Source organism: Perna viridis, chromosome 2 (genome assembly GCF_037379345.1).
Source record: "Perna viridis isolate PV_CMFRI_1.1 ecotype Kerala chromosome 2, ASM3737934v1, whole genome shotgun sequence".
Classification (NCBI taxonomy): domain Eukaryota; kingdom Metazoa; phylum Mollusca; class Bivalvia; order Mytilida; family Mytilidae; genus Perna; species Perna viridis.
This window is the reverse complement of record NC_142446.1, coordinates 55,711,707-56,182,290: the sequence shown is the minus strand read 5'-3', so window position 1 is coordinate 56,182,290 and position 470,584 is coordinate 55,711,707. Positions and strand designations below refer to the sequence as shown.

Below are 470,584 nucleotides of genomic sequence, written 5' to 3'. Positions count from 1 at the left end.
TTTTGAATGAAAAGTCGTAAAGTTTGGTGAATAGTTTTCCTTTACCATCTATTTCTAAGTTTAGGTCAAGATATGAGGCTGACTTCACAGTGTCTGTAGTATCCTTTATCTCAAGTTCTTCGGGTAGATGCGGTGTATCAAATCCCCGAAATTTGGATTGTTTAAAGATAATACGTCATCTATATAGCGGAAATTGAGATTAAAGGATCTAGCTAAACGATATCCTTTCTTCCGGATCAGATCAGCTATAAAGTCAGCCTCATAAGAGTGAAGGAATAGGTCAGCGAGTAAAGGAGCACAATTTGTTCCTATTGGAATGCCGACCGTTTGTTGAAAAACACGTCCACCACACTGGACAAATATGTTGTCGATTAAAAATTCCAGCATTCTGTAAACATCTTCCTATGTATATTTGGAAGATGATTTCGAATTATTTCTTACAAAGTATGAGGAATTTCTACCTACCAAGAACTATATATTTGTATCTAGGTGTACCATCTTTTTTGGAAAAAACAACGATGTATAATGTTTTTAAGTCGGGATTTTAACTGAGTATGGGGAATGGAAGTATACAGTGTTGAAAAATCATATGTTTTAATGCTATTATATTCAGATAATAGTTTTGAACTGATTGTCTCCAAAAGATCTTTCGAAATTTTCAGGATCCACATTGTATTAATACCACTACGATAGTAAAAAGTGTTGCGGTTGGACTGCAGACCCTCTTTGACAGTTTATGAGTATAGAAGTTAAAATTTTTGAAAGAGGTTTGGTAGTACATTTTGCAGATCCAGCTATGAAACGTTGTTTATATGGATTTTTGTGAAGTTTAGGAATCCAATACATAGAAGGTAAATCACAATCATCATCCTTGGTAGAGAGACCATGAGAGAATAGCACAGATTTATAGTTTTCCACATTCTCTTCTTTGGAGAGTGTGGTAGCAGTATAGGTCTTATCACTGCTATTATTTTCTACGTCTACCTCTAATAATAAACATTGGATGTAAAACGTTTTGCAGACAAAAACAATGTTGTTTTGGACTTTGTCTGCTGGTACGACAACATACTTGTCATGTATATTAGACAATGTTTTTGCTACATATAGAAAAACCATCTTTGAAAACCGATATAGCTTTGGCACTCATTGACCTACTTAAAACTTTCATTCGTTTCAAAATTAAAGACCTCGCGGCCTTTAACCACTCTGACAGAGAATCAATGTCTTCTTGTTCTCGTTTTATCCATTTTCTTGCATAGTCCTCGACGGCATCCATAAGAACTTTAAAGTTATAATTCCAATTTATGGAGCGTGGTTCACGGTACTTGGGACCTTTAGAAAGGATATTACGCAGATATTCGTTTTCGATGATGGTTAAATTCCCCCTAACGTCGTGACCGGAAGGACCATATTTGAATGGAGAGTTTTTGCAAGAACAGTCAGGTAGTTTAGCCTTGAAGTCCTAAATCTCCAGGTTCTGCAATAGCCTTTTATAATTGAAAATTTTGGATGCAATGGGTGAAGTATTGGAATATGAAATAATTGGTATGTATTTGTCTTTGAAATATGGGGGAATTTTGTTGGTAACGTTTTTGTGATGGAGGATGTTAGCCAAATTAATTGCATCTATACCTTTGTTGAGAAACGGTAGTGGAGAAATGATCGTTTTTCTTCATCTTGACTTTTCACACAATTGGTTTAAAGAGTCTGCGGAAACCAATATCCAAAATGATGCCAACAAATCTGTACAGTGATGAGGTGGGGTCAGAAACAGGAGTGTCAAGACTTGTTTGTAAAGGAAGTGTAGGAGAGGATAGGTATAGAATAAAGTTTGATTCTAATGTGATGAAGTCCAAGCTGTGAAAACAAATAAAGAAATATGTACCGGACACACTGACAAGATGAATGGGATAAACTATATGATTAATGTAATTCACAACCACTCTCAACAACAAAGAAATATTTCTACAGCTTCAGAATAGCTGTTTATGTAAGAGTAATCAAGTGCACCACGATTTTAGCGGAAATAAAAAGAATGTCATCCAGGGACAAAGACCAGACATGGAAAATTGACACATACATCAAAGAACATAAAATAATGCATACAAAGTAACAAAAGTAAATTGATTCAAGGAAATAAGTTAACTAAAACAAATAACAGAATGGTTTTATATACGAAAATTTATCAAGCGTGAGGATGTCAGCCTATAATAGGTTGAGCAGGTCCATAATGGGTTGCCTTTGTCGTTTGTGCTGCAATCATACAAATATTTGTTGTTTTATCTGGAACTTAAATCCATAGTACATCTTTTTTTAGATGTTGGGTTTATCTCAATTTCTTTATTCTGCTTTTTGCATCATTTGTTTGTTTGTTGCTATTTCAGTTTTTTTCTATTTAGTTCATTGGTTCTGATTTGTTTAATTTGTTTGTTTTGTTTTGTTTGTAATGTTTCTGATTTAAAAAAAAAAAAGTAATCCCGGATAACTCATTTTATATTAGTTGGCATTAGTATATAAAATTAGCTGGAACAACTTTTATTTTCGTTTCTCTAAGTATTTGACGCTTTAGTTACGTACGAGCTTTCAAAGTGATTGCTCATGGTTTATTTTACCAATAAATAAAAAAGAATTTCAAAAACCTAATTGCACCTTATAATTACGTGATTGATAATCGTTAAGTTTTCTTACGTGTGCAAAAGTTACAATAACGAGGACAGGTGAGTGAGGCCCATGATTTGTAAGTATTACAAACGGTTACTCCATACGAGTAGCAGTTATCAACTCTGTCAACACATGGACCTATAAATAAACATCATAAAGACCTCCATAAAATAAGTTTCATATTTTTGAGTTGTAATCACGCCAAAATATTTTAACCCCGCCTCATCCTTTGTGCCTGTACAAGGTCGGGAATTTTTGGCCTCTGTACGTATTGTTAAGTTTTCACTTACAGTTTACTTTTTTGTTGCTTGAGTATATGGGGCCGCCACTAATTCGCTGTACCTGTGTATAATGCTGCTTTAAGATAAGTTGCAGCCTGTCCTTCGATGTGAGGGTTTCCTCGTCATTCTTTGAAGACCCATAGGTGGCCTTGAGCGGACATTTCACCCCAGTGGTATATTTTCTCTTTATCATATTTACCATTTCCTTTCTCGTTACACATTGCATTTAATGATCTATATGTACCATATGTACGAGTTGTATCTTTTAAAAGCATTAACACATGCTTATATATATTCTATACAAAAGTGAAGTTTACAATACTTTTAGAATTATAATTTCTCCTCTGTAGTTAACATGTAAGACCTGAAACAAATTTGTTCGAATTTGCAAAAGGGTAAGAAAATAATATCAATAACACTATAAATAATCGATAAGCGAGTGTGTATATCCGGAAAGTTTTCATACCAACTGGAATAATATGTGGGGTAGCCACTGAAAAAAATTGAAAAAGCATTACTTATTACCACATCATCGCAGAGTTAGATGATAAAGTGAAAGAGAATCCCTCAAAACGAAACTGTTAAAAATGTGTTTAACATATATAATTTTTTAATCTCATCAATGATGAGTGTTTCTATCATTGTTTTGTGATAAGCAGGGTATTACTTTGCCCGATTGCTTTTTGTTTCTTCTATATTGTAAAATGGCGAGATGGAAAGGGCGTTAAAGCGTGCTTAAAAGCCTGTACCAAATCAGGAACATCGTTGTTGTTTCCAACTTTACGGTTATTGTCTTGGTACTTCCAATTGTCATATGGATTTGAATGTACATATTCGAAAACAAAGATAATATATATGAATTACTATGGAGCGCCGTAACTGCTTTATGTTAAAAACTTTCATTATATGATGGTACTTTGACGTTATATGATGATACTTTACCTACTTTGCGTTGTTATCTGTATTGGTGTTTGGCTTGTTGTAACCACTGTTGGGTTTGTTGTTGAAGATACTGTTGAAGATACTGATATACTTTTTGTTGTATGTTGATCTAAAATGTATTCAAATATTGTATATATTTATTTTTTTAAATATGGTGAAGTAACATTACTCACGAGAATTTTGCAATTTCGCTTTTGGTAAGGAGTTTACTGCATGATTTATCAGATTTACTTATTCTACTTCATAATTAAAATATACAGGTGTACATTTATTCATTTATTTTTTTTCATTTACTCTTTTGACAATAAATTATCTATCATTGTTTTGGGAAAATTCACCCTATATTAATAACAATTATGTTTTGAGAATAGACATAATTTAAAACAACAAAGACTCTGAAGCTATTTAAATAGCAACATGTGTAGTTTAAACATGATAAAACAATTACAAGTACGCCAGTTGCTCTGTTGTTTGTTTGTTTGTTTGTTGTTGTTTTTTGTATTTGTATTTGAATTTGATTTTGCTTTTTGCTTTTTGGGTTTTTTTGCTTTTTTTCTTTTTGCTTTTGTTTTTTGTTTTTGTTTTTTGTTTTTTTTTCTGTCAATGTGACAGAATCTTTCTTCACCCTTGTTTTGAAGGATACAATTATCAAACTTTCGTTACAAAATATAGGACTATATTTACCATTGCAAAATTCACAGAACCGTGCGCAATGGTTTGAAGACCAATCTGGGTGGTGATGGCACACATGCGTACCGTAGTGGTGGCAATGGGGGTCTGTGTCATAACAACCTCCTAAGATAAGTAGCATATTTACAATTATCTATGTGATATGTTAATAAATATTTGCATATACCAATGTATATGCAAATAAAATGCAAATATGTTCAGCTCCTTCAAAACACAAATAAAAGAATAACAAATATTTATCTCACTTCCGGTACAATGAGAAACATTTAAACTCTCATTTGCAGTCTTAACATACAGTAAGAATAATCAAGGGAACCAAGGTTATAGCGGTAATCAAAAGAATGTAATCCAGGGACAAAGACCCGACACGGAAAACAGACACACACAACAAAGAACACAGAGCAACTAAAATCATACATACAAAGTAACAAAAGCAAATGAGCAACTCGGACGCCACCAAAAATCGGGAGCATGAACCAGGTGCACCGGTAGGGCAAGCGTCCTCTGCTTTTCTAGAAACAATAGAATAAATAAAAATTTATCAAGCACAGAGGTAAATAACACAAATACGTTCAGTATTTAGAATAGCTAACAAATATGTAAATTAGTAAATGGCGTTTTTTAAATGTCTGTATCAAGTCAGGACGATTGTGGTCGTTCCAACTTTCTGCTCACTGCCGTGATATTGTCTTTTGTTATATGACGTACATGAACTTTCCTTCTTTTGACTTTTTCTTTGATTATTCCTTCAAGTTTTATCTATCAGTTCGTTGCTACTATCCTTTTGTTTACAAAGCAATTTACGAATTACAACTTTACCATGACAGAATCCGCAGTATCGAGCGCAGTGATGAAGAGCCCAATGTCTGTTGGTTAAACATACTGACCGTCCATACATAACACAGTGTTCGTGGTTTGTACATGGTAGGTCTGTAAAGAAGGCAAACATGTTTATTTATATTTCCAATGTTTGAAAGAAGATAATATGTTCACTTTAAAAATCGTACACGTAGTTACCACGTAATTTTACGAGATTTACATATTGGTTTGATCTAAGATGCATTATTTTATTTTTCATTTCGTAGACAAGAATTAATTTCCACGGAAGCGATTCAAACATTTTGTCTTAATCGCTCATCTTGAATCATCTGAAATATTTTAGTTGTTGATACAATAGCGCTTTTTTATTTTAAAAAATCAGCAAGTAAAAAGTAATGTAATCTGAACTTTTATTGAAAAGATTGACTATAAGAAGTTAATCTACAATTGCCCATACATTTAAGTCGTCAATCGAAAATTTTAACGATTGTCGTATGACCTAGTTGATCGATATGGAATGTATGTTTATAATATAAACGACCTCCGTCTGTCACATGTAGTCCTTCTCCTTCTTTTTGAAATTGACCGTAAACAAGCAACATAACGGGTGCCTGGCAAGAAGCTGGAACTGCTCACTCTTCTGGAACAGTTCAGTTTGTGCTATTCGTGTTTCTATGTGAATTTTATTTTGAACTGTGTGTTCTATATCAGTTGTTCTTTTGATGTATCAGACAATTTTATCCACTTTTTTGTTAGCAATTCAAGCTGAGGGTGTATATTCCTACACTTCCTATAATTTGTACACATAAAGCGAATTGCTAATTGTATAACTTTGTTTTTAGAATCACACTAGCGGCCAAAGTTATGATTTATTATCATAATCGACATATTTCAAAGTAGATATTATGAGAATACTGCAATTCACTCAATTGTTATAAAGAAGAAAAGTTAATGAAGGCCAAATGAAGGTCGAAAAAAAAACAACTGATGAGCAACCCAGATTACATAACAAAACCGTAAAAATAAAAAAATGTGAACATTATCATCACGTGCTTTTCGACATTATTGAAAGGTATAATTTTTGAATGAAAATAATCAATCTTATAGTAATAACATATTTTACACCTTAAAAACATCTTCTTCTTGATGTGGAAAAGACGTGTCTAACTAAAAATGTCTCGAAGCAGAAATTCTGTAAAATTTGAAAGTGAAATAAAAAAAACAACTACGTTTACATCGAAAACTTGGAAGAACAAAACAGAGCAAAAATAGACAGAAAATTTAATTTAAAATGGTAAAAACATCAAATACACGAAAGTGGAAATTATTCTCATAATCTTTTCAACAATAATTAAAATCTTTTCAAACAGCCATTCTGCTAATGTCATATTTTACACGATTATAACATCGTTATCTTAATGTGCTTTGTGTGACTTGCATAAAGCGCCAATTCATCTAATAGATGGTTGTATTATTTAGCGTATCTTTTAGTTTTACCATACGCTACGGTAAGACAGCAGTAAAAACAAAGTAGAACGACCAAACAGGCTGCAAACTTCATCTGAAATCGAATAAAAGATTTTCATGAGACTCATTCGACAATTTACAACGTTACTTGCTGTGGTCAAAACAAGCATTCAGAGTTACCATGAAACTAATTCATGATGACATGTGTACATTGTATATGAAAAGAAATCATAAGACTTTCTTTAACATCCATGTCCAGTATTGTTATATCAATACAACAGCGTTGGGATATTTATCAACTGTATACACTATGTACAGTAAAATAAAGAATACAATTAAAAATACAACAATGTGTCTGTACAAAGAAGTATGAATATATCTTCTGTAAGAGATTAGCTAACACACGAACAGCAACATTCGAATTATTCCAAAGGGGATACTAAATTCAATTTCGCGGGTAATATTTTTTGGCGGTTTTCTATCCACTGTGAAAGAAGCGAAAATTAGAACACTGCGAAAAATAGTATTTTAACAGTATTTGTTTTCAAAGTACAGTTAAATCTGTCTAAACCGAACCCCTTTAAAATTAATTCGTTTTAGACTGACGTTCGGTTTACCAGAATACATATAATACATGTCAAGAGACTTTACAAAGTGTCTGATTTAAACATGTTTTTTCTATTTATTCAGGGCTCGATTTAGACAGGTTGCACAGTACTTGGTTTTTAATCAACAACGCACGTGACCAATTTTTTTCAACGCACTATCAACATTTCTCTAGAGTGAAATACGTACTGTGATAATGGTTCTTATTTTAGAATATAGTTTTTATTCGAAATATTCTAAAGATTGGTTTTAATAGAATAGGTTTATGTTTTGTTTTGTTTTGTTTTTGTTTTTGTTTTTGTTTGTTTGTTTGTTTGTTTTTTGGGTCTTTTATCATGCACATAGTATGAGCACCTTGGTGGATAGAGAACGATTTCTCAATCCGTATTTAACAACCTTTCCTGCCAGTATGCTTTGCTAAGAGTAATCAAGGGAACCAAAATTCTAGCGGAAAAAAAGAATGTTATTCAGGAACAAAGACCAGACTTGGAAAACAGACAAACACAACAAAGGACATAAAGTAACTAAAATAATAGATACAAAGTAACAAAAGTAAGTGAGCAACTCGGACTCCACTAAAATACTGGGAGCATGGACCAGGTGCATGGGTAGGGTAGGCGTCGTCTGCTTTTCTAGAAACACCCGCCGAGTTGCTCATAAATAGTCAAGTCTGGGATAGACGAAAGAGGAAAGGAAAACTATGACACGTTGAACAAATCAGCTTTTATGGAACAGGTGGATTCTAAAAAGTGCTAAGTATAACACATATTTGTCAATTAAATCACTATTTGAACAGTTTATTCACGTTTCAATCAAAGAAAATATACACCAAATGATATGGGCGGAATATCAGCGATGTCCTATATATGTAGAATGTAAGATCAGAACTATGAATGGCAAAAATGTTCTGATAGAAGTGACGAAATTCGTCGATACGGAAGTAGACGATTGCGCTGTTTTGTCTTTTAATTACGACATTGAGCTTCGTCCATCATAGGCATAGCCTAAAACCATATTACATACAACCATTTACATACCATTAAGTCAGAACTTACCTGTCTTTTGTGGGATAAGGTTCAAGACAAAGACATGTAGATAAACAAAGGTTCCCAATCAATTATTGTTCAGTGTTGGTAATGATTGGAGAAGTCGAAAATAAGAATGCACTTTTTGGCGGTCGTTTTTTCTCATTGCAGTTGACATGGCAGTTTTACAACAGTAAAAAATATAATTTTATAATCTTTAACTGAACTATAGCAACTTAACAAATACACGTGTAGTGTAAATGTGGATTTCTAGACACCCATTTTAAGCTAGTAAATACAATGAAAGTTACGTGAAAAAAAATACTGATTTTAACAAATAGTCTGATTGAATTTCTGGTCGGTAATATTTTTTGCCTAATTTGGAAGACAAGTGTTCCAGCAGATCATTGCCATCCATGGGTACAAATTGAGCACCACTCTTGGTCGATCTGTTTCTATATTCGTATGAAGATTGGTTTTTACAAAGTCTACTACAGAAAAAAGTAAGAAGCGAATTTCAGTTTCCTTTACAATGTCATGTATTATCTCATTATATTATGAATAATCATTAGATATACCCAAATGATCAACTGATACATCTTCATCTGCTTTATATCTAGACCTTAAAGCTATCTGTAGATGATCCTGGATGTTTGAAATTGCAATTTCTTGAGAACAGTGTCGATTCTAACTCTCAAACTATAAACTTTTCTTAGTCAGGGGTATGTTCAGCCTTTGGTAACGTCATCACTACAGATGTCCTATTGTCGTCATCATAATTCGATTGACCGAAACGAAACAAGACCTAACAGATAAACATTTTGTTCCTGAAAAATTTACTATAGACGATTGATTTTCATAGCTCCATCTATATATCTTCTGTACTGTTTCGACTACTGATTTTTATCAACTTTGTCCGGTTGCAATTTTTTGCTGCCTGTTTGTATTGCAATAAATTGGAAAAAATTAACCGTAACAGTAACGGGAGCCTAATGAAGTAGACCTAGGATAAGAGACATCAATCCTGAAATCAGTGATATGTTTGTATCATATTCAATTCACCAAATCATATCAAGCTTTCGTTTGAAACAGAATGAAATCAATGCATTTTACTCTTTTGCAATGTGACGTGTTTCGATGTCCCTTCCAGGACACAAGATTTCTTTTTGTAGTTCATATTTTAATAAACTGCTGTAGTTTTTTTATGTGCTGTGCTGTTTTGTTTTGTTTTCTATTTTCACATGTAATTGTACTTTCATCAGTTGTTCTCATTGTGTTAGTTTCCTCTTGTCACGATATAGCTCTTAATGTCCCTTTATTTGGCATTTTCGATATGTCATACACAGAACAAAAAGCAGAAAATAAATACATTTTGTACTGTGATAATGAATGCACAACCATTGACTTTTTATAAAATTTTAAACGAACCCTTTCGAATTTCTCTTTGCACTAATTCTATGATTACCCTCGATCTTACATTTTTAATAGGAAACTTAAAATATTATGTTAAATGCAATGTAATGGTAAAAATAGTGCTCAGATTAAGTTTCCTTGTGTACCTTGATTTATTTAACAGCAATTAAATGAGTTAGGATGCGTTGGGGCGCTGTCTATGTAAAAAAAGTGTGATCGTTTTTGGCATTACACATACAAAAATGAAACCATCTAATGTGTGCAAAATTTATCAGCATTAAAACTGTTAGCCAATGATAGGCACTGCTGGTCCAGATTGAATTGGTTTTGTTGTATGAACTGTAATTATATAAACATGAGATAAAAAACGCACTGGCAGTAAAGGAAAATATTTTTTATGTATGTAAGTTACCATGTTGGTAAATTAATTAGTCAAAAAGGTATATAATATATGCATTATGCTGACGTGTGCATCTGTTTCGGACAAACAGGTTACAAATGATGGATTTTCATAATGTCTACCTATAAATTTTCTCTAGTTTTTGCTTGTATATTTTTATTTCATTTTGAACCTGACGTCCAACAAGGTTCAAGACTTATTTTAAACCTTGTGCATTGATTTACATAATTTTTATTGTATTTATTTTTTTTTTTTTATTTACACTTTTTTATTGTTCATATCTTCTGTTCTATTTACCTTTTACCGATTTTGACTGGTGGCATTTTTATATTGACCATTTATGTTGAAATATATCGAAAATAATCAACCGTAATGGAAGCGGGAGGTGAAGCGCGTTTTAAACTTGGTTAACCCACCTTTCATTTTGAAAAGCCTGTAAGGCTGTAATGGACAGGACCATTTCGGAGGTTTCCAACTTTCTGGGTTTATTCCTTGACATTGCAATTTGTTAAACGTACTTTTCTTTTGACTATTCCTTTTTGACTCCTGTCTCGATTTTATCAGTTCAGTTATTCATTTACATGTACGACAAGCGTAGTAGACCAATGATGTGTCTTTGAATTGAATTTAGTAAATAAGTGTTTTATTTTTTTTTATCGTGAATCTTTCGGCAGTGCCATTCTTGAGCTATTCTTACAACCATTTGTTCGATATCTTGTTATTATGATTGAAATTGGAGACTCACTTCGGTAAACCTGGCATAAAAGTTGTCAATATAATTATATAAGTTTTCTATTTATCAAACCATAATTGCCTTGCTCAGTCTGAAATTGTATATTTTCAACTCCACGTGAATAATTTAAAGCTACACATGACATTTTTAATGGTATATGTTTGACACAATTGACTGTAACAACATGTGAAAGAAAGAATAAGGGTTTAAACCGTGATAAAGTTTGATCATAACGACCTCAGTTTCGAGTACATACATGGCCAACAACAATAACACACCAAAATACGTCGTTCACTTCGTGTCAAGTCTCTACTTGTTTAACCACTTGTCAAATAAAATGGTTGCTGCCTTACAATTTTAATAATGATGAAAAAAAACAAAGAAAAGCAAGACTTGGCTTCCTAAAATGAAATGTCGATATGTTTATGACAAAATCTTACAGAAATTTACGCTGCTCTTGTTAGTTATCATTTGTAGTTTTTTCGTGTTGCATGCGACTTTTTCTCTTTTATTTCCTTAATGTGATTTGTCCACATATTTCCTTCTTTTACAAACAAATAATCGTCTTACCACTACAAAAGGCGCAATACTTAGGACAGTTGATAGAAGCCCAGGATTTGTAGGTGTTGCACGATGTTATTCCATACTGATAACAATTACTAAGTTTATCAACACATGGACCTTAAAGTTAATGTAGTTCTTTAAAACAAACATCACCTTTCGAAAATGAATACGCAAAAAAAAAACCTTCTACAACTACTTTGAAAATGGTCTATAAAAAGTAAAAAGATTAAAAAGTAAAGGATAAAGTTAGTCGAAAGTAGCCATAACTTCTTTCTTTCCAAAAATCTTACAATATTAATCTTGCTTCATGCACATGTTGATATAATTCTTACTTTCTTAAATTCCATTAATCGTGTACGATAAGTTGCGCGTACAAGCTATAAACTCCGACTGTAATTTTTTTTAAAATGTCTGTCCCCTACATGAGACTTCTATGTTTCAATTGTTGAATGGAATATTAAGATATGAAGCGTCAACTTCTTTATTGTTAAATCAAATAACAGTCAGTGTTTTCAATACTTTCACCGTGGTGAATTTTCGTGTAGGAAAAAAAAACATTGATCCTTTCTTTGCATAAATAGAATATCAAAAAGCTTCCTTACCTGGTTGAATAAACTGGGGTGTCGATACTGCAAAAGTTAACACAGAGAAATATAAGACCAAGTATCTCAATTTAGGTAAAGGATGCAGGCTTTAATGAAACAGTTCAACATTTTAACAGGAACAATAACTTTTAAAACACATCAAAGGATAAGCCTGGAAATAAAATATTCCAAAATATCATCCGACACGGAATTTTCAATCCGACGGGAGTTTAATTGAATAAAAAGGCTGCGCTCTGTCAAGTAAGAGGATCGGTTACTCAGTCATATGAAGTTCATTTTGGTATTTTACGTGGTTTCAGTTTAGTTTGCTTTGCATTGCATAGCTGTTTTTTGTTTCATTTTTATGATATCTTTTTTTTTTGGTTTTGTTCTGTTTTTGTTTTTTTTTGTTTTTTTTTTGTTTTTTTGTTTTTTTTTTTGTTTTTTTTGTTTTTTGCTTGATTACTCTTGATTTCATGATAGTTCTTTAAATTTTTTCCTCTATATTATGAAATACTTTTTCCCGGTTTATTGGTCTCCGACAACGATTCAAATGATTAGACATTTGTTTTCTCCATAAAAATATAATTTATAACCTAAAACAATCATGTCTTAAAGAATAAAATAAACGATTTTAAACTCTGTTATCGAAACACCGAGGGTTTATAACATCACCTTTAATTTTTATTTTATTTTATTTTATTTTATTGATTTCGAGTTTAAGTTTCCTTTCCAAAGCTATAGAGTAAAGTTATTCAAACCATGGTACAGAGTTTAGTGATAAATGTACGCTTACTTGGCGTTGTTGTACGCCTTGTGGTTGTTCGTCTAGTTGACGTAGGCACAATTGTTTGACTTCTTGTTGTGGCAGCCGGTTGTGTATCTTCAAAATGTAAATCATCGTTGTTGAACTATTAGAACTGATAGTTAATATAATTAGGAGCATCAATATTTTTTACTGAAAACAGATCTGGCAATCGGAAGTAAACTTGAGGAGCCATATATTTGAACAAGAAAAAAGCTTTCCTTTGTATGAGTACAAACAATACCCTTTTAATCTGATAACGCGTCGAAACGAAAATAATCGTTGAAGAAAAACACTATCCGCTGTTGTATATTCGGTACGGCTTAAAGAAGCTGTCTGGTTTATCACTGGCACAGCTCAGGCAGTTCTTGCCAATGAATCCCAAATACGTTCAAATTCAAGAACATCAAAAAGACGAAAAGCAAGTTACATATATTACAAAAATACTAAAAAGAGCAAACAGAACATATAATGTAATTCGTTCCAAAGCGTACAATTATTTACCTGAACAAAACCGACAGAATTTAGCGCAATGGTTTGATGACCAATAAGGACGATTGTAGCAGACTGCTATACCATACGTGTAACAATATGGGTCTGTATCGTAACAAGCTCCTAACAAAAATATTGAAGGTGATAAAAAAAGACAGGTTTTAATATTACTTTTAGGTGAGTTAAACAAGTAAGTACGGCGTTTCATGTGTAATCGCTTAATCAAGTTGTTAACATTTAAAACGGTAATAAAAAGAGAGCTTTAGGAAAGATCATGATGACGAATGACAGATATTGTACAAAAGTTTCATGATTACCGAACTGCGTAAATATACTGATAAAATTTTCATAAAACTTTTGCAGGACTGTACTCGTACTAATACAAAAGAAAACTGCTTCGACAGATAGAAATACTGAAAATTTGTTATTACGAAACCTCTGAATGCGTATCCATCTGCGCCAGGAAAGCTGATTTGTTCAACGTGTCATAGTTTTCCTTTTCTCTTTCGTTTACCCTGGACTTGACTTTTTATGAGCAACTCGGCGGGTGTTTCTAGAAAAGCAGAGGACGCTTACCCTACCGTTACACCTGATCCATGCTGCCAGTATTTTAGTGGAGTCCGAGTTGCTTATTTGCTTTTGTTACTTTGTATGTATAATTTTGGTTACTTTATGTTCTTTGTTGTGTATGTCGGTTTTCCATGTCTGGTCTTTGTCCCTGGATTACATTCTTTTGATTACCGCTATAACCTTGGTTCCCTTGATTACTCTTACTAAGGAAGCAATCATTTGATTTTAATGGGATGGGGCTATTATAAAATTTTGAATAATAATGGCAGATTGCAGGTAGTAGGAAAATATTCAGAATCTAAAAGACTCCAAAACAGGCTAGGAAAAAGAAAGTCCGGTCACAAAATCTGATCTGACACACACCGCCCAACCTCAACCCCAATCCAACAACCAAAGAATTCGCTAAATCAAAAAAATATTTACTGTTAAAGCAAAAGATACTACTTATAATATATCTTATGTCAAGAGACTAAAAAGAAGGAATGGAAGCCGGAATAAAAAAAAACCATTAAATACGTGTGTTACCATGACAAAACCCACAGTGTCGAGCACAGTTTTCCCGAGCCCAATTTAGATTTGCTGTACACGCTGCTGGTCCATACCAGTCACATATTTCATGATTTGTACAAGGCAGGCCTGTATAATGAAGAAAAACGTGACCAAAGTGAAAAAGATGACTTTATGGTATAAACAAAAGGATTTTTAACATTTAAATGGGAAAGTTTTTTTTGTTTTTTTTTTGTTTTTTTGTTTTTTGGTTTTTTTTGTTGTTTTTTTTTTTTTTTTTTTTTTGTAAACATCATTTTTTCCAACAATATCTCGTTTATTTCATCAAACACTGAAAATTAATTTTTAGATCTAAAATTTATGTTTTCTTTTCTTAGACTTAATTTACTTTATTCTGGATTGTTTCAGATGTCATTTTTCTTCGGTCAGCTTTTAATATTTTTTTTCGTTTCTACAACTTATAATTGACATGATTATGATACGTTACCAGACGCCCAAGTAGAACAACAGAACAAGCTAAAAACTATGGACAAACAGGATGATATACTCATCTGAAGTGTAGAAGTAAGGACTCATTATTTCCAATTAAAATGAATTGCGAAAATTTTTATGATTACCAAAAAAAATGCGACCGACTTAAAATGGCAATAATTAACGTTGCAGAATGTTTAACATAGGTAATGTGGGTTTTTTCCGAACTTAACAGGACTTGCATGTAAAAATCAACAGGAGAGAAATAACAGAACAAATATTCATCTAATAGAAAATTAGTAAGCATATTTTTTTTCAATTGAAAGACACAAGTCAAATTTATAAAAAAAAATGTTCTTTAACTTTTGGTATAACATTCACAACAAAATGTAATATTTTAAAATAAATCTACAAAAAGACAAGTCTGAAATTCATATAGTTCTGTTCCTAAATGTACTATTCGGTGCAAGCTATACTACCGTGTTTTGAAAAGGAAGGGAAAATACAATACAAACAAAACAAAACTGTATAAAAAACATTTAGCAAAGTCTTCAGGAACATTTTTAATGCATTCTTAACATATTGGCTAAAATTATCTTGACAATATCCTAGATTGTGACTTTAGCAGAACATTAAGATCATAAGACAGGATTATTCAAAATCGCCAATCAGTACTTGTACTTACCTTTTAGTTAAATTACTTTTTTCGAATAATGTACTACCCATCTTATTTATTTGTTTGAAGTTTAATATTCTGTAAACACTTTTCGTTTTATCTGTATTGTGTTTTTTCATTAGATATACCGACTGAATAAAATTATATTAAATATATTTATATTAATTATATGAGAACTTACAATGACGGAATAGAAGTTGACCATCAAAAATCATGTATTTCATAACTTAGAGATAAATCTGACCTCGCCGACACAGATAAATCAAACAATCTGACCTCGCCGACACAGATAAAAAATTTAGAGTTTATTAAGAGATCGAGATTTTGTCATCTGATGGCTTACATATACTATGATTTTTTAAACTTATTTTTAACACTTAGATTAAAAGGTTTTCTTTATCAATTCATATATTGCATAATAATAATGTTTGGTTTTTTTTCATCTAAGGCATCAAATACGCACAAAAAATTAACACAAATTAGAAATTAGTTTAGAAAAAAAACCTGACCATTATGCTGGGGTGTTAACCAGATAAAAAAAAATAATAAACGTAAATTGAGTTAAATGACTCTTTAAAAAACAGCAACAATGAAGGTACAATAATATCGAAATAATATCCTATGACAAATTCATGCCAGAGACAGGGACGATTCGTATAATATAAGAACTAAAAAGTACACAGTGTAAAATAATAGTTTATCGGTAAACACGATCATAGGTAATTTATGGGTAAACACGATCATAGGGTCCAGTTTGCTCTTTTACTTTTTTTTCTTTGTATGTGTTATTTTGCTTGTTCAACGTTCTTTATTGGGTGTGTCTCTTTTCTCTGTCCAATCATTATCCTTGTATCATATATTCTTTTGATTATCGCTCGAAATATGTTGAAAGAGAAAGGGTACTTCTTTCTGTAAAATACTAGAAGCCCAATAACCACATTCAAGATTTATCCAAACTTGAGAATGGTGAAATAAAGAGGAAAAACATACAGTTCTTTGTAAATCTCTCTAAAATTCTTGTCCGAAAGAATGCAAATGAGAGATGGTTAGTGATGCTGTGTTCAAGGAAGTCGGTGGCCAACTTAAACGTATCTCTGTTCGTGCTTTATGATTTATTTATCAGTATACTTGATACTATGTGGGTTTTCCATTGAACTTTAATTGTTATTATCAATTTTTACCCTAAAAGGCTTTCTGAGGTAATGTTATTACAATGTTATTATAAAAAAAATATCATCCAATGAATGGTATCTCTGGTTGTAATGCGACAAGGTGTTCGATCGTTGTAGGAACTGAAAATATAAAAAGAAATCATATTCCGAGGTATAAAGATATGTTATAATGGTGCGTTTACACGGTCAAATAATGCGCATTCAATTCGAATCCTACTCCAGTGACGCGTTCACAAATACAAATTTTCAATGCAAAATAATGCGCTTCTAGGTACGTGTTCGATATTGCGAATTAATATTTCGAATTCAATTTGAATTCAAATGCTGTGTGAATGGAAGATTTTGTCAAAACGAAGTCTTAAACAAGTGCGCAATATCTTTGTTAATCCATTTGAACTAATTCGAAATACGTGTCAACGTTATCAACGTTTTCAATGCGCATTGACTCAATGCGAATTTGAATAATTCGAATTGAATACGAATTATGTTTTAATACGCCATGAAAATAAGAATAACACATAAATGCAAATATTATTAGAAATATCAATTTTGTACATTTTATGTAATGCAAATAATTATTCAAGAGGAGTTTTAAAAAATAAATAGTGCTAGAATTAATACCATGGTTATGATGAATTCTGTTAAATACTCAAAAGGCAAAACAATTAGATTTTATGACACTGATACGAAAAACGAAAAACACAACAGAAACCAAACAAACAGAATAATAAAACAGTTTGACACTCCTCGAGGCCACTTGCTTTAGCTGTACAGCCTGAGATTTCAGATTATTACTAATATTTAATGTTAAGTACGTACCCGTTGACACTGTAGATAAACCAGTAACTGAAATCATATTTACCGTTTGATGTTATTTCTTTGTATTTATGATGTCCGACATTTTCAAATTAGTAAGTATGGAATATATAATTTTCAATATTCTTCGTGTTCTTTTTTACTTTTTTTTTGGTAATCTATGCAACAACTCGGCCTCATTGAGTGTGTGTGTGTGTGTGTGTGTGTGTGTGTTTTGTCGTTTTTTTCCTAAGTCTCGATGAGATTTAACCTACTTGCTATAAACAAACACTCGACAAATTTTTCCCTCGTTTTTGGTATCATAGTTAAGGAAAGAAGAAGAAAAGTTTGACAGATGAAATACATCCGATACCATTACATCATACCATTGAAGAAGTGGCTTATACCATTTTACATAACGACTTACTTGAACCACAAGAGTTGGATATTGAATGTGTAATGTCCAGTACACGACGAAGAGAATCAACGTGAGACAGATAACGCACATAAGATGGAAATGTTGCTATACTATTCAATCCGCTTTTAGATATCCCATGCTGTCCCGTCCCTATTGCTAAAATTGTCACATTCATTATGTTTAGAAGCAAAGCTTCATTGTGAACAGTTCTAAGATGATTAGTATGGCCGTCAGTAATCACTACTAAGACATTGCGGGCTTCGGGACGATCACCACTATTTGCGCAGTAAATATTTTCTCTGACATACTTCAAAGCATTTGCTATGTCTGTTTCAACTCTTACCAATGTAGGAATATTCTTGATAGCATTTAGCAATACCTTCTGATTTGTATATTTGTTAATGGGAAAAGTAGAATTGTGATTCTTTGAAATAGCAACTACACCAACCATAGTATTGTCTGGTCCAATAATTGATTGTAAAACGACATCAGATATAAAGTCAATAATTTTAGCCAAATTTCTTGTCCCAATAGATCTGGTGTCATCTATGAGAAATACTAGGTCGATTTTTTCGTAACAAACTGAAAAAGAAAAAAAAATAGGTCTGTATACTTTATGATTTTGTAAGTTTCTTTTTGTGTTTGTTAGGACGCTTTCCCTACCGGTACACCTGATCCATGCTACCAGTTTTTATTGGAGTCCGTTATGCTGATTGTTTTTGTTTCTGTTTGCGTGGTTATTTTATAATGTTGGTTGTGTGTGTGTGTTTTCTTTGTCTAGTCATTATACCTAGATCATGACCATTTTGATTACAGTTCGAATCCTGGGCACCTTGATTTCCCTTTTATGGTGCTGTTGTGGATTAATAAAACATCAACATAGTGTTACATTACTGTAAACGTGTAAACATTTTTTGTTGCTAATTTGCGGGTATAAATTTTCGCAGGTTTAAAAAAACTTAAAAGCGTTATGTAGTGTTTAAGTCACTTTACCGGGTACATTTTTGGTGCTTTTATGTTCACAGCGAAAATAGCGAAAGTGAGTACACCACGACTTATACTTATACATTATTGTATCTCCTTACGAGACAGTTTAGCATGTTTACTATATGCATCTCATCACCAATTCAAGTCCATATAAAGGTACAGAAATTATCTTTGATAAGAAAAATCAAAGGTACTTACATCTTGGTGATTTTGTCTCCACAGTATCAGGAGAAGCTGTCATAAATAGTTTCTAGTTACTGAATTTTAGTATTATTACCAATGAGCATATGGTATATAACCAATATGTTATATCAATATGAATAACAGTTATATCTCCAGCTTCTTTCTAAAAACGCATGGTGTATCCTCGAATTGTACAGTATACTACATAGAATAACGTTCTTAAAATAAGCAATTCGACTTCCTTATTTTTTCTTTGTGTGTGTGTGTGCTTTTTTTTCTCTGTGTGTGTGTTTTTTTTTGTTAGGTCTTTGGGTCTTTGTCATTATTTTAGGCTTCTTAAGTGTTTCAATAGTCAAATACGAAAAAAACTTACATCTTTCTGAAAGTTTATCAATTTTACTCTTCTTCTGCATAATAGAACACCGATAATTTGCAAACTGATGGCAATTTTTGTATGATCATTGTGATTTGGTTTGCTTTCGTTCTTTTTTTTTACAAAGAGTACTCAAGGAAATCATGATTCTAGCGGAAATAAAAAGAATGTAATCCATGAGCACAGACCCGGCGGGAAAAACAGACACACACATCAAAGATCATCAAATAACCAAAATAATACGTGTAAAGAAACAAGACTAAATAAGCAACTTGGACTCCACTTAAACTTTTCTAGAAGCATCCGACGAGGACGAGTCGCTCATAAAAAGTCAAGTCCGGGGTAGACGAAAGAGACTAGGAAAGCTACATTGAACGAATCGGTTCTCAGTCTTGCAGATGGAACATCTTAACGATCCACGAGTTACAATATTGAGAATAAATGTGATAACACACAAGTAACTGTGTTTTTACTACTTAATGTACTTACTTTTGGTATAATTCGTTAGTGAAGGGAGTGTAGGAACTTAAAGTAAAAAAAAGAAAGATTTAAGTAAGTACTGACTCAGACACTATTTAAAGAGCACTTGGAACTAAACGTTCAAATTGCATAGTTTTTTTTCCATTTTTTTGTTTAATTGAAGACTGCTTACTATTTCATTTTTCGATTAATGACTGTGCAATGAAGTTAATCAAGGTTTTCTTTCAACGTTATCTTCAACTTAAAGCTTTATCTCAAATGATATTGGTGGATGCGACTGCAAATGGCGACGAACACAAAGAGATGGCCAAATTATTTGGAAAAATTGATTAATCAAAAATGTTCGTGACCAATGAACCAATGTTACCAACATTATCTTCATATTGATCATGACATTCGTATACTTACTTGTTGTGGAGTCTTTCTTCATGTTGATAGTAGAACATGTATATTAATATACTAGATTAAATGTAAAGCTTTTCTTGTCTCCACTATGTTATATACTGATTTCATTTTATTGTGAATTTAAAAATTTAGGATTATTTTATTGAGCTTAGATAAATAAAGAGAAGAAGCTTTTGATATATTTGATGTACATAAAACAATTATTATCATCGAACATGGGTATTTAAAGTTATTCATGTACAAATTCGGTGTAATAGCAATTAAATGAACAATTTTTTTTTTCAATGTTGATGTCCACATTGGCGGATACAGTGGTTGGACCCACCACCCACACAATATGTTTGACAATTTGGTTTTTTTTTTTTTTTTTTTTTTTTATTTATTATTATTATTTTATTATTATTATTATTCACTAACTTGGAGTTTCGCAGTGTGATGATATCGACTTGGTTATGTTCAGTACACGGCTAACTGTATCAGTATGAGATAAAAGTAAAGCCATTGAAGGGTTAGATGCAACGTCTTTCAAAGTACTTGTCAAGCAACATTGACTTCCTGTCCCAATGGTCAGAATCGTCATATCTGTAGCATTTAGGAGTAGTGTTTCCTGGTAAACTGCTCCTAAATGTTGTATACGGCCATCGGATATAACAACCATAACATTGCGTGCATCAGGGCGGTCACCGCCGTTTTTTGTAAAGATAGTGTTTCTGGCGTAGGTCAACGCTTTAGATAACATCGTTCCGCCAGATAGTTTTGTAGGGATGCTGTTTATACTTGTTAACAGTGAGAGTTGATTATCGTTTTGATCCAGAGCTATGAAATGGTTAGGACTTCCTGAAAATGCCACTACGCCAACCATAGTATTATTTGTTCCAATGGAAGAATTAATGACGATTTCAGATATGAAATGTTTAATTTTTGTCAGATATCTTGTTCCAATGGATAATGAGTCATCAATAAGAAAAACAAGGTCGACTTTCCCATTACAATCTAAAAAGAAGAAATTCATTATTTCACTGGCCTTGTGAGTGACTATTCAAATAATCTACAGAAATTCTACGAGTTCTCTATTGATTTACATCGTTTTCATGCGTTCTACCAAACAGATATAACGGTACTATTTCTCGTTAATTTCGGTTGACCATTTGTGTACTAAATTTTAGTAAATAATTCCGTACACTGTGACAAGAACAAATTGGGCTGATATCCAAAATGCTTTATTAATTTCAGACGCTTTCATTAATATACATTTTAAAAATTTGCACTATTTTTAACATTTTTATATAATTACATGTAATATGATTTTTAAAATTTTTGTGCCATTAGCAGAAAAAAAGGAGACCACAAACATCTGCTTAAAATAGAAAAAAAAATAAACGGTTATGTTAATATGACTTTGTTGTCAATTGTAGATAGGAAAATGAAGATTTGACCGGGGAAAAGCCAATTTATACCCCCGTCATTATTTAAAAGGGGTTATTTTTCAAAAGTTTCACTGTTGTCACCCGTGGGAAACAAATGGTACTGTTCTACCAACATTTGTTAAATAATATATCAATTACACGTAACTAGTAAACCCCAACCCTTCTGTAATTTTTAATAAAATATTCGCAGTATGCACATGAGTAATGTTCATGTCGTGTTGTAATTTTATAACCAAAGACAACAGATGTAATACTTGTGCGATGTGGTTCATATCAATTTAAAAAGACAGTGGTTACCATAGTGAAGAAAGGTCTTCTACTAGTGTTAAGCTTTTCAAAAATGCTCGCTCACCGATGTCATTTCTATATTTTGAAGTTCTGGAGTTGTTTCTGCTGGAAATTTGTGTTGTAGGTCCTTTTAAATTTACAAACTCATATATAAGTTAAACGCTATTGAAGGAGTTGATGGTATTTACAACTTAAGATAGTCCATGAAACAAAGTTTGCATTGTTAGGCAATAGATTTGACGTTCATAATTTAAGCCATTGGTCGAACAAAGGCCTTAAAATGGTAGAATAGAATTTGATCAAAAACTTTCACAAATTCGTTATTACATTATTCCATTTTTCACATCTTATTTCGTATTTCCATCTTGGTGACTTATGTGGGGTTTCTTGATACAATACATGGACTATATGTCATCGGTTGATAAGATTGGGTCCATCTTCTATTCCCCCTTTCCCCTGAAACTGGTAAATAGAATTTATATGAATCTTTCACAATTTTTTAGCACATAATGCCATTATGCACAACTTATTTAATTTCTTGGGAAGTGGAACAAAATTTGCTCACAGTTTTGCAAGTATAATTAGTTTGTACTTAGATTAAGACTACGCCACAAAGACACGACTTACATTTTTTACATATGTATGGCAAATATGTCGTGCAGTTCATGACGAAAACGATTAACTCAAAGTAAGCACGCTACCCTGAAACCATCGAGGCATTTATTCTCATAGGAGGAAAGCAAGCGATATAATATGTTATAGGGCGCATATCAGCCGGACATTATTATTCGTATGGCAGGTTGAGGGTTCACGCCTAGTCTTGTAACGATTTCACTTATATACTTGTATCTAATAACATATTTGTGTGTAACTGCAACCCCTTAAAAAATCATTTTAGACCATTATTCGCAATGCATTATTTTGCTATGCACATTTGAATAAAGAATAAAGGTTACAACCATCCAATGACCATTTTTGTAATTTTCTGAGTGCTACCTTTTTAGGTGGCGCTGTTAACTGAGAATGAAAAAGATGAGATGAAATATCTATTTGTCGCCACTCTGCATTAAGAAAATGATGAATAGATAGGGAAAACCAAAACGGCACAAATAAAATCTTGTTCACTTTTATCAGTCTGTTAAATTCAGGACACTGTAGGGTCAGTATGACCAGGTGATCGCATCACTGATTGACGTGACAATATTGTTGTTTGGAAGCTAGTTGATGAACAAGTAACCGCATTTGTGATCGGTGGAATATTAAAAGTAATCATTGAGATATAAACTGGTTCTGGTATAACTGAGTGTATAATAAACAAAAGGGATGTAATGAATCTAAGAATTCTCACCAATGTTGATAGGTGAGCAAACAGTGTCACATGAGTTAAAAATACTATTTGCTTGTTCGCATGATGTATCGTTTTAGTATCTATTTGGGTGGTCTAAATTGATTATAACTTACCAGTTGCGACTGAATTCGTCTGAAGAATCATAAGACAGACAGTGAGTATTCCAAGTACAAACATTTTGTATCTCGGACAAGTTCCTTTCTTATCTTTCAAGTTAGTAATATTACGTACCAGTTGATATTTGAACCATTTGCAATTTAACATTGGGTCGTTTCTAACACTGAGACTGTAATGTTGCACGACTGACGAACTAGAATATTAAATCTTTCAAAATTCATATCTAAGTTCTAAGTGTGTGGTTGCGCTCCTAGGCTATTTATTTGAGCGAAAGAATCTCTATTTGCTGTACAGTATTCTTTTCGTAGATATTGTTTATATTCATTTTGCCTTCAAGGTGATTGAGCTTCATAGCTGAGTCATTTTTTTTTATTTTGATAATCATAGCTGAGTCATTAAGAACGAATGCCAACCATGTTTCTCATAGCATAAATCATCGGAAAGGCAATATCTTTATTAAAGTACATTTGCAAGGTTTTTCAAGTTTTTACTTTTGCAAAATATTTTTAAGTACATTTACAATAAACTGACGATATATTAAGCTGAAAGGATTGTAATTTACTCTAATCATTTCAATTACAGACAAAGAGCTGAAGTCAAGTGTTAACAACAAAAAGGCGATTCCAAAACTACAATGATAAGTTCTACTATTCCCGGGTATTATTGACCAATCAATAAAGATGTACGTACATCAAACGTTTTTATGTCTCGTATTTGAGGTTATACCATGATAATTGTTCCTGACTGACATGACTGGTATAAATACAACTCATGTCTCACTTAAATTAACAATCACGGTTGACGGGGTGTTTTGCTCTTTTATATAGCTAAAATATATATATATATATATATATATATATATATTTTATATCTGAAAAAGTTTCTTTTTTAATTATGTTTTTAACCATTTCGTTCATTTTGTTGGGGTTCTATTTCAATCATGTATAGATAAAGTCAGTCGCAGTGCACTAAATACTATATCAGGCTTGATCATATTGTTCGTGCTTTTAATCAGTGTTAAATACGTGTACATATATCATTGAGCTGACTAATTAGTTTTGTTAATCTTAGGTCGTTCCTTCAACTCGAGCTTTAGCTTGTGAGAAAAAAGGAGATGTTAGAAGAAAATATTTGAAAACCTACTCAACAGAATAATTTCTCTTGGATGTTTCCGTTAGTGTCCACTTTTGTCATGTTATGGAAGATCTGCAAAACCGAAAACAAATTCTCTAAAATTTTAACAGTGAAACTTACGAAGTAGTTCTTAATAGTCTAAAATGCCTGTATGATCGCCATGACGACAATAAATTGTAATTGAGTACCATTCCGTGTAAGAATCTGGCAATGGGTGGCACATCATTTCCCCCAATTTAGTCATTTTTGCCTAAAATATATTCATTACATCTCGAAAACAACCAAAAAGCTATTTAAGTTTATCCAGAAGCATTTGTGACGTAGATATTTTTGACTACTTATGTATGGAAAGAGTGCGGGAAATTTTTTTCACCATTTTTCCATAGTGCATTTCAACTGAATTTGACCTTAGTATCAATATCTTAAAAAGGCAAATTTTACACACACTTTGATGGTTATTTCTGGTGGTTATCAGGTATAATTAATTGGTTAATGCATGAAAATATGAGAGTTTTTTTTCTTTCATGTGCCACATCTTATATAAATTTTGCCCAATTCTTAGACGGAGAAGTACTCATACGTTAAAGATTTAAAGGTACAACTGACAGAAACTGAACAGTATACCCTGTTCCATTTGAAAACACGGTACCGCGGAAACATTACTTGAAAAAATAAAAGTTACATGAACTGTATACTTTTAAATAACTGTTAGATGTACTAACTTGGGACAGGACAGATCAAGCAATTTACCAGGAAAAAAGTGATAAGTTGGGTTCCAAGCTATAGTTACATCAATACATACTTGCAACAACAATAAACTCAGTATGAAGTGGGGGTCCAACCCTCAAAATTCCCCCGCTCGATCCGCCACTGTTGAACATTTCTTTATGCTTTCTAGAAATGCATGGATTTTCCTATATGCGTCGACCTGGAGTCGAATCCGTACCGATTGCACCAAAGCAACCATGCTAACCGTTACACTACCGACGCTACATGACACGCTGATTTTGACGAAAGAAAATCCAGGATGTGAAAAATCGACCCTGTACAACTATCAGTTAAAGGCAAATGGTGTGTAAATAATGCACTTGGGACATACGCAGATTTGCTTTTGTGCAATAAGAAAGGCTAAGTACTTTCGATTGTTACATGTTCAAAACTAATACCACCTTCAAAATTTGTAAATTACACGTGGCGTCCCGTGTTTGTACAGGAATAAATGTTATTTAAAATGATTTATCTATTATCAATCACCATAGCAACCATCCATTTTTTGTTATAACATTCCTCACTCTAGCCAAAACTTCGGAACTTAATGAAACAACTGAGTGTGCTTGCTAACAAACCACGACATTCTTTTTCCGTAGTGACAATTACGTACATTTGTGAAGTTCCGTTTCAACGGTGGCAACGAGAAGCGTTACTTGAGTAAGAAATGCTGCTCACTTTGGCAATGTAAATATTTATTTACTTTTTGTTTTTGTCGAGTTCTGTTTACAACTACCGGAACAGCTGACATGCATCAGAAATAAAAACACCCGCAGTAGACGTGCAGCTAACAAAGTTTGAACACTAATCTAAAAGTGGTTTATACGAATGAATATTTTCTCACCAGCCCAGTACCGCGACTAGATGATATCATTAAAAAAGATGTAGTACGCACGAAATTTGTACAAGTATTGGTGCAAGTGGTGTATCAAAAGTGGGGGATTCAGGGGTTGGCATCCCCTTTTTATTGGAGAGTTTATCTTTTTCATCTGTAAAATTGACAAAAAATGACAAATAATGTCTTCGTACTACCGTTTTTTTTTCTGAGGAATAACGGCTGGCACCCTTCCTTTTCCAAGTGTCTGGATCCGCCTCTGGGTGCTACTTGCATTTTACGTTGTCTTTTATTGGAGTTAATAAATCATATATCTATGGGCGGAGGTGTGGGTTTGCGAGAGACGTTCTTGCCGATTTTTACCTTAAGGGAAGCATAGAATCGCAGTAGCAGTGTGTGCTTTTAACAAAAGGACCTCTATTTGCTGGACTAGAGTTTATTCGTAGTAACCAGAGATATTATTTTTATGCAAATGCCTTCAAGTTTATTGGGCTTTATAACTCATTCATCAAAAACGAATGCGTGTATGGTTGTTTCTCACATCAGATGTATCATCGGAAAGACAAAAGGACCTCTATTTGTTGGACTATAGTCTATTCCTAGTTACCAAAGATATTATTTATAACTTTTATTTCTAGTAAAACTATACACATTTTGAATAATAAAATAGTTTACATAATTTTTCGTAACATCTTCTACCTAGGCAATGGCGACACTAATTTCCCGGGCAATCATTAGGGTAAACTAACAAATAGGTGACCGGTGACTTAAAATGATTAACAATCTAAACTGCATTTGCACTGTTCATTGAACACTTTACTTTAAATTATTTTACAGAGAAGGATGAAATGAAGAGAAAAACACACACACACATTTATAACCACCAATTTGATTGTAAGAAATGATAGACACCCCTGTTAATTTTTTAGACTCATTTAAAATTATATGTTAATAAATATGTAATTTCATATCGGCCCTGTTGAAGTCTGTCATATTGGCCTGAGGCCCAATACGGCTGTCGAGGGCAAGATAATTGACCGAAACCTATAAAAGGGCCAATATGAAATTACATATTTATTGACAACCAACTCAACTAGATGATTTGTAGAACAGTTGTTTTCGTGTTTTACCAAAACCATGTAGGTTCTAAGGGGTACATACATTTCATCCATATTTTAAATTGCTACTGTGACTGTCATACAAGGTTTCACTTACTGTTAAGATGTAAATGGTTTTCATGTAAACGCTGTCGACTAAGGTATTGAAACAACAAAACTTCGCCATTAAAATAATCTCTCTTTCGAATACTGCTTTACAACATAGAGAGCGAGAGGGTACCGTGGGGTGACCCAAATTTTCTTTTTCAAAATATAAGTAATGTCAATTATCGACTTAGAAAAAAAATAATTTATCAGATTTTAGATAGATTGCGGACTAGTTTTCATGGCGCAGGTGGATACACCATAACGATCCACGAGTTCATGATGACGACCATAAAACTTCTGTAGCGATGACTTTAAGGCTTGATTATCTCGAAATGTCAGTGACATATTTTTTTACATTAAAATTCTAAAATATGTTTTCCAGAAAAAAATAGGAAAACTTTTTTAATTATTATTGTTTCTGTTTCCTGTTAACTACTTTGAGTCCCATACATATGACTAGTGTACGATTTAAATGTATTGGATTGTCAATGTTCAGAAATGACACGAGAGTCTTGTCATCAGGCTTCGCTCCGTTTAGCATTTTAATAAATACCAAATGATTTCTTCTTTAATTCCCGGGAACACCAGTCATTTATGCAACATATAAACAGTAAAGAGATATCTGGAAAAAGAATTACAGACCAAACTGTTAAGTGAAAAAAGTCAACTTGCTTAATTATTTATTATCAAAGAAGTTTTCATCCTATTAGAATGGGTTCCACTGGTTTGTAGAAAGCCTCGGTTGATGTTGCTATAAACAAACTTTATTCATTCAGCAAGAAACAACAAAAGACATAAGCAAAAATTAGAAAAAAACTAAGTGATATGTATATGGAAAGACAAATTCAACTTACAATAATTATTACTGGTTTATTATTATTATTTTTTTTTTGGGGGGGGTTGTATTTTGTTTTGGTGTTTTGTTTTGTTTTGTTTTGTCTTTGATTTGTAACTTTATTCTCTTGTTATTCCCTGCGGCGCATGTTTGGCGTATGAATTAATTTCATACTACTCAAAAAGAAACAGGTCCTCTCTTAAAGTGTGCTAAATTTTAAAACTGTCCTAAAGAATTATTAGAATCCTTAATCTTTTCATATTTTCATTAAGTTAAACAGTCTGTTAAGAGAAATAATATGTAATGCTGTGTTAACACTTTACTTCATCTGACACGGCACAATAACCGAAAAAGTACAAGAATTCCTTACCGCCTGTCGTTGTGTGAAGTAGAACTTCAGTCTTTTGTGCTGCAAAGAGATACAATGAAACTTTAAATTCAAAGTTATAGACTTCGAAATGTCAACCAAAAATACCAAATCAATCTTTCCATTGCAAGCTTTTCAAAACAACAGTTATAATTCGAGTACAGTTTGTTCAATTTGTTTTAACAAAGGCTAGTATACTTTTAAAGCAGTTTTGACAACCATATAAAAAACTTTTTGTTTTGTTTTTTGTTCTTGTTTTGTCTTTGTTTTGTTACTTAGATTCTCTTGTTATTCTTTGCGATGCATGGACGGTATACCAATGAAATTCTTACTACTAGTAATTAAACGTTTGTTCAACGTGTTGTATAATTTGATAGTATATATCCGCTACCATAAAGGCTTTTTACTAAATTTCTCTGGGAGCTAGAGCTGAACGTTACTCTCCTGTACATGTACAGCGAAAAGGGGGTTTTCAATCCAGAAAATTAAAAAAGGGAGGGTCCCAGTTATAATAGGCTTATTTTTGCCCAAATATTTTGAAAAGGAAATCACGAAATTTTCCAACAAAATTAGGGTCCCCAACCCCCCTATCACCCCTTTTCGTGCAAATTCGGGCAAATATGCAAATACTAGTCTGGAAACTCCTCTGAACTCTTTTTTTTTCAAAATATCTGGACAAGTCCCAGAAATTTACTTACTGATTTTACAAACACGCTCCAGCACTATTTCTGTCATTCGATTTATGGCCGGTCCATCCACGTCATTGAAGAAATATGACCTTCTGCTTGATGATATTGCATTTAAAGTTGTACGAGAGATATCATTTTCTCCAACTCCGAACGTAACAATTTTTACGTTTCTATGTTTTAGAACCATTGCCTGTTCATGAATGCCTGACGAGTTTTCATGGGATTTGCCATCAGATATCACAACTAAAACATTGAGTGCATCCGGTCTATCTCCTGCCGAGGGGATAAATATGTGTTCATCGACAAATTTAAGTGCTTTACCAATGTTGGTACCAAACTTCGGTATAACTGGAATGTTATTGATAGCTTCGACTAGAGAAGCTTTAGTTGTGCGATCATTTAACGCAAACAGTGCGTGTGGATGCTCAGCAAACTTGACAACGCTCATCAGATTGTAATCTGGTCCAATATTGACATTGAGTACTACATTTAACAGTAACTGTTTCATTTTTAACAAGTAATCATGTCCAATTGACTTCGAAATGTCAACCAAAAAGACCAAATCAACCTTTTCATTGCAAACTGAAAAAAAAAAACTTATTATATCATAGCAACAATTTGAGTACAGTTTGTTCAACGTGACTTAATTGTTTCTTTTTTTTATATTTTATGTTTCTTGTTGTGCGTGTCGGTTTTCCTTGTTTTGTCTTTGTCCCTGGATTGCGTTCTTTTAATTTCTGCTAGATTTTGTTCCCTTGATTACCCTTAACAAAGGCTAGTATATATAATTTGATAGTATATATCCGCAACCGTAAAGTCTCCTTATTGAATTTCATTGGGAAATAGAGTTGATCTGCTTATAATCGGCTTATTTTTGCCCAAATATCTGAAGGAAAAAAATCAAAAATTTTTCAAAAGATTTTCCTGTACAAGTATAGCAAACCGAAATTCGCAGTATTGGCATGAGTAGTATCCTTTGTGCTTATCTGCAAACAAAAACACAATGTGCATTAAATGCAGTTATGAAAACTGTGTCAAAATAACTCTTTTACAGAGTCCACGAAATATCATTTACCATACATGGTCAACTGTATCAGAATAAATTCCCGCCAAACAGAATCTGAACGTTTCATGATAAAGGATGGAAGCAATTGAAGGACAAACAGGCCAACTCAGTTGAATTGATGGTACCAATGGCTTATATTCTTATTAAAGCCGTTACATTCACATACGTGTATATGGTAGAATAACAGAAACAATACTTATATGTCTTACCTGCTGCCATGGAACTACACCAAAATGCGACAAGATAGATGAACGTTAAACCAGACATGTCTCTATAATTCTTGGAGGACAGAAGTTATTTGAATTTCCATTACGTAAGATTCGAAGAGTTAAAAGTGTAAGGTCAAGTGTACCGAAGATTTTTGGCGAAGAGATAGGACAGACAAGCATTTTTGTAATGGTGGAAAGTGCGTCAGAAAAAAATTATTCCTATAACGGTGAAAAGTAAAAAAAACGATCAAATCATTAATATTGAAGAAGCCAAAAACAAACAAACAGCGAATCTAAATTATTTGTCGGAGTCTATTCGGATATCTAGTTTGTTCAATTCGCTTCGTACTAATTGTGGGGTAGTCGACGAGCTTGCTCAATAAACTCTTCCGCGGTGAAAGTTTTTTTTTGTTCTGTCCCAGACCCTACTTCGCAGAAGTATATTGGTCACACATGGTCATCGACTACCACGTGGTTAACAGGAACAGGCATTTTACTAATAGGATAATTAATTAGAAAGAGTGAATAACCAAAATATTATCTCAAGTGCCGAAGAACGCCTAAATTTAACGAGTGTGCGGAACTGTTCTTAGCACGAGTTAAATCTTAATGCGTTCTTGGCACGAGTAATCATATTTTGGTTATTCACTCTTTCCAATTAATTTTCAACATAAATTTTAAATTTGTGAATGGCGGACTGATATTCATGTCCTGTCGTTGTGTGACGTTTTGGCGAGATCGAGAAAGTTCGAGAGTGAAAGTATTATTTCGCAGTGTGAATTATCTATGTTTTTTTACACTGGGAACATTCGGTATACCACTGCTATCTACATAATAAATCATGATATAATAATGCTTTAAAGCAGTTTTACATGATGTTTATAGTAGAAAAAAAATGTCTTTTAATTTTTATTAACTATGTTTGTTTCATTTATCCAATTATTGGTAGAAGGGGTTCAACTCCCATCGTTGACTTAGGAAGCTCAGTGGTTACCTCTAAAAAATAAAAAAAAAATTAATGTAATTTATCTATTTAATCTTTTATTTTCCGATATAACAAATCGGTCAAACCGATCACCATTCACTTACCGGTAACAAATCGAAAGGGAGTTTGATCGACAAGATTTCGATTGACAGAGCTAATCAAGTGATTACCATTGACATTCGATTTGCGAACGATGTGTGATCGATGATCAGTTTGATAATTATTGTAGTTAATTCGAGCTTGTTATAATTTCAACTGCATTGGCGAATTGAGCTAGTATACGAAAGAATCGTTTACAAAACACAATTATTTAGGAATTCTGATGGGGTTGCATTATCGAGTAGAATGACTAACGAGAGTAAATGGACGTAAATAACGAACCACAAGTTTGATATGAAATACCCTCGGGAAAAGCCTCATACTCTATCTTGTCGATTAAAACTTCTTTTAAATACTTATATAATGTCTGTTTGTTGTAATGCTCGACCATTTTTTATAGGGGCTGGGATTTGATGTGGGATAAGAATTTTTTTTCAGTAAGCATTTATATTTCAGCAGCAACCTTTTTGAAATCTGCCTTTTACGTAATGGGGAAAATATAGAATCATTTTTTTTTTGGCATTGGATAAGTTCACATTTTTTTTTTGTAATCGCTAATAAAATGGTCGTTGCATAATTTAAGTCAATATTCTTACAATGGTCCTTCTCTTGACGCTGAAAGATTGGGGGAAAAGGCATTTGGTTGATTAATTGCTATTTCGATATTTTTGATTTTCAGTACTTGTTGTGTATAATGTACACAATATATGAAATTTTGGATCTAATAGTTGGCTCTGATGATACGATGATGCCGTTGAGATGTTTCTTATTGAACAAGCGTACAGCATAATTTATATGCGTGGTAATTTTTGTATTTTGAATATTCATGTAATCTAATTAAGTTTTAGCATAGTTGTGCGAGATTTTTAGCTTGAAAAAATTATAATATTTTATATACCTTTCACTAGTTCATCTGTTGTTGGTTTATCATGAGTGTTTGCTGTAAAAAGATATAAATATAAAACAGAAATTACTGAATGAGTAATCAAGGGAACCAAGGTTATAGCGGTAATCAAAAGAATGTAATCTAGTGACAAAGACCAGACATGGAAAACAGACATACACAACAGAGAACATAAAGTAACTAAAATCACACATACAAAGTAACAAAAGCAAATGAGCAACTCGGACTAGATAGAGCAATTGAAGCAGAGCATCTTTTCCCCAAAACTATAAGACTGCAATGTTCGTAATGATCTCAATACACATCATAGAAGCAAAACAAAAACAAAACAAAAAACAAAAAAACAAAAAAAACTTCAGTATTGCTGAAGTCTCTGCATAAAATTTGGTATACTATGGTTTAAATATTAATACAACAAAGTAATAATAATTTTTTTATCGCACTTCTAATTTTCAAATACCCCCACTTGAACCCCGTGAAAAGTGGGGGATGTATAAATTGATAATTTTACATTACATTATTTTGTTGCTGCTGTTGTTGTTTGTTTTTGTTTTTGATTTTGTTTTTTGTTGTTGTTGCTTTTTTCGTTTTTTTTTTTTTATGTTTGTATTATATATATACAATATCCACAAAGATGTGAAAGTAATGCTCGGGACATCTCTTGTATAGTTCCATTGACCTCATTAAAGACACGAATTAACTCATTGGACGTTATCCTTTGTAAAGTTGAAGCTGAATTTATATTTTTTCCAACTCCGAAGGCGACTATTTTGACATTTCTTTGTTCAAATCGTACTGCCTGTTTATAAGTGACATTTCTTATGAGTTTGTCCGTCTGTAATCACTACTAAAATATCCTGAGCGTCGAGACGGTCTTCGGCTTCGGGAACAAAAACATGATCATGTACATATCTAAGTGCTCTGCCTATATGTGTTCCAGAGTGCAAGTCAAACTGAATGTTGCTAACGGCAGTCGTCAAGGATACTTTAGTTGTGTGTTTTTTCAATGCAATTATTGCATGGGGATTTTCTGCGAATCCATAGACGCCCATCTTGGTATCGTTTGGTCCGATTTTTAGGTCAATTAGTAAACTCGATAGGAAGTGTTTTATCTTGAAGAGGTTGTATTGACCAACAGAGTTAGATTCATCTACGAGGAAAACAAGATCCGTTTAGCCAGGGCAGTTTGAAATTTACCAAACATTCATTTAATACTTGGAGGAATACTTGTGACCGCAATTATTTTAGAAACATTAATTGATAACTTAAAATTCTGTGTTGAACAATCATCGAAATCGGACCGTGAAGATTTGACAAATATCAAATATATTATATTGTGCTACAAAACTGTACTCTCACTCAATGAATGGGTGGTAAAAAAGGAATCACCTCTACACATCCGTCCGTCCGTTCAAATTTTCGATACAAAAAATTCTGGACTCTCTTTGGACGGATTTATTGGAAAATCGGTATGTGGCTTTATATAGATGGGATATACGTATGAATGTCCTTCATCACATCCTCCCCTTAAGTTTGCTAAACCTTGATTAAGCAAAAGTATAGATAATTATGAGAAATGTGTTTCCCCATACGGTTTCGATGGAAAATTTGAGCTGCCACATCCATTTACCTGAGCACACAAAGGTGAATCGTTATTACAGGGAATTGTGGTCAACAATCTTATAATGAAAGTTTCACAACAATGGCATTTGTACTTTCAAAGCTGATGTGACATATCAGAAGCTACAATAACCTATGGCCGCCGTATTGTATGGTCATGTGTAACAAAAAAGTGTTTCGATTGTAGACCTCTTCCATATATACTTCCTGCCGAGTATTGTGGTTTTCGTGTAGTCCAGCAAAATGTTAAAAAAAAGTTTACGAACGACAGACAGACCACATGTGTCTTTCGTTCATGACCACTCAGAACTCACAATGAATGGCCTTTATGAGCGTCCTTACTTCAGCGAACATCTCTTAATTTTAACGTTGTACAACAGTTTTTAGTACCAGAAAACATAATGAAAAGTGGTACAGTTTGAAATGCTATTTCCCGACTATGTTAACATAATAATATAACGCCGTAATTACCTACTAAGTTGAATGAAAGGTTGGGGGATAATGTCCTTAACTAACTTTTCGTGTCATGCACGGACGGAGATACACGCGACACCTGCCCAGTGAGACACGACTGATGCAGTTACGTACAAAAATGCTTCGCATGGTGTAGCTTGACATGACCGCAAAAAGAGGCACATTTTTCAAGCACAACCATTTGACACATAATTGAAATTTGACCAGAATGGGAAAGGCCCATGTCTCTTAGGTCTAGAGAGTTCCAGTCACAACCTCCAAAAATCAATCCAATCCTTCCTTTGGTGGGGGGGGGGTCTTCACGCATTGTAGTACTAAATAAAACTTCATTCACTTATACTCAATTATTATCAGGACACCAGGATAGTGATCTTTTCGAACCCATTTTTGGCCCTAATTTCCATTTACGGATGGATTCACAACCCCCAGTATTTGAAAATTGTATACCAGAATTTTTAAAATATTTCACTAACAATCTTGAATCCCTGAAAACACGTGTCTTGACGCCTTAAACAGATATTGGTCCAGTATATTGGAAGAATAAGCCTTTCAAGTCAATGAACAATACCCTAATTGTGTAGGAATCGAAAAATGAAACTTAAAAAGAACAAACCCGATCTTCCAGAAGTTCACGAATTTAACAACAAAGAGGGAAAACTACATTGAATCAAGATGGCATGATAAAACTTCCCCAAAACACTCAACCAAGAAAACCAAATCAAAAAGAGAATCAAAATCTTTGAAGTTTTCTTGAACATTGAGTTAGCGAGGTGAACAACTTCGTATATAATTATGTTTCAGTGCTTTTATTACTACACTGGATATGCGATATTTTGTGATATTTGTTTGATAATATACATTTTTATGAGGTTTTGAGATTTTATTTCTAAGATTTCGTTCATTTTTTTTTTATTAAAAATCTTTTTTGTTTTTGACTTTTTAAAAAAATGTTTCACTTCCTGGAGTTTTAAAATGTGATAATAATTCCATCCAATGTTATTATTTTTTTTCTAGTACTCCTGTTAATAATCATGCAAAATATGATTCATAGTTCAGAAGCCTACATATTTTTATTTTTTATATTTCGTTTAAAATGTTATAGTAAACAGAAATTAACATGTGGCTTTTCATATAACCCTTGTTCTTAGGAGATAAAAGTTATATAGAATGTACTGTAGAATTCAAAATTAAGGGAGATAACTCTGTAAATGAGACTAAAATATAATAGAAACCGTTTCATTTTTAATGTGGATTATCTCCTGAGAGCAGAGAGATTTGAATGAATAATTACATATATCATCATATATAGACCTATAAAGTAACTTTAGACACCGTGTGCAATTACAAAGAGGTCCATTTACCTACTGTTTGGGCGCCTAATATTTACAAACGATGACAACAACGACGAAGGCGTCATGCCACAATACGACCGCATAATAATGTTCGCTGCAAGTATGTATTCAAGAAGCCTTCCTCGTCGATCGTCATTTCGGGCTTAATGCAGGTGAAAACATGAAACGTTGCTACTTATCTGGAACATTTCATCGAAACGATCTTACCGATTTGAGTTGTTTCACACCAGAGCAGAGCTAGGAAGATCAAAATGACCACCATCGTGTTTCTCTCTGACAGATAAGAGGTGAATAATTTTGCGTAATTGTCACGCATAGGCCGACAGTTGAATTCGGTATTGTTTTTGATTTTTTTTTTAGCCAGTATGCCATAACCATTTCTATCGATGTGCCAGTCGACTATTTATATAAATAGTCGACTAGCACATATATGCCAAAAACTTCTGTCCAACCCCTATGTTCTATTTTTAGTAACGGTGGCCATGCTTTTCAGGGGATAAAAAATCCACACTTCAGTTCTATGCAAAACACTCTAAGGAATATTTATACCAAGTTTGATTCTGAATGGTCAAGTAGTTTCAAAGAGAAGATTTTTGAAAGAAATAATATTAAAAACAGGGAAAAAGCGTCGAAAAAGGGCAATAACTCCAACATGGCTCAACAGATTAATACGAAAATTTGACCACAGATAGACCTCATCATGTTGAACACTTTTAACCGTCAGAATTTTGATTAACCTAACGTTTTTGAAGATATATGCGAAAAACTTCTGTCTGACCCCTATGTTCTCTTTTTGGTAACGGCGGCCATGTTCTTTCAACATATCAAAAATCCCCACCTAAGTTCCATGTAAAATACCCTAAGGAACATTTATACCAAGTTAAGTTCTAATTGGTAGTTTCAGAGGAGAAAGGTTTAGAAAAATTGTTAACGACCACGGACGATGACAGACACCAAATGATGGCAATAGCTCACATAGCTCACGTGGTTTTTGGCCAGGGTAAAGTAGGATCATAACCCCATATACCTGTGATTCTAACAATTAGTTTATAAATAGATGTTGAATGACCCCCCCCCTTTTTCACCACCGTTGACAATATCAGTTACTGGAACAATGATTAAATAACCCAAAATTATATTATAGTCTGAGCCTAGCCATATTGGACTGAAGCTTTGCCGAGGACCAATAACTCAGCCAATATGGAAAATCTTACTCAATCATATCTTTATTGGCTAACTAGTCCACTATGGATTTTAACCAGTCCAATATGACGTATTGGACGGCTAAATCCCGTACTGGCGCACTGTTGTATTGTATTGGCAGTTTTGATCACATTTGGACTAATATTCGAACCTTGTATTCAATTTTTGTCCAACACTTGTCTTTGTATTGAAAAAAAAAAAAATCCACATTAATTTCTAAAAAAAAGTAACAGAAACAATAAAAAATCAAATAAAAGTAACATTTCTTTCTTAAAATAAAAATATTGTAACAGTACAAAATCTGTCAAAATTTATCAGTATATCTTAAAATACAACATGTACTACAAAAACAGGCCGGTAAGTAGAGGTGGATCTAGACACTTTGAAAAGGAGGCGTGCCAGCTGGGGTTCCTCAAGAGAACGGGGGTACTGGGACATTTTTTTACCATTTTTATTAATTTTATGCATGAAAATAAGTTTTCCAATTAAAAAAGAGGTGCCAACCCCTGCAACCCCATCTGGATCTGTCACTGGTAAGTGCTTTTATAAAATGTTTTCATCCTTGATACGCAGCTCGATACACCATAGAGGTCAAGCCTTGAACAGTTGGGACAGTAATGGAAAAATATTTTTTTTTCAAATTATTAAAAATCCGAATAATAAATGTAGTTAAATGTTTCACACAGCATAACATTCTGTTCAGAATGAAAGTGATTGAAGAATTTGCAATTTGACACCTAAAATAACAGAAAATGTTTACTTCTCATTGAGATCTCAAGAGATTACCTGCTACCAGGAAAATGTTTTTGGACCCTTGATTCTCCCTGGTTATATTCATAATCCCCAAATCTATACCAGCCAGATTTTGGTGGTATAGAAACTTAAGTTACAATTTTAAAGAGATTCATACACATAGTAATTAGTTGTAAAGTGTGCTCATATTTGGCCTCTTTAAAACCTGTTTCCTAAACAGTTCAATTCATTGACCCCAAGAGCCTGTCTGACCATTGATGATAAAGAACATTTTGACAGGAAATCATAGTGATCCTTAACTTTACAGTCCATGTATTCAAGTTATATCACATAAACCAAAAACCAAAAGACACAACTGATGGTCATATGAACAGCACCATACCATTTAGGCCAAACAAAATAATAGTCTTGTTTCCTGCTACCAGCAAGAAAAAAATAGGGTAGGTAGGTAGGAAAACTATTTTACTTTTCAAAAACATTTTACACTGAGTTGATGGGGTCACAATCTAGTTTAACAGCGTTTGAACCAAAATGGCCATACAATATTTAGGTTAGGTAGGGTAGCAGAAAACAGACACATTATTTTTTGCCTTAAAGACTGCAGAATGTTTTCAAGAGTCATTTAAAACTGAAGCATTGGCTGCAACTTTATAATTCATAGCATACTGACAGTTTACTACCTTTTATTCTGCAATTGTTTTCTATTACAAAAATGAAGGTATCGTATAAGGTATAAAGCACTTTTTACAAAAATCACTGCAAGGCCAGGGAATTCTCATGCATTCAATGTAAACAAATTTTAAATTGATTTGATTTGATAGGGATACTTTAAAAATATAATTCTACCAATATTTCATATCAATAATAATACTTTCTTATTGCAGGATAAAAGCAATACAAGGGTATTATTGAAAATTAAATCCTTCACAATGTATGTGTATTTGGTACGAGATGTTGAAAATGCTAGCCATCTCTAAGCCTTATACACATATAGGCTGTATGTTTTTCGACAGTACACTAATAGTGAACATGTTTTACAGCACACTGACAATTTACACTTAGTGTGTACATTTCAAAATCTAATGTTTGATAATTACAAAGATTAAATTATAGCTTTCATAATAAGTGAAAATTGAATTTCGCAAAATATCAACTGGTGTTTCAGTATCGATAGAATAAGGCAGTGGGTGAAACATGGTATGAAAAAAAAAACCCCACCATTTTGATAGTGTAGTTTGACTATTTGCACCATCAGAATCAAAGAATACAGACAAGATTTTCCATACGTTGGCCCATTGAGTTACAATTTCATTGAAATGCACTGAAAATAAAAATTTCAAGGGCAGATAACTCTGTCAAAAAGCTTATTTTTCCAACGTTCTATTGAAAAATTTCAGAGCAAAGCCAGTGATGCAGAGATTAAATAGTGTAATTTTCAAATAGAGAAAGTATCCTGTGATTTACATTGTCAGATCAGTGGGTTTTCGGCATGCATGTTTCTTATTTTTCACATTTTGTGTGATTCTTACAAACATTTACACTTAAGTGAGTTGATATTTTGCAATTCTTAAGATTCATGAGTTTAAAATTTTTTTCTCTATGATTTCTTTGGAATATTTGACTGCTTGAAACTAATCGCCCTTCATGGTGGAAATTCCAGCAATTGTCAGTTTATGATGTTACACTTTTTATGAGAAAGGAACCTCACAAGACCATTTTTATAGAAAATATGTCTTCAACTTAATATTGCAAAATAGTAGAAAACACAACCATATCATAGAAAAAAAAATATTTGCACCATATGGGATTTTGAACACATTAATGGCCAAATTAATCCAGCAAACTTAATAAATGGGAGCCATCTAAAACTTATCAAAACTAAAATAAATGTGTACATAATAAGCTAAAACAGAAAGTGGATGTGTGGGCAACACAAAAATCATATACACATTTGTATTCAATTGAAATGAATCTGCATATGTAATTTCTAGCAGAGTTCCCAATATATTGTGACCGGAAGAAGCTGCATACCAATTTTTTTCTGCAGGGTTCCAGAATAATTATGAACAGTTTACAAATTTAAAATTAGTTTCCTTCATATCCAGATATTATGTCGAAGATGAAATTCATATTCAGGGCAAGAATCTTGGTGTTGAAGCTGCCTACTGAATATTTCTATGAAAGGTTCCCTTGTTTATGCTGAAAAAAAAAACTTTCGGACACAACATGAATACATACAGACAGGAGAAAAAATGATACCATTATGCCTTTAATTGGCAGTATTGAAATTCCAAGAAAAAATGGTCTTGAATGTTTCTTTTAAATAAAGTTTTCTGTTGCAATCAAACAGAATTCAATTTTCCGGTCTTTTGGTCCTGACATATATTAATTCTAAAAAAAAGGCCCAAAATAATAAATCTTATATACACCAAACAGCTAAATTTTAGACCACAAAGTAGACCAACTTGTGAATGGATCCTAAATATAAACTGTACATGTAAATCCATGCTAAAAAGATTAATCTAGGGAACCAAGATTCTTGCAGAAATCAAAAGAATGTAATCCATGGACAAAGACAATACAGGGAAAACAGTTACACACACAGCAAAGAACATAACATAACAAAAATAATACTTACAAATAAACTAAAGTAAATGAGCAACTTGGACTCCACTAAAAACTGCTAAGATTTAGCATAATAGAATTTTTTTTTTAAAATCAGATTTTTAATAAAACCTTTTTGAAAAAAAAATCCTGAAGTTTGTACTGTCAGCCAAATAACCAGTAATGGAGAAACAATGTACTGTCAGCCAAATAACCAGTAATGGAGAAACATTTGAACGTATTGTTATTTATCAAATTTCATACAAGTTTACAAAATTTATTATCCTCTTTACAACCTTATTTTAAAAAATCTATGGAAAAAAAAAATTGTCCATAACTTTCCAATTTTTTCATTGCTTTATCATAGATTTGCTATCTATGTTGTATTATTTTTTTTCCTATTCTAATAATCCTTTTCCATATTCCTGACTTTGACTTCGTTTTTGTAGGCAAAGGGAAGTAACTCTTTACATTCTTTTAATCCGACAGACACGTTTACTGCCAAATTGGAGCACTGGACAGCAGTAGACTTTAAATTCAAATATTCAATTTATTAGTTCCGTGGTAAGTACTTGTTTACTTTTTAAGAACTTACTTCAAACCATTCAGGTACTTGCTGAAGTGAAAATGGAAGTGGAAGTTTTAAAAAAAAAATGTTTACTGTTTCCCTTTCCCCCAATAAGACAGCCAACCAGATTGTCATGGGTTAGTGGGTTATGTCCCTTTAAAAAACTTGCCAAAATGGCTGGCATTCTGTAAATATGACAAAAGACTAATGAACTAATTTCTTCATGTTTATGTGATGCATTAAATGGCAACTATTATGAAGTCATGTTCGGTTTCATGTAAAATGTCAGTAAAATTGGGTAAAACTTATCTAAGACATCAGAAATAAGGCCACCACAAGTCTATAATGCTGGTCATATGTTTAAAATCATTTTAACCCAACTTACTGATGCAAGTCATATTAGAACATATAATACTATCACTTTTAACAGTCACAACCACATATTACAAGTAGATCACATTTACACCTATTACCTTTCACTTTATTCATCAAGAAAATACAAGAATTGATTGAGATATGAACACACGTAAAACAAAGTGACAAAAAATATTTGGCATTTGAAAGAAAAAAAAACTTAACATGTAATTTGACCAACTCAACTCTTGGATTTCAACACCTAAATTAAAAAAAATCTTAGTCCTGAACACAAATGTGGTTGTTGTCTCTTGTTTTTCAACGGTAAGGACAGCCATTAGCCCAATGACCTCTTGATCCTGCAATAAAAAAAATTAAATAAAATTAAAGGAGAAAAAAATATTCCAAATGGCAGAAGTTAAAAAGAACTTAGCAAATACATACATGTACATATCTAAAAAGACATAACAAACATGAAGCTGGCTAGTAGAAATATATAGGAAATCCCTACAGGATACACTCCTTGAGACAATTAGGTTTCTTGCACGTACAATACCTATACACATGCTAAACATACACCAAACGTGCGACCACGAACACTTCTATCGTGTGTTTAAACAAACACCCCTACTATGCATTTAAATGCACCATTAACAAATGCTCCTAACGTGTGTTTAAACACACAATGACGAACACTCACAGCATGCGATTAAACGCATGATAGACAAACAATGAAAAGTAATAATATTTACAAAAAAGACGAAAAAAAAATTAAAAAATTGAATTATTGAAAATATATAAATTAATAAAAACAAACAATATAAAATTAACATTTGAATCAAGGAAATATTCAAAGTACAAAAATAAACGAACCCTTCTATCGTGCCTTTAAATGAATGCTTGTATTGTGTGTTTAAACGAAAGCTCCTAGGATGCGTTTAAATGAACGCTTCCATTGTGTGTTCATCGTGCATTTAAAAGAACGTAAAACAATGTGGAAACGCACAATAAACGATGTACAAACACTAAAATGGGAATCTTGAACGTTTCAAAGAGTGTAATTGCAATGAAGGGTTTGAAATATTTCAATTGACGTACATGTAACTTGCTAGAAGTGTGTCGAAAAATCAGTTTAACTAAATGATTACTAGATATAGTGACATCTAAATGCAGTAACAGGATTCAATGTAATTAAAATTAGATCTAGGAACTGCTCTATTCAGTCATGGAACAATTGAAAGGTCTAATTTAAATTAGATTTAAACCTATTATACATGTACCTGCATTTGGATGTTAATATTTATGTGATTGAAAAGGTTTTTGTCTACTAAAATTTGTGCACTTTTCCATTTGACTTGAAAGAAAGTTGTGTACACTAATAAGTGTTTTCATACATTGTACAGGTTTGTAAAATTTTAGAAGTCTATTTTTACCTAGTACATTTGTAGTCTTAGACAAAATAAGAAAATACCAAACATTAATTTATCAGTACACATACTAATATTAACACTCACTTTGTTTTTTTTTTGTAATTCAACTTTTTCAACGGAACAACAGAACTTGTAACATTTCTCTTTATTCTTAATTTGCAAATCATCAAATGTGTACATTTGAAAAAAATATAATAATATCAGATAAAACAATATTTTGTGGTATTTTTTTCTTTGATTCCCATCAATCTTTAAATACACGCAGTACTAAAACATTCTGACTTTACTGAATTCAAATTAAAAATTAATGCTGTCTTTTACATGTACTCTATAAATCACTTTGATACCATTCTAGTAGCACCACTGATTTTATTTGTGTGAGGAAAAAAACATTATACATAAATTAAAACAAAAATCTTACCACATCTAAAACAATGGCCATATCCTCCATAATAAGCATCGGAATCTCCTCTTATATAGTCTGAATCAGATTCATCAGAATTGTCAAAATCTCTCATAGAATCAGAATCAGAAAATGAATCACTCAATGAAAATCTTTCGACCTCATCATCAACACCAATTGTTATTTCCTCTACCACTTCAGGAGTATTGTCAAAAATTACTGGTCTATGTCCAGCAGCATTAGTAACAGGGGCCTCTTGTATAACAATGGGATTGTTGGCTCTGCCCCTTGTTCTCCTACCCCGCCCACCACCTCTTGTTCTACCTCCTCTTCCTCTTCTTCTACCTCTTGCTGGCTGGGGTGCTTCAGGAGTCTTTGGCCTGTTTTCTTCATCAAATTTTTGTTGTTCAGCTTTAAAAAAAAAAGATATTAAAAACCATACTATGGTGAAAATAGAAATACTAATCCCAAAGGTTGTTTGTTTTACAATGTTCATATGTGGATTTAAGATTTCAACGGAGGATAAAAACAATAGTTTTGCTCCTTGAAATTCTTTAAAAAAATTGCATGTGTCAGACACTAAAAAATCTCCATTAATTCACTTGAACAAGAACTGAAGTTAATTCAAGCCATTTTCAAATAGGTTTGACAAGCAACCTTACTCTTAACAAAAGATGGCATGCAGATGAACTTTTTAATGTGATGGATTAAGTTGTAAACAATCCTTTATTATTTAAATTGGGTAAAACTTATACTGTTGTGACAACCATGAATTAATTATTTAACATACAAATAATAACAGAAAAAAAATATGCTAATTTTATTTCAAGAAAAAAATGGTAGCTAAATAAATTTCAAGCAGATATTTTTTTACCAGAAGGTTTGTCATTTGGTTTTTGCATTTTTGAGATTAAAATATATATAGACTGTGTATAAAGATCTATAGTAAAGTAAAGACATGATGCATTGCGACAAAAAAAAACCAAAAAAAAACCAAAAAAAAACCAAAAAAAAAAAAACAAACAAAAAAACAAAACAAAACAGTATTGTTTGTTCAGTGGGTTTTTCTTCACCACATCCAGGAAAAGAAAAAGGCCAAAATGGTCAGAACTTGATTAAAACGGCCATCATAGCATAGCGTTATTTCAAATATTTCAAAATTTCAAAATATATTCAACTTTCAGAAAAATTAACATTCGCCATCATCCAATAATGAGGTGTTCTTTCAAAATATTTCAAAATATGTTTAACTTTCAAAAAAAAAGTAATAGTGTTAAAAAATATCATTAAGTTTTAAAAATGATGTGTATCTTGAAATATTGAGCTACATGTATGATATAAACAATGCTTGTGTTTACTCCTGTACCCAATTATTTCTGCAATACGATGACATACTTTCTCTTGTTACCTTTTCGGCTCTCCACTAACTGTTTTCTTCTTTCCTTTAACTCATCACTCAGATGTGAGACCATGGTATCTATATAACTGTCTAGTGAGATAGCTCTCATTGTTGTTGTAACTGGAGCACGGCACACAGCACATTCTTTCTTAACTTTTAACCACTGTTGTATGCATAAGGCACAAAATGAGTGAGAACAACTCAAGGATGTGGCCTGAAAAGTTTTAAAACTGAAGTTGAACAAGTACTAAAGCAATAGTATATTAAATGCTGTTTATATTTTAAAGAGAAATGAAAACTGTATATTATCAAGCTAAATAGACTATTTCATATTACTTTGTATGAGAAGAGTGCAGAAGTATTGAAAACAAAGAAATCTGTGAGGAACGGCTCACTAGTGACACCCCCAAGCAAACAGTTAATACATGTAGATGTCATAGGAGTACGAAATAAGTGTACCTATATGAAACTTTGTATATTTAAGTAGCAGTCTATGTAAGAGTCATGCAAATTCTCTAATATTTGATACACCTAATAAAAGGCTACACATTTTTATTTTTGTTATTAAGTTGTTTTGTGGGTCTATATGATTCATTCCAATCTGCCTGCTCTTAAGAGATAATCCACATTGAAAATCCAATAGTTTCTATTGTATTCTAGTGTCATTTACAGAGTCTTCCCCCTAATTTTGAATTCTAAAGTACATTCTATAAAATTTTTATCTCCTAAGAGTTATATGAAAAGCCAAATGTATATTTCTGTTAACTGTAACATTTTAAACAGAAATTGGTAAGATCAGATTGTAACAGTAAAATCTGGCTTTCAGTTAGCAGAATTCCGCTAAAAAGTGGTAAAAAATCATCCCTGTAAACAAATATCAAACATAAAAATATGTAGGGTTTCCAACTATGAATCACATTTTGCATGATTCTTATATGGAGTGCTACTTAAATGTCAACAGAGTGTGATTTATAAAAGCTGCGAATATTGTTACAAAAAAAGGTTACAGAATGAAGAAATGACAGAAACAGTGTTTTACAGTATACCCCCCACCTACAGAGCAGAGGTAGCCAGACCTGGCGAAATAATTTTTCAGCATGTTGGATATTTGGTCCAGCAACCTAACAAAATCTGCTGGACCAAACAATTATCTGCCGGACCAAAAAAACAAAAAAAAACAAAAAAAAACAACAAGAATTTTGCATTGATTTTTTACTTGATTCGGATGCCATCTTTAAGCCGAAAGTTCTCGTTAAGGCGTGTCTAATAAAAAAAAAATGTACCAGACATCTGGTCTGGAATCACACAAAATTTACTAGACCCGCAGCTAAAGTACCGGTCATGTCTGACAAATTTTGCCGTGACTGAGATAGCAGAGAACAATTAAATCAAAACATTTCAACAAGTAAAGCTGCCACATACATCACATACATGTACTTACCTGTACAAAAAGTTCATTACATATACTACACTGTAACTCTGTTTCCATAAGATCTGCAAAATTTGACAAAATATCTTGTTTAGCACGTAAAGCTGCTTCTGTTTGTTTCTCCTTTTCTTGCTTCACTTCACTTAGTTGTGCCTCTAACATTTTCTGTTCAGTTTCTTTCTGAATAATCACAGATTCTAATTTGTTTTTTTGTTGTGTTAACTCTTCTTCTAATGTTTTGTTCTTTTCTTCAATGGCTTTTACCATTGCTTCTTTCAGATTTTGTTCCACTTTTATTTTTTCTTCAATTAATTTGTCCTTTTGAGCCTGTAATGTTTCTAAAAGTGTTGCCTCTTTCTCTAATAATCTGTTCTCCAGTTCCTCTTTCATTTTCACTTCTTCTTCCTAAATCAGAAATCATTTACAAGACTGAGTGTCTATCCCAAGCAGTGGTCTTGTTAGCCCAGATTGAAGAATAATAGTCCCAAACACATTTGTAGTGGATTTTTTCTGGTGATATTAATTTATCAGTCTGATTAAAAAGGAAAAAAATATGAAGGCTTTTTTTTTTTTGTTTTTTTTTTAAATTTTTGTGGCTGCCCTTCATTTTGGTGCGCTAAGCCATAGTAATCTGCTATAGTCCACACTAAACTTAACCAGAATTAGAAATAAGTAAACCATTCATTCTAAACAAGCTGATCAATAGATCTACTTAACATTTATAGTCAGATTAACACTTTTAAAACGTAGTGATTGAAACTAAATTGACTTCGACCAGAGCAAGAAAAATCATCCTGTAAGAACGTTATAAAAGGTAAAGATCAAGGTTATACCCATATTACCCATATCAAAATGCAATATCCAGTGATTTAATTTAAGGGGAAATATTTACTAAATGCCATTTAAAATTCAATTTTGCTAATAGATATTATTTCCACTTGCTAAAATTTGATTGTGAAATCCCTATATGTATCATAAATTCAGTTCAGAAGTAACCAAAAAACATAGGTTTAGGGATTGTAAATTGTCAGTGCTGGCTAAATTTAGCAAGTGGAATAACTTCTTAAATTCAATCCCTCATGTTTTCAAGTTTTAATCAAGCTTCCATACTCCATAGGAAAGATGACAGAGAGAGGGATCAGTCTTTGTCTACAGCCACTAGCCAAATGCAAAAGGCTAGTGGAAAACGATGAAGACTAATAGAAGTACAGTGGAATTTTGTTTACTGTTATAAAAGTAAAAATGTTAAAATTCATGGTTATGGCAAGTAGCTGAATATATTTGGCAAAGACTAATAGACACTGAAATGTCAAATGATTTTTTGCTGTTTCCTATGACTCCCCATTTATATACCTCTTTTCTTTTGATCTCCTCTTCCATTTCTACTTGTTTCTTTTTTAAAGCATCCTCCATTTCTTTTGCCTTTTCTTCACGTTTTCTTTTTTCCTCTTCTAACTCATTTTTAATTTCAGCCTGTTTTTCTTCCTTTTCTTTCAACGCATTTTGCATCTCAGCAAGTTTTTCCTCATACTCTTTCATTTTTCTTGCCATCTCTGCCTCCTGCTGTTTTACTTTTTCCTTGTACTCTCTATACGGAGCCCAATCTGGTATCCTTTGGTTGCTGGGTCCCTGTTTAGTCTCATCAGCTATTGATAGCTTCTGTCGTTTTGCTGCACTGTCTACCTCATCTAGTGATTTTGGTCTTGGGCGTTTCACTTTAAGCTTAGTATGAAATTTGTAAAGGAATTCAGGTGGCTCTTCATCACTTTTTGATACTCCAAACTGGACTTCATCCCCATCTTTAAGTGGGACCAAACTCATAGGTTCAAGTTTCTTCTTGTTTATATATACACCATTCAGACTCTAAGAAGATACAAAATTTGACCAAAAGTTTAAACTTTATAATAAGCATCCTATGACATGCTAACTAATTACATTTGTATGTAAAGCAAATTGGAATACGTATCAAATAAGTCCACAGAAATGGTTCAGGGAAGTGAATTCAAAGTGAAAGTAACCTTTAAATTGATTTAAAATTAAAATATGGGATTCATAAACAGAAATTTTTTTACAAAATTAACTACAGTATCTTGATACAGTATGCTTAATTATCATTTTATTAATGGGACAATTGTTTACCTATCCTATCTCACGACACCTTTTTCATATATTGTCCTTTGTTTCAAATTTATAAGTTGTAGGTTGTGCCTAACTCATATTATCAAAAGTTGAACGAAATATTTATTACATATACAATGTATATGTTATTAATATTGTACCTCCTTTTTTTCTAAATGAAATTCGTTATTAACTAATTTAAAAATAGCACATACACTAAATGTTTTTTTTTGAAAATTACATACCATATCAAAAGAAGATTTTAACTTTTAATAAAAGTAAATCATCTTACATGAAAATTAAAAGTGACTGAATCAAACTTAATATATTTCACATTTACTGTGAAAGTACTATTGTTCGTAGGATACCAATTTTCATGGCTTTTGTGGGTAGGCCAAACCATGAAATTTGGTTCTCAACAAATAATAGATTCCCATTGATGTGTATACTGAAAATTTCAAAACCATGAATTCAAGAATCCACAAACTTCCATTTCTTCCCTTGTCCACGAAAATTGCTATCCACGAACTAAAGTACTTTCACAGTAATGGTGAGGTTACTATATTATTGATCAAGCAAGTACCTTATTATCTCTGACAGACCATTGTCCATGTTCATTACATTTGAAGATTGCATGACATCTAGATATCATATTTGATAGCAGAAGTACTGTTACATCAGAAGCTCTTCCAACAGTCACCTAAAAACACAATACAGAGATGTGAACAGACTGACTACTTAAAAGACTACCCCTAAACTCTCATTCAGGTCTAAACTAGTCTGGAGCAAGTAAAATGTATGTCAGGTAACTACACATAATCCCTTGTGCATTTGTGTAACAATCAGTTTATTACTGTTTTTACAAGAGACTCATACCTTTTTAAACTGATTTTAGATGTATTTAGTCAGATTTAAAAAGGGGAGGGTTGTAATTCTGCCAAAATACTTTAATCCTGCTACATTTGTGCACCTGTCCCAAGTTACAAAATGTAGAAATTTCTTATCTCTGTATGTATTGTTTCATTTTCACTTTCAATTAACTTTTACATGTATACTGCTTGAGTACATGTATATGGGGGCAACTAATTTGCTGTACCTGTTGTTTGGGGATCAGCTGCAGCCTGCCCTGTGGAGTGAGGGTTTCCTCATCATTTACTGAAGACCCATGAGTGGCCTTGAGCTGACATTTTTCATCATGGTGGGGTTGTTATATATGTATATGTTAACAAACTTTCAAATTATAAAGATCACACAAACAAACATTTTAACTATTAAGATATAAAGAGAAACCAAGGGAACCACGGTTATAGTGGTAATCAAAAGAATGTAATCCATGGACAAAGACCAGACATGGAAAACATACACACAAAACAAAGAGCATAAAGTAACTAAAATCATACATACAAAGTAACAAAAGCAAATGAGCAACTTGGACTCCACTAAATACTGGGAGCATGGACCAGGTGCACTGGTAGGGTAAGCGTCCTCTGCTTTTCTAGAAACAACTGCCGAGTCGCTCATAATAAGTTAAGTCCGGAATAGTCAAAAGAGGAAAGGAAAACTATGACACGTTGAACAAATCAGTTTTCATAGCGCAGATGGATACACCATAACGATCCACGAGTTCATAATGATGACCATAAAACTTTTGTAGTGATGACTTCAATCTTGTAGCAACATAACCCTGTTCCAGAAGCCTATTTGATAAATTACAGCGCGATACTGATCAGTTCAAAAATGAAAGGAAAGTTGACAATTCCAAATGAAAAGTCATCACGTTTGTCGTAAAGTTTGGTCAAGAGTTTTCCTTTACTATCGATTTTTACGTGTAGGTCAAGATATGAGGCTGACTTCACAGTGTCTGTAGTATCCTTTCTCTCATGTTCTTTGGGGTAGATGCCATGTATTAAATCCCCAAAATTAGGATTGTTTGAAGAAAATATGTCATCTATATAGCGGAAACTGAGATTAAAGGATCTAGCTAAACGATATTCCTTCTTTCGTATTAGATCAGCTATAAAATCAGCCTCGTAAGAGTGAAGGAAAAGGTCAGCAAGTAGAGGAGCACAATTTGTTCCCATTGGAATGCCGACTGTTTGTTGAAAAAAGCGTCCACCACACTGGACAAATATGTTGTAGGTTAAAAATTCCAGCATTTTGTAAACATCTTCTTCTGTATATTTGGAAGATGATTTGGAAATATTTCTTACAAAGTATGAGGAATCTCTACCAAGAACTATATATTTGTATCTAGGTGTACCATCTTTTTTTTTTGAAAAACAACGATGTATAATGTTTTTAAGTTGGGATTTTAATTGAGTATGGAGAATAGAAGTATACAGTGTTGAAAAATCATTGGTTTTAAAGCTATTATCAGGGGCTGCTCTGGCTTCCAAAATTCTGTCGCCAGAAAAATCGCCAGCTGCCATCTTTTGTCACCAGTTTTCAGAAATTAGAGCCAAAGGGTGCCAAAAAAAAATACTTTAAAAAAAAAAAGACAGTATTAAGTTCACTGATGAATTATCTTTGTCAATTCATCAAAATAACCTCTCCATTTATGACATACATGTCAGGGATTGACACTAACAGTCGCCCAGTCGCCTGTGGCGACTTAAATTTTTGCTGGGCGACGATAATAACCATTGTTTGTTGTCCGAGTGGCGACCGTAATTTTGGTACGTGGTCGGGTTTGTTTTCCGGTCTTTAGGCATACCGGAAATCGCAACTGGTTGAATTTTACGTACAAATACAAATAATAAATACCAGTTAGTAAAGACCATGGTAAAATGTGGCGATATATTGAAGGGGTAAAGCCGATTGCGAAGGAACAAACTAAATGATCTCCTGCAGAAAAACTATTTCATGAAATGTTTATTTGTGAGTACTCACTACAGTACTAGATGAGAACCAATTAGGTAATAAACTGAAGACAGGGAAATAAATAGTTTATTCCATAATACTTTTAAATCTCTTGAAAAGAAATATATTTTCAAACAATTACACATTAAACTAATATTCTGAAAAATTTTCTGGGCGCCTAACTTTTTTTCTGGGCTCCTAGATTTTTTAACTTAGGAGCCCGGGTGGCAACCAAGATAAAAAAGTTAGTGTCAATCCCTGCATGTACCCAAGATTCACTCTTGATGCATGTATAAAGCAGGTTTTTAGCTCTAGTCTGTCACTTTCATATGCATAAAATACTAAGTACTACTCCAGAAACAGGTATTTTACTTCTATCAAAGACTATATTACTATTCTCATACAGTCCCTGATTTTAAAACATGTTCACCTTTGTCCTTTATGGTCTAATTTATCTAATACAATATAATTTACTTTTTTATAATTATTTTTAACAAACTTGATTAAAGTGATAAAATATCTATCAAACTACAGTTTGTACCATGGACCATTAATTGTGTCCCTGTTTAATTATCTTGATATCTGAATAGTTTGTTTGTTTGTTGGGATTTAACGTCCAAGCAGCAATATTTCAGCTATATTCAGACAATGAACATGAAATGGATGATAAAATGAACATGAAATGAAAAAAAGAAAGGATGGGTCACAAGGATAATAGGGTCGACAAATTTTGATTGCCACTGGAAAAAGGGAGGGATGGGTAAGGTCGGGCAATTTAGCCTCCTGTGGCGGAGCGCAAAGGTTCCAACTCCTATCGAATACCACAGCAGGGTTCTTTAACGTGCGAGGAACGTGGCTTCTTTCCCAACACGGTGCACCACTATGGTTTGCGGTCAGGTTTTCCGTATTATAGCCTGACAACCCCAGCATGTAACACGCCAGGGGTACCCCATTCCACCACCTGGGGCACACATCCCAGTTGCTCTGTGGGCAGAGCGCCTAGCCCCCGGCTAGGTTTCTGAGCACTATTGAGTCGCCTTATACGACAAGCTTAGCGCTGCTGCAGGCCTATTCTTTTAACACCCGGACCTGCACGGGGCGATATCTGAATAGCATTTCCTTAATTAGATTTTGGGAATCCCCATTCTATTTGTTTACCGATTTTCCCGCCAAAAAAAGTCAAATGGCAAAAGTGTAAACAAATGTCATCCATTTTCTTTTATCATTTCTTTCATTTCCAAGTATTTAGACACTTCCTGATGGGATAATCATTGTTAATTGGATTTAATTTATCCTGTTATTAGGAAAGTCTGTTTCTGAATGTATTACATGGTTAAATAGGGCAGTGAAACTTGTGTGTAGCCACGTGCACATGGCCTTAATTGTGTTTACCTTTGACCAGATGATGAAAGTTTTGATTGGCTCAATAATGTATTTACATTTGATTGACACCTCCCATGAGGATGTTGTCAGTCCAGTTGCCTGGTCTAATTACCTTTACTTGCCTTCAGTCGTAAATTGGTCATAGTCAATTAACTATGACCAGGTGTCAACACAATTGTTTAATTAGAGAGAATATCCGTTGCTGATAAACTTCCTGTCAATTTCAATATACAAAACCTAGGCGCCAAGAAAATCGCCAACTGGCTATTTTTGTCGCCAGATAAAATAAAAAATCGCAGCGCAACCCCTGATTATATTCTGATATTAGTCTTGCACTGATTGACTCCAAAAGATCTTTCGAAATTTTCAGGATCCACATTGAATTAATACCACTACAGGAGTTGTGGTGGTAGGACTGCAGACCCTCTTTGACAGCTTGAGTACAGAAGTTAAAAGTTTTGAAAGAGGTTTGGTGGTATACACAATGTATTTTGCAGATCCAGCTACATGTATGTAAAGTTGTTTGTATGGATTTTTGTGGATTTTAGGAATCCAGTACATAGATGGTAAATCACAATCATCGTCCTTGGTAGAGAGACCAAAAGAGGATAGCAGAGATTTATCGTTTTCCACATTGACCACAATCTCTTCTTTGGAGTGTGGTAGCAATATAGGCCTTACCACTGCTATTATTTTCTATATCTACCTCTGATAATAAACATTGGATGTAAAATATTTTGCAGACAAAAACAATGTTGTTTTGGGCTTTGTCTGCTGGTACGACAACATATTTTGTCATGTATAGTAGACAATGTTTTTGCTACATCTGGGTCTTTGAAAACTGATATAGGAATTTGATGGTATTTATTCCCGAACGGTGACCACACATTCTTTTGTTTAATCATTCTTGTGTTTCACCAATATATATTAGACCGCACAAGTTGCATTCTAATCCATACATTAAGTTTGTCGATTTGCAACTTAAGTCATCGTGACTTCTTGTATGTAAGGGCACTAGAGAAGTAAGAGTTGGTTATAACTATAAGAATGTTGCATGTTTTGCAATTTTTTTTTAATACTACATTTTGATAGAGTACAATGTGGTTCGTCATCTTTGTAGTAAAATATATCATTTATAGTGATGGAACATGGTTTGATTATTTTGAAATAGTCAGATTTTTTGTAATGGAATAGATGGTGAAAAATATGAATGGAACGGATTAACATGAAATCGTGTATGGCCAAATTATGAGTATGAGAAACCGAAACAACTAATAAAAATCATGCTTTCCTTGCAGTTTTAAATATAGGGTGCCATATTTAATTACCTCTTTTTTATTTTCGAAGCTTATAAGCTTATTTTTCTTTATATTATCGCCAATGCGGTGTAAACATGGTATAATTACTGTTTCAAGATCAGATGTTTTCTGCGCTTGAGACATTTTCAACTTGGAGCGTAAATGATGTGAAGTACGTCATCAAAAAACGAGTTTTCTTCTGCACATGCGCACAAAACTACTTCCTTTTTCAGTAAAAAATTGCATTGCACCAGCACGTGTAAGTGATATAGAACATTATTTTGATATATAATCGAGGTATTGCTTTCTCATATACATTGCTTTGTTGCTCTCATATCGCAATATACATCCTCTATCGGAAATATACTTTTGTTCTACAGGTATGTGTGTGTAGTTAAAGTAATAGTTGAAAAATTGAACTCGGTCGTCAACCCTGTCCCGGACTGTGCCAGATCTTGTCTGTCTTTAGAGATGTTGAAAAGCCAATTATTGAAATGTATATGAGAAATATGAAACCTTTAACACTCCCGAAGAAAAATAAAGTCAAACACCCTTAAAAATTTTGTCAGCCTTGTTACTAACTTCAAAAATGCTGTGTTAGCGCTAGATTGTTTGTTTGTTGCCAATGTTGGGGTTTAACGTCCGAGCAGCAATATTTCAGCTATATTCAGACGATGTGTTAAGAAAAATTGTAAAGTCACAGTACTCACACTGTTTCAGAAATTAAGCCATAGACAAATGCTGTGGCTAATGTCCAATAATGTATTTGAATAGGCCATCCCCAAAATTTTATTAGCCACATTCAAGCTCATCTATCATTTGGCTATGTGGCTACCTTCTACTGCTAACATAATCCCGTTTGGGAATTGGCGCTGGATCCCAAAATGGACTTTGTTGTGTTTGTCTGTTTTCTACATGTATGTCTAGTGTATGTCCCTGGTTTACATTCTTTTGATCACCACTACAATCTTGGTTCCCTTGATTACTCTTTGAAAAAAAAAAGATTATGGTTTAGGGTACACCCTGAAATGTGTTACCTCTATCCGTACCGTAGTCTCTGTACTCAAATCACTATATCACCAATTTTTCCATTATTATAAGGAATTTTATACTGAGTGAAACTTTGTACTAAGGTTCTGAATGATGTTGCTTATCCATTGAAGTTAAAATGAGTAGAAAAAATTTATGATTTTCAAACTTGGTTGACTTCTTGTTCTCAAAAATCCCAAAATTTGTAACCGGAAGTTACAGTACTAAACTAATAATTTACTATTTCTCACTTTCCTGTTCGAATTTGAGACTTTGGATAACGTTTTAAAAGATTTGATATTGTTTTTTAAAAAAAGAAATATTGCAGTTTTAATTCCATACTGTATTCTAGCACAAATCCCTGTACCAGCAAAGAATGGATATGATCTTGTCAGGAATGAAAAAGAAAGTAATAGAATCTGATGCAGATTTTATTTAACACCTTTGAATAATTTAATACATGTACCTGTAATATTATGGTGTTCTAATATAGAAAATATTATAAAATTGTACAATTAACGATATACCAGACTTTGAAATTTGAGTTACTAATATCAGTGCTTTTGAAAATTCAAAATCAAGTTTTCGAAAAACATTTTAAATAATCGTTGATTTGCTATCGCAGGGGATAAAACAATGCACCATGAATGGCTTGCCCATGGTAAAACAATAATGAAATGAACTTTCAATAACTTAATTCTTAATTGGTTGATAGTTATAAATTTTACAACAAGGTTCCAAACCACAGTTGACAAAAGGAAGATTGGTATTGGTTTTTTGGGTAATGGCCCAACCTTTCAGATACATTTGTAAGTCCAAAATACATTTTGTAATGACTGCGTTTTCCTGAAGTCAGGACAATAAGTTGACTATAAAAGTTAATGGATCTCTTATATATTGTACCACAAGTTATCATACCATTGACTCGTACTGAGAGAAGGCTAAAAACAATTTTGTGGTTTAAACAAATTCATAATAAGGGTCCATAAACATGATCTGAGTGTGAACTGAACAAGCATTTTCCTGATGTCTATATTGCAACATCGTAGGAAACATAGAACTTTGAACTATAACATTTTCATTCTTTATTTTAAATCAAATATGTAAATGTCAGTGGTACATAGTGTTTCATTGGGGAATGTCTGTATGATGTGATTTATAAGATTTTGGTTTGAAAGAAAGTGTGTTGTATAGGAGGGGAGGAGAGGCATTCTTTGGTGTTCAGTGCTCAGAGTAAATTCAGTTTTTTTCTGGCTACTCTGCTGCTAACATTCAGTAAAACTTGTACAATAGAGGGCAAGCATTTCATGTTTTATAAATTTATATTTTAGGTAAAAATGCAGCTGTTTGTACGTGGAAGTAGAACCCATACCTTTGAGGTAAACGGAATTGAGACTGTTTCAGATGTAAAGGTATGTTTTTTGTGATGAGTTGATTGAGAGTTAGTTTCTTGCCTAGTTATGGATATCTTTTGCTTTAAGTTGGCAAGTAAAATGCACAAATAGAATCGTGATGAAGTTTATAATTTCTCATTATTAAAATTGATATAAGGGCTATTACGGAAAAAAAAATTATCTTGGGAAAGAGTTTTATTAATGTGTTTGTGGTGTGTAAAATTAGATTTTTTCTCATAAGACAAATGTATCGCATCTTAATTTTAATGTGTTGGTACCCCTAAATATTATGGCATTTTGTCCACAGGACACACTTTTATGTGGATTAGTCCTGAGATATTTATTGACCCACAAGTGTGATACATGTAGTATTGTCATAACCAATGAAAGAATTGTACTACTTAATTACCTGATTGCTAATTAACACCAAAGAACCAAACCAAATGTCAAAAAGAACCTTAGTTGCTCACCAACAAATGCACAAAATAATTTGAATTATTATAGGCCTTTCTTCTGGAAAAAGATGGATTTCCATTGGATGAGCAGGTAATCTTGTTTGGAGGAAAACCATTGGAAGATGAAACACAGTTGTCAAGCTTTCATGAGTTGGCTACTCTGGATGTAGACCTCAGAATGTTAGGAGGTATGATAATTGAGTTGACATTGATTTAATAAACATTTACACATTGTGATATGAATGCTTATGGATCTACTACAATCAGGATTTATTTGGCTAAGCTTAATAATGTTCCCATCAAGTTTTGGGGTGGAATGAAAAATCTCATTTGTAACTGAGTTCACCTTCTTTATCTTTGTTTGTTAAGAATGGTATATTATGGTACACTACACTCAGCAACTTGTGTTTCTCTAACACTCAAGTTGGAGTTTTAAATCCATGTTAGTCAGTGAAACACAGTGTCAATCAGATGTTTTCATGGTGAAATGTGAGTGTTTCACCCACCCATCTGGGACATTGTATATTCCACTTATTAATTGAGTACAGAGAACCACCGACCTTGGCAAAATATCACCCAGCATGGTGAAGTTAATCTCATTGATCTTTGTCGACAATATGGACATTAGTACCTGAGCTCCCAGGTCACTGATCACAAAATTCATTTTGGACCCCAGAAAATCACAACAAGGTAGTCCAAAGGACATATGAAAATTCTTAGTCCATTCGCCGAAATGGATGCTAGATATGGTTGATTTGTCCAGCTTTAATCCAAGGCAACAGTACAATAAAACAGCGGTTGAGACGATTAGCACGTGGTATGAAAGATTGACAAATAAAATGTGAAAATCATGTAAAAAAAAAAAGACATTTATCATTGATACATACTTCCATGACTGTCCTGTATTGGGTAATTATAATTAATTGCAGTGCCACCTGGTGACCAGACACAAATTGGAAACATTGTAAACAATGTGTTCATTTAAATTTCTAAAAATAGACAACTATTTATTTGCGAGGTTCGTCAAGGGATTATTTTTATTCGAACCGTTCAACAAAACTTATTATTGAAATAAAAATATATGTTGGTTGTATTTGAAATGTAATTTAAATAAGAAATTTCTGAGAGTTAACTTGAAGCATTTTAGCAGTGGAAAACAACCAGCTGAGGACACCATTACGTTCTCGTTTGGACAACGTCTTGTAACTTATATAATTAGTACGGACTATGTTCCCAGTCCTGATTAAGGGCTTCTACTTTACAATTCTCATGTACGCATTATCTTGGGACCTGTAATTAGTTTCTTTTATTTCTGGAAAAGTTGTTTGGTTATTAAAACTATCAGAAACTAAAAGTGTCACCAGGCTATTTTTACAATTCTGTCACTCGAATCAATATTTTCAAAGTGTTTTATGTATATTTATAAATAGTAATTATCAATTAACGAATGCAAAATTAAAATTTCAAAAGATTTCATTATTACTTGATCAAAACACGAAGTAATACATGTATTTCTACATGATATCTCCCACTCATCGGACGTAGCTGTAAATGAAAAAAACTACACATGAACAAATGATAAACATGTACAAATTATAAAAAAGGGTGATGCTGAATTTTTAATGACACGACTATTTTTTTTTATCTTAACTGCTCCGAATTGCCTGAGAAACAGAAACACAATATACATCGTATCTTACAATGAATTCTCCATTATGCCTCACTGAATTTTACGACTGTTGCAATATACAAAGGGTCGGTGTTGGCTGGCTGGAAAACACTCAAAATGTCGGTGTAACACTGAGTTTCTCTCAGGTCGGACTAGAGTGTTAGAGAAACAAATGTCGTTGAGTGTAGTGTATAACTTGTATCTCATTTTAAGAGATTTACACTGACACTCAGCTAACATTTCCACTGTAGATGCCAAACTGGGTACAAGTAGAATCCCATGTACCTTTATGCTCATAGTTAAATACTGAAGTGGTTCTCTCTTTCATGACTAACGTAATCATATTTCTTCAAATCAGGAAAAGTCCACGGATCTTTGGCTCGTGCAGGTAAAGTCAAAGGACAGACCCCTAAGGTAATTTTACTGTGATATAGCTCTTGATCAGTGCTTAAATGGTAAGAAAAGTAGTCTTACAGATGTAAGATTTAATACAGAAATGATAAAAGTTATCTGAAATGAATCCTTGATTTTACTCTTTGAACATGTTGTTGTGCAACCAGTTTCTAATTATTTGCATTCAAATTTACAAAAAGTAACAGCTGTAAACTACATTTGAACTTTTTTTGTCAACAAATGGTATTCGAATTTTTGTTAACTTCTTGCAGATCATAATTTTGATAATGAAGTTTATACAGATGTGGTCTACTATGGAATTTGAAATGAATCTTTAAATTTTAGGTTGAAAAACAAGAAGCCAAAAAGAAGAAGACTGGCCGTGCTAAGAGACGACAACAATACAACAGAAGATTTGGTGTTGTTGTTTCAACATTTGGTAGAAGGAAGGGACCTAATGCTAATTCTTAAACTTGTACAGACGTTCTTTACAGTAATAAAACTGTAAAATAAGTTTTGATTTGCTTTTCATTGAAAGTAATGAAAGGACCAAGTGATGAAGAAGTTCATGAAGCAAGAGATGCCACTTCTTTATGTACAAATCATCCACTCTTGATTGTATTGCTTTAAGAAGTTTGTCAGCTGATTCAATTGTGTATTCTGATTGGCCATCTTTTGTCCCCTGCTGCAAAATGACACGTGGATTAAAATATAGAAAAACTTCATTTGGGTAATCTGATTTCTTACTATGACATTATTTACCTTAAATTACCTCTCAAACAAGCCTGTTTCATCTATTGGAAGCTTTCCAACTTGTCTAAAAATAGTGGAAATATTATTCTAAATAGGAAATCATTTCCCAATTGGTAGTTGAAGTACTGAATATGGTGTTTATGTTCAATGGTAAACTGATTGATTGTTAATGACTTGTGTTATTCTCATCGTCCTCTATAGGATTAATGATTTTAGATTTAGATTGAAGGTGTTGCACCATTATCTTAATTTGAATATTTTTCTAATTAAAAGAGGATGGGATAGTTATGAAAAATTACCAATATCACTGTCTTTGGACTTCTATTTGCATATTTATAGATTTTGAGCCTATTATAACACTGGTCCACATTGAGGTTCAGAGCAGGGACTTGAATGGATGTCTGTTGTTTTGTATGCCAGTAATATTATAGAACATGCATACTGTTAATTGTCTGTCTATCTGGTTTACACTTTGCACATTACAGGAATTCCAAATCACTAACACCAAATTTTATGGAACTTAGGTAAATTGTTTCTTCTATTTTTGCAAATTTCTTTTTGGTTTTATAAAATTCTTATACCCACACTTGGAAAGTGGGGGTGTCCATTGGTCTTCTTGTCTTCTGCTGGAGGGATTGCTTAGTTTATTTGGTATATGGCTAATATGTGATGACATGTACCTTTGCAGCTACTTCCTGTGTTTCGGGCAACTTCGAATTTTTACATGTGTGGTATTTGGAAATTTCTCTGCACCCATTGGAAGGAATGATTAGATGTTTGGTGATTTAGTGATTTCTATATGGATTACACTTTGTATAACATGTAATTTATTTTTATTAATAAGAAACCATGAAGCCACTGAGGACATTCACTCAACCGTAAACACTTCAAAGGTTACATGTACATAGCACTTTTGAATACTGTGAAAGTACTTTAATTTGTGGATACCAATTTTCATGGATTCATGAAATCATGGTATCTAGGTTTTCAGTATACACATCAATGGGAATCTCCTTTTTTTTCGCCGGGAACCTAATTTTGTGGCTTGGTCTATCCAAGAAAACCTTGAAAATTGGTACTCCACAAACTTTCACATTACAACAAGAATGGACTTTGATGATATGTCAAAGAGACAATGACCCAAGTAGGGTATAAATGTCAGAATTTCATTTACACTTTTAATCCCCAATTGGGGAAAACCTTGATTTGTTCAGTATATTGCCTACAATTGAGATTTCTCTGTATATGGTCATTTTTTTGGAGCCAAGCAGTAGTGAGTTTTGCTCACAGTATTTCTAGTTGTAGATTTGGAGTTATGGCAGTTTATTCTTAAAAAAAAGATGATTTTCTTGTCTATGAACTGAAACTCAAAAACACTTTAAGCCATATTTTAGTTTGGGTTTTTTTTTATTCTTCAGAATCAAAATACCTTATGTCACTGGTTCATGTCAGTAACTTCCTTACTGTTTCTGAAAAATACATAGCATGTAGTCCACTTATAATTCCTTTTCTATCAATTAATCGGTAAACATGTTAGGGGCAATTATTCAGCTTAATATTATTCCATAATTGCTACAATTAAAGTGAAGATCTGGACAATGGAAGGAAGTTTTGAGAGACTTCTTTTTGCCTTCAAAGATGTTCAAATAATAAATATGCTGTAGGGAAATTAAATTTTTGCAAAGGTGTCAAGAAGCATTAAATGTGTTAAGCATGTTCTGTCTGGGATTAAATATAACTATTTGTTTTATAAGTCCCAGGTTCTATTTAACACACTTGTCAGTCAAAATCTTCATCCTTTCATTGATGATTATTGATAACCAACAAAGTTTGAGGGAAACTTCAAATTGATAAAAAAAAAAAAAAAAAAAAACATCAATTTTTATGTCCTGTACATCTCGGAAATTATCTCCTTAAGCAGATTTTTTTTATGTAATTGCAAATTGATATTTGGACAGGTTTGAATAATTGTGAAAATGTTGAAATGAAACAAAATGAGTAAATGTGTGTGAAGTTGGGTGTACGGTTTTTAAAACTATTGAACTACATATCATATCTATACCTGTTCATCCTCTCACATTAGGCAGGGACTCCACAACATTAATGAAAAATTCAAACTTTCCCACATAAAAATGCAAGATTTGTGGTAGATTTCTTTTGTTAAAATTACTATATTTTCTGTAAAAATATGAAATAATTAAAATATTTATATAAAAAGATGTTCTTTCGTAAAAAAATCTCCCACATGAGACCGTGTCAGTGGGGGTGTGAATATCCCACAAAAACTGTTTCAAAGGTTAAAAGGTTTGCAAATCTATGAAATCAGTATAAAAGATTAATATTCAGTATAAATATTTAAGAAAAGTACAGTTCTGTATTGGAAATGCAAATTTATGATTACAGTTATATTTAACATCATGTTATAATTGCCTTTGAGATTGATGAGTACTATTTTCACAAGTTAGAAACATCCAGTGCTAGCAGCACTTTGATTGTAGATGTATTATGGTATTGTGCTGTGGCCTGGATGCTATAGACCTTATGGTTTCAATCACTTGACTATAACAGAAAGGGATTGAATTTTTATACACCGCCACACGAAGTGGCGAGGTATTGTGTGATGGTATGAACGTCTGTTGATCCCCCGGTGGTTCCAGATGATGACTTTGGAAGGGATCAATGATTTTTTCAACTTTGTACAGTTGTTCAGTAGCATAAAATACAGGTCAAGTGTAATTTTCAACAAAATTCAAAACATCGCTTCCATTTTGAACAATTTGCCCTCTTTTTCACCATTATGTGGCGGGTATCACTGAATGTTGCATTGATATCATATTACTTGTGACTTGTAGGCCTTCAGAATGTCCGCTGGTCTCATTTTGGAATGTTTGTAAGATGGTTTCCCTACTACATGCCTGAAATTGTTTTGTCTATTTTGTCTATTTCTTTTTTTTTGTCCTTTTTCTCATATTATTATGTACATCGTTATGATCCATGTGGCAAAATGTTTTCAAATCCTTGTTAATTTTTTTCATAGTCTAATGAAGGTTTAAAAGTGCCGTACCCAAAAGGAAGGTTTTGATTGATATTGGAGGTTTCGTCTTCAATCATTAAGGAATGAGCACCATGAAAACTGATTTATTCAATGGGTCATAGTTTTCCTTTCCTCGTTTGTCTACCCCGGACTTGACTTTTTATGAGCAACTCGGTGGGTGTTTCTAGAAAAGCAGAGGACGCTTACCCTACCGGTGCACCTGGTCCATGCTCCCAGTTTTTAGTGGAGTCCGAGTTGCTCATTTACTTTTGTTACTTTGTATGTATGATTTTAGTTACTTAATGCTCTTTGTTGTGTATGTCTGTTTTCCATGTCTGGTCTTTGTCCCTGGATGACATTCTTTTGATTACCGCTATAACCGTGGTTCCCTTGATTACTCTTTTTTATACTGTGTCAAATATCTAACCATAATCAAATTCAAAGTCCAATCAAGTTTGAATGTATAACTTCATCAAACTGTTCAGGGTTCTACCTCTGCAGTCGTTTTAAGCTGCGCCTTGAGAAGCATTTCATTCAAAGTCTGTACGATCTGTAGATTGTGGTGTATGCCCCTTGTCCTACAATAGAACTGTTGCTTGCTTTTCACAATAAAAATTCGGTTCAGTGTGTTGGATTGGTCAACCGTGCTTCTGCTGTAAGACGTTAAACAATAATCAATCAACTGATCTCTAAAATTGTACTACAGAGTGCCCTACCCGAAAGGAAGGCTGTGGATGTTTTTATTTTTTTTCGACGTCGTCGGTGTATTTTCGCTTTTTATCCTTTGACCTTAAAGACTCTCTTCCATGGAAACGCAAGTCACCTGATCGCAATTCTGTTTCGCCGTTGGCCAAATACTGATAACTTAGTGGCGTTCGAAAAAAAACTATCGAAATTGCGTGCCATGTTATTTCCTGTATGATATGTAGAAAATTGTAAGTAGAAAGAACAAAATTTCACCGCGTCGGCTATCTTTTTGTATAGATAGTACTTGTTCTTTTTTTTAATTAGTACTATATGCCAATGCCAAAGCCACATGGTTTTAGACCATTTCAGTATATTGTTGTAAAGTTTTCTGTATAGATCCATATTTTTCATTTTTAACATTACTTCTTAGATATATGATTAGAAAATATTTTTATGAATGTAATTACGCTGAAATATCTTACTCACTTAAGACTGAAATGTAATTGTGACATGTTTTCTAAGGTGTTTCGTCTGTATTTATACAGTTCTTGTCGACCGTTGTCTGTACCCATAGTCACTGTAACAAGTCAGACTAGACGAGTATAATCCAACTGATGCAGTTGTTTGCCGTAGTGCTTTTTAGCGCTTGGGTCAGTATTAAGCTACTATATCTAACAGGCCAAACAAGACCAAGCCGAATTGGTTGTTTAGATAAAATGTTTCGTTCTGAAAATGGATATAAGACCACAACAAATTTCTTCTCGAGGGAGAGAGTTAAAGGGGACTTGGACCTTTTTATGTTTTTATGATAACATTTTTTTCGCGTAAAAGCATTTATTTCAACAGCAGCCACGCTTAAAATGTTTGTTTGAAAATCTATATTAAGTAATGGAGGAAAATATGCATATTTTTTGTCCATGGCTAAGTAAAAAAAATGCTAAACCGAAAAACTGAAGTGGCAGCGTGTTCCATACTGACAATGGGAGTGAGGCACAGACCTATTTCATCTCGGGAAAGGTACTCCAGCAGTGCTAGAGATTTTATGGAACGCTACTATTTTACTTTGTGTCGTACACCATCAATGCAAGAAGTTGTCTGGACTTGGTGTCGTGAAGGAACGGAATTCCAGCTTCTTATGTTATAGGAGTCAGTAGAGGCAAAGTGGGCAGCTGGGGAAAAGTTTGTTAAGTGATTTGAAATCGAAAAATATTTATTTTTCAACAGCAGCCTGGGTTATTTTTAGCCGTATTGCAACGAAGTTGAATTTGAACATTTATTTCCGGGCGATAACTGGAAAAGTGTATATCCGATTCAAAAGAAAGTTTGGGATATTGCTACATAACAGGTAAGTGAGATCCTTATTGATTTTGTCACAGCTCAGCCAAAAAACTTAACTTTTTCCGTAAAATTGAGGTTTCCGGACGATAACTTGATTTGAAATATTTTTTAAAAATGTCAGAAAAAACATATTTTTGATACACTTATCAAGCATTTCTAATTTCATTAAAAATACTTTGGCCGACAATAATGAAGATCTTGTTTTTATGAAGCCAGACAAGAGTGAAAAGGGTGTGGTTTTGAAGGGACGAAATGATAACAGGATGAATTGTCCTGAAATTTAATCAAGGTCGAGGTAATGATTTCCGGTTGTAAACAAACAGACAAGCCTTACCTCATGCTGTTTTTATGATGTTTTTATGCCAAGAATAGAATACATTTTTAACTCAAACTTTAAGTTGCAATGCAATGGTAACAGAAAATTGCAAAATGCCACGTTTTAGGCAGATTTCATTTTTAGTTTTGATATTATCAATAATTGGACTTCTCTTGCTTTTCCATGCAAATGCCGGTAGAAAACAGTTGATACCTCAGTCTGAACAAGGCCAAATGTTTGATGTGGATCCAATTGATGAAAATGAAATGAGTCCTGAAGAAAAGAAGCACAGGGACATTTTAAGGGAAGGAAAACTGAACATTCCTGAGCTTGGATTGAACTTTATAGAGGAAATGGAACACAACAGAAAGGTCTTGTATACTCCTCTCTCCTCTTTCTGGTGTATACCTCATTCTTATGTAATCACAAATTCCAAGTTTTTGTAATGAAGAATAGGTGCCTGCACATGTGGGTCTTACAACTGTGGAAAAAAATCAGCTCTACATTCCAAACATGTTTTTTTTTTTTTTTTATTTATAAAAAATCACTATTGTGAAACTTCAGACTTTGGAGTCTCTTACATGTATGTGCAATTAAAATTAAATTATATCAATATTCATATATTGATTTTCAACATACAATGATATATTATCTGTCATGTATGAGACATTCTAACTAAAGTCAAATGATAATTTTAAAAAAATTCACACGTGACCAAGAAAAAAAAATTTCACCTTTGCACATGAACCAGGTTAAACTACATTGTACCTGTAAAACAATAATGGTGACTGATCATTGCGATGATTCTTGTCATTTATTCATTTGTTAAGCAGGTCAGCATTTATAATCATGATAATTTATTTACTTCAATATCTATTAGATGAATTTCAAGACTACATGTAGAGAAAAAAAACAGTCCATCCATTATTTAGGATTTTATTGGTGGCTTAACATTTTAACCACTGAAATGGGGTTAAAATAGTATTCTTTTTTAGATCCAAGAGATGTACATACAGTGCTTTCATTGAGAGCTAGTACCCGGTACTTTTACCCAGCTAAGGTAGCATCTGGCACTTGCAGAATAAAATAAAAGCAAAAAAAATCACAAGGAAAAATCTAGTGAATACATGTAGATATCTAATATCCAAAATCACGATCTTCAGTGTTTATTATTGTTTATATTGGTGTCTTTGTCGAGGTCCTCGTTGGAATCTAATCGATAAAGGGCTTTAACCTATGACGATTTATTATAGTATCCATTTATAGAAAACATGTGGTGACTTAACAATGTCAAAGCAATCACCGATTATTTTGTGCTGAACGAAAGCTAAACACAGGTGAAGATTCTATGAAAACATGTAAAAAAATGCTGTTCGTATTTGGAATTGTTCCATACCCGTCATTTTTCCCTATTTTTGTTGTGATTTGTACAGACGAGTGCAGGAATTTTTAGTGTTGACGAGTCAACACGTGAAACAGACTTTTACAGAATATGATTTAAGGGATGACCATTCGATTCGGCAGGGAGGGGGAGTTTTGGTAAAAATATTCTGGCAACCCTAAGTTTGAAAAGAACATGTCTGGCCATTGCTCACAAGAATATAAAAAATATTGGATGCCGAGATTTAACACTGCTATAATTTTAAATAATATAAGAAAATAAATGCATTGTAATGTTTAAAAAAATACTGTCCTTCTTAGGCTTCTAAAAGTCAACCAGACTAAAACAGCCAGCCTTGTTCTTTTCCAGAAGCAAAGAATTTCTTATCAGACTATGATTTTTATACCAACATTTCACAATAAGACACATGCAATTGCTCTACATGTCACAGTAATAATTAGGCAATAAACAACAACAAAGTTTAATTCTATTATGAAAATAATCAGCACTAGGAACCACCACATGTTATGGAATTTCATTTAATAAATGTTTAAGTTTTGTTCCTATGCTTTTATTTGCATGTGTTAGTGTTTAAATTTTGTAACAAGTAAATAAGAGCCTAAGAACAATATATGACATTTATCAAAATTTCATATGAAATGGCGTAGTATTAAACAGTCAACAAAGTTCATCAGCATTAATGTAGAAATGGATCTGGTGGGAATCATGGGGAGCTCCTGAATTTCAGGGTTTTTAGACTAAATCAGTTATGATTCATTATATATCTTGATTTCAAATTCATATATTTTAAACAAAACTGAAGCAAATATTGCAGACTTAATCCCATATTTTCAAGTCAAAATTTAAATTTCAAAAAGGCTAACATCCAGGAGCTTCCAGGGGGCTTTGCCCCCCTGACCCCCCACCAAGGCATTGCCCTGGACTCCCTTGCCAAATTTATTTGGTACCTCCTACTTTCTGTAAAGTACCTCCTGCCTGAAAAATTAATGAAACCTCTGTACATGTAGCAAGGTGATGTAACATAGATGCCTAAGGTTTTATATGCAGAACCACAAAAGCTATTTCAAAATATACATGTATGTAGCAGCTATCTTCTTTTGAACAGATAATCCAGAGGATTTTAGATATTAATTTCTGTATTTGAAGATACCTATGATTGAAAAATAAGGATATTTCCATCTTGACAGATGTACTTGGTAGTTCCGAATGGCTTCCCGTCAATTTAAATTTCTTCAATTGACCTACCAAAGTCAAGTGTGATGTCACTCCGAAAATGAAAGTACATGTACATGTATTACAGATGTTTCCTTGTACCATTAAATGAGACAGATCTGACTTGTTATGTTCTCTGGGACAGTGTTTGTCCAGACTATTTGGTGCACAATATTTATTTCACTAAGAACATCCACTACAAACTTCTGCTTTGGATAATTTGGAGCCGAAATTTCATTACATTATAATAAAGAGCACATTATACCTGTGTTGTGAAACTGTCCTTCTGCAGAGAGATAATTTTTACATTTATATTGGGATATTTGCCTGTACTGTTAATTACTTAAAAGTTTTATATAATACTCTGTAAATTGTAAATTTTTATAGTTTTTATAAATGTTAACTTTCTAGGGAGCCTTCACTTTTGACCCAAAGACCACCTAGGCCTAAAATCTTATGCTTATGAATATTTAAGCCGTAGCTGGTGTATAAGTCAAAATGTATGTGCTAATTTTCAAAGTGACTGCTACCTTTGACATCCAGACCAACTTCATGTACTTCCTGGGTCTTAGATCTGTGGCATTTGGATGTTTTAATTATAAATGCTGTGTTTTTCTCCAAAATTACCTCAATCCTTGACCTCCAGTCCAATTCCTTGTAATTCCTTGGTTGGAATATTGGCATGTACAAAGTTAAAATATCTGATACTGATAAACAATTTCTGAAGTACTATTTTTTGTTCCAGATTGCATTCTTTTTGTCTTTTATTTTTGTTATTTATTCTTCAGAAAACCACTACAACACCAAAGCCTGCATTTAAACCTGAATTGATGCTTATAAGAAATCCTCCAGCTATTATTTCAAAAGATATGACAGATGGGGTGGTAGAGGAAAAATTCTTTAAGTAAGTTTATGTAAGAATAATATTCACTAATGCAAGAATATTATCACGATAATGTAATAAATCACATGAAAACTTTGCACTATTATCTACACCCTCTTGTATTGTATTAGAGATTTACAGTTTGATGACATATCTTACAAAATAAACCTAAATAGGTAATGATACCAATCTAATAAGCATATGCCTTTTTTGGTGCATTATGATTGGTTTTTTACCTCCTCAGTTATGATAATTTTTACAACAGTGTAAATTTGATGTACATATCTTAAACAACATGGCTACCATCACTTTGACAAAAGAGTTTAGAGGCCTAAGCAATATTTTCTGCTTTATTCCATTCATTTTTTGGCATTGGATATCCAAAACAACAATTTTTGAAAGAATACAGTCATCATTAGCCTGTAACTTCTTTGAATATTGAACTTGAGAACCATGTCACTTTTAGGGTTGAATGTCACCTTAATTTATGCAATGCTAATTTCACTGAATGAGATTTTACACATTGATAAATTCTGGAAAGAGTAATCAAGGAAACAAGAAAAATGATTTTTAATCCTATAATCATTCTGGTAAAAGGGAATCCTGGTGTACATTGTATTTCTATAACTTCTTTGAACAAAACTTTTTATGTTTACGTTAATGGTGTTAGATTGGTGTGTAATGTCAGTAAATGTTCATTCTCTTGTAGGAATCAGCTGAAGTAATAAAAAGTAGGTTGATTAATTGCAAATTAATGAGAATGGATATGTTGAATATGTCAGTGAGGCATTAAATAAATACTGAGGCAACTGTCGATTAATGATTAATCCACAGTTGCCTCAGTTTTCTCCAGCCACAAAAAAGTTAACTGAAAGTGAAAATGAAACAAGACATTGGAAGGCCAGAAATTCTTAACTTGGGACAGGTGCAAAATATTTTGTGGGGTTAAAGTACTTTGGCTTGACAAGAATCCTCCCCTTTTATATCTTGCCATTGTGGAAAAATATTACACAATTTAACACCTCAAATAATCAGTTCCAAAAGGTCTCAGTCCCTTGTTAAAACAGAAATAAAGAAACTGATTATACATTACACAAATGTACACACCAGTGTGTTCATGCTAAGACAATGATTTAAATATATGCCTTTGTAGTGCATTCTTTATAAAAATAACCAATATACATGATATATAAAGACCTTCTATCTGATGTGATCATGATTTTGCCTTCCATTCAATGGAAAGTAACTTTAGACTGATTTGAGAGTACTCTGTACGGTAGGTATGTACAATGTAAATGTACTCTATATGGTGGGTAAGTACATGTACTTTGTACAGTGGGTATGTACATGTACTTTGTATGATGGGTATGTACATGTACTCTATATAGTAGGTATGTACATGTACTTTGTGCGGTGGGTATGTACATGTACTCTGCACGGTAGGTATGTACATGTACTCTGTACAGTGGGTATGTACATGTACCCTGTTCAGTAGGTATGTACATGCACTCTGTACAGTAAGTATGTGTACTCTGTACATTAGGTATGTACTTGTACCCTGTACGGTGGGTATGTACATGTACTCTGTACAGTGGGTATGTACATGTATAATGGCTTGCTTTCTTTTGAATATTATTTTATGAATTATCTCAAACTTTTTAGCATTGTTCAAAAATAGAAATAAAAAAAATTACAAAAATAACATTCCAACATTTTGATGTAATTTGTTTTTCAGATATTTAGAAACTAAAGATGTGATATGTAAACATGATGACAGGATAGGTTTCCAGCATGACGGGGGATGGAATGTGTGTTTTTCACCACCTTTCGGATTCCATGATCCTTGCATTGTCTACTCCTTTGGGTATGCATATTAACTATATGAAATAAAGATGTTTGCATTGCTTGTTTTAATAAATACCACATTTAACTTGCTTTGACACTAACTTCATTTGTTTGGTGGTCAACAGGGCTACTTCAGAGGTAAAACAGGTAGTCTTAAGATGGTATTGATGGTTCTGTTCATAGATCTTATGAAAAAATAAGGCAAAATTTAGATAGCCCAATGGATTACCATGAACATTTTTTAAATAGTTCTCTCCAAAATTTTTTCCCTACATTTTAGCATGTTTAACATAGCCATTCTTGTCACTTCATGTTTTGGGGTGTCACACAAAAAGCATAGGATTTTGCAGTGTTCAAATACATATTGAAGATGTTCAGTGACAAAATCTTCGATAAAAGTGTTATTATTATTATTATAACTTTGGATATTTTTTTCTATAGAAACATGTATACATTGTATGTCAGGATAGAAACTTGTTAATAAATGGTGTACCAGCAATTTATCATTATAATTTATCAGAATACATCAGATGTTTGTCTATTTAAGTAGCTGTCTTTGTAAGAATCATGCGAAATCTGAAAAATGTGATACACCCCAAAAAAGGCTACATATTTTTATTTTTGTAATTAAGTTGTTTTATGGGTCTATACTATGAAATGTGTAATTATTCATTCAAATCTGCCTGGTCTTAGGAGATAATTGATATCAAAAATACAGTAGATTCTATTGCATTTGAGTGCCATTTACAGAGTTACCTCCCTTAATTTTGAAATCTACAGTGCATTCTATGTAATTTTTATCTCCTAAGAGCATGGGTTATATGAAAAAACCACATGTTTATTTCTGTTTACTATGACATTTAAAACAAAATATCAAAAATATGTAGGCGTTTTACGCATGAATCACATTTTGCATGATCCTTAGCTGGAGTTCTAGTTAATAACAGTTAATCATATTGATAAATATTGCACACAAATGGTTTAATCAAATTGGTGTTATCTATGTATCATTAGTTTAAATTATGTTTAAGGATTGGAAATGACTGGAGATTTGATAGAATGGCATCCAAATTTTACAACTGCACAGTGTATGCATTTGATCCAAGGTAAACTTTACATTAAGTGTCAGTCCTGGTAAGAATCAGGCAATGGGTGAAACATGATATGAAAAAAAAACATTTTGAAAGTTTAATTTGACTATTTGCACCATCAGAATCAAAGAAATAGGATAATATTTTCCATATTGTGTTGGACAATTGAGTTACAATTTCTTTGAAATGCACTAAAAATGAACATTTCAAGTACAGATAACTGTATCAAAAACCTCATTTTTCGTAGATTCTTTTGAAAGAATACTGAGCAAATCCAGTGATGTAGAGATCAAATAATAGTCTTTTCAAATGGAGAAAGCATCCTTGAGTGAAATTTTATTGTCAGATTGGTGGAGTTTTGACATGAATGTTTCTGATTTTTCCCATTTTGACTGATTCTTACAAATACTTAAATGTAACCAATACTGGTTTTCACTGCTTCCATTAATTAGAATGACACAGGTTTTATACACCACAACATTTTCTGTCTACCTATTGGTGTAAATTTCATTTCAATTTTAATGAATTTGAAAGTATTTGTTTTTTTTTTTTGTATTTTTTTTTCATAAAATTCCAGTGATATGCTTTTTAGTTACGGGACTTTTGTTTTACCTAAAGGTCTATTATATAAGATCCATACCTGCTTCCATACTAAAGTCATATTAACATCATGCTTTTTGTGATCATCTGATGTAAATGTAAATTTATGTGTAATAGATTAAGTTAAAGTTTTGCTTTATTGAGAAAGTTTAAATAGGGTTTCAACTAAGTAGGCCCTAGTTTCATAAAAAAATCTCAAATTGAGATTTTTCTGATGTTCTTCTTCAACTCAAATTGCAACCATTCATATAGTCCAAATTTCCTCTGACTCTGCAGCCCTCCTCTTTTTTATTTGAATATTGAAATGTTGGGTTATCAATATCCAAATAAAAAAGAGGAGGGTTGCAGGGTCAGAGGAAATTCGGACTACCATTCAGATCACTTGAAATTGAAAATTTTTAAGTAAAACTTAGAATTTAAAGAAATACTCAACTTGTGATTTTATATGAAAGTCAGGCCAGATACATACTGAAAAATGTTCCATAATTTATTACAATGTATTTATTCATCACCTTTTTTAGTATTCCTTTTCCAAAAGACAAATTACCAGCAAAACTGTATTATGCACCTGTTGGAATAGGTGGGAGAAATGGAAGAAATACAAAGGGTTGGAGAATAAAGACACTGTCTACAATACTCAGAGAACATGGCCATGAAAATGTATGTATAAATTGATAGTAAAGGTAACCAATTACTTTACCTTAATATAGATCCAGAGTTTTAAGTAAGGGGGTGCCCAACAAACATTTCTTGACCGAATCAGCAGTGAGGATCACGAAGTGATCTGAATTTGCTAGGGGAGTTTAGTGGCATACCCCCCCTCCCCAACTTTTAAAAATTACAATTTTCTAAGGGTGGTCAAGACCTCCCAGCCCCTCCTTGATTCACCACTGGAGATGATTGTCTGCATTTAAAGTTATGATTTTATTATTTTAGATAAATACCATTATCACACAATATAATTCTGAAAATTGACATGCTATTTTTGGAAGTGGGGTGTTAAAGGACTACTTGTTTTACTAATGAAGTTATAAAGATTGATGGTATTGTCCCAATAGTAGGGATGATTTTTTTCCGCTTTTTAGCGGAATTCCCATAATTGAAATCTGCATTTTACTATTACGATTCTTTTTTAACTGTTTATTTATTTCCGATTTTACCAATTTTCGTTTTGTTTGATGACTTCATAAAATCATCCCTGCAATAGAGAAGTACCATTTATTAGAGTGTTATGTACATATCTAACAGTATTACCTCAAATTCAGTGAATAATACTAGGATTGTCTCTCTTTTATCAAATTTATTTACTTTTTCAGTTAAATGATATAGGGTATCTAAGAACAAACTGTATTTAAGTATATTCTGTACTTTTATTCTTTCAGACTGTGATAGAATATTTAAAGTTTGACATTGAGTACATGGAATGGATTGTGTTAGAAAATCTTCTTAGGGAAAAAACTCTAAAGAACATCAAACAGATTGGATTTGAAGTCCATACCAATGAATTCTTCAAATTTCTGAAAAATACCAAAGATGTCAAGTTTAATTCTGGGAAGGAAGACTTTGTGTATATGTTCAATACATTACGGAAGTTAAAAGATCATAATTTTAGACAATTCAATTATAGATTAAATCCATTTGGTGAATACACTTCACCGATAACTGGAAAGAAAAGATCTTGTTGTTATGAGCTACATTTTCTAAACATGAATTTTGTGACATCTAACTATACAACTACTTTTATGTGATCAAGTATAGAAGATTGTAAATACAGTGTAATCTGTCTAAACTTAACCTTGAAAAATATGAAAACCTGTCTAAACCAGACACTTTTTAAAGTCATTTTAAGCAGGTAGACCTAGGGTAAGGGACCCAACTCTTACAAATCATTTGAATGTTTGTTTTCAGCATTTTAAATAAATCTCATACAACATCAAAGTAACTTGGACTGTCAGATTTAATTCTCTTTCAAATGAAAGCTTGATAGGCTTTGGTGAAATTGAATATGATACAAACATATCACTGATTTCAGGAGTTAAATCCCTTACCTTTGGTAAATGTACAGTGAAAGCTGTCTAAACTAAAGCCTTTTTGAGCTGTAAAATTGGTTCAGTTTATCAATGTTCACAATTCTTTTAAATTGGAATATAAATGGAATTTAAATATTTCTGGTTTAGACAGGTATTTCAATCATTCAAGATTTTGACTGGTTTTACTGTTTCAAACCTTAGTGACCCAAACATCTGACTACAACTTACCAACTTTAATGTCCTGATGGATATAGATAGGTCTTACTGTATTACTCAGTATACTGTAAACCAATAAATTTTTGCACCATCTTTTTTTCACCTTTTCTGCAATCTACCTGCTTTCATGCAGTTTTAAATTTGCAATTGTTTTATATTGTTCAATGAAAAAAGTGTTAATGACACTCAGATTTTCGTCTTGTAAAGTACAATAATTAAACTGCTCCAAAATTTCACTGTTTACAGTAATAAAATATCCATTTAAGCAATCAAAAGTGTTGCACAGGCACAAGATTTTATAGAACCATAAATCTAATATATGCATCAACAGGACAATGTTTTAAAATTTATATTTTTTGTATATGTTTAGTTCTTAATATCTGGTTTAAATTCTACAGTTAAAGGTTTGTAAAAAGTATTTAAATTTTAGTAAGAGCTAAGAAAAAGTATTACTATTTTTTATAGCTGTACCCATGTATTTTATATGCCTTAGATAGACTATATATACTTATGACCTTATCAGCATTATAGCTTTACTGTTATAATAAGTAGATCTCCTTTTTACAAAAAAAATTGTATTTTCAAATCAGTCAAAAGTAACGACATTATAGATAAAAATATTTTAAGGTAATTTTACACTTATTATTTTCTGTGAAATCAACCATAGATAGTTACATATTTAATATGCTTAAACACATCATGGGATACATAGGTTAGTCAATGAATTATTTGTGATGTCCTGAGATGTTTTTTTATTTTTCTTATTTTAGTGCCATGACATTTATATTTTTAATGTGACTTGTATTTCTAGTGCAATCATAAGTAATTAGTTAATTTTGATATGAAAACTTTATTTTACAAAATGATTATTAAAAAATAATTTTAATATTTTTTTTTTTAATTATTGATGGTGTTTAAACTTACATTTTCCATCTTTTACATGTTGCATCATATTTAATATACATTAATTGGAATATTTGGGTTTTTTAAGGTAGAAAAAAGTCATTCATAACAAATTCACTTAAGTAAACCTATATCTTTAAATAGGAATCATCTTGCCTGTCCAAACATCCTGTAACTCCCTTAGAATGCTTACATGTTTCGATAGATTTATATAAAGGATAATTGTTCATCCAAGAAGAAGAGATATTCAATCTTCAAAGTTCATGTTCATGGCTAAGTTCTCTTGAACCTTTTATGAAATTTAATACGAAGGTTTGGTATCAGTAGTTTGACGTGCTTGAAAAAGGTAATAATTGTGAAGTTTGCACTGGGAAACAATCCAACATTTCGAGGATGTTAAATTTCTCAGGAAAGCAGGGATATCTTTTTGTGAGCTAATTAACATTATTTTTAATTTGAATTGCCAAAATACCTGTGTTGTATCTGCTGTAATTTTAGAAATTTTGTATAGATTACTTAAGGAGGTAGACCTAGGGTAAGGGACTTAACTCTTACAGATCAATATTATGCTTGTATTCAGCATTTTACATTAATCTCATGTAAGCATCAAAGTAACTTGGACTTATTTCATTCTATTTTAAACGAAAGCTTTATAGGCTTTGGTGAAATTGAATATGATACAAACATATCTCTGATTTCAAGAGTTATGTCCCTTATCATATGTCTACCTCCTTAATTTGCAAATTGGAGTTGTGCTAAAAACAGTGCACATTCTTCTTTAATTACAGTACCAGTAATTTCCAGTGTTCATTTCAGTGGTGCTATGAATTTAGTCAGTCTAAATGTGAGTCATAAAATAAAAAAAAACATTTGCATAAAAAAATATATTTTTCATTGAATATAAGTTTAACTTTTATTTTTTTAGATGAGAGATGTATGTAATTCATAAATCAAAACTTTTTATCACATCCATTTATTATTGAACATATCAAAATATGAATTCATCAGTTGTGGTATTTGGATTCATACCCTTACTATGAATGTTGAGATATTTGAGTTACAATATTCTATTTTGTTAATTTATTAACTTTAGCAACTACTGATGTACAATACTATTGTTCACCCTTAAAAATATCATCGAAAAAAAAATATATCTGACATACTAATTTTGATTGAGTTTACAGGGAAAATGATTCATTTCTAATTATTTTAATTAGTATCCAATTTTTAGCTATATTAAGACCAGCAAAAATCTTGATTATTTCTTAACTGAACTGTACATTTAAAATCAATTGAGATTTTGAAAGTGTTTTTAGAATATTGTTCACTTACTTGCCCCAGCTATTTTGGGTTCAACTTTTACAGTCAGTGGAGTATTTTATAATAGTATGTGTATTGGTGAAGTAATGAATTACTAATCTGTTGAACAGTATGGCACTATTAATATATATATATATCAGCTTAGAAGCTTAGAATTGGGGTGAAATGCAAGGCTAACCAAGCTTTTGTTTTTTCAATTCATGCTGAATTTGTATATTGTTTTTATTTCTAGTCAGTATACTGTTGTTGTCTGTATACTGCAATCCTAATCATTATTTAATCTAGTTAGATCTATATTTTTATAGGACATGTTTTTTTTTTACATTTCTTCTCTACTTGTGACCCCCTATAGTGACACAAGAATTAACATGTAGTTCATGCGAGGGTAGGAAAATAGGCAGAGCCAAAGTGTTACATACTGTCAGTGACTGTATATCGCTAGTACATATATCTTTAGAACATTTTGGTTGCTCAAATAGAATGATGGCAGTATATATACTGGGAATCATTTTATCATACTTTTAATGAAGCATTCAGTTTTATCCATATAAATTTTTAGATGTATATAGATACATGTATATATTTATTTTTTAGATGTATTTAGATACATGTATATATTTATTTTTTTTATCATTTGATTATAGATCATTGTTTTTAGATTTTTAAGGGCAAAAAATGTGATAATTTTTGTAAAAGCAATTACTGAAGTAAAACCTTTGTCTTTAATAAATTATATAAACCTTGTAGAGAGTATATTTTATCAAACTTACTGTTTACGTCAGCAGTATTTGCTTGTTAAAAGCTACCTTTGGTTTGCTAGGGTTGTTGTGTTCTGTTGTGCATTTTGTTTGTTTGAATTTATTTTTACCACTGTTTTGTTTTTTTTTTTAGTTTTATTGACCTTTAAAAATGATAGCTAAGTCTGTAAAGTACATGTATATATAGTATGCTGCTTTTGTCATTGATGATGATGTCTGATGTCCACAGATATTTTGTTTCAGAACAATAGTTTGATTATAAATTTATAGATTTCAACCAAACTGTACCACAATGGGTTTTACTGTTAAAGGAAGGCTAGGGTTGATTTTGGGTTATGACTTGAACTATTGAAGAATTTTGGGCTAAAACATTTTTTTTCCTATTTTCTAGACAATAACTTGATTAAAAATTCATTTGTCTGTATGAAATGGTACCACAATATGCCATATTAAGTTATGATAAAGGAAGAGTATAATAGACTTTAGGCTAAGGACCTGAACATTTATTAAGTATTAGGAGTCAAAAGGGGGTAAGAAACAAGAATACTGCAAGGTACTCTACCACAAAAGAAAGAACTTGTATTATTTATTTTTGAGGTTGTGACTTGAATCAATTTATGGAATTAGGATCCAAAAGGGGGCAATAACAAAAATTGTCCATATATTTGGGCAAAAACTTGAATAAAAGTGTATAGAGCCATGTGAAATAGAACAGGGATTCATATCACCAGAAGAAATGTGAAAATAAGTTTAAGGGTTATTCCCCTAATCTTTGAAGAATAAGGGGCCAACGTCAGAAATAGCTCTCTCTCTAAAATTTAGTTTTAGAGATTTATTACTGTATATATTTTGTCTAATTGTAAATTTTAAGATGTATTGTCACTCATTCTGGTTAGAAGCCTAAACTTTGTCATATTTGTCTTCATAGCCCAAATTGAGACTTGTAAAAAAGTTTAAACTCTTATTGACATTGTCTAAAATGTTCAGGGTTCAACCTCTGCCATTGTATTAAGCTTTGCCCTGCCATTTTTCAGTGGTTATGGAGTATGTAGAACTATTTAGTATCTCAGTGAAGTGATCTTATCCCATGAGCCCTTCAATTGACCTTCAACCTTTTGTTATACTGAAGTCTTGCTGCTTTACATTCCAAAAGCTTACGGGTATGTTGTAATTGGTTATCATTGTTAATATACAAGTACAGGGTCAGGGGCGGATTCAGGCGGGGGCATTTTGCAGGTGCCCCCCCCCCCCTCCCCGAAATTCGCAAACCATGGGTTGACGGGTAGATTTAGGCGGTTTTAGGTTGAAACTTTAATTTCTCGTTAATTTTACAACAAAAGATATATACATTGCACCCACTCAAGAAGAATATTTAAAACATTTCACCTGGCTCTGCTCGGCGAAATTTTAACTGTGCCCCCCCCCTCCCCCCCCCCCAATCCTGTAGCCCTGCAGGTATAACAAAAATATGCTTTAGATAATGTAGCAATTACCATTTGTCATTTTGTAGGATAATGCAATTATAAATAGCATTTTGATTTATTGTTTATTTTCTAATGCATAATTCTTCTTATATATTTAGCTCTATTGCATTGCAATGTGATTTTATTATCCATCTTATTGTTATTTGGAATGAAAGGAAAGTTCAGAATTATCAATGTTTTGTTATTATTATACCATAATTATTTCCCCATTTAATGAATGTATGGTAAAAGGAAATCACCTTGTCTCTGTCATTCTGTCCTTACAACTATCCAAATTTCATCACGATCATCTTCACTCACAATGAATGAGTTGCTTTCTAATTTGATATGTAGCTTTATATAGATAAGACATATGTAATCGGTTGGTTTCTGATACAAACTTTTACACCAGGCTTGATACTCCTAGCTTGAAAAAAAAAGGTGCAACTTCGTGTTATCATAATCAGAATTTTTACTCTTGAACTGAAAAGAGTTTACAGGTGTATATATAGATCAGGTCTGTCGAAAGGAAATGAATTAAATATTACTGAATAAATAAATTGGGATGTCAGATGCAATGGCGGATCTTGGACGCGCGTCCTCCGATTTTTCGGAGATAGAAAGTAGAAATTCCCTGAAGCGAACTGGTGCCCTCTCTTTGGTCAGTCAGCGCGCCCTCCCGTTCTTCAATTCATGTATCCGCCCCTGAGATTGAGGTGAACAAAAACACACTCAAACAAATCATGTCCTTCCACAACTGTTTCTCGGTACTTAAGAGGGAAGATGACGTAAGGAAATAATGTTTAAGAAGCAACAGAAATGATATATCGTATGTCTTGAGTTGTTCAAAATGGACGAATAGAAGAGCGGAATTGTAACTCTGTGTTGGTCAAAAGATTTCATTCTCACTGGCACAAGTACATTTTCATCATGTATCAATTTGTTGCTTCTTCTTAAATAGGGTCAACCGAATATTCAATTTATGGCAAAAATGATTTCTTATTTGTAAATGGTACCAAACGTATTAAACACTGGCGCATATAAGTAGTTGCGCAAAATTGGCGCAAATGGGCACTTTCCTTAAATAGCTGTATACGGTTTCATTATAAATGAACAATTTAAGAACTATCTTCTGTATTCAGTACATTATCAAATCGATGATTTTCTATTTTTAACAATTCATGAATGCAGCGGATAACATATGGAACTATAGACCATACAACCAGTGCTACAGAAACGCCACAACATCTAATTAAAGTAATTTCCTTTTAAAAATGTTATTAATAATTGACCATCCGTCATATGTTATATGTTCATTACCTACGTTACCAACGGTGAAAGCAGGTCTAGTAACCACCGTCACGCTTTAGGGGCGATATATTTGTGTTATCTGTAATGAAAGCAAGTTCTCATGCACTGGAACAATTTATATCGACCATTTACTCCTAATATGATCGTCGAATTGCAAAAACATGCTTAAGATAAAAGGAAAGAACCAGTATCATCTTCAACTTCAACGTATCTAAACACAAGCTTGATGTTGTGAATTGTTAGCATTTTTTAAATTTTAACAAATAGTTCTTAGGGATATAGTGGAGGACCCAATAGTTTTTGCTTACTCCTTTTGGAAATAGGGGACTAAAAGAGGAAAATTGGTGTCATCATTAGAATTGATAGAAAAAAAACTGTAAATCTATTTTTTTTATGATTCTGAATTGAATCTGTTCCCTTTGAAATTCGTTTTTCAAAATTTTTTAACAGGGTAGGCTTATCTTTAACCGTTTTGGAGTGAAAGGGGTAAAAACGTCCACACAAATCAACTTGTTTATTTTTGGTCCGATTTTGAATTTTTTGTATTGGATTCCTAATGAAAATCCCTGCTTCATTTTTCAATCAGATTGCAGATATCTCTTACAGTTTTCGTATGGGGTCCAGGTCTGATTTTGAATTAGGTCTTTATTGGATTTATTATCCATGCCTGTGTCTGTTAATCAGATTTCAGATATGTCTTACGTTTTTTCGAGTTATGAGTGTTCAAAGTTGCCACTCCCCCTAGATCGAATTTTTTGCCCTGTACTACTAGTTTCAATACTACATCTAAAAGGAAATTTCTGTTGGATTTAAAGGTTTATTTATGCCTTATATTAAGGATAAAATAAGAATTTGCATTGGACTTGTATGAATTGCTTATTTGAAGTGTTAAATGCGAATTATAAAAGTTCTTTTAACAACTTCCAGAATTGTCAGACAAACATCTCATCGCAATCCATGTTTAGAGCTGGACCAAGTTTGAATATTTTTTACATACATGTCCATTTGACGCATGTGGTTGTATCAAGCTGCGCCCTGTGATCCATTTTAATTACTCCTCTATTCTGGTTTTGAGCTTGACCTTTTTAAATGATTTTTTTACGTTTTCTTGGTTGAAAATGTAGACCGTCAATCGGCATATGTAAAGTGATCAAATATTTACCTCATAATTCAGCACCATTAATTTTTCAATAGCTTCTCAAACATGCACTTCACTATGATTTCACAGTAGCACATATTCCATTTATTATTAAGTCGGCTAAAATGTTTATTTCTGTTTTTTACCGAACCAAGTACCAAAACATGAATACAAACTAACATATTGCCGAACGGTATTCAAATGGTCAAATGTTTACAAAAGAATAAAGTGTAGTATTAATTTAAACAAATAATTCACACATACTCCGAAGACTTCCGGAAATTCTGTGCTATGAACATGAACTTAAGTGCTTCCTAGTTATAATCTATAGACAAATATTTTGCATGGAATAAAATTTCCATTGAGAGGTGTAAATATACTAAGTAAAGAAAAAAGACTACTTTTAATACTAATTATCTTATGTATTTAGAGAAAGTTGAGTTGACAACGGACAAGCACATTGAAATAGTTATATAAACGCTCCTTTTTCGACCGTGTTAACATGCTAGAGGCTGAGTTTTACGTCTTCGTCGCTTTTCAAGAGGATGTTCATCAGGCAGTGGATGCCACATGTCCCAAACATGCATTCATTGGAATTTAACCCAACTCATGCATTCTAAAATAAACAGCTGCGCCACGAGCGCACAATACATCCGTCGTCTTGTGAAAGCAAACATAATACATGTTTCGGGAAAACATGGGGTTGTACAGGATGTCATCCTAAGTATATCCTGACTCATTCCTTATTCCCATTCAACACAGGCAAATATTTTTCATGTGAATTTTATGTTAATCGAGCTTCACGTGAAATTCATATGAACTTCACATGAAATTAACGTGATTTTCACGTAAAATTCACTTAACACAACCTTCATGATATCAGTTCACGTGAATTTCAAGTGAAGACTCGATTCACCTGAATTTAACGTGAAATTAATCACGAAGTTCATTTGCTCAATTCAGGTGAAAATCATGTGAAAATCACGTGAAATAATTTTTTCTGTGTATATTAAAGACCGACAAAAACTGTTTTATATGATACCAAATTGAAGCAACAATTCTGATTAAGGGAGCAAAGATTTTTTGCAATGAAAATTTTGCATGTCAATATATAGATTGAAAATTTCAAAGTTCCATAAAACAGAAAGTTGATAAAAGAGAGAAACGAAAATTGTTACAACATATTTCAGTGTTCATGGTATAATGTTTCTCTAAAATAATTCCATATTGGTTCTTTCTAAAGTCTATAGAGGTATGGGAGTGTTGGAAGGCATGCAGTTTTTTTGTGATCCAACCACACATACATAATTGTGAGGTTCAATGCACCTCCTGAATTTCCCTTATACAGCGCGAAATTAAAAAAAAAACTTTTTTAAAAGTAAAACTAAATAAAAAATTCAATAACTTAAAAATAAAATAAAGAATCATCATGAAAATAAATACTGATCTTCAGATTAATATAACTAACAAGTATGTAAAGTTTTATGCAATAATCATAAATAAGTCTAGAAACTTTAAACGTGTATTTCTGATATTCAGAAAATCATTATTTTCTCTCTGATCTCATAATCTGCCCGTTTCCTGAAAGGGCAGTTTACTGAAAATAGGCAACATATAAATGACCGGTTAATGTTTATGCTCCGCTCTACATTTTCAATATTTCATTAATATTCCCCTCGAATAGGAGAAAAACACAAACCTTACTTGAGAATGCACCGAGTAATAAAGGTTTGTATGTGATGATTATCACGACTTCTGTTTCAATCCATTTTTAGACCTGTTAAACTTAAGTACCTTTAAATTCAAAAACTTGGATACGATATATTATCGATTAATGCACAGTTTACGTGACCTTAATGATATAGAAGTACAAAACGAGTTCATTTAACTTTTTTTGAATTATACGTCTTAAACAGAGCATGTCTTATCCTACCACGTTTCAAGGTCTTATTTATATAATAATGCAAAAAAAAAAAAAAAAAACCAAACAAACAAACAAAAACAAAAACTCGTATAAAGGAAAAGGAACGGATAATTATGGTGAACGCAACAAATGCATGCGCACCAACATATAACCTTAATCTAAAATAGTAAACACATTGAGAGGTCACAAATAACAGGTCTCCAACAAGTATACACACATCTCTAAGCAAGCTCTGAAAGACCCGATAACATTTCATCATAATCAAACTAATGAATTAAACGGAACAAAGACCAAAATTCAGCTTTGAAAGTGTTAGCTATATGCAGATTGAATCGCTCCGTTAGAGAATACCTACTCCAGTTCTAGTAAAAGTTTTGCCCAACACAGCATGATACGACCACAGCTAGTTGATAACTCTTCGTCTGGGACAAGTGTGAACACAATATTAGCTTAAGACATATTTAAACATAAGGACATTCAGTTCATTATGGGCACATCAAGTGTCTTTTAAATACGATATTGCAAAATATTTTGAAATCCAATTTGAGTAAAAAGTTCTGCTCTCAAACCCCTTGTAAACAGGAACAATTTACAAAAACACCTCATTAAAATCTGTCTTCCAACAAGATATTTTTGGCCCCTTCGACCCCTTTTTTACTCAAAAACGGTAAGTAAGGGAAACGGTGAAAATATTCCCATACAATTAACCTAAAAAATCATCAGAGCATTTAAGGAGGTAGACCTATGGTAAGAGAAATAACTCTTGAAATCTGTGATATATTTATTTCCTACTCAATTTCATCAAAGCCTTTCAAGGTTTCCATTGAAACAGAATGAAATCAATCCAAGTTACTGTGATGCTTACATGAGATTGATGTAAAATGGTCAATACCAGAATTCCAATGCTTTGCAAGAGTTGTGTCTCCTTAAGGCCAACAAAATTCCATATATCCAAGCAATGTTTTCTGTCTTTGTTATTGTTTAAATAGTAGTCTAATGACAGTCCCTGTATAAAATGCAGAAGAATAACCCAAAGTGAAGCTTTTTCATTGAAACTTATATATATGTGGTAAATGTCAAGGGATCTATTTTTTACCATTCATTTTTAATAATGTTTGGTAGTAATTATGAGATTAGTGGTTGTGTGTTTGTGTGAATGAGATATATGTAATGATAAAAGTAGGTCACCCATCATCTGAGTGTTAAAATGCTGTGAACAAGCTCACAAAGAGAATACCCATACTTCAAATGGAGTTATAAAAATGTTAAACCCTTAAGTTCAATCATATTCCTTTGGAGTCCTCCATTCACGAACACCTCATATGATGCCTAACCTTCCTGTAAAATTTCATTCAATTCCCTTCAGCAGTTTAAGAGTTGTGCTTACAAGAAATGTGGACAGACAGACAGACAAAAGGATGATTCCATACCCCCAGTTTGTGGGGGTATAATAAAGAAGCATGTGTAATGAGGGCAAACTAATACAAATATAACGATTCAAGATAAAAAAAAGTTTTAATAAACTTCAAAGGCAACATCTATTATCAATAACACATTACGATTAGTTAGGTAACTCGAACAAGTAAATATAAAGTAAACAGGAACTGGAGCACCTTTAGAGGAGCATACTAATAATGACTTTATACAAAAAAAAATAAAACCAATAAAAAATAGCATCATTTTATCAGATTTTAGAGGGATAAAAAATACATCTTTTTTGTTTAATTAGTATGATTTGGCACTTATTTTGTAATTGATAGACCACATCCTAACATAAGGTTGTGAAAATTAAAATACATGTAAATTAACATTTAAGCAATTGATTTAGGAGATACATAATATTTTCAAGCAGGTGCCATTTCAATTCTAATACAGACAAATTGTATTAGACTGAAAAAAGTAAAATAAACAGAGAGCTGAACTAATTAAAGTTTAACAAAAGTCAAATAAAATGATTAGTTCAAACCCACAGCAAAAATGAGTACAACTTTTAACACTGACTGAACTAATAAATCATAACAATGCAAAAATTAAAATAAACCTGGCCTTTGCCAATTGGATATCTTTTTATGTGTATTCTCAGTTCACATGGTTAAGTGTCAGTTTCTGTAAGTATCTGGCAAAGGGTCAAACATAGTGTGAAAAACCTCACCATTTTGAAAATTTAAATTTTTTTTTTTTGCACCATCAGTATCAAGAAAAAGGGAAAGAATTTTCCGTATCATTTTGGTAAACCGATTAAGAATTTCATTGAAATGCACTGAAAATGAACGTTTTACGGGCAGATAACTCTGTCAAAAATCTCATTTTCTCTGGCATTCTATTGAACAAATACAGTGATACAGAAATCAAATAGTGGTCTTCACAAATAAAGAAATCCTTGAATGAAATTATATCATCAGATAAGTGGGGTTTCGACATGCATGTTTCTGATTTTTCCAATTTTGCCTGATTCTTACAAATACTTACACTAATTAATGGTATCTCATGCTTACTTCCTTGTTATACAAATTTATACATTTCAATGATATAAGAACTTAAAGCATACAATCTCAAAAACTTCTAAAACTGGCATTTAAGGCAAGAGAAAAAAAACTGTCTGTTTAAGGTTACCTTACCTACCCTAGCACATTTTATTGGTATTTATTAAAGAAATGCTACTATACTATCATTTTTAAGTTGAGCACTATTAAAGTCAAGAAATCCTCCAGTAAGTGACAACAGAAAGTAATTAATAAAAATAAACTGATTTTACCTCCTCTATTTTTTCATCCAACGTAACCTTAAACAGATATGATTTTTTTCCTTGGCCTAATGTAAAGACATGAACAAAATAAATCTAACAAACAATGGAGAAACAGTACATTATTAATGTATTTCTCCTTTCCTTTAAAACTGTAAATTTTCTACTATTGATCAGTTAATAGTAACTACAAAAATATAACAAAGTTACTTAGGATCTTTAGAAGGGATTTAAAAAAAATGGTCTTGCTAAAATTATTTTAACAGCCATAATAATAACTCAGAGTAAAATGCCAACAATAGAGACCCACCTAATAAATGTAGCTCTTTTCAAGCACTTCTATTCATTTTTTAAAAGGTCTTTTAACCAAGAATGTATAGTTTGTGCATTGTGCAATATTGAAAATATAGGCTTGGAAAAAAGCCTTTCAACTACAGGCCATCATAAAAAAATTAATACATTCTAACATTTTTCAACAGTTTAAGTGAAAAATGCTGTCAATTTGAAAGAAATTGAACTAAACTGGATAAAATTTTTCGTGGAAGGTGAAAAAATTGGGTCGGGATGGGATGAGAATCTAGGATATTTTTTTATTTTGGCCATAATTGAATATTACTGTCAATACTGACTCTCCCCCTCCAATGCAAAGTTTAAATAAGCACACTTTTCCATTAATGTACAGAATATGTCTAGTATTTAAATTGTTTGATCTATGCAACCACGTTAATAAAAAAATGAATTAAGAGAGCTTATGAATTAAAGCAGTCTTTGGTGATTACACACAAAGGATATAAGTCGATCATTCATGTAAAATTTTATATTTCAATGTAGTATTCATTCAATTAAAAAAAAGCATGAACTATATGCATAATTTTTGTTCCTACTGGCCTTTTAAAATCACTCACTATTGCACTTCAATAACAAAAGATTGAGAGTTTAAAGAAAATGCCTCCTATTCTTAAGAAATTAAATTAGCAAGCACTTTACATATGCTAAACAAGTAATATGCATTCTGATTGTAGTGTTAAATACAATTTCTGTAAATATTTCATAGAAGAAATTCAAAGATTTTGAAAGTTGCAGAAAACATACAATTTCAGTTTCAACTATATGTACATTACTATTTCTTGACTAGTGTTTGAAAACCAATGAGGTTTCACGCAGTCATATTGTATTGAACACATTCCTTTGTGTAAAAGATAAAAATAGTTGTACATTCCATATCAATACATACATGTACATGTAAGAGTAGGAGAACACTTTCAAAGTGTTTTTTACAGCCACATGATCAGTTATCAACATTAAAACAGCTATTCAATTTCACAAAATAATATTGTGAAAGAAGTTCATCTCAATCCTTTACCTATTCAATTAACTGTTTTCAACTACCGGTACATGTATATAAGTTTCAGACCACCAATTCAACCAATGAGCATTTGGAACGTACGCAAAAATAGTATTACACAGAAATTACCCCTGTTCCTCATAGTGCTGTGAAAAAAGTTCTCATCTTATTTAAAAAAATTAAACAGTTTCTGAAAGGAAAAACATTTCTGTACAATTTATAGGTGCATTTTGCTTCTTGCGATGTGAAGCCTAATCTCCATAATGATTTCTATATATACCCCTATCTTGTGAAAACACTGGGATTTCCCATGCTATTTATGGAGCCTTCACTTCCGGTGACCAGTACTGCACTGCAAGTCTGCTAACCTCACATGCCATTCTGAGGATTGTGAGCTGACATATGTAGAATCATGCTGATATATTGTCCTCTGCAGGTTAAAGTTGAGGTAAAGTCCAGAAAAGCCATTGAATATTGTGAAATTAGCATAGAAGCCTATGGGAAGTGGAATTAGTGGTTTCTAGCCTTAATTATATACATGTATATTTGTGATCAAACATGCAACCCTACATCTTATGCTTTAAATACCTATCTGTCTGAGAAATGGGAAAAATGTGCTTAAGGTATGGCACATTAAAAAAAAACAAAAACAAACAAAACAAAAAACAGATATTTTATTGCATATTCCAAGTACTGATATTTATACCTCATTAACTTTAGAAATCAAACTGTTTGTAAAGTTTGCCTTTTCAAAATACTGATAGGTCAAATTTAGTTGAAATGCACTATGGAAAAATGGCCAGAAAATTTTCCTGCTCTATTTCCTTATATAAGCAGCCAAAAATATCTATGTTGCAGATGCTTATGGATAAATTGATGAGCCATCCATTGCAGGATTCTTACACAGAATGATACTTAATTCATTATTCAACAAGGAATACACATCTTACATTTATATGATATTGTAAGTTGAAGTAATTTCAACCAAGAAGAGCCAACAAACAGAAAACTTCTTGAAGTAGCTGAAGGCAAAAAATTGGGCAAGGCAAGCCTCCAATCCACTTGGTATGCAAAAATTGAATCTATGACCTTAACCATGCACAACTTTGACTTTGAAAACAAAAAGTGCACTAAATTTGTCAGGAAGAGAATTTTTTTATTTTATGATAAAAATGTGTTTTTGTCATTGAGAAACAAAGTTGATCATTTGAAAATTTTTAATTTTCCGATATAAATTTGCTGATAATTCTAATTCAAGTGAAATGCAAAATTTTTATAAAGTATTAAAGTATTATAAAGAATTGATAACGATACTGACAAAGCTTTTCTGTTAATACTCTTATATTTCTCATTGAAATCAAATACTAAAATTCAAAATATTTTTGTTGGAACTTACAAATACAAAAATGTACATTGTGTTAAAATGACAATTCTATATTCTAATATCCATAGCCCATTGTAAGAGTTCATGATATACATGTATGCATATATATGTACATATAAATGAATAAAAAATATTGATCAATATAAAAATACTGCTCAATCTTATGAACTGGATTATGTTTATACTATAAAAGCTGTATACCTGTAGTTTCAGTTCTATGGTAAAGGCAAGGCTTCTTAAACCTTAAAGAACGTAAAATCTGTATACCATATGCTTTGTAACAATGGCAGAGTTGTTTGAGAAGAGATTACCAAAAGGTCATAGTTGAAGTAGTATTTTTTACTCAACATGGGCCTTTCCATTACTCTGAGACTTATTTTCACTCATTTGTTCTTTTTCTTCCTGAATTCTTCTTCGGACTCTTGAAAATGGTCCTATTGCAGGGTCCATTACAAAGTTGTACATGACCTTGACCCAGGATGTATACTGAGGCAAATTGTCATAATATTCTGGAGCTATTTCCTTTACCTGAATAAAAAAAAAAAGAAAAAAATGTATGAAGTGTGCACTGTGAAAACCTTAATTCTAATTAGTTTATTATGTGTCTTCTTCTGCTTGCTTCTGTGTATTGGCTAGCTGAAGATCTAGCTAGGGTGTGTTAACCAGCCCACAGATCAATTTTCTTCTAATTTTGAATTTGAATTAGCAGTCTTTTTAAGAATCATGCAAATTCTGTAATACACCTCAAAGGCTACACATTTTTATTTTTGTAATTAAGTTGTTTAATGGGTTTATATGATGAAATCCAATCTGTCTGTTCACAAATATTTAATAGTTTCTATTGAATTTAAGTGTCATTTACACATTCTAGAGTACATTCTTTTTAACTTATATCTCCTATGAACAGGGGGTAATATAAAAAGCCACATGTTAATTCATGTTTACTTTAACATTTTAAGAAAATATCAACAATAAAATTATGTAGGCTTTTCAACCATGAATCACATCATTCACATGCTGCATGATTCTTAGCTGAAGTACAATGTAATACTAAAGAGTGCATGGATTTGCAAAAACCAAATATATATATATATTTTAGGAAGTTTGAAAGGTATGTAACTCTTATAAGAGTGCAAGATTACTTGATCTATTTCCAATCAAATTGAAAGTAGATTTTATTGTTACTACATGTACATCTACATGCACTGACTGGGTGGAACAGTTAAGGTACATGTATAGATGTACATTTTTGTACTATGTACGATGTACATGATGTAATATAAAGAGTAAATTAGCCACAATTAAGAGGTAAAAATGGAAACAAGCAAAAAAGATGGTTTTCAGTATCATCACCTTCATCAGAAGTGAATAGCACTTGACAAGATGATAGAACCAGAAATGTCAAACTAGGCAACGAAAAATCAAATGAAAATTTATATATTAAATCTAATGAAGTTTGATTCATTGATTTTAAAAGTGACAAAGTTAATGAAAATCTTTAAGGATGAACTTATTTAGTCAAAATAAGACTACTGGTAATATTAAAGATTATATAAGGAATTACCTATAAATCTCAGCTTACTACATAGAAGTAAGTTCTTTGTAAAAGATATACATGAAATTTAAATTGCATGTATGAAAGAAATCGTTTCAAGTTTGATTTAAAAATAATTGAACATAATTAATCTGCCAAAATGATCAGGCCATGTGAATGTGATCAAATTCTTATGAGAAACAACCCAAAGAAATCAGTGTTCTAAGAATTTTGAAAATTCTAACTTTCCACAGGAAAGTTCCACATGAAAATTGACTTTCTATTTAGCAAAATCTGCTTTCCTAACTTAAAATATCATTTATAAAATTCATATATTTCTACTTTCCAAGGGTAAGTAGCAGTTGAAAAAGTAACTTTCCCTGACCCACATTTCACTTGCCTCGGGTAACAGGGAAAGGAGAATCCTAGAACACTGAGAAATCCCATACTTGGACATTACCCCTCATACATGTACAATGTTTATACATGCATGGTGTTTTTTTTCACCCATTATAAAAAAAAATAAAAAATCAGAATGTACATGTAAATTCATAAAAAATGTGTTTTTGACATAAGTAATACAAAATGTACATGTACTGTGTTTTTTACCATAAACTATTGACTACATTATTCATTATACAGTTTTTCTCTAATTCTCGAATTGATATTCCAAATTATCGGGAATAACATCAATGGTCACAAGAAAAAGTGATGTGATGTTTTGTAGAAAGTAGGTGAGTGAAATTGGATAAATTCACATCTGCCTGCCAGGGACAAAACCTGGAAATCCTAGGGCTGACTGTAAGCTGACCATGTACAATGTACCAACTGAGATTAAAAGCTGGCCACTAGTGCACCTACAAAAATGTACTACATGCATATGTGAGTGGAGGCCACAACTGATATACAAAATGTATATGCATTTGTATGTACATACATATACCTTTAAAGCAAATTGAAACAATAAAGTTCAAGAATGCCAAAAAAAAAAAAAGATTGTTCTTCTATGGACTTCTCTTATAACAAATTATTTTTCTGGGCAGACATAAATATTTTTCAAATTTCTTGAAATTTGAATTCCTATTATGTGTACGCTAGGCAAAAGTTATTTTGAAGAATCAATACTTGGTACTAATGTACTTTGTCAGTTCACACATAAAATTTAAACAGTCACTTATATGTACATATAGTCTATTGTAGGAAAGGGGTCCAAGAATAATGAGAATTACAAATGCCTAAAAAATACATTTGTTTCTGCTAACCTGACCCTAATTTTAGTGCTTTCCTGAAAGTATTTGGTATCTTTGACAATTTTTTAAAAGCACTATAAAAAATTTAAACGCATCTCTGAAAGAAGCCAGTCAAAAACTTTTGAAAAATAAAACTCTTAGCCTAACTACATGTACATGTACATTGTACCAACCCTACTTTTTTAGAGCATGTTTTCAGATACACAGGTATTTTTCTTCTCTGCTTTACAATCAGAAATGGAAAATATATGTATATTTAGTCATCCATAAACCAATCCTAAGGGGATTGTGGAAATGCTCATGTATTCATGTACATGTACATGTATGTACGTTAGTGGCATACAATTGATAAGAACAAAACTTTTCTACAATGTACATAACGTACCGATACAACATATTAGTCATGTTCACCCTCTACAAATGTATGATACATAGGTAGACTGATATTTCCCATAAAATCCTATTGAAATCGATACCTTATCTAAACACTTGATATTCAAGTTCAATATTTGGTCTTCTACATGTTTGTCATGAATAGCCGATAAACTGTATACCCATGTGTGACTCTTCTAGAGCACAAAAGTCAATATTGATTGATAAATTAAGTCCAATTTTCCACAAACTTATTCTTAAGAATGTCGTAGAAAAGTAACAACTGTCAACTTAGGGTATTTGTAGTCAAACTTATCACTACACTAGATTAGTTCTGAAATTTAAAAGTTACGCATCTGCTATCTACAATGTACCTACATGAATTTAACACACTTGAAAATATTTGATTGGAGATTTTTAAAAATTGCACTTTCACTGTAAATTACTAAGTAAACATGTAAAATCTTAACGAAACTACATGAAAACCCATCGAAAATCATTTTAGATTAACTAGGTGAACACTTAAGTTTGCAACTTTGTCCTCATTTTCTCCTTTTCAGGCAACTAAAAAAATCAAAATTTTTTAATAGACTAAGTGAATTGTCACCAGACAGGTCAGGCAGTCCAGTGTATTTTGATGGGTCTGTACATGTACAATTGGTACATGCACACAAAATTTATGACAAATGTACATGTATATGTACCGGTACCTATTCAACACTATGTCACACATGAAAATATTAGAGTGGAGATTTTTTAAATTGCATTTTTAAGTTCCTAAGTACACAATGTAAGATCTTAACACAACTACATGTACAAAGGAATATTTACATGTAGCTTAACATGTAAATATTAAATTATCAGTACAATACTTCCCGTAATGTGTTTCAGATCAAGAATGTTCATAATATTTCAAATTGTCATTGGAAATTTCATTTATTTGGTGAAAAGTTATTACGATCATGGTACATGTACATGTATATGTATCTTGTACATTAATCATAATGGATTTGAAATCCCTGTTTCCATAATTTTTTCAATGTTCTAGGGTGCCTAGAAGTTCCTATTTTAAGGTTTTACAAAATATCAATTGCATGTACTGAGAAGCATACAATGTATTACTCAAACTCTGATTTGTCAGGAATAACAGTCTTGAGATTGTAGACAAACCATTACTGTATATACATGTGCATGTACACGTAGTACTAGGTTTCAAAAAATACCTTATTGTTATATCTCTTTAGAGATAAAAAAAAAGTTCTTCAAATGTTGAAGGGTAATAAAACTTTACCTCATACATGTAAATGTTTTCACAAAACCAATTTTCCAGTATGACACTTCAACTGAAGTGGTAACAAACATTTACCACTAATCACATACATGTATGCGTACATGCCTAATACATGAACATTATACAATGTACCTTGTGCAACTTTTGGTGAATAATGAAAGATTTATCGGAACAATTTAAACCTTCCATGGTATCTAAATACATTAAATCATTTACATATAGTACATGTATGTGTATACATGTTCTTACTGCATGACTTTATAATCATAATTATAAATGTATTGATCTTTTATTTTAGGTGAAATACATTTGTACACCCATCCAAGTTATAAAACATTTAATAGAAGGAAAATTTATTTTATTTTGTCCGATACATTTTGATAGTAAGTAAAATGTACACACAATGCCAGTAATATGTACACATGAACATTGTACTACCAAAACAGACTTTCCTGTACTTGTACTTCATTTCATTAAATTTGGCGCAAGCACTGTTAGTCTCTACTGTTTCCCCCTTAACTCTGGAAATGGAAAAATTTTTTTGAAAAATTAGTTCCCTGCCTACAAATACCTACCCTACTTTTTCCTGCTAGTAGCAGGAAACAAGACTTTATTTTTCTCCCTTGCACAAAATTCATACAAGAAAATATGTAAATATACCTTATACAGTCGAGATCCAGGTATGTAAGGGAAATCGTGGTGTTCGTTGTGGTAACCAACATTGAATGTAAGATAATTCAATGGTCCATAGTATGAATACGTCTCAATTCCCTTGATGAACATGTAATGCTCGGCAATAAAGTGACCAGAAAGGGGATGCAATCCAGTTCCCATCAGTGTACCACCAATCATATAAAACAATGGTTTAGGTCCAAGGAAGTAATAAACTGTACAATCAAACAATACTTGAATTACTATGTTAACAATTTCTAAAGGTGTTATTGGCTTTGGTCGAATAAAAAGTGGTCGTATAGTGTAAAAGTAAGGCATCAGCATTAGGTAAACCAACTTGGTCCAAGTGCGGTTAAAGAACCTTCCCTCAATTTCAGATGGTATATCCACATCCTTTTCTACATCTCCTTGGTAACGGTGATGTTCAAGATGGTACTTTTTAAACGAAACTGACATGGGTACTCCTAATGGCAAATTAGCGATGTATCCTAAAATTCTATTAGCTAAAGGATAACTATGGCCAAAGGCTAAATTGTGAGCTATTTCATGTATGGCAAGAGTCATAGAGTGATTAATTGTTCCTCCAAGACAATAGGCTAGAATAACAACAGTCACCCAAGATGCCTCACTAATCCAGTATATACATAATAACTGAAGCAACACCATTGCAAGGACAATGTATTTTGTTCTTGGTTCAGGCCCCATCAGCTGCTTAACTTCTGGATATTTTGCTGTAAAGATATAAGGAGACAGTTGTACAGTATGTATGTACTAATGTACATGTATGCATTTTTAACAAGAAATCAACATTTTCTGAAGGTTATTATCAGGTGGGGTTGTATTGCAGGGAGGCAGGTGGTCAGGTGAGCTGAAAGACTTTCACTAACAATTTTTGCAAAAATGTGTACAAGAAATACAATGACAGGCTCATAAAAAGGAAAATAAATGCATACATGTACATATACAATAAATGCATACAAAAAAATTTACATACACCAGTGAAAGAAATTAGCAGTCAACCTACTGACTGAGCCTATGTAAAATCAAGCAGGTCTATGATGAAATTGGCTCAAGTTGCTTTAAAATGTACATTACTGTATATGTAAAATTATGATGGGTCTATGTTGACAAAAAAATTGTAACAGTGTTTCTAACATTGCATACACATGCAAATGCATGTACATACAATAAGTAAAATTTGTTCATTCACACAAATGTTCACTGAGTGATTCTGATTTATTCACCAGGGTTAAAATTCACTCAAAACTGTTTCATCAAAGGCATTTCTTATTGACTGGGAAGCAGACAGGGAATTTAAAAATGTACATGTAACAGCTGACTTGAAACGCCACTGATTACTTATCATGCAGAACTGTTTTCTTTGTCAGGCTTTTTTTTTAAAGAAATTTAAATGCCAGTTATTTAAAAGTAGAAATGTGTCTTGGTACATGTATACTGGTCACCCAGCAGTTAATTGTATTAAGGAAAAATCACCAGGCAAATCATTGCTACTGGTGTAAAAAAATACATGAACATGTACATTTCAAATATGTATATTTAAAGGACTTATTTTCCTCAGGCATTGAAGTTACATGTACATGTATGGCAGATATAACTACAATGCAATATTATTCTACCCTTGTATATCAATAAATGTGCTGTACTGTTAGTAGTGTTTTTCCCAGAAATTTGTGAAAGCATGGTTATTTAAGTATTTTGAGGGCACTCCACCATCACAGAAGGTTATATCAGGGGGGCACCCCACCTTGACACTAGGCAAATTTATTTACTGAAACCTGCAATAAACATTGTATAGTGGATGTAGAAAGGAAGCAGCAAAAAATAACAATTTGAAAATAAATGTCCTACAGAAATATCAAACAATAAATATTGATATAACCTTTCTCATCATCAGAATCAACTGGTCTGGCATAAAAACTGCTATGCACAGATCTACTAACTTACCCTTTTGAAAACTTAAAGTATTATTATTATTATACACTTTATATTATAAATGAAAAGGGATTTTTAAATATAATTTCCGATTGATCATTTTTATCTCCCTATTTCTATACAAAAATCATTGCTGAACGCAGTTTTGTCACAATGAAATTAACTTTTGAACGAAAATTCAACCTTGATTGAATGCACATCTTATTCAATTACGTGCACCCACGATGAAAATGTTCCCACCCAGAACAAAAATGTGCAAATTTTCAAACCAGTGTTCTTACCCAATATTTCTTTCCTCCTAGTTGCGTGGGGTTCTTCTGTATACACCCATTCATAATCCGTTTGAGAAACTTGTGCGCCCATGATGTGTACTTTATCAGCTGTTATTTAACTGCCTAACAGAGAATTTAGTCAAGACTCGTTATTTAACCATGTCGAATGATCTTACGATGTCACACTCCAGTGATTAAGTCACGTGATTCGGGTTAACTACAGACCCCCAGCGAACAAAACTTACTGACCGCCATAATCAACATGGCGTCTATCATAGGTTCGGAAGTTGAAATTCAAGAAGTGGAAGTAGAATCAATTCCTGTTGAAGTTCCAATAGAGACAGTCGAAACAACAGACGAGACAATTGAAGTTCAACCCATGATTGCTTTACAACCACTGCCTGACGCACAGGAAGAGATAATTTTACAAACTCGTGAGGAAGTTGTTGGCGATCCAAACCTCGTGTATGTTGACAATATACCTGTTCCAGCACCAGAAATAGAAGTCTGTACGGAAGAAATTACAACTAACAAAAGAGGAAAATCTAGTAGAAAGAAAGGTGGACGCTCGAAAAACTATGTCAGTGCTGGAACACTTGGGGAATTGAACTTTGATGGACCTTCTTCTTCGAAAAAATGGGAACAAAAACAAGTGCAAATCAAAACGCTGGAAGGAGAATTTTCAGTGACCATGTGGGCTACGGGTCAGTATGATAGGCAAATATAGTCAAACAATCCTTTTTTTGTTGTTTTGGTGTACAAAATTTTTAAACAAGCGAAAAAAGATGAGAAGTTTTGCTTGCAGGGACGACAATGAGCCCTGGGTTCGAATGACGTCATTGTCTTTTTATGGCATATTTGTGCAGACACACCCTTTGATCCCTTGCATGTTTTAAGCATTTTTTGCAACTGTCAGTGCTAATTTGCAGAAGTTTTAGTGTTTGTTTTGATTTTGAAGTCGGCCATAGTGAAATCATGGGCGCCGCCATATTATTCAGCCATTGCTCGAACATGGCGGGTGTAACACCTGCAATGGCGGACCGCGGCCATTTGCAAAAGTACTACGAACATATTTTATCTTATTTGTCACTTTTATACTTAGGAATCGTTGACGAAATGATTCATTTTGATGCTATATGAAATATGTATTTGATAAAAATAATTATGGAAATAAATTACACCAAATAGTGAGTAATTTTATTGTTTTAAATTCTTGACCTTGGAAACATAATAAGATGGCTTCTTGCAATTCAGTCATGCTTAGGGATATCACGTGGTTTGTTGTCTAAATTTAGACTTGATTGAACCGTTTAATTTGCATAGTAGATCATGTGATATTGTTAAAACTAGTAGTTTATTGTTGGGGGATGTTTAGGTGAATTTCGAAATTAAAGGCAGGCTTAATTTTCTAAGAAGAAAGGTATTTAGGAGCAACTCTTTCGTTGTACTTGTGTATAATGATGTTAATATAACATCCTCTTAGTCTTACGACAGTGCAGCCCGTTGAAGACCAATGGATGGCTTTGGGCTGACATTTTCATTCCAATGGGGTTATGGTCTGTTTGACACATACACCATACCTGTTCTTGTTACACTACAAGAAATAAATATGGATCTAGTCTATAATATCACAATCAAATTCAGAGCTGAATAGACCACTTTCTTCACTTCTGTTCCAGAAAGAGGTAAACTAGTATAAGTTATGGAGACATTGTGATGGAAGCCAATGGAACAGAATATTGAGTCTATTATTACATGATTGATTGTTGGGGTTTAATGCCCGAGCAGCAATATTTCGGGCGATGAACATGAAATGGATGATAAAATGAACATGAATGAAAAATGGGAGTGGATACAAGGATAATAGGGTTGAAAAATTTTGGTTGCCACTGGAAATAGCGAGGGGTGGATATGGTCGGGCAATTTAGTCTCCTGTGTCAGAGCGCAAAGGTTCCTTCTCCTATCAAATACCACAGCAGGGTTCTTTAATGTGCAAGGAACGTGGCATCTTTCCCAACACTGTGGTTTGCGGTCAGGTTTTCTGTATAATAGCCTTATAACCCAAGCATCAAACATGCCAGGGGTACCCCATTCCATCATCTGGGGCACACAACCCAGTTGCTCTGTGGGCAGAGTGCCCTAGCTCCCAGCCAGACTTCTGAGCACTATTTAGTTGCCTTTTACGACAAGCTTAGCGCTGCTACAGGCCTATTCTTTTGACACACGTCCTATTGGCAAGTACAAGTAAAATTGACATTCAGACAAGTAAAAGTTCAGTCTCAGGGCTCATGCTAGTGGGTGATTCAGGCCAAATAGTTGCCCTGGAATTGCTCACTTCGCCCTCAGATGACACCAAAAGCGAAGTGAAGTTGTCCTCTCATTTACAGACATCGCCCATGATCAGGACTGTATTCTACCGTTTATAAACTTTCAGTCTTGACTTGATTTGTCAGTAATAATTTTTGAACATGATAATTCATACTCTTGATCAACTTATATTAAAAGACTGGGTATTTTGAACAATAAATTATTATTGATTAAGTGGGATCAGAAAAAAAAAACAAAATGAAAATTCCAACAGAATGTCACTGCCTGAAATTTTCTATTCCAGTGCTGCTAAAAATCATAGTCAATTGCACAATGCATTGCAAGAAATTTTGTTTTTCTCAATCATATATTAACTTTGCTGTCATAATTTGGTAAGGGGTAATGGTATAGGTTAGAAATTCAATTTAGTGAATTTATGATACAGTCGTTTAGTCAGCAGGCTGATTTCATTTTGTCCAAAATAAAATTTAGTTACTTACAAGAACATTTGTACAAAAAAGTAGCTTGAAGAAAAAGTAACATTTATCTCAATAAAAGAAAATGAATAAATGAAAAATTAATTCTTCCTTATACTGTGTGCATATAAGTTACATATAAAGCATAATTTTAAAAAAGCAATAGTAAATGATGCATGTACGCATTCACTTATCCCTCTTCTTTCCCATTTCTCCCTAGTGTCTTTCTGAAAGAGAAGTCACTTCTACCTGTTTTTCTTAAGTAGCTTGAGCCCTGAGTCAGTGATACCTAACCTAAGGACAAATATATTTCTCAGATTTTTCAACATGGGTTATCAGTAGATGATCAACTAACTTTTACTTTGAGCAAGTGAAATTTTCTTCAATGTGCCCCATATAACAAGGCTCTCAATATTTGATGTCAGTCCCTGTTGTGTCCAATTTTGTTCTGTCTGTTCAGGCTTTGACCATTGTCATACATGTACATGTATCTACATTTGTACTGCTCTGAATTTGATTTTTTTATTACAATATTTGTTTCCTTATGAAAATCCCTACATGCTTTTTTCTATGAGATTTACATCTATTACATTTGTTTACATGTAGTTAGATGAATCAAAGGCAAATGTCTGAGTAATTCCCTTAAAGCAGAACTGTAAATTGAAAATCAGATTTTGTGCTATATTGTTTCCAAACCTTTTGTTGTGACTATAATGAACCATACAAATTTAAGTCCACATGCTGAAGTGTGTCTCAAACTAATATTTTGTCTATTTGCCCCAAGTGAACATAGACATGCTTCACTCCGTGATGCTCTTATTTGAGGAAAGAAATATAGCAGTTATGTACATATAATTATATATTAATTAATTAATAGCAAGTTGAGTGTAGCCCATGGATTCAATAAAGGTTGATGGTATTCAGTGATTGGGTTTAAAATTTTGAGAAAGGACCATTTCTTATGGTCTTCAGAACTTTGTTAAAATTTCTGATTTCATTGTGATATTTTCAGTAAGGTAGTTACAAGAAGCACCTCTAATCCCAATCACAGGGTATTCTCTTTATGAAATAAATTTCTGACTTGTCTGACTGAAACCTGAATTATGACTTTTTTCTGCTATATACATGTAAGTAGTCAAAAACTTCAAAATTTCGGACGTGTCTGTCGGTTAGATGGTATTTCATAACAACTGCTATTCATTTATTTTCAAAAGCATTTACTGTCCTACATGTATGTAAATGTATTCTTAAGTATTTTCAAATTACCCTTTGAATCCAGTCAATTGGTTGTTTTAATACAGATTTTAGTTCAGTATCTTTTTATCTTTTATAAAATTTGACAATGAGGTTCCAAACTTCAGAGAGGAGTGTACCAGGTACAAGTGTGCAGTATGCCTGTATAGTGTATGTGGCTATCATAAAATTTACTTTTACTTTCATGATTTAGGTGGGGATGATAAAATCAAATTAGAAGATGAGGTTTCAGAAACAGATGCTGATTTCACAGAATATATGACTGGTAAAAAGCTACCACCTGGGGGAATTCCTGGATTGGATTTAAGTGATCCTAAACAACTGGCAGAATTTGCAAGGTAAATTACTCTTATTTCAATAATTTAATTTGAATGTACTTTTTTGTGAATGTAGTTTAAATGCATAATATGTGGCCTACTATTTTTAAAGGGGGCAATATAGCGTAGTTGTCAATTTCAATTTTTGTTACTGCAGAAATTTTTCTGTCAGTTGGTTGACACTTTGTTGTTTGAAGACACCTGGTTTCCATGTCATAGTTTGTTACTTAAAAAATTTTAGTTCATAAATCTTAATGAAATTTTACAAGGCGCCATACCACAAAAGGAAGGTTGGCATTAGTATTGAGGGTCATGGCTTTATATATATAAAATTCAAGTAAGTATTAGTGTATGGATCTATTTGATATTGTACCCAAGTTATGCAGGGATTTATTTTTTGGGATTATGACTTATATTAACTTAATCTCAGGACCAAAAGGGGTAAAAGGGGATTTTGCTATTAAGAGTAAAGAGACTTAGTTCACAAAGAAAAAGGGGAATTTAACATCTTTCAGATTTCACCCATTTTCAGGAAACTGTGGAAAGTAGTTTATTACTATTGCTGTTAGCTCTCTCTTCAGTTGTTTTGAATTTCCTGTGTTCCATTTTCAAGTTTTCATACTTTATTCATAAAAAATATAACAAATATTTATAATCACAATCGAAATTAGAGCTGTATGAAGCTTGAATTTTGTGCCTGTATTTGTCCCATCCGTTCAGGGATCTATCTTTTCTGGCATATCTACTTGTAGCTGTGTTCCATGAAGCATCTTGTTTTACTTAGATCTGTAAGCTTCAATTTTGTCAGATTTAGTGATGACCTATGGTTATTGAACACAAATGCAGTTGTATAGTTATAAAGAAATAGTTCAAATACTGTATGACTAATAGCACTGGCTGTAATGATTTTTTTTAGGTCAGATATAGTTTGCAACTAGCAGAGATCACATTAATACCTATCAATATGTATGTTACTGTAATAGAAATATTAAAAATAAGGTCACATGGACCAAAGATCATTGATGAAGATCCCATGTCTCTGCAATTTTCCGGTTCTTGAAATATAAATTTTCAAAACTTTCATTTCTATGATATTTCATGAGATATAAATCCCATATGGTTTGATAACAAAATACATGTTTATGTTTATTCATTAGGTCTTCTGCTAATGTTCATGAAACCATTTTCAGATTGATTCTATCTATTATGGTTTTCAAAAAATGAGTGATAAAAAGAAATTGTTTGAAAGGGACGCGACTCTTGAAAATGATAATGAAATCCGTAGCAGGGTCATTTTCTAATAGAACATGATGACATCTACATGTTCACCAAATATGATAATGATATCCTTAAAAATGAATAGGGGGACCATGTTGGGAAAAAAAAACGCCAATAAAGGGGAGATAACTTCTACAAAGTCTTTACAGGGAAATCCTGTAAAAGTCATAAATGAGCTCTATCGATGGTCCAAATTTGGTAATGATATCTTGAAAGATGAATAGGGGGACCATGTCAAAGTAAATGTTGGAAGAAAAAACATTAGAAAAACAACAAGGTCTTTCCTATGTAGGAAAAGACCTTAATGAATGGATAACTACTGGTACAGACATTTGTAAATTGTAATAGATTAAATTGCAATTACATGATTAGAATTTCATGTAGATTAGAGATTACTTTCAATGACACGCTTGTTTGTAATGGATTAAAATTGATTACAATTACCCATTGGTCTGCTGAAGGCTAAGCACTCTTTTCTGAGTCACAAATTAACAAAGTTTCAATAACATGTCGTTGTGACATTTTGACTTCAAATGTTCAGTAATTTAATTTCAAAAGAAGTTAAACATGTTAACATGAAAACTGATTTGTTTAACATGTCTTCATTTTCCTTTCCTCTTTTGTCTACCCCAGACTTGACTTTTATGAGCAACTCAGAGGCAGGGCATAATCTATGCAGCAAAGCAGCAAAATGGAGACTTAAGTCGCCAAGAATTTAGAAGGTCTTTCTAGAAAAGCAGAGGAGGCTTACCCTACCAGTGCACCTAGTCCTTGCTCCCAGATTTTAGTGGAGTCCGAGTTGCTTAGTCACTTTTTTTTTACTTTGTATGTATTATTTTGGTTATTTTATGTACTTTGTTGCATGTGTCTGTTTTCCATATCTGGTTTAAGTCCCTGGATTACTGTCACATTCTTTTGTTTTCCACTAGAATCTTGTTTCCCTTGATTACTCTTTTGATTGAATACAAACATGATTTTGTCTTCTCCTTTTGCATGTGACAGTGATGTCACGAACTGTATTTGTCCCTTTACTTGTTGAATTTTGATACTTGTAATAGAATTGAATAATAAGGAAATGACAGTAATTTTTTTTCTGTTTATTTAAATTACCTCAATCCAGTGGTGCAAACAACAGACTTGTGAAAACTGCGCTTGATTTGATGTTATTTCTTCATGGCCTAAAATAATATTACAACAATCCTTAGTTAATATATTATAACAAAACACAGATGCACAAGTACATGTACTTGTCGAAACTATTTTGACAAGGATAACTAACACAAGTTAAATTTGATGTTAATATTTCAAGGTTATTGTTACAGTCATGGATTGTAAAAAAAAACATATCGCTGTAACTACATGTAACTTGCATTTTTCTTAAATTAATAAAAAAAGAAAGTCACATTTTTGATTACCTGTAAAAGAAAGAAGACTGCAAGTGTTAACGCACACAATAATTTCAGAATTTACAGTTTTTATAAAAAAAATCAGACTGGAAAGGATTCATTTATGTCAAAACCTACCAAATTAAAAACAAAAATTAATTCAGAAACACTAACAGACCATGTCATCAGTATTAGTTTGTCATTTGGTTGTTGCAATAAAAAATGATACTGATTGTGTATGAAATTGGCACTTTGCAAGACTTATCATACTTTAATTTACTGATAGGGGGAAATGAATTAATTGTTTTCTCAAAAATACTGATCTGAGTACAGAAAGGACTATTGTAAGCATACACATATGTTCAATGTAGACAAAGTATCATTTGTTCAGTGGGTTCTTCTGACTTTTGTGTCCCAGCATACATTGTACAAGTATATGCAAAATTCAGTTTTCTTGTAAGTCCTCACCGTATTTTTTCCATTTTCCTCTTGATGTAATTGAAGGCTTTGTCTGAGTAAATATCATTGAAAAATAGGGACAGTTCCAGATTTTTTATTCCTTGTAAATTCAATTGAAAGAGGAGCTAAACAAAGTATTAGATCGGAAGATGTTTGGAAATATTCAGTCATTTAGTATATCTGACTGGTTGTATTTCTCACAGTATGTTATGCCAATGTGTGTGTGTAAAGGTTAACATGTACATGTATTTTTGACTTAAATTGTTGATATACATGTATAAAACTTATATATTTTGCATGCATTTTCCCTCATTACATTCTACTGAAAATAGTTACAATGTATTTTAGTTAGGGTAATTACATGTATATATTTTATGTTGAAGAATTATCTGAACTGTATGTGTGTGTACATAGTTGAATTTACTCAGTTAAAAGACTTCGAACTTATGCTACTTCCATATTGTAAGACAGTGTTCTAGGATTTTTCAAAATTTGAGGTTTCCACAGAAAACCCTTAATGAAGGTTAAATTTGCCACACTTGAAGTTTGTTCTCCAAACTTAACAAATTCTTTTAAAAATTCAAGCTTTCTACTTGCCAAAGGAATGTGGGCATAATAATAATAGGATAATAATTGGAAGGAGTGAATAACCGAAATATTATCATCAGTGCCGAAGAACGCATAGATTTAACGAGTGTGCAGAACTTGTTCCGTGCACGAGTTAAATCTTACTGCGTTCTTGGCATGAGTGATCATATTTTAGTTGTTCACAATAACCAATTTATTATCCTATTTATTATATAGATTTCCGTGTATCGTTGCTATTTTCAACATAAATTTCAAATTTTTGAACGGCGGATTGATTTCAAAGTTGTGACGTTTTGGCAGGAGAAAGTCTGTGACTGAAATTACTGAATTTATTTCGCAGGGTGAATTATCAAAATTTGTTTCACTGGAACCATTCGTTAAACACTGCTATCTATATAATAAATAATTTTTCTGCATAAAAATTGCACTTGCCCCAGGTTGGGGGATGTGGAATCCTAGAACACTGCTGTCATCCACCAATCATCAGTGTTACAAATATTTTTTTGCCATATGTTGCTTGGTGGACAAGTTTGCTTTACTTTGAACTACATGTATCCCCCAAATAGACAATTTTTTTCCCCATTTTTCCAACAGTACCATGTAAAATTTTTGGCTTGCTGAAATGGTATGTTCTTACATATGTAGTTGCTCTGTCATTATAAGCTTGGGTGGACAAGTGGACAGACACTTATTTCTAATAATGTTATTACTGATGGATCATATTAAGAGCCTAATGGCTTTCATTTTAGGAGGGATCCGTAAAGTTCTGTTATTTTAATACTACATGTAGTTTACTTGTCCAAAAATATTATATTCATTTCCATGTAGGTAACTGGAAACACCTCACTTTTTATCATTGCATGAGCATTAACAACAAACCAATGCATGAAAGGCTGAAAGTCATGAATAATTCTTAAAAACACTTGCACCAATTGTCATGAAATTTAGCAAAGACACATTCTATATTTATTTGGTGAAAGGGTTGTAAAAATATTGATTGTGCTTTAATTATTACTTGAGTGCCGTAGCAGCTCAGCCAGTTCCTTCTAACCCTTTTGTTTTAACTAACATGCACAAATGTTTTACTTCACTAATGTTGGTTTCATGACAGTTCTTTTGGATACTGATTTTGACATTCTGACATCATCAGGAAAAGTCCACCAGTTGCCTTTGTGATCAAATTGATTTCAATAATTGAAATGGGCATGTTGAAACAATACAGTGTATCAAACTGATCAGTCTCAAGTTCTCGATTTCCATTTATTCCATGATTTACAAACACATGGAGGGAGAAATTCATCAATAAGTAAAAATATGGATTTGTTATTAATTTCAGTCTTCAGCCAAGGGATATGCAGCTGCTACAGCACTCATCGAGGTATTTATCTGAAAGGCATATGCAATGTAAAACCTAAAATGTTTATCTTCCAAGATGTCAAAATTGTATGTACTTGTTGGTCAGTGAGAAGGTAACCCCTGTATTTAGTCTATAAAATTCAGACTGCTTAAAGAAACTAGGTACCATACTATATTTTTCTGTCAGAAGATTTAGACAAAACTACTCATGGGTTGAATTTAAGAAATTTTTTCAAGTAATGAAAAATGTAAGTTTCTGGGGTTGTTTCTGAACTGAACTCAAAATAAGTATAGAATCTAGTAGCAAATTTTATCAAGGGAAAATAATTTATATTAGTGAAATTAAATTATACTTTTCATTTAACAAATGTTTCACCTAATTTCAATCACTGAAACAAGTTGATAATGATGTATTTGCATTTTTATGTACTGGTACAAAATTAACTAAATTCATTAATATTTCAAGTCATGAGAGAGGGTATTGTGCATTAACTCATGTACTCATGGGAGGAAATATTCTGCATATACATGTACTTCTCATATGTACATTGAAAATTTAAGTTTACTCAGTTCAAACAGAGCAATTTTGATTTGATAGTTTTATATTTGGTATGCTGCATTGACATGATAAGATGTTAATCATTGTTTGCTTTCTATTTGGCCAACTTCCTATTTCTTGTGGGGTGATCTCAGTAGTTTAAGATGTTAGTTTTGGAAAATATCTTATTCAGGTGTTATGTTTTTAGATTTACTTGTAAAGCATATTGTATTTTAATATCAAGGAGGTTTTGGGTGGATAAAGTGAAACCTACTTTAAACAAACTTGTTTTGAAACTTTAAAATTTATTGGGTTTTGACAGGTGTGTGGTTTATCAAGGTTCCAAATTAAAGTAAACTGATATAAAGGGCTTGTTAAAAGTATCTCCTTGAGATTGGTTTTCAGATTATTCAGAGTTCAGTTTAGACAGGTTTTACTGTTTTGTTTTTTAGTTGGGGTTACATTTGTATGAAATATATATGGGGATCCTTTTTGAACTTAATAATTGGTTATTGTTTTTTATTGAAATAGGCGCAGTGAAAAGTCATGTATTTAGTCTCTATTGTCCTTGCATAACTGTCATTGCATCTTGGCACATGTTGCATGCATGTAGTGTGGTATGCTTGGGTTTGCTAATTTCATAACTTTCCTATTCATATCAGTTATTGTATGGTGGGTTATTTTAGCTTGTGTACAATTTTGCAATTTTGTGTGAAAAAAAAAGTATCAAATAAATTTGCTGATTCTAGTTTTGGCTGGTGCTTAGTGATGCACTAAATTCTTAGGCTCGAAATTAATATCACGTCACATGTGGAATTTATTTTGTTGTCTTTAGACGGACCACTGAAATGTGCCGAAATGATCACCTTGCAAAAATTACCCTCTATACAGTCGCTCCATCATGTGGTGTATGGTAAACTTGAAACATTGCTGTCTCTTTTTATTACTTGTTACTAAAATAATTTTTTTTGGTCTTTTTTATAGGATAAAGCCAAGAAAGCCTGCTGATGATGTGCCTAGAACAGTACCATGTCCTCACAAGGTAATGACTGACCAAATGTGGATTTTCATTGTGATTGTGTGGACTTTTAAATAGATTCACACACACACAGGATTTGTTGATATGCAGTAACTACAATAATTTATCATGTCATTTTCAATTAATTGCTGAAAACACTGCTCCATGCAGTTTCTTTAGTGGGCAACTTGTCTATTATATCTATAAATACCAGAGTTTAGTAACATTTATTGATGTCAGTTCTATGATGTATAGCCAAAAGTGTTCACATGATTTGTTTGGATATTTATTCATGCACATTTATTTTGTCTTTAAATCAAATATTTTGGTTCAACTGCAAATGCATGGAAACATAGTGAAACTTGTTTAAACCAAACCCAGAATAATCTTAAAACTTGTCAAACAGGGTGTTGTTCCTTTATATAAATATAAATGTATTTCAAATCTTGGTAAACCAAGCACCTGTCTAAACTGAACAAATTAATGGTCCAAAATGTTTTGATTCAGATAGGTTTCACTTTATAATGAATAAATGTTCATTCTGTGTACATCTGGTTCTTTAATTACCAAAATGTCTTTTCTCGTATTGAGTTGTGAAATGAAATTTGTCATTGTTATTGTTTGAACATTTTTTAAGGGTTGCAATAAGATGTTCCGAGACAATTCAGCGATGAGAAAACATCTACATACACATGGCCCCAGAGTCCATGTCTGTGCTGAATGCGGGAAAGCATTTGTAGAGAGTTCCAAGTTAAAAAGACATCAGTTAGTTCATACTGGAGAAAAACCATTTCAGGTAAGCCACAAGTGATTTTTGCCATAATTAGGAACCCTGATCTAGACCTGTTATTGGGAACGATAAAGCAAACATTAAACAAATCTTTCTGTGATATATATTGTTTCTTTGATATTGTATTTTTTGTATCCCATTATACATGTTACAACTTACCAGGGCCATGTTTCATGGAAAATCACAAATTGAGATTTTCCATCAAAACTTTCAATAATCCAAGTTCTTGCTTCAAATAAGTATCATGTTTGAGATTTTTTATGAGACCCTGGATGGATCACAGTGTTCTAGGATTTCTAAAAATTTTATATTTCCACAGTAAAACCTCGAAATGAAGATTAACTTTTCCACCTTTGAAGTTTTCTTTCCAAACTTAAAACATCCTTTAAAAAAATTCAAGCTATGTGCCAAAGAGAAAATTGGACAGGCTAATCAACTTTCCAACACAGATATTGCACTTTCTTTGTGTGGTGGGAAAGTGGAATCCTAGAACACTGTGATCATTTGGACTATTTTTGAAAGTTCTAATGATAATCTTGTTCAGGTAATCATCATGCACTTATCATTTGATATAGGTATTAATGCTTACATATTGGTCTATATACACAAAAACGAACAGGAGATGATTCATGCATATCAGAACCCACACAATGCACTTTTATTTCTTATTCAGAAACAGTTAAGTAGCACTCCAGCTAAGAATCATGCAAAATGTGATACATGGTTGGAAAGCCTACATATTTTTATTTTTGATATCTTGTTTAAAATGCTTTGGTAAACAGAAATCAACATTTGGTTTTTCATATAACCCGCACTCATAGGAGATAAAAATTGTATAGAATGCAATGTAGAATTCAAAAGTAAGGGAGGTAACTGTAAATGACACTTAAATACAATAGAATCTATTGGATTTTCAATGTTGGTTATCTCCTAAGAGCAGGCAGATTTGAATGAATTATTACACATTTCATAATATAGACCCATCAAACAACTTAATTACAAAAATAAAAATATGTAGCCTTTTTTGGGGTGTATCAAATTTTTCAGATTTTGCATGATTCTTACAAAGACAGCTGCTTAAATACCACATAACTTAGTTTGTCGTTCAGTTGTTGCACTTTTGAGATAAAACTATATAGATTGTGGTATTCACAGTAAATATAGTTTTTGATTTAGTTAATTTTAGTGGGAGATGTATGTTTAGTTCTCTAATAGTTGCTGAACTGTGAACAGAAAGGACTATACTTATCTAAAAATAGGGCATATATAGACTGAGAACACATTGTTTTTTGTTTTTTTTTGGTAGGTTTTCTGCACCTTTTAATCACTTCAGTTTTTAGTGGAGTCCGAGTTGCTCATATACTTATGTTATTTGTATTATTTTAGTTACTTAATGTTCTTTGTTCTGTGTGTATGTTTTCCTGTGTGGTCTTACTCCTTGGATTACATTCTTTTGATTTCCACTAGAATTTTGGTTCCCTTGATTACTCTTACTCTTCCCATCAAAGGAATTATCAGAATTTTACATGAATCATTATGTATTATCTAAAATCAAAACGTCTTCTATTTTCAGTGTACGTTTGAAGGATGTGGGAAAAGATTTTCCTTAGATTTCAACTTACGAACACATGTCAGAATTCACACTGGTGACCGACCCTATGTCTGTCCTTTTGATGGCTGCAACAAGAAATTTGCACAGTCTACCAACCTGAAGTCTCACATTCTGACACACGCTAAAGCCAAGTAAGGGAAACAATAAGTTCTTGTTGTGATTTTAAGGAGATAGACCGAAAGTTAGGGGCACAACTTTTCAGTTGTTGGAACCTTTGTATTCTGCATTAAACATCAATCTTGTGTAAGCATCAATTTAACTTGGATTGATTTCATTCTGTTTCAAGTGAAAGCTTGATAGGCTTTTGTGAAATTGAATATAATACAAGCAAACCACTGATTTCAAGAGTTATGTCCCTTACATTAGGTCTACCACCTTAAGATTGTTAAGATAAGTTAAACCAAATTAAATCTAAACTAAAATATTGGTTTTATACATCCACTTTCCAGCTTTAAAACAATTTAATAACTGGTAAATGTATTAAAATTGAAAGCTATTATTGTATACTTCTAGTTGGACACTGTATGTACAATTAGGTGAATGCAATTTGATTTTTTTTTTTTTTATTTCAGTGCAGTTTCAAATACAGAAAAGATAATGACATTTGATGAAGGTTTAGTGTTGTAAGTAACACTTTAATGTCCCTTCTTATATGAGGGCTATTCCCCTTAAACATTCAAGGAATGGAATGGGGAAACACTGTAAGGAAGAATCTCATGTAGAATATTTTGCTAAGTCTATATTTCATTCAATTTTTCAGGAGTTCTGACAATATTTCAAATTTAATTTTTAAAATTGCCTATATACCTGATATGTCTTAATGGAACTGCTCTGAGGGCTGTTCCATTGAAATCTACATGGGAAGTTGGGGATGCCAATTTTTTATTTTTCTTTTATTGGGGAGTAAATAATATTTTTTTTTATGTTTGTAGGGGTATGTTTTATGAATTATGTTGGTAGGGGTGAAATTTCATCTCTAAAATTCAATACACCTGGGAGTTGGGAGATTTTGATGCTCAGATTTCCCAAAATTTAGTTCTACACATGCATTTTCATGTTATGTTGGGGGTAGGGGTTGGCAATATTTTTTTGTATTGGTGGGGGGTGTCTTTTACAAGTTGCGTCCCCCCTCCCATGTAAATTTAAATAGAATAGCCCTGAGTGGATCATACAGCCTTGTTCATTCAGAAATCTGTTATCATTTTGTGAATCTTCTCTTGGTTTTGTATAGATTGATTGATTTTAAATTAGGAACTTTTGGTTTGATCAGTTATTTAATAACTCCTGTTTTCAATTCTGAAATTTTAATTTCCGTATAGTGTTTCAGTAATTTTTCAGGCAGGGGGTACTTTACAGATAGTAGATGGTAATTTTGGCAAAGGGCCTGGGGGTAGCTTAAGGCCTCCAGTAGGTCCAGGGCAACGCCTTAAGCCCCCCGGAAGCTCCTGGATGTTAGCCTTTTTGAGATTTAAATTTTGACTTGAAAATATGGGATTAAGTCTGCAATAGTTGCTTCAGTTTTGTTTGAAATATATGAATTTGAGATCAAGATATATGATAAATCATAAATGATTTAGTCTTACAACCCTGAAATCCATTTTATATGAAATTTTGATAAATGTCATATTTTGTTTTTAAGCTTTTATTTACTTGTTACAAAATTTGAACATTAACACATGCAAATAAAAGCATAGGAACAAAACTAAACATTTATTAAATGAAATTCCATAACATGTGGTAGTTCCTAGTGCTGGTTAAATTATTTTCATTATAAAACTTTGTTGTTGTTTATTGCCTAATTATTACTGTGACATTTAGAGCAATTGCATGTGTCTTATTGTGTAATGTTGGTCTAAAAATCATAGTCGGATACGAAATTTTTTGCTTCTGAAAAAAAAAAAATAAAACAACTCCACAAGGCTGGCAGTTTTAGTCTGGTTGACTTTTAGACAGACAGACGGACAGAATTTTTTAAACATTACAATGTATTTATTTTCTATTATTATCTATAGCAGTGTTGAATATCGAATCCAATATTTTTTTTTGTATTCTTGTTCTTTTCAAACTTAGGGTTGCCAGAATATTTTTAACAAAACTCCTCCTCTTCGACGAATTGAATGGTCATCCCTTAAATCCTATTCTATAAAAGTTTGTTTCATCTGTTGACTCCTTGTCAACACTAAAAATTCCTGCACTCTGCACAAATCACAACAAATATCGCTGAAAAAAATGACGGGTATCGGACAATTCCAAATACGAACAGCATTTTTTTTTTACACGTTTTCATGGAAACTTCACCTGTGTTTAGCTTTTTGTTCAGCACAAATAATTGATTTCTTTGACATTGTTAAGTCATTACATGTTTTCTTTCAATGGACACTACGTTAAATCGTCATAGGTTAAAGCGTTGAAGCGATTAGATTCCAACGCGGACCTGGATGAAGACACCAATATAAACAATAATAAACACTAAAGATCACCCCGTAGCCTACAGACGGAAAGATCTTAGATATCTATTTACTAGGTTTTTCCACATGATTTTTTTTGCTTTTATTTTACTCTGCCCGTACCAGATGCTACTGTAGCTGGGTAAAAGTAACAGGTACTGGCTCTTAATGAAAGCACTGGTGTACTTTTTTTAAATGAAATTTAAATAATGGTGTTTTTGTTTTGTTTTTTTATTTTAAACTCCATTAAAAGTACATTTAAGGAATTATTTATTTATATGAGAATGAAATGAAACTAATTTAAATTTGATTTTATTAAAACATTCCCATGATCTATTAAGATTTTTGCATGCTTGGATTGCTAAGTCCTTAAAGGAGATGTGACAAAAAATATTATTTTATAAATTTTGATATTTATAAAAATATGATATTTAAGGCCATCATATTTTAAATTCCTAGATTTCCATTAAACATTTTTCAAAATTAGGGGTGGGCAGGCAAATTTAACTCATCGATTTAAGTGAAAAATGCTGTCAATTTGAAAAAATAAAATTGACCAAAATTGAGGAGAAAAAATTTCAGGAAGGGTTGAAAAATTCGGTGGATGAGAATATAGAGTATTTTTTTTTAAATTTAGCTTAAGTAGCTATATTTGAAAAAAATCAGGCTGGAGATGATTCATACATATCTAAAACTTACTAAAATCACATTTATTTTTAACTCACATACAACTGCAGACCACATAATGCCAAATGCACTTTTTATTATTGAGAAATTTGACAAATGAATTCTCACATTTTAAATATGTTGTCTATCTCAAATTTTTGCCGATATATGTTGTGAAGTTTAGGCACAAAGTAGACAGTGTTATGTTTGACTCAAAATGTAGTGAACCAATATTATTTATTTCTGACTAAAGTTCCAATATGAGCCTAAATATGATAAAAACTGTTAGTGCAATACAAAATACATAACTGTATCAATACAGAATTTAGCAGTCCGATACAGCTTTTACCGGTCCAATACTACAAATTGACTTGGTTAAAATCCATGTAGGTCTATGCCAAAATGATGATTGGACTAGTTAGTCAATAAAGGTATACTTGCATAAGGTTTTCCATAATGGCTGAGTTATTGGTCCTTGGCTAGCAATATTTGACTTCAATTATGCCTCAGTCCAATATGGCTAGCCTTAGACCAATAACTAAACCAATATAGAAAACCTACTGTAAAATTGCACAATGATTATATACATAATAAAGAGGTGCATCTCCTATCAAGGACAAACTTGTCTAATATTTCATAGGATTTTTGACCTTTTGAACTTTTTTATATGCTATTATAGGGACATACTAAATTTGTTATCTTTACTTAAGTTTATTAAGTGGCTTAGTATATACATATTGAAGAGATTGCTGTCATATATAGGATGGTGATGAAGGTCCAGATACATGTATGTTATTGTTCTTGTTTTGAGTATATAAAATTTATATGTTTAATTAGCACAGTTACATTTATAATTAAGAAATTGTGTTTTTAATATACTTTGTATTGATTGACATGTTTTTTTTTTTCAGAGGGAATGCAACCTATCAGCTGCCTACTCAGTAAGTGGATTTATTTAAAGGATTAATAAGCTTTTGAAAACTTAATTCCAGAGCTGTTGGTGCCTAAATGTCATTAAGTGAAAATATGGAATTTCTGTTTCCCACTACAACCAGGGGCAGGGAAATACTAGAAATGCTGGGTATCTTTCTGTCTGAACATTATAAGTGTTCTCTCACTTTTTAATGAATTTTCATGATTTATACAAAAGATTGCCCTTACTAATAATTCTTAACTAGTTAGAAAGAAGGGACTGATCAATCAATTTTGTGAGTTACTTATTGCCCTTTAAAAAAATTGTTTAATTATTTTCTTCCAATGACATAGTGAATACTCTTTTGCCTTCAATCTCCATATCTTTATAAATTTTAATGGAATATGGTAGTGGGCATTCAAACACTGTTCCTTTATTAGTGTGGATCATAAGGGAATTTTCTGTAACAAATATTGGGGCTCATTTAATTTGTAGTAGTGTTGACATCTAGGCCCCTGTAAATGAGTTTGATGGTTAAAAAGATGTGGACAACTAACTTGCAAAAAAAATGTTCTAAAAAGTACATTTGTATAATTAAGTTATTCTTCATTGCACCTAGATGTTTGTAAGAAGAGAATTTTAAAACAGTAGTTGTTACTCTTAAACTAATTTATTTTTGTGGTTTAGGTAGGCAAACCAATTTTGTGGCTGTTTTATTTCTGATTTAAAACTCTCTAAAAAATGTATTCTATTATAACTTTTTTGAAGCAGTTTATTTAAGCAATTTTTTTGCTTGCAAAAGTAGCAAATATTTGCAGTAGATTATAAAATCTGTAAGGAAAAGGATAAGCTAAAATATGTATGTCTTTGATTGTAAATATTTGCAAATGAATGACTTAATAGCTAATTAATGGCAATGTTTTTGTTTATTTTCAGAGAAACAACTTTAATAGGCTATACATATGAAGAACAATGAACTAAACTTGATACCAGGTAGTTTGAATTAAGTACATCTCCGTTTAAGAATTGGGCAAAATGTACGGTAGATATCTATAAGTTTCGTAATTATAGGTTTCATTATGAGTGAAAGTTGACTCAAATTATATAATTTCTGCATCATAACAAACGAGTCTCGATGAGTTTGTACTGATGTTAAAATTTAATTACACAAGTTGACATTTTGCAACATTCAAGTTTCGTGAATTATAAAGCTGTTCCCTCTAGGATTCCTTTGAAATATTTGGTCGCCTGACATTCTGCATCTGCCATATTAGAACTTAAAGCAATTGTCAGTTGATGACATCACTAGTTGTTATGGGAGAACAATGTAAGAAACGTTACAGCAGTGCTTTTGACCAATCAGGTCTTGAAAAAAAATGATTACTACCGATCAAAAGGACAAATTTTTTCATTTCATGTTCCATGATGTGATATCTCAATTATCTAAGAAGTAGATAAACGACCAATCATAGAGAAGGTGTCCACAATCTACATGTTGACGTACTCCCAAGTAGTTCAATTGGGGAAACGCTTGGACCCATGTAAGGACTGGGAGTAGGCCAGAGCGTCAATAGAATAGCCAAGCTGCTACTGGGACATACACGGAGTTCTTTGGTCAGGTATCTTGAAAGGTTGGACTCTGCTATCTCCAACTGCTAACAGATATCTACTAACAGATTCCCTGTAAAGGGCCGTCATGGGAGATCCATAAGGATAGTCCAGACCATAAAAACTCCCAATCATCATATAAACTGTATTAGTATGTTTTTTCCATCAAATTATGAAAAAGGTTGTTCATTGTTAATACTCGTTTCAGGCTGATGGTGTATGAAGCATTAACACTCTATGGTTTACATACCCCCAAAGACAAGTCAACAGGGCACTTTCATGTATACATATGACGCTTGGATGCCAAGAAGACAGATTGTGAGATAATGAAACCTAGAAATGTTCATAGAGATGATTTTGGAATGTGCTACAAAAGTATTGAAACATTTATGAAAGTGTAGCTAGTCTGTGACATTGACTCATATTTAGGAAAAGGTCATTTCATATATTAGTTTCCGCTGAAGCTACATGTTAGTTAAAATCCCTTCCCATTCATTAGAATTAAAAAATGTTCATGAATTATTGGTCAATCAAGATCTTTCCTTGTTTGAAGTCATATATTTGAGTTGACAGCTAGCATGAAACATGGGTGAAAGAGTTGGGTTCAGTATATTTTGTGTTCATAGTCTAAGATGTTATTTATTTTATTATGTGATTTATTTATGATGACTGAGCTATTTTATGTAAATTTGTATGATCATTTAAAAGTGTCATGCTTTATTTACCAAAAATGTTCTTAGAGTGAGAAGGAAGACCTAGGGTAAGGGATATAACTCTTGAAATCAGTGATATGTTTGTATCATATTAAATTTCACCAAAGCCTATCAAGCTTTCATTTGAAACAGAATGAAATGAAGTTACTATGATGCTTACATGAGGTTGGTATCAAATGCTGAATACAAGCATTTCAATGATTTGTAAGAATTTGTTCCTTACCGTAGGTCTACTCCTTTAGTTGTTATTTTCACATTTATGTTTGGAAATCAAATAATGACCATGTAATATAACACTTGTAAATTATCATTATGTATAGAGTGTAGTTATCATCAGGAAACGTTCTCCTTTTTATTTTTTCTCTAAATCTTTTCTTTTTGCTTAAAGTGCTATGGTTTACTTTCATTTTTCATTGTTTTTAAACCCACAGATCATGTCAAAAAATCCTGCAGAAGTCATGTTTTTTCATTGTAATACCTCAATCTGACCAAAGCTACATATCACCTAAAAGTTACCAGATACAGAAAATAGTGAATCATGCATACAAGTTGCTCATTTACTTTTGTAGCATGTATTATTTTGGTTATTTTATGTTCTTTGTTGTATATGTCTGTTTTTCATGACTGGTCTTTGTCCCTGGATTACATTCTTATGATTTCTGCAAGAATCTTGATTCCCTTGATTATTCCTTTACAGGAATCTTACTGAAATCTGTTAATTAGAAATGATAGATGATGATTTCTACAAAAAAAGTTTACATTAGTGAAACTTGAGTCTTTAGTGAAAAAGGGATGCAAAATTTTATATACAAATAACACTCATCATGAATTTATATTTGGGTATGTCAGTTATTTTTTGCAGGGTAATTATCACAGTTTTGTTCAAAAGAATTTTACGGAGTATAGGTATTTTTGTATTCACATAAATTCACTTGCATATTTATAAACAAAAACAATTTAATGTAGTAAGACTGTCTATGTATAATATGCATTGTCAAATAGTTTCTAATGCATTTGAATTTTTCACAATCAGTATGACTGACTTGTTCAAATTTAAGAATATGTTAACAGAGGTTTTATGGTTTACTTCGGTCAGACTTCATTTACAGCAGGTATTACAGTTTACTTCACAGAATAGAGTTGGTCTTCCATTGATTAAACGACATTCGCTTGATTAAACAACATAATTAGTTAAGTGGACAATTGATGGAGACTTAAACTTTTTGTCATTTTATAGGTTTTTAATCTAAGTTTGTTTAAAAGTTTAAATCCCTTTGTCAATTGTCCTGCTATTTAAGTAAGTTCTATGGTAATTTGATCAAGGGAAAACAACTCTGTTTCCAGAAGTTTACACTCACTGTAACATCCCATAAATTTGTTCATTCTTCATCATTTCAGTATCATATTGATAGAAGAAAAACATGTATTATGTTAATGTCATATGAACATTTGTTATTTTTGAGATTATGATAATGTGACTATTCTTTATAAGAATTTGTTCCCATGCAGTGCTATTGCAAGCAATTCAAATGTGATTAAAATGAAAGAAATCTGAAGGTTTTTTTAAGTATATATTTCATTCTATTACAATTTGTAGTTGTTTAAGGGCTGATTTTGTCCCTTGGTGCAACAGGGAATTTAACATATAAATACTGGTGTTAGTCCATCTGTGCATCCGTCCCTCATGCTTTGTGGACACAACGCCTTGGAAACTGCTCTTTGAATTTTGTCTGAATATATTAATCAACATGAATTTGTCTGTTAGATATTTCATCATATTGTGCCACTATTTTAATTTGACAAAATTGACAGGAGTTATTGGACTGTTGAATTTGTACATGCTACACTGTAGGAACACTTTGTGGAAGCAACTCCTCGGATATGGTTCGATAGATTTTGTTCTTATTTTGTAGGATTGGTTGTCACCATATGCAGTGGAATATATTGTGAAGCCATTTTGATTCAACAAATTTTACAGGAGTTGTTGGTCTAGTGCACTTCCAACTTTTTATGTGGTGGCAGGAGACATATGGGAACAAGTTGCTTGTTTTTCTTGGGTAACTATCATCATACCTTCACTCAGTGAGTGTGTGGTATATTGCTATTGCCCTTTTTGTCTGTTATTCTTTATCAATTATCTCGACTCTCAAAAAGATGGATGAAATTCTGTTTGTTATGTTTCTTTATATACATGTACTGTTAGATAGGGCATATCTTGTAACCAGTTTTAGTGACTGTCTGATATCAACTTCCTGTTTTGTGCGACTTGGCAATTTTTCTCTATAGTGAATGATTAAGAAAAATGTTAGAAACAAAAATCCCTGCTCCACTGAATTGATTGATTTCAAATTTTGACTATATATAGATGGGGCATGTGTTGTTTATCAGTTTCCAGCTTTGTGTTTCGTGGGATTGCAGAACAAATGTGATATACCTGATCAATTGTCAAAACTGAACAAATGCAGTTCAGAAACTTCTTACATTGAAACCAGGAATATAAACCTAATCGGTTAGTTTCTATTCATTTAGGAAAGTCATTGTGCTAACGCTGAACTTATATACACAAATATGAGGAGTTAATAAGTTCATTTTGAAATTTCTTAACTATGATCAATTCAAATGTTTTATCAATTCCCAAGTTGAATATTCACTCAGGTTTTTACTTCAACATGAAAGGTGTGAAAAGAGAAAAGTGCTTTACAGTTAGTTGTACAAACCACTGATACCAGACAGACAGCACTTCAGAAAAGAATCATGCAAAATGGGATTGGTGACTTGAAAGTCTACATGTTTTTAATCTTTGATATTTTGTTTAAACAGGACTTAACATGTGGCTTTTCATATAACCCCTATTCATAGAAAATATAACTATAAAGAATGTATTATACAACTGAAAATTAAGGGAGGTTACTCTGAAATACAAGCGAAACTAATTCTATGTAAATTATCTCCTGAGAACAGACTGATTGGAATGAATGATTATACATTTCATATACACCCATAAAACAAGTTAATTACAAAAATTGAAATGTGTAGCCTTATTGGGGGTTTATCATGTATTACAGAATTTGCATGACTGCTACTTTTAAAGTAATGCCATGGTAAGAAACTATCTTCTATGGATTTTTTACATTATTGATTTATACCCTTTCTTCAAAGTTATATATGTCTAGCACATGGTATTTAGGGAAATTGAGTGATAACTAGTTCGCTTGGAGTCTAAAAAATATGTCTGAGTGGGGTGACATGCTTACATGTGAGCTAACACTAAAATTTTCGGTTCAGTGTGTCTGACTAGTACAAAACTGGATTTGTTGTCCTGAAATCCATAAAATATCTGCCACAGAATGTTAAACTACAATCAATCAATCAATCAATCAAAGTGATTTAGAGGCAAAGATAACACCCTCTCATCATTTCAATTACGGAAAATATAAGATCTTAAGACTTGCTTCAGTACTCAATCTATATATTTCCTGGCTGCTAGTGGTGGATTCATTTAGTTGAAAATGAAATTTAAGGAGGTAGACCTAGCCTAAAGGGCACAACTCTTACAATCAGCTCAACATTTGTGTCAAGTATTTTACATCAATCTCATGTAAGCATCAAAGTAACTTGGATTAATTTCATTCTGTTTCAAATTAATGCTTGCTTGATAGGCTTTTGGTGAAATTGAATATGATCACATCAAAGAGTTATTTCCCTTATGGTAGCTAGGTCTACCTCCTTCAGTGTGAGAGTCAAAATTAAAGATAAAAAAAAACATAAACATATAAACAGGAAGACTTTTTTTAATGACTAGAAACCTGGAGACTCCAAAATGCAAAATATTTAAATGTATAAGATACAGAATAGTTCTTAATTCAGATGTACAATTTAAATTTGCTGACATTTTAATTGTTAAAAATTTTACCTAACTTAATATAACTTAATATCAAGTAATGCACAATGTAAGAAAGACTTTTCCCAGAACAAATACTAGAATTACATTGACATTCCATAAAGAGAACACAGAAAATTGAAAGACACTTAGGTATTAGATCAATTTTCATACAACACTTCAACAATAATTTCATTAAATCAATGACTGTTGAAGTGTGCTATGAAAATGAGAAGCTGTCATCGCTTTGCTCGTTTATCTCTAAAAAAAAAAATAAAAAACACAATAGAAGTTGAATGATGAAAAACTTGATATAAATGTGATCAGTTTTAGGATTGATTTCCAAACAAAATAATGCTGTTGGTATTAAATTATCATATCAGTAACATATCTAAGTTTTCTCATACATAAAAATGAACTAATTAAGCCTACATAGAAAAGAGTAGAAAAAAAAATACATACATCCATATAGCACCATCAGTCAGTTCCAGCAACAATCATTTCAGATTGAGCTTTGAGCTTACAGATACACTTTTAACTACAAGTAATTATATTCACAGGAAGCATGATTAAAAATAACAGATTTATCAATAAGAAGGGATTGGCAATTAAAAACCAATAGCATTCAGAATTTTTTTTTATACTTAAGACTTCTCCTGTATTAAAGGTGAATTTACAATAGATTCATGATCAAAACTGTTTTACTCACAAATTAAAGTGTGAAATCAAACCCTTGGCCTAAAATATTTCTTTGTCCCTGACACTTAGTAGCAGTAATGAATTGAAAAAAAAAGGATATCTTTACACTTTTTTAGAAACATCTTGAAAGAAATGAGCAAATATATATATAAAAAAAAACATGCTTGAGCTAAAATGGTTTTATCTCTCATCTCACTCGTAATTACTCTCACACAACAATAGCATACACAATAAAACACGAAAAGTTACAATTTATACACAATTGATAATCAAACTTTGCAAATTTGGCACATGAAGTCTCTTATATGAAGCCAATACAACCTGATGAACTAATATCTCATGCAAACTTGACAGCGACCAACACGAGTTCTTAGATTTCCTGCTTTCAGTGTTTCACCAATTGGTCTACGGAATTGATTAAATGATTCTATGGTAGCCATCCAGAAGCTTAATGATGTTGCATAATAATTACATGTGCCTCGACTGTGACACTCTATAAATGGAGCAGCTCTGAAATCCTCAAGACATGATCCTGGGGACTGCATATTCTGTCCAGATCCACGACCACCAGCACCAGTATTCTAAAAATAAGGAGTTGAGTACAAATGTAAAAAAATTTCCAATAAGTTACTGTAATTATTGACAGATTGTGATGATGACTAACTTTCAATAAACACATGTACAGTTGAAACTCAAAATTACTAAATTGATACCCCCTTCTTCCCCATTTCATTTGACCTCAAAATTGATTTGAAATGTCTACAATATAAAGAGAACAATGTGAATACATGTATGTTATGAAGATTCTGAGAAAGTTTCATTAAGTTCTATTCAATGATGTAAGAGGAGTGATGTGTACTCTGCTGAATAATAAATGGAAGTACAGAGAATGAAAAACCCTATCCTGCTATACACTCCTCATTTAACCAGTGGGGATAAAAATTATGAAAAAAGGGCATTAATGGTACATTAAGTGATATACTGCCACAACATGTAAAAAAGGGGATGGCAAAATGTTAAAAATGGTGAACTTGAAAACTTCATCTGGAATTTGTCTGAAAATTGAAGTTTGCCTGTATTTTATGGTAACTGTGGAAACTGTCATGGGACAGAGAGACAGACACAAAACTTTTAAGATGGTATCACATAATACATTGTCACTATGTGTGGTGTGGTACAAAATTGTTTATTTTAATACTTTATGACAATACAAAGTTACATCTATATAAAAAAGATTGTTTGTTGGACATGAATGAACAGGTAACTATAGCCTAAATCACTAACCCGGAATATCAGATATCTGGGGCTATATCATTTGATTAAAAGGAACAATTAAAAAAAAAAAAAGGTCTCTCCTTGCATCGTTCCTGCAGTTGCTAAAAATTGGAAAAGCATTCGCTAAGATATATACCAGTATTGGTTACTCCATCAAATTTCAATGGTACAATGCAATTTTGCAAAGCTGTGCTTATCCACCTCAGTCCCAAAGAAATTAATTATTTGTAGAGGGCATTGACATCAACAACAAACACAATACAATTAAAGTAGTTACTGTGTGTTTCTAAACTTTCATTGGTGTCAGTGGAGTTGGTCTTCCAAAATTGAAAGTTTAAATAGCCTCTATCAACCATTTGGTTTGACCAACTGGAACCAAAACAGGATTGTTTGCAGCTGCTAGTTTGTGCATCATTCCTGTCAAGCCTGTTTTACCAAATCAATCAAAGATTTTTCACATAGATGAGCAAAATGTGAAAAAAGGAACAACTCAATTGACCACATGGTGGGCACAGTGATGACTTAAACACATTTGGAACTCATAGGCTCAGGTGAGCTTATTTGTCATTCAATAGGATGGGTAATCTTTTACACCAATCAGAACTGTGCGGCCATTTCTGATACACTAAAAAATAACCTCAGATGCAGAAAGGAGAGTTTCTTCTTGAAAAATTTGCTGCAATTGTAGTCATACGTGACTCAAAGTAGTTCTATCTACCAGGTGGCGCTAAAAATTTTGGTTAGATATCACCAGAAATAAAGTACAATAACTACGTCAAGAATTTTGGCGCAAAGTGAGGGGCTAGGAAAAAATGTAATGGTAAAAATTTCAACCAGTAAAACTATAATTTTAGAATTGGATCGGTCAAAATTCCGGACAGATTCTTTCACCAAGTGCCTCTGAGGTTTTTCTTCGGTGTAACTAGAAAGGCTGAGAAGTTCCGATTGTTTTTACACACCATCAAGAAACTGTAACCAATCCACAAGCTCTTGAATCCTACAGGACAATCTGGTAACCTAACTGTCTGGCTGTGTACAGCAATTACCTAAAAAATAATGCATTATAAATATCAATTAATCCTACACATGGACACAATAATGTTAATGTAATTATCTTGGACGGTAATTATTTTTGTGATTAGTGGTTTTCAATTTTTTAATATAAAAGTTTGCATTATGTTGAAAACAAGGCTCAGGAAACGGTAAAAAATGTCGGCCATTGACCGACAAATTTTGCAAATGACCATCGACCATTTCCCTATATCGGATATAAAAAATTGTCAACCCTTATAAATTACAGTCTGCGTGGTTTTATTAGTGTATAAACATCCTGTCTACCTGTCTCCTGTTTCTTTATTGGAAATTAATTCACAGGTGTGTGTCAATTTTAGTCAATGTGCAGCCAATTTCAACTTGAAAAATACCTTATGCTTATAAGGTTGATGTCTCTACCAACGGGAATATGTGAGATATCCTATAACACATTGTGCTTTTGCTTTAAAATTTCAAACAATTATTTTGGAAATATGTCACTTCCTACAGGACAATTTTGAGCCATTTATATTTTACATATATAGGACATTGCTGATACTCCATCCCTGTGATCTAAAAGGTGGTCCAGACATCTTGGCCAGTCGTGACCAATTAGCTTGTGATGAGATTTTGTTTAAAAATTTGTCTCATTAGAGTATATTTGTGAAGTTTTATATTTCATTCGTACTTCTTTGCATTTTATTCTGCCTATGATGCATTCATTGTATTAGCTGGTTCAAAATTCACAGTGACCATCTGTGACATTCTAAGATTTCCTTTTCATCACTAAAATTAATGGCAAACTTTTCATGAAAATTTTTTCAGAGATTATTCATACAAAAAAAAATCACCAATTATTGAATTAAAAAAAGTTAAAAAAAATTTTACTCAAGGGTCAAGTAGTCAGGACTACAGGCCGAGTGGTAACTATCTGAGATATCTGCAGGCCAAGATGTCTTGTATTCATCTAAAAGAGGATGGCTTCAGTCTGACTCATATCTAACCAATGATCATAAGTATGGCTGTTCACTTAGTAAAGATTATTCATGATGAAATAATAACTTACTTCCCCTGTTGCTTCACAAACTGAGCATCTACTGATGTAATCTTGTAGAGGTGGACCACTGATAGGGTTCATCATAGGTGTCATAGGTTCCAGAGTAGACAACCAGTAGCTGTAATCATTTCTATTGGCAACATTACACACATTGTTGATGTTACAGAACATAAAAGGCATAGTACTGAATCTCCTGAGACAACTGCCAGAGGTGCCTGAAAACAAAATAAAGACTTAGTACTGAATCTCCTGAGAAAAAAGCCAGAGATACCTGAAAATACTTTGCAGTGTGTAGCTTGACAGGACTGCAGAGATCGAACCCTGAACAGTTTGGGCAATTATAGACACATTATTCAAGCCCAATAAGCCTTTTAATTTTAACTGTAATCCATAACTTTTTGCCAAGAATAAAAGTTGCACCTTTTTGGCCCCTCATGCAGGAATTATTTCAATTACAACCCCCTAAATAAATCCCAGCCTTTTGCTTCTATGGCATCTTGTGGCACAATTTTAAAGAGATCAATTCACTTTAAGTAAAGTTATATTTTTATTTCTAGAACCTTTTTCGCCCCTAATTCTTTAATATTTCAAGTCATGGCAAACAAAATCAATCCCAACTTTGATCCATATAGATACACATATACTCAAGATATTATCAAAGCACAAAATGTCTAGGGACCATGCTAACAACACCCATGAAGTGGATGACAACAGCATGATACCATTATACCACAGCATGTATTTGCATTCATATGAAAACCAAAGAAGTCTTTAATTCAACATGATTTTCTTTAAAAGAAAAAAATGATATAAACAATAGTGAAAGCTTTCAATCTATAGCTGATATGCCAATTATGGTGTATTTAATTTAATTTCTGGTATTAGAATGGTCAAGCAGGACAGTCTAAAGGTCATTTATGAATTACTCAAAATATCTAAACTGAGAATTTTAGAAACTTATCCAGTTTGTAACTGTTTTTTTAGCATTTGAGACAATTTAATTATTTTTGGAGCAACAGAGCAACAGAATATATTCTTCTTTATAATAGTTACTCTGAACTATTTCAATATTTTTCATTGTCCTTAACAAAGAGTTACTTCCCTTTGAGCAGTTCAATAAAGACTAATTACCACTAATTGGCAAACAGATTATCGAATATCTACACTAACCTAAATCTTGACCAACTGCTCTGCCGTTACCCATTATAAAACTGAGTGAGTAACCTTCCCACATTAAAGATGTTCCAGTAGGGCATTCTGGGAGTAAAGTAGTCTGGCTATGGCTGTTAAAAAAGAAAATAAATTTAATAATATCAGAATAAAATAAAATGTTGTTCATATATAAGATGGTTACAGAGAATTACAGATGTAAATTCAAATCTTGTTCAAAACTATAAAGTAAAACCTCATTATTACACCAATATCTGTCCAGGCAAAGATTGGCATTATAACAAATTTAGAAATTGAGATTGATGAAAAAAAAAAACCCAAAAAAACAAAAAAAACAAAAAAAAAAAAACCCCAAAAAAACAAAAAAAAACAAAAAAAGCAAGAGGCTCCCAGGAGCCTGAATTCCTCACCTGGTTAAATTTTTGTTTATCTTGGGCAATAACTCTTACATGGAGTATTCCGACAATTTTGAAGAAGACTAGTAGAACTTATCATAAGGATAGTTTCATCAATTGAAAGTTTCTTCATATCTTTTATAGTTTTCAAGATATTGGCTGAAAACTGCTAAAAACATCATTTTTCCCCTTTCAAGGGCAATTACTCTAACAAGGAGTTGTCAAACATCTTTAATTATTGCGGACTTTTGTAGGCCTTATCATAAGGATTATTTCATCAATTGAAAGTTCCCTTTTGTCTATCATAATTTTCATAAATTAAAAAAAAATTTTTACTTTACATTTAACTCACCGAGCAAAGTATACTCCAGATGGTATACCGCTTCTACCAGCAATACCATTTTCACCGGGAAGGCCAGCCAGACCAGGTAAGCCATCTAGACCTGGAAGACCAGGGTAGCCATCTCGACCTGCATCTCCTCTTACTCCTTTAGGTCCAGGAATACCAATTTCTCCAGGTAAACCTGGCAATCCAGGTTCACCCCGAATTCCTTCAAGACCGGAGAAGCCTCTATTCCCATCAATACCATTAAGACCTTTCTCACCAAAGTCTCCAGGTACACCCTTAGGACCACTTGTATATCCATTTGGATTCATTGTCTTACCTTGTTCACCGACATCTCCTTCCATACCTTAAAACATACAATATTAAATCTATTTCCATCATCCTGCTATGACTAACTATTTTTGTTACCTTGTTTCTGATGATGCAAATGGTAAAATTGAACATTCAAAATAGTGCTTTTTTTTCATACCATGTTTCACCCACTGCCTGATTCTTACCGAGACTAACACCCTTGATTATCCTATCAGGTCTGGCACGGACGTAAATGTTTGCCTACCCAGTTCGCCAACTTCTTCTTCAATAATTAAGTAGCGGTCTTTATAAAAATCAGACAGAAAGTGATATAATATGCACATTCAAAACCCACCAAATTCACTTGTTCAGAAACATCTATATACCACATAACCTGTCATAATTTTTAATTTGGGTGTTGAGCTTTTGAGATAAAATTTATATAAATTGTTCATGAAATTAGCACTTTGCAAGAGTTATCATTCTTGATTTTTTCTTGGAAACATGGAAAGGACAACTATTATGTAAAAATACAGCACATGTAGATTGAAAAAGCATCATTTGTTTGGTGGGTTTTATCTTCACCATGAATCACTTTAATATGGGCAGTGTCTGAATTTTACATGGACTGGTACTTAAAAACATACAATGTTAAATTTGTCTGAATTAACCAGTTTTGTCTTTAATTTTTTAATAAATTTGAATAATTGATTATAATTTGAATAAATTTTCAGATATGAAATGCTTCACAGTGCAGGACCTTACACGTCTACTTAAATTACTTAGTAAAATTTTATAAAATGCTTTTCCCTCCTGAAATCCCAAACAAATGGGAGTCATATCCTCCAGAATTAATACCATCCTAATTTTAGATTCTTGTTTTAAAATTCAATCAAGATCCCCTCAACTAACATTCAAGTTATTGCATAAACTAGAGACAGTGACAATGACCTTGACAATGACAATGAAAGGGCCATACCATTTTGCTTCGTTGAAAATTTAAAACTTAAGGTTATATCATGTAATAGATAATAACAAACTATGATTCAAATACAAACCAGGTAAACCATTCAATCCAGGCTCTCCCTTACTACCACGGAAACCATTTTCACCGGGAGTTCCTGGTAATCCTGGTTGTCCATTGTATCCATAGTCTCCTGACTCTCCTTTGCTTCCTGGGAAACCATCTAATCCAGCATCACCCTAGCACATAGAAAACATAATGATTAACAAAGTACTTACGTACTAACAGATAGAAACCATAATGATGAACAAAGTACTTATGTACTAGCAGACAGAAACCATAATGATGAACAAAGTACTTATGTACTAGCAGACAGAAACCATAATGATGAACAAAGTACTTATGTACTAGCAGATAGAAACCATAATGATGAACAAAGTACTTATGTACTAGCAGATAGAAACCATAATGATGAACAAAGTACTTATGTACTAGCAGACAGAAACCATAATGATGAACAAAGTACTTATGTACTAGCAGACAGAAACCATAATGATGAACAAAGTACTTACATACTAACAGACAGAAACCATAATGATTAACAGAGTACTTATGTACTAGCAGACAGAAACTATAATGATTAACAGAGTACTTATGTACTAGCAGATAGAAACCACAATGATGAACAAAGTACTTATGTACTGAATTAATTAATATCAACTGAGAACCTTAAACTATCAACCCTACTACAGCATTTAAAATGGTAATAAGTAGGGAAAATGCTAAAGGTATGACTTAGAAATGGCAAAATCTGGAATAGAACCACCAATATATCGATCCAATTATACAACTGTTATTGCAGAGAATGACATACAATGCAACCTGTCCAAACCAAACACTAAATAAAGCAAAACTCTTCTAAACCAGACACTACTTGAAGTCGTTTTGAACAAGGGTAAAACTGAACACCTGTCTCAAAACCAGACAAATTTTACAAACCATTAGGGCTTAGGTATAGGAAGGTTTCATGGTTAAAAACAAACACTTGTGTAAATCAGATAAATTCTATGAAAAGCTTGTACGTACATGTATAATTCTTTTATAAAAGGAGATGAATATAAATCAAGTAAACTTTACCCACCACAGTTGGGAGAGACAAAACTATCACAAGTAAGATAAATTACTTTCCCAATTAATAAAAATGACACATATCTTCAAAAAAAAAAAGGCAAGTTTTGAAAAAATCTAACAATATCATTACGTATTTTTAAAATGTACAGAGGTTTAAATGGATGTAAATACTCAATCCGCTACTTATCGGTAACTTGTACTTTTTTCCTTTGATCTTTTTTACAGATATTTCTCTATCACCTGTACATGACAAGATCCTAAAAAAATATCAGTCAAAATCTTGTGAGTGTTTGTGACGATTCTTGGTCATCTTCTTTACAGTTTTGAATGTAAATGTTGGAAATGATTAAAAATGCCAAATTTGGATTATTGATAAACAGAATAATAGTCCATATTTTGACACTGACAATATCATGTGGACTATCTCAACCCATCAAGATACTGTCAATATCAAAATTGGAAGTGACTATTACTTTACATACTGTGAAAGTACTATTGTTCGTGGGGTACCAATTTTCGTGGTTTTCGTGGCTAGGCCAAACCTTGAAAATTAGCTCCCAAAGAAAAGGAGAATCCAATTGATGTGTATACTGAAAACTTCAAAACCACAAATTTAAGAATCTATGAAAATTGGTATCCATGAATTAAAGTACTTTCACAGTAGCTCAACAGTGAGAGAGAGAGTGTTTATATCCTTACAGGTAATCCATTAAGTCCAGGTTGGCCATCAGGGCCTGGTTCTCCATTCACGCCAGGCAGTCCTGGTTCACCTTTAGCTCCATTAAAGCCAAATATACCAGGTCTACCAGGGTACCCCTTTGGACCAGCAGACCCTAGAAGACAAAACACAAATATTCTTAAGTAGCAATCTTTCTGAAATCAGACAGAAGGTGATTGATTCATACATGTCAAAAATCCATCAAATTCTGCTTTAATTCTTGTTTAGAAACAGTTACTGATCACATAACCAGTCTTAGGTTTTCATTTGGTTGTTGCACTTTTGAGATAATAATTATAAAGATTGTACATGAAACTGGTACTTTGCAAGAGTTATCTTTCTTGATTTCGTTTTTATTTGGTTAATTTTAGTGGGAGAAGAAAGTATGATTTTCTAGAAAGTGCAGATCTGAGTGCAGAAATGATTATCATTATGTGAAAGTAACGCATGTACACTAAAAAAGCATATTTTGTTCGGTGGGTTTTTCTTCACCATGAATCACTTTACCATTGGCAGTGTCTGAATTTTATGTGGGGTGGTACTTAATTATGAAGACTTGTCTTACTTGACTGAACAATAGACACTTTTTCATCATTGATCAAACAAAAATCTCTACTCAATTAAATATTCATTTCCAATTATGAACTTTGAGAATGTTAAGGGAGCAACCATTTGATTTTTATGGGGGGTGGGGGTGGGGCTGAGTGGGCGGGGGGTGTTTGAGTGTGGCTAGGATCAAATATGAAAGAAAAAGGCAGGATGATGATATTTGGTTTTTGTAAAAATTATAAGAAAAACTAAAGGGTAAAATCCAAGACAGGCTAGAATAAAAAATATAAATTTAGGTCAGATCTTATCCAGGACACAAAATTTTATTCTAGGCCCCATCCCCCTCAAAACAAATCAAATGGTTGTTCCCTAACAGAAAACAGTTACTTGGAGAGATAAAAAATAAACGATCTTTAAAAAAATCTCTTACACATTTTTCTCTTTGCAAGCCAATTCAGATAATGTCAATAGAAGGAAAACTTGAAAATAAATCGTTATGCCAGTTATTCAGCGTGAACCAATGAGAACACATTACAATTTTTCCTTTAATCAATCATATGTAAAAATGAACCTTGAACTTAACAGTGTTTTATTATGTATTTGTGAAATTTGTGGTGTATGGGACAAAAAGCTGCAACTATTTTCTTTAATGTTATAACAGCTTGGGGTTGATATAAAATATACAAAGTTTTATGTAACCTGAATGTACTACACTGATAATTCAGAGATATGTACATGTGTTATTAAAATGTAAATTCACCAGCTAATTCATAGATAAGTACAAGTATTATTAAATTGTAATTTTACCTGCTAATTCAGAGATATGTACATGTGTTATGAAATGTAAATTCACCAGCTAATTCAGAGATGTGTACATGTGTTATCAAAATGAAAATTTACCTGCTAATTCGGATATGTACATGTGTTATCAAAATATAAATTTACCTGCTAATTCGGAGATATGTACATGTGTAATTAAAATGTAAATTTACCTGCTAATTCGGAGATATGTACACGTGTAATTAAAATGTAAATTTACCTGCTAATTCAGGGATATGTACATGTGTTATCAAAATGTAAATTACCTGCTAATTCAGGATATGTACATGTGTTATCAAAATGTATATTTACCTGCTAATTCAGAGATATGTTTATGTGTTATCAAAATGTAAATTTACCTGCTAATTCAGAGATATGTTCAAGAGTTATCAAAATGTGAATTTACCTGCTAATTCAGAGATATATACATGTTTGTACATGTGCTATTAAAATGTAAATTTACCTGATAATGTGATGATATGTACATGTAATGTTATTACAAGATTAATTTACCTGGTAATCCACTGATATGTACATTCATGTAGTGTTATAAAATATTAATTTATCTGGTAATCCATTGATATGTACATACATGTAGCGTTATAAAATATTAATTTACCTGGTAATCCACTGATACATACATGTAACTTTAGTTTAAGATTAATTTACCTTGTAATCCGCTGATATGTACAGACATGTAGTGTTATAAAATATAAGTTTACCTGGTAATCCAGTTATTCCGTTATCTCCAGGTTCTCCTTTCAGTCCAAATCCTTCAAAACCAGGATTTCCCTTCATTCCTGGTAATCCATCTAATCCAGGGAGACCATCATCACCACGAGGACCTTTAATTCCAGGACGTCCATCAATACCATCTATGCCTGGGTCACCTCGTGCACCTTGAATGTCTGGCAAAGCAAAAAAAAAAAAAAAACTGATTGTATTAAATGATCAAGTAATTTTTTTGTGAGGTATATTTGAAACATGAAGTTGCATGCATTGTCATCCTAGGACCACCTCTTTTACAGGAAGTTGATACAACTAAAACACTAAAACACTAATAACAAATGGCCAATCCATATAAAGTAACACACAAAATTTGAAACAAATCCATTCATTAGGAGCGGATATTTTTATGACAAAAATTTTCTCTATAATTCCATGAAGTGAAAAATGGCAGAGTCCAGTGAAACATTATGTTCATATCCGACACCACCCAAAATGGCTTACAACATACACCCTATTGATAATAGCAAAAATCGGATGAATGGAATAACAGACTGACTAGGCGATTCAAATGAACATATTATTGTGTATAGTTTGTAATGTGTGGAAAAATTTATTTCTTACGTCTAAATCAAGACTAAGATTTTCTGACCTATGAATTTGAAAAAAAATCATGATAGCCATAATGCCATAATTGGTATAAAACATCTCAAAGAAGATTCTACAGCATATAAAATAATGTAAAAATGTTATTAAAGTAGCTATAGTGCTTTACCAAAATCATCATACTTTTTTCATATTTTCAACCTTTTCATAAGAAAATATAAGAATTGTAATATTCTTATCAAGAACCAAAAATGGGCATCATTTTACGAAACTTATAGCTAAATAGATGGCCTTTTTTAATATTGCCCTTGCTATCAGTCCGAGATCTTGTTATTGGTCAGGAGGGCTTTAGCCAGAGGGACGATACCAATCTAGGGCTGATAGCAAGGGTAATATTAAACAGTCCATGTATTAATACGTTTATCATATATTTTTATACCAGTAATGAATTATTTACCAAATTTTTCTTTTAAAGAAAGAAAAATAAAAAAAGGAGAGGATAAAGTGCATGTTCTGCAATTTCAACTGACCACTTTACATCAAATCCACTGTGATGAACAGGATAACATTTTGAACAATTGTGGGAAAGTGACGTCAGTAAAGCTCATAAGAGGGCAGATATTGCCATCATAAAATGTTACTGCCCTGGGGGGCAGATAAAATACAGAAAGCAATGCCTTTATCACATATGCAAAATCAACGTTATTTCAATGAAATATGAGATAACAATACGTACACCAAGATTTGAAGAAAAATGAAAAGAAAAAAGTTGATACAACTAAAGGAGCCAACTAAGTTCTATCAAATTTTAAGACAAAATTTAGAAAACAAATCAGAACCTAAAACAACATGTCTATTATTTATCACATGTATACAATAAAACATACTACATGCATATCCCTTATACATTTTGTTTCCACCTAAGCACACAGGAGTTGGTTAATTTTCATTTGTTAAGTAGCACACCTGATAAGAGTCATGCAAAATGTGATTTATGGTTGGGAAAGCCTACATATTTGTATTTTCGATATTTTGTTTAAAATGGTATAGTATACAACAATTGACATGTGGCTTTATAACCTTTGTTCGTAGGAGATAAAAGTAAAATAGAATGTACTGTAGAATTCAAAATAAAATTAAGGGAGATAACTCAATAAACAAAACTGAAATAAAATAGAAACTGTTGGATATTAAATGTGGATTATGTCCTTAGAGCAGACAGACTGGAATGAATAATTATCAGGGATGATTTTACTAGGACATCAAACAAAATGGAAGTTGGTAAAATTGAAAATAAATAAACAGTAAAAAAAAAGAATTGTAACTGTAAGATCCAGATTTCAAAATCATCCCTGATTTATACATCTCATCATGTAGACCTATATAATAACTTAATAAAAAAATGGAAAATAAAAAAATGGAAATGTGTAGCCTGTCTTTGGAGTGTATCAAATATTACAAAATCTGCATGATTCTTACAATGACTACTACTTAACAACCAGTGATATTTTGACTTTTTGGGGTAGTACTTTGAACAGCAATTTTCTCTGATGGTTATATAAGGCACAATTAACAATGGAATGTTCTTCATCATCAACTGAGTTTGAAGAATGTGATTAACAGTAATATATAATGTATACATACATGGAGAATCATCACCAGGAGGACCAGCAGGACCAGGATAACCACTATCACCTAGAAGTCAAGAAAATATCTTTCATTTGATTTGAAAACAGCTTTCTGATTGGTTGTCTGTCTTTGAGCAAACCAGGTTATTTATGTATAACCTGGTTTGGAGCTGTGGCATTATTAGTGTTGATTGCATGGTCTGCAGTCTGTGATTTAAATATTCCAAAATGAATGATTACAAATCCATTGTTAATACAGTAAAACTTGTTTAAAATGAACAACCTTAGGACTTTTAATATTGATACAGTTTAGACAAGTGTTTGGTTGACCAAGGTTTGAAATACATTGCATATAATATTTAAGGAGGTAGACTTAAGGTAAGGGACACAACTCTTTAAAATCATTGGAACATTTGTATTCAGGCTCTTTATATCAATCTCATGTAAGCATCAAAGTAACCTGGATTGATTTCATTCTGTTTCAAATAAAAGCTTGAAAGGCTTAGGTGAATTGAATATGATACAAACATATCACTGATTTCAAGTTATGCCCCTTACCCCAGGTCTACCTCCTTAAGAGACTTTAAAACATGTCTGGTTTTGAAAAGTTTTAGAATAATCAAAGGTTTGGTTTAGACAGATTTCACTGTATTTGGATAAGAATCCATTAAAAACATTCCTCAATATAATTAGTATACTAATATTTAAAGTTAACATAAGACAATACAATATTTTTCTATAGAACAAATTCTGAAATTTTCACATGCATTTATTATCATGTTTTGAGTAACCTGGGGGAAAATAAATCATTTCATCTTTTGAGACTCGCTTCTTGGAAGTTTAACATAACTTTATAAAAATTCAGTGTTAGCAATTCATATTTTTCAACTCAATGCAAGTTAGCTAAATTCCATTAACTTTCCTCATGTCTAATTCCACTAAAATGCATTCCACAAAATATTTACAGTGAGCTTAAATACTTACTTCACCACTTAAACTGTTCTTTTATATATCCTTTTGCCTCAAAATCACCAAATTTTACACCAACAAAAATAACCCACCATAAAGTATTAGTGATATTAGAACATACCAGGTTGTCCAGGTTCACCATTGATTCCAGGTAGTCCATCTAAACCATCTTCACCACGGCTACCTGCTAAACCAGGGAACCCAGGTAGTCCAGTGTCTCCTTGAGGTCCAACTTGTCCTGGCCTGCCATTCAATCCTGGTACCCCTACCTCTCCTTTAAGCCCTGGTCTTCCATTGAAACCATCTCTGCCATTAAGACCTGGTTCTCCTGGGAATCCTTCTCTTCCTACTTCTCCTGGGATACCATCAACTCCACGCTCTCCTCTACCACCAGCAATTCCTGGCAAACCATCTAATCCACGATCTCCCTTTTAAAATAACTGACTTAAATTAAAAATCTGATCAATATTTTATAAATTATACTTTAACGATAAAATTCTTTGCAGATTGCAGCAAAATTACATAAGGTTTTGAGAAATTAAGTACTTCTCTGTCTTAATATCAGGCAAAATGTATATAAGATGTGGCAGATGAAGAAAAAATACAGAGATTTTACTGCGTTATCCAAGTATTTATAACTTATAACCTCCAAAAATAACCATCACAGTGTTTGAAAAGTTTGCCTTTTCAAGGTATTGATAGGCCAAATTTAGATGATATGTACTGAGGAAAAATGGTGGGTAAATTTTCCAACACTTTTCCCTATATAACCACTAAAAAATATCTATGTCACAGGTGTTTCAGATTAAATTTTAATAGCTTTTCGTTTGTTAACTAGATGTATTGAATATATTTCAGGCAAAAAAAAAACAAAACAAAACCCAAAACAAACAATTAAAAAAAAAAAGATGTCCTACCCATTGCCTAGTTTTTACACAGTAGGTAGTTAAAAATCTAGTGCTGTGAACATACGTTTTTGTGAGTACAAATTTTTGTGGTATCAGGGGGAAAATATTAGTTCATACATTCTTGAATTCTTTGATTAGATATCTCCATCTGACAAAAGTATTGGAAATTTCCTTTTTCACTGGGAACCAAATTTCATGGTTTTCCAAATCCAAAAACTGATACCCAATTAACTATCACAGTAGTATACCAGTTGGTTTTACAAGCCTGTACCATACATGTCAATAAAGAAGTTGGTACTGACTAGCCATCATTGTTCAGCTACTGTGAAAGTTCTATTGTTCATGGGATACCAATTTTCGTGGTTTTCGTTGATAGGCTTAACCACAAAATTTGGTTCCCAACGAAAAGGAAATTTACATTGATGTGTATAGCCATCACTCCACAGTATTGTAGAACTGCCTAATTTTGGTCTTGTAATCTGATGCTTTGTAACATTTATCACTTTAAAAAATTGTCAAGCATCTGTAAATCTATATATCTACAAATAGCTCAAGCCAAGGCCTTCAGGATGCAGTAAAAATTTTCTGGAAAAAAATTACCCACAGCATATAGGGTTACCATAGAAACCATGCAAAAATATGCGAAAATTTGCAAAAAAGTTCATAAAATCAGGTTAAAAAATATCAAATTTCCCGCAAAATATCTGAAATTTTTATTTCAATCCCTGAAACTGTTCAAACTTTTCCCTTCAAAAACCCCTTCCTCATATGGGCATCGCCGGTTAGATTTTGAGCTATTTCACTTTGTAATCCACTTATTAAATTTAGCATGGTAAAAAATTGACTTACTTTCACTTTCACAATGAAGTCAAATTGTCATTGAAAAAAAGCCCCTTCAACATTGAAAATATATAAAACATTGCAAAATACTTTTAAAAGTCCCCTTTTTTCAGAAAATGTTTTATCAACAATAGATTCTTCATTTTTAATCACTATAGCAACCACCGGTTTCCATTTATGTCATTTTTCATCCCTAGCCAAAAGTGCGAAACTAAACTAAACTGTGGAGTGCTGGCTATACTGAAAATCTCAAAACCATGAATTCAAGAATCCACGAATTTGTGTTTCTTCCCTAATCCACAAAAAACTGGTATCCGCGAATTAAAGTACTTCCACAGTAATCAAATTTACAAGAACCTGCGATAAACAGGGACACATTTACAGGCATAAAAGATAGGACACAATTCTACCAAGAGGGCTTAAAAGTACATTGAATATACCTCGTTCAAACTTTTTTAGCTTTAACATCAGTATAATATATTAATAATAAAAACTTCACCATAATTTTCCAACTTTAAGTAATTACTGATCAACCTCAGCTCAAGTCCTCAAGGTCAATGTAGGTTATGAAAACCATTTTCATCATGTTGACCTTTTCCCTTACTTCGGTCCTCAAATTAAGTATGCCAGTACAGCTACTTTCCACTCGTGGGCATTAGGTTTTCACTTACCCTGGGTCCTTGTGGTCCAGGTAGACCAGGATGTCCATCTTCTCCTGATGGACCTTTTACACCAGGTATACCATACTGGCCAGATTCTCCCATAAACCCCTGTTCTCCAGCATCTCCTGGTAGTCCATCAAATCCTAAAAGAATAGATTGATAACATGACAATTTTTCAGAAAACTTGTCTTAGACTTTTACCAGAAATGTAGAAATTTATCCAAATCATTTGAGGAGGTGTAAATTACAAATTTTGAAGAAATTTCAATTCTAATGGAGATAACTTAAAATATTATCCAGTTCCAGCTAATTTTCTGGCATGGAGAGATTTTTGGTGTTAATTTGTTTTCCAAAGCAATTGAGATATGTAGGTGTGAAGCACTCTCAAAACAAATTTTGAAAAATTTACAATTTCCAAGAAAGGTAACTCTCAAAATATTAGTCAGTTATCACTTTAATACAATACATATTGTGAAAAATTTCAAATTTCTGAGGAGACAACTCTCACAATATTAGTCAGTCATTGTTTATTTTGAAACATTTTGAGATATTCATGGTAGCAACCATATCCAAATCCACTGAGAAATGTAGAGTCCTTACAAGGTGTGACAGACACATAGATGCATAAACATACTGAGGCCTAAGTCCAAACCAAAATTCACATTGCAGTGAACACTGAAAAAAAATCATTGAAATTTGTTCTTCCATAATAATTATATGCAATTCATGCAAATTAAAACCTTGTGGTTTCTAATATAATCCCTCTCTAATTGATTTTTTCTACTCTTACTTCATAACATCAACCTCACATACATTCAAGTAATACTAAAGAAGTATTATTGACCCCATATTTTTACCAAAAAAAAGAAGTTTGAAGTAAATGACAAAAATGCAGTATGCACTGCTATATGGATGATTATTTCTTTTAAAAATGGCTTTAAATTTTCACTGCTTCATTAATCCTCAGTTTTATGGAAGCATTAAATGTGCTAAAAACAAAACAAATGGGCTTAATATCAATTTTAATACTGTGGAACTTCACTCGCTCGAACTCGGATGGCTTGAACACCCGGGATTTCTCGAACAAAATTCAAAGTACCAAAATTTTCTCCTATATAATCAATATAAATAACCATGGATTTCTCGAACTTCGATTTCTCAAACACTCGAACTGACTAATCGGTCCATTCAGTAATAAATCTTAGAGAACAAACCTCACTAACTCGTCAGCCAGCCATTTTGTCAGCTTGGATAATAAAAGGTATGAAAAACTGAAGTCAGTGTCATTTTAGTTAATTGCAGGTAAAACTTAAGTCATCACAAATTACGTAGTTTTGATCTTAACATAGTACTGACTGAAGTTTGAGAATGTCCCAAAGTCAGTATGATGAAAGCATGAAAGAAAATCGGATAAAAACAAATCATTGACCAAGGAACTCGAACTCTGAACGTTTTTAAAAGCGAACACAGCATTTTTAATGTTCACAAATCAACATAATCTTCTGAAAGCGAACAAAAAGGATCCATGAACTAACACAACTTCGTAAGAAGTAAGCAATTTCTAATAATAAAGTCGAACTCGGACCAGCAACACAAAAAGAATACGGAAATATACGAACTTTAATTTCTCAAACTCCCGATAACTCGAACACATTTCAATGGTCCCTTGGAGTTCGAGCTATCGAGGTTTGACTGTACTTAGTTATTTTCAAAGGTCTCTACCAATGTGACCCAAGAATATCTGAACTTACATAGACTACTATCAAAGTGGCATTTAGAATTCATAAACATTAAGTTTATGTCAAATTTGGGTGAGACGCTCAAAAATTTGTCCAAAAAGAGCCCAATTTCAATATTTTGGAAAATTCACTAATTTGCCTAATTTGGGACATCATATTTTTAATCATTCAAAGATGATATGCTAATAAATGTAGTTGAACATGCTAAATCATTCATTAAACATTCTAAACAACACAGAAAAATGTCTCCATATCAAGTTTCTAAGAAACTAAAAGTTGCAATCTTGTGCCTAACAAAATGATAACATGTGTTCAGAGCTATTCTAAACAACATTAACATCGTGTCTACTATAAATTTTTTTATTAGAATGGGAAAACTGTAAAAAATAAAATGACGAGTTGTGACTTACCTGGCTGTCCAATGCCGCCACGTTCTCCCTTAATACCCTGTAACCCAGGTAATCCTGGCATTCCATCAAGACCAGGGCGACCATTCAAACCTTTAACAAATTACAATTATAATAGATAAAAATGAGTCAAAGATGGATTTCGTAAAACAAGAAATAGATGTCTAACAGGTCTGAAATCGTATCCCACATCATGTGACCCATACCAGATGCTGGATACCAAATATCAAAAGACTGTGATTAGTAGTTACTGAGAAAAAAATAATTTACCTGCCCGCCAGACAGACATCTGTGCGATGAAAACTGATTTGTTCAACATGTCATAGTTTTCTATTCCTCTTTCGTCTACCACAGACTTGACTTTTTATGAGCAAGTTGGTGAGTTTCTCTATAAAAGCAGAGGACGCTTACCATACTGGCGCACTTGGTCTAAGTTTTTATTAGAGTCTGAGTTGCTCAATTTGCTTTTGTTACTTTGTATGTACGATTTTAGTTACTTTATGTTCTTTGTTGTGTATGTCTGTTTTCCATGTCTGGTCTTTGTCCCTGGATTACATTCTTTTGATTACCGCTATAACCTTGGTTCCCTTAATTATTCATCATACTATAACCAGATTTTATAATACAATACAAAATTCAGCAAATTAAAAGTACCTCAAGAAAAATTGCATGTACATTTTCAATACAGTACTTATATCATACATATATTATTTCAAGCAATGCATAAATAAATAAATAATATTAGCTGTTGGTTTAAAATTAAACATTTGAAAATAAATTCTACTGGTAAATGAGGATTTCATCAATAAAAATAGCAAAAGGATATTGAAGTGTTTACCCTACCAGTGCACCTGGTCCATGCTTCAAATCCCAGTTCCTCGTTCACTTTGTTTCTTTGAACCTGTTATTTTGTATATTTCATGTTCTTTGTTTTGTGTTTCTATTTTCTTTGTCAAGTTGTTATACATGAATTATGTTCTTATTTTATTACACTTTGAATTCTGGTTCCCTTAAATTTCCCTTTTGGTTAAGGTATTTCAGTACTAGTCCATATAAAATTCAGACGCAGCCTAATGCAGAGGTGATTCATGGGTTAGAAAAACCCACCAAAGAAATAAAGCTTTTTCCATCTACATATGCTATATTTTTGAGTAAGAATAAACCTTTCTGCATCTAGATCTGTATTTTAGAGAAAACCAGCTAACAACCAAATTTATAAAAAAAAAATCAAGAACAATTACTCTAGCAAAGTGCCAATTTCATACACATTCTACATGATTCTTATCTTGAAAGTGAAACAACCATATGACAAAATAAGACTGGTATTGCCTTCTGTAACTGTTTTTGAATTAGAAATAAAAGTGAGTGCTGTGGGTTATTGACATGTATGAGTCATCTCCTATCTGATTTGTATAAAGACTGCTACTTAAAGCTAAAATGTAGAAAAAAAAACAAGATGTGTCAGAACAAAAAAAAAAAGATAAAAATTTTATCATCTAATGGCAAGATAATAGACCAAAACATACCAGGTTCTCCTTTAAGGGAAGGTCCTGGGAATCCTCGATTTCCTTTCTGTCCATTGAGACCTGGACGTCCATCAGGTCCAGGTAAACCTAGGAGACCTGTCAATATAAAACAGTGTCCAATTTTTTTTTTCATAAAATAGGCAAAGATATGATGTATACACTTGTTTTTGTTCAAAATAATTTCAACACCAGCAACAGGTGCAAGTGAAAATGTACCACTTAAGGATTTTCACTGGTCATAATCAGACATTTTTTTCAGATTTTCAAACTCCTCTGGTTTTATCCATTTCATAGCATTAATATTTTTTCTTAGTGATCCACATTTTTTTTTATCATAATTTCATTAAAAACGTATTAAATGTTATTTGGGAAGTTTTTATGAAATCCTTGTTATTTTTTCAATATTTTCCATAGATAAGACCAACTAAGACAAAACTTATAGAAAATCTAGAGAAATCTTTTTCAAGCCAAAAATTTTCAAATGCCTACATCTCAAAAACAAGCACACTGATCCATCTATTTTTTCCTAACTTTTTTAATTAGATCTTGATAAGTTGAAGTACCGGTAGTTAAAAACTCACAATTATGCAAAATATCTTAGTTTGGAAAAAAATAATGGGGTTAGTTCACTTCTCAAGACATTCAACCAAATATTTCTTGAAAATTCAAAATCCCCCCAGCAGCAGTATATAGAATCAACCCCATGTGACGTATTTTCATGAATGAAGATAACAGAAACAAATAAATACCAGACAATTACGCCTACAGACATCTCAGATTGTGACCACATGGCCTGTAGACCTTTGCCTATAAATAAAACTTTCTTAAACTCTTTTAACTCAATAATAGGTGAATTCATTGTATGAGTATTAAATGAAAACATTTTCATAAATAACTTTGCAATTAGTTTTAGTCATGAAATGGAATCTCAGGATGTCAGACGGTCACTGTAAATTTTGAACCAGCTAATGCCATGAATAATTTATAGAAGGAATAGAATGCAAAGAAGTACAAACACAATATAAAACTTCACAAATACACCCAAATGACACAAATTTTTAAACAAAATTCATAAAAATTGTATCAATTTTAACATTCTCATTATGGGCCAAGTGGTCACGATCTGAGATTTCTGCATCCCACACAAATATTCTTAATAATGTAAGAAGTGTTTGTTGGTCTACATAGTGCAAATAGTTGGTTTACTTCCTAACTTGGCAAAACAAAAAGAGAGGACAATAAGCTTTTCTGACAAGTTATTATGACTCAATTGTAAAGTACAGACAATTAATAAATATGGGAAATTAAATACAAGGTTTACGATCTACTTTTAAAAAAATCTGCTTAGGAGACCAATTTCACCCATAAATGAACCTCAACCTTTATCCCCATCATATTTGATGATTTCAGTTAAAGTACATTGTACTTACCATCAAGGCCATTTTCTCCAGGTAAACCCTGCAGACCAGGTTGACCAGGTCTTCCAATCTGTCCCTCTCCTCCTGGGAAACCAACTTCTCCTGGCAGTCCAGGTTCTCCACGGATACCTCTGGATCCAGGTAATCCATTCCTACCATTATCTCCACGTTCACCTATATTGGACCAGAAGAATAAAGTAGTTCTGATGCAACAGCAACCCAGATAGTAAGGTCTTCATAATAGTTGAAATAACATATTTTAAAACTATGTAATTTTATCATTAATCAAATGCTTCACAGAGTGCAGCTTCGTATGACTGCAGAGATTGACCCCTAAACAGTTTATTGTGATTAGACATTTGACAAAGGATAATAATTTGACCAGAATCAAAGGAAACCCTTGATCTGATGAGGTTTCAACATAAAAAAACCTCAAGTGGAATAATCTCCCTTAGGAGTTTCACAACAGTAAATATATTCCTTTATGGACATCTATATTTGATGATGCCCAACCTTCCAACAAAATATCATCAAAATCCCTTAAGTAGTTTAGGAGGAGATGCATTTAAAAGAAATGTGGACAGACAAACAGATGGACAGACAGACAGATGAGGTGATTCTTATATATCCCCTGCCCAAAGTGGAATAATAAGTCCAAGAAAATTCTTAACATCTACAAAATATTTACTGTAAGTGTAAGTACTTAGTGCACCACTAACCACACAGAATCACAATTTTTTTTGTTTACTGTTTTGCCAAAAAATCACCTAATTTTATACTCACAATATAGTACTATCCTGTATCAAACATTTACTGTGTGTTGATCATGGGTGTTTAGGTTTATCTACAACTATAGATATAGGTCCAATAAAATCCAGAGGAGAAAATATTGGACCATGTGTAAAAATAATGAGTGGCAAGGTGACGTTATTATGTCCTCAAACGTGGTGGGGGAACATATTGTTTTTGTTCTAACTTTTATACTTCTTCTTAAAAGATGTGTTTGCAAGAAATGTGGGCAGACTACCAGACAGTCTTTGTTTGCATGGAATATAGAAACAGCAACAGGAATGTTACCTTTTCTGCCTGCACTTCCATTTTCTCCATCCAAAGCAGGTTTGCCTTTAGGACCATCTGGTCCTCGATTACCTTGTATGCCTACAATACAAAAAAAGTGTAAATTTTTTATGTGCCACAGTTTGTTGGGTAAATTACTGGAAAAATGTAGAACTTGTTACTTCGATGTGGATCCTGAAAAATTCGAAAGATCTTCTGGAAACCCTCAATTCAAGATTATTATCAGAATACATCAGCATAAAAACGTATGATTTTTCAACTCTTCATTCTTCTATTCCCCATAATCAATTAAATCTTAACTCAAAAACATTATACATTGTTGTTACACCAAAAAAGATGGTAAACCTAGATACAAATATGTAGTCCTTGGAAGAGATTCCTCATACTTTGTAAAAAACCAATTCCATATCATCTTCAAAATATATTTAAGATGTTTTCAAAATGCTGGAAATTTTTATTAACAAATCGACAACATATCTGTCCTGTGTGGTGGATGTGTTTTTCAACAAACGGTCAGCATTCCAATGGGAATAAATTGTGCTTTTCTATTTGCTGACCTATTCCTTCACTCTTATCAGACTGACTATGTAATTGATCTGATCCAATAAGAAGGAAGTTCATTTGGCTGGATCCTTTAATCTCAGTTTCTGCTATACAGATGCCATATTATCGTTAAACAATCCTAGTTTTGGGGATTTTATGCATTGCATCTATCCCAAAAGAACTTGAGATAAAGGATACTACAGATACTGTGAAGTCAGCCTCATATCTGGACCTACACTTAGAGATCGATGGTAAAGGAAAAATACTGACCAAACTATATGACAAACGCGATCACTTTTCATTTCATATTGTAAACTTTCCTTTCATCTGTGGCAACATCCCTTCCACACCTGTGTATGGAATTTTCATAACACAACTCATACCTTATGCCAGAGCTTGCCGTAACTATGCAGACTTTTGGTATCGCATGTGACTTTTGACAATTAGGCTTTTGGAACAGGGTTATGTTACTACAAGACTGAAGTCATCACTACAGAAATTTTACGTCATCATGAACTTGTGGACTTATTAGCACCTCAGTGAGTGTTTCTAAAAAAGCAAAGGACGCTTACCCTAACAGTGCACTTGATCCATGCTCCCTGTTTTTGTGGAGTCCGAGTTGCTCATTTACTTTTGTTACTTTGTATGTATCATTTTTATCATTTTATGTTTTTTGTTGTGTTTGCCTGTTTTCCAAGACCAGCCTCTGTCCCTGGATTACATTCTTTTGATTCCAACTAGAATCTTAGTTCCTTTGATTATTCTCTCACATAATCAGATTTTAAAAAAATATAATTATTTATTATAATGTGTGTGTAATGTTTATGAATATACTGAAGGGTTTCATTTATAATACATTTACCTTTAACTCCATTAAGTCCAGGTAGCCCTGGAGTGCCTGTAGGTCCTGTGCGACCCCTAGCCCCATTTTCACCATCCAGACCAGCAAATCCTGCTGCTCCCTTTCTACCTGATATCCCTGGAAGCCCAGGTAATCCAGCATCCCCAGGTGCTCCTCGGAATCCTCTCTCACCTTCAAAATTGAGAAAATGTTTTAGGGCCTATATTTATTATATTGTAGAAGTCTGTAAAGATCTCCTTTGTAACCATTAATGTTCTGTGCAAAATTTAGAAAAAAGTAAGGATTTTTGTCTAAAGGAAATGGATATTCAACATTAAAATTTATTTCAAGACAAAAGGAAATACAGCAAATGTAGAAGTTGAACTGTTTTTATTTGTTTGTTGACACTGTCAAATAAGCATATTTAGTATTTAAGAGGCTGACTATGAAAAAAAATTAGCAGATCCTATAATTTGAGTAGCAAAGGGTAAATTTTAACTCACCTCACTAAATATTTCGTTCCAATGTAATGTATTTATCATTAGGATGTCAAATAGTATAAAGTTTGTTTTAAATCAACAATGGATGGCTTGGAAAATGGATTTAAGTTCCCTAACAAAGCGACCAAATTTTGCTAAAATAAAGAGTTATCTCCCTTTTTTAAATGAATTTCAATGATATCTATGAAATTTATTTCTTTTTAATCATAGCAGTTAATCAAAAACCAACATTCAATGTTGAAAAAGGATGCATTTGTTATATGAAATAAGTGAAAGTTTTTTGAAAAAACATTTTGTCATGTACCACCGACTGCCTGGTTTTGACTTGAACTCCCTCTTAATTTTATGGTCTAAAAAATAACTTCTTACTCTGCATTTGACAACATGCATCTTTTGACCTCCAAACTAATTTGGATCAAAATCTATAGTAGGTGCACAATAAGAATAAACAATAAATATATAAAATTGAAATAACCTGGCCGCCCGGGTAATATTTTTGTCCCACAAGTTTCTCTCAAATATAACCCTGGGTCACCAGTGACAACTTCTGTCTTATGATTGGCTGAGCGAACATGACATTATTTTACTTATTTTTATATGTTTTAATATTCAAATTTAAAAAAAGAAACATTAAAATATTTCTGCTAAATTACTTACATTATCTTTCAATATAAATGCACAATAACAAACTTAATTTAGATAAGTTCATCAAGGTTTTGCTATATTTCTAAAAGGGCAATTTACTCATATAATATGCATATCCATCAGTGGTGACCTGAGTCTATATTTTTACAATCCTAGGGATGCTTATGATATTGGAGAGTGGGCTTGGTCCCCATCATGAATTTGAAAATTTATAAAACAAAGATTTTGTGTGGCCCCTCCCCCTGGGCTCCCTCTCCTTCAGGTGATTCTCTGGATCAGCCACTGAATTACAGATTCATACATTTTTAATCATAGTTTTGCTTGGGATGAAGAAAAATGCTTGATTTGAGTGCTTTTCAACTGTTAATTCCAAACTATTCAGGTCATAACCCCCAAAATCACTGAAATCCTTATGCTAAGTTGTATGGTTAAATGTCATGAAATTCTTGTTTTTACCTCTTTTTGGCACCAAAATCTGAAATGGTTGGGGCTATTAGCCCCAATAATCAATACCATCCTTCCTTTAGAGGTTTTGAATTTTGTTATTAAATTATATCCTGATCAGTAAGCAATTATTCAAGTTATGGCATGAAAAAAAACACAAGTGTCTGCGGCTATAAACGATGAGGAAGACTATGACAATGACATCACCATACCATTACACAAATACAAAAGTGGTATAAAAATGTCACCTCGGAGGCTATGACAAACCTGGTGTTCCAGGAAGACCTCTATCTCCATCGGGACCAGGAAGTCCATTCAAACCAAAGTTTCCAGCCTCTCCCTTGAAACCAGGAGAACCATCTAATCCGTTTCGACCAGGCTCCCCTGTAAAAACACAAATATTAATACATTATTCTCCGAGAATGGTTGATATGTATGTGTATATTTTGTCATCATGTTGCTTATTCATATCAAATAGCATTGTATCAGAAGTCAAGAAGATGTGCCTAACATAAACTTTATACAGATACATTTTTTTTGTGTGTCCTCAAAATAACACAGTAATCTGTAACATTTTTTCTGTGCAAAGGTCTATCTAAATCGGAACTCCTTAGCTTTTCTGGTTACACAGCAGAAAAAACGTTGGAGGCACTAGGCAGAAGAATCTGTCCAGAATTTGTCTGATCCCATTCTTAAATTATAGTTAAACTGGTTGAATTTTTTAACAATTCTTTATTTCTTAGCTCCTCACTTTGGGCCAAAATTCTTGGAAGAGTTATTGTTCTTTATTTGTAATGATATCCAACCAATTTTTAAGCACAATCTGGTAGATGGAACTACTTTGATTTGCATGTCACTACAATTCCAGGAAACCTTTCAAGAAGAAATTTTCCTTTCTGCATCTGAGGTTATCTTTTAGTGCAGCAGAAATGGCTTTGTTGTTCCAATGGAAGCTAGCTGTGTGTTTACAAATCTACTGTCACAACATAACATCAAATAGCAAAATGACATAAAAATAATGATGGTTTAGGGTATATCAAATTAACCCATAATATCTGTTACCTAAGAAGGTATATTTCCTTCTTTTATAAGTTTGAATATTTCAAAAAAATTACTCAGTATAAAACAGTAAAAGAATTGGGCACATGCAAAAGTACCTCTTTGTCCTCTTTCTCCATCATTTCCAGGGAAACCAGGGCGACCTGGTTCCCCATCAATACCACGATCACCAGGACGACCAGGTTGACCATTGTCTCCAACAGGACCTTTCACAACACTGTCAGGTATTCTACCAGGTAAACCTCTTTCTCCCTATAGTATACAGAAATTCTTTCCTTAATGCTCATTTCGACCTGAACAAAATTATTTAATGCCTTCATTTCCCCAAATGAATTTTAAGACAACAAGGAAAATCTCTTTACAAATTTGAATACAAAGTAGGGTACAGCTTCATGCAACCATACAGGTCACACATAAAAATTTGGACATATGGATACAACAATCAAAGTTGATACAGATCTTCACTCATAGGGTAATGATTGAAAAGATTCTAACCAGACTTAAAACAGTCACAATACTTTCAAATCTGCAGTTAGAAATAAGAAACTGGCACTTTACCAGTATATAAAATTGATGAAAACACATATTTAACAGACCACTTTTATGGCCAGCCATTAGAAATTTCATTATTCTGGCCCCTGAATCAATACCTACCTTTCTGTTTTTGTAAGACACATTACAGAACAATTTTATGGAGATTCATACACTCTGACACAAGATCTTGTCTGGAAAACAAGAAATGCTTGTTTCTGGTCCCTGATTCCTGATTTTTTCAAGTCACAACACCAAAAATCAATCCTGGCTATCCTTTCCATAAAGATCTATACACGCATATACTCAAGTATGGAGACAGAGTGCATATGTCTATAGACCTGGAAGACTGCCATACCAAAATATTTGAAGCTCTACATAAATATTGCAAAAAATGGAAAAGAAAAACTAAAAGCTGGCTACAATATCTTATTCCAAGCTACTCTGTAACAAACACTTCAAAGTGAGTAATACATTTATGCTAATTTACATCCTAAAAAATAAATCAGTAGCAGATCCAGAAATACAGAAAAGGTACTTCAAATGGCACTTCAGTATTTTCAATTTTTACTTTATGATCAATGAAAGTTTTTAAGCAGAATTGGGCCTTCAGCCCACAGAAGGATAATAGGTCTGCTGGAGGGTGACCAGGAGTCATTCAACTGATACCCCATTATTAGATATACATATCAAATCTCTATGTAATATAAAATAGTGCGCAAATTCCACTTGAAAGTGAAAATATTTAAACATGACTTCCGCACTATTAAACAGAATGATAAAATTACTATGCATTAATGACATGACTTCTGGTCACCTGCCAGCTGACCTATTATCCACCTGCCCCACCCCTTAGAACCTTCTATGTAAATCCTTATTCCCTGTGGCTATGCATAGTAACATAGTTGGTCAAACTATCATTTCTGTCCTGTAGGTCATATAGTTGAAAAGAAGTTGCTCTAAAAACGAAAGGATCAAAGCATAAAAACAAAAAAAAAAAAAAAAAAAATTGCATTTTTAATGCTAAGAAAACAATACAGGGGGATTTGTTTTTACCAAAATGTCAATTTACCGGAGGTCCTTTAAATCCTGGTAGTCCATCGTCACCAGGTGGTCCAGGATTTCCAGGTAATCCATCTAAACCTCTTTCTCCAGGGACACCATAGTATCCTTTTGGTCCATCTGGTCCTCGCTGACCTGGTCCACCATCTCTACCACTTTCACCTTTGAAACCTGGAATACCATTATTTCCAGGCAATCCTGTATTGCCATCATCACCTGTTAAGCCTACAATAAAAACCCAAAATAACGGTTGAGAGTTTACTCCTCCAATCTTGAACTCAGAATACTTTGAATCTTGTGCATATCTGTTAACCTTTGGAACAGTTCATTTTGGAGATTCCCCCTATTGACACTGTCTCATGTGGGAGATTTTCACATAAAAGCAAGCTCATAAAGAAAATACTCTCTATTTCAAATAGAGTTAAATGTTAACCCTTAAGATGGATTATCTCCCTTGAGCAAGAATAGTCGCACCTATGAGATTTTAACAGGTAAAGGTCTCACTTACCACTTCCAGTTCAAATGGCCTCACTTTATGTAGTACCAAAATTACACTAAACCTAGAACTATGCATTGTAAGTGCATAATATGTGTGTATTTTGATCAAAAGTAGTCAAATTAAAGCTGAGATTGTGCACTTTAAAATGATACTGTAATTTACTCTAAAAGTGTATGACTATTGTTTACTTGTATGAGTAATTTGCACCTATGCTGCCAGTAAGCAGAAGAGGTAAAAATGCAGATTTTCTGTATTATTTATTCAAGTAAATTTTGTTGAAAACTTCTATAAATCATCATACCATTAGTATAATGATTATGAAAGCCTTTATTTCCAAGCTTTGCAATGGCATGCATTTGTCCTGGAAAATCACATTGAAAAATAAAAAAAAAAATACTGTAACCAGGGTAATGGAAACATTGGAAGAGGTTGTTGAGACCAAAACCTTAAAGTTGCATTATCCCCCCTTTAGTCCTTCAACAAAAATCATTTTCCTTCAATATGACAATGATACATATATAGCTTGGTATCTTCCATTCCAGTACCTTTCAGTCCATCTAATCCTGGTAGACCAGCTGCTCCGTAATCACCTTCTACTCCACGGTCACCTTTAATGTTGGCATTTGAATCTAGCTCATATCTTGATGGCTCTCCCATTATTCCTGTAGGTGAAAAAAAAATGATATAAAGCTAATATCACTTGTTAGCGATAAGATATAGGAATTCAAAATTTAGATGTTTTGTCCCTGGATTACATTCTTTTTAGTTTTTCTAGAATCTTGGTTCCCTTAATTACTGTTTTAAGCAACCATAAGAAAATAAAATCAGTTTAATAGTAAAATATTCAAGCCACCAAATAAGGCACTCCCCTTTTTTCTTTTTTTTTTTTAGAAAAATATACCAAACACCTGTGATCTGGGGATAAATTCCAGTCTCCTGTCAGACAATTGGTACAACATGCAAGCTCCATGCAGCGAAAGACTTCCGTTTTGTCTCTCACTAACTGATGCTGACAGGCCTTTCGAAATTCTCCAATATTGTTAGATTCAAACGTTGTTTGACAATCGCAAACGTTGCCTAAAGTCATTAACTTTTTCCTGACTTTCCAAGATTCTTGCATATTAAGAAAGGGCTGGCTGCAGAGTTGAGAGTGAATTTCGAATGTCAGACACTATTCGGAGCTGGTAAAACATGGTCTCAGCACAACTAAAGCAGTATAGTGCAACCACAGTGAAACCTGTCTAAACCAAATCCAAAACAAACAACAAAGAACATAAAATAACCAAAATAGCATGTACAAAGAAACAAAAGGAAACTCTGACTCCATTATAAACTGGGAGTAATGGACAGGTGCACAGGACAGGGACTCCATTATAAACTGGGAGTAATGGGACAGGTGCACAGGATAAGGACTCCATTATAAACTGGGAGTAATGAGACAGGTGCACAGGATAGGGTAAGCAACCTCTGCTTTTCTAGAAACAGTACTGACTGGCTTATAAAAAGGACTTCTATAAAGTGTCTGGTATAGATAGGGATCAGTTTAAACAGATTCCACTGTATTTGTATCACCAGATCTTAAGTTCAAAGACTAAACAGATTTTTAAACATAATTTCATTCTGATGCATAAAAAGTGAACAATTTTGGAACAGATAACTTGATCTGTTCATATGCTAATAAAAATAGGGCATTAATGGAACATTAAGTGATACCCACTATTTAATAGTGAATAAAGGGGATGGCAAACTGTTCAAAATGGTTTAACTGAAAAACTACATTTTGGATTTTGCAGAAAAATTATCTTAACCTGTATTTTATGGAACAAAACAACTGTGCAAAGTTTCAAAGAAATTCATTGATCCATAATCAAGTTATCATTTGGAAACTGTTGGTGAGACTGAAAGACAGATTGACATACAGTTCAAAGGTGGGTATCACTTTGTGTGGCAGGGTACAAAATTTTTTTTAAAACTTGGTTACTTCTCCTTAAAGCAAACATTCTTCGATACAAATCTTTTGTATTTAAAAATGGAATGGATGGCAAATTGAACTTCACTAACTAAAAGTCTCCATTTAGAAAGAAAATCCAGTAAAGTTTATCCAGACAAATATTCAAGATGTACTTAATACAGTAATGATTGAAAACCTTTATGAGGAAGCCCTACATATTTAAATCCTCTGCCAAAACATGAATGGCTCAAAATCTTTCTGTCCAAAGTGACATACGCAGTAAGGATGTGATTGTTTGAACTTTTAAAGCAGACGCACATCATTTGTTATAGGAAGTCTCAGATATTCATGTGTATTAAACATGGTTGTACCTACGTTTTAAAGCTTCAAGACATAAGAATAATAGATAAAATGAACAAAAAAAAAGAACAATTCAATGCATTTTATATCTTTATCCAGATTCAGCTGTCTACAACAGTAAAAAAAGTTATGAAACTTTAAGATAAACTTTTTGTACCTTATCTCAATAGGAGTAATCTACAAACATACTGCCCAAGTAAATTTTAATCTGTGAATACAAGAAAACAGCAGATAACAACATCTGGGATTTTACCACCTATTACATAAGGGAGCAACCATTTGATTTCTGGAGTTGGGGGGAGGGGAGCTAGGATAAAATTTAGTGTCCAGGTATTTTGTTCAGTACAGTTTCTGACCAGACTTTTTTGTTTTACTCTAGCCTTGAAAATACCCAATTGTTCATCCTGGATTTTTTTACCATATCTCATCTTCCTGCCTTTTTATTTCAAGTTTGATTCCACCCCTTAAAAATCAAATGGTTGCTCCCTAATGTAAAAAAACAATAAGTATCATGGTCATGTAAAAAGAAAAGATGCTTCTATCACAGGCTTTTCATCCCAAGGAATTGGTTGAATACTAGTGTAATAGATGACATTACTTTCATTAAATTCTATTCTTCAGTAAAGGAGGAGTTGTGGATTATAGATCATGAATGGCAAAGCCCATGTTTTGCTATGGTATCCCCACTCCCCCCCCCCACAATAAAAAATCATTCAGATCAATACCTGAAATAGGAGGGGCAGTGAACCATCTGATATACTTAATAAAGAATCCATGAAAGATGAGGAGGTGTACTGAATCCGAGAAGGGTACTCTTCTGTGCAACAGAAATACAAACAGAAGGACTGATACCCTTATCCCTACATATCCCTCCTTTTAACAAGCATATATTTTATCAGAAAAAAAAAGAGACATAATTCCTTGTTTCCAAGGAAAGTTCTCTTGATTATGATACACTAGGACATATAATAACAATATTTATCATGCATGTATTCTACAAATGTGAAAATAATTACAACCGTTGATAGGACGAGGATCTTATGACTACCATATAATTTGTAATGGATACTTTATGACTTATCATATAATTACGTCTGTTTTTCCCCACCTATTCACATATTTGAAAGCTGGAAAATGGTACCTATCATCTTATATATAGGAAGTGCCCCCACCCCCCCAAAGGAAAGGAGATGGATAAACTAACCTACAGCGCAGTCAAAAATATTGTACCTTAATACTTCTGAAGTGTGACAAAAAGAACTAATATTTACACATAATAAACAAACTATCAATTATTAATACAATTCAAATGAATTGAAGAAGTCCATAAAAAACAAAAACTTTCATAAAATTAACTCTTTTATATACAGTGAAATCAGTCTTAACAGAACCCCTTTAGACTGCAGAATATATATTTGATATAACCAACTAAATTACCATAAATAAAATAAAGCTTACCCTTAGCTCCAGGGATACCATTAACTCCAGGAAATCCAGCCTGACCTTTTTCTCCTGGGTACCCATCACGTCCTGGAAGTGAATCTCCTTTTTCACCTTTGAAGCCTGGTTGTCCACGAATACCAGGCAATCCATCCAGACCACTAAGTCCATCATTACCAAGATCACCCTATAAAAAGTCCAATTCAAGTTTGTTTTCGCCTACAAAAGCGTATGTCTTTCCTTTTCAAAAGTTCAAACTCCAAGAAAATTCAGTGGAGCATATAGTCCTGGTAATATGCATCACTACAAATATCCTAGCTACCTTCAAAGTTTCTCAAAATTTAGTGCAGTAGTTTCCAAGGAGTTGAGATGAACAAACAGACATATAAACAGAGCAAAACAATAATTCTTGACAAAAAAGTAAGGCGAGAGATCATTCACAACATAATACTTTACCCCATGTATAGAATATCTATTATCAGAAAATCTTTATGGTAGTTTTCTCTGCTTTGACTCTGAACAAAACTGGGGATAAACATATTTTTTAGAATATAAAATAATTTTCACCATAAAATTGACTATTGACTCAATCAACATAACACACACTGAGTTGTACATAGGCATAATCATGTTGTAAATGAAATCAAAGGTCATGTTGAAATTCAAATAGAATATTTCTGTTACATTTCCAAAATACTGTTTATAATATACGAGCAGTAAGTTTCAGTCTAGTGAAGAATCAGGCAAAATGGAAAAATCTGGAACCTGGATGTAAAAAACCAACTGATGTGAAAACAATGATTAAAATATAATGAAAGGTCGTGTGTAGCAAGATACTTGACAATCACTGTTGCAAGTGGTTAATAAATGACAAATTGTAAATTTCAATGATTAATATTATCAAAGTCTCGTTTAGCTCAGATGACATATTTCAAGTGAATTGTGAAACAATTTCTAAAGTGGGTAATTGTCAAGTAATAAAATAAGTTTTTATCTAAAATGACTGCCATTTTGTACCCTCTACCACTGGATATGGTCTTAAATAAAATCATAAGAATCTTAGAAAATTGACAGATTTATCTGCCACTGAAATAGTCATTTGCAGTGCATTTCAATTAAACTATAATTAATTTTACCAAAATGATATGGTAAACCTTGTTTTAATTCCTTAATTCTAATGGCATATATGTTACATATTACACTGTCTAAGTAGTTGGTTATTTCAATAACTGCCTGATTCTTACAGAGACTTGGCTTTACCTTCTGTCCATTTAACCCAGGTAATCCAGCGGCTCCACGTTCTCCAGGTTCACCCGGACTACCATTCATTCCAGGTAATCCAAATCTACCTGGTTCACCGGCTTCTCCTTTGTTTATACGATTTATTTCTGTAATGATTGCTTCACCTTTGAAACCTTTAGGACCGAGAGCTCCCTCTTCACCAGGGTATCCATTTAATCCCTATTGTTTAGTCAATACATTCATTTAAGTACTAGAAAGTTTATTGCATGTAAGAGTATGAGAGTTTTAAGAATATTAAGTAATGCTTAGACAAATATTGCAATAATATTCAATATGAACAAATTTGATTTTACATGATGTTCAAACTATTAGAAACATATTTTGTTAATAATGCATGACTGTTAAACTTAAAAAAATATATTTAGAAATATTAAAAAAAAAAACCAAAAATGTAAACAAGCTCACAAAAAGAAGACAACCCCTTCATATTGACCCAAAATATGTTTTACCTTATGTTGGATAATCTCCCCTTGCAGTGACTTGAAGTTTACATTTCAATGAAAATCAATGGAGCAGTTTAGGAGAAATTGCACTTACAACATGTAAAACTAAAAATCTCCATTGAAATTGGACACAAAATAAGCAATGAACGCAAGTTTTAAGTAAATGTATAATTTGGACTCCTATTCTGATCCCCTTTATGGTCAATATCAGTTTTTCTTTTGTTGTAATGAACCCATACCTACCAACTTCAAAAATCCCCAAGGGTTTATATAGGCGGGATATGTGGTTGTTGCGCTTTTGAGATAACAATCATATAGATTGTACTAGAAATTGACACTTCGCAAGAGTTATGGTTCTTGATTTGGTTTCATTTGGTTGATTTTGGTGGGAGATGAATGTATGATTTTCTAAAAAGTGCAGATCTGAATACAGAGATGATTATTGTTATGCGAAAGTACAGCAAATGTAAACTGAAAAAGCATCGTTTGTTAAGTGGGTTTTTCTTCACCATGAATCACTTTACCATTGGCAGTGTCTGAATTTTATGTGGACTGGTACTTCAAAATTCTCTGTAGTTAATTCAAGATACTGTTCCCTTAGCTTCCACTGTAATGTCTCCAAGCTTATTTCTGTTGACTTTATTATTGTGAAGAATAGATGTAAATGTATTTAAATTTAGACATACCGGTTCACCTTTAGCACCAGGTAAGCCTGCAATTCCTGGTTCACCTATTTCTCCTTTAGGTCCAACATATCCAGGTAAACCATCTAAGCCATCAAAACCTAAATGAAACATGTTTAGACATCAAGAAATCTCCTTCTGATTAACTACACACAACTCTGCTAGCTCATAGACTCTGCTATTCAGGATGTGAAATAAGTCACATGGCATGATCACTTACTCATTACAAATCCTCAAAGCTGTTTCCGGTGCATTATATTAATTTGCATATAGGGGTAGGGTTTAGCGCTGAGTGTGGCAGAGGTGTAGACCTATAAAATGGCAATTATACCCTAAGCTCAGGAGATTGAGTTGCTATTTAAGGAGGTAGACCTAGGGTGGGGGACACAACTCTTAAAAATCATTGGAATGTTTGTATTTAGCAATTTACATCAATCTTATGTAAGCATCTAATCAACTTGGATTCATTTTATTCAGTTTCAAAGAAAGCTTGAGACGCTTTGGTGAAATTGAATATAATACAAACATAACACTGATTTCATGAGTTATATCCCTTATCCTAGGTCTACCTCCTTAAGCTTGCTTTCCTTGTACATGTATTTTGTTACATATTGAATTTGGCTCTGAAAAAAATAGAGCTGCGGACAAGAAAAGGATATTAAAAACTTAAAGGAAATGGGAAACTCTTTCAACATATGGGTTATACAGATAGTCTTCACATAATACAAGAAGAATCTGAAGTTGATTGTCCCATTTTGTACTAAATTATTTGATTAGAGGGAATAATTGCTCTAAATCTATGGTTACAGGAGGCAGCCATCTTTGCTAAAAAATAATCTCCCTCTCTGCAAAATTACCAGATGGCAACACTAATTATAATGTAAATGTGGCAATATATTTAATGAAGTATTTTAAGTGTCAGTCCCTGTAAAAATCAGGCAATAGATGAAACATGGTATGAAAAACCCATCATTTTAATAGTGTAATTTGACTATTTGCACCATCAGAATCAAGAAAAACAAACAAGATTTTCCAAATCATGCTAGACCGTTGAGTTACAATTTCATTGAAATGCACAGAAAATGAACATTTTAAAGGCAGATAACTGTCAAAAATCTCATTTTTCTAAGATTCTATTGAAAAAATTCTGCACAAAGCCAGTGATGCAGAGATCAAATAATGGTCTTTTCAAGTAGAGAAAGTATCTTTGAGTGATATTACATTGTCAGATTGGTGGGATTTTGATATGCATGTTTCTGATTTTTCCCATTTTGCCTGATTCTTACTAACACTTACACTTAAGTAAACATTCCTAAAACTGTAAAAAAAAATATACATTTTGGTCACCAATAACTGATGAAAGCAGTTGTGGTTGTGAAAATTTAATTAATATGTAAATGAAGTTTACATTTCTGTTAAATGGAGTACAAACAAGATAATAGTGGAACAAAAACAGCAGTATTATAATTCTGTCAACACATCACACAAAATATATACGAATATATATATGCTACACTGTTCCATCAGATCATATTGATAGAAGGAAGATAATGTAAAATTATAGAAGGGTCTGAACAATTCCCAACGATGTTAGAACTGTCAAAATTGCGAAGCAGATTTTTGGTCGTTCCCTCTGTGGAACTCGAGATCGTACCGCTGTGACATCTATGGCAACACCACCTGCACACAGTGCAATGCCCTAGACCCCTCGGCCAACTAGGGGGAACATTTGGGGAAAGACATTCAAACTTGATACAGCATTGAAATTTACTGTGATTAAACATTTTACATGTACTCAAATTGGCTCTTTATACAAGTAGATCAAGTCACAAACTCTAAAATAAATCCAAGCATTCTTTTGGAGGTATAGCACATTGTGGTACAATTTAAAAGAGATACAGTTCTCTTAACTCAAGTTATCACCCACATATCAATTTACAACCCAAAAACATTAATGAGTCTTAATATGGCACCTTGTAGTACAATATGAAAGAAATTCATTCAGTTTTCTAAAGTTATTGTCTGGACACCAGTGAAATATTTGTTTCTGGCCCATCTGGTCCCTAATTTCTACTTGGTTCAAGTCATAAATCCCTAAATTTCATCCAAACCTTCTTTTGATGGTATGGAACCTTACAATTTTGATTGATTGATTGTTGTTTTTTAATGCTGTTCCAGTGACTAGGGCCATATCAAAGCAATGGCATTTACAATTTTAAAGAGATACAATTTTAAAGAGATCTATTTCTCACTTCAAGCATGAACCATTATACAATGATACATAATTAAAATAAAAAAAATTTACCTGGAAGTCCAGATAATCCAGAATTTCCTTTTGGACCAGGTAATCCAGCAGGACAGATTCCACAGTCATCTCCCTTTGGTCCTGTTGAAACATGAGTAAAAAATTTTAATAATTTGTATCAATGGCTTGAAACCAAAAACTAGTTCACATTATCATAGAATCTTTATCACAATATCACAGGGTTATTTTTTTTTTTTGCTCTGTATCTTGTTTGTTTGCTTGACTGTATCATTGTGGTACATTGGGGTAATGTAAAACATATTTTGTAAGATTTATTTTGGACTTGACATGATTATGGCTTGGATAAGTGTTCTGTATTTTTGTTGGTACCACTATCAAAAGAAAATATGGCGTCTTTTTTTGCATTTTTTTCTAAGAATAGCAAGGATGATTTCAAAAAGTTATGAAATCTTTAAAGATCTTTCATGCTTTAACAAAATAAGAAGAAAAAAAAATTTGGGTCAGAGTGCTTGTTTTATTAAATTATAAGCATTTAAAATTTTGGCCAAGGAATTTTTCTAGATTTTCCATAGGTTTTATTTTAGCAGGTTTTATCTATTAAAAATTCTGAAGAAATAACAAGGATTTCATTAAAACTTATTAAATTATATAATAAAATATTATTATTAAATTTTAAGGTGTATTCCATGAAATTATGAAAAGAAAAGTGGGGGTCACTTGGCAAAAATTATTAATGCTATGAAATGGATAAAACCAGAGGAGTATGAAAATCTGACAAAAATGTCCAACCATGACCAGTGAACATCCTTAAATCATCATTGAACTGTGGGTTTCATTTTCTTTTTTTCTATCCATTTGCATACCTGATCACCTTTGAATAGATCAAGTGGGAGATTCTATCCAACTGACACTGTCAATTTTTTATGTAAAAATTCAATTAATTAGAATTTTTTACAGAAAATATAGTAGTTGAACCAAAAACCTCCCATAAATCTTACATTTTTATTTCGGAGGTTCCAAGTTTTTCATAGATTTTATTGGAGTCTCCCCCTAATGTGGGAGGGTTAAAGGTATAACTTTACTTTACTCTTGTTACATTTGATACACTTAAAATATTTGTTTGATTGCATTAAATTGACTAAGGTTGATTTTTTATTATTAGTTTTTATTACAATTATTTAATAAATACCTTTCAATCCAGGTATTCCAGGTAGACCGTCAATACCAAAGTCTCCGACATCACCAAGTTCACCTGGTAAACCAGTAGCACCATTAGGCCCAGTTATATCTAAACCTAATCCAGGAATACCAGCTAGACCAGGCAAGCCATCTTCTCCAGGACGACCAATCACACCTGGCAGACCATCCCTACCAGGACGTCCCCTGAATCCTGGTTCTCCAACTACATCACGCCCAGGGATACCTTCTTCTCCTACTTGACCTTTTTGTCCGGGTTGCCCAGACTGACCAGGTGAACCGGGTCTACCAAAGGTACCTAAAATATACCCAGTTGAACTATATCTAAGTGTAACAAATCTGGTTTGAATACAAAATTACCATTCTGTTACCTATTTTATTATTATTGTGACATATCACTAGATTCAGCAACATAAGCTGCCATTTGCAAAGCTCAATTATTTTTCTTACAATGATAAATTTGTAAATCAGCAAATGAAGCAAATTCTGATCACCAGATCATTATAGATTAATAATCATTCATATTGATATATAGATCCCTTCACTACTGGTACACACTTCAGTCACTAGATCATCAGAGATTCTATAGATTCTTTCACTACAGGTACACACTCCAGTCACTAGATCATCAGAGATTCTATAGATTCTTTCACTACAGGTAACACTTCAGTCACTAGATCATCAGAGATTCTATAGATCCCTTCACTACTGGTACACACTTCAGTCACTAGATCATCAGAGATTCTATAGATTCTTTTCACTCCTGGTACACACTTCAGTCACTAGATCATCGGAGATTCTATAGATCCCTCCACTACTGATACACACTTCAGTCACTAGATCATCAGATATTCTATAGATTCTTTTCACTCCTGGTACACACTTCAGTCACTAGATCTTCAGAGATTCTATAGATTCTTTTCACTCCTGGTACACACTTCAGTCACTAGATCTTCAGAGATTCTTTTCACTCCTGGTACACACTTCAGTCACTAGATCATCAGAGATTTTCACTCCTGGTACACACTTTAATAACCAGATCATCAAAGATTATTAGATTATTTAAGATTTAATATTAGATGGCCTGTCTCTGGTCATCTGCAGTAAACTTCCTCTTAGTAGAATCATGCAAATTCTGTAATATGTGATACACCCCCAAAAAAGGCTACATATTCTTAGTTTTGTAATCAATTTGCTTTATTGGTTTATATAATGAAATGTATAATTATTCACTCCAATCTACCTGCTGTTTGGAGATAATCCATATTGAAAATCCAACAGTTTCTATTGTATTTTAGTGTTATTTACTGTTATTAATCTAAAAAAAACAAGGGTTACATGAAAAGTCACATGTTAATTTCATTTTACTATAACATTTTAAACAAAATATCAAAAAATAAAAATATGTAGGCTTTCCAACCATGAATAACATTCTGCATGATTTTTATTTGAAGAGCTACTTAATAATTCTATATAACCTACAACTACTGGTACATACCTTGTTCACCAGGTTCACCTGGCACAGAATAACCTTGTGCTCCTCTAAAACCAGGTAAGCCGTCAGGTCCAGGAGGTCCTGGGGGACCACGAGATCCTTTAATACCTGACACTCCATCAAGCCCAGGAAACCCTTTTTGTCCCTCAAAACCAACATCGCCAGGTCTACCCTGAGGACCTGGCTGGCCACCCAAAGCATCGTTTATTTCTCCTGGTAGACCCTAAAGTAAAAAAATATTTCATAACTATGTAAAGTGTGTGTGGCATATGTAAGTCCTCCAGTTATCATTTGCCAACATATGCAAAATTCTGGAAAAAATGTAAAGTTTAAGACTCAAATCTGAAGTATAACCAAATATCCATGTAATTTAATAATCAATAGAAAGTACCACATCAGAATGATATAATACAGTGAAACCTGTCTAACCTTAACCCCCTTTTTGACTTTAAGTGTGAGTCCCTGTAAGAATCAGGCAGTGGGTGAAACTAGTATGAAAAAAACCCACCATTTTGATAGTGTAATTTGACTATATGCACTATCAGAATTAAGGAAATAAGACAAGATTTTCCATATCATGTTGGTGCACTGAATTATAATTTCATTGAAATACACTGAAAATGAACATTTCAAGGGCAGATAACTCTGTCAAAAACCTTATTTTTCTAACATTCTATTGAAAAATTTCTGAGCAAAGCCAGTAATGCAGAGATCAAATAATGGTCCTTTCAAAGAGAAAGTATCCTTGAGTGACATTACATGTACATTGTCAGATCAGTGGGGTTTGATATGCATGTTCCTGATTTTTTCCCATTTTGCCGGATTATTACAGAGACTAACACTTAATATTGGTTTGGTTTAGACAGGTGTCTGGTTTACCAAGGTTCAAAATGTAACTTAATATGAAAGGACTTCATGGTTCATATAAGTGGTAATTAAGATCAACAGCTCTATAGTGTTTCATCTCCTATGTAGAATCAGAGGAGTTGATATTAAACGTAGCCAATGAACTTAAATATTCCCTTATTGTTATCTTATCAAATAAAGAATAACAAAAAATTTGAGGTTTTCGATATACCCAGTACATATCAATGGAAATCTCATTATCATTAGGAACCACAATTTGTGTTTTGGCCTACCCACGAAAACCATAAAAAATGATTTTAAAAAGAACTCTAAAAAAAGGTTTGTTCAACAGTGTATAACTACCCAAAGGAGACTTTTGTACATTACTTAAAAATGTAAGAAATATGATGCATAAGTGGGCTTACACAAGATACAGATCAACAAGTTGTAGCTGCAAATCAAATTATCTTAATGTCCCCAATACAAAATGGCAGGGCATAATGAAAAGTGCAATACAGAAATAAAAATTTCAAAACATGAAATAAGGTCAAGCAAGAAAAAATAAAATAAATAAGTTAGTCTCAGTAACAAATTCTTAATGCATGATTTTTACATATCAAACCAAGATTGATATATAATTTTATCTAGTTTGTTTAAATATGACTTACATACAGGTCAAGCTTGAGAACATGAAGGCGCAACACAAAGCATGGGAAGTTTGGCCAAGAACAATATGAAGTTAAGACTTGACACCATTGTACAGGAAGTGGATATCAGAGAGCAACTAAAAAATTTACAAGGTTTGCTTCATTTATATAAAGCCCAATACAAAATTTTAAATCAATCCATTCATTGGGTGCTGAGAAAATTGTGACCAAAGTTTAATGGATGGACAGACAGAATGGTTGAATGACAAGGTGATTCTAATATACCACCTACTTTATGAGTGGGGGTATAAAAATACCTGTGCTTCTGCTAACATACTCTAAAAACTAGGGTCAGTGGGTCAACAAACTTCTTATTTTATCAAATTTTTTTGAAAAATGGTTTATTTTGGAGACACATTTAGATTTTACCAGTGCTTGTCAAAAAGTTGGGGAAAAAAAGCATTAGCGTTAGTAAGATTATCAGAGACAAAGGTCACTTTTTAGGCCTTAATACAGGATCCCACAAAGGGACATGAATCTGTGCAAAACAAAAGAGTACAGAGGATGAATAATTGAAACAGAATTTAATAAAGAATAAAAAGGTCAAAGAGGTAGCCTGGAAGCCAGGGTAATATTTTTGTTCCACAAGTTTCTCTCAAATATAACCTTGGTCACCAGTGCGAATATGGCATTATTTTATTTACTTTTATACATTGTAATGTCAAATGTTTAAATATTTTTATCAAATTACCATCTTTCGATACAAATGCATGATAATTAAGTTAATTTAGATAATTTCATCTTTTTTAAAAATTTTATTTCATAAGTGGCAATTCACTCATTTATCGTGCATATCCATCGCTGGTGACCTGGGTCTATATTTATAGCGATCCAAGGGTCACTTGTAATATTGACCAGGGAACCAGATTAGTCAAGCATGTTACACAAGAACATAACTCAACTATTTTCATACTTATTAATATTTGGAAAAGTTCATCTGGGAGATTGGGAGAGATTTAGAAATAAAAGTAAAATATTCATGTAAAAATTAGATTGTTAAGTGTTTTCCACAGTAAAAATATACCATAAAAGTACTTTAATGACCAATTTTTGTGGCTAAGGGAAGAAACACAAGTTTGTGGATTCTTAATTTTGTGGTTTTGAAGTTTTCAGAATACAAATCAATGAAAATCTCCTATTCGTCGGGAACCAAATTTCGTGGTTTGGGCCTACCCATAAAAACCATGAAAATTGGTACCCCATGAACAATAGTACTTTCACAGAAGTAATTTTGATCAAAAATCTTCAACACATCCTATATTCACATGTGAGATATTTCAAATATAATATTATGGGAGGGTAAAGAGGTATGTACCCTCTTAAGACGAAATTTAAAAATAACTTACAACAGGTCCTTCGTCTCCTCTTATTCCCTGCCTACCAGTGTCTCCTCTAATACCCTTCACTCCTTTACTTCCTCCTGGTCCACCTCTCCCTTTGTCACCTCTCTGGCCTTTTAATCCAGATGCGCCATCTGGACCATCTTTGCCTCTCTTACCCTGAAAAACAGTTGGTTCTTGCTTATAGGCTGGCATGAAATACAATGTTTTAAATCAAGTTAAGCATGAGATTTAATGATAGCCAAGTAAAAACAGATGCACTGATTCAGAAACTATATGGCATTCTGGGATTGCTATTGTTCATAACATTTCTAATTGGTCAAGATGTATTTTACTAGTACCGGTACACTCTAATAGTGCAACATTGTTTACAAGGATGAAAATTGAACTGATTAGTCATTTCCCCTTCCCTCTTACCAAAGGTGTTGTAATACAAAACTGTAAATATTTTATTCTAGGTTGTTACCGGTATTCAGTTTTCTTTTTTAGATTTTTGAAAATGTGAAATTTCTTCAAATATCTATCTCTGCAGTTTCTTAATTTTCTTCTCACCATTTTTTTATGTTTTTCTTTCTGTTCAACATATTATACGGGCCAGTAACCTACACTTGGGCCATTTCAGTATCAGCTAAACTTGCCAGCTTGAACAGTTAGACAAATTTTCTGATTTTCTTATTTCTACCACACAAGTTTGGATGCACCTTTTGATCAATATAACAAAATGGCAAGTAAAGTTCATTCTGAACCCAGTTCAGTTTCTTAAAATATTGTCCACTTGCAAACTTGGACAAATTTTCTTTTTACTACCCATGTAGATGACATTAAAACTTACCCTTCTACCATCAGGACCCTGTTCTCCAGCTGGACCCTTCATTCCATCCATTCCCTTATTACCCTGAAAGTAAGAAAAACATAAATGAACAATTACAGATTTTGTCCACTTATCTCATGTCCTTCAATAAAAAAAAAAAAAATTACAATGAAATCCTTTTTGGACTAGAGCTTATTCAGTTAAAACAGGGAATCAGTTAAAATACATTTCAACTGTTCTGAAGAAACTTTAATAAGTGTCTGGTTTAGAAAGGTTTTCAGTTTATTCAGTTTATTGAGGAGTAATCATGGGAAAGAGTTCTGTTTAGACAAGTTATCAGTATAAACTATATTTTTTGTTGCATGTACTGTACTTACATATCATCCATTATGGATTTGATTTCAGCATTAAGAATAAATATGTTTTTAATGTTTTAATTAAAAGATCTTTAAAATTCATTGTTTTTCTGTACGGCATATACTGTGATTTCTATTGAAAATAAAGAGCTACACCAAAAGTACATTATTTGTCCTTTATACTGAAGTACCACTCCAGATCAGAATCATGCAAGATATGATTTATGGTTGGAAAGCCTACATATTATTATTTTTTTTAAATATTTTTGATAAAATGTTATAGTAACAGAAATTAACATGTGGCTTTTCATATAACCCTTGTTATTATATAGAATGCACTGTAGAATTCAAAATTAAGGGAGATAACTTTGTACCTCTCCAAAGAGCAGACAGATTGGGATGAACAATTATATATTTCATCATAGAGACCTATCGGTATAAAGCATCTTAATAACAAAAATAAAAATATGTAACCATTTTTAGGGTGTATCACATATTACAGAATTTGCATGATTTTTACAAAGACTAATACTTAAAATGAGTATTAATGATTGGCTAATGGTAATTGAGAGCATTGCTCTCTGTAGTGTTCTTTATGAGTGCTCTCTATGATGGTGCCCTAAAAATATGCCCCACAATATGCACTAATTCAAATTACATGATGTGGAAGGTATGGACCAGGCATGACAGAATTATAGGTAAACAACCCCCTTTTTATTAGTTAAGAATGAGAACATGAAAATTCAAAATTTGAAATTATTAAAGATCAAAAGAGAAAAACACTTTCTCAAAGTGTCACTGAAATTGCTCAGTGTTGATAAACTCAAGTTTGATAATGGGTAATCAAGCAATAAAGTGCCATTTCTTGAATAAAAATGAAAAAAAAACAAATACAAAAACAACAACAGAAGGAGCATGTATCAAAAATTACTGAAGAGTCATGAAAATTGCGGGTAGAATTTTTGAGTTTTGTGTTTTTGTATTCGATTTTTTTTTTAATAAAGTCTCATAATTCTAGAATACAACTTATGAATCAAAATCAACAGAAGTTACAATATCTATAGAAATTAATAATTCTCTCAAAGTTTCTTTCAAATCAATAGAAGCATTTTTTGTTGTTGTGCAAAAATTGAAATTTCTCTTTCTTTTATCAATAATACAGATACTTTTTTAACAGTCAAAAGTGTGCTTACTTCAACAGAAAAAACTCCCAAAGTTTCATGAAAATGGTGGAAGAATTTTTAAATTATTGTGTGAAGTGTGAAGGACAAACAGATCGATGGATAATAGCATACCATAATACATCCCATCTAGAAAAACGGTCGTATCAAAGCAAATAAAACATAAAACATTTAAAATCTCTCATGTAGGTATACTAACATCTTCTCCACGATCTCCTGGTAAGCCCCTAATTCCATCAGATCCTTCTTCTCCTGGGTAGCCCTTGTCACCATCAGCTCCTGGTAGAGCTTCTCCTTCTGAACCAGTTCCTTCTCCACTAATCCCTGTAGGACCTGGTGGACCAATGGATCCTCTATCTCCCTTTCAATTAAAAATACACGAAACATCAATAAACATTTATAACAACAAAGTTTTGATGGAGCTTAGACAGATTGCTCTGACAGTATTCATAATTTAGAATGGAAGACATCATATCAGCTCTTGCATATACTTGTTAGCAAACTGGTGAAAAAACAGGAGATTTGTCGTTGTCTCAGCTGGAAATTTGGTTTGAAAAATGGAGTTTTTTTATTTGGTGTTTTTATGTGGAGTATCACGTCAGTTATGTGTGAAACTTATGGAAAATCTGAAGTGTTAAATCTATTTCATTGAAAACTTTGCTGAATATTTATAGTCATATACGGTAGAATTGGAAAAGATAGAAGCTCAACCAGACATGGGAGCTTCTTTTGTAAGCAAATAAAAAAATGGTGAACAAAATAATTTTAACAGAATGATGTTCAGAAACCATAGATTTTAGACTGGCATGAGTTTACTGGAATATTGATTACATGTTACAGGTAATATGGTCACAAGATTGTAGTAAATACCATTGAGGATATCACATGATGTTTAAATTTAGATCATCTCGAAGACTGCAAAGGAGACACAAATAATGGGACCATATTCTAGATTTATTCTATTGTTAATGTAGTAAGTATAATGTACATCTAAATTAATATGAAATCGCCTCTTGAGATTCAAAAATATCCATTTCTGTTTCCATGGTAGGGCTGTAGGAAGGTGCTCATTCTAGTAGATCTCATCTACCAATGGCAGGTTCACATGTACCGGTATGCATTAGTGGTGTTCTCAAAATTGATTTTGTTATTATGGTAATAGTTTATAAATTAATGGAACTAATTTTACTTGTAATTTCATGTTTAGATAAAAATATACCTTTTTTGTATATGATTACAAGTGATTGTTCAACCCTATATCATTTACCCTATATCGCATATCCTATATCACACTCCTAAACCTATATCACATACCCTATATAATACCTCTAGACCTATATCACATACCCTATATCATACCTCTAGACCTATATCACATACCCTATATCATACCTCTAGACCTATATCGCATACCCTATTTCACACCTCTATCGCATACCCTATTTCACACCTCTAGACCTATATCGCATACCCTATATCACACCCCTACACCTAAAATGCATCCCTTTGTGGAACATATCTGAAGTATAGTTAAATATATGGTATAATGAACATGACATGTCAAAATCTATACATGTATAACATGTAGTATCAACTCTCGATCTATATTATTCTGCAGGCTGGTCGCCCTTGGGTTGATACAGCATGTGATACAAATTCTGACATGATATTCAGTATTTATCATGTATTTAGATCAAAATATAACTTTTTTGCATATGCATTATAAGTGTTTGTTTAAACCCTTTATTGTTCATCCTATATCACACCCCTTTACAGATCATACTTGAAGTATGGTTGAAATATTTGATATAATGAACATGAGATGTCAAAACTGTATCACATGCTGTATCAACTGCAAGACTCCTATATCACCCCGCGGGGCATTGGCCCATGGGGTGATACAGGTCGAGGGTTGATACAGCATGCAATACAGATTTAGACATGAAATATTCAGTATGTACTTCAAGTATGTTCTGCGAAAGGATGCGATATAGGTCTAGGTGTGTGATATAGATTATGCGATATATATCTAGAGGTGTGATATAGGGTATGCAATATAGGGTAAACAATATGTTCCAGTCAAAGATTATTTTGATATATCTACCCATATTCTGGTACTGCAGTTTTGTAATCTTTAGTTTTGCATACATGTTTCATGCATGTTTAATGTGTGCTAAATGTTCCCAATAAATTGTTTAACATATATATTTTTAACATGCATAAAACCTGTGAAGTACTTTTCCTGTGTGCTTCATCATATTAGCAGATTTTTTATTATATAAATTTGATTCAGTGAAGCATTTTTTTTAGTCTATTACTGCTTCTTTTTTTATCATTTATTATTTACAAGAACATGACAAAGATGAGAATCAACAAGAAATAGCAAAGCTCACTAGTAATACCCAGACATTGGTTTTACCGAGTCAACCAAATACCGGGATGTGGAAATTGTTGAAATCGGAAGTAAACATATGATAAATAAAGAACTGTAAAGGTAAATTCCAGATTTGAAAAAGCAGAAGAAAATCATGTCTGAATACCCCTGCTTTCAATCGTGATATAAGGAAAAGGAACAAAGTCCTCTGTTAACAGGAAGTTGTTGATTAAAAAAAAAATACTTCATCCATATAGCATACCTACAGGAAGAACGTGTCAAAATTTTCAAGCCACTGAGAAAAGTGTGACCAAAAAATTGTAAAGTAAAAAAAAAATTAACAAAGTCCTCGGTAAACAGAAAGTTATTGTTGAATTTTTCCGAAAACTGATTCCACCATATGGCATACCTACAGGAAGTATGTGTTAAAGTTTCAAGCTGCTGTGTTGAGTAGTTGCTGAGAAAACTGTGACGGAAACATGGACACATGGACAAGGGTAAAACAGTATACCCCTTTCCTTTGGAGCAGGGGTATAATAAGAATTGGTTGTATTTATTAACCAGTGTTCTCGGATTCCATTTTCTAGTCATAAAGACAAGTGCAATGTTGATGTGGAAAAGTTGTCTTTTAAACTTCAGCTTATGATAAATCTCAGCAAGCGACACACTTTTATTTCAGAAAGGATTTGTTATGTTCAGAAAGAGGCAGAGAAAGTGGTTCAAATAAGCAGTGAGCGAAGGTCTGTAACCCATGATTACTAAACCTGACACCTTGTAGTTCCTTTTTGTTTCCCAAATCCTAGACCTTCAATTTCTTACACTGACATTTTATTGAGGACTTTTTATGTAAAGTTTATCTGTGATTAGAAATTTGAAAAAAATGCTTTATACCTTTCCTATTTTTATCTTGTTTGTAGCAGGAAACAAGACTTTAATTTTTGGAGCCTTATGAAAAGGGGAGATAAAATTACTTAATTTTCAATCGCAAAGCTGATACATTTTTTTGGGGTTGTAACCAATATTTGATGACAATATTTAGTAACAATAGTCTAGTGGTTAAAAGCATTGCAGACATGGACATCACTGTCGAAAATATAATTTTCACAAATTCTGTTAAAAAAATTGAAAAAAAATGTGACTGTTAAGCAATACCCTGTCTCCTTTGATCCTAGTTTCAGCTTGTTTGCCCATCTCTCCCTTCATACCAGGAATTCCATCATTTCCTTGTTCTCCCTGAAATAAAACAAATATTCATTTATTCATGAAAGAGTAAGAATCATTGTCTTCAGAAGGGGTAAATTCATTGTATTCAGATGGGGTAGATTCTTTGTATTCAGGTGGGGTAGATTCTTTGTATTCAGATGGGGTAGATTCATTGTATTGAGATGGGGGTAAATTCTTTGTATTCAGATGGGGGTAGGTTCATTGTATTCAGATGGGGGTAAATTCTTTGTATTCAGATGGGGTAGATTCTTTGTATTCAGATGGGGGTAGATTCTTTGTATTCAGATGGGGGTAGATTCATTGTATTCAGATGGGGTAGATTCTTTGTATTCAGATGGGGTAGATTCTTTGTATTCAGATGGGGTAGATTCATTGTATTCAGATGAAGAAAAATCTTTGTATTGTACCATTCATTGTCAGTGTATTTAGAAGGGTATGTATCATTTTATTCAGGCCTGTTAATGCTAATTTATGATAAACTCAACTTAGGCAAAATTTTAAGAAAATTACCCATAAAATCCTGATTTTTGTGAACAAAGGAGACTCAAAATCTGTAGAGCAATATTTGCAGTAGAGTACATTTGAAGAGAATACAAACAATCTTTTTAGGTAATCACCACTAAAGTACTAAGACCACAATGTTTCCGGTTTAATGGAGTAGTTTCAAAAATAGCACCAAAAAAAACATACTAATAAAGGCTCTGAAGAGTCTATTGAAATTAAATAGTCATGTCATTTGATCATTTAGGCAAAAGGTTTATAGGGTTTCCTATACTTTCATCATTCCTGCCTTCCATTGCCTGAGCCAAATTAAAGCAGAGATATACGCCAAAATGTGTAACCCAAACTGTTTCAATAGTAACGTTGAGTGGCTGCAGCCACCTGCTGAAGCATCTGAGACACACAAGAAGTGGATCCTTCGTAGAAGGCAATGAGGTGATTAACCATATCAAGTTTAAAAAAATAATGTCTATGGTTTAAGAGGAGTTGATCTTTAAAAATGACCAATAAGGAGCTAAAAATGCCTTAAGCAGCCATCTTGTTGGTTCAAGCGGAACCAAAAGTGAATCATTTGTAGAAGCTCTAAAATACATTATCTTGCCAAGTTTGGTTAAACTGGTCAAATGGTTCTCATATAGTTGAGCAAAATGTGAAGAGTTTATGGACAACTGACATAAAGTGATGGCATTAGCTCACTAGGACCTTTGATACAGGTGAGCTAAAAAGGGCATTAACTCCAGCAAAGGTTTATAATTTTCACAAAAATTTTATCACCAAGCTGGACACTTTTACCCGTCAGAATTTGGTTTAATCAAACAGTTCTGAAGTAATATGTGAAAAACGATAAACTTAAAGATACTTTATAGATTGATTGATTGATTGTTGGTGTTTAACACCCTAAAACAGCAATATTTCAGCTATATTCAGGCGATGAAAGATACCTTATAAAAGAGTCATACTAACATTCATTGAATTCTGTCCAGCAACATGGACATGTGGATGACAGTGATGATGGATGCGCCAAGTGATGGCAATAGCTCACCTAGCCTTTGCATAAAACCGAAAGTCAGGTAAAAAATAATACTAAAAAAAATTCCAGGTCAGAAAATCCTATCCTAGTCCACCATAGAAATCAAATGGTTATTCCTTTACATACTTTGCATTCATGTTTACACACATGGAAAAAATTTGGACTAAAATGTACTTCAGTGTTACAGAAAATCAACATATTTTCGTGGAAACTTATTTTCTCTTGCTAGAAAATTTATTTTTGTGACTTATTATGAGGCAAAAGTACCTCCATAATTTTAAAATTTCATACATTTTTATTAAACAAAATGACAAAAAGTACCTCCTACAAAACCTAAGGTACCTGCATTGCAAAAACATAATGAAACCTCTGTATGAGATGTAATCAGAGCAATTTATTTTAATGATTTTTTTTCTCATCTATGAAATTGGAAAAAAAATAAACAATTGTTTTACAGTTAGTCTCCAGTAAAACATACCTGGTCTCCATTATCTCCCCGGATACCTTGTTCTCCTTTGAAACCTGGCAATCCTTTTTGTCCCTGAAGAAAAAAAAGAAATGGTGGCCATTGGTTTTTTGAACTACGCAGGTGGCAAAACAAAAAATAACACTTAATTTTCCTATTAAGCATGTTAAGGAAGTTTGCAATTAATAAATTTGCATACCAGTAACTTGAGATTTAGCACTCACAAAATCGGACTCAAAATCTGTGATATTTTATGAAATAAAATGCTTTACAGAGTGCAGCCTGATTTAACCACAGAAGTTGAACCCTAAACAGTTGGGGCAAGTATGGACACACAATTCGAACTTGAGACAGCTTTGAATTTTGATTACAATAAGTCATTTGACACAGGATAAGAATTTGATCAGAATCAAAGTGGTAATTTTATGGCCATGGTCCAAGTCAAAACCCCCAAAATTAATCACAACCTTCCTTCCTGGGTATGGCACCATGTGGTACAATTTCAAAGCGATCCATTCCTTTTTACTCAAGTAATCATCAAGAAGTTAGAATTAAATGTTTTGTCTGTTGCTGTTTAATATGACAACAGAAGTCAAACCATGAACAGTTGGGGCAAGTATGGATACACCATTCAAACTTGATACAGCTTTGAATTTTGATGATAATTAGGCATTTGACACAGGAAAAGAATTTGACGAGAATTGAAGCGGTCACTTTTTGACCCTTTATTCCTAATAAGTTAAAACCTCAAAAATCAATGCAAACCTTCTTTTAGGGGTATTGCAACCGTCTTACAATTTCAAAGCAATTCATTCCTTATTACTTAAATTATTATCCAGAAATAAAAAAAAAAAACTTGTTTCTGGCCCCTTTGTCACTCCTTATTTGTACTTGGCCCGAGTCACAACCAAAAAAATCAATCCCAGTCTTCCTTTAGTGCTATGGCACCTTGTAGCAAAATTTATATGAGATCCATATCATTTTATTGAAATAAAATCTACGTGCATTTATTTAATAAAATTTGATGTAGTTTATGTTATGTATAAAAATATAAAAACTGTGTGTTAAAAATGCATATAATATAAAAACTGTATGTTAAAAATGCATATAATATAAAAACTGTGTGTTAAAAATGCATATAATATAAAAACTGTATGTTAAAAATGCATACATGTATAATATAAAAACTGTGTGTTAAAAATGCATATAATATAAAAACTGTATGTTAAAAGCTAAAAATCCATTTCCACTACATGTATAATCATCTATTCAGATAAAAGATTAAATACTTAATAAAGAAGTGACTTACATTTAATCCTGGGTCTCCATTTTCACCAGATTCTCCTCTGAATCCGAAAGTTCCAATACCACCAGGATCTCCCTTAAATACATTAAACAAGGTATAAGATTGAACAAATTTTTCTGCAGGATCTGATGTAAGAGTCAAGAGATTCTGCATTTTTAACCATTGTAGATCTAATACATACCCAAAGTACATGAAGAAAGCATATTTATCATTGGTGCAATCTGAATTACTTCAAAAGTTGTTTCGTTTCAAATTTTTTTTTAACACAGCTCATCAATATCATTAAAATTTGTAGTACATATATATATATATATGGTTTTAGACTTTGCCAGTGAGGGATAGATCTTGAAGTACATACATGTATATATAAACCTATGCAAATTTTATATGATTCAAGGCTTTTCCAATAAGGGATAGAGCTATTTGTACTTAGTTGATAATGTGCCTGTATGTTGTTATATGGCCAATGTCTCGATCACCAGGAATATGCAAGGCTTCCTATAACACTTTGTGCATCTGTTAAAAAGTTGAAAAAATCCCTTCTTACTCCATATGTCATTTTGAAATACTTAACTTCCTATAGAATGATTTTTACCCATTCATGTTTCAAAGCATGTGCATATATGGGACGTTGCTGACACTTTATTCCTATTATCGAAAGCATGAGTTTTTCTCCGACTTACCTTTGGACCCCTACCACCAAGTTCTCCTCTGGAACCTTGTAAACCTGGTAACCCTGGAATACCATCACCTCCTCTTAAACCCTGGAATATTAGTGGAGTAATGCAACAATAACTTCAAAAAAACTGATAACACGATTTATTTTATTAATGGAAATCACCTGCTTTGGTTATAGTGATAAATGATGAATGACCTTTTTAGTCTTTTGAGGGCAATAACTCTTGAAATGAACTGAATTTAAAGTCTTTGGAAACTTTTGTTTACCATACCCTGGTTTCATAAAGAATATAAATTGAGATTTTTCTCAAAGCATTTCAACCAATTAGATTGCTTCTAATTATAGTTGAAGGATACGAGGACAATCTCTTGGGATTTTTTTACCCAGACCAACAGGATAATTTCAAAATTTAAAGGTTTTTCCTATCTGTTGTTTTTTCCAAGGCAGATGCAAACAAAGAAAAAAAAATGTCTTAATGTTGTTTCACAAGGACAATCAATCCCATAATACTATTTTTACAACTTTGACCAACAGGAAATCATTAATAGGATTTAAAAAAAACAAATGACAATACCAATAGTTGTAAAAAAAAAATACAATTTAGTGCTTGTATGAACCGTGGAGGCAGGTTATAAAACACTTCAGTCTGAGGATATTCTTAATTTCCATGGTAACTCCAATCAGTGTCTTTAAAATTGATTGATGCTGTTACAGTTTAGAATTTTCTCAAGGAGGTAGATCTACGTTAAGGGGCATAACTCATACAAATCATTGGTACGCTTGTTTAAACAATTTAACAAGAATCCCAGAAAAGCATCTAAGTAACTTAGATTACTTCATTCTGTTTCAAATGAATGCTTGACAGGCTTTGATGAAATAGAATACAAACATATCACTGATTTCATGTGTTATGTCCCTTACCCTAGGTTTACCTCCTTATGCAATTTGTCAAGTTTTGTTGTGCTGGCCAGGAGAGTATTCTTGTGACATAGTCTTTTTGGTTGTTATTTGTTGTTACATATTAAGCAGACCTTCATTACATGATTAGTATATAAAATTTTAATAAAAACTTCATTTCAATAGTAATAATTATTTTCAATTGAATACATATTGAATATTTGTGCCAATAGTGAATTTCAAATGAATATGTACTGAATATTGAATTAGTGTCAAGGAAGAATTTTAAATGAGTATCTATTGACTTCGAGCTAATAATGAAATTAAAAAGAAGAACTATTGACTGAAAGATTCCAGCCACCAGAATTTAGTCACTATTAAAGATCTTACCTTTGTACCATTGCATCCTGGGAAGCCAGGAGGACCAACAAGACCTTCTATTCCTTCTGTGCCCTATATATAAATCATATGGAAATGAAATATGAATCATAAACATCATTTAAATCTAAATCCACCCTTTGCACAAACTATAAAAATTATCATTGAAAAAAAAATACCATAAACCTTTCAGTCTAATTTCATAGATGTGACAAAATTGGTTTTAATGCTCAGTTCTGATCTTGTACTATGAAACCTGCCTTAGCAGAAAACCTGTCTAAAATGGATACTTTTCAAAGTTCCTTCATATTAGTTTTTAGGTATTTTTAACCAGGATAAATAACTGACCTCTCAAAATAAAAAAAATTCCCTCATCCAAAAGTGTTTGAACCAGGGCAAACATCATACCTCTCTAAACCGAACAAATTCTCCATTCCAAAAGGGTTTGAAACATGTAAACCACAAACCTCTCTAAATCAAATTAATTCTTCAGTTTAAAAGGGTTTGAACCAGGATAAACCATAGACCTCTCTAAATCAAACAAATTCTCCGGTCCTAAAGGGTTTGAAACATGATAGACCACAGACCTTTGTAACCCAAACAAATTCTCCAGTCCAAAATGGATTTGAACCAAGGTAAACCACAGACCTCTCTAAATCAAACAAATTCTTCAGTCCTTAAGGGTTTGAACCAGGGAAAACCACAAACCTCTCCAAATCAAAAGATTTGTCCAGTCTAGAAGGATTTGAACCAGGTTAAACCACAGACCTCTCTAAATCAAACAAATTCTCCAGCCCAAAATGTGTTTGAACCAGGTTAAACCACAGACCTCTCTAAATCAAACTAAGTCTTCAGTCCTAAAGGGTTTGACCCAGGTTAAACCACAGACCTCTTTAATCATTATATTTTAATTCAAAAAAGAATTTGGATTTGATAGGTTTTGCTGTACTAACAAACTGAACAGCTAAATCATGAACACATGCTGCCAAACTCATGAAAAAGATCTTGTTTCTCTTCATAACATAAATATGAAATTTTCCAACAGAATGTCATGCTACCTTGATCTACATCTAAACCAGCATTATTGTAGCTAGACTCTACCTGGTTTTACTTGATATGTGATAGGTGTCACTGGCAAAGCAGGAAATACTTACCCTTATGGAGCACCTGATGTCACTCACGATTTTTTTAAATGAAAGTTTATATTACAAATACTTTATTTCCATGTGTGGTGTTTTATTTTCCTTATCTTCAGTTTGTATATACAATTGTTTTTTTTATTCTGTTTTCTATGTTTTGCATGTACCAGTAGGTCATCACTGTGTCATGATTTTACGTTAAACCATGTATTTTGGTTTTTGATGTCTCGGTTGCATAATTCATCATAAAGAGAATACTTACAGGAGTACCAGGTACACCAGGAAAACCTGGAGCTCCAGCACCACCCTAAAATACAATCAGAGAATAATATTTTATCTTTACCATATCAACAAACAACAGTTGGAAATCAACTATTCTACGAATCAGGCAGTGGGTGTATGAAAAAAAAACATTATTTGAAAGCTAAGTTTGACTATTTGCATTATCAGAATCAAGGGAATCAAGGAAAACAGACAAGATTATCCATATCATGTTGGTCCATTGAGTTACAATTTCCTTGAAATGCACTGAAAATGAACATTTCAAGGGCAGATAACTCTGTCACAAACCTAATTATTCAAAGATTCTATTGCAAAATTTCTGAGCAAATCCAATGATGCAGAGATCAAATAGAAAAAGGATCCTTGAGTGGTATTATATTGTCTGATCTGTAGGATATTGACATGCATGTTTCTGATTTTTCCAATTCTACCTGATTCTTAAAGATACTATAAGGATTATACATTATATTCTGTGATACATTAGGTACATAAATATTCTAGAGTTGGTATATGATATTTTAAAAATGCAAATATCAGTGTAGTACAACATTCTATAATACATGTATTTGATAGAAACTGACTGTCTACCCCCTATTAAACCTAATAATCTTCCTCTAAAATCTCAGACTGAAATGAAATAATGCATACAAAATACAATGTAAGTATTTATCAAAATCCTGGACAACAAATACAAATTACTCAGTTATAAAATGCTGTATTTTGTACAAGCTTTAAAAACATACCCTAGGTCCTTGTGGTCCCTGGCCACCAAATTCTCCACTGTCACCATTCAGACCAGCAGGTCCTTCCCTTCCCATTGGACCCAGAAATCCAGGTAATCCTCTAGGTCCCTGTAGTCCTTGCAATCCTGACATTCCCTTTAAAATAATTTTTTTTTTAATTTCAGAAACCACAGCCTACAAAAGCATGATATTTTTACTAAAATTGAAAACATCAACTTTGTTAGTAGATACAACTTTCATTTTAGCCCTGCTTAAAGTTTGAGGTCAGTCATATTTTAAGATGGCATATTGGACAAGAGGCATTGCCAGAGGACAATATAGCCATTAAGACCAAAATCTATTTAAGAGCTAGTCCAGATAATTATGACACTCACAGAGGCATTTTTTTTTAAAAATCTGACATTTGTGCCTCACTAACAGTGAGACAACCCAGCAAAATAAAAATTAGCCTTAAGGAGGTAGACCTAGAGTAAGGGACATAACTCTTAAAAAATCATTGGAATGTTTGTATTCAGCATTTTATATCAATCTTATATGAGCATCTTATGAACTTGGATTCATTTTATTCTGTTTCAAATGGAAGCTTGAGAGGCTTTGGTGAAATTGAATATGATACAAACATATCACTCATTTCACGAGTTGTGTCCCTTACCCTAGGTCTACCTCCTTAATAGACAGCATAATTATTTTAACTATAACAGAGCCAAAAACGCATTACATAGTCACACAAAATATATGTACAAAGTCGTTGTTATTCGTACAAAAAATAGATTTGAAGAAGTGCTGAACATGTTGACCTTTTAATTATTTGATTCTGTAAATGATTCATGGCAATATTTCATTGTTTTTTTTTAAAGCCTTTGGCATTTTGCTGATTAAAATTCCTGATTAATTACCAGAGCTAATTCTAGAAATCTTCACAGCCCTCCTCTAGGATCCATGCTAAATAACTACATACATTAATTTTATTCATAATAGCACACTTTTTTTTCGTATTAGACAAGAATGGATGCTCAGCAAAATCCCATTTAGAACATACATGTACTGTGTGTTGTTGGTTAGCAAAATACCATAAGCACATACATGCCAGAATATAAGTTATATCTAGCCACTGGTAAGTTGAAGTATGTACTGTGGAAGCACTTTTATTTGTGAATTCCAATATTCATGGATAAGGGAAGACCTACAAATTCGTGGATTCTTGAATTCCTGGTTTTGAGGTTTTCAGTATACGCATCAATGGAAATCTCCTTTTCATTTAGAATCAAATTTCATGGATTGGCTTATCCATGAAAACCAGAAAATTGGTACCCCATGAACAATAGTACTTTCTCAGTACATTAAATTATAAAATCATAGACATTTCATTTCAGTATGATTGAAAAAAAAATACAACAGGTATGTTAGAAATAGTTCCAGTTGGAATAATCAACTTACATCAAAAATATGAAAACACAAACTTTACACTTGTAGCATTTACCTATACCAGTACATATATTTGATGAGTGAAATGTTCTTGGAAAACCTCTGGCGTCAATTTCACAGAAAGTCATAAGTGTAAAGCTGAACATAAGTAATGATGTCACAACCTAAATTAACATTGTGACGTCATAATTTATGATCAATTTCACATTTACAACTTTTTGTGAAAATGACACCTGTACTTTATTTGCCACTTTAAATTTGTTTAGGGCAATATACAATGTACATGATGTACATTAATGGACTCAATATTATGATGGAAAGTTATTATATTTATGTATGTTATTTCGACTTCAGGACCTCCTCAGATATTTCTGAAGCCCCTGAAATCAAATTGTAAAGGTCCAGAAATATTTATAGACCTCCTGATATAAAACAATTATTGTTGGAAGACCAAAAATAACTAAGGAGCTCCTTAAATAACGACAATTTTGACTAATTCCACATCTCATATATTGTAAACATGAATCAGTACTATCTAAATGCCTATTATCCATTTTAAGCCATACCTTCACACCCTTTTGTCCTGCACAGATACATGTTGTTTGGTGACATCCTTTGCACACCTATGAATAGAAAATAAAACAAAATGAAGACATCATTAAAAATCAGGGGTGGATCCAGGATTTTATGATGGGGAGGCGTAATAACTAGAATCAGTACATGTATAAAAGGACATATTTAATGACTGAATATGATAAATTGCCATATTCAATACAATATTTAGCTGATTACAACCATTTTTTTTTTTGGGGGGAAAAAAGGGGGTGTATGCCCATTATGCCCTCACCTGGACCCACCCCTGAAAAACATACTACCGGAACTTGTATCATGGCTGCAGCACGGGTAAAATATGATTTAATTTTAGTATTAGTCTTTATTAAAAAACAGACAGGAAGTGATTCATGCAGTTTTACTTCTTGTTCAGAAACCCTTGTAGATCACATAACCAGTCTTAGTTTTTCAATTTGGTGTTGCGCTTTTGAGGTAACATTTTTATAGATTGTACATGAAATTAGCACTTTGCAAGAGTTATCGCCCTTGATTTGGTTGATTTTAGTATGAGATTAAAGTGCAGTTTTCTCAAGAGTTCTTTTCTAATTATTGAAAGGACTATTGTCATATTAAAATATAGCACATGTAGACCAAAAAAGCATCATCTGATCCATGGGTTTTTCTACACCATGAATCACCTTATAATTACCATAGGCAGTGAATTTTATGGATTAGTAATTAAAGACAAGTTCTACCATTGTTTCTGTGTGAATTATTTTGAATGCACACATTTCATTTAATTTATTGTGAGTTAGTTTAGGCACAGACCATTTTCTTTTCGAGGGGGCCTGGAATGTTATGTTGATTGTTGAGTTAAAAAAAATTTTGGCACAAGGGCAAAAATAATAAATTTTTTAAAGCTGCAGCCAGAGTTAAATTTTTAAAAATTTTAATTAAAAATCTACATTGTTAAGTAATGGGGAAATATTGAATCATAATTTGTTTCTTGCCATTGCTGAGTGAAAAAAATGTTTTGCTCAAATAAATAATAATTTTTATCTTTTTATAAATATTAATCCTAGTCCCCCCTCCCCTTTTTCAATGTAAAATTTTAGGTTAAAGGAAGCCATCTTGAAATATGTTTACATCAAAAATTCATCTTAAACACAAAAACATAAGCCCATTAAAAATCTAAACAAAATTTAAACGAAAATTGCCAATACGTGTATGTGTCTACCGTGAGTGAAGAAATACATGTAGTTAAAATCAAAAAAGATGATTGGGGCTTTACGCTTTTGACAATCCTTACGGATCTCGAACAACCGACCCTGAAGGGGATTCTGTCAGTAGAAGCTTGTTAGTAGTTGGATGTAGCGGAGCCAGCTTTCGGGATACCTGATCGAAAACTCATAGTATGTCCTACTAGCGGCTGGGCTGCTCTGTTGACGCTCTGGCTTACTCCCAGACCCAACATTGGTCCGAGAGCTTTTTCCTTCTCTAACTATTTGGGAGTACGTCAACGTGTATAGTGAATAAAAAAAATCAAGAATAAGCTTTTTCGAATGAAACATGAATGTGAAGTGGCGGGAAATTAATAATCATGTGTTTTTTGTAATCATAGGCTCAGAATGGGAGAAAAATGTAATCCACAATACATGTATGTGGGCAGCTTACACTTATCACATGTAAGCAAGATTTATATCAAAAACTTTATAAAACCAACCTCATCAGATTAGAATGATAAGTTGCAATTAAGAAATAAAGAGAATTCTAAATTATGTAATAGTCAATGAAGATGACGACGACAAAGGCGCAAACGTCATACAGTTGATTGACAAGTCCTATATCGATGTTCAAACTCAAAAAAGCAATGAACACACACGAAGCAAAACAAAAATCAGAAACGAAGGCAAAATATTGTATCAAAGGTTTTAAAGGTTTTCGACAACAGTCAATATACCGGGAAGGGACAGGGGTTGGTTGTATTGCTAGTAAAGTAGAATTACTGTACCGCAGCTGGATAGTGAATGAATATTTGATAATAATGATATTTAATGAAATATGTATTACCCAGAAGACTAGTAAAGGCACCATACCAGGATCAACTAGTTCGTTGTTCTTGTGTAGCACAAATTTATTTATCTTATTCAAATCTAAATACATAGCTATGTAGATATTTTAGTTGTACTGTGCTAAGATGTTAAAATCATACCCGGATCCGATATAGAAGATGGGAGGTGCACTTAACGACGGGACAGAAAATATCACCATTAAGAGTGCACTTAGATGTTTCAAGCGAATATACATGTATATATTTTTTAAATTCTCTTAGGTATACCAAATTTCTAACGATTCTTGAAGAGAAATTTGTGGTTTCCTCTCTTGTTACATTTTCCTTTAACACTGGTTAGAAAATGTACATTAAAAACTGCGATATGTGGACAAATAAAAACCATAAAATCTGCGCCAACACTCATTTTTCGATGGCCATAGGACTGATAAACCATCGAAATTAAATAATATTATTTAACAATTAAATAATTACTAATCTAAAAAAGGTTTTTCTAAATAAAATACAGATAATAATATGGTATATGTTTTGTTAAAGGCGCCGCTTGACGAAGTGCTATTTAAGAGTTAATCGCATTCACTTTCAAGAAACAGACTATACTTACTGCTCCGCGAGCGATGTCCACTGCCAGTACAAGAACAAAGATACAAAAGAAAATTGTACTCTCTTTCATTTTTCCGATGTTAAATCCGAAGTTTTTCACTTCAGGAAAAGCGGAAACTTATTCAAATCCGCACCACAAAATCCGTATTGTCCAAATTATCGTGGTAGCAGACTACATTTCCTCCATTTTCTGTCGTGTAAAATGCAAATGTATCCTATCGCCTGCACGTTCACGCACTCCTACGCGCACAATGTATTCAAAAAATGTTTTGTAATTGTTCAAAATGAAGAAGAACTTTGGCGGAAATTTCTAATTCAAATAGTTTATGTTTAGGTCATCAGAGCATTCAAATTAACAAAAGTATTTTCACCAAACAGTCATGCTTCCTCAAGAACTCTTTTGTTTATCGAATGTGGATGAAGAGTGTGAATTCCTCACGAATTACATACACAAAGAGGCAGCTGTCAATCATATGCAAATCAGGGTTGATAAGATAATAAGTCTTTGTATTAAATTACATACAGATAAAAATATTATAAAACATACCCTAAAGATAGTCTTTGGGTATCCAGATTTTGAACATACAGACACCAAATTTATCACAGTCAGAAAAAAGTGAATACATTTTGGATTTATCATTAGCGCAAAAAGTTTCAAAATAAGTAGGTAGCGCAACGAAATTTCGCAAATTTAAATAATTAACAGGATTTTTGACAGAAGAAAAGTTTTGTGAAACGTGCTAGTGTGTTTTCTAAAGCATGGATATTCCCTTTTCTACGAAATAATTCCGTATTTCCTTAAACTTTGTATTAGAATTAGAAAATTAGTTTTGCGCGATCGAACTTGCAAGCGCCGCCCACCACTTCCATAACGGTCATCAGCACAGGCACTATCATCTGCAGTGTTACACAGACAGAACAAGAAGCGTGAAAGCGTCTATCCTTTTAAATGACTTCTTGAAATCAAAATATCTTTTTGAAAAGTGGAATTTGGCTGAGAAATTCTCGGCGGATTGTGGACGGCGGGATTGGCCGTTTGGTGCCGTTCTGAAGATTGTGAAACATCAAGAGAGGGACAAATTCATTGGAATATTGTGTAACTCGAACCTAGTTTTTGCCATAGTTCTTTCCGTATTCAAAGAGAGCCATGACTAGATGGTAAGTAATTTGCCTCAGTTTGTATTATATCTCTGTAAACGTTCATTATTTTATCATAAATTTGAGACTTTCCTATGAAATTTGTACATTTAACATTTTTTTTCCGTTTTCTGAAAATCTATAGTCTGTTTCAATTAACAACATGCAGACATCATGGTTTTCAGCGAAACATCAACGTTCCGATTAAACAAAGAAAAGAAAAGAAGATAAAATTAATTTAGGATTTCTTTTTTTTTTTAATAAAACGGTATTTTTTTAATTAAAAGTTAAAGTTTACATGTACGAAGAGTTAATGACTTCATAAATTTTTTATCATTTCAGGCTGTTTGGATTTGCCAGTTTGATATCGCTTTGTAGTTATCATGCTGTGTTAGCTGTAAGTAGTTTTTTCTTACATAATTTTAAGGAAAATAAATCTTCTTATCAGTTATTTACACTACCCAGAGAATTGGATACATATCGGTTATCTATATCTGATATCTTGTTGACGTATATTCCGGGTGGTGGCTGCAAGCCGTTCTTCCCGCGAAAATGTAAAGTTTAGAACTGTGATCTTTCTTGGCTATACTTGTAGTTAAGAACATAAATAAAACATTTATGTGTAATTCTGACACATGTAGACCCAAAGATATAATTAGATGAACTATGAGGTAATCCTGGACGGACGGACGGACAAACTTGTTACATTATTTTCTCTCAATATTAATCCTTATAGGCAAGTTTCTAAATATAGCCGAAAGTAACGCGTTCTTAAGATTTTTCAAAAGATGTGTCTTAAAATATCAAACACTTTAAGTTAAGAAGTTAATAAGTGTTTGAATCCCTCAGATCTTTAGCCCAAATTCTATCTGGCTCTGCAGCCCTTCTCATTTTTTATACTTATATTTCGAGTTAACATCCAAATAAAAAAAATGAGGATGGTTGCAGTCATCGGAAATTCGGACTATCGCATTGCCCGTATACAAAGCCTTTAATAGGAGTCACACTACAACGTAGTGGATTATTGGAATGCACTGCAAGAAAACAAACAATTACAAGTAATTTTATCAAGCACTAGAATTATGAATGGAAATGTTAGGGATTAGGTGGGGATTAGGGAAAATGTGATGGTCCTGAGAGGTTATTAAAATAATAATACAAGTAAACAAATCAACGAAAATACGTGTATGATGAAACCGAGACAGTAACAAAAAGTAGGACTTATTGTGCACTTATCGATGACATGAAAAGTAATGCAAGTTACAAGTCATACGGGGCTGCTGAAAAGTACACCCAACACTTTCAAATACAGTAATTCTGTACTTATTCTTAATTAAATCTATTTTGTAACAACAAGTAGGACTTATTGTGCACTTATCGATGACATGAAAAGTAATGTAAGTTACAAGTCATACGGGGATGCTGAAAAGTACACACAACACTTTCAACAACAGTAATTCTGCATTTATTCTTAATTCTATTGTGTAACAAAAAGAAGCACTTATTGTGCATTTAGCGATGACAAATGAAAAGTAAAGCAAGTTAAAAGGCACACAGGGATGCTGAAAAGTACACACAACACTTTCAACAACAGTAATTCTGCATTTACTCTTAATTAATTCTATTGTGTAACAAAAGGAAGGACTTATTGTGTACTTAGCGATGACAAATAAAAAGTAACGCAAGTCATGGGGGGGGGGGTGCTAAAAAGTACATCCAACACTTTCAACTACAGTAATTCTGTACTTATTTTTAATTTGTAACAAAAAGAAGGACTTATTGTGTACCTAGCGATGACATATAAAAAGTAACGCAAGTACAAGTCATAGGGGGGGGGTGCTAAAAAGTACACCCAACACTTTCAACTACAGTAATTCTGCACTTAAGATTCTTTAGAAGTTTCTGCCTACTCAGGATGAAGAAATATGCCAATCATGACCTGTTAAGTTCATTAACCTTTGACTTAATCACTATATTACACTTTCATATTGTTTTATTATAGCGATTTATACAATGAAGCGTTTTATTCATTACATGCATGAAATAGTGGGAAAAATTTATTTCCATGAGAACAGGAAACCACCACAGGATATTTACCCTCAGATTCTGAAGCATCTGTTTATGACAGTGGGGTGTCTAGACTTGAGTCAGCAACTTGGTATGTTGTACAACATAGGGTACTAGATAGCCTCACAAGTTGTGGGTTAAAACTCCATTGATAAATATTACATAAGTACACTGTGTGATGTCAGTGGCACATTGTGCTAATTATGTATTAATTTGAACCTGACAAACATCACAACAGGAGTCAAGTAATCATTGGCAGTAGATATAGGCCTAAAATTTTAATCAGCCTTCGTAAACTGTGCCGAATCTTGCAATCTTTTTTGTTTTCAGGACTATTTTACTACTGTCTTTATTTAGATCTTGCTAGAATAACTTGATATACTTTTGGCGTTCTGTGTGTGTGTGTTACATTAAGAATCTGTCTTCAGGTTTCGTAAATCTCTTTAAATCTTCACAGGTACAATTTGAGATTTCAAATTCGAATTAAGAATTCCCGGAAATGTTCAGTTAAAGATTTGGTCCGATCTTCAGTTAATTGCTATATTGCGAGACTTTCAGCATAGTGTCAAATCCACTTTTTTGTTTATTAATGTTCTGTATTTCCGAATTTTTTAATGGTGGGACTTCCGACCGGGTGCTATTGGCAAATTTCTTCCAGTTTTTTAACGATAGCAAAAAAATAGCGTTTGAAAAGGGGCTTTTATATTTGTAACTATACTCCTAAGTATGGGGGGGGGGGGGTGGGTGGGTGGGGGTGTTACATTGAAATTCGACCAATAATAGCACGGAATCACTATCTGAATCGGGTATTGAATTTACAAGGTTCCCTACTACCAAAGATTTTGGGGTGATGGTCCACTTAATACTACCAGTGCGGTAATACCAAGCTGCTCAAATAGTATTTTTTTGCAATCGTAAATTTGGAACAACTCTTTAAAATGCCTACTATATATTTTTTTCAAATGTAGATGTTGACCCCACTTCGTATACGAAACCTCCTTTATTAATTATATCTCAAATCTCTAAGATCAAAAATAGATCTAAGAATCACCGAAAATTAAATATATAAGCTGATTTGGCAGTGTATGTATTGGTTAATCAGAAGAGAACCTTACCATGAAATATTATTCTTATCATTATCTGGTGTTTTTTTTTTTTCTGGCAACTATCTCACGAACTGATTATAAAGCAATTCTTGTGTATCATAACCAAATATTTTCCCATAAAATACTTCTCTAAGTTCACTGTAAGGGATAGTATAGCAATTAAATTGTATTTTCTCATGCAAAAAAATTGAGAGCAAAATCAAAATGGAAAAACTTTTTCTGTATGAAAAGTGATTTTGTTTTAAAACATTTGCTGTAATTCATCGTAGATGACGTTTGTTTATGCCTATCAAGATACCCAAAAGTTTATCAGATTGTAACCTGAGCTACATATTCATAACAAATTTTCTAGTGCATTCTAGAATTCACAAAAATTTACATTCATAACTTTTTTAAGTGTACGTTCCTGCTTTGTCCACGACTAAAGTTGAGGTTTCTATTTTGTAACCTGAACTTTATAAACACTTCTATCACTTATAACAAAGTGTCCAGTCAGACAACTATTGGGTAATTAGTACTCCAGCAATGCTAGAGGTTTTCTATCAAACAATTTCTGACTTGGCACCAGTCTAACACTGATTTCCAATCTCTTAAACTGTAGACAGAAATGAACCTCAACCTTCTTAAATACATATGTAGCTGTTACTTTGGCCAATCTAGCATGAGATATGAAACTCAACTCCTTTCAGTACATATGTAGCAGTTACTTGGCCAATCTAGCATGAGATATGAAACTTAACTCCTTTCAGTACATATGTAGCAGTTACTTTGGCCAATCTAGCATGAGATATGAAACTTAACTCCTTTCAGTACATATGTAGCTGTTACTTTGGCCAATCTAGCATGAGATATGAAACTTAACTCCTTTCAGTACATATGTAGCTGTTACTTTGGCCAATCTAGCATGAGATATGAAACTCAACTCCCTTAAGTACATATGTAGCAGTTACTTGGCCAATCTAGCATGAGATATGAAACTCAACTCCCTTAAGTACATATGTAGCTGTTACTATGGCCAATCTACCTTGTACTTTTACTGGCTGTCACAGACCTTCTTCCAAGACAAATTTCATTTGGAACCATTTTACTTTAATATAATACAAGGAGACTGAAATTCACATTCACATTCAACTAAGTGTCAGATTCAGGGAGACCTGGATGTTGGACCCTCTTTTGTCAATTTTGAGGAATAGTGTGCAGATTTTAATCAGGCACCTCTTCTTATTCAAAAAAAGGTAATAAATATGACAAATATCTCAACAACTTTTGTCCAAATAAGGACACATATTCTAGAGGAAAATACATAAAATATTGTTCATAATTTGTAACTGTGATAGACCAATTAATTTTCCTGGAAAGAGGAAAAGTCTCAAATATGTTGATACATCAAAGAAGATATATAGCACATACAATGATAATGTTCATATAGGGGATAGTGACAATCACCTGGTGAACTTCCTTATGTATTTAACTGGACAATTAAGAAGGAGATTTAAATCTTCATCAGAGGTAGATTTAGATAAAATATGATAGGCATTTGAATATGTGTCTGATAGAAGGTTTAAAATGTCCAGTTCACTATACCTAAACTCTATCCCATGAACATCATAATTGTATGCACTGTAAAGTATATTCATTAATGAATCATGACCTAATTTCTGTATGTTAGTCAAATTTAACACTCAGTACATTAACCCCACATTTCACCAGATACCCTGGCTGATTATTTAAACTCCATAAACTTCACAAAATTTATGAAAGCTTTTAGACATTACATATCTGAAACAATTAATAATGTCTTATATCATATTTAAAAAAAGTGACACTTCCTCAACTATTTCCCCTCTTCCTCCTCTTCATTTTTTTATCCTACAAACATTTTCTCTTTCTTCTCATTATGGTACATCAATCATATGTTCAAAAAGCAGTATTTATTGGTTTGTAAATGGCATGAAATCAACATGATCTTCTCTGATGATCATCAAAACAATTCATTCTGACAGCCTCCACAGTAAGGAGTTAATTAAAAGATTCAGGTCAGGCCACACAATAAAGAAAAGTGTTTTAATATTACAGGAAATGCAATAAAAAGGCAATATAAACACGCTATCTAGTTCATATTAATGATGTCAGCTTGATAAACAAATTATTTGTTGATTTGATGTAAGATCTTTGAATACTGTAATATTGTCACACACTTAATTCTGTATTTAGAAAAGCAAGTTAAGAAATCTTGGGCATGTTTTACATTTTTGTATATCTTTTATGTACTAATAACGATGCAATATGATCATGGACAGATACAGGGGGAGGGGAACTTATGCCTGAAAATGTCGGTTGATTATTTAGAAAAAAATAGAAATCACCAGAACACCTCCCTTTTTTTCATGCCAGTCAGACCCCCCTTAGGAATTTCTGGATCTATAACTGGAAATACTCATGAGACAAGGACCTCAGAAGTTGAAAAAGCAGCAATCAAGCCGTGGATGCATGGCAGGCACTTTGGTGTGTATGACTCACAAACCTGTGAAATATTGTCAGCAGTTTATCTCAAATACCATCAGTGTTTGTTGACTGCTGATGTCTTGTCAGATCAAAAACATAAAAACATAACCAGATATGAAGTTCTGGATTCTCCAAAGCAGTGGGTGTAAGAGGTTGGTAGTATTGAGAACATATGCAACAACAAAATATTTTGACTTGATGCTGCAGGGCCAGATCCAGACATTTTGAGAAAAGTAGAGGTGTCAGCTGAGGTTCCTCAGAAAAAGGGGATGCTAGGACATTACTTGAGATTTTTTTGTCAATTTTACACATGAAAATGACAAATTTTCCTATAAAAAGGGGGTTGCCAACCCCCTGCAATCCCCCCTGGATCTGTCACTTTGCTGATTCCTTTTTAGCAGTACCTGGTGCAAAAGTGGGTATAAAAACAGAATTCAGGTTAAGAGGGCAAAAATAAGCATAAATATTTTTGGGGGTAGAATTTATGAATAATCAGGATTTCATGCAAAATCAAATTTATTTTTTCACAACTTTGAGGGGAAAGCAGATTTTGCCCCCTAAGAATTTGTACCTGACCTCATACAACAGAATTTAGTTTTAAAAGTTCAACGTTCATGGTACACAAGAACCATGTTTCATTATGATCTACAATATTTTATTTTCATTACAAAAAATACTTTCTTCTTACACTTGTTCTTTGTCATTTCTTTCCTTCAATTTACCTGAGTAACATCTTTTTTTATAAGATATAAAAGATAAAACAAAGGCCCCCATAGAGCTCAACTGATTGAACTTAATGATTTGTGGATCATATTACATTTTAATGATCAATAACTAAACAGTGCTGATTTGTACTGAACACCTCAGTCTCTATATCTAAATAATCACTGAAGCCTTTTCAAAACTCTTGACTGAAAATATATACAATACTAAAAACAATTCAGAAGTTTCTGTTAAATCAGTGAAATTTTTGTTCTACTTGAAATTCAACAAGATACTGTCAGCTGATTTTAATGTAAATTTTTAGGCATTTTGACTAAGACTTCAATAATGAAATAAAAGCAATTATGTGAATGAGAAATTTTATTCCATTATTATGATTTTATATTATATTGAAAGATTAACTGCCACCCATTAATGTTGCAAAATTATTTAATGTAGACATAAAAACTGTAAAATTGTCTACCTCTTCTGAAAGCCTACACAAAATTTTCTTACCAATGCTCAGAGTGCAGCATGAGTCATCCTTTCTTTGTCTGCAATGTAAAATGGATTTGACAATCAAGAATATTTACTACATGTAGTTATTAATAGTAATGGTTGAGTCAGGCATATACAGAACAACCCATAAAGCACTTAACATAACAATTAAAAAGAGTACACTTGATTAATGAAATGGCTTAGTTTCATTTACCTTTACTCCTAAATTGGAATTCATACTCCATGCATACTCTAACCAAGTCAGAATTAATGGAGTAACATACCCAGTGTTAGGTATTTTGTAACGGTGTAGACCATTTATTATTCTGAAAAGGAGGGCAACTTTTTCACCAACTCTAGCTAGCCAGATTAATTAAGGTAGCTCTCCCATTTATTGGAATTTCAAAATTTTCTCAATTCAGGGAATCTGAAAAGTATTTCATGTGAATTCATCATGGTAATGTGGTGCATTGTGAACAACTTATATTTTTCAATTAAGATTATATAAAGTACAAGAAAAAGCATTGGAAAGGGGAGATAACTCCATTGCAAGACATTTATCAAATATTACAAATATGGCTATATTTCAAGTGCTATTGATTTTTTGGGCCAAACTATTTTCTGGACAGCTACTTAGTATTTAAATGGAAATGAAATAACTTTATTTGAATTTTAATTCCAACCCAACATTTTTTTTTATGACCAAATATTCAAATATAAAAAAGGGTGGTCTGATAATTTTCCATATATCTCTGTAAATAGCCTGGTGACACCATATTTTATCCTGTAAAAATATTTCAATTTTATGTCTGCAAAACATAGCAGTTTATAATCTCAAAAATAAATAAGGTGATTTTAATACTAATTTGAAAATAGTGGAAAAAATTTAAGTAGCAGTCTTTGTAAGAATCATGCAATATCTGAAAAATGTGTAAAAAGGCTACATATTTGTGTTTTTGTAATTAAGTTGTTTTATGGGTCTATATTATGAAATGTGTAATTATTCATTCAAAGCAGCCTGCTCTCAGGAGATAATCAACACTGAAAACCCAATAGATTCTAATGTTTTTGAGTGTCATTTACAGAGTTCTCTCCCTTAATTTTGCAATCTACAGTACATTCTATATATTTTTTATCTCCTAAGAACGTATGAAAAACTAAATGTTAATTTCTGTTTACTATGGCAAATCAAACAAAATATAAAAAATAAATATATATAGGCTTTTTACCCATGAATCACATTTTGCATGATTCTTAGCTGGATTGCTACTTAATTTACTAAAATGCAAGTTGTTGGATATATGTTTTTAACCTTTAAAAAGTACAGTATGGAAAACAAATTACAACAATAAAGGCTTTTTGGATTATTGTTTCAAAAGTCCTTTTTCATAGTCCCAACTTTGGCTTGTTTTTTTTTTTTTTTTTTTTTTTTTTTTTTTTTTTTTTTTTTTTTTTTTTTAATTTTAAGCAAAGAGGAGTAACTTTCTACAAATTTGTCATCCGCCAGACTGGTTTACTGTCCAATTGGAGCAATGAACAGCAATAGACTTCAAATTTAAATATTCAATTTATTAGAGTCGTGTTAAGTACTGGATACTTTTAAATAACTTTTTTCAAACCTTTAAAGAAAACAGTTTGTTTCCAAGAAAAATGTTTACTGTTTACCCTTTTCCTAATGCGACCACCAACCAGGTGGTGGGGTTTTGGTGGGTTACATCCCTTTGAAAAACTTGCTGTAGTGGCTTGCATTCCATAAATATTTAAAACTATTTGCATATAATATGCAAAATCTAAAAGAAATGGGAATTCATTTTTAGGGCGAAATTCCCCATTTTGGGCCCCATTTAAGAGAAAATGAGTCCTTTCTTCCCATTTTTGGAATAAAGGTAAAAAGTTGAACAACATAGGGTCTTTATATTATACACTCTTTGAGACCTTTAGGTTTCCCGCACATACAATACCCAAACGCATGCCAAATGGTTACCAAAAGTATGATATACGAACACTTCTATTGTGCATTTAATCAAATGCTCCAAGCAAGCGCTTTAAACGCACGCTTAACAAACACTCCTAGGTCGCGATTAAACCCACAATAGATGAACGCTCATAGCGTGTGTTTAAACGCGCGATAGACGAATGATGAAAAATGATAATATAAATAAATATTAAAGAAAGAAAGAATAGAAAATAAAATTGAAGAAAATATATAAATTAATAGCAAAAAATGTAAAATTAACAGTTGAATCAAGGAAATAATCGAAGTACAAAAATAAACAATTGCTGCTATGGTGTCTTTTAACAAATGCTCATATCGTGCATTTTAATGAATGCTTGTATTGAGCATTTAAACAAACCCTCTTAGCATGCGTTTACATGAATGCTGCAATCGTGCACTTAAACAAATACAAAATGATGTGCAAAAGCTCAATAAACTTTGCACAAACGCTAAAATGGGAAACGTTGACATTTCAAGAAGTGTACACTTCTTGTACAACATCATGATTAAGAAAATAGATTCAGCCTTCTTAAATGACGGGGCCACATTTCAGAAAATTTAGAAACTTCTGTTTTTCCCATGAACAAAATAAGATTCTAAAATATTTTTTCTTTGTCTAATGACTTTTTTTAATGCTGGCCCTCACGGGAACGTATGTGGATGGAGGGTAGCTTTCAATCAATGTGTGCAACACGATAAGGCACTGCGAATAGTCATAAAAATCACAGGGCACATACTCTTGAGAATCAGGGAGTCCGTGACTATAGTCTTGAACATTAACATGTTTTAACTGTATGATGGTATTCGGGTCAACCTATATTATGTCTAGAAAGTCTACAATTCTGTCTTGGACTGGTTCGGGATAGTCCTTATGAACTTAGTATCTTTTAGGTCATAAAAGTACAGGTGACCTTGTGTCGTTGATCGTTTGTGAGAACTTGTGTACTTTTAATGTTGTCTCACAAGAGTGACAGACTTTTTTTTATTTGGTAAATTTGAAACACTGAGAACTGCTATTCCCTACTAGGACTACTAAGATTTTCACGTGTTTGATTTGCAGAGACATATAATAATAGAAATAAGGAACTTGTTAAAGATAGGCCGTGACCAGTTTATCGATAAAATAACCATGCAATTGAGAATGAGATTCCATGCCTTTCCACTTACTTATTAAACTACTTTTCCCCCTTGTAATGAAATAATCTGAAGCAATTGAAGCAGATGCCCAGGAATCGTAAAATGAGAAAATGAAGATTTTAATTAACTTTGTAACTTGTTTTAAATACTTCTTTTCTGTTTGTTTTGGTAGAAGGTAATATGTGATGTGAACATGGAGCTAAGATATCATAGAATGGGAAACTGAAGGTTTTATTTCAATATTCACAATACATTTTTAGTTATGATCATTTGATGTCAAATTGTTATTATTGATTAAGTAAGTACAAGATCTTGTTCCCTGCCATGTATTAATATGACGTTTCAGTTTCTTGCAGATTTGTTGTATATTTATGATACTTCTTTACCCTTTTTTATACAACCAGAAAAGTTGGCAGTTGTATAATGGCATCATAGATCTGTATTTAATTACAAGTCTATGATGGCATGAAGTTTGGAAAACTTTGATTATTCTAAAGTCTTATGTAATTTTAATAACTTTCCCAGATAATTTTGAGCAAAAAGAGACTGGCATTGAACTGTTTAAGAAAACGCTTTCTCCTTAGAACATTGACATAGCTTTGGATTGCTTATTACTTAACTGTTATATTGGTTATGCTTTCTGAGCTTGCCTAATAATCAAGATTTCTGTAATCACATAATTTCTGTTCAAAGGTTGGTTAAAACATCATAGGAGCTTAAGGAAAAGTCATTATTTGTAACATTACAGTTAAGGTCATTGCCCAGACCTTCCACCCTTTCCAGAGTATGGCTCAGTGACCTTGTCTGCTATTCCTTCTAATAAAGGAAAACTTATATATATTCTTCCCAGTTGATTCCATTGTGCAGTATCTTGACTGATTGGTGCAACTATAATTGCAATCTGTCATCGATCAGTTTCAGATCAGTCATCGATATGTTAAACAAGGCAATTGCTTCTGTTTTACAACACATGACCAATGATGACTGAATGATTTGTTTTGTTTTTTCAGTTCTACACAAATTAACTAAATAATGTAGATTGAAATACATATAGACCAGCTGGGCTGAAATTAAAAGTTTGTTTCCCCTTGCCCTACCTATCCATAAAACTTGGCCCTGTCCAAATGATATTAGCCATTCACTGATGAGATTTAAAAAAAAAATCAAAGCAACATTTTTCACTTCTTTGTTCATATTTTTTTTACAGAATCAAATGAACTTTGAGGTGAAAAAAATCCTTACCTACCTACCCAATGCCTGGGGGTCGGGTAAGGAGAAACAAACATTATTTTAAGTATGGCCTTGGATCAAGAAATAACAAATTCTGATAGTCATGGACTGATTTGAGGTTGTAAAATGGTACTGTACTGCTGGCCTCTTGATGTCATCCAGTGTCCAGACAATAACTTGAGCATGTAAGTCCATGAACTTTGACCACAAGGTGCCATAATACAAAAAGAAGGCTGGGATTGTTTTTTTTTGGGGTTGTGACTTGAACTGTAGGGATAGGGCCAAAAGGTGCCACTAAGCCCCAAGTCAAATTCTTATCCTGTGTCATACATTTTAATTGCAATCAAAATTCAATCAAAATTCAGACCTGTGTCAAGCATGAATATGTGTGTTCATACTTGCTCCAAATGTTCAAGGTCTTGGATCATATCAAGGTCTCACTAACCACTTCTAACATTCCCATTAATTTACATGTTTAAAAAATAATTTTTAAATTTTCACTGTGAATTCCCAAGACAGATGACATCTTAATGTTGCATACCATTGCAAAGCTTGGAAAATAAGGCTTTCAAAATCATTATGCTTATGGTTTGATGATTGTTGAATTTTTTCACCAAAGTGACTTGAATAAATAATACTGAAAATCCATATTTTTCCTTTTTCTGCTAACTGACGGGATGAAGGCAAATTACGCACACATGTAAACAATATTCAAACACTTTTGTAGTAAATTACAAAATGATTTTGAAGTACACTTTGTCACCATTACTTTGACTACTTTTGATCAACATAATCACAGGTTAGTCTCTTACAGTGCATAGATCTAGGTTCAATGTGTCAATTTTGGTACTACTGGTATATAGGGGAGGGGTGTCCATTTGACCCGTAAGTGGTGAGACCCAAGCTGCATCCTGTGAAGCATGTTTTACCTTCCCTATGTAGATTCCTCTCTTGCCATAGATGACTAGAAAAAGGGAGAACTTAAGTACTAGCAGTTTAACCTAGCAGTGCAGACTCATTGCATGCATATGTTTTATCATGTAGAAGAGCGATTACATGGTTACTTAGTTATGACCAGGTCAGAAGTTAAAACTTGATAAAATGCTGATTTAGCATCTTTTGCTATCTGATCTTGTCTGGGATATATAATTCATCTACATTTCTGTAAACTAATTTCTAACAACATAAACTGTGCTACCATTTGGCTTGCTGTGTTTATTTTACTTGGAAGTGAACATTGCCAAAGTGTTTTATAAATAGTTGCAGATGTATTTGAAGTAGATGGCTTTAAAATTGCTGAGTAAAAGTGTTGGATCAATTTTATTTCTACTAGTCAGCAAAAAATTTTGAAGATGCTTGGTTAATTTTGATAATTTGAATATGTTGCATTGAGTCGACCATAAAATTTGAATAATTTTATATACCATTAATATCCTGTTACTTAAAAAAAAGTCTTAATACTAATTTTCCAGACTGAAGTAATGTTACTAATGATTCAATACTTGCTTGATAGTCATAGTTCTTTCACTTGCAAAAGAGATGGAATCAACTCTTCACTTATAAATTGCAAGTAACTACGTATAAGCTGTATCTAAGATGATGTAGACGAGCTGCCTTTTAAACACTGGTGATATTCAGAGATTATTCTGAGAATTAATGGATTGTGTTATTCAGTGTTTATATTATTGAATGATGGGAACACCCTGTTGGTATGGTAACAGAATTCTCTACCTGTTCTAATTATTTTCCCTGTATACCACTATCATTTTATTTTAAGACTTTCCTACTACACTGCAAGTCAATGCCCTTTCAAATATATACATATACATGGCTTATTTGAAAAGTAGCATATTTTAGGGGGACACAATAATTGGTAAGTAAAGACATGAAAAAAAAACCACACTATGTAAAGTATTGAAGTTAATTCCTGTCATAAGAATGAAGAGATGACTTGCAAATGTATATTTATAAAATTTTGTTGGCATATGAATGTGCCTATAATTATCATTGTTAGAGGCATTAAAAATGCAGAAAATAGATGAATTAATTAAGTATAAGAAAGGAGACCCCTATTATAATGAGGAACAGAGTATTCATGATTATAGACAGAGAATAGACCAAAAGACAGACAAAATTCATTATCCTGGTCAAAGAACAAGACAAAATTCATAATCTTGGTCAAAGAATAGACTAAAAGACTAACAAAATTTATGATCCAGGACAAAGAATAGACAAAAAGACTAACAAAATCCGTGATCTAGGACAAAGAATAAGACAAAAAAGACAGACTAAATTCATAATCCTGGCCAAAGAATAGACCAAATGACAGACAAAATAACACAAATAATACAAATTAAAAAATACACACAGAAATTAAATAATAAATTAGAATATTGGGCTCCAATAAAAAGTTGCTGTATGAATTATGTGCACTGGTAAAGTATGGGTCCTCTTCTGTTGCATAGCTGCTACAAATATTGGCAAAAAAATTCAAAACGTTAAAAAAAGAAGGACAGCTTTACTGTTTAATTGAGGCAAAATGTCTTTAACATGTTGAAAAATCTGTTGATTGCAATTAACTCATAGGCAAGGATTTCAATAGCCTCCATGTGAATCCTTGGTGTCCTCTTGTGTTTTTATCATCTGAATTTAACAGTATTTGTAATGAGGTCATTGTCTTGTGGATCTTTTACCAACATCTGATCTCTGCATTTATGTGACGACACAGGTATATGTGTAGGTTCTATCCAAATTATTTTTGGGTATGCAACAAAATTTGTACCAATTTGTTAACCACCTACAAATGTACCACTTACTACTGCATGGAAGTCCCTGTGGGAACTTTTGCAAATGACTGGGAAAAAAATGTGAGCAGTTTGTTGATTAGTGTGCAAGATGTCTTGAAAATTATAATAAAGATAGATAGAAATTATCGTTGGTATAGTGGTTCTTGCCAATAAACCTACAGTTGTTTAGTCAATGTTTTTGGATGACCAATTAATATTTGCAAATTACTTTGCTTTCTAAAAAAAATAGAATTTTGGTTTTCTCTGTTGGATCAGATTTTCATACAAGTAAATTATTCTTAATTATATAAGACTGTAGCTGATTTTCTTAACACGAAAAGGAAATATACTCTGGATGTAAACAATGAATCATGAAGACTTTTTATGTTTCTATACCAATTTGACCTCTTCCTGCATTTTTGCCAGTTTGTTTCTGTTTTAATAACATATAGAGATATTAGTTTCTTATTCAATTTTAATTGACTCAGGTTATGAGTACTTTGATTATGTTGTTTTAACTTAGTTTCTATCATTTTCCAGCAAACAGATAAAGAATGTGAGGGTGGAAACTGCGTGTTTTACAATGGATGTAAATGTGTTGGAGAGAAAGGGTCTAGGGTAAGTATGCTATTAAGTACATGTAGCAGTCTTTCTTAAAATCAGACAGAAGGTGATTCATGCATGTCAAAAACCCACCAAATTCAGTTTTATTTCTTGTTCTGAAATGGTTACTGATCACATAATCAGTCTTAGTTCTTCCTTTGGTTGTTGCACTTTTGAGAAAAAAAATATATAGATTGTACATGAAATTTGCACTTTGCAAGAGTTATCTTTCTTACTTTGGCTAGATTTGGTTGATTTTAGTGGGAGATGAATGTATGATTTTTTAATAAGTGCAGATCTGAATGCAGAATAGCTTATTGTTATATGAAAGAATAGCATATGTTGACTGAAAAAGCATCGTTTGTTCGGTGGGTTTTTCTTCACCATGAACCATTGGCAGTGTCTGAAGTTTATATGGATTGGTACTTAATGAATTAAAAGACTAGTATTGTGTTCATAATAAATCTCAATTCGAGGATGTCCTCAAATCTTACCTCAGCCCAAATTTTGACCAATTATCTTTCTTGAAATTTGACTATAACTCAAGGATTTGAGGAAATCCCAATTTATAATTTTTTTACGAAACAGGATTTGATTGAAAAAATCAGATTTCTTAATTTTGCTTGTGCATGTTGTTGGATGAAAATTGAAGCAAAGAAATTTAAATTCCTGACCCTTTTATACCCTTGGCTTACTGCCATGATATTTTTTTTGTTTCAATTTCGGATCTTGAACTGTGTAAATCTTCATACACGATATAGTGGACCAAATAGAATAAATTTCACATAAAAAAACTGAAGATAAGGAAAACAAGACACAAAACAAAAAAAACTAAAGCACTAGAATGCCCACAAAAAAAACAGAGGTGACAAGGGTAAGCATGTTCTTTTTTTGCTTTGCCAGCAGAACCTGTCACAATGCAAGTGAATGTAATCCAGTTATAGTCTAGCAACAATAATGCAGCTCCCTCACACAAGTCACAACAGAGTCACAAACAGGTCCAATCAAAACAATTCACATATGGGTGATATCATACAGGTGTTCAACAAAATGCAATGAAAACCTTTTATTTGTGGGTCACTGGCGAGAGGATCATCTGGTGCATGTGATACTTTCATACAGTAAAACCTGTCTAAACTGCATGCTGGATAAACTGGTAACTTGTGCAAATACAGTAAAACCTCTATAAACTGAACCTGAATATATAAGTAACCTGTGTAAATCAGACATCTCCTGAATTCCCTTCACATTAGTTTCAATGCTTTTGAACCTGTGTATACTGAACACCTGCCTTATACAAACAGTTTTTTTCTGAATAAAAGGGGTTCCGAACTTCAGTTTAGACAAGTTTCTCTGTACTACTGAGGTTCATTAAGTTAAAAAGAAACCATAAATATTCCTATCAGTTCTATTTCCTACATGAATAACTTCTAAGGCTCTCGTCCATCCATGAGAGTATCATAAAACCATACATCGTTCTGATTAATACACCAACATAAAAAGTGATGTATTTCTGATCACAGGCTTAAGTAACAACCCTCAAAGAATAATTTAATTTCTTCTAAGTTGTATGCTTGTCTGAGACTGAAAACCTGTTTTTGTTTAAATGATTTTGCTGTAATGGGCGACCACTGAGATATTCCGCTTACATAATGAAGTATATTTCCATTTATTCACATTGAATGGATTCTTTATAATTTCAAAGAACATTCACAAAGTACATGTTATTCTCGATCGTGACATTTCTTTCTAAAAAAAAAATGAATTTCATTCAGAATAATTTTTACAACCTTAGTTAACACAACAAAGAATAAAGTAAGAAAGCCATATTATCTACAAAAAAAAAACATGTATCTTTCAGGATAGATATGATACTATCTATACCCCTATGACCTAAACTTTCTATATATGCTTCTGTCAAGTTCATGTCAGATACAATAGTAGATAACATTGGATTAGACATGGACTGAACAATGGCCAAAATACATAATACATGTGTAATACTCCTGAGTCAACCTCTTAGTTAATCTAATGCTGACTCTTTGCCAAAGTAGTGATACCTTTCAGTCTGTTGTAATTGATTATTTCAGGGATTTTAGGGACTACATGGTATACAGTCTGAAAGCTTGCTTAAAATTACCTTCCTTTCCCCAATGGACTGATCCATGGTCCCTTTATGCTTGAAAATTGTGGTAGCTTATATAGTAAATCACTGGAATAAGGACTGGCCCCATCTGGCCTTTCAGGACCCTCTCATACCCTTTTTAGAATTTATTGATTTAACGTTGTCTTCGATTTAAACATAAAATTATACCGGTATGCTAATAGCAGTTTGCTCTTTACAAAAAGTATCCTTAATTAGTGTTTTGTAATACAAATGTACTCCTTGAACAAAGTTTCAGAAGATATAATTTTTTTACATGTCAGTCAGTCTGTTGTTAGTCCATCAATCTGTCACTTCTCTTTTTGTCAACTCCTCTCAAACAACTGAACAGAATTTTATGAAACTTGGTGTGCAGTAAGGACACAATTTGAAGTTGTGCATTTTACCAGAAAATTTTATTTCTCAAATTGTTTAGGGAGTTATATCCCTTTGAACTTAGTTTCTAGCAGTACATGAATGAAGCATCTTGTTAATTGAAGTGATGAGTACTGTTAATTTTAGGAAACTGGAAAACAAATTTAGGCAGTTCTTCTTTACAAATTAGTGTAACAGTGCCTTGTCTATCTGCTGTCTCTGTGTCTGCTACAGATAGAAAGTAATTACCACACATGCATCAAAACTGCAGCAAGAATTTCTTTGCAGACATCTTTATTTATTAGTCAATCTATCTTTGACTTCATCTCATAGCAAAACTTGCTGTTTATAATTCAAATGCACATATTATGACCCATTTTTATTAAGGAAGTTATATAAATACGTCTATTGTTCCGTCTGTGTTTACAACCCTGCTCATTGCAATTTTGATCAAGATTTTTGCTTGTTTACATCATTGTTCATTTACTTTTTTGTTTCAAATGACGTAGATGTATATGCTTACATATTTTTAAAAGACGAAGAAAGAAAAAATGCACTTCTAAGAAGGTGTGGGATACAGCTTCTAGTTGACCCAAAAAATGCCTCCACTTCATTAAAGTTATGCAATATGCTTTACATTGAAAGTTCTCACATGTATGTTTTTAAGTTCTAAGGTTTGATAGGGTTTATGACTAATAAATAACATTTTTGGTGTATTTTATATTTGTATGAAGGTATACCAAAATGTTTTACTCATTCAGAAGATGCCCTCAAAAAGCTTTTTCTTTCTGAACCACAGGAAATAGATTTTGAATCTTATATTATCTGTACTTTAACACTAGTCAGCGTGAAGCACTTCTTGTCTCTTGAGCATGGTCTCTTTAAGTATGTGAAATAATTTCACATCTGCCTAATAATGTGGTTTTCAGACTGCCATTGTCATGTACTTTTATATTCTGTTGTTTTGTGTTTTAGAAATTGTTTTCCAGTGCTTTGACAGCGAATAAAACAGTTAATTTCAGGGATATACATGTAGAAGGATTGACCATCCTTAGATAGTTAACTAGACAATTGATAAGGAGATGTCTTTGTAAAATTCTTTAAGCTGTTGTTATTTAATCAGGTGAAGACTAACAGACTATTGTAAAAGTACTTTAATTCGAGAGTAGTAATTTTCCTGGATTAGGGAGGATACACATGTTCATGGATTCTTGAATTTGTGGTTTGAGGTATCAATGGAAATCTCCTTTTTGTTGGGAACTAAATTTCGTGGTTTGGCTCACCCACAAAAACCAAGAAAATCAGTACCCCATGAACAATAGTACTTTCACAGTATATTCTCTGAAATTAACTACATTAATTGCTGTAAAATTTGAGAACTGAACTTTATGGGTAAATTATGTGGAGATAGGTGTACTCTATAAGAAGAAGTGCAAACATTGATATATGAAGTCAATGAAATCAAAATGTTTTATTTATCTATTTTTAATTTCAACAAATGACACATACCAACTGAAACTCTCCTTAACTTTCCAATTTCATGTGGTCAGTACTGTATCACACATATTACTTATACATTGTGTATTACATCATAGTTACATTTATTAAGCCAAGCATTTTTGGCTTTAATATTGCATAATTCCTGGTCAGTGATCCAGATACCAGTGCTAATGGACTTCTGGTATCTTAATTATAGATCTCCCACTGGGAGGAAATACCTTCTTACCAAATGCTTTTGTTATGAAATGAAAAGAAACTTCTATATGCATTTATTTTGGAAGATGCTTGTGATATAATCTTTTTCCTTGTCTGCATAAAAATGTATCTACATCACAAGACCAAGGAATTCAAACAATTTTCAAATTTTCTACTGATATGCAGTAGTCTTCAAAATCTATGACTAGCCTGTTATGTGATGTTGCCATCATAGTGACATATTCATGGTTTTGCCATATTAGGGTGTCTGATTTCTGTTTGAAAACCAATAATATGTGTCGCTGCTGGAAAATTGGGGTGGGGGGTAGTCACCTTGTAATGGATTGGAATGTTTTCCATTCAAAATTAATTTTAAATCGTTCTAACACATGTGGGAGTTCCACGATGCAGACAACTTAGTATAACAAATCATTTACTTGTCACAGTAGAGCTTGGAATACCAACTTACCCTTTTTCCCTTGCTTGAAATTGCCACCCCCCCGAATGTTATATTGTACACTTGATACTTCAGATTGCTTCTTCCAAGAACACCACACAGTTAACGCCTTGCCAAAAGTTGTCTAGTTCTTAGGCTGAACAAAGTCTTTTTGTCAATGAATTTGTCAAATTTTATTCAATTTGTCAATAAATCAATCTTCCTATTTACTGGTGCATTTTAAAAACAGTTGTTATATACCAGTATATATATAAATCAGTTAGGTTGACTCAAGCTTTTCATGATATGAATGCACCTGCACATCAATTTGTATCTGATCTCATGGAAACTTTTTCTGATCAAACAAACATCAATTTCACCTCAGTCATGTCTTAACAAGCGGAGAATTGAAGACAACCAGAAATACACATTTGATTGCCAACACAGATACATGATGCTTGTTTTTACTCAAGAGGGTTTCTACTCATTTTCTATCCATGAAAAAGAGCTTTAGAATTAAATTAAAAGTTTCAACAACAATCAGAATACCAATGGGTACAAACTATGCACATCTTTTGACCAATTTGTTTGTGAGCAGTTTTAGTAGTCTAGAATTTTTAAATAGAAAGTGTAGTGCAATTTTGTGACAAATTTTTGGCTTAAACTTTTGGGGACTGTTTTCTATATTTGTTGTTTTGTGATATTATGAAGCCTTTGTGTGATAATAAAAGATTATGTTTTGCTGTTTTATAGGGAGCTCCAGGCCCAATTGGTCCACCTGGACCCCAGGGTATCCAAGGATTTCCAGGTATGGAGGGTCTTCAGGGACCTAAAGGAATGAAAGGAGACCATGGAGGAGAAGGACCTGAGGGACCAAAGGGAAACAGAGTATGTGGTCCTTTTAATTATGAATCAAACAGTGATTTTGTACACTTTGATTTAATATAAATAGTCTGTCTTGTTTTTATAGTGTCAAGTATTTGCTTTCAACAACATATTTCGCAGTAAAATAAAGAATGATGTTTAATTTGTTAAAAGAGTTGTTATAAACAAAATCAGGGTAATTATTCCTTTTCTATTCATGTGTTGCCATGTTGCCTAGATGATACATGTTACACTTGTTGCTAATAAATAGTTCCCATATTGCAATATAACATATCATTCTGTTTCAGGGCAAAATGGGTATGCCTGGTTTTCCTGGTATGAATGGTATTCCTGTAAGTATTAATGCAGATTTATTTGTTTCTTACATCAAAAATCTGAGGTCAAAACTCCAATCAAAGTGCAATAAGGTCAACAACCTTCAAAAAGGGGGAATTATTGGAACTTTCTTTCAGTTTCTTTCTTTGTTTATTACAATACTTTATTATGCTGTCTTGTTACTTGTATTTGTTTTTTTTTTTTTTTTTTAATTTTTTTTCCTGAAATATCTTCATTTCAAGGAGTTTGGTATTCAAGGATGTCACCTAGAAAGTTTTAGCCCACCTGGCCGAAGACCATGTGAGCTATCGCCATCACTTGGCGTCCGTCGTCGTCGTCGTTAACAATTTTTCAAAACTCTTCTCCTCTGAAACTACTTGACAAATTAAAACCAAACTTGGTATGAATGTTCCTTGGGGTATCCTGCATAGAGCTAATGTGAGGATTTTTGATCCGTCGAAAAACATGGCTGCCATTACTAAAAATAGAACATAGGGGTCAGACAGTAGTTTTTCGCATATATCTCCAAAACCATTAGGTTTAGCCAAATACTGACATGGGGTAAAAGTGTTCAGCATGATGAGAACTGTCTGCAGTCAAATTTCATTTTAATCTATTAAGCCATGTTGGAGTTATTGCCCTTTTTCAAAGTTTTTTCCTATTTTTAATGTTATTTCTTTCAAAAGAATTCTCCTCTGACAATATTTTACCAATTGAAACAAAACTTGGTATAAGTGTTTCTTGGGGTATCCTGCATAGAATTGAAGTGGGTTTTTTTATCCATCTATAAACATGGCCACTGTTTCTAAAAATAGAACATAGGGGTCAGACAGTAGTTTTTCGCATATATCTCCAAAACCATTAGGTTTAGCCAAATTCTTTCAATAGCTGAAATTATCCTCATTTGTAGGACTACAAAAGTCTTCTGGCATAAAATTTATCAGAAGCCTTCTTATAAGAGATATTGCCCATGACAGGGGAAAATGACAGTTTTTTTTTTTTACAGTTTTCAGCCAATTTCTTAAAAACTATGATAGATTTAGACTTTCATTTACTGAAATGATCCTTATAATAAGTCCTATTAAAGTTTTCTCTAGTCAAAATTGTTGGACAACTTCTTGTTTAATTTATTGCCCTTGAAAGGCAGAATTCAACCAGGTGAGCGATTCAGGCTCCTGGGAGCCTCTTGTTTTTAATAGAAATTCCATATAAACTGTAAATTAGAATGCATAGTTTCAAGTGAATCCCAGCCATAGAATATGTACTCACTTTTATAGTAATCCAGTTAAAAATAGGGTCATACATTGATATTAAAACCATGAAAAAGGAAGTATTTAATAAGTGTGTTCAGCTGTGATAATTTGGCATTTTTATTCAGTATCTTTCTGTACTATAAGGGACTCTAAATCATAGAAAAATATTTTTTAATTTAATGCATCTGCTACATTCACTGCACTAAAATCTTGATAACTAATGCCAGATGTCAGACTGACACTAAATTCTTGTGTGTTAAAACAGAATGAGTTTTACCGATTATCTTAATAAGAAGCAGCACTTCCAAATTTAAAGGTTAATTGTGCTATCAGCACACCAGGAAATTGTGCATGTCAGCACACGTCAAGTACATTTAATTATTTGTTTGAGACAGAACAAAGAAACTGTTCTTTTTTTTTGTCATGCATGAAACTGTGATTTTCAAAACTAAAACTGCTCTTTTTATTAAGTATTGTTGATGATACAACTGACCATAGATAATTGATTTTATGCTAACTTTTGTTTTATGGCATTAATTGATATTATGCAAATGGCATATTTCAGGGTATTCCTGGACCTATAGGACCTAGAGGACCCCCTGGATTAGATGGATGTAATGGAACTCAGGTAGGTATACCTCCATAGAAAATAGACACAAGAATATCATATACTCTTACATAATGTTTCTTGAAAAGGTTGTCGATTCATAAAAAAAGTTGCTTCAATGCATGTATATATTTTTAATATGTTCTTGTGTAAAAACAGAATTGTGAATTGTCATAATTTTACTTGCCACTAATAAATAGAAGCTTGTTGAAGGTTCATAGAACTTCAGTGTTATAACTTCAACATTGCAAAGTTGTATTAGATAACTAATAATTGAATATTACAGAAAGCCTATTAAAATTGAGTTTATCAGTAATTGAATATTATACATGTACAAAGCCTATTAAAAATTGAGTTTATCAGTTGAATCTTATCCCCTATTGATACATTAATCAAAGATCAAAAGATTTTTGGGCATTTCTTATATCCCTGAAGTCTCTGTTATCAAATCATAATATGTTCTTGCTAATTAAGTAACTGTGTAGGTAGCCAATAGGCAGATTCAGGGAAAGAAGGCCACCACCCCCCCCCTTTTCCAGGAAAGTTTGGTTGATTATATCGTAAAAATTGAAAGTCATTAGAGTGGACCATCTTTTTTGAATTTCAGGGGCAAAATGAAAGTTTTTTTTCCATTACTTTCTTTCCTTGCTCTGCATTGTAATTTGAACAGGAGCAGGTTCATAAAGTGTAGGAGTTGTATAGAATCGGGTCATTTAAGTACAGAACTCTTTTTATTTAGAAATCACCCTGTCTGTCTATCTGTCTATCTGCTTGTTCTAAAATTTTCTAGCAGTTGTTGGATTTGACAATTGTAAAGCCTGTTACATAATGTAATTTCTATCCACAAAGAAAATTCCATCATGTCTTTCTCTTTTGGAGATAATGATAGTATGTATTTTAATTAATTATATTTGATTCTAAGTTAATCAAGGTTTATTTATGATTTTCTTATTTGATACCAGGTACACGTGTACTCTGATAAAAATTTATCAAAGAAACATTGCATGCCATGCAGAGTAAGAAAGTTAAAGAGAATATGTATATAATGTACACATTGATATGTTATAGCAATTTGAAATGGAGTGGTACTGATTTCAATACAACTCTAGCTATAGGCTTCTGTGTGATTTAAATAGCTCTTTAGGTAGATATCTGCTGTACAACATACCAATGTGTCCTACTTTATTGCCATAGAACACCTGTGTGTGTGGTTTTTTTGTGGACACAGTCATTCTCATTTGAATAGCTGGCATTTACCTGGTCAGTTACAACAAGATTATCATATTTGACAGCTTTTCAAACATGAAAGACAGTGTCTAAAAGATCACACAGGTGTTTTGTGGTAATGAAATAGGAGACACATTGGTATAATACAGAGTTAGAAATAGTAACCTGCCTGCTAGCCCGAGACTATATTTGGCAGGGCTTGCTAACTTTTGCAAAAATCTATATAGCCATCTAGTTAATGTATTGAAAAATTGTATTCATAATTCAGGACTGTCTGAATTTGAGTGAGTTTCCTACCATGTATAATATAAAAGAAAGCTATTTCAATTTCCAAGTAGCCTACATAGATTTGAATTGAAATTGGTACCACTCCATTTCAATTTGCTATAAAACACTGATTTTAGGCCAGATGTAGGGCAGCTAAATGATATAAGTGCTGCCAAGATATATATATTGCTGATTCTGATTTTCTGTGTAGATAAATAGCAGATAATGATTTGATGAATCAAGGCTGTATTCCCAGAATTACTGGGGGTTGAGACAAAACATACTTAAGGGTGTTGATTTCATTTGAACATTAGTAATTAGGACTTTAGGATTTTTTTTGTGTGCAGAATTGTAAATATCTGCTTCTAGTTCCAATATTATAAGGTGGCCTTTATAAATCTGATGCAGCTCCATTGTTTTTGTTATATGAACTCCTTGTTAAAATTTTCATTATGTTTTTTTACCATCTTATTCTTCTAAAACAATTTTAAATTGTAATTGTTACTGCTTTTAAAGTATTAGATTATATTTACTTTTCAACATACTATAAAATCTATGCATAGGAAATTTTTAGGTGAAATAACCCCATGACTCTTTGTTGTGTCAAAAATATTGTAGAAATAGAAAAAAAAATAAGAAAAGTTCTTTGTTGGCATTCCTAAATTTTCATGGAAGAGGCAAAGACAGCCTCTGGCAGGTGATGAGTTCTTTGTTGGAATCTAAATTTTCATGGAAGAGGCAAAGACAGCCTCTGGTAGATGATGAGTTCTTTGTTAGAATCTAAACTGTTGATGTCTACATTGGCAGATACAGTGGTTGGACACACCACTCACAGCTTCTGGCATTTATGATATGACGTAGCTAAACTGTTAAATGCACTTTCCTTAGAGGATGTCAGCAATCATTTATAGGAACATTTCTGATATGGTTTGTCACATAAGGGTCAGTGTTTGATTGAGATAAAAAAAATTACACTGAGTACATTTTGTTGTTGGTATTTAAATTTTTAAAACTAGTAAAACATTGTTAACCAGTTCTAAAATCTCAAGGGAATTTTGTAGCTATTCTTTTTTTATTTTTTATAATATGAATATTTTACTTAAGAATGTGATCTAGGTAAAGGGACAAACACTTACAAATCATTTGAACGTTTGCGTAAAGCATTTTACATCAATCTCATCTAAGCATTAAAGTAACTTGGTTTATTTCATTCTATTTCAAATAAAAGCTTGATAGGCTTCGATGAAATTGAATATGATGCAAACATATCACTGATTTCAAGAGTTATGTCCCTTACCCCAGGTCTGCCTTCTGAAGGTATTGAAAATAATGATTCCTTTCTTTGATTATAGGGAGAGCCTGGTAGTCCAGGAGTTCCTGGCTTTCCTGGTCCAGTTGGTCCACCTGGTTTCCCTGGATCCAAAGGAGCAAAAGGAGAACCAGCTATTGATGGATCGAAAGGACAAAAGGTGGGTCGCTAATAGGAATGGATTTTTTGCTTTCATTACAATACAAAGCTGTTCTATTCCAAAACTTCTTCTCTCAAATTTTTATGTCATCTCATCTCCTTTCGAGCTGCTTTCCATATTTTCACAAAACTTGATTTGTAGTATCTACAAAACTTGTAGTTGTACATATTGTATGTGACTGAAGCCTTTTGTCATCACAACTTTTCTCACACTGCTGCATCGAATTTCTTGAAAATTGGTATGTAGTAAGGACACAATTTTATACCCCATAGGTAGGTGGTATATTGAAATCACCTTGTCTGTCCATCATTTTGTCCATCTGAATTTTGTCACAATTATCTTAGCTCACAATGGATTATTTCAAATTCGGTGTGTAGGGCATACATGGTAAAGGATTATGGGTGCTGTCCAATACCAACTTTCTGTTTTGTGTGTCTTTGCTATTTTCCCTAAGTGGAATGAAAGGGAAACAAAAGTCTTGGCTCCCAGTATATGGATTGATTTTAAATTTGGTGCTTGGCTTCATAAAGAAGGGGCATATGTGTAAATGATAATGGTTGCTGTCTGATATCATCTTCCTGTATGAGATGGGGTGTGCCCAGCAACTAACACTTGTAACTTCATATTCAGTAGTACTTATTGCAAGGAATTTTTATCTCTTAAATTTTGTGGGAGTTAACATTTTTGATTTTTTTAGACGACTTAAGCATCTTGCAATCTCAACTTCTCTCTGAATACAGAAATGCCCCTATTATACAGTCCAAGGTGGCTAAATTATGTTTATTTGCATCATCAATTTATGAAAATCACAAATTAAAAATGTCCCACTCCTTCAGTGTTGTGAGTATGTAGTATGTGAGCTTGGTTTTCTGTTTGTACCAGTCAGGTAATTTTACTTAGCCCTCCAAATTGAATTAATATACATTCTATACAGTTATATTAGTTAAAAATGAGATGTGAATCAGCAATACCTTCACCTGAGCTAATTAGTAATGGCTTTTCGTACATACAGCTCAGTTTTAGATTTTGCATCAGACTATTAAGTATATATTCTGTGGTTATTAACAGTGCTGGAAGATTACTTGAAACCACAATTTCCTCTATATGAATCATTTTCATAATCAAAGGTGTTTTTCATATTTTTTTTTTATGTTTAGAAAGAGTTTCTCAGCTGTTTTCAATTTTAATTAGTTCAGTTTCAGCCAAATTTTCCTGAACTGAACCTATTAGCTGAAGAAATTGTCTTTGTCAGTTTAAAAGCACTTTAAAATATGTGTAGCCTAAAAAACTTTCTCATCATTATTCATTTTGGTTATGTCTTTGTATTTTTAAATATCACTATTACAAAAAATGTTGAAAATAGTAGCTCTTTCCATAACTCTCTTATACTTTTCATTTCAATTGTTGGTTTTTTTTTTTTTTGAAGCTCATTTCAATAACATAAAATCTTATTTTTCCAAACACAAAGCTGAGATACCATGCTATTTAATAGAAATTGATTAATAATTGGTTCTAATAGTGCCATTTTTATGTATTTTAGGGTGAACCTGGTCGCCAAGGATTCCCTGGACAGAATGTAAGTTGATCGTAAACTTTAATTAATCTGTGTGTGATTATGTGGGAAAAACAAGGGAACCAGGATTGGAACAGTAATAAAAAAAACATAATCCAGGGATAATGACAAAGAAATGGACACAAACTAAAAAGAACATGAAATAACCCAATAACATGCACATAGAAACAGGTGCACCGGTAGGGTAGTCATGATCAAATGTTAATGTATTTATTACCTGTCTGCCTATTCCAAAATGTGTGTTCACTATATCTCCCTTGTCAATATACATCATTCAGGTATGCTGTAAATTTCTTGGATGTGCATGTATCTTTATGGTAAGAACTAAACTACTGTAATTAATATCTCAGAAAATTGTACTATGTTAAAAATTGATGATAAGTAATTTTATCATACTAAACGTCATAAATAATGACTTGTTATAAATCCAACATCATTGCTTTTATTTGAGTTTTAAGAGGGTGTCCAAGCAAAAATAGGCAGTAGATGGCACATGACAACTTTTGTTTTCAAAAAAAAATTTCACCCATTTCATATCACAAATGCATTCTTATCTTCAAAGTTGAATGTTGGTTTTGGATTAGCTGCAAGGATTAAATAGAAATAAATTACATAGAAAGCATCGAAATTCATTAAGAAAAGGGAGATAACTCGTTAATATGAGCAAAATTTTGTTGCTCTGTTAAGGAACTTTAAAATCATTTTCAGAGCCATCCATTGTCTATTTAAAACAAACTTTATACTTTTGGACATGCATATGGTATATACATTACATTGGAACAAAAAAATTCAATGGGATAGAATTTATCCTGTGTCTCATATCATAGGATCTGGCTGATTTTTACATTGATAGCCTCTTAATTTGGCAACACGAACTTCATTAGTCCATTTACCAAGTCTTTACTACCTAAAACTTCAGTTTTATTTAACAGATTACTGTTTGCAATTCAGGATGTCAATCCAATTAAGTTACTATGTAATTTTGTGTCTAATATTCTATCAAGATTTATTTATTATAAAGAGACTTTTTTGTGGCTATTTATTTTCATGATTTTTTTCTGTTTCTGAAATTAGTGGAAAGAAAACACACGAGATAAAAATAATTTTCAGTAGGTTGGATCTTAGCAAAAATAAATTAATCATGAAAGAAAATCATCATGGTTTGGAATGTAGCAAAAATTATAAAAATTATGAAAGAGAGTTTACAGAAGGTTGGAACTTCAATTAATATATCACCAAAAAAATTATGTTAGGTTGGAACTTAGCAAAAAAGAAAAAAACTTTTAACTTGCAAGAATCAATATTCTTAAAATTTAAAAACAATTATCTTTGATGATTTTTTTTCTTGTTGTTAAAACTGCTTTGATAAAATCAGAATGAACCATTTCTTATGGATAATTAATTATATTTCAGGGACCTCCTGGAAGAGATGGTGGACTTGGAGACAAAGGAGAGAAGGGTTTTCCTGGACCTAGGGTAGATTATCCTCCTGTTATCAGTCTTAGTTTCCATGACTATTTTTGTTCTAAAATCCTCCCATTTATGTGGTGTTTTCTGTGTTAATTTTCAGACTATTTATACCCTCTATCTACTACAGTACAGTTAAGAGGCCCCTCCTCAAGAGTTTGTAAATCCCCATCCTTTAGGATGGGCGTATTATGGTATTCTGAAGTCCATCCATCCTATTTTCATTCCATCATTCATACTTTGCACAAAAACTCAAATTTTTTTGACACTTTGGAGAATTGTTTGTTTTTATTGTTGTGAGCTCCTTTTCAATTTTTATAAATTTCCAATTTTTTGTTTTTGAAACATGGGATTTAATTCATACAAATATGGGGAGATTTTCTGTTTTCAGATTATGGTTTAAAAAACCCATACTACAATATCAATAAACTTAACTGAACTGTTTATTTATATTGATGAAAGCTCGCTTTCATTTTTTTTTGAAAATTTGTGATACTCCAATTTAGAGTTATTGGAATTTCGCAGGTTTTATATGCCCTTCAATTTTGACAGGATATATTGTGGTAAACCACTGTCCATCATTAATGCTTCGTTCAAGAACTCCAAAACACTTTAAGTAGAACTCCAGCTAAGGATCATGCAAAGTGTGATTCATGGGTAAAAAGCCTACATATTTTTATTTTTGATATTTTGTTTGAAATGCCACAGTCAACAGAAATTTACATGTGGTTTTTCATATAAACCGTGCTCTTAGGAGACAAAAATTATATAGAATGCACTGTAGATTTCAAAATTAAGGGAGATAACTCTGTAAATGGCACTCAAATACAATAGAATCTATTGGATTTTCAATGTTGATTATCTCCTAAGATCAGGCAGATTTCAATGAATAATTACACATTTTATTATATAGACCCATAAAACAACTTAATTACAAAAATAAAAATATGTAGCCTTTTTTGGGGTGTATCACATTTTTCAGATTTTGCATGATTCTTACAAAGACTGCTACTTAAGCCATTTTAATAAAATTGTGTTCAATTGTTCATTTTGATGGAAGAAAGCTCCATTTAATTTTACTTTAATTTTGAACGTTTAGTTTTTGAGTTATGAGACTTTTTGCATTTTATAAAAGATAATAGTCTTGTTTCCTGCTTCCAGCAAAAAAAAAATAGGGTAGGTAGGTAGGAAATTTTTTTTTTTTTTTTTCAAAAACATGAAATATGTAGGGTAGACATAAAAAGTAGGTAGGATAGCAGGAAACAGTCATTTATTTTTGCCTAAATTTAAAAAAGCAAGGCTTTACTGAACCCAACTCGGAATAAGTTAAAAACCTGTCTGAACCAGACACATTTTGAAGTCCTTTTGTATCAGTTTAAATGTATTTTGAACTTGTATTAACCAAACACCTTCCTGAATCACCCCAACAGAGTATTCTATAAAAAGATATGACAGCCATGTTTGATGCCTGATATGTATAATTAACACTTTTTTAGAAATAGAAAATAATGCATGGCTCTAGGGTGTCATTTCACAAAGTACTTGTAAGACTTACATACACATAAATCCTTAACGAACCAATGGTACTTATGTGTACGTATGTCTTACATAAGCTGTGTTAAATGACACCCAGTCCACTAAGTCGTTTCAGATGAGAAGATTTTTTTACAGAAATGTTAAGTAGCTGTCTTTGTAAGAATCATGCAAATTCTGTAAAATGTGATACACCCTAAAAAAGGCTTCATATTTTTATTTTTGATATTAAGTTGATTTATGGGTCTATATTATGAAATGTGTAATTATTCATTAAAATCTGCCTGCTCTTAGGAGATAATCAACATTGAAAATCTAATAGAGTATATTGTATTTGGGTGTCATTTACAGAGTTATCCTCCTTTATTTTGAATTCTGCAGTACATTCTATACCATTTTTATCTGCTAAGAGCACAGGTTATATGAACACCACATGTTAATTTCTGTTTGCTATAACGTTTTAAACAAAATATCAAAAATAAAAATATGTAGGCTTTCCAACTATGAATCACATTAAAGATTAGCTGGAGTACTACTTAACAATGAACAAATTCTACAGCCCAAAAGTCGTTTAGTTCAGGCAGATTTTACTATATTTACTCAAACTTGATTTATTGGGTGTATATGTACTCATTTTGAATTTCTTTCACTTCAGGGATATGATGGTATTCCTGGGCAGAAGGGAGAAAAGGGCAGTGATGGAATTAGTGTTAAAGGTCCAAAGGGAGAAAGAGGAATGACAGGACCCCCTGGTCCCCCTGGAAAAGCTGGAAACAGTTCTTTACCATTTACTGGAACAGGAGGCTCTTCAACAGGGCCTAAGGGTTCCCAAGGAATGAAAGGAAATAAGGTCAGACCCCATTATTTATCAAGCTGAGAATTTCCTTTTGAACAAGCTTATATGCAGGATACCGCCCATCTCTTTAACTGAATAATGGATTTGATCATAAAATATTGCATTCAATTATAAACTTATTATGAAAGTTGGATTTTACAAGTTGAGGAGTATTATTCATTATTGACAAATGATTGTAAGGGGAGACTATTTAAACTTAGAGATTTTTATGGGTTTTACATTTCAATGCTTGTAAACACAGTACTTCAAAATTTAAAGGTATCTGTATATGCTTTGTCCTTATGAAAATCAAAATCCCTATTTATTGAAAAGATCAGAAGTAATGGGACCTTTGTCAGGGTAAAGCATCGTCCAACTGGTCAAATGGGCAAGTATTACTGAAACTGAATTGGACCAAAGTGAAATTAACTTGCTTTTATGGTAAGTTGAACAGAAAAAAGAAACATCCAAATTTAGGTGGCCCTTTGGGCAAGCTCTGTTCGAGGTTGTCTCATCCATGGGTCTGCAGAATAATTCTTCTTTTTAACCCCCGCTTGTGAACTCTTTACAGTCAGCATTTTCCCATTGAATTTGATTAAATTTTAAATAAACTTGAAAAAAAGTATTTACAACTTTTACAGATTTTCACTGTCATAACTCTAAGTTCAAGGATACACAGTAGTGTATTTACTTGTGACGGAGATGCAAAACTTTCTTGAAATTTCAAGAATATTGAAATAAGTTTCAATAGAGGATATAGTCCTCATGATGGTATTTAATGCGAAATAAATTCACAGCTTGGAAGCACTGAGAGCCTGATTTCAGTCTGACAGGAAGTCACATCTTCCAGAGCTTCCCATACAAGGTTTGATATTTTGTATCTTCTTCACCAAAAAGCGTTTACCACATGTATATGGTCTTCATTCAGATAAGTTTTTTTTTTTGTTTCCAACATGCCATAAGAGAGGAGCCAGAAAGTCTGATGTATGAACACTAAGTATTACTCGTCTCATTAAGTAGTGTCAAATAGTGATAAGAACCATGAATATGTCTAGAATGATAACAACCATCAAGTTGTCTAGAACGATAAGAACCATCAATATATCAAGAATGATAAGAACCAACAAGATGTTTAGAACGATAAGAACCATCAAGATATCTAGAACAATAAGAACCATAAAGATACCTAGAATGATAAGAACCATCAAGATATCTTGAACGATATGAACCATCAATATATCTAGAACAATAAGAACCATCAAGATGTCTAGAATGATAAGAACCATCAAGATATCTAGAACGATAAGAACCATCAATATATCTAGAACAATATGAACCATCAAGATATCTAGAACAATAAGAACCATCAAGATATCTAGATTGATAAGAACCATCAATGTATATAGAAAAAGCAAGAATAGGGGAAAATAGCCACAAGAAGATTTTTTTATATCTATATATATATAAAGTTCTTACTGCAAATGTCTATTGTTCTTGTACTTGCAGGGTTCAGAAGGAAGGGAAGGACCTAAGGGTTTTAAAGGAGAGCCTGGAAGAGATGTAAGTTTATCTATCTACTTATTATGATAGGGTTTGTAAGTCCTGTTATAGTTTCATTTTCATTACTGGAATTGCTGTTGTAGAATGTTTTCAAATCTGTTGACAGATCTAATTTTTATACCCCATGCAAACAGGTTTTTTTTCAGCAATATTTTGTTTGATGCAACCACAACTCCATCTCCACTACTTGTATGATTGTTATGAAACTTGGTAGTGTTTTAAATTATCATATTGGTATGTGCATATTGTCAGGAATTTATGTTTTGGCAAAAATTGTAAAGATGACGACTGTTGGACTTAAGTGTTTTTCATCAAAACTTGGTCTGATGCATTGTCTGCATCTCCTCCTTAACAACTTGCAGGATTGTAATAAAACTTGGTGGCATGTTAAATTACCATATTTGGATATGCATATTGTCAGGAATTAATGTTTTGGCAAAAATTGTAGAGATAACAGCTGTTTGATTTAGGTGTTTTTGAGCAAAATTTGGTCTGATGCATTGTCTGCATCTCCTCCTTAACGACTTTCTGAATTGTAATAAAACTCATTGGAGTGTTCGAATACCAAAGAGATGTGTGTATATCGTCAGGATGTTCAATGTATTGAATTTCCTGTTACTAATTTTCATGGTTGTTAATTTTTCGCAATTGCTAATTTTCATGAGTTCTTTGTAGTGAGCATATTCCTGTGTATCAATTTTCACGGTTTTAAAGAATGATATGTGGTTCAAAGTGAAAGAAATCAAAATTGCTGGCACTATTTCTTGTGCTTTTTTGTCCTCCGTGAAAATAGCAAAAATTAGTGAACTTCGAAAGTATGTATGTTTACAGTATCAAAATGATTCTTTGAGAACATTCCATTCTTCAATGTTATTTACATTTTGTATGATTTTTTTTTCAAATATTCATGATAGATACTTTATTGCACAAATAAACTTCAATGTAGATTTCTTATGGCAACTGTCCACCTGCTGAGAAACATCTATTACAAAAAGTGTGGACGTGGCTTATAACTAGTTAATGCGCAAAAAAAAAAAACCAAACATATAAACACCTGTATGTCTCATTCATTGATTAAGTTTTAAAGCTCGCTTTTCTCATATTGAAATAAGATCTAGTTTTTCTGACGCAGTCGTTATAGTTTTGCTTTTTACTCTTTGACCTTAAAGACGCTCTTCATGGAAACGCAAGTCACCTGATCGCAATTCTATTTCCTGATTGGCCAAATACTGTTTGGGTTCGAAAAAACTGTATTGAAAATTAAAATTGCGTGCCATGTGTTATTTCCTGAATGAAATGTAGAAAATTATGAGTAAAAAGGACAAATTTTACTGCGTTGACTTTCTTTATTATTTAAAGATAGTAATTGTTTAAAATTATAACAATTTTTTGTGTTTCAGGGTATGAAAGGTATGCCTGGAATGCCAGGGGAGAAAGGTGTACCAGGTATTGCTGGCCCAAGAGTAAGTTTTGTCTATAGAGAAGATGAATATTGTGTTGTTCATATAAAAATGATTTTCTTAAGTAAGCAGTGGATATGTCATGCCTCAGAATTTCAATTAATAAGTTTGGCTATGAAGTATCAAGATAATGGAGTTTTAATTGTACTTTTATTATCTCACCTCACCATAGGTCCATGTGAGCTATTGCCATTACTTGGCATCTGTCGTTATCGACATTAACACTTTTTCAAACTTCTTCTCCTCTAGAACTGCTGGACAGAATTCAATGAAAATTTGTATGATTCTTCCTTAGGGTATTCTGCCCACGATTTTTGACTTGTTTAAAAACATGACCGCCAAAATGAAAATAAAACATAGCGGTCAAACAGCAGTTTTTCACATATATCTCCAAAATCTTAAGGTTAAGCTTAGTACTGACAGGCTAAAAGTATTCAGCTTGATGAAATCTATTTGTTTATTAATTTTCATTAAAATTTGTTGACCTTAGTTGGAGCTATTGCCCTTTTTAAAGGGTTTGGTTTTGCTATTTTTGGTGTTATTACTTTCTAAAATATTCTCAGAAACTATTGGAGTCTGTCCATGATGATTGTTCCTTTGGTAATCTTGCACAAATTGACTATTGGAATTATTTATCTATGAAAAAAACAAGGTCCCTGTTACTATTAATAGGACATAAGGGTCACACAGGAGTTTTTCACATACATTTCCAACACCACGATGTTTAAGAAATTCTGAAATAGGGGAAGGTGTTCAGGATAATGAGATCTATCCCTGGGCACCCCCAATATCAACCAAAATATGATTTTCAAGTACCTTTATACCTCCCATTACCAAATCAATTTGTTGCCGAAGAATATTTTCTGATTCTTTTTCAGTATAAGCTTATATTTGTACTTCACTGACACAAAAAGCCAAGATTTTTGTAACTCAATTGTTCCAACATCTAAAACTTTCAAGGACATCACAAATTTTAAGAAAATAAATATATATGGGTGTCATCATGTAGCCGAATGTCTAGGCTCTTTAATCATACTTAAAAAGTTGCAGTAACATGTAGAAATTTGGAGTAAAATGAAAAATATGTACCCTTATCCCGCAGAAAAATTGCTTTAGTTAACATTTTTTCTCTGTCAAAACCCCTAGAGTATGTATGCTCCAGTAACATATGGCTTATTTGGTACTTGCTGTCTAGTACCATCACAATTGGTACTTTTATGGTTCTTTTTTATTTTTTTCTGAATAATGTAGTTCAAACATGCTTTTATGTGATACAGTACATTGAAATGATATCTTAGCTTTCAAATGAGCCCAAGTAATATATATTTGAACTTTTTCAAGTCCAATTAGGTGAAAATTGCTGTCATAGAAAGACATGTTTTGTACTGTTGTTTTAATTATTGATGTATTCAATACATCTGCTCACTTCAGGCCATTATTTCTCAGGTTCAAGGTGACAAATATAACTTTTTCATAAAAAACGGAATTTTAGGAATTGCATGTTTTCTTCCATTTCACCTGTAATGGGTATTTTTTTTCAAATACCATTCTCCAAACAAGCTTTTGTATATTCAAAAATTTTTTATGGCATATTAGCATTCTAATGATCCAAAGTAATGCATATTTACCTATTTAAGACCATTAAGCAAAAGAATGGTACCCCTTATGCCACAGAAATCTGCCCAAATGTAAAAGAAAATGATCATGAAAATGGAAATGTTAATTTTTGTATGAATTCATATGGTGAAATAATGTCTTCAGGGACAAAATAATGCAATTACGTTAACATTGTCACCAAAGAAGGTGAAAACATGGTTTACATTAATTAAAATTGGAATTAAAAGTAATAAATATCATTTTTACAGAGTCTATTGATGTGTAAAATAACTTTTATTACTATATAAATTGAGAATGTTATGTGTTATATTTACAGGGTAAACAAGGCTTTCCTGGAATACCTGGTTTGCCTGGCCTAAAGGGAGATATTGGTATGGATGGTTTGCCTGGCCTAAATGGATTAGTTGGTGAGAAGGGAGACAGAGGTTATGATGGACTTAAGGGAGACACTGGCCCAAGAGGTTTGCCAGGTCCATCAGGGGTAAGCTGATTAGCAGACTGGAAGAATTGAATAACTGAAAGATCAGAATGTCTTAAATAGCTGAGTGCCATTTACAGAGTTATCTCCCTTAATTTTGAGGAGGTTCTACCTTAGGTCTACCTCCTTAATTATTTACTCAGGATAGCATGCTTGCCTCGAGTATGGGAGGTTGTAATTTGATCCACAGCCGAGTCAGCCTAATTGGAAGTCACTGCTTCTCCACCAAGCCCATTTCTTTTAAGGGGATGGAGTGGTGACTGGTTGATTAAATCAGAATAATGTGTCTGAGTGGGGTGAAATGCCTTTCTTTAGGATGTTGCTTTTGTGAGCCAGCATAGTAAAGAAATGGTTTAGAATTTCTGATTAGTAAAAAGCATGGTTTGTTTGTTTGATCAAATATTCTCATGCTGTTCATGAAAAATCTGCAATAGGATACTAAGCCATAATCTTTCAATCAATGATCTCAAAACGGTCCAGTGAAATTACCTATACATGTACTGGTTTGTTACATAGGATAATATATAAAAAAATAGAATCCTTAAATTGAGTGATGGTGATTATTCACAGGGCAAAGGTGGTAATGGGCCTGCAGGACCTAAAGGTGAAAGAGGTCCCCCAGGAATAAGAGGTCTCCCTGGAAATGATGGATTCCCTGGTCTCCCAGGACCCCAAGGTGATACTGGACCTGCTGGTGGCCCAGGTATACCTGGTCCTCCTGGTCCACAAGGAAAAGATGGCATCAAGGGAGACAAAGGCTCTACTGGACTTCCAGGTTAGTTACTTATTTTAAGCAGAAATAATTCAATGTTATGATGATGTAGATATTATTTTACAGTTATTGTTGACATCTTAATGATTATTTTCCTGTTTTTGATCTTTGTCATGTTGGTCCAAATTGTAATCCAAAAATTGAACTTTTGTTTGATTTCTTAAAAAATAGAAAGGATTCTGATTCTTTGATATGTAATGTAAACATATTAATTTTTGCTGTGTACTAATTTTCACTATTTTCACTGTGGATGGAAAGCCACGAAAAATGGTAACTGAGAAATGGATATTAACACAGATAGCACTATTAATTTTTTCCAAGCCATGAATATTGATACCCACACATATGTTAATTTGACATATTTCGGGAAAATTACATATAATATGTTTTCAGTATTTGAATTTTCAATTTTTTGTCCATTTTTCAATTAAGTCAACATCAAATTTGTTTGAAAAAAAAGATGAAATATTTGGGGTTCTTTGATTTTCTAATTAGAATTTTGATATTTGACTATACTAGATAAATGTCAAATTGGATTTCTAGACCACTTTCATCATTCAGTGTCAAAGATTTAATCCCGATCTCGGAGCTGTGCCCTATGATTCATTTTAATTCCATTTTTATGTGAGTTTTAACTTCAGGTAATATCGTAAATTGATGATTTTTATACCACCGTAAAAAAACGTGTGGTCGTTTAATGGTATCATGCTGTTGTTGTCATCATCATCATCATCCATAGACACTTCATTTCCACATAATATCTTGAATAAAAGTATATAGATCTTAATTAAATTATATTGCAAGATGCCATACTACAGAAAGATTTTCGGAGCTTGGAATAGATTTTGGTAGTTGTGATTCGAATCATTTAGGAATTGCGGGCCAAAAAGGACCTGAAACAAGCATTTCTATGATGTGTGGACAGTAACTTGAGTAAATGTGAATTGATCTTTTTGAAGTTGTTGTTATACCACAAAATGAAGACGTGGATTGATTTTGGGGGTTGTAACATGAGCTGTTTAGGAATTAGGGGCAAAAATGTGTCCAGAAACAGGCTTTTTAATGATGTTTGGATAATAAATAGACTATAAGTGTATGTACTCATTATAAGGCCTAGAAAAGTCTCCAAGGGATCAATGTTGTAAGACAACTCCTTGTAAAAGTTATTGTCCTTGAAAGGTGATAAAAGGTATTAAGTTTTCAGCCAATATCTTAAAAACTATTTTTAGATAGAAAGAAACTTTCAGTTGCTGAAATGATCCTTATAATAAGTACTACCAAAATCTTCTTCAGTCAAAATTTGTTAAATTTATTGCCCTTGAAAAGCAAAATTTAAACAGATGTGCAATTCAGGCTCCTAGGAGCCTCTTGTAATGGTGTTGGGATAATTTCTTGACTATCTATATGTGATTGGATCTCTTTGTTCTTGTAGTCCAAGATACCATACTACAAAAGGATCCCTGGGATTGATTTTGGGTGATGTAACATGAACTGATAAGGAATTAGGGGCAAAAAAGGGACAAGAAACAAGCATTTTCCTGATGTACAGATAATAATGACTGAAAGTGAATGAATCTCTTTGAAATTGTACCACAGGTGCCATTTCCCCAAAGGAATGCAGAGATTGATTTAAGATGTTGTGCTTATTAAGGAACAAGGGACCAAAAAGGGGCCACTGTAGTTCAGATTCTTTTTCTGTGTCAAATATATACTTGCAATCAAAATTTAGGGCTGTATAAAGCTTGAATGGTATGTCCATACTTGCCCCAGCTGTTCAGGGTTAGATATCTTGGGTCGTATCAAGCTGCAAAGCATTTTATTAAAAACTATTTACAGTGGTTTGTATATTATTACAGCAAAAACATTCTAAACCAAACCCCTTTGAACTTTAAAATTGATTCAGTTAAGACAGGTGTTTGGTTTACGAAGGTTCAAAGTCCATTTAAGAGTGTGTCGATGCAAAAACCAGGCAGTGGGTAGCACATGACAGATTTTGTTTTTAAAAAATTTTCAACCATTTCATATCTCAAATGCATCCTGTCTCAAAGTTGAATATTGGGTTTTGATTAACTGCAATGGTTAAAGAGAGAAAAAATTACATAGAAAGCATTGAAATTCATTGAAAAGGGGAGATAACTCTTATTTAGAACACAGGTCTCACTAACCACTTCTAATGTTTCCATTACTTTACATGTTAAAAAAGTAATTTTCAAAGTTTCACTGTGAATTCCGAGGAAAAATGACATTTTAAAGTTGCATACTGTTGCAAAGCTTGGAAAATAAGGCTTCCAAAATTAATATGCTAATGGTACGATGATTGTAGAAATTCTTCACAAAATTTACTTGAATAAATAATACTGAAAATCCACATTTTTACCTGTTCTGCTAACTGACAGCATGGAGGCAAATTACTTACACATGTAAACAATATTCATACACTTTTGTAGTTAATTACATATATGATTTTAAAGTACACATTCTTGGCTTTATTTTGACTACTTTTTATCATAATGCACACAAATAATGCACTTACAATGCATATGTCTAGGTTCAGTGTGTTTTTGGTACTACATAGGGGGGTGGCCATTTGACCCGGAAGTGGTTAGTGAGACCACAGTTTGTTGCTTTGTTAAGGAACTTTAAGATCATAATCTGAGCCATCCATTGTTGCTTTAAAAAAAATCATTTTACTATTTGACATACATAAGATGTAAACATTACATTGGAATAAAAAATTCAATGGGATAAAAATTTACACTGTGCCCACCATACAATCGGATCTGCCTGATTTTCACATGGACAGCCTCTTAATTTGTAGTTGTTAAAAAAGGTAAACTCTATAACATCTTTGATGATAATACCCAACTTTGCTGCTATGGGTGATGTCTTGACCAGCAGTGATGTTGGAGACTTCTACTTTGCACCAGTGTGAAATGGTCAAACATTAATTTCCCAATTACACCATTTTCAACAAAACGATTTTGAGCCATTCATAAACCCATATCTTTATAAGACATCACATGAGCTCCATGCCTGTTAATTTTACTATTCATGTAGTAGAACTTTAACCCTTAACATGCAGGAATCATATATATACAGTCTGGGCTGTTTTTTGATTTTTGGGTTCTGGCAATGCTATTTTTTAACTTAGGAGACTACAATTTGATTTCTTCTGCAAGTAGAGTGAGTGTGCTTTTATCAAAATTAGGGGCTTGAGAGCTGAACAGGAGGTCATGAGTTAAGGTGACCACAAAAAGTTGTGATTTTTTTACGGGTAGGCCACTAACTACAGCAGAATTTATCCCTAGTGCTTCTTTTCACCTGGTTTCTATAGAATAATGATTTCTCTTACCACTCCTACCATGTCAACCCTTTACACTAACCATTCCCAGTATGAAGCCAATATGAATAAAAAATTGCAAAAAATCCTCTTTTTTTTCATATGAGAGACCCTACTGGGGACCCCTGACCTACCACTTACGAATGTAATAAATGCTATTTTTTTAATGACCATCAGAGGGTACAATCTTTGGAAAAAAAATGCACTTTTGACACTGTCTTACCCCTGGTGAGCCCACATCCAGCGAAAAATTACCAAAAGTCATCATAAATGACCCATTTTCCCACACATGCCCACCGATCCTACCTTCCCTTCCTCACCCCATCCACCACACCCTGTGATCACCTACCTTCAAAACATATATAACAATCAGCATTAGTACCATGATGCTCCCAATTTACATATAATTTGCATAAGTTTGCAAAATATAGAAATCTCTATGTTTTTTTCAATTAAATCATCATGGTAAGAACAAAATATCTTTCATTTCTTTGCAGGTGTTCCTGGTATTGACGGCTTACCTGGATTACCAGGCCTATCAGGCGAAAAGGGAGAACCAGGATTTCCAGGTCAATCAGGACAATCTATCCCAGGTCCTGAGGGTCCTTCAGGATTCCCAGGCAGGAACGGTGCCACAGGACAAAAAGGAGAAAGGGGACGAGATGGATTACCAGGAGAACCAGGAAATTCTACTAGAGGACGTCCAGGATTACCAGGATCAAAGGGAGAAAAAGGACAAAAAGGTTTCCCTGGATTGGGTGGAAGACCTGGAGAACCTGGCCTCCCAGGATTTAAAGGTAAGTTTTGATAGAAGTTCATAGGAACCTTTCTTGAGTTTGCTCATTAAGACAAATTAAAGACCAAAAATATTTATAACAACAGTCATATATTGATAAGCAGTATGCAAAATACTAGTAAGGTACAAGTAAGAAACAGGATAATTTGACAAAGTCTCCTCAGTAGTCTCCTCAGGCAGATCCAGGTCTAGTCTGCCAGTACCCGCCCTCTTGTTCTTCAGTTCCTGTATTTACCCTTTTGTCCCAACTATATATTTCTTTGCGACTGGATCATAACATCCTTTTATGGTTATATATTTTTTTCTAATTTAAAAGTTTTCTATCATTATTGGGATTGTAGTGATTGTTAACCTTTAATTTGGTTCTGTCAAAAGTATTGATAAAAGTCATTATTGTTATTTCCTTGTTTTATTATCAGGTGACATAGGAGGATCCTGCAGTGATTGTGTACCTGGTTTGAAAGGAGAAAGGGGAGAAAATGGTTTGGATGGTACCCCAGGAAGAAATGGAAACCCTGGAATCCCTGGACCTGAAGGACAAAAGGGAGAAAGGGGAATTGATGGTCTCCCTGGATTCCAAGGTCTACCTGGAGATAGTGTATGTACAAGTCCATATTTTTACTTTGTTATAGTGTCATTTTTGCCGGGTTGCACTTGTGTAAACCAGCTCATAGAATGGTGAATATCGGTTGGGGGTGGACAGAAGGCAAGCAGGCAACATTTTTCTCAGCAAATATAAACCACATCCACTAGATACTTGGTATACAACTTAAGTATGTGGTCCAATATTGTTGGATGCAATTTCAGGTCTATTGCCCTTCCATTTCCTGTTCAGGTTATTTCTGTCTTTGACATATGTTATGTGTCTTATTTTGAAGTTAATGATACAGTGAAATGTTACTAAACTGAACTCCTTTTGGACTGTAGAACATGTTCTGTTCTGGCAAGTGTTCTGGCCTGGGTTTCATAAAAAATCTCAAATTGAGGATTTCCTCAAATATTTCCTCATCTGAAATTTCGACCAATCAGATTGCTTGAAATTGGATATTTTAGGAAAACTTCAGGATTTTAGGAAAATCTCAACTTGAGATTATTTTATGAAACCAAGCTCTGTTTATCCATGATTTAAATACAATTAAACCCTTGTATCAACTAAGGGATTAACAAATTATATCGTTTAGAAAGATTTTTGGTATATCTAGGTTTTGGAGGATTTCACTGTATAATGGTAATCAAAATAACAACTGCTTTTGACTAACATACATGTACTTTTTGTTTACATGATAATACATTTTATCTTTTTAGGGTTTACCAGGACCTGCTGGTGCTGATGGATTACGAGGATTGAAAGGAGAACCTGCCCAGCCTGTTTTTGTTGATGTAGACTGTAAGTTGATGGTGTTTGAACTCAATTTTTATAATTTTTCCAATCATGAAAAGGAGTTGTACAATTTTGTAAAAATTTCTGAAAATAATTTATTTCAATTTGAACACTGAAACTAAAAAAACTATATAAAATTTCTTTATGGTTTTAAGTTTGAATTCAGATAACACAATCTTTTAAAAGTTAGTTATCCGTTAACACTTAAAATTTTCATTCGGGACAAATCCAGATAGGTTAATCCAGATTTAAATCATCTCACTTATACTGGTGGCAATGAAAAGACTGTTAAGCTAAATAAACAAATTATTTGGATATATCCATCATATCTAAGTCTTGTATGTATAAAAAGTCTATAATGATAGCAAAATTTTATTAATGAATTAATAATGACTTGACCTTTTATGAGCAACCCTTCGGGTGTTTCTAGAAAAGCAGAGTATGCTTACCCTACTGGTGCACCTGGTCCATGCTTTCAGTGTTTAGTGGAGTCCGAGTTGCTCATTTACTTTTGTTACTTTGTATTTATTATTTTAGTTACATTATTTTCTTTGTTGTGTGTATGTTTTCCATGTCTTGTCTTTGTCCCTGGATTACATTCTTTTGATATCTGCTAAAATCTTGGTTCCCTTGATTACTCTTATAGAATAATTTGAATTGATTTCCATTGTATGAAGCAGCAATTTGCAGTTTACTCTGACATTAGAATTATAATAATGTCACAGAACATCACACATCTTGTTAGCAACAACTTAATTTTTACTCCACATGTTAGTTCCCTTTAGCACCTGAAATGACTAATCTGGATTTGCCCCAGTTTAACTCCAGTTTAGGGGTTAATTTTAAACTGGGTTGACTGCCACTAAAAGCATTTTAATCCAGATCTAAGTAATTGGTGTTGATTGCGGGTTAAAATAGCATATTATCCCTGTACTAGTAAACTTCTAGGATTTTGATGCCTTTGCCATTTTTATATATCCTGGGTGTTACTATGCAATGCTATATATCAGGATGAAACAAACCATTTCTGTAGGGAATGTCAAGCGCTATTTAGCACTAATACAATGCCTGTTTTAAATACATCAGGAGATTTCGGTTTCATGCTAACACTTAGGTGTATGAATAAACACTTGAAATATTTTCTAGCATCATAAGGAGCATATTTTTCAATGTCCTTTGTTTGAATCAGTTGTTACAGTACAATAGATTGTCTTTTTTCTTCCTTGAACTGTATGTGAATTTTATACTAACCCAGGCATTTGCCAATTAACTCTATCAATGTCATGTAGCCATGAACAGCAAAATATGGCATAAATATCAAAACTGTAAAATTCCAAAGAAATGACTCTTCAGGAGGTAGACCTAGGGTAAGGGACATAACTCTCGAAATAATGATATGTTTTATCATATTCAATTTCACCTAAGCCTTTCAAGCTTTTGTAATGAAATAGAATGAAATCAGTCCAAGTTACTTTGATGCTTACATGAGATTGATGTAAAATGGTGAATACAAACATTTGAATGATTTGTAAGAGTTGTGTCCCTTACACTTGGTCTATCTCCTTAAAACCTGGCTTTTTCAGTACCTGTAGGGTTGTACCAAAAGTAGATCTCTACACTTGCATAAAAACAGCTTGATTTTGTCAAAGTCAGAACAATATCAAAATAATATTTAAGAAAATGTAACTTTTAGGTTGGTTTATTTTCACCCTCTGAGTGTAATATAGACATTGTTGGACTATTATCAAGGATAAATTGCTTACAAAGGTTCATTTCTGTATGTATGGAGACCTTTTACACCTGAACTATCATGTACAACATTCAGCATATAAACATAAGTATCTTATTGTGTGGACTGGGTATAAGAAAGAATCTAAGTGAAGTGATGAAAAAGAGATATGTGATAATTACTAGCATTTAATGTTGTAATGTTTGACAGGTGAGAAAGGAAGTCAAGGTTTAGATGGTTTACCTGGACCTAAGGGTAACCAAGGACGACCAGGACCACAAGGACCCCCTGGTAGCCCAGGATTCTCAGGCATAAAAGGAGTTAAGGTAATATTTGAAAAATTCTAGTAGTAAATCTCATGATTTGTGAAATGGCCTGCTGGGATTACTAACATTGAGATGATTTTCACAAAATTGTCATATTGTTACATTTCAATACATAGTAAAGTAGAATTGGTGTTTTGTTTTTTGCATTATCTGATCAATATAAATTTCATTCTACATTTTAGAATAATTCCAATCTTATAAGCATATGTCTTTTTCATGCATTATGATTTATTGTTCACCTTTTGTGGCCGCAGCAATGTCAGTCTTTACAACTTTGTAAATTCCATGTACATATCATAAACATACATGGCTACCATTGATTCGACAGAAGAGTTGTGCAATGGTATTATCTGCTTTCTTCCATACTATTTTTTTATTTAAGAATTGGCTATGATAAAAATGTTGTCTAATGTGCAGTAAAGTGCAATAAACAAAATATGCACATGGAAAATATATGTTATTTTTCAATAGACAACATTTTTATCATAGCCAATTCTTATAAATTAATTTTAAAGGCATTTTTATTTTTAAACATGAAAAAAGTAGCTCTGAATTTAATTGAATAGGGGCATGTCAGTATTTTTTTATCCTTTGAGATATAACAAAATTATTTTATTTTATTTTACTGTAAATCAGATTACAGTATTTATCTCAAATTAATTTATTGTATCTACAAAACAACATTTCTGAAAGAATTAGGTTATCAGTTTCCCCTATTTATTGTTTACTTTGAATATTGAAATTGACAACCATGTTATGTTGAAGGTTAAATGCCACCATCTGCAATGTCAATTCTGGGTGTCAGTTTCACTGAATGAGAGGGAAAAAAAAGATAAATGCATAAAATTTCAGATATAATTGGATTGGAATTATAAGGATAAACACTGTTTTCCCAGAATTTATTCACTCGCAAACCTGATATTGACTTAAAAGTCGTCCAGGCTTTTATTTGTTTTATGAGTAAATAATTTGATTTTACACATCGATAAATTCTGGAGAAAAAAAAAAAAACAGTGTTTAATCCTATATTAAACAGAGCTACCAGTAGATATACATGATTGAATGTATAAATCTGTCCAAATAGGATTTGATAACTGTCTACACATTTCTTCTGACTTAATGTTGCTCACTTGGGCCACAGTAATTGCAGGAAGTATTTTATGCACTAGTTGTATATGTGGAATTGTTAAATATTATGATATTCTCCATCTTAGGCAATCATAAAAAAAATTATAGATTCTCATCCAATATTTTTTTAGATTTATGGTTGGGCGTGCAAATTTTACTTTTTATTTCTTATCAATTCAAGTGAAAAAATCTGTCAATTTGAAAGAAATTGACCTAAATTGTTAAAAGAATCAAAATTGGGGTTTTTTTTTCAGGGAGGGTGAAAAACTTGTGTTGGTAGGGGATGAGAATCTAGGAGGTTATTTTATCTTGACTTTACATGTAATGATAAACATCTGACTATTCTTGATACAATGTAAAAGAAATTCATGTACCAACTTCTTGTAAGAAAAATGTAAATGTGTTCCCTGAGCTCGCTCTCTCAAAAACTAAATATTCTGTCTCACAAGCTGATATTTTTCCCAATTCAATCAATTCACATTCAGATAATATATACATATTTATATATGCATAAGATATGCTGTTGCCTTGTGATTAAATATCATTAAATGAATTGAAGCGACTTGTTACATTTCTGCCTCAGTTCAAATTTAGAATGTTGAAGTTGAGTATATTTGCATGTACAATAAAACATTGTAGGGAGATAGTGGTCGACCAGGTCTGGATGGTATTCCAGGAAGTAATGGCCTCCCAGGACTGCCAGGACAGAAAGGAGAAGCTGGTAATGGTTTACCTGGTCTCCCTGGTATTAGAGGAGAACCAGGTTCTCCTGGGCTCCCTGGTCAAAATGGTATTCCTGGTCAAAAGGGTGCCCCTGGTAAGTTTGTATTATTGATATTATTTTTAACTATGTATCAATGTAAAGAAATAAGTAGTAAGTTGAAAAGATAAGGTTTTCAAAGAATATTTTTCAAATAAGTTTTACAGATGTATAAATTCTTAGTACCTTATTTTTTCTTATTCAGAACTCTAAAGAACCTTATCCCATAAGTAAAACCACTGTTTAATATTATAATACATGTACCATATTATTAGTTATTTGTTGGGTGGAACATTTTGCGAAATTGAAGTAAAAAGGTATAAGACAAATTTTGGCATTTCCCTTTATGGTGGATGCTAATGGGTGCACTAAATATGTAAGCCAAGAGTAATTATTTTGTGGTTTTCAGACAGACTGTTGAAATATGTCAAAAGTAGCATCCCAAAAACTCCCCCTGTATGGTATCAAGACATGCTTATGAAGACTTTCTAAACTAGACATTTGTTAAAGTCAGTTATAATCAATTTAAGGAAGTAGACCTAGGGTAAGGGAACATAACTCTTGAAATGAGTGCTATGTTTGTATCATAATCAATTTCACCAAAGCTTGTCAAGCTTTCATCAGAAACTGAATGAAATCAGTTCAAGTTATTTTGATGCTTACATGGGATTGATGTAAAATTCTGAAAACAAATGTTCCAATGATTTGTAAAAGTTGTGTCCCTTATCCCAGGTCTACCTACTGAAATATATTTTGAACCTTTGTAAACCGAACCCTTGTCTAAAGTGAATCAGTTTTAAAATCCAAAAGGGGTTTGGTTAAGACAGTTTTCAATGTTTATTCTACATTAAATATCATCACATTGTTGGTATTTTTTTGTAGGACCTATGATTCCTCTGAATATCACAGCCTTGAAAGGCAACAAGGGAGATAAAGGATCCCCTGGCTTGACTGGTATAACTGGCAGAGATGGATTACCAGGAATGAAGGGAGATAATGGTAAGTGTATATGTAAACAAACTATTTTCGCTATTTTGCGAAAGGACAGAAATTGTAACTTTTTTTCTATGAGTGATTGGGAAATTTCTTTCTATAACGAATTGTGTTATTTTTTTCTGTGATTGATTGGGAAATTTCTTTCTATGAGGAATTGTGATATTTCTTCCGATGAGTGACTTGGGAAATTTCTGGGTTTTCTTTATGAGTGATTTTAGTGATAAGAGATTTTCAACTGAGTCTAATCTCATCATAGTTGGGTTTTGAAAAAAAAAGTCTTTTTGATGAGCTGTTATTGATTGTCAAAATAAGGAAATTAAATGTAATAAGTGGGGAAAGATAATTGAAATGCAACATTGAAAATGGGAGTTAGCAGAAGAATATTCATTATTGTTTTGGAGAATAATACTATTTCAAAGAATTATTTTATTAACAGGTTTGTTCTTTTTGCATGAGATTTGATTTCCAATACTACTCAACAGAATAGCTATGAAGGATTAAATTTAAATGTCTACTGAATATATTGATTAATTTCAGGTCGGGATGGCTTCCCAGGTTTAGATGGAAGACCTGGAGAGCCTGGTCCCAGAGGAGAGGATGGACTGCCTGGACTACCAGGACCAAGAGGTAGGATATGTCCTCTTCACAATAGTCCCAACTCACCCACAAAAACACAGAAATTGGTATCCCATAAACAATAATACTCCCACAGTATTTCATAAATAGCGTATATCAATGTCGGTTTCAGTAACTCTCCTTGATTAACTCAGTATATATAATTTTGTTTACAATAATATCCAGAACAAGTACTCAATATTTTAAATTTTATTAATAGGACTTCCTGGATTACGAGGAGATAAGGGAGATTCTGGTATCCCAGGAGAATCTGGACTTCCTGGATTCAAAGGAGAGCAGGGACGAGATGGTCTCCCAGGAATGAAGGGTAAAACTTTTTGATGTTTCTTTTATTTTTTATTCTGTTGAATATGAATTTAAAATAGTGTAGAAGAGATATAAAAGATTTCAAAGTGTAAACACTTGTATTACGTAGCCTTATCCACGGATTCTTATATAGGACCATTTCAGTATTCCATGACTTAATCAAAATTTTACTTTGGGTAGTCATAAAACCTAGTTTAACACACCATTTCATTTTGAAATGCCTGTACCAAGTTGGTAACATAGTGGCTAGTTTCGTTTTCCCAGGTTATCCTTGACTTCAGGCAAAATGTAATTCATGGTTGGAAAGCCTACATATTTTTGTTTTTGATATTTTGTTTAAAATGATATAGTAAACAGAAAATAAGATATGACTGTTCATATAACCCTTGTTCTTAGGAGATAAAAACTTTGTAGAATGTACTGTTGAAATCAAAATTAAGGGAGATAACTCTGTAAATGACACTGAAATTCAAAAGAAACTATTGGAATTCCAATATGAATCATTTCATAAGAACAGACAGATTTGAGTAAATTATTATACATTTCATCATAAAGACACACAACTTACTAACAAAAATAAATTTGTGTAGCCTTTTTTGGGGTGTATCACATATTACAGATTTGCATGATTCTTACTAAAACTGCTTCTTAATATCTCTCTCCTGTACAAATCATTCTCTTTTTGTGTAACTCAGGTGCTTCAATTGGTTGAAAGAATGATGTATTGAAGTATAAGACCTCTACAAATGATAATTTTTTTGGTTAAAATTATTCAAATGATATGGCCATATGATTTTAAATTCTCAAGGTGACCAAATCAGGCTTTTCAGAGCCACTTGTTAATACATTGTATTTCTCTTGAGCTATTATTTTTTAGGCTTTTAATTAACAGACAACAGTCAGTAGCTAATGATATATTGAGTGAATTTTCATTGAGATAATATGAAAAAATGTTTGTTTTTGATACATGTATTTTGTTTCAAATGTTATAGTAAACAGAAAATAACATGTGGCTGTTCATATTGCCCCTTGTTCTTAGGAAATAAAAATTATATAGAATGTACTGATGAATTCAAAATTAAGGGAGATAACTCTGTAAATGACACTGTAATTCAAAAGAAACCATTGAAATTTCAACATGAATCATTTCATAAGAACAGACTGATTCAAGTAAATAATTATAGATTTCATCATAAAGATATATTTTCATTCTGTCGAATATGAAATTTATAATTGTGTAAATTTTACAGTGTAGAAGAGATACAAAAGAACAGAACAAACTATTTTGTGCAAGTTCACTTATTATGATATTGATGCATGTAGTGATATTAATTTGTTGTTGCAGGTGATGCTGGTCTGCCTGGCTTACCAGGAACTGTACTTGAAGGAGCTAAGGGAGATAGAGGATTAGATGGGTTACCAGGAGAAAGAGGAGCAAGTGGTTTACCTGGACCTGACGGTAAATAAATCTGTTCAGTCAAACCTGTTTTGTTCATGTTCAGTCAAACTTGTCTTGTACCATGTTCAGTCAAACCTGTCTTGTACCATGTTCAGTCAAACCTGTCATGTTCATGTTCAGTCAAACCTACCTTAGCTGACACCTGTTTTCAGCAATTTCAGCATAGAACTGATGTGGGGATTTTTGATCAGTTGAAAAACATTGCTGCTGTTACTAAAAATAGAACATAGGGGTCAGGAAGAAGTTTTTCGCATAAATATTCAGAACTGTAGTATTAAGCCAAATTGTATAATTGCCGAAGTGATCTTAATTGAAAGGCTTACAAAAATCTGCATTGGTCAAAGTTGTTGAATGACTCCTTGTTAGAGTTATTGTCCTTGTAAGATGAAAATTGACAGTTTTTTTTCAGTTTTCAGCCAATATCTTGAAAATTATGATAGATAGAAAGAAAGTTTCAATTGTTGAAATGATCCTTATGATAAGGCCTACAAAAGTGTATGGAGATCAAAAGTTTATGGGATGACTCCTTGTCAGAGTAATTACCCTTGAAAGGCTAAAAATGATATTTTTAGCATTTTTCAGCCAATTTGTTGAACCTTATGATAGATTGAAAGAATCTTTCAGTTGATGATATGATCCTTTTGGTCCTACCAAAGTCTTCTTTGAGTCAAAATTGTTGGACAACTCCTTGTTGCCCTTGAAAGGCAAGATTTAACGGGTGAGCAATTCAGGCTCCTGGGAGCCCCTTGTTATCGCTTAAATCTAACTTGCTGTCTAAAGCAGTACTTGGAACTCCAGCTTCTTTATGTAAACATGATTTGATATTATATTTTACAGTTTCAATTTTTGCAGTTTCTTGGTAACCCTGAAAAGTTGCTAAAATTTCTGATAAAAATGATTTTGACTCTACATCTTTTTTTTTTACTAATTACACTGTATTACTTACATGTATAAAAGTAGTATCAGTTCAAGCAGTTATTATGGAATTTTTACTGCATAAATTTTTGTGTCTTGACAAGTTAAGAAATGTAAACTTTATTTTCATTCCATTCATAAGCTTTAAACACGGTACTGAAAAAAACACCAAACAAATGATACTTTTTTATATCTACAAGCACAATATGTTTACATTAGTATAGTTCTTTGGGTATACTGATCTGTATTTTGGAGAAAACTATTTTGAATTAAGCAAATCAAGAATGATAACTCTTATAAAATTTCTGTCTAAATAGTGAAACTTCTAAATGAGACAAACTAAGAATGGTAATGTAGTCTGTAACCATTTCTGAATGAGAAACTCACAGTTTTTGACATGCATGAATCACCTCTTGTCTGATTTTTATAAATACTGCTACTTTTATTATTTTTTAGGCGTACCTGGATTGGATGGATTACCTGGTATGAAAGGAGAACCTGGACCATCAGGTTTACCTGGTCTCCCTGGTCAATCTGGCCTAAAGGGAGAACCTGGCAGAAATGGAATTTCAGGAGAACCAGGTCGCCCAGGTCCTGATGGCTTGCCTGGTATTCCAGGTGATAATGGTTTTAAGGGAGAGCCTGGATTGCCTGGGGTTCGAGGTTTAGATGGAGAACCAGGCATTGGTGGAGAGCCTGGCCCAGCAGGTAGACCAGGACTACCAGGATTAGATGGACCTCAAGGACCACCAGGTTTACCAGGACAAGATGGACTTCCAGGTATTGTTCTGTTTCTAAGACATATGCTTTTGATTAATCCTTTATCATTGGGACTATAGGTTTTCACCATATCTCTCTGTCTATCACACACATATATACTTCATTAACAACTTTTATTCTATGATAGGAAACTCCCATGTGTCAAATGTTTAATTACAATCTTAGTTCAGTTAACGATATATCAAAGTTGAATGTTGTGTCCAAACTTGCCCTTTTGTTCAGGGTTTGAAGTTTGTGGTGGCCCCAAAGGAACCTTTTAAATTCTTATTACAAGATAAATTATTTAATTACCAAATTAAATTTTTGGTTAGACTACTTTATTTTTGACACACAAAATAGTTCCTATCTTTTCATGTTACCATATGTATTGCTATATGCAATACTTTCATTATCTAATTGTATTTAAGTGCTTACAATTTAATATTGACCATTCTCCTTCAGGTGAGAAGGGAGATTCTGGATTATTTGGATTCCCTGGAGAACCTGGACGTGATGGCTTACCTGGCTTACCTGGCATGAAAGGTGGAAAAGGAGACAGAGGATTAAATGGAGTTCCGGGAGAACCAGGAATCCCAGGACTCTCTGGTATGTTGAATAAATTGAATGAAATTCTCTGAAAAACCAGGAATCCCAGGACTCTCTGGTATGTTGAATGAAATTCCCTGAAAAACCAGGATTTTTAGGACTTCATTTTTAGATGGATGGATTTTCTGAAGAACCATGCACTACAAATGCTGGATTTTGTGCATGAATTAAAATATATTAATTGAAGTTTAACTTTGATCAAAACAAAAATGGGCAAGCATATACAAAAAGAATAATGAAGAGGGACACTTTTGACAAGTTTTTGTTTTGTTTTGTTTTGTTTTTTTTTCAAATATTGTTTCTACTTGGAAAAAAAATTTCTGAAATTTGTTTAGGACCCAAGGGAGAGCGAGGACTTGACGGTTTACCTGGAATAGATGGACGTCCAGGTCAGGATGGTCTACCAGGAGCTAAGGGAGAATCAGGGTTACCAGGTCAGCGTGGTATCAATGGTGAACCAGGTCGTGATGGTAAGTTAAGTACCAGTCTACATAAAATTCGGACACTGCCAATGGTAAAGTGATTCATGGTGAAGAAAAACCCACCAAACAAACAAACAATGCTTTTTCAGTCTACATATGCTGTATTTTCACATAACTGTAATCATTTATACATTCAGATCTGCACTTTTTAGAAAAACATACATTCATCTCCCACTAAAATCAACCAAATGAAACCAAATCAAGAACGATAACTCTTGCAATATGCCAATTTCATATACAATTTATTATATTTTTATTTCAAAAATGCAACTACCAAATGAAAAACTGAGACTGATTATGTGACCAGTGACTGTTTATGAACAAGAAATAAACTGAATGCAGTGGGTTTATGACATGCATGAATCACCTCTGTCTAATTTTTAGAAAGGCTGCTACTGAATTAGTGTGCAGTTAAACTTAAGCAGGTGACTAGCATTTTTATATAATGTGAAACCTGTCTAAACTGAACACTTCTTGGTGTTAGGCTCATTTCAATGTTTCTATACGTGACTTGATGCCCCAAAGAAAAAAAAGATCAACATAATTTTTTAATTGCATATGGTCTTACAAAATACTCAGCTGTGGTTTGAGGATTTCCTTGTAGTTCATTGAAGACTAATTGGTGACCTTGAGCTGTCATTTTTCATCCCAGTGTGGTTGCTGTCTCTGACATATTTACCTTGTCCACTCTTGTTATATCACCTTCGATTTTTAATATGAGGAATGTGAAACCTTTTTACGCACCCGAAGACTCATTGATAAAAAACATTTGATAATTTTTATCAGCTCTGATTTGATATAATATTCCTATAACCTTCAGATATGGTAAAATTTGTTATGATATTTGGTTTTAATAGTCCTATTGCGTCATGGTCTGAAATGTATATGGGCTGAAATTTCCGCCATTCATGAGGATTTATGTGTTGTCATGGTCCAAAATGTCTTTGGGTTGAATTGTTTGGCAATCAGAAGCTACGAATGGAAAATAGTAATTTATAACATGGCATTTTATTGGTCAATCACCATCAGACTTGGTAGAATATATATGCTTAAGCAGACAACTTCAATATTTACATACTTTTTATATGGTGTGTAATTACGTTGATCAGATAAACCAGATAACTATTCAGTGTGATAAATGATCATGTACTGTCTTAAATTGTATGAAGAACATTCTATGAATATAAATACACACAATTTTTGTCTTGTCTCAGTTAATGTGACTGTGTGTTGGAAATGCTGATTCTTTCAGCCAAAAGCAGCATTTATTATCTAAGTAGAATTGTTGAACTTTTGTATGTCGTTTAAACAGTCTTTTAAAAGTAGTTTGCACATAGAATTGTCAAAAGAAATTGCTTTTTTTTAAACTTAACTGCGAGAACATTTTGTTGATATAAAATCATATGCGTTACATAAAGAAGGACACTATTGTACAAACTAAATGTATGACACAGTTAAGCACTCCACAGCTTTTTAGAAAGCTAGTACTTAAATACTTAAATTAATTTTGTGTTGATTCATTTTGTTTTGAATTGTTTCATTTTCGATTCTCATTTTATCAATTCTTTTTGTTCATTTTATTTCATTATTATTTCACAATTTTTAAGTACCCAAAAATTACTGATTGCATCATTTTTGTAAACATCTAGGCACCATACTGGAGACAGTTTTGCCCAACCCTATCTTGGAAAAACCTATTATTATTGAAACTAGCAAATATTTTCCAAGACTGGTTGGGTTTCCAAGTGCATTTGCAAAGTTTACATAAATGAAGCTGCCATGATGCTATTTTAAGCTCCTGAAACAGAAGGTACAAACTGGGTATTGATGCTTTTTCTGGCCATAAGTATACAGAACCCAGTTGATAATACTACCATTAATGCTCCCTTTGGGAACTTATAAGATTTATCTTAGTTTCCTTGTGGTAATAAAGTTATACCAGGCATCCTATGCTAGGCTAACGATAGATGTTCAGTGAAACTGGAATAAGGCAAGCCCGCAGAAATGAGTCATGAAAGTGAATTCATTTAAAAAGTAGCCTTTAAATTTAAAAATATGCAATTAAAAAAAATGAAAAATTTCAAGAAAAATTATTTACAGTAACTAGATCAGGTAGGCTGAATTATTTAAATGGACAATCGTTTATCTGTCCTATCTCACCCTTTTCAGCTATCGTCCCTTTTTTCAATAATTTAAGAACATAAGAAAAAGCCTTGGATGTCAGCTTTTGCCACTCATATTATTTTTATCTATATAGGATTGGATGGTTTACCTGGAGCTCGTGGAGACCAGGGACTACCAGGTGTTGGTCTACCAGGAGAACCAGGAATCAGGGGAGAACCGGGAATAGAAGGAATCCCAGGCATTCGGGGTCCACCTGGACTAAAAGGAGACAATGGAGTTCCAGGATTCCCTGGAATGAAAGGAGAAAAGGTGGGATGTCTTACAAATGTTTTTGTTTCCAAGGTTTGATGTTGTGTTAGATAATGAAGTTAATAGAACATTTAACATAGAAGGCAAATTGTGTAGTCTTTCTATATTTACTGTAATTAAAAGTAGATTTTATATCTGTTTCATTTAGAACATGATTAAGTAACTTATCTTTCTGTTTATTTATAGGGAGGCTTGGGAAATTCTGGACCCCCAGGTCCACGAGGTCAAGATGGACTTCCTGGCATGAAAGGTATAATAGTGCTATCCAATGTAGAAATTGGAAAGACATCAGGCCCTGGTGCCACAAAAGTTAAAAAAATACTTAAGTCTGAGAATACTATTAACTATTACTATTTGAATTGATGATGTCACAAAAGTTTTGTGGTGCTCTGGCCAGGTTGGTTATGGACTATTTTTACACAAAATGGTCCCTGAAAATTTTAGAATTATATATGAATATTTAAAGATGAGCCTCACAAACTTTGAATTTCTTTGAATAATTACACCATTTCTCAATCCCTGCATATGTAATTACTGCATTTTCCGAGAAGTCTGTTGGTTAAATGTACTTATTTTTAATTTTAAAAAAAAACTTAATTCTCCCAAATCATCAAAGTATTTTTAAAAAGTCAATATTTATATTTATTATATAGTGTTAATAATTTGCTTGTTAATTTCAATGGAAAAAAAGCATGCAATATATCCTTGTATTTGCACAGAAGCTATATAATCATTATTGGAATAGAAGTGTTCCAATATCAACTGATAATATTGTATTGTTGGCAAGTATCAACAGAAAATGGAAGATGCAGATCATTTCAAAGTGCATTTTAATTGTTATTGAAACTGAATAGATGAGAATAATGTCAATAAACAGAAAATTAAGAATTAATGGCTGAGTGGACAAAAATTGGAAGTGAAATGAATATTGAATTAGTTCAAATATGAAGGCATGGTCCATGTTATAACTACATAGTTCAATATGAACTAAATTTGAAAAAAATGATTGCATTGTATCTACAAGCATAAACAGATGTCTGAAGTATTACTATATGATTAGTATTATTGCAATTCAGTATTCATTTTTCTAATACAATATTTATAATTTTTTTTTTTGCTTTAATACACATGTACAAGTAAGTTTACATTAACTCTATTGATTAATTTTAAAACCCAGGAAACCCTGGTTTAGATGGCTTGCCTGGCACAAGTGGTCCTAAAGGAGAATCTGGTTTCCCTGGTAATAATGGTTTCCCTGGTGCTAAAGGAGAACCTGGTTTACCTGGACTTAATGGACAGCCAGGTATAGATGGAGTTCAAGGTGAACCAGGAACACCAGGCCTACCTGGACGAGATGGTATGTAGTTTTCTTCATATACACTAAACATTTTATGGCCATTTTGTACTCAACCATTGTTCAGGTCTAGATTGTTTTCATATTAACTCAATGTAAAATGTTTTTGAAATGTAAAATAATTTCCCCACCTACCTACTCTTTTTTTTTCTTGCTGGTAGCAGGAAACAAGACTTATTTTTTAGGCTTAATATATTTTGAACCTGAATGTATCCAAACAAATTATACAGGTCCAAATTAGGTTTTGTTTAGTACCATTCTGTGTTAGAATCAGGCAGTGAGTGGCACATCATTTTTCTCAGTTTGCCTCAAACACATTCAGATACAACTGAAAAGCTATTTAAATTTATCCTTAAGCATTGGTGACATAGATATTTTTCGACTGCTTATATAAGGAAAAAGTTTTGGAAAATTTTCCCACCATTTTTCCATAGTGCATTTCAACTAAATTTGACCTATCAATATCTTAAAAAGGCAAACTTTACAAACACTTTGACAGTAATTTCTTGAGGATATGAGGTGTAAATACTTCGATAATACCATAAAATCTCTGTGTATTTTTTTTTTCATGTGCCACACCTTATACACATTTTGCCTGATTCTTACACGTAGAAGTACTTAAGACATATTTCACTGAATAAGTTAAACTCTAATGAGTATGATTTGTTTACTTATTTTTGTGAGATGGATAGTATTGAAATAAAGTCATGAATTTATTTGATTTACATTTACCATAATTTGAAAAGAAACATTTTCAAATTAAGCTATCAGTAAGATTACAGAATAAATATATGAAAAATGTCTTACTGAAAAATAAAAAGATTTTAAGAAAATTCAGTTTTGTTTCTTTATCTCCTTGATATTATGTCAAGCACTCAGTTTTTTTTTATTTTCTCACAAAACAATTTGTAATGTCTTGTTTATATTTTAAATTTCTTGTATCTAATGCTAGCTCTTTTTATACAGGCGATCCTGGACTACCAGGCTTAAAGGGTGATCCTGGACAACCAGGCTTTGAAGGTTTACCTGGCGCTAAAGGAAACCCAGGACTTAATGGATCACCAGGACTTCCAGGTATGGAAAAATGAACTTAAACTTCATTCTTTCTTCTCCAATATAATTTTGAAGTCTACAGTGCATTCTATATAATTTTTATCTCCTATGAGCACAGGTTATATGAAAAACCAAATGTTAATTTCTGTTTACTAAAGCATTTTAAACAAAATATCAAAAATAAAAATATGTAGGCTTTCCAACCATGTATCACATTTTGCATGATTCTTAGCTGGAGTAGTACTTAAAAAAATACATAACTTAAGAATTGTGGTCTTCTTCAATCGACCATCCGATTCCCAAATATGGTGATTTCTTAAATAATAACTTGTAATAAAAGTCTTACTTTTGATTTAGCAGGTTTTAGTTAAATCATTTTGAATAGAGCTTACATAGCTTTTAAATTAAAAGAACGATTGGTCCTTTATATTATATTTATACAGATATATTTAATATGGAAAATTATAGATAGTCTGGCAACAACCTTAAGTGTCAGTATCTGTAAGAATCAGGCAGTAGTTGAAACATGGTATGAAAAAAAAATCATTTTGATAGTGTAACTGGACTATTTGCACCATCAGAATCAAGGAAAACAGACAAGATTTTCAGTATCATGCTGGACCATTGAGTTACAATTTCAATGAAATGCACTGAAAATGATCATTTCAAGGGCAGAGAACTCTGTCAAAAACATTATTTTTTCTAAGATTCTATTGAAAAATTTCTGAGCAAATCAAATGATGCAGAGATTAAATAATGGTCTTTTCAAATAGAGAAAGTATCCTTGAGTGATATTTTATCGTAAGATCGGTGGGTTTTGACATGTATGTTACTGATTTTTTTCATTTTCCTGATTCTTACAAACACTTACACTAAAACTATTCACTAAAACCAATTATAAACCCTTGAAGTGCCTTTTATCCTATTTTCTTTTAAAAAATTTTTTTAAAGTGTAACTAATTATTAAGATTATTAATACATGTTGTGTATATTTGCTAATAATAAAATGAACTTTTTATTTTCAGGAGAGAAAGGAAACCCAGGATTCCCTGGTGGACAGGGATTATCTGGTCTGCCAGGACCTAAAGGAGAAAGAGGTTGGTGTACTTAGGTACACAGGCAAAATTATTACACATGATTTTCATCTGAATTGAGCAAATAAACATTTTGACAGAGTTCACGTGAAATTCAGTTGAATCGAGCGTACACATGAAATTCACATGAGTTCTTGACATTAAAGTCATGTAAAGTGAATTTCACATAAAATAACATTAATTTCATGCTCGATAAACATGGACTTCATATGAAAAAAAATTGTCTATGTAGTATTTGGCTCAAACCTAGAACTGTCTCCTTTTTAGACAATAACTAAAATGGTTTTAGACTTTGCCTACTATAAATCAGGATCATTTGGTTGTAGTTTTATTACTTATTTGGTGCCTCTCTCAAAAGAGCAAAAATTAAGCACACCAAAATATAATGAGTTGGTAGGTGTGGACAAAAACAAGTTTAATTTTGCAATGTGTCTGGTTATATTAAGGGATGCTGTTTTTAGAAACTCATAGAGATCATGTTGTTATTTATACATCATCATTAATTTGAAAATGATAGAGTAAATACTTATTATTCTAAATGCATCAAAATTAAATAATATTTTGATACAAGCATGTCATAAATAACCTAACGCTAAAATATCCAAATTTACAGTATGAGAGATGAAGCTATTTGTACCCAAATAATGAATTTGTTGATGGTGCATTGCCATGACCTTGACTAGCTGAAGCAAGAGAGACTTCGTAAAACACTAGTCTATGCCTGCATTATAAATTCAAACAATCACTTCCAAATTATGTACGTCATTTCTGGAAAAATGATTTTTACCCCATTTCTGTTTCAAACTTCTTACATGTATTTGATATTGCTGACACATCTGGAAGGATGGGGAGGGGGTCCATGGGATCAGAGCACACATACCTTTTTGTTGAAAAATTTATTGCAAAATTTGGGCACAAAGGAGCAAATTATAGCCTGGAACCCCTCTTGAACCTCCCTTTTTAAAATCTCTGGATATACCCCTGAAATGCTTCCAGCAACTTTCATTAAATTAAGGTGAATTATTTGATGTAAGCTCCCATTTGATTATCCTTTTTTTTTATTTTATGTTGTTGAGATATTGGACTTTATTCATACAAAAACAATTTCTGTTTTATTGCTATAACTCAAAAATATTCCCTGCAAATTCCATAAAACTTAGACGAATTGTTTCTGTTGATGTGAACTCCCTTCCAACATTTACACACCCACCTTTCTAGACGGAACATAATAGTGTCTGTCTGTCATGCACAATTCACAATATAGGTAAAAATGCTGCTAATTTTTGGTGCACTGTTTCTATTTATTAATGTTCAATTTTCCAAAATTTTTGATTGTTTGTTTTACAGTTTTATTTGTGCAAAACTGGGGTGATTTTCTGTTTTCAGACTATTACTCAAAAACCCTTTCAACAATATCAATTTATGTGAATTGTTTACTTATATTGTAGTAAGCTACCTTTCAATTTTGTAAATTTCTATTTTTACAATTTAGAAATATAAAGAAAGCTTGAATTTTACAGTTTTTAGACTAAAACACACTTAAACACAGTAGTGGATGCACCAATTTTCATGAAACTTTCCAAAATAGTTTATTACATGTATAATGGATGTAAACTCCTTCTTCAACTGTTAATCATATTCTAAGCAAACATGTTAATAAAAGAGTCATTCTATTAAATAGGTTTCCCAGGATCATCAGGTCCCAAGGGAGAGGCTGGGAGAACTTCTGAGGGAGCCAAAGGTGAACCAGGTAACCCAGGACGCAATGGTTTAAATGGATTGCCAGGAATGAAGGGAGACGTTGGTAAGTAAATAGTTTTTGTTGTTTGAGTATTAATTAAAATCCAAAATATCTGAGTTGTGAATACTTAAGGAGGTAGACCTAGAGCAAGGGACATAACTTAGTTAAGTCAGTGATATGTTTGTATCACATTCAATTTAACCAAAGGCTGTCAAGCTTTCATTTGACACAGAATGAAATTAATCTAAGTTACTTTGATGCTTACATGACATTGATGTAAAATGCTGAATACAAACGTTCCGATGAATTGTAAGGGTTGTGTCCCTTACCCTAGGTCTTCCTCCTTAGTTCAATGTTACTTTTGTAATTTTTTTCTTTTAAGTGATTGCTGAATAAGGTAGCAACAATTTGATTGTATGGAGCGACTAGGAATATATTTTCTGTCGTGGATTTTATTTTTCAGTAAGATTTTTAACCTGTCTTTTTATTTTTTATTTTTTATTGTGGCCTTTCCTGGATTTACCCATTTGTTTACCTTGGAATTTTTTAAGCATACAGCATCATTATGACAGAAAGGAATGGGCACCTTCTTGCGCTGTGTGTCCAATATGAACACACATAGGGTATGTGAGCATGCTATCTGAGGTTCTTCTATTTCTGTTTGAACAGGTCTGCCAGGACGTGATGGATTCAATGGCGTAAAGGGAGAAGCTGGAGAACCAGGAAGTGGAATACGTGGTCAGAAGGGAGAACGTGGATTAGATGGATTGCCAGGTAAGCTCTTATATGAAAATAAGGTTGATTAGTTCTAAAACATATTTTTTTCTACAAACTTGAGCACTATTCTCTGTAAGAATCAGGCAGTGGGTAAATCATGGTGGAAAGAAGTCTATCCATGAAATTATTTGACAATTTCAAAGGGAGATAACTCTTTATTCCCTATCATTCTATGGTAGTTTTGAACTTGCTTGTCGGCATCCTCTGACCAACTAACCACCAATTCCTCTTCTATGTGTCCACATTATCAAAGTTGTTTTTTTTTTTTTTTTTAGAGCATGCTTCATTACTTTGCAATTTGTCTGAATCTTACAGACTCCATATCCAGCATTTTTATGTACTTGGTATAAATTATGAAAAAATAGTTGAAGCTTCCAACTATTTGTCCATAAATTAGTCAATACTATATTTGACTTTGTAACTTACTTATACTGGATTTTTACAGGATCTGCTGGACTCCGAGGTTTACCTGGAAATGATGGCTTACCTGGTGCTAATGGTGGTAAAGGAGAGCCAGGTGAACGAGGTCTTGATGGCTTACCTGGTCAACAAGGACGTCCTGGATTCCCTGGAGCTAAAGGTTTGTAACTTTTCCCTAGTTTTGTCCTGGAGTCTTCAGGACTATATTTGTGTCTTGTATTTGAAACAAATTCATTTTTTCGCAGTTTTCTTAATTTATGCTTAAGATATTCATGGATATCAATTTTCATGGTTTTGAAAGTTACTATACTTATCTTAATGTAATCTTGCTTATTTGTTTGCCTTTTAGGTAGTGAAAATTAGTACATTCCAAAATAAATACATTTACACTAATCAGTAATTTATCCTTTTCTTACATTATTTATTATAAACATTAAAGTTTCTGCAATATTTTTCTTTCTGTATATTTGATATTTTTGATATGGCACTGTCAACGAGAACATTTTAGTGTCAGTATTTTTGTTTGTAGACTATAACTAGATGTTGTCTCCCTTTTCACTTTAGAATTTTCAAATGATAGCACCAATGTCATAGACACTTGGTCATCGTTCGATAACCTGAATATTAGTTGGTTGATCTTTATAAAGTCTTGTGATCTCTTTTTATATTGAGGTGTTGATTACATATATTTGATTTTTGATTATTATTTTTATTATAGTTTTGGTTATGCAGAATGAGCTGTAATATATTGATTTGAACTTAATATAAACAGTGTAAACATTACAGGAGATTCTGGCCTTCCTGGTGGATTTGGAACAAAGGGAAGTAAAGGAGAAAGAGGTTTGGATGGGTTCCCTGGCAGCCCTGGGCCTAAAGGATCATCAGGTTTACCTGGATTACAAGGTCCGCCTGGCGATTCTGGTAAGTTCTGATGTTTTTCTAACCTTTTTGTCCTCTGCCCCAATTTGTGATGAAATGTAAGGCATTGATGTGTTTGTGCATCTGTCTGTCACACCAGGGATGGGCATAATTGCTGACGAAAGTTATTGACTTAATCACGATTTCTATGCACTAATATGTCACTTAGATTTTTTTCTGTGTAATATGCTACAGTTGAATTACTTTAGTTCATAAAATACAATTACAGTTATTTTATTAATTACTTTCAATTATAAAGAATAACAATAATTTTCAACACTTTAAGCTGCTCAATGCAAAAAAAAATATGAATCATATTTATATTACAAATGCTCCAAAGAGTAACCTCTCATCAGCAGCATTAGAACCAAATATCCAGAAAGTTCAAGATTCAAAAATAAAGTTGTACTCAAAAGCAAATATATCCAAATAGTAAGTGAAAATTCAGCACTCATTAATTCTACCAGAGTATGTCATTCGAGCTACGATATTGTTGTACTTTAATTCAAGGAATGAAGCCTCATTGTTTTAGGGGTTTTGAAATTTTGTGCTGCAGCAGTTTTCGATAAATAATATGATGTATAATCTAATTACTAGGTTGCTTTCAACTTATTTATAAGGACAGTTTTCTTACAAAAGCATCATTTAAAGTATCAGACAGGTCAAAAATCTTAGTTTAATTGAATCATCTTGAGTTCTGGGAACTTTTTTAAGAATCACCACTAAGGCAATATCTGTCTTCATGGAATTTTTATAGGACTGCAAAAAAATTGGTGTCATTGACAATGTTGTCCTTAGACATTTCATATCTGATCAATAACTTGAGTATGATGTATTGATCTTTTTTTAAAGGTATACAACGCGGGGCTATACCCATAAGTAAGTCTAGGATTGATTTTGGGAGGGGCGTTGTGACTTTATTAGGAATTAGGGGTAAAAAGGGGACAGAACCAAGAATTTTCACAATGTCCTGGCAATAACTTGAGTAAAAGTGAATGGGTCTTTTTTGAAAATGTACCACAAGCTGTTGCACCTCAAAAGAAAGGCTGGAATTGATTTTGGGAGTTGTGACTTGAACCATTTAGGAATTAGGCACCAAAAAAAAAGACAAAACACAAGAATTTTCCTGATATTTGAACAATAACTTGAATATGAGTGAGTGGATCTCTTTAATATTGTACCACAAGGTGTATAATACCACCAAAGGAAGGCAGTTAAACTTTATTTATGAGGTCTGGACATATATACTGTTAAGGGAAGGGCCAGAAACAATCATTTTCAGTCTATCTATTCCATGCCAGAAACAAGAATTTTCAGTCTATCTATTCATCTGCCTATCTAATTTAACTTTCTTATTAATCCCTGGATTCTTGTATAACTTTATAGAGATATGTATATTGTCTAGAACTTCTGTTTCAACAACTTATTTGTGAAAAATATGGCTATGGACTCAGTAATTTTAGAATATGTTTACGACACTATGCATGCCTTGTTATTACCATTGAAACCAAAAAAAATGTGAGGGAGAGAGTTTTGAATGATCTTGCATGATAATAAGGGCTGTTTCGATAAAAGGGACATTTATTCTTCCTGTATGGGTGAATGTTCAGGTCTCTTGACAAAACATAAAGTTAAATATGAATCCTCAATAGAACTTCTAGGAAACTCACTCAAATTCTAGCCAGTCCTGAATACAATTTTTCAATATATTTACTATATGTCTATATAGATTTTTGCTAAAATTAGCCAGCCTTGCCAAAAATAGTCAGTCTCAGGCTGGTGGGCAGGCTACTATTTCTAACTCTGCTATGGGTGGCTCCCTTGGTAAAAAGTGTCTGCCCAGGGCAACTCATATTTTTAAATGAAACAGCCCTAATGATCAGGAACAGATTATAATTTAGTTATATAGTAGTGGTTTTTCTAATCTAAAAGTCAGGATTTATTTTTTTACTGAAGATCAAGATAACGGGTACATATTTTGGCAATATAATTGTCCCAGAATTTTTTTTAGAAGCGAACACTGACTCTGATTTTATACAAATACCTGACAAATGGGAAGTTCACTGTACACAAGCCATTAGTCTGGTTTTAATTTTGAGAACTGAATTCATTTTCATGAAACTTCGACCAATGTTAGATGACTATTTGAAGACTTGTATATTGGTTATGTTTAAATGAATTTTCTATTTAGCCGGTTTTGTAAAAGATTTTGATACTGACTTGATACTGCATGATTCATGTTGCAGCAGGGGCATCAGTTCATGATTCTCATCTAACAAATTTTCAAAATCGAGGACGGGTGGGCGAGTTTTATTTTTTAAATTTTTTACCTATTTCAAGTGAAAAATGTTTTCAATTTAACAGAAATTGTCTTAAATTGGGAAAATAAAATTGTTTAGGGTAGGGTGAAAAAAATTAGTGGGAGGGGTGAGAATCTAGGATATTTTTATTGGCCTTATGGACAGTTTTTTTTAATATAAAAGTGAACATGTTTCATTCTTGCATTGCTTGTGTTATTAATAAATTTGACATTTAAGGCCAAAGTAAATTAATGTGTGTTCCCATTTCACTTCCTAAAAAATAGATAGAGTAGGTAGGTAAAACAATTTGTTTTACAAAAAATCATTTTTTTTTATTGTTTCCAAAAAAAAAAAAAAATCATAATTGGAAATGTAGATAGGTTTAGGAAACTGGAAACACACAATAAATTTATTTTGACCTAAAGACAGAAAAATTAAACTATACTTTAATGCAGTGTCTGTATGCTAGTTGTACATTTATTCTTAGGATTAAATGGGTTAAAAGGAGACAGGGGATTGCCTGGACTTCCAGCAGTGCTTGATATCACAAATTTACCACCTGGTCCAAAGGGAGACAAGGGAAGTCCTGGTATTCCAGGAAATTCTGGCCGTGATGGTCTACCAGGAGAAAGAGGACCTTCAGGTAAACCCATAAGGGAACTACCATTTGATTTTTATGGGGTAGAGGGGCTAGGATGTAATTGTGAAATAAAAAGGAAGGATTCAAATTTTCATGAAATGAAAAGGCAGTGCAAGCCATATGAAAGAAATAAAAAGGCAGGTTCTATATTTTATCAAAATAACAGGGCCAGGATAGACATTTTCATCCTAGCTACCCCTAAAAATTGAATGGTTTCTCCCTAACATTATAAATATTGCTTTTGGTGCACATCCACTTTTTTAAATGATAGTTGTTTTGTGTATGACTGCAGAAAAAAACAGAATCATGTCATATAATGTAGTAGTGCTCTTGCTTTGTTCACACAATGACTTAAGGAGGTAGACTTAGGGTAAGGGACATAACTCTTTAAATCAGTGATATGTTTATATCATATTCAATTTCACCAAAGCCTATCAAGTTTTCATTTGAAACAGAATGAAATCAGTCCAAGTTACTTTGATGCTTACATGAATGAGATTGTTGTAAAATGATGAATAGAAGCATTCCAGTGATTTGTAAGAGTTGTGTCCCTTACCCTATGTCTACCTCCTTAAGTATAGGTGCATGGACCTCAGATATTGTGTCAATTTTGGCAACTTGTCATTGTAACTCCTCTAAAACTACAGTTACTCTATTGTATCTCATTAAATGTATTAGAAAGCAAGGACACCATATGTTTTTGAGTATATTATTTTATCCTTTTATTTTTGTTGGAATTATGCCCCTTTGCACAGAGAAATTTAGACAGCTTATTGCAACTCCTCTGAAAGTACTCAATTGAATCTCATGAAACTTGGTAATGGTAGAAAGAGCACTGTTTGTTATTTGTGTTTCATGAATTGACAGGTGTTTCTTTGTTACTGGAGCTCAATTTTAAATAATATTAAGGTAGACATACATTTTTAGGCAAAAAGAAACTTAAATTCCATTTGGTTTTATGTATGCAATATTTCTATATGCCTTCTGATTTCATTTGTTCACAGGACCACCAGGTTTCCCGGGTGCAAAGGGAGATAATGGCTTGAATGGATTACCGGGTATGAAGGGAGAGGTTGGACCAACTGGATTGAATGGTATCCGTGGTCAGGATGGTCTTCCAGGTTAGAAAATACATTTGCCAAAGAGAGCATACAAATTCTGAAAATGACAGTTTGTCTTTTGCTTTCAAATGCATCTGTGCAAGTTATGAAATTTTTGTTTGTTTTTTTTTCTTTCTTACTACTGTTTTTCTTGTGTTTCATATACATTAAACAATAAAGTGAAAGGTTTATAAAAGATATTCCATCTGTTCATTTCTTTCCTTTTAAACTAAACTGTAAACCATGAAATTTTTGCTGCAGTTTAATTTTCACAATAAGACCAGTAACACTGTATTTGCACAAACGCTAAATTCTTGCTCCATTAAATGTAAGTATTTGTAAGAATCAGGCAAAATGGAAAAATCAGAAACATGCATATCAAGACCCCACTGATCTGATAATGTAATATCACTTAAGAATACTTTCTCTATTTGGAAAGACCATTATTTGATCTCTATATCAATGGCTTTGAAATGTTTCAATAGAATGTTAGAAAAATGAGATTTTTGACACAATTATCTGCCCTTGAAATGTTCATTTTTAGTGCATTTCAATGAAGTTATAACTCAATTTGCCAAAATGATTTAGAAAATATTCTTTTTTCCTTGATTCTGATGGTGCAAATAGTCAAATTACACTACCTAAATGATGGGTTTTTTGTCCATGCCATGTTTCACCCATTGCCTGATTCTTACAGAGACTGATGCTTACTGATATTTTCAGGTACCCGTGGACAACCAGGAGAACCTGGACAGCCAGGTCCAGCAGGATTTACCCCACCGTCTGGCTTCCTTATGGTCAGACACAGTCAGGATAAGGTCATACCTCAGTGTCCAGATAGAATGGTAAAGATGTGGGAAGGGTACAGCTTGTTGTATATTGAAGGCAATGAGAGATCACAGCACCAAGATTTAGGTACAAAATAAAATTGGCTTTAACCCTTTGGCCACAAGAAAGTCATATGTGTCCATTGTTGGGAGCCTATTATTTTATCACCAGTATCAAGCTTATTAAACTGATCACCAGTATCAGTCTTATTAAACTGATCACCAGTATCAAGCTTATTAAACTAATCACCAGTATCAAGCTTATTAAGCTGATCATCAGTATCAAGCATATTATACTGATCACCAGTATCAAACCTATTATTTTATCACCAGTATCAAGCTTATTAAACTGGTCACCAGTATCAAACCTTTTATTTTATCACCAGTGTCAAGCCTATTAAAATGATTACCAGTATCAAACCTATTATTATGTATTCTGTTCAAAAGTTTCATGCTTATTATACTGATCACCATTATGATTAAAAAAAGAGGGAGGCATTCGGTAAATAGAAATCTTAATACATTAATAATTTTAATTTTACAGGTTGGGCAGGATCTTGTCTCCAGAGATTCAGTACAATGCCATTCCTGTTCTGTAACACCAACAATGTCTGTAACTACGCCAACAGAAATGATAAATCCTATTGGTTAGCTACCAATGCTCCATTACCCATGATGCCTGTTACCGATAGTACCATTGCTCGATACATAAGTAGGTGTGTAGTATGTGATGCCCCATCAAATGTGATTGCTGTACATAGTCAAACACTACAGATTCCTGAATGTCCCATTGGTTGGTCTGGATTATGGATTGGTTACAGCTTTGCTATGGTATGTTTTCTAGTAAAATTCTACAGAACCTGAACAGGTCCGTACAACTATTTGACTGATCAATGACCAATGATTGATTGTTTGCTGACAGATCAATAACCAATGACTGGTGACCATTCTGATCACAGTACCGTTTTGTAAAATGACAGATAATCGGTTCATGTCAGTTTCAGAATTTCCGTTGGAACAATTCAAATGTACTACAATACAAAACTTATCTTAAACTTAAGATATTAAATTCATATATTTTGTTAATAATAAAAGAAATGTGAAGTAAAAATAATGAATTGATGTTTAAATCTGTTGCATTTAGTAAATTTAATGTAAAGATTGACAAACGAAGCAATAGAAGCAGTAAAATACATTTATCGCTCAGTTGTCACATGATGTGATCATCGGTTTGACATATTGATGACTGATCAGAAACTGATCGGTGATCAATAATTGAATGAATAATAATTGCACAGATTGGTTCAGAAACTGTACTAGTTGTATGTCACTTTTGTCTTTTATACAATTAATCCTATCAGAATGCTTCAAGATAAGTTGAACTTGGAATTAAGGAGTTAGACCTAAGGTAAGGTACATAACTCTTGAAATCAGGGGTGTGTTTGTATCATATACAATTTCACTAAAGCCTATCATGCTTTCATTTGAAACAGAATAAAACCAGTCCAAGTTACGTTGATACTTACATGAGGTTGATATAAATGCTTAATATAAACGTGCCAATGATTTTTAAGAGTTGTGTCCCGTAACCCAGGTCTACCTCCTTCAGGCTATTAAAGTAGTTCATAACTAGTATTTCTAGTTGATAGATTTTCCTAATTTTTGTCAAAGATGACCTTGAATGAACATACTTTAGAATTTTAATTTAAAAAACATAGGTCATCAAACTGTATTTTGAGATGATTTAGCCAAAAAAGCTTTTTTTACAGCATTTTATATAGATTCTGAAGGGAGTTTTCAATATTTCGCAAACTACTAAAATACTGATAGATAGAATTTTATTATAAACTTATATAAAGAAAACTGAACTGACATTCATCCATATTTCAAAAAGAAAATTGGGAGTCACTAAACATTTTTTCTTGTGATATAAAAAAAAATTCCCATCCCATTTCTATAAAACATTTTCCCACCAATTATCTCCCCTTGAAAGAGGCTTTTTTACAAATAATGTTTGTAATATTACCATACTAATTTTTATGTCAAAAGTTCTTTTAAAATGATTCAAAAATATTATTTTTAAATCATTTCAAACAAGATCAATGGTAGGGGACACAACTCTTACAAATCATTGGAATGTTTTTATTCAGCATTTTATATCAATCTCATGTAAGCATCAAAGTAACTTGAACTGATTTTATTCTGCTTCAAATGAAAGCTTGATAGGCTTTGGTGAAACTGAAAATAATACAAACATATCACTGATTTTAAGAATTATTTCCCTTACCCTACGTCTGATTCCTTAAGTAAATTCCTGAAGACTGATTTAACATATTTTATTTTCTTAATGTGTGTTTGTTTTTATTTACAGCACACTGGAGCAGGTCCCAGTGGAGGTGGACAGTCTTTGTCTAGCCCAGGAAGTTGTTTAGAAGATTTCCGAGCTACACCATTTATAGAATGTAATGGTGATGGAGGAAATTGTCACTTCTATTCTAACAAATACAGCTTCTGGCTCACAACAATAGATAGAAATTCACAATTTTCTAATCCCATACCACAAACTTTGAAGGCTGGCAATCTCCGTGATCGTGTTAGTAGATGTCAAGTTTGTACCAAAAATGTTTAAATATTTGTCTTTCTCACATGACTTTTTTATAATGATAGCTACATTTGTGAGTGATTGTGAAATTGTTCTTTGTGTGAATGGCAATGACCATATGTGCCTTAATGACGTCAACAGATTTATATTATGCTATGTAATAGTTCATTGTAGTTCAATATGCTCAATATTTTACTTTTTGTCTTTTCTGTTCTATGTATTTTTTTTTAATATATATTTCTCAGTGATTTTTTCACTGTGAGCCCAGGTATCAATACTCAGCCATTTCTTCCCTATGCAAGATCTGTATTTTAAATGTAGCTTTGTAGGTTTCTTTGAATTTTTGTGTACATATTTTGCAATGTTCATTCTTGATCATTTTTGCTAATGTTTTAATGACAGAGGCATATGTGTTATGCATTAGTAGTATATTACATATTAAATGTTATTTTTTATTAAGGGTTGTACTTATTTTCAAAGCTAGAAAACAAAATCATTAAATCAAGATTTTTTTCTTTAAAACATTAATATTATTCACTTTCTTTCTAGCCTAACTCAGGAATTATGGAATTAATTAGGGACATAAAATAAATATTTAAAAAAAAAATCATCAAGCATATTTTTAAATGCAGTATATGTGAATTATTCCAAGGGAAATAATTAAACTGAAGACCCGGCTTCAGAGAATAAAGAGTTGTAGCCCTTTAAATTTCAAAATATTTTTGAAAATGTAAACCGGATTTTGAAATGCATTTTTTACACTTCATATTGTTTGATATAGTGGTGGTTTACTTAAGATAATAGATTAAGTTATTTAATTTTGTAGCTTTTTTTGGGTTGGTGGTAATTGTCAAAGCTTGAAATTAAATTACATGCATTATTATGATTTACTATGAAAAAAAAAGGTAATCATAAAGTATGCAATGCTCTACTGATGGTCATAGGTTGTTACAGATAGGTTGTCTTTTATGAGAATCGATTCTTCTCAATGTATCATTTTAGACGTAATTCAGATTTTAATATTACAACAAATTTGGTTCTTTTTTTTAGTACAAGTCTTTGTACTAAAGAATCAGGCAAAATGAGAAAAAAATCTGAAAACTAACCAATCTGGAAAGATTTCAATCAAATTTTTTTTTTAAATATTTGAAATGACCACAATTCAATTCATTCGTCATTGGATATCTAAGAAATTTTTCACAAGAAGGTTAGAAAATTCACATTTTTTGACGGAGTGATCTGCCCCCTGAAAAAATAATTCAATTTATTAAAATGATATGGAAAATCTTGTATTTATTCTCTGATTGTGATGATACAAATAGTCAAACTGGTGTTTCTAAATGATAGATTATTTATATCATGTTTCACACTCTGCCTGATTCTTACAAAGACTGAAACTTAAGTAATTACTTTTATGGTTCATTCTGTAGGAGATGTATCATGACATATATTGTTGCTCATCGGATACAAAATGCTCAGTATACCCAGTATTACATAGATCTTTAAATATGTTTTAAAGGAGCTATTCTCAGCACTAAATTTTGAAGTATTGTTTAAGCAACAACATTTTTGGTACTTTAGAAATGATCTAAAAACTGTGTTGTTAAATTATGTATTCTTTCTGATAATTCATGTTGCTGAATAAAATTCTTCTTTTTTATCGGAGATTCAGTTTAATTATTTCATTATACTTCTGATGCATACAACTATAGTCACAATAAGTAAAAAAAATATCATTCTAAACTTCCCAAACTTAGTAGTTTTGAAAATGTCAAAGTTACTGTTGAAAATCTAATGCTATTTTTGTAATAATGAATGCAGAATACATTTGTGTCTAGCAATTGTGGAAAACAATGACACAAGTTCTTAACCTCATTCAAAAAGAATGAAAATAGTAAAACAGACATAAGATTGTTTTCAGGGTTGAGATCTGCTTTTAATGTTTATGGAGAAAAAAAAATATTTGTTGCACCATGCTTCAAAAATATAGTAACAGCAATCTATGACCAGGCATCATTTGATACACATCTCTAAAACATTGTATACACTTCTACAGATAGACCAATAATAACACATTTTTTACAGATACTGTGTTAATCAAACATACTTATAAATACTATGTCACAGGTACTGTGTCAATCATACATACATGTAAATACAATGTCACAAGTCCTGTAGCAATCCTACATACATATAAATACAATGTCAAAGGTACCTTGTCGATCATACATAAATGCAAATACAATATCACAGGTCCCTAGTTAATCATACATACATGTAAATACAAAGTCACAAGTCCTGTAGCAATCCTACATACATGTAAATACAATGTCACAAGTACCTTGTCAATCATACAAAGTCATGGGTCTTAAGCCAATCATACATACATGTAAATACAATGTCACAGGTCATGTGTCAATCATACATATTTGTAAATACAATATCACAAGTCCTGTAGCAATCCTACATACATGTAAATACAATGTCACAGGTCCCTTGTCAATCATACTTACATGCAAATACAATGTCACAAGTACCTTGTCAATCATACAAAGTCACGGGTCTTAAGCCAATCATACATACATGTAAATACAATGTCACAGGTCATGTATCAATCATTCATACATGTAAATACAATGTCAAAGGTACCTTGTCAATCATACAAAGTCACAGGTCATGTGCCAATCATACATACTTTATAAAATTATATAAAAAGGTTTCAAAACACAAAAGGAAGTTTAGTATTTATTTTGGGGGGTTATGGTCCCAGCTATTTTAGAGGTTTTAGGGGTAATTTTGTAGCACCCCCCCCCCCAAAAAAAAAAAAAATAAAACCAAAAACAAGCATTTCATGAAATAAATTTACATATAACTACATGACCTAAGTATAAGCATGTGGATCTCTATGAATGTACCAAAAATGTTTTCAATCACAAAGGGAATACTGGAATTGATTTGAGGGTAATAAAACTTGAGGAATAATTTAAGGGACCAGAAAGGGTCAGAAACAGCATATTAATTCCTGATGTCCTGACAAAGACTTTCACTTAAGGTGTGTGGATCTCTATGAAATATACCATTCTTAGGTTCCATATGAGAAAGGGTTTGATTTTTGGGGTTGTGTCTTGAACTTTAGGAATAATTAAGGGGTCACTTTGATTCTGGTCAATCTTATTCTGTGTCAAACATTTAATTGCAATTCAAATTATTCAAATATGTCTCAAGCTTTGAATTGTGTGTCCTTGTCTAAAATGTTCAGGATATGACCTCTGATACTCATCTCAAATAAGTGTCAGTCCCTGTAAGAATCAGGCAGTAAGGTGAAACATGTTATGAAAAAAAAAACATCATTTTGATAGTGTAATTTGACTATTGGCACCATCAGAATAAAGGAAAACAGACAAGATTTTCCATATCATGCTGGACCATTGAGTTACAATTTCATTGAAATGCAATGAAAATGAACATTTCAAGGGCAGATAACTCAGTCAAAAACCTCTATTTTCTAATTTTCCATTGAAAAAATTCTGAGCAAAGCCAGTGATGCAGAGATCAAATAATAGTCTTTTCAAATACAGAAAGCATCCATGAGTTAAATTATATTGTCAGATCGGTGGGTTTTTTGTAATGCATATTTTCCCATTTTCTGATTTTTTCCATTTTGCCTGATTCTTACAAGCACTTAAACTCATGTTCTTTCAAAGTTGGTTCACTTTTTGGACAAGGCAAAATTTGTTTTGATATTATAATCTTTTCAAAATATATTGAAGCATTTCGTGAACCATAAACATGAGTGCAAATATGTTATTTTTAAATTGACAACATTTCAAACACAATACCTGCATGGACGATTTGGGAGTAAAATAGATATCACCACAATCTAGCCATAATGTAATTCCTAGGATTTTATTAATTTAATGTTTAACGATATATTCTCTTTAAATATTCTATTACTTTCCAATAAATGAAATTCCCGAGGCGATATATATATTGGATTCATTCACCCGGAAACAACATACATATTGACAGTTCAGTATCATGTTGGTCGACTTCCCGTAATTGTTCATCAGGGTTCCTCTCTGGATATGGGATCTGGGAGTTCTAAGGCACCCAGCTCAGCAGCAACATCCCAGCGGTAAGTCACATTAGTTACCGAATGACGATCAAAGAAAGATCAATGAATCGGTGTATTACCGTTGTTTATACATGCGCAGGTAACTATGTTCATTCTTGATATGTAACATGGATTAAATGACACATGCTCCCTTTAAATGTACGACGAAAGTCAAAATTAGAAAGATAATTGTTGAGCTCCACCGTTTACATTCAATGTACCCATTTGAAGATGCCCTGTCTCGGAAGAGTTCGGAGAAATTATATTTCAACTATGAACTACTAAAATCAGCACTAAATTGATAAGCCTGATGCTGATTTTTAAATCAATCTGGGCATAGATCTTGGATACAGATAATTCAGAAGACAATTCTTTAAATTGCAAGAGAAAGTATATAAATATTCAATAATAAATATATTTAGGGTCTTATTACTAGCTATCATATGCATGTATATTTGAATATTTCTAAATTTGTTTTTTGTTTTGTTTTTGTTTTGTTTTTTGTTTATTTGTTGGTTTTTTTTTTGTGCACCTTAATTTTTATTTCATGAAGTCACTACAGTTGAAGTTATTTTTATATTGAATTTATTGTCTGTTAACACTGTGTTGACCAGAAGTTTTCAGTCTTGTGATGGGTCATCATATTATGTACCTGTAGATGTAGAATTCTCTAAATGTTCCAATTCATTTAAAAAAGCGACATCTTTTTCTCTCAGAATTTCAAGAGGAATAAATAAAGAAGTAGTCTTGAGAAATTTTTTAAGTGATTTTTTTGTTATTGGATTGGACATGCCTGGTTTTTAGAAATAGATGTATCTAAACACAAATGTGCCCAGTAAATCATGAGCTCTTAACAGATAAGTCACAATCGGAACTACTAGGCCATTTCAGCTACACTAAAAAATAAATATTGTGTGTAAATAGAAAGGCTGAGGAGTTCTGATTGAAGTACCTGTAAGTCACTGGCTCCAGCTATGTATTACCCTACCGATGGATCTGGTCCTTGGTCCCAGTTTTTAGTGGAGTCTGAGTTGCTCATTTAATTTTGTTACTTTGTATGTATTATTATAGTTACTTCATGTTCTTTGTTGTGTTTGTCTGTTTTCCATGTCTGGTCTTTGTCCCTGGATTACATTCTTTTGATTTCCGCTGGAATCTTGGTTCCCTTGATTATGGTACTCTTTCAATGGGGAGTTTGTATGATAATCAAGTACATGACAGTTATGTAATATAGCTGTCTACATTTTCATGGTCCATGCAAGTTTTAAGAAACACAACTGTGCCAAATTACTTTGGAAACATGAACACCAAAGGATAAGGGGCTCTTCAACCATTTAATCGAACTCCTGCTGCAAGGTAAACACTGCTGGACATTCTTGTTTGTAAAACAAATTCTTAAAGGAGATTGGGTCAACTACAAGTCTTCTCCATTTTACTCCTTCTTTTGCTTCTTTGGCTGCTTCAGTCCATGATTAAAAACGAAGATCTTTTCTTTCTCTGTGTGACTCATTTATTTTTCATTTTTTTGGTTGTTGATAGGTCATTAATTCTACATGAAGGTTTCTTCTTTGAGAAAGGTTTTGACACATTAATATTATGACTAAGAAAGGTAAATCTTTAATGCTGTAAATATACATTGTACTAATAGCTACCGGTATATATGTTTTTTTTTTTTTTTCAAATTCATAGTATCGGTATACAAATGATAGGGTATTTAAACCTTTAATTGCTCATCCGTTCCAATTAATACCTCCAGAATAATACAAGTACATAAATGAGTACAATTATATACATGTATTTTATCCTGCATTAACCACAAACGGTTGCATGCACTTACATGTACATATATATTGGTACTCACAACTGATATGTCATTATTTGAGGATCAAGGTAAACGCTTCCATTACGACTTTTATAATTGTACCCATATAGCATAATAAAATTAAAGTGATAATCATGTTAATGCTTGGCAAGTACCCAAGCTGAACTCCAAATAGAAAGAACTTCAAATCAGTTTTTCATATACAAAAAATGAATATTTTGATACTTTTGAACTGTATTAAAGTTAATTTTTGGATTATGAAGCTTATGCCAGTCGTTGCATATTTAGTTAACACCACATTTGCTTCCATACTCAGTTAAGTCATAAATAAGATAAACACAACCATGAGTTTATTTAAGCAGCACTCCAGCTAAAAATCATGCAAAATGTGATACATGTACATGGTTGGAAAGCCTACATATTTTTATTTTTGATATTTTATTTAAACTGTTATACCGTGGTAAACAGAAATTATAGGGCAACATGTGGCTTTTCATTGAAACCTTGGTCTTGAAGATGTAAATTATATAGAAAGTATTATAGAATTCAAAACTCTGTAAATGGCACTGAAATACAATTGAAACTATTGGCTTTTCCATGTGAATCACATTAGAATGAATAATTATACATTTCATCATATAGACCCATAAAGCAACTCTAATAACAAAAAGAAGTATGTAGCCTTTTTTGGGTGTACCACACAATTTACAATTTTTGCATGATTCTTAACAAAGACTGCTACTTAAATCCCAAGGTTAGCAAAAACTTGATAACTTTGATATTTAAAAGTACTTAATGAATAAGTAAAACTTTATAGGACCAATCAAAAGAAAAATACAATTCATTTTTACATTTAAGGAGGTAGACCTAGGGTAAGGGACATAACTCATGAAATCAATTATATGTTTGTATTATATTCAATTTCACCAAAGCCTCTCAAGCTTTCATTTGAAGCAGAATTAAATGAATCCAAGTTAATTAGATGCTTACATAAGATTGACGTAAAATGCTTAATACTAACATTCCAATGATTTTAAGAGTTGTGTCCCTTTCCCTAGGTCTACCTCCTTAAGATGGTGCCCAGGCAAAAACCAGGCAGTGGGTGGAACATGACAAATTTTGTTTTCAAAACTTTTTCCCACTTTTCATATCACAAATGCATCCTTCCTCAAACTTGAATGTTGGTTTTGGATTAACTGCAAGGATTAAAAAGAAATAAATTACATAGAAAGCATTGAAATTCATTAAAAAAAAGGGAGATAACTCTTTAATTTTGAGCTAAATTTTATTGCTTTGTAGGGAACTTTACATTACACTACCAGGAATTTTACTACATATTTCTTGTACTTTTAATGCCAATATAAATTCAATATGTTTCTTTTGCACAACAATTCAGTAATGTATTATCTACTACTATTCCAGTACTGAAATTTTCAGTTAATTTTCAGTACTGAAAAATTAAGTCTTTTTTCAGCACTGTTTTGATCAGTATTTTATAGTAACAGTTAATACGTAGAGCATGTAATATTTTTTGTAACATTTCACCAAAAATGTCTGTTTGAAAAAGAATTTTTTGTAAGCCTTTTTTGTTGAAATTGATGTTTTATTGTGTTGGATATGTTATTCTTAATGTATCTGAAACAGCTTTTGCTTTTGGGTCACAACTATTTTACTTTTTTCCATGCTAATAATGAATTGTTCCTACTTAGCCAAGGATGTATACCCTAAAAGTGCACCTGGTCCATGCTCCCAATTTTTAGTGGAGTCTGAGTTTCTCATTTACTTTTGTTGCTTTGTAAGTATTATTTTTGTTACATTATGTATTTTGTTGTGTAGGTTTGTTTTCCATGTCTGTTTTTTCTACAGAAATACATTCATTTGATTTTCGCTAGAATCTTGGCTGCCTTGATTCATTGGTTAGTCTTTCTAATTGTTCTTTTAAAATACCAAATACATCTATTTATTGTGAAGGTATTAATTTTAGAGAATTTCAATGATACTGTTATGACTCAGCAATTCTACAAGATATAGTAGGTTGATAATTTCTTTACACTTTATGTATGTAAAAAAAAAAAAAAATGTGCTATTCCTGGTAGTGTAAAATCATTTTGTGAGCCATCCATTGTCTATTTAAAACAAACTTCATATTTTTTTACATATATATGGTATAAAGATTACATTGGAACAAAAATTCAGTGGGATTGAGAAGTTTTTTTTATATTTTTTTGGTTAATAATTTTTTTGCTTCATGTCAATGAATGCGTTATTCTTATTGATTAAAACATGATCATATAAAAAGTTTAAGTTTCAAAGAAAAATGTTTACATCTCTACCTTGCCTTTCAGGTGGACTATGTTGGTGGGTTACGTCCCTTTGAAAAACTTGCTTAAAATGGCTTGCATTCTGTAAATATGAAAAAGGACTACATTTTGTATTGCAATATTTTGACTGGTTGGTTGCTCCAAAAAATTTTAATGGACCTCAATATGCTTTATCCAGATAATTTTCTGGGGTGGCCAGCCAGTCCATATATTGCCATTTGCTCTTCAGCATCATGAACTATTTGTTAATTAATAAATAGATGTGTATAAAGTTGTTAATAATCTTTCTTCTAATTTTATATTATAGAACTGAAAACAAGAGGCAAACTCCAAAGACTGAAACAAATACTGGTCCAAGTAAAAATATCAATCCTGCACAGAATGGAACTACCAATAATGGAGGACATAAGCCACCAACCAAACCTAATAATGGAGGATATGAGCCACCAACCAAACCCAATAATGTTTATTCAGTAGATCGAAATAATCAATTGGGAGTTTCAAGAGAAAAGACCAACTTTGAACTTGCTAGGAAGAGGATTTCATCAGCAGTCAGCAGGAAAGCCAATGTCCAGAAAAAATTCACAAGGGGGTTCAGCAGGGCTAAACTGCAAGCCAGAAAAGACAAAGTCACAAGTGATCCTTTATTATTAGGAGACTTAAGTCAAAATTTTCCACCAACAACCAAGATTGTTAGAATCTTCACCAGTAGTACTTTTACAGGTCTGTTATAATAAATGATATGACCCTGTTATGATGAATGTTATGAACCAAGACCTTTCATTTACCTTGTTCAGGAGTTTCATAAGGGAATGCTTATGATCTCTTGCCATCCCCATGCATAAAAAAAACAGTAGCTAAGCTAAATTTTTAGTGAGGCAAATCTAATAGCAAGGGTCTGAGGGCCACTCATATGACTCAAGAAAGGGGTAAAGTTACTATTAATAATTTTAGGCCTACTAAGTTTTTATACACCCGTCTAAGATGGGATGTATTATGGTGTATTGTTGTCCGTCTGTCCATCATCAACACTTCCAACAATAACTCAAAAACACTTTCACCAACCTATATGAAACTTTGGTGAATTGTTCATATCTTTTGACAAAAGCTTCCTTTCAATTTTTTTAAATTTCAGGTTTTTTCGTTTCTGTATCATGAATTTTTATACTTAAAAAAAGGGGGATTTTCAAGTTTTGCACAATTACTCAAAAACACTTTCACTAACTTTTATGAAACTTTGGTGAATTGTTCATATCTATTGAAGTAAGCTCCCTACTGATTGTATAAATGTCAAATTTTCCATGTTATGAAGTTATACTCTTTAAAAAAGGCAGAAACGACCAAGGTAATTTATTTATTGCAAAATCGGTGAAAACGGACCATTTTTTCTGATGATCGACTAATAAATATAAAAGGTACTTGGTAACCTTGTCAGAAAAGTGTGTTTTGAACAAGATAGAAATGTATGGTCAAAAAATCAAGACAACAAACTTAGTTAAACTTGAGGTAGCCTTGATAGTGCCAAATTTTTTGTGCATTTTTAATTTACTTTTTTTTTTGGGGGGGGGGGGGGCAGGGTATTTGACAGGGCTCACAGTATTTCTAGTTCATAAATTCATTAAAAGCATAAGGACAAGTTAAAAGGGCAACGGGCATATCATGCGCTTAAGCACAGCTTTTTATTACTTACTGTTTGAAATTTTGTATTTGCCTATTTTAAAGCTAAAAATAATATCTAAATGCTAATATACAGAAAATACAAGCTGTTGTGTAATAATTTAGTCACAAGGAGGAAACAAAACTGCTTCTACACGGTTTCTATAGAATTTTCACAAAAATGAGAGTATGAGAGCTAATTTTTAAATCCAAAAAGAGAGCACAAGCTATGAACAACAAAATCTTTTGTCAGGAGTAGTGATGGTATGGAAGGCTATTTTTGTATATATATGAAAGAGTTCGACAAATGCGTTCTATATTTTCTACATAAAAATGTCTCATAAAGTAATCTGATTTAACACAATGGGGCTAAATTTTCTAATTTTGCTTTATTTTCATCTACAATGAGATTTTGATTTTAACAAATGCACATATTCGACTAGAGAATTATGCCTTTACCAAATTTATTTGAAACGCTCTAGATTTTTTACCCGATTTTGATATTTTCTGAGCATGCTTCTTTTGTAGTACATGTTAAATAGTACAAACCCATGCATTTAAGCAATCATGGACTTCTTTACAAATAATTTAAGATATTGCTTTTTGTGAACTTTTGTAGTATATGGTGCATAACTGCCCAAAAATATCAACTTTGTTGTTTTAACATAAACATTGTTCATAACATATAAATATTAGGAAAAAGAATTGCTTTTTGTATAAGTTCATTGTTATGCCACAATTACTTGCACTTTAACCAAAACTGCTGGGAATTGTAAATTTTGTTGTTTTTTCAAATATATTTGCATCCAGAAATTTATGTCCACCCCCCAAAAGAACAAGGTATTATTTTCACATGTGATAAATTACATTGTATGTAATTATGAATGTATTAACTAAACATGAAGTTGTTTCTTAAGTGTAAACATCATTTCTTTGCCAAAAATATGACAGGAAAAGTGACCAAAAAGTACAAAATTGACTGAATTTTTTCATTTTATCAAACCAAATTAAGTACATGTAACTCTTTTGTCCTTTTTATAATGCAAGAATAATTCTTTATATTTTCTCATTTGTTATGGGTTCAAGTCTCTAAATTTACAAATGAATCTTTCAACACTTTATAATTAATTTTCAGTTGTAATTTGGGCCAATGAGAGCCTTCATTGACCCTTCTCTTTTATGATAATTTCAGATACAAAGTATGAGAGAAACTCATGGATGGTGAATTCCTATCCCAGGATTCAGAGCTTTTGTCGTGACCATGGTTACGAGTTTCAGGTTGTTGACATGAGGTGGGGTGTGAGAGATGATGCAGCAGACGACCATAGTGCTGTAGATCTTTGTCTTAGAGAACTTGAACAGTGCCAAAAGTTGTCAACAGGGCCAAATTTTGTTGTAAGACATTTATAGGATAAAAAATTAGAGAATATTAAATGCAAGTGTGCAGCTTAAGCTAATTTGTATGCATTCTTTACCTGAGTGGTTATATGTAAGTAATTTACAGTGTTAGATTGATAATTTGATTTATTATGAAGATTCATGAAGATCTTGTTCATTTTTTGAAGGTAATCTGAAGATTTACTAAAACATTACTGCATACTTTTTCATTCAAAAATTAAATGTCCAGAATCATTTGATATTTAAGTAAAATGTGATTCATGGTTGGAAAGCCTACATATTTGAATTTTTGAAATTTTGTTTGAAATATTGTAGTAAACAGAAACTAACAAGTGGCTTTTCATATTAACCTTGTTCATAGGAGATAAAAATTGTATAGAATGTACTGTAGAATTCAAAATTAAGGGAGATAATTGTGTAAATGACACTAAAATACAATAGAAACTGTTAAAATTTCCATGTGCATTATTTCCTAAGAGCAGACAGATTGGAATTAATAATTACATATTTCAACAAAAAAAACAAATATGTAGACTTTTTTGAGGTGTATCACATTTTACAGATTTTGCATGATTCTTACAAAGACTGCTACTTAAAAACTAGAAGTCTGTCGTCCTGTTTACATAATTGAAGGTCTCTATTTCATATGTCACCTTCTGTCTATTTTTAACCACTTAAAACAACTGTCTAATATTAAACTTTGGATCATGAGGTTTAGCACACTATAAAACCTGGTTTTACCCACCATTTCTGTCAGGACTATTACAATTGTTTCCAATTTTGTAATTTTCGCCTTGACATTTATATTTGTTGAACAGACTTTCTTTCTTGCCTGGACTTTTTGTCTGTCAGTTCAGTAATTTTGTTATTACCTTTATGCTTTAGTTTCATCAATAACAAGTCATTATTAATTTCCTTGTTTCAGTCCTTGTTGTCTCATAAATATGGATACAGAAATTTACTGAAGCAGATTGAAGCCAAAGAATTTGAACAACTCCTACAGGCAGTAGAATCTCAAGAGGATAAGAACTTGTTGACAAAGTAAGCTTAAAGTGCTTATTGACAATTAAGATATCAGATTTGAACTATGTATTGGAAAATTAGTAAATTCATTAATCAAGTCCTGTTTTATTTGTCCCTTGTTGACATTCCCATAGGGGACTTTACATTTGTACTTCCATAAGCAGATCTAAAGGTGGGGTCCCTTATGCTTGAAAATTTTGTTTGACTATATGGAAAATCACTGTAGTGGATCCCTCTTAGGCCAATCAGCAGCCCCCTTGTTGAAGTAATGGTTCTGCCATTGACTCTTGTCACATGTGTTTCTTTTTTTTCTAAGCTTGCTGACTTTAAGATGATATTTTTGTATATTAATGTATTTTGTTTGGTAACAGAAAAGTTTTCATTTGTATTGGTAATTAGTTTTTTTAAATAAATAGGTAGAGAACAACCTCCGTCTCATTTATTGGTGAGGTTCATGCAGCTCTCTGTAAGAATCAGGCAGTGTGTGAAATATTGTATGAAAACCCCTATCATATTGAAAATATAATTTTACTATCTGCACCATCAGAATCAAGGAAAAAAAAAAGACAAGAATTTCTACATTATTTGGGTAAATTGAGTTATAATTTCATTGGAATGCACTGAAAATGAAATTTTCAAGGGCAGATAACTCTGTCAAAAACATCATTTTTCTGATGCAGAGATCAAATAGTGAACTTTTAAAATAGAGACAGCATCCTTAAGTGAAAAAATATTGTTAGATCAGTGGGGTTTTGACATGCATGTTTCAGATTTTTCCCATTTTGCCTGATTCTTACAAAAACTTACACTTAATAAATTTCATGAAAAAATACTTTTTTCCTAAATTTGTTTTTCTAAATATTTGCAGATATTGAAATTTTTATTTTTTATATTAGTGAATCTCAACAGATCAAATACATGTTTGGTTTTTCATCATTGATATTAATGAAATTACAGGCGTAGCTTCTACTATTACATTAAATTTTATGAAAGTAAATACTTTATCAGAGTTTCCCTGCAGATGCTATATAATTGTCAGTATCCCAGTGGATTTTGATAGATGAAAGATCAAGTTAATAGTCGATACATTAACCAAACAATTCCTATAACTTCGAATGGGTTTGGTTTTGACAGATTTCGCTGTATATTATAAATATAAGGAATATTGATAGATATATACACTGTAGAATCTTTAAAGGTCTTATTGGAGGGGATTCCTCTCCATTTTAACATTGACTGTAAGAATACCAGGTTGGATTAGGAAATATATGAAAGGGGCCTTATGAGATTCCTATCCTGAAAAGGGGGTTGGTTCCAGACTATAATCTGGTCAATTTTTGCCCAAATTTTCAACAACATTAACAAAATTTTCCAACAAATGGTGGGGGGAGGGAGTCCAACACCCTCCCTATGGATCCCCACTTGACCAGCACATACATAAGGTATTTTTTTATTGTAGATGGTATCAGAAAGATGACAATGCAGACCCTCCTGTGTATGTATTACAGAGAATAAGTACCCGTCTTCCAGATTTTATTTCATCAGACAATGATGCCAAAATGAAAGCTAAAGAGATGTGGTGGGTAGACAGTGACAAGATGCAAGATATTCTAGCTACAACTGCTGAGAAATGTTTAGGACCAGAGAAAGCTAGGAATTATGTAGTATCAGGTAAAACTGGCATTTTTTTTTGCTACACATGGGAAAAATTGCTATATGTTTGAAAGCATATGTTAACATATGCTTAGTACCAGTATTGATGTATGTGATTTTTTTTTATCTTTAGCCAATTACAGTAAAACCTGTCTAAACCAAACCCTGAATAGTCTGAAAACCTGTATAAACCAGACATTTGTGATTGCCCCTTTATATCAGTTTAAATGTATTTTGAACCTTGGTAAAACAGACATCTGTCTAATCCATACCAATATAAAATCAAAGAGGTGTTTGGTTTACACAGGTTTCTTTTTCCAATGTCATATGTAATACATATGTGTTTGATTCAAGTACCAATCTTTATAAAAATCAGGCAGGAGGTGATTCATTCATGTCAAAAACCTACCAATTTCAGTTTTTTTTCTTGTTCAGAAATTGTTAAAGAACACATAACCAGTCCTAGTTTTTCATTTGGTTGTTGCCATTTTGAGATAGAATCTATAAAGATTGTACATAAAATTGGCACTTTGCAAGAGTTATCATTCTGATTCAGTTTGATTTGGTCAATTTTAGCTGGAGGTTAAAGTGAACTTTTCTCAAAAGTACAGATCTAAATACAGAAAGAACTATTGTCACATGAAAATATAGCACATGTAGACCAAAAAACATTGTCTGATTCATGGGTTTTTCTACACCATGAGTCACCTTACCATAGCCAGTGTCTGAATTTTATATGGATGGGTACTTAAGAAACATACATGTTACCAAATGATAATATAACATATTTAATTCATGATATTTTTTTCTGTCCTATGATTCTTGGTTGATCTTGAGCATATGAAAAACACATGTTAAACATGTGTTTATCATATGCTTTTAAAAAGGATGAAAAATATGGATGTAGATTTAAAGGCTGTTTAAATTATTGTTTCTGACTGAAAAAAAAACTCAGTAAGTTTACATAAATACAATTTTTTGTGTATTTCCAATTTATTTCAGTCACTGAGAGAGAAGTACAAATGGGTGTTTTAGACATAAAAAATCCGGAGAAATATTGTATTTGGTTCAGGAGAAATTTAAAAAGAATTGAAGAGGACACACCGTCCAAACCATTGTCTAGATATATTGGTAAGATAATTGTAAGGCTCACTTACACAGCCAAATGTGCCACATATGAGAATCATATGGTGCTCAATTCTCATATGTCAATTTTGGCTGGAAACATATGATAATCATAGGTTTGTGAGAAACATGATTATCATATGGTGCTCGATTTATATGATAAACATATGATGCAAAGAATATGATTCTCATGTATGGTACATTTGTCTGTGTAAAACAATGGCATATCTAGGGGGAGGGTTCTTAGAATTGGAAATCCATCCTTTTGTTGGAAAATATTTCTTTGAATGTGCAAAGTTTGGGCAAAAATTAACAAATAATAATCTGAAACCCCTTTTTTAAAATTTTTGTGTTGGGACAAAATTTCTAGATCCGCCCCTGCTGAATATGCTGATTTATCATGTACAGTAAGCAACTTATTATGTCCCCCAGCTCAAGTGGTCAGAACAGACTTAGCAATGGAATGTGTTTGCCTGTCTCTCTGTCTGTCGCTCTGTATGCAACTCTTTTGAGACTGATTATTTGGCTTTGTTGAAATTTCGTATGGGGGTTCAACACCATACTTATTTGATAGTATTACAGTAGGTGTAAAAGGCCTTGGAGAAAATTCTGAAATGGTCCAACTGCTAGAGTAATAATGATGACAATTTATCCATACTAAGAAGTAATATTAAAACACATAGATATATAAATAACCAACATTTCTTGGTTTTAGTATGCTTTATAGCAACTTATGAATATGACAGTACTATGTCATGGTTACTTGATTAATGACTTACTACCATTTTTTTTATTGTTTTTAAGATTGCCTTGGTGATGAAGACAAGTGGAAGAAATCTCGTCAACTTTTGTCTGAGTTGAAAGATGGAAGGATGGCAAAAATTCTTCCATCAAAAAGTATAGTGCCTTATAACATCAAATGGATTCCAGGAGGTAAATAATGATGCTAATTGAATTTTTAGGCATTTAAGTGTTGGAATCAGTAAGAATCAGGCAAAATTGAATAAAAAATGTTAGTGGATACAAAAATGCAAGCAATAGAATGGTAGGACAGAAGTGAGTTATCTCCCTTTGATGATGAAATTGCAATGCATTTCATATAATTTATACCTCAAATTACTGACACTTAAAACGAATTGAATGCCATTTCAGATAAAATTTTGAAAAAGACTTGTGTGTTCTCTTTTCACCATGATTCACCCACTGCCAGACTCTTACAGAGAACAGCACTTAAAAAATTGTATATAATAAAGTGACAGACTGAGTCTTCAAACACTTAACTACAAGTGATGATGCAGAATTTTTTACTGGTAATTTTGGTCCACAATTGTTTTTTTAAAAAAGATTATTAACAACAATGTTGGATACCAAGTGATTGCAATAGTTTACATGACCCTTTGGGCCAGGTGAGCTAAAAAGATGAAAATGTTTTTCAAGTGCTTTTGCATTAATTATTTCATAATTATTTGAGAGCAAGATTGTGTCCTGAAAATTAATTTGTCAATCTTAAATAACTATCTCTCATTATATCTTTTCTAAAAGCTAAATTTCAATAATTTTTCCATACCTGAATTTGAAGGGATATAATACACATTTTTATGAAGAATTTAAATGAAGTTAGCTTGAAGATTACTTTTTCGTTGCTCATTTACCTTTGTTACTTTGTATGTATTATTTTAGTTACTTTATATTCTTTGTTGTGATTGTCTGTTTTCCATGTCTGGTCTTTGTCCCTGGATTACATTTTTTTTATTTCCTCTAGAATCTTAGTTCTGTTGATTACTCTTTTATGCAGTTTATTTTGAATAAATATTGTATGCTGATTACTTTATTCAGGAAAAGCTAAAGGTAAATTTTTTTATTGTGTGAGCTAAATATGAAAGAGTGATAACCATGCACCTTGTGAAAAAAAATTTCTGGTAGCACAAATGTAAATGTACAATTTTAAGATTTAATGGTAATTATGCTGTCTTTAGAAGCTAATTTTTATTAGCCTGTTCGCCTATAAACGTCACATTAAAAAAATACTCTGTGAACATCATGATTATCTGGACTGACTTTATAATAAGCCACACTTTGTACAGTGCATATATTTTTGGGTTCCAAATGAAGGTAAGGAAGAATCATTAGATACATTTTAATGCATTTAGTGAGTACACTGAAGATTGTGAAATCGTCTTACTTGTGCCAATATATTTTTTCTGTTAATGGCACACAATTCATCAAATTCCAAACAGCTTCTGACTTTTGAAATTCACTCTAGACACTGCAGACACAGCCTTCTCAGAAAATGCAAGAGTCTTATACAGTTGAGAAAAAGTGAATGATGTTACGTGATGTTATCTCATTATCAAACAATAATTGATTTAATAATGTCCAAGAATTTCAAAAAGCCTGCCTGCAGTGTTCATAGATTAAGAAAATGTGTGCCAGTGCATGAACCTTGAGAATTCATGCGAAAGTCAAATTGATAAATACACTTGGATTCTATAGCATATATTTTTATTTGGTAAATTACTGAAAACAGATGAGGATTGACCAGTTTGCACAAATGATTGTTTGATTACTCAGAAGCACAGAAAAATAGTTGCATCTTCTCCAACTGAAATTACTCAATACTGTTCAACATTAATATGCTGTCAGCCTGTAAACTTTAGAAACAAAGGGAGATAATTTCACTCAAAATGCAAAATATATGATATTTTGCATGGGCAATATGCACTTTGCATGTCACATTACAAGCTCATACTTTATAATTGTTAAATGAAGATAAAGGCCTTGATTAAAAGTTTTCAAATTTGATATAGAAGTCATCATATAGCACATGGTTGCCGGTATTTAAGTTTTATCAAAATCTGTAACGAAAAAATAATTGAAAATTTTAGATAAAAGATAAAAAATTTCCTAAAAAGACACTAAAATTCAAATTTGATTTAGAGGTCACCATGACATATAATTCGTTTATTAATAAATAAAAAAAGTGAAGGCATGAGGGTGAGGTCCAATGTATATAGGCCCAACCTTTCTATGGTCCCTTTCATTTGCCATACTGAAAGAAAAAATAGGATTTATTTATCGTCAAGTGCTTCCAGATTTGTATGACTTTTCCACCCAAGAATAATAACAAATCACTCCAATAATTCACTCCACTACTACCAATTTTTTTCTTCAAAGTGAATTCTTCTTTAAAGTGAATTTTACCCTCTGAAATGTTCTTGAAATCTATAATCAATAATGTATTAACATTCTTCTTCAATCCTTTGCAACTGCACAATAACAAATGGTGAATCTCCACAAGTGCATAATTTGTTGCTTTTCAGATTTGTAAAGAATATTGGTAATAGATAATTACAGTTAGTAAAATAGTGAACTTCAGGGAATAGAGTTATAGGTATTTTACTCTAAGTTTGATGGAAAGTTTAAACCTACTTGATAATTGTCAAATTAACTTTTCTTCAGGAAATGGTTATTCAATCCAAGGAAAATTAACCCTATTCCTTGAAGTTAAATATATATTGCTCACAGTAATACCTTCTCATTATGATTTATCTTAAACTATTTAGATGTTTAAAGACCTTGAGCTTTTTAGTTCCTTTTTTCTGTTAAATCACACCATATCATTTTTTTTTCAAATAGCCTTGATGGCCTTGAGTGTTGAAGGTTGTGGGTTCAATCTACTGGCAGGGTCAAATGATAAACTTTAAAAACTTTTATTCACTTCTTCTCCACCAAGCACACTATATTTAAGGGGATAGAGTGAAGACTGATTGGCAGGGAGTCAGACTAATATGTCCAAGTGGACTGGCATGCCTACCTGTTGGCTTTTGCTTCTGTGAGAGAGCACTGTGAAGATCTGTTTCAGTGTTTTGAACGAGTACAAAGCAGGGTCTCGTCCTGAAATGTATAAAGTATCTGCCTTATGATGTAAAATCATATCAATCAATCAATCAATCAAATAGTAAGACGCCTAATCATTTGGTAGTTTGAAAATTGCATTACTAAATGTAAAGAAGTAAAATTCAATAAAAAAGTAACAGTTTTCATCTTATTCTAAATTGTCATTTAATTTGTCAAAAAAAAAACTGTGGAATCATTTGTTGAAGGTATCGACCCAAATGACAAGGAGCATGCAGGCTATCTTAAAGATATAACTGAGGATTTAGTGACACATTTGTGCAACATGATTGACACAGCAATTACAGAAAGAGAAAAACAGGAATCTAAAGACTCATTGCTCGAGGAGTGTAAACAACACATAGTGTTCTGTCAGAATAAATGTAATGGCTTCCAGGGCAGGGAGGATGTTCTCCAGGTATGGATTATTTATGATTTAAAACAGGTATTAAAAACTGCTTAATATTTTTATTTTTATTTAATAGATCATAAGTTTGCTCAACTGTGCACAGTGATATTTAAAAATTTTGGATGCTCAAAATTCTTGTGCAATGATTTTGAGGGGATATAGTGCAGCTAATGAGATGTCACAATAATTGATATGATATAGGAGGTTAAAATGTACCAAAATGGTGTACTTGTATGTTCTTGTCTAACTTCTCTGTATGTATTTGAGTCATACTTTCATTTTTGATTTTATCTAAAATGTATCTGATACTCTCAAAGGATTTCAGATAAAAAAAAGAACTTTTAATGGTAAAAGTTCTTCCTAATCATTCTATATTGTTAAATGCTTGTACATTTGTTGTACTCAAGCAATGCTAGATGTTGTCTGACAAGCTATTTTCTGATTTGATGGCATCCTAAAATTTTTGACTATGGAGAAATGGATAATTTCTTACTTTTTATAATATAACGAGAATAGGTATGGTGTATATGTCGAAGAGACAACAACCCCACCAGGATGAAAATGTCAGCCCAAGGCCACCCATTGGTCTTCAATGAATGAAGAGGAAACCCTCCTGCCTCAGGGAAGGCTGCATCTGGCCCCAAAACATCATTATATGCAGGTACAGCAAAAGAGTTGCCCCTATATACTCAATTAACATGAAAATAAATTAAAGATGAAAACGAAACAAGACAAACAGAGTCCAGAAGGTCCTGACTTGGGACAGGCTCAAAGATATCCCAACATTAAAGTAATTTGGCATGATGACGACCTTCCCCCTTTAAAAGGGACGTATTCATTACTTTGTTGATTATGAAACTCATTCTGAAACTTTTTAGAAAATAAAAGCCTATGTAACAGGAGATGAACTACATCCATTAGTACTCCATGGGTCATCTGGTTGTGGTAAAACATCTATCATGGCTATGGCTGCTAAACTTACCAAAACTCAGTGGAATAAGCAGGCTGCTGTCGTTTGTAGGTAAGTCATGACAATATTGATGGCTTTAAACAAGCTAGGTATAACATTGTCCATCTCTCCATCCATCCATATGCTGTTTGATAAACAAAAATCCTATTTGCACCATCAGAATAAAGGAAAACAGACATGGTTTTCCATATCATGCTGGGCAATTGAGTTACAATTTCATTGAAATGCACTGAAAAATGAACATTTCAAGGGCAGATAACTCAGTCAAAACCTTCATTTTTTTAGGATTCTGTACTGAAAAATTTCTGTGCAAAGCCAGTGATGCAGAGATCAAATAGTGGTCTTTTCAAATAGAGAAAGAATTCTTAAGTGATTTTTTATTGTCAGATCGGTGGGTTTTTGACATGCATGTTTCTGATTTTTCCCATTTGCCTGATTCTTACAAACAATTACATTGAATCATTTTAGTACTGTATTTGTCGTCATTACTTGAAACCCCCTTCTCTTTTTTTTTCATAGTATGAGACTTTTGTGATAGGGCTTATCATTACATTTGTGTTGGTAAAAAAATGATAATGTTGTTTCCTGCTACCAGCAAGAAAAAAAATGGTGTAAGTAGATAGGAAAATTATTTTATTTTTCAAAAATACTTTACATTGAGTTGTTTTGGTTTTTCAAACTTTCCAATTTCTTATTAAGTGTAACAAGCATTATTATAAAATAGAACTGTCTCAATCCGGCCATGATAAGATTCTTTTTTTTATGTTTTTACAGATTTTTGGGGACTACTCCTGACAGCTCCACAGTTGGACCTTTACTAAAAAGTTTAATATTACAAATAAGGCAGATATATGGACTTGATAAATCCATTTCAGAGGTGAGGGATATGCATTTAGTTATTCTAGGCTGCTAATCATTTAACAGCTTGTATGGGCCAATCAATTATTTCTGGTATTAAGGTCAAGCATAATTTCTCATAGGAACAGCACTTCTTGAGTTGTTGCAGATGTCAAATTATGACTTTATGGTTTTTATTTACTTTTTTTATTTCAGAGAGTTGTATTTTGTTAAACATGATTTGAATTGACAGAGTTCCTAGAAAAAAATACTTCAAAGTGCTTTAGAACAAGTTTGAATTTTTTTAAATTGGTTTTACTGCTGCCATGCAACAAAATTTTGCTGAAACTCCCCTGTCAAAATTTGGATGACTTTCAAATTTGGCTGAACCTGATGTTTTCTTTAGTGCTCATCTGATGAGATTGAGCTTAAAAGTACTGAAATACTAAGTTGTTTATGGTCTTCCTAATTGATGTGTATCTAGTTTACTTTTAAAAGAAAAATGCTTACTCTGAGTTTTAAGTTAAGCCAGTAGCCAATGATACATGTGCATATGATTTGTATCAATATGGCTAGGAGTTATCTCTCTTAATTTGATTTTTAAAAACTTCTGTTTGCGTATATTTACATAAAAGTGACTTTCAGTGGATGAAAAATATTAAATGTTTCATTTGATTATGAAATAAATCAATGCTAAGGTGATATTGTATGAAAACAATATACAATTCTAAATCTTGAAAGTTTTCATAACCTTATTTATGTACCAATCTATGTAAAATTCTGACATTTTGAATGGCGATGGTGACACATATTGTGAAAAACCCACCAAACAAACTTTTTGGGGTTACATATTCTTTGTCTTCATGTTTCAATAGTCTTTTCTGTATTTACCTGGTAGATCTGTATTTTTGAGAAAACCATACATGCATATCTCACTTAACACAACCAAATGAAGAATGATAACTCTTGCAAAATTGCCAATTTCATGAACAGTCTATATAATTTTTATCTCAAAAGTGCAATAATTGAATGAAAAACTGAGACAAGTTATGTCATCTGTGACTGTTTCTAAATGAGAAATAAAAGTGGAATAAATGAAATGTTTCATTTGATTATTAATTAGATCAACAATAAGGTTATATTGTACAATTCTAAATCTTGGATATGGTTGTTTTCTGACATGCTTGAATCACCTTCTGTGTAATTTTTATCAAGGATGCTATTAATAAACTTGAAACTTTTGAAGGAGTTAATTCAGGAGTTGGTAAAGTATAGTAGATTTATACTTTTATAGATGTTTTAAACCAAGTTTTGCCCTTTATTTTTAAAAAACTTCTTGAGTTTTTCTTTTAACATTCCTTTCTCACTAGATGTCTTCATTGAAATTTAAGGTACAGTAATTCCTGTGGAGGTACTTTTATTCAAAGGTATGAATTTTATTTATTTTTTTTTTTGTCAAAATTTTTCCTGTATGTTGTGTTTTGAACTCATTGATTTCAATGGGCCCACTAAGTCTTTAACTTTGATAACTTTAATCGTAATAATTCTTGCTATTTTCACAGTGGACAGATAACCGTGAGAAATTTGAATCATAAAATTGATTAACCTTTTTTTAAAACTTTGAAAATTGATACTTGCTTTACTTGCAAATATGTTTAGTTGACCAAATCTGCAAAAATTGGCAACCATGAAAATTAGATCGTTTATTGTGTTTTGATGAAACCATGACAACCACACAATAAGTATCAATAGTACTTCCACAGAATGCTGTATGAGGAAGTCATTTGTTTCATGGCATGAAAAACATACTAACATTTTGATGAGAATCACTTTTATATTTAACTCATGCAGTCATTTTTTTATGATGAATTTAAATCACAGAATTCATGTACTAACTCTAATGATGAATTTTTATATGATGTGAATATTGAAATTTCTTTTGAAAAAAAAATTAATTATTTTTTATTATTGATTATTGATGATATTACAATGAAACCTGCCTAAACCAAACTTGACGGATTTGTTCCGTTAAGTAGGTAGACGTAGGGTAGGGGACATAACTCTTGAAATCAGTGATATGTTTAAATCATATTCAATTTCACCAAAGCTTTCCCAGCTTTCAAGCCTTCCTTTGAAATAGAATGAAATCAGTCCAAGTTACTTTAATGCTTACATGAGATTGATGTAAAATGCCGAATACAAACATTCCAATGATTTGAATAAGTTATGTCCCTTACCCTAGGTCAACCTCCTTAAGGCAGGTATATGGTTTATACAGTTAAAAAAACATAGTTAAATTGATGGAATTTAGTTTGGGTTCTGAAGAGACAGAAGATCTCTGGTTTATACAGGTTTCTGGTTTATCCCAGGTTCATTTTAGACAAGTTTCATTGTATATGCATAGTATGCAAATTGTAATTGAGAGCTTTGTCATAGATCTAAAAAAAATTATAAAAGCATTCCATTTGAATAACAGCTTTTTTTATCCATTGCATTGATTATGTGTAAGTTAGCACAAATCAGATAAACCATACCAGGTATCACAAAACTTTATAAAAAAAAACTAAGTATAAGAATATTCTTAACTTCTATGGTGACATCAACATAAGTCCAAAACCATGAGAATATTCTCAGACTTTAGAATTTTTTATACATTTACAAAACTGCAGTCTTACAATTGTATGGAGCTTTATAAAACTTTGTATTAAGATTCCAAACCACACTCACATTCAGTTTTGGAATTATGGGCCAAAAAGGAATACAAGCATTTCAAAGAATTTAACTACATAACTCCAGTAAAGGCATTTGGATGTCTATGATATTGCTTCACACTATTCTAAACCACAATGGCCAGACTGGAATTGATTTTTGAGGTTAAGGCTTGATCTGATCAGGATAAAGGGGTCAAAAAGGAGCCAGAAATAAGCATTTTTATGGTGTCCAGACAATAACTTGACCACAAATAATTGGATCTTTAAATAAATTGTACCACAAGATGCCATACCATCTAAGAAAAGCTTGGATTAGTTTTGGGGTTATGACTGGAAGTAGTTATGAATTAAGATCTCTGAATGGGCAAGAAAATAAACATTTTCCTAATGCCCAGACAATAATTTGAGTAAAAGTGAATGGATGTCTTTTAAATTGTACTTCCCAGTGCCATACCTCAAAAGGAGGCAGGTGTTGATTTTTTGGAGTTGTGACTTGAGCCAGTTAAGAATAAGGGGCCACAAAGGGGCCAGAAGCAAACATTTTTTTCTGATTTCTGGATGATAGCTTGGGTAAATGAATGGATCTCTGTGAAATTCTACCACAAATTGACATACCCTCAAAGGAAGGCTGAGATTGATTTCTGAGGTTGTGACTTGAAGCACTTAGGAACTAGGGGTAAAAAAGAGGTCGCTTTCATTCTGGTCGAATTCTTATCCTGTGTCAAATTGTCTTCAAAACAATCAAAATTAAAAAGAGTGAATGATGAGTCCATATTTGCCCAAGTTGTTCAGGGTTGGACCTCTGTGGTTATATCAAGCTGCATCCTGCAAAGCATCTTATTATAGTTTTGTGACTCCTGGTCCTGGTGTCATTTTCACCAAAAAAAACTAGTAAGAGAAGTGTTGATCCCAAATTATGACATCACAATACAGGATAGCATTGTATTGTTATTACTTATGAATAATTTTTTTTTGTCATTTGGTGAAAATGTCTGCAGAGGAGTAAATTTTTATTTCTATGGATAGCATTGTCTAAAAAAAAAATTAGTATACTGAAGAGAACGTAGTTTAAAAATACAATTTTTTTTCCAATTTGTGTAATAATTTTACAACACAATTAAGTCATTTTTGCTGAAGGACCTTGGAAGTTTGATATATTTAGTTCATTCCAAAGACCTTGTACATTGACACAAGTGTGTGTTATTTGTAACCAACAGTTTGTTGATACAGACTTACATGCATGTTGTACATGCACATATGAAAGAGTAATCAAGGGAACCAAGGTTATAGCGGTAATCAAAAGAATGTAATCCAGGGACAAAGACCAGACATGGAAAACAGACATACACAACAAAGAACATAAAGTAACTAAAATCATACATACAAAGTAACAAAAGTAAATGAGCAGCTCAGACTCCACTAAAAACTGGGAGCATGTACCAGGTGCATTGGTAGGGTAAGCGTCCTCTGCTTTTCTAGAAACACCCGCCGAGTTGCTCATAAAAAGTCAAGTCCGGGGTAGACAAACGAGGAAAGGAAAACTATGACCCGTTGAATAAATCAGTTTTCATGGTGCTGATGGATACATCATAACGATCCACGAGTTCATGATGACGACCATAAAACTTCTGTAGTGATGACTTCAATCTTGTAGCAGCATAACCCTGTTCCAGAAGCCTATTTGTTAGAGTTCTAGTGCAATACAAAAAGTCTGCATAGTTTCGGCAAGCTCTGGCATAAGGTATGAGTTGTGGTATGAACACTCCATACGCAGGAGCCGAAGGGATGTTGCCACAGATGAAAGGAAAGTTGACAATTGTGAATGAAAAGTCATCACGTTTGTCGTAAAGTTTGGTCAATAGTTTTCCTTTACCATTGATTTCTAAGTGTAGGTCAAGATATGAGGCTGACTTCACAGTGTCTGTAGTATCCTTTATCTCAAGTTCTTTTGGGTAGATGCGATGTATCAAATCCCCGAAATTAGGATTGTTTAAAGATAACACGTCATCTAAATAGCGGAAACTGAGATTGAAGGATCTAGCTAAACAATATTCTTTCTTTCTGATCAGATCAGCTATAAAGTCAGCCTCATAAGAGTGAAGGAATAGGTTAGCTAGTAAAGGGGCACAATTTGTTCCCATTGGAATGCCGACCGTTTGTTGAAAAACACGTCCACCACACTGGACAAATATGTTGTCGATTAAAAATTCCAGCATTTTGTAAACATCTTCCTCTGTATATTTGGAAGATGATTTGGAATTATTTCTTACAAAGTATGAAGAATCTCTACCAAGAACTATATATTTGTATCTAGTACCATCTTTTTTGGAAAAACAACGATGTATAATGTTTTTAAGTTGGGATTTTAACTGAGTATGGGGAATAGAAATATACAGTGTTGAAAAATCATAGGTTTTAATGCTATTATATTCAGATAATAGTCTTGAACTGATTGATGAACTTAGGTCATTTGGAACAATAGTTTTTAACATTATTGTGAACTTGATGGATATGAATATAAAATACTTTTTCAAGTTTTATGGCACCAAATGCTATTAATCCCATTCACTTTTGAAGACGATTACAACAGTTCCTTAATCTCGGCCACTCATGCATTGTCAAATGTGTTGAAGAGTGCTACTGTTCAATTAGATACCTATGTAGTGATTAGTGATATGTCGCCAACGCGTACATATGAATGACCATAGTGTATACAAAAGGCCGAACAACTGTTCTCATGTTGTAAATGCATTTTTTCATATGTATGATATATTTACTGCCCTTATGTATGTGAATATATACATACATCTTTCCATAAATATTCCTTGATATATTTATAATCTCGATGAGTTGTTGTAATGTATAAATACAATGGATATCTTATTAATGAGGAAATGAAGATATGAATGAATGAATGAATGAATGATCTCAATGGATGGCATTGTCTAAAAAAATAAGCATGCTGTAGATAACCTAGTTTAAAAATACCCATTTTTTTGTAAAAAAACATAAAATTTCTACAATACAATAAATCATTTTCACTCATGGACCTAGTCAGTTTGCCATATTTTGTTTTGATTTTTTTACCATTGGAGAATTTTTTTGTCATTTTAGAACTTGGATGAACTTAAAGATGAACTGAGATCCTGTTTCTCTCTACCCCTGACAACTGTTCCATTGGTTATATTCCTGGACTCCTTGGACCAACTGGATGCTTCCAACGGTGGGAGGAGTCTAGCATGGCTGCCTTTTGATTTTTCCGCCAATGTTAAAATCATTGTGTCAACATTGGAAGATAGGCAGTATGAAGCCTTCCCCAAACTAATGGTAAATCATTGATGATGTGTTTTTTATGTTTCTGCTGTTTGGCATCCCAGCATTCAGGCTTACTCACCTGTGTACTGGCATCAGTGCTGTAAATTTTTGTTGGTAAAGTTGGAACCTTTCATGGATAGAATTATATTAAAGATAGTTTTCATTCATGAGAATAATTAAATAAACGATAATTTTCAATTTTTGACATGAGATATAACCAACTTTTGGGGCAGTAAGCTTCATGAACTCTTTCATATTATTATACCCCCACTCGTTGATTTGGATATATATTGGAATCACCTTGTCTATCTGTCCCTTCCAATGCGGTTGCAACAATCTTGGCTCCCAATGGATGGATTTATTTCAAATTTGGTGTGTGACTTTATGTACTATTAGATATGACATACATTGTGTGTGATTTTGGTTGCTCTATGATATCAACGTCCTGTATGAGTGGGGGTTTACCTAGCATGACAACCCATGCAACTTCATGTTGTTTCTATCCTTTTGTAGATTTACAAATTTTAAGTGAACTGATTGTTGATATTTTGATATGCTACAAAGTATCATTTATTTAAGTAGCAGGCAGGAGGTGATTTATGCATGTTTCACTTTTGAAGTGAAAATTGTATAGATTGTATATGAAATTTGCACTTTGTAAGAGTTATTGTTCTTGATTTTGTTTGATTTGGTTGATTGTAGTGTGAGATAAATGTATGGTTATCTCAAAAATGCAAACATGAATACAGAAATGATTGTTGTTATGTAAAAATACAGCATATGTAGATTGAAAAAGAATCATTTGTTCAGTGTGTTTTTCTTCACCATCAAACACTTTACCATTGGCAGTGTCTTCATTTTATATGAATTGGTACTTAATTATTAGTGTTGCCATACCTGTTGTTGGTAAAATTTTTGGTATAACAGTATGATTACACAAATTCTTGTTCAAATAAAGGTAAAAATATAAAAATAACACCAGTGAAATTAGCTACTTATCTTTTCAGTCCCTTCTGCCAGCAGAAAACTTTGTACCTATCCCAGATATGTCCATCAATGATGGTAAGTCTATCATACGCAGCTGGTTGCAGTCACAGCACAGAACTCTAACAGCAGCCCAGAACAACATAGTAGTCAAAGCTTTCAACAAGTGTCCACTAGCATTATATCTCAAACTCAGTCTTGATGAGGCTTGTCAGTGGAAGTCATTTACACCTCCAGATCAGACCGTGCTACAGAAAACTGTCAGGGCCAGTATAGTTCATCTGTTTCAGAGATTAGAGATCAGATATGGCAATTTATTTGTAAGCAGAACATTGGGATATTTAACTGCTGGTAAGAATTGGGAATCGAAGCCTCCTTGCAGTGCTTGTAGTTCAATTTTAGAAACAGCTTGTACATTTTATTTGTCTGATACAAGCATTAGTTTTATCCAGAAAAAAAAAATTAAAAGGTCACTTCGCTTAATTCAGTATGGTTAAACATAAGTCAACACTTCTTTGTATTGTTACTAATTTTAGTGTCCTCAAATTGACACCTTCTTTACCACTAAATCAGTTTCTTTACTTTCCATTTCAACTAAAATTTGGACAGGCAATGCATTCAGTACCAGTATTTTTAAACAGATGACTATTAAAATGCCCAGTTTCTGGTTATCACATGTATCTACGTGCAAAGTTTCACAAATATGCTTTGATTCTTAAACAGCAATAAATGGATTATCTGAGTCTGAATTAGAGGATGTTTTGTCATGTGATGATGATGTCCTGAATGACATGTACCAGTTTTGGACTCCACCAATCAGACGTCTTCCACCTCTTTTATTTGTTAGACTCAAGACAGATCTCCAACAGTATTTAGGTAGGTAATAGCTGTGCTATACATTTAAGGGTAGACGACTGGCCACAGAGGAGAATTACAATTTTTTTCATTATACACCCGACTGAATGTATCATATGGTTCTCGATTCATATGATAGTCATATGACAGTCAGATGATGATTTACAAATGATAGTCATAGGAATATCATATCTTAATTTTGGCTTGAAAACATATAATAATCATACGTTTGTGAAAAACATATGATTATCATGTGATAATCATGTGATAATCATATGATAACTGAAACATATGATTATCATATGACACTCATATCATATGATTACTATATAATTCTCATTTGTGGCACATTTGGCTGTGTATACAGAGGAACAGATAAGTAAGCTATTGTAATCACTCAGTCTCTTTGTCTGTGACATTAAAAAAAAAATCTTCCATGAAACCACTGGACAGATTAATTTCAATTTTTTTAAGAGTATTTGCTTAAAAATTGTCAGTTAATCTAATCAAACCAATAGGTTTTATAATGTAGATATTAGTCACTTTTTTGTGTTGTATTAAAGAAAAACATGAGAAATAACGAAAATTAATAAAGACATCCTGCTTTTGCTAGATTAGCTCTACAAATTTTTTACTTTGGCTGAATTTTATATTGTATAGGAATTATTGACCTTGAAATACAAATTTCGACCATTTTTACCTTGATCTCAAATGAAATAACCGCAATATATAGAAAGAAACTTTTAATTGGTGAATGTTCTTTATGACCAGACCTCCAAAAGTGTTATTAGGTAATTTTTCACAATGACTCTTTATAAAAGTTACTGCCCTTGACATGTAAATTATACTATTTCTGCTGTTTTTTCTTCTTTTTAACAAAATAAAAGAGATATAAACTTTCAAGCCATAGTGATTAATTTTTTACACGCCTAACAACTTTCAAGTCATGGTGTTTAATTTTGTACATGGCTAACAAAAGTCTCAGCAGGGTAAAATTGTATTTGTTAGTATCTTTGAAATGTCATTTCATTTCCAATATCTGGTGAGCTGGTGAGTTTTTTTTCTATATTTTAAGTATGTGCACTATTCTGGATCCTTGGAGCCTCTTGTTTACATAACTTTGACAGCATACAGAGATTGCAGTCAAACCTGTTTTAGCAACTATCTGATTCCCACAATAACATGTCTTAAGAGACAGTGAATTAAATATCCCTTTATAGTGGATTCTATCAATCTATAGACAAAGACCACTTGTCCTCTATTGGTTGGATTTTTCTCCCATTGGACCAAAGACAGGCTTCACTGCACTTTGAAAGTTCTCTCAATATAGTTATTAGATTTTTTTGTGGACAAAGGAACTGACATATTAGTTTTAGAGGCCTCTGATCAGGCATGGTAATACATGTACCATCTCCTACATATGATCTCTGTATATTTTAGTTGATAGAGGAGCAGATGGAGTGAGAGTCATTTATTGGTACCACAGACAGTTTATCGAGGCTGCCCAAGACAGATACTGTACCAAAGATAAACTGTCCTTTCTCCATGCGGCTCTAGCTGATTTTTTTGCTGGAACTTGGTCAAATGGTTTGTTTAATGTTCACTCTTTTTTTAAAGTAGATTTTTAAGAAATATTTTAAGTATTTTAAACAATTTTTTGGTCTTTCAATATAACAAAAATGCAAACTTTAAATTTGAATATAAGATAGTGCATTTCGTGATTACTGAAGTCAAATGATACACCATAAAATGTTACTTTAGAAAATCTAGTGCTTCCTATAAAAATTTTGGGATGGAACAAGTGCCCTGTCCATTTCTGTAAATTTTCTCTAAATGTATGTTAATGATCACATTATGTACCTTTAAATTTACCTCTAAAATGCTAGAGTTCCATTTTTATCTCAGGCTTACCCTACCTTTTTTGAAAGCTGCAGGGAACATGAAAATTAAGAAAAAGTTTTGAAATCTCATTTTTTAGGTAACAAGAAGCCATTTGTAAATACTAAGAACAAAACCAAGGGACTTGAAGATCGCCTTGTGGCTGCACAGCCCTTGAAATTTAAGGACTCTTACAACTACAGAAAACTCGGACATCTACCATACCACTTGATAATGTCAGGTCAGCTGGATAAAGTCAAGTCACAATGTCTGTGTAACTTCACTTTCCTACAAACTAAACTGGTAGCTTTGTCATATAGGTATGTTGGAAGTCTTCAATTTGTGGGTTTTATATAAGCAGGTCAAAGGTGGGTGAGCTTTATGCTTGAAAAGTTCATTTATTGCATGTAAAAAAAACTTGAGTGTGTCCTCCCCTTTTCAAAATTTCACAATTTGCTATTGTTTTGTTTCATTTTTGTTCTTTGCTATATATAAATATTAATCATTATTTTTAAAATTGTTGAGGTGCATTTGTAAATTGTCTCCCTTATTTTTGTGAAGGTCGATGTTTGTGTTGAGGCCAACTTTTACTTGCAGCAGCAAGGTGTCTAAAGTTGAATTGCCTGCACTTTTATACAAAAAATCTTGTCTGCTCCTTGGGAACATAATCATTAGTCAAAAGAACCGTTTGTCTTAAATTGAACAAAACTAGACAGTTTATCAAAAAATACAAGTGATGAGAAGACATGTAGCTTTTTTTGCAATTACAAAATGAGTTATTATTAAAGTATGGATTAAACTACATGTAGATCATCTTAGGTGGCTGATACAGTACAGTGGGTTATTTTGTCAGGGTAAAAATTTGGTGATTTTGAGGCAAAAAAGTATGCCAAAAATTTTGGTGTTTCTAATTTTGGCAGATGCTAAGTTGTGCTCTAAGTACATTTGTATGTAAGCTCAGAGTAAATATTTTGCAGAATTTATTTTGGCGCTTTTAGACAGACCGCTAAAATAAGCCAACATTAGCACTGAGTGAAAATTTCCCACTTTGTAAGATAAATATGATTGGTCTCATTCAAAATACCTTGCAGGAAAGTGTTCAGAGACCTAAATCTTGCTAGAAATACCTTTGGTAAAGATGATGAGCTAGTGTTGATAACCAATGCTTTCCAGTTATCAGAGTATGCTTTGTCACATGATCCATATCAACTGGCACCTCACATGATTGATAGATTGTCACATGAGAAGGTAAGATACTTTGTCACATGATCATTTCATCTGGCACCTCTCATATCTGATAAAATATCAAAGGATATAACTCTGTGACCTATCAGCTTACACCTCAGGTGATTCCTCTTCACTCCATCTTTCCTTTTTTCTTTATCAATGATGTATAGTCTACAGCACACACTTCATACAAAAACTTTAGGAATATGCATAAAACTTCATTGATTTTTTTTTATGCCTCAACAACTATAAGTTCCAGGGTGGGAGATTTTGGAATTATGGTAACCCCTGTTTGTCCATCCATCTGTCCATCATTAGTTTATATGCATGGTAAATCATAAATACTTGCACCAACAAGAGGAAAGTATACATATCCATAGTGGTAAGCTTTTAATTTTTTTAAAAATTCCGATTTTTTGTCTTCAAGTTACTGAAAAAAATAGGGTATTTTCCAATTTTCACATTACAAGTCAAAAACACTGCACCAGTTAAAATAAATCTATCAGAAAATGCATCAATAAATCCAGAGATTTCATTAGGTACTGTTCACTCCATCCAAGTCACTAAATTTGTATTGTGTTTACAAGGTTGCTAGTGGTTTTATCCAGCAGTGCAGAAAGAGTTCTTATCCATACCTGGCCAGTACTGATGAAGTTTTACTCAAACCAGGAGGTGAATTACTGTACACAATGACAGGACATACTTCATCTATTAAATGGTTAGATGTAACTGATGATGGAAAAACTGCTGTTACCTGTAAGGCTTTATGTAAAATTATCAGTCTCATAACACTTACTATGTTATAATGTTACATGTATATACCACTCGGAGAGTAGTGGCATATTGGAATCACTTTTTCCGTCTGTCTGTCTTTCAGTCTGTCTGTATTTTGTCACCATTATCTCGATTCCTGATAGATTGGTTGTTTTAAAATTGTGCACATGGCTGTATGCAGAAGGGTATATGTTTTGTTTTTTTTTTTGGAAAAGTACTTCTCTGTTTAAGAATCAGTAAAAATGTGTATAAGGTATGGCACATAAAAAAAATGCTGAGGTTTTATGGTATTATCTAAGTATTTATACCTCATGACCTCAACAAACCATGAAAGTGTTTATAAAGTCTGCCTTTTTCAGATATTGATAGGTCTAATTTAGTTGAAATACACCATGGAAAAATGGTGGGAAAAGTTTCCCGCACTTTCTCCCTGTTGTAGCAGTAAAAAAATGTCTATGTCATAGATGCTTGAGGATAAATTTAGATAGCTTTTCAGTTTTTTCTTGATGTATTGAATGTATCTGAGGTATAAAAAACCAAATTATGTGCCACCCATTGCCTGGTTTTTACACAGAATGGTACTTACTGTTTGGTTGCTGTTAGGTATCAAATTTATGTATGAGTGGGGGTATACCTTGCTCAACCTTGTTTGCAACTTCATGTTTTCACTTGATTAAGACACTGCTTCAAATAAGCAATAGAAAGTTGGAGTATATGCCAACAAATTTGTGACTTCTTCAAACTTCATGCTACTAAAGTTTGTGTGTTATTGCTTTGATAAAATATAAGAAAAAACATTATGCAGCTTATTTTAATGTGGATTTATTGAAACTGTATTGAGAAGTAAAAGTTTTCTTTAATGTAACATCTTTCAGTTTAATTTCTTGAGAAACAAAACATTAAAAATTATGATTTTATATAATTTCAGTACAAATTTGCATTGAAAGTTCCAATCAAATTGACATAGATAGGAATTTTCATCAATTTGTAAATAATTGATATCCATTTCAATACAGGTAGGCTACTGAAAGTTTTAAAATACCAGTAGCTCAAAGGTTAATGAAGAAATGCACATTAGCATAATGTAGGTAAGATCTGTACATGGCGAGCTATTTAAAGCATTCAGTATCCTACATAGATTTGTATTGAAATTGGTACCACTCATGTTCAATTTGCTATAAAAGGGGTACAGAAGTGCTGTAAAACATTTTGTTTCTTTACAGGTGGACAATTTGGCGATGACACCATTAGAACTTGGTCACTGTCCAAAGGCAAAGTATTGAAGGATTATGACAATCTTCCTAAAGATCCAGAAAAAGTGTGTTTTGCTGATAATGATAAAAGAATTGTGATCCATTATAGAGAAGAGATGGTCATTATCAATATCAGCGATAATACTCGACAGACTGTTCCGATTACAGACATGTGCCAAACATGTCTTTGTGGACCCCACAAGTCATTGTTTGGAACATTTGTAGTTAGGGATTGTATTTTCTACAATGTCATTGATGGAAAGTTGAAAGAAAAGATTTCATTTGATACAGAAAATACTAATCTATTTGACATTAGATCTTTGGTTTCTGGTAAGCATATTGAAAGCAAGTAACACTACAAATGTGGAAATTTTCATGAGATGTTAGTTTCTTGATTTGTTGGATCAGCATTTCATATAAGTGTAAATTTTGTGGTCACACATCCCAACCTCTAATATGAATTAAACAAGAAAATTGTGTATGGGGGTCTTATACCCTGCTAACACAGTTTTAGGGGGGATATAGAAATCTGTCATTCTGTCTGCCTATCCGGTCATCTACCCACATTTCTTGTTTAGTACTATTCTTCCTGAACTGATCAAATGATTATGATTAAATTTTATAGGAATGTTGGAATGTAACTACTTGTTTGACAATTACAAAAAGGAGATAATCCAACTTCCACTAAAGATGATACTGCATCATCATAATTACTTCACATGACCTTCATGAACTTTAAAAAAACTGACTGAAAAGTGCTAGACAGAGATTCAATACCAGTCAATAAATCTCCTTGTTTTTGTTTTAGCTACAGCTAACTATGTGGCCATTACACACCCATCAGAGAATGAGTTCTTTGTGATCAACATATCATCTGGTAGTATGTCAAGAAGTAAAGTGGAGGGTTTAAATGTCAACACAGTGGATGCCATAGCTATAACACCTAGTGAGAAGTCTGTCATCTGTGCTTCCTACGAAGAACCTGTGATTAGACTTCATGAGATAAAGACTTTGAAGATTATAAAGACAATTCAGACTAGAAGTAAGACTATTTGTATATTTATGCCACTTTCTCGTAAGGGAGATAATAAGAGTCTAACCTGATGAGCGTGCAAGGTGGAGAAATCTCAGATACCAAAAGATAAAATTTGAAGTTCTCCAATTAGACTCTATGGAGTAAGAGAACATTGAAATCATACTCAAGGATGCCAGAGATTTCCTTATTTTGCATTTTTCATAAAAGTTTTTCTCACTTTCTTAAATCGATATGAGATTAGGAGGTCAGCTCAGAATATCTTGCTTGCTGCTTTTCTTTGCATCCACATACACTTTATTGTGAAGTTATTAGTATTATGTATTTATCTCACTTATCAAACATAGCCATTTGCAATCATTAGTACATACTTGAGGTAATTTGTAACCTAAACTTTTTTTTATCTCACTTACTGTTAACATATGTATTGAGAATATTTCTGTGCTGATAAATATATGATGGTGACACAGGTCCAGCATGTATATCTGTTTTGTATTTACTAGGTGATCCCTACGAAGAAATCAGTAACTTCCATTTGACAAAAGATGGTAGATATCTGTATTTTCCATGCTACAAAGAAATGGTTATGATAGACTTGAAGGAAGAAAAGGAGACAAAAAAGTTTGGTAGCCATCCAGACTCAATCAAGGATATATTAATATACTCTAACGAGAGGGCTGTTACAATCACAACTGATCCTATCATCAGGGTTTGGGACATGGTAGATTCTTGTAGAGAGAAAGACTGGAATAAAGTTCTTAGAAATCATCGCATTGTGTAAGACTTTCAAATTTAGTGTCATATGTGGTTTATCTATGGTTATTTCAAAGACCCAAATCAGATGTGGGTGTAAATTACTGAGACTTACTCATGTAAAAATAGACCATCATGAAAAGTCAACTCTATAGAACTTATACCTGTCTTAACCAAGCCACTTTTGGAATTGGGTTAACTGAGGTTAAAAAAATATTTAAGACTGATATAAATGGACATTTAAAAATGTCTTGTTTGGACAGAGTTTTTGGATTATTAATGGTTTAGTATAGACAGTTTCACTGTTTATGAGTTAGACATTTATGCTGATTAAATCAATATCATTTATTCAAAATTGAACTTTAATATTTGTAGACAAAATTGTAATAGGCTCTGATTTTTTTTTTTTTTTTTTATGTTTAGATACCCGGTAGTTCAATATTTGTCTATATTTTCATAAGCAAGTGAGCATTAAACCATTGTTAAGCCTTTTACATCTTATTTAATCAGGAAAAATAAATGATTCAGTCTCATGATGTCGTAAACTAACTTTTTTTTTCATGTTTCAGGATTTCAATTCAATTCTGCTACAGTGAAACCTGTTTAACCAAACCTTTTTGGATTGTAAAATTTGTCTGGTTCAGACAAGTGTTTGGTTTACCAAAGTTCAGAATATGTTTAAAATGATATCAAGGGACTATAAATGTCTGGTTAAACAGGTTTTTGGATTATTCGGGGTTCCATTTAGGCAGGTTTTGCTGTATTTATTTTTTCGACTTACATATTGTTCAACATTCCATAATAATGAGACATATTTTTGGTGATTCATTTTCATGATTTTTTCACAAAATTAGCAAAAATATGTCGATTTACAATAACTACTATTTACAATAACTACTATTTACGATTACTACTATACACGATAACAACTATTTACAGAGATTTCAAACCACTGCCTGACAGTAGATACGTAGTAATACTCGGCAACCCTGATTCTACACAAACTGAGGATTATTACCTGTATGTGTATGACCTACTAGAGAAGGCCATTGTTCAATCTACAGAATTGGTAGGTCAAACTTTTTCTAAGGTTAGAGGCCAGTGGTCGATTTCACAAAAAAAAATTTGCCAGTGTAAAAGTTGTTGTGAGATATTGGCAAAAATATACAGAAGCGTCAGCAGTGGGTTCATTGAAATACATCAAAATCTCAAATCATACCGATAGCCTAAAAATATGACATCATACATGTAATGCTGTTTTCTGTTATGACATCATTTGTTAGGGCTGATTTTACTTTTACAAATTTTTGTGAATCAACTACAGAATAATTGTATTTGATCAGTTGAAGATTGAAGAAAGGAAATGAAGATATTGAAGTGGTTCAGATTTTTTGTAAATTTGCTTATAAAGCCTGGGATTAAGAAAAAAAATAAGCAAATCATAAAAGAAAAAAATAGAAACATTTTACTGTTTTATTTTTATTCAAGAAAGTCATGACTAGTGTGATATTCAAGACACAAAAATCAACAAAAAAAAAAACAACATAATACATGTATTGTTTAATTTGCAACATAATATGTTTTGTAAGTCTCCTTCTAGCTTCAGTTTACCTTCCGAAATTTCTGATGTAGAACTTATTGAAATTCGAAAACTGATCTGAAGATTTTATTGTTTATTTCCGGGATCTCAAAATGCTGCATCACAATGCAAAATCTTTGGTTTTATGCTTTTCTTAATTTTTTTTCTTGTAGAACTAGATATTTGTCATTTTTTATCAGTTTTTATATACAAAAAGATATTTTGCATCTAATATTAAACTCAATGCTATGTTAATGACAAACCTTTATGCTATTAGATGAGTACCCATTCTCAGGAAACCGCGGAGTCACATGACTAGACCTATTTGCAGTTGGCAAAATCTAAGTTATTTATTAGTAAAAGCAAATTCAAACTTAGTAATATAGCATTAAATCAAACTCATAGTTGTTAGTTGTGTATCTAGGTGGGAAGTTTTGGTTTTAAGAGTTGGAACCACCCTTTTGTTAATATGATGCTAAATGCAAAATTTTGGCAAAAAATGAGCAAATAAAATTACGACCTGGACCCCCACTCATCTTTTCGGGAATTTTATCTAGGACCTCCCCCTTTTTGAAGTCTCTAGATATACCCTTGTTATGCTGTCTTCAGTCTAAATTTATTTAAATGATATATTTCAGGATGAAGGATCACACATCCTAGAAGTCATCAATGATTCTACTATACTAGTTTTACCGATGAGTTTAAAGCCAAAAACAATAGATCTACAAACAATGAGCATTAAAACTGTTTTCCAAGGCAGAGTCTGTGATAGATGTAAAAAATACCAAATGGCTAATGATGGCAAAGGTCAGTTGTCCACTCATGAAATAACAATTTATTATACCTGCACTGAATGAGTGGGTGGTATATTGGAATCATATTGTCCATCCGTCTGTCTGTTCAAATTTTGTTGCATTTATCTCAGCCCCCATTATAGATTGATTCTAAATGTGACATACATTGTAAGCTATTTTGGTTTATGTCCAATATCAACTTCCTGTACAAGTGTGGGATATACTGTGAACCTGGAAATTTTCGTCCTGTCTGTATTTCAGGGTTTCTGCAATCAATATGTTTTCACAGTTTTGAATTCGTAATTGTTCCCCATATCATATTATAATGTCCCTCAATGAAAATATTCATGACATTTTAATTTTCACATTATGGGTCTTACAACGAAAGTAGCGTTATATGACCTGCCTTTAAAATTTTCTGGTTTATAGAACTTAGCATGACAACATATGCATCTTCATGCTTGTCCTGAAATACCAGTAACATCATCTTTTGTTGGAATGGCAACATGGAACTTATTAGTGAAGTTCTTCTACTTAGTTTCTTTTTGAGAAAATTTCTACTTAAATTATGAATAATTAGAAATCACTAAAGCCCTTTAAAATAGGAAGAAGGGGAGTTAATTTATTTTTAGTTTTTCTGTTCATCATGTTTCTTTTTAGTACTTTATGCAGGTGCGATGGACACATTAGGTCATACTGAAGTTTGATATTTTATAGATTTCATGTGTGTATCAAGAGGCAGACAAAACATAAAAGTTTATAGTACAGATACGGGAAAAGTTACTCAAATCCACAAGTCACCTGAGAATCTTAGAATCAACGACCTCTTTGTAAGCTTTTATTATATTTTTTGTTTTTTTTTTTATGACCTTATAAGAATTCAATCTAATTAAAATTAGACTTACCCATTGTTCCATTCAGTCACTGCATGTAGGATCTAACTACATTTATTCTACTGTCTGTTCTGAAGACCTTTCTTGTCAGCCAATCAGATTTCGTCTTTCATGATTTTGGAAGCATTATACAAAGGGAAAAACCGGAGGATTCTGAAAAGGTCATCTGAATTTACAGAAAGTAGAAAGGAGTTTTTCTGTTCATTGTATTTGGATGCTATGACTGAATGGAACAATGGATAATTTTAATAAGATTGATAAGAGGTTTTGTTTATAAGGACAGAATATCTGCAACATTATATATATGTTTTGAAATATGAATGGCTCGATATTGTTCTGTCGGATCTGACATATTTCAGATATGATATTTGTATTTAAGAAGCGTTTATTTGATCTTTAAATACAGAGAGGGGAATGTCATAGAAAGTCTCCCATATTTCTGTTGTTCGAGACAATATCCATACAAAAGTCATTATTTAAGGACAAACAGCTCTGTCCTTCATAGGCAATGCCTAAAATAGTACTACTTTGTTTTCCAACAAGGCATAACTGTGGAAATAAAAATCTTTTTTGCCATAAAATTTGGTGGAACAAATGGATATTAAAAAATCTAAAAAAAAATTTTTTGGGGTGATCAAAATTTAACTAATGGACTGATAATCCACGTTGCAATAATTTAAAAAAACAAAACTTTTACCAATAATAAAAAAAAGATAACATTAAAAACATTTTTATAATAAATAGCAAGATTGACAAAGTACACATTTTATTTTATTTTTCAGACAAACAAAACTGGTACTACCATAGTAGCAAAAGCAGAGAAATCTCTCGAAATTGAAGATGAAGTTTTCGTTATATTTGATGTATCTAATAAAAAAACTACAATTGTGACAGCAAAAGATCTGAAAATGGAGGTGATTTCTAGTGTTGCTGCAGTAAGTCCCAGTGGTAAATCTGTTGTATTGTCAGCATGTAAATTTGATGCATCAGAAGAGTGGGAGAAAGAACCATCAGGATTTGTATGGGATGTCATAGCTGGTAAGTTTTGATTGAAGTAACGTCTTGTAATATTATCATGGTCATTATACATCATAAGAACTTTGTTTGTGTGGGTACATAGGAATCGCCATGTAATAGCAAATCTTTCTAAATTATGAAATATGGATTTTGTTGAAGCTTTTAAAAAGGTTGGGCATCACACATAATGTGCATGAAGCAAAGGGAAGTAATTATATCTTCTCTTTGAAAAAGGTAGATATGGAGCCGTCCAGGGTGTTCACACATCTAAGGGTATGAGTGTAATATAGCACTTATCTAAGATGTATCAATAAAAGATATTGGACAAACAAATACCTTGTAGTATAAACTTTGAAGCCCTTATATCCATAAAGCATAAGTTCTTTTAGTTAAAATGTTTTTACAGTACCTGAATCGATCTGTGCAACAAAAATTGCAATCGGTCATCGATTACCGATCAGTTTCCGGTCAGTTGTCAATCCGTCAAACCGATCGCATCACGTGACCACAGAGCGGTCATTGTATTTTATGGTTTTTGTTGTTTTCTTTGTCAATTTTACACAAATATTTACATAATGTAATAAATTTAAACATCAATATATACTTTTATTTTACATTTCTTTTATTTAAAACGGATCTTATGTCATTTTACATAACAAAACTGCAATCAGAGAGATCACTGGTCATCAATCTTCAATCCGTCAGTGATCAATCAGTCAACGGTCATCGATCCGTCAAATCATTGCGCAGATGGGTTCAAGGACAGTATCTTGTAAACAAACCAACCCCCCATGTTGATATTTCCGATGTGTTTACACATGCCCAATTCGATTAGCTGTTTTGGATGAATAAAGAAAAGATTTTTTTCAAACTGTGTAATATCATCTTTTCTAGCATGATCAATAACATTTAAATTATTTTAATGTGCTTTTTTTTTCTTTTTCACATCACCCTTGTTCTTCTCATACAAAAGATTGGCTGTGTCAAAATTTCTACCTAAGCCTTTGATATTTTGTGTGTTATGCTACATTTTGACCTTCAACTGACCTAGACCTTTAGCCTTAAGATCAAATATATGCTCAAGTTTGCATTTGCCATAAGTATGATGGCTTTTCAACTAGGGCTTTTTTTTATGCTTTTGATGCTTGGCAAGTTATGGTGTGTCGTGTAAGATGATGACTGTCATAATTATGACCTTGAACTCAAGATCAACTTGATACTCTTATTTATGGGAATAACTTTTTTTGTAATTTGATCAAGGGCATAGTTCTTTGTCATTAGGCTATGTGTCATATATGGAGAAAAAGGATATGTATTTTCACTTTAAGGAAATTTCAAGGTTATATACTTCCACTCATTAGAGTTGGGCTGTATTGCACCAAGAGAAATGTCTTTTTACTTTTAGGAAATTTCAAGGTTACTTTATATACTTCCACTCACTAGAGTTGGGCTATATTGCACCAAAGGACATGTCTTTTTACTGATAGGAAATTTCAAGGTTACTTTTTATACCTCCACTTATTAGAGTGGGGCTATATTGCACCTTGTACGTCCGTCAGTCTGTCTGTATATTACACTTTTCTGTAACAGATTTCTAGGCTTTATCAGAGGAAATACTTTGAAAGTACTATTGTTCGTGGGGTACAAAATTTCATGGGTTTCGTGGGTAGGCCAAACCACAAAATTTGTTTCCCAAAGAAAAAGAGATTTCCATGGATGTGTATACCGAAAACCTAAAAAACCATGAATTCAAGACTCCAAGAACTCGAGTTTCTTCCCTAATCCATGAAAATTGGTATCCACAAATTAAAGTACTTCCACAGTACTCAGATATTTGGTATATTGCTTTTGCATGACGTCTTGTACTGTGTTTCCCTTTTCTATCCATTATATATTATTTTTTTCCTGTTCACCAACAACCAATACATGTGATAGAAATGGTTCAGTGGTGGTTTTTTTTAGCACCTTGTAGAATGTAACATCTTGTTTAAATGCAGTTTTGAGTTTTTATCTTACTGCTTGAGTACTCATTAGTAACTAGTAGTAATATGATTTACTGTGAAAATACTTAAATTCGTAGATACCAATTTTTGTAGATTAGGGAAGAAACACAAGTTTGTGGATCCTTGACTTCCTGGTTTTGCTGTTTTCATTATACAAATCATAGGGATTCTCCTTTTTGTATGGAACCAAATTTCATGGTTTGGCCTACCCATGAAACCCTGAAAATTGGTACCCCATGAACAATAGTATTTTCACAGTATTGTAATTTTTTTTTTTTTACCTTTTATGAGCACTACAATGTTATTTTTTACATCTTTGATATAAATTCTTGTTTCTACATAATTTCAGGCAAGAAAACCTTTCAGTTAATTGATTCAGAATACTACATGAAATATAAAAAGATGGATAGTCCATTAACAGTTACTCTTGATGAGGTCTATTTCTTAGATGATGACAGTATTGTTACAACACATGATGATTTTATTATCAGAGTTTGGAGTGGAGAAAAAGGTTTGTAAAGTGAAACTTATCTTAACTTAACCACAGTCTGAAAACGGTAAAGTGAAACCTACCTTAACTTAACCACAGTCTGAAAACGGTAAAGTGAAACCTACCTTAACTTAACCACAGTCTGAAAACGGTAAAGTGAAACCTACCTCAACTTAACCACAGTCTGAAAAAGGTAAAATGAAACTTGATGGATTTATTATCAGTTTGGAGTGGGGGAGGGAAAGGTATAGTGGAACCTGATGATTTTATTATCAGAGTTTGGAGAGGAGAAGGGAAAAGGTATAGTGGAACCGGATGATTTTATTATCAGAGTTTAGAGTGGGGGAGGGAAAAGGTATAGTGGACCCTGATGGATTTATTATCAGAGTTTGGAGTGGGGGAGGTGTGGTGAAACCTGTTTAAACTATTCCAAATCTGAATAATTTGTTTGGTTTAGATATACTGTGAAAGTACTATTGTTCATGGGGTACCAATTTTCATGGTTTTTGTGGATAGGCCAAACAATGAAATTTGGTTCCCAACAAAAGGGAGAATCTTATTGATGTGTACACGGAAAACCTCAAAACCAAGAATTCAAGAATTCACGAACTTGCATATCTTCTCTTATCCACGAATTTAAGTACTTTCTCAGTAGTGTTTTTCATTGATTACAGTATTATTTATAGATTCAGAATTATTTTCCAGTATCATTTGTTTTCTTTTCAACCTTTACTGAAAATTTACTTCTATTTAATGAACATTTACAACCTTAAAATAGACTGGATTTCACAAAAAAGTAAATAAAATACCAAACATCACACAGGATTTTCTTAGGCTTCTTGTGCATATATTTTTAGTGCATATCAAAGAAATATAAGTCTTTCAGCATAAGACTTTTGTATGGCAAATTATACTAAGCTTTCCAGTGAAATTTTGAACAATTCTCATTTAATGATAAAAAATTGTTGATTTTTATAGGAAGTATTATGCACAGACTAACTGGACACAATCAACAAGCCACATTGACAATACCACACTCAGGGCCATATTTTCTCTCTTATGGATTCATGGATGAAGAAGTAATCAAGCTTTGGGACAGAAATAACTTCAAATGCTTGTCTTCCTTCAAGTTTGACACAACTGTAAGTTTAGGACAGGAATAACCTAGAGTGAAATTTGTGACATTTTTGTATGTTAATTAGGGCATAGATAACTTTGGATTGTTTGCGATGTTACTGTATGTTTTTTGCCTTCAAACACTACTACGTTTTACCGAATTACAGGTTATTTTGGCTGTTGCAAAATTTGGTAATTTTGAGGCCAAAAAGTATGTAAAAAATGTTGGTGATTCTAATTTTTGCAGGTGCTCAGTTGTGCTCCAAGAACCTTAGCACAAATTATTTCGCATAATTTATTTTGGCAGTTTTTAGACTGACTGCTAAAATACGCCAATATTAGTACCCTGCAAAAATTTCCCGCTATATGATAGTATGTGAGCTCTATAAGTGGTTACTGCAGTTACTTAATTATTTTGTTTACTTGAAAAGAATACTAAGAAAGGAACATTTTTGTTTAGTTAATCACTGTAGGCTGCATAGTGTATTCAATATCATTGCAAAACTTGATATAAAATCAATTAATTGATTTTTAATTGATAGATTGCACTCAAATATTTTTTTAAGGTTGGGAAGCTTCGGCTGTGTTCTGACAACGAAACTTTCATCACATCAACTGATAATCCTGTTAATATAGTACACTGGCACTTGCATGGACAAGAACCTAAGAAGCCATTGAAAGATTATCCAAAAATACAAGGAAAAAGTATGTTTTTTTTTTCTTTATGAATGCTACAATTAAGTTCAGCTAAGTTACAGTGAATAGTATGGTTAACTTCATGGAATAGAGTTTTCTTCTCTTGATTGAATGACTGCTACCTGATGAAATGTCTTAGGTAGTTATCTGGACAAACATCAAGGAGATTTGAACTTTCTGTCATTTTGTAAGTTTTTTAGATTCTAAGTTTGATAGAAAGTTTAAATATCTTTTTCAATGGTTCAGTTGACTACCTTAGGAAGTTCATCAGGTAATTGTCATTTTATTAAAGGAAAGACTAATTCGGTTCCATGAAATTATCTATATTACTCGCTGTAATATCTATACTATATTTAGATAAATCATTCAAAAGAGGTAGTGCTTTGCTGTTGGCCTTGAAATGTCATTTCTGAAGCTTTAAATTTTAGAAATACTTGATCTCATTTTCAGTCCATTTTCTGTCATTTATCATTATATTCTCTTTCTTACTTTGAAATTTCATTTTGTTTAAACTTGTTCATTATATTTCAGATTTTAATCTCCAGTTAGAGATTGAAACAGAGGAAGACATGGCCGAGGAATCTGATGACCCAGATAGTGATCCTGAAGAACCAGAGATTGACCTTGAAGACCTCAGTGACCCTGATCTTTAGTTCAATGCCAAATGTTCTGTTGCCCAAACACTCACTTTCATTCCACAGCAATATTTTATACTGTAACCATATTAATTTTCACAGATTCTGTCAAGTGACCATATTCATGGGCATCAATTTTCATGGTTTAAAAAAAAGTATTAGGGTTTTTATAAGTGTTAAAATCAATTTTACGGGTACAATTTTTCAAGGTTTTCTGTCCACCGTGAAATAACGAAAATTAGTACACCGTGAAAATTGATATGTTTACACTAACTTATTGTTGTTGCTATTAAACAATGTATCTAAATGTTGCTATTGAACAGTGTATTCAAGTAGCATTCTTTGTAAGAATCATGCAAATTATGCAATATGTGATACACCCAAAAAAGGCTACACATTTTTATTTTTGTAATCAAGTTGCTTTACTGGTCTATACGATGAAATGTATAATTATTCATTCCAGTCCGTCCAGTCTTAAGAGATAAGTCACATTGAAAATTCAATAGTTTCTATTGTATTTCAGTGTCATTTCAGAATTATCTCCCTTAATTTTGAATACTACAATACATTCAATATAATTTATATCTCCAAAGATCAAGAGTTATATGAAAATCCACATGTTCATAACTGTTTACTATAACATTTTAAACAAAATATAAAAAACAAAATAAAAAAAAAATAAAAATATGTAGGCATTTCAACCATGTATCACACCTTGCATGATTTTTAGCTGGAATGCAATTTTTGTACCAATCCATTTCAAATTCAGGCACAACAAATGGTAGAGGAGTTCATGGTGCAGAAAACCCTCTATATAATGGATGCTTTTTCGATCTACATACACCATTTTTCTTAGTAACTATAGTCCTTTCTAAATATAGATCTGTGTTTTGGAGAAAACATTGCATTCATCTCCTTTTTAAAACAGCTAAATCAAGAGCAATAACTCTTGCAAAATAACAATTTCATGTACAAACTGTGTAACCTTCATCTCAAAAGTGCAATGACTGAATGACACACTAAGCCTTGACATTTGGTCTGTAACTGTTCTGAAAATGTTAAATATTGCTAATGTAATTGTTCTTACTGTATAGGGTATCTATTAATTTACTTATGATATTTTCATTCCGTCCTTTACAGTTTTTTTTATATATATCAGATTTATATATTTTTTTATTTAAAGAGGTAGTCCTAGGGTAAGGTACATAACTCTTGGAATCAAAGATATGTTTGTATCATATTCAATTTCACCAAAGCCTTTCAAGCTTTCCTTTGAAACAGAATGAAATCAGTCCAAGTTACTTTGATGCTTACATGAGATTGATGTAAAATGCTGAATACAAACATCCCACTGATTTGTAAGAGTTGTGCCCCTTACCCCAGGTCTACCTCCTTAATTGTTACTTATTTGTTGCTCAATGATTTTTCTGTATTTATATGGAGTACTGTTTTTACATCAAGTTTTTTTTTTTTAAATAAACTTAAACAATGGATTATACAAATATTGTTTTTAAGCATTATTCTTGGCCATAAGTTGCTTCCTACGATTTTTTACTTGTACTAGCTTTTTAAGATCACATGGTCTAAAGGGCCATGTGAGGTTTTGTCATCACTTTTTTTGGCATCCATAATCGTCATTGTTGTCTGCATTGTTTGTCATTCATCGTTAACTTTTCTTTAAAATCTATTCCTCTGAGTCCAAATAACAGAATTTGATGAAACATGGTGACAATTATGGTTGGCATATCTACTCCCAAAATTTGGTCTGGTCCCTCACAATAAAATGTGGCCGTTGTTACTATAAATAGAACATTCAGGTATCACTGTATATTTTGTTTATATCTCAAAAACCATAATAGATAAAAGAAATCTGAGACATCGTAGGCTCTTTAGCTCGAAGACATCTATCTCCCTTGCAAATTTCATTTCCTTTTTAAGCTGAATTTGCCTTTTTTTGGCAGCTTTTGGTTATTGTTTTGAAAATTAAAACACCTAACTGCACAATGCAATCAATATTATCTATATAAAGACAAGATCCATCAATGGTACAAATTTTAGAAAATCAGTAGCTTATTGTTGGAGTTGTGGCCCCTGAAAGTGCTGAAAACCTGTCCAAAAGTTCATTTGCCTCAGCCTTCAAAAACTATTTTTATTGGGTATTTATCCTACACTATAGTATAGTTACTATACTCAAATAAAATCAATTTCAGCTTATGAACATAAGATTTTGCAAAAACTACCAGTACACACTTTTTATCAATTTGAATTTTCTCACCAAAGTTACTTGGTTGAACATTCCTCTTCACTCCCTGATTTTTTAAGCCTTACTTTCCAAGCTTCACAATGGTATGCAATTTAAAATGTCATTTGTCCAGGGATTTCACAGTGAAATTGTAAAAATTCCTTTTTTAATATGTAAAGTAACAGAAACGTTAGAAGTGGTTAGTGAGACATGTTAAAACCCTGCCTTAACCATTCAAGGGATGTTGAGTAATTTTTATTCGAACATAGCATTGGCATTCATTATATGTAGATGTGCATGAAGGAATATTGTTACTGTCAGGAACTACAAAGGGAGAGAGTAAAGTACTTGTCACACATTCGATTGCATTTGAATTCGGGGGGATATTCTTTGTGAGCTTGCTCACAATATTTCTAGTTAATTACTAGGAATAATTTGGATCTTTGTTTAATTTTTTTAAATTTTAGAGTTTTTGAACGAGCATTAAATGCAGATTTCTGAAATTGTGACTTTCATAAGGTTGTTACGGTATCTGTTGGAAATTTTAACGTTCAATGGTAATTTTTATAAACCAATAAACCACTAATAAAGATCTATACACTTATTCTCCAGTTATTGAGAAGAAATAGAAGTGTCTACAGATGATGACGACAGCATGATACCATAATACAACTACAAATTTGTTTGTGGTCATATAAAAACATTAATTTTTGTAATTGCTAATTTTCACTGATTCTGTCAAGTGAACATATAAATGGTTATCTTTTCATTGGTTTAAATAAAATTATCAGCTTTTTATAGTGTTAATACAGGTACTATTTTTTCATGCTTTTCCATCCACTGTGAAAATAGCAAAAAAAAGACCACTATGAAAATTAATGTTTACAGTAGTAAGGTCACAGTAAGCAACTCCTGTCACTTTCTGACAATGTAATAGATATAAAAGTATGGATTGATTTTATTCACACAGCAATCATAGGAAATAAATTCTTCTTTTGATCTGTGCCAAAAGTTCATACAAATAAAAGCAAGAACCCACAATACAAAGTAAGTTCAGAGACTTTATTGGAAATATGAACACAATATTTCACAATGAGATAAGCAACTGCTTATTTACATAAAACTTGGTCAACAAATACAAAACTGTAAAAATGAGGCAGACATATGAGCAACAATAACAGAGCCTCAATGAATAGATATTAGATCTACTGAGGGTATACGTGTACCGGTACATGTACTGATATGAAGTCCTGTATGATATTTCAATAGCTTCTAGGACATACAACCCCCATTATCATACTTTAAACATAATTCAGATGCAAATTCTAAACTTGATGACTGACAGATAAACACAACTGTCAAAAAATGTCAGATATTATTTGCTTTCACTGCCTGCTTCATCCCCAGTGGTTGATTGAAAAAAAAAATTACTAAGAGATTTAGAAATTTTGATCATTTTCACAAAAAGTTGTAAGTTAACAAGTTTTATTCTAATATGACCAGCTTTAAAGCTCTTTAGACCACAGCCATGGTAAAAAAGTGATAAACATATGACCAACATTTTGTGCAACACATAAGCTGCATCTATTAAAAAATATGAAAAAACTAGTCATATTAGAATCGAAATAAATCACGGAAACTCCATTACCACGAGCTTGCCATTTATGTCGTTATTTAACACCTTGCTATCACTCAGGGTAAAACAATGCGATGTACATGGCCAGTCCGTGTTAAATGGAGTTTCCACAATTTATTTCTTAATTAAGAAATGATGTCACAATATGATTTCAGATAAAGATGTCACACATGCAGCTTACAGTCAACTTAACAGTTACAACTTTTTTGTGAAATTGATCACAGTTTCTTATGTACCAGTCCATATAAAATTCAGAGACTGCATGTAATAGAGAAGATTCTTTGCGTAGAAAATAGAAAATCACATGAACCAAATGATATTTTTTTGGTCTACATTTGCTATATTTTTTACCTAATGATAGCCCTTCTTGCATTTCCATCTGAATTTTTTAGAAAACCATTCATTCATCTCCCACTAAAGGCATCCAAATCAAACTACATGTAATTCACAATGGTAACTCTTGCAAATTGCAAATTTCAAATCAAACTTATTAACAATGATAACCTTTGCAAATTTCATACATATTCTATTTAGTTTTTATCTTGATAGGGCAACAACTGAATGACTAAGACTGGTCGGTAACAGTTTCTGAATTACTGTTGAAGTACTTTAATTCGTGGATACCAATTTTTCGTGGATCAGGGAAGAAACACAATTTTGTGGATTCTTGAATTCGTGGTTTTGAAGTTTTCAGTATACACACCAATGGGAATCTTATTTGTTGGAAACCAAATTTTGTGGTTCCATCTACCCATGAAAACCACAAAAATTGGTACCCCACGAATAAAAGTGATTTCACAGTAGAAATCAAAGTGAATTCGATTGGTTTTTGACAGGCATGAATCACCTCCTTTCTATACTGCTTCACTGTGATAGGAAGAGCAAACATCGAAAGATCAAAAATCAATGTCACTAAGAACACTTGGCTGCCACAAGCCAGTTATCCCTGTGGTAACTTTGATTTTTATAAGGACTGCTACTAAAGATCTTTGTTATTTTCATCCAAACTTATACATTTTTGGAAAAGTACCAGTAATGTTTAAGGGCACAAATCAACACATAAATTTTAAAAATAGAAAGAGCACAGGATGTCACATGTTGCTTGTTTGCACAGCTAAACTAGTTCTATAATGTACTACATATGAAAAATATTTTACGGCATCACAAATGTATCCCAGTTTCTAAATCTGCATCTTATTAGGGGGAGCTTGAAACATATTCACTGGTTCTGATGATAATGAAAATTTTATATGATATGATATGTGAAATAATGCTTACATATAAAAATCTTGTACACTAAATTATGATGTTTTCTACTGATTTGCTAGAATAAATCATGTTATTGGACAAATGTGATTATGAGTGCAAGTGAATGCTTTAAGATGAAATGAGTGTAAACTTGTTATCTTAATGTATGAAACATTTCCCAGTTCTCAAAACTGCAATATTCATGACGTTCACTATATTATTAAATTACTTCGGTTTGATGAATTCATAAATGATCAAAGGATTTTAAGTACCAAGTAAGTACCAGTCCATATAAAATTCAGACACTGGCTATGGTAAGGTGATTAATGGTGTAGAAAAACTCATGAATCAGACGATGCTTTTTTGGTCTACATATGCTTTATTTTCATTAGACAATAGTTCTTCTGTTTTTAGATATGTACTTTTGAGAAAATTACATTTAACCTCCTACAAAGTCAAACCAAATCAAGAACAATAATTCTTGCAAAGTGCTAATTTCAGGTTCAATCTCTATAAACTTTATCTCAACAGCAAAACCACCAAATGAAAAACTAGGACTGGTTATGTGATCTATAACGGTTTCTGAACAAGAAATAAAACTGGATTTGGTGGGTTTTTGACATACATGAATCACCTTCTGTCTGATTTTTATAAAGACTGCTACTTAAATATTTAAGAATAAAATATTGTGATCTTATACTGAAGAATTTGCCTTAAACAGAGAAATCTGTTTATACCAATCCCTTTTTTAACTGTACAGTTTGTCCAGACAGATGTTCACTCAACTTCAGTTAACCCCAGGTAAAAAAATATTTATACTGCAATCGTTCTTTTTGAGCAACCAAAATGCATTGACAGTATATTTATTGATGATATACGGTCAGTGACAGTATATAACACTTTGGCTCCGCCTACTGGAACTTTCCTACCATGCATGAACTACTTGTTTATCGTAGCATCACTATAGGGCAGTAACTAGTAGTAAATGTAATAAACATGTCATATAAGAATGAAACTTGATTGCAGTGTAAAGACAATAACAGTATATTGACTAGAAATAAACCTGAGTCAGTTATTTGTAAATCATAAGCACAATCTGACTCACTGCAATCAATCACGAATGGATTCACAAATTTACACCAGTCTATGTCATCTATATTATTTAGGAGGACATATTATGGAATTCTTATTGGGATAACATTCCCCGTTCATTCTTAAATATTTTTTTTTTATTGCAGTATAAACACAATAATAATATCTTGACTTGACATAAAAGGAATAAAAGGATTTGGCAAGAAATGGGGTAACTGCTTGGTAAAAGTTTTCAGGTTTTCAGTTTATTCATGGTTAGGTGTAGACAGGTTTTCAGTTTATTCAGGGTTAGGTTTAGACAGGTTTTCAGTTTATTCAGGGTTAGGTTTAGACAGGTTTCACTGTATCTAATTCAAATGAATAAAAAAAATCGTTTCACAGTGTTAATTATTTCACAGAAAAAATTTGAATATCCATTTAAGGAATGACTTTCATATTTATTCGGATTTTGAAGAAATAACCTCAATCAGGTGGTGCACAACAAATAACCTGCTATGCAGGTTATTTTAAAGTGTGCACCACAGGCATTGAGGTTATTTCAAAAAGACTGAAAAAATATAACAGTTATTCCTTATAATTTAATTTAAGTACCAAAATTCAACAAATCATTAAAAATGTTTGATTACATCACAGTCACTGCAAAATTATGAGATGATAAACAAATTTTTTTATCCAATCAGAAACTGCTTTACTTCTGATAAATTATTACCATATACATAATGATAATCTGTTATGACTGTCAAGTATAATATGAAGTACAGTGAATAACCCCAAAACAAGTCTAAACTAGTCATTTTAAAGTCCTTTTATATTGATTTTAGTGTATTTTGAATCTGGACATCTGTCTAAACCAATTATCAAGTAAAAAAGGGGGAGTTAAAATAGATCTTACTGTACATGTATATTATTCTTAATATGAAAATAATGATGTTTACTAAGAACATAACTACAGTTAGGCAGAGGGTGGTCCCAAAAAAAAACCAAAAAAAAAACAGAACAATATTAGCAAGTTCATTGGAAATAAAGATTATATAGAATGCATTATGAAGGGAGATAACTCTGAAAATTGCAATCCTCAGTATATTTGAACTATAAATATTTCTCTTATTCCAATACGTTTTCAAACACTGACTTCACATTTTTCTCAAACTGTAAGAGATATAATTCATAAAATAAAATAGTCTGTAATATTGTTTTAGCGAATCAATGTCTTTATGGGACCTGCCTGGTTTCTAGAAATAGCTGTACTTAATGCAAAAACACTTGGTTTTCTGTTTACTTTAATCTACATCTTTTATTCTACTTAACTTCTTTTTATGAAGTTTATTCTATCAAAATGCTTTTGAGTACCATTCTGTGTAAGAATCAGGCAATGGATGGCACATCATATTTCTCAGTTCGGCCTTTTTTGCCTCAAATATATCCAATACATCTAGAAAACAACTGAAAAGCTATTTAAATTTATCCTGAAGCATCTGTGACATAGATATATTTTTACTGCCTATATGAGAAAGAAGTGTGGGAACATTTTCCCGCCATTTTTCCATAGTGCATTTCAACTAAATTTGACCTATCAATATCTTAAAAAGGCAAATTTTAAAAACAATTTGATGGTTATTTTTGGAGGTTATCGGGTATAAATACTTGGGTAATGCCATAAAATCTCTGTGTTTTTCCCTTCCTGTGCCACATCTTATACACATTTTGCCTGGTTCTTAGACATTTATTTTTGAGGTTGCCAATTTTCCGGCGATTCTGTCATGTGAACATATTCACAGTTTCAAAACATGATAAGAGTTTAATAGTATTAAAACTCAATTTTGCGAGTACTATTTTTCGTGCTTTTCTGTCTACTGCGAAAAAAAGGAAAATTAGTACATCGCAAAAATTAATACTTTGACATTAATCAAGACTAACAAATTATTGCAATTTGAAATGAGCTGGTACCTATTTCAATACAAACTTAAGTGGGACAGTGATTTAAGTAGCTACCTAGGTAGAATTCTGTCATGTCCAAAAATCCACGTGAAGTCATACCGTGGTAATGAAATAACACTTCGGTATAATGAAAGACTGATTTCTACATAGAGAGCTACAAATCTTATTAGAATTGTATTGATAGTGGTAACAATTTTCTTAAAATGCCACAAGAAGTCTAATTAAAAGTAAGTCTTTCAGTATAATACATCAATATGATGCCTGCTTAGTACACGATGGCTTCACTTCTTTGACTTGACATTTGTAAAGACTCTTTGATTGATGTTACATCAGTATAGCTACATAGTGTTGAGGTGAGACGATCATAGATAAGGACTTCCCTGAAAAGATAAACAAGTTTGTCAATTACATGTAACAAAAGAGATTACAATAGAAAAAGGATAACATGTAAAAAAAGAAGTTACGATAGAAAAACGGATAACATGTAACAAAAGAAGTTACAATAGAAAAAAGGGTAACATGTAACAAAAGAGGTTACAATAGAAAATAAAAGATAACATGTAGCAAAAGAGGTTACAGTAGGTAAAAGGATAGCATGTAACAAAAGAGGTTACAATAGAAAAAAAACAAGTTAACATGTAGCAAAAGAGGTTACAACAGAAAAATGGATAACATGTAGCAAAAGAAGTTAAAATAGAAAAATAGGATAACAGTAGCAAAAGAGGTTACAATAGAAACAAGAATGCTACGCGTAGCCATATGTTCCCCGCCGCTATAGAAAGAGCTGAATTACAAATGTTTGACACTTGTATAAATAGCAGATTCAAAACTTATGTGCTTTCTTAAGTCCATGTGACGATTCAAGGTTAATGTATCTTAATGAATCAAATTAAGTTAGGTTAAGAATTCTTCATACAACAACAAAAAATCTGCAAAATAAGAACTTGAAAAATGAACGAAGTCCCATAACTCCCATAAAAATTGTCAAATCTAAATAGCGGTTACATATGATCAACTACATACGGTAACAAACAATCCTACAAAATTTCTGAGGAGTTGCGTCCACAATGTGTTCCTATTGCGAATTATGTGAAAAATGAACAAAGTCCCATAACTCCCATAAAAATTGTCAAATCAAAATAGCGGTTAAGTATGATCAACTATATATGATGACAAACAATCCTACAAAATTTGGTAAAATTCCGTTCAGCCGTTTCTGAGGAGTTGCGTTCACAAGCTTCAGACGAATGGCCGGGGCGAAGCATGGCACGACGCACGGACTGACACCAGCATTTCTATGTCCCCGCTCTGCGTTGCATTGTGGCAGGGGACAAAAAATTATAACATGAAAAAAAAGAGGTTACGATAGAAAAAAGGATAACAAGCAAAAACAGAGGTTGTATGAAAAATCATGCTGATACCCTATAATTTTCACAATGCTAAAATGATGTACATGCAAAACATTTTTTAAATTTATATTTATTGTGATACTGGAAATTGATGGTGATTCTACATTTGGACCAAATATGTAGACCGTCAAATTTTCTGTTGTATACATAGCAAAATGCGCCACATATGATTATCATATGGTGCTCAATTCATACTATAATACAGTTATCATATAATAATCATATGATAACTTATAGATGACAGTCATATGATTATCATATGATTCTAATGTGCTAATTTTGGCTTTGAAACATAGGATTATCATATCAGGCTCAATTCATATTATCATATCAGGCTCAATTCATTTGGTTATCATATCAGGCTCATTTCATATGATTATCATATGTTGCAAACCATATGATTCTTATGTGTCACACTTATGGTTGTATAAGTCAGTGAAAACTTTTAACTCAGCTTTTATGCACACTACATAGAAGAAACACATGATAGTTACCTTTGAACACAGCTTCATTAGTGAGTACATTGATGTATCTATGTGTAGACTGAGGAACAAACATCTGACGACGTAATAAGGCACATTCTCTATGTCCAGGCTTCCATTCCTTCCTGAAAACATAGAAATCGATTGTACATGTAGTATATCATTTGTGGCAGGATGGCCCACCTGCATTGTAATAGGTAGTGGATTTCAGTAACGAGTTAATATTAATGTAGCCTCAGGATTTTTTCTTTGACCGAAACACTTTGTCACTGGCCAGACACCAAGTGGTATACCAGGACCAGGTTTAATAAAAAATTCTCAAATTGAGATTTTCTTCAAATCCTTCCTCAACTCAAAATTTCAACCAATCAGATCACTTGAAATTGAAGATTTGAGGAAACTCGAGGATATGAGGAAAATCTCAATTTGAGAATTTTTTATGAAACCAAGCCCAGTACTATTGGTTACTGCAAGTTCTTTGGACGAGTAATTTACAAAAATAATTTCGAAAATTTGATCCCTGGTGTGTTATTAAAGCTATTGTGGAACAACATATTATAAACTTTGTTGGACCAGATAATTCTGTAAGAAACTTTCTTGGACAAGCTAACTTTGCTTTTTTTATTTAACCGTTGTGAGGAGTTGCGTCCACAAGCTTCGGACACACAGACACCAGCATTTCTATTGTTGGACCATCTAATTTTGTTAAAAATCACTGGATCACTATTAGCTAATTTTCTGTTAGAAACTTCATTAAACAAGCTTGCTGGAAAATTTGTTGGGACTTGCTTGTTTTGTTAAATATTTTTTTTAGACCACCAAATTTTACTGTTATTGCAAGGAATTCTGCATTATATCTGATATTTAATTGATTTCATAACATTTTCGATTCCTGTGTTAAACATTACACAAACCTTCTTATTTCAGCTTCATTTACTTCTGTGAGCATATCAATGTTCACTGTCTCATAGCAACCTGCAAAAAAAAAACAGAAGAAAAATAATTGTAGAAAAAAAAATTGTTGTATCATCAAGTTAACTATTGCTAACATTTAAAAAAAACTTGCTAAGGAAGATAACCAGCCCAGAGCACATTTCACAAGTAGTTTTTCTTTGCCACCATCTAAAATAGCAAAATTTTGTACATTACTAATACAATGGATCCCACTTAATTGAATGTTAATTAAGTGGGATCCATTGTATTAGTAACAATGTATTGTTGTCTCACCCATTAGTACTTTTTGAAAAAAAACTATTTATCAATGTATTGTTGTTACACCCATTTAGGTACATTTTTTAGTACTTTTTGAAAAAAAATACTTATGCATTAAGAGGAATTTTCATATTTTTGGTCCTATGTTACATAAATAAGGCAAATTTAATACATGGACAAAGTGTGTAATGTTTTTGTTCTTTGAGTTCCTATGCAATTATCAACAAAACCAGCATTAAATGTAACTTCTTATAAAAGGATTTTTGTTCAATGTTCAAAAATGCTGTTTTAATTGACAAAAATTGTTTCATGAATCTTCTTCAATTTCAATTTGTTGTCTTGTCTACATAAAAATTGCGCTGAAATAAATTTCATCACTTTTGATCAGACATAAGAAAACAACTCAAGTTTTCTTCTGTGCCTTAAGTAGCTGTCTTTGTAAGAATCATGCAAAATCTGAAAAATGTGATACATCCCAAAAAAGGCTACATATTTTTATTTTTGTAATTAAGTTGTTTTATGGGTCTATATAATAAAATGTGTAATTATTCATTGAAATCTGCCTGATCTTAGGAGATAATCAACATTGAAAATCCAATAGATTATATTGTATTTGAGTGTCATCTACAGAGTTATCTCCCTTAATTTTGAAATCTACAGTGCATTCTATATCATTTTTATCTCTTAAGAACACGGGTTAAATGAAAAACTGAAAGTTAATTTCTGTTTACTAAAGCATTTTAAACAAAATATCAAAAATAAAAATATGTAGGCTTTCCAACCATGTATCACATTTTGCATGATTCTTAGCTGGAGTGCTACTTAATATCTTATCATATTCATATCAAATTCATAAACTTACCACTTGTCAAATTCCACAGAAAACAGAAACTGGTCTGGTACATTTTGATAGAATTTTTACTGAAAAGTATGTAAAAAGATATCTAGAAGTGAGCTCTGAATCAAAAATTGGTGGCTCAGAAAATGATTTAAAAGTTCCCTATCAAAGCAACCTAATTTTCCTCAAATTAAAGAATTATCTCCCTTTTTTCAATGAATTTCAATGCTTTCTATGTAATTTATTTCTATTTTATCATTGCAGATAATCAAAAACCAACATTCAATTTTGAAATAAGATACATTTGTGATATAAAATGGGTAAAAAAAATTGAAAACAAAATTATTATGTACCACCCACTGCCTGGTTTTTGCATGGACACCCTCTTAAGTGTAAAAATGAATTTTTAAATGTATTTTTCTTCCAATTGGTCCTATAAAGTTTTCCTTACCATCTTTTGATTTTCTTTGGAAGTTCTACTTCTTCCCTTGCATGCACCAAAACAATAACTTTACCAACCACTAAATTTCTATCTGAACATACCTATAAATAAATATAAATATCTATCTGAACATACCTATAAATAAATATAAATTTCTATCTCAACATATCTATAAATAAATATAAATATCTATCTGAACATACCTATAAATAAATATAAATATCTATCTGAACATACCTATAAACAAATATAAATTTCGATCAGGGCATACCTTTAAACAAATATAAACTTCTATTTGGACACATGTTTTAAATAAATAAATATAAATTTCTATCTGGACAAACCAATAAATAACTAGAAATCATTCAGATGAAATCCATCTCTGTGGGCCCCACCATGGCAATTAAGCCATATTTACAAATTAGATTTAGGTGATCAACCCACATGTCAAATATCAAAAGCCCCCATTAAAAGACAAAAAAACGTTACAGCCTGGACAAGAGTCTGTCAACTAAAAAACAGAAATTTGATCTTGAAGACAAACTTCAAGGTCATAGGCCAACATCTATGGTACGCAAAATATCTTATTTAGGCTATCTACTAACATTCAAAATATCAAAAGCCTACATCAAAAGACAAAAAAATTACAGTCTGGACACGACTGAAATGGACAGACAGAGTGATCACTATAAGGCAACCGCCACTTACAGTGGAGAGGCCCTAATTATAAATTTCTATCAGGGCATACCTATATTTTTAAACAAATATAAATTTCTATCTGGACATACATTTAAACAAAAATAAATTTCTATCTGGACATACATTTAAACAAATATAAATTTCTATCTGGACATAGCTGTAAATTTCTATCAGGGCATACTTTTAAACAAAAAGAATGATTTTTAGCTTAGCCAATAACAACTGTATTGATGATGCATTGCCATGTTCTTATAATCAATGTCTCATCCAACAAGAAAATATGTTATAACTAGAATGGATGTGGTAAATATATCAAAGAGACAACAACCCCAATGGGATAAAAAAAGTTTTCTCAAGGTCACCTAAGGGTCTTCAATGAGACTTCTTAGAACACTTGCCTATGCCTGCCTTAAAATTCAATCAACTCTCAATTACTCACATTGTTTCTGACAAAAAATTTGAGCCATTCATGTTTCAGAACCTCTACATACCTTGGACATATTGAAGAAAAGAGATTACAACGGGGCTGAAGCATTTGGGTGCCAGCACGGCCGGCAGTAAAGGATAGACACAGATGGAGACAGCATATCAGGATCTTATGTCACTGCAGGCATAAAAGGATAAATGAGTTGAGGATTCAAGATAAGTTTCAAATTACTTACATCAAGGATCTGTAAATCATAATTGGTAAATGAGACATAACGATGACCCCACTCAGCCTTCTGACCTATGACTTCTTCCAGATAATGTTCAACATCAAATGTCAACTGCACAACCTTTAAATGTTTCTGTAAACAAAATGGTATAACACATATAAGTAGCAATAGATTGATTGGTTATAATTTAACGTCCTATTGAAAATATTTCATGCATTTCAGGACCAGAACAATTTACAAATCACACAGACCATGCTTTGTACTTATCAGACAAGCAGAGCCGAATTTTTATTGTGTTAGCTCACAGAAGCAAAAGCTTTTACAGAAAGGTGTGCTATTTACCAAAAGTACTACCTGAATCTGCTCAGAAAATTTGCATGGAACAGTCTATACATGCATTCACATTTGTCATTTTGTTCCACATGACCCTACAGTTGTCACCTTTCGACATCAGAGAAACAAACAATGTACATGTAATTTTATATTGTGACATTAGTAATCTTCAGATCAAAGAGCGTTCAGTATGAAAACAATAGTAAAAAATATTATTTCCTGTACAATAATAATGTCCACACATCTGAAATAGCTACTGAGAGAAACTATTTTACATCAGGGATGATTTTACGAGGTCAACCAACAAAGTGGTAAAATCAGAAGTAAATATATGGTAAAAAAGAAATTGTAATGGTAAAAACTCAATTTAAAATAGTGGAACTCTGCTAAAAGGCAGAAAAAAATCATGTCTAGTACATGCATCAAAGGCTGACCTGATTAACATCTTTTTTCTGTGACAACATGAGCGATTTATCATCAGGGCCACGGACATCTACCGGTAACACACTTCTGTAGGCTAGATCTAAATCATCTGAAAAAGAAAGCAATTGAGACATTATATGTCAAAGCTCTGCATAGTCTGACATCCAGGACCCTGAATCTCTGATGCAGGACTATTGAGATTTCAGTTACCTAGGTACTGGACTTTACATTTATCCTTATTGAGGACCTTTCACTGTCTTCTGGTGGACCCTTCATTTAAGATGCAAAAAAGTACAGTGGTCAATTTCACAAAAAAATCAAAGTGTAAAATTAATCCTAAGTTATGACATCACAATCATGACAATAGTGTGATCTTTTTTGTATGACCTCATTACTTACAATTCAGCACATTGTACTTCTCCATTTAAGACTCAGGCAAAATGTGTATAAAGTAAGCCACATGAAGAAAAAAAAGGTGAGATTTGATTGCAAAATTCATGTACTATTACCTCATAATCTCAAGAAGTATATATAACCATCAAAGTGTTTGTAAAATTTACCTTTTTAAGATACTGATAGGTCAAATTTAGTTGACAAGCACTTTGGAAAAAGGAGGGAAAATTTTCCACTTTTTCCTTACATAAGTAGTAAAAAAATATCTAAGTCATAGATGCTTCAGGACAAATTTAAATAGCCCTTCAGTTGTTTTCTATATGTATAGAATACAAATGTATATTTGAGGTAAAAAAAGAATAAATTGAGAAAAATGATGTGCCACCCATTGCCCGATTCCTATACAGAATGGTACTTAAGTTTACACAGATATTTTGTGAAAAAGACTGAAGGACCTTTCACTACTGAAAGTAAATTTGACTTCCTATACATATACATGTACTGTACTACAAAAATATCTAGGATCTTCAGATAACTTTCAGTGTGATTTATCAAGGGTTGCAAATATCTTCCAAAATTAATGGTCCTGGAACAGCTGAAATATAAAACCAAAGGTTCATCCGAACTAAATATCTTAATAAATTATCTGTATATCAATCAGTCAATGAGAGGTAAAAGACCTCATAGATTGACTGATTGTGGTTTGGTTCTATAGCATATAATTTAGGCATTTAAGGACAAATACCAGTCTAGATATTGGGACCAGCCCACCAGCAAATGCTGGTATAAATAGTGGTGGGCTTGCAGAATTTTTGCTTCTAAACCAATGTATCCTATATAAAATTCTTTTCAGATTAAGGGTAGGGGCTTGTTGTTTGAAATTTAGATGGCAAAGACTGCAAATACTTTTCATCACATCACACACTGAACTGGATCGTTACTGTGCTACATGTAGCTTACAAAAGCAACGGCCTGCAGGTAGGCATGTCACCCCAACGCAGATCATTTCGACTAAGGCAACCAGTCAATCTATTCCCTTCACACTGTGTGCTTGGTAGAGAAGCAGTAACTACATAGTCTTCAGTGCAACCATGCCAAAAATTCAAACAATAATCTAATGCACTCAAGGCAAGCAAGCTACCTGCAGACCACTCAGATCTCAAGGAAAATAGATACTGACCTTCTACAGCCTCTTGTGATTCTTCATCTTGTTCTACAGATGCTGTATACTTCCTGACAGAGAATGTCACAGTTCTAGATTCATTTACTTGTAACAATAGACTATCAGTAGTACTTCTGCTACTTGTACTGTTGGATGGAGAGAAAAATGATCGTTGTGAAGTCTGTCGTTGGGAATTCTGAGAATTGGCTGTACTGCGGAGTGGGCTCTGAGCAGGAGCATTGTCTGAACAGTCTGTTTCTGATAAATGCAATGGACTAGATTTTGATGGCAAGTGAATACTATTATGAACACTTTTGACAGAGTCACAAGAATTTTCATCCTTTGGGGATTTTAAACACCTGTCCTTTGAAATTTTATCTTGATCCAGGTCTAGATTTTGGATATGAGAGCCAGCCTCATGAATTTCATGAATAACTGAAGATGAATGAGCACTCAATACTGCATTTGATTGATTTTCATCACTCATACTATCAAACCATTCTTGTGATGAAATTCCAGCTGACCCGTGTTTACCATTTTTTCGTTGATTTGAATCACTGACCCGTGGAGATTTAGGTGATTTCTGTTTGCTGTACTCTTTCAACAAATATGTATCCACATTCTCTTTTTGACTCTCATCCAAGTTTTTAGGTGAAGGAGAAAACACATATTCATGTTTACAGAAAGGCCTTTTACGGCACTCACTACATAAATGTGAAGGTGAGGCAGGACTCCTGACCATGTACTTAATCGTATCTGATATAGAACTTTCACTTGGATCGTCCACATTTTCAATGGTGGAACAATCTAATTTACACATAGGCGAATGTTTACACTTATCTCCAACACAAACAGCCAATGCCACAATAGAATCTCCTGTGTTTAGTACCGCTACTCCATCTATTTTCAACTGAGTCCTTGGACAGAATGGTGGGAAAGGTGGGGTTAATTCAAATTTAGTATGAAAGGCATACTTGTGAGCAAGGCACTTAGTGACTGTCTGCACTTCTTTTGGAACTGCAAATAAAATACATACACAGGTAGTTATTACTATATAATAGCTGCATACATGTATACAACATGCGGATAATTCTTTCCCAAACAAACTGAAAGGACAAAGATGAAAAAAAAGTTTAAAAAATCATCTGTTACAACAGACAAGTCTCGCCTGTCACACTAGTCACTGTTATGTTATACAAGTGTGATGTAGTGATGCTTGTAAATGTATCAATGTTCAGCATGTTCTAATTTTCGCTTTTTTGGCAAGTGGGCTGAAAAGTGTGGAAAATAGTACCCAAAAAATTGATTACTTACCCAATGCAACACCAATAATTGTTTTAAACCGCAAAAATTGATATTCACAAATATATCCACTTGACAGAATCCACGAAAATAAGCAACCACAAAAATTATTATGTTAAGTATGCAGCTATACACTAAATACCATTGACCTAACAAGAGTTGTTCATGTTAAATTGACCAAACTAGAAAACTTTACGTTCAAACCTTTAAAAAAATTTCAGTCAATAGACAGTGACTGAGAGGATTCATGCATGAAACATATATGAAAATGTGGTATAGTGATACTAATGCAACTGCATACCAAATATGATTGACCAACAAACTAGCAAAAGTGGTTCACAATTAAACTGGCTAATCAGAAACTTTTAAAAAAATTAACACCTAATGCAATAAGAAACTGCTAGTCTGCTACATGTACCAACCTGATTGAAGCAGCTGACAAAATGAGCACCTGAAGGAGGTAGGAAATGATGTTATCGTCATATAACATTGGCAACAGCTGTCTCGGTCTTCACATGGCAAACTGTAATTTATAAATAGAAATTTATTGAACAATATCCCGTTTTATATAACATTACTACATAAATAGTATTGATAAAATTAAATGTTCCCTGTGTAAAAAAAAAATTAATTTTTCACACTATTAAATAAAATAAATTCTGTAATTAGAGTCTCAGACTTTCTACCGTCAAAATGTCATGACACAAATATCAATCAACTGTCTACAAGATTTAAAATTCATGTTGAAATTGCTACGAATAAAGGAGGAAATCTTTATAATAAATAGAATAATCAATTGGTTATCGTGAATAAATACATTACACATTAAGATTTAACTCTTGCGCAGAACAAATGCATGGACGGTAAAATTACTATCCTACTCCACTTTAAAATAGGGAGTAAAAAAGCACCTTTCATAGAAAATGAAAATTATAAGGATCTGATTTTAAAAGTCATATTGCCAAGTAAACTTGCCATTTAGACAAGTAAAAATTATTTCATACTTGCTTCACAGGACAACAAAATTTCATGTATGAACTTAAATGACCCAATTTTCCAACCGTAGAATTTTCATCAAAATATTAGCATTATACTCTGCATATACTCATTAATTAAAAAAAGAATACCCACAAACATATTTACATATTTTATTTTTATTGAAGTCATAGGAGTCAGAGACGGTATTTTCATTCACGGCCAAAAGAAAATTTACGAAGTTTTCAAAATTAAAGTCAAGAGGTAAATAGATTTAATAATAATTTGGAATTATTGATACTGAAGTCCAGAACACTTCAACAATGATAAAATACTTGTAGTTTAGCTTCATACGCTATAGAATTAATAGAATTACCATTGAAAATACTCAGGATATAATTTTGATATTGTCCAGCTATGAAACAGAACTGGGATTGCTTTCATTGTTTTGGTGGAACCTCTTAGTGGCTCTACCTTGACAAAGTGTGTTTTGGAAGCTACATTACTGTAGTTAGACTCTTACTGATTTGCTCACAAGCAATTTGACGGGTGCTGCTGACAAATTAGGAAATTTTCACTCTTCAACGTGCACGTCACTCCCCATTTTTGTGGGAACTAATATTACAATTGCTTGAGTTTTTTCATCTGGTGTCCTTTTTTTCCTCATCTTTAGTTTTTCTTCTGTTTGTTTGTATATGTAAGTTGTCTGAGTTTCTTGTTTTCACATTAAAGCCATGTATATGGATTTTGATGTCACAGAACTGTCCACCAATTTTGACATTTCAGTATTTTTTGGCCAATAATTAGCATAAAGACCCATAATAAAGATAAAATTACCTCTGACCCAGCACTAGAACTTTAGAGCTGTCATCCTGCCACTGACAGAATGTAATGAACAGGTCTTGTGTGACATCTTCTTCTCCAAAAAGTCTCACCTCAGACACCTGTATTAAAAAATGTTCGAAACTAGAGCTTGAATACAGATGCAGTTAAAGATTACACAAAATATGTGCCCTCTATAGCAAATACAGCTGAAAAATGGGTAAGTCCAACATGCAATATTTCATAGTAAAAATTTGTAAAATGTGCCCAAAATAGGAGATGCACATCTTTAATATGTATACATACAAACATTATGCAAAGTTTCAAAACTATAGACTGAATAGTTTGACTTACAAAGCACACCTAAGTGTGGCAGATGGATGAATGAATGATAAAGTTGTGCAGCCACTAGACCGACTTTCACCACTGGTTAAGCAGGTAAAAATGAGACATTTATCAATATTATATAAGCATATAATTTGTTAGACTGTGTTTGGACCTTTGCTAGCCTTTATTTACTTGATCTATGATAAGTGTGTTAAGATACAATTATTGTGTGCCAATGAGTGTTACAGGGGTAGACAAAAAATTGCCAAACTTAACAAGTAGGCAAGACACATCTACATGTATGATGAAACTGAACTTGCCCTGAGTGAAATTTATCTGATCTGAACTAAAAGTCTTATGATAGCATGTACACATTAAGCAGAAAACACACCCAAAATCAGGTTAAAAAAAAAAACAATTATTTTTTTAAAAGTCGACCGACCGGAAATTTTTAGCACCAGTCGGTCTTTCTTTCCTACGTGACTACTTCTGGTTTCCGGTTTTCAGATTATTCTCGAAAAAATGGCTGCCCACATGTTGACCACAAGCATTTCACCATTCACAATTGATTTGTGTCAATTGCCATTAGGATGATTTGGTTACTGCCACTTTAAAAAAAATCCCTATCTACCTACCCATTTTTTTCTGGCATGTAACAGGAAACAGAGGTATAATTTTATTTGGCCTTGACTTGCCTGTCACAAAACTTGCTTCTGCTGAAGTATATGTATATAGAGACAACTACATGTATTTCCCTGTACCTGAGTAAATTATTGTTTTGGGGCCAGCGTTAGCCTGCCCAGTGGTGTGAGGGTTTCCTTATTGTTCAGCGAAGACCTACGAGTGGCCTAGAGCTGACATTTTTCATCCCAGTGAGGTTGTTGTTACTTTGACATAATCAACAAATCCATTCTCATTATATTAATAATTAGAAATGCAGGTCTTCAATCATTACTAAGAGATTAGAGACTGATAGCCACAAATTTCAATAACAGTATAGGATAGTTTTCACAGATGTTACTTCTTCGTGTACAAACCATATGTAAAGGACTGCTGGGTACAAATCTCCACCATTGTAATTTATACACATAAACAGGTAATGTTGAATGCTCTGCTGCTACTAACAGCTGACAGGAATAAGAAACCACAAACTGTCCACACTTTGTAAATCCAAGAAACACAAGTCTGAAAAATATAAAACATATCAAAATGCCTCATTGAAGGTATTTACTGTTTGGAATTTAAGTTACATGTATACACTGGTGCATTTGTTGTGCTTCAACATATCTGTCCTTTTTCCCCATCAACCAAAATATGCTTCAAAATACAGAATACTATGAACTAGAGGCTCTAAAGAGCCTGACTTCCTAACATGGCTTGATAAGCAACATTCTATTTTTAGAAAAGTGGCCATCTTTTTTCTTGGACAAAAATTCCTAATACTCATACATGTACCTAAGGAACAATCATACCTATTTTCATTTAATTCTATCCACTAGTTTCTGTGGAGAAAATTTTCATCAGTACTATACAGAATACCCTAAGGAATATTCATACAGAGTTTGGTTGTAATTGGTCCAGCAGTTTCAGAAAAGAAGAGTTTTGAAAAACTGTTAACAACGACCGACACCAAGCGATGGCAATAGCTCATATGGCCCTTTGGGCCAGATGAGCCACAAATTGGTCTTTGATTTTGGCTATTTTACATTGTATACACTGAACATACAATAATGGTGCATTTTATTTTATATAAGAATATTAACTTGTTCCGCGCACGATTTAAATCCTCAAGCGTTCTTGGCACGAGTGATAATATTTTGGTTATTCACGAAAACCAATTGATTATCCTATTTATTATACAGATTTTCTTAACAATTTATTGATATTTTCAATATGAATTTTAAATTCTGTGATTGGCATTGACGTTTTGGCTGGAGAAAGCGCAAGAGTGAAATTACCGAAATTTATTACACTGGGAACATTCGATAAAACACTGCTATCTATATAATAATATTCCTATCCAGTTCGTTATCATTTTATTTACTAAGAGATAAATGTAATAATAGATAATCATAGGAAAATAGATATCAGAATTTGTAGAAGTACTAATAATGTGATGTTCTGGTGCTACAACTACATTTGTATACTTGTTAAGTTTTGACAGAAGTTACGGGTTTCATTAACATTTTGCAATGTGGGTACCTTTGGTTTTGTAGGAGGTACTTTTCATCACTTTCTTTTATAAACAAATATGAAATGTTAAATTCAGGAGGTACTTTTCAGTAGCTTAGAAGGGTAAAAGTACCTGGTACTGCCTCTTAATGAAAGGCCTGAGAAGTCAATTACAATGTGAAATATTGACCAGTAGCAATAGAAAATTACAAGTATGAATCGAAATCTACTAGTATGGGACATTGGACTAAAGTCGCAGACTGGTAAACTTACCCTTCTTCCAAAAGATCTTGTGGAACTAAAGCACACAAACGATAGCACATTCGGCGTGGAATACTGTTAAAAAGTCTTGCAGCAGTTGATTTTGTATGTTTTTTTATTGACCCATGTGTCTGAAATAGAAAATGGAGATTGCTACGTCAAAAATTTAACCACAGAAATTTTTTTTTCTTACTGCATTCATCATATTTTAGTACATGTACATGTATAATGGAAATAATTGATCTGATTGTCAAAATTGTTTTCCTTAACATACTTCATGAATTCAAAATAAGTTTGTTTGTCATAGACTGATTGACCACTCAGAAACCCAGACTGCAAAGTATTTATCGGTCAAATGTTGTTTATCTTTATTCTTTTAATAAAGATAAACATCTAGATTTTTTATAACTTATTTTTTTCTGTCACTTCTAAAGCTATTTGATCTAACTGATAGGTGTTGTAACAGAAAAAAATATATTAGCAGTGGCAGTATTACTGTGTAATACATCTTTATATTATTCTTAGAAATTAAAGTCTTAACACTGGTTTTGAATAGGAGCTAAAATATTCAACATGGGCATACATGTACATGCATGTAGCTCCTTTAACAAATAAGGACCTAAATGCCAGGCTTAAATGGATCCCTAGTTTCATTACCATGACAGATAACCAGATAACATGAAATCATAAAGAAACTCCCAATGTATGTACATGAAATTAAATGCTATTTTGCCCTGCACTAAGCTACTATCTTGATGCCATCATGGTGAGCTACATATAATGTATACAATTTACAAATGAGTCATTGTCAGATATACACTTTCACTAGTTATATTTTTCATGAAAAAAATTATTGAAATTTGAAGGACCAAAACTTTTCAGTCTATTTGCTCTTTTATTTTGAATTAGTTTTCTTTTCTTTCCTTCACAAACCGATAAACAGATGAATAAACAAAAGGCATAATTTTCGTTCGTGTCGTTTAGTGAGCTTATTCGTTTTTTCAGATCGTTGTGGTTGTTCTGATGCTGTAAAACATTACAATCCTGTCGTATGTTCATTAATTTGTATACAAAATGACATATAACACAAGAACCTCTCGTAACTGTAGCTTTTGGACAAAATTCATTATCTTCTGTTTTCATTTCATGGACCCGCGTTGTCTTAGTCTTTTAAATGTTTTGAAAATATTTACACAATAACGCTAAAAACGATGTAGGGTCGGAGTATTTCCGGATTTTTCAATGTATAGCACAAAACAATTTACTCAAACTTTAATTATTATCAGAAATGCTTGAGCATACACAAACTTTAGTTCTTTTTAAATTTATTTCACGCGTATGTGTTTTTGACAATTTGTCATTTTCCTTTGTTGCTTTTATGTCGTATCATAAAAAAATTCAGGCAAAAAAAAAAGCACAAATACAAAATAAAAGCAATTTGATGTTATAAACGCACGATTCGACTGTCAATTTTCAAAATTGGGACAAACTTCGGGAGGTGGTACGTGCAAATTAATTAAACAAACCAAGTTATGCGAACAGGAGATCGAGTTCCCCCAATCTCACTAGTGATGTTACATTCAGTAACTGGCACACCGCTGGGTCGATACCTCTGCAGATGGATTTTGTCCCCGAGGGTATCATCAACCCAGTATTACATTTTCTTTCAAGTTAATGGTTTTATCAAGAGGAATGAAAGAACATCTGGCTCGGACGTCGCCCTATATAAAAAAGGTCCGAACATGACGGCAGATCGGACACACTGTTGTTTTGTAAGAATGTGGTGACCCCAGATGGGAATCTTAGCACGCTCACGCTGGTATGGAAAGTGCCTCGACTAATTCAACAAAAAGTAAACAATCACACGTTCAGCCTGCAGATCATCTATTCCAGTACAAACATTCTGACTATTTCAAAATTATCATACCATGTTCCATCACTTTAAATGATATACTACAACGATGACGAACCACATTGTACCATATCAAAATGTGGTATTAAAAATTGCAAAACATGCAACATTCTTGTAACCGACTCTTACTTCTCCAGTTCCCTTACAAACAAAACCTTCCACACAAGAAGTCACGATGACTTAAGTTGCAAATCAACAAACTTAATATATGGATTAGAATGCAACTTATGTGGTTTAGTATATGTCGGAGAAACACAAGAACGATTAAAAAAAAGAATGTGCGGTCATCGTTCGGGAATTAGCACCATCAAATTCCTGACAATTTATCAACACTTTAATCAAAAACATCATTCATTCCTATCTATGAAAGTTCGTACTTTAGAAAAAAAAATACCATCCTACGAACAGTCTTGTTCTTAGTAAAAATTATCGTAGGGAAAGAGAGGAGTACTGGATACGCAGAGTAGGTACTGCAATACCTTACGGATACAATGACAACATCAAAAGTATAGGAAACCTTTCAAGCCAATATAACAATAGCATGAATTTGATGAATTTATTTGACAAAAATCCAAGACGGGAAAGGAGTCATGGCCATCGCCACTATACGTCACCTAAGTTACATGATGTCTCCATAGATGGTCTCCTTCCTTTCATACAAAAACCTCTTGGACTTCATCTCATTAGAACCAAACTTAATTCTATACCTCTCACTCTACTATACTGCCTTTATAAAACAAGTCTTGACACTCCTGTTTCTGACCCCACCTCATCATCATACAGACTTGTTGCCATCATTTTGGATATTGGTTTCCACAGACTCTTTAAACCAGTTTGTGTGAAAAGTCAAGACGAAGAAAAACGATCATTATAATTATTAATATTTATCAACATGTTACTAATTCATCCATTTATTGATATCAATAAATAATTAGTAAATAGCTTAATACTTAAATGACGACGGTTGGAAAATCGACATCCAATACCCGTTATAAATCTTGATGCATTCTAATATTATACTGCATTTAACTTGACAACAACTATTGTTTTGGTACCACATTTTTTCTTTTTGGTAAAAGAAAAACAAACAAACAAAAAAATCCAAACAAACAAAAACAAACAAAACGAAACGAAACGAAACGAAAAACATGTTGATAAAAACATTAACAGAATGCAACACGAGTCAAGAAGAACAATTGCTCAAACTGCGAATTTTCGAAAATAACCTTTTTTTTCCAAATAATTCCCTCCTTTTGAACACAGCACATGGTTTTAATGAAAGAAACAAATAAAATAATGAAACAATTATCAATTTTCATTTCTATAAAGGCAAAAAGTAGAATGCGACACATCTTGCAATATTTTGTCTTTAAACAAAGTTTGATTTTAAAACCAAACAAATTAAGTGTAAATGAATCATAAACACACTGTGAGCCTGAGTAGAACAGATATTCCCCACTGACAATTTAGTATTTTGATAAGCCTAAATGCGATATTTAGTTTCTTAATTACGATAAAAATCATGAATATGCTAAGTCATTAGAAAATATAATATTCTGATTTATGCTTATATGCATCGCCTTTTTTAGCCCAAAATGCAATTACAATTATATAGAAATGACACAATTGTAATGCTAGAGAACCAAGATTCGAGTGTAACCAAGAGAATATATTCCAAGGATAAACACTAGACAGAGAAAACAGACACATGAAAAAAAAAACAAAATAACGGGTACAAAGAAAAACAAGTAAATTAGCAAAAAGTAGTAGCATAATTTATTCCAATTGGAATGCCGATCGTCTGTTGAAAAACACGTCAACCACACTGAACAAATATGCTGACGACAAAAATATTCCAGCATTTTCACAATATCTACTTCGGTATATTTAGAAGATGATTTGGAAAAGTGTTTTTTTTTTTCAAGTATGGAGAATCTTTGTCAAGGAAAGTCATTATATGATCATTTTTCTTAGATAGATTTTTATGAGTTTGGTTGGACAAAGCTCGTAGCTTTATGACAGTAAAAGTTTTTCAAGATCACCAGTAGAAATGATTTTAGCGGGCCAAAGAAAAGTTGATTCCAAATCAAACTACATTCACACGAAAAACACGACGGAGTCTCTTTGATTATATTAACCTCAAAATAATTGTTCAGTTTAGTACTATCTTATAAAATATACGATAATGGCAATCTGTTTGCAACGATTTTCATTTTATAATAAATTTAAGAGGAATATGTGATTTTAAATATATGTAACACCTGTAGTCCAGGTAATAATGATTTAAATCTTACATATAAACTACGAAACTATGAAGCCAATGCGTGATACTTTTTCGCATTAGAAAATTGGGCCAATTTTATATATCAGTTATTGCATTGTTGTTTTTAAAGTATAGCAAATAGGTTCAATCTGAAATTTCAAATGCCACATATGATCGACCGACACATGCACCTAGTTTTACATTTGTTTCAATTAAGTTATGCACTGGATGTACAGGGGTAAGCTCGTCTGCTTGTAAACCACATGATGCAGCTAGTATCAAACAACAACTTCTTTGATTTTTCTTATTCAACTACACTTGTCTTATAAAAAAGGCATAACTATATATTCGCATGTTCTTCCGAAATACAAAAAAAATACCAGTTTTATATAATGTAAATTTCGATATGCTGTACACGTGTTTCAAGGAGTAACCTCTCATCAGCAGCATTAAAATCAAATATATAGGAAGATCATAATCAAAATATTAGTTGTATACAAGAAGTACTCATAACCAAATCAATCGAAAGAGAAAGCCAACTACATCACCGAGAGGTTCTACCATATGCAATGCAAGGAATGAAACCTCGGTGTTTTACGTATTTTTAAATTTGGAATCCTGCAAGATTTCATAAATAGGGTTGATAAATTGTGATACTATTCGGGATCAGACGAGTCTGACTACTGGGTTGGTGAATACCCTCGGGGACCTCATGTTTACCAACAGTGGTATCGACCCAGTGGTTCTTAAATACAAAAAAATACCAGTTTTATATATTGTAAATTTCAATATTCTGTACATGTGTTTCAAGGAGTAACCTCTCATTAACGAATGAAATAAGTATTTCGTTGTTTGCATATAAAAGTAAAACATTTAAAATATTATAGCAATAATAGTATATTATTTCATCAGTAATGACGGTTATATAGAAAATAACTACATATTGACTTGAAATAAAAACAATATACGAATGAGGCTCGCCAAGCTTTTTTTTTTCGATTCGTGCCGAATTCATATATCGTTTTTATTTCTAGTAAATATACAGTTATTTTCTTTATACTGCAATCCTTATCATTTTTTAAAAAAAGTTATATCTGTTTACATGATGTGTCAGTTTTTACATTAAATTTTTCTTTCCTTCTTGTGGCCCCGATAGTGACGCTACGAAAAACAGATAGTTCATGCAAGGGTTGGAAAGTAGGCGGGGTCTAAGTGTTATATACTGTCCATGACCGCATACTACCAATAAATATACAGTCAACACAATTTGGTTGCTCAAATAGAACTTTTGAAGTATAAAATTCGACAATTAAATTTGAGTATACATATGTATTCTTTACATTACTCCTTCTCGGTTAAACGATCATATAAGTAGGAATTAAAGAAGATAGAAAAATATTTTAAAAGATTTCGTACAATTTTACACATTTTCAGTACTAAAATATGTATTTTCCAACATTACTTCCACCCAGTTTTAGTCTTTTTGAATATATTTTTAACTTAAATATGACATTCAAATTCCTTACTACGATCAAAGTGTACTAAAATGTTCTGCTATGGTTAAATGTTTCATATGCCTTTTATGATACATATACTTCTATTCCAATAGTTTCTCATCTGTAATAAAGGGATTGTTAGGGAGATGCCTTAAGTTTATCGTGCACTCCAAATCGCCAATATCATTCTTTACCCCATAATCTCATATATTTCCATACAATATTTTTTTATTATTGTTATTAAAAAAAACTGATTTGTTAAACTTGTTGTGGTTCTCCTTTCCTCTTTCGTCTCCATTGACTTGACTTTTTATGAGCAACTCGGCAAGTGTTTCCAGAAAAGAAGAAGACGCTTACCCTACCGATGCACCTGGTCCAGGCTCCCAGTTTTTAGTGGAGTCCGAGTTGCTTATTTACTTTGTTACTTTGTATGTATTATTTTAGATACTTCATGTTCTTTGTTGTGCATGTCTGTTTCCCATGCCTGGTCTTTGCCCCTGGATTACATTCTTTTGATTTCCATTAGAACCTTAGATCCCTTGATTACCCTTTAACAAATGAAGTGTATAGATACTAGGGTTTTGTCGCAAAAATTAAGCCTATATTGTACGAGGGTCAGGGACGGGACAAAATTTAAGATTTCGTTGCGCATTTTATCACAATTTTGTTTTTATCCTGCATTGACAAAGTGACAAAAATGTTTCAAATATAGGCAGAATTTGTCTTTACATTTTTATTGTACCCACCTCTAGATTCTATTCATATGTTATTGAATGCATGGGAATCCCCGACTTCATAATAATAATAGGATAATTAATTGGAAGGAGTGAATAACCAAAATATTATCACGAGTGCCGAAGAACGCATAGATTTAACGAGTGTGGGGAACTTGTTCCGCGCACGAGTTAAATCTTACTGCGTTCTTGGCAATTGATTATCCTATTTATTATACATATTTCCTCGATTATTCGTTGATATTTTCAACATAAATTTCAAATCTTGTGATGGGTGAATTGATTTCAAAGTTGTGACGTTTTGGCGGGAGAAAATCCAAGAGTGAAATTACCGAATTTATTTTACAGCGTGAATTATAGAAATTTATTTCACTAGGAACAGTCGATAAAACACTGATATCTATATAATAATCCTTTATAATTAAGGGCGCGATCAAATAATCCACGCAAAGTGACACCCCCTTATGTACATGAAGGCGATAATTATGTACACAGAATGTTAACAATAACTAAATTTGTATGTTTATTTGTTTTGGGGTTTTTTTGTTTTTTTTTTGTTAACAAAAAACAAATCCGGAAACCTCATTTTTTTCAAAATTGTTCTTGTAAGTCTTTATTGGACAAAGCGCACATCATATATAGGACAATTCTTGTTAAAGCGTTTCAAATTTATATATTTTACATAATTTTGGTATCAAAATGATCCATTGTATCCGTCGTTGCAAGAGCAATCAAGGGAACCAGGATTCTAGCGGAAATTAAAAGAATGCAATCAAGGGGCTAAGACCGGACATGGAGACAGAAATACACAGCAAACAACATAAAACAACCAAAATAATACATACAAAGTAACAGAAGAAAATGAGCAACTCAAACTCCACTAAAACTGGGAGCATGGAGCAGGTGCACCGGTAGGGTAAGCGACCTCTGCTTTCCTAGAAACACCCGCCGAATTGTTCATAAAAAGTTAAATCCAGAATAGACGAAAGATGAAAGGAAAACTATGACACGTAAAAAGAAATCAGTTTTCATGGTGAAGATGGATACACCGTAAAGATCCACGAGTTCGTGATGGCGACTATAAAACTTCTGTAGTTGTCACTTCAATCTTGTAGCAACATAATCCTGTTCCAGAAGCCTACTTGAAGAAATCTAGCGCGATAAAAAAAAGTCTGCGTCGTTACGACAAGCTCTGGCATAACGTACGAATTGAGGTATGAAAACTCCATACGTTGGTGCTGAAGGGATGTTGCCACAGATGAAAGAAAAGTTGATAATGCGGTATGAAAAGTCATCGCGTTTGTCGTATAGTTTGGTCAATAGTTGTCCTTTATCTTCGATCTATAAGTGTAGGTCAAGATATGAGGCTGACTTCAAAGTGTCTGTAGTATCCTTTATCTCAAGTTATTTGGGGTAGATGTGGTGTATCAAATCCCAGAAACTAACGATAATACGTATCTTTATAGCGGAAACTGAGATTAAAGGATCAAGCTAAACAATGTTTCTTCTTCTGGATAAGATCAGCTTTAAAGTCGGCCTTATAAGAGTGAAGGTTAGACACGGTGATGTAGATTGTCTCTGTTTCCTGTTTTCATATTTAGGGAATGTACTTTGATTCTGATGTACCTTAAGGAGGTAGACCTAGGGTAAGGGACGCAACTCTTAAAAATAATTGGAACGTTTGTATTCAGCATTTAACATCAATATCATGTAAGCATCAAAGTAACTTAGATTGATTTCATTCTGTGTCAAATGAACGCTTGATAGCCTTTGGTGAAATCGAATATGATACAAACATATCACTGACTTCATAAGTTATGTCCCTTACCCTAGGTCTACCTCCATAATTATCCTGATATATTGGACGCTTTAATTGGCATTTTTGCTGATATTTTTCTATCGATATAAAGAACAAGACACATATTTTTGTATGAATACATTTTAAATATTATTCAGAAACCGTTTAAATATTTACTTCAGAATTTTTGTTCAAATAGTTATGGCTTTCACAATAATAAAAAAAATGTTAAAACGCGACTTTTGATGATCCTTTTTTGTGCTTTGTTAATTCATAATATATTTTGTGGTTTTATTTATTAATTAGTGTTGTACAATCGTTGTACTATGGATATTCCCTTCTAAATAAATATTTTTTTGCGATCGCGGAATTCCCTATATTTAAATATGCTTATGGTTTAAGTCATCGCTTAAGTTTGAGATCGAATGATTATTTTGTGAAAAAATGCCTACATTAGAATGTCCGACTTCAAAAACTAGAGGAATACTAGTACGTGAATATATAAATTTTTTTTTGCTTGTATGATCTGCAAATTTCGTATCTACCCCTGTCATGTTTTTAATAGTTTCTCAGCAAAGGCAGATCCAGACACTTTGAAAATGAGGGGTGCCAGTCGGGGTTCCTAAGAAAAAGGGAGGTGATGCTAAGACATTATTTACCATTTTTTGTCAATTTATGAAAATAACAAATTTTCCAATGAAAAGGAGGGGTGCCAACCCCCTGCACACCCCTGGATCCGCCACTGCTCAGGATCTTGAGTTTACTGATTCATGGGATCTCTAATGATTTATGTAATATGGACATAATCGTTATTGTATATCTTTGTAATCACAGAATTCAAAGTTAAAAAGACAAGATTTATTTACATTTAAGCAGCTGTTTGATATAAATGACAAATGGTGTGGTTTATTTTCTTTTGTTATAGATTGAAATTAATGACATCCATCCTTCTGTTTTAACAAATGAGGTAAATAAGTGTGTCATAATGTTATGAAAAGCAATATTAGAATAATAAATATTAATCAATTAGAACTGTCAAATTTGCGAAGCAAATTTTTTGCCGTTCCCTCCGCGGGACTCGAACTCGTACCGCTGTGACGAATATGGAAATACCGCCTGCACAGTCCAGCGCCCTAGACCACTCGGCCATCTAGTCAATATAAAAATTTAGCTTTTGCTGGCCGGGTCATTCCTCCTCGTAGGCTTAATCAAGGGCTGTAACTTAGTACCCGATTTATGGCAATACGAGACAGCTCATCTAGGTGTTTTTATGTAGGATAGAGGATCAAATTAATGATACATGTCACAAAAAATCATTATTATACAAACGTCTCAGAATGTGCCGCTACACTGCTCCATCGGATCAAATTGATACAGTGAAGATAATGTAAGCATGGAAGGGTCTGAAAAATTCCCAACAATGTTAGAACTGTCAAATTTGCGAAGCAAATTTTTTATCGTTACCTCCTCGGGACTCGAACTCGTACCGCTGTAACATCTATGGCAAAACCACCTGCACAAAATCCAGCGCCCTAGACCACTCGACCAGATAGGCTATATTATGTTGTAACTCTTTATGAAATACCTGACATATGCTTGCCCTATTGTCATCCCTGTGCTAGATTGTTGATCATTCTCTGTAATACAATGTACGCAACCAGTCTCTGTAATAAATTACAAATATATTATCAAAACAATAACTATATCCCTTTTGATAAAAAAAAAAAAACGTAGACATGGAACAACAATCCCTATAGACCATGTAAAGGAGACATATTTAATCGTTAAAAAAATGAAAAAACACTGATAAATCTTCTCGTAAGTTTTATTTCCTAATCAATCAAAATAATCTCGCTTCATCCTGTTCATCGAAGAAACGTCTTTGAAATCAAGAGTGTTTTCTATCCGTGTTTAATTCATTCATAGCTTGCATGATTCATAGATTGACATGTTTTTGCTTCTCAGTTCGCAGAATTTTTTTTTTCTGATCACTTAAATTCTTCTTTCAGATAATATTCAATGCAGCTTATGTCTATCAATTTCTTCGCTGTGCCGATGTACAAAAATGCACTATAGAAAATGCTGAAATTTGTCTTTATTTGTTTTTTCGACGTTAGATTGAAAGAAAAACAAACTAATAAATATATGTTAAACTCTGAAAAAAGTTTTGGAAGGAAAAATCCCAAAACAGTGATTCTGTGGTTTTTATAAAAAGGGAAATGGGAAAGTTAAAACCCTGACTATGTAGGATAGGTACAAGAAAAACACCTCCACTCCTTACTTATAACACAAAAAGAATTGTATGTGACGAGCTATAAGGGCATTATATCAACTGAACATTATACGTATCATACAAAACAATCTTGCACAGCGATGACAATAGGGTAGGCAAATGCCGGGTAAGACTAAACACCACTAAGTTTGCGGTGTTTAGACGGACCGGGCAGATGAATAACAGTTACAAAATAGCCCACAAAGAAGCAAATACTAGAGGGATATATAACATATCATAAGCTGAATCCGTTTTTAGTTTGTAATCGTGATCAGAAAAAAAAACCCAAAATTCTTTATAACTATGCATCATAGTTTATCTTATGTGGGGCCTTTGATCAGCAGTGGGTTATTCCACAACCATCACTCAATTGTAGAAAAAAAAACAATTAAAAATTACTGACGTATCGGATAATTAGAAAGGCTTGAATGCTTTGATCGATACAATGATTAGAAAACTTGAAGTTTCTCACATTTTTTTCGGTTTTATTCAAATTACTAACTTATTCCGTTCTTGACTTTGTTCATGTAGTTACATTTTTATATTTTACGGATATTTAGCCCTAGCAAAATGATATATGTTAGAAGGAAACATTTTACGCAGCCACCTTTGCCTAGGATAAGATGTTGGATATATTGCATACATGTAGAGTTTCATGTAGCAAAACCTATATAAAAACCTTCACTCGAATTTGGGTATTTACCAGCCGTTTGAGTTATAGCTATGACAGAATCTTCTGTTGATACATGTAGACAATGTAACCAAAGAAATATACAGAGAATAAAGAAAAACCACAAAGGTTCCGGATCCATAAGTGAGGATTAAGAATTACGAAGTGATTTAGCAGTAATGAAAAATGAAACTGTTATAACAGGCATTTGTTGGAACGATTTTTAATCATAAGTAAACGGAAATCAAGTTCTCTTCCTTCACATATAAATGTATTTATTACACAATCAAAACCGCTGGAATACATCATATTAAGAAATAAATTATCAATATAAACGCATCAATAGGTGGTAATTTGGGGAAATATAAATGGGTCGTACTTCGAATGGCAGACGGATTTCTACTCGAACAAGAAAAGTTTTCGTTGAAGTGTTTTTTACAACATCCTCCCAAGTCAGGGTTTTGAGTCCACCCTCGCTCCCTCAAACCTCTGACATCACTCATTCATATTTAGCGGGTATCGTCCAGCCAATTCCGATTGGTTGCTTCTCCGGGTGAGAAGCACCAATGAAAATCGATTTAACATAAAATGTCTGTGGAAAGGTAAACAATAATACGAGGTAACGGACAATCCTATATAGTAACTGAAAGTTGTATGATGTCACAAATGACGCGATATGAGCAAAAATGATAACTATAGATTCTGTTTGGAGTCTTTACTGAAAAAAATGACGTTATGTGTAGCCACTTGGTAAGATATATCGGAGAGTTTCTATTACGAGTGATTTGATTGGATTTTGGATCCGGGTTCAAGTTAAGTAACTCACTAGATGGCGTTGGATGATACCCGCTAAATATGAATGTTTGAGGGAGCAAGGGTGGACTCAAAACTCTGACTTGGGAGGATGTCTTTACAAATGTTATGTACATGTAGAAATTCTGACCTAAAGTTGCAAATATGTGTATTGATTTTCCATTGAAATACATGGTATCTAAATAAGCTAGAGTTTTCATTGTTAACGTATGATTGGGTATGATGTTCCAGTTAAAAAAAACATATGAATGGGGTAAATTTCAAAATGTAGGCTGCATCAAAGAATCTGAAAAAAAAACGGACGTAAAAAAGAGGTTTAATATGGTTAAAATTGCAAGTTGTAATTAAGCATACTCTTACAGAGTTCAATACAGATATTTCATGAACCTTTCACTAATTTAAATTGTAAAATAGAGAATTCTTTACACGACATGATTACATTTCTGAAGCAGACATTTAAAATTGTTTAAATAACATAACATCCATGCTATATATACCTGTAATTAAAAATGTAAAAGCCATGATGACACCGAAAAAAAGCTTGTAAATGTCAAGATGAGTCAGCATAAAAATGGTATAGTATTTCATTTGCGCCAAAAATAAATTATTTCAATCAAAGACGAATTTATTAGTAAAATGGTAATACCTTTATATCATTATTTCACTTGTACGACAGTAGTCTTTTTTTTTCAAATTAAAGGCATTTAAGGTACTATTAGACAAACACAATGACTTCGCATTCCGTATTGTCAACTTTCATCTGTGACTACTAACAAAGCTAGAATCGACCTCATACAATTAAACGTCCGGAATATGTTTATATTGCTACACGATTGAAGTCGCCACTACAAAGGTTTTATAGTTGTCATCATGAACTCTTGGACTGTTATGATGTATAGACAACGCTCTTGTTGAATAAATAGATCTTGCTACGATGTACTGATTCTTATGTATTGGAATTCGATACCAATGCACTTTTCATTATTGAAGAGTAATCAAGGGAACCAAGATTCTAGCTGAAACCAAAAGAAAATAATCCAAGAACAAAGACCAGAAATGGAAAACAGTCAAACCCAACAAAGAACATAAAATAACCAGAATAATACACACAAAGTAACAAAAGAAAATAGCAACTCGGAGTCCACTAGGAGCATAGACCAGATGCACCGGAATATATTCAAAGAACTGTGTACTTGGAAATGTTACTATTTGCATTGCAATCGTATGTTCTGGGTTTAGATAGACTTTGTAGACTCATTGGGACACGCTGGTTTTTGAACACAAAAACTGTATCTTTATGGCCAACATGTCTTAATTTTCTAAATGATGTTAAAACTAGTTACAACCGGTTATTTACGGTTGGATATTATATAAACTACTACATGACAAGCTTCCCTACAAAAAAAATGATTGAACTTTTGTTTCAGTAAATTTACATTACTTTCTTTTGATTACCGCTATAACCTTGGGTCCCTTGATTACCAATATAACCAAGGTTATAGCGGTAATCAAAAGAATGTAATCCAGGGACAAAGACCAGACATGAAAAACAGACATATACAACAAAGAACACAAAGTAACTAAAATCGTACATACAAAGTAACAAAAGCAAATGAGCAACTCGGATTCCACTAAAAACTGGGAGCATGGACCATTTGCACCGGTAGGGTAAACGTCCTCTGCTTTTCTAGGAAAGCTTATGATTAAACATTCCTTTTGATTTTAATGCTGCTGATAGGTTACTCCTTGAAACACGAGTCCAGCATAACACATTTTGTAATATTATGTGCTTGGTAATTTTGTGTTTAAAAATGCATATACCAAAAGTATATTTTGATCAAAATTTATGGTGTTTTGGTATATATAATTTTGGAAAAGGCACATATGATAATAACAAGTATTGAACGATATATTATTAGTTTTTAGGGCAGTATTATTGATTCTTACTTCGAAAAGTTTAATCGTTCATTCAAAATAAGTTAAAATTGATATGACCCAAAAAAAATCCTAATAGAGCTTTGAACTCTATCATAGCCATCTTTAACATAAACATGCTTTAACTAACCGAACTAGTTTTTAAAATGAGATCGTGCATACAAAACGTATTCGTTATATGTATATACATCATTGTTAACTTTAACTAAAGATCTTTGATCAGTGATCTGTTGTTTCATGATCATCATTCAATTGTAAAACTCTGAGTACTGCTAGTCTTCGGTCATTATGACCTAAAAAAAATTTATTTTATGGGAGATTCAATAATAACACCTGTCTGTCATAGATGTTTATATATATATAAATATGAATGATGTTACTTATATTACATACCAAAGTGTGTAAGGATTGAGTAATCTTTTACCCTTTCTTAATTTATGATATTAAAAACCTGAATAAATTAATCTTTCTTTATTGATGTACAGGAAAAAAGAGACTCAATACAATCAAACCTAAGTAAATGCAAGTGAAGGGTTAAAAGAAAACTATCGATATTGATAAACAACAGTTTCAAAAAAAAGTCTTGAACTTTGCAGGAAAGAAGTGTCAAGTTCAATGTGGAAAGACTACAAAAAATTAATTTAACATTATAAAAACCAATTTATCTGAAACAGAATACCTCGATAAGATATGGATACTGGAAATAAAACTTTCTATGCAGTGTTATTGGACGTACAATTTTGTATTTTAATAACAATTGTCCAAAAGCCTGACTCTTAGGCTGTTGTGGCATATTTTAATTTAAAAGAAGTCAGAAACATCGCTACAAGCTCTGACATGAAATATAAACACCATAAGCAGGGGAACTGGTATATTAGGGCAAGAGAAAGGGGAATTTTTAATTTTGAAACAAAATCAGATATATCAGAAAGAACTTGTGAGGATTCTGCTGCAACAAAAATATATCTTCACGGTACCTTAACAAATCATCTGAATTATGCACAATTCAAACCGTTGTTTTCCATTATTTCGAGAGTGTTGTGCTTTCTGTTTAATTGATTTCTTTCCTACAAATTCAATACAAACATTCGGGATTTTTAAACATGAGTTTTTTAATAGTGAAAAGTGACTCAAAATTTGGCATGTTAAACCTAGTGCCTGGGTCTTCCATGGACATTCCCTTAAAAATGGATTTTGCTTGAAACTTTAATGTGCAATACATCTATGAAAATACATATAAAAGGTTTTTGTGTAAGGATTGAAAAATTGAAAAATAGGAGACCAAATAATTTAAGATTTTCATCATCAATACCATCATTTGCACACTCATTTCGCGTTCCGTTATCTAGCTATATTTAATGCTTATATGCTACAAATGTAACTGATGGTTGGTATGCATGCCTTTTTCGCTTCTAGTCTATCCAAAATATATTCAAACTCATCATTTGGCTATTTCATCAAATGGGCAATAAATTTTGGGTTCATAATTTTATGTAAGCATTTAGCAAGCGATTGCTATAATTTCACTACATATCTTAGGTTTTATTTCAACTGGTGTCTACGATAATCTGAACATAGAGTTTTTTTAGGCGTAGCCGAAACTAACAATGTATTTTCAAGTATACTGACTAACCTAGGTTTTAATGATTTAGAAGGAGAGAGAAAAAAATATACACAAAAGCGCTAATTTCAAAATACAAATTTTCTGAAATTCTTATGATTAAGATTATGCATACTCAGTCTCTCATGGCCTAATAGGGAGATCACAATATATGTTGACATTTTATTCACTTTAGGATGCTTGATTCAACGTTGGTTCTGTATGTTTCTTACAGACTTGTTAACTTTTACCTTGTTGTTTTTCTTAAAGAAATTAACTGGCTTTTTCCTTTTAGTAACAGCTTTTGTATATTTAGTGTAAAACTCGACTATCAGACGTTCACTCATATTTTCATCAGGTCCCCATGTGTTTTTCTTGTATCCTAACCATTTTACTTTATAGTAAGCTTTACAATTCATACCTTTCTTGCCCATTAGCTTTACTAATTCTTTCACATAATGCAGTTGGAAAGGGCTGTAGTCCGTCGACTTCGTGTTAGTGGACATTCGCAAAAACATCATTACACCGGGAATTAATTTGTGCCAATTTGACTGATTCTTTTTTACTTTCATGCGTAGCGTTTGAGCTATAGTGCGATTTATTCTCTCACACGTCGAATCAGTCTGCGCATGATATGAACTTGTTGTGTATCGCTATACACCGAAAAGTTTGCAAAGTGCTTGAAGTAATTTACTGAGTAAGTTATGACCCCAATCTGTGGTTATTGACTTTGAAGCACCATGTCGCATGAAAACTTCGCTATATAAAATATATGCTTTTCCCGTTGCTTCTTGCGTTTTAAACAAAATACTTCCGACCAACAAGAGAAATCTATCTACGAGTAAAAGAATGTGCTTGCAGCCTTCTTTTGTTTTTGGAAAAGTCATAATATCCATGTGACATATATCAAAAGTATTAACATTCGGAAGAGGTTGTAATGGTACTGAACGAGGGTGTGTAGGTTGCTTTGTCCTTTTGACATTAATCACATGATGTCACATAGTCATAGACATTCCGATACAGTCAAGACAAGTAGTATAATTAAATGCATTGTAGCGTAAGTGCGTTTTACTTCCGCGTGACCAGCATCTTGTTGTGAGCATTTTGGCAAAACTAACTATTCTATCATACCTTCTTCTTTGGGGATCCCTTTAGTTCTATACATTAATGAATGTATTAATTTACCTTGTCTCCCTAGCCAATCATGATCTCTTTCATAGCAAATATTTCGAGCCTTTTTAAGGACCTTGCGGTAAATCACCACTATCAAGATATTTTTGTCAAATCAATGAGTTCATCACATTCTCTTTGGGGTTTGCATATTTTGGCATATCTTTTAAATCAACAGCTTGTTTTTCTATATTAGCAACACACGGCTTGACTTGCTCATATTCGAATTTATGTTTTAGACATACTATCAATACTGTTTACTGATAATGTAGGAAATATTTCTGAAGTGTTTTCTGCATTGTAAGGAATCCTGGAAAGCGCACTAGCATTTGAATTCTTTTGAGATATCAAATTCATTTCTTTCTACTACCCAAGCTATTTTGTAATAATCAAATACACAAATAAGTTGTCAGCTGTTAAGTAGCACTCCAGCTAAGGATCATGCAAAATGTGATTCATGGGTAAAAAGCCTACATATTTTTATTTTTGATATTTTGTTTGAAATGTCATAGTAAGCAGAAATTAACGTGTTTTTTTCATATAACCTGTGCTCTTAGGAGAAAAAAATCATGTAGAATGCAGTGTAGATTTCAGAATTAAGGGAGATAACTCTGTAAATGACGCTGAAATACAATAGAGTCTACTGGATTTTCAATGTTGATTATCTCCTAAGAGCAGGCAGATTTGAATGAATAATTACACATTTCATAGTATAGACCCATAAAACAACTTAATTACAAAAATAAAAATATGTAGCCTTTTTTTGGGGTGTATCACATTTTTTCAGATTTTGCATGATTCTTACAAAGACAGCTACTTAATTAATATAATGCCATGCTAAACGTTAGAAGCAAACAGCTTTCCCACTAATTAGTAGACGTCGAGACATCAGAATTAATAACCTTAAGGACCCCTCGAGAATTCCGAGATTTCATTTTATTCGAGTTCGAGTCAACAGCGGTAACATTGTATTTAAGTAAGGGGAGATTGCTTGGAGTGTTGAATTAGTTCGAGTATCCCAGATTTTTACATTCGAATTCGTTACATCAAGGTTCGACCGAATAATCAAACTGTCAGAGCGCAGAAAAACGGTCGAAATTATAACACTTTTTCTGTCAATTGCCTGAAATGTCTATATGATGTTATTTGCACTACTTACATTATCTTTATAGTTCGTCATAGTACTGTCTTTGGGGATTAGACGAAACACTACACTCGCAACGATAAACATCAAACAACCAAGATAAAAAGGAGAATGGATTGTCATGCAAATGTGAATTTCAAACAATGAGAAAAACTATTGTAAAATTGTGCTGAATTAGATCACTTGATTTGACACTCTGTTCATCCATCTTTATATAAAAAGAAAAATAGCATGAAGTTGTTTTAAGGTTCATATGATTTTTATATTTTGGTTTGTTTGTTTTTTTTATTTTATTTTTTAAACTAGAAGTGTATATAAACATATGTCATGCCTTTTATAAATTTATTTTCATGTAGACCTTAGCTGTCACTATGAGACTATTGGTGACATTAGCAGTGCTTTTTGCATTCTTCTCCTGTATTGCAGGACAGACTCCTCAACAGATTGCTGCTTTAGCTACTGGGCTTATAGGTCTTAGCGCTATTGGAAACTTCCTCGGTGGAATTGGCGGCGGCGGCGGTGGTGGTGGTGGTGGTGGCTTTACGACAGAACAAGGTTTCTTAATAACTGATGATGATTTTGGAGGCAGTTCAAGTTTCCCTCAAGCCTCTTTTGGAACACCATTCTTTATTCCCGATCCACCAGCCAGACATGGTTATGGGTATTAAGGTAGGATCTCGATTAGCACATATATTAAGAAAGTAATTTTAATGCCACACACTTGATATGCGTATATGTATCTGTGTTTCTTTTAAGGTAGGGCACATCTTTTAGTTATATGGGGAAAAAGAAATTATGTGAATCCGTATTACCATATCGGTAAAAGGAAGTATACACTAAGCATACATCAGTTTTTTTAAACACATTCATTTAAAAATGGTATTGTCGTTTTAACTTTGAAAGTTATAACCACTTGATAACATTGTGGATACATTTGCCTGGTTTATATAACACCATACTCTGCCAAGCTCTACGCAGCGGCAGACGTTCTTTTCCTGTCTTACTAACCGCTACTGACAAGCCTTTCGAAATTCTCGGACATAATTCAAATCAAGCGTGGTTTGACAATCGGATAACATCGCGTAAAATCATTCACTTTTTTCCCAACTTAACAAGATTCTTGCATTTTCTGATAGGGTTGGCTACAGCGAGTAGAGTGAATTTCGAACGTCAGACACTGTTCAGAGCTTGCATACTCTGCATTATTTTTCTTGTCTGTCCATTGTAGTTAACCGATCATACCTTTTCGGACCGACCCAATATCAATTTCTAAAAAAAGAACACGACATTAATATCATTACATTCATATAAAAATATCCATTTTCAGTGTATGATTTTGGTTAAATTGGTTTAAATGATAGAAGAATTAACAAAAAAAATGTCATTTTCATTTTTCAACTGAGTATTTGGAAAATGTATTATTCATAAAACTACATGTACATGTTGACTTATTAGACAAAACTGGTTAATAGATTTATAAAGAAATAAATTTTTAAAAGATAGACCAACTTTATGTCCTCGATCAGTAATGGTGACTCTTGGAAGACTGTAATAGTCATTCGTGTTGCCTCGGACCATTACAGTCATTCTTGGGCCATTACTAGTATAACAGACCTTAGACTTTATGGAAAAAAACACAATGCTATAGTATAGTTAAGGAACCTTGGGACAGACGGGCATAAAGTATGTAATATATCTCGTACAATTGCAGCCTTACTTTGACTTTAACATCAGAAACCCTGGATATATAACTAAAGTTCAAATATATATATACAGCGGTACGAGTTCGAGTCCCGCGGAGGGAACGACCAAAAATTGGCATCGCAAATTTGACAACCTATCATCGTTGGGAATTTTCCAGACCCTTCTATCCTTCTCTCTCTCTCTCTATATATATATATATATCATAAAGAGAGAGAGAGAGAGAGAGAGAGAGAGAGAGAGAGAGAGAGAGAGAGAGAGCAGGCGGTGTTGCCATAAAAAAATGTCACAGAGGTACGAGTTCGAGTTCTGCTGAAGAAACAACCAGAAATTTGCTTTGCAGTCAGTTCTAACGTCGTTTGGAATTTTTCAGACATTCTATGCTTACTTTATTTTCCCGGCATCAGTCCGATGGAGCAGTGTAGAGAATGGAGTCGTCATATCCTGAAACGTATGGTTGTGATATGCACCGTTAATTTGATCGTCTCTCCTACATAACGACACCTAGATGAGCAGATTTGATAGTTCTACCGTCGTTTGGAATTGTTCAGACCTTTAGGTATATTATAAATCTAAGGTACATCCAAACTCTGGAATCGATGCGAGGCTGTAAATTTGGTCGCGACTTCAGCGGGATTCGAACCCCTCTCTGCTCTGACATCTATGGCAACACCCAACGCTCTAGACCACTCGACCAACTAAGCTATAAAATTTGATTTTCATTAACCGAGTGATACTAATCTAGAGCTTGATGTATAACTTTATATCGTTTTCAATAGGACAACCTTGATATACGTACATAAATTGGTCTCTGTATATGAAGTAAATACTATGCGTATTATACAAAACTTTATATCGTTTTCAATAGGACAACCTTGATATACGTACATAAATTGGTCTCAGTCTGTATATGAAGTAAATACTATGCGTATTATACAAAACTATATCGTTTTCAATAGGACAACTTTGATATACGTACATAAATTGGTCTCTGTATATGAATACTATGCCTATTATACAGAACTTTATATCGTTTTCAATAGGACAACCTTGATTTTCTGGAGTTTATTATTTCGCTAATTTTGTTTTACTCTTTGTTGTGTCATGCATGAAAATAAAAACAGTTCATACTATAAGGTCAAGGACCAAAATAAACAAAATAATATGATTGCTGGAAGAAACACCTTCCATCAACATTGTCAAAGAATAATGATTATGTTGTTGATCATACCAGTATCTTATGTCGCCAAGAAAACATCATTTCTGACTCAGTGTAACCCTTTAAAAATAGTGGCATTTCAGTTTCGATAGTTATATTAGGATTTGTTATAATCCTTTATTATATAGATATCAGTGTTTTATCGAATGTTACCAGTGTAATAAATTTCGATAATTCACATTGCGAAATAAATTCGGTAATTTCACTCTCGCACTTTCTCCCACCAAAACATCACAACTTTGATATCAATCCGCCAATCATAGAATTTTAAACTTTATATTGAAAATATAGACAAAAATTGTGAAGAAAATATATACAATATATAGGATAATCAATTGGTTATCGTGAATAACCGAAACATTATCACTCGTGCCAAGAACGCTTGAGGATTTAACTTGTGCGCAAGTTCCGCACACTCGTTAAATCTAGGCGTTCTTCGGCACTCGTGATAATTGTTTGGTTATTCACTCCTCTTTCCAATTAAATACCGTCCGTGCGAGACCCGAACACATTCACTTGCTTCTATCAATAGTCACTGTTCATGTTTTATGGTAAACAGTGTTTATATTTATTAGTTGTTAAAGTATGCCAGTGCTAGTAGCAACTACTCTTAATCATTGATACGCCGTTTCTGCCTAAAAGACAGGCTTTTGGAACAAGGTTTTCAAAAATATGTCTCATACACTGACTAAAAAGTTATATTTCCTATATCCAAATCATATTCTAATTTTAAAAATATCTTGTTTCTGAAAAAAAATTAAAAGTGATGGATTTTCATAATACGTATCAACACATTTATTTTCCGTATGTTTCATTATCATCTTGAACTTGGTGCGTTTTCAACACAAAATTCCAGACTTATTTCGCAGTTTGTGTCTCTTTGGTTTGACTTGTATCTCAATTGTATTTAGTTCCTTTTTTCACTTATTTATTGTTCATATGTTCTGTACTGTTTTTACTATTGATTTACCAATATGACTGGTGGCAATTTTATGCTGCCCGTTTATATTGTAATATAGGTTACAGACCACCAATTCAACCAATGAGCATTTGGAACGTACGCAAAAATAGTCCTACGCAGAAATTACCCCTGTTCCTCATAGTGCTGTGAAAAAAGTTCTCATCTTATCTAAAAAATTTAAACAGTTTCTGAAAGGAAAAACATTTCTGTACATTTTATAGGTGCATTTTGCTTCTTGTGATGTGAAGCCTAATCTCCATAATGATTTTTAAATATACCCCTATCTTGTGAAAACACTGGGATTTCCCATGCTATTTATAGACCCTTCACTTCCGGTGACCAGTACTGCACTGCAAGTCTGCTAACCCCATATGCCATTCTGAGGATTGTGAGCTGACATATGTAGAATCATGCTGATATATAGTCCTCTGTAGGTTAAAGTTAAGGTAAAGTCCAGAGAAGCCATTGAATATTGTGAAATTAGCATAGAAGCCTATGGAAAGTGGAATTAGTGGTTTTTAGCCTATACCGGAAATAATTAACAATAATAGACGCGGTAGATGGGAATTCAAATCCGGGTTTTTATCTGTGTGTACTTCGAAGATCTTTATATATTCTTTTTTGTGCTTTTTCGCCAATCGTCATTTTGTTGTTACTGGTATAGTTTTGTCTTGAGCCTTCTCCTCGTTTGAGTCGCTATTTCTTATAGAAATGAATCAGACTATAAAAGTAATGAACGGACAAATTGATAGATTCTTTATTCTGACCGTTAGTCTCTCAATTATTTAAAGACACTTAATTGTACTTTCATTCCTTGTAACGCTCAATGAATTCTGTTAATCTATCTAATTTCTTCTCAAGACCATACTATACGATTATTATTTGTTCTGATGCAAAATGAATTTTTAAGATGAATATCTATGTATAGGTTTTCGTGATTTCATCAATACGTCTCCTTGATTACTAATTTTACCAACTCTGCCTGGTGGTAATTTTGTGCCTCCTAATATATATACTGGAAATTACATTTCAAAATCTGTATCACATGCTGTATCAGCCTGAGACTCTTATGTCACTCCAAAGGGCCACCGGTCCGCGGGGTGATGTAGGTCGAGGGTTGATACAGCATGTAATATAGATTTAAACATGCCTTGTTCATATATTTTAACCACATTTTAAGTATGGTCTGTGAAGGGGTGTGATATAAGGTATGCGATATAGGTCTAGGGTGTGATATAGGGTACGCGATATAGGGTAGACGATAAAGGATTTAAACAAACACTTATAATGTATATACAAACAAGTTATATTCTAATCTAAATATATGATATAGGAAACGATTAACTCTATAATGGAAGTGGGATGTTTAACGCACAATAAAACCTGGTTTAATCAACCATTTCATTCGGTCCATACTTGTATCAAGTCAGAACCATAGACGTGTCAAACTATCAGATTTTTGCCCTGATATTGATATTTCTTATGTGGACTTGTCTTTTGACCATTACCAAGAGTTAAATAACTCGACAATTTTGTTATTATCCTTTACTTTATACAAAGTTATTTCATGTATGTATATATATTTTTGTAGGTACCAGCATCCTACTCCTTTCATTGCTCCATTACATGAGACTTATGGTGACTTGTATTCAGTATCAGTTCCTATCGTATGGCAGAGCATCCTGTATGATGATGATGATCACCAAGTACTAAGCCTAACAAGTTCATGGCAGCAGAAAAAAATAGATTCATACCAAACTGTTTCCAATACGATATTTGAATGTGCATGATGCCTTTTTCGTTGGTTTTTATTTCCTTTCTTTCATCTTTCTTGTCATTAAAGATATATACAATCACAAAATTTAAAATTTATGTTGAAAATAGCAACAAATCATGGAGAAGACTTCGTTAGAAATACATCACATAACAATGCAGTATTCACAGTTTGAATAAGTCTCTTTACTTCGTCTGTTAAAATAGGAATTGTTTTGTGTTCTTCCTTGGTTCTTCTGAATAAATAGGATGCATATGTGATAGATATGGTAATGCTATGGACTTTTTTCTAAGACAAACCTTTTTTTTACATTGAGCGAAAATAACTTGTATTTTTTTCCGGGCATTTCAAAAAAAAATTTTTTACCATCTATTGAAAACATTTCATTACTGCATAGCATCTTTATGGACAACATGATTTAATTTTTTGTCATTTTTTTTAAACAAACTTTTTTTCTCACCAGTGATAATTTAAGTCAAGTTTAATTTTTCCACATTTTCCAGAAACAAACTTTTTCCAAAAAAAATGTATTATAGCCCCACCAGAAAATCAAATGATAATCGTTGCTGCACACCTATATGCTGGTTTTTAAATATAAAAATATCAATTGCATCGCAAATTTGACAGTTCTAACATCGTTGGGAATTTTTCAGACCATTCTATAAGTTTACGTTATCTTCCCTGTATCAATTTGATCCGATGGAGCAGTGTAGCGAATAGAGTGGTCACATTCTGAAACGTTACATATATATATATACTGCATTTTTCCGTGTACTGTACATGTGTTTCAATGAGTGACCTCTTGTTAGCAGTATCAAAACAAAAGCTTAGGAAATTCAAGATTAAAAAAATTTCGAAATATGACTCCTGTACCAATAAGTTATACAGTATATTAAGTTAACAGTAAGCCAAAGTAGCTACATTTTCGTAGCCCCATGAATTTATTGTCGCTGTCTCTCATAACAGATGGTTGTTAAGTATACTTTCAAAAAATTATCTTTACCTTAGTACCACAAGTACTACATAAGACAACAACAAGAAGATTCAGTGAAAATAAAATATGCATTTTGAACACCAAATCGAAAACAAAAATCGTTCCTAAAAAATTACCAGTAAAGGGTATACATTTTTCGGTATATCTATTACAATATGCTCTTTGGTTGCATTTACACCATTTTGTTTTATGAAGTTCCTTTTTTTTTCTCGCATTGACGTTTGTAAGGTGGTTATGAATACCTTTTTTTGTTATTTAAGGAGGTAGAAAGAGTAATCAAGGGAACCAAGGTTATAGCGGTAATCAAAAGAATGTAACCCAGGGACAAAGACCAGACATGGAAAACAGACATACACAACACAACATAAAGTAACTAAAATCATACATACAAAGTAACAAAAGCAACTTGGACTCCACTAAAAACTGGGAGCATGGCCCAGGTGCACCGGTAGGGTAAGCGTCCTCTGCTTTTATAGAAACACCCGCCGAGTTGCTCATAAATAGTCAAGTCCGGGGTAGACAAACGAGGAAAGGAAAACTATAACCCGTTGAATAAATCAGTTTTCATGGTGCAGATGGATACACCATAACGATCCACGAGTTCATGGTGACGACCATAAAACTTCTGTAGCGATGACTTCAATCTTGTAGCAGCATAACCCTGTTCCAGAAGCCTTGTTAGAGTTCTAGCGCGATACAAACAGCTTGCGTATTTTCGGCAAGCTCTGGCATAACGTATGAGTTGTGATATGAACACTCCATACGCAGTGCTGAAGAGATGTTGCCACAGATGAAAAGTCATCACGTTTGTCGTAAAGTTTGGTCAATAGTTTTCCTTTACCATCGATTTTTAAGTGTAGGTCAAGATATGAGGCTGACTTCACAGTGTCTGTAGTATCCTTTATCTCAAGTTCTTTGGGGGTAGACCTAGGATAAGGGTCACAACTCTTACAAATCATTGGAACATTTGTATTCAGCATTTTATACCAATGTCATGTAAGCATTAAAGTAACTTAGACTGATTTCATACTTCTTCAAATGAAAGCTTGATAGGCTTTGGTGAAATTAAATATGATACAAGCATATCTTTGATTTCAAGAGTTATGTCCCTTACCCAAGGTCTACCTCTTTAAATGTGTCCATGTGTTTGTTTATATCCCGATTACATACCTCGAGTGTTTGGTTTCTGTTTCTGTGTTTGTTTTTGCTTTTAATGATTTTGTTTTGTTTCGATTTTGTTTTGATTTTGTTTTTTTTTAGTATTTTTATATTTTGTTTTTTATCATTATGATTTTCTGTAATATTCTCCCTGTCTGATAACAAGAACAGTCGAAGGAGATGGATAGTTATTAAATAATTTATTTCTTCCATTCCAGGTTCCAATCTGTAAAAAAAAATATTTATTAACATTAATACAAATTAATTAAAAAATTCCAAACGTAGACATAAAACGCTTTACTCATTTATTTTCCATTATCATTAAGCTTTTAAAATCTCTGGTAGCCTTATAAAATCCAAACACTGCCAACTGCATAGGTGATTCATTGTGCAAAAAACTAACGAACAAAATTCTTGAACTACGCATGTCATATTTTTACGTAATGGGAGAGGACGCTTTTTAACGTGTGTCCTTTCCTTTTGCTGTTAGATTATGCAATAAAATATTTTCAATTCACGTAACTATAATCATTTCTGCATCCAGATCCGCACCATGGATTAATCCATACATTCGTCTCCACCATAAATCAACCAAATCAACGACAAATCTTGCAACGTGCGAATTTCACACACAAACTATATAGTATAATCTCAAAAGAACAACCGAATGTCAAACTAAGACTGGTTCCCACAGGCATTTGTTTCTATCCATGTCCAGGCCGTGTGAAAATATTAGTTACATTGTCACACGATCTGGCCATAGATAGAAGCAAATGCTTGTGCTGGTTCCCGGGGGATCCAGGGTGTAACTTCCTATATACTACAGTACAGGGTATGTCAAAAATATGGGTAAGGTATTCTGCTCGAGATTTGATTGTATAATTTATTTTCAAATATATAAATTCCATATGGTTTATAAGTCTACTATGTAATCATAGGTCTTAGTGCTATTTATCGTATAATAATGACCCTTGAATTTCTTATAAGTAGGAAGACAAGCATGTATCAATAAAAATATGAAGGAAACCAGTGCAGCTTCTCTAATCAAATAGCTATCTTTGTAAGAATCATGCTAAATCTGAAAAATGTGATACACCACCAAAAAAGAGCTACACATTTTTATTTTTGTTATTGAGTTACTTTATAGGTCTATATGAATTGCATATTATTTATTCAAATCTGCCTGCTCTTAGGAGATAATCAACATTGAAAATCTAATAGATTCTATTGTATTTGAGTGTCATTTACAGAGTTGTCTCCCTTAATTTTAAACTCTACACTGCATTCTGTATAATATTTATCTCCTTAGAACGCGAGTTATATGAAAAACCAAATATTAATTTCTGTTTACTATGGCAATTTAAACAAAATATCAAAAGTAAAAATATGTAGGCTTTTCACTTATGAACCACATTTTGCATGATTTTTATCTGGAGTGCTACTTAAACATATATCCCTTTGATTACAAATTGCATGATGTCCATTCAAGGTGTCCAGATGAATGATTAATTTTATGATTTATACAAGTATTGGTCAGGTTTTGAGCTTGACAGTATATAAATATGGGTACATTTTTTAAAGCATATTTGGCACACCCCAACTTTATTAAAAAATGAAGCTACATCTCCTCGGAGGGATGGTTATGTGGTTTTTACTGTTTCTTGATTGGAAATAAAGAAATAGTAATTTGATGGGTTTTTGACATGCATGTATCAAACCCTGTCTAATGTTCTTATGTTTACATCAACTACTACTGAGGATGTTCTCTGGTCATGTTCAGTCATTTAGTCAGATTTTCGGACTCCTTTGGTTTTATCAATTTCATAGCATCAATATTTTTGCCTAGTGCATGACCCCCACTTTTCTTTCATAATTTTATTAAACACATCTTAAAATGTTGCTTTGGAAGTTTTTTTTATGAAATCCTTGTTATTTCTTCAGTGGTCTTAATAGATAAAACCTGCTAAGATAAAACCTATGGGAAATCTACAGACATCCTCTTCCCGCCAAAATTTCAAAATTATCTAGCATGAAAGATCTAATAAGATTTCACAAACCTTTGAAATACTTTTTATTCTTAAAATGGCCATCCTAGATACGTTCAAAGCTAGACATAGAACGTATCATTCATTAGTCTACCCTTATCATAAAGGTTTTAAAAATCTCAGTAAAATTAAGATTTTTTCTCTATAATTAAAAATGTAAAACAGCTACAGTATTTATTATTATATTGATACGCGTATGTACACGTATTTGGTATACATATGGCGAATCCAACTCAACATCTTATCAGTATTGGTATCATGAAAATCACTTAAAATCTTGAGGCTTTCCTTAAAATTGTTCCTATATACATTGCATCATTTTCCATTTTTAGGATACAGAATAAATGAAAAATAAAGAAAATTAACCTTTAAAGTTTATCTTCATATACGATTGCAAGCTCCGAAACAGCGTCTGGCATTCAAAATTCGCTCTAAAGAGTAAAAAAGGAAACGAACGACTGCCGCTGCATTGATCTCAATACGAGTGGTATTTGTTATTTCAAAGACGGTTCCATGTATAAAAACGAAGTAATAGCTCACCTTCCTAATAGTGATGATGATGATAATCATTATCGGGTATAAAATATGGTACTCCGAAGGAAGCTTGTGGAAATCCAAAGTTGTTTCCGCCACCGAAGTTATTCCCGGTTGGAGTTACCAATAAACTAGAGCCTCCAGTTCCACCGCCACCAAAAAGGTTTCCACCACCAAACAAGTTTCCACCCCCACCAAACAAGTTTCCATTGCTTAGAATATTTGACAGTAAACCGATCCCAATTAAACCGCCAGCCAACTGCCCTAAGTTATTAGCCTGACCAGCTATGCATGTGATACAAAAACTAAAAACTGCTATAGCCACAAGGAATCTCATGATTTCAGATTAAGTGAGACTTAACAAATTACAGGTACGTAAGTTTACTCGAGCTTAAGTAGGAATCGACATGTTATAAATCAGTTAGACTCAATTTCGTTTTCTTTCTCTTGTCGAACAATGATGGATGACCAAGTGGTTTTGTGAAATGAAATGATCCATTCAATTTCCATTCAATTAAATTATTTCAAACATTATCCTCTATTATACTGTTTTATATCATATTAACAAGTAAGTTCATCTAGAAGATTTCTGTGACTACCAGTTGGTAAAGAGATAATTTTGCTTACGAACAGTCATGTAATGTAGCTTATTCTCTTGTAGATAAATGCTAGACATGTTGAAATTTAAGTCTTTGCGTGTAAAAAACTTTCAAAGAAATAACCCTTTTAAGCGACATTCTGGCCCATACAGACCAAAGCTGGATGCAATTACATGGTAGTCAAAGACTCGGCACGCCCAAATCCGAGTGAGATGGTGGAAGATTGAAAGTGGCCTAAAGCCTATGTCAAGTCAGTCAGGTAAGTTGAGGGTGGATTGAGTGACTTATAAGTGTATTAAAAACCGGACAACCTAGAGGCACAACAGTAACCAATAAAAGGTTGATTAAGAAAAAGGATATGATAAGTATTAGAATAACATGACCAAGTCAATAATACCTGATTAAAAAATCGTAACTGGTTCATACAGGCTGGACTTCCATTGACGTGATCATAACCGCTACCATTACTGTCAAATTAAGGCATCATTTTGTAGATCGAAGAATGTTTCAGATCTCTGTTTCTAGACAGACTCTGCTCGATAAAGTCAACGACAGCGAACCCCCATCCTCCCTTATCCCCAATACTATTCTAATGCTGCCAATATCAGTTTGGCAAGATCAGGAGGCGATAAAAAGACAGGAAGTCAAATTTAGTAAATAATACACCGATACTTTCACGTATGAAAATGTGATTTCTTGTTTTGTACGAAATAATGAAAAAGGTGGGGAATGTTGGTAGATTATTTCATTATTCATTGGCTTGTAAGCATTACAATCACACAACATTTCTTATAGTACTAAAGTAAAGTCTGTCTTTTTCAGGTTATCATAAGAAAAAATTACTTCATCGGGCATTTTTATCTTTTTAAAGACTATTGCTTGACGAAGCACATGTGGTTTCAATAAACCTATAAAACGAATGTTTGTTTTATGTAACATAACTGACTTATTGCTTTGTTTAACAATACATATGACGGAATACTTATATTTTAGTTCGCTGATCAAAGATCAACCTATATAGCATGTTACGATACTCAAGAGATAAATAGAACATCTGGAAAAAAGAAATTTATGTGCGCGGTCAGTATTATTAATTGAACGACCGCATTTTTTCCCGATCGTACTCTGTCATATTTGTCGTTGGCGTCAGTTAACTAAAGTTCATTTACAATAACTTGAGTAAAACTTATCCAGTCTTTTTTTTTTTAAATTTGAACACCTTGGATTCCTCGCGGAGGGTCCTAAAGTTTGTTTGTTTGTTTGTTTGTTTGTTTTGTTTTGTTCTGTTTTTTTTTTTATTTGCCAAAACCCTTCTGTAAAATAGAAGGCTATAAAACGTGGAAATGGTTGTCATCATTAGAATTAATAGGAAAAGCTTATTGCTGCAACCAGTTTTAATGATTCAGATGTGCAATGTGTTCTTCTTGGAATTCTGTCGTAAAATGTTTTACATTTATGATTATCTTTAAACGGTTTTCGAGATAATGGGTCATGGGGTCACCACACCCAAACGATTGACTTCTTTATTTTTGTCCAATAATTCAATTTGTTATATTGGACTCATTATTAAAATCCCTGTCAGCATTTTCATTCAGATTTCAGATATCTCTTACGGTAAAAAGGGCGCACAGAGGTCACACACACCCCAAGTAGACTTTTTATTTTGGTCCGCGATTTCGGATTATTTAATTGAATTTCAAATTTTGTATTATATTATGTCCAAACCGGTTGTTGTGTCCATAATAAACTGCTAGTTCCTAAGCTTAAGTGTGTCAAAAACTTGTAATGTGTCCACACTACCCTCAAGAGAACAAAGTTCCTACAAGATGCGAAGCTCTTTATTTTTCCTTAATGAAAGGACGAACTCTTCCAATTTAAGCACTTGGTGCTATTTTAGAGGACAAATATAGTTTCGAAGTTGTCCATAGCGGAATCGAGAAGTCAATCTTATGATTAAAGAGAACTGTATTGTAATAGAGCAGCCAACTTGGAAGTTGGCAGATTTTCTCTAGCGTCCTTTATTAAAACTCAAGATATGTTGTATTTTTGTGGATTTTAAAATACTAATTCAAGTATGACGTTTTAGACCACAACGGTGGTCGATTTTCGATTGCTATATTTGAGCAGCACGCGACTTATTGGGTGTGGCTTGTGTATGTGTAAATTATTGCCCACCTTAATAATGTAAACAAAAACACGTAACATTCCGATGTGTATCAGCTGTTTTCATTCAATTCAGGAGCGTGAATGAATATCCATGATCAAATTCATATTTAATGAAAGTATTAAACGTTACGTTTTAAAAAAAATCATATCATATTATGTATAAAATCACTTACACACGTACTCGGTAACACTCGCTACGTGCAACGAGCGCCATCATGCATGAAAACAAAAAATAACAATGGCAAGCCAAAGTGGACAAAAATGAGTATTTTCTAATATTAAAAAATGATTTTTTGATATTACAAATTCGTTTTCTAATATTACCAATTAGATTTCGTATATCACAAAACACTTTTTTAATATTAAAAAATCATTTTTGATATTAAAAATTCAATTGAATTTCTAATATTAAAAAAAAAGACCGATTTTTTAATATTAGAAATTGATTTTCTAATATTAGAAAATGGATTTGTTGTATTCAATTACGATTTTTTAATATTAGAAAATTATTTTGTAATATTAAAAAAATGTGACCGATTGTGCAATATAGCAAAGTATATTTTTAAATATTACAAATTCATTTTCTAATAGTACATATTCAATTTGTCATATTACAAAATGTGCGATTTTTTCTAATATTACTAAATCAGGAATTTGTAATATTAAAAAATGAATTTTTAATATAATTACAAAATGAATTTCTTACATTAAAAAATCTTTTCTAATATTAACAAAATGATTTTGTAATATTACAAATTCATTTTCTAATATTAAAAAATATTGATTTTTGTCCACTTTGGCTTGCCATGTGCGAACACGGTGACCTCATAATGCAAACGAGTATTGCCATGTCTAACATCGTTCTACTCAATTCGCAATTTCCTTCATTCCTTTATTACAAAAAAATACAAAGCAAAGTTTCACTAGCGACCATTTCAGCCTCTTGCAGGTCCGGGAGTTAGAAGAATAGGCAAGCAGCAGCGCTAAGCTTGTCGTAAAAGGCGACTAAATAGTGCTCAGAAACCTAGCCGGGGGCTAGGCGCTCTGCCCACAGAGCAACTGGGATGTGTGCCTCAGGTGGTGGAATGGGGTACCCCTGGCGTGTTACACGCTGGGGTTGTCAAGCTATAATACGGAAAACCTGACCGCAAACCATAGTGATGCACCGTGTTGGGAAAGTTGCCACGTTCCTCGCACGTTAAAGAACCCTGCTGTGGTATTCGATAGGAGTAGGAACCTTTGCGCTCCGCCACAGGAGGCTAAATTGCCCGACCCTACCCATCCCTCCATTTTGTCTTGTGGCAATCAAAATTTGTTAACCCTATCATCCTTGTGTCCCATCCCATTTTTTTATTTCATGTTCATTTTTATCATCCATTTCATGTTCATCGTTTGAATATAGCTGAAATATTGCTGCTCGGACGTTAAACCCCAACAAACAAACAAACAAACAAGCGACCATTTCAACTGGCATATATAGCTAGCGTAAAGTGTACAGTCAAATATGGACAAATATGGCGCGAATAAGGTTACCGTAATAGGTCACGAAAATGTACAAAAATACCGCGATTGTCCTATTAGAATCGAAATAAATCACAAAAAACTCCATTTCATCATTGTTTTACCTCAAGCGATGGGTGAAATAATGCGGCATAAATGGTCAGCCCGTGGTAAAACAATGATAAAACGGAGTTTCCGTGATTTATTTCTTGATTGGATTATTAGTTATCATTACTTACGGAGTACTGAATCCATTGAAAACTGTGAACATCCACAGGCAACTGAAACAATGTCACAAGAGAAAAAAAAGACCACGCACGCACTCAATGTGATCGACTCAAAATTGATGATGAGTTTCAATTTTTATTAAACGTGTTCAATATATGGCATATTAAGAGATCAACTTTTTTTTAAGATAAGTAATACCGCTACATTAATTAGTACTGACCAACCATTTAATCAACTAAGAATGTCAAAGAAGCTACCACATTGTAGCCATATATTTAAGGAGGTAGGCCTAAGGTAAGGGACACAACTTTTACAAATCATTGGAACGTTTGTATTCAACATTTTACATCATTCTTATGTAAGATTCAAAGCAACTTCGATTATTTTCATTCTGTTTCAAGTGAAATCTTGATACTTTTTGGTGAAATTAAATATGATACAAACATATCACTGATTTCAAGAGTTGTGTCCCTTACCTATGGTCTACCTCCTTAATAGAAAGATGATTATTTGTAATATTTGGCTAATTAAAATTTATTCCCTTTATAACAAGACAAGACAAGAATTGCCTGGAATTCTTTTCTTTATCAGAATCACCGCTTTTCATGAAAGGCTAATTTTCACTGGTTACTCAGAATTCCTTTTTATATTTACTTATCTAGAAATGATGCTTAAAGGGAAAAGGAGAAACATTTCTGTACATTTTATCAGTGGATTTTGCTTCTTGTGATGTGAAGCCTAATCTCCATAATGGTTTCTAAATATACCCCTATCTTGTGAAAACACTGGGATTTCCCATGCTATTTATAGACCCTTCACTTCCGGTGACCAGTACTGCACTGCAAGTCTGCTAACCCCACATGCCAATGCTAATCTGAGGATCATGAGCTGACATGTAGAATCATGCTGACATATAGGCTCAGCAGGTTACAGTTAAGGTAAATTCTAGATCGAGTAGCCATTGAATGTTGTGGAATTAGCATTGACGAATTATCGGTTTCTAGCCTTTAGAAATAACTAGAAGGGGCATTTGAACCCTAAGATGTATGCCAAATGGAACTATTTTCCCAGGTGGTTTAAGAGATAGTTGCAGATGTTAATAGGCTTCACAAGGGCGACTGCTATATCAATTCCAATCCATAATCTAAATTGATAAAATTACCATTCTCCTCCGGCAGACCTTCCTTATTAACTGCATTCTACGTATCACTCCGCTAGCTAATAGGCTCTGCCATGAAGAATGTGAAAAAATCAGAAGACATGAGAGTCCGCGGAGTTTTTTTCTGTTGTACTGAACTAATATGCATAAAGAGGCGGAGATAAGTATTAAGTGTAGCAGTGGTACAAAGCTTTGATATAGCGAATATATCCTCTGAGATATTGAAAAATTCATAGTTCATGATAACAAACTTAACCAGGGACAAGAGATCGCAGGAATGCATTACCAGTAATTTTAGCAAACTGTATAGAGTAACTTACGCGTTTCCCTATGAATTTTAAAACAGAAGCTTAACAACAAGAAAATACATGTATGATAAGTAGGTAAATAAAAAAAACACAAACACAAACAAACAAACAAACAAACAAAACAAAAAAAAATCAAAATTGAAAGAAGCACAATGCAGTTCCTATTTATAATGAAATTGACAAAATTTAGGATGTGACCAATTATTACAGATTCGACAGAAAACAACAAAAACAAATTCGTTTACTCATTTTTAATTATGATGAACATAGTATCCTGAATCATCGTAGTTTACACTTGATCCATTTGTCGTCAAAGATGAGCACAACATTTCCTTTGGTTAAAAAAAATCCTGAAAAAAAAATATAAATCGAACATTTATAATTTGACAGAATGTTATCTAATGAGTACATTGATAAATACTAATGCATTTATAAATGTTACTATAAAAACTTGTGTTTTTGTGTTTATTATAATATCTAAATGTATACATGTATACAAATGAGCCTTGTTATATTATAGTTTTATTAAATGAGTATTTTCATATTAAATTTGTTTAAAGTCCAAGTACCGTTGTATTGGATTGTTTTTTGCGAAAAAAAAATAGTGATCTTAATATGGATTTTAGTTATCTACCCATAGTTGAAATTTGTATAAAGACCAACTAAAGTCCATATTCAAACCAGTAAATTCTGTATAAAGACAAAAACTGAATGCTGATTCTCTATAAACAGGTCAATTTCTATTGTAATTAAACGTTGTTTTAAGGCACGGCTTTAAATGGTATTTTAGTGTGAATATTACAGATTTTTTGAAATTATGTCAGTATTTTTAGGTTGATGTTTAACGAAATTGTTTTTTTTGTAGATTTTGTAGATTGTTAATTATTCTGTCCTGATTTGTTATTTGTGTGCAGCCTCAACAGACAGTTCCATGGACTATATAACTATATATTTAAAATTTTGATAAATAAGTTTTACTTTACTGTAAGGCGAGCTGATATCCAAACACTGTGTTTGTATTTATTTATAAATACAACGAGAATGCTTAGGTATATGAACATGTCAAAGAGGCAACAACACCACTTGGATGAAAATGTCGGCCTAAGGCCACCCATTGATCTTCAGTGAACGAAAGGAAACCCTCACACCACAGGGAAGGCTGCAGCTGGCCCAAAAACATCATTATACACAGGTGCAGCGAAATAGTTGCCCCTATATACTCAAGTAACATAAAAATAAACTAAAGGTGAATACGGAACAAGACGTACAGACACCTGAAGTTTTTGACTTAGAATATGCGCAAAAAGTGCGGCGGGGTTAAAGTACTTTGGCGTGATCACAACCCTCCCCCTTTAAAATCTGGCCATTATTGAAAAAAAAACTGCACAATAAAACACGCCTTAAAATCAGGTCAAAAAGGGCTGAGTCCCTTGTTACAACGGAAATAAATAAACTGAATATAAATTACACAAATTACAAACTAAGGACTACTAGCAGTTAACTGACGTGCCAGCTCCAGACCAGATTAAAACCACAAAAAGTTCTGTCCCAATCGTACGTAAAATCAATCCAAATTAAGAACCACGGTACATCATAAGTCATACAATGAGGACACAACCCATTTCATACCAGAATTGGTTTCTAATATAATGTCGTAATTTCTATGTAAAGACACTATGAGAGAATCACTGTTTATACAAAAAATGCTATCCTTAATGATTTCACAACAATAACTATATAACTTATGAATGAGCCTATTCAACGGTTTAGTTAATTAACTGGGTGAGTATCGAGCTTTCCGTGCTTTGTGTAGAATGTTAGCCTTAAACAAAGGATGAGAGGTACCCGCTCGTGTTAAGTACATCTGTATTTGAGAATGAGTTTCTTGCATCGATTAAACAAAATGGTGAATGTTTTACGAGCTTGTGATACCGAAAACCTTGATGAAGTAATTTCTCGGTTATATAAATTATCCTTTCGTTAAAATCCTTAACATTGTTACAAGTACGAGCAAATCGAATCAATTGTGATTTGACAAGTAGACGTCACCATCTTAAAACGGATGTAAGTATATTTATTCGTGGATACCAATTCTCGTGGATTTGGGTGGAAACACAAGTTCGTGGATTCTTGAAATCATGGTTTTTGGGTTTTCAGTATACAGATCAACGGAAATTACCTATTCGTTTGGTACCAATTTTCGTAGTTTTGCCTACCCACGAAAACCACGAAAATTGATACCCCTCGAACAATAATACTTTCTCAGTTGTTGACTATAGGGAATGAAAAATCATCCTTTTTATCGTCAATTTTAGTATTAAGTTTACCATTATCGATATGAATATTAATATCAAGAAACGGACATTTTTTTTAATCAATATTAGCTTTATTCAAAAACAATTCTACCGGACAAATACCCTCAATATAGATATTGAAGTCATCGTTGTTAGAGCCAAAATATCGTCCAAATATCTAACGGTGATATTCAATTTTTCCACCAAATGTTGTTTGGATGGGTCTTTATTTTTCCTAGCCATAAATAGTGATTTGTAACAATACAAATATTGTTTATGATCATTTAAGCTTGCGAATAAAAACATAAGTATATTTACTAATTGTCAATCAAGTTCATTGATTTATGTAAGTGGTTTTGAAATAATTGGTCCTGTGCGCTCAATATTCTAATTTTGTTATTCACGATGTATTTTTTCACATTTTTTGTCAATTAATCTCTCATAAACACATATATTTACTCGCGTTTTATTTTATTATCAAGGGAACCAAGATTCAAACGATAATCAAAAGAATATATCCAAAAGACTATAGACAGAGAAAACAGGCAAACTCACTAAAGAATATGAAATAACCAAAATAACACCTTCAAAGAAACAAATGTAAATGAGCAATCCGGACTCCACTAAAGACTGGGAGCATGGACCAGGTGTATCGATAGGGTAAGAAAACGTGCATGCCGATTGCTATATTGCTGTAAGGATAAGGACGTGTGATTTTATAAAAACTGCAAAGGATACGCAGGGAATTCCGGCAATTCCAATTTAACAAAGTCCTAATTTAAGCATCTGTCCGTAAACATTTAGCTATTTCTTTTAAAACTGTTAATAAAATCAAACTACTTTTTAATGAGTCATCCCGAAAACCGAAATGTATGTCAGTTTGTGATTTTGAAAAAAAGTTTTCTATTAAATTCTCACTAGCATTCATTATGATATCATCATTCCGATTTCTTTTTTCGAACGAGCACAAACTCTTTATTTATTTTAAAAAAAGAACGATAGTAATTGCAGTCGTTTTAAAAGAGATCCAGCGTTCAAAACTAATAGGTACTTTCTCACCAAGTCATTTAAATAAAATTGAATCCTGCATTGTTTCCAAATCCATTTCCAAATTGAAATCCATTACCACCAAATCTGCCAAATCCATCATTACCACCAAAACCGCCAAATCCGCCACCACCCTCGTTTTCTGGTACAATTAGCAATACGTTTTCCCTTTGTGCCCTACTTCCTCCGAAGCCAAGCCCTCCACCTCCTCCAAAGCCTGATCCTCCACCTAATCCACCTAAAAGGCCACCTAAAAGTGCAAGGGGTAAAAGTGTGGATGCTGCCGTTCCGAGCGCCGTTCCAATAGTATTTGCTTGTCCATTTATCAACGTTCCGGTTAGGAGTACAACGCAAACAACTATAACTCTTTTATCCATTTCTTTTTGCACGACGGACCACTGGCTTCGGTAAATCTCAGAAGTAATTAGACTTTGCTTGAAGTCATTTATATATGTACGAAACTGTGTTTGCTTAATGGGGGATAACTACACGATCTTGATAGATGTCTTATCAACTCATAATATTAGTAAAAAGACCGATTAGTGGTCCCATTCATTTTTTGTATATGTTTTATTAAGGTTGAAGATATGACTTGATGAAGCACAGTCCCAATATTTATTGGGTATATTTGGAAAGCCGTACAAAAAAACAACAAAAAAATAACAACAAAAAAACAACAACAACAAAAAAACGACTGCATGCACTTAATTATTTCCTGTGATAATCTCCCCCTGACGAGTATAACTTAGAGCTAAAGATAGATTATGGAAAGTTTTGTTTTTTTTTATACTCTATCTCTTTTATACTTTTATACTCGTGGCTTCGGCAAGACACTTACATGCATTGATGCTATAATAGTGTATTAAGGAAATAACACGAATATACTTTAATCATGTACAATATACATAATGATATATACATTAAGCAAGTGAAATATGAAACAAAAACATTCAACAATCACAAAGTTTTAAAAGTTGTTGATATGGATATGTTTTTTTTTTCTATAGTCATTTTTCTTATATCCGATGTGTAAAACTATGAGGGCGTAACAGCTTATATCAATAAAACCGGTGCACTTATCATAAACGCTTTTTTTCATCTAGCATGATTTAACTGAAAATAACGAGAATGGAAATGGCGAATACGTCAGAGACAATAACCCCACTGGTATGAAAATGTCGACTAAAACATGTCTGTACCACGGCATCAACCCAATTCGTCGGTCCCGTTATTGTTATCTGTATTTGATACCTCAATCATTTCTTTTCCTAACCAAGGACAATTCATGGTGAATAACGGAAATGCGATCTGAGTGAACAAAAAGGGGAGCGCAATCTCTCTTTCTGCATGTCTGGACTGATTTTCTGCTGATTGTTGACCGAGTGCATCACGTGTACGCAGATGTAGAATGGATATATATATTTATTTTCCATCAGGCAGTTGTCCTTCCTTCAAGGGAAAATCAAGTTTATTTTCTGAAGTTAACTATATTATTCGCTGTAATACTGTGCGCAATTCGGGTATTGTCCTATAGTTACTTGTACTTGTCCAGTCATTTATAAAGAAGCCGCTCACTGTTAAAAAACGTTAATACAAGAATTTTGTCAGTATAAACCATGTAATCATGTGTATGGAATGCTAAGCATATAAAATTCGCAAAGAACGAAAACGTTTTTATGGCGAACTGATTGTTGCTTTTCAGATGTCAGATTTCATATTTTCCAAAGCTCACAGACACGTTACTAGCAAAGCTATGGAAGATTTCTTGGCATTGACATCTTTGATTTTAGCATTTTCGTGTTTTTACATTATGATAATACATACTTTTAAAGTAGTATAGTTAGACTTTTTTAATGCTATATTCCTATAAAGGCAATACTGTAAATTATGTGACAAAGGAGTTAAAATAAAATGAAGTGATTTTAATTTCGAAGCATTTCCTATTCGCTTATTATTCGTGACGGTGTATAAAAGGGGCGATTGTGTCATGTTTTTCCACAATAGAGATTGATACGCTTCCCAGTCAAAAGTATCCTCATACCATACATGTGGTTTTGTATTTTTGTGAAACAATCATGTTAGATTAGGTATGAATTATCTACTTTTTATTTGTTCAGGACTCTCTTAAGTTTGATAAAGTCTTATTAATCAATTCAGACAGCCCTGTTGGACAAGTGGTATAACCTGAAATTTTCAGGCAGTTTACAGAGAAAATGGTAGTATTTATTTTCCCGTAGCCGACAATACTCACCTTTTCAAGTTTTATTCAGTAATTTCTAATTAGAAATATGTCTCAAAAACCATTCATTGTTATACTGCTTTCATTCAGAGATCGAATAATCACTATGACAATAGGGATTGTCCTGTTTTTTAATTACCATCATACACACAAGTTTTCAGTGGTGCATACTGAAATGTGTAACAAATGATATGATAGCTAGGCTAGAATAAATGATTTTTTAAAATATTTTTCAAAAATTTGATTTTAATCCGATTTTCAGTTTTCAAAAGTAACGAAATGTGTAACCCAAATTTCCCAGACCCCAAAACTGAAGTCCAGTGTTTTTGTAATTTGTACAATTTTATTATATATTTCACATTAGAAATCCATAATATTATTAAAATAATCAAGGGCGATAAATTAAAATCACAACAGGTTATATTTATCAGACTTCCTTTTGCATTCTTGCATACCTGTTTACCTAGTTAAACCTAATTGTAGGAGATCTCCTACAATCCATCATAAAATTGCGGGAGATTTTGCGTGACGACATTATCAACATGTTTCGTTTTGTTATAAATGTTAATTAAATAAAACAGAGGATTTTAAATATTTTTTTCAAAACCATGAATATATGATATATACAAATGAATCAACAAAATGAATTATACATGTATTAACAGAAGTGATCCTTGGTAAGTCATAAAATAGATTTTGCCCTGTTCCAATGTTCATCACTGGCATGTGAATGAATCTGGTTTTGATGGACCTACTTCCATCTTTAAGATTGCGAACAAGAGTAACAAAGAACTTTTTGGCACCCCTGCCATTGCTTTCATCACATAAAATACTGAATGGTTTCTGTTTAGAACTTTACAGTTGTCAATCACTGTACATTTGAAGCCTCAAGACTTGGTACGATAACTTGCTTTATGATTTGGGTGCATTTAGTCCTTTTACATTAAAATTTCTCTTCAATTTTATTGTCAGATAATGTTTTTTTCTCTCACAAAGTGAGTTAAATTATCAGCCACGTGGAACTGCCACAAAGTTTGTAAAATCTTGACATAACTATCCATTCGAAATTGTAAATCATGCTAATTGTGGAAATGAACGGAGATAATACTAAAGAGACTTCTATGTCAATCAGCTGTTCCAAGTGTTTTGACGATAAAGTGCTTTCACGACCCATGCGGTTGTTGACATAAACAGAAATGGCGGACAAAAATTGATCAATGCAATTACAGGAAGAATTCTTGAAATTGGGAGATCGATACCTCCCGAATGGGAGACTTTTTTTTCGGATCAAAAGGTATAATTATGGGAGACTCCCGCAAAAAAATAGGAGGGTTAACACCTGTGTTCTTGATAAGATCATACCCATTCTTGCTGGTTTACAGGGATTTGTGGTACTAGACAGGATGGATTTCAAACTCTGACATTTTTTTTAAAATCAAAATCATTTCTCAAAAGTCTTAAAGTGAAGTTTAAAACCTCTTAATGTCTTCAGAAAATTGTAAAATTTGGACTTAAACGTGAGAAGTAGTCAATTATTAGTTTAGTAAGGTAACTTCCTGTTACACATTTTGGGACTTTTGAGAACTTAAAATCAAGTAAATTTGAAAATATCATAAATGTTTTCAACTAGTTTTAACTTCAGTTGGTAAAAAGCATCATTCAGAACTTTAGGACCAAGTTTCGGTACAAAATTCCTAATAATAATAGAAAAATCGGCAGTATAGTGGTAGTATTTGGTACGGGTAGGTGTGTGGGTTACACATTTCAGGGTGAACCGTTCGAAGGTACTGGAAGTTTTGCAATTTTTTGGTTCTGCACTCATTTGTAATATACAGTCTTTTTGAAATTTCTTTATCTATGCATTTTCAAGGATAAAAGAACAAACTTTTTTTTTTAACTTTAATCCTTCAAAATTCTGAGAGAGAAAAATCATTATTATAAAACTTTGTCAGTATACCAACCTGTCCTTTCAAAAGTTCTACTTTCTTTCATCTGAATACACAATTGGTCAACCTATTGCAGGGAAATAAATACTGCTGTTTTTCCTGTAACCGAACACGTATAGTGGTGTCACCTATTTTTGCAAACTTAATGCTCATGTTTGAATATTTGCTTCTACTTTTATAAATGTTTCTCTGATTCTGGAATTAAATAGACAGTCCATTTATGTATAAAAGTAGCAAATTTCAAGACATTTCAGCCGTTTTCATTATCAACTGCTACCCACACCCGCAAGGTAAAAATTATGTTTTTAGTACTGCATCATATTTTTGCAAACTGTGTAAAATTGTATTTACTGGAACAATAATGATTATTGTTTAATCTGGAACAGATGTTAAACCATGGTAACAATCACATAAGATGATTGAGTCCACAAATGATTTTCAGTTCTTTTTTTATTTCATTTGACATTACCAAACATTTCAAACATAGTGTAGGTTGGAGAAAGGACCTCCCAGGGTCCACCGATGCTCTACTGAGCTGAAGGCAAAACTAATGGACTGTAGTATTACATTATGACAATCTTTTAGATAGGAGGGGGCCATGACTGCATTTCCCTAACAGATGAGTCAATTTACCATATTGACCATATCTAACATCAATCGCTTTGCTTAACTCATTATTCTCAATTTATTGTGAGTTTTTAAAAGAATTGAAGGGCATATCAAACAACAGAGGATGATGTTATCCCTTTAGGGATTCAGTGTCTGGAGCTGTTTTCTGTGGGCAGCCAAAGCAGAAAACAGCTCCTGTCACTGAATCCTAAAAGGAATTAACAAAACTCATGACAGTTCTAGCTTGGTATCCCAATGAAGACCTTTGGCACTGTAAACCAACACTAAAATTGAGCTACAGGAGGAATCAACTAGTGCTTTTAATGGAGCACAGTATTTTAACTTTTAGGAATCCACCAGTTCAAGCATAAATTTTATTGTGATAGAAGATTTAAAAAAAAAAACACTTCAACCACTGGACTGAGCTGCTTTAATTTGATTTTGACAGAATCTCTGATCTCTATAGAATTATAATCATGAATATATGTACATGTAAAATGTATGATTGTCCCTGGCACTGGTTAAAAAGGAAAATGTTTTCTCTACATGTATAGTGTTAAACAGTTGAAAGTTAGAATTTCACATGCTGTAGTACTGCTATCTGCTCATCATTCAGTGTTTTTTTAAGTACTGTTTACAATTGTATTATCATGTGAATTCAAGCTGTCTTTCTAAAACAGGGCCAATAACATGTCTGGACCTTTTCACTGTCACATATTTATCGGCACATAGATATCTTCAATACACATGTGCATAAAATCATCAACACTTAAAATAATGTGTCTGAGTCGGGTGGCATGCCTACCTGTGGGTTGTTGCTTTTGTGAGCTAGCACAAAAAGGGCACACTTAAAATAATGCTCATTACCCCTTATCCGACCTTAGTTCCTGGTTTTGGGTAGGTCAGTAAGGTAGGAAAAATATTTTTTTTCCCAAAGTTCTTTTAATTCTGTTAAAAAAACGTTACAAAAGAGGTGACGTTGCTGCTTTGAGCACTTTTAAAAAAAATTGTCAGAATGGCAATAAAACTATTTGGGTAAAACCAATTATTATGGGTAGGCAGGGTAAGGTGAAACAGACAATTTTAATTTTGGTTTAAAGATCAGGCTCAGCATGTCAGACTACAGGGTTTGACACTAACTTCATTTGCTTGGTGGTGAACAGGACTACTTCAGAGGTAAAACAGGTAGTCCTTAGATGGTAATGATGGTTCTGTTCTTAGATCTTATGTAAAATAAGACCAACTTTAGATAGCCCATAGAACTACCATGAACATTTTTCAAGTAGTCCTCTCCAAAATTAGGGTGGCACAGGACTACTGGACTACTGTTAGTGTTGATCCCTGGACTAGTACAAAGAAGGGTCTGTTTAATTGGTCAGTCATTCTCATTCTGATATACATGAATTATCTGCCATGATACCATGATAGGACATTAAACAATAATCAACATGGCAAGGTTCAACTTGGGTAAAAATTTAGGAAAACATACGTCATAATTCTCCATAATAGTAGAAGTAGTGTACATATATAAACAATTAAGTTTGAACAATATTAAATTGATGCTTATTAAATTACAGATTACACTAACATGTAATAGGTACTGTTCACATCATAATGTGAGGAAAATTGAAATTTGAGTTGGACATACTAGAAATGTAAGAAAAAGAATTGTCAAATTTCTTCAATATAGGAGGTGTAAATCTTCAATATGTGTATGAAAATTGAGCAGATACTTGATCCGTTTTGACCATGACCATTTACTTTGGAAATTTTGAGGTACATGTATCTAAAATTTCATAAACAAAATCAACAGACATCTATGATTCAAGGGTGGCCTCGTGTTTAGTGACATTGTCCTTTTTTAGGTTTCTCAATGTTTGATTTTCTTTTGTGGTAGTGTTGATTTTTTTTGCAGGTTTAATATAAAAACATCACAAAAAAACAATTTTTTTTTTAGCTGCAACAAAATTAACTGGGAAAACCGTTCCAGTTTTTAAACAACAGCAAACAATTTGCAGTTGTTTAATGGTATGGCACAGTCACCCATGTTGTCATCAGTAGACATTTGTTTTCTGGTGATAAGGCAAAAAAATAAAATGTCTGTTTCCTGCTACCCTACTTACCCTAGTTTTTTGTGTCTACCCTTAACATTTTATGGCCATTTTGGCTCAAGCACTGTTAAAGACTAGATTGTTTCCCCATTAACTCAATGTAAAATGTTTTTTTAAAAATAAAACAATTTCCCTACCATATTTTTTTCTTGCTGGTAACAGGAAACAAGACTATTATTTTGTATGGCCTAAATTTTGTAATAGTAGGTTGATTTTTTTTATAAAATTTTACAACAAAGTTCCAAGTCATAAAAAGAGGGTTAGTATTGATTTTTGGGGATATGGCCACAACTGTTATAGAAATTGGGATTTAAAATGGGGCCAAAACAAGCATTTTATAGAATTGAACTATTAACTCCAGTAAAAGCATAAGGATAATTACTAATAGCTCTATCTACACCTCTCCAGTGTTGGTTCACTTCATCAATGAGGTAGATGCAAGGGAAGGGACGCAACTCTTACAAATCATTGGTACGTTTGTATTCAGCATTTTACATCAATCTCATGTAAGCATCGAAGTAACTTGGATTGATTTCACTCTGTTTCAAATGAAAGCTTGATAGGCTTTGGTGAAATTGAATATGATACAAACATATCACTGATTGCAAGAGTTATGTCCCTTACCGTAGGTCTATTTCCTTAAATTACAGATTAGTGAGAAAAACTTTTGTATTTATTGTCAAACATTGATTTAAGCTCTATTTATTACGAACTGTGAATGAATCATCTCAGTAATTAAGAATTTAAAATATCTGGCTTATTTGGATTCTTATTCTTATGAATGAGAGGTTCAAATTGACTTTTAAGAGTGAAAGGACACTGACCTTTTTGCTTCCTTTACTGAAAAATTTACACTATGAGTTAACATTAATATGATAGGTCCAGAATCTTGGTAAATGATATTTCAAGGTTCTAGTATCTGAAATTTAGGGCCCTGATCCTCATCAGCACTTATTTGAACCCTTGGCCTAAGGTTAAGTTAGTTACTTCATTTTTCTGTTTGTAGACAGTTTGACCTTAACTGCAATGGAAAAAGAAATCATAACACAGACTATCAGTGCAGTCAATTTCCAGTTTTACAGCTCTGAGGAAGTTAGAGCATTAAGTGTGAAAGAAATCACAAACCCACAAACATTTGACCTTCTTCTCAACCCCAATCCAGGGGGATTATATGACAATGCATTAGGTGAGTACTTAATCTGTAGTAAATTTTTAGTTTAAGGGAATGCTTATGAAAATATATGTTGAAACTTCTCTAAATTGAATCCTGAATAAATAGGAAACCTGCCCAAACCAGATTCTTTCTGAATTCTTTTAATATCAAATGCAATACATTTTGACCTCTGTAAACAAAACAGCAGCCTGGACCAAACATATCTTTAAGTCTAAACCCTGTTTGATTTGGACAGGTTTCACTGTATATAAAGATTACATGGTATTTAGTGGATAGAGTAACAACTGGTTTGCTCAGATTCAGAATAATGTGTCCTAATGAGGTAACATGCTGTCTTGGGGGCCGTTTCTTCTGTAAGCTAACATAATAAAAAGTCCAGCTCAGCAGAACAGACTAGTATTTAGCAGTTTCTGTTCAATTGATCAAATGCTCTCATCCTGAAATGCATAAAACATGTTCCATACATGTATAATGTTAAACCACCATCAATCAATAATTCAATTGATTGAAAAAGAAAAGTTTAATTTTTATATTGGTCAAGTATGATACACATTTTATTGTTGCAAATTTTCATGAAGCAAACTTGAAATTAATTTATCTCTCTCTAAAAATTCATTTAGATATAAACATACTGAATGGGTTCAAATGCTCATGAAAATTCATTGTACTACCCTAGTAATATACATAAATCCTGGATGATCTGAACTGATTTGCTTATACCCCAGAGAACAAGTGCTGAAGTGACATAGTACATTATATTTAATGTCATTGCTATTTTGTACATTGCAGGTCCAGTTGACAAGCAAGATGCATGTGGTACTTGTGGACTCAACTTCGTACACTGTCCAGGACACATGGGTCATATTGAGCTACCAGTTCCAGTATTCAACCCTGTTTTCTTTAAAATAATGATCAAAGTAAGATAGTACATACCTGTCCTTGAATCATTGATTCATTTACAGTAAACCTACATACCTGTCCTTGGGTCATTGATACATTTACAGTAAACCTACATACCTGTCCTTGGGTCATTGATACATTTACAGTAAAACCTACATACCTGTCCTTCAGGCATTGGTACATTTACAGTAAACCTACATACCTGTCCTTCAGGCATTGGTACATTTACAGTAAACCAACATACCTGTTCTTCTGGCATTGGTACATTTACAGTAAAACCCACATACCTGTCCTTCTTGCATTGGTACATTTACAGTAAAACCCACATATCTGTCCTTCAGTCATTGGTACATTTACATTAAAACCTACATACCTGTCTTCAGGCATTGATACATTTACAGTAAAACTGACATACCTGTCCTTCAGGCATTGGTACATTTACAGTAAATCAACATACCTGTCCTTCAGGCATTGGTACATTTACAGTAAAACCTACATGCCTGTCCTTCATGCATTGATACATTTACAGTAAAACCTACATACCTGTCCTTGATGCATTGGTACATTTACAGTAAAACCTACATACCTGTCCTTCAGTCATTGGTACATTTACAGTAAAACCTACATACCTGTCCTTCAGGCATTGGTACATTTACAGTTAAACCTACATACCTGTCCTTCAGTCATTTGTACATTTACAATAAAACCTATATACCTATCCTTCAGGCATTGGTACATTTACAGTAAAACCTACATACCTGTTGTTTAGTCATTGGTACATTTACAGTAAAACCTGTGTAAATCAAATCCCATTAGGCAAGAGAAAAAAATTGTCTGTTTAAGGTTATTCTACCTACTCTATTTTTTCTGCCTACCATAGCACATTTTATCGGTATTTTTTTATGAAATGACTTTAAACTATCATTTATTAGTTGAGCGAATACGAACCTCCCATAAGTGTCTACATAAAGTAATTTAAAAAAAATAAAATGATTTTACCTACCTACCTACCTACCTATCCTATTTTTTCATCCAATGTAACCTTATACAGACATATAGTTTTACTTGGTCTTAAAAACTTAAAAATTGGTTCAGTTTAGACAGTTATTTAGTTGACCTTGGTTCAAAATACATTTATATTGATATAAAGAAACTTTTAAGTGTCAGTCCCTGTACAAATCAGGCAGTTGCTGAAAGATGGTATGAAAAAAACAGTCTGAATCAAGGAAAACAAACAAGATTTTCCATATCATGCTGCACTAGAGTTGCAATTTCATTGAAATGCACTGAAAATGAATATTTCAAGGGCAGATAACTCTGTCAAAAACCTCAGTTCTCTAAGATTTTATTGAAAAATTTCTGTTCAAAGCCAGTGATGCAGAGATCAAATAATGGTCTTTTCAAATAGAGAAAGTATCCTTGAGTGATAATACATTGTCATATTGGTGGAGTTTTTACATGCATGTTTCTGATTTTTCCCATTTTGCCTGATTCTTATAAGCACTTATACTTAAAGACGTACAGTTGTTTAGATTTTTGAGGATTAGGTTTCACTGCATTTGTTATACTGCTTGACTAGAGTAGGGAATGTTTGAATAGCAGGCAGTGTGTTGGAAACATTGTCAGATAAAAATTATCACTTTGTCAATTTCACTACAATGTATTTACAAGACAGGATTTCTTTTTTTTATTAAATTGACATTTTTCAGGAATGTCATACACTTTTTCCAGTGACAGGAATGGAATATAAAGTAATAGGTGTTAAGTTGATTGAGATTTTCAGTAACTGAATATTTGTCAAAATCTCTACTTACTCTCCATTTCAAACATCAAAATTTAGATCATAAACCAGGACAGTTTTTTATTATATCTTCACTATTTATCAACATTTCCTCTTCAAATGGGGTTTGAAGTGGAAATGTTGTTAAACAGAGTCGTAATAAATGATTATTTTTATAAAAGAGTGAAGGTAATTATTATCGTTTGATGTGCAGAAATAGGTACACATTAATTTGAAACTATTGATAGTTATGCTTAACTGTAATAAGTTTTTATCATAGGATATAGAATGAATGATTATAATCAATAATAGGCCAGTAATCATTAACCAATAATAAAGGATAATTGATTGATAATTTTGGACAACACTAGTATTTTTTTCATTTTCCAGATCTTTTTTGAGGAGAGGAGATAATGGTCTATGTTTGAGAACTCACAAATATCTTATTTTTTTCCAGATTTTACAAGGGTCATGCTATGAATGTACCCGCATAACAGTAAAGAGTGTACCATGTACAGTGTTCATCAGTCAAATGGAGTTGCTGGACCATGGACTCCTTACATCAGCTGTAGATGTAGAATCATATGCCAACCATTTGATGCTGGAAGAGACAGATCATACTCTTGTACCAGATCAGGTTGAATTATGGGTGAAGAACAGGATGAAAGGTATTTGTTTATCAAGTTGAAAAGTACTGATATGGATCTATGTGGGCAACTTGATAATTCAAATAGCTCTCTAGTTATCAATCAATCTAATTAGAATTATACCATTATTGTACCATTCAATCACTGCATGATATGATTTAATAACACTCCATTCTACTTTATATTCTGATGACCTTTCTGATCAGCCAATCAGAATTCATCTTTCATGAATTTAAAAGCATCATTCAGAGGGAATACCTGAGGATTCTGAAAAGGTCATCTGAACAGAAAGTAGAATGAGATGTTGTTAGATCCTTCAAACAGCGATTGAATAGAACAATTGATAGGTATGATTTTAATTAGACTGCTTATTAATCAGCCCGTTTATAATAATGTACTCTATTTTATTTTAACAGAACACCTGTAGGATCATTTTGACACTGTCTTTCAAGATTGAAGTAGGGCACAATTGTATAATGTAGGGCAAATTTTTATGTAGAGAATCTATTGAAATTACTCAGATTTGTATTGCAATAGATTTCAGTAATTTTCAACTTGTAGTACTGGTATGCTTGCCATCGATTCAATTTGACATTTGTTTACATCTATAGTCAAATCTGTCTTAGCAACCACTTGCATTCAGCTGTAACTATGGTAAAATGCATTCTGTATAGAATTACTCTGTATATAAGGACCACCTGTCTTATGTAAACAGTTGCGACTCCTAAGAGTAGTCAAAGACATAAAAAAAGCCTTTAGTAGTATAACCAGGATTTGTCTCCCTTGGAAGGTCAACTAAACCAGGTTTCACTGTATTAATATCAAAGATGACACTTACCATTACTATATAAAAGATTGATGATCTGGGATAACACTAACTCAGATCAAGTGTTATACCGAGCATTGCATGTGAGGCTAACGATAGACGTTTAGTCAAAATGGAATAGGTATTAGACAGATTTGCAGAAATGAGTCAGGGAAGTGAATTCAAAGTGAAAGTAGCCTTTAGATTGGTTAAAAATTAAAAATGTGCAATTCAAAACAAAGAAAAAGTTTTAAAAAGAATTATTTACAGTATTTTGATCCAGTACGCTGAATTATATTTTTAAAAAATGGACATCCATTTATCTACCGGTATCTTATCTCGCCCCTTTCAGCTATCTTCCCTTTTTTCAATGATTTTACAAACTTAAGAAAAATGTATTACTGTGATGTTCAGTTGTAGACTGTGTCTTACTCATATAACAGTGAATTCTGGAACAGCAAAAAAACCTGACTGAACCAGATACTTTTTTAAGACCCTAAATGTATTGTATACTTGTGTAAACCAAACACCTGTCTGAACCAAACAAATTCTACAGTCCAAACAGGGTTCAGTGTAGACAGGTTTTACTGTATCAGCAACTGTTTAAGTCTAAAAATGAGTAAATTTTGCAGCATGTTGAAGGCATGAAGAAGCTTTTATTTCCTTTTTGGTATCTAGATTAAATGAGTTTTTTTGTACTTTGTATAGTTTTCTTCATAAAGAATTGAGTTTTGCTTTTTTTTTTTTTTTTTACATTTTTTTTTCCAATAAAATTTAAGCCTAGAGTATATTAGATCTTTTATTTTCAATTTACCATTTTGTAGACTTCTGAGAAGTTCTCAGCATAGTAGTAAAACAAAGCTGAACAAGGGTGTAATGCTCTATTCAATGTTCTCAAAGTCTTAATTTTGTAGCTATTTTAATTACAGAATTAAAGACTGCAAGCTAATTTCAGATTGTGATGGAGAAAAAGCATCTTCAAAGAACATAACAGCGGCTAGGGGTGACTTTGTAAACTCCTTTATAAGAGATTATTTAGCCAGACCTGGAAGTTGTCCTCATTGTAAAGAAAAGAAGAAGAAGATTCATCATGAGCACTTTAATAAAATTCTCCTACAACACAGAAAGTATGTATTTCTTTAATTTCTAGCCAATTTTCACACCACCTGATGGGTTGGTTAAAGATATTTCTCTCTCTTGTCAGTTTTCTTTTCTTGACATTTGATTGTATTTGACTCCATCTTGAATTATAATGATGGTCTTAACTGTATTATTTAATTGATACAAGAATTAATATAAATTAATACTTGTTTTTGTTTTGAAAAATTCAGAGAAACAGAATCTACAACTTCAGCTCGTTGATTATGAAATTTCTCACAAATTTCTCATGAAAAAAATTTTCATACTTCTAATATTGCAACAAGCCTCAATATGAAAAAATATAAAAATTTATTTCTGTTGATGTGAGAAATTTCATTATCAACTTGTTACAGTTTTAAAGTATATATTTCCAGAATGGGCTAACCAACCTGTGTTTAGACAAAAGTTTAATTCATCAATTTAGCATTTCTTAATGAATAATTTATATGTCTTATATTATTTACGTGGTGATTGGAAGGGAAAAGCTAAAATGTTGTATTTTCAAATCTCAATTTATAACAAAATTGGTATTTCAATACACCAACTACCTGTATTTGAAAATATTTTTTTCTGACAACTCATTAAAATCTCAAATAAAAGTTTTATATTTTATTTAAATCTTAAGTATACACGGCCCAATGTGCTGCATATGATAATAATATGATGCTCAATTCATATGTGTTAAGTTTGCCTTGAAAGCATATGATTATCATATCATAATTGTAACACATGATTATCACATTATCACTCATTTCAGATGATTGTCATATGTTACAAACCATATGATTCTCATGTGTTGCACTTTTTGCCATATAGCAAAATATAAATACAGTATCAGACAAGAGGTGATACATGCATTTAAAAAATTCACTCCTATTTCTTATTCAGAAACATTTACAGACCACACAACCAATTTTGGTTTGTCATTTGGTTGTTGTACTTGTGTAGATTGTACATGTAAGAGTTATTGTTCTTATTAGGAATATAAAATGTAGAGGTACCTTGAAATATCGATGCATATTAAATGATATTTTTTTTTGCAGAAATAATAAAAAGAAAAAAGACATCAGAAATATTAAACAAAAAAATGAAGATAAAGAAAATATATTAGATGAAGATGAGGATGAAGATGATGATGAACTTAATCCATCAAAATCAAGGGGCAATCAAGAATTTATACCAGCATCTAATCTACGGGAACACATAAGAGGCCTTTGGAAAAATGACAAGTCACTGCTGCAGCATTTATTTAAAGCCCTTTCTGGAGTTGTGGCTGATCAGCCCACTGATATCTTCTTCCTGGATGCTATGCCTGTACCTCCATCAAGGTTTAGACCGGTGAGTATATCATGTTGGGTGATACTGTTAAAAACTTCTTTACAATCAAATCTGTCTCAAGTCCTTTCCAAAACAGAAGGCAAAATTATGGTCAAATGAGATAGGTGGTCTTTATATACAGGTTAATTCCACATAGAATAAACTAGATATATGTATTTTAATTACAGTCTTTGAAGACAGGTTATTGTTGAACACAGGTTGTCACTAAGATTGGTTTGACTGTATTTTTATTAAAGTGTTTTGTTAACATTTTTTAGCTAAAGGCCATGTGAGTTATTTCCATCACTTGGCGTCCGTTGTCGTTGTCATTAGCAATTATACAAAACTCTTCTTCTCTGAAACTACTTGACTAATTAGAACCAAACTTGGTATGTATGTTCCTTGGGGTATCTTGCTTAGAACTGGTGTGGGGATTTTTGATTCGTCAAAAAACATGGCTGCCGTTACTAAAAATAAAACATAGGGGTCAGACAGTAGTTTTTCGCATATATCTCCTAAAGCGTTAGGTTTAGCTGAATTCAGCATGATGAGATCTATCTCTGGTCAAATTTTGGTTTTAATCCGTTAAGCCATGTTGGAGTTATTGCCCTTTTTCAACGATTATTAATGTTATTTCTTTCCAAAATCTTCTCCTCTGACACTACTTGACCAATTGAAACCAAACTTGGTATGAATGTTTCTTGGGGTATTCCGCATAAATCTGTTGTGGGGATTTATGATTTGTCAAAAAACATGGCCACCATTACTAAAAATAGAACATATGGGTCAGACAGTAGTTTTTCACATATATCTCCTAAACCGTTAGGTTTATCCAAATTCTTTCAATAGCTGAAATGATCCATATTATTAGGACTACAAGAGTCTTCAGACTCCTTGTGAGAGTTATTGCCCTTGAAAAGGGAAAAATAACTTTTTTTTTTAATAGTTTTCAGTCAATATCTTGAAAACTATGATAATTTAAAAGAAACTTTCAATTGTTGAAAAGATCTTGTGATAGTCCTACCAAAGACTTCTTCAGTCAAAATTTTTGGACAACTTCTTGTTTAATTTATTGGCTTTGAAAGGCAAAATTCAAGAAGGTGAGCGATTCAGGCTCCAGGGAGCCTCTTGTTTAAAAGTGAACATAGACATCAATATGGGGAGATAATTTGATTTTAAGTTTAATTCTATGTCTCCATTTTTGAATTAAGCTCTATTACCTATCAGAAGTTACATACTGGGATGATTTTGATTTTTTTTTATCTGGATTTTACCATAACAATTCTTTATTTTACAGTTTATTTACTTCTGATTTTGCCAACATAGAAACACATTGTTATAAGTGTATTGATAAATTTCCTAACTTTTATTTGTAGGTATCTAGATTAGGAGATTCCAAACAATTTGAAAACATGCAGACGGCCAACTTGAGTAAATTGATTTCAGATTCTGTGACTATACGTCAGATAATAGACATCATGAATAAGGAGTCCAAAAACAAATCTGAAACTATTGAGATACCGGTAGGTGCATCATTTATTTCAATAGGGAAAAAATGGCAATTATGGTTATACACTAGTAGGTCATGTTTTGTTTTTCTGATTTTCTTATGTCCCTATTTATTGGCAGTTTGACGGAACTTTGATATATTGTTTTTTTGCCCTGAATGAAAAATGATCTTGATAGTGTAATAATACCGGTCACACATACAATAATTTAATTTGGGGGAAATGAATTGAAATTTATAAGGGTTGACTTAAAACCAATAATAAAAAATCTATGATAAACATTGTGGAACGAGTTAATTCTTTTAGATAATCAGTTTTTCTGATTTAAGTCCCAGGCTAGTATTTGCTTATTTTTGCAAAAATTTCACTTGAAATAAACAAAAAATTCATCAAAAAGTGTGTCCTGACCCCCTTTGATACCCCTCTCTCTATCAGTCCCTGCATTAAACTTATTGCATTATATACTTTTCATCCTCATGAATTTTTAAAAATAAGATTTTAGTTTTGTATTTTTTTATATGCTCTTACACAGATTACTATTTTTAAAAAAAAAATTCCAGTCAAACTTGTCACAAGTTCAAGGTAAAACTCTGGTAGATAAGTTACAGAACTCGTGTGTACTACTACAAACCCATGTAAACAGCTGTTATGACTCTGAGATGGATAGACTGTCAACAGAGAGAAGGAATGGTATCAAACAGGTACTTTCAAATTTTCTCCTGGTTCAGTGACTTTGAAATTTCATGGTGAAACTGTACTGTTAGGAAAATACCTTTAAATTAGAATATATGGCTAGCAATTCATTTGCAGGCAGATTAAAAAAATTTGTATGTTCAACTTATTTATAATGTTCAGATATTAGTGAATTTCTTAATATAAGAATTCGAAACAAAATTATGAATTTGCAGTATAAACTTAACAGAAGGTTAGAATGAATTCATGGTGACTGAACTTTTATATGAATTCAAGTATGAATTGTTTGATAGATACTTGAGAAGAAAGAAGGACTTTTTAGGAAGAATATGATGGGAAAACGTGTAAATTATGCAGCCCGATCTGTTATATCACCAGATCCATGTATCAACACCAATGAGATAGGTATCCCAGAAGTCTTTGCCAAAAAACTGACATACCCTCAGCCTGTGACTCCGTGGAATGTGCATGAACTTAGACAGGCCGTAATTAATGGTCCTGATAAACATCCTGGGTAACTATACTGGTGTAGGAGGCTCAAAATTATACCCCTCTCAATGAGCAGGTTGTCTATTGGAATCACCTTGTCCATCCGTCTGAAACTTTGTATGTTGCAAAAGTCTTGACGCCAATTAATTTAAAATTTGGTATGTAGCTTGATATAGATGGAGTGTTCATTGTTAGCAACTTGGTTGCTCTCAGATATCAACTTCCTGTTCAGGTGGGGGTATAATTAACACAACAATGAATGCAAATATAATTTTTATTCGGTATTATTTTTCTTTTTTTTCTCTTATTTCAAAGACAATTGGTTATTGATCTAAACAGCTTTGTTTACTGTACAACTGTTGTCGCTGTTATTTGTAAAATCCATTTTAATGTGCTATTACTTATTTTTTTTAGAATGAATATTTTTGTTAAAAATTTGCAGAAAAATTTTTCTTTCAATGTTAAATATTATTAATAGTATTGTAATTAATCATATTAATGCTTTCTAAGAAACCTGTCTAAACCAAACTCATAAATCAGACTATTTTTAAGGAAGTAGACCTAGGGTAAGGGACATAACTCTTGAAATCAGTGATATGTTTGTATCATATTCAATTTCATCAAAGCCTATCAAGCTTTCTTTTGAAATAGAATGAAATCAATTCAAGTTACTTTGATGCTTAAAAGGGGTTGATGTAAAATGTGTCGTGCCCCTAGGTCTACCTCCTTAAAGTTCCTTTATATCAGTGAAAACAAATTTTGTAAATGGAACACCTGTCTATAAAGACCTAAAGGGGTTCTCTTTAGACAGGTTTCACTGTATATAGAAAGTTTTTATTAAAAACTAACTAAAGGTGACTGCTTACTTTCTTTTTAAAACAGAGCTTCTTTTGTTGTGAATGAAAATGGATCAAAGGTAATGCTGAGTTCTAAAGATAAGACTCAGAGAGAGGCTTTGGCTAAGCAGTTGTTGACACCCAGCAAGTATGGTTCTGTAATGGGATGTAAACAGGTAAACTGGCACTCAACAATTGATTAATACTTCCTTGTTATTGCTCCCTACAGACAGTTTTGGGAAGGCATCTTGCCCTTTTTGATGGGTTTTAAATTAATTGTTCCTAAATAGATGTAAATGCTTGCATGATGTGCCTTCATATTTGCCTCTTATGTGCTAAAGTGCCCTTTTAGACCTGGAATACCGTGCCCTTTTCAAAGTCTCCAGCAAATATTACTTGTGTCCTAATTGCGTTTGGCCTAGGGATTTATATGAGTATGTTGGTATTTAATTTTTTCTTAATATTGATTTTAGCTGTTTTCATAAATGAGAGGGCTTTTATAATGTAAACATTTATAAGAGCACCCACATTAAGTAAAAAAAAAATTTCATTTATATGCAACAAGTTATTAATTAGGTAATTAGGGAATCTCAATTCTTTAATTCACTTCCTTATAGAACTACTGTTGTTCAAGAACACTTACAAATGTCAGCTGAAAGAAATTAAACCATAAGTCAAATTAAAGACATGATCAAACTGTCTTGTCACCTTGTTGGTCGGTCTCTGTCTGTCCATCCATCTACTGTGAACATATTAATTTTTGCATTTGCTGATATTCACGGATTCTGTCAACATATTTGTGGGTATGAATTGTTTCTTAGTTAAAAAAAATGATTGGCATGATATAGTATGAAAAACCAAATTCCAGGAACTGTTTTTCACAGTTTTCAGTCCACTGTCAAAATAGTGAAAATGAGTATGTTTACAGTGTCATTTTGTGTCCATTTGTCCAAATTTCATTGCAAATATCTCTGCTCAAAATGGATAATTTATTTAAAATTTATTTAAAATTTGATGTCTTTGTATAGATAAAGCACGCATCGTAAATGTTTTTGTTGCTGTCCCATGTAAACTTCCTTTAAGAGTTGGAATGTAGAATGACAACACTTTCAACTTCATATTTGTCTTATTATTGTTTCAGGTGTACAGACATTTAAAGAATGGAGATGTACTGTTACTCAACAGACAACCTACTTTACACAAACCAAGTATACAGGCACATAGGGTAGGTGATTAGTGTATAGGGTTTGTAAGTCTCGTTCTAGTTTCAGTTTTCCTGCCGGAATTTTAGATGTAGAACATATTGAAATCTGAAGGCCGGTCTGCATTTTATTGTTCCCTTCCGGGAAATGAAAACTGTATCAGTATGCAAAATCTTCTATTTCTATGTTTTTCTTAACATTTTTATTCAGTAGAACTAGATATTTGTCATTTTTTAGCAGTATTTTTTTACAAAAATATATTTTGCTTTTAACATTGAACTCAATGCTATGTTAATGACGAATCTCTGTGCATTTGAATGGGAGATAAGGACCCATTCTCATGAAATCATGGAGTCATGTGACGAGACATACATAATGTATTACAGTGAAACCTCCTCTGGACTTAGAGGTTTGTTTGGTTAAGGAGGTAGACTTGATGTAAGGGAAATAACTCTTACAGATCATTTAAATGTTTTTATTCAGCATTTTACATCAATTTCATGTAAGCATCTAAGTAACTTTTATTGATTTCGTTCTGTTTTAAATGAAAGCTTGATAGGCTTTGGTGAAATGGAATATAATACAAACATATCACTGCTTTCAAGAGATATGTCCCTAGGTCTACCTCTTTAATATGGGTGTTTGGTTTATCCAGGTTTAAGATTCTTTTAAGTGTAAGTGTTAGTAAGAATCAGGCAAGATGGGAAAAATCAGAAACATGCATCTCAAAAACCCCACTGATCTGACAATAAAATATCACTCAAGGATGCTTTCTCTATTTGAAAAGACCATTATTTGATCTCTGCATCATTAAATTTGCTCAGAAATTTTTCAATAGAATCTTAGAAAAATATGGTTTTTGACAGAGTTATTTGCCCTTGAAATGTTCATTTTCAGTGCATTTCAATGAAATGGTTACTCAATGGTCCAGCATGATATGGAAAATCTTGTCTGTTTTCCTTTATTGTAATGGTGCAAATAGTCAGATTACACTTTTTTTCATGCCATCTTTAACCTGCTGCCTGATTCTTACAGGGACTGACACTTAAAAAGCGTCTGATTTAGGCAAGTTTTGGGTTTACTGAAGGTTAGGTTTTAGACCACTTTCACTGTACTGAGTGTAGTATTTTAAGTCAAAATTCCCAAACTTATACTGAATAATGTCACATTTGCATACGTCTGTATTTGGAATTCTGTCATTAGTTTACCTTCTTATGTATATTTCAATCTATTTAGTATGAAATCTTGTTTTTCAATCAAAGAGTGAAAAATTATCTTGAAAAATATCTCATATTCTAAAAATTAGCATTGAAAAGTTATAATTTCTTTATTTCAGGCTAGGGTTTTACCAGGAGAGAAGACATTGAGATTACATTACGCTAATTGTAAGGCCTACAATGCAGACTTTGATGGGGATGAAATGAATGCTCACTTTCCACAAAATGAGTTGGGCAGAGCTGAAGCATACTCTATTGGTAAGTGAAATAACTGTTTATTCTCCTCAGAATTAGATCATTTTTTTTTTTTTGTCTGGTGTAAATAATTATGTGTGCATGCAAATGATACTTACCACATTTTCATGGTTTTTCAATGTAAGGAGATAAATGCATCATGTAAGGAGAATATGTATGGTGAATATATGTGTCAAAAAGACAACAACCCCCACCTGGATGAAAATGTTAGCCCAAGGCCACCCATTGGTCTTCACACCACAGGACAGGCTGCAGCAGGACCAAATACATAATAATACACCAGTACAGCAAAAGATTTGCCCCTGTATACTCAAGTGGCATAAAAATAAACTAGAGGTAAAAACAAAACAAGACATACAGAAGCCAAAAATTCCTGACTTTTGACAGATGTAAAAAAATGTTTAAGAATTTTGGCTTGATCACAACCTTCCCCCTTTCAAAATCTGGCCACTGTGGAAAAAATATTAAACAATTAAAAGCACCTAAAAATTCAATCCCAGTTCTTCCCATGTGGGGTTGAGAACCACAGAACATCATAAGTCATACAATAAGGACATGATCATAGGATGTTTTGATTGCCTGCTGAAACTTTATTCATGTGTGCTTGTCTTTATTTGGTATGATATTTGATAAATATCATTGATTGGTTCACATGTTTACAATCAAACCCAATGTGTTTTTACCCTTGCCTACTAAATGTATTTTACTTAAAGACTTGGGTTCACATGCAAATAAATCAAAAGATACATTTTGATTTACACTCATTCAAAAATGAAAAACCCTAGAAATCTTGTATATTTGTTTTTTTATTACTGCATCAGTAGGCTCATTCCACTGCATTCTGCATAGAAACTTAAGACATTTGTTGAAGATCATGTTACATGATTTAGCTCTCAGTACATCCTTTTTCAGGACTGTAGTGTTTCTATAGTACATGTACTAAAATTTTAGAGTGAATTTTTAAAATCCTCTATTTTGTTTGAACAGCTGCTACAGACTTCCAGTACCTTGTGCCCAAAGATGGCACACCATTGGCCGGACTCATACAGGATCATATGATAGCTGGTGCTTCACTTACCATGAGAGGAAGGTTCTTTAATAGGTATTTATCTTAAGTAGTAGTCTTTGTTAGAATCATGCAAATTCTGTAATATGTGATTCACCCCAAAAAAGGCTACACATTTTTATTTTTGTTATTAAGTTGCTTTATAGGTCTATATGATGAAATGTATGATTATTCATTCCAATCTCCCTGCTCTTAGGATATAATCCGCAAAATCCAACTTTCTATTGTATTTTACATTTACAGAGTTACATCCCTTAATTTTGAATTTTACTGTACATTCTTTGTAATTTTTATCTCCTAAGAACAAAGGTTATATGAAAGTTCATGTTAATTTCTGTAACATTTTAAATAAAATATCAAAAATAAATATATGAAGACTTTCCAAACATGAATCTGCATGACTCTTATCCGGAGTACTACTTAATATTTGGCCATGTGTGTTGTTCACAAGACTATGAGGTTGTGACATAGGTATTATAGCCCTCTCAATGAGTGGGTGGTATATTGGAATCACCTGGTCTGTCTGTCCGTCCATCTGTCCATCTGATATTTCTTTGTGATTATCTCAGCTGCCAAGGGATGGATTGATTTCAAACTTAGTATGTCGTTTCTTTTGATGGAGCATACTTTATGAGTGACTTTGATTGCTGTGCTATATCAATTTTCCGTACAAGTGCGGAGTATACTTAGCATGACAATGTGTGCAACTTGTAACAATAGTGGATATCTACTTTATCCTTGAGAATACTAAAACATCAAAATCTGTGAAGTTTTGTATCCATGTACATAGCCATTAGGAAATTCAAATCCCCAAGATTGTAATCAGGGGTTGAATTCACAGTTTGGCTAAGAATTTTAAGAGTTTAACAGGGTGGGATTACCAGTACTGTCTTAGTGTTTCCTTTGATATTATTCATAAATGTCAAATTTTTAACACATAAACTATGATTCTAATACATGTATGATGTGCTTCAAGAGTCTATAGACCACAGCTGCAGTAAAACTTGAATAAACATACATGTCATAAATGATGACAGTCTTATTTCCTAGGTCATAGATTTTACTTACATCACAACAGAATTTTGCTCCATGATGGTCTCCATTTCTTTCAACACATAAGGTCACATCTTTTTAAAAATTTGAAGAAACTAGTCCTATTAGAATGGCAATAAATCATGGAAACTCCCAATTTATCATTGTTTTACCCTGACTGGCCATTTATGTAAAAATAGGAGATGTGGTATGATTGTCAATCCACCAAAAGCCAAGCATTGAACAATTAAACTTCTACAGGTGACCACCTGGTCTTCAATGCTGGGCAAAACCCATACCATAAAGCAAGCTATAAAAGGCCCCAAAATGAATGAAGTGAAACTATTCATAAAAGACAAAAATCAATACAATCGATGTTTAACCCTCTTTGTCATTTGGAGTAAAACAATGAGACATAAATGGCCAGCCTGTGGTAAAACAATGATAAAATGGAGTTTCCATGATTTATACTTAATCAATACATTGATTAAATAATGTGTGCTTCAAGTGCTGTGAATGACATTTTTAGTAAGCATTGGTTTGAGATTATTTTTAAAGTAATGTAACGAATACCCATACTTTATTCTCAACGAGTTTTTCGTGCCATCTTTTTCTTTTTTGCTGTAACTGTGGTCTGTCTTCTTTTGCAAATTTTGGATTTGAAACCTCTCCACCAATTGTATTATAATGTTCTTGGAAGAAAATATTCACAACAGTTGAATTTCCATGTCACAGGTCTGATCGTAAATATAGCGGATATGAAAATGTCACTAAAATTTCACAATTTACAGTTAATTTAAGTTAATACATTGAAATCATTAAATGTTATAATTTCAGACAAGATTATTGCCAGTTAGTATATACAGCTCTTAGCGATAAAAAAGGAGAAGTTCTGTTGCTAAACCCTGCCATAGTTAAACCCTATAGATTGTGGTCTGGTAAACAGGTCAGTGTTGATTGGAAGTTTTTGTCGATGACTTTACTTTTACATTAAATTTGGTACATTTCTATACCCTACTTTACGTGACAAAGTTAAGGCCATATATATTTCTTTAAAATATAGTCTTTTCCATTAAGGTGAGGCCACATCAGGGAACTTGGTGTTTTTAATTGTCATGAACTTACATATATAGATCGTATTTTATTGATATGGAATAGAGTAGCAAGGACATTTCAGATCTTGTTTTTTTTTTTTTTAATAAATTCTCCTACTCTTTTTAATTCCATATAGGGTACAAATTCGTAAAATGGACTTTTCCAGGTTGAAAGTCAGTGTTCCACTTGAAGAAAACTGAAAGCTCTCATTTGCATTTAAATGTAAATGAAAAGGGTTAAAGGTTCAAGCACTAGGTAAATGAGATTTTAAGTTACTAGGTCTGAATTTAAGGGAACCAAACCTTGAACCAATGCTAATTACCATAAGAATTTGTCTTGTAGGCTCTATCTACTGTACTGATTAATGTGATTCCAAAGGGTAAACCTGCTTTACACCTGGATGGCAAAGCTAAAATTAATGAGAAGGTATGGACATATTTTGTAACATTTCATTTTATAGAATAATATGGGTAGAGCATCAGCAACATCCTAACTATGTGTATGTAGTGGGGGTTTGAAAAACAGATGGCTCAAAATCATTCCATGGTATGTTAAGATGATGTAGGTAATTTGGAAGTGACTGTTTAAACGTAAACACAAAGGAATTGAGTGGATGTTCTAGAAAGTCTTGCATATTCCTGTTGGTTAGGACATTGGCTGTGCATCATCAACATACTGATAGTAATGATTTTAGTACAAATAGCTCTGTCCCTCACAAGCAGAGCCAAAACATTGATACTGTTTAATAATAATTGATAAAAGTACATGTATTAATTTTCATGGTGTACTAATTTTGGCTATTTTCACATTGGACTGAAAAGTGTGAAAAATAGTACAAATGTACCCGTGAAATTGATTTTAACACTGTGCTACACTAATCATTTTTTACCTTGGTTCCCTTGTTTACTCTTTTAAACCATGAGAAATGATACCCACAAATCTGGTCACTTGACGGAATCCTGAAAATTAGAAACTGCAACAATAAGTAGGTATATTGTACCTGCATCTATCTACATTTCATAAATTTTGGAAAATTGTTAATTTCACAATGAAAAATTTATTGTCTGGCAATTATTATAAGAGTGGTCAAGGATATTAAAACATTTTCATCAATTCAATAAATATTTTGCTCAATACTTCATTGTATCACCTATGAATACATGTATATACATGTACCTGCTACTTTGCAAGGTCTTGTTCAGTTATAGTAAAAATGACCTGCATCTTGTGATTTCAGAGTTGGGCACCAGGAGGAAAACTGTCTTATGGGATACATGAATCAATATCCAATGAGATGGGAGAAAGTCATGTGATCTTTAGAGGTGGAGAATTACTTTGTGGTGTCCTTGACAAAGGTCATTATGGACCTACACCATACGGCCTGGTACACTGCTGTAATGAGGTTTGTTTTACTAAGAGTATACAACTTCAGTTTTTTTTGTTGTTTTACTTTTGTGTTACCCATAATTCTGCTGAGAATCTTATGTTGTAAGTTGGATGCCAAGTTTATAGTGGATGTGGGTTGTTCAATAAATAATGTAAGAATCCGAACAAAACAATAATGATTATTCAAATCTTTATATCCAAAGCAACAAAGTTGTGGATGGTATAATGATTTTGATGTGTCCATATTTCAGTCCATCTTTCTATCAGTCTTTTTTTTTGCCCTCTCAAGCTACTAAAAAGAACTTCATTAAAATAACAATGAAGTATTCCATGACACTATAAAACAGCCATGAAATAACAGTGTAAAGAAGTTGTTCGAGACAAGTTTTAAACTGTAAACATTTTGTCTATTTAATTTAATGTATACATAATATATAATATAATATGTATCTTGGCTCATTATTCCAGTTGTATGGAGGAGCTGTTGCAGGTCAGGTTCTGACATGTTTTGGCAGATTGTTCATCAACTTCTTACAAATAACAAGAGGATTTACCTTAGGAGTACAGGATATTCTAGTCACTAAATCAGTATGTCTTATCAGATTGATGTACAGTGTGTCTTAAAAAGGGACACAACTCTTAAAAATCATTGAAATGTTTGTATTCAGCATTTTACATCAATCTTATGTAAGCATCAAAGTAACTTTGACTGATTTCATTCTGTTTCAAAGGAAAGCTTGATAGTCTTTGGTGAAATTGAATATGATACAAACTTATCACTGATTTCAAGAGTTATGTCCCTTACCCTAAGTCTGCCTCCTTTACATTCTGATTTTTTATTCCCCCTTAAATTTCATTCAAATTTCTTGAAAGCACAGTTTACAGCTTTTGCCAGGTTAAATATTGAATTATAAAAGATCTTTTCCACAGAAATTTTCTTTTCTCTCCTGGATCATATGTCAAGGTCAACATTACTAAATATATAAATGAGTCATGTCAGTAGAAAATAAGCATGAAAGGACAAAAGCATTAAAGCACAAAAAACTTAAAAACCATAAACAGGTGTATTTGGCATTTCTAAACCAATCTTCCATTCTGATGTTAATTAGGCTGACAGTGTAAGGAAAGAAGCTATTGAATTCTCAAAGACTGTAGGTACTAATGCTGCTTGTGAAGCCCTAAATGTTGACCTCGAGGAAGATCATGAAACTCTGTTAAAGTCAATGAAGTCAGCCCACTTCAACAGGGATGATAGACAGTTGAGAGAAATGGACCTTAGTATGAAAGATAAAACAGACAGGGTTCAGAATGATATTGCTAGGTATGGATAATTGACGCTTCTATTAACCAATTAATATATACAATGTTATGGCGATATAAACAAATATTGAAAAGCTATCAAATCAAATGAAGAAAAGTCATTGTGCTTCATGCCATAAAAATACACATGCACAGTATTTGAAAAAAGTTAACATGTTCAGTAACTGATATTGAAATTCCTTCATAAACCATTGATGTTCATTTGGTAAGATGTGAAAGGCCATAAGAATGTTGATGTCAAAATTCGTTTAATTCAGACAAAGCCAATGTTAGAGCTGATGCAAAGTGCAGTAAAAACTGCCAAACAAGCAATGCCTTTTTAATCTTGTATACCATATCTTACATAATTATAGTCACTCTGCATTCAAATGTATATTATGGAGAAAAGCATATCCTCTAAAATCAAACAAAATCAAGAAGGATAACTATTGCAAAGTGTCAATTTCATGTACATACTATAATTACCTGCAGCAACAAAGGTGAAAGAAGATCAAGTCATTTCTCGATTCCATCTGTCTGTCAGTTAGGGGGTATCTACTTTGTATAATTTTAATTGTATATTATTTTAATTTTTTTCAGTGTTTATATACACTGTACATAAAGTATTATGCTGACTTTATTTTAATTTGGCACAGTAACTGTACATATATCGTTCACCTCCTGTTATGGAGAAACTTAACATATATTCTAAAATGGATTTTTGCCTATTAAACTTAGTATTTTTTCAGCAGTGTATGATTATCATTAGTACATTACTTAAGGAAATTTGTAACCCATTCTGTTGTTCTTTTTAACTTGCTTAGTGTTTTTATACATATTGAAAATACCTATTCACTGACAGGCATATAGGCATGGTACTGATCTTGTTATTTATTTCAAAAGTGTAACTACTGAATGACAAACTAAAACTGGTAATGTGGTTTATAAATGTTTCTGAATTAAAAGTAAAAGTGAATTTTGTAGGATTTTTTTTTAAATGTATGAATTGCCTCCAGTCTGATATTTATAAAGACTGCTACTTTACTAATGCACTTGTTTAACATTATCAGAGCTTGCATGGGTGGATTGGAGCAGGTTTTCCCTCACAATAATCTTCAACTTATGGTACAGTCTGGTGCAAAAGGTTCTATGGTTAGTATGCATTTCCACAAATTAAAAAAATAGTTATGGGAAGCACAGGCTATGTAGATTTGCCTACAGGAAGAACGTTTCATCTCCCTCAAACAAAGTTTGGAAGGGGGTATATGGGAATCACCCCATCTGTCTGTTTGTCTGTTTGTCTGTCTGTAACTTCATGTTTCTTTGGTTTCTATCTTTAAATTTTATGTTTTAGACTTGCTAAAAAGGGCTCTCTAATACAGTGACAATACTGGAAATTGGAGTGGCACTGATATTTGTTTTTAGTTCTATTATTTAACATTTGGCCATTACATATACAGAACATATAATTGATTTGATCATATGTATGTCAGTTTTGTTGATCTGCTTCTTCTGATGCATTTAAGACAAGATATACCAAGTAAAACCAAATAAAATGTGTCTACAATTTTGTATTTTTATGTAGGTGAACTGTATGCAGATATCATGTTTACTGGGTCAGATAGAATTGGAGGGTAGAAGACCTCCTCTCATGTTGAGTGGGAAGACTCTACCGTCGTTTGTCAAGTATGACATGACCCCTAGAGCTGGAGGATTTGTCTCTGGGAGATTCCTTACAGGTATCAGACCTCAGGAGTACTATTTCCATTGTATGGCTGGTAGAGAGGTTTGTACTTACCATACATATTGTCAATCTAAATTACATTTGATTAAGTAGAAAAGCAGGACATGCTTACATGCTCAGGAACTAGGGGTGAAACGATACTCTGATATAATGAAAAAACGACAGTATTTTTTTGTTTTTTCTGCATGCTTGGGTTTTGAAGTAAATATTTTTGGTAGTTCCTATGAGAAATCTTTAACACAGAGGTTAAAATTAAGTTCATTAACAAAATGGCAATGTTGGATTGAAGTTCTTTATTTGAAATAAATAAATTTTCAATACAAAGGTAGTTTTCTCCAGAGAAAATCGTAAAAAAATCTTTGAAGTAATACAATTAAAATCCATATGTAGAATTGAAATCATAAAATATAAAAATGTATTATATCGTATCGAAAGTAATAGTTTCATTTGGATGTAAAACAATATGTATCATATCATGAGGTAACTGCATTGTTTCAACCCTATCAGGGACGCTACTATGCTGTAAGAGAGATTAGAACTTTTACTGAATATTTACCAGCAGTTATCCTGAAAATAATCATGAAATATGTCATAATAATACATGTACATGAATGTATCTTTAAAAAGGAAATTTTATCTCGTACAGGTATCCTGACCTAAATGGCCAGTTTTTCACTGTACCAAAGATGACTTCTTACCACATGTATCTACTTTTATATGTCCCAACAAAGAAATCTCCCTCTTTATATTAATACTTACTTGTATTTCTATGAAGGGCTTGGTTGATACTGCTGTAAAGACAAGTCGTAGTGGTTACTTACAGAGATGTTTGATTAAACATTTAGAAGGCATCATGGTCAACTATGACATGACTGTTAGGGACAGTGATGGCAGCATTGTACAGGTAGGGTTACATTCTTTATTATTGTACCACAAGGTGCCATACCACAGAGGGAAGGTTGTGACACAAATTGTTTAGGAATGAGGGACCAAAAAGGCAACGGAAACGAGTATTTTCATGATGTGTGGACAAGAACTTATTAGATGTTAATGAATCTCTTTGAAATTGTACCACAAGGTGTCATACCACAAAAGTGAAGCTGGGGTGATTTTAGGGGTTGTAAGAACCTAAAAAGTGGCAGGGAACAAGCATCTGACTTATGCCCAATAAATAACCTGACTATGAGTGACTTAGTATCTTTAAAATTATTAAGGAAAATAGGGCCACTTTGATTTTCCTGTGTCAAATATTTAATAGTAAACATAATTCAGAGTAGTTGTCAAGCTTGAATAATGTGTTCATACTTGTCCTCATTTGTATAGGGTTCAACCATTAGGGTCACATCCAGCTGCACCCTGTGAAGCGTTTTATTAGCTCACATGGCCAAAGGCCATGTGAGCTATTGCCATCACTTTGTGTCTGTCCTCGTCATCGTCCGTCCTCGTCCAATTTTTTTCAAAACTCTTCTCCTTTCACACAACTTGACCAATTGGAACCTAACTTTGTGTGAATGTTCCTTGGGGTATCCTGCGTAGAACTGATGTGGGGATTTTTGATCCGTTGAAAAACATGGCCGCCATTACTAAAAATAGAACTTAGGGGTCGACAGTAGTTTTTCGCATATATCTCCAAAACAATTAGGTTTAGCATAATTATTTCAATTGCTGAAATGACACTTATTATGAGGCCTTCAAAAGTGTTCAGGGATCAAAGTTGTCAGGTGACTCCTTGTAAGAGTTATTGCCTTTGAAAGATGAAAAATGCCTTTTTTTCACAGTTTTCAGCCAATATCTTATATATATAACTATAATAGATAGAAAGAAACTTTCAATCACTGAAATGATCCTTAAGATAGTCCTACTATAGTCTTGTTGAGTCAAAATTGTTGGACAACTCCTTAATAAATTTATTGCTCTTGAAAGACAAACTTTAACCAGGTGTGCGATTTAGGCTCCTGGGAGCCTCTAGTTTTTAATTTCTTATTAGTACATTAACACTTTTGACATTAATATATTGTGTAAATGATGAACACTGTAGGTTTGATGAAATCCAAATGATTGTTTTCTTAATTATCAGTTTAGTTATGGAGAAGATGGCTTAGATATCTGTAAAACTGGTTTCTTGAAAGAGAAACAAATGCCTCTATTATTGGAAAATAAACATATACTAGAGAGTAAAAGATCTGACACTGGTGTAATAAAAGTAGACAAGAAAGTCAGACACTGGCAGAAAAAGGTAACTTTCTGAGTTTAAATATGAGCATGAATTAGTTGTGTGCTTATTATTTAGATTTACTCAACATTTTATGGTTCTTTCAAGACAATTAAGTGAAATCTGTTTAAACCAAACCCTAAATAATCCAAAAACCTGTCTAAGCCAGACACTTTCAAAAATCCTTTTTTATCAGTTTAAATGTATTTTGAACCATAGTAAACTGAACCCTTGTTTAAATTGAGCCAATATTGATATACCAAAAGGGGCTCGGTTTAGACAGGTTTTACTGTATTATTACAATTGGTGATTCAGTGAACGGTCATTAATTTTGCTAACAATATTAAACAGTACCGATGTATTGTATGATTTTTATTTACCTACGGAAACAGAAAGTAAAGAAAAATTATTTTACTTATTTTAAAATATTGATATCCATTACATTATCAGAGGAATTTGATGAATATTTGCTGTCAATATCATCTTATAAGTTTGATAATTTTAGGCTGTAATGTGCACCAAGTAGAATAAAGCTATTCTGTCATAGTTAGAGATTTTATTTCTACTAGAAAAATATTTGCTTTTAAACTTCAATGAGAAAGTAAATAAAATAGCATGAATAATCTTTGAAATGCTATCCTATTTAATTTAGATAAGAAAATGGAGCAAAAATCAGAGTAATCGTTGGAATTCTGGTTTCCTAGAATTCTGCAGAGAAAATCAAGACTCTGTGGATACCAGTAACACCACAGAAATATCTGGTAGAACGAAGGAAGCTGTTAAATTGTGTCAAATGTGGAGGAAGTTAGATTCAGATGAAAAACAGAGGTTTCTGTACAGTAGTTACATTAGTACTGATATTAGAATTATTTAAACAAAGGATATTGATTTTCTGATTAGGTTGAAAGCACTGTTTGGAATTTTTATAGAACCACCAAAAAAAACTGTGGCCTTATAATGTTAAGGTGTTGTCAGCATCATCGTCTTTGTTCATAGACATTTTGCAAATATGATTTCTTATGCTTTAAAATTTAATTCCCCTCAAACTTGACTTTCTCATTCTACCCTACATTTACTTCCGGTTTTGTGAATTTCTGCTTTTTTCGTTGGCTTTGTAAATTTCATATCTGATTTTGTATCCAGACGGTGTCTTGAGTATAGGTGTATATGTAAAATTGTTTATCAAGCTTGAAGGGTGTGTTTGTTTAAGGTTTCAACTTCAGTAGTCATATTAAGCTGCACCCTGTGAAATATTTTACCTTGTTTTAAAAAGAGAATAAGAGTATGAAATCATGATATGATATATTTTAAATTATAAATACTTCAGAAAAAATGCTTCCATGAACCAAAGGAATACGTCACAAACACAATATAGAATATCAAAACAAGAAAAAAAGATTTGACACTTATTGCACATTCTGCTGTTTGTAAAGTTGAGTTAGCATTGCTCTCTTTACTTTGTTATTGTCTTGATAGTTCGTTGAATGAAATAGCATCTGATTTTATTATTGATAATTCTATGTAGATACTGCAAGGGTAAAAGCGCTTGTCCTGACCCTGTTACATCCAAATATTTACCATTTGAGAAGAATGGCGTGTTTCCTGAAAAGTTATGTGGCATGATTGATAGATTTGCCAGTAAAGAATTAGAAAAGGTATCACTTAAAAAAAATAGTATCATCTCTTAAGTTAAAGTTTTTAACCTCTGACTATGAAAGTAAAATATAGAATCTTATTTTATACGTTTGTCTCTTTTTCCATCACACTTGTTTTCTAGATGATAGAAGAACTATTTTTCACGTTTTTAACACAATGCTTAAGGTAAGTTTGAAAAAAAGTGAAAAATCTATTTGTCAATTGTCCAGTTAACTACCCAAGAAAGTACATCGGGTAATTGTCATTCAATCAATCGAAGGAAGGCCAACTCTATTCATGGAAGTTAACTATATATTACTTTCTGTAATTTTCCATTTAACTGTCAGTCCCTGTACGAATCAGGCAGTGGGTAAAACATGGTATGGAAAAAAACCCAATCATTTTGATATTACAACTATCAAAATGATTGTTTCTTTTCATACCATGTTGACTATTTGCATCTTCAGAATCAAGGAAAACAGACAAAATTTTCCATATCATGCTGGACCATTGAGTTACAATTTCATTGAAATGCACTGAAAATGAACATTTCAAGGGCAGGTAACTCTGTCAAAAACTCATTTTTCTAACATTCTATTGAAAAATTTCTGAGCAAAGCCAGTGATGCAGAGATTGAATTGTGTTATATTCAAATAGAGAAAGTATCCTTGAGTGGTATTACATTGTCAGGTTGGTGGGTTTTTGACATGCATGTTTCTGATTTTTCCCATTTTGCCTGGTTCTTACAAACACTTACACTTAATGCCCTATGTTTTATGTAATTCATTTCATTGATTGTTTCTTATTTTCACTTTTTTCCCATACTAGTTGCCTGCTGGGAAAAACGTTCAGCCAGAAGAATTTTCCAGTTTAATATACAAGAAAGTACAACAGGCCTTAGCTCAACCTGGGGAGGCTGTTGGTCTACTTTGTTCACAGGTGTGGTTCATTTTTTACATCTACAGAAGAGTACACAAAAATAAAGTTCATTTGACATTTTTTTCTAAGAGGAAGCTTAGGCCACAGTAAAAAGTTCTGAGGTTCTCAAAATTTTGCTTTTTATTTTTTATCAATTTTAGTGAAAAATGCTGGAAATTTTATAGATATTTACCTAAATTGGACAAGAATTCAAAATAAAATTTTTTGAGAGTGCTGAAAAAAAATCAGGTTGGGAAGGGGATGACAATTAAGGATATATTTTATTTTGGCCTTAAGGGAAATATTTGAAGTTATACTACACTCAGCTAGTGGGTGCTATTTTGGAATCACAGCATTCATCCATCATTCTGTCTGTCCACATTTTCATAATTATCTGGCCTTGGACTCCCAATGTATGCAATAATTTGCAAGTTGATATATGGCTTTTTGTAGACCACACATGTATATGTTGTAAACAATTTTGGTTGTTGTCCGATATTAACTTTGTATTTTGTTTGACTTTTGTCATTTGTCACTATATAGAACATGTGGGAGGTATACCTTGCATAGCAACACAAGCACATGTGTAAGCATTGGTAATCATATGGTGCTCGATTCATATGATAATCATATGTTAATCATATTCGTATGATATTTAACATGTGGTAGTCATATGATAGTATGGGCTTTAATACATATGATAATCATGTTTGTGAAAAGCATGTGATTATCATATGATAACCTGGGATTATCATAAGTTAACTGAAACATATGATAATCATATAGGGCTCGATACATATGATAATCATATGATGCAAACCATCTGATTCTCATGTGTGGTACATTTGCCTGTGTATCTTACTTGATTTCTCTATGAACTTCAACTTGCTTAAATGAGAATTTACTTCTGAGTTTAAGATTTTAAAATTAAAATTTTATAATTGCAACCAACAAGCAGATACAAAACAAATTACTATCAAATAATTTTAATAGTCAAATACTGCTAATTTAAATTAGTCTTGATTTTCTCATGCTTTAAGATGGCATTCTGCTGTCTCATATCCAGATTCTACTGTTACATTTCTCTTTTTTACTGTATGTTCACTTCTGATTTTGTCAATGTCTGCCTTTTTTGTTGGCTTTGTAAAATACCCTGCTCTTTATTCTTTAGTCCGTAGGTGAACCTTCAACCCAGATGACCCTCAACACTTTCCACTTTGCTGGACGTGGTGAAATGAATGTAACCCTAGGTATCCCTCGACTCCGTGAAATCCTGATGGTAGCAAGTGCTAATATTAAAACTCCCTCTGTAGATGTTCCTGTGTATGACAATGATGAAGCAAGAACAATGGCAAGGCAGCTTCAGATGAAATTTAACAGAGTTTTATTGCATGAGGTTTGTATGTTGTTATTCAGAAATATACTGAGTATGTATTCCTGTTCAGAAAAAATTCTGAGTCATTTGAAAGTAGCTTCAACTCTGTTGTATACTTCAGGAAAGAAAGTTTTGGTGTATGTTGGTATAACATATTATATCATCCTGTCCATGTATGTACCGGTACATGTGACTGAAATTTGAAAAATCTACCAAAAACTTAAGTGAAAAAACTATGTGAAAGTTGAGTATCATGTGCCAATAAGCAGAAAGGAAATTAAATTTTGGTTGTTTACTTATGAAAAGTTGTATATATTCCTACTCTAGGGGTTTATTTGTTGGGAAGAAACAAAATTGAGTAATGTTTTTTTTTCTGTAGGCTTTTTCATTGTATTTTTATTTTTGATTATTAATTCTTTAATGATGTGTTAAATTTGGTTTAATAGTGGAATAAAGTAAGAAAAAACAAACATTTTTAAAAATAAGAACTGATGGTTTTTTTAGGTGCTGAAAGATGTAGATGTTAGTGAGTACTTAAAGGTGAAAGGAGTTGCTAAAAGGTTTGTGATAAAGATTGGAAACTGCAAAATAAATTTATAATTGTTAAGATTCCAATATTGTCAATAAATTTTTGACTCTGTATATTTGTTGATTTTGTTTTGGTATTATGGCTATTTTAATACAGATTTATTTCTTATAAGGGCAGTCACCCTATAGTGATCATTCCAACCATCCGTCCGTTTGAAAATCGTGTCTGGGCTTTATTTTTTTTGTCTGTTGATGTAGACTTCTGATATTTTGCTTGTGGGTAGATAACCTAAAAACCAGGTGTTGCATGCCATGGATATTAGCCTATGACCTTGAACTTTAACTTCAAGGTCAAATTCCAGTTTTTCACGGACAAACTCCTTTGATATTTGGCATGTGGGTGGATCACATAATGATGATGTTTCACGTACCATGGCTTTAGGCCTATGACCTTGAACTTTGACCTTAAGGTCAAATTTCTGTTTTTTAGTGACAAACTTTTGTTCAGGCTGTAATTTTTTGTCTTTTGATATGGGCTTTTGATATTTGGCATGTGGGTAGATCACGAAAAGATGATATGAATTGTACCAAGGATAGTGACCTATGACCTTGAACTTTGACTTAAAGGTCAAATTCCTGTTTTTTCGTTGCAATTATTTGTCCAAGCTGTAATTTTTTTGTCTTTTGATGTGGGCTTTTGATATTTGACATGTGGGTTGATCACCTAAATCAAATTTATATATATGGCTTAATTGCCATGGTGGGGCCCACAGAGATGGATTCTATCTCAATGTATCTAGTTCATAATAATTATCCTCATTATGAAGTAATGTTAATATTAATTTTAAACTATTTTAAGATTTTTCTATTTATTTCTAGTCAAAGGTCTCGAATATTTAGAATAAAGTTTAATTTCCTACCTGCCTCAAATTACAAGAAGAAGATGTGTGTGAGACCAAAGATGATACTGAAATATATGGAGACTGTCTACATAAAACATCTCATTTTCATTATCAAGAAAAAGATCAAAGATCTAAGAGGTGCTAGGTAAGATCTAGACTAGAGAAGCACTAGGTGAGATCTACACTTGAGAAGTGGAAGTGAGATCTACACTTCAGTAGTGCAGGTAAGATCTGGAATTGAGAAGTGCAGGTGAAATCTACACTTGAGAAGTGCAGTTGAGATCTAGAATTAAGAAGTATAGGTGAGATCTACACTTTAGAAATGCAGATGAGATCTTGAATTGAGAAGTGCAGGTGAGATCTATACTTGAGAAGTTCAGGTGAAATCTAGAATTGAGAGTGCAGGTGAGGTCAAGAGCTGAGCAGTGTCAGATAAAGTCTTGACTTGAGAAGTGTATGTGAAGTCTTTACTTGAGATGTGCAGGTGAGATTTAGACTAGATTTGCAGGTGATTGATTCGAGAAATACCTGTGCATGAATAGTGACTTGATGTTTTAGTTGTCATCATTGTGCTGTGTAAAGTATGGAGAAATTCTGACTGCTTTAAAAAAAAGTATTGTAAACATGCATATTGTGATTTTGATGTGCTTATTTTGATTCAGGATGACAGCTACTGGGAAGATTCGAGAATCTACAAGAGTAAATCAAGGAGCAGTTGTGGAGGTAGCAAGGGAGGAGATGTCTGATGTTGAAGAGAATGATGGAGATGCAGTAGCTATGAAAGAGTTAGGAAAAATGGATGAGGAGAAAGAATATGAGGATGGGGAAAAGGGAGAAGATGAGAATGAACAGGATAAAACACAATCTGAGGATGTTGAAGGTAAGTCAAAGAAAATCTGTGGTTGTTACATCGACTAGTATAGTTATCTCTGTGGAATAGAGTTGGTTTCTCCTTGATTGAATAACCATTACCTTATGAAATATAAACATTTTCAAGAACTTTTTCACATTTATAGCGAGTAATGTAGTTAACTTCAGGGAGTAGAGTTGGTCTTCTCTTGATTGAATGACCATTACTTCTTGACGTGTCTTAAGTAGTAAAACTTTCCTTCATTTCATAGATATTTTGATTAAAGTTTGGTAGAAAGTTTGAATCTGTTCATAACCCCGATAACCACCTAAGTAAGTTCATGAGGCAGTTGTCATTTAATCAAGAGGAGACAAACTTATCCCTAAGGTTTACTATATTATTTGCTGTAAAACATTGAGAAATTTGTTTCATGGTAGAAACAAAATATTAGTAACAGTGACAACACTGATCCTTTAATTTCTTGATTTAATTTCTTTTTTAAGGTAAAACAGTTAAAGATATTTGCATACTTGCCCATTCTCCCAGTTTTTATTGGAGTCCAAGTTGCTCATTTACTTTTGTTACTTTGTATGTATTATTTTAGTTGCTTTGTGGTGTTAGTTGTGTGTGTCTGTTTTCTGTGTCTGGTCTTTGTCCCTGGATTGCATTGTTTTGATTTCCGCTAGAATCTTGGTTCCTTTGATTACTCTTTCATAATTTTAGACCCTGAAGGTAATGCTGAACAAGTAGAAATGGAAGCAGCTGCAGACGACAATAATGAAGATGAAGAAGAGGAAGATGGAATTGTGGGTAATGCAAAAGCAGACAAGAAAAAAGATCAAGCCAGAGTTAATGTAAGTATTTAAGGTTTTCTTAGAACTCTTTGTAAATGTTTAATACAAGTTGTTTTTGTTTTTTTCTAATTCTCCCTGTATTCATGGTTAAAGCTAAAGTTAAAGTATTCATTTTAGACAGATTTCTCTGTACTACAAATTGTTTCAAAGATATCAGAGGGGGCCTTAATATTTGCATCAACATACAGTTGTATTTGACATGCGTTGTTAATTCCAGGGTGTATTACAAAGCAGTGCTAGTATACTGAAGTACACATTTGACACCAAGAAAGAAGAATGGTGTGAAGTCACACTTCAGGTAATGAGTATACATTTTATTGAATACTATGAATTAGAAAGTTCTTTGAGACTTTTTGAAGAGATAGAATGATACAACTTCACTGAGTGTTTAATTTTAGTTATAAAGGTGATTTGATGATTGATATGTTTGGGTTTATGGTTACAGGTCACTGGGGCAGGTACTTAGATTTTAAAAACAGGGGTTTCAGAGGGGTTCCAAAAAAAGGAGCTTCTTGGCTATTTTTGTGCACTTTAGTCCAAACTTTCCACGAAATAAACCAAATTTTCCACCATTGCAGAGGGTCTAACCCCAGGACCCTCAATGCTAGATCTGTCACTGTGATACTGATTTTTCAGTTATTTTCTGTATGTAAACTTAAAAATTCAGTTCAATTTTTTGTTGAAAACACAGATCAAGAACTCTACTGACAACATTAGGTAGCTTAATTGATTCACATTAAGGAGAAAGTATTTTTCTGTCAAACTGGAGGAAGTGCTAGTTGATTCTTGTCTAGGAAACTACCTTTTGATTTTAGTTGGGGGGGGGGGGGCTAAGATCAAATTTGAAATGAAAAGACAGGATTAAAATTTTCAAGAAATTAGAAGCCAGACAGGCCACATGAGAAAATAAAAAAAAAAAAAGCAGGATCTATTTCATATATTAAAATATGCTGAAGAAAAGAACGGCAGGATAGAAAATTTGAACTTAGCCCCCCCGCCCCCAGCACTCCGTTGCTACCTCAGGGATCATCATAGGGAATTCCAATGGGGTCATTCACATTTCTCCCTTATGCTAGAAAAATTTGGTTGAATTTCTAGATAAAACTGGAAATTACTGGAGGTCCCCCACTCTTCTCCATTTTTTGAATTTCTTGATATGCCACTGATCATGCAACAACATTCTAAATGGTTGCCCTCTTATTTTGTAGTTCAATATAATGGACAGCAAGATAGATTTACCATCAATGATAGACCAAGATGTAAGAAATATGGTTATACATGAAGTTCCAGGCATTACCAGATGTTTTCTGTCAACAGCTAAAGATGGAGAGATTCATTTAAAAACCGAGGGAATTAATATACTGGTTAGTATAGAGAGAATAGATGTTTGAGTTGGGTAATAATTGATGCACTAAATAATAAACTGCTTCTGCCTTTTTATAGCGGTACACAGCAAAATGTGCTGCATATGATAATGGTATGACATATGTGAATATTTGCTTACTAACAAATTATTCTCATATGCTTGTGAAAAACATACAATTTAAATGTGATGACCTTATGATAATCATATGTAAACTGATACACATGTTAATCATATCCAAGTTGATTCATATGATAATCTTTTGTTGCACTTCATAAGATTCTCATGTGTGGTTTTTTTTAGTGGGTTTCATTTTTTTTTTCAAAATATAAGACTTTGCAATGCTTGTTATCGCAATTTATAGTATTATAATGAGTCAAATGTACTGATAATTTACTGTAAAAAAATTATCATAACTGTATCACAGTTATGTACATGTTTTGTGAATTGTCAATAAAATAATTAGTTTCCTTGTATTATGCAATTAAAATATGCCAAGTAACTCCTTCTTGATTATCTTTTCTATAGGAAATCTACAAGTATTCTGACTTTTTGGATATATCTCGGCTATACAGTAATGATATCCATGGTATGGCAGAAAGATATGGAATAGAGGCAGCAGCAAGAGTTATCATAAAGGTAGTCTCTAGATTCATACTCACAGTTTCTAGTGATATTGAAATAAATGAATGCTGTTGTGGATCCATTGGTTATTCCAGGTTTAGAACTCCCTCCTCCATTTGTTGGCAAATGTTGATTTCATGCAAAATTTGTGTATACACCCCCCTTTTAAAAATCTCTGGATCCACTACTGGATAGTTATTAGATCAATGGAAAGTAAGTGTTTGAGAAAAATATATGAGTAATAAAAAATCTGCCTATTCAGGAGATATTGTATAGACATGACATTTTATTAGTTGCCATTCGTATTGAAAAACTGCAATATAAGATTTTTCAGCTACAATGAAACCTGAAATCCTAGACAAAAAAACAACTTGTGAGAACCAAACATCTTCTGAAGTCCCTTCATTTTATCTTCAATACATTTTGAACCTTTGCAAACCAGACATCTGCCTTAACTGAAAAATCTCTCCGTTCAAAAGGAATTCTGCTTACAGGAGCGGATCCAGGATTTGAGTTGTGGGGGCATTGATTGAATTAAATGCTGTGCAAAGCAAGGCAAAAATATTATTGGTTGAAACTTGTGGTGAAATTTTTTTTTCTTACCGATTTAGGGGGGCCGTATGCCCGGTACGCCAATCCTTGGATCCGCACCTGGCTTAAACAGGTCTCACGGTGTTTTAAAATTGTCTGAGAACACTAAGTCAAAGTTTTAAAGCTTCTTTATAGATTTTGTGCTTCCAAGATTGAAAAAAAAATTTGAATGAATCTTAAACTAAAAATCAGTCTTAATTTTTTTATGACTGTTTATATTTGAACTATGACTAATTTTTTATGACTGTTTATATTTGAACTATGACTAATTTTTTATGACTGTTTATTTTTGAACTAGGACTAACTTTTTTTATCTACATGTAAAATTTGTTGTTTTAAGCATACTTCAATTTTAAATTCAATAGGTTGCAGTTTCTCCTGCAGACACTGTATTACAATCTTTAATTGCTTTTCTCACTTGTAGGAAGTACAGAATGTGTTTGGTGCATATGGCATTGAAGTTGATTATCGCCACTTATCGTTGTTGGCCGACTACATGACTTATGAAGGGACATATAAACCATTCAATAGAATAGCTATGGAAACATGTGCATCACCAATACAACAGATGAGTTTTGAAACAACAATGAACTTCATAATAAATGCTAGTATTCATGGCAGTCATGACCCCCTGAAATCGCCGTCTGCTCAGCTAGTGACAGGAAAATTAGTGACTTGTGGGTCTGGATCATTTGATTTGTTGAAACAACTGAGAGTAAAATAAATATTAAAATGTGTGTATACTTGATAGATTTTCATTTTATATGACCACAAAAAAAACCCCATAAAAACTAGAAGACCTGTTTGTCACAGGAGCCTGTGCCTCATTTGTTATTAGTGATTTTTTTATTTTATTAAGAAATCAGATGTGTCTGTAAGACACTAATGATGCCCCTGCCTGCTAGATTTGCCAAATTAGGAACATGTTTATTTTTGTATGAAGACATGGTTTGCAGATTCAGAAATCCTTCCAAGGCTTGTGTTATTCATGGTATGGGGATCAATTTGGGGATCAGAAATTCCTAAATATATGCATAACTACATATTGTATCCTTGCCACATAGTGTCATGAAATTCTGTTTGGTAGTGTCAGACTTGTTGTGATGAGAAAAAGGGGACCAATGGACGTATTAATGGACACATAAAAAATGTTAATAACCCCCATAACAAATCCCTAACTTTGTTGCTTGGGATATATTTCTGACAAAAGTAACCAAGTCTATCACCCAGTTCTGTAATATTTTATGAAAATCAAGATCCTTTGGCCCTGCACACCTTCATCATGTGTAGAAATATCCTGTAAAATATTTTAGATGTAGTTCAAAAACTGTACGAGGAGATAGCCAGACAAACCACGATCCCTATATTTCTGAGTAAAATGACAACTTGTAACTATCACCAATTTCCATAATATTTCACGAAAATCAAAATCCTTTGGCCCTGCACACCTTCATCATGTGTAGAAATATCCTGTTAAAGATTTTAGATATAGTTCAAAAACTGTACGACGAGATAGCCGGACAAGCCATATAGCCCTGTTTCTGAGTAAAATGACTAAGTGTAACTATCACCAATTTCCGTAACATTTCATGAAAATCAAAATCCTTTGGCCCTGCACACCTTCTTCATGTATAGAAATATTCTGTGAAATATTTTAGATACACTTCAAAAACCGTACGAGGAGATAGCCACACAAGCTATGATCATGTGTTATCCGGACGACACGATGGACGGACAGAAATGGGTAAATTAATATGCTCCCCCAACAGTTTGTCGCGGGAGCATAAAAACACAAAAAATTGCAGTTTTATATTTGTATTGACTGTTGTCATCATGAATGTCTTTGGACATTTGGTGTAAATTTATGAGTATACATGTAGGTCCATGAATCTCTATGAAATTGTATTATAAGGTTAGATACCACACAAGGATGGTTACCTATATTTGGTTTTGGTGGTGTTGACTTGAATAGTCCTTTTCCATATTTATGGAAGGCAAGCAATTTTAGCAAGTTTTTCAAAGGGACTTAACCCACCAACACCTGACAAACTGGTTGCCGGTCTCACTAGAGAAAGGGAAAACAGTAAACATTTTTTTCTTGGAGACTTACAACTATTTTCACTTCGGTAAGTACCTTAAAGGTTTGAAATAAGTTATTCAAAAGTATCAAAGTACTTTCCGCAGCTCTAATAAATTGAGTATTTGAATTATAAGGTCACTGCTGTACATTGCTCCAACTTGACAGTAAAACCAATCTGTTAGATGATTATTTTGTAGAAAGTTACTCCCCTTTGCTCAAGATCTTAAAAAACAAAGCCAAAGTCGGGAATATGAAAAAGGACTATTGTTTAGGAATAAGGAGGAAAAAGGAATAATAAATTTGTATTTTCCTGCCTTTTACACAAAACTCGAGTATGAGAAAATCGACTCTGGAATTGTACTACAAGGTGCCATACCAATAAAAGAAGATTGGTTTTGATTTTGGGAGTTGTGGCTTAAACTTTTTATACAGTTGCAAAATATTTGCGGTTGTACAATGGTATGGTAATGTGTGGTAAGACACTTGATTTTAGTGCTTTAATTTGAATATTAGTTGTTAGAAGATTGGCATTGATTTATGGGGTTATTGCCCATAACTTATGGAAGAAGTCAAAAACAAGGAAATGAAAAAAAAATCTGTAAACAGTTGCTCACTAGCGATACCTCAGCTTCCAATCATGATATATGGAGAATTAACAATGTCCACGGTAAACTGGAAGTTGTTAATGATTTTTTTCTAAAATGTCATACTTACAAGAAGAATATGTTAGAATTTTAAGCCATTGTGATGAATAGTTGCTGAGAAAACTGACAGAAAAAAAGTGCTATGGAAATACACAAGGATATAACAGTATATCCCCTATCCTCTGGATTATAACAAGCACTTCATCATGTTAAACTATATAACTGTAGTATTGGTGTATGAATATCTCTTCAATAGTACCACAGTGCTCTATACCTACATCTAAGATCAGACGGATTGACTACTATATAGAGCAGTTCAGGAATTAAGCATTTTCAATTCATGACATAAAATGTGTTGATCTCGATGAAATCATTACTATAAGGTTCATTACCCGCAAAAGGACTGTTCTGATTTTTTGGGGTTTTTTTGGTTTTTTTTTGGGGGGGGGATATCAGTTCCACTAGAAATAGAGGTAAATATGAGCAAAGTAAGCAAATTAAAAAAAAATTCATCTACATGTATATTGCTTAACTATATAAATATGGATCTCTAGTACATTGTATTGTTCCATACCACCAGACAGGCATGGATAGATTCATGGGAGATTGCCAAATCAATGAAAGAGATTGGGGGGAACAAACATGTTTTCCTTGCTTCCATCCAAAAGTGTATTCATGGATCTCAATGACATTTTACTACTAGGTGCCATACCATAAAAAGAAAGTTTTGATGGACTTGAATAAGCAGTCTTTTCCCCTTTGCATAAATTGCTTCGTTTATATGTTAACTGCAAATCTAAGTTTTTTACCTCTTTCATTCTAGTCAAAATAGGAATAGATATGACGAAATGCAACAAATGCAAGGACAAAATGTTTAATAAATAATAATTAAATAACAATCCAACTTCTGTGTCAGCTAGGGCACCACATGTTACCATTAGAATCTGGCAAGTCTTTATATGGAATGTCCCAAATCCATGGACGGTCTGAAATGTACATACAACTATGAAAACACATCATAGTGCTTGAAAAATCATTTTTTTTTATGACTTAAGTGTATAATAAATAGGTCATGATACACATAAGTGTCAAGTACAGAAATATTGTACTTAAAAACCAAATTGGACTATCTTCTGTGGCAGCTTGTGCAAAATATGTTTTTAATACAATATCAATTTTCACAATAGTTTCAGGTATTTATTTACAATTGCAATAAATGACATATATTTTTTCAAAGTACACATTCTCAGTTTTATTTTGACCTCTTCAGTTCATCATACACAAGGACAGGACACTAACAATGTACAGATCTAGGTAAAGTCTGGTATTACTTAAAGGTGTCATTTGATCCCTAAGTGGAAAATAAGACCCTACTGACGGAGAAGAGACAGAAAATGGAGTTGCCTCCCTTTCACACAAGATTGAAAAAATATGCATATACAGTTATTGCATGAATATTGGGAAATACTGTCCAGAGTAGTCCTGAGGTTCATAGACTTCAATATTTATGCAATAAACCCTTTATTAAGAATTATCAAAGCTTTAGTTATGCCTTAATTGTAATTTTTGTTATCAATGAAGTCATAAATGTGAAGGTCAATCAGCATTTGTGCAATTATGGAATTTATTATTATATATTTATATATACATGCAACGATAGGTCAAAACAAAGTGTTGGATGTGAATCATAGCATACTGCAATTTACTTGTTGAAATCAGTGTCAGCTAGAATACCCAGAACAAGCTCACAAAGAGAATAGTCTCTGCTTCAAATGGAGTTTAATGAGAAACCCTTTAGTTCTATCATCATCAATTGGGGTCCTAACAATCATGGACAGTTTTTATCAAAATCTCTTGAGCGTTCAAGGAAGATTTCCGCTTACTAGGTTTCAACATGTAAAACCCTTATGTTGGATTATCTCCATTTGGAGTCTTCAGACAGTAATTGTATTCCTTCATGCACATCTACAAATGATGACATATCATCTTGTAGTTTTTGTTTTAAATCCATTTAGATGTTTAGGAGGTGTTACACTTACAAGGAATGTAGACAGTCTTGCCAATGGATAGACAGACAGGGTGTTTCCTTTATATCCCTGTAGGGGTATAATTTACAATTTTGTCAGAACAAATGGAGTGAAAAAAATATTGATTTGGGATTTACACTGAACTACCAGTATACAAAAACATGACAACATCTGAGATATTCATACTGCGTATTAAACGGATTATTGCATTTATAATGGTTAATATTATCCCTTGGGCAGTATAATATGGCACTCCCAAGCTAATACAATATGATATCTGCTTTGATCAATGCTCAATAATATAAATGTGATAACCTTACATTCGGTTCTATCATAAATTTAGATTAAAAATATACTTTTTTTGTTCATGCATTATAAGTGTTTGTTTAAACTCTAAATTTGTTACCCTACATAACACCCCTAGACCTATATCGCGCCCCTCTACGCAACATACTTGAAGTATAGTTAAATATATGATATAATGGGACATATATATTCAGTATTTATTGCATGCTTACTGAGGTTAAGAGAATATAGTGCTTTACAAAACGAATACCAAATGTTTACCTTCTTTCTGGTATGGTTTCAATGGCAGATCATAAGGCAGGAGAAATTTATCACTTTCTCGAATATCGCTAGAAACTTGAAATGATTTTCTGTTATTCTAAAATATGAAAAGTTTACCAAAACACTTATTACAACACAGATCATCCACAACTGTTTAAACCAATATAGCTATAACTGTCAATTCAGATGATATTGCTTAAATGTAGAGTCTTTTGCAATCACATTTCAGTTAACTATTCAGCTATTCCATCAGAAATTTCAAAAGTTTAATTATAAATAAATTTTGTTTCCCCATTCATGTCGTAAATCCACAAGTATAAAAATAAATTATTTAAGACTTAACAGTCTGAATCACACAATACATCCAAGATATATTTTATCCTCAAGTAAAAATGGTGTGCCACATTGTTAGTTAATCTACACCTAAAACTCATCAATTGGAACATGAAATTGCAAACGTTTCCATGCTTAACATACCCAAACTTATACAGGAGATTGATATTGGATAGCAACCAAAGTTGCTTCCAACATATGCCTCATCCATATAAAGCCACACACCAAATTTGAAATCAATCAATTCATTGAGAGCAAACATAATAGCGACAAAAAAAATTCTGATAGAATGACTAACAAGGTGATATCAATATAATGTCCACTTGTTGAGTGGGGGTACTAATGGCAGGTAAATACAAGGCATAATTCAACAGATTATTGTTTTTTTCTACCTCTGATAAGGTTTATACAGAAACTAAGTACCAGTAAATAGATCAGAATCTTTAAACTTACAAAAAACTTGGGTAAAAACAACACTCCAATTTCATATGACCTAATCATCAGCTGTGACCCTTTCTTTTCTAATGCTCCCCAAGCTGCTTTGGAAAGATTGGCACTGAAAATAAAATGTTTAAAAGCAAAATGAAACAGCATACACTTCATGCATTTGGATGTGAATGGAGAGATCAGCATTCCAGACAAGGTGATTCTAATCTACCAACCACTCCTTGAATGAAGATATAAAATCAGAAAACAGTTACATCAATTACAGACAAATACCGGTATTAAAAATATTAAAATCTCCAAAGGCATTTTCGACAGATGGACAACATAAAAAATAAAGATTACAGAAATCGCTAAACACAACACCAACCAGTGTGGTTGACTTTTCCTCTTTACCTTGTAACGAGAAACCAAGCCACCTCTTCTGAAGAAGGTGAAGGTCTAAAGTATGTTTTTATATGTGGCATGGCTCGACTTCTTCCTCTTCCACTTGATTGCCAGTGACTAAAAAGGAAAAAAAAGTTGCATGAATTGTTGTGTTAGGTATACTCAATATTGTACAGGTAGTTGATATCAGACAGCAACAAAAATCTGTTACAAGTTATGCCTTAACTATATTAAGCTACATACCAAATATGAAATCATCCATACCCTGAGAGATGAGATAGTTGCGAAGAAATTTGAATAGAAGAACGAGGCGATTCCAATTTATCCCCCTCCCCCTTTTGTTGAGTGGGGGAATAATGATAGAATAAAATTACATTAAAGTATACTTAATTCTGTATTTAATCTGTGTATGTCCATCTTTCAGTCAAGCAGTTCTTACCTAGCATTTTATCTATGGTATAAATGTATACTCTTATGGTGCCCCTTGTGGCAACTTTAATTGAAAAAAAAACACATTGATTTTGACTGATAAACATACATTTGTTGACATGAAAAATAAAAAAAAAAAACCTTAAGAGTTGACTCAGTTACTGTGAACTAAGTAACTTTTGCTTGTTTCATTACAGCAATAAAATTTTTAACACTTGGACGCAAAAGGCAAAGTTATAATTCCGAGAGAAATTCCACCTTGAGAACATATTTGTTTGCAATGCAATACAGTAGTTCCCCTTTTTCCTTTAAATACAAAATTGTAATCATATGCAAATTAGTAGGTTTTTCTAGAAGTAAGAGAATGCTTACCCTACCAGTGCACTTGGTCCATACTCTCAGATTTAAGTGGAGTCTGCGTTGGTCATTTACTAAGTCTTAGGGTCTTGTGTGTATTCTTTTTTTCATTTGTGTTACTGTATACATATTAATCCACAAATGACATATTCGTGAATATCAATTTTCATGGTTTTGAAAGAGTAACCAAGGGAACCAAGGTTATAGTGGTAATCAAAAGAATGTAATCCAGGGACAAAGACAAGACATGGAAAACAGACATACACAATAAAGAACACAAAGTAACTAAAGTCATACGTACAAAGTAACAAAAGTAAATGGGCAACTCGGACTCCACTAAAAACTGGCAGCATGGACCTTGTACACTGGTAGGGTAAGCGTCCTCTGCTTTTCTAGAAACACCCGTCAAGTTGCTCATAAAAAGTCAAGCCTGGGGTAAACGAAAGTGGAAAGGAAAACTATGTTCGGCAAGTTCTGGCAAAACGCATGAGTCGTGATATGAACACTCCATACTCAGGTGCTGAAGGGATGTTTCCACAGATGAAAGGAAAGTTGACAATTCTGAATGAAAAGTCATCAGATTTGTCGTAAAGTTTGGTCAATAGTTTTCCCTTACCATAAAAAAATGATTAGCATTATATAGTGTTAAATATCAATTAGCAAGGTACTACTTTTGTGCTTTTCTGCCCAGAGCAAAAACAGCCAAATAAGAACACCGAGAAAATTGACACATTTACAAATTTATGGCAAATAATCTGTTTTTTATCAAATTCATTTTTCTTATCAAAATCTGCTATTTAATCGTCAGTCACAAAGCTTGTTTTAGATAAAAACTTACTGAAAATATGAATGTAAATATGGTTGTTTCTTGGCTACATTAATACTGTATGGGATTGAGGCTCCTGCAGGGTACCCTTCTAAACTACATCTCACATTATCTTTGGTAGGAAATATCTGGAACAAAAAATTCTTTAAAGTGCAGTGATGTTAAAGTCTATTAAACAACAATGTTTTTTTTTATAATTTGTTCAAGGCATGACAGTTCTTTAAAATAGGTAGGTAATACCAGTAAGTAATCCATGGAAAGGGTTCCAGGGAGTTGGTTCACCCAATTTTGAAAAATTTTGTTACATTTGTGCAAAATTTTGCAAAAAATACCCTAGAACCCCTTTTCTTAATTTTTGGGTCAAAACTTCTGATTTATAATTGCCCCGAACACAAAACTTATATTGTTTTACAATAAAAGAAGCTAACAATTTTTAATACTTTTACAGAGTATTGAATTGAATATCCTAACAAGCAAAGCTGAGAAATTCAACACTGATTTTCAGTACATTGTAAAAATTGAATGATTCTATATAACAATTTACACTGTACACAATGTTTTGTCTTACAAAGCAAAATTTGTGGTAAGACTGATTTACGTACCAATTTGGGCACCTTACTTACAAGTTTGAGATCTATTGAAGACAAGGGTACAACACTGGAACCTTGAACAGTTGCTAGAGACTGTAGAAACTCTGTAGCCAGCCATGCATCCTTCGTAGCACCAAGTGATCCTATACTTGAATACTGCCCAACAACTGGCCAAGATTTTACTTGGTCTTTAGGAGGACCATTAGCATTTAATACTTTGCGTAGCCGCATGTGTCCAAATTTATGTTTGCGATCATCTGTATGACGTCCTGGGGATGAACCAATTATGAAAACACTACAAGTAAAAAATAATACAATAAATACAAATACATAATGTTCAACATATTAGATTGAATCTTCATACTGAAGTTTAAAAAGGTTCTCAAGTTAAAAAAAAATTAATATACCACTTTTAGAAAGTTCTTGGTAAAATGAATTATTTACATGGGACTATTTCAACTAATTTTGACACTAACTTTGACACTAGAATTGATAATGACTAAAAGTCCCCTTTTAATCCTAATCACTGTAAGTCATCTGATTTTTTATATATTCATGTCCAAAAATAATTCAAAAGTAAAGTTTTCTTAATTTTGGTTGACATTAGCAGTCATTATATTATACACATATTACACTGAAATCTATTTTAACCAAACCCTAAAAAATCCAAAAGCCTGTCTAAACCAAAAACTTTTAAAAATCTCTTTCTGTCAGTTTAAACATATTTTGAACCTTGGTAAGGCAAACTTCTTATTCAAACCTGTTTATGCTCCTTTAAAAGAGGTTTTAGTCATATTTTATTAAAATGAGTCGTAAAATCTTGATCTTTGTGTCATTTTAACATGGGTATTATGGAAATATTCACAAATCGTACAGCATAATTAGCTTTAAAAATTCATAGAAACTACGCTGAAATCGTAGGGGTAAACAGATCTGCTGACTAATTTGAACTTATTTAAGTCAGATAATGGTTTGGTTTTTACAAGTGTCACTGTAAGGTTCATATGTAAGCAATTCTTACTTAGCTGCAGACATGTCATGATCTGCTATATTTTCCTGCCATTCTCTAAGCTGATACGCTTTATAGGATGCAATATATTCCAGTAAATCTTTTTTGAAGTTGGTAGGAGAATCTCCTCTAGAAAAATTACTCTTATTTTCTTCCTTCTTCAGCTTTGGGAACAATGGACTGATCCACATCCTATAACCACAAGGGACTGGAGTAAGATTATAAAAATTGGATTTTCTTAATAATTTTCTATGCCAAAGGACGCCTTAACCCAAAGTTAGGGCATCACACACTTTAAAACTGATCTGAACATTTGACGAATATTCGAAAAACAAGTAAAAACTTGATCATATCACTTTTTTTCAAACATAAGATAACAAGTCAACTTCATTTGTAGACTCAAAACTACTTCTCCGATATTTATGAATGAAAATAAGCTTAGGCATTCAAACTACAATGTACCCTTGAGTTTTCTGGTACCAGTCCCTCTCTATCAAGTTTGACGTGTGAATAACAACCCTCATACCCTCTTCATACAATAGAAGCATCATCTTCCTAAAACAGAACATAATGTTGTGTTAACAAATCGTACAGCATAGTTAGCTTTCAAATTTCATTCACATAACAATAATCAAAATAATACATTCACACAACAATAATCATTTCTGCATTCAGATCTGCACTTTTAAGAAAACCATATATTTATCTCCCACTAAAATCAACCAATTGAAATCAAATCAAGAACAATAACTCTTGCAAAGTGCCAATTTCATTCACAATCTATATAGTTTTTATCTCAAAAGCACAACAGCCAAATGAAAAGCTAAGACTGGTTGTGTGATCTGTGACTGGCTCTAAACAAAAAAGTGACTTTGTTGGGTTTTTGACATGCATGAGTCATCTTCCGCCTGATTTTTATAAAGACTGCTACTTAATTACACGAATAATGTACTAATTTCCCAAAAAATATATATAAAGTACTCTGTGGAAAGTTTAGCTTAAAGACTGTGGAAAGTTTCACATTTAGCTTAAAGACATTATGAAAACAAATACCAACAGTATTCAAATTTGAAAAAATGTAATTTTAACATGTTTTGTTTGTGTAACACACCAAGACCACTGAATTCTGTGATCATTACAGACATCAAAATGAGGGTGATAAGACAATATTTAACTGAATCTGCATGTGGCGACCCAAAGCCAAAAGGTGTATTGAAGACACGAAGTGACAGTAATGACCTCTTCCTGGATTAATAAACGATGCTATTCCATATCTTTTTTCTCCCTACAATATTTAATATACATACGTGTGGTGGGTTCCATACATCATTTCTAGCTTAGCCTGAAAAAAATAATAATGCACAATTTTCAGCCTAGCCTGAAAAAATTTTTTTTTTGCACAATCAGCAGTCTTTCAAAGCCTTCGTGTTTATATTTCTAGAAGTGCGCAGAATACATATATGTACTGGGTATGTCCTTTCTATTTTTTTTTTTTTTTTAAAGATGCACTGAGACTGGTTCTCAAACTTTTGTAAGAGTTCTAAATTCAAATGAGGATGATACCCCTATGTTCTATTTTTAGTAACAGCAACAATGTTTTTTGGCGAAGGACAATAACAGATAAAATTTGGAAGAACACATGCCAAGGATGACTGTCAACAACTGTCATCAAATTCTGTTCAGTGGTTTCAGAGGAGAAGATTTTTAAAGAAAAGTTAACGATAGACAACAACGACAATAAACACCAAGTGATGACAAAATGCCATGTGAGCTAAAAAACTTGTGTTGGAGACTGAAGAATATACTTATGATAATCCTGTGCATAAAAATCATATGGTAAACATATGTTTACATATGATTTCATATATGGAAGCATATGATTTTTATGTGATTTTGGAAAAACACATTTTCATGTTTTCATATGCACAAGAACATAAACAGTCATTTGTATTTATTACCCATCATATCATTAATGTCTGTTTTCCATATGGATACCAAACCAATGTTGCAATTAATCCTGTAAACAACTTTAAAATAGTAAACAAATCATCTGTACTTCAACCAATAGAATTTTATGTTAGAATGTTTAGAAGCTTCAATTTCTAGGGCTGATTTGTTCCCACCAGTGAAAAAAATCTTCTGTACTCACCTGACAGAATTTGATGCTGGAATGTTTAGAACCTTAAATTTCTGGGGTCGTTTTGTTACATCCAGTAAAACAAATCATCTGCACTCGCCTGACAGAATGTTTAAAAGCTTTAATTTCTAGGGCTGATTTGTTCCCACAGGGTAAATCAAATCATCTGTACTCACCTGACAGAATTTGATGTTGGAATGTTCAGAAGCTTCAATTTCTAGGGCTGATTTGTTCCCACAGGGTAAATCAAATCATCTGTACTCACCTGACCGAATTTGATGTTGGAATGTTCAGAAGCTTCAATTTCTAGGGCTGATTTGTTCCCACAGGGTAAATCAAATCATCTGTACTCACCTGACAGAATTTGATGTTGGAATGTTCAGAAGCTTCAATTTCTAGGGCTGATTTGTTCCCACAGGGTAAATCAAATCATCTGTACTCACCTGACCGAATTTGATGTTGGAATGTTCAGAAGCTTCAATTTCTAGGGCTGATTTGTTCCCACAGGGTAAATCAAATCATCTGTACTCACCTGACAGAATTTGATGTTGGAATGTTCAGAAGCTTCAATTTCTAGGGCTGATTTGTTCCCACAGGGTAAATCAAATCATCTGTACTCACCTGACCGAATTTGATGTTGGAATGTTCAGAAGCTTCAATTTCTAGGGCTGATTTGTTCCCACAGGGTAAATCAAATCATCTGTACTCACCTGACAGAATTTGATGTTGGAATGTTTAGAAGCTTCAATTTCTAGGGCTGATTTGTTCCCACCAGTAAATCCATGAACAATCAATAGTGGCTTAGACCTGAAAAAAAAGAATTTGCATGTGTTGTTGTGCTAGATATACCCCCACTTGTACAGGAAGTTGATAGGCAGCAACCAAAGTGGCTTGCAATGTATGCCCCATCAATAGAAGAAGAAAGTTCATATTTCCAATTTAAGGGGCCCTGAGGGGTATATAAATTACATGTACAATAATTACACTAATATGTAACATATATAAATGCAAAATACAATCTATATAAAGCCACATACTAAATTTGAATCATTTTGTCAAGTGGGAGCTAAGATTTTTGGGACAATATTTTTTGATGGGACAGATGCACAAGGTGATACCAATAAACCATCCACTTATTGATAGGGGTTATAAATAGTTCTTACATTATTGTTTTCTTTCCCAGAAGATATTTATCATTTCATTTTTTGTTGAAGTTGAGATAATCTCTGTTTTGTAGACTTTTCAACACATTGTGTGATGTAAACAAGAATGGATGGAGCTATTACAACATATGAAAATAGTGTACCTTTTGCATTGGATAAAAAAAAAACATACTGGTATTTCATACCCAGTCAAACATACATAATTTCTGATCAAAACACTGTGATAGTATTATTGTTTGTCGTGTACCAACTTTTGTGGTTTTCCTGAGTGTGGTAAACCACTCAATTTAGTTCCCGACAAAAAGAAAATTTCCATTCATTTGTATGACAGAGTCAAATTCGCAAATTATAGAACCTACAAACTGATAGTTTTTCCCTAAACAAGAAAATTGGTACCCACGAATAAATGTACTTTTACAGTACATGTCTTTTACCATGTAAGATTAAAAAAGTAAACATGATGCAAGATTCAACCTTCTTCTGACAGTATAGAAATTTCAATAAAATAGTAGTTATCATGTAAAAATGATCTAAACTCCAACAAAAAAAAATGAAATCTTTGTGATATCCAATAAGGTATCAGCTTAAAGAAAAAATGAACCCAGAACTGAACTAGATAGGTTTGAAATGTACCATTTCAACCAGAAAGTTATTGGAAACATTTGAAGTGTTATACTCTATGGTACTGCTAATCAAAGTGCTGTCAGAACTGGAGGTTTTTTTAATTCTTGTGAAAATTGTAGCATGGACAACATTCTGAAGATTACATTTATGTTAAATAAAATTGTGATCATACACTTGCTTTTTTCATATATATATATAGAACTGTTTTTCCCTAATATGTATAAACTGAATGTCAATCCACACTTCTGATCAACTTCACACACAAACACAAATTTTGTTCAATTTCACCTTTTTCCTAAATTTTTAAAACTGTCAAAAAAAAAATCTAAAGTAACAAATTATTTATTATGCAATGTACACAAATAAAACTAATTTCAGCTTAAGAAAACAATTTCCTTGATAAACACAAGATTTTCAAAAAAGGACACTTTTATCAATTTGGACTTTCCTGCCAATTTTATTTGGTTAATATCACTGCTCTTCACTTCCTGTTTATCAATGGTAAACTATTAATAATGGGATGGTGAATCTGACTGATAAGTGTGTTAAATGGAACATATGTAACACGCTTTATGCTTCTTGACACATTACTGAAAGGACTAAATTCCCTGAATGCAAATTTATTACTTAAAATCGTTCAAGGCCTAATAGGAGTCCCTCAAATTTTCAGCAGATATGAAGATTAGATAACAATTCTATTTATAGAAATAATAGATTATCAAGTTGAACAGTTGCAAGAAACATATTTACTGGTTATAAAAGATGTATTGAATGATGTAAAAGGAATCACATTTGGACTATATTTTTGTGTAGTGTTCAGAAATAGTAGGGAAGTTCCAGTGATAGACCAGAACATAAGGTATTTTGATAAATCAAAAACTTAAAAATCCTACCTTTTGTATGGCAAATTGTTCTTACCCCAACCCAACATATAAATATCCAAATATAAGAGATGAGGGTTGCAGGAGACTAGGAATTTTAGATGATCCTCTTTCTTTTACACCCATACTAATCATTAAGAGAATCAATTTTTCTTCTTACCTGAACTCTTGTGGATACTGATTAATTAACCACGGTATTTCAAACATGTAGTTGAACTGAAAAAAAAAGATAGTTTCTGAACATGATTATTGTTCATATTAATAACCTGAGACACCTGAATGGTAAGAATTGTGCATTATATCATAATTAAAAAAACAAACCAGGATTTTCAATTTCCCCACTTTACTCATTTAAAAAAAGACCAAACTGAGAAAAATGATGTGCTATCCATTGCCTGATTCTTACACAGAATGGTACTAAAAAGACCATTTAAATGATTCCTGCAATGTTTGTTTCTCAAGGAATGTTGTATACAGGTGTTACAATCAGTGTAAAAAAGTGTAATTTTTGGCAGGAAAATATTGAGAAAACTTTGTCTAAGTCTCTTTTTGAACCTTTGCATAGTCAATTCAAATTTGTCTACGACTAACCAATTACTCCCAATTGAAAATTCTAATTTAATAATTAATATGCATGTACCTGACAAGACGCCTTAAGTGTTCCCATCAGAGGAGACAAAATATCTGGAATAAAACTAATCATTAGAAAATTAGGATTTGAGAGAGTAATTGAAGAACACTAAGATTTTGTCACCAAATATCAATTCTGCCAAAAAAACTAAAACTGAAATTGCCATCTATCCATCTTATTTCTACATGTACCACAGATTGCTCATTACATGTAATAACCATATATATTTCAATTACTTTTAGTTTAGCAAGCATCACTATGACTATTTACCATAATAATTTTTGTCAGTGTTTTCTTAATTTTTAAATAGCACAGCTTTTATGGTCACCTTCCAAAATTATAGCACAGTGGCCATAGTGCATTCTAACTAAAACTAATCACTGATAGCACAGTGCTAAGAAATCACAGTGTTGCAAAGTACAGTACTATAATGGCCTGGGAAAAACACTGATTTTCGTAACTGATGACAGAAACATATTGATAAAAAAGACAGGAGGAACAATGAATTTGAAAAAGGGTTGTTCCAAGTGATTATTTGCTAACTTTTGCTCAAATATTGCATGAAATTTAGGATTAGGATATCCTAAGGAACATTAATGCCAACTTTCATTAAATTCTGTCAAGCTGTTTCAGAGAAAATGTTTATAGACTACAACAATGATGCCCAAATTTATTTTTGATTGAGACACAGTGGCATTACTGTGGCAAATACAAAGAGTACAGAAATTAAATCTAATGCTGATGAAAGCATACTACCTTTAATATCCAGAGATAACACCCAGTTAAACTGGTCCTGAATCCCATGGACTTTGGTTAAGAAGAAACTATAAGGCTGGCCATCATTAAAGACTTGGTCCACAGTTTTGTTGGTTATAGATCTAGTCCTCTGTTTCTTCCTTGGTGGAGAGTCCTCACTGGATCTGTCTTTTATAGAACTCCCTCCTTGTTTAACATCTGAAATTTTAAATGCATGAAAGAATGTTAGGTTCTTAAATGAGTGTGTAGTGTAGTGAAGATCTTCACTTATCACCAATACAAGAACCTATTTCTTTCGTTTAAAATTACTATAACTATATGAATGAATGACGTTGAAAAAAAAAATTGAGCAAATTAATGCGCTCGTGTGAAAATTTGTGTCATGTCAGTCAAAAATAAATACCTTAAAATAGAATCCTCAGTAAAATCAATTATTCTATAATTGCTAAGAATAATAAAATAGAGACACAATGGTGTGGTTCAATAGAAGAGGTTTGGAAGATTTTTTTCTGAAATATGGTACTACACTGCACTATTTTTTGGTGTAATATTGACCTTTTTTTCACCACGCCTTCGATTGGTTGGCTTTGCCAGTGAAGACAGGGTCACATGCCGCTGTCTTCACCAGAAATTGATCAAAAACAAAAGAATCATTTATTAATTCATTTTTTTGCATTACAGATTGCACTGATATGAAATCAGAACAACCCATAAATGATCGTAGGACAGGAATCGCCAACAGCTAATATCAACTTAAGAACATTCACTGGGACAGATAAAAAATTTAATTAAAAGGGGAGTTCTGATCCAGAAGGCTGAGAAAAAGTTGGAGGGGGTTTCCAGGCTATCTTTGCTCAATTTGAACAAAATAACAATTATTTCCATTCAAATGAAATAGAGTACTACTATTTAGCAGGCATATTTTTTTTTTATTTGGAGTAAAAAAAAGTAAACGAAAATGTTGGCGGATGTTACATGTAAATTATATTAGTGGTGAACTAACTACATGTACTTAAGGAGGCAGACCTGGGGTAAGGGACACAATTCTAGCAAATAATTGGAATGTTTGCATTCGGCATTTTACATCAATCTCATGTAAGCATCAAGCCATTCAAGGTAACTTACATGTAGATTGATTTCATTCTTTTTCAAATGAAAGCTTGAAAGGCTTTGGTGAAATTGAATATGATACAAGCATATCACTGATTTCAAGAGTTATGTCCCTTACCCTAAGTCTACCTCCTTAAGCTATGAGTAAATATTTTGCGGACTTTATTTTGCTGTTTTTAGACAGAATGCTCAAATAACCCCAAATTATCCACATACAGTACATTTGCATTTTTACAAAGTGTACTTGAAGAACTATTTCGTGTCATAGAATCCTGATATTGACCCAGCAACAAATGATGATTTATGTCAATGAAAGTTAAAAACTGTTTTGAGTATGATCATCTTTATCAAAATACATATTTAAAAACACCAGTCTCAAACCTTTTGAATGACTAAACTCTTCGAAGTGTGAAGGATTTTTTCTGTAACATTTGTTTCCATATTGGCATACTGGTTTCTTCTTTCTTTCAGGTTCCTGTTTATCTTCTTCTAACAGTAAAGTTTGTTTCCTTTTCAGGCCATGAGGTGTGTCCAATGAGTGTGATTCTAATTTCTTTGTAAATGGTGATTTTCCAGTTTTAATACTTGAATTGTTTAAGTCATTTCCTTTTGAACTGTTCCTTTTATTAAGTTTAGATGACCCATCATCAGCATCATAAGAATTAACATTATCTAACCAGTTCTTTACATCTGTAAATGATTTACTTTTCTTTGTAGATTTAGTCAAATTGACACCAGTAGAATGAATGTGTTGCTTCCCATTGTTTGAAACATGAACATTTGTGTCTTTCTTTGGAGATTCTAATTTTTTCTTGATTATTCCACTATTTTTAGATTTCCCCTTTAGAATAAAATATTCTTCACTTTCTTCTTCAGAATCTGATATTTCATGCACTGCACTTCTCCTTTTGACAAGTGATGTTTTTTTCACTGTGGAGATCTTTGGAGATTCTTTTTGGGAGGTAAATTCTTCAGGTTTAATGGTAATATCAGAATCTGTATCTGATCCAAATAAATCTGTATTTGATAATGAAGCCATCACTCTTGCTTTTTAGGTGCCCATCTATAAACAAATACATACAATATATATTATATAAATCCATTGTAAAATGCTTGGCAGTATGCAGCTTTATACAGCCACAGAAGTTCAACTGTTCCACTCCAAAAGTTTGGGCAAGTATGGACACATCTTTTAGGTTCCACTATATAGATAGGTCACTCAGTGATTTTTCTAGCACTTGTCATTTTCACCAATGACAAAAGACTTTTCAGATTGACAAAAATAATTGAGTCTCATCTCGTCACCTGAAATCTTTGAAAGTACCAAAAAACATTAAGAGCTGTAAGCCCAACATTGGTTCAAGTGGCAAAAGTGACAATTTAATTACCCCAACCTAATTACAACTCTCAACAGGTGTCAAACTTTTGTGTAAGCAATCACCTAATTCACCAATTACACTAATCAGACACCGCACGTGGAGTAAATGTCGAATCTCTAACCACTCAATCGTGAAATTTCAAATGCTGGTAACCATTGCTGCTTTAAAAATTCCTTTACTTCTCATTAACTTTGACTCAAAATGACATAAAAAGTAATTTATCATTTATTTTTGTACATCAAACTTGAGTGGAAATCAAATGTGGGTAATTTTGTCACTACCACGGCGTCACTACATTTGTACTTGCATGTCAGCAATATTTACGATCTTGAAAATATCATTTATGCTATCAATGAATTCCTCAGGGACCAATACTAAATATAACTGAAAATTATTGAAATAAATTCATCATTAACTCGGTCTGGTTCCAAAAAGCACAGTTGAAAATAGTCCTAAAAATAGAATCTCATGAGGCAACAATAGGGAAATACCTATTTCAAAATATTTATATCTGTCCAATGTAGCACTGGTGCATGTTAAGGCAGTTCTATATCTACACTGAGCTAGATGTATTTTTGTGTTTCTACAAAGGGTAGCAATGCAGAAAACAGCATATTTTATATGAAATACATATACATTTAAAACTATGCCAGGGATGTACACTTGTATAAGAGTATAAAGGGATTTCTATTTTTGATGATTCTTAAAAGAGTTTCTTTTTTAATTAAATCTCAGGCATGCTATTTGGATTCACTGGAAAACATGCTTGTATGACAGTGGAAAAAAAAATTATGTGCTTTATTCATATGTAATGTACATGTTCATTTACATTTTATTTAATGTCTTTACAAAGTGCTATAAATAACAGATGATTCTGAAATATCTTTTGTCAGATGCAAATACTACCACATTTTAAGAATATATACCATTTAAAAGGTCCTCATTTGCTCAAGCACAAGTGACTAAAGCTTTCAAATCCCTGGAAAAAAACATGGTCACTGCAGATAACTTTATGACAATTGTGGAATTAAAGGTATATTGAGACACTTAAACAAGCAAATCCAACATTTTTTTCCTGTAAAAAGTTTATATTTTTCAAAACCTTACATTATGGAAAATCCATGAAAAAAGACAGATATTTTCTACTTTGTCATGAAAATCTGTAGCCATGGTAACAAAATAAAAATAACATCAGTTTTCATAACAAATTTGGGGTGCCTTCCAAAAATTTATTGTCAAAAAAACATGTTTTCTAAAATATCGGGCACTAAAAAAAAGTGCCGGAAAAAGTAAGTTGGCATAGTATTATTGTAAATAACAAATAAAAAGTGTACCTTTTTCTGCTCATTTGTTCATGATTTTAATTCTTAAAGTTTGTGCGAAATTTTGCATTTTTGGAAAACAGCCAATTGGTGGGTATGGTATAAAATGTGTAACTCGTACCTGTACCAACGTTTCCCCCTTACCCAAATACTGCTTTGCCAATTTATTCATTATTACTTGTTATTTCCAGCTGAAAGTTGGTACACATTTACAAAATGACATGATGGTTAGGCTACAATTAATGATTTTTTAAAATGTTTGTCGAAAAAATAGATTTTATTTAATTTTCTGTTTTCAAAAGGTCTAAAATGTGTAACCCGAACTTCCCATACCCAAAATCACAGTCCGCTATATTTTGTTATCTGTACTAATTTATTGCATATTTGACATTAAAACATCATAATATTATCAAATTTTCATTGACGATAAATTGAAATTGCATAAGATCGTATCCATTCTTTGCTGATACGTGGATCGAAGCTAGGTACGGTACAGAATTCAAAGTCAATCACTTCTTTTTTTAAACAATATCAAATTGTTCAAAACTTTATCCAATGTCTTAAGCTGAAGTTTTATCCTCTTAATAGTTAAAGAATTATCAGAAAATATGAATTAAAGAGATTTTTCCATGCAATTTTTAGTTTTTAATGAATATTTCAGCAAAACAATATTTGGGTACAGGGAAAAGTTGGTATAGGTACGGGTTACAGATCAGTGTTCTAGGATTCCCATTACCCGTGGTAAGTGAGTTTTCAGGTCAGGAAAGTCCTTTGGGAGCCTTTGGTTACCCGAGGGGAAGTCAGTTTAAAAGTTTGGGTATGTTGAAAACAAGTCCTTACTGTCCCGACCTGCGGCAATTATTTCTGAATTTATTTCAGCAGAATTTAAGTTTTATTCTTTAGAAAATGTGATTGTTTTGTTTTGCTCTTTTATTCATCACATTCCTATCGGCCCTTGTAATTCAATCTCTTTTCTTCCATTGAAGTCAAACATAATCGTGATGCGAAAACAATAATTTTCAATCCGAAAACCGTAAAACAAGAAAATCTGGATTTCAAAATTCATAATTTTGTACAGATTGATAGTTCCTTTCATCATTATACATGTATATTTGTTTGAAAATAAATATGAAATGTATTGACAGGAGAGGGAGCACCTGAGTCTGAGAAAATTGACTAAAGGATAAAAAGCCATAAAAATGTAAAAGTTCCCATACAAGTTTTTATCATACATGTAGTTATGCCCAGCAATGTTTTTTTAAATACAATACAAAATGTCTGAATGGTGGTAAATTCAAAATAAAAATCCTCTAGTTTTGGGTTCCCATCCTCAAAAAAAGTAGAGCCCCCCTCTAATGAAGAATCAAAATTGCTTTTGCCTTGTTATCTAAGTGTATTCATTTATACGAATGAGACAGTAAAAATGCATCACATTCTCTGTTTCTTAGAAATGATTGCACTTGTCACCAAATCATATGACACATATTTTGTCTTTGAAATGTTACTTTCCATATGGGTAAGTTCATTTAAAGTCTGGGCAAGTCATTTTTTTGCAGGCCACTTACCCGTGGTATGTCAAGTTGACCAAAAAATCCTAGAACACTGCACATTTCAGATGCTACCCAGTTGGTGCTGGGAAGAGAACCTAATCAGGTGATGACCTGAATCTTTCTGAGCTTCATTTGTATAGTGCAACCTTAACATAGTATTTGGTTATGGGGATAAGTTGGTACAGGTACAGGTTGCATATTTCATACCCACCTGTTCCCTATGTATTAATGAAAACTTTTTTCACATTGACATGCTAGCCAATAATAGAAGCCAAGAAGGACAATTGTGGCTACTAAAAGTAGTTTTTTTTTATTTATATGTATGTTTTAATTGCATTAAATTAATTTTTTCTGGAAAATGCGTTCATAAAAGTGTAGGGAAAAGTGTACACGTACACATACACTATTAAATGCACCTGTTAAAAAGTTTCACATGCTCAGCAAAAAATATTGCGGGTTATTTTTGTTTACATTTGTTTTCGTATTTAGAAAAAAATAGCCATAAAGTTTTTAAACCATAATTGATAACAGAATGATATTATACAATTTGTTTATATTAAAAAATTATATTTTTCTTTAAAATGTACACTACTTAAGTAATAATTCATCCGAAACTACGGAATTGTTAATGTCAACAAACATGGCGGAGAAGTTATGGTGACATATTTTGTCATTTATATGAAAGCGTTATTCTACACTCTGATTTGACGTTTGAACAATACCTGACCTGGATTAAGTTCATTGTATTTGATACCTTAAACTACTGAACTTTATGCTCACACTGTTTGGTAAGCTGTATATTGCGGTAACTTTCATACCGTGTTTGAACTTGCATTTTTCAGGCGCGTGTACAAAAAAATAAATTACAATTTCTTTAAACAGTCGATTGATAATTGTACGGGTGTAGGTACGTGTACATGTTCATATATGTAGTCCAATGTACAGGGTATGACCATAACATTTTTAAAAATTAACTCCTTTTGGTCAAATTGATGGAAATTCTACATCATGTACTTGCCCAAAATGAAATTTAGGGTGTCCTTTAGTAGTTTGTGCCAAATTGACAGAGGATCTGTCTGTCATTTGGTCAGACAGGCTGATTGGTTTTGCCTGTTCGAAATATTTTTTGTCTGACCAAAATTGTTTTTTTTACTATAATTGTGAAAGTGGGCGATTTATTGACATTTACCATTTACATTTGTTGTTGTATTTTGTAATTATGTATGGTGTACAACTCCTATGTTGTTTTAATTTTTATATTGTCTCAGCCTTTATCATGTTTCTTTGTTAATTTGTTCATGTGACATGTTGAAAAAGTTTGAATAAAATAGCATTTTTTTTATTAACCTTTTATTCTTGGGCTAAAGAAAAAACTGCATCCCAGTGTATGAATAAACATTTCCATATTCCTATCCCACCAAAACTCAATGCTTATCGAAATGATTTGCATTCGTTTAATTAGATTAATTGTAAGAATAAACATGTCCATATTCCTATCCCAGCTATTACTGAGTTTCCGATCGAGATGATTTTCCTCCTATCTCTTCTTCCTTTGGCTGTGTTCAGCCACTGTTATTGGATGTTTTAAGGACTTTCCAGGGATTGCCTCTTCCATGATTTTGAGTTAAACATTGGTCTAAAATCGGAAATGAAAACGGTATTTAATGATAATTGTGCATGCCCCAGAAAATAATAAATCCTGGAACCGATCACCAGACACGTCAGATATTTGGTCCAGAAAAAGATTGTAGTTGGTTGGTTCAACAAAAATTTTACCTGTCAGGCATTTACATTCAACATTAATAACCATCAGATGACATTATAAGACATTATAGAGACATAACATGTTATATGATATTCATGTAGCACAATAGATGAACCTTTTGTATACTTGTAGTCCAGGCAAGATTAGGTCCTCCAATTGAGAAAATTACGTATTTTAAGTTGAGAGAATGAAGTTGAAGTTTTTCCAATGTCAAATTTGTCCACTGACAAGGTGCAAAATTCTTGCTGTCTTAGACATAATTATTTTCTTTTTTCTTTTCTTGTTTAAACAAAGGACTTTTGTGAGGGTATTGTCTGTCCACAATGGACACCAAGGGGCAGTGATCAAGAATGTACAAAATGTACATGTACGTAATTCATTAAAATCATTGCAGTCCTCTTTATGTCCTATGACAACCAAAAAGGCTCATTCTCTCAATATAAAACAAAACATTTTAGAATAGGGCTTAAGAAACAGTAAACATACATGTTGGTAGTTAAAGGTATGTGACATTGAGTATTGATGTTGGTCCACAATGGACACCAAGGGACAGTGCTCAAATATATGCATGATTTGTTATAATCATTACATTCCTCATGTTCAATGCAGACCAACAAGACGTGTTGTAATTAAAGTGTTGAAAAGAAAGTAAGATTTGGTTGTCCTCCAGGCAAGTTTGTACACTGTTTAATATGTTCTTGTTTGAACAATAACTTTGGTCAAAACTTCACTAAAACAGAGTGCAAAATGTACATGTACAACAATGATCGAAAATGACAGAAGGGGACTTTTGAATTTCTACTGCCAGCATCTGAGGGCAAGTGAGTTACATTTACATTAGGCAGTGATTTTTCTAGCGCTCATCATTTTTGCCAGTGACGAAAGACTTTTTAGAATGACAAAAATAATTTAGTCTCATTTCGTCCCATGAAATCTTTGAAAGTACAAAAAAACATTAAGAGCTGTAAGCCCAACATTGATTCAAGTGGGAAAAGTGACAACTTTATTACTCCAACCTAATTACAACTCTCGAACAGTGTCAAAATGTTTTTGTAACCAATCACCTAATTCGCCAATTACACTAATCAGGCATGTTGAGTAAATGTCGATCTTTTGACCACTCAAGCGTGAAAGTGCAAATGCCAGTAACAATTGCAGCCGGGAAAATTCGTTTACTTCACATTAACTTTGTATCAAAATTACATGAAAAGTTATTTATCATATAATTTTGTACATCAAACTTGAGTGTAAACCAAATGTGGGTAATTTTGTCACTACAGTGTCACTGCATTTTGTAGTTGCATGTCAGCACTATTTACAGTCTTGAAAATATCATTTATGCTGTCAATGAATTCCTGAGGGACTAATACTATATTTCTAAAACTAAAAAATAATGACATAATTTTATCATTAACTTGGTCTGGATCCCAAAAACACTTTTGAAAATTGTGCTAAAAGTAGAATCTCATGAGGCAACAATAGGGAAATACCTATTTGAAAATATATCTGTCCAATTTAGCATTGGTGCATGTTATTTTTTAGGCAGTTCTATATTTACACTGTGCTAGATGTATTTTTGTGTTTTTTTTCAAAGGGTGGCAATGGAGAAAACAGCATTTTTTATTATATGAAATACATTTATAATTATGAATGTATAAGAGTGTAAAGGGATTCCTGTTTTTATACGCCCGTCAAAGATGGACATATTATGGTATACCATTGTCCGTCCGTCCCTTGTCCACACTTCGGACAATAACTCAAAAACTCTTTCACCAACTTTAATGAAACTTTGGTGAATTGTTCATATCTATTGACATAAGCTCCCTTTCAATTTTTATAAATTGCAGATATTTCATTTCCGTGTTACAAATTTTTTCCTTATAAAAAGGGGGATTTTCAAGTTTTCGGACAATAACTCAAAAACAAGTTCACTAACTTTTATGAAACTTTGATGAATTGTTCATATCTATTGATATAAGTTCCCTTTCGATTTTTACAAATTTCAGATTTTTTGTTTCTGTGTTATGAACTTTTATTCTTTAAAAAAGGCTGGAAACAGCCAAGGAAATTTTATTTGTTGAAAAATCGTTTAAAATAGACCATTTGTTATGATGATTGACTACCGATAATAAATATAAAAGGTACTTGGTAACCTTGTCAGAAAAGTGTGTTTTTAACGAGATAAAAATGTACGGGTGAAAAATCAAGACAACAAACTTAATTAAAATTGAGGTAGCCTTGATATTGTCAAATTTTTTTATGCATTTTTTATTTACTTATTTTTTTTGAGGGGGAGGGTATTCACAGTATTTCTAGTTGATCATATGAATTCATTAAAAGCATATAAGGGCAATCGGCGTATCATGCACTTAAAGCGCAGCTGTTTATTGGTGATTCTTAAAAGCTGGGGAGTTTCTTTTTTTAATTAAATCTCAGGCATGCTATTTGGATTCTCTGGAAAACATGCTTGCACAACAGTGGAAAAAAATTGTTTGGTTTATTCATATGCTATGTAAATGTAACAGATGATTCTGAAATATCTTTAGTCAGATGCAAATATTACCGTACTTTAAAAAAAATATACGATAAAATGGTCCTCATTTTCTCATGCGAAAGTGACTAAAGCTTTCAAAATCCTGGAAAAAACCCTGCATTAGATGTACTATTTTGCCCAATCACCCAATTATGAGTAGTAACAATATATAATTGCAAGGAATAATTATTTCATACCTTTGTACATGTACATATTGTTCACTGACAAACTTTGTACAATGTACAGAATGTACATGTATCTTCCATTTTTATTATGTGAACTACATTTGAAATTCTCTGACCAACAGATACATGTTTTTTGTATACAATGTAATTACATACAATGTAAAAGAAGAAGAAACACTTTATTATACAATTAGGGGCCCTCAATATTCATGAACATTTATACACATTTATTATTATTCTAACATTAACATCAACAATAGCAATCACACAATCTTTACCAATAGATTTCAGCTTGTCTGACCAACACTCTAATTTGACCTTTTCGCTTATATGAGTAAAAGAATTCTAAAATTTCGGTCTCCACCAACACAGGGTAGGAAACTCACTCAAATTCTAGCCAGTCCTGAATACAATTTTTCAGCACATTTACTATATGGCTATATAGATTTTTGCTAAAATTAGCCGCCTTGAGCTGGCGGGCAGGCTACTGTTTCTAACTCTGACCAACTGAATTTTTGTCTGACATGGTTATTGGTCAGAGAATATTTCATAGTGACTGCTCACACGTACATGCCCCTGTGCAGGTCCGGATGTCAAAAGAATAGGCCTGCCGCAGCACTAAGCTTGTTGTAAAAGGCGACTAAATAGTGTTCAGAAACCTAGCCGGGGGCTAGGCGCTCTGCCCACAGAGCAACTGGGATGTGTGTCCCAGGTGGTGGAATGGGGTACCCCTGGCGTGTTACATGCTGGGGTTGTCAGGCTATAATACGGAAAACCTGACCACAAACTATAGTGTAGCACCGTGTTGGGAAAGATGCCATGTTCCTCGCACGTTCAAGAACCCTGCTGTGGTATTTGACAGGAGTAGGAACCATTGCGCTCCACCACAGGAGGCTGAATTGCCTGACCCTACCCATCCCTCCGTTTTTCTAGTGGCAATCTAAATTTGTCGACCCTATTGCCCTTGTGTTCCATCCCTTTTTTATTTTATCATCATTTCACATTCATTTTATCATCCATTTCATGTTCATCGTCTGAATATAGCTGAAATATTGCTGCTCGGACGTTAAGCCCCAACAATCAACAATCAATCACACACACATGTACATGTTCAAAAAACAAATATATACATTGTATGTGTACCATAGTACAAATAATTTTTGAAGGCTTATCATTTTGTTTTTTACATGCATATAAATTGAATTGCAGAGTAATGGCTGAAGTTCACATCATAGGACAGATTGTTGGTGCTACTGGGTTTCCTGACCATAGCTTGTTTTGTAAATGGGGTATACATACAGGTAAGCAATGACTTATTTCTACCGTTACATAATTTCCCCTTGTCTGATGTATACTCTTGTATTACAGTTCAACATTACAAGTATGATCATGTTCATTTGTATATCTACACAAATAATTCATGGTTTATTATTCATCTGAATTAAGTACCATTCTGTGTAAGAGTCAGGCAATTGGTGGCATATCATTCTGCTCTATTACTTCGATACTTTTTCAAGATCAGTGATAAAACTTTGCAGGATTATTTAGCACTACTAGATGGTGTGTAGTGCACAAGATAGAAAAGAAAGTAAAAAAAAAATTGGGTATCACCTGGTCAAAGTCACCACATTTATCTACCAATGTTATCCTCTTAGTTGTCTTGATAAGCTCCAAATTAAAAAAAAATTATAAATACTTGTAGGTCCATGGTTAACATAATGGAAGAAAAATATTTTTAATTGATTTTGTCATTCAAAAAAGGAATTTTTAATGATTTAACCAACAGGCCTATCATTTTCTAGTTTTTAAAAAAAGCATTCTGAGAAAATCATCAGTAACCATGATAATATTTCTGGACACATTCCTCGTTTTTTTGTTTTTTTTCGTATTATAAGTATGTAAATTGTACTGAACTGTTACATGTAGTTATGATTTTATTAATTTAGGTGGGGCCTGGAAGCCACTGTCAGGGCTTAGAGAAGGACAGACACAAGTGGACAACCCTGAGATATACAATGAAGCATATTGGGCACATCCTATTGATGTTCATTTCACAACAAAGGGCTTGCAAGGTAAATATACATGTACAATGTACTTGTTTATATACATACTCACAAATATGACCATTTGAATTAAAAAAAAATACATGTACTGAGTAAAAAGATTGATTTCAGTGGGTAAATACTGGTAAATACTGTTACATATACATACATGTACAAATGGTTAGAGATTTGGAATTACTACATGTACTTTGTATATTTATTTATCTCCATAACACATTTATAGTTTTTCAATCTGTTAAATGTTATCTTCCCTATAGATCTTCCTTCACTTATTAATTTGGGTAATGAAATCATTTATCTACATGTACTGTCTCTGCTTTGTCAGTTTTGTTTGTGCTCAGCAGGTCCCTTTGTATTCAAGTTTGTAAACATAGGTTTCTAGAACCAAAACAATTAATGTATTACAATGTACATGTAAATTCATCAACATACTATGTATTTGGTCAACTGAGAAAGGTCTTTTAATACAATAAAGGTGTCAATCAAATATGTTTATTAATGCAGTAAAACTTCAGTTTGCAAATATGACGCGACACTGTTCATATACATGTGGCCCCACCTTCTTTTTTCGAAGTTTGCAGGTATGCAATAAGAATACAAACATGAAAATTTCTGACTTAATGCAAACATTAGTCTGCAAAAAAACTAAGATCAATGTCTCTTTTTGGTTGAAAAAACATGCTACACGTTAAAGTGCCCTCTTCCTTGCACCCCTCTATTTTAAAATCCTAGCTAGAACACTGTACATTATGTGTAAAAGAAAGTTGTAGTTCAGTTTTTAACTGTCACTAGATCAGATTTACTTATGAACTGATCATGAATCGTATTTCCTTTCAGGATGGCCAAAAATATACTTTCAAGTATGGCATCAGGATTCCTTTGGCAGAAATGAACTTTATGGATATGGATTTTGTCATGTCCCCACTTCACCCGGTACTCACAAAATTTCTTGTCCCACATGGCGACCAGCTGGATCATTCAGAGAACAGGTTTCTCAATATTTTGTTGGTGGAGGCCCGCAATTAAGGAACCCAGATCTTATTTATAGTGGAGCTGATAGATATAGACTAAATACAGTGGCTATGGGACATGTTCATATGAGCTTAGGTGTGATTCTCAGAAACTTTGACAAATATGGAATAGAATGTTGATTGTTGTATTGTACATAGCATTACATGTAATTTATAGCAATGAGGTGGGGCAGTGGGGGGGGGGTGATTTGTCAGTGACGGTGGCGGTTACTGAAACTTGAAAAAGTAAGGGGACATATTGGCCTTAGAGGGACCTACTCAAATGATCTTCAGTGATTTATTATATAAAAAGCAAAAATTATTTTCAAGCATAAGGGGATTCCTGCTAACACCCCCCTTTTTGGATCCATCTATGACAAATTTTAAGTTCTTTCTAATGTTATATATTGGATAAAACTGAAAAGTTTAAAACATTTGTTTTCTGACAAGATTCTTTTACACCACATGTCACATACATTAGCACCAGTTTTAAAGTAAATACACATGTACTTTTCAATCTCTTTTATGACACTATGACCTGTAATTTTGTTGTAGAATGTATCTAGTTTCTAATGATAGTATATGGTTTTATTATGTGAATACTATACAGTTAACATGTAGATAACACATGCATAAGGGTTAATTAGTTACCATATTTCTACTAATATTTACATATAAGGAAGTCCCTGTCAGTGTAATGTCAATATCTTTGCGAAATATGTGGCTAATTTAACATGAATTTAATTATTTCATCATGTTTAATGTTTAAGTAGCAGTCTTCGTAAGAATCATGCAAATTTTGTAGTATGTGGTACGCCTCAAAAAAGGCTACATATTTTTATTTTTGTTATTAAGTTGCTTAATATGTCTATATTATGAAATTTACAATTATTAATTCCAACCTGTCTGCTCTTAGGAGATAATCCACATTAAAAATCAGACAGTTTCTATTATATTTTAGTGTCAGGCGTGTAGCTGAGGCCAAATTTAAGTGTAGGCAAAATTACGGCAGGGGGCCCCATGCAGGTCCAGGAGGGGGCAAAGCCCCCCCAAAGCTCCGCGGAGATAGCGTTTTAGAGCATTATTTATGCCTCTCCTGGATGTATTTTATCTCAAAAAAAAAAAAAAATTGGCAAAATTAAGTGCAGGCAAAAGCTTTTTTGCCTAACGTCAGCTACACGCCTGAGTGTCATTTATGGAGTTATCTCCCTTAATTTTGAATTTGACAGTGAATTCTATAAAACTATTATCTCCTAAGAGCAGGGGTTATATGAAAAGCCACATGTAAATTTATGTTTACTATAACATTTTAAACAACATATCAAAAATAAAAACATGTAGGCTTTTCAACCATGAATCACATTTTGCAAGATTCTTACCACGAGTGATACTTACGTTCTCAATGGCATTGGTTAGACAAGAGATTTTTTTTCTTTTTATTAAAATTTGAAATTGAAAAATTGTGTTTTTTTCCATGTTCAGATTTTGATGACCACATACAGCAGCATTTTATTAACATGTATCATTATTTGAAAGTTTTACTTGTTACAAGATAGACTGCACTTAGGGAACTACCATTTGATTTTTATGGGGTGGCTATGATCAAATTTGAAATAAAAATTTTCAAGAAATAAAAATCCAGGACAGGCCTCAAGAATAAAAATAAAGGCAGGGTCTATCATTGTCCTAATATTTTTTGTTTGTTTTTTTTTTATTCAAAAATATTTTTGGCACTTGACACTGAAGAAAATATGGCAAGACAGAAAATTGATCCTAGCCACCACCCCACCCCTCAATAAAAATAAAAATGGTTACTCCCTTACAGTTTCTTACAGACATATAGAGGAAACCATGCACTTCCTGTATTTTGATATAGGTATAATTGTTAATGGTATAAGTGTTTAAGTCATACATGTGTGAAAACACCTTTCATAATAAGAATGTGTCATTGAGACCTGATTGAAGTAGAACTTGTGAAAAAAAATACTACAATTTCTAACCATAAAAGACAAATCACAAAAAATATTGTAAGCATTCATATGAATTTATTTTTCCTAGACAAAAGTCAGTTACATGTATTTAATGATAGAAAAGTGTAGATAGTAAATAAATATATCTACCTGTGTTTTCTTTATATCATTGTTTCCCTGTTGTACTATATTTTCCCTCTTATTTATCAGTTGTGAATCCAGGAGGTAAAATGGGAGTCCCCCTTTTATTTGTCAAAAAATATTTGTTGGTCCCATTTCAATTACATTTTTCATGAAAATCCTGTGTTTATCAATCAGATATCAGATATCTCTTAAAGTTATCAAGTCATATCTTTGACTACCAAACAATCATATTGGCTGGTCAATCAGTGATGTCACATGGTCACACTGACTATGCACTGTCCTAACAGTTTTCACAGTGTTTGAAATTAGTGAACAATATTTTACTTGTCTTGTGCTGTTCTGGTTTTCCCTGCAACAAATCGCCTTTTCCTATGCTCTTTCTTATTCTCAATTTGGAACCTAAGTTAAAAAAAAAGATAGCAGCCGGTAAATTACAGTAATGGTCATTGGGTGGTTCTAACCTTTATTCTTAACTCAAAAACTATCAATCAAATGTACATAGGGTGAAAAACGGTCATGAGACTATTATTTTCGTTTACGTTAGGGGTTACTATAACGCACAAATACGTTATTAGATACACATATAAGTGAAATCGTTAACATAGGACTAGCATGAACGCTCAAGCTATAACGGCCATACGAATAATAATGTCCAGCCGATATGCATCATATACCTTATATTAAATCGCTTGCTTTCCCCTATAAGAAAAAGCGCCTTTATGGTTTCAGGGTAACGTGCTCACTTGGGGTCAATCGTTTTCGTCCTGAACTGCATGAACTATTTGTCATACTACGTACAAAATCGAGTCTTCGTGGCAGATATTTTTCATCGAATCGACGGAACTAATACGTGTAAAACGGAGCAAATTATGCCTTTTTGATGATACCCTCCACCTCCCATACACCAAATAAGAAGTGCATAATAGCATCGTGTGCTATAAAATTGTAAAAGTTCCATTTAATACTATTCAGCGGTTTCAGAGGAGGTGGGGGAATAGAAGATGGACCCAACCGTATCGACAAATGACATGGATTATACCAAGAAACCCCACAAATGTCATCCAGATAGAAATACGAAATAAGAGGTGCAAAATTGCATCATGTGATAAAAAAAATTGTTAAAGTTTGATAAAATTCCATCCTGCAACTTTAAAGTCTTTGGTTGGACCAGTGACTTAGATTTTGAAAGCTACATCTATTACCCAAAAATGCAAACTTGGTATCTGTTTTAAGTTGTGAATACCCCCATCTCCTTTAATGACGCTATATAACATTTTCTAAACCTCAAAGGACCTACAACACAAACTTCCAGCAGATTGGAAACAAATCATGAATTTCAAAATGTAGAAATGATATCGGTGAGCAATCGCTTGATATGTATCTAGATGGATTATCCCGCATGGAATTTTTGCTTTCAAATATGTTTGCAACCATCCACATACAAGTGAAATCTTTCAAAACTGAACCTGGATGAAAAATACTGGTAACCTGTATAAACCAGACAATGAGTGGAGTCCCTTCATATCAGTTTCAATATTGTATTAACCTGCGTAAACCGAACACCTGCCTTAACCAAATATCTCTTTGGCAAGCCAAACTGAACAAAAATCAATATTTTGTAATATTAGAAAATGAATTTTAATATTACAAAATCATTTTTTTTAATATTAGAAAAGATTTTTTAATATTAGAAATTCATTTTGTAATATCAAAAATTCCAGATTTAGTAATATTATATATTATCACACATTTTGTAATATTAGAAAATCACTTTGTAATATTGCAAAATCAGTCACATTTTTTAATATTACAAATTGATTTTCTAAATGAATACCACAAATCCATTTTCTAATATTTAAAAGTCGTTTTTTAATATTAGAAATTCAATCGATTTTTTAATATTAAAAAAGTGTTTTGTGATATTAGAAATCTAATTTGTAATATTAGAAAATGAATTTGTAATATTGAAAAATCATTTTTAATATTAGAAAACATGCTTTCTAATATTACAAAATCATTCTTTAATATCAGAAAATAATTTTTAATATTAGAAATTCATTTTGTGATATTAAAAATTCATTTTCTGATATTACAAATTCCTGATTTAGTCACATTACAAAACATCACACATTGTGCAATATTACAAATTGAATTTGTAATACACATGTATTAGAAAATGAATTTATAATATTAGAAAATCACTTTGCAATATTGCAAAATCATTCACATTTTTTAATATTGCAAAATGATTATCTAATATTAAAAAATCGTAATTGAATACAACAAATGCATTTTTTAATATTAGAGATCAATTTCTAATATTCAAAAAATCAATTGAATTTTTAATATTAAAAAATGATTTTTTTAATATTAATAAAATGTTTTGTGATGTAAAAAATCTAATTTGTAATATTTGAAAATGAATTTGAATATTAAAAAAAACATTTTTTAATGTTAGAAAATACTCATTTTTGTTCATTTTGGCTTTCCATATATCTCTGTCCTATAGGGTTGGGTTTAGACGGATTCCACTGTGAAGGAACTAGGGCCATTCACGGTTACTTTAATTTTACTTAGTGAAGAAACTAGGACCATTCATGGTTACTTTTACTTAGTGTAAAGTATAATTCCGAATTTCCTCTGACCCTGCAACCCTCCTCTTTTATATTTGGATATTGATAACCAAACACATCAATATCCAAATAAAAAAGAGGTGGGTTGCTGGGTCTGAGGAAATTCGGACTAAGTGTAAAGGTAATTTTTTTTCTAATTATGAATATTTGTTTTTTTTTTTTTAATTTTGTTCATTGTGATACCATCCGGATAAAGAATCAGACAGTGAATTAATATATTTATTATCAAAAATAGTCCACGAAACAGAGCAAGAATACCAAATCTAACAGTAATACGCTCCCAAAGGAAGCGTAAATGGTTATATTATCAACTGGGTCCTGCATACTTCATATATGAACAGAAAAAGCATCAATATTCCCGGTTTGGGCATGTACAATCCAGAGCTTGAAAACAATATAATGGCAGCTTCATTTTCGTATACTTGGTGAATGCGATCGAGGACCACACCAGTCTAAGAAACATAAACTAGCTGCGATGATCAAATATACATTTGTGTAAATCGAATCTGAATTTTTCATTCTAAGATAGAGATGGCAAAATATGGCACCCAAATTTTTACGAAAATTTGACCCAAAGGCATTTCGGACCATGACAACCCACAGTTCCTTAGCAAACCTGGACATTTGTCAAATGTCAGACCATTACAATAGGAGAATGCATGAGGACAATAAAAACACATTTTACCAATTTTGAAGTGAATTATAACAGGTCTAACAAAAATTATGAAAGGAATTCGGCGTTTGAATTCATATGTTTCTGATCGTCTTATATAGCTGAAATATTGCTGCTCGGATGTTAAACCCCAACAAACAAACATCATATGTTTCTGCGTGAACGTTTAAGGTTTGACCTTTTTCACATTACTGTAGCCCCGTGCAGGTCCGGATGTTAAAAGAATAGGCCTGCAGCAGCGCTAAGCTTATCGTATAAGGCGACTAAATAGTGCTCAGAAACCTAGCCGGGGGCTAGGCGCTCTGGGCACAGAGCAACTGGGATGTGTGCCCCAGGTGGTGGAATGGGGTACCCCTGGCGTGTTATATGCTGGGGTTGTCAGGCTATAATACGGAAAACCTGACCGCAAACCATAGTGGTGCACCGTGTTGGGAAAGATGCCACGTTCCTCGCACGTTAAAGAACCCTGCTGTGGTATTCGATAGGAGTAGGAACCTTTGCGCTCCGCCACAGGAGGCCAAATTGCCCGACCTTACCCATCCCCCCTTTTTCCAGTGGCAATCAAAATTTGTCGACCCTATTATCCTTGTGTCCCATCCTTTTTTTCGTTCCAGTGGCAATCAAAATTTGTCGACCCTATTATCCTTGTGACCCATCCTTTTTTTTCATTTCATATTCATTGTCTGAATATAGCTGAAATATTGCTGCTCGGACGTTAAACCCCAACAAACAAACAAACAAACACATTACTGTATATAACACTATAGTCATATTTGTCGAGGGAAAAGGGGGTCAGAATCATCCATGCCGCACAAAGACACGGTCAATTTTTTCTTTCAATGATAGGTAATTATCAAATATGAATAATACATTTTATATTCATATTTGATAGTAACCGACCATTGATAGAAACAAGTACCTGTGTCCAAAGAGCCCCGTAAACAAAACAATGTAAAAATCATTACACAAATCGTTAATTTGAAATCGTTGAACTTTAAAATTACCAGTTCACGATTAGTTTATAATGAAAGCATTAGAAGTTATCTGCCACTTGACAAATTACTTTGTATATAACTTGTCACGAACCACCACAATGCATGCATCTTGTATTGTCCCTGTGGTCATAAATAAGCAATTAATTTCAATGAAGCGAAATCGGAATAGTTAAAAACAAATTATTTGATTATTTTTTGATTCAATGAAGGTAACCACATTTAACAAAAACTGCAAATACAATACTACTAATTTAATTAAAACAGACGTGACACAAGTTTTGACTTTTAGAAGGAAATTAAAGCCACATGATATTAGAAAAGTGATTTAAAGCCGAGTAAATTTCGTTCATGCCCAAATACAGGAAGTACAAACGAGGTGCAAATTGTCTACCCCCTCCTTTATTTCCAGTCCTAGTGCATAGTAAAAATTAATATAAAAATAGGGGATGAGGTATGATTGCCATGCAGACAGTCATCCCCAAGAAGTCAAGCAACGAACAATTAAACTTCTACAAGTCACCACACGGTCTTCAATGTCTGGCAAAACCCATACCACAAAGCAAGCTGTAAAAGGTCCCAAACTAAACGAAGTCAAACTACTAGTATTCATATAAGACAAATATCGACCGAATATATAGAAGACGTATAACAAATTACCATTAGCATAAAAAAAACCACAACAACTGGACTACAGGTTCCTGGCTTGGGACAGGCACATCAAGTATGTAGCGGGGGTAACCCTAACCTGGGACAGGCACAATAAGTATGTGGCGGGGTTAAACCCTGACCTGCGACAGGCACATCAAGTATGTGGCGGGGTTAAACTCTAACCTGGGACAGGCACATCAAGTATGTGGCGGGGTTAAACCCTAACCTGAGACAGGCACATCAAATATGTGGCGGGGTTAAACCCTGACCTGGGACAGGCACATCAAGTATGTGGCGGGGTTAACCCCTGACCTGGAACAGGCACGTCAAGTATGTGGCGGGGTTAGACCCTAATCTGGGACAGGCACATCGAGTATGTGTGCGGGGTTAGACACCTAACCTGGGGCAGGCACATCAAATATGGCGGGGTTAAACCCCTAACCTGGGGCAGGCACATCAAGTATGTGGCGGGGTTAACCACTAACCTGGGACAGACACATCAAGTATGTGGCGGGTTTAACCCATAACCTGGGACAGTGGTGAAAAAAAAACCAATTATATAACTTACAATAAAAATCTGTTGAATTCGGATTTAAGCCTTTTTAAAATAGTATCAGTCTTTATAAAGTCTTCATTATTTATACATGTCTTCAACACTAACCTCGATACATATGAAAAACCTATTTAAAACCCACTTAATTCGCGAGATGTTATCTACATTTGTACTTATTTTGACAAATTACTTCATAATTTTGAAATTATTACTCGTAAATTATGATTTTCAATATAAACAAAATTGGGTTAATAAGTCGCTATAAATTGTTAATCTAATTTCTACTTATGAAATAATTTACCCGACTAGACATCTTATTATAAATAATTTAATAACTTTTGTAGGTCTGTCTCCTTTCTCATAAATACACTGGTCTTTTAATTATGATAATATGTTATAATTTTGAAATAGATTTTCTTCATGTGCCAATAAATTCTGCCATTAGCAAAAAAGATTTGAAGATTATAAAGATAACGCCATTAGCAAGAAAGATTTGAGGATTATAAAGATAACACGGACACGGACGGGCGGACAGTACAAAATTAACTTCCTGTTAGTCTGGTCATTGCGTTCCATAAACATATGTAATAGAATTACAAACACCTTGTCTTGATATCATATACTTCCATGGAATTGGCACGCTTATAACATATACCTATAATTAAGGAGATAAACCCAAGGGAAGGGATATAACTCTTGAAATCTTTAGGAGGTAGACCTAGGGTAAGGGACATAACTCTTGAAATCAGTGATATGTTTGTATCATATTCAATTGCACCAAAGCCTCTCGAGCTTTTATTTGAAGCAGAATAAAACGAATCTAAGTTAATTAGATGCTTACATAAGATTGATGTAAAATGCTGAATATAAACGTTCCAATGATTTTTAAGAATTGTGTCCCTTACCCTAGGTCTACCTCCTTAACTACAGGTCTATGTTTATAATCACTATTACAGTTACATCAACTGATGAGAACGAAAATAGTGGGTTTGTATCAAATCCCTTCTTTTTTTCACAAGTACGAACATATTAATTAAGTTAAAATATCACTAAGACAAGGTTGTCCATTTAGGACTCTTTTATATATGCTATTTGGGGACGGCGTGATATAATTAACATTTAAATAATATTCTGGAAGCAGTTGTTTTCCTTCTTAGTGTTCTGATAGTAATCATTTCAAAATGACGTTGACATGTCAAGGGAATGTTCAAGAATTTTAAAAATCTTGAAAAAATAGGATTGGTGGTGGTTCATACAGAGGCTTTATGACACAGCTTAATTAAATAATCATTTTTATTTATAACGCAATTCATTGCTTTTTAATATCATTCATTTACATATTTGAATTATAAATTTGTGTCAATTTAAAATTAATCAAAACTGTGGATGACTATGATTGACATTTTATTGTACCAGGAGGAAAACGTGTTTAAAAGACAAAAAATTACATTTATTCTCAATTGGCGATTTTAACACCTATAAAGTAAGTTATGAAATTAACAACTTATCTTAAAGCGCTTTATAAGTTTTTTTTCTCACAACAAAGACCAGAAATGCTTATATATTCTAAAATCTAATCTTTATTATTCATCAAACTATAAAAAAAAGGATCGTCTTTGCAGGCAAACTTTTTTTTATATTTTCATCTTTGAATAATTAGGAACGTATATAAATGTATGTAGTAGTACGAAAAGCTAATAAACAGCGTGCTTTGCCAATATTCATTATCAAGAATCCAGTGGGGGGGAGGGAATAAACGGCGAAGCGTTAAATTCTTGCGATCTCAACTGATTACAGGTTAAAGGTACCTACTTGCATTTACGAAGAAAAGAAGAATGACAGGATGATAGTGTAAACATATTCCCTCCAAAACCTCCAAAATGTTCTCGTAAATCTTTTCTTTTTACAAACTAAAATGCTTCACCTATGTGCATATCATTTACGTCAATATTAGTATTTACATGTACATGCACTTCATTATTCAAGGCTTCATGTTACCATCAATATGATTGTACTTATACAAAAACATCCAGTAGCCAATATGAAGAGAAGATATTTATAGTACACTCATAAACAGATCATTTTGTCAAAGAGGGAAATTCATATCATCGTAAATGTATATGACTGGCCGTGAAATTTTGATAATATTTTCTATTGTTTATAATGAAAAGTAGAGATTCAGTCATACACATCTAAAAGTAGAAACTTCACAAAACTGTAAAAATGGTCTCAAAAATGAAAAAAAAACGCATTATACCACACCCTTTGTACATGGTAATCATTTTGATAGAATATCCTAGGTTTGTTTCTAAATGTTGCTGAAATTTTCGAAAAAAGTAACAAAAAAAAACTGTTGTTCACGATTCTTTACACTTTCCATTCACGATCAAGCTACAATATCAATCTCTATCGCTAGTTATCTACTTAGACATTTTCACATATTGCGACGAGATTCACTTAAAGAATATTTCATGGTTTGCTGTCATTTTGCTGACCGAGAAACAAGCCTTAACAAATCGCAAGAGAAAACGATTCATTTCGTGGATTTAAGTATATGGCGTAATATCATCACTCAGCGGCGAACCCCCCCCCCCACACACACACACTTTTTGTCAAAAAATTTAGTTAATTTCGTGCTAAATTGTGGAAAAATTTAGCAAATGATATCCTGAACCCCACTTTTTCAAAATCTCTGGATCCGCCACCATCTCTCGTAATTCAACTTTAACAACAAGAAAAACAAACTCTCCATGACTCTTTTTTATTTATTCAGTCGAAATTTGATGAATGGAGACCAATGGAGACCATATGAAGCGATATACATCTCTCACTATCCATGAAACCTTTAATAACATGTATCAGCTAGCTAGATTAGCCGTAAATATTACATGCTTGTTATATGACACCGATTTTATTTTTTTTTCAGCGTCAACAAAATGTGGTTCACATTATTGTTGAGTTCGGGCCTTGTTGCTACCATATTTGCCCAGGGAACACCTGCAGACCCTGTCTATCCACAATGGCAGCCAGGAGGCGTAGATCCAGTTGGGGGTGGTGGTGGTGGAGGGGTAGATCCATATTTCCCCCTTGAGCAAGGCGCTGCAGGTGGGCAAGGTGGACCTTTCGAATTCGGTGGAAATGCTGGTGTCCCTGGTGGAAATGAATTTGCTGGACTAGGAGGTGGCCAAGAAATGTTTCAACCTGAACCAGGAATGGGCGCCGGAGGTCAAGGTGGGCAACTTTTTGATATGGGAGGTGGTGCCGGAGGTCAGGGACAAGGACAACTTTTCGACATGGGAGGTGGTGCCGGAGGTCAGGGACAAGGTCAACCTTTCGACATGGGAGGTGGTGCGGGAAGTCAAGGATTCGATCAACTGGGAGGCCAAGGAGGATTTGACATAGGAGGTGGTCTAGGTCTAGGACACGGACAAGGAAATGCTTTTGATTTTGGCGGAGCTCAGGGTCAAGGTCTACCTGAATTAGTGCTGAGTCCTGGAGGCGGAGGGTTAAATCAAGGTCAATTGGTTCTTGGTGGAGATGGAGCAGGAGGAGCTGGAGGTGGAGCAGGAGGAGCAGGTGGTGCAGGACTAGGATTAGGTCCAGGCCTAGATTTAATTTTAGGCGGAGGACTCGGTGGCAATAAAGGGGCAGGTGGAATGCCTGGTGGTGGCGGAGGAGCGGATAACTTCGGAGCGGGACAAGGACTTCCGGGATCAGCAGCAGGAGCTGGTCAAAATGCTTACGTTATTATCCCAGTCAATGCATTTGGACAAGGGGCAGGTCAACCAGGTGGTTGTCAAGGTGGTGCATGTGGTCAACCAGGCGGAGCATTAGTTGATCCAATGAGCCAAGGGGCAGCCTTGCCAAATTCTCTTGGCCCGTTGTCAGAAGTTATTGACCCAAATATGGACCCAGCACTTCAGATCACTGACACATTAGCAATAGGGAGCCCTGTTGGACAGTCAATGCCAACTTTGCCTAAAAGCAAATATCAAAAACCGTATGGAAAGCCACCAGTATATGGAAAACCTAAACCTTATGGAAAACCTAAACCTTATGGAAAACCTAAACCCTATGGTAAACCTACGAAATATGCTAAGCCATACGGAAAACCACAGTATGCTAAACCTTACGTAAACTCATACAAAACATCTTATGGGCCACCCAAATCATATAGCAAACCTATGTCCTATGGAAAACCGTATGGGAAACCATACGGAAAACCATGGTTCACATACGGAAAACCTTATGTGAAGAAAATTGCGGTTTATGGCGGACCTCCAATGTTTCCTATGTATGGAAAACCATATGGCAAAAAAATGTACGGACCAGCGCCTAGGCCATACGGAATGCCACTACCAAGACCATTCGGGCCAATTCCCTTCTGGAAGCCGATGCCATACGGGATACCAAGAGGTTATGGATACGGAGGATACAAAAAATACGGCAAACCAAAAAAGGTAATTGACCGTAGTAGGAACCGGGTAGAAAAGTACTAATATTTTAGTAGATAGATTTTCATCATTTTTGTCTAAGATGACCTTTAACGAACATATTGTGAAATTTCAGTGTATAAAATAATTTTCACTATTTTGCAAATGACTAAAAATTGGTGTAGAAAATTTCTTAATTAGTGTTATAAGGTAAATTTATCTGCTATACTTTCATGTTTCAAAAGAAGATGGGGTTCACAAAACATATTTTTTTTTGCAATTAAAAGAAAAAAATTCCATAGAACATTTTTCCGCCAAATATTCCCTCACTTGAAAGGTTCTTTGTAAAGTCATTGTTTGTAATTTTACGAAATGCAGTTTTATGCCAAAAATCTTTTTGAATAATTTAAAGATTTTTTTTTCACATCATTTCGAACACTATTTACTCAATGAAATACATACTCCTGTATGTTTATGCAAGATGACAGAAAAGAATGCTCTGTGGAAAAGGTATGACCTATCTTAACGAACCTTTATCAAGAGAGCAAAATCATGTTCATACAAGGCATGTGGTCTTTAAATATCGGTAAATTTTAAATATAATGCAATACATAGGACTATTTCAATCATAATCTTTATAATTTCAGGTAAGGTATTGCTGGTAAGACAGGCTCATGAATACAAATACATGTATACTCAATATTTTTCTAGGTGCCTGAAACTTACAACATGTACGACCAATATCTTGCACTTCGTACATTTCCGCTTCCTTCGTTTATTTCAAGTTGTTGAGGCTTTATCTATACATATGAAGTACTAAACACATAAATTCTATAAAATGACAATTAAAGAAATCAGGTTTTTGAACCATGAATTGTTATAACATAAGGAGAATGGATATGATGAATATGTCAAAAGACAACAACTCCACCAGGATAAAAAAAATGTCAGCCCAAAGCTATTCGTGGATTTTCAAAGAACAACGTGGAAACCTTCACACAACTGATCAGGATGCTGCTGGTCTCAAAACAACATTATACACAGGTACAGCGAAATAGTTGCCTACCTTTTTTTGTTATTCAAATATAAGAGGATTCATTTTAGGTACACTTACACCGACACACATGATCAGAGTCGTTGTTAAACAACTATACTATAATTTTGTTCTGTATTTTCAGGGTGGCTATTAAATGCCTGAAGGAACTACCATCAACCATAATTAAAGAAAGCCAAATTCACGAACTGCATACCAATCAGTCGTTCTTCATATCGTATCAGAAAAGATTTTCCCATGTCTTGTATTTGTTATTCCTCTTTTGTATAAATATTGTTTTTTAATTCCACCTTTGTCTATTTAGAAAGAGTAATAGTCAGTAACACTATAATATAAAAACAAACCTTAACAACGGTGAGGGGGTGATATTATTTTGGTTTCTTAACCTTCCTCTCATTAACACTACCATTCTACAACATAGACATATACAATACTTTTTAAGGAACCGGCAGGCAAAAGAAAACGGCCATGAATAAATATGATTTAAATATTTTAATTGTTGACTTTGATAATAATTACTAGTCCGTTTATATTGTGATGCCGTGTTTTCAGAGCACAAGCTGTGTTAGACAAACAAAACATGCAAAAGAGAAAGAATACACAACGGTTAAAAAGTATTTCGAGTTAGATCAATGTTGTGTTGAGACGTGAATCAATCAAACAGAAGGCAAACATGTAGGCGTATCCGAGGGGAATGTAATGATTGATTACATGGAAGAACTTGGATACATTCGAGTGTCCCTCCCCTGAGGCCAGACTAGTGCGCCGTCCTTTTTTCTGAATTTCTTCATCCACCACTGGAAGTACAACAAAGTACATATAAAACGAACAAATAAAAACATTTGTCTTCATTCCAAATTTATAGTACGACACTGTAAACAGGAAGTGGATGAGATTTCCCCTTTTCAGTCCGATTGTCAAATCGTGTATTTAAGTATTTGTTTAGATTTATTTGTTTTCTGATTTTGAAGCGATGCTTCTGTCGTTGCAAAAAGTTTTTTTAGTATAGTTGTTGGTTGTACAGTTCGGTTAATACTGAAAATTCATCTCATTTTGTTGAAACAAAGCTATTTAACGCAGACAAAAATCCAAGTATGTTTTTCTTATTTAATTATTGAATTAAATTGCCGTTGAAACATATTTAAGTATTACTGAGTTTTAGTTTAGGCTCCTTTCTTAAATTAATTACCAATACTATGTTTATAAGATATCAGGCACGTTTTTTTTTAAAACATCCACAAGAGGAAAGCGTACATGGAGAATATTTGAAAATGAGAAAAACAATTTAGTTTCGAAAGTTCGTGCGAAGTTAAGTACATGTACCTTGTAAAACTATCCAGCTGAAACTGAGGATCGAGAACGCCAAATATGGCAGGGGACTGGAGCACTGCATTGTTGACCATACCAGATATTGTATCTGATTATACATGTACTACATTCAGTGACTATACTCACGAAACCAACCATTTTATTAATCCGCGGTCAAATTTGTGTATTCGAAAAAGTGCGACAGAATGTTACTGTGTGGTGTAGTCTAATTAGTTTTCTTATTATTGTACTGTTTGCCGGAAATTCAAAGTCTCGTGGAGATGCATTTATTGCGTATGATTTATACCAGATTAAAATAGCATACATCATATTGAATGTTAGCGATCTGTCTAAAGAAAGTCTTTGAATGAGTGATGCCTAATACAAGATTCTAATTTTTTAATGTTAGTTGCTACTAAATCAATAAGTCTCTAAATAAATAAAATGTATATAAAAATGTGAGATACTTACTATTTTAATTTTTTTGTTTGATTCACTTTTCAAATATTTTCGAATTCGTGATTTATTCATTTTTTTTTGCTTCAAATCTCTACGATCCAGCAAAGCGACAAATACATAATAACATGATCCGTTCTTGTTATTGTCAAGACCGGATGTCCTGTCTTACATTGTACTAATGTGCTAGCACTTTCTACATTAGCATTTAGGTGCCTTGATCGTCTAATCTCTTTCAAAGAACAAGAAAGTTACGGAAGCGTATTAGCGTCACCTAAAATTAATTAAAAAATATTGCACTATAAAGCAATAAAATAAAAAGGTTTTGTGACGCTAATTCGCTTCCGTAGAAGGTTACTCATTTACTTTGTAAATAACTCCCCTGGTCTCACACGTACTTTTCAAAGGTGACGCGACCCGCGATGTATAAAAAAAATGCACCAATTTCATGTAAACCAATTCAAAGAAGTAATCCACCTAACCCGGTCTTTGGACAGAAGGAAATATGTTTTCTTTTTATTTCCGAGGTTGTTCTGTTTTGTTAATTTGTTTTGTTTGTTTTGGTCTCGACGCTCGTTTCGTTGCAAATACCATTGTCGTGTAATATAAGGAAAAAAAACGAATCTGTCCACATGGTGGAACATTTATGATTCATGATGCTAAAAATTGAACACTTGAAGAGACGACTTTAACCTGGAAGCATTCATATCCTTCTTCATATTCTTACTTGTATGTAAAACAAATAGCGAGGAACAAAATTGTTTGTAACTGGCAAGCTCTTTTAATGTATTTGATTATTCCAACATAAAAAGAAGCGAATGAAATGATAACACACAATGAACATTCCGAACAGAAACTGAACTAAACCCTTTTGCCATATAATCAAAATAAACCGAGTGTACTCCTGAATTCCTTATCCGAAGACCAGGGTTATTTGAAGTATAATTTCAGAATCGAATGAATGTCCAAGACATCTTCTGTATGGTAGGCCGTATTTATATTTATTCTGATTTGTAGATATCTTGAATAATTTAGTAGATATCTTCTATTTTTTATAAAGTTTATGATTTACTTTTTAATTAAGATATCTGATAAAAGATATGTGATATCTTATACAATTTTGTTTATTAGGTATCTTATACAGTTTCTAACATGTCTTAAACAGTTTCTAAGATATCCATCTTATTAACGTTTTTTATATAAGATATCATAAATACTTTATGAGACATCTTATAAATGATGTACATGTACGATATATATTTTATGAGATATCATATAAAAGTATCTCATAAACTTTATCAGATATGTTATCAACTATACATTATACAAGGTGTCTTATAAATGATATTATAAAATATCTACAAACTGGAATAAATATAAATACGGCGTACCATACTTTTGTATTTTGATAGTCTTCCTAATGAGAATGTAATTCATTGTTCGTTACAATATAATGCCAATCACATTAAACGATTTGATATATGAAAAGATTTTTTTCAACCATTTTCTTAATTTAAGGGTGTCTTTTTTCATTGTCAACAACTTTCCATTTTCTTGAACTCGACAGGCATAATTTTTTATGCTAGATTTCATTTATAAACGTGGATTTGCAGAATACATGTTCAGAACAAAAAAAGCATCTTCATAGCGCTGCACTGTAGTGTAGGTAAGTCGGAATCTAGAATTGATGTTTTCCAAAATAGTTCATTAGTTTTACCGATCTCTTCCGCAGACCTATAACCACATCCTGACTAACAACGTACGTATCACTCCGCTTGCTTACATGTAACAATACCCGCTGTGTATATGTAGAAGATATTAATTTTATTCATTCCACATGGAACTAAGCATTGTTTAATGAAAATAACTGTCGTTGTAACTATAATTACCACTAAATATTAACAGCAGTAGATAATTTAAAAAAGAGATGGAAAATCCTGTTAGAGAATTAGAAAAAAAAATATACTGATAATAAAACCATGTCATATTCAGCAACTAGAACCAGTTCTCACCATACGTTGTATCTTTAAAACAGAATTCTCCATGCTGGGTTCTTGAAACGATTGGCTAAAACGGCAAGCTCATGGAATTGATGTATTGGTAATACTTTTCGAACAAGACCAAACGGATTGAAATATGGGAAGGGTGGGCCCAAAAATTTCAAATGACCGCCAGTATCCATTGTGACACTATCGATTGCCCTCCTGGTCGAATCGAACAGTCCGGATGCTTCGCCAAAAAGAGGTTCACTCTGGAAACGTTTACCAAACTCTTGTATTGTGGTTGCAGAAGGATTGGCACAGTTTGATCCATGACAACCTATGGGAGAATTTGGGCTTACATCTCGTGCTCGATCCTGGTTTTCGACATTGTTCGTACCGAGTAGATTATTAAGATTAATCGGTATTACAACGAATCCGCCTGGTTTTCCCGTCGAAGATGGTGCGATCATTCTTCTGATGACATCTAAAAGTCCAGACACAAAAGCTTTGCTTTGGTTTTGAACAGAAGCACCAAAGTTTACATCATTGGCCGGTCTATTTCTAACCAATGGTTCAGCAATTGGATTTGATTCAAAGGTTATTTGATTTTGTGGTGTTCCAATTGAATTAAGTTCTTGATTTGAAGTCATATCCATACCGATCATGGAAGGGCTCCACAGGAAATCGTTATTTATAATGGGGCTAACATAGTCAACATTATTCCCTCCATTACTTTGAGAAGCTTGAAACTGTCCCTCACTTCTGGGTTCAGATATGAAGTGGTTAGGAGAATTTATTGCATTGGGTGGACTAACTTCATGTGTAATAGGTGTGATGCCATTACCGAAATTTTGGTTTCCGAAATTACTTCCTGAGTTTCGTTCAATGTTTACCAACTCTCCTCCCCCTCCGGCTCCAGTCAAAGACGGATCAGCAGCAACAGATAAACCGGTGTGGCCGTCTTGGACAATACCGCCTGGATTTGTTACCATCAAGTCATTATTCGGTCCGGTTGAAACACTTTGCTCCGGAGGTTGATATGGCTCATATTGAGGGACACCATTAATCGAACCAAGATACCGTGGGTACTTTTGAGACTGTGTGCTTCCTATCCTTGTCAGCGCGAACAACAACAATTGCAACAGTGCTATCATAACGATAATGGCTGAAATAAAAGTATGATGAACATTTTTTTATCGCTGATAAAAAGCTAGACATAGTGTCCATTTTTTACAATAATGCTGTTCAAAGACATTTACCACCTAGTGCCAATTAAAAAAAAACACAAAACAAAAAAAAAAAAAACAAACAAAAAAAAAACAAAAAACAGTCTTCAAAAAATTAAATATATACGATAAGAACTACATCGCTCTAAACTTGAAGAAATGTAACCATAGGGGAGTCTCCTTTCTTATACGATAAGAACTACATCGCTCTAAACTTGAAAAAATGTAACCATAGGGGAGTCTCCTTTCTTGTAATCTAATGGAAATTAAATTCGACTCTCTTACTATAGCAGAGTTTCTCAGCAGCTAAGAAAGGATTCTCCTTTTTTCCTGGGACTAAATGCATGCATTTAGTAGTGTAAAGTACTTGTAAGGTACTTAAAATGTCAGTGCAGATAAATCAAAGTTTAACTATTTTGACACTGTTTCAAAATAAACATTTGTAAGTAGTTGTGGAAATGGAAAGCAAATAATGATGAATATAAGAGCGCACTTACCAAAAGACCATGATATAACTTTTGAAAGATATTGAATTTACAAAACATATATACAACCCTGGATTTCCTATGTGGTGTTTTTCCGATCAATCATGCAAGTTTTTATAAAACTTATAATGTAATATTGTCATTGTGCAATAAATTATGCTAATTATATATTTGTAGTATTAATTCCAATAGCAGATTTAAGTTGTTAAAGGTCAAAACCAATAAGGAAGTAAAAATCAGGTCTTAGTCATTGATTTGCACGATAACACAAAATTTTGTACATGTGTTTCAAATCCGACAAACTCCTTACTGGAGCTCCGAACAGCGTTTGGTGGTTCGAAACACAAAAGAAACGGCCGCTGCCTCTGCACGGAACCTTGCTCTACTATATTCCATGCGGAAAAAAAAGATGGAAACTCAATTTGTAATTGAATTCCTGATCAGTTAAAAGGGTGGTGGTACGCACATGAGATTCTTTTTGCGGATATCTTAATATTGATGATTTTAACAGACAAATTTTTCACTGACAGGTCCAATGACTTTTCATTCCATATTGTCTACTTATTTGTAGGCAAACCGTCCACCGTTTGCTATAATTGGTGTTTCTGTTGAGTTTCTGCATGGTTTTGTTTCTATTTTATAATCTGAATGAGGTTTAAACCATATTCTGATAATTTCTTTCATAACAATTATGGCATATGTTTGTCATTTTAGTCTTTTCCGCGCACACCATTTAATAAATACTCGGTACACACATTTATGGACATAGAACTCAAAATGTTATGTATGAAATTTATTAAATAACGCCTAATTAAAGGAAAACATGTGCGTGTGTTTTCTTGAATTTCTATGGAGGATAACATGTACGATTCAGTGGCGGATCGATCCAGGGTAGTGTTGTGGTGGTTTGAACCATTCCATTTGGTTGGTAAATTTTGTTAACTACTTGCAAAATTTTGAAAAAATGAGCAAATAATGGTCTCACGCTCGGACCCCCTTTTAGAAGTCTGTGGATGGGTTATAAACGTACGTTGGTCTTGCTTTAAATACAGTGTAACATTTCATACTAATCATAAATTAAAGATTTTTATTATCTACGATGTGCCAGTACTTATAAAACAGACATAAATGTTGCCAGTAGTTGAGCAAAATTTATTTTTGTTACACCACAGTCCTGATTCTCGGTCTATTTGTTTTGTTTGTTTTTGTTTTGTTTCTTTTTTTTTGTGTTTCTTTTTCGTTTCTTAGTTTGTGACTACCCCGATTTTAGTCTATATTATCACAACTGAAGTCAATACGACTAATGTTGCTAAATATATTTATATGAATCAAATATACATGTAGCATGGTTACCACAATTTGTCCCAACATGAGTGTTTTTACCCCCAAAAAATCATGTAAGGAGATAACGCTTATCACCTGATGGTCATGTGACTTGAAACATGTAATGCGTTTTAAAAATAGAATATTTTGTCTATAACGATCGCTACAACAATGAAAGCAGTGATGTTTTCTCGTATTTTATTTACTGTTTTGTTTAATTTTTGGTTGCTCGAAGTAGGACAAGCCTGGCCTTTACAGAACCAATGGAGAAACAACTTTACGAGACCAGAACAAATTCATATTTCATATGGGGGTAAGTCTTGTAGTATATTTTACATAACATTATTTAAAACTAGATTTATTTGTATAGGTCTAGTTATTAACAAGAAGCACGGGAACCTAAATCCTATCAAGAAATGCTTCTAAATCTCTGAAATATCGGAAGTAATGCAATATTTCGCACGAAGAGTTGGTGGTTTACATTCTTGCAAATCAAGCAGGGACTTCATTTTACACACCAGTAATTCAACAGATTTGCAACAAACTGAAATCTCACACTAACAGGCGGCTGGGAACAAGATCTCGTACTTATTTAATTGACAATGACAACTTGACTTTAATTGATCTTAACTTAAAAAAGGTATTGAAAATATTGAAATAAAACCTTCAGTTTCCCATATTCATCACCTATCCAGGACAGATTACGTCCTTTTGTTCTTTGATCTTTGTCACTGCCTTTATGCACGTGTATTAGAAAGTTTCAAGTTATTTTTGATATGTATGATGTCTTTGCCAGCCTTTAAGAAGTTTTGACGACTGAATTCGAAACAGGTACAGTTTTTGCTGCATCATCATCATGCTCCTCATTCGCGTCGGGGAGACTCTCCAAACTTTTGCTTGCTTAACAGCAGAGTAGTTATCTTTTTGACAAGAAATTGTCGTATTGACATCTTGAATGTCCATGCCATAACTTGTGTATGAAGAATTTTTAACTTATAAGTGATCATATCAAACTACAACTTGGGTTAAATTTAAAATTATGGTTTTTCATATGTTAAGGGTTGAATGGTCATGATTCATTAGAAGATTAATTAAGATTTCACCCCTTATAACTGGCATGGATTCATAAATTGTTGACGATGCATATTAACGATTTTTAATTTTCACGTCTACTTGGGATTCGCAAAAATAAGTTGCAGCGAACTGAAAAGTTGTCAACGAAAATGTGAAAAAAATTGACGGCAAAAATAAGTTAGTTTACTGTGTCTCAGAAATAATCATTGACAGTCGTCATACCTGCTAGGGGAGATAATCCAACTTCAAGGATTATCATTTTTATATATTACATATATAGTACATGAATGTGAGACCATTTCAAGCACAAGTATTTCTATTGTGGGCTTTCTCAAGTATTTTATATTGTAGTTCATGACTAGACACATTGAAAAAAGAAGTATTAACATACTTATAAAGCTTTTTTTATGTACATTTGTACATAACAATGTGTTTTTCTCCACTTTCTTGATGCCAATTTTAAACTACATGTACACAAGGAGTTAAATATATAAATCCTTGATGTACAATGTAAATGTACCTCTAGTTTTAGTGGTGTTTCTTTAATCACTCAAATTTTTTGCACACATTTATGGTATTATTTTCCCTGATTTATCTTATTTGACATGTACATTTTAAAATTTGTTTAACCTTTCATTTTAGATGACCCCACAAAAATGGTAGTAACATGGAGCACAATGAATGTTACTGAGAATTCAACATGTATATATGGCACACAGACTCCCAATATGGAGGCTAAAGGTTGGACCACAAAGTTTGTAGATGGTGGTTCACAGCATCATACACAGTTTATTCACAGAGTTAGACTTACTGGTTTGAAACCAGGAACTCAATATGGTAATGACTTATATGTACATTCATGCATCTTATGATATGATATAAAAGAAATAATTCATTGGGGTATGGTGTTGTATTCAATTACACATGGACTAGATCTTGGTTTTCGGTTTTTTTTTTATACTGAGCATTAACAAGATACAAATGTACATGTATAAATTATGAATATAAAGGCCAACCCATGTGTAAATGAGTACAACAATATGACAAAAAAAAAGACTTGTATAGTCATTATACCCCTAACTTTGCCATACCCCTAACTTGTGAAGTGGGGGTGAATAGTGATAGGGTCTCTGTCTTTCTGTTTGTACTTTCTTCCTTCCCTTATGCCAAAGGGTTACTCATCTCTTGTCCATAACTCTTCCTACACCACCGAATGGAATTTTCACATAATCTTTATTACATGTTCCCATTGTGCACCTCTTACTTTAGAGTTTAGATGTTGATCCGAATCAATTTAGGGGTTTCACAAAACATGGACATTGTCATTTATGAATATTGGGACATGAGGACATCTCTTATCTGTTACCCTTCTACATCACTGTATAGGATTTAATGAAACTTTCACTGAATCTTTATTACAAATTCCTGTTGTGCTCCTCCTATTTACATGTAAATACATTTGTATCATGTATGGCATACATTTAACTACAGTCAATGTACATGTATTATCATTTGTCATTCATAGTCCTTGGTTTTCCAGTCCCTATTTCATTTTCCATTTAGTTTTTGCTTTACGAGCCAATGTTGTTTTGTCCATAACCCTTACCAGGATATTTTAAGTTATCCAATTTATGCTTTGCAGTATATAGTTGTGGAAACGGTGTATTAATGAGTGACCTTCTGAGGTTTACATCATTGAAGGATGGATCTAACTGGAGTCCAAGCATAGCTTTGTTTGGAGATCTTGGCTTTGAAAACCCCCAGTCTGTGCCTCGACTACTTGATGACACCAAGAAAGGAATGTATGATGCAATTTTGCATGTGGGTAAGTAGAATATCCAGGAGCACGTAGTTGCAAACTATTTGTGCACATTTTTTTATTTACAATTTATTTTTCTATGTAAAAGGGTTTTTCATGTCAACTAAGATAGACACCTGCAGGCCTTCATGTTCTCAGGGTGGCTAGAGCTCTCATAAAAAAAATGCCAAGTTTTTTATCTGACATTTTTCAAAATTAAGGGTGATTGGGCGAATTTCATTTTTAAAATTTTTATCAATTTAAGTGAAAATGTTCTCAATTGAAAGAAATTGGCCTAATTTGGGGAAAAAAATAAAAATAATTGTTTTTTTTATTTTATTTATTGGAGGGGGGGTGGTTAGAATCTAGGATATCTTTTATTTTTGCCTTATTTTAAACATTTTAAAATAAATACTTTAAATATAAGATACAGTACATGTCACAACAGTCACCAGTTGTGCAGTGTATTGATGTCTGTTGAAGATTGATAACAACTACATGTATCTTGGAAAAAAAACTTACCCATCATATTTTCTCTTAAAGAGACTGAAGCGACATTTTTATTTTCAATACATGTACATGCATAATGAACACTACATACATGTGTGTGACTCATTCTGAAAAGTATATTAGTGGTTTTAAATGCAGGAAGATGGATACATATTTTGATTATCTGTTTTACGCAGTGTATTGTTTTAATGAATTTTAACTATCTAAGTACTAGTAGATTGACCTCAAATGTTAAAAACTATTTAAATTGCTGTCTCTGTAAGAATGAGGCAGTTGGTGAAACATGGTCAAGAAAAAAAAAAACACTTTGACAGTGTAATTTTACTACTAGTACAATGCACATGTATTTGTACCATCAGAATCAAAGAATGAGGATAAGATTTAAGATAAATAAAAAATAAAATGAGATATATTATCTATGAAATGCACTGCAAATGAACATTTTAGGGACAGAGATCTCTGTCAAAAACCTCATTTTTGTATCATTCTAATAAAAAAAATTTCTTAGCGTATCCAGTGATACAGAGATCAAATAGTGATCATTTTCAAATAGTGTAGAACATCATGAGTGAAAGTTCATGGTCTGATTTGTGGGTTTTTGCTATGCATGTTTCAGATTTGTCCCATTTTGCCTGATTCTAATAAATACTTGTTCTATTCTTTAACAAATTTTATCTTAATTTTATTTGATATAATTTCAGGGGACTTTGGTTACAACCTTGATACAGTGAGTATGCAAAATGAAGCACATCAACATACTGATAATATATTTTAGATACAAGTAGTCACTTTTTTAGTGATAGCTGGTGGTGTATACATGAAGTAACTACCAGTGTTCATACAGTGTTATACATACCAGTATCTTTCCAATCTAATTAGTAAATGAAATGTGTTTGTTATATATTTTAATTTAGGTGTTAACCTTCTTTAGCTGCTTTGATGACATATTTTGTGAGTGAATCATTATTTTTAGAAATAAATCCATGTTATCTTTGTTTAACCATGGGCTTGGCTTTTGTGCAGCATTATTCGACCCCAAGTGATGTCGACATGTATATACCTGTAATTGGGTTTTTGATTTATCAAAATACCTACGTCACCAGTTACTGCTTGGAACTTCCCTACACTTTCTGAACACTACACAAAAATATAGTTCAAATGTAATTCCTTTTATATCACAAAATACTTCTTTTATAACCAGTAAATATGTTTCTGGCAATTTTTCAGCTCAATAATATTCCATTATTTCAGCAAATAAAATTAAGATGTAGTCTTCAAATTAACTGAAGATTTTGAGGGACTCCTTTTTGGATGTTAAGTAATAAATTAGCATTTTTGGGATGAAGTTGTGTCAATAATGTGCCAAGAAGCATTAAATGTGCTAAGCATATTCCACTGAATACAATTATCAATGAAAATCTCCTTCTTATCATCAATATTTATGATTTCTAAACAGGAAGTGAAAAGCAGTGATTTTAAACAAGTAAAATTGGCAGAAAAAATCAAATTGATAAAATGTGTTTATTTTTGAAAATCTTATATTGATCAAGAAAAATATTTTTTAAGCTGAAATTAGTTCTGTATTGAGTATAATTACAGTTGTTGAAATATTTTTGAATGTGATTGCAAATTAACTTTTGGACAGATGTAAAAAAATTGGAAAAAAGATGAAACAGAACAAAATTTTCTAATGTGTGTGAAGTTGGATAATGTTTAACTGTAGATTATATTTTTTTTCTTCAGAATCAGTTGTTTTGATTGACACTCACCTAATACATATTAGGAGAAATACATTTTAATTCTATACTCGAATTCACCTCAGCCTGTTTGCAGTTTTTTTAGATTAATTTTTTTATTACTCAAAAGTTCCATTAAAAAACTTGCCATTTTATTTATGTTGTTCTGTACTACAATTCTCATACAATTATTTCTGGTTTTTACCTCCAAGACTGAAAAAATTCAAAATTTATTTTTCCTACGAGAATTTTGCACTGAACATATTGTTTATCCACCATCTTGTTTCTATGGATATTTTGAAAATAATATAGGAAATGCAGATGTATGATTGTAATTTTATTATACATTATGTAATCTTTTAAATCTTGTTCATGCTACAATTTTCACAAGAATTAAAAACCCCCAGTGCTAACAGCACTTCTGTTGTTTAATGGTATCAACCTGCTTAATGTTTACCGTTATATGGATCTGTACAGATTGTATGAAAAGGTGGTCAGCTACCCTCAATCAGATAGGAAAATAAATCTAGGAATTCACTGACCTGACATGTACAGGACGTGTATGTAGAGATCTTACTGCATTGAAAAGTGAAAAGTTTTTTATTCTATTTATTTAAGAATAATGGTTTAATGGGAGATAATTTCATGAACCTGATACAACCAATAGCAGCACAGGTACCTTATATGACATGCCCAGGAAATCATGAAGAAAATTAGTGAGTTTTTATGCGTTTCTTTTGTGACAATCAACAATATATGCTTGAAGAAGTATAATTTGGTCCAACAATTTAAGAGGTTGGAATTTCATTCCTCCATACTCCAAGTCATAAAATAGTTTCCCTGACAACCTCTAGCATTGCTTGAGTACAATGCAATAGTGTAAACCTACTAATTTTTGCTTTTTTGCTTTTTTTGGAATGGACAGAAAACCTCAAAAAACTGTATCTGCCAAATTGATTTTTAACATGATATAATGCTAACCATTTTTTGAAACCGCGAAAATTGATAATCGCAAATATATTCACTTGACATAATCCACGAAAAATCATATAATTACATTCTTTTTTTTTCAGTAACTTTTCAAATTATAGAAACAGATTTACAATGCCTGGAGATGAACATGGGGATCATATGTTTTACAGGTACAACTTGTATAAAATATTGGTCCATTGTTATAAAGACTTTATCTTGCAATTCAATCTTTGCTCTGTACCATTTGAATGGCCATTATGAGCAATTATTTTTTTTTATATCGGTACACTAAATATGTATATTGTCAATCAAATTAAGTAATGACTTGCTTCTATTATGATTTAATGTAAAATTGGAAATCTTTAGTGCTGTCTTTCTTTTTTGTAGTTCTGCAATCAGTCTGCTTTGGCACAGTTTTACATTTATTAATCATTGTCATATATTTTTTTTAATTTCTTGGAAGAACATATCCCAGACAGTGTAATTTTCATGCTACAGGTCTTACCACAAAAAGTAGCCATAATATAATTGCTGAGAAAATTTAACAGTATACAGTTTATATAACTATTAGTTGTCCTCAGACTTGAAGCAATTTTTTTTTTCATTTGCTTCTTAGCTTAAGGAGGTAGACCTAAGGTAAGGGACATAACTCATGAAGTCAGTGATATGTTTGTATCATATTCAATTTCACCAAAGGATATCAAGCTTTCATGTTACACAGAATGAAATTAGTCTAAGTTACTTTGATGCTTACATGACATTGATGTAAAATGCTGAATACAAACGTTCAAATGATTTGTGTCCCTTACCCTAGGTCTACCTCCTTAAGCTGTGCTATATGTTCATTTAATACATGTTATGATTACCCTTACCTCAAGGAAGGAAACACTTTGTATATCAGCTTGTGCTGCTTGTCAGCATTTTTGTTTGGAGTATGGTCTTTGAAATTGTAAATGTTTTTTCTTACCTTCACTTCTGTATATATACAACTTTCTTTGTTTTCAGTTTTAACATTGGACCTGCTCATGTGATCTCTATATCTACAGAATTTTACTTTTACTTCTATAAATATGGACTGATGTCAGTACCTAGACAGTATGAATGGCTAGAAAATGATCTGAAGGTAGGAATAAAACTATACAGCAGGTAATTTTCGTTGGGTGCTAATTTTGGCGTATTTTTTGGTGGTCTGTAAAAAAAAATATCAAAATAAATTTCACAAAATATTTACTCATCAAAATTTACAACCGCCAAGATAAACCTCTACGGTAATTTACTGGTTGATAAGACAGTGTGATTCAATCTTTTATCTGTATCATGTGTTATTGATTTGTTAGGTTGTATGTCCTTATTTCTTCCCTTTAGAATTTAGTATTACACAATTAAAAGATTTCCTCTGCAAGAATCAGGCAGGGGGTGAACCATGGTGGAAAAAACAACCAAGTCTTTCCATGGAATATTATTCAAAATGTCATCTGCATTCATTTCTTTTTTAAGTGTCTGTAGTTTAAGGTAGAAATTATATGAAATGCATTGCTATTTCATCGTTTTCTTCTTATCATTATATTGTAACTTTTGAAGTCGCTTTTCTGCATCCTCTGAGACTTCTAAGACAAACAAACTGTCAGTTGGTCTCCATAAACTATGTCCACATTGTCAAATTTATTATGTGTTTTTTTTCTGAACACGATTCCTTTTTTTTTTCAAATTTGCCTGATTCTTACAGATATCAGTAGTTAATGACTGTGATATAAGTCACTATCATGATTTATCAAACTGAGAAAATGTAATATTTATCCAGTTAAAGGCCTGGTACATTTTTTCTGGTTTATAATTCATGAAGGCAACTATCAATATAAATGTCATTACATGAATCAATAAGATTATGTAACTCTACTTTTGTTTAGTATTTTAATGTTAAAACCCTAGACTGCTTATTTCTGCTTGACCACTGTTGATTTAGGTTTAACCATGAGGGTAGAAAAAATTAACTGTAGTTTAGTGAATTTGAACTATTGTCATGATTAAGCCAGACCTAAAAGTAGATTAAGGCAAATCAGAAAACAGAAAAGAAACCTATTCATGTAATGAAACAAAATATGGCTTGTTTATACATGTAACAATAAGACTGCGTGATTCAATCTTAAATAGCAACATGTTACATGTATATTGATTTGTTAGACTATTTTTATTTACCTCCAACATTTACAATATACAGTGAGACCTGTGTAAACTGAGTCACATTTTGACTTTAAAATTCTAATATGACGTGCTTCAAAGCTCTTTAGACCATAGCCATGACCAACATTTTGTGCAACACATAGGCTGCATCTTTTCAAAAATATGAAGAAACTATTAGAATTGAAATAAATCATGGAAACTCCATTTTATCATTGTTTTACCATAGGCTGGCCATTTATGTCGTTATTTATGGGACAATGCAACATAAAGTGCCAGCCCGTGGTAAAACAATGATAAAATGAAGTTTCCAAGATTTATTTCTTAATTGAATCGCTGAAGACAGGGGTTTAGTGTACCAAGGTTCAAAATACATTTAAATTTATATAAAGAGTCTTTAAGTACCAGTCTATACAAAATTCAGACACTGCACCTATGGTACAGGTGATCATGGTGTAGAAAAACCCACCGAACAAACATTTTTTTTTAGGTCTTCAGATGCTATACTTCTAGGTAACATTAGTCTTTTCTGTATTCAGATCTACACTTTTGAGAAAATCATACATTCATCTCCCACTAAAATCAACCGAATCAAAGCAAATCAAGAACAATAACTCTTGCAAAGTGCTAATTTCATGTACAATCAATATAAATCTTATCTCAAAAGCGCAACATCTAAATAAAAAACCAAGACTGATCATGTGGTCTGTAACTGATTCTGAATATGAAATAAAAGTAAAGTTGTTGGGTTTCGGACATGCATGAATCACCTCCTGTCTGATTTTTATACAGACTGCTGCGTAAAAAGTGTTTGGTTTAGACAGGTTTTTGAATTAAAAAAAAAAACTTTTAAAGCATGCAAAAATGTTTGTGTGTAGTCACTAAGGATTTAGTTTTTTGTATGACTTGTTTACTACTCACACTTGTTAATCAGATCATTTTTTATGTTTTTCCAGGAGGCAGCTAAGCCTGAGAATAGAGCCAAGAGACCATGGATCATTACAATGGGTCATAGACCAATGTACTGTGCTAACAATGATAACGATGATTGTACTCACCATGAAAGTCTGGTAAAGTATTTTTGTACTCAACTTGAAAGTCTGGTAAATTATTTATTACTCACCTTGAAAGTTTGGTAAATCATTTTGTAGTCATTGGTAAATTATTTCATACTCACTATGAAAAATTAATCATAAATTATTTTGTACTCACTATGAAAAGTTAATCATAAATTATTTTGTACTCACCATGAAATGTCTGGGAACTAATTTCTTACTCACCATGAAAGTCTGGTAAATCATAGTATTGGTTACATCTCATCCCTTTCTATAAAAATTTGATTTTAGGCTTTGTGCTATGAGAGACAGAGCTGTTTGTACTCAAATGATGACTTTGTTGATGTTTCATAGGTGATTGCTTGACCTACAGGAAAATACAAAACTTCCTAGAACACCTGCTCTGCACATGCCTTAAAAGTTCAAACAATTACTTCCTAAATACATATGTCATTTGCTATAGAAAGATCTTGAGCCATTATGTTTCAGGCACTCTTTGCCTACTAGAATAAAACATTCAAATTAATCCTGTAGATCGATTGGTCAGCTTGACCATGATACACCTGGAATATGGGAGCAGGACCAGTGGTTTTATGCTTCCTTTTCAGTGATTACCAGAAAAGCCAACATTTATTTTGAACAAGATATTGTAGAATAATAAAAAAAACATTCAAAGTGTCTAAACTGGTTGTATATGTAGTTGTTAAAGAATAGGACCTTCATTTAAGTTCTTTTTATGACAGTTGAAGGTATTACGTAATTTAGAAATGAGTTGACTGACCAAATGGAATTATGATAGCTGTTCTGATTCAGCAATATGAAAAGATTGCTGCTATAGAAAAACAAAATAATTATACAACAATACTTGATATTTCTTTGATCTCTCAAATTTTGGTGGAGGTATGCCCCTTTGATCTTAGTTTTTTAAGTATATTACTGAAGCATCTTGCCATTGCAACTCCTCTAAAACTACTGAACAAAAATATGTAAAACTTGGTAGTAGTAAGGACACAATATATAGTTGTGCACATTGTCAGGAATTTCGATCCCATAAACTTTGTGGGGGTTATCTCCTTTAACTGAGTTTTCTGAAGTAGACATGAACATGACTGATGCAGCTTGTTTTATTCCGATATTGTACCATATTATTTATGTTATTTGTAAAAGGTGAGAGTGGGCGTACCTTACATACATTTATTTGGACTTGAGAAGTTATTCCATAAATATGGCGTAGATATAATGGTATGGGCACATGAACATTCTTATGAAAGACTTTGGCCAGTTTATGACAGGAAGGTAGGTTGACAAGATATAAATAACAGTTTGTTTTTCTCTTTGTTGAAATTTCTTTTTGTGCCAATTCTGGAGTGAATAACAATTATCTACCATTTTTGGCAACAAAAAAAATACATTACATTATATCATTTACATAAAAATAATTTTTTTCTTGACACCACACAAGTTTTTTAAGAGATAAAGCATTATCTACAATTGTACATGTAATTTAAACACACTAGCATTCAATTTTTTTTTGTTGAAAATATAAAATCAGAAACCAAAGAACATGATCTTAAATTTATTATCAGTTCCAGTTATTTTTACTCTCAACATCTGTTGAAATTTGTACCCATCAAAATCAATAACCAACAGAATCTAGAAATTGATTTGTATCGTCTTCAGTACATATCATCATCAGCTGATGTTGAGTAACTGCCAGCAGATGTTCTTACATCTTTATTTGTGTATCTTTATTTAGGTGTCATCGTTCAATCTTATAGAATTTGATAGGTTCATGAGTGCCATGATTGCAACATTAAATTGGAGTTGACTGAATTGTATTTTGATCAATTAAGTAAATAAAATTCAATGGTCAAATAATTGTTCATGTAAGGCAATGTGTTTATTGTATAGACAATGATTTTTCATATGGAGTCTTCTAGTAAAAGATTGCTAAAGTGACAGTTGATAGAAAATTATGACAAAATCTGAGTCATCTCAATTTGAGACAAAATGACAGTGCATTCCATTGATTCCAGTCAGATAACCTATGAAAAGGATTTTTTTCCGTATTAATTAGTGTATTTTGTATATTTTGTAGGTATACAATGGAAGCCGAAGTGAACCTTATAAAAACCCTAAAGCTCCTGTCCACTTTATCACAGGATCAGCTGTAAGCTAAACCATATTTTATTACTACTACTGTTGTGTCCCATGTCATTTAGAAAAGAAGTGTTTTTTCAAGGCAGAAATGTTTACACAGGAAAAATTGCAACATGTGCTTTTAAATGTTATAAAAGAATGGAATTATATGTTTAGGACTTAAAAATGTTTTGTGCCTATAAACACACATGAAAACAAATGTTTTCCAAAACTATATGAAAACCATGCTGCTTTCTTACATTAAGTCCTAAGCCTAGGATGATAGACTGTGTAGAAGATGAAAAACACATTTTGTTGCATTGTCTGAAGTATGAAGAAGAGAGATCGAACATGATCTCGTCATTTGTAGTTTTGACTGCTATTTTATCAGACATACATAAACTAAAACTATTACTGAGTGTAGACATCAAAACTGTTTCCAAATTCATCAATGAAGTCTTCATATACAAAAAAATACCAGTTTTATATATTGTAAATTTCGATGTGCTGTACACGTGTTCCAAGGAGTAACCTTTCATCAGCAGCATTAAAATCAAATATATAGGAAGATCATAATCAAAATATTAGTTGTATACAAGAAGTATACAAATTTAGGTAAAATGCTAATTGAAATTGTCTTTCAACACATTCAATAGTTTTAATATCTAAATTGTTCAAAATTCTAAAATATCTTTGCTAACATTTAACATTTTTTTCTCAAAATGTTTGATCTATTAGGACTTTATTTGTAATTTGTAAGTTAATTGCATCATAAGCCTGTTGAGGCTGGCTGACTATTCATGTACTAAAATGTAAAATATTTGTTCAGGTTGCACCATTAATAAATAAATAAACATAGATTCTTATGTACTTGTTTTTTAATGAATTAATTTGTAAGTTTTAAAAATATGAAAAATATGAGGTACATATGTTTTTGGACATTTTTCAAAACATCTGAGAACATATGCTGCAATTTTCCCTGTGTAATTCAGTTTTTGTACATTTTGAGTGAAAGTAAGAATAATTATGTCATTTCAATAATTATAATTCAAAGAAGGTAGTTAAATATCATGGATTTTCTAGCATTCAGCAGGGACCCTTCTTCAATTTTTTTTTTTATCAAAATCATGCAATATTTCCAAAATTTTAACTTTACCTCCCTAATTTTGACTCCCAAATGGCAAATTTGTCAATTTTTTTTCCTAAAATCACAGATAAACCCCTGAATATTTGTAGATATTAAAGTTGACTTGGTTAATTATCATTTTAGAAAATACAATCTGCACACTACATAAAGTAACTAATCAATTTCACAAAAAATTCTGTGTGTAAAATTTGTCATAAGATTTTACAATACATGTACTATTTTCATTTATTACTTCATTACTTATGACTAACTTAACACTTACTTACAAAAACTCTACACTGGAACTACCTGTAACTTTACGCTGACCACTGTTCGTTAAATTGATTTCTTTCCTTTGAAGACATTTTTAGACAACAAATACTTTAATATTATGCTAAAATAAAATAAAAATAAATATAAAACTTACAAAAATGCATTACAAAGGAAAAAGATATGTATCCAGTATTTTCTTTAACTCATTGACAAAATTTATTTACACTATATATTTGATAGGGATGTGTGGAAAGGCATGACCCATTCAAGAACCAGACAATTCCGGAGTGGTCAGCTTTCCGTAGTTTAGACTATGGTTACTCTAGGATGCAGATCATCAACAGTTCTCATGTGTACTGGGAGCAGGTCTCAGATGACCAGGTATAGTTGCGAGGATTTATACAGTTGTTATACAGGGGTTAACTTAAGGGTGGAACAGTCAGATGTGGTGGCTGAAAAGGGAGGTTCTAATGCTATTATTATTTTTATCTACATTTCGCAAGAAATTATCAAAATTTTCCATTGAAAGTTGAGGGCAATATCTAACCCCTAATACCCCCTGGATCTAGAAATTCTTACCATATATACCAGGTTGTAAAGAATCTAACCCCTCTGAGAGTGCAAGACAGAGAAATCTCAAACAAATAAGGATAAGATTTTGATTTCTCAAATGAGAGTGTCTCAGATTTCTGGCAGTAATTGATTCCTTTTCTCTCTTCTAAACTTGATTTTGTGTATACACAATGTAGTATGCAAATGCAGAATACCCTGCTACAGAAATTCCTCCGTATTGGCAAGTTGTCATAAAATGTTTAATTATGAGATCACAAATGTCATGTGGTGGGATAAGGAAATCTTTCATGGCTTAAAATATGGATATCTAAATGATGGGTTGAGACATATTTGCCTTCCCATAAAAATTTGGGAAAAATTTTGCTTACAAGATAACTACGTTATTGACAGTCAGTTACTCTTTAGGTACATGTTAGTAAGCAGATTATCTAGTTCACATACTTTTGTTTATTATTGCAATATAATATACTTTTTCAGGGTGGTGCAGTGATAGACAAAGTCATGATCATTAAAGAGAAACATGGACCATATTAACAGTCCAGGACTGCTGCTGTCGACAGAATTTTTCTAAAAAAATTTGCATGCTACAATTCTCCATTGCTGCTGTTGACAGAATTTTTCTAAAAAACTTACATGCTACAATTCTCCATTGTTGATGTTGACAATTTTTTTCTTCTGAAAAAACTTGCATGCTACAATTCTCCATAAATATCTATATAACTGTTCACTATATTTAAGTGTGCTTCTTATGACATTTGATTTTATTTAACATTCTTAAGACGGCTTTGCTTGTTTTACTACAGTATGTAGTAAAATATTGAATGATTTTTTTTTTTTTTTATTATTTTTTTTTTTTTATTTTTACGAAATTTTCTGTGATTCTGTTTCAAAACAGCATTGACTTAACTAGTCAAGTTAAATTCATGCATGTACATGTATAATGAAAGCATGAAAGCATGCAGTATTTTGAATTCTGTAATCCTTTTGTTCATCTTGCATATACTTATACACAGAATCATACATGTAAAATTAATAGCAAATGACGGTGTCACAGTATTATTTTCTATTATAATGTACAAATAATTTTACCTTTAAAAATTTCATGTTAAATAAATCTCAGGTAGGACCTTTAATAACAGGATAACACCTTAAAAAATTTGTGTAAATTTTCATTTCTGAAAAATAAATTCAATGTGTATCATATACATTCTTTATACACTATGCAGTGTAGATTTAGTGTAGTAACATTTAAAAATGGGTTGAAATGGACAGCAATTTTTTCTTGCCATTTTTATTTTCTTTAACAATAGTCAATTATTATCTCCCTTCATCATACTATCCCAACACTCTTACACGTGTCAAGGTGCTTTCCAGGTGGTGTGTTTGATACATTTCAGCAACAATATGTACTGCAAAATATTTTAGTTTTGTCATCATCTGCCTTATTCTTACATAGACCTGTACTTTTAAACAGACAGCATTAGAAAGGGGAGATAAATCCAAGAAATTCTTGTTGTATAGTATTTATTTATATATTTATATTTATGTGTTTATTTTCGTTACTTTGATGTAATCCAGCATGATTTCAGTAATTACCTTTTAGGATTTTAAGTATACAATCTATGTTCTAGGATTCCACATTCCTGTCACCCTGGTTGAGGCAGGTACAATATTGGTGTAGGAAAGTCATTATGTTTCTTTTCCTTTTGACTTTTGAAAAGGATTTGTTAAATTTGGCAAGCAGACTTTAATTGTGGGCAAGTTAATTTCCATTTGAAGTTTTACGGCGGAAACCTAAAAATTGCAAAGGAATGCAAAAATCCTAAAACACAGATACAAAATTGCAGATTTGTTTTACCGGGTAACCCAGGAGTTGTTAGTGAGTTAATTTTACATTTATTAAATCTATTTAAAATTATTAACAAATAGTAGATGTATAGTATTCATAATTTTATTTGTTTTTTTTTAATTCAGAGGGAAAAAATTGAAAGGTTAGGTAGGTTTGATGATATGCCTAGGTATATCATCAAAAAATCTACTTAATTTGTTTATTAACAGTACATTTGTATTTATTTTGAAATGATAAAATGTTATTCCTGAGAAACCGCAAATGAAGTGAAAAATATTTTGAAACGTTCACATTTGCAGTATTTAGACACAGCTAGGCTTGTATTACATTAACTGGGACATACCCACTTTCAATAGTTCTAATTCCTATTTGTCTGGTATGCCATCTGAAATGAACCTTGGAGTAAGTACGAATAATGGAACCCAAATTTGTGGTTCATGTGGAAGAAAACAAATAATTGAAAAACACCCTAGGTAAAAACTGGCTAGCAGTATTTTTTTTTTATTTACTAAGGTACATATTTTAGTAGTCACTGTGATTACAGTTAGCCTCCTATTTACACCCCTGACTCCAATAGATAGCCTCTTGGAACTCAGCCTTTATGGACTTCCCTGGAGCAAAGTGTCAGTATACCACCTGTTTTAAAAGTTGTTGATTTCTTGTTTTGCAAAGCTACATTTTGTAAAGGTCCTCAATGCACAAAATAAAGGTATTTTCAATTGTAAACTTCAGTCTGGGATTCAAGGGAATCTTTATTTTTTTCACAAAAATTTCATCTTCCAGTATTATTTAGGCCTGAATTGTTTACGATAGTCACACATGGAAGTACTCCTCAGTATTATTTAGGCCTGAATTGTTGCAAGACGGTCACACTGGGAAGTACTCCTCGGTATTATTTTGGCCTGAATTGTTGCAAGACGGTCACTCTGGGAAGTACTCCTCAGTATAATTTTGGCCTGAATTATTTTAGAATGGTGAACCAAGTAATGAAGATAACTTAAAACTCCTTGACATTCCAAATTGTTACTTATACTGGTAGGTTAGATATCTTTCATGCATTTCAATTTTATCTTAATGGTACAAATTTACATTGTTAGGCAATAATTACTTTTCAGAGAAGGGGTTGAAAATTATTTTAAGAGGCAGCTGGAGTTGAAATTTTTTTTTTGAAAATCCACTGTGAAGTGATGGGGGAAATGTTGAATTTGGAGTAATTTGAATTTATGAATTATTTTTGATGATTAAGTGGTTGGTGCCTTATTTGTAATTATTCTTGGGTTTTATGTCTGCTGATAGATTTTCGTTTTTATTATTTGGACCATAAGTTCCATGTTTGTAGAGTCAGAAGTATAGCATGTTCGATCATTTTCTGGTGATTTTGTATAATCACATACTTTCAAAACAAATTAGGCAAATAAGAGCTTGTGAATCAGTGCAGGAAGAAATATGAGAAATTTAAGTCGGAAATGTCGGTATTTTAAACACGTGATCCAGGGTCCGGTTTCATAAAGCATCTTAAATTGAGACTTTTATCAAGTTCTTCTTCAACTCGAATTTCGACCAATCAGATCACTTGAATTTGAAGATTTGAGGAAAAACACAGGGTTTGAAGAATTTTTTAAGTTGGGATTTTTTTTATGAAACCCAGGCCTGGACTGTTACTGATGATGGTTATTATTTTTTTTACTTAATACTGTTGTTTTGTAATGAATTTACTTTGTTATGTTTAGACTAGTTTATATATTAAAATTGGAATCCATAAGCAATTTCAGTTAGCCTGTAAAATTTGACTGAGCACAAAACATTTTGAAAGTGTACAAATTAATTTGAATGCTTTTACTTTCTTATATATATTTTATAGGCTTTGATGGATAATGACATAAAGAAATAGACCCTTTTGTGGTAAATTGGTGAGCATGCTCAATATACACTTCAGCGAGGTAGGGCTTGGGTAGAACAAAGAAGTGCATATAGAGCATGCTCTACGCATGCTCATCGATTACCCCACCCTTAGCACAAAAGGGTCCATACTGTCCAGATACTGTGGAAATATAATATTAAGGTAACATTGTGACATTATAGTCTACCATATGTAGCCTAAATTTTATGGCTAAAATGTGGTTGTATCTGCAATGGAATAAACAGTGTATGATTTTTAAATGACCACAAATCGTATAATGGTACGATGTTGTTGTGAGAGTGTGGATAGGGGATACTTCATCCCCGCTTTCTTCCCACCTTGATCACCCTCCTGACCACTGCTTCCCGACCCCTTTCATTCTACTCATGGTTATTGTTCCCAACCATATCCCCATTCCCCTGCCCCATTAACCACCGTTCCCCACCCTTTCAGCTACCGATCCCGCCCTCTTAACCCCCGTATCACCACCCCCTGTTCACCTTCCCTGTTGCTGGTGACAGTGTCTTCATTTGTAGATATTTAGTGCCTTGAGTACCAATGTACAAATCTTTATGAAATTGTTCCGTGAGTACAGATGTACAGATCTTTATGAAATTGTTCCACATGGTGCCTTACTTCAGAAGGAAGACTGATTTTGAGTGTTGTGATTGGAACTGAATAAGAATTACGAGCTAGAAACGATGCCAAATCTTTCTGATGTCCTGACAATAGCTTGCGTGAAAGTGAATTGATCTCAATGAACTTGTGCCAGAAGGTGTGGTATTTCCAAAGGAAGGGTGGGTTCGATTTTAAAGGGTTGTGACTTGAATTGTTTAGGAATTAATGGTCACTTAGGTACTGGTCAAAATCTTATTCCGTGTCGATCATTTAATCTCACGACAACTCCATAGCTATATTGAACATAAAATATCGTGGCCATACTTGCCCGAACTGTTTATAGTTCGAAATTTGCGGTCGTATCAAGCTGAGTCCTGTGAATTTTATTAGAAATGAGACTTTTTTACCGTATAGGTCTTTTCCTTATTGTTTGGAGTTGTGACATTTTTGATCTAATTGTATTTGCTGTATCTTATTCATTTTTTTCATACATATGGTTGCATTGCATTTGTTGCGAAGCACCTACAAAATCAACAATATTTTGGGGGAAATTATCGAGCTCTTTCGGTACTATGGCTTACCTTTAGAGTAACCAGGGACCTAAAATTAAATCCTTTATGTGATTTTGTCGAATTTACTTAACATTTTTGATTTTTATTCGTAAATATTTACCAGTATTTTAGCTTTTCGATGAATAACTACTTTTATAAAATCGCCGTATTTGAAACCGCGTATTTGAAACAGGCAAAATTTTATATGAAATTAACTCAAAAAAGATTTGGTGGTTATTATTGACATTGACCACTTTTGGGGAGCCGTGAGATCTTTTAAAGGGGTTAGGATGACTAAATTGCCTATGACCCCTCAAGGATTAACGGGATTAACATGTGGCTTACAGCGAGTAATATAGTAATCTTCAGAACAGGGACAGTCTTCTCTTGAGCTAATGAAATGATTTACGAACTAATAGTTTACTTTCTATTATTTTATACATGTAAGTGTTTTATTAAAGCTGCATTAGCTGTCATTTCCGTAAATATTTGTTTCTGTTGAAATATGCCTTAATTTTGAATTATTTCTACTAAATTGTACTTTTCCTGAATAACTTCATTTGATATCCACAAATAAAATGCATTAAATACACGAAATGGGTGTCTATATATTTATTGTCATATAAGACAAAAAATCGACCTAGATAAATCTTCTTGTGACCTTAATCCGCGCATGTGCTGTAAAGGTCGCCTCTTTAATAACAAATCTGATTGCAAAAGCGAAAGTGGTTATTCAGCGGTAAGGAAGACCGACGGACTCGAGCAGTTTAAGAAAAAAAGTTCTAATATAACGCAAGGATCCTTTTGAAGTTTACCTATTGTGACATAATGTGGCTCAAATATGGTCATTATTTATTTGAAAACTAATCAAGAAGTAGATGAAATGAAATAAAAACACCTGTGAATTCCTTATTATTTTTTTACAAAGGTATAAGTATTTTTGACCCAGGTGAATGTCCTGTCGGCGGTCTTCGGAAGTAATGGCGAAAAACAACTAGATGAGAGCTATCGATCTTCTCTGTTTAAAAAAAACCCGTTGTTTTCACAATAGTCTGTAGGTATTATCGACATTTATTGCTTCAATTGCATTACTACTAACTTATTTCATTGAATCAGCAAATTTCAGTAGAATCAAAACTGAACAAATTTGGCAGCTAATGCAGCTTTAAATCTCTGCCAATCTTCCAGTTAACTACTTACGGAAGTTCAGTCAGTTATTGTCATAAGATTTAAGCAAGGATCCATGATGTTAATTACATTAATATTACTCGCTATAAATATTTGTCAGCAACGATAAAAATCAAGTCAATTCAATCGTGTTGAGTGACGATTGATATGGTGTATTAAGTGTGTAATAAGCTTAAAATTTTCTTATAAATCATTTCTAGCCCAATAAAATCGACAAAAAGTAGTCGTTTACTTCTACACACACAATGAATATATTCACAGAATTTAATTAAGTCTCATCGAAAGTGACATTTTTATTGCATTTTTAAATGTAATACGTTATTACTATTTGTACAAAATATTAACTTATTCACTTTATTTGAATTTTGTCATGAATAGTATTGAACTATTGAAATATGTCTTAAATAACATGGCAGTCCATTTCTCATCAAGTAGACGGCCAATGTAGTCAAAGTTCGCGCCCAGTGAAAACAACCAAGAAAATAAAAGGTTTGAAATCTCACAAGCGTTTTTGGTAAATAGTTTCAAAAGCCGGAGGTTCCAGATTTTTTAGAAATAATTTTTAAAAAAAATGACCACTGTTGAACTATAGGACAGAACTTACAATTTCAGAAATATTTTTCCACTGAATATGAATTTCACTTATCTATACATGTATTTTAAAATCCAAGCAGGTTTTCCATGTTCGTGAATAATTAATGACTTAATCGATTTATTATTTTGCTATCTTATATTGAACACGAACAACTTTCGTCGATCTTTATCACGTAGAATCAACTTGACCACCATCTCATTTAAGTAATGTTTTCCTAAGTTTTCCACGTATAGTCATGAGTGCCGGTGGGGCTGGTTGTGTAATCACTTGAATTTTTTTCCTGCCATCAAATACTTTCCACATCTCCGGAATTCTAAAGATGTCTGTCCATTTATTATTTCTATCATCAAATTCACTACCAGTTTCTGACGCATTTGCCATTACTGATGTGGCTGGCTTTATTTCATGCGATATTTGCCTGAAATTGTGATCACTATTACCAATCTTGTGGCCACTTTCCACCCAGCTATCAATTAAAGAAACGCCGTTCCCTTGCGTAGAGAAGTTATCATTTTCAGCACTTGTTCCGGTTTTTTCACTTGTACTACTTTTACCGTCAACGTTGGTCAAGCATATAGTCTTTTCTCTCTGAGCTTTCTTCTGAGATTTCGAATGCCCTAACTGCTCAATTTTTCCCATATAAATCTTAGCCTCCCCGAACAAGTCTTGGTTACTTTGTCGTAAAACCTTTGCCGCTTCTTGTATGTATGAGTATCTTTCTTGCTTTCGTTTGTACAATCGATGTAAGTTTCTAGTCACTATATTTGCTTTTTTCATATACACAGTCGCCGAGTCGTCAGAAAGGCTAAAGTCTTTGGGTTCCATCGGTACTACATCTGCTGAGTATCGTAGATCTGGTGACCTCATAGAAACGTTGCGCCGCAAAGATGGCTTTCCGTTTGAGCTCCTACTACTAGATGCGCTTTCACTTAGAAAGGATTTAACCAACGAGTTGCTTGACTTTGATATTATGGGTAACTTTTCTACTTTGCTATTTTCAGCATCTTCCTCTCTCCTCAAACCTTTATTTAGCGACGGCGTTTTTAACTTAATAATATTCAAATCTTGTTCGACGTTGCTTTTCTCCCAGTCTTGCCGTTTTATCAATACTGTATGTGCTCTCTCTAGTGTTTTGTGAAATTTTTTGAGTTGTTTCTCCTCTCTAGCTTGTTGTTGTCGCGCTTTTAGCTTGTCTTTCGCCTCTAGCGATGAAAAGTTGTTCGAAATCGCTGCATCATGATACAAATGCTCCACACCAGAACTCATTTCTAGTTTGCTTTGTTTTGTTTTTGTTAAAAGCACTTAAACCATTAATTAAATAAATTCCAACGTAGCTTATCAACTAACGCACATCCATTTCCTTTTTCAGAAATCAAAAAGAAGAAATTCACAATATCTTTTCTTTAACTTTCTACCAACAAAACGGGGTAAACTATTCATATTTCGTATCTCTGATCATATCCTAGTGACTTTCCCAACTGCAGAAAATTCGTTACAATTGATCTACAAAATTAGCAATTGAACATGAATTCGAGGTCTTTAAAAATCCCTTATAAATAGACCTGCAAAATAATTTCTCATATCATAAGGCACTTATTTCACAAAAGTAAGAATTTTAAATCTAATCTCTTGTCAACCCATGGCTAACAGATCAATATTGATGGAGAATTCGTTACTTCTTTTGACAAATCGAATTCAAGATTTAAAAAGGTAGATTCAACCTTACCGATCTTTTATCAAAATGTGCAGTTATTTTAAATCAAACAGAATTGACATTTTTAAAAACTCCTATTTGACAGGATTAAAAATACGCAAACAGCATGCATAAATAAAAGAAATGATCCCGTTTTTCATTTTCTCAAACTAACATTCTTTAGATTTGAATATAAAATTTACGTTTTTGAACCATGCTTATTTTTATCTTTCGTTTTTTAAGTTATTCAAACCCACCATTTCCGTAATCTTGTTAACACTGTGTAATATACGAACTACACGTTTGTTGTTAATTGGAAGGAAGCACTATGGACGTGTACAAGGAAATCCAATAAGGAAAGTTAAATATTGAATTAAGGATTGTTGTTGAAGTACCAATCCATATAAAATTCAGACACTGCCAACGTAGCTTTCTAGTGGCAAAAAAAAAAAATAAATAAATAAAAATAAAAAAATAAAAAACACCGAACAAACGATTTTTTTTTTCATCTGATTCATCATTTGCTACATTTTTATGTAATATATAGTCCTTTCTGTGTGCAAATATATGTTTTCTCAGAAAGCCATCACATTCATCCCCACTTAAATCAACTCAACCAAGAACGATAACTTTGGCAAAGTTCCAAGTCTTAAAAGATAAAACACGAAAACTAGATATATGGTTTGTACCTGCTACTGAATCAGAAATAAAATTGGATTTCTGTGAGTGCCTGGCGTTGTATGGATAGACTCTTTTCTAATACTTATCAAGACTGCTACTAATTACAATGTGGTCTATCTTAAAGACGCCAAGAACCTAGTTAAGTTGTAGTAAAATGTTCAAAAACTGTTACCTTAAATGCAATCCGTTCAATGAGAAAACTTGGAAGCTAAGAAGTTCGGATACAACGTCGATAATCATTGTAAAAGTGCTTGAATCAATTCACAGGATGAATTATTGGTCATTATCATGTCTTTTCAAAATGACAAACTGTGATAAAGTGAAGTTTTCTAAACGAGTGTATACGGTTGATCCTCTAAATGTAGTGATCCTCTCAGGTCTCATAGGTAACAATAAAGACAAATGCATTCTACATTATAATGACACAATCAGATTTTAATGGATTAACACTAGAATAGGATAAGTATTAATTAACATTCATTATCAGTGACAAATGAACTTAACAGGACATGTCATAAAAAGATCTAAGCAGAGACCGAGATCTAAATCTAAGTAACTACACGCATTATGGTTTATGTTAATACAAACACATAATGTGTAATATAAAGTAATCATAACGAATTATGACAAAAAATAGCACTTGTAGTAATACAGTTAAATTTCCTCCAAATGGCAATTTACCGTGTAGAAAAAAATCCTTGGTAAGTTAACTTGTGACAAGGAATTTAACCACAAATCTGAACGAATTTACACCTGCTGAAAAGGAAATCTAATTTATCTTCTATCGAAAAGTCCTATCAGTGATATTAAACATTCTACAGCGGTATTCAAATGGAGACATAAGATGATACAAACTATTTTTCCTATTAAGTACCAATCCATATAAAATTCAGGCACCTTTAGAAGAGGTGATTCATGACATAGAGAAGCCAACAGAACAAATTAAATGATGTAGCTTTTCTGGCCTACCTTTTTAACTATTTTTATGTAACGATAGTCCTTTACATATTCAAATCTATATTTTTTGGACAACCATCTCCCGCTAAAACCAAATCAAATGACAACTCTTGCAAAATGCCGAGTTTTTCTCGGAAGCACAACGAAAGAACAAATCAAGACTGATCATCTGGTCTGAAATTTATCTGTTACTGAAAAAGAAATAAATTGAACTCGGTGGCATTTACAAGCATGGCTCACCTCCAGTCTGATTTTTATAAAGACTGGTAATTAAAATGTTTAAATACAATTGTCCCTAGATATCTTACACCATCTCCTATTGACGTTAACTTCTTAAGAATTTTATCTGCATCCAAACAGGAATTGTACAATTCTTAAGCTTTTAACTTTGATAAGTCATTTTTTAATGACTTGCTATTTGAAGCATTTCGTGCAAATTATATATATATATTTTTTTCACTGAACGTTCGACTAAGCACAGTTGGCGAAATGAAATGAAACCGATTTTCAAAGTAAGATAAAGTCCGACATTGCCATCTTTTACATATCAGTATTACCACTTAGAAGACAAATAAGCAACACATTTCAGCCGATTAAAAGACGAACGAATTAATTATCTAAAGTTTAACGGAGAAAATAGATATGAAAAAAAAGCTGAAAAAAGATAATCTATATTACCTGCTGTGTATCTTTGAATATTTCATATAAATGAGATTTATGAAATCGTTGTTTCATTTATAGTAAAATCAAATCATTGTTTTTGGTCAATGGCCTACACATGGTTGTTTTATTTGTCGAAAGGGGTTCGTACAAACAAAACTGACTTTGTTCCGTCTTGAACTGTAAATACATTTACCATCCTTCGGTTTAATTGATTATAAGGTTACTATTTTACTAAACTCAAGCGACAATAAATAGACTCTTTATTTGATACCATTAATAGGTCATGAACACCCAAAACATTATTTACTTTTAAAGATCAAAATACCAAAAACGAAAGACATGACCTCTGATCTGAAATAATTATCATGTTTCAATAACAAACTTCCACTTAATGATTGAATAATTTTTCTTGAGTTTATTAAAATGGAGATACGCGTCTTTGGTGCCATTTAATTGAAAAGACGGCAGATAGTCAATGTGTCACCACGGACAATATCAAACCTTAAACAAGGTATTTTTTTAAATAATTTTGCATGTACTATAGATATATAACTTTTTACGAGCAAAGACAGCTCATATAATATAGACATGCACTGATACATAATTTATCAGAGAAATAAACAATGTAATAACATTGATACAGTATCAATACTGCAAATAGACGAAATTACAGGATACAGGACAGAGAAAAATAATATTTATGAAACATATTCTAGTTCTACGACATCAAGGATGTACTTTTATACATATCGTGGGTCTGAAAACTTCACAACGATACCAGAACTCAAATTTGCAAAGAAGATAGTCTTTACTAGGTTGGACTTGAACACGCACCGTAACGGAAACAGCGCATGAACAAACTCCACCCAGCGCCCTAGACCACTCGGCCACCTAGGCTATACACTTACGCTGACTGGATGATCCCCCTCGTTGGTTTGTGTTTAGATGTAAATTAGTATGCGATGTATGGTAGTACCGCATTATTCCTTTAACTGTTGAAAGACCAAGTTTTCAAAGTAGTGTGAAGTCAATGATGTTTATGAGTATGATAATGAAAGTAAAACAATTGTAATCCTGAATTGTCATTCTAAACAGATATTTAGTACTATAGTGCAAACAATGATTGATGAAAAAAATTACCGAAATTTCAGAAGCACATGATAGCTTAGTTTTCAGTACAAAATGACTAAGTATGCTATCGATTAAACAATGCCATTTGTTAAATCGCTGAATGGGGTATATTAGATGTATATTTTTACTAGTTTACAAATTATTATTG

General features: G+C 32.7%; 21 protein-coding genes and 1 long non-coding RNA gene across 36 annotated transcripts; 10 read left to right on the top strand and 12 right to left on the bottom strand.

The window, feature by feature from the left end:
- Positions 1-2,153: 2,153 nt before the first annotated feature.
- On the bottom strand, positions 2,154-8,518 carry LOC148626148 (uncharacterized). Its single transcript, XM_088569870.1, has 8 exons — positions 8,504-8,518; positions 6,891-6,954; positions 5,394-5,504; positions 4,569-4,679; positions 3,889-3,993; positions 3,409-3,435; positions 2,689-2,799; positions 2,154-2,253 (listed from the first exon to the last, which is right to left on the bottom strand). The coding sequence occupies exons 1-8, from the start codon at positions 8,504-8,506 to the stop codon at positions 2,201-2,203; spliced, it is 585 nt and encodes a 194-aa protein (XP_088425996.1). The 5' UTR covers positions 8,507-8,518; the 3' UTR covers positions 2,154-2,200.
- Positions 8,519-10,160: 1,642 nt separating this feature from the next.
- Positions 10,161-14,549, bottom strand: LOC148626147 (uncharacterized). The gene is made up of 5 exons (XM_088569869.1): positions 13,495-14,549; positions 12,982-13,068; positions 12,204-12,230; positions 11,608-11,718; positions 10,161-10,243 (listed from the first exon to the last, which is right to left on the bottom strand). The coding sequence occupies exons 1-5, from the start codon at positions 13,688-13,690 to the stop codon at positions 10,191-10,193; spliced, it is 474 nt and encodes a 157-aa protein (XP_088425995.1). The 5' UTR covers positions 13,691-14,549; the 3' UTR covers positions 10,161-10,190.
- Positions 14,550-16,202: 1,653 nt separating this feature from the next.
- LOC148626146 (matrilin-1-like) lies at positions 16,203-23,790 on the bottom strand. 2 transcript variants are annotated; one of them, XM_088569867.1, is made up of 7 exons: positions 23,696-23,790; positions 20,937-21,512; positions 20,124-20,159; positions 19,277-19,312; positions 18,101-18,673; positions 17,698-17,724; positions 16,203-16,998 (listed from the first exon to the last, which is right to left on the bottom strand). In XM_088569867.1, exons 1-7 carry the CDS (start codon positions 23,757-23,759, stop codon positions 16,940-16,942), a joined length of 1,371 nt encoding a protein of 456 aa, XP_088425993.1. In that variant the 5' UTR covers positions 23,760-23,790; the 3' UTR covers positions 16,203-16,939. The 2 variants fall into 2 exon arrangements, with proteins under 2 accessions (XP_088425993.1, XP_088425994.1); XM_088569868.1 differs by having other exon boundaries at positions 18,540-18,673.
- Positions 23,791-28,064: 4,274 nt separating this feature from the next.
- LOC148626145 (collagen alpha-1(XX) chain-like) lies at positions 28,065-30,973 on the bottom strand. Of its 2 annotated transcripts, none has more exons than XM_088569865.1 (4): positions 30,808-30,973; positions 29,542-30,114; positions 28,847-28,885; positions 28,065-28,263 (listed from the first exon to the last, which is right to left on the bottom strand). In XM_088569865.1, the coding sequence occupies exons 1-4, from the start codon at positions 30,863-30,865 to the stop codon at positions 28,184-28,186; spliced, it is 750 nt and encodes a 249-aa protein (XP_088425991.1). In that variant the 5' UTR covers positions 30,866-30,973; the 3' UTR covers positions 28,065-28,183. The 2 variants fall into 2 exon arrangements, with proteins under 2 accessions (XP_088425991.1, XP_088425992.1); XM_088569866.1 differs by lacking the exon at positions 28,065-28,263 and adding an exon at positions 28,309-28,392 and having other exon boundaries at positions 30,808-30,964.
- Positions 30,974-38,863: 7,890 nt separating this feature from the next.
- Positions 38,864-54,240, bottom strand: LOC148626144 (E3 ubiquitin-protein ligase RNF8-like). Its single transcript, XM_088569860.1, has 7 exons — positions 54,073-54,240; positions 49,086-49,202; positions 47,738-48,247; positions 46,397-46,789; positions 44,965-45,169; positions 43,575-43,967; positions 38,864-42,082 (listed from the first exon to the last, which is right to left on the bottom strand). Exons 1-7 carry the CDS (start codon positions 54,184-54,186, stop codon positions 42,042-42,044), a joined length of 1,773 nt encoding a protein of 590 aa, XP_088425986.1. The 5' UTR covers positions 54,187-54,240; the 3' UTR covers positions 38,864-42,041.
- LOC148626143 (ubiquitin-like FUBI-ribosomal protein eS30 fusion protein) lies at positions 54,234-59,495 on the top strand. 2 transcript variants are annotated; one of them, XM_088569862.1, is made up of 5 exons: positions 54,234-54,301; positions 56,403-56,483; positions 56,970-57,108; positions 58,948-59,003; positions 59,328-59,495. In XM_088569862.1, exons 1-5 carry the CDS (start codon positions 54,248-54,250, stop codon positions 59,451-59,453), a joined length of 456 nt encoding a protein of 151 aa, XP_088425988.1. In that variant the 5' UTR covers positions 54,234-54,247; the 3' UTR covers positions 59,454-59,495. The 2 variants fall into 2 exon arrangements, with proteins under 2 accessions (XP_088425988.1, XP_088425989.1); XM_088569863.1 differs by lacking the exon at positions 54,234-54,301 and adding an exon at positions 54,313-54,422.
- A 152-nt stretch (positions 59,496-59,647) lies between these two features.
- LOC148626142 (putative methyltransferase-like protein 24) lies at positions 59,648-79,024 on the top strand. Its single transcript, XM_088569861.1, has 6 exons — positions 59,648-65,481; positions 68,513-68,628; positions 70,343-70,471; positions 71,484-71,558; positions 72,665-72,803; positions 73,526-79,024. The coding sequence occupies exons 1-6, from the start codon at positions 65,203-65,205 to the stop codon at positions 73,889-73,891; spliced, it is 1,104 nt and encodes a 367-aa protein (XP_088425987.1). The 5' UTR covers positions 59,648-65,202; the 3' UTR covers positions 73,892-79,024.
- Positions 79,025-84,702: 5,678 nt separating this feature from the next.
- LOC148626141 (sphingolipid delta(4)-desaturase DES1-like) lies at positions 84,703-96,255 on the bottom strand. The gene is made up of 3 exons (XM_088569859.1): positions 96,032-96,255; positions 93,786-94,528; positions 84,703-89,206 (listed from the first exon to the last, which is right to left on the bottom strand). The coding sequence occupies exons 1-3, from the start codon at positions 96,111-96,113 to the stop codon at positions 89,018-89,020; spliced, it is 1,014 nt and encodes a 337-aa protein (XP_088425985.1). The 5' UTR covers positions 96,114-96,255; the 3' UTR covers positions 84,703-89,017.
- Positions 96,256-96,284: 29 nt separating this feature from the next.
- On the top strand, positions 96,285-117,303 carry LOC148626140 (transcription factor YY2-like). Of its 2 annotated transcripts, XM_088569857.1 has the most exons (10): positions 96,285-96,726; positions 100,253-100,397; positions 105,423-105,464; positions 106,965-107,022; positions 107,636-107,794; positions 109,362-109,531; positions 109,973-110,023; positions 113,425-113,454; positions 114,363-114,419; positions 115,243-117,303. In XM_088569857.1, the coding sequence occupies exons 1-9, from the start codon at positions 96,285-96,287 to the stop codon at positions 114,400-114,402; spliced, it is 1,137 nt and encodes a 378-aa protein (XP_088425983.1). In that variant the 3' UTR covers positions 114,403-114,419; positions 115,243-117,303. The 2 variants fall into 2 exon arrangements, with proteins under 2 accessions (XP_088425983.1, XP_088425984.1); XM_088569858.1 differs by lacking the exon at positions 105,423-105,464.
- A 2,217-nt stretch (positions 117,304-119,520) lies between these two features.
- LOC148626139 (uncharacterized) lies at positions 119,521-181,172 on the bottom strand. Its single transcript, XM_088569851.1, has 38 exons — positions 180,753-181,172; positions 178,092-178,148; positions 176,101-176,235; positions 175,338-175,382; positions 173,949-174,011; positions 172,666-172,746; positions 171,986-172,057; positions 170,689-170,751; positions 168,608-168,688; positions 165,281-165,442; positions 163,566-163,628; positions 162,740-162,892; positions 159,844-160,063; positions 158,338-158,643; positions 157,188-157,268; positions 154,886-154,983; positions 153,715-153,915; positions 152,473-152,641; positions 149,249-149,365; positions 148,215-148,429; positions 146,710-146,863; positions 145,820-145,936; positions 143,985-144,155; positions 142,580-142,660; positions 141,515-141,676; positions 140,085-140,180; positions 138,562-138,651; positions 136,422-136,555; positions 134,124-134,430; positions 133,050-133,100; positions 130,796-130,981; positions 128,687-128,820; positions 126,951-127,095; positions 125,608-125,947; positions 124,861-124,973; positions 123,700-123,905; positions 122,561-122,647; positions 119,521-120,907 (listed from the first exon to the last, which is right to left on the bottom strand). Exons 1-38 carry the CDS (start codon positions 180,819-180,821, stop codon positions 120,656-120,658), a joined length of 5,277 nt encoding a protein of 1,758 aa, XP_088425977.1. The 5' UTR covers positions 180,822-181,172; the 3' UTR covers positions 119,521-120,655.
- Positions 181,173-181,652: 480 nt separating this feature from the next.
- On the top strand, positions 181,653-253,028 carry LOC148626138 (uncharacterized). Its single transcript, XM_088569850.1, has 40 exons — positions 181,653-181,909; positions 182,231-182,285; positions 196,456-196,533; positions 201,921-202,055; positions 202,340-202,384; positions 204,186-204,248; positions 207,074-207,190; positions 208,731-208,766; positions 210,177-210,239; positions 212,419-212,613; positions 214,105-214,158; positions 215,559-215,621; positions 217,552-217,716; positions 218,284-218,488; positions 222,323-222,622; positions 223,041-223,219; positions 223,927-224,008; positions 225,942-226,057; positions 227,825-228,002; positions 228,828-228,944; positions 229,479-229,568; positions 229,777-229,884; positions 231,229-231,342; positions 232,714-233,037; positions 233,479-233,622; positions 233,958-234,092; positions 236,362-236,537; positions 236,724-236,787; positions 237,715-237,894; positions 238,858-238,965; positions 239,970-240,041; positions 241,720-241,842; positions 242,449-242,553; positions 243,002-243,136; positions 243,763-243,897; positions 246,682-246,837; positions 247,839-247,955; positions 248,658-248,849; positions 249,306-249,592; positions 251,133-253,028. Exons 1-40 carry the CDS (start codon positions 181,899-181,901, stop codon positions 251,388-251,390), a joined length of 5,280 nt encoding a protein of 1,759 aa, XP_088425976.1. The 5' UTR covers positions 181,653-181,898; the 3' UTR covers positions 251,391-253,028.
- Positions 253,029-254,197: 1,169 nt separating this feature from the next.
- LOC148626137 (NACHT domain- and WD repeat-containing protein 1-like) lies at positions 254,198-299,490 on the top strand. Of its 3 annotated transcripts, XM_088569853.1 has the most exons (30): positions 254,198-255,498; positions 259,928-260,343; positions 262,469-262,671; positions 263,600-263,715; positions 265,157-265,368; positions 266,353-266,481; positions 267,280-267,408; positions 268,312-268,323; positions 270,579-270,787; positions 271,657-271,799; positions 272,523-272,625; positions 273,832-273,849; positions 278,411-278,623; positions 279,619-279,946; positions 280,319-280,471; positions 281,891-282,037; positions 282,429-282,648; positions 283,420-283,576; positions 284,143-284,311; positions 285,553-285,912; positions 286,391-286,624; positions 287,119-287,392; positions 288,308-288,437; positions 289,586-289,754; positions 290,459-290,571; positions 291,417-291,672; positions 294,004-294,165; positions 295,123-295,286; positions 295,827-295,965; positions 296,488-299,490. In XM_088569853.1, the coding sequence occupies exons 1-30, from the start codon at positions 255,449-255,451 to the stop codon at positions 296,607-296,609; spliced, it is 5,250 nt and encodes a 1,749-aa protein (XP_088425979.1). In that variant the 5' UTR covers positions 254,198-255,448; the 3' UTR covers positions 296,610-299,490. The 3 variants fall into 3 exon arrangements, with proteins under 3 accessions (XP_088425979.1, XP_088425980.1, XP_088425981.1); XM_088569854.1 differs by lacking the exon at positions 268,312-268,323; XM_088569855.1 differs by lacking the exon at positions 273,832-273,849.
- A 390-nt stretch (positions 299,491-299,880) lies between these two features.
- Positions 299,881-319,835, bottom strand: LOC148626136 (DDB1- and CUL4-associated factor 15-like). The gene is made up of 13 exons (XM_088569856.1): positions 319,750-319,835; positions 318,668-318,786; positions 317,260-317,407; positions 315,911-316,017; positions 314,521-314,621; positions 312,815-313,813; positions 311,253-311,350; positions 310,492-310,617; positions 309,140-309,231; positions 308,713-308,771; positions 307,553-307,613; positions 306,651-306,763; positions 299,881-305,127 (listed from the first exon to the last, which is right to left on the bottom strand). The coding sequence occupies exons 1-13, from the start codon at positions 319,780-319,782 to the stop codon at positions 305,072-305,074; spliced, it is 2,112 nt and encodes a 703-aa protein (XP_088425982.1). The 5' UTR covers positions 319,783-319,835; the 3' UTR covers positions 299,881-305,071.
- A 16,693-nt stretch (positions 319,836-336,528) lies between these two features.
- On the top strand, positions 336,529-342,222 carry LOC148626135 (uncharacterized). Its single transcript, XR_015920198.1, has 2 exons — positions 336,529-337,131; positions 341,935-342,222. It is a non-coding gene; the product is annotated as an uncharacterized LOC148626135 (long non-coding RNA).
- Positions 342,223-352,880: 10,658 nt separating this feature from the next.
- LOC148626134 (uncharacterized) lies at positions 352,881-356,555 on the bottom strand. The gene is made up of 2 exons (XM_088569849.1): positions 356,162-356,555; positions 352,881-353,158 (listed from the first exon to the last, which is right to left on the bottom strand). The coding sequence occupies exon 1, from the start codon at positions 356,524-356,526 to the stop codon at positions 356,170-356,172; it is 357 nt and encodes a 118-aa protein (XP_088425975.1). The 5' UTR covers positions 356,527-356,555; the 3' UTR covers positions 352,881-353,158; positions 356,162-356,169.
- Positions 356,556-358,154: 1,599 nt separating this feature from the next.
- Positions 358,155-397,239, top strand: LOC148626133 (DNA-directed RNA polymerase I subunit RPA1-like). Its single transcript, XM_088569848.1, has 34 exons — positions 358,155-358,236; positions 364,061-364,240; positions 365,018-365,145; positions 367,366-367,576; positions 369,316-369,487; positions 370,544-370,838; positions 372,194-372,340; positions 372,886-373,026; positions 373,312-373,532; positions 374,390-374,519; positions 375,485-375,568; positions 376,882-377,020; positions 378,005-378,119; positions 379,953-380,061; positions 380,553-380,636; positions 381,448-381,612; positions 382,065-382,184; positions 382,706-382,917; positions 383,966-384,047; positions 384,481-384,681; positions 385,415-385,543; positions 386,717-386,875; positions 387,504-387,679; positions 388,377-388,506; positions 389,315-389,425; positions 390,576-390,800; positions 391,284-391,339; positions 392,187-392,354; positions 392,872-393,089; positions 393,783-393,913; positions 394,131-394,211; positions 395,122-395,277; positions 395,805-395,915; positions 396,916-397,239. The coding sequence occupies exons 2-34, from the start codon at positions 364,081-364,083 to the stop codon at positions 397,213-397,215; spliced, it is 5,067 nt and encodes a 1,688-aa protein (XP_088425974.1). The 5' UTR covers positions 358,155-358,236; positions 364,061-364,080; the 3' UTR covers positions 397,216-397,239.
- Positions 397,240-400,073: 2,834 nt separating this feature from the next.
- LOC148626131 (tyrosyl-DNA phosphodiesterase 1-like) lies at positions 400,074-427,502 on the bottom strand. Of its 6 annotated transcripts, none has more exons than XM_088569843.1 (16): positions 418,134-418,178; positions 415,792-415,844; positions 413,868-414,549; positions 412,377-412,574; positions 411,630-411,673; positions 411,150-411,205; positions 409,032-409,128; positions 407,492-407,526; positions 406,647-406,739; positions 406,197-406,376; positions 405,209-405,470; positions 404,598-404,713; positions 402,983-403,090; positions 402,596-402,698; positions 401,810-401,906; positions 400,074-400,201 (listed from the first exon to the last, which is right to left on the bottom strand). In XM_088569843.1, exons 3-16 carry the CDS (start codon positions 414,523-414,525, stop codon positions 400,128-400,130), a joined length of 2,121 nt encoding a protein of 706 aa, XP_088425969.1. In that variant the 5' UTR covers positions 414,526-414,549; positions 415,792-415,844; positions 418,134-418,178; the 3' UTR covers positions 400,074-400,127. The 6 variants fall into 6 exon arrangements, with proteins under 6 accessions (XP_088425969.1, XP_088425971.1, XP_088425972.1 ...); XM_088569845.1 differs by having other exon boundaries at positions 418,154-418,169; XM_088569846.1 differs by lacking the exons at positions 415,792-415,844; positions 418,134-418,178 and adding an exon at positions 427,414-427,502.
- LOC148626132 (B9 domain-containing protein 2-like) lies at positions 418,356-427,416 on the top strand. The gene is made up of 4 exons (XM_088569847.1): positions 418,356-418,525; positions 423,430-423,521; positions 424,167-424,292; positions 425,121-427,416. The coding sequence occupies exons 2-4, from the start codon at positions 423,434-423,436 to the stop codon at positions 425,432-425,434; spliced, it is 528 nt and encodes a 175-aa protein (XP_088425973.1). The 5' UTR covers positions 418,356-418,525; positions 423,430-423,433; the 3' UTR covers positions 425,435-427,416.
- A 6,759-nt stretch (positions 427,503-434,261) lies between the features above and the next one.
- LOC148626130 (uncharacterized) lies at positions 434,262-438,858 on the top strand. 2 transcript variants are annotated; one of them, XM_088571212.1, is made up of 3 exons: positions 434,262-434,392; positions 435,836-437,369; positions 438,521-438,858. In XM_088571212.1, the coding sequence occupies exons 2-3, from the start codon at positions 435,846-435,848 to the stop codon at positions 438,530-438,532; spliced, it is 1,536 nt and encodes a 511-aa protein (XP_088427338.1). In that variant the 5' UTR covers positions 434,262-434,392; positions 435,836-435,845; the 3' UTR covers positions 438,533-438,858. The 2 variants fall into 2 exon arrangements, with proteins under 2 accessions (XP_088427338.1, XP_088427340.1); XM_088571214.1 differs by lacking the exon at positions 434,262-434,392 and having other exon boundaries at positions 435,780-437,369.
- Positions 438,859-441,959: 3,101 nt separating this feature from the next.
- LOC148626129 (uncharacterized) lies at positions 441,960-452,339 on the bottom strand. 3 transcript variants are annotated; one of them, XM_088569838.1, is made up of 2 exons: positions 452,234-452,339; positions 441,960-443,307 (listed from the first exon to the last, which is right to left on the bottom strand). In XM_088569838.1, the coding sequence occupies exon 2, from the start codon at positions 443,294-443,296 to the stop codon at positions 442,187-442,189; it is 1,110 nt and encodes a 369-aa protein (XP_088425964.1). In that variant the 5' UTR covers positions 443,297-443,307; positions 452,234-452,339; the 3' UTR covers positions 441,960-442,186. The 3 variants fall into 3 exon arrangements, with proteins under 3 accessions (XP_088425964.1, XP_088425962.1, XP_088425963.1); XM_088569836.1 differs by lacking the exon at positions 452,234-452,339 and adding an exon at positions 448,571-448,650; XM_088569837.1 differs by lacking the exon at positions 452,234-452,339 and adding an exon at positions 443,866-443,939.
- LOC148626128 (acid phosphatase type 7-like) lies at positions 445,273-462,221 on the top strand. Its single transcript, XM_088569835.1, has 12 exons — positions 445,273-445,489; positions 446,893-447,087; positions 447,893-448,075; positions 449,260-449,285; positions 450,913-451,010; positions 451,368-451,436; positions 452,272-452,389; positions 454,401-454,514; positions 455,667-455,795; positions 456,598-456,669; positions 458,278-458,418; positions 459,088-462,221. Exons 1-12 carry the CDS (start codon positions 445,348-445,350, stop codon positions 459,142-459,144), a joined length of 1,344 nt encoding a protein of 447 aa, XP_088425961.1. The 5' UTR covers positions 445,273-445,347; the 3' UTR covers positions 459,145-462,221.
- LOC148626127 (uncharacterized) lies at positions 460,132-469,368 on the bottom strand. The gene is made up of 2 exons (XM_088569840.1): positions 469,321-469,368; positions 460,132-466,814 (listed from the first exon to the last, which is right to left on the bottom strand). The coding sequence occupies exon 2, from the start codon at positions 466,575-466,577 to the stop codon at positions 465,507-465,509; it is 1,071 nt and encodes a 356-aa protein (XP_088425966.1). The 5' UTR covers positions 466,578-466,814; positions 469,321-469,368; the 3' UTR covers positions 460,132-465,506.
- Positions 469,369-470,584: the final 1,216 nt, after the last annotated feature.

Bases quoted from the DNA above. Each gene is read 5' to 3' on its own strand.
- LOC148626148 (XM_088569870.1), bottom strand. The intron at 3,994-4,568 runs GTAAATATAGTC...AATACATTTTAG, and splicing joins GTTCTGTGAATTTTGCAATG to ATCAACATACAACAAAAAGT. The intron at 2,254-2,688 runs GTAAGAAAACTT...GTATGATTGCAG, and splicing joins TTATTGTAACTTTTGCACAC to CACAAACGACAAAGGCAACC.
- LOC148626147 (XM_088569869.1), bottom strand. From the start codon at position 13,690: ATGAAACGCCGTACTTACTTGTTTAACTCACCTAAAAGTAATATTAAA. The intron at 13,069-13,494 runs GTAAATAATTGT...TACATTTTGAAG, and splicing joins ATTCTGTCGGTTTTGTTCAG to ATACACAACCGGCTGCCACA. The intron at 12,231-12,981 runs GTAAGCGTACAT...TAACTTTTGCAG, and splicing joins AAGGCGTACAACAACGCCAA to TATCGACACCCCAGTTTATT.
- LOC148626146 (XM_088569867.1), bottom strand. From the start codon at position 23,759: ATGTTTGTACTTGGAATACTCACTGTCTGTCTTATGATTCTTCAGACG. The intron at 20,160-20,936 runs GTTAGTGAATAA...TTTTACTTTAAG, and splicing joins ATCACACTGCGAAACTCCAA to TTCCTACACTCCCTTCACTA. The intron at 19,313-20,123 runs GTAAGTACATTA...TATTTATGACAG, and splicing joins ACTAACGAATTATACCAAAA to CTTCTCCTGATACTGTGGAG.
- LOC148626145 (XM_088569865.1), bottom strand. From the start codon at position 30,865: ATGTCTGGTTTAACGTTCATCTATCTTGTCGCATTTTGGTGTAGTTCC. The intron at 30,115-30,807 runs GTAAGACATATA...TTTTTTTTTCAG, and splicing joins GTGTAGTTCCATGGCAGCAG to TTTGCAATGAAAAGGTTGAT. The intron at 28,264-28,846 runs GTAAGGAATTCT...TTCTTTTTCCAG, and splicing joins ACTTCACACAACGACAGGCG to ATATCTCTTTACTGTTTATA.
- LOC148626144 (XM_088569860.1), bottom strand. From the start codon at position 54,186: ATGTCTCAAGCGCAGAAAACATCTGATCTTGAAACAGTAATTATACCA. The intron at 43,968-44,964 runs GTAACAAGAGAA...TTTTTTTTAAAG, and splicing joins GTTAGTGGAGAGCCGAAAAG to CTGAACAACAAAAATTTGAT. The intron at 42,083-43,574 runs GTAAGATTTTTG...TTTTTATTGCAG, and splicing joins TGGCCATTGTTTTAGATGTG to GATCAAGAGGTCATTGGGCT.
- LOC148626143 (XM_088569862.1), top strand. From the start codon at position 54,248: ATGCGCACAAAACTACTTCCTTTTTCAGTAAAAAATTGCATTGCACCA. The intron at 54,302-56,402 runs GTAAGTGATATA...TTTATATTTTAG, and splicing joins ATTGCATTGCACCAGCACGT to GTAAAAATGCAGCTGTTTGT. The intron at 59,004-59,327 runs GTAATTTTACTG...TTTAAATTTTAG, and splicing joins TCAAAGGACAGACCCCTAAG to GTTGAAAAACAAGAAGCCAA.
- LOC148626142 (XM_088569861.1), top strand. From the start codon at position 65,203: ATGGTAACAGAAAATTGCAAAATGCCACGTTTTAGGCAGATTTCATTT. The intron at 70,472-71,483 runs GTATGCATATTA...ATTATGTTTAAG, and splicing joins TGCATTGTCTACTCCTTTGG to GATTGGAAATGACTGGAGAT. The intron at 72,804-73,525 runs GTATGTATAAAT...TTATTCTTTCAG, and splicing joins GAGAACATGGCCATGAAAAT to ACTGTGATAGAATATTTAAA.
- LOC148626141 (XM_088569859.1), bottom strand. From the start codon at position 96,113: ATGGGCGCACAAGTTTCTCAAACGGATTATGAATGGGTGTATACAGAA. The intron at 94,529-96,031 runs GTAAGAACACTG...ATATCTTTACAG, and splicing joins TAGGAGGAAAGAAATATTGG to CAAAATATCCAGAAGTTAAG. The intron at 89,207-93,785 runs GTATATTTACAT...TTTTTTATTCAG, and splicing joins CTGGATCTCGACTGTATAAG to GTAAAGGAAATAGCTCCAGA.
- LOC148626140 (XM_088569857.1), top strand. From the start codon at position 96,285: ATGGCGTCTATCATAGGTTCGGAAGTTGAAATTCAAGAAGTGGAAGTA. The intron at 100,398-105,422 runs GTAAATTACTCT...TATTAATTTCAG, and splicing joins CAACTGGCAGAATTTGCAAG to TCTTCAGCCAAGGGATATGC. The intron at 105,465-106,964 runs GTATTTATCTGA...TCTTTTTTATAG, and splicing joins CTGCTACAGCACTCATCGAG to GATAAAGCCAAGAAAGCCTG.
- LOC148626139 (XM_088569851.1), bottom strand. From the start codon at position 180,821: ATGAAAGAGAGTACAATTTTCTTTTGTATCTTTGTTCTTGTACTGGCA. The intron at 168,689-170,688 runs GTATGTTTTACT...GTTTTATTTCAG, and splicing joins GGGGAGATAATGGAGACCAG to GGAGAACAAGGAAATGATGG. The intron at 152,642-153,714 runs GTAAAGCCAAGT...GACTTTTTATAG, and splicing joins CTGGGTTAAATGGACAGAAG to GGTGATCTTGGTAATGATGG.
- LOC148626138 (XM_088569850.1), top strand. The intron at 215,622-217,551 runs GTAAGTTTTGTC...TTATATTTACAG, and splicing joins CAGGTATTGCTGGCCCAAGA to GGTAAACAAGGCTTTCCTGG. The intron at 218,489-222,322 runs GTTAGTTACTTA...ATTTCTTTGCAG, and splicing joins AGGCTCTACTGGACTTCCAG to GTGTTCCTGGTATTGACGGC.
- LOC148626137 (XM_088569853.1), top strand. From the start codon at position 255,449: ATGGGATCTGGGAGTTCTAAGGCACCCAGCTCAGCAGCAACATCCCAG. The intron at 287,393-288,307 runs GTAAGACTTTCA...AACTATTTACAG, and splicing joins CTTAGAAATCATCGCATTGT to AGATTTCAAACCACTGCCTG. The intron at 289,755-290,458 runs GTCAGTTGTCCA...GATATTTTATAG, and splicing joins AATGGCTAATGATGGCAAAG to ATTTCATGTGTGTATCAAGA.
- LOC148626136 (XM_088569856.1), bottom strand. From the start codon at position 319,782: ATGAATTTTGTCCAAAAGCTACAGTTACGAGAG. The intron at 310,618-311,252 runs GTCAGCCTTTGA...TTTTGTTTACAG, and splicing joins AGAAAAAAGATGTTAATCAG to AAACATTTAAAGGTTGTGCA. The intron at 309,232-310,491 runs GTAAGTAATTTG...ATTTATTTATAG, and splicing joins ATGATTTACAGATCCTTGAT to GTATGTTCAGATAGAAATTT.
- LOC148626134 (XM_088569849.1), bottom strand. From the start codon at position 356,526: ATGGATAAAAGAGTTATAGTTGTTTGCGTTGTACTCCTAACCGGAACG.
- LOC148626133 (XM_088569848.1), top strand. From the start codon at position 364,081: ATGGAAAAAGAAATCATAACACAGACTATCAGTGCAGTCAATTTCCAG. The intron at 380,062-380,552 runs GTCAGTGTTGAT...TTTGTCTTGTAG, and splicing joins GATTGTGGTCTGGTAAACAG to GCTCTATCTACTGTACTGAT. The intron at 388,507-389,314 runs GTATCACTTAAA...TTCCCATACTAG, and splicing joins CCAGTAAAGAATTAGAAAAG to TTGCCTGCTGGGAAAAACGT.
- LOC148626131 (XM_088569846.1), bottom strand. From the start codon at position 414,525: ATGGCTTCATTATCAAATACAGATTTATTTGGATCAGATACAGATTCT. The intron at 411,674-412,376 runs GTAGTATGCTTT...GTTTTATTCCAG, and splicing joins GTTATCTCTGGATATTAAAG to ATATTTTGTCTCCTCTGATG. The intron at 407,527-409,031 runs GTGAGTACAGAT...TATTTTTTTCAG, and splicing joins CCAACATCAAATTCTGTCAG to GCTAAGCTAGAAATGATGTA.
- LOC148626132 (XM_088569847.1), top strand. From the start codon at position 423,434: ATGGCTGAAGTTCACATCATAGGACAGATTGTTGGTGCTACTGGGTTT. The intron at 423,522-424,166 runs GTAAGCAATGAC...TTATTAATTTAG, and splicing joins TAAATGGGGTATACATACAG to GTGGGGCCTGGAAGCCACTG. The intron at 424,293-425,120 runs GTAAATATACAT...ATTTCCTTTCAG, and splicing joins CACAACAAAGGGCTTGCAAG to GATGGCCAAAAATATACTTT.
- LOC148626130 (XM_088571212.1), top strand. From the start codon at position 435,846: ATGTGGTTCACATTATTGTTGAGTTCGGGCCTTGTTGCTACCATATTT.
- LOC148626128 (XM_088569835.1), top strand. From the start codon at position 445,348: ATGAAAGCAGTGATGTTTTCTCGTATTTTATTTACTGTTTTGTTTAAT. The intron at 449,286-450,912 runs GTGAGTATGCAA...TATTTATTTAAG, and splicing joins TTGGTTACAACCTTGATACA to AATAATGGTTTAATGGGAGA. The intron at 454,515-455,666 runs GTAAAGTATTTT...TATTTGTAAAAG, and splicing joins GTACTCACCATGAAAGTCTG to GTGAGAGTGGGCGTACCTTA.
- LOC148626127 (XM_088569840.1), bottom strand. From the start codon at position 466,577: ATGAGTTCTGGTGTGGAGCATTTGTATCATGATGCAGCGATTTCGAAC.